The 552064-nt window shown below is 44.6% G+C and overlaps 1 protein-coding gene across 2 annotated transcripts; it reads right to left on the bottom strand.

Annotated features, from left to right (window-relative positions):
* Window positions 1-204030: 204030 nt before the first annotated feature.
* PLPP4 (phospholipid phosphatase 4) lies at window positions 204031-428518 on the bottom strand. Of its 2 annotated transcripts, XR_005779864.1 has the most exons (8): window positions 428089-428518; window positions 312606-312714; window positions 310697-310787; window positions 304386-304449; window positions 302164-302288; window positions 209454-209624; window positions 204904-205259; window positions 204031-204745 (listed from the first exon to the last, which is right to left on the bottom strand). XR_005779864.1 is itself a non-coding variant. In XM_040437564.1 (7 exons), exons 1-7 carry the CDS (start codon window positions 428145-428147, stop codon window positions 205060-205062), a joined length of 819 nt encoding a protein of 272 aa, XP_040293498.1. In that variant the 5' UTR covers window positions 428148-428518; the 3' UTR covers window positions 204031-205059. The 2 variants fall into 2 exon arrangements, 1 of the variants encoding a protein (XP_040293498.1); XM_040437564.1 differs by having other exon boundaries at window positions 204031-205259.
* Between the last annotated feature and the right edge of the window lie 123546 nt (window positions 428519-552064).

The following is a 552064-nucleotide window of genomic DNA, read 5'->3' as shown; positions in this document are numbered from 1 at the left end:
ATGTGTCTCACAAATGCTTTCAGTCACATGCAGATCGGCGGATCCGATACATATGCAAATTAACATAAAAAAGTCATATCTTAGGCTATTTTCACACTTGCGGCAGTGACGGAACTGCCCGCCGGATCACACTGCCGCAAGTGTGAAAATAGCCTAAGATATGACTTTTTTATGTTAATTTGCATATGTATCAAATCGTTTTATTTACACAATAAAAGCACACAGAGCTATGGGGACTGGATATTGCGGATGTGCTAGCGGCCATCTAGCAACTCATGTCCTCAGCTCTATACACCAAATACAGGTGACAGGTTCCCTTTAAGAAATAAAACAGTGGCATTGCTGTAGGTTTTAATAGAACGAATTTTCCTAAATGTATATCTCAGTTACATATGTATCACTCTACTATTAATGTATCTGTGATGCAAAATGAAATGGAATTGGTTTTGGTGTTTAATGAACTGTAACATTTGCTTTCTAATTTTATTTTGCCAATGTTCTCTTTTTATTGTTTGACTCTTATTTAACCTCTCTACTTACTAAATGAATCACCACTGTATGTTAGGCCTCTTTCACACTTGCGTTGTTGGGATCCGGCATGCACTTCCGTTGCCGGAGGTGCCTGCCGGATCCGTAACAACGCAAGTGTACTGAAAGCATTTGAAGACGGAACCGTCTTCCAAATGCTTTCAGTGTTACTATGGCACCCAGGACGCTATTAAAGTCCTGGTTGCCATAGTAGGAGCGGGGAGCAGGGGAGCAGTATACTTACAGTCCGTGCGGCTCCCCGGGCGCTCCAGAATGACGTCAGAGCGCCCCATGCGCATGGATGACGTGATCCATGCGATCACGTGATCCATGCGCTTGGGGCGCCCTGACGTCACTCTGGAGCGCCCGGGGAGCCGCACGGACGGTAAGTATGCTGCTCCCCTGCTCCCCGCTACACTTACCATGGCTGTCAGGACTTTAGCGTCCCGGCAGCCATGGTAACCACTCTGAAAAAGCTAAATGTCGGGTCCGGCAATGCGCCGAAACGACGTTTAGCTTAAGGCCGGATCCGGATCAATGCCTTTCAATGGGCATTGATCCCGGATCCGGCCTTGCGGCAAGTCTTCAGGATTTTTGGCCGGAGCAAAAAGCGCAGCATGCTGCGGTATTTTCTCCGGCCAAAAAACGTTCCGTACCGGAACTGAAGACATCCTGATGCATCCTGAACGGATTACTCTCCATTCAGAATGCATTAGGATAATCCTGATCAGTATTCTTCCGGCATAGAGTCCCGACGACGGAACTCTATGCCGGAAGACAATAACGCAAGTGTGAAAGAGCCCTTACTTAGTATACAGTTATTAGAAAGCATTTTAAGGCCATGCATATTGAGATTAGCTGGTGCTCTGCATGAACAGATCCTAAAATGTGATAGATTTTTCATCCGAAAACTAATAATTGAATTTGCCAAAAACATGCAGAATATGTATGGTTATGACTTTACCGATGTTTCTACCAAGTCAACGATTTTAGATATAAACCTTTAGGATAATGATCATTATTAAAGTGTCTAATCAGAGTAAAGTTTTATTCAGTTAAGGTTTTTCTACAGAAAAATTGTCCAATATGGCCTAATTACATGTCAATCATGTTGTTTTCCTAAGTGTTAGGCTACATGCACACGACCGTATGTGTTTTGCGGTCCGCAAATTGCGATCCGCAAAAAAAACTGATGACGTTCCGCATGGCATCCATTTTTTTTGCGGATCCATTGTAATAATGCCTATCCTTCTCCGCAAACTAGAAAAAAATAGGACATGCACAATTTTTTTGCAGAGCAACGGAACGGACATACTGATGCGGACAGCACACGGTGTGCTGTCCGCGTTTTTTGCAGACCCATTGAAATGAATGGCTCCGCATCCTATCCGCAAAAAAAACGGATCGGACACGGAAACAAAATACGGTCGTGTGCATGAGGCCTAAGACTAGTAGTAACAGTGGTCATTTCACATCACATAATATAATACTACTAATGGCTGAGCAGCATGAGAATGTCTTGGGGTTCAGCCTCCTCATCACAAATCCAAGAACTGACTGCAGTATAAAAAAAAAACAGGGATTACTGTAGAGAGAAAAAAAAAAAAGAAAAAAAGGGCAACCTATTCAGGATTGCAGGGTTGAAAGGGGTCCTCTGAGCTCCTTACTTGGTGGGGTTGTGCTGAGAGCACACTACCTTTTAAGGCTTTTAGTAAAAATCCAGCTGTTTCTGCCTATCTTAAGCGCAATAGACTGTGATAGTTTTGTCAGAGAAATTGAAAAAGTGAAAGAATTCATATTTCTGGAAAGCGGGTAAATTTATTGATGTACACCTGTATAATGACAGTATTTACACCTTGATTAAGGAATCAGGATATTCTCATACAGCAGTGTAAGATTTGAGATTTGCCTAGGGTCCATCCACCTCATCACAGCTCCAGGAACTGACTGCAGTGTCTGAATAACCAGGGATCAGGATGTTATAAAACAGCAGTTTTAGATCTAAGAATGTCCTAGGGTCCATTCACCTCATCACAGCTCCAGGAACTGCAATGTGAGATTACCCAGCGATAAAGGCATTCGTATACAGTAGTATTAGATCAGAGAACTTTTAGGGTTCATTCACCTCATCATAGCTCCAGGAAATGACTTCAGTATCTGAATAGTCAGGGATAAGGGCATTCTCACACAGCAGTCTCATATCTGAGAATGTTCTAAGGTCCATCCACCTCATCACCGCTCAAGGAACAAATTTCACAGTGAGAATAACAGGGATCAAGGCATTCTCACACAATAATAATAAACCTAATGTCACGAACCAGCGGGGAACACCAGGTCACTACCTCTTGAGGAGGATAGGCACACGAGTCAGCTCGACCAGGCGGACCAGGAGGTACCTGAGAAAGGTACCAGAGGTACAGGCGTTGTCATTAGGCTGAGTCGTAACCAGGAGCAACAGTGCAGGACCGAAGTATGAGGCGGAGGTTAATTCAGACAGGCAATAGGTCAGAGCAGGCGGCACAGGCACAGGTCAGGCAATCTGAGTCGGCAACAGGAGAGTCAAGGCAAGCAGGCAGGGATCAAACAGGTAGCAGAGTCCAGGAATACAAGTAGGAGTCAGGAACACAGGAACACAGCTCCAGGATATCAGGAAGGACACAAGGACCTTGACACTGAGGCATCTGGGGAGGGGGCTGAGCCACTCATCTATGTGCAGGAGGGCTAGGATTGTCAGCAAGGTCACATGACCTAACCCATAAAGCACAGGGAGTGATGCGCGCTGGCCCTTACGGAAGTCCTGCAGGAAACAAGCAGCAAGCATCCTGTGGCCAGGACTGAAAGGAAACTGTGGAGCAGATCCCAGAACAACAATACTTACAAAGATAAAGGCCAGGACTGCAGCGGTGAATGGGAAGCACTGGCAGCAGATCACCGCTGAACACGGCGCCCGGGACCTCAGCGGTAAGCAGGGGAACAGCGGCGCATTGCAGCCGCTGTTACACCTAAGAATTTTCAGGGGTCCACCAACATCGTCATAGATCCAGGAACTTACTGCAGTGTCTAAATAGCCAGGGATCAGGGCATTGTCACATAGCAGTTTCAGATCTGAGAATGTCCTGGGTCCCATCCACCTCATCACAGCTACAGTAACTGGCTACAGGGTCTGAATAGTCGGGGATCAGGACATTATCACACAGCAATCTCAGATCTTGTTACGGGCAAGGGCTGTGCACCCATTGTACCAACAAACTGGTTTATCTTAAGGCTAACTCTTAGGGCATTATCCTAGCAGTCCCCCAGTATTCACCCTTTAACCCCTTTACAGTGATCTGGACTTTGCAGTGGGTGAGCTACCAGGCCGCTACCTCTTGAAATAGTCCCGGTGTGGTTGGTAGCTGACCCACAACACACCGAGAGGTCAGGCAATATGCATAGTCTAGAGATGGTTCTAGGTCAGGGCAGGCAGCCTACAAGCATATCCGTGAGACAAGTCCGAGGTCAGGGCAGGAGGCAGTCAAACAATCTGAAAAACAGGCTAAGGGCAGGAGGCTAGAAGTCATTAGTCAAGCTGGAGTACAGTAGACAGGTAGTCAGACACATTTGCTGGTTTCTAGAGACTAGGAAACCTGAAGCTTAGGCACCCTCACACCGGGAAGGCACCATCCCACTGGGTTGCCTTTAATACACAGGGATGGCCAGCCATTGGCTGGACAACTATGGTGCAAGCGCTGGCCCTTTGAGACCCAGGGAGTGAGAGCTTACACACCTTAAAGACAGGCTTGGAGGCCTTATTAACACAGTGCAGGCCTCCTGGGGGCACTGAAGATGTGCCATCTGAGTTGGCCTAAGAGAAGAGGGTTGAGGACCATAGCACCCGCCTGGGCATAAGCACCACTGTAACAGATTTGAGAATGTCCTAGGGTCTATCCATCTCATCACAGCTCCAGGAACTGACTGCAGTTTGAGAATAACTAGGAATCTGGACATTCTCACACAGCAGCTTTAAATCCCAATGCACACTGCTGTCTGTATCTACTGATGTTAGTACAATTCTGTCTAGAACTGATTTTGCTTTGGCTCAAACCTTTTTTTGTTTTATTATTTTCATACAAAGTCAAACAGCTAGGTAGCCAATGCAACCATAAATTGGTTGCTGGTGCCCACCCTTTTGTGTTTCTTTCTATAGATGTTTTGTCTTTTGATTACCTGGCTACTAAAAAAATCTGACTGACTCCTGAAATTTTTCAACTCACTCCTAGAGCTTACAGTAATTTGTCTAGCACAGTTCTAGAGCATGCTTGACCACCATTCGGTATCATCCCAGTCTTTGTGCTTCCTGGTTCATTAGTGTTTGGTGTGCCTATGTTGTATTCCTTCATTATTCTAATTTAGTTTATGAAACTTTTATACTCACTTTATCTGGGATTGTCAATGTCTCTATTTGCCTGTGCAACATCTTCTACACATTCTACTTTCTTTTTTTTTTTCTCCTGTTATGATCTGCTTACTATGATACCCAAAGAAAGAATCAACTAGGCGGCACAATTTTGGATGTAACTCCCCTATCCTTCCAACAAACTAATTTATGGTCAAGGTATGTAGGTGGTCCCAGGAGTTTGGTGCCTCAAGATTGCCTGGTGTTTGATTTTCTGGATGACATTAGCAGGATGGAGACAGACATTAGGGAGACTGGAAATGCAAACGGTTCCAACCATAGAAGCCTCCATAAATGTATCAGGAATATGGTGCAGCAAATTCAAGCTATTGCAAGTTTTTAAATAATTTTTAATGATAAGACATCCTGCCAGCCTCACCAAGGGACTCATTGTGGTGGTAGCTGTCAGGGAGACACAATGCTGGACCACTGTAAAGTAAGTACATTTTCCATCTCTTTCTTTCTACCCACAATCTGGTATCTAACACAGCACAAAGGAGGATCAACTAATTCGAATGCATTAAACTTTACGCTTTTGGTATTGAACCACATCATTTTGTTTCTGTGCTACTTGTCTCTAATTAAATTTTCACACAAACATCAAATATCCATCTTGACATTACTCGCAGGCTGAGATTCTCAAAATCTGTCCCTGAGTTTTCCATTTTGTATTAAATTTGCAATATAGGAAAGTAAAAAGACATGTAGCATATTCTTCATGGCCAATTTATAATTAAAAATATGTTTCGGTCCCTGGATACCAGAGAATACTTGTAGTGTATGGAAACATTGGCATTTCACTGCAAACTCTACCTGTGTCTCTGTGCATTAGTCGTCCCTCTAGTTGTGACAAGCATGATGTTCATTGTGTTCTGCAGATAAGAACGACTGCACAGAGGTGTCTACAAACACATAAAGGTGACATTCCAGTAATAGAAAACGGAGGCCGCAAGCATAACTATAAGCTAGCACTAGTCGCTAGAGGATAAACTCTCATTTGCTTCTATTCTCAGACATATTTCATTTGTGATCTATTTTCTTTCGCATTCATTTTATATAGTTTTCTTTCAAAGCAAACATGATATTCAGGATGTCGCCGTCCATCACTTATAGAATGTCACAACCTCTATTGATAAATAGAGCTTATTATACCCTGGCCATGCTGATTGCATTTACAGTCAGGGAATCACCAAATTGCCCTAGATGTCTAGTCAAAGGGGTTTTCTTTAGGATTGTGATACTGATGACCTATCAGCTGTTTGAGAAGGCACCGGCGCTCACAGCTTTCTCGCAACTCACTGTGCACAGCGCCATACAGTGTATAGCATCTGTCCTGGGCATCGAGCTCAGCCCCATCGAAGTGAATGGGGCTGAGCATGTTACCAGCACAGCCACTATACAACGTACGGCGCTGAGCTCGGTAGGCAGTGAGAGGGCTGTGGCACTCATAAGAGCGCCGATGCCTTCTCAAACAGCTGATCAGCGGGGTCCTGGGTGTCGGACCCCCACCGATCACATACTGATGACCTATCCTGAGGATAGGTCCATCAGTATCAAAACCCTTTTAACATGGGTTCAATTATTCATTTAATGTAGATTTGCCCTAAGTTGAGATTGCATTGGACTTGTGTTATAATTAATAAAATCTATTTTAAATGTGTCATCAGAAAATAGCCTATTGTTTTACATCGTTTTTATTGTTAAACATATTTTTAGATGTTTTTTTTTTATTTCCGTGTCACTATCTGTATTTTTTATTTTTTTATTCTTCAATCCTGGTCACTAGTCATAAAATAAAGTCTTCCTTTTGTTTGAGAACAGCCACATGGGCCATAGACACAATGGACAGGAGGGGATCAACCATCTGCCTCTTAATAAATTAACCTACAACACAACAATGAGGCTCTATAGCTAAGATTAAAATGTAATTTTTATTAAAATACGTTAAAAAACATACAAAAAGGGATGACAAACGTACAAATATCAAGTGCGGTACATCACTGGGAGATGTATATCATAGGTACAACCCAAAGAAGAGTAAGAGGAGGGCACACTACAAGTAACCTACTGCACGGGCATCCATAGATATAAAGTGCAAAGTGCTATACTAAAAATGTGCAAAGAAAGCCCTACTTACAAGTCAGAGGCAGTATCCCTACTCTGCCAATATATACAGAGTGACACACAGAATATCCAAGTAGTTACATACCCTTTTATACAAATGATATCTCACACCCCGACAAAGGTGTTCCACCGAAACACGCGTCAGGGTGTCCGGTCCTTCTGAGGAGATATCATTTGTATAAAAGGGTATGTAACTACTTGGATATTCTGTGTATCACTCTGTAATTATTGGCAGAGTAGGGATACTGCCTCTGACTTGTAAGTAGGGTTTTCTTTGCACATTTTTAGTATAGCACTTTGCACTTTATATCTATGGATGCCCGTGCAGTAGGTTACTTGTAGTGTCCCCTCCTCTTACTCTTCTTTGGGTTGTACCCATGATATACAGTACAGACCAAAAGTTTGGACACACCTTCTCATTCAAACAGTTTTCTTTATTTTCATGACTATGAAGGCGTCAAAACTATGAATTAACACATGTGGAATTATATACATAACAAACAAGTGTGAAACAACTGAAAATATGTCATATTCTAGGTTCTTCAAAGTAGCCACCTTTTGCTTTGATTACTGCTTTGCACACTCTTAGCATTCTCTTGATGAGCTTCAAGAGGTAGTCCCCTGAAATGGTCTTCCAACAGTCTTGAAGGAGTTCCCAGAGATGCTTAGCACTTGTTGGCCCTTTTGCCTTCACTCTGCAGTCCAGCTCACCCCAAACCATCTCGATTGGGTTCAGGTCCGGTGACTGTGGAGGCCAGGTCATCTGGCGCAGCACCCCATCACTCTCCTTCATGGTCAAATAGCCCTTACTTTCAAAGTTTTCCCAATTTTTCGGCTGACTGACTGACCTTCATTTCTTAAAGTAATGATGGCCACTCGTTTTTCTTTACTTAGCTGCTTTTTTCTTGCCATAATACAAATTCTAACAGTCTATTCAGTAGGACTATCAGCTGTGTATCCACCTGACTTCTCCTCAACGCCACTGATGGTCCCAACCTCATTTATAAGGCAAGAAATCCCACTTATTAAACCTAACAGGGCACACCTGTGAAGTGAAAACCATTTCAGGGGACTACCTCTTAAAGCTCATTAAGAGAATGCCAAGAGTGTGCAAAGCAGTAATCAAAGCAAAAGGTGGCTACTTTGAAGAACCTAGAATATGACATATTTTCAGTTGTTTCACACTTGTTTGTTATGTATATAATTCCACATGTGTTAATTCATAGTTTTGATGCCTTCAGTGTGAATCTACAATTTTCATAGTCATGAAAATAAAGAAAACTCTTTGAATGAGAAGGTGTGTCCAAACTTTTGGTCTGTACTGTACATCTCCCAGTGATGTACCGCACTTGATATTTGTACGTTTGTCATCTCTTTTTGTATGTTTTTTAACGTATTCTAATAAAAATTACATTTTAATCATAGCTATCGAGCCTCAGTGTTGTGTTGTAGGTTTCTTTATGTTGCTGAGCTAGCCCTTTTGAGGGGTTTGCACAATTTCTCGTGTTTGATCTATTTTGGTGTAACCGACTTGTTGATTTAAACTCTTAATAAATCAGCAGCTTGAAATACTTAAGGGCAGTGCAGACCTGGAGAGAGGCTTAGACCTCAATGTGCAGGCACTGGCTGGGGTCAGTGAAATGAAGGTGGGAGGAGGAGGGCAATATCAGGAATATCGGGTGAGCAGTTAGGTTAAGAAGGGGTAGAGGGAAAAGTGCCAGGGAGGCTAGTCCTGAGCTGGCACGCCCTAGTAAATATGCCTGTTTGGCTGATATTAGGGATGAAAGCCCAGTGCCAGCAACACTGCAGCAGGACATTTCTCCTAACAACCAGGAGGATGACCGCTGCAGGAAGGATGGGAAAAGGAGTGCAGCAAAGGTCAGACAGATGCTGGTGGTAGGGGACTTCATTATTAGGCGGAGAGACAGGGTCATCTGTCGCCGAGACCGTGAATGCCAAACAGTGTGTTGTCTGTCGGGTGCTCGGGTTCAGCATATTGCGGATCGGATTGACAGATTGCTGCGTGTGGCTGGGGAAGACCCTGTGGTCATGGTACACTTTGGCACCAATGATAAAGTCAGGGGAGATGGAAGGTGCTTAAAAACGATTTTAGGGAACTAGGTGAGAAGCTTAAGTCCAGGACCTCCAAGATAGTGTTTTCAGAAAAACTACCAGTGCCACAAGCGTCACCAGAGAGACAACGGGAGCTTAGGGAGTTAAATAAGTGTATGAGAAGCTGGTGCAGGAAGGAATCGTTTGGGCTCATGGAGAACTGGGCCGACTTCTCGGTCGGTTACAGGCTCTACAGTAGGGACGAGTTGCACCTTAATAGGGAGGGCGCAACTGCCCTGGGGGGAAAAATGGTTAGACGGCTGGAGGAGCTTTTAAACTAGGAACTGGGGGGGGGGGGGTATCATATTAATAAGGGGGTAGATAGTGTAGATATAGAGTGGGTTATAGAAGGGGACAGTGGGGATTTAGTGGGGGCTGGGGTTAGCGAGAAAAATAGGGAGATGACTGGGCATAACTATACATTTATGAAAAATAGAACTGCTGGTAACAAGAACCTGTTACATACAAACATCAACCATGGTAACAAAAAAAAAAAAAAAGGATATTCACTTTACAGGTAATAGTAATTTAAAATGTATTTTCACAAATGCCAGAAGTCTAGCTAGAAAACTGGGGGAGCTGGAGGCTATGGTACTAGAAGAACACATAGATGTAGTTGGTGTGGCTGAGACATGACTGGGCTGTTAATATTGAGGGTTTTACACTATTTAGGAAAGACAGAGTCAATAGAAAAGGTGGTGACGTGTGCCTGTATATGAGGAGTGATCTTAAGACAAGTGTGAAAGAGGCAATTGTGGGTGCGGATGGTGAGGATGTGGAAACCTTATGGGTGGAAGTTCAAAGGGATGTAAACACTGAAAAAATAATACTTGGTGTAATCTATAGACCCCCTAACATCACAAGGGAGATAGAAACGCAACTGTATAGCCAAATAGAGTGGGCGGCACAGGCTGGTACAGTGGTCATAATGGGAGATTTTAACTTCCCAGATATTGACTGGGGTCATGGTTCTGCCTCAACCGCAAAGGGGAGAAGATACCTCAACTTGCTGCAGGACCACTTTATGGGCCAGTTTGTAGAAGCTCCCACTAGGGGCGATGCTCTGTTGGATCTGGTAATTTCTAAGGATGCAGAGCTTGTTGGTAATGTTACTGTTCGAGAAACACTAGGTAATAGTGACCACAATGTAATTATAGTCCCCCTAAACTATAAAAAGCAAACTCTGTCAGGCAGAGCAAAGACACTGAATTTCAAAAAGGCTAATTTCCCTGGGTTGAGGGCAGCATTTCAGGGCATAGACTGGGAGCAGCCACTGTCACATAATAATACAGAGGATAAATGGGAGAGCTTCAAATCCACATTGAGTAATTGCACTAAAGAATGTATCCCTTTAGGTAAGGCTACTTTCACACTGCCGTTTCTGGGTCCGCCTGTGAGATCCGTTTCAAGGCTCTCACAAGCGGCCCAAACGGATGAGTTTAGCCCCAATGCATTCTGAATGGATAAGGATCCGTTCAGAATGCATCAGTTTGCCTCCGTTCAGCCTCCATTCCGCTCTGGAGGCGGACACCAAAACGCTGCTTGCAGCGTTTTGGTGTCCGCCTGGCGATGCGGAGCCAAACGCCAGGCGGACACCAAAGAGACTCTAATGGCGAGAGACTCTAATGGCGGAGCCATGCGTGAGAGACTCTAATGGCGGAGTCATATGTGTAACACTGAAACAGAGAAGCCGTGCTTGAGAGACTAATGGCGGAGTCATATGTGTAAACCTAAAAACGGAGAAGCCATGCGTGAGAGGCTCTAATGGTGGAGTCATGTGTGTAAAACTAAAACGGAGAAGCCATACGTGAGAGACTAATGCCGGAGTCATGTGTGTGAAACTAAAACGGAGAAGCCATGCGTGAGAGACTCTAATGGCGGAGTCATGTGTGTAAAACTAAAACGGAGAAGCCATGCGTGAGAGACTCTAATGGCGGATTTTTATTTATTTATTTATTTATAAACCACTTATGCAGCACCAGTATGACTTGGGGACTCGCATAACCATGAACCTCTCCGACAATAAACCTAGGACGCTAACCAGCCTACAACCATATTGTACCCCTAACGAACAACATGAAGAACGGTCATCGGGCCCCCGAAGCCATGAGGCCCCCTGAAGCCAAGGGATTGCCCTGGATGACCTTACAGTGACGATAAGTGATTAAAATGTGAGCCAGACCTAATGGCAAATGCATAGACATTAGTGATCCGAACCACTTGCATGAATGAAACATTAACCAACCGCGAAATTGAAACAGATGGGAGAAAAACAAGAGCCAGAGGCATTGCAGTTCGCTAAGAAAAGACCCTTGTCGTGACAAACGAATGAACAACTGTGAAAACATAGTAGGAACTTACTCCTATTGTCCGCTAGGGAGCTATTTGGTTAACTGGGGCGGGAGATCAATCTGTGTGAATGCGGACCAGAAGTAAAAGGAGACCAGTCTGAGTGAATGCAAACCAGGATTAAAGAACACCACCCATTTTTGAATTTTTTATTTTTTCCCCCCCCTCTCTCTTCCCCCCAAGTAAACAGAAAAAGGTAGGCCTAAGGAATGTAACAAACCACCGAGGAAAGAAACGTAAGCCTGAAAAGAAAGCAGCTATGTTTATCGGAAGAGCAGTATCAGAGCGGTGTGCTGATAGCCCTAGTAAGAATACTGAGTAACCATTATGTAGCAATGAAAAGAAATGCAGCTTTAAGTGGAAGCAGAGTATAACACATGATGTAAGAACAAGTGGGTAAATGCAGCTCTGGATGTGAGTGGTGCCTAAAACATGGTATGGGCACAGCTCTGAGTATGAGCATGAGGAGCATGGTATAAAGCAGCCGTATGAATGCAATCTGAAAGTGAGCAGAGTATTAATGTAGTGCAACAGCGAACGCTGCTCTAGTAGTGAATGGCGTATAGGACAAAATGTAAATGCAGACACACGGATGTAGCTTTGAAGGTAACAATCCTAACCACGATCATTTGACCATGGAGCCCAACCCTCTTCGCCCCAGAGCGCTACAAGTCACGGACCGTGTAACCAAGTCCGATCCTACCGTGAATGCAAGCACTCGTCTGGCACACCTTCTGCCATTGCCCAGGCGCAACCGAACCTCCACATGATGCTGCAGGAGTTTTATTTTTTTTTATCTACCATTGATCCACATTTACCATCACTTAAACCCAGCACGCATAGCTTGAGCCAACTGCAGACACGCGCCCCGCATGTAAACCAGGTATCAGAAAACATACCACCATGCCCACTCTAAGCACATGCTACCCCAATAACTGTATGCAATGGCCGCACCAGGCCTCTGAATAGCCAGACAAACAATACAAACAACCATGGTTCGACCATTAGTGCCCAAACTCTGCTTCATCCCAGAGCGCTACATGTCGCTGACCGCAGCGTGGGTCCCGTACAAACAACTCCGATCCTACCATAAATACCAGCACCCTCATGAGACATTCTGCCGTTGCCCAGCCGTAAGGAGCCTCCACACCATGCTGCTGTATCCTAGAGCTGAGCCAGAGGTAGTGAAATCAGCTGAATCATCGTCAGCCTGGGCCCATAGGTGACTATAAATAGCCTAGTAATCAGCCAGCCTGGGCCCACAGGTGCGTATAATCAGCTTAGTAATCAGCCAGCCTGGGCCCACAGGTGCGTGTAATTAGCCTTGTATTCAGCCTCCCCTCCCACAAATGCAGCAATATATTTGCTTAATACATGTCATGACCTCCCCCAGGGGTTTCACACTGTTTCATTGGATCTGGCCCAGGGAAGGGATAGCAATAGTGTTGAGCGAGCATACTCGGCCGAACTGCTGTTCGGCTCGAGCATCGCTATGCTCGGCACATCCGAGTGCTCGACCGAATACTGTTCGAGTACAATTTAATACAATGAAAGTCAATGGGAGACCCGAGCATCAAATCAGGCACCTCCTGCTCTGAAAAAGAAAAAGACTGTCTGGTTCACAAAAAAAGGTTAGAAATTGATGGGAACCCCATCAAAATAGTTTGGAAACAGCATTAAGAGTATGGCTGGATGCGTCTTGGACTCCTATTATCTACGACATACAATAGACAACCACACAAAGGCTTTATGCCAAAAGCCAGCTATATGCAAGCCATCAATCTATCCACGAGACAGATGACAGGCTTAGTCAGCATACCTTACAATGGCAGCTTTGTGCACTATGAAACATTCCAAACCAGCTCTCATCTGACTGAGAGCCAGTAAGCCTCAAAGTTACTTCAGATCTGTTGGATCGCTTGGGTGAACCTGCACACCTAGATCAATATCATTAGGGAGACAAAAAGTTTTCTGATTGTTCTAACATAATATTCAATAACCTTTCTATACAGTTGTACCACCAGCATGATCCGCCACATGCATCAAAGCACCCTAATAGGTGGGCCGAACGCCTGGGTCCACAATCAGTGTCTGCGGGTCACACCACTTTCCTCCTCTTCCCCTGTGTTACGTGCTGACCAATCCCCTGTCCAAGACGCGGGCCCGGGTGCCTCAAGCCCTGCACCTGGACTTTCGCAAGCACCATCAGTTAGCACATCCACTTCTGTGTCCCAGCGCAGCGTACAGATGTCCATACCGAAGGCCTTTGAACGAAAGCGCAAATACCCAGCCACCCACCCACAGGCCATAGCACTAAATGCGCACCTTTCCAAATTGCTGGCCCTGGAAATGTTGCCATTTAGGCTTGTGGACACTGAAGCTTTCCGCAGCCTGATGGCGGTGGCCGTCCATCGTTACTATTTTGCCCAGTGTGCCATCCCCGCCTTATACCAGCATGTGTCCCGTAACATCACCTGTGCCCTGACCAATGCAGTTATTGGGAACAACTGACACATGGACAAGTGCTTGTGGCCAGGGACGCTACATTTCCCTGACGGCACACTGGGTGAACGTTGTGGAAGCCAGGAGTAATTCGTACCCTGGGATGGCACAGGTGCTACCGACGCCAAGAATTGCGGGCCCAACTTCCATCAGGATTTCCGCCACCACCTACATTAGTGGCTGCAACTCCCCCTTCTCCTCCTCCTCCACTTCCACCTCTGAATTGTCATCTTGCAGCACCAGTCAGCCATCAATCAGTAGCTGGAAGCAGTGTATCACTGCAGTGGGGAAGCGGCAACCGGTTTCATGGTGATGGATCATGTGATTGATCATGTGATGAGCGTAGTGACGTCATCAAAGGTCCTATTGCTCACAGCACAGATGAAGACAGAAGAGATGCCGGCTGCGCGAACAAGTGGATTAAGGTGAGTTAAATTATTATTATTTTTTTAACCCCTCCAGCCCTATTTTACTATGCATTCTGTATTAAGAATGCTATTATTTTCCCTTATAACCATGTTATAAGGGAAAATAATACAATCTACAGAACACCGATCCCAAGCCCGAACTTCTGTGAAGTACCAAACATGCACGATTTTTTTCACGCGAGTGCAAAACGCATTACAACGCACCCGCCTCTTATCCTGGCCAAAAATCTGACGCCCGTGTGAAAGAGGCCTTAATGTTTTAGATGGTCAGATCAGCAGCAGGCCCTCGCCCCTAATGTTTTAGAGGGTCAGCTCAGCAGCAGACCCTCACCCCTAATGTTTTAGATGGTCAGATCAGCAGCAGTCTCTCCCCTAATGTTTTAGAGGGTCAGCTCAGCAGCAGACCCTCACCTCTAATGTTTTAGATGGTCAGATCAGCAGCAGGCCCTCGCCCCTAATGTTTTAGAGGGTCACCAGCAGCAGACCCTCACCCATAATGTTTTAGATGGTCAGATCAGCAGCAGGCCGTCGTCCCTAATGTTTTAGAGGGTCAGCTCAGCAGAAGACCCTCACCCCTAATGTTTTAGATCAGCGGTCCCCAACCGCCGGGCCGTGGAGGATTGTTAGCCGGGCCGCGGCGATCAGGGCAGTCTTTAACTCTGTACTAATGAAGCGCTTCCATTATGGAAGCGCTTCATTAGTACAGAAGGACCAGGGAGCGGTAAAGGATCTGTACTCACCACTTCCTGGTCCTCGGCTCGGCTATCGGCTGTGCAGGGCTGCGCACAGCGTGAGGTCTCTCTGTGACCTCACGCTGTGCGTCGCTATACACAGCCAGCCGACAGCAGAAGGAAGAGGATCGCGATGGTGACCTGGAGCAGGAGAGGTAAGTGTTTTTTTTATTAATTTTTTATTTGCACTGGGGGCTGATGGCTGAGCTGGGGGACATGGGGCTGACATGAGGGACATGGGGCTGACATGAGGGGCTAATGGGGGCTTATGGCTGACATGAGGGGCTAATGGCTGACATGAGGGGCTAATGGGGGCTAATGGCTGACATGAGGGGCTAATGGGGGCTTATGGCTGACATGAGGGGCTAATGGCTGACATGAGGGGCTAATGGGGGGCTAATGGCTGACATGAGGGGCTAATGGGGGCTTATGGCTGACATGAGGGGCTTATGGCTGACATGAGGGGCTAATGGGGGGCTTATGGCTGACATGAGGGGCTAATGGGGGGCTTATGGCTGACATGAGGGGCTAATGGGGGGCTTATGGCTGACATGAGGGGCTAATGGGGGGCTTATGGCTGACATGAGGGGCTAATGGGGGCTTATGGCTGACATGAGGGCTAATGGGGGGCTTATGGCTGACATGAGGGGCTAATGGGGGGCTTATGGCTGACATGAGGGGCTAATGGGGGCTTATGGCTGACATGAGGGGCTAATGGGGGGCTTATGGCTGACATGAAGGGCTTATGGGGGGCTTATGGCTGACATGAGGGGCTAATGGGGGCTTATGGCTGACATGAGGGGCTAATGGGGGGCTTATGGCTGACATGAGGGGCTAATGGGGGGCTTATGGCTGACATGAGGGGCTAATGGGGGCTTATGGCTGACATGAAGGGCTAAGGGGGGCTTATGGCTGACATGAGGGGCTAATGGGGGGCTTATGGCTGGAATGAGGGGCTAATGGGGGGCTTATAGCTGACATGAGGGGCTAATGGGGGGCTTATGGCTGACATGAGGGGCTAATGGGGGGCTTATGGCTGACATGAGGGGCTAATGGGGGGCTTATGGCTGACATGAGGGGCTAATGGGGGGCTTATTGCTGACATGAGGGGCTAATGGGGGGCTTATGGCTGACATGAGGGGCTAATGGGGGGCTTATGGCTGACATGAGGGGCTAATGGGGGGCTTATGGCTGACATGAGGGGCTAATGGGGGGCTTATGGCTGACATGAGGGGCTAATGGGGGCTTATGGCTGACATGAGGGGCTAATGGGGGCTTATGGCTAACATGAAGGGCTAATGGGGGGCTTATGGCTGACATGAGGGGCTAATGGGGGGCTTATGGCTGACATGAGGGGCTAATGGGGGGCTTATGGCTGACATGAGGGGCTAATGGGGGGCTTATGGCTGACATGAGGGGCTAATTGGGGGCTTATGGCTGACATGAGGGGCTAATGGGGGCTTATGGCTGACATGAGGGGCTAATGGGGGGCTTATGGCTGACATGAGGGGCTAATGGGGGGCTTATGGCTGACATGAGGGGCTAATGGGGGGCTTATGGCTGACATTGGGGGCTTATGGCTGACATTGGGGGGGCTTATGGCTGACATTGGGGGGGTTTATGGCTGACATTGGGGGGGTTTATGGCTGACATTGGGGGGGTGGGTTATGGCTGACATTGGGGGCTGATAGATGGCTAAAGGTTTGGGGGTTGACCTGAGCCATTGGGGGTCTGATCTGAGGTCTGATTAACATTGGGGGTCTGATTGCTGGTCTGACCTGAGGTGTAATGAAAAATATTTTTTTCTTATTGTTCTCCTCTAAAACTAGGTGCATCTTATAGGGCGAAAAATACGGTAAAGTGCAGCAGAGACCAGTGCAGCAGAGACCAGTGCAGCAGAGACCATAGTCAGTTTATATAGTCATTATATAGTGTTATATATTTTAATATGCACCTAGTGTTTTGTTATGCGCGTGAATCAGTCAGACCCGCCCACCCCTAAGCCCCGCCTAGAACCCCCGCCCCCTTCCCCCCACCCGGTCCCTGGGAAAATTGTCTTGCATAAAACCGGTCCTTGGTGCAAAAAAGGTTGGGGACCACTGTTTTAGATGGTCTGATCAGCAGCAGGCCCTCTCTCCTAATGTTTTAGAGGGTCAGCTCAGCGGCAGACCCTCACCACTAATGTTTTGGATGGTCTGATTAGCAGCAGGCCCTCGCCCCTAATGTTTTAGAGGGTGAGCTCAGCAGCAGACCCTCACCCCTAATGATTTAGATGGTCAGATCAACAGCAGGCCCTTGCCCCTAATGTTTTAGAGAGTCAGTTCAGCAGCAGACCCACACCCCTAATGTTTTAGATGGTCAGATCAACAGCAGGCCCTTGCCCCTAATGTTTTAGAGAGTCAGTTCAGCAGCAGACCCTCACCCCTAATGTTTTAGATGGTCAGATCAGCATCAGGCCCTCGCCCCTAATGTTTTAGAGGGTTACCAGCAGGCCCTTGCTCCTAATGTTTTAGAGGGTCACCAGCAGGCCCTTGCTCCTAATGTTTTTGAGGGTCACCAGCAGGCCATGAATCATAATTTTTCAAGGGTGTATGATACTCTCCTTTATGTGTAGTAAAGTGTGTATCGGAGTTGCGGTTCCTTGTAATTTTTGGCAGCCCTTTCACTTAGTGCATAGGCTTTATGAGTGTAGGAGTCCCACTACCTGAACAATTGTACCACAATGAGAATCAGGCCCTCCTTTATGTGATATACAGTTGTATCAGAGTGCCTCTTCCTTGTAATTTTTGGCAGCACTTTATATACAAGTAAATATACAGGAAAGAATGTTTCCTAACAATTTTTCCTCTAAAATCGATTTTATCTTTGGTTTGATGCGTATTATTGTCAGTCTGTAAAAGTGGCGTACTATTCGGACAACATCGTTCCTAGCAGCGACCTGGGAGTCCAAGATGCATCCAGACATCCTCCCCATGCTGTTTCCGAACCATTTCAGTGGTGTTTCCATCAATTTCTGACCTTTTCATGTGAACCAGACACCCTCCCATCTTCTGACCTTTTCATGTGAACCAGACACCCTCCCATCTTCAGAGCGGGGGGTGCCTGGTTTAATACTTGGGTTCTCCCATTGACTTCCATTATGCTCGGGTGCTCGGTAGAGCACCCGAGCATCTGGAAGTGTTCAACTCGAGCACCCGAGCACTTTGGTGCTCGATGAACACTAGTAACATAGTACATAAGGCCGAAAAAAGACATTTGTCCATCCAGTTCGGCCTGTCATCCTGCAGGTTGATCCAGAGGAAGGCAAAAAAAAAAACTGTGAGGTAGAAGCCAATTTTCCCCACTTTAGGGAAATAAAAAATTCCTTCCCGACTCCAATCAGGCAATCAGAATAACTCCCTGGATCAACGACCCCTTTCTAGTAGCTCTAGCCTGTAATATTATTACACACCAGAAATACATCCAGGCTCCTCTTGAATTCCTTTATTGTACTCACCATCACCACCTCCTCAGGCAGAGAGTTCCATAGTCTCACTGCTCTTACCGTAAAGAATCCTCTTCTATGTTTGTGTACAAACCTTCTTTCCTCCAGACGCAGAGGATGTCCCCTTGTCACAGTGGGTATAAGAGAGAGAGAGAGAAAGTGTGAGGGTCAAACGGATCTCTTGGAATGGCTTTCCACTAGATCTGAAAGACTTGAGGCGCCTCGGGTGGATAGGAGCGGGGTGGAGAGAAAGTAGGGTGGTAGATGCTAGAGGCTGCTCCGGGTTTGGTCAGGTCGACAAGGGAGTCTGCCTGTATAGGGTGAGGTAGTGAGCCAAAAAAAGGGGGACTGGTGGGTGGGGATACCCTCCAAATCTCGCCTCTTATTTATATAAACCCTTGTGAGCGCCAATAGAGGATTAGTGTTGGGCTGCTGGAGTGTGTGATAGCTTGTTGTTGGGGTTATGTTATATTAATATGTAGAGGGATATCAATTGTGTAGGAAAAAATTGTACAGGAAAAAAGTTGTACATACATGTATGTAAAAAAAAAATTTTTTTTTAAAACAAGCGAAATAAAACAAAATCTGCATACAAAGAGCGAGTGAAAAGTATACACGTATAAAATCTGCTGAGAGAATAAAAGGATAAAAATAAAAAATAGATTGTACGTAAAAGTGGGATCACTGCATACAGCCTCTATTGCCTAAGAGGCCGTGTTCTGCAGCGTCGTACACAATAGATGTGGTACAGTAGGATAGAGCAATGGATAAAAGGTTTTTTTGTTTAAAATACCGACATATATATTATAATATTGTGGTATCATAGGTAAGTTTACTCACTTCACGGGGGGGGGCGGTTTACCAGGATAAGCATAATACACCTGTAAACCGAGTACCCCCCCAGCCTGGATCGCTTCTAGAGTTATAACGGATGAAGGCAGCCAAACAACACGGGTGCTTCTCTTCAAAGGTCTTTATTTGCAAGTAAAAAAATCCGGCTCAACGCGTTTCGGGACAGGCACGTCCCTTCATCAGGAGCAATAGTGTCTCTATGTATGGTCACAGGTATTTATACCCTAATAATCCTATTAGGATCTTTGTTAAAATGGCCACTAATTGGCTAGAAGGCGCCAAAAAACGGAGAAAACGCGCCAAAAATGCATTGGGGACCGCCCCTGTGTGGTACAGGGCGTTTTTTTTGCTGTTCAGTGATGTCAGCCGGAAAGGGGAGTGTCCGGCTGCGCTTTTTACATGGCCGGAAGTTGTTTGCGTTCCAAGCTGGAACGCATTGTGGTCGCCTTGTAAAGCGGCACTGGGGATATATAAGGGGCTATGTTAGGGGACCGCCCTAGTAGGAGGGAGGGTATTGAGGGCCAGAGGATATAGGTGGGCCGCCGTTAGGGGGCGTTTGGCCAGCAGATCTCTGAAGCCGGCTGGGAGGGGGAGTGTCCGGATGTGTTGTGACGTCTGTGCGTTCCAGGTTGGAACGCAACACGTCATCCGGTCTGTTCACCTTGTAAGCTCCTAGGGGCGGTGTCGTATTTCCGGAAGTTAGACGCTGCGTTCCAAGCTGGAACGCACGCGATACTTCCGGTTTGTCAAATCATAACACAGCGATACCAGACACAGTAACCGAACTTTTAGATCCACCATCTCCACTTAACATCACCACACACTCAGTAAGCTCTTCCTACCCAAGCCCAGACCAACATTTTTTAGACTTACCCCCCACTCTAACAGAAAGTCCTCTCCTAGAGCAACTATCCACGCTCAACCAGACAGGACCAACGGGGGGCTCCCCTTCTCTGACATTACCTCCTCCCCGCCTAAACCTATCGAGCACACAAATCCTGAATACACTCATTTCCACACCAGGCCCCACACATCCAACCCATTGCAAAACACAGGAACCACTAAAAATCACCAACTTCTACAGTCCCATCTCAAACCCCAAAAAAAGATCAAACCCCGCTACAGAGGATGCAGAGGTGGCAGGAAACAATCCACCAACAAACAAAAAACACAAACCAAAAACCCAGTCACAATAAAATCAGTATCTGACACACTCAAAGAAAAAGGCATCTTTAACCTCTCCGGATACAACCTTAACGAAACCGAAATAGAACTTTTAAGCAAAGGCCTATCTTTCTGCCCCACAAACAAACCTGACCTCTTTGAACTTTTCGTAGACCTCAACCAATTCATTAGAAGACTTACCCTACAACGTCATTTCAGCATAAAAAATCGCACAGTCAACACAAACAAATGCCCACTTAACGACAAGAAAAACGAGGTAATAGCCTCCACATCAAACACAATATACAACGATACAGACACACCAGAACCGACCATTACCATCAAACCCCCCCTCAAAAACAAATCGAACTACTATCCACTAGAAAACCGAGGCCCACACCTGGAAAGCTATTATAACATGGTCCTAGATGACCTAAAAAGCGCGTTCTCACCCAGTAAAGATTGCACACGACCAGACACCACCATACCCGCAAAGAAAAAACAAGATAACCTCAGCATCAACCAGAAAAAAGCCTTGAAAAATCTAAAAAACAACCCCAATATAGTCATAAAAAATGCGGATAAAGGAGGAGGAATAGTCATCCTCAGCACGGACCAGTATGAGAGAGAGGCCCTAAGAATACTATCAGACACTAATTACTACAAACCTATCACCTTAGATCCTACCAAAGAATATAAAACCCAACTACACGACCTAATTGAACACGGAACAACACAGGGAATACTGGATAAAAAACAACACAAATATCTAAAAGTGTCCCACCCAGCCATAGCCAGATTTTACTTCCTCCCAAAAATCCACAAATCCCTGTCCCAACCCCCCGGCAGACCAATCATCTCAGGTATAGATTCCCTCACCTCAAACCTTTCAGAATATATAGACGGTATCCTCCAGAGATACGTCATCACACTCCCATCCTATCTCAAAGACTCAGCACACCTCATCCAAAACCTAGAGAAAGTCACATGGCAAAACGATTTCATCTGGGTCACGCTAGACGTAACATCCCTGTATAGCAACATCATACACTCACTAGGCCTCAATGCTACAAATAGATACTTGGCCAACGACACAGTCATGACACCAACCCAAAAAGAATTCATCCTAAGATCCATAAAATTCATACTAGACCATAATTATTTTACATACAAAGACAATTTCTACATCCAAACCAAAGGAACAGCCATGGGCACCAAATTTGCACCCTCATATGCGAACTTATTCATGGGGGCTTTTGAGGACCAACATGGTCTACTAGAGCACCCCAACATCAGATTTTACAAGAGGTATATAGATGACATTATCTTCATCTGGCAAGGAAATAACACTGACCTAAAAACATTTGTACAGACCCTCAATCAAAACACTTGGAACATTAAACTTACACTAGAATCAAACCCGACTAACGCAGTTTTCCTAGACCTCCACCTCAACAGTGAAAACAACATTATCTCCACCAGCACACACTTCAAAAACGTAGACGCCAACAGCTTCCTTGATTTCAACAGCTGTCACTACCACAAATGGAAAACAAACATACCATTCAGCCAGATGAAAAGAATAAGACGCAACTGCACCAACACAAACACCATGAAAACCCAAATAGAAACCCTGAGCCAAAGATTCCTACAAAAAAACTACCCCCCACAACTCATTAAAAACTCAAAAAAGAAAATCTCCCAAATAGACCAAAAGGAAAGCCTTCAACCGAAAACAAAAACAACCAAAGAAACTCCCTTCACACCAGGGCTAATCATCAGATACAACAAAAACCACCAAACAATCAGACACATTCTAACCAAACATTGGTCAGTACTATTAAAAGACCCCATCTTAGGTAAAGAAATCCCCAAAACACCGAGACTTACCTTCCGAAGAGCAAAAACCCTCAAAAACATCCTAGCCCCTTCATGCCCAAACAAAAATACCCTCAAGACAACGACACAGACGACAATTAACAAACAAATACCAGAATTTAAAGGATCCTCTAAATGCGGTGCAAAAAAATGCAAATGCTGCCGGATGATCAAAACAGTAAACAGAGAGATAGACATCCCACACCCCATTGGCAAAATCCCACTCCTACACCAAATGACCTGTGCCAGTAAAAATATCATCTACTTACTTCAATGCCCCTGCAACATTTTCTACGTTGGCCGCACGACACAAACCCTGAGAGAACGAATGAATGAACACCGATCAAACATAAAAAGAAAAATCACTACACATAGTGTCTCACGCCACTTCACACTAGCACACGAAAGCAACCCCCTAGATCTAAAAGTCATCCCCCTTGAACAAACCCCTTCCTACCAACAACTATGTAGGAAGGAAATGTTCTGGATCTTTAAACTAAACACCCTCACTCCATTTGGCCTAAACGAATCACTGGAACACGCCAACTACTAATCAACAACCACTACCAACAAAAAAACTGACCATAATAGCCAGACCCCACAACACCACCCAATATAGAAATAACCCCGCCACCACCCCAGATTGCCCAACCAACATGTATCTCCCACATATATTAATTCTTTAAAAACACCGAAGTCTTTTTAGAAAAACACCAAGGAGTACGTATAGATAAATGTGGATATTCCTAAATAAAATGAACAAACGACACACGAAACAAAAGAAAAAGATATAACAAAGAGCGACGTAGGCAGACTACATCCGAAGAGTAGGCACACACATCTACCTGCCCATATTTACATATATAGAGAAGAATGAACGAAAAAATAACACAAATAGAGAAAATATATTTCATTTATTTATCTATCAAAATATCGATTAAATCGAAACCACATTTTAAATACATTTTAATACTTTTGTCTCTGATTACCAAACCACACCATTGGAACCATCCCTTTTTTACTACAATAATTTTTTATTTTATTTTATTTTATTTATTTATTATTTATTATTTTTTATTTTTTATTTTTTCCTACTTTTCACCATTGTTTTAACCCCCCTTATTTATATATATATATATATATATATATATTAGTTTATATATATATATTTTTTACATATTTTTTATACCTACTATATACCATTTCCTATATTTCACACCATTACATTATATTTATATTTTTATATATTGTATATCCCTTCTATAACAAACTGTACATGTGCCATGGGGAGGATTCTCCAATATATCTATCCTTACTATGCAACAAAGCCCAGCCCATACACCCCAGAGAAGATCCCACTGCAAGTGACACCACTTCCCCTTAAACTTGTAGGCAGACCATACAGCTCACACAGTCAAAAAGAATATCGACAAACCGGAAGTATCGCGTGCGTTCCAGCTTGGAACGCAGCGTCTAACTTCCGGAAATACGACACCGCCCCTAGGAGCTTACAAGGTGAACAGACCGGATGACGTGTTGCGTTCCAACCTGGAACGCACAGACGTCATAACACATCCGGACACTCCCCCTCCCAGCCGGCTTCAGAGATCTGCTGGCCAAACGCCCCCTAACGGCGGCCCACCTATATCCTCTGGCCCTCAATACCCTCCCTCCTACTAGGGCGGTCCCCTAACATAGCCCCTTATATATCCCCAGTGCCGCTTTACAAGGCGACCACAATGCGTTCCAGCTTGGAACGCAAACAACTTCCGGCCATGTAAAAAGCGCAGCCGGACACTCCCCTTTCCGGCTGACATCACTGAACAGCAAAAAAACGCCCTGTACCACACAGGGGCGGTCCCCAATGCATTTTTGGCGCGTTTTCTCCGTTTTTTGGCGCCTTCTAGCCAATTAGTGGCCATTTTAACAAAGATCCTAATAGGATTATTAGGGTATAAATACCTGTGACCATACATAGAGACACGATTGCTCCTGATGAAGGGACGTGCCTGTCCCGAAACGCGTTGAGCCGGATTTTTTTACTTGCAAATAAAGACCTTTGAAGAGAAGCACCCGTGTTGTTTGGCTGCCTTCATCCGTTATAACTCTAGAAGCGATCCAGGCTGGGGGGGTACTCGGTTTACAGGTGTATTATGCTTATCCTGGTAAACCGCCCCCCCCGTGAAGTGAGTAAACTTACTTATGATACCACAATATTATAATATATATGTCGGTATTTTAAACAAAAAAACCTTTTATCCATTGCTCTATCCTACTGTACCACATCTATTGTGTACGACGCTGCAGAACACGGCCTCTTAGGCAATAGAGGCTATATGCAGTGATCCCACTTTTACGTACAATCTATTTTTTATTTTTATCCTTTTATTCTCTCAGCAGATTTTATACGTGTATACTTTTCACTCGCTCTTTGTATGCAGATTTTGTTTTATTTCGCTTGTTTTAAAAAAAAAATTTAAAAAAAAAAATTTTTTTTTTACATACATGTATGTACAACTTTTTTCCTGTACAATTTTTTCCTACACAATTGATATCCCTCTACATATTAATATAACATAACCCCAACAACAAGCTATCACACACTCCAGCAGCCCAACACTAATCCTCTATTGGCGCTCACAAGGGTTTATATAAATAAGAGGCGAGATTTGGAGGGTATCCCCACCCACCAGTCCCCCTTTTTTTGGCTCACTACCTCACCCTTGTCACAGTCACAGTCCTGGGGATAAATAGATGATGGGATAGATCTCTGTACTGACCCCTGAAATATTTATACATAGTAATTAGATCTCCCCTCAGTTGTCTTTTTTCTAAAGTGAATAACCCTAATTTTGATAATCTTTCAGGGTACTGTAGTTGCCCCATTCCAGTTATTACTTTAGTTGCCCTCCTCTGGACCCTCTCCAGCTCTGCTATGTCTGCCTTGTTCACAGGAGCCCAGAACTTTACACAGTACTCCATGTGTGGTCTGACTAGCGATTTATAAAGTGGTAGGACTACGGATGTAGCATGGTTAGCACTCCTTTTTTCTGAGATTTCTGAGTTTGGTTATCTAATCTAAGCAAACACCTTCAATTGCTTTTCAATGGCTTTGTCTCAAGATAATGAAATGAGTTAAGAAATTTGAGTTAACAGCGGGAGTGCTAACCCTGCTACATCTGTATGTTCTCATCACGGGCATCTATACCCCTTTTGATGCAACCCATTATCTTATTGGCCTTGGCAGCAGCTGCCTGACACTGGTTTTTGCAGCTTAGTTTGCTGTTTATTAAAATTCCTAGATCCTTTTCCATGTCAGTGTTTACCATTTAGTATGTACGGGTGACTTGCATTATTCCTTCCCATGTGCATAACTTTACATTTGTCAGTGTTAAACCTCATCTGCCACTTATCTGCCCAAGCCTCCAATTTATCCAGATCCCTCTGTAGCAGTATACTGTCCTCTTCAGTGTTAATTACTTTACACAGTTTAGTGTCATCTGCAAAAATTTATATTTTACTATGCAAGCCTTCTACAAGATCATTAAGAAATATATTGAAGAGAATAGGGCCCAATACTGACCCCTGAGGTACCCCACTAGTGACAGTGACCCAATCTGAGTGTGTACAGTTAATAATAACCACCCTCTGTTTTCTATCACTCAGCCAGTTACTTACCCACATACAGACATTTTATCCCAGTCCGAGCATTCTCATTTCATATACTAACCTTTTATGTGGTACAGTGTCAAATGCTTTGGAGAAGTCCAGATATACGACATCCATTTATTTGCCTCTGTCAAGTCTAGAACTTACCTCCTCATAGAAACTGATTAAATTAGTTTGGCATAACCGATCCCTCATGAAGCCATGCTGATATGGCGTTATTTGCTTATTTCCGTTGAGATGCTCTAAGATAGCATCTCTTAGAAAACCTTCAAACAGTTTACCCACAACAGATGTTAAACTTACCGGCCTATAGTTTCCAGGCTCTGTTTTTGGACCCTTTTTGAATATTGGCACCACATTTGCTATGCGCCAATCCTGTGGGACATTCCCTGTCAGTATAGAGTCTGCAAATATCAGAAATAAGGGTCTGGCTATGACATTACTTAATTCCCTTAGGATACGAGGGTGTATGCCATCCGGTCCTAGCGATTTGTCTATTTTAATCTTTTTAAGTCGCTGTTTTACTTCTTCCTGGGTCAGACAGGACACTTTAAATGGGGAATTTATTTTTACATTCAGCATTTCATCTTATTTTCCTCAGTGAATACATTGGAGAAAAAAATATTTAACAGCTTTGCTTTCTCCCCGTCGCTCTCTGCGACTCCCCCCTCATTACTCTTTAAAAGGCCGACACCTTCAGATTTATACTTTTTAACATTTATATAATTGAACATTTTAGGGTTAGTTTTACTCTCTTTGTCAATTAATCTCTCGGTCTCTAGTTTGGCCGCTTTTATTAGTTTTTTTCATGTTCTATTTTTTTTCTTATTTTTCAGTGCTTCCGTGCTACCCTCCTGTTTTAGTTATTTATATGCTTTCTTTTTGTCATTTATTGCTTTCTTTACAGTTCTATTTATCCACAATGGTTTCTTTTTGTTCCTTAACCTTTTATTCCCATACGGTATGTACCTCTCACAATGAGATTTTAGGATGCTTTTAAAGATATCCCATTTTGTGGCTGTATTTTTATTTTTGAGGACTTTGTCCCAGTTAGTTAGGCCTATGGCCTCTCTTAGTTGGCTAAATTTAGCTTTTTTGAAGTTTGGTATTTTTGTTCCTCCCTGTAGAAATGCTCTTTTGAATGATAATTGGAAGGTTATTACTTTATGGTCACTATTTCCCAGGTGTCCTCCAACCTGCACGTCTGTTGTTCTGTCAGGCCTATTGGTTAATACTAAGTCCAGTATGGCCGTCCCTCTTGTCGGGTTCTGAACCAGTTGGGAGAGGTAATTGTCTTTGGTTATTGCTATTCATAAAGGGCTGTCTAGCAGGACAACTCTATACTCTAGCCAAGGTATACTTTCCCAATACCAATCAATACAAGGCTCTAGCAGGAATCCTATAGAGACTAGACAGTTTTGCAGAGGGAGTTCTCTTGGTCGGGGAGATTTCAACGTTGCTATAGAACCTTTGGTGGATGTTTCTAGGGGGGCCTCGCACCTGGCTTACTCTTATCTCCATTGTATCAAACGTCTCCTACACTCCCACCAGCTGGTAGATGTATGGAAGGCGGTCAACCCGGATGTTTGAGACTATACTCTATATTATTCTGCTGCAAGACATGTATACTCCAGGATAGACTATTTCCTGATACGGCATTCAGCAGTATCTCTCCTTGCTTCCTCTTCGATCGACCTTCTTTGATCACGCAATGCTCCATGCCTCTCTGAGATTCCCCCTGCCAGCACCTAAATCCTGGCAATGGCGATTGAATGAGTCCCTGATACAGGACTTTGTGATCTCTCAGGATATCCATAAGGTTCTCTCCTGTTACTTTGAGGAAAAACAGGTGGATAATGCATCTCCCCTTACAGTTTGGGCAGCTCACAAATGTGTGGTCAGGGGGGAGGTCATCAAGCATGGAGCCAGGCGAAAAAAAAAGAGAGCAGAGGAAATTTCTCAACTTTTGGAGGAAGTCTCCCGCCTAGAACTTGCTCATAAACAATCTCATGCCCAAACCTCTCAGGCTTCCTTACTGATGGCTCAAGGGAAGCTTAAGGAAAAATGATATTTACGCACCAAAATTCTACTAACCAGGGGGAGACAACACTTTTTCGAATACGGTAATAAATGTAGTAGGACCCTTGCTCGGTCATTGCGGGAACAAAGAGCGAGAAACTACGTCCCAATTCCAAGGGCCCCAACCTAAACGACCCAGATAAGATAACTGAAGCCTTTGCCCAATACTACAAATCCCTGTATAACCTCCCACGCCCTAACTCATCCAGCACCTCTTTAACCCTATCTATGCGCAAGTACTTATCTATCCCACTAGAGGCTCTCATGGACTTAGAGAAGCCCAAATCAGAAGAGGAAATCACGGAAGCCCTAAAAACCTATGCAACCCAGTAAAGCCCCTGGATAGGATGGACTACCGGCATTCTACTATAAGAAATACCTACCTCTTCTACAGACCCTACTCACTAAGGCTTTGAACGCAGTAGCAATAGGGACTCCCTTCCCTAGAGATATGATGCATATGCACATTACAGTCATACATAAAAAGGGAAAGGATCCTGAAGCCTGTGCAAGCTATCGCCCAATCTCATTGCTCAACGTAGACCTTAAGTTGTTTGCCAAAATCCTAGCCACGCGCCTAGTTCCTCTGCTATCAAACTTGATTCATTCTGACCAAGTTGGTTTCATACCTTCCAGAAAAACTAGAGACAACACTACCAAAGTGCTGAATCTAATTTATCAAGCTAAACTAAAGCACACACACCTTTCTTCCTTTTGTCAACAGATGCCGAAAAGGCATTTGATAGGGTGAACAGGCAGTGGTTATTTGAAGTCTTAAACCATGTAGGCATAGCTGGCTCAAAGTTGACTTGGATCAGTTCCCTTTATATCAGCCCCTCTGCTGCGACGAAAGTGAATGGGGTTTTATCGCCCACCTTTGAAATAAGAAACGGGACCTGACAGGGTTGTCCTCTATCCCCCTTAATTTTCATACTCTTACTTGAACCTCTACTCCGAACGGTTCGGATGAACCCTAATATCATGGGTCTAACAGTGAGGGGGCAGGAATATAAAATTGCGGCATATGCAGATGATCTGATGTTCAGAATCACAAGGCCTCTGACCTCTTTCCAGAACCTGATCACTGAATTTAATACGTTCCAGACTATGACCAATCTAAAAATTAACTTTCAAAAATTGGAGGCTTTAAATATTTCGCTGACTAGCTCGTTGGAATCCAATCTAGCAACCTCTTTTCCATTCTGATGGACAGTTGGAGCGGTCAAATATTTGGGAACATGGATTCCAAGAGACCTGAGAGAAATCTACAGCAGGAATTACACCCCTCTGTTAGGTCAGATACAGGGAGACCTCAATAAATGGGCAAAGGGCATGTACACATGGTTTGGAAGTTGCGCTATTTTTAAGATGAATGTTCTCCCTCGTCTGCTATATCTTTTTCAGACACTCCCAATAAAAATACCCCCCCAGCTTCTTTGTTACGATACATCGAGACCTTTTTAAAATTGTCTGGGCAGGTAGGAGCCCGAGGCTGGCTCACTCTCTGCTTTATATCCTGAAGGAGCTAGGGGGCCTAGGGATTCCGGATTTCTGAAAATACTATGCTGCTACCATGCTTTACCGTGTAATGGACTAGTGCCGTCACGCTCATTTTAAGCAATGGGTGACCATTGAACAGCAGAGTAGTGATGGACGAACATCGGCCAGGACGGTTCGCGAACGTGTGTTTGCGATCAAATGTTCGCGAACCGCACGTTCGCGGCGGGCCACATTGACATTAACGGCAGGTGAACCTGAAAAACCTTTAGGTCATATTTGCAGCCACCAAATACTTACTAAAAGTGCACAAATAGTCCCACAACATGGACAGTGACATACCAGAGGGAGATCATTGGCAAAAATTCCCACAAAAAATATGTGTTTTAATCAGGGGCCATTTTTATGCGTCTTAAAGGGAAATTCTCAAAAATGTGCCCTGTTGAAGCCTAGAAATTATTTTTTTTATGCCACGGGAGTACAGGCCCCAAAAATTAGGCATTCACCTGACAGAAAAGAACTTGTGATGATGTGGCTCGAGGTACATTAGGCAGTCACTGGCTAGAAATTTTACTGTAGGCCAGTACAGGCCCCAAAAATTAGGCATTCACCTGACAGAAAAGAACTTGTGATGATGTGGCTGGAGGTACATTAGGCGGTCACTGGCTAGAAATTTTACTGTAGGCCAGTACAGGCCCCAAGAATTAGGCATTCACCTGACAGAAAAAAACTTGTGATGAAGTGGATGGAGGTACATTAGGCGGTCACTGGATACAAATTTTACTGTAGGCCAGTACAGGCCCCCAAAATTAGGAATTTACCTGACAGAAAAGAACTTGTGATGATGTGGCTGGAGGTTCATTAGGCGGTCACTGGCTAGAAATTTTACTGTAGGCCAGTACAGGCCCCAAGAATTAGGCATTCACCTGACAGAAAAAAACTCGTGATGAAGTGGATGGAGGTACATTAGGCGGTCACTGGATACAAATTTTACTGTAGGCCAGTACAGGCCCCCAAAATTAGGCATTCACCTGACATAAAAGAACTTGTGATGATGTGGCTGGAGGTACATTAGGCGGTCAATAGATACAATTTTTACTGTAGGCCAGTACAGGCCCCAAAAATTAGGCATTCACCTGACAGAAAAGAACTTGTGATGATGTGGCTGGAGGTACATTAGGCAGTCACTGGATAAAAATTTTACTGTAGGCCAGTACAGGCCCCAAAAATTAGGCATTCAACTGACAGAAAAGAACTTGTGATGATGTGGCTGGAGGTACATTAGGCGGTCACTGGATAAACATTTTACTGTAGACCAGTACAGGCCCCAAACATTGGGCATTCAACTGACAGAAAAGGCCTTCTATGCTGCTGTATATACATAAGATAAGGACCATTCTTTGTTCTGGGTGGTGGTGGATATGTGTGGGCTGGCATGAGGGAATTTAATTACACGTGGTCATCACAGGTGTTGAATTCCTCCAAGATCCATGCCTCATTCATTTTTAGAAATGTGAGGTAGTCCACACTGTCTTGAGCTAGGCGATTGTGCTTATTGGTCACAATCCCTCCTGCTGCCCTGAATGTCCTTTCGGACAGGACACTCGACGAGGGGAAAGCCTAGAGTTCCATGGCAATTTGTGCCAGCTCTGGCCACAGGTCAAGCCTGCACACCCAGTAGTCCAGGGGTTCCTCGCTTCTCAGAGCGTCCACATAGGCCGTCAACCCGATGTAGTAAGACACCTGTCTGTCTAGGCGGCTCCTGAGGCTGGATCTGGAGGGCGGCTGTCGATGGGTTGGCTGCAAGAAAGATCTCATACCTGAAGTGACCAACACATCTTCAAACCGCCCTCTTCTTGCAGGCGCTGTAGGATTGGTACCCACACCTGTTTCGCTGTGGGTGGAAACTCCTCTGCCAGCGCCTGCAACAGCAGAATGCAGCATCTCTCGCAGCAAGGCCTGGAAATGCTGCATTCTGACAGCCCTCTGTGATGTTGGTAACATGTCCGCCATTTTGTGTTTGTACTGGGGGTCTGAATACGTTGCCACCCAGTACTGGTCCTTGCCCTTTATGCTTTTTATACGGGGGATTCTCTTCAAACACTGGAGCATGAAGGCCCCTATTTGCTCTTAATTGGAAGCGGTGGAGCGCCCTGGCTCCCTCTCATCGCCAAGGAGAATGTCTTCCTCGGTCTCCTCCCCCCAGCCACGGACAACACCAGGGATCCCCAAAAAGTTTTAAGTCCCCCTCAAAGCCTGCTCTTCTTGCTCCTCCTCCTCCTCCCCCCAGCCACCATCCTCCTCTGACTCCTCTTTAGACTCCTGCTGAATAGTCTCAAATGGAGTAGCCCCCCCTGGGAATTCATTCAGCATTGCGACTTCCTCATATTCCAGCTCCTGCTTCTCGATGGCTTGATCAATGACACGACGCAATGCATGCTCCAGAAATAGAGCGTAAAGTACAATGTCACTGATGGTGCCCTGGCTGCGACTGACCAGTTTGGTGATCTCATTAAATGGCCGCAGAATAGTGTTGATCAAGCACCAAAGTGCTTGGGTGTTAGGGTGATCGGGTCGAACACCTCTGGATGCACAATGGAAGTCTATGGGAGAACCCGAGCATTAAACCAGGCACCCCCTGCTCTGAAGAGGGGAGGGTGTCTTGTTCATAGGAAACGGTTAGAAATTGATGGAAACACCACCAAAATGGTTCTGTAACAGCATGCAGAGGATGTCTGGATGCATCTTGGACTTCCAGGTTGCTGCTGGAAACGATGTTGTCCGAATAGTACGCCACTTTTACAGACTGATACTAATACGCACAAAACCGAAGATAAAATACATTTTAGAGGAAAATTGTAAGGAAACAATCCTTCATGTATATTTACTTGTATATAAAGTGCAAGTGCTGCCAAAAATTACAAGGAAGAGGCACTCCGATACAACCTGTATATCACATAAAGGAGAGCTTCATTCACATTGTGGTACAATTGTTCAGGTAATGGGACTCCTACACTCATAACCTATGCACTAAGTGAAAGGGCTGCCAAAAATTACAAGGAACCGGCACTACAATACACCCTTTATTACACATAAAGGAGGGCATCATACACCCTTGAAAAATCATGATTGATGGTCTGCTGGTGACCCTCAAAAACATTAGGAGCAAGGGCCTGCTGGTGACCTTCTAAAAAATTACCTGCGAGGGCCTGCTGCTGAGTTGACCATCTAAAACATTAGGGGCGAGTGCCTGCTGCTGATCTGAGCATCGAAAAAATTATGGGCGAGTGCCTGCTGCTGAGCTGACCATTGAAAAAATTATGGGCGAGGGCCTGCTGGTGAGCTGACCCTGTAAAACATTATGGTTGAGGGCCTGCTGGTGAGCTGACCCTCTAAAACATTACATGCAAGGGCCTGCAGGTGAGCTGACCCTCTGCAACATTAGGAGCGAGGGCAGACTAATAAGCTTGTTGATATGATGGAAGAGGAGGACGAGGAAAGGAAGATTGAACCACATACCCTTTTTTGTGGTGGACGGGGTGCATGGGAATACAGTGTATTCAGTACATTATAAAAAACACATTTAAAGTGCCTTTATGTTCAGCCACTTTCCTCTGGTGGAGTAGAGAAGTCAGGTGCAATCAAGGCCTTGTTAATTTTTATAAGAGTCAACCTGTCAGCATTTTCAGTTGACAGGCGGATGCGCTTATCAGTTATTATGCCCCCAGCAGCACTAAATACCCGCTCTGACAAAACGTTGGCGGCAGGGCAGGCCAGTTCGTGCCACGTGTCCAGCTTGGACACCCAATAGTTGTAAGGCACAAAGGGATCATTGAGGACGCTGACACAGTCTGCTACGTACTCCTTCACCATCTTCCAAAATATTTTCCTCCTTGTGACACTAGGCCACTCATCAGTGTAAGGGTACTGGCGGGGTGTCATGAAAATGTCCCTGGCTTTGGGGAGTGTTGCCCTGCCTCTGTTGGAGCTGATGTGTGTTCCCCTCATCTTCCCTCCTCGGTTGCCCAAGGAACTACGTACTCTGCCACCAGCGTTGTCAGCTGGAAATTTTTGGAGCAATTTTTCAACAAGGACCTTCTGGTATTGCACCATTTTGCTCGTCCTCTCCACCACAGGAATGAGAGATGAGAAGTTCTCTTTGTAGCGGGGGTCGAGAAGGGTGAACAACCAGTAATCAGTTTTGGCCAAAATGCGTATAATGCGAGGGTCACTGGAAAGGCAGCCTAACATAAAGTCAGCCATGTGTGCCAGAGTCCCAACAGACAAGACTTCGCTGTACTCATCAGGAGGATGACTCTCAATCTCCTCATCCTCTTCCTCCTCTTCTTCCCATCCACGCTGAACAGATTGAATTAACCACCTCAGCCCCCCTAGCTTAAACACCCTTAATGACCAGGCCACTTTTTACACTTCTGACCTACACTACTTTCACAGTTTATTGCTTGGTCATGCAACTTACCACCCAAATGAATTTTACCTCCTTTTCTTCTCACTAATAGAGCTTTCATTTGGTGGTATTTCATTGCTGCTGACATTTTTACTTTTTTTTTGTTATTAATCGAAATTTAACGATTTTTTTGCAAAAAAATGAAATTTTTCACTTTCAGTTGTAAAATTTTGCAAAAAAAAACGACATCCATATATAAATTTTTCTCTAAATTTATTGTTCTACATGGTTTGGGTAAAAGTTATAGCGTTTACAAACTATGGTACAAAAATGTGAATTTCCGCTTTTTAAAGCAGCTCTGACTTTCTGAGCACCTGTCATGTTTCCTGAGGTTCTACAATGTCCAGACAGTAGAAAAACCCCACAAATGACCCAATTTCGGAAAGTAGACACCCTAAGGTATTCGCTGATGGGCATAGTGAGTTTTTATTTTTTGTCACAAGTTAGCGGAAAATGATGATTTTTTTTTTTTTCTTACAAAGTCTGATATTCCACTAACTTGTGACAAAAAATAAAAACTTCCATGAACTCACTATGCCCATCACGAAATACCTTGGGATGACTTCTTTCCAAAATGGGGTCACTTGTGGGGTAGTTATACTGCCCTGGCATTCTAGGGGCCCTAATGTGTGGTAAGTAGTTTGAAATCAAAATCTGTAAAAAATGGCCGGTGAAATCCTATAGGTGCTCTTTGGAATGTGGGCCCCTTTGCCCACCTAGGCTGCAAAAAAGTGTCACACATGTGGTATTGCCGTACTCAGGAGAAGTTGGGCAATGTGTTTTGGGGTGTCATTTTACATATACCCATGCTGGGTGAGAGAAATATCTTGGCAAAAGACAACTTTTCCCATTTTTTTATACAAAGTTGGCATTTGACCAAGATATTTATCTCACCCAGCATGGGTATATGTAAAATGACACCCCAAAACACATTGCCCAACTTCTCCTGAGTACGGCGATACCACATGTGTGACACTTTTTTGCAGCCTAGGTGGGCAAAGGGGCCCACATTCCAAAGAGCACCTTTAGGATTTCACCGGCCATTTTTTACAGATTTTGATTTCAAACTACTTACCACACATTAGGGCCTCTAGAATGCCAGGGCAGTATAACTACCCCACAAGTGACCCCATTTTGGAAAGAAGACACCCCAAGGTATTCCGTGAGGGGCATGGCGAGTTCCTAGAATTTTTTATTTTTTGTCACAAGTTAGCGGAAAATGATGATTTTTTTTTTCTTACAAAGTCCCATATTCCACTAACTTGTGACAAAAAATAAAAACTTCCATGAACTCACTATGCCCATCACAAAATACCTTGGGGTGTCTTCTTTCCAAAATGGGGTCACTTGTGGGGTAGTTATACTGCCCTGGCAATTTAGGTGCCCTAATGTGTGGGAAGTATTTTGAAATCAAAATGTGTAAAAAATGACCTGTGAAATCCTAAAGGTGCTCTTTGGAATGTGGGCCCCTTTGCCCACCTAGGCTGCAAAAAAGTGTCACACATGTGGTATCGCCGTACTCAGGAGAAGTTGGGCAATGTGTTTTGGGGTGTCATTTTACATATACCCATGCTGGGTGAGAGAAATATCTCGGCAAAAGACAACTTTTCCCATTTTTTTATACAAAGTTGGCATTTGACCAAGATATTTCTCTCACCCAGCATGGGTATATGTAAAATGACACCCCAAAACACATTGCCCAAGTTCTCCTGAGTACGGCGATACCACATGTGTGACACTTTTTTGCAGCCTAGATGCGCAAAGGGGCCCAAATTCCTTTTATGAGGGCATTTTTAGACATTTGGATCCCAGACTTCTTCTCACGCTTTACGGCCCCTAAAATGCCAGGGCAGTATAAATACCCCACATGTGACCCCATTTTGGAAAGAAGACAAGTTAGCGGAAATTTTTTTTTTTTGTATTTTCTCACAAAGTCTCACTTTCCGCTAACTTGGGACGGACGTCTGAATGGAGCCTTACAGGGGGTGATCAATGACAGGGGGGTGATCAATGACAGGGGGTGATCAGGGAGTGTATATGAGGTGATCACCCCCCTGTCATTGATCACCCCCCTGTAAGGCTCCATTCAGATGTCCGTATGTGTTTTGCGGATCCGATCCATGTATCCGTGGATCCGTAAAAAACATACGGACGTCTGAATGGAGCCTTACAGGGGGATGATCAATGACAGGGGGGTGATCAATGACAGGGGGGTGATCAGGGAGTCTATATGGAGTGATCACCCCCCTGTCATTGATCACCCCCCTGTAAGGCTCCATTCAGACGTCCGTATGTGTTTTGCGGATCCGATCCATGTATCCGTGGATGCGTAAAAAACATACGGACGTCTGAATGGAGCCTTACAGGGGGGTGATCAATGACAGGGGGGTGATCAATGACAGGGGGGTGATCAGGGAGTCTATATGGGGTGATCACCCACCTGTCATTGATCACCCCCCTGTAAGGCTTCATTCAGATGTCCGTATGTGTTTTGCGGATCCGATCCATGTATCCGTGGATCGGTAAAAAATATACGGACGTCTGAATAGAGCCTTACAGGGGGGTGATCAATGACAGGGGGGTGATCAGGGAGTCTATATGGGGTGATCACCCCCCTGTAAGGCTCCATTCAGACATCCATATGTGTTTTGCGGATCCGATCAATGTATCCGTGGATCCGTAAAAAACATACGGACATCTGAATGGAGCCTTACAAGGGGGTGATCAATGACAGGGGGGTGATCAATGACAGGGGGGTGATCAGGGAGTCTATATGGGGTGATCAGGGGTTAATAAGGGGTTAATAAGTGACGGGGGGGTGTAGTGTAGTGGTGTTTGGTGCTACTTATTACAGGGCTGCTTGTGTCCTCTGGTGGTCGATCCAAGCAAAGGGGACCACCAGAGGACCAGGTAGCAGGTATATTAGACGCTGTTATCAAAACAGCGTCTAATATACCTGTTAGGGATTAAAAAAATAGCATCTCCAGCCTGCCAGCGAACGATCGCCGCTGGCAGGCTGGAGATCCACTCGCTTACCTTCCGGTCCTGTGAACGCGCGCGCCTGTGTGCGCGCGTTGAACGCGTGGGCTAGTCATGGGATGCGTGTGAGCTTCCCGAGCTCCAAAGCCGCCACCAGGTTATGGCCAACCAAGTTAGCTGGCTAGCAGCTCCGACAAGCCAGCGGTCAGCCATTGGGCAAGAGGGTTATCCGGCGTCATCAACTTTTTACGCTCGAACATTTGGGCCACGGAAACCTGCCAGATAAACGCGACGACGGCACAGTGGAAGGTGGAGTGGAGGAGAAATATGAGGAGAAGGAGAACAGGCAGGACGTGGAGCGCCGGGAGTGTGGCTTTGTGGGTTCTGATGACGTTGCTTCCACTGGGCTCGGTGATGTGAGGCCAGGTGCCTTCTTAAGGCGGTCATCCCTAGGTAAGTATTGGGCTTACCGCGACTTATTCGTTGACTATTGTCAGCAGTTGACACGTTAAAAAAAAGGCCCACACTGCAGAGCCATGTGCCGGCGTCCTGGAAGCGCCATAAGTGCATGTTGAATGGCTCGTTCCAGATATATTTGCAGCCTGCTTTTTGCCTACTGTGCCCTGCGAACTCTGCCTGCTTCTCCTCCTTCTCCTCCCTATCTGCTGCTCCGTCTCTCCCTCTGAACTCCCCTACTCTTCCTCTCTTGTGGGCATCCACGTGACGTCCATCGACACGTCATCATCGTCACCTTCACCACCACTGATATTCGAGATCTCGGAGTAGGCAGCAACAGCAGGTACCTCCCTCCTTGGGCTGATCTGGGTACTGTCATCAGACCGCTGGGTGGCGGCTGTTGCTACCTCCTTTTCCTCATCCGATGTCAAGAATGGCTGCGCATCGGTAAGGTCTGGGAATGGATGGGAAAATAATTCCTCTTACTCGAGTGGAAGGGCTATGGTGGTGGTGGTGGTGTATTTGGCGGTGCACACAGCAGAGAATGAGGAGGGTGCAGATACAGAGGATGAGGAGGGTTCAGAAGTGAAAGGCTGAGTGAGCCACTCAACCAACTATGGTGCGTCCTTTGAAGTAATCGCACGCGCCTTCTTCATCTTCCCACTTAGTCTCCAGCCTGGTGCACCTGCCTGACCTCTACCACCCCTGCAGAACGGCCTGCCTGTTCCTCTGCCTGTCATTTTCAAAATGACCCTGTGCCTAAGTCCCTAGAGAAGAGCAGTATTTTGTGGAAGCAGGTATATCGCAGGCCTCAATCAATATTTGGTGAAAACAGGTATATAGAACCCCTTCATCAGTATTTTGTGGAAGCAGGTATATCGCAGGCCTTAATCAATATTTTGTGGAAGCAGGTATATCAAACCCCTTAATCAGTATTTTGTGGAAGCAGGTATATTGCAGGCCTCAATCAATATTTGATAGAAACAGGTATATCAAACCCCATAATCAGTATTTTGTGGAAGCAGGTATATCGCAGCCCTCAATCAGTATTTTGTGGAAGCAGGTATATCGCAGGCCTCAATCAATATTTGGTGAAAACAGGTATATAGAACCCCTTCATCAGTATTTTGTGGAAGCAGGTATATCGCAGGCCTTAATCAATATTTTGTGGAAGCAGGTATATCAAACCCCTTAATCAGTATTTTGTGGAAGCAGGTATATTGCAGGCCTCAATCAATATTTGATAGAAACAGGTATATCAAACCCCATAATCAGTATTTTGTGGAAGCAGGTATATCGCACCCCTTAATCAGTATTTTGTGGAAGCAGGTATATCAAACCCCTTAATCAGTATTTTGTGGAAGCAGGTACTGTATATCTCAGGCCTCAATCAATATTTGGTGGAAACAGGTATATCAAACCCCTTAATCAGTATTTTGTGGAAGCAGGTTTATCGCAAGCCTCAGTCAATATTTGGTGGAAGCAGGTATATCAAACTCCTTATTCAGTATTTTGTGGAAGCAGGTATATCACAGCCCTCAATCAGTATTTGGTGAAAGCAGGTATATCAAACCCCTTAATCAGTATTTTGTGGAAGCAGGTATATCGCAGGCCTCAATCAATATTTGGTGGAAGCAGGTATATCAAACCCCTTAATCAGTATTTTGTGGAAGCAGGTATACCGCAGGCTTCAATTAATATTTGGTGGAAACAGGTATATCAAACCCCTTAATCGGTATTTTGTGGAAGCAGGTATATCGCAGGCCTCACTCAATATTTGGTAGAAACAGGTATATCGAACCCCTTAATCAGTGTTTTGTAGAAGCAGGTATATCACAGCCCTCAATCAGTATTTTGTGGAAACAGGTATATCAAACCCCTTAATCAGTATTTTGTGGAAGCAGGTATACCGCAGGCCTCAATCAATATTTGCTGGAAACAGGTATATCGAACCCCTTAATCAGTATTTTGTGGAAGCAGGTATAGTGCAGGCCTCAGTCAATATTTGGTGGAAGCAGGTATTTCAAACCCCTTGAACAGTATTTTGTGGAAGCAGGTATATCGCAGGCCTCAATCAATATTTGGTGAAAACAGGTATATAGAACCCCTTCATCAGTATTTTGTGGAAGCAGGTATATCGCAGGCCTTAATCAATATTTTGTGGAAGCAGGTATATCAAACCCCTTAATCAGTATTTTGTGGAAGCAGGTATATTGCAGACCTCAATCAATATTTGATAGAAACAGGTATATCAAACCCCGTAATCAGTATTTTGTGGAAGCAGGTATATCGCAGCCCTCAATCAGTATTTTGTGGAAGCAGGTATATCAAACCCCTTAATCAGTATTTTGTGGAAGCAGGTATATCGCAGGCCTCAATCAATATTTGGTGAAAACAGGTATATAGAACCCCTTCATCAGTATTTTGTGGAAGCAGGTATATCGCAGGCCTTAATCAATATTTTGTGGAAGCAGGTATATCAAACCCCTTAATCAGTATTTTGTGGAAGCAGGTATATTGCAGACCTCAGTCAATATTTGGTGGAAGCAGGTATATCAAACTCCTTATTCAGTATTTTGTGGAAGCAGGTATATCACAGCCCTCAATCAGTATTTGGTGAAAGCCGGTATATCAAACCCCTTAATCAGTATTTTGTGGAAGCAGGTATATCGCAGGCCTCAATCAATATTTGGTGGAAGCAGGTATATCAAACCCCTTAATCAGTATTTTGTGGAAGCAGGTATACCGCAGGCCTCAATCAATATTTGGTGGAAACAGGTATATCAAACCCCTTAATCGGTATTTTGTGGAAGCAGGTATATCGCAGGCCTCACTCAATATTTGGTAGAAACAGGTATATCGAACCCCTTAATCAGTGTTTTGTAGAAGCAGGTATATCACAGCCCTCAATCAGTATTTTGTGGAAACAGGTATATCAAACCCCTTAATCAGTATTTTGTGGAAGCAGGTATACCGCAGGCCTCAATCAATATATGCTGGAAACAGGTATATCGAACCCCTTAATCAGTATTTTGTGGAAGCACGTATAGTGCAGGCCTCAATCAATATTTGGTGGGAGCAGGTATATCAATCCCTTTAATCAGTATTTTGTGGAAGCAGGTATATCTCACCCCTCAATCAATATTTGGTGGAAGCAGGTATATCGAACCCCTTAATCAGTATTTTGTAGAAGCAGGATCACACCCCTCAATTATTTTTTTTGCCACAACAGTTATATCACACAAAAGTAACAGCTCACGATCCTTGTTCAAGCTGCACGGGAAGTAGCAATCCCCAGGTCAAATCCAGCAAAGAAAATCCCAGCAGCGTACTTGTGTTCAATCAATTATATTATTTTATTGTAACTCAGAATAGGATAATCACAGAGGACGATTCGGTCCGACTAGCCTTTCTCAACTGCATGATGACTAATGAAATCTGATCACATTTATAGGTGCAGGATCTTGGAGAAGGGCCTTTCATTTAGCCCTATTAGTCATTTTGACTCTTTTCAAATGGATATAGATCTCCAGCAATTTTTCCGTAAGGTGAGACTGAAGGCACACTTTTCGGTGAAGGAACAATCACCATTTCAGAGTTTGCGCGATTTTGGTGATCGCGAAAATAATGTTACTGACACACTAAAACTTACTGACTTGGGCTTACGTATTAAAAGTACCTTTGTTCCACCGAAAAGTTACCATCCAGTAGAGACATTTGTACACCTGGTGACTAATGACATAAAAAAAGAAATGGACATGGCCAGAAGTGGGGAATTACAAGTTAAATATAATATTACAAAAAAGGAGAGACAAGCAATACATGATCTGATGGCGGACAAATCCCTGATTATCAAGCCTACCGATAAGGGGGGCTCAATTGTAATCATGGATAAGACCAAATACATACAAGAGGTGAATCGACAACTGAGTGACACTAACACGTACCAAATACTGGATCGAAATCCCGTATTTGACATAAAGAAAAAAAAAATTCACAATTTGGTGATGAGCTATGTGGACCGTGGGGTCATTGATAAAAAACATTATGAGTTTTTGATTAACCACTCACCTGTGACGCCAGTATTTTATATATTGCCTAAAGTGCACAAGACCTTGGTTGATCCTCGGGGTCGACCAATTGTCGCTTCTGTAAACTTTGTATTATCCCCTCTGGCTATAGTTCTTGAGAAAATACTGACACCACTGGTGCGGAAAACAAAATCATTCCTGCTGGATTCTGCACACTTTTTACAATCTATACAGGAATTGAAAGATATCTCACAAGATTGTTGGCTCGTAACTATAGACGTGGTCAGTTTGTACACGTCTATAGAGCATAATAAAGGTATAAATGCAATATCAGGGCTTCTACGGTTGAGTCCACACTCTATGGAGAAACAGGAATTTTTGGTGGAACTATTACAGCTGGTATTATATGAGAATTATTTTTTATTTGGTGACTCCTTCTACATACAGCGACGCGGGACCGCGATGGGCTCGAATGTGGCCCCGCCCTACGCAAATGCATACATGTCCTCATTTGAAGAAAAATATGTCTACACTTATGATGATTTTCAAAAATTTGCTTTGATTTGTAAAAGATTTATTGATGACCTGTTTTGCGTATGGGCGGGGCCACTCGAGTTTTTCCAGTACCTGAACAATGTTTGGGATGAGTTGCAATTTACCTTGACCTATAGTCATGATTCTGTGAATTTCTTAAATACTGTGGTGATGAAAAATGAGGATGGACACCTGTGTACAGACCTATACAGAAAAGAAACGGATAAAAACAGCATTTTGCACTTTCAGAGCTCCCATCCTCCAGCACTTAAGAAAGCCATTCCCAAATCCCAATATATGCGGGTCAGAAACATTGTGACAGACCCTGAGAAACAATGTAACAGGATTGAGGAAATGACTTCTAGATTTGTGGATAGAGGCTACCCTGGCAAGATATTGGTGGAGGCTATAAAAAGCAGTGGGGGACAATCTACAATTTATAACAAAAATAAGAGCAACCGTATAGCATTTGTACATAGGTTCCATCCTTTTAATCACCGTTTTGACAATGTGGTACGGAAACATTGGCACATTTTGACTAAGTCCTATCCAACAGTGGAGGAATTTAAAAGCATGCCTCTCATTTGTAATAAACGTAGCACAAGTTTGAGAGACCAATTAGTCCGGGCTGACATAGGGAGTACTAGAGGGAGACAGATACAAAGGACCCTCACTAATCAAAAATCTGGTACATATCCCTGCCTTCATTGCATGCAATGTTCGAATGTTCAAAAAGGCCAGTTTTTCTACCATCCACATACTGGAAAACCGTATATGATTAAGGGCTATTACACCTGTGACACCACAAACGTGATTTACCTCATAAAATGTCCCTGCGGTCTACTGTATGTGGGAGAGACCATGCAGACAGTAAGGGACCGTATTGGTAAACATAAGTCCACGATACGGAAAAAGAATCTATTATTCCCTGTACCGTTCCATTTTGATAAATGTAATCATTCCATCTCACAATTAAAATTCCAGATTATAGAGCAGGTACATCAGCCAAGGAGGGGAGGTGACCTGAAAAAATTACTACTTAAAAGGGAGGCATATTGGATCCATACATTGGATACCTTACAACCAAGGGGGATGAATAGGGATTACGAGATTATGTGTTTCTAATTTGGAGTGTTCTTTTTGCAGGCTGCAATGCCACGCTGAGAGTTGAAGGTGTTTGGGCCTGTAGGATAACATGATTTGAAACAAGATTGGACACTCTGTTGTGTTATATATGTCATTTCCTGTTTGTTTAATCAGCTGATGATGTCATGACCAGGTGATCCTGCACCTATAAATGTGATCAGATTTCATTAGTCATCATGCAGTTGAGAAAGGCTAGACGGGCCGAAACGTCCTCTGTGATTATCCTATTCTGAGTTACAATAAAAGAATATAATTGATTGAACACAAGTACGCTGCTGGGATTTTCTTTGCTGGATACAACAGTTATATCACACCACAATATTTCGGGCAACAGGTATATTGCAGCCCTCAATCAGTATTTTGTGAAAGAAGGTATAGCACACCCCTCAATCAGTTTTCGGGCAACAGGTATATCACACTCGTTGCAATTAGTTGTTCCAATAGCGTTTGTCCCTTTTATATAGCTGCGGTATCGCAGCAGAACTGCACACAACTGCTGCACAATACAAATGCACTATAAAATACTTTCTATGTTAGAAAGTATATTATAAGTATATCACACCCCTCAGTATATCACACCTATCTATAGCACATCTATGCCAGTCCTTAAAAGGACTTTTGTGGCCCTATTAACTAGTGTTTGATGTCTCTAACAGCCTGTCCCTGCTCCACAAAGCAACCTCTCCCTCTACTGGCAAAACACAGAATGTAAAATGGCTGCCAGATCGGGTTCTTTTATAGGGTGGGGGTGTGTCCATGTGCTGAAATATCTCAATTGGCTGTCCTGTCCCACCTGATGGATGTGTCTTGGGTCAAAGTTCGGCACAATGCAAAAGAATATGGCGCCAGCAGACATCGCCATATGTTTGCATGTTCGGCAAATCACGAAACGTGCAAACGACCGCCGGGTGAAACGCAAGGCCATCTCCACAGCGGAGTTCCTGGACCCCTCTCGCGCTCTTGCCTCCGACTGCACTCTCTGTCCACACCACCATAGGCCCTACTCTACTCCAATTTCACAAAAACACTGAGGGGAACACATTATAGCCCGCACCTCCCCATTATGTCCTGTCCTGGGTCACCCAGAATCCCTAGTCAGTTGCTCTTCAGGCCCCTTTATGCAATGGCGTTTGAGTGTTAAATGTCAGGCTCCTTTCTTTAGGACTACAGGGAGATGGCTCACATACTCTGAACTACAGAATCTGTTGGCTCCTTGTGCCCTAGGACCATGGAGGCCTAGACAAATATCACATTTCCTTTCCTCGATCCCTTTGTCCCCTGGCTTTAATAGGCCTTTTACTGCTTTCAAAAAGGTGTGCGTCGGCTCATGTGTATACCGGCACTCTTTGTCCGAGTTTTATAAGGCATTGGTAATACCCCATCCGGACTTCTGCCCCTCATATATTGACAAATGGAGCTCTGATCTTGGAGTTGAATTCCCCCCGAGCATTGGCCAAAACTATACCATTTCACACATAAATTATCCATCGCCAGTAAAGTCCAGGAAGCAAGCTACAAAATACTGTCTAGGTGGTACTATGTTCCGACTCGTCTCCAGAAAATGTTTCCCTCAGTATCTCCATTGTGTTGGAGATGTGAGTCTGCGCAAGGCACATTGATCCATACTTTTTGGCACTGTATTAAACTCATTTCTGGAAGTCGGTACATAGGACCATAGTGTCACGACTGTGACTGATCCAGACAGGTCTGGGAGGAGAAGGTCGCAGCGACTTGCTACTCGCGATAGCTTGTGAGTTTGCTCTGTGGTTCAGGGTATGTCATCTGGGTTTTGCCTTGTGAACCTTTTTGTCCTGACTGGGAGTTTGTAGGCATCCTTCTCAGGTGAGTCCTGTCTGCCACTCCCAGCTACTATATTAGTTTCATTTTCACTTGCAGTCATTGCCAGATATAGTCCTTACTTCCAGTGCTACTCTGACCTTGGAAGGAGATCGTTTGATGGTGTTGCTGTGGAGCTCTTGTCCGGCGTGGACTGTCGTGATTGGGATCGCCTTTTCTGCTCATGACTGGATAAGTCTATCTCTTATATAGTTTGTTTGTTGCTCTCTTCCCCTGCTGTTCTCCTAGACATGAGTGATGGTGACTAGTGCTCCCATCGGCCTTTCCCCACTCTAGGCTTTTGTTAGGGTGACGGAGGGTTTAGGCATCCTGCTCGCCGCACGGGTTCACACCCCGTCTAGGGGTATCAGGGCAGACAGGTGCCAGCTTAGGGTTAATCAGGGGTGGCCATACTATTCCCATCCGTAGATAAGGGTCCCCCTTCCCCTCCGTCTGGTGCGACACGACTGCTGCTGGGGTAGCGGTCGTGACAGTATATCTGGCCTTTTAAAAAAAAAAAAAAAAAGTGACATTTCTTTTTTTTTTTTTTGCTTGCTGTTTTGCTTTGTATTTTTCTGTTCCACTATGGATCCGGTTACGGTTTTGGCGAAACAATTACAGGGATTATCCCTTGAAGTGGCAGGATTAAAAGCAACAGTGCTGCAGCAGCAGCAGCCATCCTTGGGTTCCACCGTTGCTACGGGAAACCAAGGTACTCCTGAGCCAAAAGTGGTTTTACCTGATAGGTTCTCAGGAGGGAGAGACCAATTTGTAACCTTCAGAGAAGCTTGCAAATTGTTCTTCAGGTTACGCCCTAGATCCTCCGGCGGTGAGAAACAACGGGTGGGTATTGTAATTTCTCTCCTGCAAGGAGATCCGCAGGCTTGGGCTTTCTCCCTACCATCAGACTCTCTGGCCTTACGATCAGTGGAGGAGTTTTTTGAAGCCCTGGGTCTCGTATATGATGACCCGGACAGGGTCTCACTGGCTGAGTCTAAGCTACGTAGACTTCGGCAAGAAAACCGGTCTGCTGAACTATATTGTTCCGAATTCCGTAGGTGGGCTACTGATACGTTATGGAACGACTCGGCCCTTAGGAGTCAGTTCTGCCAGGGGTTGTCTGGAAAATTAAAAGACGCGCTGGCGGTATACAAGGTCCCTGGGTCTCTGGAGGCTGCTATGTCTCTGTCCATAAGAATCGACAGACGACTCAGGGAGAGACTATTAAATTTTACGGAGGCCTCTATAGGGCAGGGATCGGTTTGTTATGATCCAGTCGAACCAATGCAAATAGGGGGCGCCACTAGACGGGTGAATCCTCCTAAGTTCCGCTGTAGGTCAGAGGTTTGTTTTCGTTGTGGGGGGAGGGGTCATTTTGTAAAGGTTTGTCCCTCAGAACCCAAGAGACCACAAACAAAGGAGCCGCCGGGAAAACTAGAGTCCCCAGATTGTGCGGAGGATAACAGTCTGGGCGTATTCGTTTCCTCCATACGCATGTCTCAGTTTTTGTTGTCCGCTACCGTTGAGGTGGGCAATAAGACTGAGATCTGTTCCGTCTTTTTGGACAGTGGGGCGGGGGTCAACTTGGTGGATTCACGGTTTGCTCAGGCTCTGGGTTTTACTCCAGAACCGATACGCAGAACTATTCCTGTGTTTGCCATCGACTCCTCCCCTCTTACTCAGAAAGAGTTAACTCAGATCATTCATAATATCCATCTGCAGGTAGGGGACCTCCATAAAGAGCATATCTCGTGTTATGTCCTGGACGGTCTTCCGGCTCCTATGGTATTGGGGCTTCCCTGGCTGGTGACTCACAATCCAGTGGTGGATTGGCAGGCCGGGGAGATTGCGGAGTGGAGTGAACATTGTAAGGTGCTTTACACTCTCTGTAACATCTTTACCTGCCTTTCTGTCAGATTTTATGGATGTGTTCTCTGAGAAGGGTTGTCAGGGGTTACCACCTCATCGTCCATATGATTGCCCGATTAATCTACTACCTGGGGCCAAACTACCTAAAACCCGGTTATACAATCTTTCCGGCCCGGAGAGGAAGGCTATGAAAGATTATATTTCGGAGAGTTTGGCTAAGGGACACATCAGACCCTCTTCTTCACCTGTGGCTGCAGGGTTCTTTTTCGTTAAAAAGAAAGATGGGGGCCTACGTCCTTGCCTGGATTTCCGGGAATTAAACCGGATAACTATCCGAGATCCCTATCCTCTTCCTCTCATTCCCGACCTCTTTAATCAGGTTGCTGGTGCTAAATGGTTCTCCAAAATGGATCTCAGAGGAGCCTATAACCTGGTTCGCATCAAAGAGGGGGATGAGTGGAAGACGGCTTTTAATACTCCGGAAGGGCATTATGAAAATCTGGTCATGCCATTTGGTCTTACTAATGCGCCTGCGGTATTCCAACATTTTGTCAACGATATTTTTAGTCACCTTATCGGGAGATTTGTTGTGATATATCTTGATGACATCCTGGTCTATTCCCCGGATCTGGATACACATAAGATCCATGTGAGACAAGTGCTGCAGATATTAAGGGCCAACAAATTGTTTGCTAAGTTAGAAAAATGTGTGTTCGCCGTAAAAGAACTGCCATTTCTAGGGTATGTATTGTCAGATTCAGATTTCCGCATGGATCCAGAGAAAGTCCGGGCGATTATAGACTGGGATCTGCCTGAGAACCTGAAGGCATTGCAACGCTTCCTGGGGTTTGCCAATTTTTATAGGAAGTTTATAAAAAACTATTCCTTGGTGGTCAAACCACTGACGGACATGACCCGAAAGGGATCCGATTTTTCCAAATGGTCACATGCAGCCAAAACTGCCTTTGCATCTCTGAAGGAGAGATTCACCTCGGCCCCTATTCTCGTACAGCCAGATGTCTCGCTTCCTTTTATTGTAGAGGTTGACGCATCAGAGGTGGGGGTGGGAGCGGTACTATCTCAGGGCCCGTCCCCTGGTGAATGGCGTCCGTGTGCTTTCTTTTCGAAGAAATTGTCTACTGCTGAAAGGAACTATGATATGGGCAACAGGGAACTTTTGGCTATTAAGTTGGCTTTTGAGGAGTGGCGTCATTTTTTGGAGGGGGCGGTTCATCCCGTCACGGTGATTACTGATCACAAAAACTTATTATATCTTGAGTCTGCTAAACGTCTCACCCCTAGACAGGCTCGGTGGTCGTTATTTTTTACTAGGTTTAATTTTGTAATAACCTATCGCCCGGGGGCAAAAAATACTAAGGCGGATGCATTGTCTCGAAGTTTTCCTGGAGGGGGTGATGTTGAGGTACCAGAGCCCATTTTGCAAAAGGGGGTGGTGGTCTCTGCATTACACTTAGGTTTGGAGGGGAGGGTGTTGCAAGCTCAGGGGGACGCCCCGGCCTCCTGCCCCTCGGGTAAACTGTTTGTGCCAGAAAATTTACGACTGGAGATACTAAAAGAACACCATAACTCCACACTGGCAGGACACCCAGGTAGTAGGGCAACCTCTGAGTTAGTGTCTCGTCGGTTCTGGTGGCCTAAATGGCGCCAGGAGGTGTTGAATTTTGTGTCTGTATGTGCTACCTGTGCTCGTTCTAAGGTAGATCATACTAGTCCGGCAGGGCGTCTTTTACCTCTGGCCATCCCCAACAGGCCTTGGACGCACCTGTCAATGGATTTCATTACGGATCTACCAGTATCAGCGGGGAAGACTGTTATTCTTGTAGTTGTTGACAGATTCAGCAAAATGGTGCACTTTATTGCTCTTGCCGCATTGCCTAATGCTAACACACTGGCTCAGGTTTTTATTGACCACATCGTGAAGCTTCACGGGGTCCCTTCCGATATTGTTTCGGATCGTGGTACCCAATTCGTTTCTAAATTTTGGAAAGCTTTTTGTTCTCGTTTAGGGGTTCATCTGTCGTTTTCTTCATCTTTCCATCCACAGTCCAACGGTCAGACTGAACGTACCAATCAAAACCTAGAGACATATTTGAGATGCTTTGTTTCCGAAAATCAGGAGGAATGGTCATCTTATTTACCATTAGCCGAGTTTGCCATTAACCACCTCAGCCCCCAGTGCTTAAACACCCTGAAAGACCAGGCCACTTTTTACACTTCTGACCTACACTACTTTCACCGTTTATTGCTCGGTCATGCAACTTACCACCCAAATGAATTTTACCTCCTTTTCTTCTCACTAATAGAGCTTTCATTTGGTGGTATTTCATTGCTGCTGACATTTTTACTTTTTTTGTTATTAATCGAAATTTAACGATTTTTTTGCAAAAAAATGACATTTTTCACTTTCAGTAGTAAAATTTTGCAAAAAAAAACGACATCCATATAGAAATTTTGCTCTAAATTTATAGTTCTACATGTCTTTGATAAAAAAAAAATGTTTGGGTAAAAAAAAAATGGTTTGGGTAAAAGTTATAGCGTTTACAAACTATGGTACAAAAATGTGAATTTCCGCTTTTTGAAGCAGCTCTGACTTTCTGAGCACCTGTCATGTTTCCTGAGGTTCTACAATGCCCAGACAGTACAAACACCCCACAAATGACCCCATTTCTGAAAGTACACACCCTAAGGTATTCGCTGATGGGCATAGTGAGTTCATAGAACTTTTTATTTTTTGTCACAAGTTAGCGGAAAATTATGATTTTTTTTTTTTTTTTTTTTTTCTTACAAAGTCTCATATTCCACTAACTTGTGACAAAAAATAAAAAGTTTTATGAACTCACTATGCCCATCAGCGAATACCTTGGGGTCTCTTCTTTCCAAAATGGGGTCACTTGTGGGGTAGTTATACTGCCCTGGCATTCTAGGGGCCCAAATGTGTGGTAAGGAGTTTGAAATCAAATTCTGTAAAAAATGACCTGTGAAATCCGAAAGGTGCTCTTTGGAATATGGGCCCCTTTGCCCACCTAGGCTGCAAAAAAGTGTCACACATCTGGTATCTCCGTACTCAGGAGAAGGTGGGGAATGTGTTTTGGGGTGTCATTTTATATATACCCATGCTGGGTGAGAGAAATATCTTGGCAAAAGACAACTTTTCCCATTTTTTTATACAAAGTTGTCATTTGACCAAGATATTTATCTCACCCAGCATGGGTATATGTAAAAAGACACCCCAAAACACATTCCTCAACTTCTCCTGAGTACGGGGATACCAGATGTGTGACACTTTTTTGCAGCCTAGGTGGGCAAAGGGGCCCATATTCCAAAGAGCACCTTTCGGATTTCACTCCTCATTTTTTCCTGAATTTGATTTCAAACTCCTTACCACACATTTGGGCCCCTAGAATACCAGGGCAGTATAACTACCCCACAAGTGACCCCATTTTGGAAAGAAGACACCCCAAGGTATTTCGTGAGGGGCATGGCGAGTTCCTAGAATTTTTTATTTTTTGTCACAAGTTAGTGGAAAATGATGATTTGTTTTTTAATTTTTTTTTTCATACAAAGTCTCATATTCCACAAACTTGTGACAAAAAATAAAAACTTCCATGAACTCACTATGCCCATCAGCGAATACCTTGGGGTCTCTTCTTTCCAAAATGGGGTCACTTGTGGGGTAGTTATACTGCCCTGGCATTCTAGGGGCCCAAATGTGTGGTAAGTAGGTAAATGACCTGTGAAATCCGAAAGGTGCTCTTTGGAATGTGGGCCCCTTTGCCCACCTAGGCTGCAAAAAAGTGTCACACATCTGGTATCTCTGTATTCAGGAGAAGTTGAGGAATGTGTTTTGGGGTGTCTTTTTACATATACCCATGCTGGGTGAGATAAATATCTTGGTCAAATGCCAACTTTGTATAAAAAAAATGGGAAAAGTTGTCTTTTGCCAAGATATTTCTCTCACCCAGCATGGGTATATGTAAAATGACACCCCAAAACACATTCCCCAACTTCTCCCGATTACGGAGATACCAGATGTGTGACACTTTTTTGCAGCCTAGGTGGGCAAAGGGGCCCATATTCAAAAGAGCACCTTTCGGATTTCACAGGTCATTTTTTACAGAATTTGATTTCAAACTCCTTACCACACATTTGGGCCCCTAGAATGCCAGGGCAGTATAACTACCCCACAAGTGACCCCATTTTGGAAAGAAGAGACCCCAAGGTATTCGCTGATGGGCATAGTGAGTTCATGGAACTTTTTATTTTTTGTCACAAGTTAGTGGAATATGAGACTTTGTATGAAAAAAAAAATAAAAAAAAAAATAAGCATTTTCCACTAACTTGTGACAAAAAATAAAAAATTCTAGGAACTCGCCATGCCCCTCACGGAATACCTTGGGGTGTCTTCTTTCCAAAATGGGGTCACTTGTGGGGTAGTTATACTGCCCTGGCATTTTCCAGGGGCCCTAATGTGTGGTAAGTAGGTAAATGACCTGTGAAATCCTAAAGGTGCTCTTTGGAATATGGGCCCCTTTGCCCACCTAGGCTGCAAAAAAGTGTCACACATGTGGTATCGCCGTATTCAGGAGAAGTTGGGGAATGTGTTTTGGGGTGTCATTTTACATATACCCATGCTGGGTGAGAGAAATATCTTGGCAAAAGACAACTTTTCCCATTTTTTTATACAAAGTTGGCATTTGACCAAGATATTTCTCTCACCCAGCATGGGTATATGTAAAATGACACCCCAAAACACATTCCCCAACTTCTCCTGAGTACGGCGATACCAGATGTGTGACACTTTTTTGCAGCCTAGATGCGCAAAGGTGCCCAAATTCCTTTTAGGAGGGCATTTTTAGACATTTGGATACCAGACTTCTTCTCACGCTTTGGGGCCCCTAGAATGCCAGAGCAGTATAAATACCCCACATGTGACCCCATTTTGGAAAGAAGACACCCCAAGGTATTCAATGAGGGGCATGGCGAGTTCATAGAAATTTTTTTTTTTTGGCACAAGTTAGCGGAAATTGATATTTTTAATTTTTTTCTCACAAAGTCTCCCGTTCCGCTAACTTGGGACAAAAAATTCAATCTTTCATGGACTCAATATGCCCCTCACGGAATACCTGGGGGTGTCTTCTTTCCGAAATGGGGTCACATGTGGGGTATTTATACTGCCCTGGCATTCTAGGGGCCCTAAAGCGTGAGAAGAAGTCTGAAATATAAATGTCTAAAAAATTTTACGCATTTGGATTCCGTGAGGGGTATGGTGAGTTCATGTGAGATTTTATTTTTTGACACAAGTTAGTGGAATATGAGACTTTGTAAGAAAAAAAAAAAAAAATTCTGCTAACTTGGGCCAAAAAAATATCTGAATGGAGCCTTACAGAGGGGGGGATCAATGACAGGGGGGTGATCAATGACAGGGGGGGTGATCAATGACAGGGGGGTTGATCAATGACAGGGGGGTTGATCAATGACAGGGGGGTGATCAGGGAGTCTATATGGGGTGATCACCACAGTCATTGATCATGCCCCTGTAAGGCTTCATTCAGACGTCCGGATGCGTTTTGCGGATCCGATCCATCTATCAGTGCATCCGTAAAAATCATGCGGACATCTGAATGGAGCTTTACAGGGGGGTGATCAATGACAGGGGGGTGATCAGGGAGTCTATATGGGGTGATCACCACAGTCATTGATCATGCCCCTGTAAGGCTTCATTCAGACGTCCGGATGCGTTTTGCGGATCGGATCCATCTATCAGTGCATCCGTAAAAATCATGCGGACATCTGAATGGAGCTTTACAGGGGGGTGATCAATGACAGGGGGGTGATCAGGGAGTCTATATGGGGTGATCACCACAGTCATTGATCATGCCCCTGTAAGGCTTCATTCAGACGTCCGGATGCGTTTTGCGGATCGGATCCATCTATCAGTGCATCCGTAAAAATCATGCGGACATCTGAATGGAGCTTTACAGGGGGGTGATCAGGGAGTCTATATGGGGTGATCACCACAGTCATTGATCATGCCCCTGTAAGGCTTCATTCAGACGTCCGGATGCGTTTTGAGGATCGGATCCATCTATCAGTGCATCCGTAAAAATCATGCGGACATCTGAATGGAGCTTTACAGGGGGGTGATCAGGGAGTCTATATGGGGTGATCACCACAGTCATTGATCATGCCCCTGTAAGGCTTCATTCAGACGTCCGGATGCGTTTTGCGGATCCATCTATCAGTGCATCCGTAAAAATCATGCGGACGTCTGAATGGAGCTTTACAGGGGGTTGATCAATGACAGGGGTGTAATCAATGACAGGGGGGGTGATCAGGGAGTCTATATGGGGTGATAACCACAGTCATTGATCACGCCCCTGTAAGGCTTCATTCAGACGTCCGGATGCGTTTTGCGGATCTGATCCATCTATCAGTGGATCCGTAAAAATCATGCGGACATCTGAATGGAGCTTTACAGGGGGGTAATCAATGACAGGGGGGTGATCAATGACAGGGGGGTGATCAGGGAGTCTATATGGGGTGATCAGGGGTGATCAGGGGCTAATAAGGGGTTAATAAGTGACGGGGGGGGGGGTGTAGTGTAGTGTAGTGGTGCTTGGTGGGACTTTACTGAGCTACCTGTGTCCTCTGGTGGTCGATCCAAACAAAGGGGACCACCAGAGGACCAGGTAGCAGGTATATTAGACGCTGTTATCAAAACAGCGTCTAATATACCTGTTAGGGGTTAAAAAAAACACATCTCCAGCCTGCCAGCGAACGATCGCCGCTGGCAGGCTGGAGATCAACTCTCTTACCTTCCGTTCCTGTGAGCGCGCGCGCCTGTGTGCGCGCGTTCACAGGAAATCTCGCCCATCGCGAGATGACGCATATATGCGTGACTCTGCGCAGGGCTGCCACCTCCGGAACGCGATCCTGCGTTAGGCGGTCCGGAGGTGGTTAATAATCGTCGTCAAGAATCCACCGATAAGTCACTATTTTTTGGTGCGTATGGTCTCCATTCTCAGTTTTGTACGTTTAGTGAGGGGGGGCCATCTGGGATTCCCGAGGAGGAACGATTTGCGTCTTCACTTTCTTCAGTGTGGCAGAGTGTGCAAGAAAGTTTGAAGAGAATTGGTGGTAGATACAAACGTGCGGCTGATAGGAAGCGCTCTGAAGGTCCGGACCTTGGGGTGAATGACTTGGTGTGGTTGTCTACCAGAAATATCAAGTTAAAGGTTCCCTCGTGGAAATTAGGTCCGAGATTTATTGGTCCTTATAGGGTAATTAAGATCATTAACCTGGTGGCTTTTCGTCTGGAGCTACCTCAGACTCTAAGGATCCATAATGTCTTCCACAGATCTCTGCTTAAGAGATATGTTGAACCTCCTGACCATTGCCACTACCGCCTCCACCGGTGGTTGTTGATGGCAGTCTTGAGTTTCAGGTAGAAAAGATTGTTGATTCACGATATGTTCGCCGCTCTCTTCAGTACCTGGTGCACTGGAAAGGTTATGGTTCCGAAGAGAGAATGTGGGTTCCAGCATCAGAGATAAAAGCGAACAGACTCATTCGGGCTTTTCATAGCTCCCATCCGGAGAGGCCTGGTCTTGAGGGTCCAGGGGCCCCTCGTAGAAAGGGGGGTACTGTCACGACAGTGACTGATCCAGACAGGTCTGGGAGGAGAAGGTCGCAGCGACTTGCTACTCGCGATAGCTTGTGAGTTTGCTCTGTGGTTCAGGGTATGTCATCTGGGTTTTGCCTTGTGAACCTTTTTGTCCTGACTGGGAGTTTGTAGGCATCCTTCTCAGGTGAGTCCTGTCTGCCACTCCCAGCTACTATATTAGTTTCATTTTCACTTGCAGTCATTGCCAGATATAGTCCTTACTTCCAGTGCTACTCTGACCTTGGAAGGAGATCGTTTGATGGTGTTGCTGTGGAGCTCTTGTCCGGCATGGACTGTCGTGATTGGGATGGCCTTCTCTGCTCATGACTGGATAAGTCTATCTCTTATATAGTTTGTTTGTTGCTCTCTTCCCCTGCTGTTCTCCTAGACATGAGTGATGGTGACTAGTGCTCCCATCGGCCTTTCCCCACTCTAGGCTTTTGTTAGGGTGACGGAGGGTTTAGGCATCCTGCTCGCCGCACGGGTTCACACCCCGTCTAGGGTATCAGGGCAGACAGGTGCCAGCTTAGGGTTAATCAGGGGTGGCCATACTATTCCCATCCGTAGATAAGGGTCCCCCTTCCCCTCCGTCTGGTGCGACACGACTGCTGCTGGGGTAGCGGTCGTGACACATAGCCTCAATCTACTTCTTTCCTATACCAAATACCCAGGGCTTCTTTTTGTTACTCTTCTCGGACCTACCCAGCCGCTTGCTTAGAAAATCTATCTTGCGTCACCTAGTTATCGCAGCCAGAGCCTGCATCCCAGCCAGATGGAAATCTCCTTCCCCACCCTCAATGGACCTGTGGATCAATTAGGTGGAGGATATCTGGAGAATGGAGGAACTGACTGCTCTTCTGAATAGGCTTGTATTTCAGCATGGACCCCATGGTTTATGTTCCAGAACACACCGGAATACCAAGCTCTTCTAGCCTAATGGGGTCCCCTATTTAAGGGGGAGAGGGGGGGGGAGAGAATTTTTTTTCTTCTTTCCCTTGTACGTATATACTTAATAGCATATTTATCTATTTAGTTTCTTGTCATTCCATATTCCTTCCTTCTTGTTACAGCCCATCTCTCCCCTATTGATATCCTAAATTCCCTTTGTGTATGATAAGTGTTGCCCTTAAAGTATATGTGATCTGATAATGTTTGTTCTTTTCCGGTCACGCATGAACATCCTTAAGATCTTCGTGCTTTGATTTCCTTTGAATTGCTCCGCTTTATTGTGCTGACCTACACTGTCAGGCCTTGTCTTGTAGACCGATCATATTTGCGCTGTTTTTGATATGCCAAAGACTGCTCTCCACACATTTATGTGATTGACATGTTTTATTTGGATGATGAGACATTTGTACCTGCCTTTTCTATGCCCTCTTAAATAAAGAATTTATAAAAAGAAAAAAAAGAAAAGAGGAGTGCAACGTTACAAAAAGGGGAAGTGACCTATGATTAAGGGGTTGTGGCAGCAGCAAAGGGGTTTGGTAACAGATGGAAAAATTTGGGTGCTTACTTCACATGCCACACACTACTGCTTCATTTTTGCCAGCATTTAAAAATTGACAAGTCTGATCATTGTGATGGTACTGAAGTGGAGGGACTGGAGAACCATGGCTTTTTTTCTGCCCATCATATGAAGATGTGGGGTGGACAAAACCAATCACAAATTGATGGCCTATCCTAAGGATATTAAAGGGGTTGTCCCGTTTCAGCAAGAAAATGGGCTACATTAAAAATGCATCACTACTCAGCTAGTAGATCCAGTACCACCACCCCAATCCTCTACTCTGGGGTGGTGGCACTGGATCTAGTAGCTGTGTAGTGAGTAGTCCCCTCCTCAGTGTGGACATCACATCAACAACACGGCACTGCTCCAACCAGTCACTGACCTTAGTATTCACAAGTTGTTCATGTGCAGTGTCCAGCAGGCAGCCCACAGGGGAGAGCTGTGAGGTGGATAGGAGTGGTAGTGGTGTCAGAGATAGGGGTAGTAGTGGTTTAAGGTGACTGTCCTCACTGGGGCAGTCTGGCAGTCCCTGGGGCCATGCAGCGGTGAGTGGAGGGCGCACCATTTGTTCCCCTGGGGAATAGTGTTGAGCGCGAATATTCGAATTTCGAATTTTTTTCTCGAATATCGCAATTTCGAGATTTCGGGAATATTTAGAATATAGTTCCAAATATTCGTGAAATCGAATATTCTTTTTTTTTTTTTTCAAAAAAAAAAAAATCGTACGATTAATTTAATCGTACGATTTTTTTTTTTTTTTCCCTGTACTAGGCAACGTTCCTATGACTATGGCTGGGCTAATATGTGTATTTTCCGAAATTCCTTAATATTGCTCTAACTTCGTCTTTTAGAATATTCGTAATATTCTAAAAGACGGAGTTAGAGCAATATTCCGAATATTCTAAAAGACGAAGTTAGAGCAATATTAAGAAATTTCGTAAAATACACATATTAGCCTAGCCATAGTCATAGGAACGTTGCCTTATACAGGAAAATAAATAAATAAATCGTACGATTAATTTAATCGTACGATTTTTTTTTTTTTTCCTGTATAAGGCAACATTCCTATGACTATGGCTAGGCTAATATGTGTATTTTACGAAATTTCTTAATATTGCTCTAACTTCGTCTTTTAGAATATTCGTAATATTGCTCTAACTCCGTCTTTTAAAATATTACGAATATTCTAAAAGACGAAGTTAGAGCAATATTAAGAAATTTCGTAAAATACACATATTAGCCTAGCCATAGTCATAGGAACGTTGCCTTATACAGGAAAAAAAATAAATAAAAAATCATACGATTATATTAATCGCATATTATTCGCGAAAAATAAAATAATTACGAATATTCGATTTCGACGAAAATAATACGAATATTCATTTGAATATTCGCGAAATATCGCAAAATCGAATATGGCACCTCCCGCTCATCACTACTGGGGAACACTCTGGTATTGGGGTCCCTGCCTGGTGTTAGGTGGGTTGCCCTTGATGTTGTGGGGTATGGAGGTGCAAGGCAGGGCTCCTTTGTAGTGCAGATGATGAAGCCAAGATGGATGTAACAAGTCCAGCATTCTTTACTGTGGTGGTTTAGGCAGTTCATAAACAGACACTAATAGCATTCAGTTCAGTCTCTATAGACTACATACACTATCTTTCCAAGGCTGAATATGTAATATAAAACTGCAAGATGGCTGACTTTGAGTCTCTCTATTAACTCTAAACAACTTTCCAAGTCGACAAAAGGAGTGCACAATCATTCACAATATGTACTGCAGTTCCAACTGAGAATCAAAGTGGTAGTGCTGGATCTACTAGGTGATTTTTTTTTATAGCCATTTCCCCAGTGCCTATATGCTGCCCATGAATAATAATTATTATTAATTATTATTATAAGTATAAGGGAGACAAAAGTTAGGCTACAAGTAAAAAAGCTTATAACACAACCAAATTCCGCATTGGTCACTGCTTAATGAAAAAATGGTACCGTAAAGTTCCTCAAATATAAACAATCCAAATAGATACCTTTAAAACGTAACTTTTAATGATGTGCAATAAAATTTCTAAATATATGTGATAAACACCATTCGCTGCGCCAATGGTAACTAGTACTGGGTCTCTGACAACTAGTCTCTCCCTACAATAGATGTACCTATAGTGACAATTGCACCATCCACAGCAATATCCCACAGTTGCCCGTGGACACCTATTAGGCCCTCCCTGTCCCTGCGCAGCAACGGAGACTGCCCAGCTTCGTCACACTGTGGTGGAGAGCCCTGTTACCGGTGTGTCATTCTTCTGGTCTTAAAACGTGTAATTCATTCGGACCAAATGAATTACATGTTTTAAGGCCAGACAACCTGTCAGCATTTCCGTTTTCTTTTCCCGGGGCGGTACTGGATGTTGAAGTCAAATGGCTGCAGCGCCAAACTCCAATGCAGCAGCCGGGCATTGTCCCCATCCACCCAGTTTAGCCAGACTAGCGGGTTGTGATCCGTGAGCGAAGAAAAGGGCTGTCCGTACAAGTAGGGTTGTAACTTTTTCAGGGCCCACACCCAGGCTCGGACTGGCCCACAGGGGTACAGGGGAATCCCCCGGTGGGCCCCTGAGCAAGGTGGGCCCCTAGTCTCCCACCCCCTGCACAAGTGGCACATAATACAGTAGACTTACTGCACTACATACATATATACAATGTACAGCACCTCAACCAGTCTATGTTCATATAAAAAACTTGTTAAAATATGTATTATATTTGAATGTATCCGTACGATGGGCCCCCAAAATAAATTTAACTGGTGGGCCCTAGGTTCCCCAGTCCGACACTGCCAACACCACAGCCAGGCACTTCTTCTCGATGGTGGGGTAGCTTACTTCTCTGGGCAACAGCTTCCGACTTATGTAAGCTACGGGATGTTCTCTGCCATCGGCCCCGACTTGGCTCAGTACTGCCCCCAATCCAAACATAGAAGCATCTGTGCGAACAAGAAAACGTTTGGTTGGATCGGGAGCTGCCAAGACAGGGGCATTTATAAGTGCATTTTTCAATTGTTGGAATTCCTGCTCACACGATAGTCTAACCCCAGCTCACATTCCCTGCTTGGCTCAAGGGATGACTTTCAATAGATCACAGCGAGGTAGCTGCTCTGCTATGCACGAAACCCTGACCCAGAATCAGGTCGTCTACGAATGATTTAGCACCGGGTTCCCAACGAACGTGCGATGCGCTCCGGAAGAGAGGCGGCAGGGCTTTTGACCGCGATCCAGCCCTGAGGCGTGCGGCTCTACGCACCGGCCCACCACCCCACGGGAGGGGGAAGCCGGCTATCCCAGGCCAACCTGGGCTTCTCAGCACTGCGGTATCATCACGTTTAGGGGGTATTCTGACTAAGAGGCATTCAGTCATAATCCCACAGATGGTAGCTTCGCCCCATTGGCTCCTCAGCCAAGCACATACACCAAATGTCTGAACCTGCAGTTCCTCTTGTACTGAGCAGGATTACTATTGCGACAACAGTCGGGTAAAACTAACCTGTCTCAGTACAAACTCCTGAACTTCTGTCATGGTTCGGGAGATTATAAAACGACAGCCTGAATTGTAGCTCCCTTTGGAACTCAGACTGTTCCTCTTCGTTAGCCGAACTGCTCCGTTTGGGAACCGAACCGCCCTCCATTTGGTATTCCGCCCTCACTTCTGTAACAAGAACAGCCTTTTTTTTGTTGCTGGCCGGAATACCCCTTGCTTTCAGGAGATCCTTTAATGTGGACTGCTTAAGTGAAGAATAGTCGATCTCCATCCTCAATCCATTGGTACTGCTGCCTTCCCTGTTACTTGTTCCCTTGTGAGTTCTGGATCCCGTTGCTGCCAACCAAATGAAGCGGAGCGCTTGTGCGACATAGGCTTTCTCCACCGGTATTCCAAGGGTTACTTCAGGATCATTTATTAGCACAGGAAGCACAGCATCAGTAGTAAATAAAACCATCCACGAATATCCCATCACTCTTCCCAATAACTGGACGACACACAGTATCAGGAGCAGGATACTGTTTAATGCCACCTACCCTACTTTTATGCCACTCTCCCATGCAAGGGAGACACCTACAGAAAATTATCCATTCTTCAATCACAGACTGGTTACAGCCCACACATCCCCTCCCCTCAGCCTGAGAAGTAAGGGCTCTTTCACACTTGCGTTGTCCGGATCCGGCGTGTTCTCCATTTGCCGGAATTACACGCCGTATCCGGAAAAACACAAGTGAACTGAAAGCATTTGAAGACGGATCCGTCTTCAAAATGCGTTCAGTGTTACTATGGCAGCCAGGATGCTATTAAAGTCCTGGCTGCCATAGTAGTAGTGGGGAGCGGGGGAGCAGTATACTTACAGTCCGTGCGGTTCCCGGGGCGCTCCAGAATGACGTCAGAGCGCCACATGCGCATGGATGACGTGTCCATGTGATCACGTCATCCATGTGCGTGGGGCGCCATGACGTCACTCTGGAGCGCCCTGGGAGCCGCACGGACGTTAAGTATACTGCTCCCCCGCTCCCCACTACACTTTACCATGGCTGCCAGGACTTTAGCGTCCCGGCAGCCATGGTAACTATTCAGAAAAAGCTAAACGTCGGATCCGGCAATGCGCCGAAACTACGTTTAGCTTAAGGCCGGATCCGGATTAATGCCTTTCAATGGGCATTAATTCCGGATCCGGCCTTGCGGCAAGTGTTCAGGGTTTTTGGCCGGAGCAAAAAGTGCAGCATGCTGCGGTATTTTCTCCGGCCAAAAAACGTTCCGGTCCGGAACTGAAGACATCCTGATGCATCCTGAACGGATTTCTCTCCATTCAGAATGCATTAGGATAAAACTGATCAGGATTCTTCCGGCATAGAGCCCCGACGACGGAACTCTATGCCGGAAGAAAAGAACGCAAGTGTGAAAGAGCCCTAATTCAATCAACAGTCCAGTTGAGACATACATTGTTGCCACTGTGTTTCTACCACACAACCAGATGAATGCTCAGCAGGTTACTGAATACTTTTTGTCTTACAAGTAATGAACCATAGGGAATTAAACATAACATTGCAAATCCAATCAACAGTCCAGTTGAAACATCCATTGTAGCCAAACGCAATCTGCTACAAAAAGTGTAACACAAATGTGTAGTATCATGATAGCCAGAAAAAAATCAATGTGATTTTGAATACCTTTGTTTTAATGATTTCCAAAGTGTTATAGGAGTGATACCTTTATTGCGAACCAGCAAAAATCTAAGTGCAAGCTTTCAGAGCACAGGGCTCCTTCTTCAGGTAAAATTACAAATGAGACAACAGCCACATTTAGAGGATGTATAATTAAGAGATGCATAGTTAACCCTTTCAAGACCAAGCCATTTTTTATCTTCGTGACCAGGCTTCATTTTGCAAATCTGACATGTGTCACTTTATTTATGTGCTAATAACTTTGGAATACTTTTATTTATCCAAGCCATTCTGAGACTGTTTTCTTGTGACATCTAATACTTAACCCCTTGCTGCCCAGCTCCGTATTATGTCCCGCTGATCAGGCAGGTGCAGGAGCTGTGCCCGCCTGATCAGCTGCAGGGGACCAGCTGTTCCCGTTAGCCAGACCCCTGCTTTATGTGCCGGCATCGGTGAAAACCAGACATAGAAGGGGTTTTCTGTGGGTGAGGGAGCCCATCGGGTCCCTGCGCTGTTGTGGAGGGGACCCAAAGGGTGAGAAGGCTGCCCGGTGCTGTGCAGAGGCTGCCCAATGCCTTGCACGGCATCGGGACCTTCCTTCTACGGGTACCCAGGAGATCCAGCCCCAGGCATCTTATCCCCTAGTTTCCACAATGGGGTCACTTTTTGGGAGTTTCTACTATAGCGGTGCATCAGGGGAGCTTAAAATGGGACATGGCATCTAAAAACCAGTCCAGCAAAATCTGCCTTCTAAAAACCATATGGCGTTCTTTTCCTTCTGCGCCCTGCCGTGTGCCCTTACATCAGTTTATGACCATATGTGGGGTGTTTCTGTAAACCGCAGAATCAGGGTAATAAATATTAAGTTTTGTTTGGCTGTTAACCCTCGATCTGTTAAAGAAAAAAATGGATTAAAATGGAAAATCTGCCAAAAAAATAAAATTTTAAAAATTAATCTCCCTTTTTCTTTAATCCTTGTGGAACACCTAAAGGGTTAACAAAGTTTGTAAAATCAGTTTTGAGTAGCTTGAGGGGTGTAGTTTCTATAATGGGGTAATTTATGGGTGGTTTCCACTATGTAAGCCCCACAAAGTGACTTCAGACCTGAACTGGTCCTTAAAAAGTGGGTTTTGGAAGTTTTGCTTCTAAAAAATTGCTAAAATTCTAAGCCTTCTAACGTCCTAAAAAAATAAAATGACATTTACAAAATGATGCCAACATAAAGTAGACATATGGGGAATGTTAATTAATAGTGAATTTTTCAAAATTTTAGGTAAATTTTGGATTTTGTCATAAATAAAGGTGAAATATATTGACTCAAATTTATCACTATCATGAAGTACAATGTGTCACGAGAAAACAATCTCAGAATGGCTTGGATTAATAAAAGTGTTCCAAAGTTATTACCACATAAAGTGACATTCAGTCAGGTCCATAAATATTGGGACATCGACACAATTCTAACATTTTTGGCTCTATACACCACCACAATGGATTTGAAATGAAACGAACAAGATGTGCTTTAACTGCAGACGGTCAGCTTTAATTTGAGGGTATTTACATCCAAATCAGGTGAACGGTGCAGGAATTACAACAGTTTGCATATGTGCCTTTCACTTGTTAAGGAACCAAAAGTAATGGGACAGAATAATAATCTTAAATCAAACTTTCACTTTTTAATACTTGGTTGCAAATCCTTTGCAGTCAATTACAGCCTGAAGTCTGGAATGCATAGACATCACCAGACGCTGGGTTTCATCCCTGTTGATGCTCTGCCAGGCCTCTACTGCAACTGTCTTCAGTTCCTGCTTGTTCTTGGGGCATTTTCCCTTCAGTTTTGTCTTCACCAAGTGAAATGCATGCTCAATCGGATTCAGGTCAGGTGATTGACTTGGCCATTGCATAACATTCTACTTCTTTCCCTTAAAAAACTCTTTGGTTGCTTTTGCAGTATGCTTTGGGTCATTGTCCATCTGCACTGTGAAGCGCCGTCCAATGAGTTCTGAAGCATTTGGCTGAATATGAGCAGATAATATTGCCCGAAACACTTCAGAATTCATCCTGCTGCTTTTGTCAGCAGTCACATCATCAATAAATACAAGAGAACCAGTTCCATTGGCAGCCATACATGCCCACGCCACACTACCACCATCATGCTTCACTGATGAGGTGGTATGCTTAGGATCATGAGCAGTTCCTTTCCTCCTCCATACTCTTCTGTTCCCATCACTCTGGTACAACTTGATCTTGGTCTAATCTGTGCATAGGATGTTGTTCCAGAACTGTGAAGGCTTTTTAAGATGTCATTTGGCAAACTCTAATCTGGCCTTCCTGTTTTTGAGGCTCACCAATGGTTTACATCTTGTGGTGAACCCTCTGTATTCACTCTAGTGAAGTCTTCTCTTGATTGTTGACTTTGACACACATACACCTACCTCCTGGAGAGTGTTCTTGATCTGGCCAACTGTTGTGAAGGGTGTTTTATTCACCGGGGAAAGAATTCTTCGGTCATCCACCACAGTTGTTTTCCGTGGTCTTCCGGGTCTTTTGGTGTTGCTGAGCTCACCGGTGCATTCCTTCTTTTTAAAAATGCTCCAAACAGTTGTTTTGGCTACGCCTAATGTTTTTGCTATCTCTCTGATGGATTTGTTTTGTTTTTTCAGCCTAATGATGGCTTGCTTCACTGATAGTGACAGCTCTTTGGAACTCATCTTGAGAGTTGACAGCAACAGATTCCAAATGCAAATAGCACACTTGAAATTAACTCTGGATCTTTTATCTGCTCATTGTAATTGGGATAATAAGGGAATAACACACACCTGGCCATGGAACAGCTGAAAAGCCAATTGTCCCATTACTTTTGGTCCATTAACAAGTGGGAGGCACATATGCAAACTGTTGTAATTCCTACACCGTTCACCTAATTTGGATGTAAATACACTCAAATTAAAGCTGACAGTCTGCAGTTAAAGCACATCTTGTTCGTTTCATTTCAAGTCCATTGTAGTGGTGTATAGAGCCAAAAATGTTGGAATTGTGTTGATGTCCCAATATTTATGGACCTGACTGTAGGTCGGATTTGCAAAAAATGGCCTGGGCAGGATGGTGAAAACTGGCCCGTGGTAGAAAGGGTTAATGTTAGGGGTAAATTTGTGTCAATAAGTTTTACCTTTATATTATTAAAAATCCAAAATTTGCAGAAAATTTGGAAAAAAAATATAATTTTCTAAATTTGAATTTCTTCGCATTAAAGTCAGATAGTGACACCTCATTAAATTGTTTTTACTTAAGATTCCCTATATGTCTACTTTATGTTGGCATGATTTTGAAAATCAAATTTTTTTTTTTTAGGACATTAGAAGGCTTAGAATTTAAGATAAGACAGAGCAATAAACAGTGTTTTTGCTATAACTAGAGACTATGTAGATTAGGGATTGGGAGCTGAACTGAGGGAGGTGTGAATCTTGTCCAAGTAGTGGCTCATAAATCCAGGTGTTGTATTTAGTCCTTGGGTCAATGATTAGAATGTGGTCATCAGCTTAAAGTCCCAGGTTTTCCATTCCCTATAATTTTTAAAATTCTCTTTGAGACTTTAAACCTTTAAGGCGTCCACAGAGTGTTCTGTAATGGTTTCCCGCAGTTGTGTTAGCCTTGCTCTTTATTGTGTACCTCAGATTTTTGCTGGTTAGCCAATAAAAGGTATCACTCTCAATACTTTTGTATTTAAGACAAAAGCATTCAACATCACATGGTGATCAAAAAATTATGCATTTGGTCATACCCAATGTTTGATTCAGTGCACTTGTGTGCACTTGTTAGAATCTAGTACACAAGACATGCCCTATATCAGGGATATACAAACGTTTCTGGTCTGAGGGCCACATTTTCAAACTTAACTAATCCAAGAGGCCACAATAAAATAAAAGGGAAAATTGCCATCTGAGACATTTATGGTGTATTAACAATTTAAGTCTGATGGGTTCCAAATTCACTAACAGACCTCTAATTTTCATGAAAAAAGAGGTACCCTATTCACCTATATGCACTCCAGAAAGGAAGAGACCATGCATGAATGCGTCTCTCCCATTGTAGTCTATGTGAGTTTCTGGAACAGCTGAGAGTTTCTTGAGTCTCATAAACTACAATGATGATAGCCACACGCATGCATGGTCACCTCTCCACCTCATCCTCTCCTTTCTGGAGTAACATAGTAACATGGTTTGTAAGGCTATTCATCCATGTCTGCCTGTTTTCCTGAAAAGTTAATCCAGAGGAAGGCAAAATGCCCTCAGACAAAACCCCTTCTTTTTAGGGGAAAACAATTCCTTCCTCACTGCAAAAGGGTTGAGTGATCCCCATTCTGCTACTATGGAGGAACCACAGGTGGCCACACAGCGCACCACTATTCATATATACGCCACTATTCCATACACAGAGAAGCATGTCTGTAACCGGAAGGTTGGGGGCTACAAACAATGGCATTGCAGGCGGCATGTGACCATTGGAATACAGGTTGTGCACCTCTGTCTTATATTAAGGCACTTTCTTTTTATTTCCTTTAGGTTCTGCACTGTTTTCCATTCAATTCAAATGGACATCATAAGTAGAACTGGCTCATTTGCTTTGTTTTGCGAAAATTGTGCATTGAAATACGTGTCTGTAGGCCTTTTTATTTTTCCATTGTAATGTCATACTGCTTGCTTTCAATCATTAAAAATGTGTACTGTAGAACGGCATGAACAATGTCATAGTTGTGTGTATGATTCTATATGATTTCTGTACTGTTCTCTACTTTCGAAAGGTCTAGACTGTATCTTCAAGCCTTCATCATTATTGCCTGGCCAATTATTTTTTATTTCAAGTAGTTAGTGGGTAAAGACTTGTTTGGCTAAATTATTACACCACAATGTCTCATTCAGTCCCTACTGGTTCAATTAGAAATGACAAACTGGTGTTCAAGGATTAAGCGATCACATGCACTGTGCAGCATGTTCCCGCTCAGCCGGCTACAAAGATATTTCACAACATCCATCTCTGCTTCCATTAATTATTTTCACTTTCTGTTTTTCAAGCAACGAGAAATAATAATTTCCCAATAGAACGCTAAGCTTTTTTTTCACTCTTATTAAAGACTCGACATTAAATTATCCCAGCCACTGCATAACAGCCTACAATAGCTGATATATCCTATGCTTGGATGCTGCCAAACTGCTATGAAAGCGTTTCTTCTTAGCTTTTGTCAGAAAGCTTTATGACATTGAAGGTGAAAAGGAGATATAATAATTCTCATGCCAAAGAAGCATAACAAATGCTGTTAAACCCACGGTTCATTTTCTGGACCACATTAAACCACTAGAGGTACTCCTGGAGCCAACCTTTCCCGTAAAATACACAGATCAGCTGATTCTAATTGGGCATGTTGGCTGCGAGAATAAATATGCTTTACTCATTTTTCTTAATTTTATTGCTCCATGAAACATCTGGATGCAAACTACTATATTCCCTTAATCAAACTCATAAATGTGTTCAGGCGTAAAACATGCCCTGTCCTAGAGCGGCCCTTAATATGTTCACTGATAATGTGAGGGTCCAAGGTGCAACATGCAAAATAGCTCCACGAACCCTGAGCAGGCTGGTCATTCCAAAAAATATTACTTGGTCCTTTGTGTTAAAGTGGTTGTCCCAAAAAAAGTATTACTATGCAATGACTTGCATACATGCCCCTTGCTTTTTATCCTGCTGGTCCACATTCTCCTGCATTCAGTGGTGAACTAACATGCTCTGTAGCTTCCCTGTTCCTTTGCCTTTCCTTCGCTGCTGGATTCGTGATCTTATAGTGAAGCAGGTGAAGTGGCCCAAACACCATTCATTCATCCAGACATCTAAATTCAAGTATATAGCTATATCTCTCTAGACAGTGGAGAAAATTGTCGGGGTCATTACATAATATAACCCCTTTAGTAACCATAGTTAACAAAGTAAGGCTGAGTTCACCAGGGACTGGCCATAGACCGTACAGGGAATCTTCCCTGTGGGCCAACTCCCCATAGGGCCACTTGAGCCCTCCTCACTGCCGCTGGCCAAGTATATACCACTAGGGGAACTATAGAGGTCATTATTAGAGGAAGTCTAGGCAGCATGCTGAAGGTTGGCTTGGTTTTGTAGCCCACATCTCACAAGCCCCCTGCTCCTTATCCATATTAGAGACAATTGGAGGAGGAGGACAGAACATGGAAGCTATTGATGGCCACCACAGAGGGACAGTTTCTGGGGCAGTATTTTGTGATAAGGCAAATCAGTGTCATGTGATCAGGCAAATCACTCCTCCATTCAGAAATACCTGCCATCTGCGCTTGCATTGTTGGGAGTTTAGTGAAGGTGTAGTGTGTCTGAATGGAGGAGGCTGAATGGTGTATCTGGTCACATGACCCTCCATCAGCGGCCATTATGGACAGGACCTCTATGCGGACAGCATAGTAGATCTGCCCAACATGGGGGCATACCTTGTGAAATATAGCAAACAGCACAGAAACAAGGGAGGAAGGAAGGACCATATAGTCCTCTTGCATACACATTGGTAAATAGTCGCCAGAAAGTGGGCAACCCTTTTAAGTTTCCCTATGATACCCATGGATACCCACCCATTCTTATTGCAAATAATATTGCTATTCACAGATTATTTCAGGGAAACTTTACATACTTTACATTACAAAAGAAGGCCATACATATTCTATAAAATCTGAATACTGAAGGCGAGTATCAGGACTGAGTTCACAGGAGGGGTCAACAAGAGGCACAGGTACAGTATGGTGATAGCATTGCGTCAGATGCAGTGTAAACTGATGTGTACTGACCAAGCCAAATTGACTTTTCAAGCTGGTCTCCTCCAGTGACCACCATCAGAAAAACAGAAAAATTGATACAAAAGCAGATCCTGCATTTTAAGCATCTGTTATGCTTAGCTATGCACATTTTGCATCCGTTTTAGCCATTTTCATCTGAGATCGTATTATTTTAGATGGAAAAAAAAGTCATACACAAAAGGGGTCACTTATTAAGACCGGCGTTTTAGGCACTGGTCTTAATAAAGCCCCAAAGCTGGTGGAGGATCCGCTGAAGTTATGAAGAGGTGCAGGCCTCTCCATAACTTCAACGCATCCAGCGCCCGCTTCGAAATGTAAGATAGCTTCCTTGCTGTCTTACGTTTAGACCATTTTCTACGCCTAAACCAGGCGCAGAAAATGATGAATGAGATGGACCTGCCGTCACGTCCTCTTACCCGGTCATGCTACGTCCACAATTTTAGATCTGGTGTGAGTTGGGAAAAGTCTCTGATTTTGCCGCAACTAACCATATTCACATATGTGCTCTATGTAACATCATCAGTGCTCTATGTAACAGAATGATTGTTAATGAAAAGATTAGGGGAAAACGGGGGAGGTTTATCAAAACTGGTGTTCCCATGTACCATTCTTGATCCACTGTGCACTGGGGTGAGATGTGCCTAATGTATTAGGAGGCAGATGCCTAGCTGTGCCTCAGAAACTCAAAGCTACACCGCCAGACTGCAGGAATCCCCACCTCCTCCAGCGAAGCTCCACCCCTTTTATTGTCCATTTTTAGAGTCACAAAACATGGCGCAAATATGCAGTGCTTCATAATTTGCCAGCATATCCGTGTTTCTACATGACAAGCGGGGGCACATACAGTTTCATTACTGTTGGCAGAACATCTCTGCTTACACATAGCACATTCGATAACCATTGATTTTTAAGCGTTTGCCTGTTCGTCGGGTGATCGTGGGATATTTAGGCCAGTGACGAGGTGAGTATACATTTGTATGAATGTTAATTACTTATTATCGGTCCTTTTAGTGGTTTGCAGTTTATGGTGAATTGAAGGGGATACATGTATGAGTGGAGCTGCTTCTATAATATTTACAGAGATGTCGGCATTAATAAATTAATAAATTAGATAAGGGTTACAATGAGTTAAAAAACGAAAAGAAGCATTACTTATCTCACCGATCACCCACCATGGCCATTCCAACACTTACTGGATCCTATTGATCTACTCTTCCCAATCCTGGCTCAGCAAACAGGAACTGTCAGGAGATGGCCGCTCAGGCAATTATTGGCTGTGACACATTACTGCTGTGGCTGAGCAGGCATTTCCTGCCACTTCCTGTGGGTCGAGCTAGGACCAAGTAGTAGAGACCCGCATGGACCCGGTAAGCACCTGAAGGGCAGCGGCGGTGGATCAGTGTGGTGAGTAATGCTGAGAATATTTTTAATCCTCTAAAACTCTTTAACCCCCTGATAACCCCTATAATAAAACTTTATAAAGCGTTTTATATTTGCAAGTGATGTTTTTGGTTTGGAAACTTTTTGTCCATTTATACATTTTTTTTATGGATACTATGTGATATGCACATTATTAACGTTAAGTGTGCCCATCCTTCGTGTAGATTAGCTTGTATTTCAGCAGTGTTTTTTCCTCCAGTGCTATAAAAAGTCTCTGACAGTCCCACACTAGTACCCCTGGCATTATGTTAGAAAGCACAAACCTGACATATGATGAGAGCCCATTTGCTAAAGTTGTGTTGTCAGCAGATGGAAATGCTGCTCTGCAGACAGAATAATAAAGAGCGGGCACATTTTTCCATGAACCTCGGTGCAGCACGCGTACAGTACTTGCCGCTTACCTAGGATTTCCTTTTTTTATCTTAAATGCTGTTTGGTCAAAATATGTGGGAGGCAGTAAAGAAGTGGTTGTCATGGAAGCCGGACCCGCGCAGATCGATGTGTCCTGATTTTAATCACTGTGATAGCTGAAAATAATGAAACTGAAATGTTCTGCCTTTATACCCGCTATCTACAATATCAGCCGGCAATTCTCCAGGCACATTAGCTGGCCAGGTGGAAAATAAGTGGAGTGCCTTATCAAAGTGGTGGTGTCTTAATGGTTTTAGATTGTATTTTCTGTGTGGAACAGACAGTCTTTGAACCTATGCCTTGGTAGGCTGAGTAGGGAAGCCAACGCCAAGAGATGTATTACGTGTAGAACTGTTAACTATGTATGTCTAGATAAAAAAAAAAAAAAAACAGTTCCAATAGTTTCCTTTCTGGGCTGTGTTCAGATAGTAAGAATCGAAGTAATAATGGACCGGCACTCAAACATATGGGTTCACGCTGAGCAATAAATTTGGTAAATAGTGCAATTTAATAAAACATAAAATACATATAAAAACATATAATACACACGATAGTTGGATATGACATAATGTTTGAATTAACTGGTAATAAAGTCCATACAATGCAATTGGTGAATAGTTAATGTCCCATGATTCTACGATTAAGTAGATGGAAAAAATCGACAAAAAATCTGAAGGAAAAAATTTATAGCAAGCAGTCATTGACTATATTGAGTAAAATACTCACTTTTGGCGCAGTTCTGTGGCGTCCCACATGTAAGAGCGCTTACCTCGGTGTCGCTTTAATTAAGTACCGGTGGCAAAGTATAGTTACTTAACTGGCATCCTGAAATCAGGTCTCCATATGATCGCTTCAATTTGCACGAGGTGAGCTGTTTCTTTTCCTTTTTCTTTTCAGATAATACAGACTCTATCAATCTCGGTTAACGTTGTGATGAAGCTTCGATCTTTTGGATCATGAATGTTTGTCAGTTGCCAGCCGTTAGTGAAATCGATCACCAGACAATTTACTTGCATTTGTTTCGGATGATAATTTCCAAGGTCTCTTTCAATATTGCATGGCCATGCTTCAAATTTTGGACTCTTTATGAATATCCCATCAATCCCAGACGCGTTTCGAAATAGATCCCTATTTCTTCCTCAGTGGGTATGTCCATATTCAAGAGTCCAAGACCTTATATACCTGTCTGTTGATTGCTGAGGTGGAACCCAGCAAATCAAACAGAATGTGCAACACATGGGTGGGTCAGCGCTAATTCACCATCTCTTTTCTGTAAAAAAAATAATAAAAAATCGCATTGCGGTAATAATGCGTTTTCGATGCTGTTTTTTTCGTATACATGCGTTTTTTCGTGCATAATTGCAGAATAGCATATTGATATCAACCAATAAATCAAAAACATGTTCCCACTTTTAGTTTTTAAGATAAAACAATTAAATGTGAATATATTGCACTTAATGTCAATAAAATCTATATAAGCGCTTACACTATACTAGTTGCAGATCTTCCTACGTACAGAAACATAATAAAATTGTGAGTATTTTACTCAATATAGTCAATGACTGCTTGCTATTAATTTTTTCCTTTGTTTTTTCTGTCAATTTTTTTCTATCGATTTTTTCCATCTACTTAATCGTAGAATCATGGGACATTAACTATTCACCAATTGCATTGTATGGACTTTATTACCAGTTAATCCAAACATTATCTCATATCCCACTATCGTGTGTATTATATGTTTTTATATGTATTTTATGTTTTATTAAATTGCACTATTTACCAAATTTATTGCTCCGCGTGAACCCATATGTTTGAGTGCCGGTCCATTATTACTTAGATTCTTACTATTTTTGAAGGGGTGATTCTTATTTGGACCCAGGCACCAATCCGTGTATATAGAGAGTGAGCCGTTCCACCTTTTCTCATTTACTTGATTGTGTTCAGATAGTGTCTGCATCTATTGCGACTATTTTAGAACTGTGATTTGGCTGTGAAAACACAGCTAAAACTCAGGCAAGTCGCATGATAAATGGCCCCCCAGAGCGGATAGGTTATGGGACACATGGTGACACAGTCCCCCTTGAAATTATTTATCTAGCGTTTGTTTTACAGGGAGGAATGTTAAGTTTGTGTATATTCTTCTAGTCTTCTCCCCATCTTCCCTTTATTTTTTGTTCTTTTTTAATGTTCCCCTTATCTAGGTATAGTGGTCTTAAGGTGGGTTTACATGAGCTGAGCTTAAAGGCTATGAACACCTTCGGAGGCAATTTTTTTTTATGATTGCACTTTACAAATTTTTTCAATTGGCCTTTATTAAAAATATTGAGCCATTCTGTCACAAAGGGTTAACTGTTTTTCTAGCTGTATGACTGGTGGTACTTTCACATTGTGCCGGTCATCTAATAAACCTTATCTCTAAACTACTGAGAGGTCATAAACCCTTATTTTAGCAGCATTCTTGTTAATAAGAACTGAGCTATAATGAGTGTTTAGGAGGTCAGAGAGCTGAAATAAGCAGTCCGTCAGCTCCTGGTCTGATGGAAAAGACAGAAAATCCAAAGGGCGTTAGTAGAGCATCTCAGCTATGTACAGAAAAAAGCACTCCATATCTTAATAAAGATACATTTAAAAATGAATTTTTTTTTTGCTCAAAATCATTACAATAATAAAACAATTGCCCCCAAAGGTTTACATAACCTTTAAAGCCGATTGTGGGGAAGGAAGCTTTCCTTCCCGACAGTCGGCTGCCTGTTTAGATGGGCAGATTGTTGGAAACAAGCGTTCATTCATGCCCGGTAATCTGCTCAAATATCCGGCTGTGTAAATCCACCTTCAGGCTGAGTTTACATATGCGCTTTGAACTCCGGCAGTCTGTTCCGGCAGAGGAATAGACTGCCGGAATTCATTGTATCCAGCGTACATGCCAGCGTTCATAAGGACAAAAAATACTACACGCAACATTTTGGTGCACAGTGGTATCCAGCTATGCTGGATACGGTGAGCTACAGGAGTCTGTTCCTCCACAGGAACAGATGGTCGGAGTTCAAAGTGCATATGTGAACCCAGTCTAAAGTGTGCATTTACATGTGCAGAGGTGAAGCCGATAATCAGAAAGGAAGCGCTCCTTGCCAACAACCGGCTACTCGTTCAGTGGGGGTGAAGCTCTGCATTTACACAAAGCGATCACCTCCACAGTATGACAACGAGCGATTGCAATAGCGATAATGTCCTCATACAGCTGCATTGTTTATAGGCAGCAGATCGCTGTTCAGACAGCATGTTCTGCTGCCCGAAAGCAATAATTTACTTGCAAGCACTAACAACAGTTTACCAGATGCGTTTCGCTTGTGTAACGGGAGAACAGCTGCATCTTTAGATGGGCAGATCGCCCATTTTATATGTCCACGTACATTGGAGCTTTGTTCAGTCCATGAAGGAACTATCAAGACCAAATTCCCGCCCAACCCTGTCTGATTTTAGTCGCAATGTTTATTTGTTGGGGTGTCATTGCCCAGCTTGGGCAGGATGGATCAGGTCCCGGAGTTTTAAGCCCCTTTCACACGAACAATACGGATTTTGTCAGGGTATCTTCAGGATGAGTTCAAGGAAACTCGCACCATTTCGCAAGAAAATTTAATCCGTTTTGTCTGCAATTGCGTTTAGTGTTTCAGTTTTTTCCGCAAGGCTGCACTCAGTTTTGATGCGTTTTTCATGAGTGTGAAAAAAAACAGAAGATTTACAAACAACATCTCCTAGCAACCATCAGTGAAAAAAATGCATTGAATCCGGACTGCATCTAGATTGCTTCCGGATGCAATGCGTTTTTCACTGAAGCCCCATTCAGCTCTATGGAGTCAGGGTTGCATGAAAACCGCTAAATATAGGACATTCTGCAATTCTCACACAAGGCAGAAATGAATGGGTCAAGATCCAGTGCGGGTGCTATTGCAACGATCCGTCCCACAGGGCTCTATCGCATCCCAGGTTTAGTGGAATGCCGAGTGGTATGGTGTGGCCCTTAATAGTCTCTATGTGTCACGGTGCTCCTACCTGGATACAGTAGGACCCCAGACTTAGGCTCCGAAGCAAATAAAGTGGGTTTAGTTGAGTTAGGGGATGAAGAATAACTTGAGTCCAGACCTTGATAAACTTGAACAGCAGCTTTACTTGGGTAAACTTGATTGCAGACAATATTCAGGCTTTCTCTTGGTACCAGCAGGATTTGGCATAAACTGGCAGGCAAACTTGATAACTCTGCTTTCTCTCTTTCTCTGCTAGGCTGACAGGCATGCTTAATGAATGTGCTTTCTTTCTCTCTGCTGTGCTAAACTCTGCTTGGGTTTGGTTACTGGACTTTTGGTCGGTTCTGGCATCCTTGGATTGGGGTGCCTTGGGCTGTTATCCCCCTCCTGACACTCAGTAAATTAAATTAGCATTGAGTCTTGGTGCTCTAAAAGCTACTTCCCTTTGGTGGCTCCTGCTCCAGCAGAAGAACAATCTCCTCTAGCTGCTACTTCTTTCATGTCTTCTCAGCTCCAATATGAAGTCTGAACTGAAATAATCTAGAACTGCAACCCTTCCCTTCTGGTAAGAAGCAGGAATGGTTTACTTCAGCCCAAAGCGGAGAAAATAGAAAGATGAGTCCCATTCTGTCTAAGGATAGCTCTGCCATATACGCTGCCACCTGCTGGTGAACCAGGCTTATTACATGAACCCAATAGTTACATGATTGTAAGATCAATGCACACTTGTGAAGGACCTAGAAATAAATACAAGAATGACATTGGTGTTAGCAATAAAAGACAGTAGTGGAGTGGAAGAATAGTAACACCACTCTTGGGTGTTACACTATGCATTCACTTCATGCATTGCACCCGCGCGGAAAACTCGCTTGTCTGAAAGGGACCTTTCACAAACTGCTTTTTAGCATTTAATTTTGTGCTGCCTTACTGTGAGAGATAAAACTTTTGTTTTCCTTTATATAAGTTTTTTTTTTGGTGGAGTGAGTTGATATTTTCACTGGTACCATTTTTGGGACAAGATTGATCGCTTTTTATTTTTCAGCAAGGTGGGATAACAGCTATTCTGCCATGGCTAGTTGTTTTACTACACTCATCCTTCGGGTTAATTAAAGGGAATCTGTCATCAACTTTATGTTGACCTCACTGAGGGCAGCATAAATTAGTGACAGAAATGCTGATTTCAGCAGTGTTTCACTCATGAGCTTAAAGTAAGTGGTTGCTGAGAACCAGCATCATAATCATTGCAGCACAGAAGAGTCAAATTTATCTGAGAAGAGTCATGGTTATTCATAATCTCCTGCACTCTCACCCATCTGCTGATGATTGGCAGTTCTATCCTAGAGAGATGGGGAGAAAACTAGGTAGAAGACTGTCAATCATCAGCAAGTGGGCAGAGAAAGGAGGAATTCATGAATAACCATGACTCTTCTCAGGTGGCCATGACTCTTTTCCAGGCCTAGTCTGCAATGATTGTGATGTTGGTTCTCGGCAACCACTTTTTACTTATAAATGACAGACCGCTGAGATCAACTAACCTGTCTCTACTTTATTCTGCCATTAGTAAGGGCAGCATAAAGTTGATGACAGGTTCCCTTTAAAGGGAATTTGTCACCAGTGACCTCCCTATCCATCTGTTTGCACAGACACGTACCTGTGGTTCATCCGATTAAAATGTTGTTTCTTTTGTTGAACTGAGTCTCCATTCCCGAGTTATGATATATTTTCTCAATATGCAAAATAGGCCTTTGGTTCAATGAGAACATCATGATTGCTGTTGTTGCACCCAAGCTCCACTCCTTTCTGTGGCCAGCCCCTCTCTCTCGCTGCTTTGATTGACAGAGCCAGGCAGTGGAAAAACAGTGAGGGAGGAGCCGACCACAGAAAGGAGTGGAGTTTGAGTGCAACAAGAGCAAAGGGGACACCCTCATTGCACTAAAGGTCTAATCTGTATATTAAGAAAAGGCATCAAAGCCCGGTGGCGGAGCCTCAGATCATCAAAATAAACAGCGTTTTAATCAGGTGAACCAAAGCTCTGTGTCTATGCAAACAGCCAGTTAGGGAGGTACCTGGTGACAGATTCCCTTTAAGCTGATTTTTTTTTTTCATATTTATGTGTACTTTTTCTGTTTATTTTTTTTTTTACATATAGTACTCTATCGGAACATGATAAAAAGGGAGTTATATTTTTTTTCATTTTAAACATTTCATTAAACTTTAACTTTTAGCATTCAATCTCATGATGGACTGGTAGAAGACACTGCAGTACTTCTGTAATGCAGTGTATTATGCCTGTGTGTGTAAGCACCAGTCCAGTGTGCAGGAGGAGATACACAGTATTCCCACCCATGTGTGAATGGGAAACAGTAACACAGTAGAGAAGAGTCGCAGACCAGAGCCAGCAGAGAATGTGTAGACAGGGCCTGAACTAAGTACCTGCAGCAAGAACATGCAGCAATGGTCACTGCCGTGGTGATTCAAACATGGCTGCTTATTGTACAACAAGGTTTTGTTGGCTGCAATAACATGTACATGACTCTGTGTGCCTTACTTCCACACCATCCAAAGTGAATAGTTAAACTGCAAATTAAGTGATTTCATTTTATTTTTAATTTTGCCATTAAGTTTTTACACGAGTGGCCAAAGAAATGTCAAAAGATAATTACATTTTCATTTTACCTTTTTCATTTTATTTTTGGCCGGTTTTGCCTACTGTATCTAAAGAACCTATATGAACCTGTAGCAAAAGAGCCAAACTACACAAAATAATTTATCAAAAAACACAAAAGGGGTCATTTATTACTAAATGTATATGCCAATCTTAATCCCCATGGGCTGGGGTGCAGGCCTCTATATAACTTTGGTGCTTGGTTCTGCCGGCTGAGCAATATACAGTCAGGTCCATAAATATTGGGACATCTACACAATTGTAACATTTTTGGCTCTATACACCACCACAATGGATTTGAAATTAAGCGAACAATATATGCTTTAACTGCAGACTGTCAGCTTTAATTTGAGGGTATTTACATCCAAATCAGGTGAACGGTGTAGGAAATACAACAGTTTGCATATGTGCCTCCCACCTGTTAAGGAACCAAAAGTAATAGGACAATTGGCTTCTCAGCTGTTCCATGGTCAGGTGTGTGTTATTCCCTCATTATCCCAAATACAATGAGCAGATAAAAGGTCCAGAGTTCATTTCAAGTGTGCTATTTGCATTTGGAATCTGTTGCTGTCAATTCTCAAGATGAGATCCAAAGAGCTGTCACTATCAGTGAAGCAAGCCATCATTAGGCTGAAAAAACACAACAAACCCATCAGAGAGATAGCAAAAACATTAGGCGTGGCCAAAACAACTGTTTGGAACATTCTTAAAAAGAAGGAACGCACCGGTGAGCTCAGCAACACCAAAAGACCCGGAAAACCACGGAAAACAACTGTGGTGGATAACCGAAGAATTCTTTCCCTGGTGAAGAAAACACCCTTCACAACAGTTGGCCTGATCAAGAACACTAGGTGTAAGTGTGTCAAGGTCAACAATCAAGAGAAGACTTCACCAGAGTAAATACAGAGGGTTCACCACAAGATGTAAACCATTGGTGAGCCTCAAAAACAGGAAGGCCAGATTAGAGTTTGCCAAACGACATCTAAAAACGCTTCACAGTTCTGGAACAACATCCTATGGACAGATGAGACCAAGATCAACATGTACCAGAGTGATGGGAAGAGAAGAGTATGGAGAAGGAAACTGCTCATGATCCTAAGCATACCACCTCATCAGTGAAGCATGGTGGTGGTAGTGCCATGGCGTGGGCGTGGTTCTTTTGTATTTATTGATGATGTGACTGCTGACAAAAGCAGCAGGATGAATTCTGAAGTGTTTCTGGCAATATTATCTGCTCATATTCAGCCAAATGCTTCAGAACTCATTGGACGGCGCTTCACAGTGCAGATGGACAATGACCCAAAGCATACTGCAAAAGCAACCAAAGAGTTTTTTAAGGGAAAGAAGTGGAATGTTATGCCATGGCCAAGTCAATCACCTGACCTGAATCCGATTGAGCATGCATTTCACTTGCTGAAGACAAAACTGAAGGGAAAATGCCCCAAGAACAAGCAGGAACTGAAGACAGTTGCACTAGAGGCCTGGCAGAGCATCAGCAGGGATGAAACCCAGCGTCTGGGGATGTCTATGCATTCCAGACTTCAGGCTGTAATTGAGTGCAAAGGATTTGCAACCAAGTATTAAAAAGTGAAAGTTTGATTTAAGATTATTATTCTGTCCCATTACTTTTGGTTCCTTAACAAGTGGGAGGCACATATGCAAACTGTTGTAATTCCTACACAGTTCACCTGATTTGGATGTAAATACCCTCAAATTAAAGCTGACAGTCTGCAGTTAAAGGACATCTTGTTTGTTTCATTTCAAATCCATTGTGGTGGTGGTGTATATAAACCAAAAATTTTAGAATTGTGTCGATGTCCCAATATTTATGGACCTGACTGTAGCTTAAATTACGCCAGCTCCCTTAAGTGTCCCTTGAGTTTAAGACCATTTCCCATGCCATAAACTGGCATAGAAAATAGTAAATGTGACAGTCTGGCCGGCCCGCCCTCTTCACCACCCATACCACGCCCCCTTTTTCCGCCACCCAGGAAAAGTGGCGTGAGTGAGGAAAAGGTGCAGATTTTGTAGCAAAACAACTTTGAGACACAATATGCACCTTAAATATGCCAAAAAGTGGTGTATATGCAGCGTCCACACATGCGTCTGGGGTTGTCTTTAAGTAAATTTGTCGTGACACCAGTTGCATTGAAGCAACAAGGGACAGAGTCCCCTTAAGTAGATGGTGTTGGTGATACCCAGGTGTAGGAATAGCCTATAATGTCCCTTTAGATATGGCTGTGCACGTGTCACAGTGCTCCTACCTGGATATCCTGGAACCCCAGGCGTTGTCGTCTGCAGCAAATAGGGTGAATAGTTGAGGGATTTGTAGAATAAATTTAGTCCAGACCTTGTGCCGAAGTTGAAACAGTTTTACTTGAATAAACTTTCATCAGGGAAACAATCTTCAAACTTTGTCCTGGTTACCAGCAGGCTTTGGCATAAATTCTGGCAGGCAAACACACTCGACCCTGCTACATCTGTTGCTCTCTGGCTCTACTGTGCTCTCAGGCTTAAAATCCTTTCCCTTCTGCTGTACTTTAGTTTCTGTGGTCTGTCTCTGTCTTTGTCCAGGGAACTTTTACTCCTGGTTGCTGAAGCCCTTTGCTTTGGCCTTCTGATCCAGCAGAGCTATAGGTTCCACTGCTGGCTGGAACACAGCTTTCCCCTAGGGGGCGGTACTCTAGACTGATCTCTCACCAACTAGTCTGCTCCCTTCCTTGGAGAGGGTCAGAATGGAAAGCAGGTTTCACTCTCTTCTAACAGTAGCACTGCCAAGTCCGCTGCCACCTCTGGTGAACCAGGTACATTATATGAACATTAACAATTTCAAACATAGGAAATGCACAATGTGGAGGACCTGGACAAAATACATAGAATGACACCGTACCTGCATACACAGATAGGAGCAGGGCGTAGGAGTGGTATCTCACTTGGGGGCTTTACATTACTCCTTACTGATGGGCAAGCCATCTTTGGCTTGTGCTTAGGAGGTGCACCAAGGGTACCCAAAGAAGACCAGCATGCTGCATGAGACTATTTTTCTATTACTAACGGATATAGCAACAGCTACCACTAGGTCTCTGCCCGCCTCTCTCCCAAAACTCTCACGAAGGTTAAGTACTCCCTCTAAACACATATTAGCAGCGGGGTTAACCTTGGCGTTATTAGACCTGCTTATGACGTATGTTAACGTCCTCAGAGGCAGTCCATGTGAGCTAGAAAGCAAAACGCAAGCTATCTGGCTAACTATATTGAGTCCATTGTCCATATAAAGTGCATAGTATCACATTGTTGTATCTGTAAAAGATGGAGGAAAGCGCAAGGGGCCATCATTGACGGAAGATATGTGTCACCGAGGTTCCTGGCCTCGGTGAGGTAAGAGCTGGTAATTTTAAGTGTCAGCGGCAGATAGTGCTGACTAACACTATTGGTTATTTAGTGTGGCTGTAAAGCCAATCCAGGCCAGCTCTTACTGGGAGCAGCGAAAGTGCAGGGTGGGTGGCTGTTCCCCATGTTCCAGGCCAGGTTTTGGTTAGGGATATAAAACCCAGCCAGCAGTCTCAGCTGTGAGTGGATTATCCTCCATCTGACAGTGGAGCTTTGCCAGTCTCTGTGTTGGGGCCTGAGCGTTTGGGCTGGGATTTAGGCCTGCTGTCTTATTTGGATAAAAACACGTGGAATTCTGTTTCACCCAAGGACTTATGTGTTGCTGCCTGGTGTGAACAAACACCAGACTCAAGGTGACAGTTTTTTCCTTGAAACTGACTTTTTGTTGTTACTTTCCTTATACTTAACTGTTTAAGTTAAAGACGTTGTCATTGCCTCTATACTGCGTCTGCAAGCCTGTCTACCAGAGCAAATCCCCACAAAGAGTACATACAAAGTGTTAAGGTGCATAAATGTTGCATAACATTTTAAAACAATAATGCAAAAACAGTGCAAGGATGTGACAGTAGGATCACAAAGAGTTCAGGTATTCGGTTGAGTCTATTCTTTGGGTGCTTGGCTTGTAACGTTGCAAAACTGGAACATATAATGCAAAAGTCATTTGTAAGGTAGTGAAACTGGTATTTGTAATCCATATGAGGTATGGTGGCAACGTGCACAACCTGGAGTTAGTTTTTGGCTGATGGTTGGAGTCTATGAAATCCAGGCACAAAAGGGGTGGATGAAAAACAAAACAAAAATATAAACACAAAACAGAGGGCTATGTTTCTCACCAGTCAAAATGTGTCCATGGCTTGGCTCCTATTGTCTCTGTAGTTAAATGTTTATTCTAAAGAATTATTAAACACGGGCAGGTGAATTACCCTTCTTGGTCCGTTGGGATCTCCACAAGGACAGTTCCTAGTCTCCGGAAGTGGAAGTAGAGAATTGTGCAGGAGGATCAGCTGTCTGACTTGGTTCTGTAGACATAGTAATCTCAGAAACTGGCATCAGGACTTGAATTTGAGGCTGGAGAAACCACTGAAGGGGGTCAAGCATGGAAGGCAACTCTGTTGGAGCCTCGGTTTTTGGAGACAATGGTAGCTCGGGTGACTTATCCACTTCTCTTGGCTGCTCTTGGACAGGTTCCTGCAGGCATTTCTTGAGCAGGTTGCGGTGTACTCACCGAGTACCTTTATCTCCTCTCTGGATCTCATAGACTTCCGATGAGGGGACAGCCACTACTGTATATGGCTCGCGTTCCCAGCGACTATCCAACTTGCTTATTGTGTGATTGTTTCAGAGCCAGACCTGGTCTCCTGGTTGTAATGGCTCCACATGAGCATGCAGATCAAAGTCTTGTTTTGTTTTTGTTTTTCTGGGCCTTTTCTATTTTAGAGTCCACAATTTCTCTGGCATCCTCTAGGCACTTCTGATGCTCTTTGACCCACTCAGATTGGGCAAGGAGTGGTTCAGAGTCTGGCACGGGGATATCGAGGGCGAGGTCTGCAGGTAAACGGCCGTGTCTTCCAAACATGAGGTAGTATGGGGTGTACCCGGTGGAGCAATGAGTGGTGTTATTGTATAGGTGCACTAATTCAGAGAGAAGTAAAGGCCACTCGGCCCTCTTGTGAGGTGGCACAGCCTTGAGCATATTGATCAGTGTCTGGTTCATCTTTTCGCACAGTTTATTTCCCTGTGGGTGATATGCGGTGGTCCTCAGCTTTTTACAGTTGTGCAGCGCACAAAGTTCATAGAACAACTGAGACTCGAATGCGGATCCTTGATCAGTAAGTATCTTGTCAGGACACCCATACGGCAAAATGAAGCTCATCCACATGGCAGCTGCTGTAGTTTTAGCAGTTAAGTCCTTGATTGTCATAGCATAGGTGTATACGGATATGCTGGGTTCCAGTTTCACGATTTCTAGAGGACTCCTACTCACTATTGGACGAAGGGGGGCTCGCTGATCATGTTTTTTTCCTCTGGTCACAGCACAGGTGGGACACTCCCGGCACCAGGCTTCAATATCACTTCTCATGCCACTCCAGTAGAAATGCTGCCTGATGGTGGATTCCGTTTTTTGTGTTACAAAATGACCAGACCTGTTATGGTTCATTGGTCACTCATATGACGCGCGGCGTTTCGGCACTCACAGGTGCCTTTTTCAAACAAGAAGTTAGTGCTGCTCACTTCTTGTTTGAAAAAGGCACCTGTGAGTGCCGAAACGCCACGCGTCGTATGAGTGACCAATAAATCTATCACCAGCAAAGATTTTTGGGAGTGCCGGTTTTCTTTCATTCTTCTGATTTTGGGATTACGTCCACACAAACCGAGCACCCCTCAACCAGTACGCTGTACCGCCTGACTTCATTACACTGTTATGGTTCATGTCCATTACCATCTTAGCATCTCTTTGGGGCACCACTATCTGATGGAGGCGCTCACAGGTGACTGGATCGAGCATTTTTCTGAGGAGCAGATCTCTTTGTAGGAAGAGTTGTTTTCGTTGTCGCCAGAGGCGAACCAGCTCCGAGTCGGCTCTCCGCTGCCGGATGTCACGGGTGGTGTTGCAGAAAACTGGAAGTTATAAATAAACATCCGACTGACTTGATCCCAAACTAAGGAACATATGGGTGAGCCCTATAAAACCCCTAGAGGTCTCCCTGACTGCTCTGCCCATGCAAAGATCTTTATGATAGATAATTGCATGCCCTCATACCTAGACTGTGTGACACCTGAAAACCCTATAATAGTAAGGGGACAAGACCACTAGCTCCCTGCACTTAATACGGAGGGAGTCAGGGTCACCTGGAATCAAGCCAGCACGGAAACACAAATAAAGGAAAATACTTATCTGAGGAACGAGCAGTTGCAGCAACTAGCTGTGAACACAATCCAGGAAGTAGTATAAACCGCAAAGTGAGGCAGTATGGGAGGGAATATAAAGGGAGGCAATCAGTGTAAATAGATGACAGCTGGGAGAAGGAAAAGAGATGACAAAGTGAAACCAAAACAAAGAACAACATGCAAGAGGTACAGAAGAACGTCTGCCAGAGCTTCTCAGAGAGCTGGCGGTGACAGTACCCCTCCCTCTATGAGTGGACTCCGGACACTCAGAGCCCACCTTCTCAGGATGGGACCTATGGAAAGCCCTGATAAGACGAGTGGCCTTAATGTCCGCCACTGGGACCCACATCCTCTCCTCAGGACCATAACCCTCCCAATAAACAAGATACTGGAGAGAACCGCGGATAATGCAAGAATCCACAATCCTAGAGACCTGAAATTCAAGATTACAATCAACAACAATCGGAGGAGGAGGCAGAGAGGAGGGTACAGTGGGTTGGACATACGGTTTTAATAGGGACCTGTGAAAAACATTATGGATCTTCCAAGTCTGAGGAAGATCAAGACGGAAGGCAACGGGATTGATGACGGACAAGATCTTGTAAGGCCCAATAAACTTAGGATCCAACTTCCAGGAGGGAACCTTCAGTTTGATATTCTTTGTAGACAACCACACCAGATCACCCACATTCAGGTCCGGACCAGGCATCTCTTATCCGCCACACGCTTATATCTCTCACTTATCCTCTTCAGATTACCCTGAATCTTTTGCCAAATAAATGACAAAGGAGGAAAATCTCTCCTCATCAGGTAAACCAGAAGACCCCTCTCCAGAGAATGTCCCAAACTGCGGATGAAACCCATATGTACCAAAAAATGGTGACTTATCCGAGGCCTCCTGGCGACGGTTATTTAAAGCAAACTCAGCAAGGGACAAAAAAGAACATCAATCCTCCTGATTCTCTGCCACAAAACAGCGCAGATATGTCTCCAGATTCTGATTGACGCGTTCGGTCTGGCCATTCGACTGCGGGTGAAAAGCAGAAGAGAACGACAACCGAACCCCCAAGCGAGAACAGAAAGCCTTCCAGAATCTGGAAACAAACTGCGTGCCCCTATCAGAAACTATGTCTGAAGGAATGCCATGCAATTTGACAATGTGATCAACAAATGCTCGCGCCAGCATTTTAGCATCGGGTAACCCAGGAAAGGGAATGAAATGCGCCGTTTTGCTAAAACGGTCCACTACTACCAGAATCACAGTCTTCCCCGAGGAACGAGGCAGGTCCGTAATGAAGTCCATGGACAGATGCGTCCAAGGACGGGAAGGAATGGGTAACGGGAGGAGAGAACCCGATGGCCGTGAATGAGGGACCTTGGCACGAGCGCAGGTCTCGCAGGCTGCCACAAAACCCTCAACCGTCTTACGAAGAGCCGGCCACCAGAATCTCTGAGCAATGAGATCCACTGTGGCTCTACTCCCCGGGTGCCCAGCAAGGACAGTATCGTGGTGCTCCTTAAAAACCTTGTGTCGTACAGCGAGAGGCGCAAATAACCTCCCAGGAGGACAAAGATCAGGAGCCTCTGCCTGGGCTGCCTGAACCTCTGCCTCCAAATCAGGATAAAGAGCAGAGACAACCACCCCTTCAGCCAAAATGGGACCCGGGTCTTCAAAGTTCCCCCCTCCCAGAAAACAACGTGACAGGGCATCAGCCTTCACATTTTTAACCCCAGGGCGGAACGTGACAACAAAATTAAACCTAGAAAAGAATAAAGACCATCTGGCCTGTCTCGGGTTCAGACGCTTGGCTGATTCCAAGTAGGCCAGATTCTTATGGTCGGTAAACACAGTAATAGGGTGTCTGGCTCCCTCTAGCCAATGGCGCCATTCCTCAAAAGCTGATTTGATGGCCAACAACTCCCTATCTCCCACATCGTAAATTCTCTCTGCGGAGGAGAGTTTCCTTGAGAAAAAGGCACACGGTCGCCATTTGGCAGGAGAGGGACCCTGAGACAAGACCGCACCCACACCCACCTCAGAAGCGTCCACCTCAACAATGAAAGGCAGAGAGACATCAGGTTGTACCAAGATGGGAGCGAAAGCAAAACTCTCTTTGATACTAGAAAAGGCCTTAAGCGCATCTACCGACCAGGAGGAAAAATCTACCCCCTTTTTAGTCATATCAGTGAGTGGCTTAACAACAGAGGAATAATTCAAAATGAACTTCCTGTAATAGATGGCAAAACCCAAAAACCGCATCAGCGCCTTCTGATTCTCAGGAAGCTCCCAATCAAGTACAGCGCGGACCTTCTCAGGGTCCATGTGAAAACCAGAAGCGGAGAGAAGAAAACTCAGAAATTGAATTTCTGGAAACGCAAACACACATTTTTCCAGTTTAGCGTACAATTTGAGCAGAATGAGCAAGACCTGACGTAGGTGGTCCCTATGAGTTTTGAAATCAGGAGAAAAAATCTAAATGTCATCTAGATACACCAGTACAAATTTCCCCATTAAATGATAAAAAATGCTGTTCACAAAATGTTGGAAGACATTCTCTCCGGTACGCGCCCACTGGAAAACCCAACAGTTCTTCGATGACTCTATTCTCTGCTTGTAGTTTGAGCCAAAGCTCTTTCTCAACTGGAGGTGAGGGACAACAGATCTTTGGAGAACTAGTGGCTTTGGAGACTTGGTGCTTAGTGTATAGAGTTTTCTGCCGGGCAAATCGTGTGTAGAACATTGGCTTTTCCACGTCTTCCCACTGATCATCTTTAGAAATTAGTTCCTTCTGGGCAGGTATCCTGGACAAGGCGTCGGCATTGTCATTCGTTTTTCCAGTCCGGTACTTAATGGTGAAGTCGAAGTTCGCCAGTCTAGAGGCCCATCTTTGCTCTAGAGCTCCCAGGCATGCAGTGTTTAAGTGAGCCAGTGGATTATTATCGGTGTAGACAGTGAAAGGTGTGGCTGCTAGATAATCCTTAACCGCTTCACGTCCGCCCATAGACTATAAACGTCCTATGGGTGGACGTCTATTTCTGACAGCACATTTTAAAACGTCCTGTCAGAAATAGCAGCTGCACGCTAATCGTGCAGCTGCTGATCGGGTTGCCCGCTGTCAGTGACAGCAGGGCAACCCTAAGACAAGGCAGGGACAGTGCCCAGGTGTCCCTGCCTTCCGGATCGCTGCAGACATAGCGCTCACCGAGCGCTGTGTCTGCAGAGAAGGAAGCGCTGCGCGCTTCCTGTTCCGGCCCGGCGGTCATGTGACCGCCGTGACCGGAGTGTGCAGGAGCTGTGTGATGTCTCTCAGAGACCTCGATCAGCCCTGCTGTGAGGCTGTACAGCACTGGATTGCTGCTGTACAGTCTCTATAGGGGTGCAATTGTGCTGTAACTGGGGCTACTATGTCAGCCCCAGTTACAGGAGAAATCAACAGTGAAAAAAAAAAGAAAAAGTGAAGCAAATGTCCCCCAGATATGTCCCCCACAAGTTTCACATGTAAAAAAAAAAAAAGTTCCCAAGTTAGGAATAAAAAAAAAAAATTAAAAATAGAAAAAATAAAATAAAATAGACATATTTGGTATTGCCGCGTCCGTAAAAACCAGCTCTATAAAAATATTACATGACCTAACCCCTCGGGTGAACACCGTAAAAAAAAACAAAAAAACAAATGTCAAAACAAGCAATTTTTGTCACCTTGCATCACAAAAGGTGCAACACCAAGTGATCAAAAACGCTTATGTCCCACAAAATAGTACCAATAAAACCGTCACCTCATCCCGCAAAAAATGAGCCCCTACATAAGAAAATCTCTCAAAAAATAAAAAAACTATAGCTCTTAGAACATGGAGACACTAAAACATCATTTTTTTGGTTTCAAAAATGCTATTATTGTGTTAAAGTGAAACAAATAAAAAAAGGTATACATATTAGGTATTTCCGCGTCCGTAAAAACCAGCTCTATAAAAATATCACATGACCTAACCCCTCGGGTGAACACCGTAAAAAAAAAAAAAAAAAAACTGTGTCAAAACAAGCAATTTTTGTCACCTTGCATCACAAAAGGTGCAACACCAAGTGATCAAAAATGTGTATGTCCCACAAAATAGTACCAATAAAACCGTCACCTCATCCCGCAAAAAATGAGCCCCTACATAAGAAAATCTCTCAAAAAATAAAAAAACTATAGCTCTCAGAACATGGACACATTAAAACATAATTTTTTTGTTTCAAAAATGCTATTATTGTGTAAAACTTTAATAAATGAGAAAAAGTATACATATTAGGTATCGCCACGTCCGTAACAATCTGCTCTATAAAAATGTCACTTGACTGAACCCCTCAGGTGAACGCTGTAAAAATAAATAAATAGAAACTGTGCTAAAACAACCAATTTTTTGGTCACCTTGCCCCATAAAGTGTTATAATGAATGATCAAAAAATCATATGTACCCAAAAATAGTACTAATAAAACTGGCACCTTATCCCCTAGTTTCCAAAATGGGGTCACTTCTTGGGAGTTTCTACTGTAAGGGTGCATCAGGGGGCTTCAAATGGGACATGGCATCTAAAAACCATGTGGAGTTCCTTTTCTTCTGCGCCCTGCCGTGTGCCCATACAGCAGTTTATGACCACATGTGGGGTGTTTCTGTAAACCGCAGAATCTGGGTAATAAATATTGAGTTTTGTTTGGCTGTTAACCATCGATGTGTTAAAGAAAAAAATTGATTAAAATGGAAAATCTGCCAAAAAAGTGAAATTTAAAAATTTGATCTCCATTTTCCTTTAATTCTTGTGGAACGCCTAAAGGGTTAACAAAGTTTGTAAAATCGGTTTTGAATACCTTGAGGGGTGTAGTTTCTACAATGGGGTCATTTATGGGGGTATCCACTTTGTAGGCCCCACAAAGTGACTTCATACCTGAACTGGTCCTTAAAAAGTGGGTTTTGGCAATTTTCTTAAAAATTTGAAGAATTGCTTCTAAACTTCTAAGCCTTCTAACGTCCTAAAAAAATAAAATGACATTTCCAAAATGATGCCAACATAAAGTAGACATATGGGGAATGTTAACCCCTTAAGGACGCAGGGCGTATCGGTACGCCCTATTTCCCGAGTCCTTAAGGACTCAGGGCGTACCGGTACGTCCTAACTTGAAATCGGCATTCCGGCGCCCCAGGGGTTAATCGGAACAGGATTTCGGCTGAAATCATTCAGCCGGCATCCCGTAACAATGCAGGGGGGGGTCATTTGACCCCCCCGCATCGACGATCGCAGAAAACCACAGGTCAATTCAGACCTGCGGTTTTCTGCGTTTCCGGTCCATTCGGGTGTCCTGTGACCCGATGAACCGGAAAAAGACTGCGATCGGTGGCGTAATTTTACACCACCTATCGCAGTCCGAGGATTTGGAGAGGCGGTGCTGGCCCTGGTGCTGAACGCCGCTGTCCAGGGTGCTGATTGGAGCAGGGGAGAGAGGCGCGAGATTCAAACTTCCTGCGCTCCTCTCTCCCCTCCTCTTCCTGTCCAGCACCCTGACCGTGCAGCACCGTCCAGAACGAGCTCCTGTGTCCCCACAATCGGCATCCATCACCCTCCTGCACCCATCGCCACCCAGGTAGGTTAGGGTCAGTGAGGGAGAGGCACCGTTAGGCAGGGAAAGAAGGGAAAAGTTAGTTAGAAAAAAAAAAAAAAAACTTTTATTTCCAAACTTTCTTTGATCCATCCATCAGACCCCAGATCCCCCCCTGCCACTTGCCCCCCCCACCAGACCCCCCCACCACCAGACCCCCACCCCACCCCCCTTCCCCACCACCAGCCCCCCACCACCAGCCCCCCCCCTCCCCTGACCACCAGCCCCCCCCCCCCCTCCCCTGACCACCAGCCCCCTTACCACCACTTTTTTTTTCTGCGTGCGCTGACTGGCCGGCACTTTTTAGCGTCCGTCCAGTGTTAGCGCATCGCCCGCCCCACCACCCCACCGACCGCTGATCAGCGTTGTACCGCTGATCAGCAAGTTTGAACTTTTTTTTTCCTAACACTTGCCCTTTCTTTTTTTGCCTTTTTTAGTACGCGAACACCCGTTGCCCCCACACACACGCACATATAATAAAGGTTTCCACACACGCACACATACACGCACACACACCCATGGCCCGCCGGATGTTCTCGGCCGAGGAGGCATACGCCCAGATTGCCTCCGACTCTGAGAGCCCCAGTGAGGATGAGGATGACCCCACGTTCCTTTTATCATCCGCATCCTCCTCATCATCATCTGATGACGATGAGCCACCAAGGCGGCGGAGACGCCGCCAGGCGGAGCCAGGGGCCCCACATGCTAGGGATCCTGTGGCCCACCCTAGTACGAGCCGCCCTGGGGTTCGTACTGGTTTCCCGGCCCACCAAATAAGTCCACCGGAGCCCCCTGCCGATGAACTTAGCTGGTGTCCCCCAGTGGACTTTGAGCCTGAGATTCCGGATTTTGCTGGCAATCCTGGAATCCAGATTCCCACAGTGGGGTTTACTGAAATAGACTATTTTAGTTTTTTTTTCAGTAACCCACTGGTGAATCTGATGGTGGAGCAGACGAATCTGTACGCCCAACAGTTCGTCGCTCAAAACCCAGGCTCATTTTTGGCTAGACCCGGTGGCTGGACGCCGGTCAGTGCAGCCGAGATGAGGACATTTTGGGGCCTCGTGCTGCATATGGGTCTAGTCCAAAAACCCAGTGTCAGGCAATACTGGAGTGGGGACGTCCTATACCAGACCCCACTGTACAGTATGGTCATGACACGTCCCCGGTTTGAGGCCATCCGGAAATGTCTGCATTATTCCGATAATGCAGCATGTCCCCCCCGAAGTGATCCTGCCTATGACCGGCTGTACAAGATACGGCCGGTCATCGATCACTTTGGGGCCACATTTCAGCAGGCCTACGTACCTGGAAGGGAGGTCGCGGTTGATGAGTCTCTCGTTGCGTTCAAGGGGAGACTCAGTTTCCGCCAATATATTCCCACAAAGCGGGCGAGGTATGGCGTGAAGCTATACAAAATTTGTGAGAGTACCTCAGGGTACACTTACAAATTTCGTGTGTACGAGGGGCGAGATTCCCGGATTCAACCCCCAGAATGTCCCCCCACTCTGGGTGTTACCGGGAAACTCGTGTGGGACCTTATGTACCCACTGCTGGATAAGGGTTACCACTTGTACGTGGACAACTTTTATACCAGCATTCCCTTGTTCAGGTCCCTTGCCGCCAGATCCACGTTCGCTTGTGGGACCGTGCGGAAAAATCAACGCGGCCTCCCTGCCTACCCCCTCCAGGTACCTATCCCCAGGGGTGAGACCCGTGCACTTACCAGTGGAAACCTGTTGCTGGTCAGGTATAAGGACAAGAGGGATGTCCTTATGATGTCCACAATCCACGGTAACGGCATCACCCCAGTCCCTGTGCGAGGTACCGCGGCAACGGTCCTCAAGCCCGATTGTATCGTCGCCTACAATCAGTATATGGGAGGAGTTGATCTCTCGGATCAAGTCCTCAAGCCATATAACGCCATGCGCAAAACCCGGGCATGGTACAAAAAAGTTGCGGTCTACTTGGTGCAGGTTGCCATGTACAACTCTTTTGTACTATCCCGAAGCGCTGGCAGCACAGGGACATTCCTCCAATTCTATGAGGCAGTCCTCAAGGACCTGATCTTTTCGGACCGGGAAAGAGCAGGCCGGAGTACCTCGGGAATTGGAGGCGCCCGGATCGTCCCTGACCAACACTTTCCAGGTGTGGTCCCCCATACTGGAAAGAAGGGACGAACCCAAAAAAAGTGCAGAGTGTGTCGCAGGAGGGGGATACGGAAGGACACCACCACTCAGTGCGACACTTGCCCCGATCATCCGGGCCTCTGCGTTATCGATTGCTTCAGGGAGTATCACACTTCCATGGAGTACTAAATTTTTATAATCCCCAACAGTCCACTAGAGAACATAAAAAACTATGGCTCTCAGACTTTGGAGACACGGAAACATTTTTTTTTTCCCAAAAAAATATTAGTTTTAGTGCAGGCATCCTCAAACTGCGGCCCTCCAGATGTTGTAAAACTATAACTCCCAGCATGCCCAGACAACCTACAGCCATCAGCAGGGCATGGTGGGAATTGTAGTTTTACAACATCTGGAGGGCCGCAGTTTTTAGGATGCCTGCTTAGTGTCTCCAAAGTCTGAGAACCATACATATTGGGCATCGTCGCGTGCGTAAAAGTCGTCGCTATAAAAATAACTTTTGCCCAAACGCCTCGGATGAACGGTGTTAAAAATATAAAATAAAAACGGTGCCAAAACACTCATTTTTGGGCAAAATTTCCATTTGAATCCTTTTTGCCGGTAATAAAGCAAGGGTTAACCGCCAAACAAAACTCAATATTTATGGCCCTGATTCTGTAGTTTGCAGAAACACCCCATATGTGGTCGTAAATGGCTATATAGCCGCACGGCAGGGCATAGAACGAAGGGAACTCCATATGGTTTCTAGAAGGCAGATTTTGATGGACAGTTTTTTTTTTGACACCATGTCCCATTAGAAGCCCCCCCTGATGTAGCCTAGACTAGAAACTCCAAAAAAGTGACCCCATCTAAGAAACTACACCCCTCAAGGTATTCAAAAGTTACTTTACAAACTATGTTAACCCTTTAGGTGTTCCACAAAACTAAATAGCGAATGTAGAAACAATTTTAGAATTTTTTTTTTGTTACATTGCCTCAAAAAAGAGTAATATAGAGCAACCAAAAATCATATTTACCCCTAAAATAGTCCCAAAACAACAACCACCTTATCCCGTAGTTTCCTAGATGGGGTCACTTTTGTGGAGTTTCTACTCTAGGGGTGCATCAGGGGGCTTGAAAGGGTACATGGTGTAAATAAACCAGTCCAGCAAAATCTGCCTTCCAAAAACCATATGACGTTCCCCTTCTTCTATGTCCTGCCGTTTAGCCAAATAGTAGTTTACGACCACATATGGGGTGTTTCTGCAAACTACAGAATCGGGGCAACCCATTTTGAGTTTTGTTTGGCAGTTAACCCTTGTTTTACTCCTGGAAAAAATTGATTATTTTGGAAAATTTTCCAAAAAATAGAAATTTAAAAATTGTTTCTCCATCTGCCATCAACTCTTGTGGAACACCTAAAGGGTTAACAAAGTTTGTAAACCCAGTTTTGAATACCTTGAGGGGTGTACTTTCTTAGATGGAGTCACTTTTTTGAAATTTCTATTCTAGGGGTGCAACAGGGGGCTTCAAATGGGACATGGTATAAACAAAACCAGTCCTGCAAAATCTGCCTTCCAAAACCCATATGGTGTTCCCCTCCTTCTATGTGCTCCCGTTCGGCCAAACAGTAGTTTACGACCACATATGGGGTGTTTCTGCAAACTACAGAATCGGGGCAACCCATTTTGAGTTTTGTTTGGCAGTTAACCCTTGTTTTACTCCTGGAAAAAATTGATTATATTGGAAAATTTTCCAAAAAATAGAAATTTCTAAATTGTTTCTCCATCTGCCATCAACTCTTGTGGAACACCTAAAGGGTTAACAAAGTTTGTAAACCCAGTTTTGAATACCTTGAGGGGTGTACTTTCTTAGATGGAGTCACTTTTTTGAAATTTCTATTCTAGGGGTGCAACAGGGGGCTTCAAATGGGACATGGTATAAACAAAACCAGTCCTGCAAAATCTGCCTTCCAAAACCCATATGGTGTTCCCCTCCTTCTATGTGCTCCCGTTCGGCCAAACAGTAGTTTACGACCACATATGGGGTGTTTCTGCAAACTACAGAATCGGGGCAACCCATTTTGAGTTTTGTTTGGCAGTTAACCCTTGTTTTACTCCTGGAAAAAATTGATTATATTGGAAAATTTTCCAAAAAATAGAAATTTCTAAATTGTTTCTCCATCTGCCATCAACTCTTGTGGAACACCTAAAGGGTTAACAAAGTTTGTAAACCCAGTTTTGAATACCTTGAGGGGTGTACTTTCTTAGATGGAGTCACTTTTTTGAAATTTCTATTCTAGGGGTGCAACAGGGGGCTTCAAATGGGACATGGTATAAACAAAACCAGTCCTGCAAAATCTGCCTTCCAAAACCCATATGGTGTTCCCCTCCTTCTATTTGCTCCCGTTCGGCCAAACAGTAGTTTACGACCACATATGGGGTGTTTCTGCAAACTACAGAATCAGGGCAACCCATTTTGAGTTTTGTTTGGCAGTTAACCCTTGTTTTACTCCTGGAAAAAATTGATTATATTGGAAAATTTTCCAAAAAATAGAAATTTCAAAATTGTTTCTCCATCTGCCATCAACTCTTGTGGAACACCTAAAGGGTTAACAAAGTTTGTAAACCCAGTTTTGAATACCTTGAGGGGTGTACTTTCTTAGATGGAGTCACTTTTTTGAAATTTCTATTCTAGGGGTGCAACAGGGGGCTTCAAATGGGACATGGTATAAACAAAACCAGTCCTGCAAAATCTGCCTTCCAAAACCCATATGGTGTTCCCCTCCTTCTATGTGCTCCCGTTCGGCCAAACAGTAGTTTACGACCACATATGGGGTGTTTCTGCAAACTACAGAATCGGGGCAACCCATTTTGAGTTTTGTTTGGCAGTTAACCCTTGTTTTACTCCTGGAAAAAATTGATTATATTGGAAAATTTTCCAAAAAATAGAAATTTCTAAATTGTTTCTCCATCTGCCATCAACTCTTGTGGAACACCTAAAGGGTTAACAAAGTTTGTAAACCCAGTTTTGAATACCTTGAGGGGTGTACTTTCTTAGATGGAGTCACTTTTTTGAAATTTCTATTCTAGGGGTGCAACAGGGGGCTTCAAATGGGACATGGTATAAACAAAACCAGTCCTGCAAAATCTGCCTTCCAAAACCCATATGGTGTTCCCCTCCTTCTATTTGCTCCCGTTCGGCCAAACAGTAGTTTACGACCACATATGGGGTGTTTCTGCAAACTACAGAATCAGGGCAACCCATTTTGAGTTTTGTTTGGCAGTTAACCCTTGTTTTACTCCTGGAAAAAATTGATTATATTGGAAAATTTTCCAAAAAATAGAAATTTCAAAATTGTTTCTCCATCTGCCATCAACTCTTGTGGAACACCTAAAGGGTTAACAAAGTTTGTAAACCCAGTTTTGAATACCTTGAGGGGTGTACTTTCTTAGATGGAGTCACTTTTTTGAAATTTCTATTCTAGGGGTGCAACAGGGGGCTTCAAATGGGACATGGTATAAACAAAACCAGTCCTGCAAAATCTGCCTTCCAAAACCCATATGGTGTTCCCCTCCTTCTATGTGCTCCCGTTCGGCCAAACAGTAGTTTACGACCACATATGGGGTGTTTCTGCAAACTACAGAATCGGGGCAACCCATTTTGAGTTTTGTTAGGCAGTTAACCCTTGTTTTACTACTGGAAAAAATTGATTATATTGGAAAATTTTCCAAAAAATATAAATTTCAAAATTGTTTCTCCATCTGCCATTAACTCTTGTGGAAGACCTAAAGGGTTAATAAAGTTTGAAAAAACAGTTTTGAATACCTTGAGGGGTGTAGTTTCTAGAATGGGGTCATTTTTGGGAGGTTTCTATTATCTAAGCCTCACAATATGACTTCAAACCTGAACTGGTCCATAAAAAGTGGGATTTTGAAGATTTCAGAAAATTTCAAAATTTGCTTCTAAACTTCTAAGCCTTGTAACATCCCCAAAAAATAAAATATCATTCCCAAAATGCTACAAACATGAAGTAGACATATGGGGAATGTAAAATCATCACAATTTTTGGGGGTATTACTATGTATTACAGAAGTAGAGAAACTGAAAGTTTGAAATTTGCTAATTTTTCAAAATTTTTGGTAAAAATTGTATTTTTTTATGCAAAAAAATTAACTTTTTTGACCCAATTTTAGCAGTGTCATGAAGTACAATATGTGACGAAAAAACAATCTCAGAACGGCCTGGGTAAGTCAAAGCGTTTTAAAGTTATCAGCACTTAAAGTGACAGTGGTCAGATTTGCAAAAAATGGCCAAGTCCTTAAGGTGAAATAGGGCCGAGTCCTTAAGGGGTTAAATAATAAATATTTTATGAGGTATCACTTTCTGTTTTAAAAGCAGAGAAATTGAAATTTAGAAAATTGTGAATTTTTCAAATTTTTGGGTAAATTTGGGATTTTTTCATAAATAAAGGTGAAATATTTTGACTCAAATTTATGACTATCATGAAGTACAATGTGTCACGAGAAAACAATCTCTGAATGACTTGGATAAATAAAGGCGTTCCAAAGTTATTACCACATAAAGTGAGATATGTCAGTTTTGCAAAATTTGGCCTGGTCAGGAAGGGGGCAAATGGCCCAGATGGGAAGTGGTTAAACTTTTCACTTACAGCCCATACCAAGGCTAGGAACTCCAATTTGAAAGGGCTATAATTCTGGTCATTTTGCTCCTGTTCTCGTAAAGACCTGCTAGCATAGGCGATGACCCTTTCAGTTCCGTCTTGTGTCTGAGATAGTACGGCTCCTAAACCTTTCTTACCTGCGTCAGTATAGCGGCAGAATGGCTGGCTATAGTCAGGATAGCCCAGGACCGGTGGCTCTGTAAGTTTCTCTTTAAACAATTGGAAAGCAGTCTCTTGCTCTTCATTCCACTCTACCGGTATCTTAGCATTCTTACAGCCTTTAGGATGACCTTTTAAAAGATCCTGGATAGGCTCCGCAATTTGACTGAAGTGTGGGATAAATCTCCGATAATAATTAGCAAATCCAATCTCTTGACCTCTTTCACTGGCCAGCTTTGTACTGCAGCTATCTTATCGGGGTCCGGTTTCACGCCCTCCACACTCACAACATGTCCAAGGTAATTCACTTGGGGCTTCAGTAAGTGGCACTTTGAAGGCTTTACTTTTAATCCATATTGAGTCAGTCTGGAATACCTCTGCCAAGTGCTATAAATGCTCTTTGTAGGTCTTAAAGTTTTTGTGTCCCAGACATCTGTCCATGAGTCTCTGAAATGTCCTAGGGGTGTTGCACAGCCCGAACGGCATGTAGTTAAACTCAAACAAACCCATTGGGGTAGTGAAAGCTGTTTTCTCTTCTGGTGCCATGGGGACTTGCCAATAGCCACTGGTTAGATCCAGGGTTGAGAAATAAGCAGCAGATCCTAGGGCTGCTAGAGACTCCTCAATCTGTGGCAGGGGGTATGCATCCTTGTGAGTAATGTTGTTGATCTTGCGGTAATCCACACAGAAACAGATGGTTCCATCCTTCTTTTTTACCAGGACCATAGGGGCAGCCCAGGGGCTGTGACTATCCTGGATGACATTAGCTGTCTTCATCGTGAACCATCTTCTTCACCTGCTGGTATAGGGCTGGAGGCACTAACCTATATCTCTCTTTGATGGGAGGATGAGTGCCGGTTGGAATAGTGTGCTTTATTAGGCTAGTTTGACCATAGTCCAGGGGGTGTTTGATGAAGACTTGGTGGTGTTTCTTGGCTAAGTCCAGCACACCTTTAATCTGTTTGGAAGAGGTTATGGCATCTCCAATATGTAGTTCGGCCCACCAGGGCTGCTCAGGCGGGTCTTTGGCTGTATCCGCTGTTTGGAGCGATTGTTGGACCGCAGCAGTAGGGGGATCCAAGATATCCTGCTGACAGATGTGATATAGACTCGCCACTGGATAGTAATTTTTTTATTCTACTACTTCGCCACTTCGATTAACTAAGCGAATGGGTACATTATCATCCAACACAGTGACCAAGCTCCTAGTGACTAGGACAAGGGGGTTATCTTGTAGATGCAGGGGTTCCACGAGGGCCAGGTAATCCTGACCTCGGACACTGATGCAAGCCTCGCACCATATCAGGGTCTCTGCTCCAGGCTGGAGTTTAATAGGCTGAGCATCCTTGATGCGAACACGGCAGATTTCACCCTGTCGGTTGCTGAATTTTTGTTGGGCAGCTAGCCCCTGGATGGTCTGGTTTATGACGCATTGGGTTACACAGGGTGCATTCAGTAGGGTTTTCTTCAAGGCTTCCAGCACTTCAGTGTAACATTTGCTGAGTACATTCATCCGCAGGACCACAGGGCAATAGTCATCTTCTGGGACCTGGATCACGACTACCCCTTGGTGTGGGAGTTTGGTATCTTCAATCTGTAAAGTAGGTTCCCAATAGCCTATTAGGCACTGGTTGGCCATTGGTAGCTATGATGTGAAGCCAGGATTCAGGTGATTGCATCGGCTGGGCTCCGTTCCGGCATCTTTTGGATGCGGACTGACGGATGGTAGTCACTTGAGATTCTGTATCTATCAAAGCAGAAAACATTACTCCATTAATGCTAACTTCAACCATGGGGCAGGCGCCCACATATCTAGGCATGAAGGCTGTATCTTCGGTACATGCTTTCTGGTGTCTCAATACCCAGGGTCTGACGACCTACTGGTCGGCCGACGTCGATCTTCTCGTGGACCGGGTGTACGATGGTCTCTTGGTGTAGTAGTCCCTTTCTAAGACTTGGGCAGCTGTTCCAGTCGCTCTAGCTGCTGCCTCATCATCTCCATATTCTCAGCTAGGAGGGAGACTTAAGCAGTCAGGGCTGCAACAGCGACCTAAATAAAAAAGGTGAGACACCGTATAGATGCCATTTCGTGACCAATAAACAAAATCTGTAATTTTGAAGAATTCCTCCAGCCCACAGAGGGGTGAATCCAAACGGACCGGAGACTTTAAGGATCTCCTTCAACCTGTTCCACACCCTCTGTAGTGAGCAAGGGATCAGCAAGGACCTCCTCATTCCCATAGTCCCAGTTTCCAAACACGCAAAAACATTCTCTATTGGCCTGTCAATAACTTTATTCAAGTACCGTGATAATAAGCTCTCTTTCCAATGACAACACCGCTGAATCTGTGCACAAAAATAATAACCTTGAAAAAAAGGCGAGTTCCAAGGATATAAGGTGCAAAGTGCAAGCATACATAGTACATGGATCACAAATACTGAGCTGACCATAATGAAGCCATGGCAAGAAGCTGTACGCGAAACGTACGTTGGGGTATCCGGTTCACCACTCAGGTACTTATGCCATGGCTTCATTATGGTCAGCTCAGTATTTGTGATCCATGTACTATGTATGCTTGCACTTTGCACCTTATATCCTTGGTACTGTTTTGGATCTCTATCCTGCTTTGTTAGCCCTGGTTTCTGGCCCTATTTTTAGATATCCGGTTCACATTATTTATATATTATGTCATCTGTATGATTTTCTTAGCCTGGATATTTATATTTATGAACATGCCTATATACTAGTGGTGCTGTATTTTCTTCCTGTGTGTTTTATACCCACCACAGTATTGTCTTTTACTTGTATTTTATTATATTTCGTCTCGTGTTGAGACTTCAATAAAGTTAATATCTATTTATTTGTGCCAGGCTTCTTTCTTTTTTGGTGTTTGATTTCACGTGCAGGTTTGGCACGGGTACTCACTTCTGTGAGTCATTTATTGGTGTTGATAGTAAGAGGCATTATGCAAGTGGCTGCAGCTGCTGCTGGTAGATCACTGCGGTCCAAGTGGGTGCTATCTTCGCTGTCAGACATAGCTTTTGATACCTTGTACCAGACTAGAGGGGTCAGCGTAAGCTAAAATGCAGTCTAAGTGCGTGTTGTTATGGGCAACAACAGCAGAATTGGTGCGTGGCTCCTTTAAGAGTTGCTGCAACTGCACAATTTTGGGGAGTATGAGGCTCTGGCAGGCAGATAATGGCCCCAAACAGTCTTTAGCAAAGTTATCTTCCCCAGGAGTACTCACTCACACCGCTGGACATTGCGTCTCAGGATCCAGGGAAAAAAGAACTGCATTTTCCCTTTTCCAAAATGGCCACCGCTTCACTTCCTCTTTGTCCTCCTCGGAACTTATACTGAGCACTTTAGTTGATTTGCTGCAAAACGGTTCCTCTGTGTAGGCCGGCTGTTTGGTTCCCTCCCCTCTGCTTGGTGGATGTCTTTCTTTCACTACACGAGGTCCAAATCCAAGATGGCGAATTAACCCCTGTTTTTCCACAGTGCTGCAATCGCTGCAGATTCACACTCTCCAGCAGTGAGTAAATGCAATAAAGTCTCTTGTAGGGGGTTTTACAGGCACTAAAGTAGATCCTCTGTAGTCCTTGCAGTTTAGGGGTACACACGTAATCCTGTTTGTGACGCCAACTTGCAGCGTCCGCACATGCTTCTGGGGTTATTTTTAAGTAAACTTGTCGTGACGCCGGTTGAAGCAACAAGGGACAGAGTCCCCTTAAGTAGATGGTGTTGGTGGTACCCAGGTGTAGGAATGCCAGAGTGGTGTAAGGATAGCTTATAATGTCCCTTTAGATGTGGCTGTGCATGTGTCACGGTGCTCCTGCCTGGATATCCTGGAACCCCAGGCGTTGTCGTCCACAGCAGAGCGAATAGGGTGAATAGTTGAGGAATTTGTAGAATAAATTGAGTCCAGACCTTGTGCCGAAGTTGAAACAGCTTTACTTAAATAAACTTTCATCAGGGAAACAATCTTCCAACTTTGTGTTGGTTACCAGCAGGCTTTGGCATAAGTTCTGGCAGGCATACACACTCGGCCCTGCTGCATCTGTTGCTGTCTGGCTCTGCTGTGCTAACAGGCTTAAATAGGAATCTGTCATGGTCTTACCTTCTTGCTGTTCTCCTTCGTTTGACATGTGCTGGCGGCCATCTTGGTTTCTGGGTTTCTTGTAGCCTTCCACCCTGCGGCTCCTCCTTCCCACTGGGAGGAGCTGGATGCCTAGCTCATATATATAGGAGGTCTGTGGCTTCAGTTCCTTGCTTGGTCCTCCTGTGTTCACATGCTTCTAAGATTGCTGCTGCTTCTGGTTCCTGATCCTGGCTTCGTCTGACTACCCTTCTGGTTCCTGATCCTGGCTTCGTCTGACTACCCTGCTGGTTCCTGATCCTGGCTTCGTCTGACTACCCTTCTGGTTCCTGACCCCTGGCCTCTCAAAGACTCTGCTTCGGTTTCACCATCCGTTTGGACTTTTGCTTTACAGCTTTATTTTCAATAAAGCCTTCTTATTTTCACTTATCTCTTGTTGTACGTCTGGTTCATGGTTCCGTGACATTAGGACCAAGCCATGAATTCTGACGGTACAGGGCCATCCTCGCTACCCATGCTGGTTGCCAGACTTGATCAGCAGGATCACCTGTTGGGTCGGTTCGCTGTGGCGTTGCTAACCCTGCTTGAACGCACGGCTCATTTCGCTCCCGTTGCCGATGGGTCGGTTGTCGCTCCTACTGCCGCTCCGGTTGTTGCGCCAGAGTCTACCCCGACACCTGTTGTTGCGCCTGCGGTGTTTCGGGGTATGACCGGTTCTGCCCCTCTTCCACAGCGCTTTGGGGGAGAGCCAACTCAGTGCCGAGGTTTCCTTAACCAGGTGGGCATTTATTTCGAGTTGCTGCCACATGCCTTTCCTACTGAGAGATCAAAGGTGGGCTTCTTGATCTCGCTGCTCTCGGACAAGGCCTTGGCCTGGGCCAGCCCTTTATGGGAGAACAACAATCCGGTGGTTGCCGAGTTTTCCGGTTTTGTTGCTTCTCTTCGGAAGGTATTCGATGTGCCGGCTCGTGCTGCCTCTGCTGCGAAGCTCCTTATGTCCATCAGACAGGGTTCACGATCCGTAGCTGAATACGCCATTGAGTTTCGTACCCTGGCAGCAGAGGTGGGCTGGAATAATGAGGCTCTGGTCGCTGCTTTCTCTCATGGTCTCTCGGATGCCTTGAAGGATGAGGTTGCAGCTAAGGACCTACCAGTGGAGCTCGAGTCTCTTATTTCTTTCCTGATTTTGATTGACACCAGACTCAGGGAGAGACCTTCCTTTAAGGAGAGCCTGCGGAGGTCTTCTAACAGATTGGCGCCTACGTTTGCTGTCCCACCCGTGCCTCCCTCTCCTCCCACGCCTCCTGGGGATGACTTGTCTGGGGGTGAACCCATGCAGCTGGGGTTTGCTCGCCTGTCCGAGGGGGAGAGGGTACTCCGGAGACGCGAGGGCCGATGCATGTACTGTGGTCTCGGTGGGCATTTTCGGTTGGCATGTCCGAACCGTCCGGGTAAACGCTCGCACCTGAGATCCTGTCGGGGGCAGATCTTGGGTGGAGTCTCCTCGTCCCCGGTTTCCCGTGTTGACAAACCACTGATCACTGTTGTCCTCTCCTGGGTCGGGGGCTCGGTGACGACCCAGGCGTTGGTGGACTCTGGTGCTGGTGGTTTGTTCATTGATAGTGTGTTCGCTGCCGCCAATTCCATTCCTCTGCAGGCTCGAGGTTCCCCACTGGCTCTTGAGGCGATAGACGGCAGACCCCTTCTGCCGCCACACGTGACTCATGAGACCCTTCCAGTGGGGATAGCCATTGGTGCCGTTCACAGAGAGTCGGTCTGCCTCCAGGTTATTTCGTCTCCACACTACTCGGTGGTCTTGGGGTACCCCTGGCTCCAGAAGCATAATCCGACTTTCGATTGGAGATCGGCCGAGATCCTCTCGTGGTCACCGCAGTGTGGGGCTAGTTGCATCCATGGGTCTGTCAAGTTGCTGTGTACTTCCTCGGACTCTCTGTTGCCTCCTGAATACGAGGAGTACCGGGATGTATTCGATAAGGTGCGCGCGGTTGCTCTACCTCCGCACCGCCCATACGATTGTGCCATAGACTTACAACCTGGTGCCGTTCCTCCTCGTGGCAAAGTCTATCCACTGTCGGTAGCGGAGAATGAGGCCATGGAGGAGTACGTGAGGGAGGCGCTTTCACGCGGACACATTCGCAAATCCTCGTCCCCGGCAGGGGCTGGATTTTTCTTTGTGAAAAAGAAGGGCGGTGAGTTGAGGCCTTGCATCGATTACAGGGGTCTCAATCGCATCACGATCAAGAACGCTTACCCGATACCCTTGATTTCCGAGCTGTTCGATCGCCTTAAAGGGGCCACGGTCTTTACCAAACTCGACCTGAGGGCGGCATATAACCTGGTAAGGATCAAGGCGGGCGATGAGTGGAAGACCGCGTTTAACACCAGGACCGGTCATTATGAATCCTTGGTTATGCCCTTTGGGTTGTGCAATGCGCCCGCAGTCTTTCAGGAATTCATCAACGATGTTTTCCGTGACCTGTTGCAGCAGTGTGTGGTGGTCTATTTGGATGACATCTTGGTATATTCTGAATCCATGGAGGCCCAAATTCTGGATGTCAGACGAGTGTTGCAACGGTTACGAGAGAACAAGCTGTTCGGTAAGCTTGAGAAATGCGAATTTCACCGATCCCAGGTAACCTTCTTAGGTTACATCATTTCCGCTGAGGGGTTCTCCATGGATCCTGAGAAGGTTTCGGCTGTCTTACAGTGGCCCCAGCCCAGTGGTCTTCGTTCCCTGCAGCGCTTTTTGGGCTTCGCCAATTATTATCGGAAGTTCATCAGGGACTTTTCCATGCTGGCCAAGCCTCTCACGGATCTGACCAGGAAAGGCAGTAATTCCCAGGTCTGGCCGCTCGAGGCCATCCGAGCTTTTGAGACCCTAAAGTCCGCTTTTGTGTCGGCTCCGATTCTGTCGCATCCCAACCCTGGGTTGCCCTTTGTCCTCGAGGTGGACGCGTCTGAGACGGGAGTAGGCGCCCTTCTGTCTCAGCGTAGAACACCAGAGGGTCCTCTGCTTCCTTGTGGGTTTTACTCCCGGAAACTGTCTTCCGCGGAGTGCAACTATCAGATTGGTGACAGGGAGTTATTGGCCATCGTGCAGGCCCTTAAAGAATGGAGGCACTTGCTCGAGGGTTCGGTGGTTCCGGTTCTCATCCTGACGGACCATAAGAATCTGACCTACCTTTCTGAGGCCAAGAGATTGACACCACGTCAGGCCAGATGGGCTCTGTTCTTGTCACGTTTTAATTACGTGGTCTCCTACCTACCCGGTTCCAAGAACATCAGGGCGGATGCCCTATCACGGCAGTACTCCGAGCTGTCCAGGGAGGAGTCGATTCCGACTTCGGTCATACCTCCGAATCAGATCCTGGCCGCCATTCGCACCAGCCTGACCTCTCCCCTGGGTGAGCAGATTTTGGCGGCTCAATCTGGTGCTCCCTCTGGGAGACCCAACGGCAGATGTTTTGTGCCTGAGGAGTTGCGCACTCGGTTGTTGCGAACCTACCATAACTCCAAGACCGCGGGGCATCCTGGAAAGAATCAGCTGTCCTGGGCTGTTTCACGTCTGTTCTGGTGGCCTTCCCTACGTTCCGACATCGCCGCATATGTAGCGGCATGCTCCGTTTGTGCCCAGAGTAAGTCCCCTCGGCACCTTCCGTTGGGCCTTCTGCAACCCATAGCCACCGGGGAGCGCCCATGGTCACACCTGGGGATGGATTTCATTGTGGACCTCCCTGCATCCCGAGGCCATACGGTCATTCTCATGATTGTGGATCGGTTTTCCAAAATGTGCCACTGTGTTCCTCTCAAGAAGTTACCCTCTGCACAAGAGTTGGCCACGATTTTTGCCAGGGAGGTCTTCCGGTTGCACGGTTTTCCCAAGGAGATTGTGTCGGATCGGGGGAGTCAGTTTGTGTCCAGGTTCTGGCGCGCCTTTTGCTCCCAGTTGGGGATTCATCTCTCCTTCTCCTCGGCCTACCACCCTCAGTCCAATGGGGCCGCAGAACGATCCAATCAGGCCTTGGAGCAATTCCTTCGTTGCTATGTCTCCGATCACCAAGACAATTGGGTTGACCTCCTGCCTTGGGCTGAGTTTGCCAGGAACACGGCGGTGAACTCTTCCTCTGGGACGTCTCCCTTCATGGCCAATTATGGGTTCCAACCTGCCGTGTTACCGGAGGTATTCTCTCCCCAGGATATTCCGGCTGTGGAGGATCACCTTTCCGTCCTACGTGCTTCTTGGGTACAGATCCAGAAGTCCCTTGAGGCCTCTGCGCAGCGCCAGAGACTCCAGGCTGATCGCAGACGAGCGCCTGCTCCTTCCTACCAGGTCGGAGACCGTGTATGGTTGTCCACCCGCAACCTCAACCTTCGAGTGCCCACTCCCAAGCTGGCGCCTCGCTTTGTTGGTCCCTTCCGAGTGCTTCGCAGGGTAAACCCGGTAGCCTATGCCCTTGCGCTTCCTCCTGGCATGCGGATCTCTAACGTGTTTCATGTCTCCCTGTTGAAGCCACTGGTGTGTAATCGTTTCACTTCCTCGGTTCCTCGGCCTCGTCCGGTCCGAGTGGGCAATCGTGAGGAGTATGAGGTGAGCAATATCCTGGACTCACGCCTGGTCCGCGGTCAGGTGCAGTTTTTGGTCCATTGGCGTGGTTATGGTCCAGAGGAGCGTTCCTGGGTTCCCTCCGCAGATGTCCATGCTCCTGCCTTGCTCCGAGCCTTCCACGCACGCTTCCCTCAGAAACCGTTTTTTGCTCCGCGGAGGAGGGGCCCTTGAGGGGGAGGTACTGTCATGGTCTTACCTTCTTGCTGTTCTCCTTCGTTTGACATGTGCTGGCGGCCATCTTGGTTTCTGGGTTTCTTGTAGCCTTCCACCCTGCGGCTCCTCCTTCCCACTGGGAGGAGCTGGATGCCTAGCTCATATATATAGGAGGTCTGTGGCTTCAGTTCCTTGCTTGGTCCTCCTGTGTTCACATGCTTCTAAGATTGCTGCTGCTTCTGGTTCCTGATCCTGGCTTCGTCTGACTACCCTTCTGGTTCCTGATCCTGGCTTCGTCTGACTACCCTGCTGGTTCCTGATCCTGGCTTCGTCTGACTACCCTGCTGGTTCCTGATCCTGGCTTCGTCTGACTACCCTTCTGGTTCCTGACCCCTGGCCTCTCAAAGACTCTGCTTCGGTTTCACCATCCGTTTGGACTTTTGCTTTACAGCTTTATTTTCAATAAAGCCTTCTTATTTTCACTTATCTCTTGTTGTACGTCTGGTTCATGGTTCCGTGACAGAATCCTTTCCCTTCTGCTGTACTTTACTTTCTATGGTCTGTCTCTGTCTTTGTCCAGGGAACTTTTACTTCTGGTTGCTGAAGCCCTTTGCTTTGGCCTTCTGATCCAGCAGAGCTGAAGGTGCTCTGCTGGCTGGAACACAGCTTTCCCCTAGGAGAGGGGAATTTAGACTGACCTCTAAACAACTAGTCTGCTCCCTTCCTTAGAGAGGGTCAGAATTGAAAGCAGGTTCCACTGTCTTCTAACAGTAGCACTGCCAAGTCTGCTGCCACCTCTGGTGAACCCGTTACATTACATGAACAATAACAATTTCAAACGTAGGAAATGCAGAATGTGAAGGACCTGGACAAAATACATAGAATAACACCGTACCAGCATACACAAATAGGAGCAGGGCGTAGGAGTGGTAATGCCACTCGGGGGCGTTACATATATTTCTTAAAAAATAACCCCCAAATTCTTTATTAAATGTACAATTACAGTGATAAAAGATAATGCACACAGGAGGCATCAGCTCTAAGAGAGACCACATTAGTACAGTAATTAATCAAGACCCATTAGTCATCATGTGCATTTGTTTATCAGGATCAGTCCCTGCCATTTATCTTTATTAATTCCTGTACTGATGAGAAATAGAGATGAGCGAATTTCTTAAAAGTTAGATTCGACTGCTTCGCCGAATTTCCCCCAAAAATTGCTTTGTGACGAATTACTTTGTCACTAAGCGCATTTTTTTGTAAGTAGCAGGTGCAATGACAGGGAGCTGCGATAGCGCTGCCCCCGTCATTGTACCTCTCAGATGCCGCGTTCATATATGATCGCGGCATCTGAGTATTAAAATTAACAATAAAAAAAACTTTAATTAAACTTACCGCCTCCATTTGCTCGCGACTGGCTAGCTACTGCCATCTTGCTTGAAGATCTCATCCGAAATCCTGTGTGGTGTGAGATTATGTTATCACGCCGGCTGGCGTGGTGACGTATGACATCATCACGCCGGCGTGATGATGTAATCTTGCGCCACACAGGATTTCGGCTGAGATCTGTAGATAGCTCTCCATAATGCAGCAGGAAATCCATTTTTGAAATTTGAGATTTGTAAATTAACTGTTAAACAAACTCAGGCTGGGAATGTTGCAATGCCACTGCCACAGAGGCCCCCTAGAAATGGAAGATGGGTTACTGCAGGTTCTGGTAGACTGAGAGTTGTTGTATAGAAGACATTTCCTACACTCTGTGGCTCTCCATAATTCATTTGCGCACTTTCAGAGTGCAAGAGCAACATGGAGGATGGCTCAGGCACAGTGGGTGAGGAACAATCATCTCCCATGCCTAAAGTATGCAAGACTGCAGACAAAGACAAAAAGGAGAAGGTGATGACTGATAGTAAGCAGCTGTTGGTGGGCAATTCTATCATAAGGGATGTGAAGTTTGAGGAAAATGGTGTTGTGAGATGTCTCCGTGATGCTACCGCTAGCAGGGATAGACGACGTATCCTTAATATTGTTAGGCAAGTAAAGCAGGAAAGGGAGGTGGATGTTATTGTCCATCTTGGGACAAATGATCTGGCTTGCAATGAGGTTTCAAAGGTGAAGTAAGCTTTTAACACACTTGGAAATGATTTACGGGAGGTTGCATCGACTGTTTCATTCTCTGCAGTTTTGCCTGTGCATAACCTTCAGCATGACAGGAAGATGCGCATTAAGGAATTCAATGTATGGCTTGGTGAATGGTGTCTGAACCAAGGGTTTGGCTCTGTGTCTCATGTTAGCTCTCGTTGGAATGGAAAAGAACTGTACAAGAAAGATGGTTTGCATCTTTCGTTCAAGGGAACGAATGTCCTCGGTGAACAGTTCAAAGTATTTACTAAGGAGCATTTAAACTATCAAAGGGGGGCAAAAGGGTGATAATCCAGCAGTCCGACTGCCCCCCAGAACAATGCCAGAAGATGCCAGTAGCACATACACTCACCTAAAGAATTATTAGGAACACCTGTTCTATTTCTCATTAATGCAATTATCTAGTCAACCAATCACATGGCAGTTGCTTCAATGCATTTAGGGGTGTGGTCCTGGTCAAGACAATCTCCTGAACTCCAAACTGAATGTCAGAATGGGAAAGAAAGGTGATTTAAGCAATTTTGAGCATGGCATGGTTGTTGGTGCCAGACGGGCCGGTCTGAGTATTTCACAATCTGCTCAGTTACTGGGATTTTCACGCACAACCATTTCTAGGGTTTACAAAGAATGGTGTGAAAAGGGAAAAACATCCAGTATGCGGCAGTCCTGTGGGCAAAAATGCCTTGTGGATGCTAGAGGTCAGAGGAGAATGGGCCGACTGATTCAAGCTGATAGAAGAGCAACGTTGACTGAAATAATCACTCGTTACAACCGAGGTATGCAGCAAAGCATTTGTGAAGCCACAACACGCACAACCTTGAGGCGGATGGGCTACAACAGCAGAAGACCCCACCGGTTACCACTTATCTCCACTACAAATAGGAAAAAGAGGCTACAATTTGCATGAGCTCACCATAATTGGACTGTTGAAGACTGGAAAAATGTTGCCTGGTCTGATGAGTCTCGATTTCTGTTGAGACATTCAAATGGTAGAGTCCGAATTTGGCGTAAACAGAATGAGAACATGTATCCATCCTCTGATGGCTACTTCCAGCAGGATAATGCACCATGTCACAAAGCTCGAATCATTTCAAATTGGTTTCTTGAACATGAGAATGAGTTCACTGTACTAAAATGGCCCCCACAGTCACCAGATCTCAACCCAATAGAGCATCTTTGGGATGTGGTGGAACGGGAGCTTTGTGCCCTGGATGTGCATCCCTCAAATCTCCATCAACTGCAAGATGCTATCCTATCAATATGGGCCAACATTTCTAAAGAATGCTATCAGCACCTTGTTGAATCAATGCCACGAAGAATTAAGGCAGTTCTGAAGGCAAAAGGGGGTCCAACACCGTATTAGTATGGTGTTCCGAATAATTCTTTAGGTGAGGGTAGGTTAAGAAATGAGAAGCTCAGAGTCTTGTCTACAAATTCTCGCAGTTTAGGGAATAAGATCAATGAACTTGAGTCTATAATGGCATCTGAGAATATAGATTTAGCGGCTGTTACTGAGACATGGTTCAATGGGAGTAATGACTGGGATAAAACAATACCAGGGTTCTCTCTATATAGGAAAGACAGAGAAGGCAAGAAAGGGGGAGGGTGGCCCTGTATGTGAAAGATAGCATAAAATCTAATTTAATACAAGTTAGCGAGACCAATTTAGAGTCAGTTTGGGTTACCTTGCAGCTTGATAATCATAAGGTAACTCGTGTAGGTGTGATATATAGACCACCTAGCCAAGCCAAAGAATTAGATGATCTACTAACGCCATATCAGCATGGCTTTGTGAGGGATCGGTCATGCCAAACTAATTTAATCAGTTTCTATGAGGAGGTAAGTTCTAGACTTGAAAGCGGCGAATCAATGGATGTCGTATATCTGGACTTCTCCAAAGCATTTGACACTGTACCACATAAAATGTTAGTACAGGGTGGGCCATTTATATGGATACACCTTAATAAAATGGGAATGGTTGGTGATATTAACTTCCTGCTTGTGGCACATTAGTATATGTGAGGGGGGAAACTTTTCAAGATGGGTGGTGACCATGGCGGCCATTTTGAAGTCGGCCATTTTGAATCCAACTTTTGTTTTTTCAATAGGAAGAGGGTCATTTGACACATCAAACTTATTGGGAATTTCACAAGAAAAACAATGGTGTGCTTGGTTTTAACGTAACTTTATTCTTTCATGAGTTATTTACAAGTATCTGACCACTTATAAAATGTGTTCAATGTGCTGCCCATTGTGTTGGATTGTCAATGCAACCCTCTTCTCCCACTCTTCACACACTGATAGCAACACCGCAGGAGAAATGCTAGCACAGGCTTCCAGTATCCGTAGTTTCAGGTGCTGCACATCTCGTATCTTCACAGCATAGACGATTGCCTTCAGATGATACGAGATGTGCAGCACCTGAAACTACGGATACTGGAAGCCTGTGCTAGCATTTCTCCTGTGGTGTTGCTATCAGTGTGTGAAGAGTGGGAGAAGAGGGTTGCATTGACAATCCAACACAATGGGCAGCACATTGAACACATTTTTTAAGTGGTCAGAAACTTGTAAATAACTTATGAAAGAATAAAGTTACGTTAAAACCAAGCACACCATTGTTTTTCTTGTGAAATTCCCAATAAGTTTGATGTGTCACATGACCCTCTTCCTATTGAAAAAACAAAAGTTGGATTCAAAATGTCCGACTTCAAAATGGCCGCCATGGTCACCGCCCATCTTGAAAAGTTTCCCCCCCTCACATATACTAATGTGCCACAAACAGGAAGTTAATATCACCAACCATTCCCATTTTATTAAGGTGTATCCATATAAATGGCCCACCCTGTATATAAAATGAGAATGCTCGGACTGGGAGAAAACGTCTGTATGTGGGTAAGTAACTGGCTCAATGATAGAAAACAGAGGGTGGTACACACTCAGATTGGGTTACTGTCACTAGTGGGGTACCTCAGAGGTCAGTATTGGGCCCTATTCTCTTCAATATAATTATTAATGATCTTGTAGAAGGCTTGCATAGTAAAGTATCAATTTTCTCAGATGACACTAAACTGTGTAAAGTAATTTACACTGAAGAGAACAGTATATTACTACAGAGGGATCTGGATAGATTGCAGGCTTGGGCAGATAAGTGGCAGATGAGGTTTAACACTGACAAATGTAAAGTTATGCACATGGGAAGGAATAATGCAAGTCACCCGTACATACTAAATGATAAAACACTCGGTAACACTGACATGGAAAAGGATCTAGGAATTTTAATAAACAGCAAACTAAGCTGCAAAAAACAGTGTCAGGCAGCTACTGCCAAGGCCAATAAGATAATGGGTTGCATCAGAAGGGGCATAGATGCCCGTGATAAGAACATAGTCCTACCACTTTACAAATCACTAGTCAGACCACACATGGAGTACTGTGTACAGTTCTGGGCTCCTGTAAACAAGGCAGACATAGCAGAGCTGGAAAAGGTCCAGAGGAGGGCAACTAAAGTAAAACCTGGAATGGGGCAACTACAGTACCCTGAAAGATTATCAAAATTAGGGTTATTCACTTTAGAAAAAAGACGACTGAGGGGAGATCTAATTAATATGTATAAATATATCAGGGGTCAGTACAGAGATCTATCCCATCATCTATTTATCCCCAGGACTGTGACGAGGGGACATCCTCTGCGTCTGGAGGAAAGAAGGTTTGTACACAAACATAGAAAAGGATTCTTTACGGTAAGAGCAGTGAGACTATGGAACTCTCTGCCTGAGGAGGTGGTGATGGTGAGTACAATAAAGGAATTCAAGAGGGGCCTGGATGTATTTCTGGAGTGTAATAATATTACAGGCTATAGCTACTAGAGAGGGGTTGTTGATCCAGAGAGTTATTCTGATTGCCTGATTGGAGTCGGGAAGGAATTTTTTATTCCCCTAAAGTGGGGAAAATTGGCTTCTACCTCACAGGGTTTTTTTTTTGCCCTCCTCTGGATCAACTTGCAGGATAACAGGCCGAACTGGATGGACAAATGTATTTTTTCGGCCTTATGTACTATGTTACTACTATGTTACTATGTTACTAGTTGAGGAAATAGCTAAAATGACATTGAAAGGGGAAGTTATCATTATGGGAGACTTTAATCTTCCTGATGTAAACTGGAAAACCAAAATAGCTAGTTCTGTCAGGAGTACAGATATTCTAAATTCCCTACTGGGATTATCTCTACAGCAAGTAGTTGAGGAGCCAACCCGGAAGGAGGCCATTTTAGATTTAGTATTCACAAATGGGAATTTGGTATCTGATATTACTGTAGGGGAAAGCTTGGGATCTAGTGATCACCAGTCAGTGTGGTTTACTATAAGTACAGGGACTGAGTCACACCACACAAAAACAAAAGTTTTAGATTTTAGAAAAACAGACTTTTCTAAAATTAGATTAGTCGTATACGAGTCCCTATCAGTTTGGAACAGTTTCAATGGAGTTCAGGAGAAATGGGACTACTTAAAAGTGGCACTATTGAAGGCAACAGATAATTGCATTAGGCTTGTCAGTAAAAGCAAAAAAAAGGAAGAGACCACTGTGGTACTCAACAGAAGTGGCCAAAATCATTAAAAACAAAAAGATAGCATTTAGTAATTATAAAAACAAAAAACGAGGATGACAGGCAAATTTATAAGATTAGGCAGAGAGAGGCCAAACAAGTTAGAAGAGCTTCTAAAGCACAGGCAGAAGAGAAATTAGCTCAGTCAGTGAAAAAAAGTAAACTAAAACAAGGAATTAACAAATTAAAAACAAAAGAAGGAAGGTATATGGAAGAAGATAAAGAACTAGCTGACTGCCTCAATGAATACTTCTGTTCAGTTTTTACAAAGGAAAATGAAAGAAAAGGACCTCAGTTAGGAAGGAAGACTAATGAATCTTTTGATGCATGTGTCTTTACAGAGGAAGAGGTTCTAAGTCAGCTGTCTAAAATTAATGCAAATAAGTCACAGGGGCCTGATGGGATACACCCAAAGCTATTAAAAGAGCATAGCGGTGAACTAGCCAAACCATTAACAGATTTATTTAACCAATCACTGGTAACAGGAGTCGTCCCAGAAATTAGCAAATGTTGTGGCCATTCACAAGAAAGGTAGTAGGGAGGAATCGGATAACTATAGACCAGTAAACCTGACATCAATAGTGGGGAAATTAATGGAAACCATATTTAAAGGGAACCTGTCACCAAAAAAACGCTTACTAAGCTGTTAATAGTACCTTATACTGCTGCATAGTAGTTTCCTAATGCACTTTTTCATCGTTTAGCCGCATCTAGCCTCCTTGAGAAATCGATGTTTTATTCAGCCGCTGCCCCCTGCTTCAAGTCAGGTTTGAAGTCAAGGGGGCAGCAGCCTAGGCGTCTCCAATGCTGCTCTCCCGCCTCCCGCCGCCTTTATTGACACGCCGGATCTCAGTCCCGGGACCGCGCTCCCAGCCCGCATGCGCAGTAAAGGGCTGCTGTAGCGCGATCCCGGCTCCGGCTCGTACACTCAGCAGGCTTCAGTTTCGCTACTGCGCATGCGCCCGCCAGCCTTACATACTAGCGCAGTTACAGAAGATGCCCGGCGCATGCGCAGTAGCGAAACTGAAGCCGGCTGAGTGTACGAGCCGGAGCTGGGATCGCGCTACAGCAGCACTTTACTGCGCATGCGGGCTGGGAGCGCGGTCCCGGCACTGGGATCCGGCGTGTCAATAAAGGCGGCGGGAGGCGGGGAGAGCAGCATTGGAGACGCTTAGGCCGCTGCCCCCTTGACTTCAAACCTGACTTAAAGCAGGGGGCAGCAGCTGAATAAAACATCGATTTCTCAAGGAGGCTAGATGCGGCTAAACGATGAAAAAGTGCATTAGGAAACTACTATGCAGCCCTATAAGGTACTATTAACAGCTTAGTAAGCGTTTTTTTGGTGACAGGTTTCCTTTAAGGAGAGGATTGTGGAACATCTAAAATCCCATGGATTGAAAGATGAAAAACAGCATGGGTTTACTTCAGGGAGATCATGTCAAACTAATCTTATAGATTTTTTTGATTGGGTGACTAAAATAATAGATGGCGGAGGTGCAGTAGACATCGCTTATCTAGACTTTAGTAAGGCTTTTGATACTGTCCCACATAGAAGGCTTATCAATAAATTGCAGTCTTTGGGCTTGGACTCCCATATTGTTGAATGGATTAGGCAGTGGCTGAGGGATAGGCAACAGAGGGTTGTAGTCAATGGAGTATATTCAGACCATGGTCTTGTTACCAGTGGGATACCTCAGGGATCTGTTCCGGGACCCATATTGTTTAATAACTTTATCAGCGAAATTGCAGAAGACCTCGATGGTAAGGTGTGTCTTTTTGCTGATGACACAAAGATTTGTAACAGGGTTGATGTTCCTGGAGGAATACACGAAATGGAAAAGGATTTAGGAAAACTAGAGGAATGGTCAAAAATCTGGCAACTAAAATTTAATGTTGATAAGTGCAAGATAATGCACCTGGGGCGTAAAAACCCAAGAGCAGAATATAAAATCAGTGATACAGTCCTAACCTCAGTATCTGAGGAAAGGGATTTAGGGGTCATTATTTCAGAAAACTTAAAGGTAGGCAGACAATGTCATAGAGCAGCAGGAAATTCTAGCAGAATGCTTGGGTGTATAGGGAGAGGCATTACCAGTAGAAAGAGGGAGGTGCTCATGCCGCTCTACAGAGCACTAGTGAGACCTCATTTGGAGTATTGTGCTCAGTACTGGAGACCATATCTCCAGAAGGATATTGCTATTTTGGAGAGAGTTCAGAGAAGAGCTACTAAACTGGTACATGGATTGTAGGATAAAACTTACCAGGAAAGATTAAAGGACCTTAACATGTATAGCTTGGAAGAAAGACGAGACAGAGGGGATATGATAGAAACACCTTTAAATGCATATAGGGAATCAACAAGGTAAAAGAGGAGAGAATATTTAAAAGAAGAAAAACTGCTACAAGAGGACATAGTTTTAAATTAGAGGGGCAAAGGTTTAAAAGTAATATCAGGAAGTATTACTTTACTGAGAGAGTAGTGGATGCATGGAATAGCCTTCCTGCAGAAGTAGTAGCTGCAAATACAGTGGAGGAGTTTAAGCATGCATGGGATAGGCATAAGGCCATCCTTCATATAAGATAGGGCCAGGGGCTATCCATAGTATTCAGTATATTGGGCAGACTAGATGGGCCAAATGGTTCTCATCTGCCGACACATTCTATGTTTCAAGCAAGATGGAGGGTGGCGGCCCGTCGTGAGCAAATGGAGGAGGTAAGTTTGAATTTTTTAGTTTTTTTATACTATTTCAGGTTAAAAAAGGACACGAAGCACGAGGAAATTCGGCTTCTAGGCGAATCGAATTTATTCTGAAATTCAGATCGAATTCCACTTCGTGGGATTTAATTTGCTCGTCTCTAATGAGAAACAAAAAATATAAGTGGGAGAAAAGTAACTTGGAAAAGGAAAAAAAAGCTTCAAATAACCAAAATGTACCAAAAGGGAACAAAGCCCCACTAGCCTTTTACTATCAGGCTATTAAAATCATATTTAATTACATCCCTTTAAAAATACAGAAAATGTGTGAATGGGTCTGTTATGAGTTGTGCTGAATCACTTATCTGCTATCACTCATTCTTATTTATATGTATGCGTTCACTCTTTTCACGTTTGTGGACAATCATTACTGGGATGTTGGATTCCCAGGCAGTGCACACTTTAAAATCATGCAGAGCTCAAATGATGTTTCCCCAACATGTTTTGCTGCCTAGCAGCGTCATTACGAAAATGGGACAAAGCAAGAGGTAACGCCTCCAGTGTGTATCCTCATTTATAACTGTAATTGTGTATTTAAGGTGTACAGTACCTGTACTTTGAAAAACCTCTTAATATGTCATGGATCATGTGATTGGACCATGTGATATGACATCACCACAGGTCCTTTAGCCGGCAGCTCATGATTAATTTTTTAACCCTAAATTGACCACCTACTAAGCATTCTGTATTAAAGAATGCTATTATTTTCCCTTATAACCATGTTATAAGGGAAAATAATACAGTGAATAGACTGTCATCTTAGCAACCATGCGTGAAAATCGCACCGCATCCGCACTTGATTGCAGATGCTTGCGATTTTCACTCAGCCCCATTCACTTCTATGGGGCCTGCGTTGCGTGATAAACGCACAATATAGAGCATGCTGCGATTTTCACGCAACACACAAGTGATGCGTGAAAATCACAGCTCATGTGATCAGCCCCATAGAAATGAATGGGTCCAGATTCAGTGCGGGTGCAATGCATTCCCCTCCTGCATTGCACCTGCGTGGAAATCTCGCCCGTGTGAACTCAGCCTTACTGGGGGGGACGTGTCTGCAAGAAAAGGTCTGAAAATAATGGCAAGTTGTAAGATAGATCAACTTGCAGGATAACAGGCTGAACTGGATGAATAGATTTCTTTTTTCAGCTTTACAAACCATGTTACTGTGTTACTAAATGCATATCAGGGGGTCAGAAAATAAATGAAGGAATGAAGATTGCAGACTTTGGGTCTATTCACACATCCGTATGTGTTTTGCGGATCCACAGATCCTCAAAACACGGATACCGGCAATGTGCGTTCCGCATTTTGCAGGCCGCACATCGCCGGCACTATAATAGAATATGCCTAATCTTGTCTGGACAATTGCGGACAAGAATAGGACATGTTCTATTTTTTTGCGGATGTGTGAATGGACCCTTAATCACTAACATGTGTAAAAGTCATTTTTTTCAATGCCAAAGGTGGCTGTAGCATTTAAGGTAATGCAAAAATACTGAAAATTTTGAAAGAAGTAGACTGAGATACAGTTTGCAAATGGTTGGACATGGAGTAGCAATGGTATATTGGCTTTGTTTACTTTATTTTTTAGCTCAGATTTATTATTTATAAGAATTCCACCAACGTTAAACTGTTCCATTGCCCGAACAAACAAGCAACCAAAATATAAAAACAAGGATAATGTTATTCAGCCTATGAGTCAGCAATCGCTCGCTGAAATGTTTGTGTTGGGTTTACACAATATTAATATTAACAAAAGTATTTATACAGCTTGATCCAGGTCTTATCAGAACGCAACGCTCTCAAAAATTAGCACATGATTTCTAAATAAGAACAATACAACTAAAACATTTCAGATAAGGCTAAGTTCACATCTGCTGGGCATTTAACAGTTTTCTGTCCTGGTGTGGATGTAAGCCAAGTAACCCCACTACCAGCTTTTGCCAAACAGAATTTTACTTAAATTTGGTAATGAACCACAAATTCTGGGAACATACAATAAATTTACATACACCCAGCCTGAAGGCTGAGACCCTTGTGTTGCAATAGCGTGTCGCCCTCCGATGGATGCAGGAGGAAAACGTGGTAATTTACCTGCTGGCGGGCACAACTAAACTGCCACACCTTACCTGTTATTACCCTTAAAAAACAAGAACCACTGTATGGGTGTGTGGTACAGGCTAGCCTGCGGTGCAGCATAACAGGTTACACTTTTACAAAGTTCTACAGTATTCCCCCTCCCATAACTGGTCCTGTAGCACGTGCCTGAGTATTCCTCCTAAGCAAAACCTCACCCTGGCTTAAGTTTGTGGGAAGTTTATCAGCTCTCCAATGCAAGGCCGGACTAGGGCTAAAAACCAGCCCTGGAAAAATTTGCACACCAGCCCCACAGCATTGCGTCATTATTTACTTGTTTATAAAAGGGGAAAGCATTCATTTTAAAACACGTGTGTAAATACGAATATGAACTTTGCCCCACAATAGCTCTTTTGTAGAACCCCCCATTGTTCATATTATCACAGTAGACCAGCTTTTCCCAACCAGGATGCCTCCAGCTGTTGCAAAACTACAACTCTCAGCATGCCCAGACAGCGTTTGGCTGTCAGGGCATGCTGGGAGATGTAGTTTTGCAACAGCTGGAGGCATCCAGGTAGGGAAACACTACAGTAGACCATTATCCCATCCAATTGGGTCAGAACTAAGAATAATCAAAGAACTTTACTTTAAAGAATGGAAGACACAGTTTCAAACTCTTACTTTATATCAGTTACTCAACACACACAAAACCAGTAGTTGATGAATAGTGCAAAAAAAAAAAACTTGAGGGGAAAAAAAGTGCAAATAAACCTTTTGAGGTAAAAAGTGCAATATGTTATACTAAACAATAATTATATATTTTAACCGTCCCAATAAAGTTTTTGACCCAAAAAAGTGCAAATAAACCTTTTGAGGTAAAAAGTGCAAAATGTTATGCTAACCTGGGCATCTCCTGTATATAATTATATATGTACACCTGGTATAAGTTATACATCTTCTTGTATACAGTGATACTGATATGGACGATGCTGGTATAACCTGGGTACCTCCTGTATATAATGATATATGTACAGTTGGTGTAACCTGAGCATCTCCTGTTATACATCTTCTTGTATACAGTGTAAAACTTATACCGGCTCTACATATATAATTATATACAGGAGATGCTCAGGTTATACCAACTGTACATATATCATTATATACAGGAGGTACCCAGGTTATACCAGCATCGTCCATATCAGTATCACTGTATACAAGAAGATGTATAACTTATACCAGCTGTACATATATAATTAGATACAGGAGATACCCAGGTTATACCAACTGTACATATATCATTATATACAGGAGGTACCCAGGTTATACCAGCATCGTCCATTAAAGATTTATTATTTATACCAGCTGTTAGCTGTACAATTATAATGATATCCAGATGATGCCTAGGTTATTCCAACTTAGTACATATTTAATTTATACTCAGATATATAGTCCTCCTGTAAGTACCTGGGGCAGTGGGATCTGTACTAACCTTGTGCCTAGTGGGCTGAGTGCTGATTCTGCTGGCTCTTCAAGCACTGGACGGCCTGGACCAGCAGTGTGGAATCGTGGATGGCAGGCAGTGCCAGTGAGCATTGAACAGAATGGCACCCGTGCTCTGCAGCCGCTCCCGCCTGAACTAAAGGTACGTGCCGTCGGATGTGCCACTCACGCAGCAGCGCTGATGACGCGTGACGTCACGTCATACAGCACACTGTGCGGCCCTGTGCTGCCCCGACCTGCTCTCTGTGATCAGCACGGCCAGCGGCAGTCAGCTTGTAGCCACACCGGCCAAGGAGCCTCCTCACTGTTGCCGACAGATGGATGTACCTGGCGCAACACATGACCATGCTGCATATTCTTCATTTTGGGGTGGAAAATGTTCAAGGCAAAACCCCCTCTGAATATACCTTACCTTAGTAGTTATCCATACCAATAGTTGAAAGCTACTTTTTCCACCACCCCTGCTCCATACAGACACATGCTCGACTCTGGCTGAGCATGCATGTCTTCTCTACCAGGCACCTCCTGCAGCAGCTCGTCGTCCTTGACAAAACCACTGAGCGTGTTGAAATCAAACATGGCCGACTCATATACCCCCTGATATCTGGGCACCCCCATACATTAGATGGCTGTCAGAAATTCATCTAGTCTGTAGGTCCCCCTTAAAGGGTTAATCTGCAAAGGGCACACCCCCTATCCACAGTACTGCTGTCTCAGAAGCAACACCTGTCAAAGTGTCCCCCAGTGAGATCAGCCGATACAAATATGTGGGAGACCTCTTTAGACGCGTCCCCCCCATTCATATTTCCAGTCAATGCAGCGTTACATTATACATCAATGTAAAGATCTGTCCGGCTGCGGAGATCCCAGGCCGCTGTACGGAGATCTCCCACTGCACATAGGTCTGAGGTTGCTGCAGGGTATATATTCTATATAGCGGCACCGGCCATAGTGTTGTGCAACTAACAGAGTGCAAAAAGTTCTAAAAAGTATGTGACCCTCCCCCTTAAGCGTCCGCATTGTACAATCTTAGCAACTCAATCCTCTCAGGAATCTGACAACTGTAGCAGGTCACACAGATGTAGCAGTGCTGTACAGGTCATGCAGATGTAGCAGTGCTGTACAGGTCACACCGATGTAGCAGAGCTGAGCGCAGTCACTATGAAATAGCCCCCGCAGCTACATGACAGCTTCAGCCCTGCTACATCCTGTGCGCACCACGCGTGTCCTCTCTCCAGCCTGCTACATCCCCAGGACATGCTGCGACCACTAATTTCCCGGAATCTCGGTAGGCCAGTCCGGCCCTGGTCCAATGTGAAATGTTCCTTTAAATTATGGAGTCCTTGCAATAAACAATAGCAACACTTGTGGGCCTAGAACTGCTCTGCCTCCGCTGGTGACTCTGAACAGAACAAATGCCTCTCCAACAAGCATGCAGTCCCGCAGTGTATTGTCGCTTTGCTCCTCAGCTCTCATCAGCGTTCCTGGAAGCAATCCTCGTTCCTCTGGTCAGGATCATGGCATTGGACATGATCAGCTTCACTTAACTGCAGCTCTGGTCACTGAGGGATACTCTCACACCTGGATTCCGTTGGATCCTCTGCTGACACAGTTCCTCAGTCTTAGCTCCCTCTAAGATGACTGCTTCCTTTCTCTTCCTCTCCAGGCTCTGTGTAACTCGACCTCTCATAAATATGGAAATATGCAGTCTGTAGCTGTGTTTAAGAAACAGCGGCATCTTGTGGCCAAACAGCAGAATGTCAGTTCAGATAATTTCATTTAATCTACACAGTGTTCAGACAGAGCTGTTTCCCCATCTCACATAGGAAAATTAAACTTCAGTTGAGTCTGTTGGGTTGCCATCATTCTGCCAGACTAAATACCATTGCATGCAGCACTATTTTGTTCTTCATTTTGGCAGGAATCTGCATCAGAGGATCCTAATGGAACCTATGGTGTAAATGTGATCCTAGCCTAATATCTACTGGGTTTTACTTGTCATGAGTCAGAACCCTCATGTTCACATTTGAACAAATATTACATATAATAAATTTTTGTACTAATTTGACTGTACTGATTTGATACAGTACTATTTTTTGTTTGTTTTGACTGCTCTAATAAAGCTTGTGTGAGGAAACATGGATGAGAGCCTAAGAACGTAAGAAAACTTTATTGGTGGCAGATCATCAAAAAAGTTGTAAGCACCACCACTGATCACCTTGTTTCCTCACTCAGCCTTCTGTGTAGTCCAGAGGCTTTTCCTATCTGAGGGACAGCAAGCAGCAGCTGGGACAACCCTAGATACATGAACTATAAGCTCAGGTGAGCCGCCCATCGTCTTCTCTCTGAACCCTTTCTCCTGCAGTCCTACCCATCTTGCTCCCTTCATTCTTTTACATACCAAATTAAGGATGAATTCTGAAGTGTTTCAGGCAATATTATCTGCTCATATTCAGCCAAATGCTTCAGAACTCATTGGACGGTGCTTCACAGTGCAGATGGACAATGATCCAAAGCATACTGCGAAAGCAACTAAAGAGTTTTTTAAGGGAAAGAAGTGGAATGTTATGCAATGGCCAAGTCAATCACCTGACCTGAATCCGATTGAGCATGCATTTCACTTGCTGAAGACAAAACTTAAGGGAAAATGCCCAAAGAACAAGCAGGACCTAAAGACAGTTGCAGTAGAGGCCTGGCAGAGCATCACCAGGGATGAAACCCAGCGTCTGGTGATGTCTATGCGTTCCAGACTTCAGGCTGTAATTGACTGCAAAGGATTTGCAACCAAGTATTAAAAAGTGAAAGTTTGAGTTATGATTATTATTCTGTCCCATTACTTTTGGTCCCTTATCAAGTGGGAGGCACATATGCAAACTGTTGTAATTCCTACAACAAATAGTGGTAGGTTTTGGTGGCTCACTAGCAAGTAGTTAAGGTATGGTGCTGCAAGCTCATATGGAGGGAATCACCCCACCCTCTCTTAAAAGGCAAATGTAGTAATAGAGTAATGAGCGAGCACTCATACACTTGGCAACCAGATTGACATGTGCAGAAAATATTTATTAAATCCCCATAAAATACAAGTAATAAAATTTATAAGAACAATATAGCAATAATATACAACATTACAGTCACATATATTGTGGTAGATATGATCGACACAATATTCATATGACTCAATAGTGTCGATAAATTCAATAATATATATCACACCAAGAAACTTCAAGTATATGCTGTTATTTGGGAAAGAGGGGGTATTATCTTCTAGCGCTCTATCCCAATTTGGGAAACTGAATGTCACTGAAAATGTTGTAGGTGTATTCACTGGGAGCGCAATATGTTCATAAAGTGTCCACAGGAATCCTGATAATGTGAAAAGTCTCTTATCCTTTTAAGCTCGATATGAGCTCTGGATTTAAGAAACTTTAAATCGATGTTTGGCTTACCGTCTAGCATCTGCTGTCTCCCTATTGCTTCAATGGAGCTTTAAATATTTGCCGGCTTATTCAGTCGCTCCATACAGCAAGCTGGTTTAAATTTTGCGGGAGTTCCAAAGATCGCAGGAGTTGCCACTCTGTTCCGCAATTTCCTTTGGTGCAGCTTTCGACGATAAGAATAGTTAATCCTTTACTGTAGAAATTTTCTTCTGTATGGCCATACAGTATTATCGGAGGCTTTTCAATGCAGGCACATCACTTGTTTCACCATACGCGTTACGGGTAGATTCACTCTCCCTTCCTCAGTGGTCAAGTGTCGGCAGTGTTGGCAGTTTTTCTCCATGTCGCCGAAATACAGAAGCATTGCCATGTGCAAGCTCTGCAAGAATAAAATAAGCCGTGGGCAGCCACACACAAACATAGGCACTACAGCTCTATTGAAGCACATGAAGCGGCATAACCTCTTCCAGTTGGCAAACAAACATGGCAGCCAGCTACGGCAACTAGAGTTTCCTCCTTCTCCCGGTGTTCCTTGCGGCAGCCAGGCTGCATCCACGGCAGTACGGTGTCTTTCACATCGACATCCCCACTTTGTGCCTTTCCCGCTCAGACACCTCCTCCTCCTTATCATCAGCCATCGATAATTGAATGCGTGGCCAGGAAACAACTTTACATGCCCAGTAATCTGCTGGTGTGCAATCTTAATTCCCTCCTGACCAAGTTGCTGGCGGTGAATTTGCTGCCGTACCATTTAGTAGAATTTGCTGCCTTTAGGGAGCTAATGGCATGTGCTCAGCCTCACTGGAAGATACCTAGCAGGCAACCCTGCTTTGTACTCTCATGTGGCACAGAACATGGACCGCACCTTGCGATTGTCACTGTGCGGCAAGATGCACAGCATGGTGGACACCTGGAGCAGCTGTTATGGGCAGGGACAGTACATGTCTGTCACAGCCCACTAAGTCAATGTTTTTTGCAGCGGTGACAAAGCAGTACTCCAGGATAGTGTTGATCACGAATATTCGAATTTTTATCGCGAATATAGGTACTTTGAAAATTCGCGAATATTTCGAATATAGTGATATATATTTGTAATTTCGAATATTCTATTTTTTTTTTTATTTTTTTTTATATTCGATTTTTTTTTTTTAATCAGTACACATGATCCCTCCCTGCTTCTAGCTTGTGGGCCAATAAGAAGGTTGCAATATACTTGACTTTAGGAGTAGTGTTGTTTGCGAATTTTGCTCTATATTCATTTTTTTTTCGAATATTCGCTATATTGCTATATATTCTTGTTTTAGCAATATAGCGAATATTCAAAAAAAAAAAAACGAATATAGAGCAATTTAGCTAATATAGTGCTATAATCATTTTTTTTATAGTTGTAATTTTTTTTCAATCTGAACTTCAGATGAGAAAAAAATTACAACTATTAGACAAAGAAGATTATAGCACTATATTAGCTAAATTGCTCTATATTAGTTTTTTTCGAATATTCGCTATATTGCTATATATTCTTGTTTTAGAATATTACGAATATTCGAAAAAACGAAGTTATAACAATATAGCGAACATTCGAAAAAAAATGAATATAGAGCAATTTAGCTAATATAGTGCTATAATCTTTTTTTTAATAGTTGTCATTTTTTTTCCAATCTGAACCTCAGATGAGAAAAAAATTACAACTATTAGACAAAGAAGAATATAGCACTATATTAGCTAAATTGCTCTATATTCGTTTTTTTTCGAATATTCGCTATATTGCTATATATTCTTGTTTTAGAATATTACGAATATTCGAAAAAACGAAGTAATAGCAATATAGAGAATATTTGAAAAAAAAAAAAAGAATATAGAGCAATTTAGCTAATATAGTGCTATAATATTCTTTGTCTAAAAGTTGAAAAATTCGCAATAAAAATTAGAAAATTCGAATACGAAAATTCGCATATTACACGATCATTACCATGCCGATTTTTTGAGTAAAAAAAATCGTAGAATATAACGAATATTCGATTTTGCTAATATTCGATGAATATTCTACGAAATATTTGCGAAATATCGTGAATTCGAATATGACCCCTGCGCTCATCACTACTCCAGGAACAAGACCAGGTCCTTTTCACCCTCCCACAATTGTGTCGGCCTGGCTCCCACACCAGGCACTTATCCACCTCCTCCACTTCCTCCTCCATGGACACGCTCCTGTCCTCAACAGCAGCAGGGCACAGCGTCGCTCCAACTCACCCTTCTTCCTACCACATGTGTCAAGTCAAGTGCTGTCATGCGGTGTTGGAACTGATTGGCCTGGGCGAGAGTAGCCACACAAGAGAGTGGTTGCTAAAGTACAGGAAACATCCCACTGGCTGTCACCCCACTGACTCCAACTGGGCCAGGTGGTCAGCGACAAACTTACCATATATTTGATGCTGCCGCCACTGTCTCAGCTGCTACTCCTTGCGGCTAGTCCCCTACTGCCACCACTAATAACGCTAAACATCGGCCACTACTACGAAAGCCAAACTTACTGACTCCGCAAGCCTGTCTACCAGAGCAAATCCCCACACTATGTATGTCAGGGTCACTCAGACATGATTTACATTGCGTTCAAGTGCTTGGGGGGGGGGGGGGGGTCATTAAAAATGAACAAAAGGGAGAGAATTTCCAAGGCCCTTGAAGCCAATCTGGTTTAGCCCAAACCTATTCAGGTCCGAACCAAACTTTTAGTGTTGAATCTATTTTTATTAAATAGAAAAAGAAAAAGAACATAACAATCATACATAGTAACCAAAGACATTGTATGAAGCATATATCTCCACTTCCATTTCCAAGATCATGTGAAACAAAAAATAAAGTGCACAAATAGGTTCAGAGACCAACATATTTCCCTGGGTCACAACAATGAGGACCAGAGAAGTCAATTGCCACCAAATAAGTACTAAAGGAGAGGTTCAGCAATACGAGGTACATAAAGTGTGACATGAAGAACCTTGACTGCTGAAAGGAAAGGCATTAGAAACTTAGGACAAATTCCTGAGTTACTCAATAAAGGCAGGTTAAACAAAGGGCTACTAATATGTAACTCTTAGGTGAAACAGACTGAATCGTTAAACTAGCACAGACAGGGGGGACAGACAAAAACAAAACACGACGAAACAAAAGACAGGGGGGGAAGGGGGGGTGGAGGGTGGAGGGGGGGGAGTAGGGGAGGGGTCATGACAGCATATCAAGTAGACCAGGTACAATCACCTGTGTCCAACCAGGTTTGAAAACGAGAAGAGCTCCTAAATTGTTGCCAGGGTTCCCAGGTCAGTGCAAATGTTTGGACTTGGTTAAAGGCCTCGGCTTCCATTTCTTCCATCCTGAATAAGGCATCTAAGGCACGTATCCACGTAATTCTCTGCAAGCTGTCCGAAGATCTCCACTGACGTGGTATGATCTGTCTCATAGAAAGGACAAATGTTCTAAGTACTCACTTTTTGACATGTTTTATCCTGCCCGGAAATATAGAGAGCAAGGCAATCAAAGAGGAAGGAGATATAGAAGACCGGTAAAGTGCATTATACAGAGCAAAAACGTCTTGCCACAAAGGGGCGCCCCCAGGGCAGTCCCACCAGATGTGTAGCATGGAACCAACCTCTGTATGGCAACGCCAACAGGTGTTGGGGACCGATGGATAAAAAAATGGTGCAACTTAACCGGAGTCCTATACCAACGTGTAAGGATCTTATAATTCAACTCCTGTAAGCGACAAGACATGGATGACTTATGTGTAAATAAGAGGGAGCGATTCCATTGCTCAGAGGACAGGGAGAACGTCAATTCACTCTCCCAACCAGAGGCAAACCCAACACTTCTCATCTGTTCAACGAGAGATAGGTCCCCATCCCCACCGGCACCCAGCAGGCCATATATCAAAGAAATACCATGATCCGGGCCTGTATTGGCAACACAGAGCTTTTCAAAATTTGTCAGAGGGGCAGACAACTGCGATCCGGGGGCCAGGGAGCCCAAGAAGCTACGAAGTTGAAAGTAGTGAAACCAGCGACCCGGGGAATTTAGGAATATGTGTGATAGATCCTCGAGAAGCAAGAGCCCCGAGCTGTTAAAGATATCCCTAATTAGGATCCGAGGAGGGGGAACTGTGCAGAAGAATGAAAGTTTCCTGATCTGTGGGGGGAGGCCAGGGTGAGCCACAATGTGTGTCAAAGGACCTGGTGCGGAAATTAACTTGATTTTGGAGGCAAATCTACTCCATAGCTTAGTCAGGGTCTGGAGCAGAGGAGAGCAAAGAGTATGCAAAAGACTATTTTGTGTTGCTGTAGGAAGCCAAAATATCCCAGGTACCATGTGGGGTTCAAGAGTGTGTTCAATATCTACCCACAGTTTCAAAGATCGTTTGTGTACAAGGTCTAGGACACAATTTGAGATGGAGGCCCTAAAATATGCTTGGAAGTCAGGTAGGCCAGCTCCCCCCATATTCTTCGCTCTAGATAAAACTCTGTAACTCACCCTGGCCTTTGTGCCATTCCAGATGAACCTAGAAGCTAATGACCGCAGTTGGGCAAAAAATCTATTTGGTATAATACACGGGGCAGTCTGGAACAGGTAGAGGAATTTGGGTAAGATATCCAACTTTAGGGCATTAATTCTACCAAACCAAGAAATCTGCAGGGGGGACCACTTCTGGAGGGAAGCCTCTATTTTCCTAAATAATGGTTTATAGTTCAGTTGAAAGAGGTGACTGGGGTTTGCAGGAAGGTTAATGCCTAAGTGGCGAATCGAGTCAGAAGCTACTTTAAACGAGAAGCCTTCTTTAACGTGGGAAATTTCCCTGTGTGATAGTGAAATATTCAAGATTTTGGATTTCTGGATATTTATTTTGAAGTTACTAAGTCTCCCAAATCTCTCAAATTCACGAAGGACCGAGGGAAGGCCTATTCTGGGGTCTGACAGGTAGAGAAGCAAGTCATCAGCAAAAAGGGACAGTTTATGCTCCTTAGTTCCAATTCTCACCCCTTTTATAGCTTGATTATTGCGCAGAGCATTAGCTAAGGATTCCATGGTCAGGATATATAGAAAGGGGGATAAGGGGCAACCCTGGCGTGTTCCGTTCTTAATAGCAAGACATGTTCTACACCGTGGGACATGTTGACTAATCTCTCAATTTTAAAATCAGTTTGAGGATTTAGTATTACTGCAGAGTGCACCTGTGTTCGTTATTGTTCTGTTATATTGTTATATTAATTATTACATCCGCACTTGTTACCTTGTGTAGGATGTCTATTGTGGTACTTGTGGTTCGCTGCGGGCATCCTCCATTGTATGCATTTTGCTGGGGATTGCCATTAGCAACGGGCCACAAATGCAGGATCTGCTCCCCTATATATATGCACAACTGCATGTGGGTTTGAAGCACCTCCTGCTAATGCCAACCTGTCTTCTTAGTTTGTATATATAGTTTTCTGGAGGTGTATAAACTCCTATTTAAATGTGCCTGTTTTCCATCTACAGGTCACATTAAGGTGCACCTGTGAGGCCTGGGACATATCAGCAAGTCTTGAGTGGGACTCACAGACTCCTCCCTCCTCCCATTGCAGGCATGGCCACATGCTGGAGGTAACTGGTGAGTTGTTTGTGAGTCGGCCCAATGCTCCTGTAATTTGCCCACTGGCTCCTGGTATTGCCCATATGGCTCAGGTTGGAGAGTGTAGGGTCCCGGGCTACTTGAGAAACCTTGTCGCGGTGTCCGGGCTTAAGGCATGTTCTACACCGTGGGACATGTTGACTAATCTCTCAATTTTAAAATCAGTTTGAGGATTTAGTATTACTGCAGAGTGCACCTGTGTTCGTTATTGTTCTGTTATATTGTTATATTAATTATTACATCCGCACTTGTTACCTTGTGTAGGATGTCTATTGTGGTACTTGTGGTTCGCTGCGGGCATCCTCCATTGTATGCATTTTGCTGGGGATTGCCATTAGCAACGGGCCACAAATGCAGGATCTGCTCCCCTATATATATGCACAACTGCATGTGGGTTTGAAGCACCTCCTGCTAATGCCAACCTGTCTTCTTAGTTTGTATATATAGTTTTCTGGAGGTGTATAAACTCCTATTTAAATGTGCCTGTTTTCCATCTACAGGTCACATTTAGGTGCACCTGTGAGGCCTGGGACATATCAGCAAGTCTTGAGTGGGACTCACAGACTCCTCCCTCCTCCCATTGCAGGCATGGCCACATGCTGGAGGTAACTGGTGAGTTGTTTGTGAGTCGGCCCAATGCTCCTGTAATTTGCCCACTGGCTCCTGGTATTGCCCATATGGCTCAGGTTGGAGAGTGTAGGGTCCCGGGCTACTTGAGAAACCTTGTCGCGGTGTCCGGGCTTAAGACATGTTCTACACCGTGGGACATGTTGACTAATCTCTCAATTTTAAAATCAGTTTGAGGATTTAGTATTACTGCAGAGTGCACCTGTGTTCGTTATTGTTCTGTTATATTGTTATATTAATTATTACATCCGCACTTGTTACCTTGTGTAGGATGTCTATTGTGGTACTTGTGGTTCGCTGCGGGCATCCTCCATTGTATGCATTTTGCTGGGGATTGCCATTAGCAACGGGCCACAAATGCAGGATCTGCTCCCCTATATATATGCACAACTGCATGTGGGTTTGAAGCACCTCCTGCTAATGCCAACCTGTCTTCTTAGTTTGTATATATAGTTTTCTGGAGGTGTATAAACTCCTATTTAAATGTGCCTGTTTTCCATCTACAGGTCACATTAAGGTGCACCTGTGAGGCCTGGGACATATCAGCAAGTCTTGAGTGGGACTCACAGACTCCTCCCTCCTCCCATTGCAGGCATGGCCACATGCTGGAGGTAACTGGTGAGTTGTTTGTGAGTCGGCCCAATGCTCCTGTAATTTGCCCACTGGCTCCTGGTATTGCCCATATGGCTCAGGTTGGAGAGTGTAGGGTCCCGGGCTACTTGAGAAACCTTGTCGCGGTGTCCGGGCTTAAGACATGTTCTACACCGTGGGACATGTTGACTAATCTCTCAATTTTAAAATCAGTTTGAGGATTTAGTATTACTGCAGAGTGCACCTGTGTTCGTTATTGTTCTGTTATATTGTAATAGCAAAAGGTGTAGATAGAAGGCCGTTGGCCCTTACCTGAGCTGAGGGAGAAGAATAAAGAGCTAAAATACGCTTAATCATTTTAGAACCGAGTCCTATACGCTCCAGGGTTAGGGCTAAAAAGCCCCAATTGACCCTGTCAAAGGCCTTCTCTGCGTCCACTGAAAGCAGACACAGAGGAGACCTAGTATTCCAAGCTCTAGCAATGATGCCCAAGGTCTTCAAGGTACTATCACGAGCTTCCCTACCCGGGACAAATCCCACCTGTTCCTGATGAATACACTTCGGGATGAGGGGGTGTAGCCGTAAGGCAAGTAATTTAGCATACACTTTTAGGTCCACGTTCAAAAGAGAAATAGGCCTATAATTGGAGCAATAAGAGGGATCTTTGTCAGGTTTGGGTATAACCGTTATATGGGCCTGTAAAGTTTGGGGAGGGAAAGGAGTACCCACTGCTATGGAATTAAAGGATTCAAGTAATAAGGGAGAAATCTTCTCTGTAAGAAGCTTATAAAAGCGTGGGGTTAGGCCATCTGGGCCTGGACTCTTCCCATTTTTGAGTTCTCTTATAACTCCCGCTATTTCTGGGGATGAAAAGTCATCCTCCAGCGCCTGAGAGTCTACGTTAGGGATCCGTTCAGGGCCGAATTTATCTAGATACTCTTTAGCATCTTGTGTGAAGGAAGCCGACGCTGGGTCCCTCCCTGTGTTTAGGTCATAAAGAGAGCTATAATAGGTGCGGAATTCTGATGAGATTTCGGACGGAGTATACACCATTCCCTTGTCGGTTGTGTTAAGTGAGGAAATCTGGGTCTGGGGTAGCCTAGGATGTAGAGCTCTGGCAAACCACTTCCCACTTTTATCGCCATATTCAAAAAATCCAAATTTGACCTTATCACGCAGGCATAGGGTTCTTTGGTCTAGAATTTGAATTATTTGCTGACGGAGAAGTGAGATATCAGCTTTCAACTGATCAGAGGGGATCAATTTATTTGAGGCCTCTTTCCCGTCGAGTTGTAAAAGGAGGGAGGAGAGTTTAGCGGACTTTTCTCTTTTGAGTCTAGCGCCATGGGATATGAAGATCCCCCTGAGCACACATTTAAGGGCTTCCCATTTAATCGGCGGGGGGGGGGGAGTCTGGTGGTTAGCTGTGAACTCAGAGATGGCCTTCCGAATGTCTGACATGCACACCAGGTCATTAAGAAGATTGTCATTCAATCTCCACGTGAAAGGACGGGAAGGTGTCTGTTGAAACCTAAGCAGGCCATACACAGGAGCGTGATCAGACCAAAGGAAGCCATCTATTGAGCTGAGTGGGTCCGCCTCTAGCAAAGACTGCGAAGCAAATAAATGGTCTAGTCTGGCGTAACTATTATGGGCCAAAGAATGAAAACTGAAATCCCTGACTCCCGGATGCAATACCCTCCAGAGATCTACAAGACGGAGAGAGGACAGGATTTCCTTAAAGGAACGCTGGGATGCCGCAGAGATAGCAGACCTACCAGACGAAGAATCCAGATCTGGGTCCATCACCATATTCAGGTCACCGCCCAGGATGATAGAGGATCCATCCGCAAAGCGAGCTAATTTCCTGAGAATCTTGGAGCCATATGGAATCTGCCCCTGGTTGGGAAAATAGACATTAGCAACTGTGTATACATGTGGGCCATCAGACAATTTGAGAAATATATAGCGCACCCTACTATCAATGTCCGTAGACAAAATCGTAGGCCGAAAAGATTTGTGGAAGGCTATAGATACACCTCCTGCTTTTTTGACAGGGTTAGGGCTATGGAACCAAGTCGTGTAATACCCACGGTCACACCTGGGAACCGAGGCAAGCTTAAAGTGGGTCTCCTGAAACATAATAAACATGACCCGCTTCCGGTGGAAGCGATATAAAATCTGGCTACGTTTTTCTGGTTTATTTAGGCCCCTGGCATTATACGTACAAAAAGAGAGAGGGGTCATCTCACCAACCTCTAAGAGAGAGAAAAAAAAGAAACTGGATAGGATTAAATGGGGTAAGGGTACACGAGGATCCAAACAAAAGGAAGGAGACAAGGACTAACAGGTAACACGCAGTTAAAACAGCAAAGAAAAAGAAAAGAAAAAAATCCTCCTATAAGAGAGAGCCAAAAACTATATCTCCGAGGTAGACTAGTAAGTGACTATAGTCACGTTCGACACCAGGTGTCGATACCCCTAACGAGGGGAGGAGAGGTCAAGGGCAAGGCCGCAGCCCCACTGACCCCCGGCATGTAAATAGGGATACCAAAAATATAGAACATATAGCATAAAACAATATAACATGAATACTATACACTGCATCAGCGTATAAAAATACTATGTGAAGTCCCGCAATAGCCTATCAGGCTCAAACAGGCGGTCTGGAATGGCGTCTGGGGTGTCTCTGCGGTTTCGGAATCGCCTCTTGCCATTCTTCATGATCGCTGACGGGCGGTGCCATGAGGGGTCTGGGCCTGTCAGGCAGCTCCACCGAGGGGAGATCTAGTGTAGCCAGAAATCTGGGGAGGTCTTCAAGAGATTTGAACGTAGCAGATTTCCCATTTCTCCTGGCCGAGAGCTGGAAGGGATACCCCCATCTATACAGGATCTCATTATCCCTGAGTGTGGATAAAAGTGGTTTCAGGGCCTTCCTAAGTTGTAAGGTGCGGCGTGCTAGGTCTGGGAGGATCTGAATGGTATTCGGGCCCAATTCAGGGCCAGCCGCAGCCCGGGCAGCTTTGAGAGATGGATTCCTTCTCCTTGTAAAAATGAATACGGCAAATAATGTCCCTGGGACGTTTCAGGTCCGTTGATTTTGGGCCAAGTGCTCGATGGATCCGATCTATCTCAATGATCGTGTCCGGATTAATTTTCAAAAGTGCAGCAAAATGGCGTTGAGCCCAAGTAGGTAGGTCCTTTACAGATTCAGAGACACCCCTTATTCGGAGGTTGTTTCTCCGATTGCAGTTTTCAATATCGTCCATGTCGGTTAGAATGTCCTGCATTTGAGCAGCGTGTTCATTAATGACTGCGCGGTGACAATCCAGAGTATTAAAGATCTGCTCCTGTTTGTTCTCCACCTCCTCTACCCTCTGCCCCACATGCCTGATATCTTGATGCAAGGCCGCCATATCTTGCTTGTGGGATGCTTCCATCCTGCTGAGCAACGCATCTACCTCAGCGGTAGTGGGAAGGGATTTTAAGTGGAGCTTCCAGTCCCAGTCATCTTCATGGGGGTGAGTAGTGGGTGATCTGCTGGAGGCAGCCGACAGGGCCGGGGAGCTGTGGTGGGAGAGTTGTGGGCCTGAGTAGGCCTCTGATCCCCTGGAGGCCGGCGATGAAGGGACGGATCCCAGGGTAGGACTCACCGCTGCTGCCGCTGCTGCATAAGAAACCGGAGGTCCTCTGGTGAGATTTTCCTCCTGATTCCTGGAGATGAGGGCCGCGGTTTTCCCTCTAGTCAGAGGAGTGGAGGCGCTCGATTCCCGCGCCTGCTCCGCCATCTTGGAGGTAGTGGCGCCGGAGCTCCGGTTTTCAGGCTGGCTGGTCGGGCAAAGGAATTTTTTAATGTCCCCCGATTCTCGCGATGCGGGTGCAGGGGTGCTAGCTGTGCCCCTCTTGCGACCCATGAAAGATCTGCGGGCTTATGGATGCTATATAGGGCTGTAAATGCCGGCGGTGCTCGGGAGCTCAGACAGTGTGCTGCTTACTCCGCCATCGGCAAGCTCCGCCCCTCCGAACCAAACTTTAAAAAAAATGATGTTAACCTGAACCGATCCTCGACAGATTTGCTTAGTTTGCTTATCTCTAGTCTAAACGTTGAAGTTTGGGTGCTTACGCAATATACATCCTATCAGCATGCAGAAGAGAAAAGTTTAAGAAGTCTTGCAAGACTGAACTACTAATGAGCTATCCTCATCAATCAGATTGACAGGGGTCCATCTCCTAGCACCGCTGGAGATTAGATACAGTATTTTGCCATAGCTCTGATGCCGTACACTGGCACAGACCTGCAAAGCTTTAATAGAGCTGTGTTGTAATGCCATGCACAGCAGGTGGCAAGGATTGTCGCTGTGCAGGAGAAAAACCCAAAATGACCTTAGTGACTAAGTTTTATGGATCAAAAAGGATTCCCAGAGGCCAGAATTCCCACTGATCAGGATGTTTTGGCATAGTATTATAGTGAAATACCATAACAATATCAGATGGGAATATTCCTTTGTGCTAAGAGTAAAATATTATGTTAATACATGCACTGAGAAGTAATTACGTCTTATGCTCAGCATGAATAACTTTGAATAATGAAAAACGAACAGTATGTCCTGAACACACCAATAGTCATAGAAGCTCTCTATAGAGATGGTGTCAAGTGTTGATTTAGCCAGAGTTGAAATGCTTTCCAATAGTCCCTTAAATGCAAAAACCATTAATTTATGTTATTGGTGCTTAAAGGCAGTGGTTGGGGTGCAGGAGACAATTATCTTGCAGTCTGCACCAGATAATAACGATTCAGCTCTGTTATTTATTCACAGCTGCTCGGTAACAATGTGCTAATTGTTGTTTTTTTTATCTTCTGCATAGGACACATTAAACTGTTTAGCTTTACACATAAAAGTGTTTTATTATTAAGCGGTAAATGTTAGATTGTTTAAATTGTGGTTTTAGCTTTTTTCACAGATTAGCATAAACACATTTAAGGCCATTACACATATGAATTTTGCACTGGTGTTTCTCCACCATTAGTGCTCATGCACACGGCCACGTTTTTTGAGGATCGGATTTTTGAGGAGCACCGTGTGCTCTCTGGATCTGCACATCTGTTCACAAAAAAATAAACATGCCCTATTCTTGTCAGTTTTGTGGACAAGGATAAAACATTTTTATAGAAGTTTTTAAAAAAATGGCGGCATGCACTCAACCAGTAACCGTGTTTTGCAGGACCTCAAAACACTTACGGTCGTGTGCATGTTATAAAAGCATGTCTAGTGCGGAAACTGGTGTGGGAAGTTGGGAATGTGATTTCGTGTTATGGACACTGCTTGTTTCACAGGATTGCACTGCTTTCAGACCTTGCATCTACTGAATTATACTGACATAATGCTGTCAGTATAATTCCAGACCTCCCAGACCTCTTTTGGAGGGACAGTCCCTCTTTTTGATCCAAGATCCCCTGTCACTCTTTGCTCCTTACATGTACTTCTTTTTGACGTGAGGTACAGATTTTCATTATTGCATTTACAATATTGATCCAGAAAGTGTTTGGTCCCAATGTGCATATTAAAGCCTGTCTTGTATATTTCATTATTTGATGCTATTTTTGCTCTATTTTGTAAGAGAAAACAATTGAAGTGTAAAGATATGCATAAAAACGGACCTTTCACATAATGAACCATAAAGCCTCTTTCACACGGGCGTTGCGGGAAAATGTGCGGGTGCGTTGCGGGAACACCCGCGATTTTTCCGCGCGAGTGCAAAACATTGTAATGCGTTTTGCACTCGTGTGAGAAAAATCACGCATGTTTGGTACCCAAACCCGAACTTCTTCACAGAAGTTCGGGCTTGGGTTAGGTGTTGTGTAGATGTTATTTTTTTCCCTTATAACATGGTTATAAGGGAAAATAGTAGCATTCTGAATACAGAATGCTTAGTAGGTGATCAATTGAGGGTTAAAAAAAGTAAAAAAAATTAACTCACCTTCTCCTCTTGTTCGCGTAGTTCCCGGTCTCTTCTTTACTTCTTTAATGATGAGCTGTGGGCTAAAGGACCTGTGGTGACGTCAGATCACATGCTCCAATCACATGGTCCATCACCGTGGTGATGGACCATGCGATTGGAGCATGTGATCTGACGTCACCACAGGTCCTAGCCGGTAGTTCATCTTTTAAGAAGTAAAGAAGAGACCGGGAACTACGCGAACAAGAGGAGAAGGTGAGTTAATTTTTTAATTTTTTTTTAACCCTCAATTGATCACCTACTAAGCATTCTGTATTCAGAATGCTACTATTTTCCCTTATAACCATGTTATAAGGGAAAATAATACAGTGAATAGACTGTCACCTAGCAACCATGCATGAAAATCGCACCGCATCCGCACTTGCTTGCAATTTTCACGCAACCCCATTCACTTCTATAGGGCCTGCGTTGTGTGAAAAACGCAGAATATAGAGCATGCTGCGATTTTCACGCAACGCACAAGTGATGCGTGAAAATCACCGCTCATGTGAACAGCCCCATAGAAATGAATGGGTCGGTATTCAGTGCGGGTGCAATGCATTCAACTCACGCATCGCATCCGCGCGGAATACTCGCCCCGTGTGAAAGGGGCCTAAGTGTCCCTCTTTGAATGTCCAAAAAGTTGGAAGATATGTAATTCTGTAAAAGCAAAGTCATGGAGAGACACACAGCATTATAAATCATTGTAATGCTGTACGATCTTGTGAAACAAGCATTGTCCATAACGGGAAATCACATTCCCACATGGAGCATGTTTTCTGCACTAGACACTCTCCTCTGAAAGAGGTGATAAGCTGGGACTGCAGGGCAATCTTGAACGAGAGCTATCATGCGACCAAGGATCTTAGTGTAGCAGGGCAGAGCGAGACTTGCAAGTTTGCCGTGACCGGGATCCCAGAATCGCAAAAAATCCAGCAGTTTTCTGTTGAAGTTTCGGGTCCAGCCGTGACCCCATTCATTTCTATGGCTGCCCTACTACATTGTGATCCTTGATCCCGGGTGGATTTTTGTGCGTTTCTGCACCAAATCTGTATCAAAATGGTGTACATTTGATGCTCTTTTGCTTCAGATCTCAACCTTGCATAGAAAAGGGCGAAATCCGCTCAAAAGAAACTCACAAACAATCACAAATTAATTTCCGCATGGGACTAAAAAGTGAAGCGTGCATGAGATTTGTCTAGAAACCGCACTTAATCCACAACGTGTGCAGATAGCTTTAGGGTACCTGCACACAAGTGCAGATGAACCAGCAAAAGATCTGCACGCATTTCTGCACCCAAACCGCAATACATAATAGGGGATTTTGGCGCGGATTTGATGCGGTTTTGCCACAGATCTTATTCTTCATTTGAAAAGGGTGAAATCTGCAGCTAAAACCGCAAACATAATTGACATGCTCCGGATTTTGAAATCCACATGGCAGGTCAATTTCCAAGTGGTACTGTACTACGCTGCGGTTTTTCCACACTGGAATCCGCGCTGAAAAAACCAAACCTATTCTGCAACGTGTGCAGGTGGCCTTAGTGTGTGACCACACAGCACTTATAGGGTACCTTCACAGACGGCAGATTTTGTGGCCGAAAATTCCACGATGGTAGAAACTAAAACATGTCTAAGAATGCCTGTTATGTCCCAAGAGTCGGTGGCATACCTGAGACCCTTCATATGACCTCTGTAGGGCCTTTCTGGGGGAGAGGGTCAACAATGTACTTCTGTCCTTCTGTATCTTTTCACACACTCATAAGGGGGAATTTATTAAGACTGGTGTTTCTGGCACCCATTTTTTTTTATAAGAAAACTGGCATAAGGTGCACCTAGAAAGCAAAATCTGCAACAACAAGGAGCTGGCACAGATTTCAGATGTAATGTGGCAGTTCTCTAAAGCAGTGGTGCCCAACCATTTCTCGTCTGAGGGCCGCACTAGACATGGTATAACATTTGCGGGCCGGAACCAGGCAGCTTTGCCAGAAAGAAATGCAAACACTGTGAGGGGGCACGTGTGAGCATTACTACTGTGAAGAGGCAAATATCTGGGCATTTTTCTGTGAAGGGACACATCTGGGCATTTTTACAGTGAAGGGACACATTTGAGCATTACCACTGTGAAGGGGGCACATGTGAGCATTACTACTGTGAAGGGGGCATATCTGGGCATTACCCCTGTGGAGGGGGCACATCTGGGCATTGTGCAGCATACGGGTAGGTTACCCGACACTGCTATATCATAACGTGTATTTCCCTTTAAGAGAGTTAGGCCTGCAGCAGGCAATTCATATTTCAGCCAGCAGAGGGAGCCCCCTGGTTAGTATAAATAGGCTAGGGCCTAGCCAGGAAGTGTGTTCAGAAGTTTCTAGAGCCTGAGGAAGCTGAGAGAGAGACAGAGGCAAAGCTCAGAAAAGCAAGAGGTACTCAAGACAACAGAGGAGGTACTTGATAAAGATAAAACCGAGGATATACGCCAGAGCTAGGGTATTGGGCCTTGGAGAAGATTTTCTATGTTCCAGGATCAGTCAGGAATAGAGTGCAAGCTGCCTGTACTGCAAGTCCTGTGTTTAACACTCTGAAGTCACCTTGCTATACATATATTGCCTGCATCAACTGTATTGAAAATCAACTGTCTGCAAAGGAACTGCGTTTCCGTTAATGTCCCTATATGATGACTACTAAAGTTTGAGTTCTGCTTTAACATCACGTGGTTCCTCAGTTATTCCTGCTATCAGCAAACGGCGTGCCACCGTTTAATTGGCACTGGCGTCACGAACATTTTTCATCATCACCTGCCCTTGCAGAGAGTCAGCCGTCTCAGGTTAGTGTCTATTGCACTACAACACCCAGGAACATTTCTACACCTAACTTGAGTACGCTGCACCTCTCTTTTGGCGTCACGAACAGGATACGCACGCTTTCCAGTGCAAGAAGCGTGAACTTTGTGCCTTATACAGTTGCCCTGTGACCAAAGTGACAAATTGCCTGTTTTATTAAAGTGGACTTTGTGGACTGAAAAACATACCCAAAGTGTGCCTAAAACCTCCAAAAAGCGCTGTGTAGTGTTGCGCTATCAAGAGGAAAGAAATCGCTACACCGGAGTGTGGTTTTATGGACTTTTTGTCATCCTGCTTGCTGTCAGTGAATAGACAGCGGATTTTGCTAAAAGATGGCCACCGGCCGCCTGGAGTAAAGTTTCCCGCGCTGCTGAGGACCTTCGTGGGCGGATCCCTTCAAAGACACAGAAAATCCCGCCCCTCGTCATCATCGCACCGCCGCGGCCCGGTTTCTTCTACGTCATTGCGTACTCAGGACGTCTGGGATCTCTCGAGACTTGGCCTGCGCAAGCCCGGCGATACCGGTAAGAACTTGTAACCGGAGGGAAGGGGATTGTTCCGGCCCCTTTAGTCACCAGCGGCCGCATCGCAATAAGCTAACATGTCAGAACCGGGAGTTCCCGAGCAGCCGGCCCCGGGAGAGCTTGCGGCTCCGAATCATCCTATAGCCCCCAGCATGATGCCCTTTACCATGCCTTACTATTTTGGGGCCCCATGGTTTCCCCCCTACAAAGGAGAGACCCATACCCTAAGAGACTTTAAAGAAAAGTTGCTGGCATTATTCAAACTGTACCCCATAAATGCCGATCAGCAAATGGAAATCCTGCTAGCGCAGCTGGAGGGAGCTGCCCGCAGGGAGGTATTATCCTGGCCTGCTACTGAGCGGAGCACTCTAGAGCAGATATTCAACCGCCTCAGGGCCACTTTTGAAACCAGGACTGCCTCAGAGATAAAGATGCACTTCTTTGGCAAGAAACAGAAGCCCGGTGAGTCCCTCCGTGAATATGCCCTATCACTTCAGGAGGCTTTAGGGGCTGTAATTCAGATAGATCCCAAAGAGGCTGATAATCAGGACCAGACCCTAAGAGAACAATTTATCACCAGGGTGTCTAGTGAACAAATAAGGACCCAATTAAAGATGCTGTCCGCCCAGCACCCTAACAGTACCTTTCTGGACTTTAAAGAACTGGCGATAAAAATTCTGGGGTCAGCAGTATCTCCGGAGTTGAGCACCCCACCTGAATCATCAGCCTGCAGGCCAAAACCGCTTATCACTAACCGAGCTGAGGCCGGCCAAGCTGTTCAAGTGTCAGCTACCGACACTATTGCCATGCTGACAGAGCAAGTAAATCACCTCACTAAAAGTCTAGAGAAAGTGTGCAGAAAAATAGAGGAATGGGAAAAACCCATAATGACAGAAGAAGAGTTCCTGTCATCTCCTAGGCCGTTCCCACCTCCTTACCAAGAGACTCACCCCAGGGATCCTGGGAGGCGTAATAGAGATCGCAAGCGGCCCGTGTGTACATACTGCAAAAAGCTGGGACACACAGAATCCACGTGCTGGCAGTTAAACGGGCAACCCCTGAGGCTGAGGACCACCCCTCGGGAGGTAGAACACTAGGTCCAGAGGATCCAAATTGGATGCCACGTTATGTAGGATCCCATCCTAAAATCAATATAGAGATCAACGGGGTCCCCTTTGAAGCCCTATTAGATACCGGGTCTCAGGTCACTACTATTCAGCTGCCCGCCTTTGAAAGATTCTGGGACACCGACCAATTGACCCAGCCGCCTGAATCCTGGGTGGAAATTATCGCCAGCAATGGCAAGCCAGTAAAGATTCATGGATACTGGGAACCCACCCTGCAGGTGGGAGAAGTAACCTTACCACAACAGGGGGTGATAGTAGTACAGGCCGGCGACAGAGGAGGACATCCTGTCATTCTAGGCACCAATGTCTTCAAAAACTGTTATTCAGAAGTACTTGCCGTATTACACCAGACTTTGCCCACTGCTTCCTCTGCATCCAAGAGGGTGATTCAAAAGACTATTACTGTGTTAAGTGCCCAGCAGAGGTTTGCTAATGGGAAAGGAGAAATTTGTACTGCCAGGATTAGTGATATTAAGCCTGTGACTTTGCCTCCTAATTCTCAAACTCTTTTATGGTGTCGTGCTGTCCTGGGAGTCCAAGGCCGAGATTATCCAGCCCTGGTGGAACCAATCCAGATGGAGGATTACCCTAATGTGAGAGCTGCCAAGTGCCTGGTGAACGTCTCCCAAGGTAAAGTACCTGTCCGTCTGATTAACCTGAGTGATCATCCTGTTGTGCTTACTAAGCATTGCCGTGTTGCCCAGCTGTCCCAGGTGTCCTTCCAAGACATCATTCGTCTTCCAGTGACAGAAAAGCCGCCAGCTGCAGTCAGCGGACGTCCGTCGGTGACCCAGCCACAAGTGCCCTGGTGGGAAGAGCTCCATGTGGGGGACGAGACTACCCCCCAACAACAACAAGAAGGGATTATACAGCTTGTCAAAGAGTACCACCAGGCCTTCAGTAAGCATGCTACTGATTATGGAAAGGTGAGTGCCATACAACACACCATACCTGCTGGCTCTCATCCTCCTATCAAGGAGAGATACAGACCCTTACCGCCTACTTCATATCAGACTGTAAAAGAAATGATCCAAGAGATGAAAGACTCTAATGTAATCCGGGACAGCCGTAGTCCGTGGGCTGCACCCCTGGTCCTTGTAAAGAAGAAGGACGGTGGTATCCGTTTCTGTGTGGATTATAGGAAAATTAATCAAATAACCCACAAAGATGCATACCCACTGCCCCGCATTGAGGAGTCACTAACTGCTCTGGGCTCCTCTGCCTATTTCTCCACCTTGGACTTGACCAGTGGCTACTGGCAAGTACCCATGGCCCCTGCAGATAGGGAAAAGACTGCTTTCACCACTCCCATGGGCCTGTATGAATTCAATTGTATGCCGTTCGGGCTATGTAATGCCCCAGGAACTTTCCAGAGACTAATGGAGCGGTGTTTGGGTCACAAAAACTTCGAAACAGTGCTGCTGTATCTAGATGATGTCATTGTGTACTCAAAAACATATGAAGACCATCTGAAACATTTGGCAGAAGTATTTGAAATCCTTATCAAATATGGCTTGAAGGTAAAGCCATCCAAGTGTCACCTGCTCAAACCTGCAGTAAGATACCTGGGGCATGTGGTAAGCGGAGAGGGCGTGCAACCTGACCCTGATAAGTTAGCGGCTGTCCGTAATTGGCCGGTTCCTACTACCGTCAAGGAAGTGAGGGGTTTCCTTGGTTTTGCAGGCTACTATAGACGGTTTATCCCCCATTTTGCTCAAATAGCTGATCCTATCCAGGAACTCTTGAGGGGGCAACCCAAGAAAAGTCCTAGAACTCCTGTGCCCATTGAGTGGAATGAGGAAAGAGAGATAGCGTTCCAATTGCTAAAAAAGAAACTGACCGAGCCTCCTGTGTTAGGTTATCCAGATTATAGCAAGCCTTTCCATCTTTATACCGATGCTAGCAAGCGAGGCCTGGGAGCTGTGTTAGCCCAAATCCAAGAGGGAAAAGAGAGAGTGATAGCATATGCAAGCCGCTCCCTGAAAGGAGCTGAGAAAAATGACCAGAATTATAGTTCCTTCAAACTAGAGTTCCTGGCATTAGTGTGGGCAGTGACGGAAAAATTCAAAGATTATCTAGCCGCCACCCCGTTCATTGCATTCACTGACAATAACCCTCTGGCACATCTAAATACAGCTAAATTAGGGGCCTTAGAGCAGAGATGGGCCTCTCACCTTGCCAACTATGATTTCTCTGTAAAATATCGTGCTGGACGTACTAATGATAATGCTGATGCTTTATCCAGGCTTCCCACAGAGACAGCTCCTGATGATGTGCGAGATGCTTGGGAAGATGTAGAGATGCCGGCTTTCTATAACAAATTTGCTCAACAGGATCAGGCTCGAGCTACCAATGACAGAGCTGCAGTTCCTTCACCCTCCAGTAGGCCTGATCCTAAGGAAGAAAGGTGGGTGAGACTACAGTCTGAAAGTAGAGTGCTGGGTGAGTTGTTGGACTTCATTACTAGTGGCAGGGCCCCTGAGAGGATTCGGCGTAAGAGTGCAGATCCTGAGCTCATCAAACTGTGGAGACAGCGCCATCAACTCTTCATACAAAAGGGCCTATTGCTACGGAGAAGCCTAGACCCAGTGTCCAACGAAAGAGTACACCAGATTCTCATACCCCGACGAGATGCAGGTATGGTGTTGGAGATGTATCACAATCAATCCGGTCACTTTGGGGTCCAAAAGACTGAGGCTACTATCCGCCAGCGGTTTTACTGGGTGGGCATGAGAGAAGACATGGAGAAGTGGTGTCGGGAGTGTGTAGCCTGTGCCTTAAAACGAAGTGAGCACCATGATCAGAGGACACCACTGAGACCCATTGTAAGTACTCGTCCTCTTGAACTTGTCGCCATCGACCATGTGAAACTGGAGCCTAGTCGCTCAGGGTATACTTATGCCATGACTATTATTGACCATTTCACTAAGTTTGTTGTAGCGGTGCCTGTGAGAGACCAGACAGCCAAGACTACAGCCGAACTGTTCTGGAAGCACTTCCTCCTGCCCTACGGATGTCCAGAAAAGATCCTCACCGATCAAGGACCTGCTTTTGAGTCCCATCTGTTCCATGAACTGTGCCGCTTACACAACTGTAAGAAGATCCGGACAACGGCCTACCATCCTCAAGGTAATGGATTATGTGAAAAAATGAATCAGACCTTGATAGAGATGCTGAGGGCCGTGCCTCCTGAAACCAGAGGAGATTGGCCTAATCTGTTGCCACAGCTCATGTTCACATACAATCATACCATACATTGTTCCACCGGGTATACCCCCTTTTATTTGATGTTTGGGCGCCAAGGGACATTGCCTGCTGATCATTCATTGGACATACACGTACCTGATTGCATTAACCCATTACCTAACACCGACTGGGTTGCTGAACATCAAAGGCGATTGAATACAGCCAAAGCCATTGTTAAGGAACGTATGGACTATGCTAGGGACCGACAGCAGAGAGACTATGATCAAGCAGCCCATGCAGAACCTTTGACAATAGGGGCCGTGGTATGGTTAAAGAATAACCGCCGTACCAGTAAACTGGACAGTAAATGGGAGCGAAGTCCCTATGTTGTCACTGCAATCCCAAATGTTGGAACTCACACTTATGAGATCACCCGGTAAGGCAAGGGATCCCAAATTGTACACCGAAACCGGTTAAAGCTCTGCCTGACACCAGAACCCAGTGCCGAGAGTTCTGGATCTGAATATCCTGTGTCAGAGTCAGCAATACAGCCCGAGGATCCTATGCAGGCTGTCAGTAATCTAAGATATGACGCCGATCCCATGCATTGGCTTCTGACACCGTGGCTGAACTTGTTGGTGCCCGCTCCAGCACCTACTGTATCTTCACCTCCAGAAAAGCCGGTTCAAGATGCCCCGGATCCAGTTTCCCCTCTAGTGGATCTAGTTGTTCCTGTTGTTCCTGTTGTTCCTGACCAAGGTCTCACTGATGGAGACCCTCCTGTTGTTTCTCTCTCTTCTACCTCGTTGCTAAGGGAAGAAGAGACCCCTATATTGAGAAGGTCTACCCGGATGACCAGGGGACGCCCGCCAGTCCGTTTAGGAGACTTTGACTATTCTGGTGGTGTCTCCTCCCAAACAGTTGCTACTGGTAATACTTTACTTGACATTTGTGCGCAAGAATGGACTCCTCCACGTGAGCCCTTGCCTGTGATACACCCACAGGAGACCCCTGGGTAGTTCTGTTATTATACTGCCACCAAAGAAAATGGACTAACCTGGTTCACCCTAAGTCCGCTGTGCCAGGTCAGCGGCCGTGCCTAAGAAGCAAGAAGACGCCCCTTTTCCTTACGTCATTTGTTCATGAAGTTACCAATGTTATGTTTTCTGTGTGAAATAATTATTTATTGTATTTATAATAGAATGCTTATGTTATGTACCATGTTATGCCGGTTCAGGAAGATGTGTGTGAGTACGAGGCCTTACTCACGTTAAAGTCTGGGGGTGTGCAGCATACGGGTAGGTTACCCGACACTGCTATATCATAACGTGTATTTCCCTTTAAGAGAGTTAGGCCTGCAGCAGGCAATTCATATTTCAGCCAGCAGAGGGAGCCCCCTGGTTAGTATAAATAGGCTAGGGCCTAGCCAGGAAGTGTGTTCAGAAGTTTCTAGAGCCTGAGGAAGCTGAGAGAGAGACAGAGGCAAAGCTCAGAAAAGCAAGAGGTACTCAAGACAACAGAGGAGGTACTTGATAAAGATAAAACCGAGGATATACGCCAGAGCTAGGGTATTGGGCCTTGGAGAAGATTTTCTATGTTCCAGGATCAGTCAGGAATAGAGTGCAAGCTGCCTGTACTGCAAGTCCTGTGTTTAACACTCTGAAGTCACCTTGCTATACATATATTGCCTGCATCAACTGTATTGAAAATCAACTGTCTGCAAAGGAACTGCGTTTCCGTTAATGTCCCTATATGATGACTACTAAAGTTTGAGTTCTGCTTTAACATCACGTGGTTCCTCAGTTATTCCTGCTATCAGCAAACGGCGTGCCACCGTTTAATTGGCACTGGCGTCACGAACATTTTTCATCATCACCTGCCCTTGCAGAGAGTCAGCCGTCTCAGGTTAGTGTCTATTGCACTACAACACCCAGGAACATTTCTACACCTAACTTGAGTACGCTGCAATTACCACTGTGAAGGGGGAACATCCAGCACTTCCATTATATTCGTTTTTTTTCTCCTCAGGTAACTGAGCAGAACAACATAAATAAATAGCGGTGGTGTGAACAGGGCCAAAGAGGTGGGTATTTACGTGGGGGACCATTACTGATCTGAATAACAGTAGACAATTATAGCCAAGTGATGAAGTCCAGTCCAATATAGCGGATCTTCCCTGTACTTTATCACTTTATCAGTGTGATGTATGTGGCGCAGTGTGCGTGGTTAAGGTCATAATCAGGAGAATGGAGCGGTATGAGTGAAATTTAAGATTTATGGATGCTGTTAGATTTAATAAAGCCATGAGACAGAATGTTGTTGGAGAGGGAATGTGTTACTTAGGTCCATTATAGGGTTATAAATATATATTGAAATTAGCCAGGATTACATCAAACCTTTGACCATTATTAAGATGGGGCTAATCTTTTCTGGACCAGTGCTGCTACTGCTTCTCTTCCACCTAATTTGAATGGCACAAACTGTTTCTGAACAAACTTGGATGCTTCTGTCCGTGGCTGCGGTGCGTGGAAGGAGACACGGTTACCTGGTAACTTCGGCGTCATTGGCTGCTCTGCTTGCTTCCAGGATCTTATCTCAGCCTGGAGTGGCATTATCTTCCTTTTTCAGGTCACAGCATGTTTTGCTGAGCACCAAACTGGGCCATGGTTGCCAGGGTCCTTGCACAGCGCGCCCGTCACTCCTTGCTGCAGCCACCACCGGGAGCCGGCCCCTCCTCCTTCCAGCTCCCGCTGGCTTCCCCTCCTTTAGGAGCTGTATCTCTCCAGCACCCGACCAAAATAACCAATAACAAAGCTTCTCGCTGTGAGGAGCTTTACTATTGGTTATTTCAAGCACAGACAGCATCGCTGCGCTGCCCGTGCCGTTCACAGCGCGCACTGCGCTGATGAATGTGAGGGAATAGTCTAAGGTGTATCGGTATGCCTTAGACTTTTTACAGGGAGTAAAATCGCGACCTCTGCTGCACGGGCCACATGACACAGCTTCGCGGGCCGCATGTGGTCCGCGGGCCGTAGGTTGGGCACCACTGCTCTAAAGCACTTATTAAATGTATTGGGCTGCAGAGGTGCTGCCTATGTGCTACCCCCTTATACCCACTTTCTGTAAAAGTGACATCGGTATCGAAAATGGCAAAAAAAAAATAATTATATTGTTAGGTTTTTTTTTGTACACTTTCTGTTTTTTGTTTTCTCCTGTGGCTGAAATTCTGGTCCACTTTGCTCTGTGTTCAGTGGTGCACTAATATGCCCAGCAGATTCCCTACTCTATTCCTCCTCTCATTGCTGGCATACTGCAGATTTTTTATTTTAATTCATGGATAACCCTATAAGACTGACCAGGGCCGGCTCCAGGTTCACGTGGCATTTTGCACAACAGACACGGCAATGAAGCTGCATGTGTTATAGATGTTGCCAAATACAATAGACAGAGCGCATATATGTGAATCAATCTTTATACCCCTACTTTTTAATCCCCCAGGTATACTCAGTATTCAGTTTTTACTGTACACCCTCTAAAGAGAAACAGACATTGAATATGAAAATAAATTTCAATATGAACGCTGATAGCACTATGCTGCTGCCTGTCCCTGTGCCCCCAATGCCCAATAAATATCAATATGATGATATTTTAATTTGGAGCACAGGAGGGCAGGATGCAGCAGACTAGGGTTGTCACGATACCAAAATTCATTTTATGGAACGTCCGGCCCATAATCGAACAGTCCCTATCTTATTTTTTGGGGGACAAGTTGACCAAAAAAAATGTTGATTCGCGAGGTTTTTATTTCTTTTTTTTCTGTTACAACGCTCACCGCATAGGAGATATTTTTGATATTTTAATAGTTTGGACTTTTCAGACGATATGTAATATGTTCATTTATTTATTGTCTATATATTTTATATGTAGAATTGGGAAAGGTAGGTGATTTATACTTAATATATATATATATATTTGTGGTCGTGGCTAAAATACGAACTCGGGCAGCGTGCCCGCCTTGAACCTAAACCGGCTGAGGTGTGCCTGGAGCCGGGTACGAGAACAGCCTATAAGGGGGCTGCCCTAAAGGAGGACCCTTGAAATGAAGGGAATGGGTGGGTGGGTCCACGACCGGAACGCCTACTAGGTAAGGGAAAGAGGGGGCTTATAAAGGCTCAAGCCCCTCCCACAAATGCAGGCTGAACTTCAGCCTTACCAACTTGTGGTCGTGGGTAAAATATGAACTCGGGCAGCGTGCCCGCCTTGAACCTAAACCGGCTGAAGTGTGCCTGGAGCCGGGTACGAGAGCAGCTTATAAGGGGGCAAAAAAGGAACCAAGATAGTTAAATTCAAGACTTTTATTACCTCATGTGGCGAAACCAACCTCGCCACTGGGTTTTGGAGGGGCCTGGCTGCTGGCCTCTTGCCCCAGGATTATGGGCCCTCTCATCAGCCAGGCCTCATTCTTTCACAAAGGACTTGAACTAACTTGAACTCCTGGTCTAATTCGTGCCATTTTGGGATGTTAAATGTCTGTGTATTGAAAAGGGTTGTGACATTGTATGTTTAAATGGTGATTTCTGTTCGGTTGTCCCCACATGTGTATTGGTGATTTCTCTTTGTCTTGAGAGATAATTGGATTACTCCTCGGGTGTCTCCAGGACAGAGAGGAGGAAACCATTATGCATTGTGGGGATGTATTGTCTCTGTGTATCCTGCAGTGCTACATATCTGTCCTGTGTCCCAGTCTTCCTTCTGGTCCCCTAGGGGCGTGTACACCAGATGGGCTTGGTTGTTATATACCTCCCTGTGGGCGGACCTGTATTTGCAACAACTGTAATAAAAACCAGGCTGGGTGTGCCAGCACCTCAGACCACTGCTTGACCCTCAACACAGAGCCTTGTCTCGTTATTGGGGGGATCCACTGTATGCTGTTAGAGACTGATTGCCAGGAGTGTAAGCTGATTCCTGTTCGTCTGCTAGCAGCTATTCGTGAGGTCCCAGTTTGGAGTGCTATTTTGTATCCAGTTCGGGAGATTGGTGTTCTGCAGTAGCTGTGCCTGTCTCTCAGAAAGGGGCATATCGCCTAAACGGATTTTAACCCCTTGTCTGCTGAAACGGTCCGTTACATTAAACCGGCTAAAGTGTGCCTGGAGCTGGGTACGAGAGCAGCTTATAAGGGGGCAAAAAGGGAACCAAGATAGTTAAATTCAAGACTTTTATTACCTCATAATACCAGAGACTGAAACGCCTGCGAAATCTCCACCTGGGGGTTAGGTATATATCTGGCGAAGCAAGACGAGCGCCACCTTCCCATCTTTCGGATGACATGAGCGGGGACCCGGTGCTGGGAAGCCGCTCCAATGCGGAAGGAATGGCCGGATATAGAGCCGGGGTCAAACCCCAAGCCAGCAGCAACAGTACGGATGTGTCTGATGAACTGCGCTGCGGTGAGAGCGCCATTAAGATGCGGTAGTAGAGGGCTGTGAGGGGGAGCATCATGGATGGCGAGCATGAGCTGGCCAAACACCTGTACCGGGCACCATTCATTGCCAGACGGGAAAACTTCCACCGGGGGACCTGTTTGGCTTGTTTTGGTGGAAATTAACTTCAGCGTGTAATGGTCCTGGTTCCGCACCAGCTGTTCTTTGTGCAGACTGCAACGCCCTGCCGCACTGCAAGTTAATTCGCCTGGCCTAAGGAACCCGTAGAAGCCCAAAAACATAGCAGCTTTAAAGACCAAGCTGGAGAAGGGCCCAAAAGGAGCACCATCCAGGGCTGAAGACAACCTCCGGAACATCTCCCCAGTGACTACGGGATGGGGGATTGGCCCTACCCTTCTGGACCCCTCACAAGGTGGCCCTGATCGCGTGCGCAGAAAATATGGAGCCCCCCCCTGGGTTGCGGAGCATGGCGTGGTGTTGGACGCCCGCCAGGTATAACTTAATGGGGTTGTCCGGGATTGGGGACATTGTTCTAATTGTACAACAGTAAAACAAATATTACACACATGACTATCCTACCTTTGCCACACATGTCTGATGCCCCGTTTTCACATTGCAAATTCTAAGCCTGAAGTGCCTATTTTCTCATAGTCAGTGACGTACCGGGTCCCTTGCTGCAGAGCGAAGCCTCTTCTTCCGCTTCCCAGGGAGCCCGGTGACGTCATCAACAGCCTCTGTAATTATTCAAATCGCAGGGAGGGGCGGTAACTAGGCTGGAGGACATTGCGCTAAGCCACGCCCCTCCGGAGGGGAAGCAAACCAGGCTGGTGCAGTGAGCTGCATTTATATTAATATAAGCAGATATATAACGCGAGTTTGACCGCGACGCGTGGTTGATTAAGTGTGTGACTTAAGATTAAGTGACTTTAGATTCAGGGACTTCAGTGGGGGACTGCAATTAGCCTGTATCTTATTACTACATTGTATTGTATTTTTTGCTTTTGTGGTGTAATCCCCATTTAGTATGTGTTTCACAATTGACAACGCAGTCCAGTGCACATCTTGCATGATGTATGCAGTCCTGGAACAGCCGTTCCAGGGTGAATTTCTTTGTTCAAGATGTGAGCAAATTACCCGTTTGGAATCGCTAATCGAGTCTCTAAATGGGCAAGTTGCAACACTGAGAGGCATTGACAATTTGCAAAAAAGTTTGCTTCTCACCGAGCAAGCACTCTTTGGGGTAGATGAGGGAGAGGGTGACAGAGAGGAGGCTGAGGAAAGTGAGGTAGCTAGCTGGGTAACAGTTAGAAAGCGGGGTAGAGGGAAGAGTGCCAGGGAGGCTAGCCCTGATCTGACACACCCCAACAAGTTTGCACGTTTGGCAGATGAGGGGGATATCAGTCCAGGGACGGCACTGCCGCAGCCGGACACTTCCTCTGCCAGTCAGGGGAATGTCAGCTCCGGTAAGCAGGGGACCAGGAGAGCAGGGCAGGCCAGACAGGTGCTGGTAGTGGGAGACTCAATTATTAGGGGAACAGATAGGGAAATCTGTCACAAAGACCGTGATCGCCGAACAGTGTGCTGTCTTCCTGGCGCTAGAGTTCGACATATCGCGGATCGGGTTGACAGATTACTGGGAGGGGCTGGAGAAGATCCAGCGGTCATGGTCCATATCGGAACCAATGACAAAGTTAGGGGTAGGTGGAGAGTCCTTAAAAATGATTTCAGGGATCTAGGGCAAAAGCTTAGGGCAAGGACCTCAAAGGTAGTATTTTCCGAAATACTACCGGTACCACGGGCCACACAAGAAAGGCAGCGGGAGATTAGGGAAATTAACAAGTGGCTCAAGAACTGGTGTAGGATGGAGGGGTTTGGGTTCCTGGAGAACTGGGCCGACTTCTCTGTCGGCTACAGGCTCTATCGTAGGGACGGGCTGCATCTCAATGGGGAAGGGGCAGCTGTGTTAGGGAAGAAGATGGCTAGAAGGTTGGAGGAGTGTTTAAACTAGGGACTGGGGGGAGGGTAATTACACTATAGAAGGGGAAGATAGTGCAGATAGAGACCGGGGGCAAGGTAGTGGGACTGGGGGAGAAATGGAAGGAGGGACAAGAACAGTTCAGAAGGAAAGGTGTAGGGTAAAAAATATACATAAACCTCTCAAATGTATGTATACTAATGCCAGAAGCCTGACTAATAAAACTGGTGAACTGGAATTAGTGATGTGTGAGGAGGACTATGACATAGTGGGAATAACTGAGACATGGCTAGATGATAGCTATGACTGGGCAGTTAATGTACAAGGTTACAGTCTGTTCAGAAAGGATCGTCAAAACCGGAGAGGTGGAGGGGTCTGCCTTTATGTAAAGTCTTGTCTAAAGCCCACACTCCGTGAAGATATAAGTGAGGGACATGAACATGTGGAGTCACTATGGGTAGAGATACATGGAGCTAAAAACAACAATAAATTACTAATAGGAGTCTACTATAAACCACCTAATATACCAGAGTCCACAGAAAATCTACTACTAAACGAGATAGACAAGGCGGCAAATCATAATGAGGTGGTTATTATGGGGGACTTCAACTACCCAGATATAGACTGGGAAACTGAAACTTGTATATCTCATAAAGGAAACAGATTCTTGGCAATAACCAAAGACAATTATCTCTCCCAACTGGTTCAGGACCCGACTAGAGGGACGGCCATACTGGACTTAATATTAACCAATAGACCTGACAGAACAACAGACGTGCAGGTTGGGGGACACCTGGGAAATAGTGACCATAAAGTAATAACCTTCCAATTATCATTCAAAAGAGCGTTTCTACAGGGAGGAACAAAAATACCAAACTTCAAAAAAGCTAAATTTAGCCAACTAAGAGAGGCCATAGGCCTAACTAACTGGGACAAAGTCCTCAAAAATAAAAATACAGCCAAAAAATGGGATATCTTTAAAAACATCCTAAAATCTCATTGTGAGAGGTACATACCGTATGGGAATAAAAGGTTAAGGAACAAAAAGAAACCAATGTGGATAAACAGAACTGTAAAGAAAGCAATAAATGACAAAAAGAAAGCATATAAAACACTAAAACAGGAGGGTAGCACGGAAGCACTGAAAAACTATAAGGAAAAAAACAGAACATGTAAAAAACAAATAAAAGCGGCCAAACTAGAGACCGAGAGATTAATTGCCAAAGAGAGTAAAACTAACCCTAAAATGTTCTTCAATTATATAAATGTTAAAAAGTATAAATCTGAAGGTGTCGGCCCTTTAAAGAGTAATGAGGGGGGAGTCGCAGAGAGCGACGAGGAGAAAGCAAAGCTGTTAAATATTTTTTTCTCCAATGTATTCACTGAGGAAAATAAACTGTCAGATGAAATGCTGAATGCTGAAATAAATTCGCCATTAAAAGTGTCCTGTCTGACCCAGGAAGAAGTACAACAGCGACTTAAAAATATCAAAATAGACAAATCGCCAGGACCGGATGGCATACACCCCCGTATCCTAAGGGAATTAAGTAATGTCATAGCCAGACCCTTATTTCTGATATTTGCGGACTCTTTACTGACAGGGAATGTCCCACAGGATTGGCGCATGGCAAATGTGGTGCCAATATTCAAAAAGGGTCCAAAAACAGAGCCTGGAAACTATAGGCCGGTAAGTTTAACATCTGTTGTGGGTAAACTGTTTGAAGGTTTTCTGAGAGATGCTATGTTAGAGCATCTTAACGGAAATAAGCAAATAACGCCATATCAGCATGGCTTCGTGAGGGATCGGTCATGTCAAACTAATTTAATCAGTTTCTATGAGGAGGTAAGTACTAGACTTGACAGCGGCGAATCAATGGATGTCGTGTATCTGGACTTCTCCAAAGCATTTGACACTGTACCTCATAAAAGGTTAGTATATAAAATGAGAATGCTCGGACTCGGAGAAAACGTCTGTAAGTGGGTAAGTAACTGGCTCAATGATAGAAAACAGAGGGTGGTTATTAACGGTACATACTCAGATTGGGTCACTGTCACTAGTGGAGTACCTCAGGGGTCAGTATTGGGCCCTATTCTCTTCAATATATTTATTAATGATCTTGTAGAAGGCTTGCATAGTAAAATAGCAATTTTCGCAGATGACACTAAACTGTGTAAAGTAATTAACACTGAAGAGGACAGTATACTACTACAGAGGGATCTGGATAGATTGGAGGCTTGGGCAGATAAGTGGCAGATGAGGTTTAACACTGACAAATGTAAAGTTATGCACATGGGAAGGAATAATGCAAGTCACCCGTACATACTAAATGGTAAAACACTCGGTAACACTGACATGGAAAAGGATCTAGGAATTTTAATAAACAGCAAACTAAGCTGCAAAAAACAGTGTCAGGCAGCTGCTGCCAAGGCCAATAAGATAATGGGTTGCATCAAAAGGGGCATAGATGCCCGTGATGAGAACATATTCCTACTACTTTACAAATCACTGGTCAGACCACACATGGAGTACGGTGTACAGTTCTGGGCTCCTGTGAACAAGGCAGACATAGCAGAGCTGGAGAGGGTCCAGAGGAGGGCAACTAAAGTAATAACTGGAATAAGGCAACTACAGTGCCCTGAAAGATTATCAAAATTAGGGTTATTCACGTTAGAAAAAAGACGACTGAGGGGAGATCTAATTACTATGTATAAATATATCAGGGGGCAGTACAGAGATCTATCCCATCATCTATTTATCCCCAGGACTGTGACTGTGACGAGGGGACATCCTCTGCGTTTGGAGGAAAGAAGGTTTGTACACAAACATAGAAAAGGGTTCTTTACGGTAAGAGCAGTGAGACTATGGAACTCTCTGCCTGAGGAGGTGGTGATGGTGAGTACAATAAAGGAATTCAAGAGGGGCCTGGATGTATTTCTGGAGTGTAATAATATAACAGGCTATAGCTACTAGAGAGGGGTCGTTGATCCAGGGAGTTATTCTGATTGCCTGATTGGAGTCGGGAAGGAATTTTTTATTCCCCTAAAGTGAGGACAATTGGCTTCTACCTCACAGGGTTTTTTTGCCTTCCTCTGGATCAACTTGTAGGATGACAGGCCGAACTGGATGGACAAATGTCTTTTTTCGGCCTTATGTACTATGTTACTATGTTACTATGTACCGGGTCCCTTGCTGCAGAGCGAAGCCTCTTCTTCCGCTTCCCAGGGAGCCCGGTGACGTCATCAACAGCCTCTGTAATTATTCAAATCGCAGGGAGGGGCGGTAACTAGGCTGGAGGACATTGCGCTAAGCCACGCCCCTCCGGTCCGGTGACGTCACCAGGCATGGCACTTTCCAATGAATGGAGGCGGAATATTAATGAGGGGCGGAGTTACAGCGGAGATGATAGTTAGCTGTAATAACGTGATGCCGCGCTGCGCTGGAACCCACAGTGCAGTGCGGCAGGAAGTTAGGCAAAGATAAACATATATGTAAACAATGCGTGGGGGACCATCGGAGCCATGTAGAAGTGGCGAAAATACCTCAACACATATGGGGGGAACTTTAATCAACTGTTAATAGTGAGTACACTTTAAAAAAATATATATATTTGATCCCGGACAACCCCTTTAATGGTGTTGTATGAGAGATGCAAATGGTGATGACAATGGGCAATGAAGGCCATGATGTATGGAATGTCCGCCAGGCCACCCTGCGGGTGCAGATTCGAAAGCTCCTGGTAGGTTCTTAGGCCTGAAAGATAGTTCCTGGACATATTGGGGGCGAGGGACTGCTGCGCCAGGTCTCTTGCTGAAGAGACGAGCATACTTATCCCATTGTCAGGGAACTGAAAGCCGGGGTGGGACATGTGAGTGGATCGGCCTCCGGCATGACCTGAAAAAAGAGGGTGAAATTAAACCGGGATAGCGCGTCAGCCGGCACGTTTGGCTGACCCGGAATGTGGCTGCAATGCACATGGAAGTTGTGTGACAGGGCCAGCCATACCAGCTGGCGCAATAGAGCCATGGTTTTGGGGGACTTGGCCCTGCCCTTGGCTAAGATGTCGACTAGGGCCTGATTGTCCGTGACAAACATCACTGGCAAGTTAGCCCAGAGATGACCCCATGCCTGAGCAGCTGCGACAATGGGGTACAACTCCAACAGGGAGGAGGTGCGGATGGACTCGGTATCCTCTAGGACGGACATGGGCCAACGGTCAACCAGCCAACGGGGACCCCAAATGGCCGCGTAACCGCAGGATGCTGCTGCATCTGAAAAGATAGTCGGGCAGGAGGGTGACCATGGAGAGACGAAGAAGGAGACGCCGTTCCACCGGGACAGGAACAACTACCACATGGCCAGGTCTGCCACTGCCTGGCCGTCCAAATGGATGATGCTGTCCTGCTCGGGTGCTGAGGGAAGAAGCTGGAGCAGCCTCGACACGAAAGTTCTTCCCTGGGGCATGATCCTAGAGGCGAAATTGAGCCGGCCCAGAAGAGATTGTAACTCGACTCTAGTGAGGTACCCAGAGGAGGCTGCTTGGGAAATATTTTCTCTTCCGGGAGGCTGGCCTGCAGCAAGACAGAATCCAGGATGATGCCCAGGAACGAGACCCTCATGGCGGGACCCTCCGTCTTGGACTCTGCGACCGGAACAGCCAGACTGGCGAACATCTCCAGGAGGACCGCGAGAATGCCAGACCCGCCCTGCGGGTCTTCCACGACCAGAAAGTCATCCAGGTAGTGGATGACTGACTGGAGGCCACCGTGATGGACCAAGATCCAATGTAGCGCTTTGGCCAGCTGTTTGAATAACCAGGGGCTACTTTTGGATCCGAACGTAAGTCTGTTGGCAAAATAATACTGGCCGGCCCACTCGATGCCATAGAATTGCCACAACTGAGGTTGGATGGGAAGGAGCTTGAACGCATCGGCGAAGTCAACCTTTGCCAACCAAGCGCCCCTGCCATGCAACAGGATGGCCTGAATTGAGTCATCTACGGAGGAGTACCGCATAGCAAATTCCTCCGATGGAATCAGGGAATTGAGGCTGGAAATTGCAGAAACGTGAGGGGCGGACAGGTCATAAATCAACCTTTTTTTTTTGGACACTAGGCCGATAGGGTTGATGCGCCATGAAGCAAATGGGATGAGTGGGAAAGGGCCTATGAGGAAACCTTTCGCCCACCTCAGACTGGAGCAACTCGCTAGTCGCTGGAGGGTCCAGGGTGGCTGACAGCAGATTCCTGCCTTCCCAGGGAACCTGTGGCAGTGTGATGAGCCCTGTGTGGAACCCCTGCCGGAAGCCTGCCAACAGAAACGCCATGAAGTCCTGATCATGGTGATCCTGAAGGAGAGCCGCCAAGAGGTCCACGTTGATGTCGGCTAGTCAGGATCCCTTAGCTGCTTTTTTGGGACAGGCGGACCGCGGATGGGCTCTGAAGCACAGGGAGCACACGTGGAGGGATCTGCAGCTGGCATAGGAGCAGCCTCCTGAGTTAAAATTATTGCAGACCTGGCTTCTTCCCAAGTAGACAATGGGTCTGCCCAGCTTGTCAGTGGAGGGGTTGGACGGTAGAGACCCGGAAGTTCCCGGGAGGGCCCTGTCCTGAAACGGGTGAGCGTTATTTGGGTACCATTCAGATGAGTGGAAAATGGATTGGCACGTCGCACAGTTGGGTGCCCTGAGGCCAGCGAAGTGACGACAGAAGAGCTCTGTGTCAAATAAGGACCAGCTGGTAACATATTGGAACTGCGCCAAAGCTGCAGCCGCCTTAGCCGAGAAGGAACGATGGTAGTCGTAGAAGGCTGAACCACAATACTTGTGACCTAGGTCAGTGACCAGGTACAAGTAGCTGTCCAGCTCTTCCCTCCTCTCCGGCTGTGCGGTGCAGATAATGTCTCTGAAGAGGCTAAACGCCATGACGAACTCGGGGATAGTCAATTTGCGATTAAGCCGCGAGTCCTTGGCCCTGAGGACCACTAACACATCCCCACAATTGATAACCCTGTTCTCGGGCACATCTTGAGCGGCAATGAGGATCGACACCAGATTAACGTCCTTCCCTGCCAGAATGTCCCTCTTGAGGTTGTCGGGAATAAAGTGTGAGGGGACACCTGGGGAATGGGCCTGGGCGTACCAGGAGCCAGCCAACCCGATGTGAACGGTGTGATCAGCGGGACAGGTGCCAGGGGCGCCATGGGTGGCCAGGATTCCAGCTCTGATACCCTCGCCCGGACATCAGCCACCGAGTCGACCAACGAGTTTAGGGTAGATTGCAGCTGCACCAGTGATAACTGGATGGAAGACGTCTCCTGCTGCACCGCCGAAGTGCTGGAGTTGGTCATGAGCAGTTTGTACAGCTCTGCCTTCCTGGCGGTGGCCGGGTGCGGGATGCCTCTCCGGTTCAGCTCTGCTAACAACTTTGGTATGGTCCAACTCCTAAGGGATGATGGACCCGCCTGGCCTGACATGACAGACCCGGAGACAGATAGGCTGTCATCCATATCCGAAGCTCGAGACATAGTAGAGCTGTTGAAACACAAAAGGCTTGACAGATAAAGGGAGGAAAAAAAAACAAAAAACAAAAAACAAAAAACGAGAGGGTGATGAAGGAACGGTATTGAAGTGGTACAAGATGGAGAAAACACGTACCGGAATGAGAACTCGTAACACGGACTAGCAGAACCTGACCTAGCCGGACAGACGAAGAGACCAATTAAAAACGTGAACATAGACCCGATGGGTACACCGATGGAGTCAGTGCAAACTTACCTGTATAGGACCGATAGGAAGAGGAAATAGGGAAAAAACCCTGAAAATAAAAACAACAGGCGAAATTTGAGAGTGCAGAATAACGGATGACCCCATGCCTGTTAGAACCAGGCGAACTGGCCAGGATGGGGGCGCACCCCTAGGTCAATTAAACAATCTGAGCGTATCTGACCGGTTATTTGACAGGAGAAGGCCCCCTGAGCGTACCAGGCGGGTGAAAGGAGTGATGGCGCGTTGCCATGAGATAGAGGCTGCGCGTAGCAGCGGCCCGCGAAGGGCGGCAGACTGACATGGAGCCCCTGTGAGTCAGGGGAAAAAGAGTGTAGAACAACAAGGGGAGCAGCCGGAGAATGGCCCCTTAGACAGTACTACCAAGGCAAGGAAGCCAGTGGAAAGGTGCGCCAAGACCCACGTAACAGAGAAGGAGAAAAGAATGAGGACCTGGGCGTACCAGGAATGTACCGTACCCTGGGCGAACCAGGGGAGACACCGTAACAAAACAAGATCACCGACTGTGCCCTGGTGACAAGATCTAAGTGGCTATGAAAAAAACAGCAGTGGCCTGGGCGTACCAGGAGGATGAGAATAGCCTGAGCGCAACCAGGTAGAAAGCAAGTAAAAAGAAGCAGGGCGAATCCTGCTAGGATGGCCACCTTAGTGGTTAAGGCGGTGTATTTTAATTTTTTTATTTATTTTTTTTAAACGATAATATAGGTCGTTTTATTGGAAAAATGTTAATTTATTTTCTTTTTTTTTTTTTTTCAATATGGCCCCCAAGAGTATGGCAGCAACCCTGTGGCACCCGACCTGGGACGCTAGCACGTGGATTCCATGCGCCAGCGAAGGTGAACCTGGCTTTGAACATTAACAACAGGATGTAATGTTACGGGATAGTGGTTTAACATTAAGGACCTTGTGGATCCAGTGCGTGGAACCGAAGGGGTTTGCAGGCAGGAGGAGGTGCCGCGTGCGTTTCACCTTGGAACAAACGCCGCTCCCCCAGGACCGGTGCCCGTACAAAGACGGGCCTACTTATGCAGCAAGTCAGGCGCCGTGACCTGGAGATCACATGTCCCCCATAAATTCAACGTGAAGCAGTTGCCTGGCTACCATCACCTGTTAGAGACATGGGGCCACAATTTATATTGAAGAAAATAACAAGCTTTGAGTTGGTCAATTCCCCCCCCCCTTGCTAGCCTAGATGCATGTGTAACATCCCAGAGTATGTCACTAAGACTCTGTCACCCAGCTTCATGATGTTAAGATGTGAATGTGTTAATATCCTATATAATCTGAGATTGTATTTATCTGTATTGAATATATTTGCTGTAATTCCAGATGTGCACCAGCAGGTGGCAGCAGTATGTAGCAGAACCAAGCAAGTTAGTATATCTAGACTGGAATAGACCATCTGAGGAGGAGTGGAATGTTCCCAGATCCTACTTCAGAGGGAGGACAGAAAGTTCTAGGCAGTGTGTACCAGCCACCCTCTGTTGGGGTAGGCTGTGTGAATAGGAGCTCCCAGAAACAGGGACCCCAACCAGGGATCCAAGCCTCTTGCTGAGCCCCAAGATCAACCTTCCTGGCCTGAGTTCCTTACCTCAGCTGGATGACAAAGAAAGCAGCAAACTTCAGAACTTCTAGATCTCCAGGACGAAACCACCATTCCCTGCGAGCAGTCCTGTAAGTACAGATTCCAAATACAAGGAGAAGATAAGTACCTCCATAGCTAGTCAGGCCCAAACAAAGCAGAACCCAAGACAGAGCAGAAGACAGATACCTGCCAGATATATAGGCTTATGTACTAGATGCAGAATATATATATATAATTCCTGCCACATATTGCCAACACCTCCTGGGACCTAAAGACTATTGCTGTAAATTGTATGGATCTAAAGCTGCATAAGATAACCTCAAGTAAAGACAAGTTGGACCCTATTCTCTGTGCGGAATTCCATCATTCCTACATTACTCCTATTTACAGCACTCAATTTGTTGCATGTGAGCCAGGATACAGGAGTCCAGCCGTACTAAGGTAGGAGACACCGTTGACACTACAATACCTACTACACAATACAGAGACAAGATCCCCCTCTGGCATTCCTAACCTAGTACGTGTGCTCATACCATCTTAAAGGGCCCTTTTACAGTACCTGCGCAAGCTGCAACTGGCGTCACAAACCTACTCACATCTAAATCTGACCCAATGACCCAGTTTCCCGCTCATTGCACATGTACGCGTGCGCTCCACGGTGGAACGCAAGCCGTCGCAGCAGCAACGGTGACCGGCCAGGGGGTGAGTCAAACACACGCTGCTAGCGCCGGTAGGCACGTGCGTTCCACCCTGGAACGCACGCCTCTGAGCGCCGCCTACGTGCCTATTCTGAGCCGGGCCACCGCCTGTCCCAAGTAAAGAGAGGGCCGCGTGCGTTCCACAGTGGAGTGCACGCTGCCGCCGCTGCACTGCCAGTTACCATGGTGGTAGGGAGACTGGCCGGCCCACAGGAACAGGAAGCGCGTGCGTACTACGCTGGAACGCACCCGCCGAACGAAGAAGCGCGAGTATGTGAGCCGGACTGCTGCTCCATATGCACTGACCGAACCCACACTTACCCACTCGATGCGGAGATGTCGCGTGAGGCGGCCGGCGGAACGAGGAAACACCGACGTCACTGTCCAATCCGAAAGTCCACGACCGGAACGCCTACTAGGTGAGGGAAAGAGGGAGCTTATAAAGGCTCAAGCCCCTCCCACAAATGGAGGCTGAACTTCAGCCTTACCAACATATATATATATATATATATATATATATATATACACAGTTGCAAGAAAAAGTATGTGAACCCTTTGGAATGATATGGATTTCTGCACAAATTGGTCATAAAGTGCGATCTGATCCTTATCTAAGCCACAACAATAGACAATCACAGTCTGCTTAAACTAATAACACACAAAGAATTAAATGTTACCATGTTTTTATTGAACACACCATGTAAACATTCACAGTGCAGGTGGAAAAAGTATTTGAACCCCTAGACTAATGACATCTTCACTCTAATTGGAGTGAGGTGTCAGCCAACTGGAGTCCAATCAATGAGATTGGAGGTGTTGGTTACAGCTGCCCTGCCCTATAAAAAACACACACCAGTTCTGGGTTTGCTTTTCACAAGAAGCATTGCCTGATGAGAATGATGCCTCGCACAAAGGAGCTCTCAGAAGACCTACGATTAAGAATTGTTGACTTGCATAAAGCTGGAAAGAGTTATAAAAGTATCTCCAAAAGCCTTGCTGTTCATCAATCCACGGTAAGACAAATTGTCTATAAATGGAGAAAGTTCAGCACTGCTGCTACTCTCCCTAGGAGTGGCCGTCCTGTAAAGATGACTGCAAGAGCACATCGCAGACTGCTCAATGAGGTGAACAAGAAAACAAGAATCCTAGAGTGTCAGCTAAAGACTTACAAAAGTCTCTGGCATATGCTAACATCCCTGTTAGCGAATCTACAATCCGTAAAACACTAAACAAGAATGGATTTCATGGGAGGATACCACAGAGGAAGCCACTGCTGTCCAAAAGAAAATTGCTGCACGTTTACAGTTTGCACAAGAGCACCTGGATGTTCCACAGCAGTACTGGCAAAATAATGTGTGGACAGATGAAACCAAAGTTGAGTTGTTTGGAAGAAACACACAACACTATGTGGGGAGAAAAAGAGGCACAGCACACCAACATCAAAACCTCATCCGAACTGTGAAGTATGGTGGTGGGGGCATCATGGTTTGGGTCTGCTTTGCTGCGTTAGGGCCTGGACAGATTGCTGTCATTGAAGGAAAAATGAATTCCCAAGTTTATTAAGACATTTTGCAGAACTTAAGGCCATCTGTCCACCAGCTGAAGCTCAACAGAAGATGGATGTTGCAACAGGACAACGACCCAAAGCATAGAAGAAAATCAACAACAGAATGCTTAAACAGAAGAAAATATGCCTTCTGGAGTGGCCCAGTCAGAGTCCTGACTAGTGATGTCGCGAACATAAAATTTTCAGTTCGCGAACAGCGAACGCGAACTTCCGCAAATGTTCGCGAACTGGCGAACCGGGCGAACCGCCATAGACTTCAATAGACAGGCGAATTTTAAAACCCACAGGGACTCTTTCTGGCCACAATAGTGATGAGAAAGTTGTTTCAAGGGGTCTAACACCTGGACTGTGGCATGCCGGAGGGGGATCTATGGCAAAACTCCCATGGAAAATTACGTAGTGGACGCAGAGTCGGGTTTTAATCCATAAAGGGCATAAATCAACTAACATTCCTAAATTGTTTGGAATAACGTGCTTTAAAACATCCAGTGTGTGTATACGATCAGGTATGATGTTGTATCGATCAGGTAGTGTAAGGGTTACGCCCGCATCACAGACATTGACAGACCAAACTCCCCTTTTAATGCACCGCAAACAGTTCATTTGCACAACCGCAAACTCCCCATTTGCACAAGGTTGGATACCAAGCTAGCCACGTCCCGGTGATGTCATTGAAGGTTTCTTCCTCCACCCAGCCACGTACAACACCAAGGGTCCCCGAAAGGTCAATTGAATTGATTTTTCGAACGGGGAGATGGTTAAAAAAACGCTGGCTCCCTCCCCTTTGTTTTTATCCACGGTGACTGCGTCTGCGCCGTGCAATTTACTGTCACACCCGATATGAGTGGTATTTTCTGTAGTACTATTCTCATCAGTTTAATCCCTCTAACGTCCCCGACTCCCCAATCTGGGGGCCATTTATTAAACAGATTTTTCGGACGGGGAGATGGTTAAAAAAACGCTGGCTCCCTCCACTCTGTTTTAATCCACGGTGACTGCGTCTGCGCCGTGCAATTTACTGTCACACCCGATATGAGTGGTATTTTCTGTAGTACTATTCTCATCAGTTTAATCCCTCTAACGTCCCCAATCTGGGTGCCATTTATTGAATAGATTTTTCGAACGGGGAGATGGTTAAAAAAACGCTGGCTCCCTCCCCTTTGTTTTTATCCACGGTGACTGCGTCTGCGCCGTGCAATTTACTGTCACACCCGATATGAGTGGTATTTTCTGTAGTACTATTCTCATCAGTTTAATCCCTCTAACGTCCCCGACTCCCCAATCTGGGGGCCATTTATTAAACAGATTTTTCGGACGGGGAGATGGTTAAAAAAACGCTGGCTCCCTCCACTCTGTTTTAATCCACGGTGACTGCGTCTGCGCCGTGCAATTTACTGTCACACCCGATATGAGTGGTATTTTCTGTAGTACTATTCTCATCAGTTTAATCCCTCTAACGTCCCCAATCTGGGTGCCATTTATTGAATAGATTTTTCGAACGGGGAGATGGTTAAAAAAACGCTGGCTCCCTCCCCTTTGTTTTTATCCACGGTGACTGCGTCTGCGCCGTGCAATTTACTGTCACACCCGATATGAGTGGTATTTTCTGTAGTACTATTCTCATCAGTTTAATCCCTCTAACGTCCCCGACTCCCCAATCTGGGGGCCATTTATTAAACAGATTTTTCGGACGGGGAGATGGTTAAAAAAACGCTGGCTCCCTCCACTCTGTTTTAATCCACGGTGACTGCGTCTGCGCCGTGCAATTTACTGTCACACCCGATATGAGTGGTATTTTCTGTAGTACTATTCTCATCAGTTTAATCCCTCTAACGTCCCCAATCTGGGTGCCATTTATTGAATAGATTTTTCGAACGGGGAGATGGTTAAAAAAACGCTGGCTCCCTCCACTCTGTTTTAAACCACGGTGACTGCATCTGCGCCGTGCAATTTACTGTCACACCCGATATGAGTGGTATTTTCTGTAGTACTATTCTCATCAGTTTAATCCCTCTAACATCCCCAATCTGGGGGCCATTTATTAAATAGATTTTTTGAACGGGGAGATGGTTAAAAAAACGCTGGCTCCCTCCACCGATATGAGTGGTATTTTCTGTAGTATTATTCTCATCAGTTTAATCCCTGTTACGTCCCATATCAGGAATTGCCTTTTATGAAAAAAAATTTAGGCCGGGTACCTTCGACTGCCTTCACAGTGACAGACCAAACTCTCATACACTAAACTGAATTGATTTCAGGAACCGGGAGATGGAAAAAGCAGCTTGGTCGGTCCTCTTACTCCCAAATTGGGGCACTGCGCGTGCACAGAGCAATGTGCTGTGACACCCTATATGAGTGGTGTCTTAACTAGTACTATTGCTATCAGTTTAATCCCTGTTACGGACCCTATCCGGTCGAATTGATTAACCATTGTCGAATCCCCCATTGACATCCCCCTTATAAGCTGTGTAAAGCATATTTTTTAGTTTGGTTTTGAACTGCTGCATCCTTTCCGACTTTTGGTAATTTGGTAACATTTCTGCCACTTTCTGCTTATACCGGGGGTCTAGTAGCGTGGCCACCCGATCGCTTTTGGTCTGACCATAATGAAGCAACGGCCTTATCATCTGGGGTGTGGCAACATTGCCAACACACTTTTATAGAGGTGATGATGATTGCTTCATTGTGATACGCAAGCCCCTTCACCACAACAAGGTAACGATCACGAAGGGGAATTGACACTTGTATGTGCCTTTTTTTTTTGGTTTGTTTTTGCAGCCACAGTGCTGCACCATAGGACAGAAAAATTAGGCATGTACACATGCCTGAAAAATAATGGCACTGTTGCAGACGCTATTGTAGCAGCGGCCGGAAAAATTTATGTTTTCCAGGCAGAAAAGTGACTAAAACATTACGGCTTGAACCCTAGTTGGTGGTGGAGAATTCACGAAAGTCATCCGGTATGCAGACATTAAATACAGCAGCGTGGGGACCATTTTGAGGCCAAGGCATGTAATCAGGCCTTTTGTTAGTCAAACGTATCCCCCACTGTCAGTCCCTTCGGGATCCATGCCTCATTCATCTTTATGAAGGTGAGGTAATCAACACTTTTTTGACCGAGGCGACTTCTCTTGTCAGTGACAATGCCTCCTGCTGCACTGAAGCTCCTTTCTGACAGGACACTTGAAGCAGGGCAGGCCAGAAGTTCTATCGCAAACTGGGATAGCTCAGGCCACAGGTCAAGCCTGCACACCCAGTAGTGAAGGGGTTCATTGCTCCTCAGAGTGTCGATATCTGCTGTTAAGGCGAGGTAGTCTGCTACCTGTCGGTCGAGTCGTTCTCTAAGGCTGGATCCCGAAGGGCTGTGGCGATGAGTAGGACTGAAAAAGCTCCGCATGTCCTCCATCAACAACACATCTGTAAATCGTCCAGTCCTTGCCGCCGTGGTAGGAGGAGGATTACACTCACCTCTTCCCCTGTTAGATTCCCGTTGTGCTGTGACATCTCCCTTATAAGCTGTGTAAAGCATATTTTTTAGTTTGGTTTTGAACTGCTGCATCCTTTCCGACTTTCGGTAATTTGGTAACATTTCTGCCACTTTCTGCTTATACCGGGGGTCTAGTAGCGTGGTCACCCAGTACAGATCGTTCTCCTTTATCCTTTTTATACGTGGGTCCCTCAACAGACATGACAGCATGAAAGACCCCATTTGAACAAGGTTGGATGCAGAGCTTCTCATTTCCCGTTCCTCGTCCTCACTGATGTCATTGACGGTCTGTTCTTCCCCCCAGCCACGTACAACACCATGGGTCCCAGATAGGTGACAACAACGAGCACCCTGGGGTGCCTGCTGTGGTTGGTCTTCCTCCTCCTCAAAGCCGCCACATTCCTCCTCTGACTCCTCTTCCTCATACTCCTCTTCCAGCGTTGCTGCAGGTCCGGCAAGCGATGATGACAAGGCTGTTTCTGGTGGTGATGGTGACCACAACTCTTCCTCTTCCTCTTCACGCTCATCTACAGCCTGATCCAGAACTCTTCGCAGGGCACGCTCCAGGAAGAAAACAAATGGGATGAGGTCGCTGATGGTGCCTTCGGTGCGACTGACTAGGTTTGTCACCTCCTCAAAAGGACGCATAAGCCTACAGGCATTGCGCATGAGTGTCCAGTAACGTGGCAAAAAGATTCCCAGCTCCGCAGAGGCTGTCCTAGCACCCCGGTCATACAAATACTCGTTGACGGCTTTTTCTTGTTGGAGCAGGCGGTCGAACATTAGGAGTGTTGAATTCCAACGTGTCGGGCTGTCGCATATCAAGCGCCTCACTGGCATGTTGTTTCGCCGCTGAATATCGGAAAAGTGCGCCATGGCCGTGTAGGAACGCCTGAAATGGCCACACACCTTCCTGGCCTGCTTGAGGACGTCCTGTAAGCCTGGGTACTTAGACACAAAACGTTGTACGATGAGATTCAACACATGTGCCATGCACGGCACATGTGACAACTTGCCCAAATTTAATGCCGCCAACAGATTGCTTCCATTGTCACACACCACTTTGCCGATCTCCAGTTGGTGCGGGGTCAGCCACTGATCCACCTGTGCGTTCAGGGCGGACAGGAGTGCTGGTCCTGTGTGGCTCTCTGCTTTCAGGCAAGTCAACCCCAAGATAGCGTTACACTGTCGTATCCGGGATGTGGAATAGCCCCTGGGGAGCTGGGGGGAATCAGTTGATGTGCAGCCAGACGCCGCAGCAGAAGAGGACTCAGCCGAGGAGGAAATTAAAGAGGATGGAGTAGGAGTAGAGGAGGTGGCAGTAGGTCTGCCTGCAAGTCGTGGTGGTGTCACCAACTCCGCTGCAGAGCCACGCATTCCATGCTTGTCAGCCGTCAGCAGGTTGACCCAATGCGCAGTATACGTGATATACCTGCCCTGACCGTGCTTTGCAGACCAGGTATCAGTGGTCAGATGGACCCTTGCCCCAACACTGTATGCCAGAGATGCCATGACTTCCTTTTCAATGACATGGTAGAGGTTTGGGATTGCCTTTTTTGAAAAAAAATTTCGTCCGGGTACCTTCCACTGTGGTGTCCCAATAGCGACAAATTTTTTGAAGGCCTCAGACTCTACCAGCTGGTATGGTAAAAGCTGGCGGGCTAAGAGTTCCGTCAAGCCAGCTGTCAGTCGCCGGGCAAGGGGGTGACTTTGTGACATTGGCTTCTTATGCTCAAACATGTCCTTGACAGACACCTGACTGTGGGCAGATGAGCAGGAACTGCTGAAGGTGAGAGATGGAGTGGCGGGTGGTTGAGAGGGGGCAGGGAGGACAGCAGTGGTTGACGTGGCTGAAGATGCAGGACCAGGAGGAGCATGGTGGCTTTGAGTTTGTGTGCTGCTTGTACTCATGTGTTGATCCCATAGGCGTTTGTGATGTGAGATCATGTGCCTTCGCAAAGCAGTTGTACCAAGGTGGGTGTTGGACTTCCCACGACTCAGTTTCTTTTGGCACAGGTTGCAAATGGCATTGCTTTTATCAGAGGCAGACACACAAAAAAAATGCCACACTGCTGAGCTTTGCAATGACGGCATTCTAGTGGTGGCAACAGCATGCGTTGACTGGCGTGCTGTCTGGCTGACCCCAGGTGCCGATACATGCTGTCTGACTGTGCCACTAACTCCTTGCGACGACCTCCCCCTGCTTCCAACTTGTCTCCTCATTCTCTCTGTCTCCCCTTCAGAACTTTCCCCCTCTTCTTCTCTTCGAGCAGGCACCCACGTGGCATCCGTGGACACATCGTCATCATCAACCGCTTCACTTGTATCTGACACCTCAGCAAAGGAAGCAGCAGCGGGTACAACATCATCATCATCACACTGTACGTCCATGTGTGTAATCCTGCCTGACTGAGACATATCCCCGTAATCTACATCATCTGGCAATAATGGTTGCGCATCACTAATTGCATCCAACTGATGTGTAAATAACTCCTCTGACGGATCAAGTGAAGCGGCTGTGGTGGCTGTGGTGGTAGTGGCGACGGGCGGGTGCGTGGTAACTTGAGAGCAGGTGACCGAAGCTGAGTTGGAGGAGGATGGTGCGTCAAGGTTCTTAGCGGAAGCTGTTGAAGATTGGGTGTCCTGTCTAAGCCAGTCAACTACGTCCTCTGAATTTTTCGGGTTCAGGGTACGTGGCCTCTGAAAACTGGGCATTATTCCAGGGACAGTGGAAATCACAGCACCACGACCACGACGGCCCCTGCGGGGTGGCCTGCCTCTGCCTGTCATTTTTTTTTTAGATAAGTGGTACTACGCGTGCTAGGTACTGTGCCACCCGGTATGAGTGGTTGGCACTGGCAGTGGGCACACTACAGTCTGTGGAAGTGGGCCTGACACACACTGGCAGCAGGCAAGCAACTGAATTTAGACTACTGTCTAAAAATTAAATGCCTTATTTATCGGCAAGCTACTGTGCCACCCGGTATCAGTGGTTGGCACTGGCAGTGGGCACACTACAGTCAGTGGAAGAGGGCCTGACACACACTGGCAGCAGGCAAGCAACTGAAATTACACTAAAGTGTAAAAATTAAATGCCTTATTTATCGGCAAGCTACTGTGCCACCCGGTATGAATGGTTGGCACTGGCAGTGGGCACACTACAGTCAGTGGAAGAGGGCCTGACACACACTGGCAGCAGGCAAGCAACTGAATTTAGACTACTGTCTAAAAATTAAATGCCTTATTTATCGGCAAGCTACTGTGCCACCCGGTATCAGTGGTTGGCACTGGCAGTGGGCACACTACAGTCAGTGGAAGCGGGCCTGACACACACTGGCAGCAGGCAAGCAACTGAAATTACACTAAAGTGTAAAAATTAAATGCCTTATTTATCGACAAGCTACTGTGCCACCCGGTATCAGTGGTTGGCACTGGCAGTGGGCACACTACAGTCAGTGGAAGCGGGCCTGACACACACTGGCAGCAGGCAAGCAACTGAATTTAGACTACTGTCTAAAAATTAAATGCCTTATTTATCGGCAAGCTACTGTGCCACCCGGTATCAGTGGTTGGCACTGGCAGTGGGCACACTACAGTCAGTAGAAGCGGGCCTGACACACACTGGCAGCAGGCAAGCAACTGAAATTACACTAAAGTGTAAAAATTAAATGCCTTATTTATCGGCAAGCTACTGTGCCACCCGGTATGAGTGGTTGGCACTGGCAGTGGGCACACTACAGTCAGTGGAAGAGGGCCTGACACACTGACTGGCAGCAGGCAAGCAACTGAATTTAGACTACTGTCTAAAAATTAAATGCCTTATTTATCGGCAAGCTACTGTGCCACCCGGTATCAGTGGTTGGCACTGGCAGTGGGCACACTACAGTCAGTGGAAGCGGGCCTGACACACACTGGCAGCAGGCAAGCAACTGAAATTACACTAAAGTGTAAAAATTAAATGCCTTATTTATCGGCAAGCTACTGTGCCACCCGGTATCAGTGGTTGGCACTGGCAGTGGGCACACTACAGTCAGTAGAAGCGGGCCTGACACACACTGGCAGCAGGCAAGCAACTGAAATTACACTAAAGTGTAAAAATTAAATGCCTTATTTATCGACAAGCTACTGTGCCACCCGGTATCAGTGGTTGGCACTGGCAGTGGGCACACTACAGTCAGTGGAAGCGGGCCTGACACACACTGGCAGCAGGCAAGCAACTGAATTTAGACTACTGTCTAAAAATTAAATGCCTTATTTATCGGCAAGCTACTGTGCCACCCGGTATCAGTGGTTGGCACTGGCAGTGGGCACACTACAGTCAGTAGAAGCGGGCCTGACACACACTGGCAGCAGGCAAGCAACTGAAATTACACTAAAGTGTAAAAATTAAATGCCTTATTTATCGGCAAGCTACTGTGCCACCCGGTATGAGTGGTTGGCACTGGCAGTGGGCACACTACAGTCAGTGGAAGAGGGCCTGACACACTGACTGGCAGCAGGCAAGCAACTGAATTTAGACTACTGTCTAAAAATTAAATGCCTTATTTATCGGCAAGCTACTGTGCCACCCGGTATCAGTGGTTGGCACTGGCAGTGGGCACACTACAGTCAGTGGAAGCGGGCCTGACACACACTGGCAGCAGGCAAGCAACTGAAATTACACTAAAGTGTAAAAATTAAATGCCTTATTTATCGGCAAGCTACTGTGCCACCCGGTATCAGTGGTTGGCACTGGCAGTGGGCACACTACAGTCAGTAGAAGCGGGCCTGACACACACTGGCAGCAGGCAAGCAACTGAAATTACACTAAAGTGTAAAAATTAAATGCCTTATTTATCGGCAAGCTACTGTGCCACCCGGTATGAGTGGTTGGCACTGGCAGTGGGCACACTACAGTCAGTGGAAGAGGGCCTGACACACACTGGCAGCAGGCAAGCAACTGAATTTAGACTACTGTCTAAAAATTAAATGCCTTATTTATCGGCAAGCTACTGTGCCACCCGGTATCAGTGGTTGGCACTGGCAGTGGGCACACTACAGTCAGTGGAAGCGGGCCTGACACACACTGGCAGCAGGCAAGCAACTGAATTTAGACTACTGTCTAAAAATTAAATGCCTTATTTATCGGCAAGCTACTGTGCCACCCGGTATCAGTGGTTGGCACTGGCAGTGGGCACACTACAGTCAGTTGAAGTCGGCCTGACACACACTAGCAGCAGGCAAGCAGCTGAAATTACATTAAAGTGTAAAAATTAAATGCCTTTTTTAAGCAAAGTCCTGTGCCAGCCGGTATGAGTGGTGGGCACTGGCAGTGGGCACACTACAGTCAGTGGAAGTCAGCCTGACACACACTGGCAGGCAACTAACCTTAGATTAAAGTGTAAAAATTAAGTGCCTATTTTTTAAGCAAAGTCCTGTGCCACTCGGTATGACAGGGGTGGGCACTGGCAGTGGGCACACTACAGTCAGTTGAAGTCGGCCTGACACACACTAGCAGCAGGCAAGCAGCTGAAATTACACTAAAGTGTAAAAATTAAATGCCTTTTTTATGCAAAGTCCTGTGCCAGCCGGTATGAGTGGTGGGCACTGGCAGTGGGCACACTACAGTCAGTGGAAGTCAGCCTGACACACACTGGCAGGCAACTAACCTTAGATTAAAGTGTAAAAATTAAGTGCCTATTTTTTAAGCAAAGTCCTGTGCCACTCGGTATGACAGGGGTGGGCACTGGCAGTGGGCACACTACAGTCAGTTGAAGTCGGCCTGACACACACTAGCAGCAGGCAAGCAGCTGAAATTACATTAAAGTGTAAAAATTAAATGCCTTTTTTAAGCAAAGTCCTGTGCCAGCCGGTATGAGTGGTGGGCACTGGCAGTGGGCACACTACAGTCAGTGGAAGTCAGCCTGACACACACTGGCAGGCAACTAACCTTAGATTAAAGTGTAAAAATTAAGTGCCTATTTTTTAAGCAAAGTCCTGTGCCACTCGGTATGACAGGGGTGGGCACTGGCAGTGGGCACACTACAGTCAGTTGAAGTCGGCCTGACACACACTAGCAGCAGGCAAGCAGCTGAAATTACACTAAAGTGTAAAAATTAAATGCCTTTTTTATGCAAAGTCCTGTGCCAGCCGGTATGAGTGGTGGGCACTGGCAGTGGGCACACTACAGTCAGTGGAAGTCAGCCTGACACACACTGGCAGGCAACTAACCTTAGATTAAAGTGTAAAAATTAAGTGCCTATTTTTTAAGCAAAGTCCTGTGCCACTCGGTATGACAGGGGTGGGCACTGGCAGTGGGCACACTACAGTCAGTTGAAGTCGGCCTGACACACACTAGCAGCAGGCAAGCAGCTGAAATTACATTAAAGTGTAAAAATTAAATGCCTTTTTTAAGCAAAGTCCTGTGCCAGCCGGTATGAGTGGTGGGCACTGGCAGTGGGCACACTACAGTCAGTGGAAGTCAGCCTGACACACACTGGCAGGCAACTAACCTTAGATTAAAGTGTAAAAATTAAGTGCCTATTTTTTAAGCAAAGTCCTGTGCCACTCGGTATGACAGGGGTGGGCACTGGCAGTGGGCACACTACAGTCAGTTGAAGTCGGCCTGACACACACTAGCAGCAGGCAAGCAGCTGAAATTACACTAAAGTGTAAAAATTAAATGCCTTTTTTATGCAAAGTCCTGTGCCAGCCGGTATGAGTGGTGGGCACTGGCAGTGGGCACACTACAGTCAGTGGAAGTCAGCCTGACACACACTGGCAGGCAACTAACCTTAGATTAAAGTGTAAAAATTAAGTGCCTATTTTTTAAGCAAAGTCCTGTGCCACTCGGTATGACAGGGGTGGGCACTGGCAGTGGGCACACTACAGTCAGTTGAAGTCGGCCTGACACACACTAGCAGCAGGCAAGCAGCTGAAATTACATTAAAGTGTAAAAATTAAATGCCTTTTTTAAGCAAAGTCCTGTGCCAGCCGGTATGAGTGGTGGGCACTGGCAGTGGGCACACTACAGTCAGTGGAAGTCAGCCTGACACACACTGGCAGGCAACTAACCTTAGATTAAAGTGTAAAAATTAAGTGCCTATTTTTTAAGCAAAGTCCTGTGCCACTCGGTATGACAGGGGTGGGCACTGGCAGTGGGCACACTACAGTCAGTTGAAGTCGGCCTGACACACACTAGCAGCAGGCAAGCAGCTGAAATTACATTAAAGTGTAAAAATTAAATGCCTTTTTTAAGCAAAGTCCTGTGCCAGCCGGTATGAGTGGTGGGCACTGGCAGTGGGCACACTACAGTCAGTGGAAGTCAGCCTGACACACACTGGCAGGCAACTAACCTTAGATTAAAGTGTAAAAATTAAGTGCCTATTTTTTAAGCAAAGTCCTGTGCCACTCGGGATGACAGGGGTGGGCACTGGCAGTGGGCACACTACAGTCAGTTGAAGTCGGCCTGACACACACTGGCAGGCAACTAACCTTAGATTAAAGTGTAAAAATGAAGTGCCTTTTTTTTAAGCAAAGTCCTGTGCCACACGGGATGACAGGGGTGGGCACTGGCAGTGGGCACACTACAGTCAGTTGAAGTCGGCCTGACACACACTAGCAGCAGGCAAGCAGCTGAAATTACACTAAAGTGTAAAAATTAAATGCCTTTTTTATGCAAAGTCCTGTGCCAGCCGGTATGAGTGGTGGGCACTGGCAGTGGGCACACTACAGTCAGTGGAAGTCAGCCTGACACACACTGGCAGGCAACTAACCTTAGATTAAAGTGTAAAAATTAAGTGCCTTTTTTTAAGCAAAGTCCTGTGCCACACGGAATGACAGGGGTGAGCACTGGCAGTGGGCACACTACAGTCTGTGGGCCTGCAGCTCCTCACACACAGGCAGGCCAGGCAACTGCAATATGTATATAAAGGAAAAAAAAAAAGCAGACTAATGTTGCAGCCCTAAAAAGGGCTTTTTGGGGTGCTGTCAGGACGCTGTCCTTACAGCAGAGATCAGATGAGTCTTTCAGGACTGGAGTGGACACTGAATTCACTAGCCTAGCTATCGATTTCCCAATTAAATCAGCAGCAGTTACAGTCTCCCTCCTCTCACTAAGACTGCAGCTTCAGAATGAATCTAAAATGGATGCTGTGCAGGAGGTGGGAGGGTCTGGGAGGGAGGGTATGCTGCTGATTGGCTGGAATGTGTCTGCTGACTGTGAGGTACAGGGTCAAAGTTTGCTCAATGATGATGTATAGGGGGCGGACCGAACATCGCATGTGTTCGCCCGGTAGAGGCGAACGCGAACAAGCTATGTTCGCCGGGAACTGTTCGCCGTCGGATAGTTCGGGCCATCTCTAGTCCTGACCTCAACCCGATTGAGATGCTGTGGCATGACCTCAAGAAAGCGATTCACACCAGACATCCCAAGAATATTGCTGAACTGAAACGGCTCTGTAAATAGGAATTGTCAAGAATTACTCCTGACCGTTGTGCACGTCTGATCTGCAACTACAGGAAAACGTTTGGTTGAAGTTATTGTTGCCAAAGGAGGTTCAACCAGTTATTAAATCCAAGGGTTCACATACTTTTTCTACCTGCACTGTGAATGTTTACATGGTGGGTTCAATAAAAACATGGTAACATTTAATTCTTCGTGTGTTATTAGTTTAAGCAGACTGTGTTTGTCTATTGTTGTGACTTAGATGAAGATCAGATCACATTTTATGACCAATTTGTGCAGAAATCCATATAATTCCAAAGGGTTCACATACTTTTTTTTGCAAATGTGTGTATATATATATATTTTTTTTTTTACTTTTTATTTAATAACTATTTCCCCCCTTAGGGGCTAGAAACTGGGATCTTTTCATCCCTTGTCCTATTCACCCTAATAGAGCTCTATTAGGGTGAATACGATCTCACACTGTCCCTGCTGCCCTGTGCATAGTTCACACAGCAGCAGGGAGATTACCATGGCAGCCAGGGCTTCAGTAGCATCCTGGCTGCCATGGTAACCTATTGGAGCCCCAGGATTACACAGCTGGGACTCCGATCAGAAGCTGCCACTGCCACCAATGAGGAGGGGGGAGGGGACCCTGTGGCCACTGCCACCAATGATTTTAATACTGGGCAAGGGGGACCTGCGCCACCAATGATTTTAATACTGGGGGGTTTGGGGGGGCTCACTGCACCACCAATGACTTTAAAACTGGGGGGGGGGCACGAGCGCGCATTGTGCCACCAATGTTTTTGATACTGGCGTGGGAGGGAGGGTGCACTGCGCCACCAATGATAATTAACCTTTAATACAGATACAGGAGGGTGGTGCGGCAAAATCACATAGCCGGCACCCGACCTCTGACAGGGAGCTACAATCAGCGGCAGTTAACCCCTCAGGTCCTGCTATGTGATTTTGCCGCACCCGCCTATTGTATCTGTATTAAAGGTTAATTATCATTGGTGGCACAGTGGCCACAGCCCCTCCCCTCCTCCGCCCACTCTCTCCTCATTGGTAGTGGCGGCGGCAGCACTGGGGGAGGGAGGGACTGCTTCCTTCTCCCCTGTGCTGCTGAGGGAACATGGAGCGCGCTGAGAGCAGCACGCTCAGTGTTCCTCAATACTAGGCAGGGATAGGGTGTTATTTAAAGGGACCGCAACTGCCAGAGTGGGCCCCCTGAGGTACAGTGGGCCCGGGTATGCCGGGTGCTGACACCGGCTCTGAGACTGATATTTTGCACACCTTTGGCTGCCCTCAAACTATAAATTTAACCTACACCTCCTAACATAGATTTGTGCTGTAGTTAATGGCCTGCTCGCCCACTTTTCTTGCCACTTTTTTTAATTGAGTAGTTTTAATTAAAGTTTTAACAGTAATTAAACATACAAAACATGTAACCACCCCGGGAACAATACATGTATCACATAGTACTAGATTAGGCAATATACTAAGGGCTCATGCACATTACCGTAGCCGTTTATGTGGTCTGAATGGACAAGAATAGGATATGTTCTATGTTTTTGCGTGTGCCACGGAACAGAAATACGGATATGGACAGCGTGCGGTTTTGAAGTGAATGGGTCAGATACCCAATATACAGTCGTTGTGCATGAGCCCTTAGACTGGTCTCATGGCGTAGAAGAGACAAGTGATGGTAATTGTTGTGTTAGTGGTCTTGAGTATAAAAGTAATAATATTTTATAGCACAGTCATACTGTATATCATATTAACAGTAGTCTATTATGAATTAAATTCATAGGGGCTAATCCTGGGGAATCCAGCCAGGTGGACCATAATATCTTAAATTTAGGGCTTGTGCACACGACCGTTGTCTCTTTTGCGGTCCGCAAATTCCAGATCCGCAAAACATGGATACCAGCCACGTGTGTTCCACATTTTGTGAACGGAATATCCTGCCCTCTATAGAACTGTCCTATCCTTGTCTGTAAAACAGACAAGTATAGGACATGTTCTATTTTTTTGCAGAGCCAGAATGGACATACAGGTGTGCTGTCCGCATCCTTTGTGGCCCCATTGAAGTGAATGAGTCAGCATCAGGCACGCAAAAAATGTGGATCGGATGCGGACCAAAAATATGTTTGTGTGCATAAGCCTTTATTGGCAGCATTTCTTTTCCTCTATATCCCTTTGTCCAAGGGCAACAACCAGTTCACTTTGCTTATAAATATGGATGGAGGTTGATCACCTAACCATTGCTGGGCAATTACTTTTCAAGCCGTATAAAGCAGTCTAGCTATGGCAATTTTTTTTATCTTTATAGATCCCAACATATTTTACATAGTCAAGAATGCATATAAGGGGTGTTAACTCAAGCAAAACTGTATATACTGTATAGAGTGTGACTACTACCTTGCAGTATCTTTCTATTGGGAAGGCAATTCCAAAACATATGCAAGATACCTGCGGGACACGGTTTGCAACTTTTACACAAGGGAGATCCACGGAAAAGTTTCTTCCCGTTGATCAGGTGCTATAGGACCAATGTCTCCTTCTCAATTTTGTTGTGTCTATAATGGGAATATATCCAAATGTTTTCTCAGTAAGTTCTTGTATATGCAGGATATCATTCCCCTTGTTGATGTTCAGTTACCTACTAGTTCCACAACTGTAAGACCTGCATATCTCTATTCGATGTCTTTGTATTGAAGCCATGTCAAAGTTGCAGGTATTGATAAAAGTGTGTGTGGTTTAGCAAATTCTAGTTATAATTGACTAAATTGCTTCAATTTATCCCCAATATATGGGTCATTCTTTTGATCCCTTTAGACCTCCACTCAACAAAACCACCAAAAGAAAATACATCTCTGGAAGCCATAGTGTATCCCATATAGTTTTAAAGAGATTGAGATTTTTAACACTGATTATATCTCACAACTACCACCATAGTTTGTGTATAAGTAGATCAGTGGGTAGGCCTCTTCCAGGAGTATAAAACCGTTTGCATTCAAGAGCCTCAAACAAAGATGGTTGCCACTTTTTATAGGAGCAAGTGCTGTGAACAGTTGCAAATGATAATAGGGCATGTACCATAATTTGTGTAAACCTTAAATGCAATATATTTCGACAAAGGTCAGCCTGGATTGAATTAATGTAATGTAAAGGAGCTCCGTACAGTATTAGAATGTATTGGCTCCGATGAGGCGAAGTTATTGCTTTGCGAAGTCTCGCGAGACTTCGCGCAATAACTTCATAAATTAATTTGTACTGTAAAAAAACATTTCCCGAAGTGGTACCTTGAAACTGAACCAGAGTTTGGGAAATGTTTTTTTACAGTACAAATTAATTTATAAAGTTATTGCGCAAAGTCTCGCGAGACTTTGCGAAGCAATAACTTCGGCACATCGGAGCCAATACATTCTAATACTGTATGGAGCTCCTGCTCCATACAGTATTAGAACAAAGTTTTATGCGGATGCTTCATCTGAAGTCGATTCATCCCTAATACTGATATAAAGTAACTAATAGCATCTTGCCAATCACTGGGTATAATCAGGGGTGAACGGAGAACTTACAATGGCGCTGGAAAAGAACTAAAAGTGGCCCCATGTTGTAGGGGGGTCCAAATTGATAGAAGGTGGAACACCACAAGTAGGCGGGGTCAGCAATACCATAGTGCAAAATACCGTCCCATCAGAGCCATATACCACACTGAAGCACAATATATTGCCCCAAAAGTTGTCCCTGTCTGGTGGCCATCGATAGCTAACATTTTGTGTTCTCCTCCTCCTCCTCCAGTTGTCTCTGATTAAGATATGGAGCAGGGGGCTTAGGAAGTGAGATGTGGGCCACATCAGTTGAATTCAGGAGGGCATGTGTGGTTGCTGGCCGGGTACATGAGTGTTAATTTCCACAGTGTTAATTTCCACTCATTATTTACACTGCCAACGGCAGAGAGGAGGGCTTTAGCTGCCCCCTGGGCATTGGCCCACTGGGAAATTTCCTTGTAAAGTCTATGGCCAATCCGCCCCTGGGTATTATTTAGGGACGGTTTGCATTACATTTTAGCCCTTTACTGAACTTTCCTGCAGGCGGGATACAATTGAATACCTGAAAACTATATTCAGACCAGGGGTGTAACTACCATAGTGGCAGACCAAGCGACTGCTATGGGACCCAGGGCAAGAGGGGGCCCACTCTTAGTTGGGATTATCTCCTCTTTTGCTGGAGGTGAAAACTTGGTCAGGACTCTACCCTTTAAGGCTTCGTTCACATCACCGTTCAGCCTTCAGCCTCTCTGTTCTCCTGCCCCGTTTAGGGGCAGAAAAAATGTGAAGGACGGATTAGGCACATAACTGAGCCAAGCGGAGCCCACAGGCCCCATAAACTATAATGAGGTCTGTTAGGTTTCTGCTCAGAAGATTTTTGAAGCGGAAACAAAAGTCCTGCATGCACAACATTTGTCTCCGCTCCAAAATCTTCTTCTGAGAGATATTCTAACGGACCCCATTATAGTCTATGGGGCCCGTGGGCTCTGTTCGGCTCAGCTATGTGCGAAATCCGTTCTTTTCATTTTCCTAAACGGTGCAGGAGAACGGAAAGGCTGAACAGTGATGTGAACGAAGCCTAAAGGAACCATTTTTAGCAAATGAGGCAGTGGAAAAATGGCCCAAGGGTCATTTAAAAGGGTTTAGGCAGAAATCCTTCTGTCCTGTGTGGGAATGTGGGAAGCCTGGTTTGATCCTTGCTATGGGGCCCTTACTTCTCTATGTACGCCACTGATTCAGACATACCCTTCAGCAAATCTAGTCACTTCAATAAGCCAAGCGGAGTCCAAAAGACTAAACTTGGATCCTGTTTTATGCCTTTTTACTATATGCTTGTGTCCTTAAAAAAAAAAAGACATACACGAAAGGAAAGCAGGTCAAATAGAGTCCAAGTTTAATCTTTTGAGACTCTGCCTCAGTTAATGGATCCGCTGATGGATATGTTTAAATTTCTTCTTCAGGTTTTCAAATGTATCTCTCCAGTAGAAAGCTGAGCAGAGAGCTAAAACGTGATGTAAACATTGTTAAAGGGCTTCTGTCACCCCATTAAACCGTTTTTTTTTTTTTCTTTACTAATAATCCCTATACTGCGATCTCAGCATACATAAGCTAATTAATGATTTTCGTTCAGTAGAATTTGCTAAAAATCGATTTTTATAATATGTAAATTACCTTGCTACCAGCAAGCAGGGCGGCTACTTGCTGGTAGCAGCCGCATCCTCCGATCGTAATGACGCCCCCTCCGCTTGTTGATTGACAGGGCCAGGGAACGGAATCGTTCTCTGCTGGCCCTGCCTGTTTTCATTCAATATCTGGCGCCTGCGCCGCGGCCGTACCGATCTTCAATCTGCGCAGGCGCACTGAGAGGCGGCCACTCACTCGGCCGCTCCATCCTCAATGCGCCTGCGCCGGGTGTAGATGTGACGTCATCGGCGCAGGCGCATTGAGGAGCGAGCGGCCGAGTGAGTGGCCGCCTCTCAGTGCGCCTGCGCAGATTGAAGATAGGTACGGCCGCGGCGCAGGCGCCAGATATTGAATGAAAACAGGCAGGGCCAGCAGAGAAAGATCCCGTCCGCTGGCCCTGTCAATCAACAAGCGGAGGGGGCGTCATTACGATCGGAGGATGCGGCTGCTACCAGCAAGTAGCCGCCCTACTTGCTGGTAGCAAGGTAATTTACATATTATAAAAATCGATTTTTAGCAAATTCTACTGAACGAAAATCATTAATTAGCTTATGTATGAGGAGATCGCAGTGTAGGGATTATTAGTAAAGAAAAAAAAAAAAACGGTTTAATGGGGTGACAGAAGCCCTTTAAGGACTATAATATGTACAGGTTCATCTCACCTTGTTGGAGGTCTCCGGCAAACTAATATCTTGTGTTGCCCTGCAGTTCGGTCATCTATAAAATTGCCTTTAGCCGGACCCAGGACTAGTAAAGTTATGTAAGGAAATGAAAAGGTCCTGTGTAATTATCAGCAATTTGTTGTGTACTTTATGCCTTAGGGTACGACGAGCACACGGTCAGGTTTTTACATGCAGTTTTGGAAGCCAAGATCAAGCGTGGATGAAAAATGGAGAGAAAGTATAAGGGTCCATTCACACAACCATATTTCTGGGTCCGCATCCATTCCACAATTTTGGTACAGACCCATTCATTTCAATAGGGTTGCAAAGAAAGGGGACAGCACACCCTGTGCTGTCCGCATCCATAGTTCCGTTCCGCGGCCCCGCAAAAAAAATAAAGCATGTCCTTGTCCTATGGACAAGAATAGACATTTCTATTATAGTGTTTTGCGATCCACAAAACACTAACGGACGTGTGAATGGACCCTAAAGGACAGATACGACAATTTTTTTTTATCCATTCTTGGTTTTGGCTTCCAAAACTGCATCAGGAAACCTGTGCATGTGGTTGTACCCTAAAACAGAATAAAGTAGAGAACAAATTGCTGATCGCTACACAGGATCCTACCCTAACAAGGAAATAGAGGAATTATTACAGAATCACATAATGCAGGGATGTACAACCTGCGGGCCTCCAGCTGTTGAAAAACTACAACTTCCATCATGCCTGGACAGCCAACAGCTTTCAGGGTATGCTGGGAGTTGTAGCTATACAACAACTGAAAGGCCGCAGGTTGGACATCCCTGGTATAGTCAATTTATTCTGTTCTGTGTGACTTCCAGTAACTTACATTGCTGCTGTTCTGTATTTTATCTATGTATATTGACAAAATGGCAGCCGATGAGTATTCATTAGATGCTTAGTTCTCATCCAGTCCTCTCAGTAGAAATTAGCAGCTGATTGGTCCATCACAGGATCTTGCATTGTTTCCTGAGATACACTAAATCTAATTGGTCAGAGCATTCACTATGGATCCAGTCTTTAGACTCAGACACAAGCTAAGTGCTTATGTAAGAGATATAAAAAAAAATAGGCACCCCATATGAAATAAACTAATATCTATATAATTTCTAGCTTCAACAATCCACAAGTATGTCTGTATTATATTAAATTCATGACATTGCTATTAACCACCAGTAGATGGCAGCAGAGAGAAAGCTTGAAGAGCAGAGCTACAAACAGCAAAGGGGAACTGAATAACGCAGATCTTGGTTTATGGGAGGACAGGATTTACTGCTACATTTCCTGTATCCCCATATACTGAAGGTCATGTGTTTGTTCTTTCCAGGTACGGGAACACAAATTCAGAGCCATAAATAGGCTAAAATGATGTAAAACATATTCCTATAATCAGCTAAGGCTGCTGGTGATGCAGTGTGAGTATATAAAATATGCACAAGTGCTAGTGAAGTACAATGAGGTTTCACATGGTAGTAATATGTAGTGACTATGATTACTATAGAAGCTGATGTCACTCTATGATATTATACTGCACTATTGGTTTACTGTGATGCAGATTAAATAATCCGAGAGCAACTCTCATGTTAATGGTTTAATATCTCTTATAGGAAAGTTATACCTGTTATTGAGAATGTATTATTGAATATAGAGATGTGTATTAATGTCGGAGGACAGGATTTACTGCTACAATTCCTGTATCCCCATATACTGAAGGTCATGTGTTTGTTCTTTCCAGAACATGTTCAATAAAATCACTTCTGTCTTCACCCAGCCCGCTCCCTTCGCACACTGGAATTATTGACCATACTTTCAGCATATGTGCAACACTTATTCTTACTCAGGGGCCATAGACCTTACAGGTGGACCGATGCCCAGGGGGTCTCCTGGGCCCTCCTCACGGCCGGCCAGTGGAAGTTTTTGGGGATGTATTTTGTGCTGCTGGCATTATTTTGTGATGGACTGTGGTATTTGGCTCTGTTGGGGTGGTATAATGTGCCACCCCAACAGGTGGCATTGTTGGCCCAGCCTTCCATCAATTTGGACCTGACTAGAAAACGGGGCCACTTTTAGTATTTTTTCCAGGGCCACTTTCAGTTCCCAGTCCACCCATCCTCTTACTTCATATTGAATACTACTGAAAAAATATAAACTATAATCTGTCCAAATGTCCAAAAAGGAATACTAAAAGTAATCTGTCAGCTCCAAAACACCCTCCAAACAGTGCATAGTATAAGTGACGTTAAGTCTGATTATGTAATCTTTACTTTCATACTCAATTTAACCACTTCAACCCCCCCTAGCTTAAACACCCTTAATGACCAGGCCACTTTTTACACTTCTGACCTACACTACTTTCACCGTTTATTGCTCGGTCATGCAACTTACCACCCAAATGAATTTTGCCTCCTTTTCTTCTCACTAATAGAGCTTTCATTTGGTGGTAGCTGCTGACATTTTTACTTTTTTGTTATTAATCGAAATTTAACGATTTTTTTTGCAAAAAAATGTCATTTTTCACTTTCAGTTGTAAAATTTTGCAAAAAAACTACATCCATATATAAATTTTTTGCTAAATTTATTGTTCTACATGTCTTTGATAAAAAAAAATGTTTGGGTAAAAAAAAAATGGTTTGGGTAAAAGCTATAGCGTTTACAAACTATGGTACAAAAATGTGAATTTCCGCTTTTTGAAGCAGCTCTGACTTTCTGAGCACCTGTCATGTTTCCTGAGGTTCTACAATGCCCAGACAGTACAAACACCAAACAAATGACCCCATTTCGGAAAGTAGACACCCTAAGGTATTCGCTGATGGGCATAGTGAGTTCATAGAACTTTTTAATCAAAATCTGTAAAAAAATGACCGGTGAAATCCGAAAGGTGCTCTTTGGAATGTGTGCCTCTTTGCCCAGCTAGGCTGCAAAAAAGTGCCACACATCTGGTATCGCCGTACTCAGGAGAAGTTGGGGAATGTGTTTTGGGGTGTCATTTTACATATACCCATGCTGGGTGAGATAAATATCTTGGTCAAATGCCAACTTTGTATAAAAAAAATGGGAAATGTTGTCTTTTGCCAAGATATTTCTCTCACCCAGCATGGGTATATGTAAAATGACACCCCAAAACACATTCCCCAACTTCTCCCGAGTACGGCGATACCACATGTGTGACACTTTTTTGCAGCCTAGGTGGGCAAAGGGGCACACATTCCAAAGAGCACCTTTCGGATTTCACCGGTCATTTTTTACAGATTTTGATTGCAAACTACTTCTCATGCATATGGGCCCCTAAAATGCCAGGGCAGTATAACTACCCCACAAGTGACCCCATTTTGGAAAGAAGACACCCCAGGGTATTCCGTGAGGGGCATGGCGAGTTCCTAGAATTTTTAATTTTTTGTCACAAGTTAGTGGAATATGAGACTTTGTAAGAAAAAAATAAAATAAAAAAATCATCATTTTCCGCTAACTTGTGACAAAAAATAAAACATTCTAGGAACTCGCCATGCCCCTCACGCAATACCTTAAGGTGTCTTCTTCCCAAAATGGGGTCACTTGTGGGGTAGTTATACTGCCCTGGCATTCTAGGGGCCCTAATGTGTGGTAAGTAGTTTAAAATCAAAATGTGTAAAAAATGACCTGTAAAATCCTAAAGGTGCTTTTTGGAATGTGTGCCCCTTTGCCCACCTAGGCGGCAAAAAAGTGTCACACATGTGGTATCGCCGTACTCAGGAGAAGTTGGGGAATGTGTTTTGGGGTGTCATTTTACATATACCCATGCTGGGTGAGAGAAATATCTTGGCAAAAGACAACTTTTCCCATTTTTTTATACAAAGTTGGCATTTGACCAAGATATTTATCTCACCCAGCATGGGTATATGTAAAATGACACCCCAAAACAAATTCCCCAACTTCTCCTGAGTACGGCGATACCACATGTGTGACACTTTTTTGCAGCCTAGATGCGCAAAGCGGCCCAAATTCCTTTTAGGAGGGCATTTTTAGACATTTGGATCCCAGACTTCTTCTCACGCTTTCGGGCCCCTAAAATGCCAGGGCAGTATAAATACCCCACATGTGACCCCATTTTGGAAAGAAGACACCCCAAGGTATTCAATGAGGGGCATGGCGAGTTCATAGAATTTTTTTTTTTTTTTTTGGCACAAGTTAGCGGAAATTTTTTTTTTTTGTATTTTCTCACAAAGTCTCCCTTTCCGCTAACTTGGGACAAACATTTAAATCTTTCATGGACTCAATATGCCCCTGACGGAATACCTTGGGCTGTCTTCTTTCCGAAATGGGGTCACATGTGGGGTATTTATACTGCCCTGGCATTTTAGGGGCCCTAAAGCGTGAGAAGAAGTCTGGAATATAAATGTCTAAAAATTTTTACGCATTTGGATTCCGTGAGGGGTATGGTGAGTTCATGTGAGATTTTATTTTTTGACACAAGTTAGTGGAATATGAGACTTTGTAAGAAAAATAAATAAATAAATAAAAAGAATTCCGCTAACTTGGGCCAAAAAAATGTCTGAATGGAGCCTTACAGGGGGGTGATCAATGACAGGGGGGTGATCACCCATATAGACTCCCTGATCACCCCCTGTCAGGCTCCATTCAGACGTCCGTATGATTTTTACGGATCCACGGATCGGATCCGCAAAACACATACGGACGTCTGAATGGAGCCTTACAGGGGGGTGATCAATGACAGGGGGGTGATCAGTGAGTCTATATGGGGTGATCACCCCCCTGTAAGGCTCCATTAAGACGTCCGTATGTGTTTTGCGGATCCGATCCATTTATCCGTGGATCCATAAAAATCATACGGACGTCTGAATGGAGCTTTACAGGGGGGTGATCAATGACGGGGGGGGATCAATGACAGGGGGGTGATCAGGGAGTCTATATGGGTGATCACCCCCCTGTAAGGCTCCATTCAGACGTCCGTATGTGTTTTGCGGATCCGATCCATGTATCCGTGGATCCGTAAAAATCATACAGACGTCTGAATGGAGCCTTACAGGGGGTGATCAATGACAGGGGGGTGATCAATGACAGGGGGTGATCAGGGAGTGTATATGAGGTGATCACCCCCCTGTCATTAATCACCCCCCTGTAAGGCTCCATTCAGACGTCCGTATGTGTTTTGCGGATCCGATCCATGTATCCGTGGATCCGTAAAAATCATACGGACATCTGAATGCAGCCTTACAGGGGGGTGATCAATGACAGGGGGGTGATCAGGGAGTCTATATGGGTGATCACCCCCCTGTAAGGCTCCATTCAGACGTCCGTATGTGTTTTGCGGATCCGATCCATGTATCCGTGGATCCGTAAAAATCATACGGACGTCTGAATGGAGCCTTACAGGGGGGTGATCAATGACAGGGGGGTGATTTATGACAGGGGGTGATCAGGGAGTGTATATGAGGTGATCACCTCCCTGTCATTGAACACCCTCCTGTAAGGCTCCATTCAGACTTCCGTATGTGTTTTGCGGATCCGATCCATGTATCCGTGGATCCGTAAAAATCATACGGACATCTGAATGCAGCCTTACAGGGGGGTGATCAATGACAGGAGGGTGATCAATGACAGGGGGGTGATCAGGGAGTCTATATGGGGTGATCAGGGGTGATCAGTGGTTCATAAGGGGTTAATAAGTGACAGGGGGGGGTGTAGTGTAGTGTAGTGGTGTTTGGTGCTACTTTACTGAGCTGCCTGTGTCCTCTGGTGGTCGATCCAAACAAAAGGGACCACCAGAGGACCAGGTAGCAGGTATATTAGACGCTGTCATCAAAACAGCGTCTAATATACCTGTTAGGGGTTAAAAAAATCGCATCTCCAGCCTGCCAGCGAACGATCGCCGCTGGCAGGCTGGAGATCCACTCGCTTACCTTCCGATCCTGTGTGCGCGCGTTCACAGGAAATCTCGGCTATCGCGAGAGGACGCGTATATGCGTCCACCCAGAAGAGCAGGGCCGCCGCCAGGACGCAATCCTGCGTATGGCGGTCCTGAGGCGGTTAAAGGGGTTGTCTCACTTCAGCAAGTGGCATTTATCATGTAGAGGAAGTTAATACAAGGCACTTACTAATGTATTGTGATTGTCCATATTGCTTCCTTTGCTGTCTGGATTAGTTTTTCCATCACATTTTACAGATTTTGATTGCAAACTACTTCTCATGCATATGGGCCCCTAAAATGCCAGGGCAGTATAACTACCCCACAAGTGACCCCATTTTGGAAAGAAGACACCCCAGGGTATTCCGTGAGGGGCATGGCGAGTTCCTAGAATTTTTAATTTTTTGTCACAAGTTAGTGGAATATGAGACTTTGTAAGAAAAAAATAAAATAAAAAAATCATCATTTTCCGCTAACTTGTGACAAAAAATAAAACATTCTAGGAACTCGCCATGCCCCTCACGCAATACCTTAAGGTGTCTTCTTCCCAAAATGGGGTCACTTGTGGGGTAGTTATACTGCCCTGGCATTCTAGGGGCCCTAATGTGTGGTAAGTAGTTTAAAATCAAAATGTGTAAAAAATGACCTGTAAAATCCTAAAGGTGCTTTTTGGAATGTGTGCCCCTTTGCCCACCTAGGCGGCAAAAAAGTGTCACACATGTGGTATCGCCGTACTCAGGAGAAGTTGGGGAATGTGTTTTGGGGTGTCATTTTACATATACCCATGCTGGGTGAGAGAAATATCTTGGCAAAAGACAACTTTTCCCATTTTTTTATACAAAGTTGGCATTTGACCAAGATATTTATCTCACCCAGCATGGGTATATGTAAAATGACACCCCAAAACAAATTCCCCAACTTCTCCTGAGTACGGCGATACCACATGTGTGACACTTTTTTGCAGCCTAGATGCGCAAAGCGGCCCAAATTCCTTTTAGGAGGGCATTTTTAGACATTTGGATCCCAGACTTCTTCTCACGCTTTCGGGCCCCTAAAATGCCAGGGCAGTATAAATACCCCACATGTGACCCCATTTTGGAAAGAAGACACCCCAAGGTATTCAATGAGGGGCATGGCGAGTTCATAGAATTTTTTTTTTTTTTTTTGGCACAAGTTAGCGGAAATTTTTTTTTTTTGTATTTTCTCACAAAGTCTCCCTTTCCGCTAACTTGGGACAAACATTTAAATCTTTCATGGACTCAATATGCCCCTGACGGAATACCTTGGGCTGTCTTCTTTCCGAAATGGGGTCACATGTGGGGTATTTATACTGCCCTGGCATTTTAGGGGCCCTAAAGCGTGAGAAGAAGTCTGGAATATAAATGTCTAAAAATTTTTACGCATTTGGATTCCGTGAGGGGTATGGTGAGTTCATGTGAGATTTTATTTTTTGACACAAGTTAGTGGAATATGAGACTTTGTAAGAAAAATAAATAAATAAATAAAAAGAATTCCGCTAACTTGGGCCAAAAAAATGTCTGAATGGAGCCTTACAGGGGGGTGATCAATGACAGGGGGGTGATCACCCATATAGACTCCCTGATCACCCCCTGTCAGGCTCCATTCAGACGTCCGTATGATTTTTACGGATCCACGGATCGGATCCGCAAAACACATACGGACGTCTGAATGGAGCCTTACAGGGGGGTGATCAATGACAGGGGGGTGATCAGTGAGTCTATATGGGGTGATCACCCCCCTGTAAGGCTCCATTAAGACGTCCGTATGTGTTTTGCGGATCCGATCCATTTATCCGTGGATCCATAAAAATCATACGGACGTCTGAATGGAGCTTTACAGGGGGGTGATCAATGACGGGGGGGGATCAATGACAGGGGGGTGATCAGGGAGTCTATATGGGTGATCACCCCCCTGTAAGGCTCCATTCAGACGTCCGTATGTGTTTTGCGGATCCGATCCATGTATCCGTGGATCCGTAAAAATCATACAGACGTCTGAATGGAGCCTTACAGGGGGTGATCAATGACAGGGGGGTGATCAATGACAGGGGGTGATCAGGGAGTGTATATGAGGTGATCACCCCCCTGTCATTAATCACCCCCCTGTAAGGCTCCATTCAGACGTCCGTATGTGTTTTGCGGATCCGATCCATGTATCCGTGGATCCGTAAAAATCATACGGACATCTGAATGCAGCCTTACAGGGGGGTGATCAATGACAGGGGGGTGATCAGGGAGTCTATATGGGTGATCACCCCCCTGTAAGGCTCCATTCAGACGTCCGTATGTGTTTTGCGGATCCGATCCATGTATCCGTGGATCCGTAAAAATCATACGGACGTCTGAATGGAGCCTTACAGGGGGGTGATCAATGACAGGGGGGTGATTTATGACAGGGGGTGATCAGGGAGTGTATATGAGGTGATCACCTCCCTGTCATTGAACACCCTCCTGTAAGGCTCCATTCAGACTTCCGTATGTGTTTTGCGGATCCGATCCATGTATCCGTGGATCCGTAAAAATCATACGGACATCTGAATGCAGCCTTACAGGGGGGTGATCAATGACAGGAGGGTGATCAATGACAGGGGGGTGATCAGGGAGTCTATATGGGGTGATCAGGGGTGATCAGTGGTTCATAAGGGGTTAATAAGTGACAGGGGGGGGTGTAGTGTAGTGTAGTGGTGTTTGGTGCTACTTTACTGAGCTGCCTGTGTCCTCTGGTGGTCGATCCAAACAAAAGGGACCACCAGAGGACCAGGTAGCAGGTATATTAGACGCTGTCATCAAAACAGCGTCTAATATACCTGTTAGGGGTTAAAAAAATCGCATCTCCAGCCTGCCAGCGAACGATCGCCGCTGGCAGGCTGGAGATCCACTCGCTTACCTTCCGATCCTGTGTGCGCGCGTTCACAGGAAATCTCGGCTATCGCGAGAGGACGCGTATATGCGTCCACCCAGAAGAGCAGGGCCGCCGCCAGGACGCAATCCTGCGTATGGCGGTCCTGAGGCGGTTAAAGGGGTTGTCTCACTTCAGCAAGTGGCATTTATCATGTAGAGGAAGTTAATACAAGGCACTTACTAATGTATTGTGATTGTCCATATTGCTTCCTTTGCTGTCTGGATTAGTTTTTCCATCACATTTTACACAGCACGTTTCCATGGTTACAACTAGAGTTGAGCGAATTTCTTAAAAATTCGATTCGGCTGCTTTGCCGAATTAAAATAATTAAATTTGCTTCGTGCCATATTACTTTGTCACGAAGCGTGTTTTTTTGTAAGTAGTGGGTGCAATGATAGAGAGCTGCAATAGCGCCGCCCCCGTCATTGTACCCCTCAGATGCTGCGTTCATACATGATCCCAACATCTGAGTTTAAAAACAAAACTATTACATCAAACTTATCAAACCACCTCCATTTGCTCGCCACGGGTCGGCCGCCACCATCTTGCTTGAAGATCTTGGCTGAAATCCCAAGCGGCGCAATATTACGTCATCACGCCGGCTGGCGTGGTGACGTATATGATGTCATCACGCCGGACAGCGTGATGATGTAATCTCATGCCGCACGGGATTTTGGCCAAGATCTTCAAGCAAGATGGAGGCTGGTGGCCCTTCGCGAGCAAACGGAGGAGGTAAGTTAGAATTTTCTTGTTTTGTATACTATTTCAAGATAAATCGATTCACTGACACGAAGCACGAGGAAATTCGGCTTCTAGGCGAATCGAATTTATCCTGAAATTCGGATCGAATTCCACTTCGTGGGATTCGATTCGCTCTTTTCTAGTTACGACGACCTGGCAATTCATCAGCGGTGGCCGTATTTGCACACTATAGGAAAAAGTGCTGGTCTGTTTGGTGGCTCAACTGTAGGAGCCCACATAGGCTGGTGCTTTTTTCTATAGTGTGCAAGCACGGCCACCTCTGATGGATTGCAGGGTGGTCGTAACCAGGTAAACGAGCAGTGCGTAATGTGATGGAAAAATGAATCCAGCCAGCAATGTGGGCATAACTACTGTGAAGAAGGCACAATGTTGGCATAACTAATGTGAAGAATGCACATTGAGGGCATTACTAATGTGTGCTGGCACAAAGGGGGAATAATTACTATTTGGAGGCGTTAAGGGAGCTCAGTATGTACAGTTATGTTTTGGGCAGAGTTAGAGGCAGGTCCTAGTATGACAAAAAATTGCTGTGGCGCACTATGCGCGCTGCACATATTGCCCCTCTTTGTGTTTTTTAAAAGTTGGGAGGTATGCATCTCATCAGGGCCACTACTACTTCCATCCTCTTCATCAGCTATTCAGGAGCTCACTTGTGGTTGCCCTAGTATGTCGCTGTACACCTCATAGTTTGTCTGCAGCAGTAATATGTGCATCCTCACCATCAAGGTGCAAAAGTAAAGACACATCATGAATTATAGGTTTTTTATTGCAAAGTATATAAAAGATATAAAACACAATCTTTAACCATGGGACGATAAATATTAAACATTTAAACAGCCCAAACAGTAAAACTATGTGTGCAGGTCAACCATCCGGACACATGCAAACAACACTGCATCATGCCACACAGCACTTCTCTCACATACATTCATTAACAAAGACAGGCGACACAAAAGAAGCAAAACACAATTTGTCCTCGACCAGAACTTCTTGCCCACAGAGACAGATGTCTGATCTGCCAAGCAAGAGGCTCAATAATTAAACAAAAGCTAAGAACGACTCGTTCTCAGTCCAGAAGATTGCAAGTAAATGTCTATGGACTTCTACTGTGGGACAGTTGCTTGAGTATTTTTTTGACATTGATAGTAAGTTGTACATGTCCAGCTGTTACTCTTTTTAAAGGCAGCTTTAGGAAAAACTGCAGCAATGAGCACAACAGATAACAGACTGGATTAGTTAAAAAGGGGGGAAAGCGAAATGGCATGTTTTTTTAACCAGTTTTACAAGAAAATTCAATTTTCATACATACACCATAAATACATATCATTTTCAAGGAGATATTTGTAACAAAGAACAGAAGAAGTGTATCAAAATATTGTACCCCCTCCATTTCATTGCTAAATTGTCCCAAAATTGGCTTAGCACCATTTTTGATAGTGAAACTGTCTAAGATATTAAAGGGTAGCCTTGTCTAACCACTGTTAAAAACACCCATTCTTCCATGGTCCTCATAAGAACCAGGCTTGGACTGACCCTCAGAGGTACAGGTGAATCCCCAGCTGGGCCCCTGAGCATGGTGGGCCCCTAGTCTCCCACCCCCTGCACAAGTGGCACATACAGTGGCGGAAATAATTATTTGACCCCTCACTGATTTTGTAAGTTTGTCCAATGACAAAGAAATGAAAAGTCTCAGAACAGTATCATTTCAATGGTAGGTTTATTGTAACAGTGGCAGATAGCACATCAAAAGGAAAATCGAAAAAATAACTTTAAATAAAAGATAGCAACTGATTTGCATTTCATTGAGTGAAATAAGTATTTGAACCCCTACCAACCATTAAGAGTTCTGGCTCCCACAGAGTGGTTAGACACTTCTACTCAATTAGTCACCCTCATTAAGGACACCTGTCTTAACTAGTCACCTGTATAAAAGACACCTGTCCACAGAATCAATCAATCAAGCAGACTCCAAACTCTCCAACATGGGAAAGACCAAAGAGCTGTCCAAGGATGTCAGAGACAAAATTGTAGACCTGCACAAGGCTGGAATGGGCTACAAAACCATTAGCAAGAAGCTGGGAGAGAAGGTGACAACTGTTGGTGCGATTGTTCGAAAATGGAAGGAGCACAAAATGACCATCAATCGACCTCGCTCTGGGGCTCCACGCAAGATCTCACCTCGTGGGGTGTCAATGGTTCTGAGAAAGGTGAAAAAGCATCCTAGAACTACACGGGAGGAGTTAGTTAATGACCTCAAATTAGCAGGGACCACAGTCACCAAGAAAACCATTGGAAACACATTACACCGCAATGGATTAAAATCCTGCAGGGCTCGCAAGGTCCCCCTGCTCAGGAAGGCACATGTGCAGGCCCGTCTGAAGTTTGCCAATGAACACCTGAATGATTCAGAGAGTGACTGGGAGAAGGTGCTGTGGTCTGATGAGACCAAAATAGAGCTCTTTGGCATTAACTCAACTCGCTGTGTTTGGAGGAAGAAAAATGCTGCCTATGACCCCCAAAACACCGTCCCCACCGTCTAGCATGGGGGTGGAAACATTTTGCTTTGGGGGTGTTTTTCTGCTAAGGGCACAGGACAACTTATTCGCATAAACGGGAAAATGGACGGAGCCATGTATCGTGAAATCCTGAGCGACAACCTCCTTCCCTCTGCCAGGAAACTGAAAATGGGTCGTGGATGGGTGTTCCAGCACGACAATGACCCAAAACATACAGCAAAGGCAACAAAGGAGTGGCTCAAGAAGAAGCACATTAAGGTCATGGAGTGGCCTAGTCAGTCTCCGGACCTTAATCCAATCGAAAACCTATGGAGGGAGCTCAAGCTCAGAGTTGCACAGAGACAGCCTCGAAACCTTAGGGATTTAGAGATGATCTGCAAAGAGGAGTGGACCAACATTCCTCCTAAAATGTGCGCAAACTTGGTCATCAATTACAAGAAACGTTTGACCTCTGTGCTTGCAAACAAGGGTTTTTCCACCAAGTATTAAGTCTTTTTTTGTTAGAGGGTTCAAATACTTATTTCACTCAATGAAATGCAAATCAGTTGCTATCTTTTATTTAAAGTTATTTTTTCGATTTTCCTTTTGATGTGCTATCTGCCACTGTTACAATAAACCTACCATTGAAATGATACTGTTCTGAGACTTTTCATTTCTTTGTCATTGGACAAACTTACAAAATCAGTGAGGGGTCAAATAATTATTTCCGCCACTGTAACACAGTAGACTTACTGCACTACATACATATATTAAATGTACAGCACCTCAACCAGCCTGTGTTCATATAAAAAACTTGATAGATTATTATAGAAACTCCCCAGTGTATTATTATAGACACGATCAGAGCTGAGATGACTTCTAGGTATACACTGCGTGCAGAATTATTAGGCAAATGAGTATTTTGACCACATCATCCTCTTTATGCATGTTGTCTTACTCCAAGCTGTATAGGCTCGAAAGCCTACTACCAATTAAGCATATTAGGTGATGTGCATCTCTGTAATGAGAAGGGGTGTGGTCTAATGACATCAACACCCTATATTAGGTGTGCATAATTATTAGGCAACTTCCTTTCCTTTGGCAAAATGGGTCAAAAGAAGGACTTGACAGGCTCAGAAAAGTCAAAAATAGTGAGATATCTTGCAGAGGGATGCAGCACCCTTAAAATTGCAAAGCTTCTGAAGCGTGATCATCGAACAATCAAGCGTTTCATTCAAAATAGTCAACAGGGTCGCAAGAAGCGTGTGGAAAAACCAAGGCGCAAAATAACTGCCCATGAACTGAGAAAAGTCAAGCGTGCAGCTGCCAAGATGCCACTTGCCACCAGTTTGGCCATATTTCAGAGCTGCAACATCACTGGAGTGCCCAAAAGCACAAGGTGTGCAATACTCAGAGACATGGCCAAGGTAAGAAAGGCTGAAAGACGACCACCACTGAACAAGACACACAAGCTGAAACGTCAAGACTGGGCCAAGAAATATCTCAAGACTGATTTTTCTAAGGTTTTTGAACTGATGAAATGAGAGTGAGTCTTGATGGGCCAGATGGATGGGCCCGTGGCTGGATTGGTAAAGGGCAGAGAGCTCCAGTCCGACTCAGACGCCAGCAAGGTGGAGGTGGAGTACTGGTTTGGGCTGGTATCATCAAAGATGAGCTTGTGGGGCCTTTTCGGGTTGAGGATGGAGTCAAGCTCAACTCCCAGTCCTACTGCCAGTTTCTGGAAGACACCTTCTTCAAGCAGTGGTACAGGAAGAAGTCTGCATCCTTCAAGAAAAACATGATTTTCATGCAGGACAATGCTCCATCACACGCGTCCAAGTACTCCACAGCGTGGCTGGCAAGAAAGGGTATAAAAGAAGAAAATCTAATGACATGGCCTCCTTGTTCACCTGATCTGAACCCCATTGAGAACCTGTGGTCCATCATCAAATGTGAGATTTACAAGGAGGGAAAACAGTACACCTCTCTGAACAGTGTCTGGGAGGCTGTGGTTGCTGCTGCACGCAATGTTGATGGTGAACAGATCAAAACACTGACAGAATCCATGGATGGCAGGCTTTTGAGTGTCCTTGCAAAGAAAGGTGGCTATATTGGTCACTGATTTGTTTTTGTTTTGTTTTTGAATGTCAGAAATGTATATTTGTGAATGTTGAGATGTTATATTGGTTTCACTGGTAAAAATAAATAATTGAAATGGGTATATATTTGTTTTTTGTTAAGTTGCCTAATAATTATGCACAGTAATAGTCACCTGCACACACAGATATCCCCCTAAAATAGCTAAAACTAAAAACAAACTAAAAACTACTTCCAAAAATATTCAGCTTTGATATTAATGAGATTTTTGGGTTCATTGAGAACATGGTTGTTGTTCAATAATAAAATTAATCCTCAAAAATACAACTTGCCTAATAATTCTGCACTCCCTGTAGAGGAAAGCTGCCAGTGTCCTCTTCTCCCCAGGACCTACCTTCTCAAAGCTGCTGCAGGGACCCCCATATTCCATCATCTGGTAGCATCTTGCTGCTGTGTGAGCAGGTAATATTAGAATGTATCCGTACGAAGGACCCCAAAATAAATTTTATTGGTGGGCCCTAGGCATGCCAGTTCGACACTGATACAAAGTGTCCAGTTTGTTTAACATGTACATCACCAGTTGACATTCATCAATAGAAAATGGTGCATGGACAATGTTATAGAGGTTGTCCACCCATTTACACTGTTTTTAAAAATGGTTCTGCATGGTGTGAAATAATAAGCATTACTCTCCTTACCATTCCCTTGTTTCCCTCTGCCAGTTTCTGCTCCATTGAACATGTAGGAAATAATCACTTAGCCCAGACTCAGACTGGCCCACAGGGGAACAGGTGAATCCACCAGAGGGCCCCTGAGCAAGGTGGGCCCCTAGTCCCCCAACCCCTGCACAAGTGGCACATGGCACAGTACAAAAATGGCACTACATATAGATAGGTTGGTTGAGGTGCAGTATGCTGCCTATGTTCAAATAAAAACTGGTGGATAATTTAACAAACTAACCAGTTCATTATTATACGGTAGATGCATAGAGTGGCTGACTTTTAGGCCCAGAGGACGGCCAGGCAATATCCTCTCATCATAGACCAGCCTTCTCAAATTTGCTGCAGGGACCCCCATAATCAACCATATGTGAGCAGATAATATTTGTATGTAGCTTTACAGCAGGCCCCCAGAATTAATTTTACTGATGGGCACCAAGTTTCCCCAGTCTGACACTGGCTCTGACTGAGGAAGATCACCATTGATCTGAGAAGCACTGGAGTCGGTAGGTTGAGTATGCATTTGTATTCTGCAGCGCTATGCCCAGATTGTCATCACATCTGTACCTGTCCCCATAGGGGATTCAAATCTAAACTCCAAATTAACCTATGTGTATGTTCTTTGGAGTGTTGGAGGAAGCTGTAGTGCCCAGAGGACACCCACACAAACAGGAGGTTAACTCATTGCAGATGTTGGCTACGGTCAGATTTGAACCTCAAACCTGAGCACTGCAAAGACAACACTGAGTTTACAAGTAATTTAACCTTTTTTTTTTTTTATTCAAGCAGTCATGGGGGATTTACACATGCTTATATTCGGGCAGATTATCGGGATGAACATTCCTGCAAAAGCTTGTTCCCGACAATCTGCCCATCCAATGGTGCAGCCGATCATCCGATAAATGAGCAAAACGCTCATTCATCGGGTAATCCTGTCGTTCGTGCAGGCACATCGATCATCGTTTCTGGGCAGCAGATCTAAACAGCGATCTCCTGCCCAGAAACAATGTATCTGTACCAGCGATCACATTTGCCACACACGTCTTCATACTATGACTGCTACATGTAAATGCAGACCTTCACCCCCACTAAACAAGCGGCCAGTTGTCAGGAAGGAACGCTTCCTTCCTGAAAACTGGCTGCTCCTCGCCCTGTCTAAACCTATCAGCAGACAACCACTTGAAAGATAATGGGGCAGATTTACTGATTGTAAAGATGGCATAAGCTTAGACCGTCTGTCTAGTCCTGCAGCAGATTTATCACAGGGGCTCAGACTGGATGATAAATGTGGAGCAGGAATAGACACTTTTCTCTGACTCTTTACCAACTACTGGTTGGATTACTTTAAGACAAAATTTTAACGCCAGAATTGTATTGCAATTTTGGCACAAAACTTTGCATCTTAGACTTTGCTTCCCTCCAGAGAAGCCTCACCTCCTTTTCGAGCGTGTCTTAAAAAATTGTTGTACAATTTGGACTTTTTCAGAAATTCTTGGCACAGACACATTGGTAAATCTCGTCCACTGTCTGCAAATTCTCATCCAGGGCCCCTGGTTTAGAGGGGTGTATGGTGATTTAGGTAAAGATGCTCTATGCTGGTCTATCCAAAGGTGTAGACAGGTGGCCCAATGTAACATATGATAAAATATGGGAAACCGATGTCGTTGCATATGCATGCCGCCAAACATTTGACTCATAAAGCCATATTAGCTGTCCAGTTTCGGCTGCTTCACCAAAGTTCAGAAATAAATTACTGTATATTTGTGACAAATTACTTTGTCAGGAATCGCATTTCATTGTATGTAGCGGGTGCAACGATGAGGAATGACAATTGCGCCGCCTTCTGTCACTGAACCCCTCAGATGCTGCGTTCAACCCCGATTGTGGCATCGGACACATTAAGGTCTTTCAGGGGTTAAAAACAAAAAAATACCTCCTCACCTCATCCATTTGCTCACGGAGAGGTCTTCCCGGCCATCTTGATTGAAGAAAATGGCGTGATGACATTACACTGCAGTGCGCATTTTCTTCAATAAAGCTGCGGCGGCCTCTCCGCGAGCAAATGGATGAGGTATGTATTTTTTTGTTTTTTACTGCCATTTCAGGATCTATTTTGATTTGTTGCGCAGGGAAATTGGGCTTTATGACAAATCGAATTTTCCCTGAAATTTGAATTGAAGTCAATTAGTCTTACTTTGATTCGCTCAACAGTATTCTCCACTGTTTACCTTCTTGCCGCCAACTTTGCAGTGGTGAGCAGTGCAATTACAGATCCTCCGTCTTGTTCAATGGAATGGGACAGAGTGTAACGGCAACTGCTCCTTCCCAATTAAGTGAATGGGACGGAGGAGCTGTAGTTACACCTGTGCGTCGCTAAACAGTGAAGAGAATGCAGCGTCCATACAAGTGCTGCATTCTCCTCATACAGATATTGATATTGAGGATGGGTCATCAATATAGGAAACCGGACAACCCCTTTAAGACCCTATAAACCCCTGTTTAATATATGTTAAGTATTGCACAAAATCACTGTATATACCCATTACTGGTGATCTTATACTAGATACAAAAAACACTGAGCACTTTTTCTACAGATTTTAGGTGCTGTATGACGCCTATTGTTGCCAGTGTTCTCGTGAAATCAAAGCTAAAACTCGAGCTCCAGGGATCCCATACTGCAAGGTTACATTACGCGTGCAATTTAGTTGAACCCACTTGCTTGCACTCACTCGTCAAATTAGCAGCACCAGTCTCATGGGAATGCTGGAAACAAATGGCCTATCCCACAATGCACTGCATGCGTTGCTTAGATTCAATCACGAGGAGATTAAAAAGCAGGCTGGAAATGCTTTATTGCATGCAACAACCTCTTATGGACCATATGGCAACTGAAATGGCTTCTTTCTATTTCCTCTCCATCCCTGTGAAAAAAAATGATTCAGAGAATCTGCTGTGGGAGCTTAACTATCTTACGGTTGAATACGGCAGGAGAGCATGAAATAGAGCTACATCTAGTTTCTGGCAGCACTAAAGGGCTGCGCTGGCCTTTTCCACCAGATATATTGCTGCGGACTGGAGTTAATAATGTCTCGGAGAGGTAAAATCCCTCACCGCTCCTAAAAGAGCAGCACTTTGGGTTCAGTAATCAGCAAGGATACATGGTCACAGAGGCTAAATCACCCACAAAAACTACTTGTGGATCCACAAATCCCACTCTGGATTTTTCAGCTAGCAAAACAGAGGACCCCCAGAGACACATATTAGAAGCATCATTAACGCTCTCCCCATCTACTGCACATAACTAAAAGATAATATACTAAGCTACAGATCCTGATACAGTATTAACTGGAAAAAGCAACGTACTATAGGATTGTGCAGTAGGAACTGCTTTACTACTACACGGGCAGTTTATGCAATTTTGTGTTTGTGATGAACTATTTCATTGACTATATTCACCCATTTGGGCAGATTTTCTTATCCTATAGATGATGTAAACTCAGGTGTTTCTTGATCCCCTGTTGGCGCCTAATTTATTATGAGGCAGATAAAGTAGACACATCTCTCGCACTAGCAGAGCTAGGAGATGGTGCAGGGGCAGATTAGCCATAGACCTTAAAGGGAAATTTCCCGGTGGGCCGACACCCAGGGGGCCACCTGAACCCTCCTCACGGCCGGCCAGTGGAAGTTTTTGGGGAATGTATTTTGAGCTGCTGGCAGTATTTTGTGATGGACTGTGGTATTTGGCTCTGTTGGGGCGGTATAATGTGCCACAATATGGTATTGCTGGCCCTGCCTTCCATCAATTTGGACCCAACTACAAAACAGGGCCACTTTTAGTATTTTTTTTCAGGTCCACTTTCAGTTCCCAGTCCGCCCCTGAGCTGGTGTACACTTGAGCTATAATTTATTCCAGGTTCCTGCGTATAGTAAATTAGTAAGGCCATTCCCCTCCTGCTAAACCCTGCCCACACCCGCCCACTTTTTGGGAATGGGTCGTGAGCGGTGGAAAAGGTTTTGTGAAAATGATGCCTGCACCAACATTTGCGACTTTTTAAGTTCTATTTTTTCTTTTGTAAAACGAATGTACCGTAAATCTCCCTCAGACTGCCCAGACCTGGACCAGATTTAGTGGCTCAGGCTGGTTGATAAATCTGGTGCACGGATAGACACTTTTCTCTGACTCTGTACCAACTATTGGTTAGCTTACTTTAGAATTTTACCCTAGAACTGTGACATAATTTTGTTGCACAGCGTTGCATATTCGGACACATCCCCTTTCAAATGAAGTCACAATCCTTTCCATTTTGTCACGTCCCCTTGTCAGGCTAGGGGCAGATTATTTTGCTGGGGTTTTCTGCCCCTCCTGGTTCCTGGTCTGTATGTCTCATTTATTCAGTGTTTTCTTTATTGCTATCTTGTTCCCTCCTTTATTCTTACTAGGAGGGTTATTTTTATATCTGGATGATAATATTTGTATTTTTTCAATCATATCCCCATTGATTAATTGATGGTTAAGACAATATTGCATTATGTTGGGGATTGTGAGCAGTATAGTTCACACCTGTTGACCATTTATTGGATTATTAGTACTACTTGGTACTTGGTTTTATGCATTTCCAGATGTGACCAACTTATGTATAAAGGCCTGGAGTCCAGCAGGGGCATTAGTCTTCACAGCACTTATCTGCAATGCTTTTTATATATTATTCTGTATGTATTGTATGTCTTCTGGAATGACACAATAAAGAATGTTTTTGTATTACATGTGTGGTCTTTGTAGTTTGGTTAGGTAAATCTAGATACTCCAAATTGCGCCACATTACGTTAGATGAGTGACGTTCTCAAAAATTCAATTTGGCTGCTTCGCTAAATTGTACAAAAAAAATTAGCTTTGTGACAAATTACTTCATCACAAAGCGCATATATTTGTAAATAGCAGGTGCAGTGACAGGGAATGGCAATTGCACGGCCCCCCCATCATTGAACCACTCAGATGCCGCATTTATTGCTGATTGCTGCAGCTTAGTGTTTGCCAATTATAGAAAATACAATTTTACTTACCTCATCTATTTGATCACGAAGAGGCTGCAGCGGCATCTTCATGCTCAAATGGATGAGGCAAGTATGATTTTTTATTTTTACCGCCATTTCAGGGAAAAATCGGCTTTGGGGCAAATCGAATTTTTCTTGAGATTCTGATCGAAGTCCACTTTGTGAACTTCAGTTCGCTCAACACTAGTTATGACATTGATGGGTGGGCATTGAATTTAAAGAGGTATTCCAATAGTATAAAAAAAAATGTAACGATTGCACAGGCTAGGTTAAACATAAAAAATAAACTATACTGCCCTTCTCCTATAGCGCACTGCTGGCCTCAGCTCGACAGGCATGCATGCCAGGAAAGGTTCGCTCACCCAAACAGTGGATGAGCCGCATCGCCTTTACGGCTAGTGACTGGATGAACAGGCATATCCAGGCATTTCATGCTTGTCTTTATATTTTATCCACTGTGAGAAATTTATAAATATTTAATAGCACTGGGCAATTTCCCCTAAGACTTATGCTTCCAGAGAAATATACCTCTGTAATGCAAAATGAAGTGAAGCACAAGAAAAAAAATTAATAAATTCCCTTTGCCTTGGTGTAAAATCATAGTCACAGTATGGGCCCATACATACAATACTGGCCTGGGACCTAACTGCTACTATTAGTTAAAGACAAGAATGAAGGGATTCTTTTCTACTACTTTGACATTAGAGTATGTTCACATCTGCTTTGGAGGCTCCGTTCAGGACCTTCGTCACAGATTCCACCAAAAAGAACAAACAAAAAAGGAACTTTCCAGCACTTTTGTTATTTTCTAAAGGCACTGAACAACAGGAAAAACTAGCTGTGATGTGAACGTGGCCTTACTTTAAAAGAGGTGGACATCTACCATAGAGGTCTAGCATAGCAAGAGGATGTATCACCATCACCTTGAAAAACAAAAGAACATAGCTTCTGACTAATAAGTTCCAAGGCTCTGCACTGAGGAACTGCTCCATGACCAGACTGTTCATATACAGTATGATGGACACTAATAAATATAGTGCTTGTTGCCAATTTCTCCCCTGATCAGGATTGGTGCACTGGGGCCACCGATGGATCACAACTATTGATCCCTTTGACCAAAATGATGAGTTTCTACTTCAACCTGTTCTTTATACATTTAATATTAGGTGTAAAAACCTCAGTTTAGTGCCATATATCACGATTTCTCAAAAATCCCTCACAAAGACTATCCAGTGAATGAATAACCTACACCGAGGCTGCATACTTCTCCATGTAGTCATGCTCATGCCAAAACATCACAAATCATCAAGACGTGCAAACATAGGCCTGATGGTGCTAGACACGTGCATAGGGAGTAATTCATATACAGACTTGATTGTACTTTACTTGCACTCAACTTAAAGCCTCATTCACCCATCAGTGTTTCGGTCAGTGTTTTCCATCAGTGATTTTGAGCCTAAACTAGGATTGGAGCCTCCACAGACATAAGGTATAAGGGAAAGATCTGCACCTGTTCTGTGTTTAGATCTGCACCTGGTTTTGGCTTAAAATCACTGATGGAAATCACTGACCAAAACACCGACGTGTGAATGAGGCATAAGTCAATTGTCCTCATGTCCATTAGTGCATTACAGCACACACCAAGCATAGAAATCACAGAAAACGAGACAAGGAACCAGACGTGTGTAGCCATTCAGGCTTCTTCTACTTCACATGCATGTTAATGGAGAGATCAGGATCCATGAATAAAATATTCCTGCACTGGAATACAGAACATTAGGCAAGAAGAAACTGTCTTTGATAGTGGAATATTAATTTGGTGGAACGAATATATATATATATATATATATATATATATATATCCCATTGTAGACTCCTCTACAACAGAGATGAGGCTTTAAATAATACAAGAAGCGAGAAGCATCCACAGGGTGTATATTAGTGGAAATACCAGCAAACACACAAAAGGTGCTCAACCACAAAATTGAAAGACTAAAACACCATCTTTATTAAGAAAATACATTAAAAACATATACATACCACAAAAAGGAGCCAAAACATGATACAAAATTCACAGAGAGTGAGCCCGCAACAATCATATACAGGCAAAACCTGTCCAAAATGAATCAATGGATAAATCACATGGCAATGCCTAAAAAAAAATAAAAAAATAATAAAAAATCACAATGTATACAGGAACATAGTGCAGAGCTGGCTCATCACCTCCCACGGGGGTCAAAGGCATTAGAAAAACATGCGTCAAGTGTGGTGGGTTTGATTATACATTATGTACCTGTATACTTTGTGCTTTTTATGATTTTTTGGGCCAATGCATTAATCGATATTGTACAGGTTTTGTCTGTATATTATTGTTGCGGGCTCACTCTCTGTGGATTTTTGTTATCATGTATTGGCGCTTTTGTGTGGTATGTATATGTTTTTAATGAATTTTCTTAATAAAGATGGTGTTTTAGCCTTTGACTTTTGTGGCTGAGCACCTTTTTTGTGTTTGCTGGTATATCCACTAGCATATGGCCTGTAGCACATACCCTGATATTGTCTTCTTGGTAAATACTTCTCACTTAATGTATTATTTGAATCCTTGTCTCAGTTGTCTACAATGGTGTGTATGTATATATATATATTCCACCAAATGAATGTTCCTCTAACAAATCAGCACTTCTTGGATAATAGATTGTGGACACACCAACAACTGGTAACACCCATCCGGACCTTCATGGCAAACTGCTGATAATAATTCAGAACTTCTAACAGAATTAATAGTTTAGATGCTCCAGAATTGTTATTACATGGGGAAGCAAGTCGTTGCTAAAACAGTCATGTCAGGAGAGGTGACAGGTCCTCTTTAAAGGGGTATTCCCATCTCAGACAATGGGGGCATATCGCTAGAATATGCCCCCATTATCTGATAGGTGCGGGTCCCACCTCAAACAGGTTTTGTTCTGTTGTATTTATACGGAGAAGTGCTGCTAAATCGTCCCTGCGTTGTAATGGATTGCTTTCTTAGGCCTCTTGCACACGAACGTGTGCGCCCCGTGGCCATGCTGCGGCCAGCGAATTGCGGGCCCATTCACTTTAATGGGTCCGCGATCAGGACGTTCCGCAAAAAGATAGACAATGTCCTATCTTTTTGCGGAACGGAAGTACGGGACGAGACCCCAAGGAAGCACTCCGTAGCGCTTCCGTAGGGTTCCGTTCTGTGCTTCCGTTCCGCACCATTCCACATCTCTGTCTTTGCCGGACCCATTGAAGTGAATGGCTCCGCATCCGTGATGCGGAATGCGCACAGAACGGTGCCCGTGTATTGTGGATCCGCAAATGCGGTCCGCAATACGGCCACGGGGCGCACACGTTCGTGTGCAATAAGCCTTATTCTGCCATAAATCCAGGGTATAGGATTCAAAATAATACAAAAGAAAAATAAAAAAGAATATAAACTGTTTGTACCTGGAGGTGCACACCGCTGGACAAAGTTGATGTAGACAGCTTCATTTTCCCTCACAGTGCATGTTTCCTCCTGGGCACTTAATCTAGCAGTTTACACCTGCATGTATGCCAACTGTGTATGAGCAAAGCAATATCAGCTAATAAACAAGACATTGGTTTCAGACAGCCCTGTGGCGTAGTTTGTGGGCTAGAAAATGTACTTTTCATTTAATAATTTAAAAATCAATATTGACATTTTTAAGCCATCAACATCAGAGGAAAACTCAGACCGGATCTGTTTTTCTGTGTCTGTTACAGATTTTTCTGGCAGAGGTGAGGTTCAGCCGTTTTAATTGAGGAAAATGCCATCTGGCAACGATGATATTTCCTGCCCAGATAGAAGGACGGAAGCAATCAGGGCACGGAAAGAATACTTTATAGAGCTGTATAGTAATGCAAAGGCCGAAGGGATTTTCCACAGAAAATACTTTTTTTTTAAGAGGTTGTCCATTCCTTTGTCTTCAGGATATGCCATCAATATTGGCAGTGGCGTAACTAGAAATGACTGAAGAATTTTTGAATTGAACATCCCTCCCCCCTGCTCCCAGGGCAACCCCCACTCCTGTGGCTAGTCAAGATCACACTCTCAGACGAGGCCTGGCAGCATCCGTTTCCTAGAGGGTCTCTTTATATAATGTCATTTTAAAATACTGTTGAGGGGACCCTGACAAAATCTTTTACTCCTCCTCCTGGGTGGGTCCTTTCTGGAGTTCAGGCGCTAAAGCGTGTCTTCCCCTATAGCTACGCCCCTGCTCACTGGCGAGGATCAGACACCCTGCAGCCCCACTTATAACTTGTTTACAGGGTATACTTCAACAGCAGTAATCAGCTTTATCCACTGCACAATGGATGAAGCTGTGTAGTTGTGGAACCGGAGTTACTCTGAAACAGGTGATCGATGCGGCAGTTTGTCAGACCCCTGCCGATCAGATACTGACCACCCATCCTGAGGAGAGGGCATCAATAGTAAAGAAGTGGACAGACCCCTTTAATCAAAGTAAGGGTTGACATCTTGACATCTAAGACTGGGTTCACACATAGGTATATTGTCCTATATGACCAGTTACTGTGTGGTGCATGCATTTTATCATGAATAGCCATGATTTTGTGATGCCGGTTTCACAGTTGAAACATGTTAAAAAAAAAACATGGTAAGAGGCCGTGTGGCATACTAGCTACTCAGCCTTAGAAAGTGGACAATTATAATTTCTGTAGTTATAGACAAGCCCGTTTTAAATTAAATGGGGATCGGTCAGAACCCCAACTATCAGACACTTATCCCTTATTTTGTCGACTGGGAGTGTGTTAGTGGGGAAAACCCCTTCAATATGACAATACCCCTTTCACCATGTCATATCATTTCCAATCCCTACTGATAGCCATACAAGTGTCCCTATTTGGTAGACTTGTACCTACTTTAGACCAAAATGTCCTGGCCCTCTTTGCTACTTGTGGCTGAACTTACACATCGCTTTTATCTACATTTTTAACACTGCAATGGTGTTCTTTCCGACATTTTTCTTATAGAGATTCCTATGGGTAAAATGCCACGAAAAGCCAAAAACACATATTTTAGGTGTTTTTTAAGATGTGACTGCAAACTTTGTAAAAAACAAAACAAAAAACAACACTAAAAACATGAAAAATACTGATAAAAAGTGTGTATGAAGAAATCTTCAATGGCTTGTTCAAGATCACAAACATATGCGTTTTTCTCCCCCAGAAACAGCACTATTCCTCTCCATGGGCTGTGTGTGATGATTGGAGGATTAGTTACAATACCTTATACAGCCAAAAGACAAGAATGTTGATGTTTGTGGAGAAAAAAAGAGGAAATTCATTTGCCAATTCTGGCCATTCCATTTAATTTTTCTAGACACCTTGTATAGTCCTCTAGCCTACTTCCAGCATACCTCCTAAGCGCCCCTCTATTGCAGGGACAGTTCCTACTTTGGACTAAAATGGTCGTTCCTAAACTATTTTTAAAACTGATAGATTTGTATAACTACATTTACAATATTATAAAAGTGCATCTCTAGTTCCCAATTGCCCAGTGGACACAAACTACATAAACAGGTGAAATATGGACCACATCATTTTCCGCCAATTTTTGTGGTGATGTATCAATGGCAAACTATTCAAGATTGTAGACATGTGTGAAAAATTAATCTTTCACACAATGGCCCATAATGACCATCCATAAATTTGGGAGGCATATTGACAATTCCAGCCAACCAGGTACTTCCTGGAATCTTAGGATCTTCTCAGGGGATACACTGGGTAAGGATAAGTAATTACTGTACATATAGTATGTAGGTTTGATTACTTCAAATTTCATTCCTAATACTTAATCTATTTTCCTGTAATTACCCTAAAGAACTTGATAAATAGAGTTAAATTTAAGACATCTGTGAATGATAGCTGCATCTTCATTTGAAATCCTATTTACTACATTTTCCACAGTAGCCATTCTTGATCAAGCTTTAACCCACAGTTATATAAGCTTATCAGAAGGTCACTGCAGAAGGAACTGTCCAAGATATTTTAAAAATTTCAGACAAGCCCTACAGTTCTCCTAAAATCACAATCATGTTATACTCACCCTTTTCACCAGTGCCATTCTCTGCAGTGTTGATGTGGTCCTGCTACCACTGATTCCAAGTGGCACGGTAATGTCTTGGACATGACGTAATGTCTCTCACATGATGTGCTGCACACCTGTATGTCACCGTTTCTGTGATGTGCACAATGACGTGCAGATGTACAGCACGTGACCACTATACCAATCACTGTCCTCACTGGTAGACCGCTAAGGCTCAAGTCACAGCAGGACCGGACCAGCCTAGCAGGGAACATCATTTTTTTTATTTCCAGCAATTGTATGGCTTGTCCAAGATTTTGATCCAATGATGAGGCTGGACAACATGATTTTCTACAAAAATTCTACAAATTTTGTATTGGTAGTAAGTAGAAAACCTGTATTACCCTTCATTAGGCAAATCAAGTTATAGAGTTTTATACAATAGAAGTAAAAAAGAAGAATCTCCAGTGTAAGGAACCTTCAAGAAGAGGAAGTATCTCAGCATGGCTAACATTAGAAGTCCATTGAAAAATAAATTCCTTGTAACTGGCATATAGTATGATACATACATGTCAATTATTCTGATCAAGGAAACAACTAATGTATGTGACTGGATGTATCATGCAGTAGGACCCCTCTCCATTTTGAATACGTTATGATCACCAACACATTTTTGCACACACAGTATATGATAGGAGCGATGACGAGAGCACTTCACATGCATCAAAAACTTCTGATCAATCTCAAAATTACACAGGACATCATAATAAACTACATGCGTGGACAATAAAATATATCTATCACATCTTTTTCATCAGTGCAAAACACCAGAATGTAAATGATGAAATTTAGAAAAAACGGTCTTACACAGCAACACAACAGAGACATCAGACGTATACAATGAAGCTACTGAAATGCCAGCACCTCCTAGGACAAGTGGGGTACAGGACATCTTATGTATTTTGACTGTATAAGTGCTTCGGTGGTTGGTGTGAAGATTCCTGCACTGTGTGAAAACATGAACCTTGAATCACAAGCTGGTGGATTGATCTTCTACCAAGACTACAAAAATGAGAAGAGATGTTATAATGAGTTGGGCATTAGAAGATGCCAATAGACAGAAGAACGAACGTGGACACCAAAATGTAACACACAGCACCATCATAAAACTGTCGGAAAGATATTTATGGAGATGTTGATGCCTGTAGTTGATGTTATACCTCTTGAATGTGGGGGACACTGTCTAGGCATAGTCATTTCATTCACTGATGTACTGCTGGTCACATAGATGCAATGTCTGGTACTATACACACAGTGCAGGAAACCTCTTAAATGAGGCTGTGTGTGGCTACAAGTCATAAGGGACCATTTGCTGGTCATACAGGACCCTCTGTCATTCCTTCATGCATTAAGCTTTCACTGTTTTCAGTAGGTGTTGGTTCCTCTTTCTTTTGGGTGGTAACCTGATGGAGACATACAGCGGGTCGGTGGCAGGAAGAATGTGTCAGTGCTGGGTAATGTTGTCGGTAGCAGATATAAGCTAAAATCAGACCGATCACACCACCTACGAAGGCATCTGGAAAGGAAAGAGAAAACATCAAAAATTTGAAGTATTGTATCCGCAGATCTGGGCGTAAAGGGGCTACCAAAAATAGCCGAGCAAGCACTCGACTATTTTCGGAACTCCCATAGAAATGAATGGAGTGCAGCCGTGCATGCACAGCTACTATCCATTCACTGTGGGACCCTGTTCTGGAGAGAATAGAGAGTTCTAGATGTGGGACCTGCACCCATGGGCGACCGCAGAAATTTTTCCGGGGGGGGGGGCATAATTTTATTGACATCCATGCTCTGCTTGTTTCTGAGAATGTAATGAAGGGGAGGGGCATATTTATTATCACAAAGTATAATAACGCATGAGCTGTGCAGTGGCGGATCCAGAGCCTGGTCTCGGGAGGGGCACTTCCAGATTATTTTCTGTCCGCCGCCACAAAACAATGGTGCTTACAGAACAGACTACACAGTGTAGAGGTATACTGTATATTGTGTGGCACAGTGTAGGCTATATGTGTATATTAAACATATTTCACATGAAAACTTACAATTACTTGGCTTGGCCCTTGGGGATCTCGGACGCCACTTCAACACTTGGCCGGGGGCTCGGCGGAGCTGATGTTGTGTTTTATCCTAATGAGAAAGATTTCATAATAAGGATTTGGAGAAGGGGTAGAGGAATAGCAGAGCAGGGAGAGGATGGTGCTGCTACTAGGGGGTCATACCATGTGGAAGTAATAAAGCCCACCATAATGCCCCCCAGTAGAAATAATTCTCCTTATAATGTGACAGTGCAAAAAATACCCCCTTGTAATGCCCCCAGTTGAGCTAATGTCCCCATAGTGCCCCCATAATGTGCCAGTATAAAATACCCCTATATAGTGCCCCCAGTAAATGCCTCCATAGTGCTCCTCTTTCCCCTTCCTCCTAGTGCCCCCCATAATGTACCAGTATAAAATGCCCCAGTAGATGCCCTCAGTGTCCCCCCTAATTTGCAAGTATAAAATACCCCTTCTTAGAGCCCCCGTAGATGACCCCATAGTACTCCTCTCCCCCCTTCCTCATAGTACCCACCATAATGTGTCCCAGTATAAAATTCTACTGTACAGAGCCCCCCATATAAAACACCCCTTCTTTGTGGCCTCAGTAGATGCCCCTATAGTGCCCCCAATAATGTGCCAGTAATAACAGCCCCCCCATCATGTGCCAGTAATAACAGCCCCCCATCATGTGCCAGGAATAACAGCCCCCCCATCATGTGCCAGGAATAACAGCCCCCCCATCATGTGCCAGTAATAACAGCCCCCGCATCATGTGCCAGTAATAACAGCCCCCCCATCATGTGCCAGTAATAACAGCCCCCCCATCATGTGCCAGTAATAACAGCCCCCCCTTGTGCCAGTAATAACAGCCCCCATTATGTGCCAGTAATGACAGCCCCCATTATGTGCCAGTAATGACAGACCCCCATTATGTGCCAGTAATGACAGCCCCCCATTATGTGCCAGTAATGACAGCCCCCCCCATTATGTGCCAGTAGCCAGAGACCCCCATTATGTGCCAGTAGCCAGAGACACCCATTATGTGCCAGTAGCCAGAGACCCCCATTATGTGCCAGTAGCCACCAGTATTGTACACCAAAAAAATAAACACTTATACTTACCTCCTTGGCAGCGATGCGATGCAGGCCTCTTCCGGCCTGTGTCCTGCACTGTACGGCTCAGGCGGCGTAATGACGTCATCGCGCCGCCTGCGCCGGCCTCTGATAAGCTGCCGGCCTAGTGCCTGAAGCCTATCAGAGGAAGGGAAAGGGACACGCCTCTCCTTCCCCTGCCTCAGCACAGTCATCTGTATCGCTGTCCTGAGGACGGCGATACAGATGACTATGGAGATGAACGCTTCCACAATGGGAATAGGATTCTGTCCGTAAGTAGAGGGACCGCACTGACTATAGAGTAACACTGGGGTGGTCTCTATAGTTTTCCTACACTATAGAGACCACCCCAGTGTTACTCTATAGTCAGTACGGTCCCTCTACTTACGGACAGAATCCTATCTGGGCAGAGCTCTGCTAATCCACCCAGCAGTACCTATTAACCATTTCCTTCCAATTACACAGGGGTAGTCAGTGAGCTGGCAATTGCAAGCGCTAGCTGCAGCGTTGCAAGACCGGCGGCAGCTGTAGATGACTTTCGGAAATGGGCACACACACGGCGCACCTTCACCAGGAGCTCAGGCTAATTGGGGTAGGTTTTGAGAAACCGCTGAACAACTTAGTTGATCACGTGGGCTAGGCATGGTATTTGTGTGAACTTGCCGAGCTCCAAAGCCGCCACCAAGATACGGCCATTAGCAGACACAACCATGCCTGGATGTAGTTTGAGTGGCGAGAGCCACTGCTCAGTCTGGTCCCTTATACCCTGCCAAAGTTCTGCAGCGGTGTGCTGTTTGTCACCTAAGCAAATTAGTTTTAGCAACTGCCTGTTGCCGCTTCCCCACTGCAGTGCTACACTGCTTCCAGCTACTGACTGATGGCTGACTGGTGCTGCAAGATGAGAATTCAGAGGTGGAAGTGGAGGAGGAGGAGAAAAAGGGGGAGTTGCAGCCACTAATGTAGGTGGTGGCGGAAATCCTGATGGAAGTTGGGCCCGCAATCCTTGGCGTCGGTAGCACCTGTGCCATCCCAGGGTACAACTCGCTCCCGGCCTCCACAATGTTCACCCAGTGTGCAGTCAGGGAAATGTAGCATCCCTGGCCAAAAGCACTTGTCCATGTGTCAGTCGTTAAGTAGACCTTCCCAATAACTGCTTTGGTCAGTGCACGGGTGATGTTACGGGACACATGCTGGTGTAAGGCGGGGACGGCACACCGGGAAAAATAGTGGAGGCTGGGGACTGAGTAACGAGGGACGGCCACCGCCATCAGGCTGCGGAAAGCCTTAGTGTCCACAAGCCTAATGACGCGTTCCGGCCAGCCAATCACTGTAATGCCAGTAGCCAACATGGCTATGGCATTGCAGTGAGTGCCAGTACTCTCCCACATGTTTATTGGCTGCGTAGCAGGCAACAAACGTGCAGGGAGGAGACTCGAGCATCGCGCTCGAGCACACGCGGTGTTTGGCCGAACGCCGCGATGTGCCGAGCATTGCGATGCTCGTGTCAAAATGGTGTTCGACCGAGTATGCTCGCTCAACACTAATCTCTTTACAATAAGTTGATCACAATAGCGCCGCAGCCATTTCTCAGCCCACAAAGCACACCATACATTGTACAGCAGCTGTGCATGGTACGGCAGCTCAGCCCCTGTGACCAATGAAAACTATAGCGAGAAAGCTATGGCGCTACTGCATGCACTAGTGCCTTCTCAAAGAGCTGATCATAGGGGGTCCGGGGTGTCGGACCCCAACCAATCAGAAACCGATGACCTATCCAGAGGATAGGTCAATTAAAAACATCTCAGAAAACCCTTTTAAAACAACGTGTTTTATATATAATGCACGACATAGTCCTCCACATCTAGAGGCTCTCATTGTAACTGCTGTCCACTCTAGAGACGAGGTACCTGAACAGAGAACACTCTCTATTAACTTAGAATTCCCTAATGGTGTATATGAAAATGAGTTTTCTAAACTGGACATCCCCTTTAAAAACTATGACATATAGATCTACTGTATATGAAAGAAAGGCTGACTTTGGGGATCATCCTTCTAGTAGTTGACTCAATCTTGTCCTGCAAACTTTGGAAAGTGGTGCATGTGATTAACATACAGTGAAATAAATTCCTTTCAACCTATGTGTCTCCATTGTTACAGACTACAAAAACCTCGGCATAGAATGATTCTGTAGTCCTACTCCCTTCCATCTGTCCTCTTGCTAATCTACCAAATGTATATTAGGAAGAAGAAGAAGAGGGCAAATGGAAAGATGTATGACCACAGGATCAGACTTCAGAGTGTGTAGTCTGTAACGATGGGAAGTAGGATACTTTTAGCCAAGACTATTTGGAAAATTGTTTCAATTGTATTTCAGATGTACTGGAGCAATTAAAAAAAGATGCAAGCCATTGATGGTTTGTATGTCCTATCAATGATTTAAAACAACTTGATGGTATCATGATTTATGTTGACTTCTGCCATTCATGTTTTAACCACACTAAATAGGGAAGCAATTTCTTATAATTCCAGTAGATTGCCATGAACACACTTGTAGGTACTTACCTTGCCAGTGATGTTTGTAATCACACAAACGTGAAAGGGCGATCATCATAGCACAATACAGAGGCAGGATTGTTGCACAGAGACGCCAGCTTTTCCCTTGTCCCAGTTCTGTAAAACAATGCAATTTCCCTGCCAGGTAGAAGGAGGTGAATCCAAGGCCAGAAAATGCAACTGCAGTAAAAGGAGAAAGAAAGATTAAGGTAGTATGGTAGTACGCTCACATGTGCAAAATAAAAAAAATATTTGAAGGCAAATGTAACAAAAATTTATAGTCTAGTTAGGGTAAGACCAGTGAGGATCATGAACAGAGTTCTCCACTCTTTAAATTCTGAATTCTCCAATAAGGTATGAGAATGGGTTTTCTAAACTGGACATCCTGTGTAACACTTAGGCCCCTTTCACACGGGCGAGATTTCCTCGCGGGTGCAATGCGTGAGGTGAACGCATTGCACCCGCACTGAATCCGGGCCCATTCATTTCTATGGGGCTGTGCACATGAGCAGTGATTTTCACGCATCACTTGTGCATTGCGTGAAAATCGCAGCATGCTCCTCTTTGTGCGTTTTTCACGTAACGCAGGGCCCATAGAAATGAATGGGGTTGCGTGAAAATCGCAAGCAAGTGCGGATGTGGTGCGATTTTCACGCTAGGAGACGATCGGTATGGAGACCCAATCATTATTATTTTCCCTTATAACATGGTTTTAAGGGAAAATAATAGCATTCTGAATACAGAATGCATAGTACAATAGGGCTGGAGGGGTTAAAAAAAATAAAACAATAATTTAACTCACCGTAATCCACTTGTTCGCGCAGCCGGCATCTCTTCTGTCTTGTTCTGTGAGGAATAGGACCTTTGATGACGTCACTACGTTCATCACATGGTCCGTCACATGATCCATCACCATGGTTATTATTATTTTAAAAAATATATTTATTTTTTAACCCCTCCAGCCCTATTGTACTATGCAGTCTGTATTCAGAATGCTATTATTTTCCCTTATAACCATGTTATAAGGGAAAATAATACAATCTACACAACTTTGAACCCAAACCTGAACTTCTGTGAAGAAGTTCGGGTCTGGGTACCACAGTCAGTTTTTTATCACGCGCGTGCAAAACACATTGCACCCTCGCAATAAAAACTGAACAACGGAACGCAACCGCAGTCAAAACTGACTGCAATTGAGTACCTACTCGCGCGGGTTTGCCGCAACGCATCCGGACCTTATCCGGACACGCTCGTGTGAAAGAGGCCTAAGGCATATTGAAAGGGAGGCAGAGTCTGAATTACAGCCTTGGGTATTGCCCCTGTAGTACTCCACTCAATTTTGCCCTGAAAACTATGGAAGGTGGTGCATGTGGTTAAGGTACAGTGAACTAATTATTTTTAACATATGTGTCTCCATGGAAACAGACTACAAACTAACTTAGTATAGTCTGATCCGGTACATATGCTCCCTTTTATCTGCCTCCTTGATAATCTACCAAATGTATGTTAGAAAGAAGCAGAAAACAGATATAAGGCAGTATGGCTGCAGGATCACTGCCACAATTATCACACTACCATAATATTTCTTTATTGGGGGGTGGGGGGGTCCCTCGTGGGGTAAATCTAAAACAGTCACTGAGCCACCACAATGCTGAGATATTTCCACGACTCACTCGTGACCACATGTCAATGTGTATTCTTACATTTAGCCTCCATATACTTGCATACTCGGTTTGGCAGTTCGTATTTGATTTCAATGGGGAGGGAGGAGTATGCATATTTGCTAACTGTCCCTGCTTTTAAGAGACAGTCCTGGCAAATTCGGACAGTCCCGGGCTAAAAGTGGGCAGGTCTAACATAAACTCAGCCCGTATGCAGACGTTCCTGAGCATGGAAAGGGTGTTCCTGGGGCTTGGCTTAGATGCTCCGATTTTACTAACTAAAATGTTGGTAAGTATAATTCAGGCGGTGGCTTATCTCCCAGGAGAACAAAGGGCACCCAATCCTATCTCCCCTCACATCAGCTCCCCATACAGATTAGATTACCATCTGGTCCTCCCTAAAACAGCAGACTGACAATAGTCATATGTGTGGGGGCTCTAAGTTTATTCAATAGAGGAGGGGCCTTCAAGTTGGTGACAGACAATTCTGGTGGCTGCTTATCTCCTGGCAGGACAAAGTATGATGTAAATTGAAATCCAATATGCCCAATCCTTATTCAAGATGCCCCCAAACATATTCAATCAGCTGGCATTAACCTTAGTGTATGGGCAGCTTAACCTGAAGATTCTGCTTTGTTTGCAGTTACCCCCTCTCATGTCCTTCTCACAAGGGTCCAAGAACCCAAATAATAGCAATTAGGTGGGTTCTCGCCCTGAAAGTTGCTGGTCCCATTAAGTGGCATTTTGGGAGTGGGCTCCTTCAGCAAAAACAGCCATTTACTCACTTAGTCCCTGCCATTCTGAGATGAGTTTCTTCATATAGCAGGCTTGTTCAGCATTGCTGCACTTTATGACCACATGCAGGTGGGGTGGATGCTTTTATTTCAGACAGAAGCAGCATTTTCAGCTTTTTATCGAAGGGCCACTTTAAGACATCTCTTGACATAATTGTACGTATGTTGAAAGTACTTCATTACCAAATTTAGGGGTTGTCATTAGAGATGAGTGAATCAAATCTAAACTAATTGGATATGTCAAGAATTTCACAAAAATTCTTCTTCCAAACAAATCTGAGGGCGCCAGCCAGTGGGCGTGCCCACAATGCTTTGCAGACAGCTTGGCAACCAATCAGGAGGGAGGAAACTGGCTAGTCTATCAGGCTTTGTGCTAGCTGTGAAGTTGAGATGCCATTGTGAGCTGAGCCACTGATGTGATAGAATGTGTCTGTCATATCACTAACAAAAACCAATTAAAGACACACTTGTAAAGATAGTGTAGAGATTGTGAATAAGATATATTTAGTTAGGGAGACTGAATTACTAGGTATTAAGTCAGGTTTTAACAGTAGGAAGATCATATAACCAGTTCATTTACTGTGTGTCTTGCAGTGAGAGCAGCTGGAACTGCTCATAACTTCATGTCTTGCACTGCACAAACATCATTTAAAGAGACTGCACTTTTTTTCCCCAAAATATGTTGCAAATCTTCTACAGTTCATAAATGTTTAATAGGCATATTCCCAGCAACAGCAGCATATATTTTGCTGCATAAGCTGCACAATTGCACCTTTTTCTTTCCAAAAACCTGCTGCAATTTTTCTACTGTTCAGTGCACAAATATCATAGCAGGGGATGTTTAATAGGGCATATATTTCTTACTCCAAAAAAACTGTTGCAATTTTGCTACCATCTAGTAGTGCCCACTTTAGCACTATAGTGTCTTCTCAGTCATGGCACATTTAATTGGGCATATGTTTGTTACCAAAAAACGTTTAAACTTTTTTTTTTACTTTTTATTTAATAACTATTAGCCTCCTTAAGGGCTAGAACCCTTGTCATATTCACCCTAATAGAGCTCTATTAGGGTGAATAGGACTTTACACTCTCCCTGCTGCCCTGTGCTTTGTGAACACAACAGCAGGGAGCTGACCATGGCAGCCAGCCTATCATGTGCCCCCCAGCCTCTGATCAGCCCCTCCAGCCTCTGATCAGCCCCCCCCCCCCCTGATCAGCCCCTCCAGCCTCTCCCTCTTATCAGCCCCCTCTGGTAACAAACCCACCCCCCCCTCCCTCCCCAGTATTAATCATTGGTGGCAGTGGCCACAGGGTCCCCCTCCCCTCCCCCATCATTGGTGGCAGTGGGCAGTTCCGATCGGAGTCCCAGCAGTGTAATGCTGGGGCTCCGATCGGTTACCATGGCAGCCAGGACGCTACTGAAGTCCTGGCTGCGATGGTATGTTAGTGAGCAGCATTATACTCACGTGCGCCGTGATCACCGGGAGCTCCTTCTTCTCATAGGTCTGTGCGGCGCATTGCTAATGCTATAAGCATTAGCAATGAGCCGCACAGACAGAAGAAGGAGCGCCCGGCGGCCACGGCGCACGTGAGTATAATGCTGCTCACTAACATACCATGGCAGCCAGGACTTCAGTAGCGTGACTCCTGGCTGCCATGGTAACCGATCGGAGCCCCAGCATTACACTGCTGGGACTCCGATCAGAACTGCCCACTGCCACCAATGCAGACAAACATTCCCGGCACCCGACCTCTGACAGGACACTGTGATCCGCGCGATTAACCCCTCAACTGAGGGGTTAATCGCGCGGATCACAGCGTGCAGTCATAGGGGCCGGGAAATGGCCGGCACATTGGTCTTCAGGCATTCATTGGTGGCGCAGTGGGGAGGGAGGGACTCCTCTCCTTCTCCACTGCGCAGGCTCAGGAAACCATGGTGCGTGCCGAGAGCGCATCTTTGAAAACGGGCTGACAAATACCCAAGCGCCAGGACCAAATTCCTGGTCGCCATGGCGACCTGGCACCTGGGATTTGTCGAGCCCTGATGTAGGGGCATATATTTATTCAAAGGAAGAAGTAAATACTGATACAATTCCAAACATGAGAATGGAGTGAACACCTGTTGTGAACACAGTAAAAATCCAGAATGCAAAATCCCTTTTTTCCTTTCTGCTCTTAGGTTTTTTTCTGGGCAGACTTATGGGTTTAGGGTTTAGGGGTTTATTAAATTAAAGGGTTTGTCTAGGCTACAGATATGAAGACCAACCCTGAGGATAGACCATCAATACCTGAAGCCTGGACAACCCCTTTAATGTTTAATTTTGGAATGCTTTTGTGCTAGTTAAAGAGGACCTGTCTCTCCTGACATGTTTGTTTAAAGTGGTTATGCCACGACTAATGTAAAAAATGAAACACACATGGATCCTGAGATCTCCCCATTCATTGCTCTGATCAAATTGACAGCTCAAGGGGAGTTTATTTTCTGCTGCTGCTTAGGGGGCGTGTCTCAGCTCTCCCTATCACAGCTCAGGAGGCAGTTGAAGGATGAAACTGAGCATGTGCGGCCTTCTCAGTGAGCAGGTCAAAGAAATATGAAAAACAAAAAACAAAACAAATAACTCACTGGTTATGCAAAATTTTGAATTACACGCAACTACAAAAGTATTCAGATCCAGATGCTGGTTTGAAAACTGTAGAATATTTTTCATGGGACAATCCCTTTAACCTCTTAAGGACACATGACGTACCGGTACGTCATGATGTCCTGGTACTTAAGGACACATGACGTACCGGTACGTCATGTGTTGTTCCGATCACTCCCGCCAAGCCGGCAGTGATCGGAACAAGGTGCCTGCTCAAATCATTGAGCAGGCACCTAGACTAAATGCGCGGGGGGGTCCCGTGACCCCCCTATGTCGGCAATCGCAACAAACCACAGGTCAATTAAGACCTGCGGTTTGATGCGCTTTTTGCAGTTTCTGATCCCCGCGGTTCCTGACCGCGAGGATCAGAAACTTTATAATGCCCAAAATATATCTGTATCCCCCCCCCCCCTGCACCCCTGAGTGATTTTAGCCCGGTGGGAGGTGCAGGGGGAGGTTTGCAGGCGGTGCAGGAGGCGGGCGGTGCGGCAGGCGGGATCGCGATCCCCCGCCCGCCTCCCCTTGAATCATCGTTGGCGTCTAGTGGGTATACCAGGGTGCCAGCACATTGCTGACACCCTGGTATAAACGGCTGACATCGGTGATGCGATGTCAGCCGTTTAACCCTTTCCAAACCGCGGTCCATACGGACCGCTGTATGAAAAAGGTTAACAGCTCAGGGAGCTCCGTCCCTCTCCGATCGGGGGGCTGCTGTGCCTTTGCAGCTCCCCGATGGAGAGAGCTCCCAGACAGCCCCCCGACAGCCCCGTCCTTACCCTTCCCCGTCTGTGTAGCTGTGGCCACAACTGAGCAGACGGGGAAGGTTCCCATGGCAACAGGACGCCGTCTCAGGCATCCTGCTGTCCATGGTGCTGAACAGATCTGTGCTAAAGGCAGAGATCTGTTCAGACAAAGTGTAAGTAAAATACAGTACAGTACAATATATATTGTACTGTACTGTATTATACAGACATCAGACCCACTGGATCTTCAAGAACCAAGTGGGTCTGGGTAAAAAAAAAGTGAAAAAAAGTGAAAAAAAAGTAAAAATCAAAAAACACATTTATCACTGATTAAAAATGAAAAAAATAAAATTCCCTACACATGTTTGGTATCGCCGCGTCCGTAACGACCTGATCTATAAAACGGTCATGTTACTTTACCCGAACAGTGAACGCCATAAAAATAAAAAATAAAAAACTATGATGAAATTGAAATTTTGCCCACCTTACTTCCCAAAAAAAGGTAATAAAAGTGATCAAAAAAGTCGCATGTATGCCAAAATTGTAACAATCAAACCGTCATCTCATCCCACAAAAATCATACCCTACCCAAGATAATCGCCCCAAAACTGAAAAAACTATGGCTCTTAGACTATGGAAACACTAAAACATGATTTTTTTTGTTTCAAAAATGAAATCATTGTGTAAAACTTACATAAATTTTAAAAAAGTATACATATTAGGTATCGCCGCGTCCGTATCGACCGGCTCTATAAAAATATCACATGATCTAACCCCTCAGGTGACCTCCGTAAAAAATGAAAAATAAAAACGGTGTAAAAAAAGCCATTTTTTGTCATCTTACGTCACAACAAGTGTAATAGCAAGCGATCAAAAAGTCATATGCACCCCAAAATAGTGGCAAACAGTCATCTCATCCCGCAAAAAATGAAAAAAACATTTTCTTTGTTTTCAAAATGAAATCATTGTGTAAAACTTACATTAAAAAAAAAGCATACATAATAGGTATCGCTGCGTCCGTGCCAACCTGCTCTATAAAATTACCACATGATCTAACCTGTCAGATGAATGTTGTAAATAACAAAAAAAAAACTGTGCCAAAAAAGCTATATTTTGGTACCTTGCCTCACAAAAAGTGTAATATAGAGCAACCAAAAATCATATGTACCCTAAACTAGTACCAACAAAACTGCCACCCTATCCCGTAGTTTCTAAAATGGGGTCACTTTTTTGGAGTTTCTACTCTAGGGGTGCATCAGGGGGGCTTCAAATGGGACATTGTGTCAAAAAAAACAGTCCAGCAAAATCTGCCTTCCAAAAACCGTATGGCATTCCTTTCTTTCTGCGCCCTGCCGTGTGCCTGTACAGCAATTTACGACCACATATGGGGTGTTTCTGTAAACTACAGAATCAGGGCCATAAATAATGAGTTTTGTTTGGCTGTTAACCCTTGCTTTGTAACTGGAAAAAAAATATTAAAATGGAAAATCTGCCAAAAAAGTGACATTTTTAAATTGTATCTCTATTTTCCATTAAATCTTGTGCAACACCTAAAGGGTTAACAAAGTTTGTAAAATCAGTTTTGAATACCTTGAGGGGTGTGGTTTCTTAGATGGGGTCACTTTTATGGAGTTTCTACTCTAGGGGTGCATCAGGGGGGCTTCAAATGGGACATGGTGTAAATAAACCAGTCCAGCAAAATCTGTCTTCCAAAAACCAAATGGCACACCTTTCACTCTATGCCCCGCTGTGTGGCCGTACAGTAGTTTATGGCCACATATGGGGTGTTTCTGTAAACGGCAGAGTCAGGGCAATAAAGATACAGTCTTGTTTGGCTGTTAACCCTTGCTTTGTTAGTGGAAAAAATGGGTTAAAATGGAAAATTAGGCAAAAAAATGAAATTCTCAAATTTCATCCCCATTTGCCAATAACTCTTGTGCAACACCTAAAGGGTTAACGAAGTTTGTAAAATCAGTTTTGAATACCTTGAGGGGTGTAGTTTATAGAATGGGGTCATTTTTGGGTGGTTTCTATTATGTAAGCCTTGCAAAGAGACTTCAGACCTGTAGTGGTCCCTAAAAATTGGATTTCTGAAAAATTTCAAGATTTGCTTCTAAACTTCTAAGCCTTGTAACATCCCCAAAAAATTAAATATCATTCCCAAAATAATTCAAACATGAAGTAGACATATGGGGAATGTAAAGTCATCACTTTTTTGGGGGGTATTACTATGTATTACAGAAGTAGAAAAACTGAAACTTTGAAATTTGCTAATTTTTCCAAATATTTGGTAAATTTGGTATTTTTTTATGCAAAAATAATAATTTGACTTCATTTTTCAAGTGTCATGAAGTACAATATGTGACGAAAAAACAATCTCAGAACGGCCTGGATAAGTCAAAGCGTTTTAAAGTTATCACCATTTAAAGTGACACTGGTCAGATTTGCAAAAAATGGCCTGGTCCTTAAGGTGAAATAAGGCTGTGTCCCTATGGGGTTAACCAGCTCAGGACCGCCGTACGCAGGATTGCGTCCTGGCGGCGGCCCTGTTATTCCTCCTGGACGCGCCGGCGCGTCCTCTCGCGAAAGGCAAGATTTCCTGTGAACACGGGCACACAGGCGCGCGCGTTCACAGGAACCGAGGGTAAACGAGTGGATCTGCAGCCTGCCAGCGGCGATCGTTTGCTGGCAGGCTGTAGATGCGATTTTTTTAACCCCTGAAGGGTATATTAGACGCTGTTTTGATAACAGCGTCTAATATACCTGCTACCTGGTCCTCTGGTGGTCCCTTTTGCTTGGATCGACCACCAGAGGACACAGGCAGCTCTGTAAAGTAGCACCAAACACCACTACACTACACCCCCACCTGTCACTTATTAACCCCTTATTAACCCCTGATCACGCCATATAGACTCCCTGATCACCCCCTGTCATTGATCACCCCCCTGTAAGGCTCCATTCAGACGTCCGTATGTGTTTTGCGGATCCGCGGAATATACTGTCCACATGAAGTCACCATACCCCTCACGAAATCCAAATGCGTAAAAATTTTTTGACATTTATATTCCAGACTTCTTCTCACGCTTTAGGGCCCCTAAAATGCCAGGGCAGTATAAATAGCCCACATGTGACCCCATTTTGGAAAGAAGACACCCCAAGGTATTCGCTGAGGGGCATATTGAGTCCATGAAAGATTGAACTTTTTGTCACAAGTTAGCGGAAAGGGAGACAAAAATCAATTTCCGCTAACTTGTGCCAAAAAAAAAATTACTTCTATGAACTCGCCATGCCCCTCACGGAATACCTTGGGGTGTCTTCTTTCCAAAATGGGGTCACATGTGGGGTATTTATACTGTCCTGGCATTTTAGGGGCCCTAAAGCGTGAGAAGAAGTCTGGAATCCAAATGTCTAAAAATGCCCTCCTAAAAGGAATTTGGGCCCCTTTGCGCACCTAGGCTGCAAAAAAGTGTCACACATGTGGTATTGTCGTACTCAGGAAAAGTTGGGCAATGTGTTTTGGGGTGTCATTTTACATATACCCATGCTGGGTGAGATAAATATCTCTCTCAAATGACAACTTTGTATAAAAAAAATGGGAAAAGTTGACTTTTAGAGAGATATTTCTCTCACCCAGCATGGGTATATGTAAAAATACACCCCAAAACACATTGCCCTACTTCTTATGAGTACGGCGATACCACATGTGTGACATTTTTTTGCAGCCTAGGTGCCCAAAGGGGCCCAAATTCTAAAGAGCACCTTTAGGATTTCACAGGGCATTTTTTACGCATTTGGATTCCAAATTACTTCTCACGCTTTAGGTCCCCTAAAATGCCAGGGCAGTATAACTACCCCACAAGTGACACCATTTTGGAAAGAAGACACCCCAAGGTATTTCGTGATGGGCATAGTGAGTTCATGGAAGTTTTTATTTTTTGTCACAAGTTAGTGGAATATGAGACTTTGTAAGAAAAAAATAAAAATAAAAAATCATCATATTCCGCTAACTTGTGACAAAAAATAAAAACTTCTATGAACTCACTATGCCCATCAGCGAATACCTTAGGGTGTCTACTTTCCGAAATGGGGTCATTTGTGGGGTGTTCCTACTGTCTGGGCATTGTAGAGCCTCAAGAAACATGACAGGTGCTCAGAAAGTCAGAGCTGCTTCAAAATGCGGAAATTCACATTTTTGTACCATAGTTTGTAAACGCTATAACTTTTACCCAAACCAATAAATATACACTTATTGCATTTTTTTTTTTATCAAAGACATGTAGAACAATAAATTTAGAGAAAATTTTATATAGAAATGTAGTTTTATTTGAAAAATTTTACAACCGAAACTGAAAAATGTCATTTTTTTGCAAAAATTTTGGTAAATTTCGATTAATATAAAAAAAAGTAAAAATGTCAGCAGCAATGAAACACCACCAAATGAAAGCTCTATTAGTGAGAGAAAAGGAGGTAAAATTCATTTGGGTGGTAAGTTGTATGACCGAGCAATAAACCGTGAAAATAGTGTAGTGCAGAATTGTAAAAAGTGGTCTGGTCATTAAGGGTGTTAAAGCTAGGGGGGCTGAGGTGGTTAAGTAATTACTTGCATTCCTTATGTAATAACAAACTAGAGCATCTATTCGTATGACTGTGTTGTACCATTTCTTTATTATTACTTCTAGAAGTAATGAATTAATTGCTAGCAGTTTGCAGTGAAGGTCCAGCTGGATGTTACCAGTTGAGGTTGTGTTCCTGCAGAGTGTGACACTAGCAGTACTAATTAGATGATGATAGATAGTGCAGGGGCACACACTTAACTGGTAACACCCACCTGGACCTTTACTGAAAACTGCTAGCAATTCATTCATAAACTTTCAGCAGGAATAATAAAGGAAAGGCACTATATAGAGCCATTAAAATAGAAGCTCCAGAATTGTTATAACAAGGAGAGTGCAAGCAGTTACTAAACCCGGAAGGTCAGGAGAGGTGACACATTATCTTAAAATGCTGTGGCTCTTTAAATGTTTTTCCTGGCACAGCCATGATTCTGACCATTATTCAGGGAACTGTAGCACAATCCTTTTGTTCTCAGTATCAGCAGGGATCTCAGAAGTCTGACTCCTGCAGACCATAGTGTTATAGCATATGCTAGCAATATTATATTAGAATTTTTTTTTTTTAACATAATAAATGTACAATATCTGCATGGTGCACTTCCCACGCATGGGACCAGAAGCTGTGCACATGCAATCATTGTTAGAGCAGAAAAGCCCCAACAACAGCATGAAAGTCATTTCACAGAAACAAGGGCTCCCTGTCTGTCCATCTGCACCCATTATGCAATTATTGGGTGCATCTAGGTCTCCATGGAAACCAGATACCTAATAAAGGTTCACGATCTGCTTCAATATCTGTCTATTATTACATGCCAGAGGCAAAGTGTACTGGATTGTGTCACTGGTACTTAAGGAGAAATGATGAAAGCTTATACCAGACCCACAACAACATGGCTGTTGTCCCAGGGGCCTTTTCCGTGGGTTTGTGCATCTGGTATATATTTTCATCATTTATCCTTATTTGTCACAAGTATTAGGTTCTTTATGAACAACTGTATATACAGTACTGTGCAAAGGTTTTTGGCAGATGTGGAAAAAATGCTGCAAAGTAAGAATGCTTTCAAAAATAGAAGTGTCAATAGATTATTTTTTATCAATAAACAAAATGAATGAACAAAACTGAAATCTAATTCAAATCAATGTGTGGTGTGACCACTCTTTGCCCTCAAAACAGCATCAGTTCTTATACAGTAGCTACACCAGGAGGTTGTTCCAAATATCTTGGAGAACTAACCACAGATGTAGGCTTGCTCAAATCCTTCTGTCTCTTCATATAATCCGCAATTCCGGATCCGGGCAGCACATAGTGCGGCCCCACAGAAATGAATGGGTCCGCAATTTCATTCTGCAAAATGCGGAACAGAATTGTGGACGTGTGAATGGAGCCTCAGCTGACATTAGCACATCGCTAATGTCAGCTGGCTTAATAGGGTCAAATCTGGTGACAGAAACCCTTTTAAGAATACATCCCTAAGGAGGGAAATAAGGGGTCTCAATTTATTTAGCCGGTCATAGGCTGGGTCAGTTCTGGGGGGGACTTGGAAATTGTCAGAAAAATGCATAAACCACATTAGGGCTTCATAGCGGTTTCGGGACATAACTGCTGGAAACACAGTGGTTAAGTGGACAGTACTCGCAGCCCAATAAGATCGGACAGATGGCTTTTTTACAATGCCCATATCCAGGGTAAGCCCACTGGCGGATCCAGGGGGGGGCAACGGGGCAATTGCCCCCCCCTCGAACTGCTCAGAAGTGGGGGTCGGCGGCCGCAGGGCACAGGGAGATGAGTGCTTCCATTGTGGAAGCGCTCCTCTCTATAGTCATCTGTATCACCGTCCTCATAACAGGCACTAGGCCGGCATCCTATCAGAGGCCGGCGCAGGCGACGCGATGATGTAATCGCGCCGCCTGAGCCGTACAGAGCGGGACACAGGCCGGAAGAGGCCTGCATCGCATCGCTGACATGGAGGTAAGTATAAGTGTTTTTTTTTTTTTTTTTATATGTACAATAGTTTTACTGGCACATTAGGGGGGCTCTTGTTACTGGCACACTGGGGGGGGGGGTGCTCTTGTTACTGGCACATTGGGGGGGGGGCTCTTGTTACTGGCACATGATGGGGCGCTCTTGTTACTGGCACATGATGGGGGGCTCTTATTACCGGCACATGATGGGAGGGCTCTTATTACTGGCACATGATGGGGGGTGCTCTTGTTACTGGCCCATGATGGGGGTGCTCTTGTTACTGGCCCATGATGGGGGTGCTCTTGTTACTGGCCCATGATGGAGAGGGCAGTGTGGGGGACACTACTGTGTGGGGGGCAGTGTGGGGGACACTACTGTATGGAGGCAGTGTGGGGGACACTCCTGTGATATGTACAATAGTTTTACTGGCACATTAGGGGGGCTCTTGTTACTGGCACACTGGGGGGGGCTCTTGTTACTGGCACATTGGGGGGGCTCTTGTTACTGGCACATGATGGGGGGGCTCTTATTACTGGCACATGATGAGGGGCTCTTATTACTGGCACATGATGGGGGGGCTCTTATTACTGGCACATGATGGGAGGGCTCTTATTACTGGGACATGATGGGGGTGCTCTTGTTACTGGCACATGATGGAGGGTGCAGTGTGGGGGACACTACTGTATGGGGGCAGTGTGGGGGACACTACTGTATGGGGTCAGTGTGGGGGACACTACTGTGTGGGGGCAGCGTGGGGGACACTACTGTGTGGGGGCAGCATGGGGGACACTACTGTGTGGGGGCAGCATAGGGGACACTACTGTGTGGAGGACACTACTGTGTGGGGGCAGCATAGGGGACACTACTGTGTGGGGGACACTACACTGCGTGTAGAATTATTAGGCAAATGAGTATTTTGACCACATCATCCTCTTTATGCATGTTGTCTTACTCCAAGCTGTATAGGCTCGAAAGCCTACTACCAATTAAGCTTATTAGGTGATGTGCATCTCTGTAATGAGAAGGGGTGTGGTCTAATGACATCAACACCCTATATCAGGTGTGCATAATTATTAGGCAACTTCCTTTCCTTTGGCAAAATGGGTCAAAAGAAGGACTTGACAAGCTCAGAAAAGTCAAAAATAGTGAGATATCTTGCAGAGGGATGCAGCACTCTTAAAATTGCAAAGCTTCTGAAGCGTGATCATCGAACAATCAAGCGTTTCATTCAAAATAGTCAACAGGGTCGCAAGAAGCGTGTGGAAAAACCAAGGCGCAAAATAACTGCCCATGAACTGAGAAAAGTCAAGCGTGCAGCTGCCAAGATGCCACTTGCCACCAGTTTGGCCATATTTCAGAGCTGCAACATCACTGGAGTGCCCAAAAGCACAAGGTGTGCAATACTCAGAGACATGGCCAAGGTAAGAAAGGCTGAAAGACGACCACCACTGAACAAGACACACAAGCTGAAACGTCAAGACTGGGCCAAGAAATATCTCAAGACTGATTTTTCTAAGGTTTTATGGACTGATGAAATGAGAGTGAGTCTTGATGGGCCAGATGGATGGGCCCGTGGCTGGATTGGTAAAGGGCAGAGAGCTCCAGTCCGACTCAGACGCCAGCAAGGTGGAGGTGGAGTACTGGTTTGGGCTGGTATCATCAAAGATGAGCTTGTGGGGCCTTTTCGGGTTGAGGATGGAGTCAAGCTCAACTCCCAGTCCTACTGCCAGTTTCTGGAAGACACCTTCTTCAAGCAGTGGTACAGGAAGAAGTCTGCATCCTTCAAGAAAAACATGATTTTCATGCAGGACAATGCTCCATCACACGCGTCCAAGTACTCCACAGCGTGGCTGGCAAGAAAGGGTATAAAAGAAGAAAATCTAATGACATGGCCTCCTTGTTCACCTGATCTGAACCCCATTGAGAACCTGTGGTCCATCATCAAATGTGAGATTTACAAGGAGGGAAAACAGTACACCTCTCTGAACAGTGTCTGGGAGGCTGTGGTTGCTGCTGCACGCAATGTTGATGGTGAACAGATCAAAACACTGACAGAATCCATGGATGGCAGGCTTTTGAGTGTCCTTGCAAAGAAAGGTGGCTATATTGGTCACTGATTTGTTTTTGTTTTGTTTTTGAATGTCAGAAATGTATATTTGTGAATGTTGAGATGTTGGTTTCACTGGTAAAAATAAATAATTGAAATGGGTATATATTTGTTTTTTGTTAAGTTGCCTAATAATTATGCACAGTAATAGTCACCTGCACACACAGATATCCCCCTAAAATAGCTAAAACAAAAAACAAACTAAAAACTACTTCCAAAAATATTCAGCTTTGATATTAATGAGTTTTTTGGGTTCATTGAGAACATGGTTGTTGTTCAATAATAAAATTAATCCTCAAAAATACAACTTGCCTAATAATTCTGCACTCCCTGTACTGTGTGGGGGCAGCGTGAGGGACACTACTGTGTGGGGGCAGCGTGAGGGACACTACTGTGTGGGGGGCAGTGTGGGGGACACTACTGTATGGGGGCAGTGTGGGGGACACTACTGTGTGGGGGGCAGTGTGGGGGACACTACTGTGTGGGGGGCAGTGTGGGGGACACTACTGTGTAGGGGGCAGTGTGGGGGACACTACTGTATGGGGGGCAGTGTGGGGGACACTACTGTTTGGGGGCAGTGTGGGGGACACTACTGTTTGGGGGCAGTGTGGGGGACACTACTGTGTGGGGGGCAGTGTGGGGGAAATTACTGTGTGGGGGGCAGCATAGGGGCCTTTCTATTGCGGAGGCACTGTAGGGGCCATTCTATTATTTCTGGGGACACTATACAGGGATTATTACCTGGAGCACAATATAGGGTGTTATTATTACTGGGGGCACTCTAGGGGACATTATAACTGCTGTGGACACTATAGGGACATTTAGGGTAATATATAAAACTGGTGTAATGTAGAACTGGCTTAGTAGCCCATAGCAGCCAGATTCCACCTTTCATATTTGACAGCTCTTTTGGAAATCCAGTTCAACTTTACACCAGTTTGATAAATAACCCCAATTCTGTATATTAGGGTCACAATGTTTTCAGCAGTATAGTACCTGGGACATTGGGGAGCACAACAGACACAGTATTGGGAGTGGCAGCAGGATGACACTGTGGGAACACCAAAATGGGGGGGGTTGATGGAAAAATTGAGAAATCTAACATGTCTGTGTTACAAACTCTGTAGAGACGAGATGCGACTGAAAGAATTTCTCATGGCGGTCTAACGGAGGAGAAGAGGAAAGAGAAGGTCATGACGGGAGATGTCCCTGGATGTAAGAGGTATGTGGTCAAGTATTGGGGGAAGGGCAGAGAAATGACCCGCCCCGGGTGCCAAACACCCTGGGCACGCCACTGAGTAACAGGTGTGGGCAATATAAAAATCACACATGAAAGCAGATAAAAAGGAGAGAAGCTCACTTAGTCTTTGCATTGTGCGCTACACTAAGCATGGACAACAGAAAGAGGAGAAGAGAACTGTCTGAGGACTTGAGAACCAAAATTGTGGAAAAATATGAACAATCTCAAGGTTACAAGGCCATCTCCAGAGATCTAGATTTGCCTTTGTCCACAGTGCGCTGTTTACCGAAAATAGAATGAGGCCTACAAAGAAAAGAACACAGTACCTACAGTGAAATATGGTGGAGGTTCATTGATGTTTTGGGGTTGTTTTGCTGCCTCTGGCACTGGGTGCCTTGAATGTGTGCAAGGCATCATGAAATCTGAGGATAACAGATTTTGGATCGCACTGTAGAGCCCAGTGTCAGAAACCTGGGTTTGCGTCCGAGATCTTGGGTCTTCCAGCAGGACAATGACCCCAAACATACGTCAAAAAGCACCTAGAAATGGATGGCAACAAAGCGCTGGAGAGTTTTGAAGTAGCCAGATCTAAATCCCATTGAACACCTGTCGAGAGATCTTAAAATTGCTGTTGGGAAAAGGCGCCCTTCCAATAAGAGAGACCTGGAGCAGTTTGCTAAGGAAGAGTGGTCCAAAATTCCGGGTGAGAGGTGTCAGAAGCTTATTAATGGTTATAGGAAGTGACTGATTTCAGTTATTTTTTCCAAAGGGTGTGCAACCAAATATTAAGTTAAGGGTGCCAATAATTTTGTCCAGCCCATTTTTGGAGTTTGGTGTGACATTATGTCCAATTTGCTTTTTTTCCTCCCTTTTTTGGTTTTGTTCCAATACACACAAAGGGAATAAACATGTGTTACTGCAATACTTTTCTGTGAGAAATACTTATTTTCTTGAAAAATTTCAGGGGTGCCAACATTTACGGCCATGAATGTATATATCCCACCCTAAAAATTTAAAGTAAATGTTCGCTAGCGTCAGTAGCGATGTGGCGTTTTGGCTTCCCGTTTGTAAGATTCGTTCAGGGATCTCACAAGCAGTCTAAAACAGATCAGCTTTTGCCCTAATGCATTCTGAATATAAAAGGATCCGCTCAGAATGCATCAGTTTGCCTCTGTTCAGTCTCCATTCCGCTTTGGAGTCGGACACCAAAACGCTGCTTGGTGTCCGTCTGATGAAACTGAGCCAAACGGATCCGTCCTGACACACAATGTAAGTCAATGGGGACGGATCCGTTTTCTATGACACAATCTGGCACAATAGAAAACTGATCTGTCCTCTATTGACTTTCAATGGTGTTCAAGACTGATCCGTCTTGGCTATGTTAAAGATAATACAAACGGATCCGTTGTGAACGGATGCAGATGGTTGTATTATCTGAACGGATCCGTCTGTGCACATCCATGACAGATCCGCACAAAACGCGAGTGTGAAAGTAGCCTAAAGATGGAGAGTGACAGGTGGCCTCTGACCACCAGTAACAGATGGACGGTGACAGATGGCCTCTGACCACCAGTAACAGATGGACAGTGACAGATGGCCTCTGACCACCAGTAACAGACGGACGGTGACAGTAAACCAATAGTGCAGTATAATATCATAGAGTGACATCAGCTTCTATAGTAATCATAGTCACTACATATTACTACCATGTGAAACCTCATTGTACTTCACTAGCACTTGTGCATATTTTATATACTCACACTGCATCACCAGCAGCCTTAGCTGATTATAGGAATATGTTTTACATCATTTTAGCCTATTTATGACTCTGAATTTGTGTTCCCTTACCTGGAATGAACAAACACATGACCTTCAGTATATGGGGATACAGGAAATGTAGCAGTAAATCCAGTCCTCCCATAAACCAAGATCTGCGTTATTCAGTTCCCCTTTGCTGTTTGTAGCTCTGCTATTCAAGATTTCGCTCTGCTGCCATCTACTGGTGGTTATTAGCAATGTCATGAATTTAATATAATACAGACATACTTGTGGATTGTTGAAGCTAGAAATTATATAGATATTAGTTTATTCTTATGGGGTGCCTATTTTTGACATCTCTTACATCAGCATTGTGTTAATGATTTCTCTTATATGTGAGGGAGGAGACCGTACACTGCATTGTAAAGTGCAGCTGTTCAGCTGTCTGCCCGTTTGCTTCCTCGGACGTTCAGCTGAACAGCAGCACTGAAGCAGGGGGCCCCTTAGACAATGGGGGCCCTGGGCAATTGCCCAGTTTGCCACCCCCTAACGCCAGCCCTGACCGCCAGTAACAGATGGACATACGGTCCCTAATGAAAGTAACTGACTGTCCCTAATAGACGCCTATTGACAGACACCTAATACCTGCCAGTTATGGACAGTTTATAAATAGATTTTTCTTTTTTCCACAGTAAATTGCACAGCCAGGACAGAAGTCTGATCTCTCTCCTCACAAAACAACTGCACTGAGAAGAGAGAGAAGCACAGCCCATGTCCTAGCTGTGTTAGTAAATACACTGCTCAAAAAAATAAAGGGAACACTTAAACAACACAATGTAACTCCAAGTCAATCACACTTCTGTGAAATCAAACTGTCCACTTAGGAAGTAACACTGAGTGACAATCAATTTCACATGCTGTTGTGCAAATGGGATAGACAACAGGTGGAAATTATAGGCAATTAGCAAGACACCCCCAATAAAGGAGTGGTTCTGCAGGTGGTGACCCCAGACTACTTCTCAGTTCTTATGCTTCCTGGCTGATGTTTTGGTCACTTTTGAATGCGGGCGGTGCTTTCACTCTAGTGGTAGCATGAGACGGAGTCTACAACCCACACAAGTGGCTCAGGTAGTGCAGCTTATCCAGGATGGCACATCAATGCGAGCTGTGGCAAGAAGGTTTGCTGTGTCTGTTAGCGTAGTGTCCAGAGCAAGGAGGCGCTACCAGGAGACAGGCCAGTACATCAGGAGACGTGGAGGAGGCCGTAGGAGGGCAACAACCCAGCAGCAGGACCGCTACCTCCGCCTTTGTGCAAGGAGGAACAGGAGGAGCACTGCCAGAGCCCTGCAAAATGACCTCCAGCAGGCCACAAATGTGCATGTGTCTGCTCAAACGGTCAGAAACAGACTCCATGAGGGCCCGACGTCCACAGGTGGGGGTTGGGCTTACAGCCCAACACCGTGCAGGACGTTTGGCATTTGCCAGAGAACACCAAGATTGGCAAATTCGCCACTGGCGCCCTGTGCTCTTCACAGATGAAAGCAGGTTCACACTGAGCACATGTGACAGAGTCTTGAGACACCGTGGAGAACGTTCTGCTGCCTGCAACATTCCCCAGCATGACCGGTTTGGCATTGGGTCAGTAATGGTGTGGGGTGGCATTTCTTTGGAGGGCCGCACAGCCCTCCATGTGCTCGCCAGAGGTAGCCTGACTGCCATTAGGTACCGAGATGAGATCCTCAGACCCCTTGTGAGACCATATTCTGGTGCGGTTGGCCCTGGGTTCCTCCTAATGCAAGACAATGCTAGACCTCATGTGGCTGGAGTGTGTCAGCAGTTCCTGCAAGACGAAGGCATTGATGCTATGGACTGGCCCGCCCGTTCCCCAGACCTGAATCCAATTGAGCACATCTGGGACATCATGTCTTGCTCTATCCACCAACGTCACGTTGCACCACAGACTGTCCAGGAGTTGGCAGATGCTTTAGTCCAGGTCTGGGAGGAGATCCCTCAGGAGACCGTCCGCCACCTCATCAGGAGCATGCACAGGCGTTGTAGGGAGGTCATACAGGCACGTGGAGGCCACACACACTACTGAGCCTCATTTTGACTTGTTTTAAGAACATTACATCAAAGTTGGATCAGCCTGTAGTGTGTTTTTCCACTTTAATTTTGAGTGTGACTCCAAATCCAGACCTCCATGGGTTGAAAAATTTGATTTCCATTTTTTTATTTTTGTGTGATTTTGTTGTCAGCACATTCAACTATGTAAAGATCAAAGTATTTCAGAAGAATATTTAATTAATTCAGATCTAGGATGTGTTATTTTTGTGTTCCCTTTATTTTTTTGAGCAGTGTATAATGAATGTGATCTCCATGATAGGGTTATCATGGAGACCACCCTGATGGTTACTGTGCTGAAGTCAGATGTTCAGCACAGTAACCACTGCGCATGTCTGCGGCATTTTTTATTTTTTTATTTTATGGTGGGGATGGGTCTTCTGCCATTTATTAAATTAATTGGGGCAACATTGCCCCGATCAGGGCATAATAATTTACACTCTCTCCTCTCCTGTGGAGAGAGAACTGCTGTAAGGGCGGCGGCGGCGGCGGGCATATAGTCTGCGGGCTGCCGCCATCTTTTTTGAGGTACTGGGGGGGGGGTGAGGATCGGGACCCAGCTTTCCCTTATGGAGAAGCTGGGGGACCCAATCCCTGCACTGGAGACTTTCTCCCTCCTCTTTTACTGTATCACGGCGATCACGTGATCAGAGACCGCTTGTCAGGGAGCTCCTGCGCTTTTTTGTAGCGCTAGCTTGGGCTGAAGTGCTGCCGTAAAAAGGCTGCACTCCAGCCCAAGTCCCCTTAGTGACCGCCATAAAAACACATATGGGTGGTCACTAAGGGGTTAAAGGGGTTGTCCGAGTTCAGAGCTGAACCCGGACATAACCCCTTCTTAATCCAGGCAGCCCCTTGCCCTACATGCTCCAATGCTCTCCCTTGCCCTGCATCACAGAAGACACTGGCTGTTTTGTTTATATTTTTACACTGCTAGGCGGAGAATTAGGCCTAGCAGGGTTCCTGGTGATGTCACCGGCTCTAAAGGTTGGACTTTAGGACTGTTTTACTGCTAGGGGGAAGCCTCTGCCTAACATTCCCATGGTGAGACCCGGTACGTCATCGGATCTGCTGAAAAAGCTGTTGCTCTGCTTGATTCAGAGCGGGGCAAGGGAGAGCATCGGAGCATGAAATGTTCCAATGCTCCACTCAGAGGGGCTGTCTGGGTGAAGAAGGGGTTATTTCCGGGTTCAGCTCTCAACCCGGACAACTCCTTTAAATAATCTTTTCATGTTTTACTGTATCCATCTATATAGGAGAGCTTAGTAGAATATGCTTTTGTATCTAGTGAAAAAAGATATGTCGATATTTACCTGCTGAGCATACTCTTTTGGTTTATGCTGGATACATGGTACCCTGTGGATATGCACTGCAAGCATTTTTAGTGCATAGCCCAAAAGCATTAAAAAAAACAAGGCATTAAGAAAGCATAAACTCTGCAGGCAAGTGTGTTACTGTCTACTTATATCATTCATTTCTAGGTTCAGTATTCCTTGAACAAATAGACATGCACATATAAAATAGCAAGTGGTAAAGGCTCCTCCAAAGGCAATTTCTTCACCTAAATCAAAAGTATCATGGCTATATTGTTTAGTAATGTGTCCATGAGCATTAATATCTTGGATCCCAGATCACTCTCAGCCCGCCCCTGCACTATAGCATAAAGATTGTGCCAATATTTTCCAGGAACCCTCATGTCACCAATAATGCAATGAACACCCTTTTGTGTTTATGCCTCCTCCTACTAGACAGTACATTACATTTATATCTGGTCTCAGCCCACAAAAGCAATTTAACTTGATGTCCATTACAGAAACAGATTTAGACATGATTAGACCCTTGGCTTTCTAAGTTTTTCTCTGAAGCAGGACACGTCTTCTAAGGTTCCAACTTCCAATTCAGTAATGAGTGGCATATGGATTCCAATTAGTCCAAACCATATGCTGCTAACTGAATAAGTAAAGGGAAGGGAGTCAGAGGCACAATTGCTTTGTTTCTCCCATAGCTCTAGCATGATCTGCAGTCTACCAACCACTAACAGCAGGATATTGAGAGTTCAGACTTACTTTCTGAACTTCTGATGGGTTCATCTCTGGACAATTAATCATTTATTGCCATATTTTGTCTTCGGCAAAAAGCTCATGCAGAAATATTCTTCACGGATATATTACATTCCCTCCACACATCACATAGCTGCTACAAACCATCTTAAAAAGGGCAGGTAAAATGTAAAATGGTCTTATCTTCCCATCTTGTCTTCAACTTGGAACAAACAGACCATAGAAGCGGAAAAGGAGATTTGCAGCAGCTAAAAGTTTGAGCAATCCATGTTCCAGAAACGATAATTTGTGGTGGTAGCTAAAACATATGTGCGAGTATAGTATTTATTACTTGCCACACATTTACTATTAAGCTTATGGGGGTCATTTACAAAGGCTTTTTACGTCATGTTTTTCGTGTAAAAAAGTAGCAAAATTTGAGGCAAATTACATTTTGTAACTTTTTAGATTTTATGGTACTCTTGCCTCTTTCCAAAAAAAATGGCCCTAGCTTTACAGATGGATGGGCCACTGCAGCTCAACATATTTAATATAATTTATGCCCAAAAAATGTAATAAATTGCGACTGAAATCTACAACCACTCCTAACTTATGTACGTTCTGACACACAGACATAACTAGAGATGAGCGAATCGAAGCTGACAAAGTGGAATTCGTTCCCAATTTCCGGAAAAATTAGATGTGCTTGAGATTTGAATGCAACTTTCCTTGCGCTTTGTGATTTGAATCACAAAATGGCAGCTACAATGACGGCTACACGTGTGAGGACATGGGGCAGGGAACTCTAGTAAGGCGGGATAACCCATAATGCCATGCATGCAGCCAATCAGCAGCCAGCCAGCCCTATAAATACATTGGCCATTTTGGATTCAGACAATTTTCCAGCGTTCGGGGTGCAGGGACAGACGTGAGAAGGCGCTAGGGACAGCAATAGGATAAACCTCATTGTGACAAAAACGATTTATAAGTGCAGGGAAAGGATAGGGAGGAATCATTTCACAGCATCTTAGTGCAGGGAGAGACATCAGAAGGCACTAGGGACATTGATAGGAAAGTGATTTACAAGTGCAGGGAATGATTATTTGTAGAGTTGAGCGAACACCTGGATGTTCGGGTTCGAGAAGTTCGGCCGAACTTCCCGGAAATGTTCGGGTTCGGGATCCGAACCTGACCCGAACTTCGTCCCGAACCCCATTGAAGTCAATGGGGACCCGAACTTTTGGGCACTAAAAAGGCTGTAAAACAGCCCAGGAAAGAGCTAGAGGGCTGCAAAAGGCAGCAACATGTAGGTAAATCCCCTGCAAACAAATGTGGATAGGGAAATGAATTAAAATAAAAATTAAAAAAATAAAAATTAACCAATATCAATTGGACAGAGGTCCCATAGCAGAGAATCTGGCTTCACGTCAGCAGAAAATCAGTCTCTTCATGCCATAGCAAAGAATCTGGCTTCATGTCAGCAGAGAATCAGTCTCTTCATGCCATAGCAGAGAATCTGGCTTCATGTCAGCACAGAATCAGTCTTCATGTCATAGCAGAGAATCAGGCTTCACGTCACCCACCACTGGAACAGGCCACTGTCACATATTTAGGCCCCGGCACCGAGACAGAGGAGAGAGGTCCCGTAACAGAGATTCTGGCCTTATGTCAGCACAGAATCAGTCTTCATGTCATAGCAGAGAATCAGGCTTCACGTCACCCACCACTGGAACAGGCCACTGTCACATATTTAGGTTCAGGCACCCAGGCAGAGAAGAGAGGTCCCGTAACAGAGAATCTGGCCTTATGTCAGCACAGAATCAGTCTTCATGTCATAGCAGAGAATCAGGCTTCACGTCACCCACCACTGGAACAGGCCACTGTCACATATTTAGGCCCCGGCACCCAGACAGAGGAGAGAGGTCCCGTAACAGAGAATCTGGCCTTATGTCAGCACAGAATCAGTCTTCATGTCATAGCAGAGAATCAGGCTTCACGTCACCCACCACTGGAACAGGCCACTGTCACATATTTAGGCCCAGGCACCCAGGCAGAGGAGAGAGGTCCCGTAACAGAGAATCTGGCCTTATGTCAGCACAGAATCTGTCTTCATGTCATAGCAGAGAATCAGGCTTCACGTCACCCACCACTGGAACAGGCCACTGTCACATATTTAGGCCCCGGCACCCAGACAGAGGAGAGGTTCATTCAACTTTGGGTTGCCCCGCAATATAATGGTAAAATGAAAATAAAAATAGGATTGAATGAGGAAGTGCCCTGGAGTAGAATAATATATTGTTAAGGGGAGGTAGTTAATATCTAATCTGCACAAGGGATGGACAGGTCCTGTGGGATCCATGCCTGGTTCATTTTTATGAACGTCAGCTTGTCCACATTGGCTGTAGACAGGCGGCTGCGTTTGTCTGTAATGACGCCCCCTGCCGTGCTGAATACACGTTCAGACAAAACGCTGGCCGCCGGGCAGGCCAGCACCTCCAAGGCATAAAAGGCTAGCTCTGGCCACGTGGACAATTTGGAGACCCAGAAGTTGAATGGGGCCGAACCATCAGTCAGTACGTGAAGGGGTGTGCACAGGTAATGTTCCACCATGTTAGTGAAATGTTGCCTCCTGCTAACACGTTCCGTATCAGGTGGTGGTGCAGTTAGCTGTGGTGTGGTGACAAAACTTTTCCACATCTCTGCCATGCTAACCCTGCCCTCAGAGGAGCTGGCCGTGACACAGCTGCCTTGGCGACCTCTTGCTCCTCCTCTGCCTTCGCCTTGGGCTTCCACTGGTTCCCCTGTGACATTTGGGAATGCTCTCAGTAGCGCGTCTACCAACGTGCGCTTGTACTCGCGCATCTTCCTATCACGCTCCAGTGTAGGAAGTAAGGTGGGCACATTGTCTTTGTACCGGGGATCAAGCAGGGTGGCAACCCAGTAGTCCGCACACGTTAAAATGTGGGCAACTCTGCTGTCGTTGCGCAGGCACTGCAGCATGTAGTCGCTCATGTGTGCCAGGCTGCCGAGAGGTAAGGACAAGCTGTCCTCTGTGGGAGGCGTATCGTCATCGTCCTGTGTTTCCCCCCAGCCACGCACCAGTGATGGGCCCGAGCTGCTTTGGGTGCCACCCCGCTGTGAACATGCTTCATCCTCATCCTCCTCCAGTAGTGGGCCCTGTCTGGCCACATTTGTACCTGGCCTCTGGTGTTGCAAAAAACCTTCCTCTGAGTCACTTCGAAGAGACTGGCCTGAAAGTGCTAAAAATGACCCCTCTTCCTCCTTTTCTTCCTGGGCCACCTCCTCTTCCATCATCGCCCTAAGTGTTTTCTCAAGGAGACATAGAAGTGGTATTGTAACGCTGATAACGGCGTCATCGCCACTGGCCATGTTAGTGGAGTACTCGAAACAGCGCAACAGGGCACACAGGTCTCGCATGGAGGCCCAGTCATTGGTGGTGAAGTGGTGCTGTTCCGCAGTGCGACTGACCCGTGCGTGCAGCAGCTGAAACTCCACTATGGCCTGCTGCTGCTCGCACAGTCTGTCCAGCATGTGCAAGGTGGAGTTCCACCTGGTGGGCACATCGCATATGAGGCGGTGAGCGGGAAGGCCGAAGTTACTCTGTAGCGCAGACAGGCGTGCAGCAGCAGGGTGTGAACGCCGGAAGCGCGAACAGACGGCCCGCACTTTATGCAGCAGCTCTGACATGTCGGGGTAGTTGCGAATGAACTTCTGCACCACCAAATTCAGCACATGCGCCAGGCAAGGGATGTGCGTCAAACCGGCTAGTCCCAGAGCTGCAACGAGATTTCGCCCATTATCGCACACCACCAGGCCGGGCTTGAGGCTCACCGGCAGCAACCACTCGTCGGTCTGTTGTTCTATACCCCGCCACAACTCCTGTGCGGTGTGGGGCCTGTCCCCCAAACATATGAGTTTCAGAACGGCCTGCTGACGTTTACCCCGGGCTGTGCTGAAGTTGGTGGTGAAGGTGTGTGGCTGACTGGATGAGCAGGTGGAAGAAGAGGAGGAGGAGGAGGAGACAGGAGGAAAAGAATGTTGCCCTGCGATCCTTGGCGGCGGAACGACGTGCGCCAAACAGCTCTCCGCCTGGGGCCCAGCCGCCACTACATTTACCCAGTGTGCAGTTAGGGAGATATAGCGTCCCTGGCCGTGCTTACTGGTCCACGTATCTGTGGTTAGGTGGACCTTGCCACAGATGGCGTTGCGCAGTGCACACTTGATTTTATCCGACACTTGGTTGTGCAGGGAAGGCACGGCTCTCTTGGAGAAGTAGTGGCGGCTGGGAACAACATACTGTGGGACAGCAAGCGACATGAGCTGTTTGAAGCTGTCTGTGTCCACCAGCCTAAATGACAGCATTTCATAGGCCAGTAGTTTAAAAATGCTGGCATTCAGGGCCAGGGATCGAGGGTGGCTAGGTGGGAATTTACGCTTTCTCTCAAATTTTTGTGAGATGGAGAGCTGAACGCTGCCGTGTGACATGGTTGAGATGCTTGGTGACGCAGGTGGTGGTGTTGGTGGTACATCCCATGTTTGCTGGGGGCAGGTGCCAACGTTCCTCCAGAGGCGGAGGAAGAGGCCAAGGCGGCGGAAGCAGCAGAAGAGGCCGAGGCGGCAGCAGCAGAAGAGGTAGCAGGGGGAGCCTGAGTGACTTATTTGTTTTTAAGGTGTTTACTCCACTGCAGTTCATGCTTTGCATGCAGGTGCCTGGTGATGCAGGTTGTGCTAAGGTTCAGAACATTAATGCCTCGCTTCAGGCTCTGATGGCACAGCGTGCAAACCACTCGGGTCTTGTCGTCAGCAAATTGTTTAAAGAAGTGCCATGCCAGGGAACTCCTTGAAGCTGCCTTTGGGGTCCTCGGTCCCAGATGGCGGCGGTCAGTAGCAGGCGGAGTCTCTTGGCGGCAGGTGTTCTGATTTTGCCCACTGCTCCCTCTTTTGCTACGCTGTTGGCTCAGTCTCACCACTGCCTCTTCCTCCGAACTGTGAAAGTCAGTGGCACGACCTTCATTCCATGTGGGGTCTAGGACCTCATCGTCCCCTGCATCGTCTTCCACCCAGTCTTGATCCCTGACCTCCTGTTCAGTCTGCACACTGCAGAAAGACGCAGCAGTTGGCACCTGTGTTTCGTCATCATCAGAGACGTGCTGAGGTGGTATTCCCATGTCCTCATCATCAAGAAACATAAGTGGTTGTGCGTTAGTGCATTCCATCTCTTCCACCCCTGGGGAAGGGCTAGGTGGATGCCCTTGGGAAACCCTGGCAGCAGAGTCTTCAAACAGCATAAGAGACTGCTGCATAACTTGAGGCTCAGACAGTTTCCCTGATATGCATGGGGGTGATGTGACAGACTGATGGGCTTGGTTTTTCATGCGCCATCTGTGCGCTTTCTGCAGAAGACTGGGTGGGAGATAATGTGAACGTGATGGATGCACTGTCGGCCACCCAATTGACTAATGCCTGTACCTGCTCAGGCCTTACCATCCTTAGAAAGGCATTGGGCCCCACCAAATATCGCTGTAGATTCTGCTGCTACTGGGACCTGAGGTAGTTGGTTCACTAGGACGTGTGGCTGTGGCAGAACGGCCACGTCCTCTCCCAGCACCAGAGGGTCCACTAACACCACCACGACCATGTCCACGTCCCTTATTAGATGTTTTCCTCATTGTTCCCGTTCACCACAATTTTGAAAATGGCAAATTTGGGAATAGTTTTTCAACCCAGAACAAAAACTGTGCTTTTACGGTCACTACAAATAATTTGACCAGCTCAAACAGTACAGATTTGGTTGAATAGAAATGTGAGGCCTATTTTTTTTTGCGCTGTGTGACAGGTATACGTTTAATCACAGAATTAGACTTGTATCTGCACGGTAGCGTGTGTGTTAAGTTTTTCTGAATGACACTATCAGCACCTTGAATCTGAGATATCCTTTTTGGGATAGATTTCAAGTAGGCCTCATATAGCATAAACTACTTAGTTATTTTGAGAATGGCAAATTTGGGAATAGTTTTTCAACCCAGAACAAAAACTGTGCTTTTACGGTCATTACAAATAACTTGACCAGCTAAAACAGTACAGATTTGGTTGAATAGAAATGTCAGGTCTATTTTTTAGGCGCTGGGTGACAGGCTCAACTTGCCCCTGATGTAGTATATGGCCAAAAAATAACCACACTATTGATGGTTAAATGCACTTGGGTGACACAGGCTCAGCCTGCACCTGATGTAGTATATGGCCAAAAATTAACCACACTGTTGATGGTTAAATGCACTTGGGTGACACAGGCTCAGCCTGCACCTGATGTAGTATATGGCCAAAAAATAACCACACTGTTGATGGTTAAATGCACTTGGGTGACACAGGCTCAGCCTGCACCTGATGTAGTATATGGCCAAAAAATAACCACACTGTTGATGGTTAAATGCACTTCGGTGACACAGGCTCAGCCTGCACCTGATGTAGTATATGGCCAAAAATTAACCACACTGTTGATGGTTAAATGCACTTGGGTGACACAGGCTCAGCCTGCACCTGATGTAGTATATGGCCAAAAAATAACCACACTGTTGATGGTTAAATGCACTTGGGTGACACAGGCTCAGCCTGCACCTGATGTAGTATATGGCCAAAAAATAACCACACTGTTGATGGTTAAATGCACTTCGGTGACACAGGCTCAGCCTGCAGCTGATGTAGGATATAGCAAAAAATAACCACACTATTGATGGTTAAAAGCACTTGGTGGTAGCTTGTGCTGGCGCACCACAAGCCACAAAATGGCCGCCGATCACCCCAGAAAAAAGTGATCTAAAAACGCTCTGGGCAGCCTAAAAAAAGTGAGCAATTCAATATTAGCACTTCAATGATCCACAGTTGGAGATCGATCACAGAATGAAGTCTTTTGGAGGAGTTAATCTGCCTAATCTCGCCCTAACATCGCAGCAGCAACCTCTCCCTATGCTTGAATCAGCAGAGTGACGTGCAGCGCTACGTGACCCAAGCTTATATAGAGGCTGGGTCACATGCTGCACTGGCCAATCACAGTTATGCCAATAGTAGGCAAGGCTGTGATGGCCTCTTGGGGCAAGTAGTATGACTCTTGTTGATTGGCTGCTTTGCAGCCTTTCAAAAAGCGCCAAGAAAGCGCCGAACACCGAACCCGAACCCAGACTTTTACGAAAATGTTCGGGTTCGGGTCCGTGTCACGGACACCCCAAAATTCGGTACGAACCCGAACTATACAGTTCGGGTTCGCTCATCCCTAATTATTTGGGGATCCAAATAGCCATTATACAGCTCTGTCATTCCAGCAATTTGTTCTTGGGGTGCAAGTGCTATGTTGAAAAGCCTTTAGTGGCTTATATCTGTGGAAAAAGAAAAATATATACGCAGTTCACTTCTGCAGTTATATGTGGTGAAAGCGTTTAGTGGCGAATTTCAGTACAAAAAGAAAAATATATACGCAGTTCACTTCTGTAGCTATATGTGGTGAAAGCGTTTAGTGACGTATTTCAGTACTAAAAGAAAAATATATACGCAGTTCACTGTTACAGTTATTTGCGGTAAAAGTGTTGAGTGACCTATTTTAATACAAAAAGAAAAATATATTCTCAGTTCACTTCTGCAGTTAGATGTGTTGAAAGCGTGTAGTGGCCTATTTCAGTACAGAAAGAAAAATATATACACACTTCACTGTTGCAGTTATTTGTGGTGAAAGCGTTTAGTGGCCTATTTCAGTACAAAAAGAAATATATATTTGTTGCTTTTAGAGGGGTTTTAATTTGCTTTTAATTTATTTCATTCAGCTAAAAGTATGTCAGACAGAGAAGTGCCAGGCCATGCACAGAGGAGTGGCACAGGTCTAAATATTTCTGGCGCAGGCAGAGGTTGCAGCCGAGTAAGGGGTAGTGGCAGCAGGAGTAGCAGCGAGAGGCCTGAGCTCCTGGTGTCATCTAGAGGTCGTGTCTTGACCAGCAACCCAGCGGTCCTTGATTGGTTAACTCGGTCATCCATTTCATCCCAAGTGACATCAGACACCCCCAGCCAACAGTCCGTGGGCTCGTCAGACACAACCCTTAGTTGGCATGGCCCTCACCTGTCCTCAACCTGCCTCTGTCCTTTTCTGTTACCTCAACCCGAGAAGTACTATATGCTGTAGGCTCAGCTTCACTTTTCAGCGAGGAAGAGCTACTAGAGGGAAGTCAGCAGCTACTGTCCAGCCAAGATCTGGAGGAGACATCTGCCGCTTCCTCCGCCAAGTGGGCAAGTAGTGATGAGGAGAGTGGCGTGGGAGCTGGTGCTGCGAGCGGTCAGGCTCCTGACCCACAGTTGGTTGAGGAGGACATCAGTGACGTGCAGACAGTACTCGATGATGATGATGTAGCTGATCGCACTTGGGAGCCGGGTGACGAAGGGGCTTCATTATCATCGGGAGAAGAGGGTGGCAGCTTGCCCGTGAGCCAGCGGCGCAGTCAGCAAGTCGCTAGTTTGGCCCGGAGTCAGCAGGGTGGGAGGTCGGGAGCCAAACGTGCCAGGGGTAGACCACCTGCTTCGCAGCAGCCTACGTGCCCGGGAAGTAGTGGTGCAGGGGTTCACAAAGGCAGCGGCGGTAGCAGTCAGTCAGTGCGGACTGTTGGGGGGAAAATCACCTACTCGGCAGTATGGCAGTTTTTTGTTAAGCCGCCGGAGGAGGTTAACATGGTCATATGTAGAATATGTGGGCAGAAGGTGAAGCATGGCCAGGGTACCAATGTTGGCACCACGGCCCTGCGTCAACATATGCAGCGTCACTATAAAGTGGCCTGGGAGAACCGTGGCTCCGATCTGGTGGTCCAGCTTGCTGCAGCAACTGCTGCATCACCCAGTGGTACACACCTGGTTTCAGCCAGTCAAAGCTCCACCACCTCAGCCGAAGGGAGCTGTCTGTCATTCCCATCTTCTGCTGGTCCGGATGCTCCTGCTCCTCCTCCTCGTCAGTCATTCCGTCAGCAATCGATCACTGAGGCGATTGCCAAGAGACAGCAGTATGCATGCACTCATCCAATGGCGCAGAAGCTGAATGTGCTCCTGGCCAAGTTGCTGGTGCTGCAGTCCCTCCATTTCCAAGTGGTGGACTCTTCACCTTTCAGAGAACTGATGGCTTGTGCCGAGCCGTGGTGGAGGGTCCCAAGCCGTCATTTCTTTGCGAAAAAGGCAGTACCAGTCCTGCACAAATATGTAGAACAGAAGGTGGTCCAGTCCTTGATCCTGTTGGTGTCTGCCAAAGTGCACGGCAGTGTGGAGCTGTAACTACGGTCAGGGACAATACATGTGCTTTATGGTCAACTGGGTGAATGTGGTTCCTGCAAAACCACACCAGCAACTTGGCCAGGTCACGCAGCTTCCGCCTCCACATTGTCACGCCGTTGGTCCTGCGACAGTGCCCGCCTCTGCCTCCTTATCCTTCACCATGTCCTCAGCCTCCACTGCAGGGACAAGTCACAGTGCCCCTCCAGCATACCACATGTGCAGGGCACGGTGGGGTCACGCTGTTCTGCAACTCGTTTGCCTGGGTGAATGGAGTCACACAGGGGTGGAACTGCTCCGTGTCCTTCGTCAAGAAATCTAATCCTGGCTCTCTCCCCAACAACTCAAAATCGAAACCATGGTGACCGGAAGAACATTGTGTCGGCGCTGCGTTACCCAAACCTTTAAAAAAAAAAGAGACCGGTTTCTTCTGGCTACCTGCCTCAGCTACTACTCTGATGCTGCCACCCACCTGATTCCACACATCTGATGCCAAGTTCTCCTTCTTTCACCCACCTTCGTCAGAGGGTACTGGTATTGCCACCCAATGCCCCACTCTGTCACCGGGTCACTTTGTGGTCTCCTGATGCTGCTGCTGCCATCTCCACACTATGTCACCTTCACAATCTGTGGTCTCCTCATGCTGCTGCTGCCATCTCCACACTATGTCACTTTGCCACTCTGTGGTATCCTGATGCTGCTGCTGCCATATCCACACTATGTCACCTTGCCACTCTGTGGTCTCCTGATGCTGCTGCTGCCATCTCCACACTATGTCACCTTCACAATCTGTGGTCTCCTCATGCTGCTGCTGCCATCTCCACACTATGTCACTTTGCCACTCTGTGGTATCCTGATGCTGCTGCTGCCATATCCACACTATGTCACCTTGCTACTCTGTGGTATCCTGATGCTGCTGCTGCCATCTCCACACTATGTCACCTTGACACTCTGTGGTATCCTCCTGATGCTGCTGCTGTCACCACCTCCAGACTCGGTCATTGGGCCACTCTGTGGTCTCCTCATGCTGCTGCCTCCTCCAGACTCAGTCATTGTGCCACTCGGTGGCCTTCTCCTGATGCTGCCAACTCCAGACTGTGTCATTGTGCCACTCGGTGGCATCCTCATACTGCTGCAACCTCCAGACCCTGTCATAGGTCCACTCTGTGGACTTCTCATGCTGTTCACTCCCTCCCCACTTCATGACTGGTCCACTATTTTGGATTTTGGCCTGGCTTACATCATCATTTATTTGACCTTTCTTCTGATCTGTCAGAAGGAAGGTAAAATAAGACGCACAACGGATCCTGTCTGTGTAGCAGCTGTAAGGCCTGTATGATCCCATCAGAATACAAAAGACAGAAGACATGCAAATATTCCATTCACGTGTCATCTCTGTTTTAGATCCACTCCTGTTTTTTATGGCATTAGCAATACTGATGGATTAATTGAGCAAATGCTGACCGAGTGAAGGCGCATGCTCCACAGACAGGATCCATTTTTCGTGGGTAATTGTTCTGACGGATCAGAGGAAGGGCAAATTAATCAGTGACGTCAACACAAACTTTCTGCTGACACCCTCTCCACTCTGTCAGAGGGGCTCTACTTGTATAAGCGTTTAATAGAATAGGTTCTGTAGACATCTATGTGGAATCAGCTGATGACGGTGTAAAAGGAGTGCGCTTTTTCTCGGTGCTAACATCGACCTGTAAGGCTGAGTTCATACTTGAGTTATTTGATCAGTTTTGGCCCGTGACTGCCCAAATAAGTGAAGTACGCAGTGATTTTAGGAGCGACACCTGTCATCTGCATGTCATATGGACTCGCAGTATTATTTCACTACCAAAGCAGACTCCCTATGTGTGTTACTGCAAGGCACAGTGTTCTACACCCCTATAAAGGCTCTCTGCAGCCAGAAAATAGCAGTTTTTTCTTAAGTAATTTGGCGCGAATAAATTCGGGTCAAACCAAATTTTTTTTTAAAAATTCAGCGAAGTGGCGAATAGAATTTTTTAAAAATTCACTCATCTCTAGACATAACCAACATGACAAATGTATTACCAAGACTGGTCTGCGAAAATCCAGGCTTTAGTAAAATGCCATCTACTATCAGTCTATTTGCACAGATCATAAGTAAGATCGTAACATAGTTTGTTAGGCCGAAGAAAGACATCTGTCCATCCAGTTCGGCCTGTTATCCTGCAAGTTGATCCAGAGGAAGGCAAAAAAAAAAAAACTGAGGTAAAATCCAATTTTCCTCATTTTAGGGGAAAAAAATCAGAATAACTTGCTGGATTAATGACACCTCTCTAATAGCTATAGCCTGTAATATTATTACACTCCAGAAATACATCCAGGCCCCTCTTGAACTCTTTTAGTGAACTCACCATCACCACCTCCTCAGGCAGAGAGTTCCATAGTCTCACTGCTCTTACCGTAAAGAATCCTCTTCTATGTTTGTGTACAAACCTTCTTTCCTCCAGACGCAGAGGATGTCCCCTCATCCCTGTCAAAGTCCTGGGGATAAATAGATGATGGGAGTGATCTCTGTACTAACGTCTGGTATATTTAAACAGTTATTAGATCTCCTTTTAGTTGTCTTTTTTCTAAAGTGAATAACGCTACTCCAGTGATTTGTAAAGTGGCAGGACTATATTCTCATCACGGGCATCTATGCCAATTTTGATGCACCCCATCTTATTAGCCTTGGACGCAGCTGCCTGACACTGGTTTTTAAAAATATTGTGCAAGCATGGCCACCACTGATGGATTACAGGTTGGTTGTAATCATGGAAAGCAGTGTATAATTTGATGGAAAAATGAATCCAGCCAGCAAAGGAGGCAATATGGACAATTACAATACATTAGTAAATGGCTTGTATTAACTTTATCTACATGATAAACGTCAGCGTTACTCAGTGTTTTACCATTTAGTATGTACGGGTGACTTGTATTATTCCTTCCCATGTTCATAACCTTACATTTGCCAGTGTTAAACTTTATCTGCCACTTCTCTGCCCAAGCCTCAATATGTAGAAAAGAGATGTGTGTAATGTGAAGATCTGGGCCCAATGTAAAATCCCTAACAGGGCTCCCATATTATCACGTCATGTGCCGTCATGTACCTTGTTATAAATATGGCCATGGCCACATCCAGATATTAGATTACTTAGCATAAGGCAAAACCACATGATGGCACATAACTGTTATTGCCCTGTCTATTGCGTTTTTCCTGCATTGTCTTCTTTTTCTTCTTCACGTTTTTCTTAAGAAATTTCAAATTATGGAAGTCAATAGTGGAACAAAGCCAGGCATCATTGCATACAAAAAAGCATGGCAAAAACAAATCTCATTCACATCTGGACTGCAGTAAAGACCAACTAACTTAATTAAGAAATATACACCACTTTTTGGCATATTTAAGGCAGGGTTTTGAGGCAAAATCTGTGACTTTTCCTGAGGTGTCGGAAAAAGGGGATGTAGTGGGAAAAGGGTGTGTGGCATGGGCGGGGAATAGGGCGGGCCAGCCGGTCTGTCTCATTTAACATTTTTTACGCAGTTTATGGTGTGGAAAATAGTCTTAAGCTATGCCAGCAACGGGGTTGGCGTAGTTTAAATCATGTCGCACGGCCGATGGAACCAAGTGCCAAAGTTATGTAGAGGCCTGCACAGGGGATTAAGACAGACGTATAAATCGCCAATCTTAATAAATTACCCCCCCAAGTGTCCAAGAGAAGAGCTCAAAAACCTTACATATAAATATTGCACAGATTTTCTGCTATAACAATTTCTAGTTCAGGATGTAATAATCTAACAACTAACTCAGATTTTTTTTATCTAATATTACAGCTACCCCTTCATTAAATCTCTAATGCCCTTATATTACTTTTTCAGAATACTAACCAACATATTTTTCATTAAATCTTTAGTGCTTTTAATGCAAAGAATACTTTTTTTTCTCCACAACGCTGCCAGTTTCAACTGTCCTTTATCCAGAATAACAAATATCCACCCACATATTATTTTTTTAATGCCTATGATATTACAAAGAATATCATTTTAATCTTTAGAGCCGCCCAATAAGCCTTTTCTCATAACTAAAATGTCCTATTCTCAAGATTAATTTTGTCCCGGAAATCTGTAATGTACTTGCAGCAGTTGGTTTAAGAACAAAAACATAGATCATTTACACTGTCATTTTTTTTTATTCTGACATGTTTCAGAAAACTTGAAATGGAAAATGTAGAAAAATGGATAAAAAGACACAAATTCATCAAGATGGACAGTTAAATATAAAGTAAATGTAATACCTGCACAGGTGCAAAAAAAAAAAATTCCAGAATTCCCAACCTTACAATTATTCATGTAGATATATCTTCTCTCTACAATCCATTGTGTCATATACACATATATTAATCAAATATACATTTGCTATGTTAAAAATGTATTCCAAATTGCTATAATTTCTTTGTATTATCCTTTAGTTTGGCATCTCTATCCAGTAGTTTCAAAAATCCAGTTTAACAATTGAGAGAGTAGTAGACTAGTAAACTTCTAGAAGACTTAAGAGATATAACCGATTGAAGTTGGCCTACAAAGTTGATGAAGCCTTTAGAAAGTTCTGGATTTCTGTATAACTATGATCTTAATGGGAGCTTGTCAGTTTTAAAGTAAGTATGGCGCCACGTCAATGATGCCATGCCATGGCAGAGATCAAAAGCATACCATTCTTGTGAAAATGCTATCCTGCAATCCTGAGAAATCATTCACTGTTTGGTGTACCATTGCTCTACCAGGAATGCTGCCAAGGGACTGTCAATAGAGCAAGAGGGGAGGTGCTGGGCAGTATGGCAGAGCTGTTTGTGGCCCTGCCCACAATGCACTTGAGTCCTTATATGTGTCCTCATTTGCATAAAAATAAAATAAACTATTTCTCTGGATTAACGGAAAGGATTTTCACGAGAAAAGTATGTATTTGATTCAGAGCACCTACCCTACATGGTGGTATGTTTACTTTCGAACTGATTTTGGAGTTTACAGATTCCATTTAACCCCTTAATGCATGATGATGTACATATAAGTGATTAGCATTAAAAGGATGTATGGAGTAAACTCACATGCTCAGCTCGCTCCATACATGTTGGGTGCTGGCTGTTTAATACAGTTGCTAACAGCAACCGCAGCATCTGTGGGGTTAGACAAAGGAAGATGGCTCCCTCTGTCTTCTGATCAAAGACTCCATAGCAAAATTGTGTGGCTCTAAACAGCAAGGGGCCTTGAAATGGCTCCTTAGCCGGTCATGGCTTGCTGCTTGAAAAGCCGTGCCTGAGGCATGGCTTCTCAGGCAGACAGTCATAATCTCATAGACTGCAAAAGTATTCTATTGCAGTTTATGGTATAAATGATCAGAACATCACCTGTTCAAGTCCCCAAGTGTACTAAAAATTACAGTGTAAAATGTAAAAAATTTAAAAAATTACAAAAACACAAAAATATTAAAAAAAATCAAATCACACTGTTTCCCAATTTTAAAAATAAACAAGAAAAAAAATTAACATAATGTAACATAAGAAAAGGTCCAAACTATTAAAATATGAAAATATTTTTCCAGCACCATAACAGAAAAAGAGAAAAATCCATGACTCACCATTTTTAGGTCAGTTTGACCCCCTCCCCCCCCAAAAAAAACAAAACAAAAACAAACAAAACTAACGTACAAAAAATAAATAAAAATAAACTGTAGGCACCCCAATAAAAACTGCAGTTTGACCTGCAAAAAGCCAAAGCCAAAATGCTCTTAATGTTATTACAAAAGGAATAATACTGTACTTTCCTTACCAATCCACTGCAGCTCCTGTGTCACTTCTCTGGTACCCTGCTGGGATCTATGTATCGGCTCTGGTGATGATGTGGCGTGTCCACACGTGACTACTGCAGGCAATCAGTGACTGTAGCAGTTATGTGTTGACACCACCAAGGTCATCTTTATGGCCAGTGATTAAAGCCAGGTGAACAATGAACCTGGGAAGCATCAGCATGGAATCAGAAGGTGATTGATAAGGTGGTTATTACTCCTTCTGCTATTTTATAGCATTGTAAGCAGTTTGTAAAAAATGTTGTTGGCTAGACAACCCCTTCAAAAGAGGGGTTGTTTTAAAGGAATGAGCAGAATCCTGCTTCAGAAATCCCTGGCTATCAGTTGTTATTGCTGGGGGAAACAATAGACAGCATACATATCGATGCAATGTCTGACCATGCAATATATGGACAGGTGGGGTCTATGTAGGAGATTTTGAACGGTGTAAAAAAACTGAAGATCTAGCCACTATAAAGGTATATTAAGAAATGAATCAGCATATAATTATCTAAAAATAAATAAAGTGCCCTTCAATTGTGATCAATTGATCATTTGCCTTAAAAAGGTTGTCCAGGATTTACGTATTTGAATTTTTTAAATTTCCCCAACCCAGCTGGAACGAAGCAATGGAGGTAAATATGTATTAAGGCAATTTGCCTGGATTTGTGGGAGGGGCTGAGGTCCGCCTCCAGCCTATTTAGGGCACTCCCCTTACCTGGCTCCTGCATCATTGAGGTCTGAGCTTTTGAGAGAGGAGGTCGCTTGTGGAGTTTCTGGAGAGTTACCTGCGAGTCGCTGAAATTCTGGGAGTTTTTCGTTGCCATCAGTTCTGGATTTGGAGCATTTCGGTTCTATTTTTTCCGGCTTCACTCGGTTCACTGGGGGTCACGTTTGCCCGTTAAACTGCAAGTCATCCATACGGTACAGCCGGGGCCTCACGGTTGCCCCCTGTACCGGTTCAATTCATTTCACCAAACGCTGCACCAATGTCACTGTTTTCTCGTACAAGTCACCAGTATTTCATTTCTGTCACGCCTTGTTCATGCACGAATTTGTCTACACCGTACCACTATTCCGGTCGGCACCCCTGCGGCAAGCATGCAGTCGTTTTCCTGGGCAATCCCCCATTTCTGTTCATTTTATTTTACCAAACGCTGTACTAATGTCACGGCTTTCTCGCACAAGTCACCAGCATTTCATTTCTGTCATGTCTTGTTCATGCATAAATTATCTACACCGTACCACCACTCCGGTCAACAACCCTGCGGCATGCAGGCAGTGGTTTTCTGAGTCATCCATACGGTACAGCCGGGGCCTCACGGTTGCCCCCTGTTCATTTCATTTCACCAAACTTTGCACTCATGTCACGGGTTCTCGTTACAAGTCACTATCATTTCATGTCGGTCATGCGTTTGTTCATGAAGCAGAATTGGTCACACCGTACCACTACTCCGGTCAACACCCCTGCAGCGCAGGCAGGTTGTTTCCTGGGCTCATTCCCCATTTCTGCTCATTTTCTTTTCCCCACATTCATTCACAATCATGCCTCCCCCTTGTTTCATGTTAAAAAATCGACATGTCCAATAGTACACACTTGCTCACATAGGCTTCCACATCGGTGCACAGCACACACCCTCCCTCCATGTCCGGCGTCACGGGCACGCCGCTGTTCAGGCACCCCCTCCACTACCTCCAGTCTGTTCCGCCGCTCCTCCTGCCGCGCGGCCGACGGCGGCCGGCCGCGTCTTGGCGCCTGGTCTGCGCACGCGCGGCCGGGGTACGGCGCATGCGCGTCGGTGCATGCGCGGTGTCCCGGCGGCCGTCCGGCGGTGCGTCTGAGGCGGGGAGCCGCCGTCGGGTGGTCTGGTCTCCGGCCTGGCCGGCGGAACTCCGGCCCGGCCGTTTTCTGCAAATCTCACTCTTGCCCCCCCCTTTGTTTCATTACAAACAGCGTGACCAGAAGTGCACACACTTGCTCACAAACCTTCCGTAGCAGTGCACACGGCACACCCTCCCTCCATGATCAGCATTTCTGGGCCCACACTGCTGCTCCAGGCGCCCCCCCCCACTGCCTCCGGTCCGTTCCGCCGCTCCTCCTGCCGCGCGGCCAGTGGCGGCCGACCGCGTCCCGGTGCCTGGTCTGCGCACGCGCGGCCGGGGTACTGCGCATGCGCGGCAATAAGTCGGCGCATGCGCGGTGTCCCGGCGGCCGTCCGCGGTACATCTGATGTGGGGAGCCGCCGTCGGGCGGTCCGGCTCAGCTGGCCGGCGGAACTCCAGGGCGGGCGGTTCCCATAGCATGCCCCCTCCTGCGCAGGCTGCACAGCCAGGGGGGCATCCAGCACGCCCCAAACTGAGCACCCTCCATATTAAAATCACCCCAGCAGCCCCCACATTAAACTGAAACCCAAAAAAAAAATAAAAAATTTAACAGAAAAAGGAGGTTACTGGTATTCCGCCGCATTGGCAGAAAAAAAAACAAAAAAAAAAACATTTGATTTCAAGCAGCACGTTCCCACGTTTTACATGGGCATACGGCCACGCCGCAGGTCTCTTTGTCACACCATGCGCAAGCTGTCATTTCGCAGGCAACCGTCATGATCCTCCGGGTCATGCTATATGTACAAATGCATTTCACATTTCATCATACTATTTTATGTCTACCCTCCCCTTTTCAGGCGGTCAACCTATAATATATTTTGCACTACCGTAAATCCGGAGAATTTTCTTGCTACCAGGTACGTTCACCTGCGCATTAACAAAGGTTTTCTTACATTCCGGATGGTCCCGTTAGGGTCAGCGTGCTGGCTGTAAGGGCACCATCATCCCACTAGGTTACCCCCTTCTTGGCTTCGCCATCAGTTAGTGGTCCCGCGAGGCCGACACCCCGCCTCAAACGTGCAGAGGCAACCGCCCACCGCGCCAACTCGTTAGTAAGCCGCCTCGCGTGTTGCATAGAGAGGGCCTCACCTGTCACTCCCTTCCCCTAGTCCTGTCTTACAGTCACCGAGAGGCCAACGCTCCTGCCACTACCACAAGTGGCCTCATTAACCCCTCGCGCCAAATCATAGGTAGAGCCTCTCAAGCCGCTTGGCAAATTAGCAGGGCCTCATCTGTCACCATGCAAGTATAATTTTTTCGCCGTCCGGCCTAGCTAGCTTGCCAGCACGATCCTGTGTTTCCCCAAGCTAATCAACTGTTTTTGTTTTACTATGTCCCTGGAAGGGATAGAGAACTTCTCCCTACCTGGCACCCGTGCTAGATCCGTCACTGCTACCCAGGGAGACGATCTAGCCAGTCCAGCATCCATCAGATCCTGGACAATCCCGCGCATAACGACGGAGTTAAGGTGACGGCATGTTCCCTTCCCCGCCACGGCGAGGAAAGCAGAGCTTTTCCGGCTGCTGCGCACGCCAACCGATAACAGGGAGGCAGGGGAAGGACCTAGCCAGTCCAGCACAGGGGATATACATGCCATGCTGTCCTCTCTAATGACATCCATGTCTAAAGTCAACGCCAGGTTGGAGAGGCTGGAATCGGTCACCACGACCCTCTCCTTGGCAGGGCCACCACCGGCAGCGTCACCGGCGCCAGCCGGATTGCCAGTGATCACGCCGACCGTTAGCCTGGAGGACCAAGAAGTCAGCCTGGCGCACATAATACCGGAGGAGGAACCTGGGGTACCCATCGCCACCAAGAAGACAGAAGGGCCAGACACGGTCATCACCTTTTCTGGGTACCCAGTTGGATTCAGCCTCAATGCAAGCCAGTTTGCCATCCGGGAAGATCCAGGACATTCTCGCTCAGATAGACAACTACCTTCAACCCGGCACCGGCAACCGCAAAGAACTGCAGTCCCTGCTGGGCTCCCTGAACTTTGCCATGCGCATCATACCTCAGGGTCGCTCATTTATATCACGGCTCCTGCACCTCTCCCCTTTTTCCTACACGACTCGCACAGGTTGTCCCTGGATGCCCATGCTGCGGCAGATCTGGGCATGTGGGGGAGATTTCTGTCCACCTGGAATGGCGGGGGCTTGTTTCTCCCTCAGCTGTCGGACTCTTCCCCCTCTATCTAGTCAGATGCGGCATCTACCACAGGCTTCGCGGTCATTTTTGGGAACGATTGGCTGTGGGGCAGCTGGCCTCCTGCGGTCCGGGGTTTGGAAGGATTCTCCACTGCCTCAGCGCTTTTCGAGATCTACCCCATCGTGGCGGCTGCCGTGGCGTGGGGTCATTCATGGGCAAACATGTCGGGCCGGTGCTATTCAGACAACCAGGCGACCTGCCAGATCATCAACAAAGATCGTTCCAAATCCCTCACAATCGTGAGGTTTCTACGGAGACTTACTTGGTTGGCCGCTTGCAATAATTTCTTCTTACATTGTTCCCATGTCCCGGGGGTGTGCAATACGGCAGCTGACAATCTGTCTCGCTTCAAATTTCAGGCATTTCATCAAGCTCTCCCATCAGCGTCACCCACGGCCTCCATCACTCCATCATTTCAACAGCTCATTCTGGATTAGAAGGCATCATGCGGCATAGCCAGTCTTTGTCCCGCTTAGCACTGTCAGACAATACACATAGAACATACGACAGAGCGTTCACACTATTCAACAGGTTCCTGTTGGAACACAACATCACGCACCCTTTTGTCATGACGTCTCTTCCGGGGTTTGCTTCTTTTGCCACCTCAAACTCAAAATGTCATACAACACCATCAAACTATATCTCACTGGCATTCAACATCATATGCTAATCATACACCCCAATAACATCAGCTTCATGTCCTCGCACCAAATCAAAACCATACTCAGAGGTATTCAGAAAACGGAACCCGCACGTCCAGCCCAGAGGCTACCCATAAACAATCATATCTTCAAAGCATTATCCGACTTGCTGGACGCCACGCCTCTTGAAACAGATACCAACTCCATCATCAAAACGGCAATTTACTTGGCCTTCTACGGATTCCTGAGACCAGGGAAATTCACTACAACCTCCACGACCCAAACCTCACCTTGTCTTCTTGTCTCCCACTTGTCGAAACACATGGATCACTACATCCTGTCCTTACCTCACTCCAAGAATAGTCAGCACTTACCCGTCAACATTTCATATTACCCCATGCACAACAGATGGTGTCCAGTCAGGGTTCTGGATGCTTATAATCAGCGTCACAAGTTTCTACCCTCTCAACCGCTACTTCAACTACATGGTTCGGTACTCACCACCACCACCTTCATGACCCATGTCAGGTCATCCCTCACACAACTAGGCCTCAACGCAGCCAACTACTCAGGGCACTCCTTTCGCGTTGGAGCCACGTCCACGGCCTCCAGTGCCAACATCCTCACTCATGTCATCAGGAAATTGGGGCGCTGGAAGTCATCCGCTTACGCGCAATACATTCCCAATCCAACACAAGAGTTAAGAGTGGCATTCCAAAACATGTCGGGTTGAGCTATTGATATATCAATTGGCTACAATAAACTGGTTTATTTCCATTTTTGCCCTCTTCTTTCTCAGGCCTACCTCATACTCGGTTTCGGCACGCCACAACCGACTGCACTCATTCCCTGCTTTTCCAGGGCTCTTCACTGTACTACCGTAAGCCCCTTACACAAGTATTAAGGCAATTTGCCTGGATTTGTGGGAGGGGCTGAGGTCCGCCTCCAGCCTATTTAGGGCACTCCCCTTACCTGGCTTCTGCATCATTGAGGTCTGAGCTTTTGACCCTCCCACCACTCCACTCATTTACAACTCATTTCTTCCATATCTTTTCCTTGGGTAGGCCCTCTTCTTTCTCAGGCCTACCTCATCCTCGGTTTCGGCACACCACAACCGACTGCACTCCTTCCCTGCTTTCCCAGGGCTCTTCACTGTACTACCGTAAGCCCCTTACACAAATATCTCTTTACAGGCCCCACTATGTGCATGTGTGTGCAGGAAGGTGGTGTGTTAAAAAATAAAACCTGGACAACCTCTTTATTAATGTTATATAGACCCTTGTGACTTCAAATGGGTAACGTAAAAGTCAGTTGCTGAAACTTTCTTAGTTATTCTGGGGAACAAAGTGTGCTATGTGCATCATAACCGAAATAGGTACCTAAAATTTACAGCACCGTCATCATGTTCCTTGCATAAAATACAAGCTGGTCTAGCACTGACGGCTGAGATAAAATGAAACTCTTTAATCACTAGTAAAGAAGATCAAAACGGCCTCCAAGTCATTATCAGCTGCAGATAATGAACAATTTTAATCCAAAGACTGGCCTTGATTACAAACCTCTTGAAGCTACACGGTGACGCAAATTGTCTTGCCACCTCCGGGAAATTAGTGATATTTTCATAACACTTAGCATTGTAATGGCACGCGTGATAAATGTGCTGACAGTTGCAGCAGTTCAGGTTTCCCATTTATCCGAGCAACAGGTTCAACTCAGGCAGTCAAGCTGAAATTTCCCTAATAACCAATCTCAGACCATGCACCCACTTTATCCTTGTCACCGTTCTACAGAGCCTGGGAATGGAACATTGAGTTCTCCAGCTCAGTTTTAGTGAAATGGTTAAGTGCTGGCCAATGATTTATATCTCCATAAAATAAGGGAAAAATTTCATTTCACGTGAAGAATTTTTTTAAATGAAATAGATTATGCTTGCAAATTTACAAGAACATCTTCACTTACATATCTCTGTAACTACAAATGTCTTATTTCATTGTACATTCAGAAAACACTATTAAAAAGGAACCTGCCGTCAATTTCATGTGGCGAAAAATTTGGGCAGCATAAAATCCCAAAAGACTCCTTCATTACAGAGAGATATGCTTTACTCTGAAAGACTGTGACTTTACATTGAAGCCGTGGTTTTAATAAGTCAGACACAGGGAGAAGAATTTATTGTGCGTCTTCGCCTCGATCTGCTTGGCTTCATTGACAGGTCTTTCCTTATTTGTGTATAGGGAAAGATGGCCTGCCTATCAATCTGTCAGAACTGAACCTGGAGGAGTCACAAAGTGAATTCTTGTGCTCAAGTTCGGACTCTTCTCCCTAGGATCAGCTTGGTTTTAAGACAAGAGATTCCAGACACTGAAAGTTGAAAGGGTTCAAGACCCATATTTGAAACCCCAATAATGTGAAACATTGCCTACTACCTATTATATAGCCTTAATGCTTCAAACATCAAGGCCAAAAGCATGCATTGACATTTTATGTATCACTAGTAATAAATCCCATTGTGTGAAAAAATATAATGGGCTCTAGCAAACGCTGCCCCCTAATATATCGCTTTATCACCTGGATGCCACCACTTTGTGCCTTGGGTATAATATCATTGTTCCCTGGGTATTCCATCACTCTGTCCGCTTCGGGTTAAAATCTGCCCCCTGTATGCCCACTGTGCAAAAAAATAGAATGCTCTAAAAAACTGGTTGGTCATTTTTGTTTCACTTTTCATGAAATATTAAATACAAAATGTGGAAGCAACAAATATTTATTTTGGACAGTTTAATACGTGAAAAAAAACATGTTAGAATAATCAGTGCAGAGAGATGAGAGGTAGGCTGAGAAGCCATGCCTCAGCAGTTACAGTTAGCACTATGTATGTCTTTTTCAACTTGTGTGATTACACCACGTGACTGCTGTAGTCAATCAGAGAAGAAGTGAGTCGCTGGCAACACAATTTGCCTTTTATATACTGTATTAGTATGATTAGGCTAAGGCTACAGAGTGACTTTTGGCTGTGTGACCCAAGATAAATGCCTCACTGTTAAAATTGGAACAAATGATAGTGAATATTGTCACAGGCTTGAATTTTCACTGACTCTCATGTTGTAGTAACTTGCAGGTCTCAACATGACTATATTTATCATCATTAGTTGTGAGATGTACAATAGCAGTTAACATAGCAATCTTATGTTGTGGGGCCACAAGTCACAGTATAGTTGTAGCCTAAGCTACTGTGTCCAGGATTTCAGGTGATGATCCATCACTGACATCTCTAGTTGGTGTCTTGAGCCTACATTTTTGCAACGTAGAGACTTTCACCGATGATTTTAGCCTCACCATGCCTTTTCTGCATTATCCTTTAAAGAAGACGTGTCACCTCTCCTGACATGCCGTTTAAATAGCTTCATGCAATCCACATGTAATAAAAATTCTGGAGCATCTAGTCTTATGGCTCTATGTCTATAGCGGAATATCAATGGATGTCGTATATCTGGACTTCTCCAAAGCATTTGACACTGTACCATATAAAAGGTTAGTATATAAAATGAGAATGCTCGGACTGGGAGAAAATGTCTGTATGTGGGTAAGTAACTGGCTGAGTAATAGAAAACAGAGGGTGGTTATTAGTGGTACACACTCAGATTGGGTCACTGTCACTAGTGGAGTACCTCAGGGGTCAGTATTGGGCCCTATTCTCTTCAATATATTTATTAATGATCTCGTAGAAGGCTTGCACAGTAAAATATCAATTTTCACAGATGAGACTAAACTGTGTAAAGTAATTAACACTGAAGAGGACAGTATACTACTACAGAGGGATCTGGATAGATTGGATGCTTGGGCAGATAAGTGGCAGATGAGGTTTAACACTGACAAATGTAAGGTTATGCACATGGGAAGGAATAATGCAAGTCACCCGTACATACTAAATGGTAAAACACTCGGTAACACTGACATGGAAAAGGATCTAGGAATTTTAATAAACAGCAAACTAAGCTGCAAAAACCAGTGTCAGGCAGCTGCTGCCAAGGCCAATAAGAAAATGGGTTGCAAGAACATAGTCCTACCACTTTACAAATCGCTAGTCAGACCACACATGGAGTACTGTGTACAGTTCTGGGCTCCTGTAAACAAGGCAGACATAGCAGAGCTGGAGAGGGTTCAGAGGAGGGCAACTAAAGTAATAACTGGAATGGGGCAACTACAGTACCCTGAAAGATTATCAAAATTAGGGTTATTCACTTTAGAAAAAAGACGACTGAGGGGAGATCTAATACCTATGTATAAATATATCAGGGGTCAGTACAGACATCTCTCCCATCATCTATTTATCCCCAGGACTGTGACTGTGACGAGGGGACATCCTCTGCGTCTGGAGGAGAGAAGGTTTGTACACAAACATGGAGGAGGATTCTTTACGGTAAGAGCAGTGAGACTATGGAACTCTCTGCCTGAGGAGGTGGTGATGGTGAGTACAATAAAGGAATTCAAGAGGGGCCTGGACGTATTTCTGGAGTGTAATAATATTACAGGCTATAGCTAGTAGAGAGGGGTTGTTGATCCAGGGAGTTATTCCGATTGCCCTTTTAGAGTCGGGAAGGAATTTTTCCCCCCTTAAGTGGGGAAAATTGGCTTCTACCTCACAGTTTTTTTTTGCCTTCCTCTGGATCAACTTGCAGGATGACAGGCCGAACTGGATGGACAAATGTCTTTTTTCGGCCTTATGTACTATGTGGCTATGTTATGTTGTGCCATTCCTTTATTATTCCTGCTAGACGTTATAACTGAATTGCTAGCAGTCTGCAGTAAGGGTGAGAACTAGTTGGGGTTGTGTTCCTGCACAGTCTGACACCAGCAGCACCGATTGGATAGAGTCAGCCTGTGCAGGGACACACCTCCAGCTGGTAACACCCCTCTGTACCCTTACTGCAGACTGCTAGCAATTCATTTATAACTTCTAGTAGCAGTATACAGGAATGGCACAACATCGATCCATAAGGATAGATGCTCTAGAATCGTTATTACATAGGGAATTCATGTAGCTATTAACACAGGCATGTCAGGTGAGGAGACATGTCCTCTTTAAAGGGAACCTGTCAACTGATTTTGGGTATAGAGCTGAGGACATGGGTTGCTAGATCGCCGCTAGCACATCCGCAATACCCAGTCCCCATAGCTCTGTGTGCTTTTATTGTGTCAAAAAAACAAATTTTATTGATATGTCCATTTCCTCAGCTCAATACCTAAAATCCAGGTGACAGGTTCCCTTTAAGTCATGTGGTTTAATAATATTAGATAGAATCATCACCGACTGACATAACAATCAAAAACAATGGAGGTAATGCCTTTGGCTTACAGAAAAATGCATTTCAAAATATGTCCTGATCAAACCTTAAACACAGTAAAATAATTCATGCATTGGTGGAAACTTAGTTATCCATTTTGCAATAATAGATGGAGCACTTTAGACATGCTGATATGAATATAAGACTTTAAAGTCATCCATCCATAGAGGGCACATACAACCCTTCATATTTTGTGTGCCTGCTGCTGTACTCCTAAACACATCCATTCAATACAACTCTGCCCTGCAGCAATCAGTGTGCTGGTGTTACTCTCGCTGCTGGAAGAAAACATTAAATGTCTAAATGTATACTGAGGCATTGATCATCTCTGATCAATTCCACCCTGCAGAGATCTATGCTACAGGAACACTGTGCATTTGTTACCATGTGTATACACAGTAATAGGCAATAAACTTAGGTCACTTTCACACTTGCGTTTTTCTTTTCCGGCATAGAGTTCCGTCCTAGGGGCTCTATACCGGAAAAGAACTGATCAGGCATATCCCCATGCATTCTGAATGGAGAGTAATCCTTTCAGGATGCATCAGGATGTCTTCAGTTCAGTCGTTTTGACTGATCAGGCAAAAGATAAAACCGCAGCATGCTACGGTTTTATCTCCAGCAAAAAAAAATGAAGACTTGCCTGAATGCCGGATCCGGCATTTTTCCCCATAGGAATGTATTAGTGCCGATCCGCCATTTTTCCCCATAGGAATGCCGGAAAAAAATACCGGAATGCGCAGACAAGAATGGGATGCCATGCCTCAGCAGACAATGAGCCGACTTGTGAACAGCATGAGACGTCGTTGTGAAAATGCAATTGATGCTCAAGGCCACATGACAAGTTATTGAGACACTGACATTTTTGTGGAGGTATACCCACCACTTGGGTTTTGTTTCAATAAATTGTTTGAGATGAGGAAATCGACATTGCTGCTTCTACTCAAATGCCCTACTTTCATGATATAATATCACTGTAGCGAGAACTTTTTACGTTTTCCATAAATTTCACCCAAAATCCAAATATCCCTAACTTTTTGTGTGTAGTGTAAATGTGGCTTTAATTGACTGACTGGCAACAATCTTCTTTCTACATTATTTTTCAAGATAGATTGTACTAGAAGCTCAGAATAAAGCTGTTATACTATTATGTATGATTTATACAAGGTTGGGCAGACCTTGCTTTGATATATGCCTGCCATGATATCGATATATCACTGGGCACATTTTTTTCTAATTATTACACCCATTGTGAGCTTCAAAGATATAAGGCGGGTGTAGAAAGCATGTTAATAATTAATATCTTCCTCATGCGGAGCTCTGACAGCATAATGTAATAATAGGAGGATAAGAAATCCCTGCCCTCCGGTGCTGCACTGGCTATTCAGAGAGGACATGGTGTGTGTTGCTGTAAGTCACGGGCTGTAATTTGGTTTTACATGCAATCTTTGTAGTATATATCTAATAATGTGCATACACAGAAAGCAGACAGTTTAAATAATTTGATAACCACAGGCAACGATACAAAGGAATGATATCAAATAAAAAGGCGATTATGGTAAATTTGTACATAGCAACTTTAGCTTCAGTTTGAGTAACAGTGACCGACAGTACTAATAATCCCTAGCTGTAAATGCTCTAGCAATTTACAAGCATATAATTTCCAGTACAGATTATTGACCTGTTAATTAAAGGTGTTGTTCAAGATCTACAAATATTTAGGGGTAGCCAGGTGATGGCAGAAAATAATAATAATAATAATAATAATAATAAAAAACACAATTCAGCTTGTTGGAGCCTTCCAGTTCCAGCACTGTGCCTTCAGTCAGACCAGAAGTGTGATGTGGCATCTACATGCATGTGACTGCTGCTGGGCAATCGATGGCCTTAGCAGACACTTGGAGGAAGAGAGAAGGGAGCATCGCTAGGTATTGCAGATGCAGCCAGCCCGAGGTACGGGGAATACAGTGCCAAATACCAGCCTCTGAGGAAGAAAATTTGTTATATTCTGGATGGATAAGCAGCCATTATAGGAAGTTGCTGGATACAAGAATGTGGAGATAACACACTTTTAAAGCTCTCTGGGCTCCCAGGCATACCCGAGAGGCAGCAGGTCTGCTAAAGGACTACACCCCACAGCTGGGTATTGTAGTGCCGCATTTTCATAGAAAAAGAGAGAGAACTGCACCCCTTGGCTGGATTAGAAAGAAAGTATAGCTACAGTATATTGGAAGAGTGACTCAGAGCACATTCACAGTTCACCCCATATACACAGCCTCAAGAAATGCAAGAAACTGTTGGAGCAATGTTTAAGTGTGCCAAAGTGTATTTGCACTTTACCACTATCCACACTCAAGAATTGTTCAGAAAAACTGGCCTCATCATTTGGAACCACTCCTGCACCTTCTCCACTGCATCTCTTAATTCATCCCTGCCTTGCACCCCACAACACTCAACAACACCAGCGGCACCCCACCTTCCACCAGACAGGAGACCTTAAACCAGGTTGTGGCCCAAGTGGAGAAAGGGTGCGCCCCTCCCCCCAACTGTTCCCGACCTAGGGAGCACCGGAGAAGGACCAACGCCATCATGGAGTAACCAATACTGCTCACAAGCACTACTACTCTCATCTCTCTGCCCAAAGCCTCCCGTGTGGGCTTCCTACACACACATTACTGCTGAGGACACTGAATGGCCAGCAGCAGTGACATGCATGTAGATAACACATCTGGTTTGGCAGGGGCCTACTGTATAAGCATACATACAATGATTTATGTTACCCTATAAGCTCCAATGAAAAATTGTAAACTGCCAAGTATGTTTTTTGCATGATGCCACTGTATATGGGTCAATGGAAAGACAATGAAGACTTGCACTACTTTGGTTTGTGATGTGGACCAAACACTCCCATTGAAGTCTATTGGTCCATTAAAACCAATGACAAAATACAGATGGCATCCATGTTCTGTCATAGGTTTTCACTAACCATTGGTCAGAGATGCCCTGGAAATTCCTTTTTCAGTCTATCAGTGCATGAGGAAGACAGATGAAATGGATGAAAACACCAACCTTCTTGTCACAGGTATTGTTACAGGCACAGAAGTGTGAATGAGACCTTACAAAATGCCACTACCGAGTCCATCAGATGATATTTTCAGTAATAATAATGGTGAATCATGCAAAAGAAATAAATTAATTACATTCTGGTATAAGTAGATGATTGGCACTCTCTCCAGAATCACACTGGGACATATAGGTGAAATTACAAACTTGAATCTATAATATCCGCCCAAAGGAACACCGATTACATTATAATAAAAACACACTAAAATGTATTCAATAAAAAATAGAGATTATATAATGTAATAAATAAAAATAACAAAAAATAGAAACAGTATTAATAAGGGAATCACAAAAAGTACATATAGGTAATATAGCACTTGTAGTGCATCTGATCGTGCACCACAAATCAGGATAATCCAATGTGTAATGGAGATGGTCCAACAGTAATAGGAATAGTCCCCAAATATTGGGATATATATTCTTCAATTGGTCCCTTAATGACAATCTGCAATATTGATATAACAATGTCCGCTCTTGTGACCTTTTTGTGATAAATGAGAAGGATGTATATTATAAGCTGGAAGGATATATTATGCTAGCAGTGAAGCTTATTTATGTCGAAAATCCCTTCTTAATGTTCACTTATTTAGGACCTGAGAATTGCCACTGTAGCTGCAATACTTTATGTACATATAACTGCCATTTCCCTCTTTTTATGCACATGTGTGTATACCCGGTAACTCACGGTTATATGCTGAGGGATCTGAATCTCCTGCCGGCCGTGGCGTCCCACGTGTCGCTCGGCTTAGAGCGATCTTACCTCAGGTATAGTGTCTGATTGCGTGCACTTATACCATAATTCCTTTTATGCTAGAGCACCAATTCCTGATAGTTGGCGAGTGAGCCACCCTATTTCTTTTGTCGATTTCTAATTACATTCTGGGCATAGACCCTAAAATTACATCTTTATTTAGATACTTTAAAAAAAAAAAAAGATAGTCCTCACTAATTATAAAGAAAAAGTGAGAGAAAAGAAAAACACAACCAAACAACAAAAAATGTCATGAAAAAGATTCACATAAATGTGATTGCGAGTCCAGGTATAGATCAAGAGAGATGAGGGGAGGGATAGTCTATCCCTATATGACCCTATAAATCCCTCAGCCCAGAGACGCCCCAGATGGTTGGGGCTCCCAGTCCTCGTACCTAACCTGAAGCCGTACTATTGAATCCTATAGTATCCAGATAATTCATATCTCCCGCACCCAGCGCGTTTCCCCCAAACAATGGGTTACTCAGGGGGTTATTTAGGGGGGAAAAAAGGGGAGAGTACATAATTATAAGCATAGGGTAGTCTCGACATGTCAATAAAGATATATACTGTACGTAGAGGAGCAAGAATTCTAAACAAAGCCCCTTATAGCAACAATGAAGACAAACCGCCCATGTTGATAGCCCGATGGGTGTTACGGTACACTGAGAAAGCCATACCTGAAAGAAGAGGAATTAAGCCATGTAGCAGATATTCAATACAGACCTAACGATATATAGGAACTGGAGCAAGTAGGTGACTAGGATACTGACATGAAGCGGATGATGGGGCAAATATGCTCCTCAGCTGGTAAGCAATGGTACATCAACTTCCTGTACTGTGAAACACACACCGGAAATAGCCCAGCGTGCGGATGTCCATGGAAAGCATATACTGAGTGATGCGCTTCATCATAGACGCAACTAGATAAACCAGATGCCTGCCTAATACCTAGAGATATCGACAAGGAAATAATCCATGGCTGTTCATTCCAAGCAACCCAGCTACAAGACATGACCCAAAACGATGGAGGGAGGGGGGCCACATAGACAATATAAACAGACACATCGTCAACATATTAAGCAAATGGCATATCATTTTGTCCTAGTGCTAAGTTGCCTGGGTAACTCCTAAGCTGATCTTTTCACAGATAAATGAAATTATTGATTAAACATACGCTGCACCTTTTTGGCTAGTGAACAAAATTTAGACATTTATGTGCCCACAGAGATACATACACTGCGTGCAGAATTATTAGGCAAATGAGTATTTTGACCACATCATCCTCTTTATGCATGTTGTCTTACTCCAAGCTCTATAGGCTCGAAAGCCTACTACCAATTAAGCATATTAGGTGATGTGCATCTCTGTAATGAGAAGGGGTGTGGTCTAATGACATCAACACCCTATATTAGGTGTGCATAATTATTAGGCAACTTCCTTTCCTTTGGCAAAATGGGTCAAAAGAAGAACTTGACAGGCTCAGAAAAGTCAAAAATAGTGAGATATCTTGCAGAGGGATGCAGCACTCTTAAAATTGCAAAGCTTCTGAAGCGTGATCATCGAACAATCAAGCGTTTCATTCAAAATAGTCAACAGGGTCGCAAGAAGCGTGTGGAAAAACCAAGGCGCAAAAAAACTGCCCATGAACTGAGAAAAGTCAAGCGTGCAGCTGCCAAGATGCCACTTGCCACCAGTTTGGCCATATTTCAGAGCTGCAACATCACTGGAGTGCCCAAAAGCACAAGGTGTGCAATACTCAGAGACATGGCCAAGGTAAGAAAGGCTGAAAAACGACCACCACTAAACAAGACACACAAGCTGAAACGTCAAGACTGGGCCAAGAAATATCTCAAGACTGATTTTTCTAAGGTTTTATGGACTGATGAAATGAGAGTGAGTCTTGATGGGCCCGTGGCTGTATTGGTAAAGGGCAGAGAGCTCCAGTCCGACTCAGACGCCAGCAAGGTGGAGGTGGAGTACTGGTTTGGGCTGGTATCATCAAAGATGAGCTTGTGGGGCCTTTTCGGGTTGAGGATGGAGTCAAGCTCAACTCCCAGTCCTAATGCCAGTTTCTGGAAGACACCTTCTTCAAGCAGTGGTACAGGAAGAAGTCTGCATCCTTCAATAAAAACATGATTTTCATGCAGGACAATGCTCCATCACACGCGTCCAAGTACTCCACAGCGTGGCTGGCAAGAAAGGGTATAAAAGAAGAAAATCTAATGACATGGCCTCCTTGTTCACCTGATCTGAACCCCATTGAGAACCTGTGGTCCATCATCAAATGTGAGATTTACAAGGAGGGAAAACAGTACACCTCTCTGAACAGTGTCTGGGAGGCTGTGGTTGCTGCTGCACGCAATGTTGATGGTGAACAGATCAAAACACTGACAGAATCCATGGATGGCAGGCTTTTGAGTGTCCTTGCAAAGAAAGGTGGCTATATTGGTCACTGATTTGTTTTTGTTTTGTTTTTGAATGTCAGAAATGTATATTTGTGAATGTTGAGATGTTATATTGGTCTCACTGGTAAAAATAAATAATTGAAATGGGTATATATTTGTTTTTTGTTAAGTTACCTAATAATTATGCACAGTAATAGTCACCTGCACACACAGATATCCCCCTAAAATAGCTAAAACTAAAAACAAACTAAAAACTACTTCCAAAAATATTCAGCTTTGATATTAATGAGTTTTTTGGGTTCATTGAGAACATGGTTGTTGTTCAATAATAAAATTAATCCTCAAAAATACAACTTGCCTAATAATTCTGCACTCCCTGTATGGGCATCATATATATCGTTAGGACTGTACTGAGTATCCGCTACATGGTTTATTTACTCGTCTTTCAGGTATGGCGTTCTCAGTGTACCATAACACCCATTGGGCTATCAACATGGGCGGTTTGTCTTCATTGTTGCTATTAGGAGCTTGGTTTAGAATTCTTGCTCCTCTACCTATATATCTTTATTGACATCCCTGTCGAGACTACCCTATGCTTATAATTATATACTCTACCCTTTTTTCCCTCATTAACCCCCTGAGGAACCCACTGTTTGGGGGAAATGTGTCAGGATGCGGGAGATATTAATTATCTGGATACTATAGGATTCAATAGGGCGGCTACAGGTTAGGTACGAGGACAGGGAGCCCTTACCATTTTGGGGCATCTCTGGGCTGAGGGATTTATAGGGTGAAATAGGGATAGACTATCCCTCCCCTTATCTCTCTCGATCTATACCTGGACTCACAATCTCATTTTTGTGAATCTTTTTCATGCATTTCATACATTTATTGTTGTTTGGTTGTCCCCAAACATTGGAACAGATACAGATACACAGAAAATCACTAGAGCCAAAAGGCTCCAAAATGTAAATACTGTCAAATGATCACCACATCCCATGGAAAGATCCACCTACCGCATCCCATAGGTAAAATACAATTCCAACAATCTATGACCTGTGCAAGCAAAAATATAATATATCTACTCCAGTGCCCCTGCAATCTTTATTATGTGGGCCATACCACACAAACTCTCAGGGAGCGTATGAACGAGCATAGATCTAACATCAACAGAAAGGTCTTAATGCACAGTGTTTCACGTCACTTTTCATTGACACACGAGGGAAACCACTCAAGCCTCAAAGTAACCCCAATAGAACAAATCTCATCCTCCTTCCAACAATTGTGCCGGAAGGAGATGTTTTGGATATATTGGCTGAATACCCTTACTCCCTACGTTCTGAATGAAACATTAGAACACGTTAATTACTAAATATATAACTACCAAATATACAATATGAAGGTTCCATACTCCCAATTGACAGCCGTATACGGTTTCAATTCTCAAGATGATGCCATTCTTTGTTTTACTTTTCATGGTATACTATTTACATAGTAACATAGTATATAAGGCCAAAAAAAGACATTTGTCCATCCAGTTCGGCCTGTTATCCTGCAAGTTGATCCAGAGGAAGGCAAAAATCCCCTGTAAGGTACAAGCCAATTTTCCCCACTTAAGGGGGGAAAAATTCCTTCCCGTCTCCAATAAGGCAATCAGAATAACTCCCCAGATTAACAACCCCTCTCTAGTAGTTATCGCCTGTAATATTAATACACTTCAGAAATTCAACCAAGCCCCTCTTTAATTATTTTATTGTACTCACCATCACCACCTCCTCAAGCAGAGAGTTCCATAGTCTCACTGCTCTTACCATAAAGAATCCTCTTCTATGTTTGTGTACAAACCTTCTTTCCTCCAGACGCAGAGGATGTCCCCTCGTCACAGTCACAGTCCTGGGGATAAATAGATGATGGGATAGATCTCTGTACTGACCCCTGATATATTTATACAGAGTATTTAGATCTCCCCTCAGTCGTCTTTTTGTTAAAGTGAATAACCCTAGTGTTGATAATTTTTCAGGGTACTGTAGTTGCCCTATTCCAGTTATTACTTTAGTTGCCCTCCTCTGAACCCTCTCCAGCTCTGCTGTGTCTGCCTTGTTCACAGGAGCCCAGAACTGTACACAGTAATCCATGTGTGGTCTGACTAGTGATCTGCAAAGTGGTAGGACTATGTTCTTATCACAGGCATCTATGCCTCTTTTAATGCAACCCATTATCTTATTGACCTTGGCAGCAGCTGCCTGACACTGGTTTTTACTGCTTAGTTTGCTGTTTATTAAAATTCCTAGGTCCTTTTCCATGTCAAAGTTACCCAGTGTTTTACCATTTAGTATGTACGGGTGACTTGCATTATTCCTTCCCATGTGCATAACTTTACATTTGTCAGTGTTAAACTTCATCTGCCACTTCTCTGCCCAAGCCTCTAATCTATACAGATCCATCTGTAGCTGTATAGTGTCCTCTTCAGTAGAGATGTCGCGAACATAAAATTTTCCGTTCGCGAACGCGAACTTCCGCAAATGTTCGCGAACGGGCGAACCGCCATAGACTTCAATAGACAGGCGAATTTTAAAACCCACAGGGACTCTTTCTGGCCACAATAGTGATGGAAAAGTTGTTTCAAGGGGACTAACACCTGGACTGTGGCATGCCGGAGGGGGATCCATGGCAAAGCTCCCATGAAAAATTACGTAGTTGACGTAGAGTGTGGTAAGTTGAATTCGCAATGCGATTAATATAACCTGCATTAATCGCATTGCGAATTCAACTTAGAGCTAAGTTCCTAATGGTTGTATTGCTAGAATTGACGAATATATAACGAATATAGCACTATATTCTCAATCTTCGTTATATTCTAGCAATACAACCATTAGGAACCCAGCTCTAAGTTGAATTCGCAATGCGATTAATATAACCTGTATTAATCGCATTGCGATTACAACTTAGTCAAATTTGTGACACTGCAGCTTCAGAATGAATCTAAGATGGATGCTGTCCTTGCTTTTTGATAGGAGGTGGGAGGGTCTGGGAGGGAGGGTATGCTGATTGGCTGGAATGTGTCTGCTGACTGTGAGCTACAGGGTCAAAGTTTGCTCAATGATGATGTATAGGGGGCGGACCGAACATCGCTCTTCAGTGTTAATTACTTTACACAGTTTAGTGTCATCTGCAAAAATTGATATTTTACTGTGCAAGCCTTCTACAAGATCATTAATAAATATAGAGAATAGGGCCCAATACTGACCCCTGAGGTACTCAGGTAGTGACAGTGACCCAATCTGAGTGTGTACCATTAATAACCACCCTCTGATTGAGCCAGTTACTTACCCACATTCAGACGTTTTCTCCCAGTCCGAGCATTCTCATTTTATATACTAACCTTTTATGTGGTACAGTGTCAAATATAGTCCAGATATACGACATCCATTGATTCGCCGCGGTCAAGTCTAGAACTTACATCCTCATAGAAACTGATTAAATTAGTTTGACATGACCGATCCGTCATGAAGCCATGCTGATATGATGTTATTTGCTTGTTTTCATTGAGATCCTCCAAGATAGCATCTCTTAGAAAACCTTCAAACAGTTTACCCACACAGATGTTAAACTTACCAGCCTATAGTTTCCGGGGTCTGTTTTTGCACCCTTTTTGAATATTGGCACCACATTTGCTATGCGCATATCCTGTGGAACACTCCCTGTCAGTATAGAGTCTGTAAATATCAGAAATAGTCTGATATAGGGTCTGGCTATGACATTAATTAATTCTTTTAGGATACGCGGGTGTATGCCATCTGGCCCTGGCGATTTGTCTATTTTAATCTTTTTAAGTCGCTGTTGTACTTCTTCCTGGGTCAGACAGGGCACTTTTAATGGGGAATTTACTTTTAAATTCTGCATTTCATCTGACAGTTTATTATCCTCAGTGAATACAGTGGAGAAAAAAATATTTAATAGCTTTGCTTTCTCCTTGTCGCTCTCTTCAACTTCCCCCTCATTACTCTGTTCAGGGCCGACACCTTCAGATTTATACTTTTTACCTTTTATATATTTGAAAAACATTTTAGGGTTAGTTTTGCTCTCTTTGGCAATTAATCTCTCGGTCTCTAGGTTGGCTGCTTTTATTAGTTTTTTTTACAAATTCTAGTTTTTTGCCTTATAGTTTTTCAGTGCTTCCTCGCACCCTCCTGTTTTAGTGATTTAAATGCTTTCCTTTTATTTATTGCCTTCTTTAAAGTTCTATTTATCCACATTGGTTTCTTCTTGTTCCTTAACCTTTTATTCCCATAAGGTATGTACCTTTCACAATTAGATTTTAGGATGCTTTTAAAAATATCCCATTTTGTGGCTGTATTTTTATTTTTGAGGACTTTGTCCCAGTTTGTTAGGCCTATGGCCTCTCTTAGTTGGCTAAAGTTTTTGAAGTTTGGTATTTTTGTTCGTCCCTGTAGAAACTCTATATCCTCTGTCCCCACAAGAGACCCCCATTCTAATGAAATATCCTAACATTTTAATATTTTAGTATTTTACTATATATGAATACAAGTTTAGATCTAGATTTTAGTCATATTCCAATGTCACAAAATCCCACCCATGGCCAGAGGTGAGGTCTACGTTAAGACATTTTATTTCTTAGACATTTTATCAATTTTTGTATTATTTTTTTTCCCACATTTATTCATTTTAATATTATATCTGCTCGGCCGTCAATTTCAGTTAGTGACAGATCACTCCCCTCTTACCTGGATGTCACGGGCGAAAGATCATAATGCAAGGGTGACCCGCTGGTTCCTGTCACTACAGGACTATAATTTCTCAGTGGAGCACAGAGCAGGAAAGCTGCAGGCCAATGCTGACGCTCTCTCCCGAACTCATTGTATGTTCTCGGAAAGTGTCCGTACCCACGGGTTCGAACAGAGGGAGGGGGTATGTGACAGGGTGTCACAATGTTTTGCAGAGAAAGTGCTGGATGGTGTGTACATTGCACCAAGTTTCCAGCACTTCATGTGTTAAAAGGCTCCAGGAAGGTTTGGTTTTCCTTGTATCCAGAAGCTTTCTGGGAAAAAGAAAACCAGTTTAGGGTCCTGGAGCCGGTCAGGGAAGAGTTGGGTGGGTTCCCTGACCACCCGGAGCCAGTCCGGGTTTTACCTGCCTGGGGGACTGCTCACACAGATGTACTAATTAAGTCAGCAGCCTGACCCAGGAGCTCTCTCTCTGGCAGTCTGTTTGAGAAGCTGCAAGCCTAGGAGCTCTGAGAGCGGTTGGCTTCTCCACCTAACTACTGAACTGTAAGTTGCTCTTTTTTCCCCTTGAAAATGCTCTTTGTGTTTTGTGTTATGAGTTTAGCTAGGGCTGCCGAGTGAGATACGCAGGAGCCAGACGGCTATTGTTGTTTTTGGTTTTGTTTGTTAATTTGAGCAACTTGCAAAATAAACTAGCAACAGTGTGACGCACAAGCTACAAAAGGTGTCAGTGTTCCTGTTTCGGCCCGAAACAACCCCGCAGGAAGGCGTAACAGTTCACAATACACTGCTCAAAAAAATAAAGGGAACACTTAAACAACACAATGTAACTCCAAGTCAATCACAATTCTGTGAAATCAAACTGTCCACTTAGGAAGCAACACTGAGTGACAATCAATTTCACATGCTGTTGTGCAAATGGGATAGACAACAGGTGGAAATTATAGGCAATTAGCAAGACACCCCCAATAAAGGAGTGGTTCTGCAGGTGGTGATCACAGACCACTTCTCAGTTCCTATGCTTCCTGGCTGATGTTTTGGTCACTTTTAAATGCTGGCGGTGCTTTCACTCTAGTGGTAGCATGAGACGGAGTCTACAACCCACACAAGTGGCTCAGGTAGTGCAGCTTATCCAGGATGGCACATCAATGCGAGCTGTGGCAAGAAGGTTTGCTGTGTCTGTCAGCGTAGTGTCCAGAGCATGGAGGCGCTACCAGGAGACAGGCCAGTGCATCGGGAGACGTGGAGGAGGCCGTAGGAGGGCAACAACCCAGCAGCGGGACCGCTACCTCCGCCTTTGTGCAAGGAGGAACAGGAGGAGCACTGCCAGAGCCCTGCAAAATGACCTCCAGCAGGCCACAAATGTGCATGTGTCTGCTCAAACGGTCAGAAACAGACTCCATGAGGGTGATATGAGGGCCCGACGTCCACAGGTGGGGGTTGTGCTTACAGCCCAACACCGTGCAGGACGTTTGGCATTTGCCAGAGAACACCAAGATTGTCAAATTCGCCACTGGCGCCCTGTGCTCTTCACAGATGAAAGCAGGTTCACACTGAGCACATGTGACAGACGTGACAGAGTCTGGAGACTCCGTGGAGAACGTTCTGCTGCCTGCAACATCCTCCAGCTTGACCGGTTTGGCATTGGGTCAGTAATGGTGTGGGGTGGCATTTCTTTGGAGGGCCGCACAGCCCTCCATGTGCTCGCCAGAGGTAGCCTGACTGCCATTAGGTACCGAGATGAGATCCTCAGACCCCTTGTGAGACCATATGCTGGTGCTGTTGGCCCTGGGTTCCTCCTAATGCAAGACAATGCTAGACCTCATGTGGCTGGAGTGTGTCAGCAGTTCCTGCAAGACAAAGTCATTGATGCTATGGACTGGCCCGCCCGTTCCCCAGACCTGAATCCAATTGAGCACATCTGGGACATCATGTCTCGCTCTATCCACCAACGTCACGTTGCACCACAGACTGTCCAGGAGTTGGCAGATGCTTTAGTCCAGGTCTGGGAGGAGATCCCTCAGGAGACCGTCCGCCACCTCATCAGGAGCATGCACAGGCGTTGTAGGGAGGTCATACAGGCACGTGGAGGCCACACACACTACTGAGCCTCATGTTGACTTGTTTTAAGGACATTACATCAAAGTTGGATCAGCCTGTAGTGTGTTTTTCCACTTTAATTTTGAGGGTGACTCCAAATCCAGACCTCCATGGGTTGAAAATTTGATTTCCATTTTTTTTTATTTTTGTGTGATTTTGTTGTCAGCACATTCAACTATGTAAAGAACAAAGTATTTCCGAAGAATATTTAATTAATTCAGATCTAGGATGTGTTATTTTTGTGTTCCCTTTATTTTTTTGAGCAGTGTATATATGTGTAATTGTATGTATTGAGCCGTTGTTTTTCGTTATATCGATTCATATGTTTATGTTTATTTATATATGGATATATATGGATCCATGTATTTACGTATCTGTGTATTGACATACTTCATATACTTTTTCCCTGTCCGTTAATATGCCCGCTACGATCATGATAAGATTATGAGCAAATCAATACTACCCCTGTATATAGACATAACAGCAAACAAATACCAGGTAGTGAGCTCCTATACATATGAATAAACATAGGGCAGTGCGCTCCAACAACCGTTTTTCATATAGGCCTATCCCCTAAAGACTTATTCCTAGGGTGTAACTACGTCACGAAACACTGCGAACCAGCCCAGCTGATAATCCAGTCACCGCCCAAGCATGCGATCTAATTGTTCGAGTGTGCGTTCCAGCTTGGAGCCCGCCGCCCCGGAACCCCGCTTCCAGACATGCGCACGAGTCACCAATGCGTCCCATTCCGGAATGCATCATGCCGACCCTTCCGGTCTTGTGCACCACGGCCTCCTGGCGCTTCCGCTTCCAGGCCATGGTGAGCCCACCAGATAGGAAAGACACTCCCACTATGTTTTGGCGGTCTTTTCCTAATTACCCTCGGGGTATACATATCTCATGTATGCACACTGTTTGTAAGATGCTCTTGATGAAGGGACTTATTGTCCCGAAAAGCGTAGAGCCGGATTTTGACTGTAATAAAGAAAGTTGAACAGAAGCCCTGAGTGACTGGCTGCCTTCATCTTTAAACATCTTAGAGGCGATCCAGGCTGGGGGGCTACTTGGTTTACTGGTGTATTATGCTTATCAAGATAAACCACCCCCCTTGTGAAGTGAGTACTTGCTCATAATATATGTATTCAATTTATACATTTATCTTTTACAGAATTTTATACTGTTTATGCTAGTTTTAATGGTACTCTAACTTTTAAGTGACACCCAACCGTTTGTTTCCTTCACCTACAGGCACATATCCCCTGGGCACGAGCAAGCGTTCTTTCCTTCCACGAGGTGTTCCTACAGGTATAATACCACAAACCCCATAATTAGAACCTTATTACCTATAGTGCACTGGCGCTCGCTTTGGGTTATCGGAGTAGGTTGCATTGGGTGGTACCCCATCACTTTTTCAACCTTCCTTTCTCCTCTTTATTTGTACTTAAGTTACCAGGAGGACATGCTTCACTGTAATTTGCTCTCTGCATCTACCCTCTGCTCTGAATGACAGCTGTAGGGGTCTATTTGTTGGATGCCACAGATGTCACTCAGAGCAGAGGGAAAGGGCTGTGAAGCAGCTCAATGCAATGAGCACATTGCCGTGAAGCTTTGCGTCCAGTACCCTTGCAGGAACAGAACCTGGCAGAATAGAAATTCATATTCCCACTATTCCTGGTGATAAAATCTTCCCAAAATGCATGTCTGTGCTGCTCACCTACCTAGTTGTGTTATTTCATGCACGAAACCACTCACAGACTCCATTTACCTGCAGCTTTCTATTATTTATTATAGCCTGCAGCCCCATGGACAGTTGCACTGCTTGCCTGAGATAAAAAAAAAAAAAAAAAATGAATTTCACAATGATAATATGATTATCTATATCTTGGGAATAAATAGTTAATTTATTATGTTTCCACACTGATGTAATGAGGCTCTTTCTTGGGTGTTACAGAACATAAAATTGGTCTAAATTATCTTTTCTCCTTTCTTATCCATAAAGATACATTGGCACTGGCAGGCACATATTGCTAAACTATGAATGCTTAGTCAATTAGCATTATCGTGCTGTCGCACATGTAAAGTGTACTGTGAGATCACCATTGATAAAACAAAAGGCATTAGGGAATTATGAGCGTAATTACGCGGTTTAAGGCCTAATTCTACTAGCAAAACCACTTTTCTGGAATCTAATAACAGTAGAATACCTTACACCCTGCTGCTGTGCATTTGGTACTCAGATCACCCCTTCTCCATGTTTTGATGCCTCATTAACTCATGAAGGACTTAGCTAATTCTGGTGGCAACATTTTCATTTTTTCATCTCAGTCATATCATTTTTCATATATGTTGAGAAACTGTGGCATTGTTTTTACTTTTACGGCGATCAGTGTGCAGTAAAAATGACACATTTAAATAGATTTTGTAATGTATTATTACTTTTAAAAAAAATAAAACCTTAAAAATTTTTTAAAACTGCTTTGTGTCACCATATTTCAATATCCTTAAAAGGGAATCGGTCAGCAGATTTGTACCTATTAAACTGGCTGACCTGTTACGTGTGCGATTGGCAGCTGAAGACAGCGGTGTTGGTCCCATGTTCATACGTGCCAGCATTACTGAGAAAAATTATGTTTTAATATATGTAAATGTGTCTCTAGGTGCAAAAAGAGCATTGTCGCTAGACCTAGAGGCTCTGCTCTCTGTGCAACTGCCCTCTACACTTTAATTGACAGGACCAGGCGTGATGACATTTTCATTGTCCGGCCCTGTCGAATTAAAGTGGAGGGGGCTTGGAAGTACCTGACAAACAGAGTGTATTTCTCACATTGAATACATTTGTGTAAAATTGGCCTAACTATTTAGATGCCACTGGCCGGTACTCCAAATACAGAAGAATTGTGCGCACAAAAGAAATTTTCAATACATCTTTTTACTACATATAGGACCTGTGATACACAGGACCTACGGATCACCTGACCATAACAGCAAACCAGCTGTTGCAGGGTGGGGTCTGCTGTGTAAGACTTGTGCATGGTCCCACTGCAGAGCAGCATTACTCTGAACAAAGGGGTTAAAAATATATTTTTGTATAGTAAATGCACTTCTGTGTACTTATGTACCCCGTGTTAATAGGCTATATTGGGAGCCACCTCTAGATGGGGCTGGTGTAAACCTTTCTATATAGAGAGGAGGAACATTCTAGAAACAGGTCAGTTTAAAGGTGTTTTCCGAAAAAAAAAAAAAAAATAATTATCAAGTACTCACAGCATGGGCCTGAAACAGAAGATTCATCCTTACCTGCTCACATTGCTTGTGGTACTTGTGACCATGCCCATAGCCAGCTGGATGTATACAGCACTAAGACCAGAAGATACCTGGTCTCTTTCCTTTAGGGGCACTCTGATGATAAAGTTGCTTCTGCTGTAGTTTCAAATACAAAGTTTCTCTGGACTCTGGCCTAGTCAACAGGAGCTTGCACATGTAAGTCATGTCTATAACCCTGTTCTACTCAGACTCCAACTAACTAACCAGAGGGTGGACCAAATCCATCACCCTGACAACTTAACCAGGTCTGCTAGTATTAACTGTATATTGCCTTTACATTGCTATTAGGTATACACAGTGCATAAAAAAATAAAATAAAATCACAGCATTTAACCTAGTAACATTAAATTAACCTTTTTATCAGTTATTAACCCTTTTCAGTAATCTGGGACACTGTACTATTGAAACAAACCATTTTAGCAGTAATTAACCCTTCCGGTAGTTACCAGCAATGGGAAAGGCATGAACGTTAAAAAAAAAAAAAAAAAAACACTGTCTCTGACCTCACTAAGGGGAGCCTGGCTGTTACTGACAACTGACTCTGTGATCCTGTAATGGCACGATCTCTGTGCAGCTGCCATATCTGCAAGGATGTCAAGATAAATGTGGACTGGGTAGTCGGGAACTGGTTAATTTAGATAGTGATATAGGAATTGAAAACTGAGTTTACCAAAATTCTCAAAAATTTTCTTTAATGACTTGTAGTGACCACACTGTCTTTTCCCATAGACATCAGTTGTGGTATCTTTGCATATAGCGAATAACTGCGGCTTCTACATTACTACTACCGGCCCGGTACTCCAAATACAGAAGAATTGTGCGCACAAAAGAAATTTTCAATACAGCTTTTTACTACATATAGGACCTGTGATACACAGGACCTACGGATCACCTGACCATAACAGCAAACCAGCTGACTTGATCACCTGACCATAACAGCAAACCAGCTGTCTTGATCACCTGACCTGTCCACCAGGAAAATCTGACCTGCAGAGTCACCAGACACACCCACCAAGCTTTACAGCGGAGCGCTCCGAACACGTGACGTCAGCGTCCTGGTAAATGGCTCTCCGCTTCCTGGATTGTGCCCGATTATACACGTGAGTAGGCAGTACCTGCCGATACTACTAACGGACACTCCAGTTGCCATCAAGCTGTAAGAGTCTCATTGAGACATGTCAAAACGTTGAACACAGTATAATATTATGTGACTCCACACACTGGGCTGTATCAGATAACTGGCGGTGATCTCCTCTATCACAACCCTATAAATTCAAAGTGGGACTTCCTTTATATGTTCCTATAAGGAGACCTTCTACTCAAGATGAGAAATATGGGCCTTTGATATACATATATTCAGAGACACCATCCTTTTATGTGACTTTCATCTTTGTGTATATCATCTTTATTCGCACAGTCCTTTCATCTAGAGTTTACTGAGCATTTGTTATGGACTGAATATTGAGTATATATGAGTATATATACGCATTTTATTGCTGCCAGTTTACATCAGTGCTGCTAGTCGACATCATTGCTGCTAGTTATCATTGCTGCTATTTTTCATCATTGGATCGAATTGTTGCTGGTTTTGATTACTGGATTCTCCACTCATTTTACCATTGGATTCAATTGCTGTTTTTTATTATTGAATTGCTGATATGATATTTTAGTATTGCTGATATGATATTTAAATTTACGATATTTTATTATTTTATTATCTAATTAAATTGCTGTTATATTCTACAGAAGGTGGTTGTGCCTGCTTTTTGCCTTATACTAGTTCCTCTCTTTTTTACTGGGTAGGTGACCCAGTGAGCAGTGCACCCACCGTTATCTATCCATCTAGGTGTTGAGCCTCTCATCCATTTATTCCAAGTTATCTTTGTATATTTGTCTATTTGCTATACAAACCCCTGGGTAGCTCATACCAATGTTGCTCAATTATCACATTGTCATTGTGTAATGCAGTTGAAATTTTCTATATTTCCTGTGTTGACTCCCAAGAGGATATCTCTAGACTTCAGCTTCAGCCTAGGGATATGTTCACTAGTGGAATATACAGTATGTTGCAGAAATGTCTGCAACTGAAAGCTGGTTCCATTTAGCTGTTTATGCAGTAGGTCCAAGGATTTCTGCAAGCCCCTTAAAGATATACTGTAAGTAATCCGTCTTGGAGGAATACTGCCTAATAGATGACAACGGCGCTTCTGCAGAACAGCAACACTGAAGTGATTAAGACTCTTGTCCCAAAAATATTTATAGGTCCAAACTTAAACAATTCATGTAAAAAATATTTTATTATATATAAGATAATCCTTATACTTGTTGAAATCTATAAATGTCTATTTTGTTTATTAAACTTTCATTTGCATAATGCAGGATCCTTATACAGAATGGCTTGGCAATGTTTCAGCTGGTTTGACAGGTGTTTTTTTCCGATAAGAAAATGTTCACTTCTCTGTCACCCAGAAGGAAACGTCTGTCTTGGTGAAAATTAGCGAACTTGCATTGGTATCAAACAAAGTGCTCACAACCCCTCCCGCAGGAGATGTTCAAGTTCAGGTTCAATTAGAACATAACGGAGGTGGAAAGAGGATCTCATTTATCTTCAGTTTCATTGTTGGAGTAATCTACCAAGAATTTAGCTGTTCCACCTCCCCAGACATCCGCTGCAGTCGGCAATACAGAGAGTCATTCATCTTTGAGCTTCCGCGGATCCCAGGCGTCTACTTACAGCCTGTGGGAAATGTTTACAGGTCCAGACAAGAAGCACCTCCAACTACTGTCATAAGTGTATTAATATATTGCATGGTGCTGAAATTCAGAAGTTTGGAAACACAATATACCTTCCCTCACAATTTTCTTTTCTGTATTTTACAGTGTGCATTCCTTACATTCACTAAGATTAATTACACAAATTGCTCCTTTTCTTATTCAACATCAAATATCGTAATCTGCTTATTAAACATTGTCATTTGTCAGATTTACCCACAGAGTATATTGTCCCTTGCACAGTTAATTTATCGAGAGTGAGGGGCTTGTAACACCCAGAAAAGCTGCACTCATCCAGCATTCAGAGCCTGTCACATTGTCTTCATGCAGTGTGTCAACAAAAGGGAGATGAAACCAAAATTTAGGATATAGCTGGGGAAGGTTTTTGAGATGGACAGCAAAGGATCCTACACTGGAACAGACAGTCAGTTGTGTGTGTAAGGAAATAGCGGAAACTTTGGTATCTGCAGACCTAGGAGGGGAAGGTGCAGAACCCCTGAACTAGGTGGTATCTGCGAGAGAGAGGCCTTCTCAGGCCTAAAAAAGTTACAAAGACTAACAAATCTCTACAAGAACCGCAGAAAGAAAGACAGAGTAAGGAGAACTTGAAATCTGCATGGCCAAACACAGGAGTCAGCAAGGTAATCTGTGACTACAGCCATTCAGACCTTACTGATGTGAGGGACAGCCTTAAAACACCCTCCACACCTGGACACATCTTGCCCTGACATGCCTTCAAAATCCTGTATCCCGCAATGGATGCTACAGCCATTATCGCCAAAGTACCGTTGCCTGCCATAGATTCTACCGAAAGAGCCTTTAGCAAGATAGTGTACACAGAGGGCCATAACTCCCATCCTTAAAAACAACTTTAACATTCCAGTAGTTTGTAATGAGGATTCGCCGCTGCAGGTCCCAAATGTGAAGTGGGCACAATTCAGAGTTCAGTCAATGCATTTTTATGGAACCGCGCGTTCCCTATCCAAGAGGTTGTTCCCCGATTTGGATAGGGAACGCGCGGTTCCATAAAAACGCAATAACTCCCATCCTTGCCTAAGTCCATACATCGCTATCTGGGATAGAATTGCACTGTGTACAGTTGGAACTGTGTTTTTCTATAGTTAGCAACGGCCATAACTATCAACGGTATGAGGACAGCAGCTGTGATTGGCTGTGATAGCCAGAGCCACTACCACTCCCATGCTCCATTCCGGCTCCTCATGGGCTCACTGCTAATGTTAGCTGTAAGACCGTGAACCCCCCAGGATACAGCGAAGTCATGGAATAAGGAAAGCGACATGGACACCAGCTCTAATGCAAAAAAACAGTAACTTTACTGAACAGTAGTATTAACAGTAATAATACCAGTAGCTACAGAGAGTATATCACTTACAATTCAAAATACAGTGAATACCACAAAGTTACATTCTCTTCCCTTAACCCCCAAAGACACTGTTTCACGTGCCCTCAATACTCTCAGCCTAGATGCTGGAGTAGCCTTGTAATGTCCAGAATACCCGATACTCCAGGCTCAGAGTCACGGTACCAGCCCAACTGAACAACCGTACCCAAGGCGGCGTACACAGCAGAGCCTGCAAGTTGATACTGTGCCGTAGGGTAACGTACCTGACCGATGGCGCACACGGCAAAGCCTACAAGTCAATAACAGTGCCGCTGAGTCACTGACCTGGGTATGTCCTGTGTTCATTGGTCGCTCCAAACCAACAGCAAGTCCCTGCCACAACATGTGACCCTGCAGAACCTGTAACTCTGACCCTCTGTTCCGATGAGCTTCCTGATGCCGATACTTAGTCCTACGAACAGAATCCGAATCCACACGGTTCTCTCGTGCAGCTCACAAAAGGGCGGACTTCTTCTCCTCCAAGCTGAGCAACACCACCTCTTATGGTAGCTCAAACCGTTCCCCGGCTCTTCCAGCCTTCCAGGTCCTCTCTCTCTCTGGGAAGCCTTCTGGATTGCTGACCCTGGCCTGGTCCTTAACCGATGGCGACTTACACCAACTCGCAAGTCCTTCCATCCACCATGAGGCCTCACAGGGTCTGTAACCACATTCCACGGTCCAATTAACCTTCCGGGAACTGATCCTTTCTTCCTTGACAACATCTGCATTGCTGACAGGCATCAGTCACTTCTGACAGTGACTTTGACCGCTCCAAGTCTCACAGACCCGAGGATGGCACTGGATCCTGTCTTCCAGCCTCTGCACAAACATGTCTCCTCAGGTCACCATTTCCTGCTCTCTCTCTGGCACACACATCAGCATGAGTCATCATCTGTTTTGTATATTCAAATCCCAGAGTGTGCTGGCTGTAGTTGCAAAACAGTGGCCTCTAGTGCCCAAAATTGAAAATGATAGTTTCAGAAACAGCATTCAAGAAACAGTGGCTGTTTCTCCATCTTACATTAGCCACCAAGTTTGTCTTGCCCAATTCATAGAGAAAGAACTGTTCAGAGTATGAGCTGGGCAGAAGACTGCAAGCTTAAGTACCAGACCCATAAGAGAGAAGTGGATTGCAAGAGGGGAGCAGTAGTATGATATCTATAAGCACTGGAGTGAAACTCAGAGTGAGTGCAAATCATTATGCTAAATGGGCACCTAGTGTAAGGACTGTGGAACTGTATAGAAGAATATTTACTGCTTTGCATTGCAGTGATTGGCTCTAACAACTAAATATTGTTTCTAAAGACTGGTCACATGGGTTGAGTGCCAGTTGCACCTACATAGTAACATAGTTTATAAGGCTGAAAAAAGACATCTGTTCATCCAGTTCAGCCTGTTAACCTGCAAGAACCCCTGGGAGGTAGAAGCCAATTTTAGGGGAATAAATTCCCTCCCGACTCCAATCAGAATAATTCCCCGAATCAACGGCCCATCTCTAGTAGCTATAGCCTGTAATATTATTACACTCTAGAAATACATCCAGGCCCCTCTTGAACTCTTTTGGTGAACTCACCATCAACACCTCCTCAGGCAGAGTCCCATAGTCTCACTGCTCTTGCCGTAAAGAATCCTCTTCTATGTTTGTGTAATCTTTAGAAATCTTTCCTCCAGAGACAGAGGATGTCCTCTCGTCACAGTCCTGGGGATAAATAGATGATGGGAGAGATCTCTGTACTGACCCCTGATATATTTATACATAGTTATTAGATTTCCCCTTAGTCATCTTTTTTCTAAAGTAAATAACCCTAATTTTGATAATCTTTCAGGGTACTGTAGTCCACCCATTCCAGTTAATACTTTAGGTGCCCTCCTCTGAACCCTCTCCAGCTCTGCTATGTCTGCCTTGTTCACAGGAGCCCAGAACTGTACACAGTACTCCATGTGTGGTCTGAGTAGTGATTTGTGGCAGGACTATGTTCTCATCACGGGCATCTATGCCCCTTTTGATGCAACCCATTATCTTATTGGCCTTGGCAGCAGCTTCCCAACACTGGTTTCTACAGCTTACTTTGCTGTTCACTAAAATTCCTAGGTCCTTTTCCATGTCAGTGTTTCTAAGTGTTGTACCATTTAGTATGTACTGGTGATTTGCATTATTCCTTCCCATGTGCATAACCTTACATTTGTCAGTGTTAGGCCTCATGCACACGACCGTTGTTGTGTTCCGTGTCCGTTGTTCCGTTTTCCGTGATTTTCTGCGGACCCATTGACTTTCAATGGGTCCGTTGAAAACTCGGATAATGCACCGTTTGTCATTTGCGTTCGTGATCCGTGTTTCCAGTCCGTCAAAAAAATATGACCTGTCCTATTTTTTTCACGGACAAAGGTTCGTGGACCCATTCAAGTAAATGGGTCCGTGAAAAAACACGGAGGCACACAAGATTGTCATCCGCGTCCGTGATCCGTGTAAGTTTTTTCCTATCATTTGCAAGGCAAACTTGACTTAGATTTTTTTTTCACTTTCATGTCTGGTGATCCTCCAAAAATCAAGGAAGACACACGGAAACAAAAACGGAAACGAATCACGGAACAACGGAACCCCGTTTTGCGGACCGTGAAAAAATACTGTCGTGTGCATGAGGCCTTAAAGGGTTTCTACCACCAGAAATACTGTTATGTAGCTGACTGATATAGCGATGCGCTAATGTCAGCACTACATAACAGTATGTTTCTAACTTTAGTCCCTGCAGCCGTTTTGGTTAAAAAAGCACTTTTATTATATGCTAATGAGCCTCTAGGTGCTATGTGGGCGTAAAATCAGCAACTAGAGGCTCCGTCCACTCACCCATTATCCCGCCCAGGTCCAGTGTTGTGTCCCCCCAGCTCCTCTTGATTGATGGCACGGTCCGCCGCATCGCTGCCGAAATCTCGCGCCTGCGCCGTTCACTTCTGTCTTCGGCGCAGGCGCAGTGAGTAAATGATGCGATCCTGGTGCCGGATTCCTCACTGCGCCTGTGCCGACTACGTCACAGTGAGGAAGCCGGCATCAGGAGAGCGCCCTTTACTCACTGCGCCTGCACCGAAGACAGAAGTGAACGGCGCAGGCGCGGGATTTCGGCAGCGATGCGGCGGACCGTGCCATCAATCAAGAGGAGCTGGGCGGGCAGAACACTGGACCTGGGCGGCATAATGGGTGAGTGGACGGAGCCTCTAGGTGCTATGTGGGCGTAAAATCATTAGCATATAATAAAAGTGCTTTTTTAACAAAAACGGCTGCAGAGACTAACGTTAGAAACATACTGTTATGTAGTGCTGACATTAGCGCATCGCTATATCAGTCAGCTACATAACAGTATTTCTGGTGGTAGAAACCCTTTACACCTCATCTGCCACTTCTTTGCCCAAGCCTTCAATCTATCCAGATCCATCTGTAGCTGTATAGTGTCCTCTTCAGTGTTAATTACTTTACACAGTTTAGTGTCATCTCACAAAAATTTATATTTTACTGTGCAAGCCTTCTACAAGATCATTAATAAATATATTAAAGAGAATAGGGCCCAATACTGACCCCTGTGGCACCCCACTTGTGAAAGTGACCCAATCTGAGTGTGTACCATTAATAACCACCCTCTGTTTTCTATCACTGAGCCAGTTACTTACCCAAATAGACATTTTCCTCCAGTCCGAGCATTCTCATTTTATGTACTAACCTTTTATTTGGTACAGTGTCAAATGCTTTAGAGAAGTCCAGATATACGACATCCATTGATTCGCCGCGGTCAAGTCTAGAACTTACCTCCTCATAGAAACTGATTAAATTAGTTTGACATGACCGATCCCTCATGAAGCCATGCTGATATGGCGTTATTTGCTTATTTTCATTGGCGTACTCCAAGATAGCATCTCTTAGAAAACCTTCAAACAGTTTACCCACAACAGATGTTAAACTTACCGGCCTACAGTTTCCGGGCTCTGTTTTTGGACCCTTTTTGAATATTGGGACCACATTTGATATGCCCCAATCCTGTGCAACACTCCTGTCATTATAGAGTCCTTAAATATCAGAAATAAGGGTCTGGCTATGACATTACTTAATCCTCTTAGGATACGGGGCTGCCGGCGATTTGTCTATTTTAATATTTTTAAGACGCTGCTGTACTTCTTCCTGGGTCAGACAGGGCACTTTTAATGGGGAATTTACTTTTACATTCTGCATTTCATCTGACAGTTTATTTTCTTCAGTGGATACAATGGAGAATAAAAATATATAATAGCTTTGCTTTCTCCTCATCGCTCTCTGCAACTCCCCCCTCATTGCTCTGTAGAGGGCTGACACCTTCAGATTTATACTTTTTACCATTTATATAATTGAAGAACATTTTAGGGTCAGTTTTACTCTCTTTGGCAATTAATCTTTTGGTCTCTAGTTTGACTGCTTTTATTTGTCTTTTACATATTCTATTTTTGTCTGATAGTTTTTCAATGCTTCCTCACTCACCTCCTGTTTTAGTGATTTAAATGCTTTCTTTTTGTCATTTATTGCTTTCTTTACATTTCTATTTATCTACATTGTTTTTTTCTTGTTCCTTAACCTTTTATTGCCATAAGGTATGTACTTCTCACAATTAGGTTTTAGGATGGTTTTAAAAATATCCCATTTTGTGGCTGTATTTTTATTTTTGAGGACTTTGTCCCAGTTAGTTAGGCCTATGGCCTCTCTTAGTTGGCTAAATTTAGCTTTTTTGAAGTTTGGTATTTTTGTTCCTCCCTGAAGAAACACTCTTTTGAATGACAATTGGAAGGTTATTACTTTATGGTCACTATTTCCCAGGTGTCCCCCAAACTACACATCTGTTGTTCTGTCAGGTCTGTCGTCTATTTAGTTTAGAAGAAGATTTTCTGTGGACTCTGGTATATAAGGTGGCTTATAATAAACTCCTATTAGTATTTTATTATTGTTTTCTCCTCCATGTATTTCTACCCACAGTGACTCCACATGTTCATGTCCCTCACTTATATATTCCCGAAGTGTGGGCTTTAGACAGGACTTTACATAACGGCAGACCCCTCCCCCTCTCCGGTTTTGACAATCCTTTTTAAACAGACTGTAACCCTGTATGTCAACCTCCCAGTCATAGCTATCATCCAGCCATGTCTCAGTTATTCCCACTATGTCATAGTCCTACTCACACATCACTAATTCCAGTTCCCTAGTTTTATTAGTCAGGTTTTTGGCATTAGTATACATACAATTAAGAGATTTATGTATATTTTTTACCCTACACCTTTACTTCTTAACCGTTCTAGTCCCTTTTTCCATTCCTCCCCCAATTCCCTTGCCCCAGGTCTCTATCTGCATCTCCATCTTCCCTTCCTACAGGGAGTGCAGAATTATTAGGCAAGTTGTATTTTTGAGGATTAATTTTATTATTGAACAACAACCATGTTCTCAATGAACCCAAAAAACTCATTAATATCAAAGCTGAATATTTTTGGAAGTAGTTTTTAGTTTGTTTTTAGTTTTAGCTATTTTAGGGGGATATCTGTGTGTGCAGGTGACTATTACTGTGCATAATTATTAGGCAACTTAACAAAAAACAAATATATACCCATTTCAATTATTTATTTTTACCAGTGAAACCAATATAACATCTCAACATTCACAAATATACATTTCTGACATTCAAAAACAAAACAAAAACAAATCAGTGACCAATATAGCCACCTTTCTTTGCAAGGACACTCAAAAGCCTGCCATCCATGGATTCTGTCAGTGTTTTGATCTGTTCACCATCAACATTGCGTGCAGCAGCAACCACAGCCTCCCAGACACTGTTCAGAGAGGTGTACTGTTTTCCCTCCTTGTAAATCTCACATTTGATGATGGACCACAGGTTCTCAATGGGGTTCAGATCAGGTGAACAAGGAGGCCATGTCATTAGATTTTCTTCTTTTATACCCTTTCTTGCCAGCCACGCTGTGGAGTACTTGGACGCGTGTGATGGAGCATTGTCCTGCATGAAAATCATGTTTTTCTTGAAGGATGCAGACTTCTTCCTGTACCACTGCTTGAAGAAGGTGTCTTCCAGAAACTGGCAGTAGGACTGGGAGTTGAGCTTGACTCCATCCTCAACCCGAAAAGGCCCCACAAGCTCATCTTTGATGATACCAGCCCAAACCAGTACTCCACCTCCACCTTACTGGCGTCTGAGTCAGACTGGAGCTCTCTGCCCTTTACCAATCCAGCCACGGACCCATCCATCTGGCCCATCAAGACTCACTCTCATTTCATCAGTCCATAAAACCTTAGAAAAATGAGATATTTCTTGGCCCAGTCTTGACGTTTCAGCTTGTGTGTCTTGTTCAGTGGTGGTCGTCTTTCAGCCTTTCTTACCTTGGCCATGTCTCTGAGTATTGCACACCTTGTGCTTTTGGGCACTCCAGTGATGTTGCAGCTCTGAAATATGGCCAAACTGGTGGCAAGTGGCATCTTGGCAGCTGCACGCTTGACTTTTCTCAGTTCATGGGCAGTTATTTTGCGCCTTGGTTTTTCCACACGCTTCTTGCGACCCTGTTGACTATTTTGAATGAAACGCTTGATTGTTCGATGATCACGCTTCAGAAGCTTTGCAATTTTAAGAGTGCTGCATCCCTCTGCAAGATATCTCACTATTTTTGACTTTTCTGAGCCTGTCAAGTCCTTCTTTTGACCCATTTTGCCAAAGGAAAGGAAGTTGCCTAATAATTATGCACACCTAATATAGGGTGTTGATGTCATTAGACCACACCCCTTCTCATTACAGAGATGCACATCATATGCACATCATATGCTTAATTGGTAGTAGGCTTTCGAGCCTATACAGCTTGGAGTAAGACAACATGCATAATTACCCTCCACCCCCCAGTCCCTAGTTTAAACACTCCTCCAACCTTCTAGCCATCTTCTCCCCCAAAACAGCTGCCCCTTCCCCGTTGAGGTGCAGCCCGTCCCTACGATAGAGCCTGTAGTTGCCAGAGAAGTTGGCCCAGTTCTCCAGGAACCAAACACCTCCTTCCTACACTAGTTCTTGAGCCACTTGTTAACCTCACTAATCTCCCACTGCCTCTCTTGTGTGGCTTGTGGTACAGGAAGTATTTCGGAAAACACTACCTTTGAGGTCCTTGCCCTAAGGTTGTGACCTAAATCATTAAAATCATTTTTAAGGACGCTCCACCTACCTCTAACTTTGTCATTGGTTCCGATATGGACCATGACTGCTGGATCTTTTCCAGCCCCTCCCAGTAATGCCAAAATTTCCCCACTGAGGGACAATAAAGGGATTTTCTTCTTATTCTTAATCTGTCAACCCGATCCGCGATGTGTCAAACTCGAGCGCCAGGAAGACAACACACTGTTCGGCGATCCCGGTCTTTGTGACAGATTGCCCTATTTGTACCCCTAATAATTGAGTCTCCCACTACCAGCACCTGTCTGGCCTACCCTGCTCTCCTGATCCCCTGCTTACTGGACCTGACATTCCCCTGACTGGCAGAGGAAGTGTCCGGCTGCAGCAATGCTCTCCCTGAACTGACATCCCCCTCATCTGCCAACCTTGCAAACTTTTTGGGGTGTGTCAGATCAGTGCTAGCCTCCCTGGCACTCTTCCCTCTACCCCGCTTTCTGTTACCCAGCTAGCTACCTCCCTTTACTGATCCTTCATACTACCACTCTCCTCCACATCTACCCCATAGAGTGCCTGCTCAGTGAGCAGCAAACTCTGTTCCAAATTGCCAACGCTTCTCAGTGTTGAAACTCGCCTGGTTAGATACACGATGTGCAATTCCAAATGGCTAATTTACTCACATTTTGAACAAAGATATGCACCCTCATACGGCTGTTCCAGGACTGCATACATTACACCAGATGTGCACTGGACTGCGCTGTCAATAATGGAGCACATACTAAATGGGGATTTCGCAAAAAAAGAGAAAAATACAATACAGTGCAGTGATAAGAAACTGACTTACTGTAGTCCCCTCCTTAAGTCCCTGAATCTAAAGTCACGTAATCTAAAGTCACACACTTCAAACCAGACTGCTTTTTTTCCTCTGGAATCCAAGGACTGAGCTGCCCTCAAGACTGGATATTTAACTTCTCCTAATTAGATAGCCACAGCCTTATTACTCACCTGTGCAACACCCTGGAGAAGGGGGGGGGGGGGGGGAATGAATCACAGTATACTCTCAGCTGCTATGCAATAAACCTGGCAGCAAAAGCAAGTCACAGTGTATAACTAGACTACACTGCTCTGACTTGGTATAGACTTGGTATAGAATACAATAAAGTCAGGCACAGCCACTGTCACACACTTAATACAAACACACACTTGACATCAAACATGCGAACTCTCACAAACTCACTGTCACAGCCTCTGTTGTGTGCGCCATGACATGGTTGTCGTGCATGCTGTTGCCTGTGGCTACTCATTTCCCCTGGGTCCTTCCCTGTCTGGTGCCAGAGGGGTTAATTATCTGGCTGGTGTGAATTTAGGTGTGTCTTGGGTGTGGACACTTGGCTCTTTATATGTTGTGTTGTGAGCCTGAGGTCAAGGGCCCTTCAGCCTTTGTTTGAGCTGGAGTGCTGCTCCTATCCTGGATATACCATCTGTCCTGTGGGAGGGCCTTCTAGCTAGACATCAATGTCACCTTGTTGTTTTTCCCCTATGTTCCCTATGTATTTACCTTCCCTTGTATCTATGTTGGTGTGGGTTATGTGCGGGTTCTGTTGTATGTCTAGTTGTCGTTACATGTCTGGCTTGTGAGTGTCTGTCTTCCAGCATGTTTGCTAGACATTTCCCCTGTGAGTCGCATTACCTCCAGAAGGGCGTGTCTGGGTTCCCCGAAGGGGGAATCACAAGTTGGTGAGCAGCTCTGCCTGGGGCCGCCATGCTTTCTGTCTGCATGGAGGTCCGGTTGTCATTTTCACCATGGCAGGTAAGTGCGTGTTGTTTCTGGGCTCTTACCTGCCGTTTTAGTGGCTGTTCACTGGCTGTCCCTTTCCTTGCAGCTAGGCCGGTGGAGACTCCTGTTCATCCTCGTCTTGGATGAACAGGTCGTCTCTTGCTCCTAACCTTATTTCAGGAATATTCAGGGTGACTGTGTATGAGCCCACCTACCATCTGGGTCTGCTCATACGGTTAGGAGTCAAGGCCAGGATTAGGGTGGCTCTAGAAGGTGACCTGCTCCCTTTTCCTGGTGTTCAGGCCTAGCTGGTTTCCCATTTTCCTACGCTTTGCGGTGGGGAGCTCCCAAACAGCTTCAAACCAGACTGATTTTTTTTCCTCTGGATTCAAAGGACTGAGCTGCCCTTAAGACTGGCTATTTAATTTCTCCTAATTAGATAGCCACAGCCTAATTACTCACCTGTGCAACACCCTGGAGAAGGAAAAATAATAATAATCACAGTATACTCTTAGCTGCTATGCAATAAACCTGGCAGCAAAAGCTAGTCACAGTGTATAACTAGACTACACTGCTCTGACTTGGTATAGAATACAATAAAGTCAGGCAAGGCCACTCAGCAATGCACACAAATAATTTAGCTCTTATAGAAACTCCCTCTTAATACAAACACACACTTTAAATCAAACACGCGAACGCTCACAAACTTGCGTTGTTTGTCCACTTGTATAAGTGCAGCTCCCAAACAGCTTCAAACCAGACTGCTTTTTTTCCCTCTGGATTCAACCTGCCATGTTATTTGTTGTATTATACTGTTAATCAGTAAAGAATTGGCAATTGTATCATCTCCATTAGTGTAATTATCGCCATCTACCTGCAACATTACAGGCCCATCATAGCACTGTTTACTACTTATTGTGGCTCTAGTCAATCCTTCATCTCCTGGATCACAATTTATTAGTAAATTTGTACCAAGGAAATCTAGCTTCTATTTTTATAGTAGTATAGACCCCCTGCCTATGGGGCCCCTATGCAGCTGCACAGGCTGAACCAATAGAATATCTGCCCCAGATATGTGCAACCTGTGCAGCAGACAATGGAACTACTACCTAAAAAATGAACAGTGGTTCCTTCTCTGCAGTGGCATACCTCCAATACAGGCAGACCATGCAGCTGCTATAGGACCCATGGGGAATGCAGCCCTGCCCCCTAATAACACTCATTATTGTCCAGCTCCAGTATAGTATCCCTAATTGGAGAAAGCTAAAGGACCTGTGATGATGTTATCACAGGCCCTATACATAAAGTAAAGGAACTGCACAAAGAATGTTGAAGTTTCCAGGTTAGATAGGATTATCTGCCAGGACCTGTGATGACATCATCTTCAGCATCACAGGTCCTGTACATCTAGTAAAGGAATTGCACAGAGCATAGTGTAATTCCCTGTTTAGATAGCAGTATCTTCCAGGATCTGTGATGACATCATCATTATCATCATCACTGTACATCCACCTAAGATGTCATACAGTTAAAAATTTCATACACTGCGCCACAAAGCACCCACATGATGCCATGAATTACCAACGTAAATGACATATGGGGCGCAGAAGTAAATAATGAAATCATGCAGTGTAATTAATCCATCTGCCTCACATACCCCCTGCTGCATCCCCAATGCTGGTCACTGTGGGATGTTCTCTGAATAAAGGAGGTAGGGGATCCTTTTATAAATCCTTAAACAGTAAGTAAGGCTGTAGAGAGACTGCAGTTCTATGATTCCTTAGGTGTCAGAAGTAGGACTTAACAAGCAGCTCTTGATTAACTTCCATTAGTAAATTATGCTGCTCAATTCTGACACTAACAAAGAACAGTTTACTTAGTTTAACAAGGATATAATTCAACTTTTTGCCAGTGCAGGAAGTCTGCAGAGTGATTTCAATGCAGCACTTAGAAGGAATGATGCATCTGCTTATGTATTACATTTAGTACCGGACCTGTACTTGCCATAGGTCCCATATTACTGATGCACCTTGTCTCTGTGGTAGGTATAACACAAACTTTATGTTAAAGGACTACTTTCTTAGACTGTGTTAAACTGTATATGGTACATAATCCAAATCATTTATTGTAACATATCAACCTGTAAAGCTGAAATTATGTTTTGCAATCTCCATAAGACAACAAGCAGGCTGTAAAAGAGTTGGCATTCTACTGGGTGAGAGGCCTAAGTCAGGATTTAGGGATACTATCTCTCCTTGGGGAGAGCATGCCTTAATCAGCGTGAGGAGATTCATAGGCCATAAATGATCCCCTGGAATTCAGGGAAGAAAGGGATGCAAGTGCACTCTTAACAAGATCTGCCTCTAATGCCACCAGATGTAAGGCAGCTATCAGAGCTCATTTACAGGCTATTTGCCAAAAGCGAATGAGTATAGATGGGTATGACAGGCACACTCTCAAACGTTACTGCACGGAATAAATACAGAGACAATAATGGGGTTTAACCACCTCCGGACCGCTGTACGCACAGACGCGTCCTGGAGGTGGTTGTTTCATTCCGAGTGGACGCGCCGGCGCGTCTTCTCGCGAGACGCGAGATTTCGGTCACAGCCGGCCCGCGCATGCGCATCGCGGGCCGGCAAAAGTTCGAGGAGAGTTGCATCAGCAACCTGCCAGCCAATGATCGTCGCTGGCAGGTTGCTGATTTTTAAAAAATCGAATCACAAACCAGATAACAGATCATATTAGTAAATATGATCTGTTATATGGCTTCTCTGCTCCTGTGCTGGTCCTTTTCGTCGGTTGGATCCAGCACAGGAGCAGACTTCACAGTGAGTACACCAAACAGCACACCTTAGCCCCAGATCACCCCCTTGCACCCCAATTAACCCTTTGATCACCCCTTTGATCGCCCCTGTCAATCACTAGTGAAAGGAAAAAAAGTGATCAGTGTAAACTGTCACTTTTTTTTTTTCACTGGTATTGGCTGTTAGGTTTTAGGGATAGTTTAGGCCCCTTGGTTAGGTAGTTAGCGTCAGTTAGCGCCCACCCCACCACACCGCAGTCACTTTTATTCGCTGATTAGCGTATCGCTAATCAGCATTTGTACTTTTATAGTATCTGTAAGTGATCAAAACTGATCACGGTCAGATCTATAATAGTATTAGTGTCACTTTAGTTCGCCCTCCACCCAAAACGCAGTGTTTGCCCGATCAGGCCTGATCGGTCGCCCACACGTGCGTTCACCCACGCCCGCCCCACCGCAGTGACAAAAAATTATTATTTTTTGATCACTGCACATTCACTTTACACGCACTGCGGCGATAAAAAAATCAGTTTTGATATTTTTTATCAACCGCAGCGGCCTCCGGTACTTCGCTAGCCTCCCCTTTGTAAGACAGGTTTGCTTTTTTTCTTGGGTAGTCTCAGGGAATACCCCTAAATTTAGTAGTCCAAAATGTCAAACAGGGGGTATTCTTCTGAAGAGGCCTACAGGATTCTGACCCAGTCGGATGAGGAGTGGGAACCCTCATCTGACGAATCTAGCGGGTCAGAATATGAACCTGTAGAAAGCAGTGGCTCTCTGACCCAAAGTTCGGACGAGGAGGTTGAGGTCCCTGGCAGCACCAGGCGTACCCGGCCCCGTGTCGCTAGACCACAGGTTACGCAGGATCCGCTTCAAGAGCAGCAGAGTGGGGCTGTCGCTGCCGGATCACGTGGTGAGGCATACACCAGCAGCGCAGCCCTTCCTGGACCTAGTACCAGCACTGCCGTACAACCTGGTGAAGTAGCGAGCACCAGAAGGGCAGTTGAAGCTGGTACGGTGGCACGTGCAGTAGTTACCCCGTCGCAGCCACCGCGCAGACAGGCCCGTAGACCCCCTAGAGTCCCTGAGGTGCTGGCAAACCCTGATTGGCAGTCACCAACTTCAGCCGCACCTGTAGTTCCCCCTTTCACCGCCCAGTCTGGAGTTCGGGTTGAGACGGCTCAAATCGCTTCGGCCCTGGGATTTTTTGAGCTGTTCTTGACTGCGGAGCTCTTGGACTTAGTCGTGGCAGAGACCAACCAATATGCCACACAATTTATAACCGCAAACCCGGAAAGCTATTATGCCCAGCCTTTCCGGTGGAAACCAGTCCAAGTTTCCGAACTTAAAATTTTTCTGGGCCTTCTCCTCAACATGGGCCTGACAAAAAAGCATGAATTGCGGTCATATTGGTCCACGAACCCAATTCATCACATGCCCATGTTCTCTGCTGCTATGTCCAGGACACGATTTGAGACCATCCTGCGTTTTCTGCATTTTAGCGACAACACCACCTCCCGTCCCAGAGGCCACCCAGCTTTTGACCGGCTCCACAAAATTCGGCCCCTCATAGACCATTTCAACCAGAAATTTGCAGATTTGTATACCCCTGAGCAAAACATCTGCGTAGACGAGTCCCTAATACATTTTACCGGGCGCCTTGGCTTCAAACAATACATCCCAAGCAAGCGTGCCCGGTATGGGGTCAAATTGTATAAGCTCTGTGAAAGGGCCACAGGCTATACCCACAAATTTCGGATCTATGAGGGAAAAGATCAGACCCTGGAGCCGGTCGGTTGCCCTGACTACCTGGGGAGCAGTGGGAAGACAGTCTGGGACTTGGTGTCACCCTTATTCGGCAAGGGGTACCATCTTTATGTGGACAATTTTTACACAAGTGTGGCCCTCTTTAGGCATTTGTTTCTAGAACGGATTTGCGCCTGTGGCACCGCGCGAACTAGTCGCGTGGGCTTCCCCCAACGGCTTGTAACCACCCGTCTTGCAAGGGGGGAGAGGGCTGCCTTGTGTAACGAAGAACTGCTCGCGGTGAAATGGAGAGACAAGCGTGACGTTTACATGCTCTCCTCCATTCACGCAGACACGACAATCCAAATTGAAAGGGCAACCCGTGTCATTGAAAAGCCCCTCTCAGTCCACGACTATAATGCGCTCATGGGAGGGGTGGACTTCAATGACCAGATGTTGGCTCCCTATTTAGTTTCCCGCAGAACCAGACGCTGGTATAAGAAGGTGTCTGTATATTTAATTCAATTGGCGCTGTACAATAGTTTTGTTCTCTACAGTAAGGCTGGGAGAACAGGATCCTTCCTCAAATTCCAGGAAGAGATCATCGCGAACCTCCTTTACCCAGGAGGTTCCGTGGCCCCATCCACCAGTGTAGTTAGCCGTCTACACGAGCGACATTTCCCCAGTGTCGTTGCTGGTACCTCAACCCAACCGCCACCCCGAAAAAAATGTTGTGTCTGTAGCAGGAGTGGAATAAGGCGTGACACCCGCTATTTCTGTCCTGACTGCCCTGACCACCCTGCCCTATGCTTAGGTGAGTGTTTCCGGAAGTACCACACACAGGTACACCTAGCATAGGGATTGCATCTCACAGGACAGGCACACAGGGCTATTAGGGCCCTTTTACTCACAGCTGCTGCAAACCTCTCCTTTCACCTGGGATAAAGTGCATAACGTACTTCGCCACATCTTTGGGCGATTTGCGCTTTGCACATTGTCCCATGGGGAAGGAGAGGTTTGTTCTATAAAGGTAAAAAAAACTAAACAAAAAAAAAAATTACCGGTAAGTAAAAAAGTTACAAAAGTTAAAAAAAGTTAATATGTTCTGTTCTAAAGTTAATAAAGTTATTGCTTTGCGGCCTGGTTTTTTCTTTTTTGTTTTGTTTTTTTTTACCTTTCAGGTGGACCAACCGATCGACCAGCTGCAGCACTGATGTGCATTCGGACAGAAGCATTGTGCTGCTGTCAGATTACACGCAAGTCGGTGTATGCGGCGCTGCAAGACGAGATTTCTCCTCTGCAGTAAAAGATACGTTTGCCGAGGCATATGAGCTGAGGAGGTGGCGGTGTTCATATACTTTGGCAAACACTTTGTATATATAAAAAAAAAAATCCCGGCAATGATTTATTCATCCACATCGATTGATGTGAATGGAGAAATCGGGTTTGCCAGGGCATACGAGCTAAGTGGGCATGGATGTTGGGCGGAGCTCCTATGTCCTGGCAGACGCCTTTCCCCTCCTTTTTCTTTTTTTGGCAGAGATTTTTTCATCCACATTGATTGATGCGAATGAAGAAATCTGTGCCGTTCATTTTTTTCTTTCAGCCCAGAGGCTGAACGGAAAAAAAAAATCTCATTACCCGTATGCTCAATATAAGGAGAATAGCAGAAACTCCTAATGCTGGGCATACATGTAATGATTGCGGAGACCCTCAAATGCCAGGGCAGTACAAACACCCCACAAATAACACCATTTTGGAAAGAAGACACCCCAAGGTATTCGCTGAGGGGCATATTGAGTCCATGAAAGATTGAAATTTTTGTCCCAAGTTAGCGGAAAGGGAGACTTTGTGAGAAAAAAAATAAAAAAATCAATTTCCGCTAACTTGTGCCAAAATTTTTTTTTTTCTATGAACTCGCCATGCCCCTCATTGAATACCTTGGGGTGTCTTCTTTCCAAAATGGGGTCACATGTGGGGTATTTATACTGCCCTGGCATTTTAGGGGCCCCAAAGCGTGAGAAGAAGTCTGGTATCCAAATGTCTAAAAATGCCCTCCTAAAAGGAATTTGGGCCCCTTTGCCCACCTAGGCTGCAAAAAAGTGTCACACATGTGGTATCTCCGTATTCAGTAGAAGTTGGTGAATGTGTTTTGGGGTGTCATTTTACATATACCCATGCTGGGTGAGATAAATATCTTGGTCAAATGCCAACTTTGTATAAAAAAATGGGAAAAGTTGTCTTTTGCCAAGATATTTCTCTCACCCAGCATGGGTATATGTAAAATGACACCACAAAACACATTCCCCAACTTCTCCCGAGTACGGCGATACCAGATGTGTGACACTTTTTTGCAGCCTAGGTGGGCAAAGGGGGCCACATTCCAAAGAGCACCTTTCGGATTTCACAGGTCATTTACCTACTTACCACACATTAGGGCCCCTGGAAAATGCCAGGGCAGTATAACTACCCCACAAGTGACCCTATTTTGGAAAGAAGACACCCCAAGGTATTCCGTGAGGGGCATGGCGAGTTCCTAGAATTTTTTATTTTTTGTCACAAGTTAGTGGAAAATTATGATTTTTTTTTTTTTTTTTTTTTTACATACAAAGTCTCATATTCCACTAACTTGTGACAAAAAATAAAAACTTCCATGAACTCACTATGCCCATCAGCGAATACCTTGGGATGTCTTCTTTCCAAAATGGGGTCACTTGTGGGGTAGTTATACTGCCCTGGCATTCTAGGGGCCCAAATGTGTGGTAAGGAGTTTGAAATCAAATTCTGTAAGAAATGACGAGTGAAATCCGAAAGGTGCTCTTTGGAATATGGGCCCCTTTGCCCACCTAGGCTGCAAAAAAGTGTCACACATCTGGTATCTCCGTACTCAGTAGAAGTTGGGGAATGTGTTTTGGGGTGTCATTTTACATATACCCATGCTGGGTGAGAGAAATATCTTGGCAAAAGACAACTTTTCCCATTTTTTTATACAAAGTTGGCATTTGACCAAGATATTTATCTCACCCAGCATGGGTATATGTAAAAAGACACCCCAAAACACATTCCCCAACTTCTACTGAATAAGGAGATACCAGATGTGTGACACTTTTTTGCAGCCTAGGTGGGCAAAGGGGCCCATATTCCAAAGAGCACCTTTCGGATTTCACTCGTCATTTTTTACAGAATTTGATTTCAAACTCCTTACCACACATTTGGGCCCCTAGAATGCCAGGGCAGTATAACTACCCCACAAGTGACCCCATTTTGGAAAGAAGACACCCCAAGGTATTTCGTGAGGGGCATGGCGAGTTCCTAGAATTTTTTATTTTTTGTCACAAGTTAGTGGAAAATGATGATTTTTTTTTTTTTTTTTTTTTCATACAAAGTCTCATATTCCACTAACTTGTGACAAAAAATAAAAACTTCCATGAACTCGCCATGCCCATCAGTGAATACCTTGGGGTGTCTTCTTTCCAAAATGGGGTCACTTGTGGGGTAGTTATACTGCCCTGGCATTCTAGGGGCCCAAATGTGTGGTAAGGAGTTTGAAATCAAATTCTGTAAAAAATGACGAGTGAAATCCGAAAGGTGCTCTTTGGAATATGGGCCCCTTTGCCCACCTAGGCTGCAAAAAAGTGTCACACATCTGGTATCTCCGTACTCAGTAGAAGTTGGGGAATGTGTTTTGGGGTGTCATTTTACATATACCCATGCTGGGTGAGAGAAATATCTTGGCAAAAGACAACTTTTCCCATTTTTTTATACAAAGTTGGCATTTGACCAAGATATTTCTCTCACCCAGCATGGGTATATGTAAAATGACACCCCAAAACACATTCCCCAACTTCTACTGAATACGGAGATACCAGATGTGTGACACTTTTTTGCAGCCTAGGTGGGCAAAGGGGCCCATATTCCAAAGAGCACCTTTCGGATTTCACTCGTCATTTTTTACAGAATTTGATTTCAAACTCCTTACCACACATTTGGGCCCCTAGAATACCAGGGCAGTAGAACTACCCCACAAGTGACCCCATTTTGGAAAGAAGAGACCCCAAGGTATTCGCTGATGGGCATAGTGAGTTCATAGAACTTTTTATTTTTTGTCACAAGTTAGTGGAATATGAGACTTTGTAATAAAAAAAAAAAAAAAAAAAAAATCATCATTTTCCGCTAACTTGTGACAAAAAATAAAAAGTTCTATGAACTCACTATGCCCATCAGTGAATACCTTAGGGTGTGTACTTTCCGAAATGGGGTCATTTGTGGGGTGTTTGTACTGTCTGGCCATTGTAGAACCTCAGGAAACATGACAGGTGCTCAGAAAGTCAGAGCTGCTTCAAAAAGCGGAAATTCACATTTTTGTACCATAGTTTGTAAACGCTATAACTTTTACCCAAACCATTTTTTTTTTACCCAAACATTTTTTTTTTATCAAAGACATGTAGGACAATAAATTTAGAGCAAAATTTATATATGGATCTTGTTTTTTTTGCAAAATTTTACAACTGAAAGTGAAAAATGTCATTTTTTTGCAAAAAAAATCGTTAAATTTCGATTAATAACAAAAAAAGTAAAAATGTCAGCAGCAATGAAATACCACCAAATGAAAGCTCTATTAGTGAGAAGAAAAGGAGGCAAAATTCATTTGGGTGGTAAGTTGCATGACCGAGCAATAAATGGTGAAAGTAGTGTAGGTCAGAAGTGTAAAAAGTGGCCTGGTCTTTCAGGGTGTTTAAGCACTGGGGGCTGAGGTGGTTAAAATTGTGTGTTTATTTGTATCTAAATATTAAAAGTTATTTTATATCAAAATAACTTTTGTTGTTGGGGATGGGGAGTCTTCTTTCTTGAGTGGCTGTTCAATTGGGATGTGTAAAGATGTGGTGTTTATTTGTGTTTATTTGTTGTAAAGGTTGGCTGGGGTGTAAGGTGTGTGGGTACTTGTGCCGGATGGTTCTTGGTTAGGTATTAGGTGTGGTAGAACTTCGGTGCGGTGTGTGAACTTCAGTGAGGATATGTGCATATAAACACAAAAAAAGGGGGTTAGGTTTCCAATGTTTCCTCAGGATATTTGTCCTGGTAGAGGAATTTGTATGCCAGTCTTGTGATAATCATAAAATGTCATAAAAGTGGTTCCATGTGTTGGAAAAATGTGAAAAGTGAAAATAAAAATACAATAAAAATATAAAAATAGAGTTGGAAGTGATGTATACTTTCACTTTGAGTCGGTTAAAAAATGTTCAGTAGATCGTACTTTACCAATTTGCTGTGTTTTGTTCCGCTCGTCCGATCGCTTTCTTTGCCCTGCAAAGACCTACGAGGCGTCCCACGTGGTCCGTTGCAGGTGTGTTGTGGCGTCTCACGTGACATGCCGAAAGCCAGGTATGTGGAAGCCAACAATCTATCCATGAGACAGATACAATCAGCACACCTTACAATGGCAGCCTTGTGCACTATGAGACATTCTAAACCAGCTCTCATCTGACTGAGAGCCAGTAAGCCTCAAAGTTGCTTCACATCTGTTGGATGGCTTGGGTGGACCTGCGCACCTAGATCAATATCATTAGGGTGACAAAAAGTTTTCTGATTGTCCTAACATAATATTCAATAACCTTTCTTTACAGTTTTGTCATGTAAAAACTAATTTGCATACACATGGGCATATGGGAAAGACATGCAAATGAGCAGAATCTGCCTTGTTTTTCAGCTGAAAAACCATATGCATGGAAAATTTGCAATCTACACTACTTATGAACAGCGCGATCTATTGGTTTCATAGTCTTGTCATAAGTCACTTCCAACAACAGCAGTTCGGCCGACCATGCTTGCTCAACACTACTCTGTATGTTACACACAGAAATCTTCAGCGACCAGTAGAACTGAAGAGTGAAGACAGACTCTCCTTTAATGCTCAGAGCTTTGCTAAGAAGACTCTTTACACTCCATTTTCCAACACAAACAAACACCTTTCCCTCATAATATATATTACCAAAATGTTTAACATCCCTGTCCCTACAATATATTAAGATAAACTGAAATAACCTAGTTTAACCCTAGCCAGGGAATAATGATAGGTATATAACAATAATATCAAGATATGACGGGGGGAACAGGTGGCTCAGGTGATCAGGGTCGCCACCCGTCCTCTCCGAAATTCAAATAAACATATAAAGGATACTGGAAAAAGGGGGGAGTGGGAAAGGGTCCAGATACTCAGGAAATCACCAATCCTTTCAGATAAATAATACGCACGTTTTAAAATATGCACATCATGTTACACAGACCTCGACGCGTTTCACCTGTACAAAATCAGGCTCATCGGGAGGTAGGTAGACAAAAGGACAGAGTCCAGTAAAGATACAGATGTGACCAATGATGGCGTTAATATAGATGGAACGATACTTAGCTATAGATGTTCAGAAAGAGGAGGCGTAGATGAAATGTTACCAGATGGCAGGATAGCTACATCAATACGTGCTACATGATGTTAATGCTGGCCATTGACTCCCCCAGTAGCCTGCTTTGGGCCCAGGTGGGCTACTGGGGGAGTCAATGGCCAGCATTAACATCATGTATCACGTATTGATGTAGCTATCCTGCCATCTGGTAACATTTCATCTACGCCTCCTCTTTCTGAACATCTATAGCTAAGTATCGTTCCATCTATATTAACGCCATCATTGGTCACATCTGTATCTTTACTGGACTCTGTCCTTTTGTCTACCTACCTCCCGATGAGCCTGATTTTGTACAGGTGAAACGCGTCGAGGTCTGTGTAACATGATGTGCATATTTTAAAACGTGCGTATTATTTATCTGAAAGGATTGGTGATTTCCTGAGTATCTGGACCCTTTCCCACTCCCCCCTTTTTCCAGTATCCTTTATATGTTTATTTGAATTTCGGAGAGGACGGGTGGCGACCCTGATCACCTGAGCCACCTGTTCCCCCCGTCATATCTTGATATTATTGTTATATACCTATCATTATTCCCTGGCTAGGGTTAAACTAGGGATTTAACAGGTGTAGGTTCGGGGACAGGGAACCTCCACCATCAGGGGGTTACCCTGGGCTGAGCAGTATATAGGGCATTTAGGGTAAGCACCCGGTCTGCCCTGCCCTCTTTCCCTCAGACCCTATCGTATATTTATATATATTTTTTCGATTTGATCCTCGAACCACCGTAAGTCTATTGATAGTTTCCGTATCACTAGCATATGTTTTTAGCTAGGGGTCACTACTCCCCTATCAAAAGAAATTTATATTTAATCCTTTTGAAATCGTAGTACTCACTGTTGGTATATACATACCTATACCCACTTTATCACTATTAAAGGTATTTTTAAAAGTCACTTATTCTGAATAGCAATATATTTAAAAAAAACCCACGTGATAATATAATCTAATAAATAATCAAACTACTAGGCCAATTTTAAACTGAAATAACCGTTACACTTTAATGTTTTCTGCCACTTTAAGTGATAAAATACACTTGTTGGTTCTGGCTCACAACTGATGGGTTATATTGCTATATTCTTGCCCCCCAAGATAGCTTCTGGCTTTCACCCAAACCTGCTGTGCTGCTGTCTGTCTCTGTAAGCTACCCTCTACCGCAGTCCACCACACCTAGATGTAGACTTCCCTGCGGCTCCCCATTGACTAAACTATATTCTTGATCCTGACCCATCTATGTAAATCTTGAAGATAAAATCGGGAGTCATGCAAAAAAAGGACTCAAGAACAGTTTGCGTCTGCCATTATTAATCTGTCAGACAGCTCAATAAACATTTTCTCTCATCATAGAGAGAACTGTGCAGTCCCTGCCCTGCATTAGACTATATGAACACTGCAGGAAAGGATATGCTGACTAATCTGTGTAGCTCTTTTCTGCCTAAGACCACCAGGGATACAGATATTAACCTCTTTACCCCTGTGTTGCAAGGGTATTTTTAAGTTCAGATTGATTCCATCCCCTTTAATTCTGTCTCTTTCATATTACCTTTAATATGCTGTAATATAACAAAAACAAAGACGTGCACACTGCGGTCTTACTAACCCTCGTACTGGTGTAAAATTGAGAGATTAGCCAACATATCCTGTTTGGAGGACATGTCTGAGCCCGAACACCGCACCAAGGTTTCTCAAGTAGCTCGGGACCTAGCGCCAAGCAGGATATGTTGGCTAATCTCTCAATTTTACACCAGTACGAGGGTTAGTAAGACCGCAGTGTGCACCTGTATTTGTTTTTGTTATATTATTTTTACTGTTTATCACATCCACACATTTGCTATCCTGTGTAGGATGTCCATTGTGGTACTTGTGGTCCGCTGCAGGCATCCTCCATTGTATGCATTTTTGCTGGGGATTTCCATTAGCAACGGGCCACAAGTGCAGGATCTGCCCCCCCTGTATAGATGCACCACTGCATATAGGGTTGAGCACTTCCTGCTTTTTAATACCAGGCTAATCTGTACTTTAATATGCTGTGTAATGATATTCCTTGCAATGCAGTGGTTTAGGGATAGTTAAATCATACCCATAGTTAAATCATACCCACAATGGCACCATGCCATTGTGCTGAGGCCACATTCCTGGTGGTTATCTCAGAGACGTGTGCTGCACACTGGAGGAGGGGCTGAAAGGTATAACTCTGGATTGCACAGACAATTAGGGGGCATTCCACTTGGAACTTCATTCTAGTTAGGATGAATTGATCCATCTCCATCTATTTTACACCCTGGGGTCCCACCCTATATTGTATGTGTAGGCTAGTGATGATTATTTACTTTTTACTACACTGTATGTAATTTGTCTGTTTTACCTTATATTTAATCACACTTAGTAAATATATTTATTCACTTAGCCTGCATAAGCTTATTCATTTTCACATCTTTTGAACTCACGTTTTAAAACTCCCCTAGTCCACTATGGATAAACAAACTCCTTTTCTTCCTAGGTCACCAGGCTTACACACATGATCCTATTAAGCACTCCATACCACTAGGGATACAGTCTTTAACATCCCCTGCTGTAGACGACCAGGGTTGCTGACATTAACCCCATCTGTGCCCTAGATCATTAGCACTGCTGACATTAATACCTTTACTGCTCTAAACCAGAAATATTACTAAAAACCTCTTTACTACACCAGATTACCAGGGAGGTGGCTACTGATCCTTTCCCTCAGTCACCAAGGATGTTGTACAGACACAATAAAACAATGATCTAGACTCTATAAAAATTATTTGTCTGGACTTTACATAGTACTGTGTATCAAGCTGCTCCATGGATACTTATTTGCATTCTATATGGCAAGATTTATTCAACATTATTTTGGATCACTCAGATTAATGAATGGCGCCCATTTTCCTTACTGCCAAACTCACTTTTCACATTGCTTTAGAGGGAACATTGGTTCTTAGATCCAGAGTAAATTCCATTTTACACACCATAGAACCCATTCTATTTCTGTAAATAGGCCTGCCAGTGCTTTCTGTTATTCGATAAGGTGTCAGATAACAGCTTTAAGAACTGATTTTTCGTCTTAGCTGCCAGCAGCTTTTCTTCCAGTGGCACTGCTCTCCAAATAAACTCTAGTGCCTCTGGGGAGTGCTAACAAAATTAAGGTCCAGATTTATCAAATTGATTTTGTCTTTATTTTGGAGGTCATTGTGACTTTTTTGTCATTCTACTTATCAGACAAAATTATGAATAGTTTGCGACAGGCCAAAGATGTTTTTTCGCTCATGCTATGTCAATTTCAGAAATGCAGCGTTCCTGTGAAGTACCATATGTTGGTTTTTGGCCTTATTTATCACAGGGAAAGTCCAAAAGAAATTGTCCCTATTGCACTCCACTCCAGACTGGCAGGTAAAAAGAAGTTAGAATGCGTGCCACTTTCATAAATTTGATGCACGGACCATTATCTGTACACAAATAGACAAATATAAAAACTTCAAGTTGTCTCTTGTTGATAAATGTTCACACCACTCACATAATGTTACACTCCTTTTGAAAATGTACAATACTAAATCTGTGAACTGCTATACACAAATCCACGCACTATGCACTAGACTGTATCATAGAGAAATTCTCCCTTATAAACAGTGCCCATATTGGCATACGATACAACACAGCACAATTCATACTGAATCTGACTTCTGAATTCTGAGAAAAATTCTTTCTACTGCAGAATGAAATTTTAGACATAGAGATATTTTGGCTTTCTAGAGTTTGTATGGAACCATAATATAGTCATGCACTTGAGCTCTTCAAAGTGAAATGTTAAAGTGACCTCCAGTCTAGGTATGTACCGTTAACATGCCTAGTGCCCTCTGATCCTCCCAGGCTACCTCCATTCAGAGGTTTTATAAATAGTGGGGCTACTACAAGAGGCATTATAAAAATATGGGACACTATAGGTGGCCTTATTACTACTGTGGGATTTATAGGGGTGCTCTATAGAGGGGAGTTAATACTGCTGGGGGCACTATAGGTGGGCCTTATTTCTAGTGGGGGCACTCTTGTGGAGCGTTATCGCTATTGAGGGTATTGTAAGTGCAGGGGCTGAAGGGGAACTTAACGTGGCCCTGGAAAAAATACTAAAAGTGGCCTCATTTTGTAGTTGGATCCAAATTGATTGACAGCAGGGCAAGCAATACCATATTGTGCCACATCATACCATCCTAACAGAGCCAAATACCACAGTCCATCACAAAATGCTGCCACCAACACAAAATACATCCCCAAAAACTACCACTGGCCGGCCATGAGTATTGCCCAGGTGGCCCCCTGGGCATTAACCCGCCGGGAAATTTCCCTGTAAAGTCTATGGCCAATCCGCCCCTGTGTAAGTGGCTCTATTAATATTGAGGGCAATCTGGAAGCACTATTGCTATGGGGACTATCTGGCACTATTACTTATGCAGTATAGTGTTTGTGGACATTGGGGAGCACAGTGGGCTCAGTATTGGGAGTAGCAGCAGTATGACAATGTTGGGACACCAGGAAGGGAAGGATTATAAAAAAGTGAGGAACCTAAGGTGGCTGCAAAGATGAGACTTGGCTGAAAGAAGTAGTCAAGGCGGTCTGGTCCAAATGGAGAACATGAGGAAAGAGAATGTCTACATCAGAGAAGACATCCCTAGATTTAAGAGGTATGTGGTGCTATATTACCCTGTATGTTTTGTAGAGCTGTATGTAATGTTTTCCAATATGTATTTAAATGTGGGTCTGGAAGGGAGGGGATGGATTGAGAATTTGGCACAGAAGGGGGCGAGGAGGCACTTACATTTTTGCCTGAGGCAGCAGAAAGGCTAGGTGCGCCCCTGTTTATAATCCTGCACAAACCCATTTATACAATCAGCCTGACAGCTGATACAGGCTATTCAGTTTTTACACATATTCAACAGATTTGTAACATACAACAAACATAATGTAGCAGTGCTCAGCAAATAAAGCCCACCAGTCACTACACAGCACGCTTTAGGGGGACTAAATTACTTATTCCAATTTAACAGCTGAATGAACAAATGTAATACACTACTGCCTTGGTATTCAGGGTGGCATTTACTGTATGCTGTATAATTACTATTAGATGGTGTTACAGATCCGGTGACAATAGACCTTTCAATTACCTTCTCCGATGAGGATAATGTAACGTGATTCAGATTACTCACAGGAAGAGTGGATACTGGGAAAACTCTTTCTGCCCTCGGACACAAGGCTGGCATCTCCAGTGCAGTGCATTTCTTCATTTGATACCCCATCAGGAAAACACCGATAAAAAAAATCAGGACGGGGCCTAAAAAAGGTCAATAAAATAATATGTGACATCAAGCAGTCTTCCTAAAAACATAGATCCTCATAGTGCCATAAAGCTTGTTCTATAGTACCATGCCTTCACAGTGGGGCAAGCTATGCGGAAGATGCAGATGCAAGCAGTACAGACTACATTTACTGCTAGGATGGCACGACGTCTGAAAAAGTGATAGGCTTCCAATGTCAAATAATTCCTATCTACGTGCCAAGATATCCTCTCTTGCATAGTACCTGGCCACTTTATACAGACAACCTTCTTTTTTGTCCCTGTCATTTTGCCATAGGGCAGTTATATTTAATAATTATCAAAATCCAGGTCCACGTCAATAACTGGTCAATAATGCTAGAATGCCGACAGGATTGTGATTTTCATCCATATCGGGACCAGTGGTCACAAGAGAAATGGTGGGATGAGTTGTCAAAGCGGACATTTTTGTAAATGGTGGACAGGAACCTTAGTTAGGCTTTTTAAAACTTCATAGGCTTCATTAGCAGCACTAATCCCAGGCGGGTGTAGGCAAGGGAGAGAGCCAGCGCCCCTTTAAAGGGATTAGATAGGTTTTCAAAAAAGAGGTCTGTTTTTGTAACTACTTACATTCCCCATGTAATAGCAATTCTGGAACATCTATTCTTATGATTCTATGATTTTCCATTCCTTTATTATTCATGCGAGAAGTTATGATTACATTACTAGCAGTTTGGTCCAGATGGGTGTTACCAGTTGGGTTTGTGTCCCTGCACAGTCTAACACTGGAAGCACTGATTGGATAATGTTAGACTGTGCAGGGACCCCCTCCCCAAACTGGTAACATCCATCTGGATATTCATTGTAGACTGCTAGGAATTAATTCATAACGTCTAACAGGAATAATAGAGGAATTGCACAACATAGAGTCACAAGAATTGTTATTACATGGGGAATGCAAGTAGTTACCAAAACAGACCAATGAGGAGAGGTGACAGTGTCACCCCTGTCTACAGGTTATGTGTTTTAGAACAGTTCAACCCTATTCAATTTAAAGGGTCACTGTTCTTTCAGAAAACTCTTGATATGTTATAGGGACATAGCAAAAGTTTTAATGGGTGGAGGTCTGAGCACTGAGAGCCCCACCATCTCTAGAACAGAGGAGAGAAGCGCTTGGTTAGCACATTCTCTCTCCTTGCTGCAGGACAGGAAGAGAGACCGACTCAATAGAAAGTCTATGGGCCCGCCTCGCTCCCGTTTTCTGTAGTGAAGAGAGGGCACTCTAAGTGAGATTTTCTCTCTCCTCATTCTAGAGATCGTGGGGGTCTCAGCAGGGGCGTAGCTAAAGGCTCATGGGCAAGAGTTCAGCTTGGGCCCCCTACTTTGTGGCAAGGGACAGGGAAACACATAGCCTTCGTGCCACCTGAGGCAAAAATTGAAACCGCACCCCCCCACACACCCCAATCCAAATTCTTGACCTAACCCCTTCCCTCCAGCCAGAGGTGTAAGTTGACCAGCATGTACTTTCTATAATACCGGTGTCTTCTTATATGGCACAAGGGTCTTTGGGCCCCCTCAGGTTCCTGGGCCCAGTAGCGACTGCTACCTCTGCACCCCCTAAAGCTACGCCCCTGGGTCTCAGCGCTCAGACCCTCACCAATCAAAATTTTTGATACGTCCCTATAACAGATCCAAAGTTTTCTGAAAGCACCAGTGACCCTTTATAGAAGTGCACAACCCGACACAACCCTTGTACAGAAAGAAGAAAGCAGCCATGTTTTGCACAACCCCTTAATGGAATACTTTCCAATCAATTCTAAATATAAGGTCCCTGTTGTTACTTTTACTCTTAGGAAACAGAGTTTCATGTGGGTTTCTAAGAAAACCAATATAAAATAATGAAGACATAATGCAGAGATGTGGGGAGCATTTCATATTCACATTCATTACACAGTGCTAAGAACACGCTCACTTCCAGAAAATGATTGTTTTATGATCATGCAGGAGCAGGCATTCTCCGGCAAACATCATTTGCATTGGACTGTGTGACAAATGGTACCGAATGACAGAGACGTCTCTATTGCAAACATTTATAATCTTTTTCATTGCACCTACCTTCCCACTATGAGTTTGATAGTATTAGTGCAAACTCCATTCAGTGCCAATGCCAGGGAGACAGCTGAATGAGAAATGACAGCAAAGAAGTTACAGACAGAGGTTTAAAGGGGTATTCCGGTTACCGTAAATATAACTTATGTTTTAGACTAATTCATCATCAATAATTACCTAATCTAATGTAAATTTCACATATTTACCGTTCAGTAGTTATAAAAGTAGTTTTCTTTCTCTGCTACCCACTGTGTTTCCTCATAAATTACCATGGCATCGACCTGTAGTTCTGAGCCTTTGTTAGGTCGAGCATGCTCAGTGTGCTGCTATCAGTTCTCTAGCTAAATGTCTTATGAAACAAAGGGAGTGTCAATGTGCTGCTGATTACTGAGTAGAGGGGGCGTGACCGAACTGTATATCAGGCAGCCAATCAACACTCACGAACAAGCACAAACTCACAGCAGGAAAGCGAGGGAGTGTGGGGCTTGTAGTTCTGTGAGGGAAGATCAGGCACCATGATACTCTGTGTGTTACAGGCTCACATAGGAGCTAGAAAAATGGATTGCAAGGTAAATTGAAGCTCTGGTAACATGTATAGGTATGGGTTCTGGTTGGATCACAGCTTGCAGCCTTAATGCAGTTTTTCAAAAATTAAGTTACTCTACCAGAATACCCCTTTAATTCTTCCAAAAAATACTCCCGACATTGCTGGAGCCCTAAACCTAATCACAGACACACAGAGGGTCTCCAGGAAGAGGAGTTTCTAATTATTTTTATCATACAGTCTAGTATTAGTGAACAGGATATATAAAAATCAATTTTTTTTTAAATTTTATATAGTAGTAAATAACTGCAGCTTCTTTCAGTTCACAACATAACCTAATCGTCTTGTTTTACCTTATTTTTTTCTTACTGAGCTCAATGTGAGAAACACAATTTAAGAGGGAACTTAATAAAAAAAAAAAAACAGTTTCACATTGCTAAAAAAATATATAGCTGGTAGAAGTCTGGATGGCAGTGAATGCAGCTGAAAGTGAAAGTAAAAACAGATTTCACTTCTTTCACTCCCGACTCGATTTCCAACAGCTATATCTCCCGATGTAGTGGACATAATGCTGTAATTCTGGTATTGTTTAAAAGCTTGGAGCATCTATTAATCCCAAAATATGAGCAGCTAAAGCAGCCCTCCCCTCTTCTTAAAGAGGACCTTTCATCACTCCCGACATGCCTGTTTTAATAGCTTCATGCATTCCCCATGTAATAATTCTGGAGCATCTATTCTTATGGGTCTATGTTGTGCCATTACTTTATTAATTCTACTAGAAGATATGAATTAATTAATAGCAGTCTGCAGTAAGGGTACAGAGGAGTGGTAACCAGTTGGGAGTGTGTACCTGCACAGTCAGAAAATGGGAGCACTGATTGAATAGAGGGAGGCTGTGCAGGTACCCCCCCCCAACTGGTTACCACCCCTCTGTACCCTTACTGCAAACTGCTAGCAATTCATTCATAACTTCTAGTAGAAATAATAAAGGAATGGTACAACATAGAGCCATAAGCCTAGATGCACCAGAATTGTTATCACATGGGGAATGCATGAAGCTATTAAAACAGGCATGTCAGGAGTGGTGACAGGTCCTCTTTAAGTTTGGTTTGCTTTGGGCACTTGGAACAGCAAATTCCGCCCAGCAGGAGCTGTTTTCCTGCAAAATAAAAGCACTTACAAAGTGCACATCGGTACGTTTGAATGCATTTGCAATCTTCTGTGGGGCAATGCTGTTAGTTATATTGGTGGAAAATGAGGTGAAAGACTCCCTTTAAGAAAGGTTAAAAAGTAGTGTTGGTCGAGCACCAAAGTGCTCGGGTGCTCGAGTAGAACACCTCGGGATGCTCGGGTGCTCTACAGAGAATTAAACCAGGCACCCCCTGCTCTGAAGAGGGGAGGGTGTCTGGTTCACAGGAAAAAGGTCAGAAATTGATGGAAACACCACTGAAATGGTTCGGGAACAGCATGGGGAGGATGTCTGGATGCATCTTGGATTCCCAGGTTGCTGCTGGGAACGATGTTGTCCGAGTAGTACGCCACTTTTACAGACCGACAATAATACGCAAAAAACTAAGATACAATCGATGTTAGAGGAAAAATTGTTAGGAAACATTCTTTCCTGTATATTCACTTGTATATAAAGTGAAAGGGCTGCCAAAAATTACAAGGAACCGGGACTCTAATACACCCTTTATTACACATAAAGGAGGGCATCCTGCACACCCTTGAAAAATTATGATTGATGGCCTGCTGGTGACTCTCAAAAACTATTGCAGCTAGGGTCTGCTGATCTGGCCATCTAAAACATTAGGGGCGAGGGCCTGCTGCTCATGTGACCATCTAAAACATTAGGGGCGAGTGCCTGCTGCTGATCTGACCATCTAAAACATTATTGGCGAGGGCCTGCTGGTGACCCTCAAAAAAATTATGGGCGAGGGCCTGCTGCTGAGCTGACCCTCTAAAACATTAGGAAAGAGTGCAGCCTAATAAGCATGTTGATATGATGGAGGAGGAGGACGGGAAAAAGGAAGATTGAATCATATACCCTTTTTAGTGGTGGAAGGGGTGCATGGGAATACTGTGTATTCAATACACCATAAAAGTCACATTTAAAGTGCCTTTATGTTCAGCTGCTTTCCTCTGGTGGAGTAAAGAAGTCAGGGGCAATCCAGGCCTTGTTCATTTTTATAAGAGTCAACCGGTCATCATTTTCAGTTGACAGGCGGATGCGCTTATCAGTTATGATGCCCCCAGCAGCACTAAATATACACGCTCAGACAAAACGCTGGCAGCAGGCCAGAGATGAGAAATTCTCTTTGTAGCAGGGGTCGAGAAGGATGAACAACCAGTAATCGGTGGCCAAAATGCGTACAACGCGAGGGTCACGGGAAAGGCAGCCTAACATACAGTCAGCCATGTGTGCCAGAGTCCCAACAGACAAGACTTGGCTGTCCTCATCAGGAGGATGACTCTCAATCTCCTCATCCTCTTCCTCCTCTTCTACCCATCCACGCTGAACAGATGGAATAAAACTTCCATACCCTCTGTAGAGGAGGCAACCGTCTTCTGCTCCTCATCATCATCCAATTCGCGCTGAGAAGATGAACTAAGGGTGGTCTGGCTATCACCCTGTGTACTGTCTTCCCCCATTTCCACCTCTTCCACATGCAAAACGCGTCCACCTTAATTGTGAGCAGCGAGCGTTTGAGTAGACACAGAAGTGAGATGGTTACGTTGATAATAGCATTATCGCCGCTCACCATCTGTGTTGATTCCTCAACGTTGTGTAAAACCTCACAGAGGTCAGACATCAATGCCCACTGGTCGCTTATGAAAAGCGGAAGCTGACTGGAAAGGTGACGACCATGTTGTAGCTGGTATTCCACTACTGCCCTCTGCTGTTCACAAAGCCTGGCCAACATGTGAAACGTCGAGATCCAGTGCGTGCTCATGTCGCACAACAGTTGGTGAGCTGGCAATTGCAAGTTCTGCTGCAGTGTTGCCAGACCGGCGGAAGCTGTCAATGACTTGCGGAAATGGGCACACAAGCGGTGCACCTTCATCAAGAGTTCAGGCAAATTGGGGTAGGTTTTGAGAAACCGCTGAACCACTAGGTTGAAAAAGTGGGCTAGGCATGGTATGTGTGTGTGCTTGCCGAGCTCCAAAGCCGCCACCAAGTTACGGCCATTATCAGACATGCCTGGTTCTAGGTTGAGTGGTGAGAGCCACAGCTCAGTCTGGTCCCTTTTACTCTGCCACAGCTCTGCGGTCGTGTGCTCTTTGTCACCTAAGCAGATCAGTTTAAGCACGGCCTGTTGCTTCCCCACTGCAGTGCTACACTGCTTCCAGCTACTGACTGATGTCTGACTGGTGCTTCAAGATGACAATTCAGAGGCGGAAGTGGAGGCGGAGGAGGAGAAGGGGGGATTGCAGCCACTAACGTAAGTGGTGGCGGAAACCCTGATGTAAGTAGAGCCTGCAATCCTTGGCGTCGGTAGCACCTGTGCCATCCCAGGGTACGACACGCTTTGGGCCTCCACAACATTCACCCAGTGTGCCGTCAGGGAAATGTAGCATCCCTGGCCAAAAGCACTTGCCAATGTGTGAGTCATTAAGTGGACCTTCCCAATAACTGCGTTGGTCAGGGCACGGGTGATGTTACGGGACACATGCTGGAGTAAGGCTGGGACTGCACACCGTGAAAAATATTGGCGGCTGGGGACAGACTAACATGGGACAGCCACCGCCATCAGGCTGAAGAAAGCCTCTGTCCACAAGCCTAAATGGCAACATTTCTAGGGCCATCAATTTGGAAAGGTGAGCACTTAGTGCTATGGCCTGTGGGTGGGTGTCTGGGTATTTGCACTTCAGTTCAAAGGCCTGGGGTATAGACATCTGTACGCTGCGCTGGGACACAGAAGTGGATGTGCTAGCTGATGGTGCTTGCGAAGATCCAGGTGCATGGCAGGAGGCATCCGGGCCTGCGTCTTGGACAGGGGATTGGCCAGCATGTAAAACAGGGGAAGAGGAGGTAGTTGTATGACCTGCATACACTGATTGTGGACCCAGGCGTTCGGCCCACCTATTAGGTTGCTTTGATGCCATGTGGCGGATCATGCTGGTTGTGGTGAAGTTGCTAGTGTTCACGCCCCTGCTCATTTTGGCACGGCACAGGTTGCAAATGGCAAATTCTTTTATCGTCCACACTTTCCTCAAAAAAGCGCCAGACTGCGGAACACCTACCCCTTAGCAAAGGAGATTGCCACAAGGGGGTGTTTCGGAGAACAGTTGAGGGCCTGTTTGGTGTGGCCTGCCTTCTCCCTTTTGCCACCCCACTGCCTCTTCCAGCCTGTTGCGGTGCTGCGGATCCCCCTCTTTACTGCTGTCCTCGCTCGGCTTGCCACCTTCCCAGGTTGGGTCAGTGACTTCATCGTCCACCACCTCCTCACTCTGGTTATCCTCCTGACTTGACCTAACAACAACCTCAGTTATTGACAACTGTGTTTCATCCTCATCATGAACCTCTTGAGACACTGATTGCGGTTGACTTATTGGCAACTGTGTCTCATCATTATCATCCACCTCATGAAACACTAATTGCCGTTCCCCACCGTCATCTTCTTGTGACTGTGGATGCTCAAGAGTTTGGGAATCAGGGCACTATATCTCCTCATGTCCCTCTTCAAGTGGACAGGGTGGTGCTTAACCGACTGGAAGCATTATCTGCTGCAATCCAACCGACCACCTGGTCGCACTGGTGTGACTTCGAGAGAGGTGTCCTGTGCCACCCTGCAAACTGGGACATGAAGCTAGGTATCATGGATGAGTGTGTTTCTTGTGCTCTGGCAGCAGGCACAATTTCAGCGCGCCCAGGGCCACAGCCTCTGTTTGCACCATCAGCTGCACGGCCACTTCCCCGTCCCTTACTGCTCGCCTTGCGCATATTAAATGGTATATATGCTTGCAAGTATGTCACATGTACAGTAGTGCAGGTTTTGTAAGTGTATGCGCAAATAAAGTACACCGAATGTCTCATCTTTTTAGGATGCTCACACGTTAAACAGGAGATGTAGCACAGATAATGTCGCTGTCCACAGCGTCCATGAAAAAAGTACACTGAATGTCACAGATAATTTTAGGATGCGCAGATTTTATACAGGAGGTATAGCGCAAGAAATGTCACTGTCACCAGCAGCTAATAAAAAAATTACACTGAATGAATGTCCCTGATATTTAGGATGCGCAAACGTTATACAGGAGGTATAGTGCAAGTAATGTCGCTGTCACCAGCGGCTAATAAAAAATTACACTGAATTATTGTCACTGATATTTGGGATGCGCAAACGTTATACAGGAGATGTAGCGCTGGTAATGTCGCTGTCATCAGCGGCCAAACAATTGCGCTGAATGTCACAGATATTTAGGCTGCGCAAATGTAAAATAAAAGATGTAGCAGAGGTTGTGTCAGAAGCGGCACTAACAATTCCACGCAATTTAGCGCAGGTTGCGCTAATAATTATATTGCTGCCAGATACAACAATAGTCCTTAAAAGGCCAAACACCACGATGTGCCGAGCATCGCGATGCTCGTGTAAAATTAGTGTTCGGCAGAGCATGCTCGCCCAACACTATTAAAAAGTTAAATCTATATGTAATGTAATTTAGAGCCATAGCGATGCACTGAACTCCTAGTTTTCCAACTCTTCAGATGACCCCTGCTAAGACAAGTGCGCTTATACATGAAATTACATAGGCTTTAAATGTTGCTTACCCAAACAAGCTTCTTTAATCTCGGTTCTGTCCGTTCGCTGGATAATTTTCACCACAAAAATGACAGCCAGTGGTGTCAGGAATGAAATGGCCTGCACAAAGTGGAACAAGTGTAAAGTTCATAGGGCAACAAGTCAACAAATAAAAACAATAATTAAATGGGCAAAGATTTTTTTTAAGCCCCATTCACACTAGCATCATGACTTCAATTTAAAATGGAACCATGACCTCTATCGCAGATCTGTTTTCTGATGAATCCTATGGGAGCCCACTGACATTAATGAGGTCCATTGGTAGTTTTGATCATTTTAAGGGAAAGTAATTGGGACAGGCTGCTCTATTCTTTCCATCTTACATATTGGAAAACTGGTTGAAAACCCTGATAAATCCGCAGAGTATGAACAGAGCCTTACTCATACAGACAAATTAAAACAAAAACTTTATAAAGGCGGTCCAGGACTTAATTCATGCTTTTTTGGGTGTTGATAAAAAGTTTTGCAGCTTACCAATTAAATGTTAAGGAAAAAAACTCAAGACAACCCTTTTATGTTAGTGAACTTCTTTCCCCCAGAGTGATAATGTCCCCTTTTGAGCCTCAAGATAATAATAAAAACTTATACTTACCTCCTAATCCATACACAAATTCAGGGCATTAATGCTCTGCCCCTGGGAATGCCCAAAACCCGACCAAGAATGCCCACTTATGTGTGATGCTTAAATAAGCCCCTCAAATTTTTTGACTCAGGACAGCCCAAATTTACCAGGATTGTCTCTGAAAATTACTGACAATCACTACAAATTTGGTATCATAATAAACTATGCATACACTGTGGTGCTCACCTGTTGCAATGCGCTACTGGAAGCAGCTGCCCACATTCTCATGCTGCTCTGCTCCTCCAAGGACTCTTTCTTGCCTGTTTCACTGTGAGGCAGCTACTCACCCCGTTGCTCTGTCCAGTATCCACCTGCCGAACAGGCCTCATGTTCCTAACATCACAGCATCACTCTCTGCTGGCCCCTGACTCATCTTTATGGGGAAGGAGAGCGGTATTGGTTCCTATATCCCTTGTCCTTCTCAACAATACCTATACCATGCAAGTGGGGGTAGGGGACACTCTCCTGAAAATAACCTGGTGTAAGTGCACCATTTGCCCTGCGTTTAAAGCAGTCCTGCTTTCTATAATTCTCCCCCCTGCCAGGGGGAAGAGGGATCAGGGAACTCCCATGATTTACAGTATAGGATGTGCGTAAATACCCAAGATAGGAAATTATGGTGGGCTGAACTCACCACTAGAGGGAGCTAAGGAACAATATTATAGACTTGAATGCAGTCATGTGTAAATCTGTCTTCATTAAAGGGGTTGTGTCACTTCATTTATTATGTAGATAAAGTCAATACAAGGTACTTACTAATGTATTGTGATTGTCCATATTACTTACTTTGCTGGCCTGATTCATTTTTCCATCACATTATACACTGCTTGTATCCATGGTTACGACCACCCTGCAATCCATCAGCGATGGCCATGCTTAAACACTATAAAAAAAAGCACCAGCCTATGTGCACACCCATGTTCCTGGCTACCAGAGAGGCTGGCACTTTTTCCTACTTTGTGCAAGCATGACCACTGCTGCTGGATTGCAGAGTGGTCGTAACTATGAAAACAAGCAGTGTATAATTTGAGGGAAAAAATGAATCCAGCCAGCAAAGGAAGCAATATGGACAATCACAATACATTAGTAAGTGCCTTGTATTAACTTTCTCTACATGATAAATACCACTTGCCGAAGTGAGACAACCCCTTTAACTTCCCCTAAAGTGGATGCAGACAGAAAGAATATAACAAAACCAACCCGAAATTTGAACAAAAACTTTTAAGATTCTTTCATTTTATTAGTGTCTAACTTACAAACATCAGCCGTGTAGGTATGTTGTCTGATTGTACCAGGGGATTTTTATACAGCCAGATCTCTTCTGGTTGGATAACACGCTGGAAAGGATCCAAAAACTCTGTAAACCTAATAAGAAGAACACTGGTTTAGTTTACAATTATCAAAAATGTCATAGCTAACACATATACACATTAGAAATGAGTCTACATTGTCACACATATTATTTGGTTCATTGTTTAAACTGTTGAGAGCACATATTTTACACTGTACTCTATCTTTTTTTTGTCATAAATCTTTTTATTACGAGTCAAAGGTTTTACAGCAGAATAGCGGTAAACAAGCAACTACAGCCATACAATCAGATGTATTTTTAGAGTTAAGCATATTCATTCTATCCTTTGAATTTTTTTTTATAGACAACTGCCATGAGGTGAGGTGAACATCATGCAAATGACTCAAACAAAAAGTAAAGGTTGTTAAGTCAGGGAAAGATGAGAAAAGGTATAGGAGGGTAAGGGAGGGAGGGCAGGGGGAACTAGCTAAATCAACCAAACACTCATTGAGTCAGTAGATATATTCAAACTGTCAATAGCTGGATACCATGCACATCCACTGTTAATGTGATAAAAGAAAAACATTAAGAAGAAAGGACAATAAACAAGCATTCAGAGAAACACAGGTCATATCTTGCTGAGATTCTGCAGGGTTCCCATAATGCATGAAAGGCAGAGTGTTTCCTGTTAGCCCAACTAGCCAGTTCCTCAAGTCTATAAACCTGATCAACTCTACCATGTAAACAGATACAAACATGTAAATAGATAGAGTGCAGGGGTCTAACCATTTAAGAGGCACTAGAAGCTTAGCAGTTTGAATTAGCTGAGTGACCAAGTTCGTCCATGATGGTTGCCACTTTGTATCTGACAGCCATTGGACAACAGATTCCAGGGTTATAGGTCTTCTGAATAGCATTTTCAATCCCCCTCCAAAAATCCCTAATTTTGGGACAGAACCAAAATATATGGCCCATAGATCCTCTCTCGACTTTACATCTCCAGCAGACATCTTCAGTGGTTACACCCAATTTCTTAAGGACTATTGGAGTTTTCTACCACCACATCATTATTTTATAAGAATTCTCCTGAATTCAAATACATCTTGAAAATCCATGAGAATGTTAATGGATGGTCTCAATTTCAGGTTCTGAAAAATATTGTAACAAATCAGATTCCTACCCTCTAATATTTGCTGGTGTGCCACTAACGTGGTCTGAAATAAAGTGTTTATAAAACAATGATATTAATTTAAATGGGAGCTGAGGCCCTGTGAGTCGTGATTCAAACCAGGTAGGGCCAGGGGGATCAGGGTACCTTTTGCGAAACACTTCAAACAAGTAGCAGAGATTGGCCTTTTGTATGAAATCAGAGGCGGATGAATCACTGGGATATATAAAGGAAAAATCTTGGTGAGAATTCAACTGTTTCAAAAAATCTCCTACTTTTAACATACCACAGTGATTCCAACCTGGGGGAACATCCTGTATATTCGGAGATATAAAAAAGGATATAAATTTAGCAGGCATTAAAAGGGATGGGACATTCAGTAAATTGCGTTTGGAGTTGATAGATTGAATAACTCTAATTCACACCCTCCATTAGTGTGTTAGATAGAGAGCTAGTATAAGAGATACCCTAGAACACTACCCACATTAAAAGGGGACATAGACACCCTCTCACAGTCCAAACACAAAGTGTAAAAATGCGGTTCAACCAGTTGAAGCCAAGGATGGAAGAATAAGTCTTGAATAGGCCAGTCTCGGCCTCTTACCTTTCCATTAAAGGTTATAAATAGAGAGCACACTTGTAACAAACTTACCTGTCCGGGCTACAGCGGTGCAATCCTCAGCCTCAGCAGGGCCGCTGCTGAGCCACCCCCTTGGTGATGCCTCTGCATTAGTGTTGAGCGAGCATGCTCAGCCGAACACCAGTTCGGCTCGAGCATCGCTATGCTTGGCACATTGCGGAGTTCGGCCGAGTCAGTGTATTTAAATCTATTTTATGGAAACTGGAGGCAACTGCATGCATTTTATGGAAACTGGGGGCAACTGCATGCATTTTATGGAAACTGGGGGCAACTGTATGCATTTTATGTACATTGGGGGCAACTGTAGGCATTTTATGGAAACTGCGGGCAACTGCATGCATTTTATTGAAACTGGGGGCAACTGTATGCATTTTATGTACACTGGGGGCAACTGCATGCATTTTATGGAAACTGGGGGCAACTGCATGCATTTTATGGAAACTGGGGGCAACTGCATGCATTTTATGGAAACTGGGGGCAACTGCATGCATTTTATGGAAACTGGGGGCAACTGTATGCATTTTATGTACATTGGGGGCAACTGTATGCATTTTATGGAAACTGCGGGCAACTGCATGCATTTTATGGAAACTGGGGGCAACTGTATGCATTTTATGGAAACTGGGGGCAGCTGTATGAATTGTATGGACACTGGGGGCCACTATATGAATTGTATGGACATTGGGGTCAACTATATGAATTGTATGGACACTGGGGGCAAATATATGAATTTTATGGACACTGGGGGCAACTATATAAAATGGATGGACACTGGGGGCAACTATATGAATTTTATTGAAACTGGGGGCAAGTTTATGAATTGTATGGAAAACCATAAAATGTAGCAGAGCTAATCGTGTTGCAAGCATCCACAGGGATAGCAGGAGAGTGGATTAGCAAGGTATGACAGAGAAAAGTGGAAATCTAGATGACATGGGGGGAGGGGAATACACTGATATATAGAAAAGTTGGATATGAATGTTATTACTCAATTTAGTACAGCTATAATGGTAAGAATACAGCATCTCTGCTGTTCAGTGGTTGTTTTAGGGGAGTAAAAAACAAAAATCATATTTATACAAGGTGTCATGTATTTGTGGTGTAGTAAATTACAGTTTTTGATGCACAGATATAGTGTTGAATATATTTGGAAAGTTTTATGTGTGGATAGTATTCAGGACATCAAAATGCAACTCTCTAAGATCATTTAGCATTGCTTGCTGAGTGATAGCAATCCACACCAGGAGAGATAAGCTTCACAGACACTGCCGGGAGCCAGTGAGCCTGATGAGTCATTGTCTTCATATGAACGAGCACTCAGGAATCAGCTTTCAGTGTGATGTCATAAGGAGGTGTGGCCGGCCTTCACTCTAGCTGCCTAAGCCCGCCCAGCTTTATCTGCAGAGAAGTTACCAGCAGAGTGACTGCAGGTGAGGCTGATTTAGCAAAGTGGGAAAACCCCTTTAACATTCTGGGCTATATATAATCATACTTCTGATATATATGAATGCATAATATGTGGGAAACGACTACTGATGTTTTAGTTATAATATATTTACATATATTATATTATATATTTTAAATATATAATAATATGTGTAAATATATTCTGGTTAAAAAGGTGTGCATATGGCGAGGCTCACGAGGAAGACATGATTCTGTGAGCTCCGCACCGCACGCCGACTTACCCTCACTTTAGCGCCTGAACCAGGCTCCTATACGCCTGCAAGTATATGCATCAGACCCCTAAGATGCCCCGCTCCAAGGGGAGGTCGAAAATACCCGGTACACCCGCTCCTTCACAGACCTTACCGGAACTCTTCCGGCAGACAAGGCACACTGCCATGGCGGACGCCGCCGCTGATCCACCGAGCCCCGTCTCCTCTTCTGAAGGTGAGCCAACTCCGGACATCAGCGACCATAATGTGGGTCAAGAAGACCTTTACAAGAACATTGCAGCATTGTTCCGGTCTGAATTGTCCCAGGCGGTCACGGAATTTTCCCGCCAGATCCACGATCTAGGGAACAGAGTCTCTGACCTAGAGACACGCACGGATGACATCTCAGACGCCATAGGCCGCAATAGGGATGATGTTAATTCACATGAGGCCCAACTGGCGGATTTGGAGCTAAAAATTGAAGACCTAGAGAATAGGTCCAGGAGAGGAAATCTACGGGTCAGGGGTCTCCCTGAATCTTATCAAGACCTTCAAGCCACCCTCTCCTCCCTGTTTTCAACGCTCCTACCACAGGAAGAACTCAACTATTTAAAGATGGATCGGGTCCACAGAGCATTAGGGAAACCACGCAGCTCGGACTTACCTCGAGACGTTATCCTTAAATTTCACCATCCTGGGACCCGAGATAAAATATTATTTGCAGCCAGAGGCAACCCGACCCTTCCGGGTCTGCCTCCATCTGTCCACCTATATGCAGACCTTGCTCCATCCACGCTCCGACGAAGGCGGGAAATGAGACCGGTTACTCAAGCTCTCCAAAAGGCCCAGATCAGGTATAGATGGGGCTTCCCTTTTAGCCTGACTTTTCAAGTGAACTCTCGCTCACATACGGTGCGTTCACCGTCTGAAGGGCTGGAAGCACTACAGCGGGCCGGAGTGCAGTGTGAGATAGCATCGCCTCCCAGCCCCGCTCCGCTACCGCAGCGACCAGCAAGAGTTTGGACCTTGGTCACTCCAACATCCTCTAGATCGGGCAGACAGAAGACCTCTTGATTTTTATATCTTCTCCTCATACCTAGCACACTGATGAGGTCTCTAGATCCACTTGGATCCGTTTTCTTATTTGTCTATCGACATCTGTTAAGTTTATACAGTTTAGGCTAACCTTTTTTCTTATAGGGTATCGGCATGTGGACTTTCATGTTGACCTTAACCATGTGTTTATGTGGAGGGATGAGGCAGACCAAAGTTTGGCTGTTTCCCCTACCGCATCTACCAACCAAACAGGTTGTAAGTTATGGGCCCCAAAGCCCTTTATGTTACTTTTTGCTGTTTTATACCCATTTTTATGTTGTTCACCATTTTGAGGCATTGCATATGTACACGACTATGGCGGATGTTGTTGTTCGGACAACTGGGGGGGCGGTGTGGCTGGAGGCGGATGAGGTATGGCGCGTTCAGGCTTCTCCTCTAACCTTTCAAGATGTATAAAATATTAACCCATAACGTTAGGGGATTTAATTCTCCTAGGAAGAGGAAAACCGCATTTTCTTCATATCTTAAACACGCGCCAGATGTCATCTGCCTTCAGGAGACTCATTTCTCACACACCTCCCACCCTAAATATCTTCATGCTCAGTACTCGAGATATTACTCGTCCACTTACCTCTCTAAAAGCAGGGGTGCGGTAATACTTTTGAGAAATTCCTTCCCCATGACTGTTACCTATACCAATATTGACCTGGAGGGAAGGTTTGTTATCTTGATGGGGATATACAGAGAAGAAACTGTATGTTTGGTCAATACTTACGCCCCTAATGTTAGACCTATTTCATTCCTAGAGGAAGTAAGTAAAATAGTTGAATCCCTTTCCTACCATAAAATAATTTGGTGCGGTGATTTTAATATTACCATTCACCCTACTTTAGACCGTTCAGTCCCGCAACCTATTCCACGCTCTAAAACTTTATCCGGCAGAATAAACCAACTCCTGCAATCCCTTTCTTTGGCCGACACATGGAGGGAACATAACGGCTCTCAAAGGAGCTATACATATTACTCCCCTGCTCATCAGGTATACTCCCGTATTGACTTGATCCTTGCCTCTTCATCCAGTCTCCCTAACCTATCTTATTCCAGGCATATTATATCACCCTGGTCAGACCACGATATGGTCCTTACAGCTTTCTCAGCATCCCACCAAAACTTTACCAGAGCAGTATGGAGACTCAATGAATCCATTTTGACACAACCTACAATTCTTTCCCAATTGCAAGAGGATGTTTCCCACTTCTTTGCGGACAATGCTACCCCTGATATGGACCCCATGAATCTTTGGCTTACACATAAAGCTTTTATGAGGGGTAAGTTGATCAGTATAGCATCCAGACGTAAAAAAGAACGTACACAGACTCAAACTAACCTGGAGTTTAAACTTAATAGACTTGTATGGGCACACCAAAAGAACCCATCTTTATACCTCCTAAAAGCCATTAAAGATGTGAAACAGCAGCTAAATATGATACTTACTAATAATACTGAGAAAGCCCTCCGCTGGACAAGTTCTTTTTATTATAGGTACGCTAACAAGCCTGACAGACTACTTGCCAGTCAACTAAAAGCGAGACAAAAAACTAATCAGGTTTTTCAGATCCGTACTAGGCCTGACCATGTAACTTCCCACCCAGATATTATTTATAAAACTTTCCATAAATATTATGAGCTTCTCTATACTCCACCAGGGGGGGATACTGTTCCTCAGATAGATGAATTTATGTCATCGACTAGACTTCCTATTCTATCCCCAGAGGCGCAGTCTGAATTAAGCAAGCCAATTTCGACAGACGAGGTGACATTTGCCATTAAGTCCCTTAAACTTGGAAAAGCCCCAGGCCCCGACGGGTATACTGCTCTTTATTATAAAAAATTGGCTCCACTACTTATCCCTCACATTACTAACATATGCAACCAGCTTATGCAGGGAGCCCCACCCCCGGAAGAGTTTCTTAAAGCGTCCATTACGGTCATCCCTAAGCCTAATAAGGACCCTTTGCTTACAACTAACTTCAGACCAATTTCTCTATTGAATATTGACAACAAGCTCTTTACATCAATATTAGCTAACAGACTTAACAGGTTCATTCCAGACCTCATACATAGAGACCAAGTGGGATTCATCCCTGGGAGGGAAGCCCCTGACAACATAAGAAAAATATTGAACATAATACACTCATCTCAGAAGCAAAAGATCCCGCTTGCGCTCCTGGCACTGGATATTGAAAAGGCCTTTGACACAGTTACCTGGCCATACTTATATAAGGTCCTTACAGTAATAGGTGTTAGGGGACCCTTTCTTAGGGCTATCCAAGCTCTCTACTCCAACCCTAAAGCCAATCTCAAACTCCCGACCACTCTATCCCAACCCATTCATATAGGGAGGGGAACGCGTCAAGGTTGCCCCCTATCCCCAGCACTTTTTGCCTTGGCCATTGAACCCTTAGCGGCCCGTATTAGAGCACACAAAGACATTACAGGCTTCTCGATTGGGGCCACTGAGCACAAGTTGAGTCTGTTCGCTGATGACTTAATGCTATCAATTACTAACCCTATTATCTCCTTCCCTTCACTACTAAAACTGCTTGACTCTTTTTCCAAAGCATCGGGCCTAACAATAAACCACACCAAATCTGAACTAATGCTTTGTAATACACCAGAAACAACAAAAACCTTACTTTTACAAAAATTCCCTTTTCAGTGCAGACCAAGGCACGTCTCCTACCTGGGGGTCTCGATACCGAGTTCACTAGAAGAAACATATAAAATAAATTATCTACCAATGTATCGTAAGATTCGCCAGGATCTAGCGTCATGGCAGAAACTTCCAGTATCATGGGTGGGGAGGATTAACATAATTAGGATGGTTACGCTTCCAAGGTTATTGTACTTATTTAGAGCTCTCCCAGTACCCATCCCACTATCGGACCTGAGATCCCTTCAGGGAGACGTGCTTAGGTTTATATGGGCGAATAAACGTCCTCGAATTGCCAAATCAATTATGTGTAGGCACAAGTCAGTCGGGGGGCTATCTGTCCCAGATATGTCGAAGTATTATAAAGCAGCCAGACTGGCACAAATGTTCTTAACCCACCTAGATCCAAAACTACATCCCCTGTGGATTGAAATGGAGGCCTCCAGTCTCTCTCCATATTCCTGGAGAGCTTTGATCTGGAATGTTGGTAGTATCCCGCGTACTATTAAGTCTATTTCACCTTTAACATACTACTCATTACTCCTGTGGAGATCGGTTAGATTCAAGAGTAATCTTCAATCCAAACCCACCCCTCTAGCTCACTTACTAGGGAACCCGCAGTTCACCCCGGGTCTCCAACATCGCAACTTTTCATGGTGGATGAGCAATCAATTATGTATACTTCATAAATTCTTATCTAGAGGTAAATTGTTAACAATTGACAGCTTCAAGGAGATGCACTCCCCTCCACCCGAAGAGAATTTGCGTTTGAACCAAGTATTCTCCTTCTTGAAGTCATTGCAAATAGCGGATAGGAATATCTCATTCTCCCCATTTGAAAGATCAGTCACATATTCCCTTTATAGGCAGGGGCTATTATCTCGTATCTATGGCTTACTCTGTCAAAAACCCGAAGAGGTTAAACTACCTTACATGAAGGCCTGGGAGGAGGACATGCAACTGGAATCCTCGTTCCCCAAATGGTATCAGAGATCGCAGACCCTTACAAAAGGATCATGGCAGGTCACACTAGCTGAAACCTCAATTAAAATACTCCACAGAACCTATATGGTTCCTACTAGACTCAATCGTATGTACCCAGAGGTTTCCCCAAATTGCTTTAGAGGTTGTGAAGAAGAGGGGTCTATGATCCACATTTGGTGGACTTGCCCAATCGTTAGAAGGCTATGGGCCCAAACAACTGCACTATTGTCTACAGTTTTACAATGTGATTACCCTACATCACTTCCCTTATGCTTATTGGGCGATAAACCACATTGGCTGACATTCGCCAAGTTTAAACTTTCCCAACACATATTGATGGCCACCAGGATCCACATAGCTTTTAAGTGGCGTACTGATGTACTTTGCTTTCAGATGGTCCTTGATAGGATTAACAAAATTCTTCAAGGTGAAAAATTATCTGCCATACGTACTGATACATTCTGTTCATTTGAAAGGGTTTGGGAGCCTTGGCTGTCCTCCTCCTATGCCCCAGATATACGCTATAGTATTTCTTTATAAACCCCCGTGTCAAACATTACTCGATGTATGGACCTTTATCTGTTACATGATGCCCTCAATAGGGCCTGATAGAACTTCATCTGCGATGAATATATCGAATCTTGAACAAACATGTATATGCCTTAAACATTAATTATTGTTTCTGTACTTTATTTAAAAGACTTTGTTTTGTATGTCTTTTTTCTGTTTAAATTTCTCAAAAACCAAATAAATGATTTTTGAAACTAAAAAGGTGTGCATATATATATATATATATATATATATATATATATATATGTTTAAATTAAGTTTAGCCTCTATTTCTGAAAAAAATTGTGACAGGATTTGAACTCACAGCTTCTGCATCACAGCCCAGAACTTTAACCACTACACTATATAGCTGCATAGCCAGTCACTAAAAAAAAAAAAAAAATAGGAGACTTCTACTGTATAGGTCTCAGTAGAAGTAGAGTACAGTAGAAGTCTCATACTTTTTTTTTTTTTTTTGTAACTGGCTATGCAGCTATTATAGCTGAGTGGTTAAATGCCTTGCCTCTAATACAAAAGGTTGTGAGTTTGAATCCCAGCAGAAACTTTTCTGAAATACAGGCTAAATTAGATTTAAAAGCACTGACTCCAAATATGGACATAGCTATATATCGAGTCAGAGCAGGGACTTCTAAGCCAAACTAGAGTCCTGACACCATACCCTCTTCAGAGCAGGGGGTGCCTGGGGTTCTACCATTGACTTCCATTGGGCTCGGGTGCTCGGTAGAACACCCGAGCATCGCAAAGTGTTCTACTTGAGCACTTTGGTGCTCAAACAACACTACTCTGCATCCTTAGCTACAGGATGAAATGCTCTTTTTCTCCACGGAGCTTGTGTGTGCTGGGAGAGATTAGCAGGGGAATGATTGCTTAGCTGCTCTATTACTGTGTGCTAGTGTTTCTAACTAATGGAGCGCCGAGTGATGGACCTATCAGGTTCTGATCCAGGGACTTGCCACTCTATTTAAATCCTTTTCTTGCCAGTCTCAGTGATAGTATTTGTTTCACTCACTAGCTAGGTGTCTTGTTACCCGTTACCTCATTGCTGATTGATTCCTCTGTGTCTCTGACCCCAGATTGTCTTCTGACCACTCCATGGGCAGGATATACTTTTTTTAGGAGACTCTTTCTCCCCATCCATGACACAAAAGGAATGGTCAAAGAATTTAGTTGTGTCTTTATTTTATTTAACAAAGGAGGATAATTAGCCTTATAGAGCAAAGGCAGGTGATTAATAAACTGCACTCCTAAATACTTGATTTGAGACTGTTGCCACTTAAAAGGGACTGTATTGTAAGGGTATTTTTAAGTGACTGATTAGTTCTCCCCTTTAATTCTGTTTAATACTCTGTGTAATAGTTTAAGTTTCCCTTGTAATGAAGTGGGTTAGAGATAGTACCCATCCCCAATTGTGCTGATAAGACCACATTCCTGAGTGATCTCAGAGACATGCTGCTGCACACTGGAGGAGGGTCTAACAGGTAAAAACATTATGACACACATTCACTTGGCAGACTCTACCAGGCTCTCCATTCTAGGTAGAATGTGAGTATGATTGCCCTATCTCTCTTGTACACCTTGGGGTGTTGATCGTGTGTTATAACGGGGTAGACAGCCATGGGTTATAGCATGATCGACGGAGTCTCCACCCCATTTAGGCTAGCGATTTTTTTTACTTTTTATTATTCTGTATGTGATTTCTTTGTGCAATCGTATATTTAATCACTTATTAAATATATTTTTTCACTTTACGTTACAAATGGTGGCAGCAAAGGTGGGATTTGAGCAAATGACTATGCTTACAGTTGACTCCTCAAAACAGCTAGGGCAGCGCTAAAGCCCGCCCTTCAGAGCCGGTGACGTCACCGAACACACTGCTGGGCAGAAGTTTCCGCCTGGCAGTGTGTTATTGAAAAAAAAAGAGACCTTGCCCTGCGCAATTTAGCGCAGGGCAAGGGAGAGCATCGGAGCATGAGATGCTCCGATGCTAGCCTCAGGGGGGCTGCCTGGGTGAAAATAAGGGTATGTCCGGGTTCAGCTCTGAACCCGGACAACCCTATTAAGAGACATATGGTGTGCTAAGCAATCATTCCTTAGATAAGAGATGTTGGCAATGCAAAAGTCACTGGTTTGGATTGGAGGGGGTATGAAGTATCAGACAGAGGAGTAACCATGTTGTGTTTAGTAAGTGATGTGATATGTGTAATAACATTTTACAAGACACAGAAAGGTTAAGCTAATTTAATAATTTTTGTTTCTTCTTTCCCAAGGAGCTGATTGTAATGTGGGAACCCAGCCTTAAAGGAAAATTATTATATATGTGCAACACTCATTTAGACCACGTGGCATATAAGATGATTTGGGTTTATGATTTTAACTTGTATGCTGTCTTGCTATAAGATTTTGATTGATTTTAGAGTAAAGACCAGAAGGCATTGGAAAGAATGGCAGAACAGCAACAGAGATCATCAGCAATTCTGGGTGTGGTGTGTCTACAGTAAAGCTGTATTTGTTTGTGCTGCAAGTTTCAGGAACTTAAACAGAAAGTTGTGTAGCTGGTATGACTGTCATAAATCATTCTGTGGAATGTGAATGGGTGTAGCTTTAAGTCATAGTAGTCCTTGAATATGTGTGAAGTGAAGACTGATGGATGCTTAGCAGAGTTGTGTGTGCAGTATGTACTGCAGGAATAAGGGTGTGGTTATGAGCTGTTTGTGAATATGAATAAATGATGCTGCAGCAAGAATTAACAAATTAAAAAAAATGAAAATGTGTATGCAGTACGATATTTTTTTTTCAACCACCTCCCGTCCGCCTATAGACTATAAACGTCCAGGAGGTGGTTCTCTATCTCCTAATGGACGTTTTAAAACGTCCTTTCAGAGATCGCAGCTGCACACTAATCGTGCAGCTGCTGATCGGGTTGCCCGCTGTCAGTGACAGCAGGGCAACCCTTAGAGAAGGCAGGGACAGTTCCCAGGTGTCCCTGCCTTCTAGATTGCTGTATACACAGCGGTTATGTGATCGCCGGGACCGGAGAGTGCAGGAGCTGTGTGAGGTCTTTCAGAGACCTCGATCAGCCCTGCAATGAGGCTGTACAGCGCTGTATTGCACTGTACAGCCTCTCTGGGGGGTTACTATGTCAGCCCCAGTTACAGGAGAAATCAACAGTGGGAAAAAAAAATTAAAAAATGAAGTAAATGTCCCTCAGAGGTCTTGAATGACCTTATGGGGGACGCAAAGTGTAAAAAAAAAAATAATAAAATAAAGTAAAAAAAAATAAAAATTAAATAAAGGTTTCACATGTAAAAAAATAATTTGCCCTGTAAGGAATAAAAAGAAATAATTTAAAAATAGAAAAAATAAAATAAAATAGACATATTTGGTATTGCTGCGTCCGTGACGGTCGGCTCTATAAATATATATCACATGATCGACCCAGTCCGAAAAACACCATAAAATTTTGTCACCTTACATCACAAAAGGTGCAATACCAAGTGATCAAAAAGGCGTATGTCCCACAAAATGGTACCAATAAAGCCATCACCTTATCCCGCAAAAAATGAGCCCATACATAAGAAAATCGCTCAAAAAATAAAAAACCTATAGCTCTCAGAACTAAAACATCATTTTTTTGGTTTCAAAAATGCTATTATTGTGTTAAAGTGAATTTTTTTTAAAAAAAGTATACATATTAGGTATTGCCATGTCCATAACGATCTGCTCTATAAAAATGTCACTTGACCGAACCCCTCAGGTGAACGCTGTAAAAATAAATAAATTAAAACTGTGCTAAAACAACCAATTTTTTTGTCACCTTGCCCCATAAAGTGTTTTTAATGAATGATCAAAAAAATCATATGTACCCAAAAACAGTACTAATAAAACTGTCACCTTATTCCCTAGTTTCCAAAATGGGGTCACTTCTTGGGAGTTTCTACTGTAAGGGTGCATCAGGGGGGCTTCAAACGGGACATGGCATCTTAAAACCATGTGGCACTCCTTTTCTTCTGCGCCCTGCCGTGTGCTAATACAGCAGTTTATAACCACATGTGGGGTGTTTCTGTAAACCGCAGAATCTGGGTAATAAATATTGAGTTTTGTTTGGCTGTTAACCATCGATGTGTTAAAGAAAAAAATGGATTAAAATGGAAAATCTGCCAAAAAAGTGAAATTTAAAATTTTGATCTACATTTTCCTTTAATTCTTGTGGAACTCCCAAAGGGTTAACAAAGTTTGTAAAATCGGTTTTAAGTAACTTAAGGGGTGTAGTTTCTACAATGGGGTCATTTATGGGGGTATCCACTATGTAGGCCCCATAAAGTCACTTCAGACCTGAACTGGTCCTTAAAAAGTGGGTTTTGGCAATTTTCTTAAAATTTTTAAGAATTGCTTCTAAACTTCTAAGCCTTCTAACGTCCCCAAAAAATAAAATGACATTTCCAAAATGATGCCAACATAAAGTAGACATATGGGGAATGTTAAGTAATAAATATTTTATGAAGTATCACTTTCTGTTTTAAAAGCAGAGAAATTGACATTTAGAAAATTGCAAATTTTTCAAAATTTTTGGTAAATTTGGGATTTTTTCATAAATAAAGGTGAAATATATTGACTCAAATTTATGACTAACATGAAGTACAATGTGTCACGAGAAAACAATCTCTGAATGACTTGGATAAGTAAAAGTGTTCCAAAGCTATTACCACATAAAGTGAGATATGTCAGATTTTCAAAATTAGGCCTGGTCAGGAAGGGGGAAAATGGCCCGGATGGTAAGTGGTTAATAATATGAGCATTGGGGATTATTTTACTTTTCTTGGAAGATTTTTGGTTTTTATTGGTGCCAAAAGTGTTGATTGAGCTCTACATTTTTTATTTGAAGTCAATCAAACGTTTCCTATGGGCCCTTCATGTGTTCATGTCTGTATTGTCAGATCTGTTTGTTTCGATGTTTGTAGTTACGTGTTATATGTAAAATTTTGTGCTATCACCAGAGATCTGTACTCATGAACAGTTGACACAAGACTGACTGAAAGAGGGAGGATCACACCGTCCGACCGGAAGGGGTGGACTTAGATGACCTAGAGGGGAGGGAGGAGGACAGGGTGGATGTCACAGACAAAGACAGTCCTCGAGCCCATCCCCTAGTTAGAACACACACCCATGAAAGATGATGAGTCCTGTGTTCCTTCAAGAAAAAAAAACTGTCTATTAATTTCCACATTAAGAAAAGCTGGGTACCTCTGTAAACCAAAATGCCAAAGGGTATTAAATGCAGAGTAACACCAAACAGCATTGGGTATCTTAAGAAGGGTCATGAATAAAAATTATTATTGGTTAAAAGATTTGCCTTGAAAAAGATACCCGTGCATTGCTATTGTTTAATGTGTTGAAGTATGAAGACAAAGATCTCTATTACTTGTGAAAATAATATGCATGTTTGTATACAGATAATTAGACAAGGTTCGGGTTTTACCAGTGTATTTTGCTTTGGCAGACGACCTCTATGGTACCGTTGGAAAGAGTAAATACAGTGTTGGACTGACAAAAGTATAAAGGACTTTTGTTTGTTTATTTGATCCATTTGATGCAGGGGTGGAGTGTATTGTAAGGGTATTTTAATTCTGTTTAATACTCTGTGTAATAGTTTATAAGTTTCCCTTGTAATGAAGTGGATTAGAGAGAGTACCCATCCCCCATTGTGCTGATAAGACCACATTTCTGAGTGATCTCAGTGCTGTACACTGGAGGAGGGTCTAACAGGTAAAAACATGATGATACACATTCACTTGGCAGACTCCACCAGGCCCTCTATTTTAGGTAGAATGTGAGTATGATTGCCCTATCTCTCTTGTACACCCTGGGGTGTTGGTCATGTGTTATAATGGGGTAGACATCCATGGGTTATAGCATGATCGGCGGAGTCTCCACCCCATTTAGGCTAGTGATATTTATTAACTTTTTATTATTCTGTATGTGATTTCTTTGTATTATTGTGTATTTAATCACTTATTAAATATATTTATTAAATATAGGCTGCATAAGCTTATTCATTCTCAAATCTTTCGAATTCACTTTACGTTACAGGGACTAGCTGTTAAAGGTGAGCAAGTGTGAAATATTAAGGACCTCCAATTTCACATAATTAATTTAGAAGTTTGATAGTGAGACAAACTTCTCAAACAGATCCATAACATGAGGAAGGGCTTGTATTCTGTTCATTATTAACAGCAAGAGATCATCAACGAATGCTGCACAAGTATATATAGTCTTTCCCACCCTTATACCTGAGATTTGGGAGTCCTCTCTGATGGCCTGTAAAAGGGTCTCCATGGTTAAAATAAACAAAAGGGATAATGGACATCGCTATCTAATGCCATTAGTTATAGGGAAGGCACCAGACAGGGTGCCATTTACTCTGATTCAAGCACTAGGCGTTTGGTAGAGGGACATAACAGCAGAGATAAACAAAGGAAGGAAGCAAAACCTCTCAAGAGTTTTTGATAGAAAGCATCAGTGAATCCTACTGAAGGCATTCTCAGCATCAGTACTGAGAAGGATCAACTGGATTTTGTGTGAGATAGCATATTGCATAACATGTGTCACTCTGAGAATTATGACACCCCTCCATACCAGAATAGAACTTGCCTGTTCTGGGTGTATCAAATGGAGTAGCAAACCTTTAAATCTATTAGCAAGTAGTGATGTCGCGAACATAAAATTTTCCGTTCGCGAACGGTGAACGCGAATTTTCGCAAATGTTCGCGAACGGGCGACCCGGGCGAACCGCCATAGACTTCAATAGGCAGGCGAATTTTAAAACCCACAGGGACTCTTTCTGGCCACAATAGTGATGGAAAAGTTGTTTCAAGGGGACTAACACCTGGACTGTGGCATGCCGGAGGGGGATCCATGGCAAAACTCCCATGGAAAATTACATAGTTGACGCAGAGTCTGGTTTTTAACCATAAAGGGCATAAATCACCTAACATTCCTAAATTGTTTGGAATAACGTGCTTTAAAACTTTAGGTATGATGTTGTATCGATCAGGTAGTGTAAGAGTTACGCCCGCTTCACAGTGACAGACCAAACTCCCCGTTTAACGCACCGCAAACAGTCCATTTGCACAACCGCAAACTCCCCATTTGCACAAGGTTGGATACCAAGCTAGCCATGTCTCGTTCCTTGTCCTCACTAATGTCATTGAAGGTCTCTTCCTCCACCCAGCCACGTAAAACACCAAGGGTCCCCGAAAGGTGACAACAAGCCCCCTGGGACGCCTGCCTTGGTTGGTCTTCCACCTCCTCAAAGCCACCTTCCTCCTCTGACTCCTCTTCTTCAGACTCCTCTCTCTGCGTTGCCTCTCTCTGCATTATTATATGGTGTGTTAAGTAGTACTATTCCTATCAGTTTAATCCCGGTTACGTCCCCTATCAGGGGACGTGTATATGGCATCGATTTTAGGAACGGGGAGATGGAAAAAGATGCTTGGTCAGTCCTCCTACTTCAAATTTGGGGCACTGCGCGTGCAATCTAATGTGCCGCCAGATAGTTGTGGTGTGTTATGTTGTTCTATTCTTATCAGTTTAATCCCTGTTACGTCCCCCTGGATCGCCTCAGACTCAACCAGCTTGTATGGTAAAAGCTGGCGGGCTAAGAGTTCAGACAAGCCAGCTGTCAGACGCCGGGCAAGGGGGTGACTTTGTGACATTGGCTTCTTATGCTCAAACATGTCCTTGACAGACACCTGACTGTGGGCAGATGAGCAGGAACTGCTCAAGGCGAGAGACGGAGTGGCGGATGGTTGAGAGGGGGCAAGGAGGACAGCAGTGGTTGACGTGGCTGAAGATGCTGGACCAGGAGGAGGATGGCGGCTTTGAGTTTGTGTGCTGCTTGTACTCATGTGTTGATCCCATAGGCGTTTGTGATGTGCGATCATGTGCCTTCGCAAAGCAGTTGTACCTAGGTGGGTGTTGGACTTCCCACGACTCGGTTTCTTTTGGCACAGGTTGCAAATGGCATCGCTGTTGTCAGAGGCAGACACACAAAAAAAATGCCACACTGCTGAGCTCTGCAATGATGGCATTCTGGTGGTGGCAACAGCATGCGTTGATTGGCGTGCTGTCTGGCTGACTCCGGGTGCTGATGCATGCTGTCTGACTGTGCCACTAGCTCCTTGCGACGACCTCCCCCTGCTTCCAACTCATCTCCTCCTCCTCTCTGTCTCCTCATCAGAACTTTCCCCCTGTTCTTCTTCTCTTCAAGCGGGCACCCACGTGACATCCATGGACACATCGTCATCATCAACCGCTTCACTTGTATCTGACAATTCAGCAAAGGAAGCAGCAGCGGGTACAACATCATCATCATCACACCGTATGTCCATGTGTGTAATGCTGCCTGACTGAGACATATCCCTGTTATCTACATCCTCTGGCAATAATGGTTGCGCATCACTCATTTCTTCCAAATGATGTGTAAATAACTCCTCTGACAGATCAAGTGAAGCGGCTGTGGTGCTAGTGTTGGTGGTGGCAGCAGGCAGGTGAGTGGTAACTTGAGAGGTGCCCGAAGCTGAGCTGGAGGAGGATGGTGCGTCAAGGTTCCAAGCGGAAGCTGTAGAAGATTGGGTGTACTGTGTTAGCCAGTCAACTATGTCCTCAGAACTTTTCGAGTTCGGGGTACGTGGCCTCTTAACACTGGGCATTAGTCTAGGGCCAAAGGGAATCACAGCACCACGACGGCCCCTGCGGGGTGGCCTGCCTCTGCCTGTCATTTTTTTTAGATTAGTTAAGTTGCACTATGCGTGCAAGCTACTGTGACACAAGATATGAGTTGCGCTGAAGTGACACTATGCACTGCACTGGGCCTTAAACACACAAACACGTGCAGGCAACTGACTGCTATTTATTAAGCCAAAATCGTTTTTTATTCTTTAAATGGAATTGAATGTGACACCAGATATGAATGGCGCTGGTGACACTGTGCACTGCACTGGGCCTTAAACACACAAACACGTGTGTAACTGACTGCTATTTATTCAGTCAAAATTGTTGTTTTTCTTTAAATGCAATCGAATGTGACACCAGATATGAGTTGCGCTGGTGACACTATGCACTTGCAGGGCTGTGAGCCTGACACACATGCTCAGGGCCGGCCTTTGGGGTGTGCGGGCTGTGCGGCCGCACAGGGCGCCATAGTAACAGGGGCGCTGGGCGGCCGACAGCTCGCAATGTAATCTGCGGCAGGCGAGGCTGTACTTGTGTTCTCCCTCGGGGCGCCCCCTCCATCTCCCCTTCCCCTGTCTGACCTGCCTGCTGCCAATAAGAAGAGAGACAGGAGGAGGAGGGGAGGAGCTGTGGCCACTGCGCCACCAATGAAGAAAACTGACCTGAAATACAAATACAGGAGGCGGGTGCTGGAATCAAATAGCCGGCACCCGACCTCTGTGACAGGGAGCTGCGATCAGCTGCAGTTGAGTTAACCCTTCAGGTGCGGTACCTGAGGGGTTAACTGCCGCTGATCGCAGCTCCCTGTCACAAAGGTCGGGTGCCGGCTATTTGATTCCGGCACCCGCCTCCTGTATTTGTATAAGAAACGTTGGTGGCACAGTGCGCGCCCCCCCAAACACCCCAGTATAAGAAACATAATTGGTGGCTCAGTGCGCCCCCCCCTAGTATAAGAAACGTTGGTGGCACAGTGCGCCCCCCCCCCCAGTATAAGAAACATTGGTGGCTCAGTGGGCAGTGCCAATGAGGGTTAAAAAATAATTTAAAAAAATTAACTCACCTCCTCCAGTTGATCGCGTAGCTGTGGGTCTCCTGTTCTTTCTTCAGGACCTGTGGTGACGTCACTGAGCTCATCACATGACCCATTACCATGGTGATGGATCATGTGATGAGCACAGTGATGTCACCACAGGTCCTTTGACAGGTCATGAAGAAAGAACAGAAGACGATCAATTGGAGGAGGTGAGTTAATTATTTTTTTATTTTTTAACCCTCATTGGCACTGCCCACTGCGCCACCAATGTTTATTATATTGAGGGGGGGCACACTGCGCCACCAATGTTTATTATATTGAGGGGGGGCGCACTGCGCCACCAATGTTTATTATACTGGGGTGTTGGGGGGGCGCACTGCGCCACCAATGTTTGTTATATTGGGGGGGCGCACTGCGCAAATGTTTATTATACTGGGGTGTTGGGGGGGCGCACTGCGCCACCAATGTTTATTATACTGGGGTGTTGGGGGGGCGCACTGCGCCACCAATGTTTATTATACTGGGGTGTGGGGGGGGCGCACTGCGCCACCAATGTTTATTATACTGGGGTGTTGGGGGGGCGCACTGCGCCACCAATGTTTATTATACTGGGGTGTTGGGGGGGGGCGCACTGTGCCTCCAATGTTTATTATATTGGGGGGGCGCACTGCGCACAGCGATGGGTTAGGGAAATTTCACAGCAGAGTGCGCATGCGCTGGGAGCCTCGCCGGCGGTTAGGGTAGGGAAAAATTATGGGCCAGTGCACAGGTGCGGTGATCGGATGGATGTTCTCAGCAGGACACCGGCCGACACTGCGCATGCGCTGGGAGCCTCACGAGCACTGGCCCGTACGTAATTTTTCCCTTCCCTAACCGCTGGTGAGGCTCCCGGTGCATGCGCAGTGTCGGCCGGTGTTCAGCTGAGAACATCCATCCGATCACTGCACCTGCGCACTGGCCCATGGTTTTTCCCTACCCTAACCGCCGGCGAGACTCCTGGCGCATGCGCACTCTGCTGTGAAACTTCCCTAACCTGACGTTGTGCGCCTGCACGGCGCTGCACACCTCCTCACGTCATGTCCGGTGCGACCGGAAGTGACGAGGGTAGGGAAATCTCACGAAGTAGGGAAGTATGACATTACACCGGCCTTTGGGGTGTGTGGGCTGGTAACTACTTGGTTGGATAGTCAGCCAGCCTATGACATGATGCCAGCAACAAGCAGTGTTTTTTTTTTTTTTTTTGGGGGGGGGGGGGGCGCCACAAGGTTAGCTCGCACAGGGCGCCTGGACACCTAAGGCCGGCCCTGCACACGCTGGCAGGCAGGCAACTGCAATTTGATTACACAGGAAAAAAAAAAAAAGCAGACTGATGTTCTAGCCCTAAAAAGGGCTTTTTGGGGTGCTGTCCTTATAGCAGAGCCTAGCTATCAATTTCCCTATTAAATCAGCAGCAGCTACACTGTCCCTCCTCTCACTAAGAATGCAGCTTCCGAATGAATCTAAAATGGATGCTGTCTGGGAGGTGGGAGGGTCTGGGAGGGAGGGTCTGCTGCTGATTGGCTGGAATGTGTCTGCTGACTGTGAGGTACAGGGTCAAAGTTTACTCAATGATGACGAATTGGGGGCGGACCGAACATCGCATATGTTCGCCCGCCACGGCGAACGCGAACAAGCTATGTTCGCCGGGAACTATTCGCCGGCGAACTATTCGGGACATCTCTATTAGCAAGTAGCTTTGCCCAGATTTATAGTCAACATTGAGTAAAGAAATGGGGTGATAGCTGCCACAGTTCTCTGGGTTTTTCTCCCTCCTTTGAAAGGACTGTGCTCAGTGCCTCGATGGACTGTTCAGGAAGTTGAGCTCCCCCATAAGTGAATTACACCAACCAGTCAGATAAGGGAGAAGACTGGGGAGCAATTTTTTTTTATAATACACGACGGAAGACCATCAGGTCATGGGCTTTTTGAAAAGAGGAAGAGATCTTATAATTGCTAAAATCTCCTCTGAAGAGATAGGTGCAATAAAATCCAGGCAGGACTGTGATGGGACAGTAGAGAGATGCAAGCAATCCAATAACATCTCATTAAGCTACCACTGCCACTCTTTAGATGGAAGATCATGAACGTGAAGCATGGCTGTGACTGGGGTATGATCAGAAATGGAGAATGACACAATGTCTGACCTCCTGACCATTTGAACAAGATGAGCGTAGATAAACATATAGAGGTTCATTTATTAAGACCGGCCTTTTAGATGTAGGTCTTAATAAACCCCTTCTCTGTTGGTGGATCCGCCAGAGTTATGAAGAGGCATTGGGTGATGCTAGGAAGGCTCGTTCCCATCACTGCTATTGACTGTCCTCACCATAATGAATCCGGAAGAGCAGCAATAACGCAAGATTCAGGGTCCCTGTAGTGGGAGCTTAGTAAGAAGCAGCCGTCTTGGTGTGTGGTCAGGCTCCACCCCCCAGGAAGAAGTGTTTCACTGTACTCTATATTAAGAATTATATAGGATTTTTTTAAGTGGTGTATATTTTTTTTCCATTTTACTATATTTATAATTTTCACATTTATAGTTTTCACAATGACCCTGAGCTCTCATAATAGGTGGATACTTTCTATTTTGTAGAAATTACTTTGACTATGCTCAAATGTGGTGAGTCATTGCATTGGAAAGATATCTGAAACATAAACTTACATGCTGTTGATGCATTGCATGTCAAGTTATGTGCATAAATTGTTGCAGAAAATGTGTAGATGAGAATTTTCAAAATGTCAACTTCATTCTTATAAACTGGTACAATTGTGGTTCATGGCCGCAGTTGTCCTGTGTACACAGGTGCCAGCTTCCTGCGTGTGAATAAGAGCTAGTATTCATTGTACTGCTGTCTTTAGCACTGCTAGGGTTAACCTTTTTCTTCTGTGAGCTTCTAAATGTCTGTGTCCAAATGCTATTCAGCAGCTCCTATGTAGCTGTGCTGCTGACCGCACTTCCTTGCCTAGGTCTCTCTCTAGGTAGCAAGAGCCTGCAAACAAGCTATTATCCATTTGTCTTCCATGGTTCTTGACCTTTGCCCGTTTGCTGTACTGATACTGAGCAACCTGCCCTGACCTTTGGACTGTTTCACAGATTCGCACAAACTGTCCCTGCCCTGCCCTCTGTCTGTTTCCTGACTGCTTGTTACAGTGTTGATCCAGCCAACCACACCTAGACTGTTCCAAAAGGTAGCTTGATGGCTCCCCTGCAGAGAAGTCCAGATCCCTGTATAGCAGTTAAAAGGGTGAATACCAGAGGACTGCCAGGATAAGGCCCTTAGATTTAGTACAAAGTAAAACTGGTTAACACAGTGGATCCATATCCACTGCTTGTAACAAACGCTTCAGCAGATTTTCCACTCTCAATTTCATATTTATCAGTAAATTCTAGTATTGATGAGGTATTACAAGTTTCTCTGACAAAAAATAAAATAATAATAAAAAAATAAAAAAGTATTTATATATATATATATATATATATATATATACACACACACACACACACACACACACATATATAATATCCACAGTACCCCGTCTCGTTAAGTGATTTCCACAATAACCCGCCCCCTTAACAGTGACCTCCACAACACCCTGTCCCCTTAACAGAGACCTCCACAGCACCCGCCCATTTAACAGTGACCTTCACAGAATCCTGCCCCCTTAAGTGACCTCCACAGCATCCCGCCCCCTTAATAGTGACCTCCACAGCAGCTCGTCCCTTTATTAGTGACCTCCACAGTACCCCATCTAATTAACAGTGATTTCCACAACACCCCGTCCCCTTAACAGTGGCCTCTACAGCAATCTGCCCCTTAACACTGACTTCCATAGCAGACCGTCCCCTTAACTGTGAACTTCACAACAGCCTGCCCCTAGGGTGGCCTGAGGTCCAGTTTTAGGCCGGACAGTCCAGCTTTCAGACTCCCTTTCCTCTGTCCGGCGCAGGGCCTGGACGGACACAGGGATGTCCTTTTGAACAGCTCACTCTCAGACAGCAGCACTGTGCTGTCTGAGCGTGAGCTGCAAGGAGAAAATCACCCTCCCTCCTACCCCTGCCGCTGACAGAAGTTGATTTTTACCTTCATTTTTTCAATCCCCGATGGCTGCGGAGTAGGAGGGGGCATGGCCTAACTGGCTCAGGGGCTTTGCTCAGCGGGACCTGGGGGGCAGGGTTTTTAAGTCTGCCCCTTAACTGTGACCTACACAGCACTCTGCTCCCTTAACAGTGTCATCCACAACGAAGAAAGAAAGATGGCTGGGTTGTTATGGAAACCTGGTGTAAAACTGTGTGTATTTGGAGACTAAGGGCCTGCGGGTTTCTATTGACTGATAAGGATCATGTGACCAGGCTTCTATTGGCTAATGCATTGTTTGGGAATATCTCAGGAACGGTACGTACTAGAGAGCAGAGATCCAGTCTAAAACATTCCCGGACACTTGATGTACCTATGTGCCAAATTTCGTGATTGTAAATGCGACGGTGCGGATTCCTTTGGCGGACATACACACACATACACTCAGCTTTATATATTAGATAAATATATATATATACACAAACACATATATATATATATATATATATATATATATATATATATATATATATACACACACACACACAGTTGTGTTCAAAATAATAGCAGTCAGACATCACTAACCTGATCAATCACTGTTTTTGGTAGAAATAATATTTCTACATGGTAAATAATTTACTAGCAGGTGTAGTAGAGTAATAGAAATCCAACAGACCCAACAGTCATGACATGCATGCTGCTGATTCTCTGTAATTGAATCACTAATTGAAAGGGGCATGTTCATAATAATAGCAGTGTAGAGTTCAATGAGTGAGGTCATTCATTCTTTGAAAAACAGGTGGCAATTATTTCTCTTATTTAAGGAAGTAAGGCAGAAAATGTTGTACATGCTGGTTACAGTGCATTTCTCTCTGACATTCTAAGGAAAATGGGACGTTCCAGACATTGTTCAGAAGAACAGCGTACCTTGAGTAAAAAGTTGATTGGAGAGGGGAAAACATATAATGAAGTGCAGAAAATGATAGGCTGCTCAGCTAAAATGATTGCAAATCCTTTAAAATGGCAACCAAAACCTGAAAGACGTGGAAGAAAGCGAAAAACTACCATTCGAATAGATACAACAATAGCCAAAATGGCAAGGACTGAGCCAACAATCAGCTCCAGGAAGATCAAAGAAAGGTCTAAAGTTACCTGTGAGTACTGTTACAATTAGAAGACGCCTATGTGAAGCCAAGCTATCTGCAAGAAGCCCCCGCAAAGTCCCACTGTTGAAAAAAAGACATGTGCTGAAGAGGTTACAATTTGCCAAAGAGCACATTGACTGGCCTAAAGAGACATTTTGTGGACTGATGAAAGTAAGATTGTTCTTTTTGGGTCTAGTGACCATAGACAGTTTGTCAGGCGACCCCCAAACACTGAATTCAAGCCACAGTACACTATGAAGACAGTGAGGCATGGTGGAGCAAGCGCCATGATATGGGGTTGTTTCTCATACTACGGTGTTGGGCCTATTTATCGCATACCAGGGATCATGGATCAGTTTTAATACATCAGAATATTTGAAGAGGTCATGCTGCCTTATGCTGAAGAGGAAATGCCCTTGAAATTGGTGTTCCAACAAGACAACGACCCCAAACACACCAGTAAACGTGCAACATCTTGGTTTCAGACCAACAAGATTGACGTTATGGAGTTGTCAGCCCAATCCCCGGATCTTAATCCAATAGAAAACTTGTGGGGTGACATAAAAAATGCAGTTTCTGAGGCAAAATCAAGAAATAGAGAAGAACTGTGGAATGTAGTCCAATCCTCCTGGGCTGGAATACCTGTTCACAGGGCCCAAAAGTTGGTTGACTCCATGCAACACAGATGTACAGCAGTTCTCAGAAACAGTGGTTATACAACTAAATATTAGTTAAGTGATTCAAAGGAAAGCAAAATCTTCAAACATTTTTCAGTTTATATAGTGAATGTTTAAGTTTGTAAAGAATACAAACACTGCTATTTTTTTGAACAGTCTAATATTCACTTTTCTTAATTCTTTTTTAGAGGAACAACACAAATTTAATATATTTTTCTTCATGTTTTGATTTGGAATACAATGTGTAGTGTTCCCAATGCATTTGTGTGTATGGAAATAAAAGCTATTAGAAGGATTTTGAGCTTTATTCACTTTTTTAAACACACTGCTATTATTTTGAACACAACTGAAAACACATTTTTAGAAATTAGTAGTAAAGAAGAAAGAATAGGGAGCGAGGGAGTTAAGGAAAGAAGGAAGGAATCTGCCCTGAAAAAAAACCACCTACATGGAATATTGTGCAAAAGTTCATTTATTTCAGTAATGCAACTTAAAAGGTAAAACTAACATATGAGATAGACTCATTACATGCAAAGCGAGATATTTCAAGCCTTTGTTATAATTTGGATGATTATGGCTTACAGTTTATGAAAACCCCAAATTCACAATCTCAGAAAATTTGAATATTGTGAAAAGGTGCAATATTCTAGGCTCAAAGTGTCACACTCTAGTCAGCTAATTAATCCATAACACCTGCAAAGGGTTCCTGAGCCTTTAAATTGTCTTTTAGTCTGGTTCAGTAGGAATCACAATCATGGGAAAGACTGCTGACCTGACAGTTGTGCAGAAAACCATCATTGACACCCTCCATAAGGAGGCAAAGCCTCAAAAGGTAATTGCAAAAGAAGTTGGATGTTCCCAAAGTGCTGTATCAAAGCACATTAATAGAAAGTTATGTGGAAGGGACAAGTGTGGAAGAAAAAGGTGCACAAGCAGCAGGGATGACCGCAGCATGGAGAGAATTGTCAGGAAAAGGCCATTCAAAAGTGTTGGGGACTTTCACAAGGAGTGGACTGAGGCTGGAGTTAGCGCATCAAGAGCCACCACACAGACGGATCCTGGACATGGGCTTTAAATGTCGTATTCCTCTTGTCAAGCCTCTCCTGAACAACAAACAACGTCAGAAGCGTCTTAGCTGGGCTAAAGAAAAAAAGATCTGGTCTGTTGCTCAGTGATCCAAAGTCCTCTTTTCTGATGAGAGCAACTTTTGCATCTCATTTGGAAACCAAGGACCCAGAGTCTGAAGGAAGAATGGAGAAGCACACAATGCAAGATCCTTGAAGTCCACTGTGAAGTTTCCACAGTCTGTGTTGATTTGGGGAGCCATGTCATCTGCTGGTGTTGGTCCACTGTGCTTCATTAAGTCCAGAGTCAACTCAGCCGTCTACCAGTTGATTTTGGAGCACTTCATGCTTCCTTCCGCAGACGAGCTTTCTAGAGATGGTGACTTCATTTTCCAGCAGGACTTGGCACCTGCCCACACTGCCAAAAGTACCAAAACCTGGTTCAATGACCATGGGGTTACTGTGCTTGATTGGCCAGCAAACTCGCCTGACCTGAACACCATAGAGAATCTATGGGGCATTGCCAAGAGAAAGATGAGAGACATGAGACCAAACAATGCAGAAGAGCTGAAGGCTGCTATTGAAGCATCCTGGTCTTCCATAACACCTCAGCAGTGCCATAGACTGATAGCATCCATGCCACGCCATACTGAGGGGCCCAAACCAAGTACTGAGTACATATGCATGATTATACTTTTCAGAGGTCCTACATTTTTCTATTTAACATTCTTTTTTTATTGATTTTATGTAATATTCTAATTTTCTGAGATTGTGAATTTGGGGTTTTCATAAACTATAAGCCATAATCATCCAAATTATAACAAATAAAGGCTTGAAATATCTCGCTTTGCATGTAATGAGTCAATCTCATATATAATAAAAAAACTCACTGAAAAAAGTGGCCTAAACGGGTGGAAATGCTCCATACCCAGACACTGTAGCGTGTCTATAACCGGGGGGAGCAATTCCACCACATGCGGTCCACAGATAACGGCAATCCCCACCAAAAAGTGCGTACAATGGAGGATGCCGGGGCGGACTGCACCACAAGGACATCTTACACGAAATGATACATTGTGCAGATGAAAAAATATATACATACACGAATCACTACAAAAAATGCACCAAAATGATACGCAACTGACAATACTAGCCAATTCCTCAAGCCGATGTTAAAAGCTGAGAACTTTGCCAATATCTTCCAGTCAGGAACATATCGGAGCCCCTCATGCACCACGTCACAGTGTCTCAGCAAGCATGGGGTCCTACCACTCAACTATCCGTGGTGTATGAACAAGGTCTGAACAGTGCTAGAACAGCCAGACTCTCACATGCCTCCATAGTGGTATCACTAATGCACTGTGAGGTAAAATAAAGCTGTGAGCCGCACCCACAACAGAACATGTGACACAGAAGCTACCAGGTGCAAAAGAACGTTACCAACAATATAAAGTGGCACATTCCATACACATAAAGGCAAAAACTCACTGAAAAAAGTGGCCTAAATGGGTGGAAATGCTCCAAACCCAGACACTGTAGCGTGTCTATAACCGGGGGAGCACTTTTTTCAGTGAGTTTTTGTCTTTATGTGTATGAAAAGTACCACTTCATTGTGGTGGTAACGTTCTTTTGCACCTGGTAGCTTCTGTGTCACATGGTCTGTTGTGGGTGCGGCTCACAGCTTTATTCTACCTCACAATGCATTGGTGATACCACTATGGAGGCATGTGAGAGTCTGGCTGTGAGTTGGTTTCTAGCACTGTTCAGACCCTGTTCACACACCAGTTGAGTGGTAGGACCCCATGCGTGCTGAGACACCGTGACGTGGTGCATGAGGGGCTCCGATATGTTCCTGACTGGAAGATATTGGCAAAGTTCTCAGCTTTTAACATCGGCTTGAGGAATTGGCTAGTATTGTCAGTTGCATATCATTTTGGTGCATTTTTTGTAGTGATTTGTTTTATCTCGTATATTAGTTTCACCTTTTAAGTTGCATTACTGAAATAAATGAACTTTTGCACAATATTCTAGTTTTTCGAGTTTCACCTGTATAAGGAATACAAGCATACATACAGAATGGTGCAAATTAACCTATAGTATGTAACAATCTCTCCCAAGCCATTGTCCTCCTTTTATAAACAGCGAAATGGGAAACACAACAAGCTTTACACAAAAGGAATCAGCAGAAATTAGAACAATGTTCTGGTCTGATACAAATCCCGTTTACATCCCAAAACAAATACTTCTTGCCTTGTCTCATGTTAACAGGATATATACAGGTTGAGTGGCAGCAGTGGAAGACAGAATAGAACCAAAGTGCAAAAGGAAATGTGCTAATGAGATAATACAGGAGTGTTGCCCTGTCTGTAATAAGATGTGACATACCAGTAGAAAATCTGAGATGGTAGTAGCAGATACATCTGGCCCCTCTGACAGAGGCTGAAACCATTACAGTGATGTCTTTCAACACTGGCTCCAAAACCGTTTTGCTGCATTGTGTTCTGTAAAGAATTGTTACAGTAGATCTATATTTTGTTATAATGCAGTGCAATATGTATCCATTTCATATACTATAAGGCAGTGGCGTAAATAGAGAAGTAAGGGCCCCATAGCAAGGATCAAACCAGGCCCCCCACACAGGACAGAAGGGTTTCTGGCCCACGTGTTTGCTAAAAGTTGTTCCTTTAGAGGGTAGAGTCCTGACCAAGTTTTCACCTCCAATAGAAGAGGAGATAATCCCAACTAAGACTGGGCCCCCTCTTGCCCTGGGCCCCATAGCATTTGCATGGTCTGCCGCTATGGTAGTCACGCCCCTGCTATAAGGGCATGGTCATATTTGCATTTGAGGCTCAATTTAGGGCTCCATTGCAGATTCAGCCAAAAAGAGTGGACAAAAAAGTCCTTTATGCAGCGCCTTTTTCCCCGCCGGCCCAAAAGCGGACAACTAAATGGATACTAAACGGACCCCATTATTGTCAATGAGGTCTGTTCGGATCTGTTGGTTTCAATTATGTTCTGGATCAGGTAATCCTGTTATTTTCATTGTTCTGCTCTTCTGAAGGAGCAGAAAAATGTAAATACCTAGCAGTGATGTAAACGTGGCCTTATAAAAATGCACACGTATTCATAAAATATGCAGAGCCTAATGTGGGATCTAAATACAAATTGGCTTATTGAGAAAAAACGACATCCAACAGATGTGTAATGTGTATGGAGGCTGCTCTGCAAAATCATTACATTTCACTTTTTAATTTATCAGAGTTTGTGAACAATTCTTTTTGCCTCTATCACAGCAGGAAGTCACAGCAGGATCTAATTAGCCAATGAACCACTCAACTGTATCAATTGTATGTAAGCAGTAGATTTTCTCTGTCTGTCTCTGCCACTAAGGTAAATAACTTTGGTTAGTTATTATTTTGTACGCTACACAACCCTTCCCTACAGATTGAAGTTACTGATGTTGATGTTTTGATTTTATAGGAGGTGGGAAAGTTCCAACTTTCTATGAAAATTCACATAGTCCTCTACATACTAATACTGCATTCTATAATGTTATTTTTAATAAACCTCTTCAACCCCAGAAAATTATTATGAGATTAAATAAGTACACCTATGTTCAACATTATATCCTTTGTTTACTGTGAAAGGGGACATGAAAGGAGTATACAGATTACATAACACCCCATAACAAAACCTAGGTATTAGCCATTTAAAGAGATTTTTGCAGTTATTGATCAAAGTATCTTATAGGGTAGTATCTTTACAGTGTGATCGAGGTGCCAGTATCCCGCTGACTATGCAGCATATAACAGATTTATCAACAGGGCGCATCTCCTGTTGATGAACCTCTTTCATCACAATCATCACAATTCTAACTTACAGCTGGTGGCTGCTAAAAAAAACTGGAACAAGTACTTTATAAACATGGCACTCATTCTGAACACCATATTTCTTAATGTGCACTACTGGCACAAAACATTGATAAATATGTCCAAAACCGCTGTAAGATTTTTTTGGGGATTCCATTATAGATGAATCCCCTGCAGCCACCAGCAGAGGGAGCTCTGTGTCTATGAATTTATACAGTCATCATTGAGCTCAACGGAAGTTGTAAAAATGCCTTGCATTTAGCTCCCCCTAGTGGTGGTGACAGGGAATGCCATAAATCTATGTCTGGAAGAAAAAGAAAAAGTACCTTTACACCAATGGCCCCATAGCAGTGATGTGGTCTTTGATCGCGAATATGCCAGTGTGTGAAATTATTTAAAATATGACTCCTATTGTATTATACTATATCCTGAGCCAGATTAGAGGGAGGGGGAGCACCTAAGGCCCACGCCAATGGGCCTCCACCACTGGCAGGAAAGAAGAAGCCTCCATCAAAATGGCTAAGCTCCTTTTCAAGGATGGAAGACAACCTGGTGCTTAGGTCATTGTCAGGGTGCAGTAGGGCACTCTTACAGAAGGTCCTGCCACTATGGCGTTGATCGGTATTCTCTCGCAGGACACTTCAGGCTTGCAGCCTACAAGAGGCCCAAAACAGCACAGGCTGGTATGATACACTGATGTCATACCGCTAGACTGCACCATTCCACCCAACATGAAGAGTAGAGGAAGAAGAGAACTGGGCAATCAATGAAGCCGCATTTAGAAACCTTAAATGAACAAAGCAGTGGAGCATAGAAAGAAGAAGAGACTCCAGCTCTCCAGCCTGACATTATATACATTGAGGAGAAACTGGGAGAAGGTGTGACTGACACCATACACGCAGGCTGCATATTATGTAATAAGTCCCTTTGTGTTGCCCTTACAGTAGTTATGTCACCTTAGTATCCCCCCCACACAATAGTTATTCCCCCCTAGTGTCCCTTTCATAGTAGAATGCCACTTAGTGCCCTGACACAATAGTTAGGCCTTAATTAGTACTGTCCCCTTAGTGCCCCCATCACAATCATGTTGCCCCCTTAGTGTTATTACAATAAAATAAAATAAAGTAATTCTCACCTAGCCCTGTTCCTCCAATGAACAGAGCACCTAGTGCTCTCCCCTTCAGTAGGCACAATGTGGTGACATCATTGTACTTTCTGAACAGGTAGGGGGATGATCCCTGTTCTGTGCACTCTCCTGAACATCTCTGCAGGCGCACAGCTGGGCAAAGGAGCGATATTTAAAAAAAAAACAGGCAGAGTGGCAGCATCAGCAGGCAAAGGTATTTATCTTGAATTAAAAAAAAAAAAACGTGAAAGGTCCTCTTTAAAGACCCTTTTACACGGGCTGAGAATTTGGACAATTATCAGGGATGAGTGTTCGTACTAATGCTCCTAACCCGCTTTTGGCAGGTGATCTGCTTGTTTATGTGGCAAATAAAATAGTAGTTTGCAGCACATTGCCCTGTCTAAACCAGGATATGCTGTCAAACAGTGCATCTGTATGGGGATAAATTGTTACAATAATGATTGATTGTCCCCATTCAGTGGTGATAATCACATTTGCTCAATTATTAGGCAATTATCAGGAGAGACTGGTTTGTTCCCCATAATTGCCTTGTGTTGCCTTGCGTGCATTGGCCCATGTAAAATTTGTATGCAGATTAACCTATAGATTTTGTGCTATGATTTAAAAAAAGGGGATGCGGGGCATCAGATTGTTTGTTCAGGGTCCCCACCACCCTTAATGTGGCCCTGATTATATCACAAAGAGGCTGATCTCCATTAACCATCATGAATTGTCCATAGACATGTTTAATGTTTTCCATTTGGATTATCCGCATAATGCCCCTTATTCTGCAATGTGGATCCAAATAATATGGGTATTCTGTCATGAGGATACAATACTTTACTAAGTATACAAGGAAATGTATAACACAGACACACAAATAAATATATAGAGGTCATTGTGTGGCATTGTGAATGGTGCTATCTATATACAGTCAGGTCCATAAATATTGGGACATTGACACAATTGTAACATTTTTGGCTCTATACACCACCACAATGGATGTGAAATAAAACAAACAAGATGTACTCTAACTGCAGACTGTCAGCTTTAATACGAGGGTATTTACATCCAAATCAGGTAAATGGTGTAGGAATTACAACAGTTTTCATATGTGCCTCCCACTTGTTAAGGGACCAAAAGTAATGGGACAATTGGCTTCTCAGCTGTTCCATGGCCCGGTGTGTGTTATTCCCTCATTATCCCAAATACAATGAGCAGATAAAAGGTCCAGTGTTTATTTCAAGTGTGCTATTTGCATTTGGAATCTATTGCTGTTAACTCTCAAGATGAGATCCAAAGAGCTGTCACTATCAGTGAAGCAAGCCATCATTAGGCGGAAAAAACAAAACAAACCCATCAGAGAGATAGCAAAAACATTAGGCTGGGCCAAAACAACTGTTTGAAACATTCTTAAAAAAAAAAGGAACGAACTGGCGAGCTCAGCAACACCAAAAGACCCGGAAGACCACAGAAAACAACTGTGGTGCATGACCGAAGAATTCTTTCCCTGGTTAAGAAAACACTCTTCACAACAGTTGGCCAGATCAAGAACACTCTCCAGGAGGTAGGTGTATGTGTGTCAAAGTCAACAATGAAGAGAAGACTTTACCAGAGTGAATACAGAGGGTTCACCACAAGATGTAAAGCATTGGTGAGCCTCAAAAACAGGAAGGCCAGATTAGAGTTTGCCAAACGACATCTAAAAAAGCCTTCACAGTTCTGGAACAACATCCTATGGACAGTTGAGACCAAGATCAACTTGTACCAGAGTGATGGGAAGAGAAGAGTATGGAGAAGGAAAGTAACTGCTCATGATCCTAAGCATACCACCTCATCAGTGAAGCATGGTGGTGGTAGTGTCATGGCGTGGGCATGTATGGCTGCCAATGGAACTGGTTCTCTTGTATTTATTGATGGTGTAACTGCTGACAAAAGCAGCAGGATGAATTCTGAAGTGTTCCGGGCAATATTATCTGCTCATATTCAGCCAAATGCTTCAGAACTCATTGGACGGCGCTTCACAGTGCAGATGGACAATGACCCAAAGCATCCTGCAAAAGCAACCAAAGAGCTTTTTTAAGGGAAAGAAGTGGAATGTTCTGCAATGGCCAAGTCAATCACCTGACCTGAATCCGATTGAGCATGGATTTCACTTGCTGAAGACAAAACGGAAGGGAAAATGCCCCAAGAACAAGCAGGAACTGAAGACAGTTGCAGTTAGAGGCCTGGCAGAGCATCACCAGGGATGAAACCCAGCGTCTGGTGATGTCTATGCGTTCCAGACTATAGGCTGTAATTGACTGCAAAGGATTTGCAACCAAGTATTAACCACCTCAGCCCCCAGTGCTTAAACACCCTGAAAGACCAGGCCACTTTTTACACTTCTGACCTACACTACTTTCACCATTTATTGCTCGGTCATGCAACTTACCACCCAAATGAATTTTACCTCCTTTTCTTCTCACTAATAGAGCTTTCATTTGGTGGTATTTCATTGCTGCTGACATTTTTACTTTTTTTGTTATTAATCGAAATTTAACGATTTTTTTGCAAAAAAATGACATTTTTCACTTTCAGTTGTAAAATTTTGCAAAAAAAATGACATCCATATATAAATTTTGCTCTAAATTTATTGTTCTACATGTCTTTGATAAAAAAAAAATGTTTGGGTAAAAAAAAAATGGTTTGGGTAAAAGTTATAGCGTTTACAAACTATGGTACAAAAATGTGAATTTCCGCTTTTTGAAGCAGCTCTGACTTTCTGAGCACCTGTCATGTTTCCTGAGGTTCTACAATGCCCAGACAGTACAAACACCCCACAAATGACCCCATTTCGGAAAGTACACACCCTAAGGTATTCGCTGATGGGCATAGTGAGTTCATAGAACTTTTTATTTTTTGTCACAAGTTAGCGGAAAATGATGATTTATTTTTTTTTTTTTTCTTACAAAGTCTCATATTCCACTAACTTGTGACAAAAAATAAAAACTTCCATGAACTCACTATGCCCATCACGAAATACCTTGGGGTCTCTTCTTTCCAAAATGGGGTCACTTGTGGGGTAGTTATACTGCCCTGGCATTCTAGGGGCCCAAATGTGTGGTAAGGAGTTTGAAATCAAATTCTGTAAAAACTGACCAGTGAAATCCGAAAGGTGCTCTTTGGAATGTGGGCCCCTTTGCCCACCTAGGCTGCAAAAAAGTGTCACACATCTGGTATCTCCGTATTCAGTAGAAGTTGGGGAATGTGTTTTGGGGTGTCATTTTACATATACCCATGCTGGGTGAGATAAATATCTTGGTCAAATGCCAACTTTGTATAAAAAAATGGGAAAAGTTGTCTTTTGCCAAGATATTTCTTTCACCCAGCATGGGTATATGTAAAAAGACACCCCAAAACACATTCCTCAACTTCTCCTGAGTACGGAGATACCAGATGTGTGACACTTTTTTGCAGCCTAGGTGGGCAAAGGGGCCCATATTCCAAAGAGCACCTTTCGGATTTCACTCGTCATTTTTTACAGAATTTGATTTCAAACTCCTTACCACACATTTGGGCCCCTAGAATGCCAGGGCAGTATAACTACCCCACAAGTGACCCCATTTTGGAAAGAAGAGACCCCAAGGTATTCGCTGATGGGCATAGTGAGTTCATGGAAGTTTTTATTTTTTGTCACAAGTTAGTGGAATATGAGACTTTGTATGAAAAAAAAAAAATATAAAAAAAATCATCATTTTCCACTAACTTGTGACAAAAAATAAAAAATTCTAGGAACTCGCCATGCCCCTCACGGAATACCTTGGGGTGTCTTCTTTCCAAAATGGGGTCACTTGTGGGGTAGTTATACTGCCCTGGTATTTTCCAGGGGCCCTAATGTGTAGTAAGTAGGTAAATGACCAGTGAAATCCAAAAGGTGCTCTTTGGAATATGGGCCCCTTTGCCCACCTAGGCTGCAAAAAAGTGCCACACATGTGGTATCTCCGTACTCAGGAGAAGTTGGGGAATGTGTTTTGGGGTGTCTTTTTACATATACCCATGCTGGGTGAGAGAAATATCTTGGCAAAAGACAACTTTTCCCATTTTTTTATACAAAGTTGGCATTTGACCAAGATATTTATCTCACCCAGCATGGGTATATGTAAAATGACACCCCAAAACACATTCCCCACCTTCTCCTGAGTACGGAGATACCAGATGTGTGACACTTTTTTGCAGCCTAGGTGGGCAAAGGGGCCCATATTCCAAAGAGCACCTTTCGGATTTCACTCGTCATTTTTTACAGAATTTGATTTCAAACTCCTTACCACACATTTGGGCCCCTAAAATACCAGGGCATTATACCTACCCCACAAGTGACCCCATTTTGGAAAGAATAGACCCCAAGGTATTCGCTGATGGGCATAGTGAGTTCATGGAAGTTTTTATTTTTTGTCACAAGTTAGTGGAATATGAGACTTTGTATGAAAAAAAAAAAAAAAAAAAAATCATCATTTTCCACTAACTTGTGACAAAAAATAAAAAATTCTAGGAACTCGCCATGCCCCTCACGGAATACCTTGGGGTGTCTTCTTTCCAAAATGGGGTCACTTGTGGGGTAGTTATACTGCCCTGGCATTTTCCAGGGGCCCTAATGTGTGGTAAGTAGGTAAATGACCAGTGAAATCCGAAAGGTGCTCTTTGGAATATGGGCCCCTTTGCCCACCTAGGCTGCAAAAAAGTGTCACACATCTGGTATCTCCGTACTCGGGAGAAGTTGGGGAATGTGTTTTGGGGTGTCTTTTTACATATACCCATGCTGGGTGAGAGAAATATCTTGGCAAAAGACAACTTTTCCCATTTTTTGATACAAAGTTGGCATTTGACCAAGATATTTATCTCACCCAGCATGGGTATATGTAAAATGACACCCCAAAACACATTCCCCAACTTCTCCTGAGTACGACGATACCAGATGTGTGACACTTTTTTGCAGCCTAGATGCGCAAAGGGGCCCAAATTCCTTTTAGGAGGGCATTTTTAGACATTTGGATACCAGACTTCTTCTCACGCTTTGGGGCCCCTAGAATGCCAGGGCAGTATAAATACCCCACATGTGACCCCATTTTGGAAAGAAGACACCCCAAGGTATTCAATGAGGGGCATGGCGAGTTCATAGAAATTTTTTTTTTTTTGGCACAAGTTAGCTGAAATTGATATTTTTTATTTTTTTCTCACAAAGTCTCCCGTTCCGCTAACTTGGGACAAAAATTTCAATCTTTCATGGACTCAATATGCCCCTCACGGAATACCTGGGGGTGTCTTCTTTCCGAAATGGGGTCACATGTGGGGTATTTATACTGCCCTGGCATTCTAGGGGCCCTAAAGCGTGAGAAGAAGTCTGGAATATAAATATCTAAAAAATTTTACGCATTTGGATTCCGTGAGGGGTATGGTGAGTTCATGTGAGATTTAATTTTTTGTCACAAGTTAGTGGAATATGAGACTTTGCAAGAAAAAAAAATAATAATTCCGCTAACTTGGGCCAAAAAAATGTCTGAATGGAGCCTTACAGGGGGGTGATCAATGACAGGGGGGTGATCAATGACAGGGGGGTTGATCAATGACAGGGGGGTGATCAATGACAGGGGGGTGATCAATGACAGGGGGGGTGATCAATGACAGGGGGGGTGATCAATGACAGGGGGGGTGATCAATGACAGGGGTGGTGATCAATGACAGGGGTGGTGATCAGGGAGTCTATATGGGGTGCTAACCACAGTCATTGATCACGCCCGTGTAAGGCTTCATTCAGACGTCCGGATGCGTTTTGCGGATCCGATCCATCTATCAGTGGATCCGTAAAAATCATGCGGACGTCTGAATGGAGCTTTACAGGGGGGTGATCAATGACAGGGGGGTAATCAATGACAGGGGGGTGATCAGGGAGTCTATATGGGGTGATCACCACAGTCATTGATCATGCCCCTGTAAGGCTTCATTCAGACGTCCGGATGCGTTTTTCGGATCCGATCCATCTATCAGTGGATCCGTAAAAATCATGCAGACGTCTGAATGGAGCTTTACAGGGGGGTAATCAATGACAGGGGGGTGATCAGGGAGTCTATATGGGGTGATAACCACAGTCATTGATCACGCCCCTGTAAGGCTTCATTCAGACGTCCGGATGCGTTTTGCGGATCCGATCCATCTATCAGTGGATCCGTAAAAATCATGCGGACGTCTGAATGGAGCTTTACAGGGGGGTGATCAATGACAGGGGGGTAATCAATGACAGGGGGGTGATCAGGGAGTCTATATGGGGTGATAACCACAGTCATTGATCATGCCCCTGTAAGGCTTCATTCAGACGTCCGGATGCGTTTTGCGGATCCGATCCATCTATCAGTGGATCCGTAAAAATCATGCGGACGTCTGAATGGAGCTTTACAGGGGGGTAATCAATGACAGGGGGGTGATCAATGACGGGGGTGATCAGGGAGTCTATATGGGGTGATAACCACAGTCATTGATCATGCCCCTGTAAGGCTTCATTCAGACGTCCGGATGCGTTTTGCGGATCCGATCCATCTATCAGTGGATCCGTAAAAATCATGCGGACATCTGAATGGAGCTTTACAGGGGGGTGATCAGGGAGTCTATATGGGGTGATCACCACAGTCATTGATCATGCCCCTGTAAGGCTTCATTCAGACGTCCGGATGCGTTTTGCGGATCCGATCCATCTATCAGTGGATCCGTAAAAATCATGCGGACGTCTGAATGGAGCTTTACAGGGGGGTAATCAATGACAGGGGGGTGATCAATGACAGGGGGGTGATCAGGGAGTCTATATGGGGTGATCAGGGGTGATCAGGGGCTAATAAGGGGTTAATAAGTGACGGGGGGGGTGTAGTGTAGTGTAGTGGTGCTTGGTGGGACTTTACTGAGCTACCTGTGTCCTCTGGTGGTCGATCCAAACAAATGGGACCACCAGAGGACCAGGTAGCAGGTATATTAGACGCTGTTATCAAAACAGCGTCTAATATACCTGTTAGGGGTTAAAAAAAACACATCTCCAGCCTGCCAGCGAACGATCGCCCCTGGCAGGCTGGAGATCAACTCTCTTACCTTCCGTTCCTGTGAGCGCGCGCGCCTGTGTGCGCGCGTTCACAGGAAATCTCGCGTCTCGCGAGAGGACGCGCCGGCGCGTCCAGGAGGAATGAATCAACCACCTCCAGGACGCGTCTGTGCGTACAGCGGTCCGGAGGTGGTTAAAAAGTGAAAGTTTGATTTATGATTATTATTATGTCCCATTACTTTTGGTCCCTTAACAAGTGGGAGGCACATATGCAAACTGTTGTAACTCCTACACCGTTCACCTGATTTGGATGTAAATACCCTCAAATTAAAGCTGACAGTCTGCTTTTGTGGCTTTCATGCCCTGCCCGCATCCAACACCAATTGTAATATGGGGGGGGGGGAAGATTGCTCCAATAAACCAGGTGCATGAGCCAGCCCAGGGTTAAAGAAAGCACATCTTGTTTGTTTCATTTCAAATCCATTGTGGTGGTGTATAGAGCCAAAATGTTAGAATTGTGTCAATGTCCTAATATTTATGGACCTGACTGTATATATGGTCAGTGTTACCTTTCAATTGTAATCCTGCCTGTAATGGCAATGAGTTGACTACTGAAAAATTATCTTTACAGTAAAGCTTAGTTCCCAGTGTGAAAAATGTAACATTCAATATTTTTTTTAATATGTCTAACATAAGACCCTGATTTAAACAGTAGATCACTTTCTGATGACAAGCTCTGTTTAATATTCTTTGATAACGCTTTGTGGCCTTTAAATTATTATCTAGTGTAATAGCCATTAAGATTTGACATTTAGAACACATTAGTAAGGAATATTTGCTTGTACGGAAAATACTCTTACGTTTAATCAGTATCTAGTGGACATACTGCAGGAATCAAAATGACATTCACCTGGAAAATAACAGAAAGATTACAATGAGGTAATAAAAGTTAAATATTCACTGTACTAATACTGTGTATTACTTAGAGGTTACTTATTTTTTCTCTGTTGATACAAATACTGTTCACTCTTCCAGACCTAAGAGATGTGTAGATTAAATGAAAAAATGTAACACCTGTCAGACCAGCCAGTTTCAGTTATATCAGTGCCAATCAATATGTCTGTATGTAATGACTGACACCCTGCTGCAATGGCCGGGATCAAAGATAACTCAGATCCCAGCCATTTAACCCCTTAGGGTGGGTTCGCATTGGCGTTACTGAATTCCGTTACAGGATTTGTTATAACAGCGTTATAACGGAATATAACGGAATTCTAGGATGGAATGCAAAACGGAAGCCTTTAAGATCCATTCCGTTTTGCTCCATCCTAATACATTTCTATGGGGACACACAACGGTTCCATTCGGTTCCGTTACACATGACGGAAAAAATAGACCTCTTGACAGAACCTATAACGGAATTCAATAATGCCAATGCGAACCCGACCCTCAAATATCACGGTCATTGGTCCCCACAATGCAATTGCAGGCTGACAGTGAGTCATCATCGGAACCAGGGGATTGATAAAGGACCATGAGTCGGCCCTGTTGGTACACTTTTTAAGTCCTATTCGAGGTAGGGCCTAATAAAGTGGCTGTCAGCATTATGCTCTAGTTCATTACTGCAGTTAAAAAATAAAAAATTCAATAAAACATTTAAAAATATAAAAAAAAACTAATCCACAAAAATTGTCATGTGACTTCTAAAAAATTATTTACAAAACGTACACATTATTTATCCTACATGAATGCCACGAGAAAAAAAAAAAGGTAAAAATCAATGCCAGAGTGGCAGTTTTTTGGTCATCACGCGTCCCAAAAAATAGAATAAAAAATTATCAAAAAGTCATACATTCTCCAGAACAGCACCATTGAAAACTACAGATCATCCTGCAAAAAATAAGCCCTTAAACAGTTGCAATAATGGAAAAATTATTGCTCCCAGAATATAGTGACACCAACACAAACTATCTTTTGTAAGAAAGTGTTTACTGTGCAAAAGTAGCACAAAAAAAAAAAACTATATAAATGTGGTATTGTTGGAATCATAAAAGCCTGCAGAATAAAGTTAGCATGGTATTCATACCACTAGATAAACAGTACAATATTTAAATAATAATTATAATAAAAACACTGACAATGATGAATTTTCTTCTCCCCAGAATGCATTAATAAAATTTTGTTAATAAGTTAAATGCACCCAAAATGGTTCAAAAATACCAGTCTTCCCACAAAAAACAAGCTGCATCATAGGAAAAATAAAAAAGTATGCGACAATGAAAAGGCTAAAGGCTAAAACAGCTTGCATTTTTCTTAGGCCCCTTGCAGACGAGCGAGTATTGCGCAGGTGCAATGTGTGATGCGAACGCATTGCGCCCGCACGGAATCTGGACCCATTCATTTTATTGGGTCTGTGTACATGAGCGTTGTTTTTTTTTACGCATCACTTGTGCATTGCGTGAAAATCGCAGCACGTTCTATATTCTGCGATTGGCCCCATAGAAGTGAATGGGACTGCGTGAAAATTGCATCGCATCCGCAAGCAAGTGCGAATGCGATGCGTTTTTCACTGATGGTTGCTAAGATTTTGTTTGTAAACCTTCAGTTTTTTACCACTCGCGTGTAAAATGCATTAAAATCGCATTGCACCCGCGCGATAAAAACTTTACATCTGAACGCGATCGCAGAAAAAAACTGAGTGAACTTGCTTGCGAAATCACGCATTTTTCATTGAACGCATTTGCAACGCATCCGGACCTAATCCGCTCACGCTCGTCTGCAAGGGGCCTCATGGTTCGTGCACACAAACATATATTTTGTCCGTGTCCGTTCTATTATTTTTTTTTTGCACCCGTATGCGGAAACATTCACCTCAATGGGGCCGCAAAAAATAGAAATAATTCTGTGTGCATTCCGTGTCTGTATGTCCGTTCCACAAAAAAAATAGAACATGTCCTATCATTGTCCACATTATGGACAAGTATAGGACTAATATTATGAGCCGGCTGTTCCATTCCTTCAAAATGTGGAAGTGTGGCCAGTATCGGTTTGCGGACCACAAAAAAATAACAGTCTAGTTCACATCACCATTTCATTTTTCATTCTTCTGATCTGTCAGAACAAAAAAAAAAAAAAAAAAAAAACAGCATACTGTGATAAATGGATCCTGTGCATCAGTTATTCACCTTTTGCATTGTTTTAGCCGTTTCCATCTGAGATCCGCTTTTTTAGACGGAAAAAAATGTACTGCATGCGGGACTTTTCCTTCCATCTAAAAAAAAAATGTTCTTCTGATGGATCAGAAGAACAGAAAATGAAATCGTGATGTGAACTCTCCCTTAAGGGTCTGGCCACATGTGTCTGGCTAAGTGCAACATGTGTCGTGTGACTTTCTTGATATTATGAATGGATGTCGTATATCTGCATTTCTCCATAGCATTTGACACTGTACCACATAAAAGGTTAGTATATAAAATGAGAATGCTCAGACTGGGAGAAAACGTCTGTATGTGGGTAAGTAACTGGCTGAGTGATAGAAAACAGAGGGTGGTTATTAACGGTACAAACTCAGATTGGGTCACTGTCACTAGTGGGGTACCTCAGGGGTCAGTATTGTGCCCTATCCTCTTCAATATATTTATTAATGATCTTGTAGAAGGCTTGCATAGTAAGATGACACTAAACTGTAAAGTAATTTACACTGAGGAGGACAGTATACTACTACAGAGGGATCTGGATAGATTGGAGGCTTGGGCAGAGAAGTGGCAGATGAGGTTTAACACTGACAAATGTAAAGATATGCACATGGGAAGGAATAATGCAAGTCACCTGTACATACTAAATGGTAAAACACTCGGTAACACTGACATGGAAAAGGATCTAGGAATTTTAATAAACAGCAAACTAAGCTGCAAAAACCAGTGTCAGACAGCTGCTGCCAAGGCCAATAAGATAATGGGTTGCATCAGAAGGGGCATAGATGCCAGTGATAAGAACATAGTCCTACTGTAACGGAACGCCTAGCACCCCGACCGGGTACCTCCGTTGATAGATGCTCCTAGTGCTTCCAGAGGACTCCAAGCACTCCACTTGACACCGTCAGCACTGCAGACCCCACGAACCGCCGAAGCTTGGTGGAGGTCTCGCCGTCTCCTACCCACCCTGGACCTACGCCAAGGCTCCAGGCTCCAGTGGGTGAACCTCTCCTAAATGCAGAGACAGGAACCAGGAACAAGCTCTTACAAGAGCTTATACTTAGGGGAGTATTATGATATAGCAATCCCCAAGAGTGTAGTTAACCCATCCCCCAAACATGAGCCAAGACTTCATAAAGGGGCAAAGCAGGAACTCTTTAATGGGTTATTTTTCGGCCTTTTATGCAGGTCTCCTAGCAAGGGACACTCCCCCTGGGGCCCTTGTAAAAGACTGTGACAGTTTATATTTTAGCCAATCACATGCATTTACAGTATTGAAACCCTCCCAGCAATTGTACACAAAATCCCCTTCCATCTGTCTGTAACGCAATCAACAAAATACAATGAGCATTGTCTGAGACGCAATTAACTAACACACTGGCATTGTCTGAGACGCAATCCACAAAATACAATTACCAAACGTAATGGGCTAACTTAATCACTACCAGACAGAAAACACACATTTTTCCCAACACACAGAAAACACCTCAAAACCCCACACATCCCCATAATGTATACATCCATGGATAGCTCTGATCTGGGTGAACATATCCAAAAATCACCCAGATCCAAGCAGGGGTTCCCGAATCCCATGGAAGTCACATTTGGCCGGCCGCAAGCATGGCTTTCCTGCCCAAAACAGTTCCACAGATTTAAGCTGTGCGGCCGGTCTGTCTTCTCCTTCAAAGTTAGTATGGGCCATAATCCTGGGGCAGGAGGCTGGCAAACAGCCCCCTCCAAAACACCGTGGCGAGGTTGGTTTCACCACACATCTCCCCCTCCCAGGGAAGACTAACCAGATACCTGACCTCACGCCGGTCAGTACCTGAGTTAGTCTGGCAGTCACCCACAACCCAATACTGGACCTGTTGAATTTTGGGGCCTGACTCTGTTCTGTATGTCCCCAGCTGTTGAGTGGGCATCTGCTACTCCTTGCTTCCTTGTGGTTCTCTAGCTTGGAGCTGTAGGTACTTGGTGGGCAGAGGCCGACTGCCCTCTGCCCAGATGCCAGCTCTTCCGCTGGGGTAGCCAGTGGGGAGTCAGCCTCTGGACAAGAGGATAGGGGATGGCAGAGGCCGACTGCGCTCTGCCCAGATGCCAGCTCTTCCGCTGGGGTAGCCTGTGGGAAGTCCGGCTCTGGAAAAGAGGATAGGGGAGGGCAGAGGCCAACCGCGCTCTGCCCAGATGCCAGCTCTTCCGCTGGGGTAGCCTGTGGGAAGTCCGGCTCTGGAGAAGAGGATAGGGGAGGGCAGAGGCCGACTGCGCTCTGCCCAGATGCCAGCTCTTCCGCTGGGGTAGCCTGTGGGAAGTCCGGCTCTGGAGAAGAGGATAGGGGAGGGCAGAGGCTGACTGTGCTCTGCCCAGATGCCAGCTCTTCCACTGGGATAGGGTCAGGGAATCCTGCCCCCAGGACCTTGTTGTGGATCAGCAGTGGAGAGGAGGGATCGTTTACCTCCTCCTCCTGGCATTCCTGCAGGGTTGGTGGGGGATCCGTACCGGCCGTCCAGCATCCCGGTAGGCCTGGTGCAGAGACTGCGGTCCCATCTGCACCATCGGAGTTAGGGGTGCTGTCCCCCTGTGGTTGGGTGAGAGACCGGTTGTCTCCTCTCCCTTCAAAGTACACTGCCGCTGGGGAGTGAGACTGACTGTCTCCACTACTCGTGATGCTGGTTGTTGCAGGGGTGAGGGACTGACCATCTCCTCCCCCTTGACTCCCAGTGGCAGTTGGGGATCTGTGCCGCCTCCCCAGCCACCCTGTTGGGCCGGTGGAGTGACTACGGTCCCATCTCCACCTGCCGACTGGGGTTCCTCCCAGTACCAGTCTATGAAGTCCCCTACCTCCACAGTTGGTGAGGAAGTAGGGTATACCTCAGCTGTGACTTGCCAGGGGTAGGGCTGCAGGTCTGGGCCTGGTATCCAACTATCTTGTATCTTGCGCTGGGCTTGAATGGAGCGAAACAACTGTTGATAATCTTGCTCCAGCTCCCACTCCCTTTGGACCAGAAAAGTCAGATCTGCCCTCACCCCACTAGTTGTAGGCCAATTGTGCAAGTCCCCCCTGTAGTCAGTAATGTCCCAAAATCTAGATTCTTCTGTGCTCCCAAAGTCAATGTCTTCAAAAGACTCCTACAATAACCCAGGGCAATTATATTCCTCACCTTCGGGCTTGGCGTACTCCTCCATCCATGGAGACTGTCGTACTGTGTCCCACCATAGTGCTTGGTAAGCGTCATCCAGCCAGGTTTCCTGCCATACCAGTGTCTCAAGCTCTGACACCCACTCCATCAATGGTTGCTCTCCCAGTGGAGGTAGTCACAGCACCAATCACATTCGTAATCTCTGCTCCTCTGTAACGGTCACGTCCACACACACACAGGGGGAAGGGTAGTGACCACTGCGCTCCACCCTCACCCCTGGCCCTGCCTACTTGCCTCACGAGTCCTGATGACAGGGGACAACTGGACGGCAGTCCCTAACTTAGGATATGTGCAGGGAAGACAGACAAGACAAAATACGGAACATGAACGGACCGGGTCAGAACCAAGAGAGCTACGCAGTGCAACGGATAAAGCAAAGAATGGTCAGGAGAAGCCGGGGTCAAATACCAGGAGAGTAGCGAAGTACAAGAGGAGTCCTAAGAGAGTAGTCAGGTGGGAGCCGAGGTCACAATACCAGGATGTATGCGCAGTACAGGAGGAGCAGGCAGAGGATCGTCAGGGAACAGGATCAGGTAAATATTCAGTAGTCCAACAAATAGCCAGGAACCTAGAAATTAACAGGCAACCTGTAGCCAGCAGGCTGCCTGTATTTATAGTGGGGAGTGAGGGTCATGTGACGTGGCCAGCGTCACATGACCGACAGACCAACCAGTCGAGCACCGAGTGATCAGCTCGGCGCTCAAGGCAGACTAGGAGCAGGGAGCCACCCAGCTAGTAAAGCCGCCCTGGGAATGAGGTCAAACACAGAACCTCATTCCAAAAGCTAAGCAACAGTTCTGCGGGCAATGGGGGACCGAGTGCACCTTCGGAACCCCGTGACATCCTCACTGGGAAGACTCTCACCCCTCCGACGCTGCACGTCCTCCAGGGACTGGTGCCATACGCCTTTTCCGCTCGGCATCCCTGTAATCCGGGTGATCTTCCTCATGGAATGCTGTGCAGGAACCAACAGCATCCATATTGCTGTAGCCAGGGGAGCTGTACGGATACTAGCGTTGTCCTCAATTTTGTAAATCCATGAACGGTGTCTCCGAGATGCTTCTCCTCACACTAGGACGCCATCCCACCGCTGCCACCAATGTAACGGAAAGCCTAGCACCCCGACCGGGTAACTCCGTTGATAGATGCTCCTAGTGCTTCCAGAGGACTCCAAGCACTCCACTTGACACCGTCAGCACTGCAGACCCCACGAACCGCCAAAGCTTGGTGGAGGTCTCGCCGTCTCCTACCCACCCTGGACTTACGCCAAGGCTCCAGGCTCCAGTGGGTGAACCTCTCCTAAATGCAAAGACAGGAACCAGGAACAAGCTCTTACAAAAGCTTATACTCAGGGGAGTATTATGATATAGCAATCCCGAAGAGTGTAGTTAACCCATCCCCCAAACATGAGCCAAGACTTCATAAAGGGGCAAAACAGGAACTCTTTAATGGGTTATTTTTCGGCCTTTTATGCAGGTCTCCGAGCAAGGGACACTCCCCCTGGGGCCCTTGTAAAAGACTGTGACAGTTTATATTTTAGCCAATCACATGCATTTACAGTATTGAAACCCTCCCAGCAATTGTACACAAAATCCCCTTCCCTCTGTCTGTAACGCAATCAACAAAATACAATGAGCATTGTCTGAGACGCAATTAACTAACACACTGGCATTGTCCGAGACGCAATCCACAAAATACAATTACCAAATGTAATGGGCTAACTTAATCACTACCAGACAGAAAACAGACATTTTTCCCAACACACAGAAAACACCTCAAAACCCCACACATCCCCATAATGTTTACATCCATGGATAGCTCTGATCTGGGTGAACAACATATCCAAAAATCACCCAGATCCGAGCAGGGGTTCCCGAATCCCATGGAAGTCACATTTGGCCGGCCGCAAGAATGGCTTTCCTGCCCAAAAGAGTTCCACAGATTTAAGCTGTGCGGCCGGTCTGTCTTCTCCTTCAAAGTTAGTATGGGCCAAAATCCTGGAGCAGGAGGCTGGCAAACAGCCCCCTCCCAAACACTGTGGCGAGGTTGGTTTCGCCACACCTACAACTTTACAAATCGCTAGTCAGACCACACGTGGAGTACTGTGTAAAGTTCTGGGCTCCTGTAAACAAGGCAGACATAGCAGAGATGAAGAGGGTCCAGAGGAGGGCAACTAAAGTAATAACTAGAATGGGGCAACTACAGTACCCTGAAAGATTATCAAAATTAGGGTTATTCACTTTAGAAAAAAGACGACTGAGGGGAGATCTAATTACTATGTATAAATATATCAGGGGTCAGTACAGAGATCTATCCCATCATCTATTTATCCCCAGGACTGTGACTGTGACGAGGGGACATCCTCTGCGTCTGAAGAGGATTCTTTGCGGTAAGAGCAGTGAGACTATGGAACTCTCTGCCTGAGGAGGTGGTGATGGTGAGTTCACTAAAAGAGTTCAAGAGGGGCCTGGATGTATTTCTGGAGTGTAATATTACAGGCTATAGCTACTAGAGAGGGGTCATTGATCTAGGGAGTTATTCCGATTGCCTGATTGGAGTCGGGAAGGAATTTTTTATTCCCCTAAAGAGGGGAAAATTGGCTTCTACCTCACAGTTTTTTTTTTTGCCTTCCTCTGGATCAACTTGCAGGATGACAGGCCGAACTGGATGGACAAATGTCTTTTTTCGGCCTTATGTACTATGTTACTATGTACTTCAATGGCGTTGCAATGTGGCATGTTATGACTGCAATGCGACAGTTGTAGAAAATTGGACTTGGTTGCAGTTGCAGCGTGTAACATGTCACATTGCGACACCATTGAAATGCATTCCATGAAATGGAAAGTCACACAACACATGTCGCTGTGTAGCTAGACCTTAAGGCCACCTGCACGTGGTGGCAGGTGAATGCACATAAGATCCACACGAATTTCTGTGCGGATTTAAGGGAGTTTCTGCATCATACATGCACCAAAATCTGAAATGTCTAATTGCAGATTTTGTTGTGGCTTTGATGCGGTTTTGCCGCAGATCTCACTCTTCCATTGAAAAGGGTGAAATCTGCAGCTAAAAAAGCAAACATAATTGGCATGTTACCGTGTGGCAGGTCAATTTCCGCACAAAATAAAAACCCACAAAGAGTACATGAGATTTGAGTACTCTCATACACTTTGCTGGTACTGTAATACACTGCGTTTTTCCCTCACAGGAGTCCGCCCAGAAATATCGCACGTATTCCGCAATGTGTGCAGGTGGCCTAAGAGTTTAAAGGGGAACACCACTGTCATGTACAATATAACAAAACAGCATAACATCTGTACATTATGGCTCGTGTTCCTGTACTTTTAATGAATACTGAATAAAACTTGGATTTTAACAGCAGATGACCGTGCTGGGGGATTTTTTTTTTCCTATCTGTACATTATGTAACAGAATGGACATGGCAGGAAGGATCACTCCCCATGCTACAAGTGAATAAGAACATTCGTGTTTGTGACGAATACCACACCCGCTTGACGTTGCCTACGCCGAGCTCCCGAGACGCCGTATGGTCACGGGTTACTAAAAACGTGACGTTACGCCCTCCAGAGGAGCAGGTAAGGCCAGCGTGGTACAGTTTACACAGACATCTCCTGTCCAGGCGGGCACAGAGAGGCAACAAGCTGAGAGAGCCTTTTCACTGCTGCAGTGAACACAGCGCTGTCTCAGTCCGGGAAATCTGCCACCAGCTTCTCGTTTGATATAAGCTAACGGGATTATATAGAGTGAGAAACCAACCCGCGGTAGCTTATAACTGGGCCGAAACACGGACGTGGGGATTCGTTATCGAGATACAAGATAGCACAAGATTAAATTATATATTTAATCGCCGTAAGGGCACACTAGATATAACACAATATACACAGAGAATATATACAGTGGTCTGAGGTTACAGATACGGGTTATATGGGTACAACAGGGTTAAGCAGAGTAAAAGTCAATTACCAGGTAAGATGAAGGTTCCTTTGGGTTGTAAGGGTGGAATAGTCCCTAGCTTCAGTCACGTGGGGGCGGTGATGTCAGCGGTTTCCAGGTCTCTCCAAACACATTTGCACAATGTGACCCCCTTTCAGAGAAAGACACCGCCCTCTGGCTTGCATGGGCTTATGACCTGTAGCCGGCCACTCCCCTCCCCGCCTATGGGTAGGGGGCCCACCCTGGGTAGGGCCCACCCCTACTTCTCTGGTGCTGGGAGCAAATGACCCATAAAACCCCTTAGGGCTCATAGCCCCAGACAAGAATGTCGCAGGAAGATGGTTCAGGGCCCAATTGATCTGCCTGGGTTACGGCTACAACTAGAATCCAAGCATGGTACCGTTGTTTGGTTTATGTGGGGAGATAAGTATATCTCCCCTCCCGGGCACCCTAGTCTAAAGCCAGGACTACGTGGATGTTTGGCTTTGCCCCAGGATCGCAAACATATAACCGAATTATGCCTAGGATGGATGGACGATTCATAATTCCTTATAACTCGCCGGCCCCAATATGTCTGCTAATTTGATTGAACTGGGGAAGGTTTGGGACCCCATACTGAGAGATCCTCCCTGTTACCTTGGCCTGGCTCCTAGCTGCTGGAAGAGGTGCGAGTCTATCCACCTGGGGCATCCTCTGAGCTAGGACCCCCTGCGGATTTCAACCATCTGCTTGTCAGATGGCAGAGGTAGTGGAGTGAGAGCCTATTTGCATGTGGACTGACAAAAAGGTGAATCAGATGAAAATCAGGGCTGCCAGTAAATAATAATCCATTTTCCTCACAGTGTTTATGCAGATTTGACACTTTTTGGCACAGATTCAAGGCGTAAAGCCACATCTAATCCAACATTTTTTTTTTACAATGGAACTCTATGGTGACGGACGCCACTGTATGGCATCCGTTAACGTATATGGTTTCTTGTGTATGTTAAAGAGGTCATCCCACCTTCTTCTTTCCATGCCGTGGCTGCTCTGTCCTCTTCAAGAAACTGCTCAGTCATGGGGCGTTGTCCTTTCTATTGGTTGACAGCGGGATCAGCGCTCTGCTGATCTACTGACTCTGCCTCCTTTCTTTGCGTGCGTGCTCCCTCCCGTGTGAGCCGGAATTCATTCCATCAGCCGCCTCTGCGCTCCTACTCTCCTATACCTTCTCTGCAAAAAAAACAGGACGGAGGAGAGGAATTGATCGCTCATGCGCGAAAATGCGCAAGCCCGTGAGTCAGGTCTGGCTGCGTACAATAAAAAAACAGGAGTATAGCGCGCAAGCGCAGCCACTGCGCTGGTATTACTGGCGTGGCCGTAACTAATAACATACATAAGTAAATAAGGCTGGAAAAGAAGGTCAAATATAGAGGCAAGGAGGAGGAATCGCTAACATGTATTTGGTAAGTTGCTGGTGGTGGCATAAACAACCCAATTAAGCATACTTCAAAACATGGGATAACCCCTTTAAAGGTATGACAAAAACGAGATGTGAACACAGCCTTCGTATAATAGGTAGCTACTTATTTCGGGCAGATTTTGCACAGAAAAGCCCCTTGTGTGGATTTGTAGCAATGCAAACTGCAAAGCCGCAGCAAATCCCCTTCAAAAATCCAAGGATCAGCTGTTTTAAACCATCCAACTAATTTTAATATAGAGTAAAGACTAGAAGAGTGAACGTAAAATGCAGCTTTTAAATGATCCTTGCATTTATCAAAGATGAAGGTCGATTCAAAACCTATATTACCCATATGAATAAGTAATTGCCCCACTAAACCTAATAAATGGTAGTCACCCCTGGCAGTAGCAACTGTGATCGAACATTTGTAATAACGTGTCTAGTCTTTTACATCGTGGCGGAATTTTGACCCACTTTTTTCGAATTGTTGCAATTTGGCTATATAGGAGGGTTTTCAAGCATGATCTACCTGTTTAAATGGAATGCAAGTCAGGACTCCAAAACCTTCAAGGGAACTTGCCACCATGAAAATGCAGTGTAATCTGCAGGCAGCATGTTATAGAGCAGGAGGAGCTGAGCAGACTGATATATTGTTTTATGGGGAAAGATTCAGTAAAACTTGTATTATATACATTTATATTCCTGTTCATTCCTGGCTGTGAAGTCCAGGAGGCGGTCCTATCAGTGATGGACAGCTATCTCTGTATACACAGTCATAGAGGGCAGGCTGTCAATCACTAATAGGACCGCCTCCTGGACAGCCCAGAATGAGCAGGAATATAAGTGTATAAAATACAAGTTTTAATGAATATTTTCCCATAAAACTATATATGAATCTGCTCAGCTCCTCCTGCTCTATAATATGCCGCCTGCAGCTCACATACCATGCTCAACGTGGCAGATGTTGTCCAGGATTTTTTTTTTAAATGGCGGCTTTCTTCAAAAAACAGCACCGCCCCCATCCACAAGTTGTGTGTGGCATTGCAGCTCTGCCCTATTGACTCCAATGGAGCGGAGATGCAATATCAGGAACGACCCATGGACAGAGTCATGCGGTTTTTAGTAGAAAACAGCCATGTTCTTCTGATCCTGGACAATAATGGCGGCGCATCTGATGCTAGCACAACACTAACGAAAAATATTCTACATTTTTGAAACCAGCACCTGGATCTGAATACTTTTGTAATTACAAATAATTAAAAATTTCATACACAGTCACAGAGTTATTCACTGAAATCTATCTGCATAGCGCCACCTGCTGTTTGCTCTTTTTCTAATTTCTCTGTCCTGTTCACCGAGATGGAAGCACACGCTCAGTTCTATCCTTCAACTGCGACCAGCTACAGCAGAAAGGACATGCCCTCTGTGGAAGTGTACGACCCCTAAGCTGCCAGCTTGAAATAAATCTAGCAGAGCAATTGAAGCAATGATTGGGGAGATCTCTGGATCGATGTGAGGTACAATGAAATGCTATTCTTATCATCAAAATGAGGGAAACTATGACACAACCTCAACAGGGGGTCATCTGAGCATCGTTGATATCCATCCTATGATGGAACGGGCACTGCGCCGCGCTTCTGTAAAAAACCCTTAATGCATATGTGAATAGAGCCCAAAAATTATTAATAAAATAAAAAAATAAAAAAACCACAGTCAACCTCTAATTTATACAGGCTGCCCTGACAGCATATGTGATACGGCCCAGGATTTCAAGAGGTCAGTAATTTCACTCTAATCCCCTATGCACAAATTTACCTGTGGCCATGTCTTGATCGCGTATTGCGGTGTAATATAAATCATCTTATTACAGCCTTGTCAGATTTCCTCTATCCAGCTTCAGCCTTCAGTCTCCGTTTTTTTACAAAACCCTTTAGAAACACATGTTAGTCTTGTTACAAGTGAAGCGTAGACTGGAACATGGCTTGGTGTGATACAAGGACTGAAAGGGAATTATAAATAGCTGGGAATATTCAGATGACAGGTCCAGAATGAAATATATCTCCGACTAAAGGCTTAAGAAGGTAATAAATGACAGTTCCTTGAAATTGTCACTATGGACATATTCATCCGTGATGTAATTAATGGACTTTAAATAAGGGAGGTAATGTAAAATCCATTAATACTGCATGTCACGGTAATTATAATTAAAGCCGGCAAGGGATTTTTATTGTATATTCATTCTATAAAAAGGGAGGAACAATACTACAATACTAATGCAGCTATATACGGAAGTCCAGGTGTAGCCTGCGTTATTTTGACACCAGTGGCACAAGGAGGGTCACTTTAATGCGATTTGTATTACTGTTTCCAGTAATACAATACAAGCACTGCTTCTTCCATGTGCTTTCCACATCCTTATGTCCATTCCACAAAAGATGGAACATGTCCTATACCAGCGATGGCGAACCTTTTAGAGATCAAGTGCCCAAAGTGTAACCCAAAACCCACATATTTATCGCAAAGTGCCAACACCGTAGTTTAACCTGAATACTACAGTCCAACATAGTGTATCTTCAATGTACTTCATCATTAGCTATAATAGCCTGCCTACATTCAATGTGCTCCCTGCGCTGAATCATGGCAGGAAAAGTCTAAGGCACATTGGTACACCATAGACTTTTTCCAGGGTGCGGGTCCACAGATAGGGCTCTGAGTGCCGCCTTTGGCACCCGTGCCATAGATTCGCCACCACTTTCCTATACTTTTACGCATTGAAATCTATGGGTCCACATAACAATGCGGATGGCACGCGAACCGCTTCTGTATTTTGCAGAGCGGTGGTTTGTGGATCGCAAAATCATTACAGACATGTACGTGAGGCGTAAGTCCGTCTCAATAAAGTGGCTACAGTACAGCCGTAGTATGTCTTCAAGTTCAAGCAAACCATCAAATATCTGTTAGATATCACTACTATTGTTGAGCGAACTTCTGTTTTCAAGTTCAGCATACATAAGTTATGGTCCGTGGTAACGGAATCCATAACGTAATTCTTAAATAACCCGAACCTTGTGCGCCGAACTTCCCTAATTACAACCTTCCCTCACAATCCAAAAATCGTCACGCTACCTGTAGACATCTGTGGCACAGTTTTTATATAAGTAGACATATTTCTTCTAATTATGTAAATCCCCTTTAAGATAGGCTACCCATGTCTAACTGGTTAGGATTGAAACCTGCGACCCACACTCAGCAGAAATATATCTTTACTGTAGTACCTGACATGGTGCCATACAGTACATGTGAAAGCAGTGAGTAATGCAGCTTCTCCTCATTCTGGTGGATGGACTGAAAATTGGTGGTGATGCTGTGCCAGACACAGTCAACGTGGAGAACATCAGAATTTAAAACAAATATTGCAGCTGCAGCCAGCTCCTGAGGAGCCGGTGTAGATGATGGGAGTGGTAGTGGCCCCGATGAAGTATTGTGTTAAGGTATAAACCCTCAGGCTGTTGCTCCCTGGGGATCAGTGCATTGCAAAAATAGTACTGAAGAAGGAGGCCAGAATTAACATAACCTAATAGGTCTTTGTACTAAGTGCAACCTAGAACTTCAAACACATTCAGTAGCAGCAGATTAAGTGTAATGTTCTCTCTGGCACCAGTAAGAACATGGAGGTAGGTCCTACTGGCCTAATAGTAGCCTGCTGATGGGTGTTTTGGCTGTATTCCCTCACCTTGCAGCAGTGTCTTCAATGCTGGATGTAGCAGTTCACTCTGCTGTTTAGCGTTTCAAGACAATACTTGAGGAAGGTTTGAGTAGTTCTTTCTGGAGAATCTGTAACAGGAACAGGAGCTCTGCAATGTGCTTCCTCTCTCCTCTGCCTCAGGACAGTAATCCCACCTCCTGGAAGGAAGCAGGAGCAGTCTACTCCTACCAAGAGGAGAGGAACAGGGTGGTTAGCCCTGCTCCTGGTTCACCTTTGCCCTCCATATCCTCTGCTGGTATGCATGGCCAGAAACATACACAATATTTAAGAATACATAAAAATAAATTCATTTCAATGGGAGATTCAGCACTGATTCTGCCCCAGGATAGGGCATGTTGCTTCTTTTTTTTAGATGTGTAAAGAAGAAGCAAGTGCTGCTTCCCATTGAAATTAATGGGAGGCTGTTTTGATCAGTGCCAAAAAAAACTCAGTGTGAACTGGTCCTTACGTTGCTGGAGTTCATAGGTGTTCATTAAATGGTACTGCTATAGAATGTAACATAAAATCTGAGATTTATATCACATGCTGGGTCTGTGGACAATCCCTATAGAAATTGTAATATAACTCAAACTAGTGAAACATTCAGAGGCTTATATTTCTTGTTAATATTTAGATTTTAGTGGGAAATGGACATATTTTTCTTCTTCTATATCAGTGAACTATTGCAGCTTTCAAAATTTTATTGATATATACAGACTATGCTTTACTAGATCTAGAAAGGAGCTCAATGGCAGACTGCCAAAATAATGCAAAGAGAAAGGAGCTTCCCTATCTACAACACTATTCGTATGATTAATGTTTTCATAAGGTTAAGAGAAGCCTTGTCTATACACAGGCATTTTGAATAACGAGAACAATGAATAGTGAAGCATTCAGAATTGAAAAATATCAGGAAAGTCACTGTATTCTAACTTTTCCTTAAATGGGTTTTCCAAGCTCCTGACATTGATGACGATGTGGAATTTCGAGCAGCATTTGCAGAAAAAGACTATGCTGACAGGTAACCAGCATGGAACTCAATCCCTTTGGCTTTTCCTGCTCAGTTACTGGAAAGTTCCTGCTTGTAAAAGAGAACAACTCTAATATTGCTGATAATGCAATCCCATTATATTTCAGTATAGATTCACCAAAAGTAAACCTGCTGTGACAAATTAGATCTTGATAAAAGTGGCTATACTTACACCAAGAGGCTGTAAAAGTGTGTCAGAAAATGACAGCTTACGCTAAGCATCACTTATTTATGAGAACCGGGCCACTAAAACATTGAAATTTATTCAGATTTTGCAGTTTTCAGTAGTCCCTTCTTATTAGTCATACAAAGTTAAAAGAGCAGACATATGGATTTTTTTCTCTTCGACTAAAATGCATTTTTGACATTAAGGGTACAAAAGAATTCTGAAAATATAGTGGGGAAATAAATCCTTAAAGAGTCACTGTACTTTCACACACTTTCATTTAATTTAAAGATAATGGTGTAACTAGCAAATTTCTAAATCACTTCATTTAAGAAATCTGCCTGCATCCACCTGAAAAAAAAAGCTTCCACGTAATTTGCAGTCCACTGCCTGTGGTCAGGCAAGATCCATCCCTAGCAACAGAGAGAAGACGGCTCACAGGAAATGGGGGCATGTCAGATCTAGAGATCCTGAGCCTGATAAAAGAACTGCTTCTACATTGTTTCTGAACATCACAGGAACCTCCTGCCTTTCTGTAAATGTGATGTCTCCCTCCTTATCTGTTCTGTGAGCTCCAGATTTGGAAATATATATAATGGTAAGGAAGGAAAGGATGTCACAGCAGTACAGTGCTGGCAGATTCCATAGAAGGGACACCCTCTGCTTGTGAGAGAAATGCATCTAGATGTGCAGGTGAAACAGGGAATGATATGGCTGAAAAAGATATTATGGAACCCGAAACAAGACCTATTCCTTCACAGTTATGATTGTACAAAGAAACACAGCCATTATGCAAACTTTTTTTTTTTTTTTAACTCAGGTATACTTTAAATGTCCATTATTTTTTTGATGCTTTTAGGGAAACTAGTTATGTTTGGCCATATGACTCATATTGTTCATTTTACATTCACGCTCTTACCACAGATACAAGTGAACTTCTTTAATCTGCTGGGATCTGCCTCATTTACTAAGGCTGCGTTTGTAAATTTTGACCCAAAGCAGGTGCATATCAGAATGTCGATTTGGACCGACCATAGAAATGACAGCAGTTTTACAGGAAAAAAAATATTCTGATCATAGCAAAAATAGAACATGGTATCGGGCAACCACTCCACTCCTGGAGGCCACATTCAGCACAAACCTTCATGATCTCTCCATCTTTTATGTCACCAATGATTTGCTTTGACCTTTGGCATAAAATGAACTATGATATTCAACTTAATAGAACAAGACCAATAATAAGAAGAAGAATGTACAATGGACCACCCAGCACACATGCAACAAAATCCCATTCTCTGTTCATAAATCAATAGGACAAGTATCAAACAATATATTGGGAGACGAGGAAAGGGAGAGTTACCATGTACTTACCCCGACCATTAAAAGACCAATAAATACAAACAGCAAGGGAAAGGAAAGTGGGGTTGTTGGGGCACCAAGGTTCCTAGAAGTGTCACTTTTCTTGTTTCTTGCAGCTTCCTCTTCCCACAAATCTTAACTGCCGTCCACACAGATTTAATTTTTTTCAAGTTTATTTTTTTACTTTGAAGTATAAACTTAAAAAATTGAACAAAACCAATTAAAAGTGTTTCCAGAATTGTTGGAAAACTGGCCGAAAGCCAGAGGTTTGGGTGTGTGTGTGTGTTCTGTATTAAGAAAAAACTCGCACATCTTTTAAATGCCCCAGTCCTCCCTCGCTGTCACTCCAATTCCTACCATTCATTGTTCAAGTGACCATCTGAGCTAATCACTGGCTTCAGTGTTTACATGAACGATGGCTAGTACATGACCATTAGAGGCCCAGCAGGGATCATTGCCGTGGTTCAGGAGTGATGGAACAGATAAAAAGTTTTTATTTTTATGCTTCATTTAATATAACCCTTTGCTCTCTGGCATTTTTTCTAAATTCTTGGAAGAGCCCCCTTTTTTGTAAAGGATCAATGAACTTTCAGAAAACTTTAGCTATGTCATAGAAACTTATCAAAAGTTTTGATCAGTAGGGGTTAAAGTTGCGAGACCCCCACGGTTTGATATAACGAGGAGAGAAAGCACTTGCATGTTATGCTAGTTGTTGCATATCACCCTCTCCCCCATTGCCACAGGAGAGGAAGCGAGACAGACTCAATAGAAAGTCTATGGACCCATCTTGATTCTATCCCCTGCAATGAGGAGAGAGAATACAATATACAAACTCTCTTCTTGCTCTGGTGATCGATTAGGATCTTAGCACTCACCAATCAAAAGTTTTGATGTGTCTATGACACATTAAATGTTTTCCAAAAACTCTGTGACGATATATACCAAAAAAGTTAAAAACTTTGAGAAAATCTGAGGAATTGAGGTGGAAAAATCAGTGCAACTAATCTGTTAAAGGTAGACAGGATCCATGTGGACAGTTTTATGGTAGTTTTATACATGCTGGTAGATTTTCCTTCACATCAATGACTGCGATGTAACATTCAGGCAAGGCTTCTACTTATGAATTAAATAGACCTGATTTTCTTTTGGAGAAAGAAAGAAAGTGTGCTGTGCGGAGACCTTAGCTGCACTAACACATTTTATCTATCACATCCTCTCGATATCAAACTGTCATCGTGGCCAGATTTACAGCTTATACAGTTGTCGGGCCACTCCCAGGAGAAGTCGATGCAGGACCTTAAAAATTGCAAGGAAAGTCAGGATACTGGAACAAATAGATGAGATGTAAAAAGCTCCAGCAGTAATGAGCTTCTAAAGCCATGATGATTGGTGGCAAATGTGGATATAAAATCCCAATGTTCTTTTTATTAATACACAATTGCTTGTAATATCTTTTAAAGTCCTCTCATGCTTCTTTGAAATTGCCAAGAAGTTTTGAAATGTGTCACCTAATTTGCGGAATACAGGCTGTACGTAGTGCTGCATATTAATTATGTTTCCCTGTTGTTTACACTCTTGATTGCTCGTGGATTTAAGGAATAATACTAAATTAGCAGAGAAGACTTGATTATTTTATTGACCAGATGCATCTTCGACAAGACATTCCTTAAATAATTCTTTCAGTACTGTAGTATTAAGACTTGTTTTATGCTGTACAGTAGGTGACTGCTTTATTAGTTAATGTGCACCTGTTCCCTCATATTAAAATCTAATCAATCATGGTAGCAACACAATTCCCTACATAACAGCATGATCAAGAGGTTTATGAGCGAATCTATGGCCGTGAAATTTGCTGGAGTTTCTCCAAATTGTCTTATACACAGAAAACAGGCTCCAAACCTTCAAAGTTTAGCCTCTCATTCAGGCCCAACGTCAAAATGGTGAAGATATGTGGTGTGACTGACAGACCACTGAATGATTGCAGGTGCCAAATGAGTGGTTTCAGCATGTTTCCAAAAGCGGTACATAAAAATTATCTAATGATCACCAGTTCTTCTGACAAGAACACCTTAAATGGGTTGTGCAAGAATCGAGGAGTTTTTGGCAAACTTCCCCCACTTTACCGGACCTGTAAAGGTAAGATTCTTGGTGCTGGCTCCCAGCTCCTTCTTCTCCTGGCCTGCGATGCTCTGCTGATGTCCCTAGTAAGACATCGCCGGAGCCAATCACTGGCTGCAGCGGAGATCAGATCCCCTTGCATCTCGTGACCAGTTGTCATGATATAAGGGGAGCTGGTCATTGCCATGGCAGCAGCAATGTCAAACCAGATGTTTACTTCGAGGGAGCCTAGTGGAGCATCACAGGCTCGGAGGAGAAGGAGCAGGGAGCCAAGGCCGTGAAGCAGTTAAGTAATCTTCCATTAACAGTTCAGGTAAAGTGGTTGGGTTGCCTGTGATGTTGAGTGTTTGTATGGTTGCAAGGCAGGGCATGTAGAGTGCAATGGCGTATTGTGTTAGAGTCAGAAAACCAGGCCAGATCTACCAGAACAAACATCTCTTTTACTTAGGCTACAGTCACACGACCGTATGTGTTTTGCGGTCCACAAATTGCGAATCTGCAAAAAACCATATGACATCCGTATGGCATCTGTTTTGATTTTTTTTGCGGATTGTAACAAAGCCTATTGTCTGCAAAACGGACAAGAATAGGACATGTTCTATTTTTTTTTGTGGGGTAACGGAACGGACATACGGATGCGGACAGCACACGGTGTGCTGTCCGCATTTTTTGCGGACCCATTGAAAAAAATGGGTCTGCATCCTATCCGCAAAAAAAACACGGGACAGACACGGAAACAAAATACATTTGTGTGAATGTAGCCTTAAGTGCAAAATGGGAGTTGTAGTACATGCAATTTTAGCATAAACTGTGCAATTCTCTGCCAGATAATGATGTATGTTTTTAAAGGGGATATCGAGGTTCAGGGCTGAACCTGGACAGAAGATCCCCTTCACTCCTTTAGCCTGTAGGATAGGAACATAGGATAATTTCCTTGCTCCAATGCTCCCCTTGCCCTGCATCGCAAAAGCTACGCCTGTTTGTTATGAGCTGGTGACACATCGGGCTTCACAACACTATGCTAGGTGGAGCCAGGGTTTTGAAGACACGTCTGGCTGACAGGATGTGCCTAGTTGTGAAAGGTGCCCTAAAACAAAGTCCCTCACAGCAGTAAAGTCTTAGCAGCTTTGGGTAATAGGTTACCTTACTAATTCCCTTCCTCAACCATGCAATTTTTAGTTCTCCAATTCTCTCCTTTGTCTTTCTCCTTCTTTTGGTCATGCAGAGATCGGTGAGTCTCTATAGCTTTCTGGGCCTACAAAGAGGGAACATGAGGCAACAGCTCTCCATAAAACCACCTCAAGCTCGGGGTGGAACCAGCCACCACCTAGCCTCCTACAAGGGCTGAGCCAGGATTGTTAACCCTGGCTCTGACATCTATACATGGCTACACTGGGTACAATACAAAATCTAACAATATATAATAAACCATTTGCAGATATCCCCTGCTCTGAGGTACTGCATAAGCAACTAGGAATGTGCTGATTGACTGAGATAAAAATCATTTAAAAATAAAAGGTTTATCATTTATCCATCTATTTCAAAGAAAGCATCATGCCTGAAACATAGCCATGCCTTTTTGTAAAAATCCAGTCCTATAATCCTGTGAAAGGCCTTTCTTATTTTTATGTTTTTGGTGCACCATGGGCAGGACCACTCTGTGTGGTGCACCATCATTCTACCAGTAACAGTGCCAGCGCCTCCCTCTCTTGTTTGATTGGCAGTCCATTTCAGTAGCAATGATGCAGGGGAGGTAAATACACCGAACTTACCAGCCCTGCCCATGGTGTACTAGTCACATAATTTATATAACTGTACTGGCCTTTATAGAATTTGTACGGTTAGATACATTTTGTTGCATTATTTTACAAATGTTGTCCTAGATTTAAAAAAAAAAAAAAACATTTTGGTCTAAACAGCATCACTCTTCTTCATGGGCTAGTCTGGTATTGCAGCTAAGGCTGTGTTCACACTTCAGTTATTCGGTCAATTATTTCCATCAGTTATTGTGAGCCAAAACTAGGTGCCAAATCAAAAACACAGAACAGGTGCAGATCTTTACATTATATCTTATCCCTGAGTAGGCTTTGGCAGTACCAAACACATCCTATAGACAAGTAGCACTTTTTAGGGGTAAAAAGCTGTCCATTTTCCAGTGGCGTGCCTAGGGTGTTTGGCACCCGGGGCGGGTCCTTTCTCTGGCACCCTTTCAATACTTGACCACATAACTCTTACATCCAGGGACATCTCCTGTCATGTAGACCTTCTCTTTTCTCTTCTCCTCCGTTAGACACGTTAGATTTCGAAATTTTTACATCAACCTCCCCAATGCCCCAGGTACTACACTGCTGATAAAATAGTGACATAATTGGGGTAAGTTATCAAACTGGATTTCCAAAAGAGCTGTCAAATATGAAAGGCGGAATCTGATTGGCTGCTATGGGCAACTAAGCCAGTTCTACTTTACACCAGTTTAATAAATTACCCCAAATGTCCCTATAGTGTCCACAGCAGTTATAATGTCCCCTAGAATGCCCCCAGTAATAATAACCCCCTAAATTGTGCTCCAGGTAATAACCCCTGTATAGTGTAATGTCCCCAGAAATAATAGAATTGCCCCTACAGTGCCTCCCCAATAGCAATTTCCCCCACACTTCCCCCATATAGTAATTTCCCCCACAGTAGTTTCCCCTACACTGCTCCCATACAGTAATTTCCACCACACTGCCCCTATACAATAGTGTCCCCCACACGGCAGTGTCCCCCACACGGCAGTGTCCCCCACACGGCAGTGTCCCCCACACTGCCCCCACACGGCAGTGTCCCCCACACTGCCCCCACACGGTAGTGTCCCCCACACTGCCCCCACACAGTAGTGTCCCCCACACTGCCCCCACACAGTAGTGTCCCACACACTGCCCCCACACAGTAGTGTCCCACACACTGCCCCCACACAGTAGTGTCCCACACACTGCACCCACAGAGTAGTTTCCCCCACACTGCCCCCATACAGTAGTTTCCCTCACACTGCCCCCACAGTAATTTCCCCTATACAGTAGTTTCCCCCACACTGCCCCCATACAGTAGTTTCCCTCACACTGCCCCCCACAGTAGTTTCCCTCACACTGCCCCCCACAGTAGTTTCCCCTACACTGCTCCCACACAGTAATTTCCACCACACTGCCCCCACACAGTAATTTCCCCCATACTGCCCCCATACAGTAGTGTCCCCCACACTGCCCCCATACAGTAGTGTCCCCCACACTGCCCCCATACAGTAGTGTCCCCCACACTGCCCCCATACAGTAGTGTCCCCCACACTGACCCCATACAGTAGTGTCCCCCACACTGACCCCATACAGTAGTGTCCCCCACACTGACCCCATACAGTAGTGTCCCCCACACTACCCCCACACAGTAGTTTCCCCAACACTCCCCCCACACAGTAGTGGCCCCCACACTGCCCACATACAGTAGTATCCCTCACACTGCACCCCACAGTAATTTCCCCCATACAGTAGTTTCCCCCACACTGCCCCCATACAGTAGTTTCCCTCACACTGCCCCCCACAGTCATTTCCCCCATACAGTAGTATCCCTCACATTGCCCCACGCAGTAGTTTCCCCCACATTACCCATATAGTCATTTCCCCCCCACATAGTAATCCCTCCCATAATTATTGCCCCCACATAGTAATCCCTCCCATAATAATTTGCCCCCACACAGTATCCCACGGTCCCACCATATTCCCCTCCCCCACATGTCCTCCTGTGTGCACCCCCCTCATGTCCCCCAAAGTTGGCACATAAAATAGATTTAAAAAAAAAGCTAAAAGCTAAATACTTACCTGCACTTGCTTGCTGAGTCCCGGCACAGGCGCGCGCGATTTCACTGCCTACTAGGCCTGAAGCCTATGGCGGTGATCGGTGGTGGGGCAGGGAACTATGTGCCCCGCAGCAGTTTGTGGATGTCAGCGCTTCAGCAATGAGCGCTTCCATCTGTATTGATGGAAGCGCTCATTGCTTCTGGGCCTGACAGTGACACCCCCATGAGAGGCGGACCGCCCCCCCCGGGCACGCCACTGCCATTTTCTAATCCCTGACAACCCCCTTTTTATAAAGAACTCTAGGTCTACAAAAAACTACCACCCTCATTGCACCAATTACCGCAAAATGTTTTGACTATGGGCATGGCACAATGTGTTTTCAATGGGGTCACAAAAGATGCGGACAGCACACAGTCATTGGCTTCGGAAGAGGTGGCTGTGCTCACCAGACCACCGCTGCCATTTCAAACATCTGATTGGGTAGTGCTGGGAGTTGGACCCCCACCAATCTGATAAGGAGGGCAGGTAATCAGTATTACACACTCGAAAACCCCTTTAAGATAATAAAAGATTTGTTTCCACTTGCTGGGATTAAACCCCACAGTGCCACCAGTGCAGTGAGGTGTCTGACAATAGGGAGGTAAAACATGCTGCATCATATGTATGACTTTTAAAATGAACTATCGATATCAAAGGATCCACAAGATTCATTTCCATATACAGTATTTTACAGCCCCCTTACTTCAAGGCTGAAATACTTTAATTCGGTAAAAGAATAATATTTTAGAACTAGCTGAATTATTGCCAGGGTCGCTTTTCATATGTATACTTGGGAACAAGAGATATCGCTTTGCAGAATTTTTATATTTTTATTTTTTTTGCTTGGGGAAAAAAATGCTGATTTATTCAGTGTTTAATTTTTCAAAGCACTAAAGCATTGTTGGAAATGTGTGTTTTTCCTAGGAAATATGGCATGTTAATGACATTAATGCAAGCATACATTATTTCAAGACTATAAACTTCATTAGAAAAAGGAAGAGCAGATTACATTTACATGCAGTTTGGAGTACACACTGCGCTGTATTTATGGGTTATTATAATGATGTGCATGGCAGAGACTTAAAAAGGTGATAATCACAGAGAGAGGTGCGGGTGACAGGGACATAAACTACGGGAATGAAGCACCCGCAGTTTATGGACCATTCTCACATTCTCTATACTAATTTCATTTTTCTTTCCCATGGCTGGGTGATCTTATGCCCTAAAGCGTCAGATTGTCATCACTGTCGTTCTTAAAGAGGTCCTGCAGCCCTTCCTGACACATCTGTTTTAGCAACCACTTGCATTTCCTTAGGAATAATAATTCTTAAATCTAAAAAATCGCTTATTAAGCTGTTCAGAGCACCTTATAGTGCTACATAGTAGTGTCCTATTGCACTTTTTCTTCGTTTTCCAGCATTTAGCCTCATTGAGAAATCGATGTTTTATTCAGCTGCTGCCCCGTGCTTCAAGTCAGGTCCCGGCACTGAGATGCGGCGTGTCGATCAAGGCGGCGGGAGGCGGGGAGAGCAGGATTGGAGACGACTAGGCCGCTGCCCCCTTGACTTCAAGCCTGACTTGAAGCACAGGGCAGCAGCTGAATAAAACATCGATTTCTCAATGAGGCTAAATGCTGGAAAACGAAGAAAAAGTGCAATAGGACACTACTATGTAGCACTATAAGGTGCTCTGAACAGCTTAATAAGTGATTTTTTGGTGACAGGTTCCCTTTAATAATAATTCCTTTATTATTCCTGCTAGAAGTTATGAATGAATTGCAAACAGTTTGCAATGAAGGTCTAGAGTGGTGTTACCAGTTTGATGTGTGTCTATGCACAGTCTGATATTATCAAATCAGTGCTGCCTCTGTTAGACTCCCACAACCCCAACTAGTAACACCCATCTGGACCTTTATTGCAAACTGACAGTAATTAATGTCTAGTAAAAACAATAAAGGCATGGCACAATGTCATAAGAATAGATGTTCTAGAATTATTACTACTTGGGGAATGGAAAAAGTTATTAAACAGACATGTCAGGACACTGAAAACTAAGTAACCAATAATGGGGAGAAGAGTTGTAGTACCCCAGAGCGTGCACTACCATTCCTACCACCTGCTACTGTCTCTTATGCCTAACTAATGTGTAACACCATTATGCCTTTTGTTTCCAGGTCTATTCAGAAAGTGCTATGTAACTGTTATGTATTGTATTTCATGCACTGTGCCTGGTTTACCAGCAGGTGGCAGTGTGTCTGGCAGCAAGTTATAGGTAGAATGGAACTAACCATTCCATTCTCTCCCCCTCCTTGGAGGAGTGGGCTTCAAGGGGAGGGGTGTCTTGCCTGTTGAGAGTTAGTTGAGTCTGAGTTTTAGTCCTAGCCAGAGGCTACAGAATTAGTGCAGTGCAGTCCTGGTCTAGAAGCCCGACAGGGAGCACAGCAGGCAATCTGCAGTCAGAGTCAGGTCAGCCGTAACCCAGGGGTTGTAGATAGTGGAGAAAAGTAGACAAAACCCACAAGTCGGCGCTGCCAGCGGTATAGATGCAGAAACAGTGCTGTTAGGAAGTTCTTTATTGTAATAATAAAAATAATAATAATAATAGACATTTTACATTTCAATAAAGAAGAACTTCCTAAGAACACTGTTTCTGCATCTACACTGCTGGCAGCGCCGACTTGTGGGTTTCGTCTACTTTTCTCCACTATCTACAGACCATCCTGATACTCGCCCGTTCGAGCCAGGAAGAGACCCGGCCAGCAGCACAGCATTGTTGGTAAGGATTTAAAGGGATTCTGTCATCAGAATTTAGGCCTATAACCTAAACATATGGCGAGGTCCCTACTAATACACAGAATCCTAAAGTGACCTTTTCAAATGCGCCTGTGGCTCTATAAGGCAGGTTCTAGCGAAGTGCGCCGGCCGGCACTTCGCATAACGAGGCCGCTGCCAGGAGTGAACGATGAACTGAGGTAGGCGGCTCTAATGGAAGGGAGGGCGGAGATTTAAATTCAGAAGGCGGCGCTGGGCACCGAAAGGAGATGGCTGCAGCCGGGCACCCTGCATCGTGAGACGTCCCCTTGGACACATTTTGACGTGAGTGACAGGTTATATAAACCTGTTTTATATGATTATAGAGCCACAGGCGCATTTGATAAGGTCACTTTAGGATTCAGTGTATTAGTAGGGACCTCGCTATATGTTTAAGTTATAGGCCTAAATTCTGATGACAGAATCCCTTTAAAACCAACGAAGCCCTCATAGATGTTGTGACTACTCACGACGGCATTCGGTATATCCATTTTATCTGCACATACACTAAGACTATATCGCACATGAGGCGCTGCATGTTTTTGTCTTTGTTTTCTTTATATATACTAACCCAGGGGTTGTAAGGCTACTTTCACACTAGCGTTTTAGTTTTCCAGTATTGAGTTCAGTCATATGGGCTCAACACCGGAAAGAAAAAAGCTTCCGTTTTGTCCCCATTCGATGTCAATGGGGACAAAACTGAACTGAACGGAATGCTCCAAAATGCGTTCCGTTACATTTAGTTGCGTTCCCAGATCGAAGAGCAAACCGCAACATGTCATAGTTTGCTTTCCGTCCTGGGATGCGGAGCAAGACGGATCCGGCATGACCCTCAATGCAAGTAAATGTGGACGGATCCGTTCTCTCTGCCACAATCTGCCACAATAGAAAACGGATCCGTCCTCCATTGACTTTCAATGGAGTTCATGACAGAACCGTCTTGGCATTGTTAAAGATAATACAACCGGATCTGTTCATAACAGATGCAGATGGTTGTATTATCAGTAATGGAAGCGTTTTTGCTGAACCCTGCCGGATCCAGCAAAAACTCCAGTGTGAAAGTAGCTTAAGGCCCCTTTCACACGAGCGAGTATACTGCGCGGGTGCAATGCGTGATGCGAACGCATAGCACCCGCACTGAATCCGGACCCATTCATTTCAAAGGGTCTGTGTACATGAGCGTTGGTTTTCACGCATCACTTGTGCGTTGCGTGAAAATCTCAGCATGTTCTACATTCTGCGATTTTCATGCAACGTTGGCCCCATAGAAGTGAATGGGGCTGCGAGAAAATTGCATCCGTAAGCAAAAGCGGATGCAATGCATTTTTCACGGATGGTTGCTAAGAGATGTTGTTTGTATACCTTCAGTTTTTTATCACAAACCTGAAAAAGCATTAAATCGCATTGCACCCGTGCGATAAAAACTGAACAACTGAACGCGATCGCATACAAAAATGAATGAACTTGCTTGCATAATCACGCAATTTTTCACTGAACGCATCAGCAACGCATCCGGACCTAATCCGCTCACTCTCGTCTGCAAGGGGGCTAAGAGTTGCAACTGAGACCTGACAATCAAAGTGTGGTCAGAAGCCCGCTGGGCATTAAGCCTGCTATCAGTGGCATGTAGCCTGGATGGAAGAGGCCCCCTACAAGATACCAGACAAGAGGGAGAGTTCAGCACAGCGGTAATAGAGGACAGAACCCAGTTCACCTGCCAGTGCACCCTAAAACCTTCTGGAGCCAAAAGCTGCTGTGGTTCTGTATGAGCTGCTACCCGTTTATGCCAGTATTGAGTAAATCAACTCAACTTGCATCAGTGTCTGGACCTTACTCATTTCACTTCCTACCAATTATGAACTTTCTGTGTAGCCGCTACGTGGCCTCACCTCGGAGGGCCAGATCCAGGTAGGAGCTACATGACACCCCTCATAGCCATACCACAGCTCGGCATCCTAAGCCTGGAACTAGTGGAGCCCCTGGGGACCGGCTCACTGCGCGCCGCAGAGTCATCTTGGAGGATCCCTACCCGGCTCAGCTTGACCGATAAGTTGTCCCCTTATTTCTGTTAAAGGAGTAAACGGTCAATTAAGCAGAGTAGGATGGGTAGAATCTGATGTGGGGGGCTGCCCAGACAACTTTTCACCGCATTTCCGTCTGGTTTCTAAAGACATGCTACAATTTACCAAAAATATAGCCGTCTATAGTGAGGGAGCCTGTCAGGATTTTACATGAATAGGGCTAAGCTGAAATACACTTCACAGCTACCTCTAAATAAATTATGAACAGTCCAAGCGCTCCTAAGGCCCCTTTCACACGGGCGAGTATTCCGTGCGGGTGCAATGCGTGATGTGAACGCATTGCACCCGCACTGAATCAGGACCCATTCATTTCTATGGGGCTGTTCACATGAGCGGTGATTTTCACGCATCACTTGTGCGTTGCGTGAAAATCGCAGCAAGCTCTATTTTGTGCGTTTTATACGCAACGCAGGCCCCATAGAAGTGAATGGAACTGCGTGAAAATCGCAAGCATCCGCAAGCAAGTGCGGATGCGGTGCGATTTTCACGCACGGGAAATTATTTTCCCTTATAACATGGTTATAAGGGAAAATAATAGCATTCTGAATACAGAATGCATAATACAATAGCGCTGGAGGGGTTAAAAAAAAATACAAAAAAATTTAACTCACCTTAATCCACTTGATCGAGCAGCCCGGCTTCTCTTCTGTCTTCATCTTAGCTGTGTGCAGGAAAAGGACCTGTGGTGACGTCACTCCGGTCATCACATGATCCATCACCATGGTAAAAGATCATGTGACAGACCATGTGACAGACCATGTGATGACCGGAGTGACGTCACCACAGGTCCTTTTCCTGCACACAGCTAAGATGAAGACAGAAGGAGATGCCGGGCTGCGCGATCAAGTGGATTAAGGTGAGTTACATTTTTTTAATTTATTTTTTTAACCCCTCCAGCGCTATTGTATTATGCATTCTGTATTCAGAATGCTACTATTTTCCCTTATAAGCATGTTATAAGGGAAAATAATACAATCTACAGAACACCGATTCCAAACCCGAACTTCTGTGAAGAAGTTCGGGTTTGGGTACCAAACATGCCGATTTTTCTCACGCGCGCAATGTTTTGCACTCACGCGGAAAAATCGTGCATGTTCCCGCAACGCACCCGCACCTTTTCCCGCAACGCCCGTGTGAAATAGGCCTAAGAGCTGCACCCCCTCTAGCTGATCAGCGGAGGTGTCAAGAGTCGGACCCCCAGCAATCTGATATTGATGATCTATCCTTCTATATACACTACATTTATAAGCATCTTTTTTTTTTATTTAATTTTTTTTATTGGCTTCTCACATGCACAGTTTACTTTTTGTGATTTCTGTATTTTAGACTTAATGACAATCTTTTAAAAAAAAATCTTGAACAGCTTATCTAGAAAATCATGGACAGCCTACAATTTTTACATAAAACCATATTGAATCAAATTGTAAGTGATACTTATTTACAGCTCTGAATACACCCAGCATTTACTGTGACCGTAAAATGATATTTACTATGAAGATAAACTGGAAAAGCTTCTCCGGCAAATGCATCATTTTTTGTTTTGTTTTTCTCTGACAGTTGAAGAGCCCTATTTTTTTGGACTGCCAGGATTTATGGACGGTTGGTAACACTGATGATACAGAAAAAAGGTTAAATGTTTAGTCCACAACTACATAGAAAACAGAGCCATCATTCCAATTTTTCATCCCTGCTGATCCCAAAGAACTCTAATACTATGCATTTTTTATAAGCGTCTTCTAATAGAGTTGGACTGTGAATAACGCAATGCGGAAACTATACCCCCTGTGGGGCACATTAAAAATGTATGCTGTAGGGCACATAAAACATTGTCCAGAATAATCCAGTGTTGCACTTAAAGTGCTACTAACCACATACAATATAAGGTGTCCTATAATACAGCGAATCATTAACATTGTACTGCAGATTCATGTGAAACAGCATTAATTGTTGCATTAAGAGCAATATAAAACAAAACAGATAATAAAACGTAATATTCTTTAGCTTACACATAGAAAACTCTGCAGGTTCTAAAAGCGCTGTATAATGTGATGGAAAAATAATGAATCAAGCCCACAAAGGAGGCAATATGGACAATCACAATACATTAGTAACTGGCTTGTATTAACTTTCTGTACATGATTAATGCCATTTACTGAAATGAGACAACCCCTTTAGAAAGGACCTGTAATATTCCTAGGTCTTTTTCCATGTCAGTGTTACCCAGTGTTTTACCATTTCGTATGTACAGGTGACTTGCATTATTCCTTCCCAGTGTTAAACCTCATCTGCCACTTATCTGCCCAAGCCTCCAATCTATCCAGATCCCTCTGTAGTAGTATACTGTCCTCTTCAGTATTAATTACTTTACACAGTTTAGTGTCATCTGCAAAAAATTTTATTTTACTGTGCAAGCCTTCTACAAGATCATTAATAAATATATTGAAGAGAATAGGGCCCAATACTGACCCCTGAGGTACTCCGCTAGTGACAGTAACCCAATCTGAGTGTGTACCGTTAATAACCACCCTCTGTTTTCTATTACTGAGACAGTTACTTAGCGACATACAGACATTTTCTCCCAGTCCAAGCATTCTCATTTTATATACTAACCTTTCATGTGGTACAGTGTCAAATGCTTTGGAGAAGTCCAGATACGGTATATGACATCTATTGATTCGCCGCTGTCAAGTCTAGGACTTACCTTCTCATAGAAACTCATTAAAGTAGTTTGACATGAACGATTTCTCATGAAGCCATGCTGATATGGCGTTATTTGCTTATTTTCATTGAGGTGCTCCAAGATAGCATCTCTTAGAAAACCTTCAAACAGTTTACCCACAACAGATGTTAAAACTTACCGGTATATAGTTTTAGGCTCTGTTTTTGGACCCTTTTTGTATATTGGCACCACATTGCTATGCGCCAATCCTGTGGAACACTCCCTTTCAGTATAGAGTCTTTAAATATCAGAAATAAGGGTCTAGCTGTGATATTACTTATTTCTCTTAGGATAGGGGGGTGTATGCCATCTGGTCCTGGTGATTTGTCTATTTTAATCTTTTTAAAACGCTGGGTCTTCCTGGGTCAGACAGGGCACTTTTAATGGGGAATTTACTTTTACATTCTGCATTTCATCTGACAGTTTCTTTTCCTCAGTGAATACAGTGGAGAGAAAAAAAATTAATAGCTTTGCTTTCTTCTCCTCGCTCTCTGCAACTCCCCCCTCATTACTCTGTAGAGGGCCGACACCTTCAAATTTATACTTTTAACCATTTATATAATTCTAGAACATTTTAGGGTTAGTTTTGATCTCTTTGGCAATTAATCTTAGTCTCTAGTTTGGCTGCTTTTATTAGTTTTTTTACATATTCAATTTTTTTCCTTATAGTTTTTCAGTGCTTCCTTGCTTCCCTCCTGTTTTAGTGATTTAAATGCTTTCTTTTTTGTCATTTATTGCTCTTTACAGTTCTATTTATCCACATTGTTTTTTTTCTTGTTTTCTTGTTTAAGAATTATGGTGGCCAATGTTCTCTTTGGAATTTGCAGTGAAGCAGAAATTCTTTTTGCACCTTTCTATAGATCTGTGCCTCCACACAATCCTGTCTCTGAGCTCTATAGGCAGTTATTTTCTTCTCATGGCTTGGTTTTTGCTCTGAGTGAATTTCTTGGTGACAGACTCCCCTTAAGAGCTTACTGCATACAGTTTACACATTGATCTCAATAAAAGAAGTGTGCACTAGGCTCTGTCTAGTGGTGTCTGCGGAGAGCCAAAATTATATCCTTTAATTGTGTCTCTGAAGTTTATTTGATGCAGTCAGTTTACAGTAAACCACTGGCTCCGAAATGGTTAAGTGACTCTTTAAAAATCCTGAAATGGATGAGCCTGGCTTGCATATGCCTATTTCATCTTATAGTAGCTCTCAAATGGCAAACCAATGCATCAGAATCAATCAAAAGCAATAACTAAATGGTTTTTGGACAGCAGATATTCTAAAATGCACCAAGTATCACCCATCCTCAATGCACTTGCTTGTCATTCCAAATGCCGCCGCGACAAATCACATTTTTGGGCTCAGCATTTCAAGTGAGGAGAAAGCTTCTTCTCTCAACTCTTGTCATAAAAGATGTATGCTTCAGAGTTCTGCTGTACCAGTTTATGAATTGCAGCTTTTATGGATTTACTCAACACAAAATCCAGGTGGGATATCTACATTAAATGAGGGACATTGAACTTGGGAAAAATGTATTTTACCTCCGGTCTGGTAATAAAAAGGAAATCAATGTAAACCAGAGTGATATTTTTCTCCAAAGAAAAGACACTATAAAACAAACATCTAATTGGTGTCTCTAAATGAGTGCGAGAATTCTCCACTGATTCCACTAATGTGAGAAGAAACTGACACACATCGTACTTTTTCTAATGGAAGGAAAAGAATAGTGGTAGCCAATAAGATTACTCAATACCTACTAAGCACTTCAGGGGTTAATAATAAAAGGGCGAATATGAAACTAGGTGGCTTAACCCTTCCTAGCTCAGCCTATAAAGCAGCTCTAATGATAAGTAGGCCTCATGCATTTGGCGGTATTAGATGTACCTGGGGTCTCCCAGTATACCTCTAATTGCATTCAAAGCGATATGGAGATTTTTAATGTCTAACAAACCCGACAGAATTAAACTCATTGCATGTTAATGCACTCAGGTATTCTCCGGTAAGAGTATGGCTTCTAGAGGAGAATGTCTGTACACACAGGGGCAAATTGTGCTAGTTTTCTGGTGCAAATTTGGGCACATCCTGGTTTTGCACAGAATTTGGGACTTTTTTCAATTTTGCACCTCTGTCACCACTAGCGTTAAGTGCGAATATTCGAATCACAAATTTTTATTGTGAATATCGCCTCTTTGAGAATTCACGAATATATATCGGCACTTAGCAACATTCCGAGCAATCAATAGGAAGTGTTGATCGCAAATATTTTTATCGCAAATATATTACATTGCCGATTTTCGCAATCAAGTAAATAATGAATAGAGATCACGAATTCTCGAATTTGCAAATTTATGGCGAATATTCGGCCAAAAATTCACGAAATATCGCAAATTTGAATATTGCCTTTGCCGCTCATCACTAGTTACCACTTTGCAAAAAAAATTAAAAATAGACAGAGCTTATTGAGAGGAGGATAGTCTCCCAAAGGGGTCCGTCCATCTCAAACATTCATGGCATATCGCTAGGATATGCCATCGACATAGTAGAGCAGACAGGCATTTGTCCCAGGGGTGGGACCCTCACCTATCTCCAGAACAGGCTCCTTAAAGTGAAAGAGAGCACACAGCACAAGCGTGGCCACCCTCCCTTCACCACTATGGTAGTTTTGAAACTAGCTGAGCACTGGCTCTGCTATTTCCAGCAGTCTCATAGTAGCGAATGAAGAGCGCACCATGCACGCATGGCCACCTCTCTATTCACCGCTATGGGACTGCTGGAAATGGCTGATAAATGGAGAGTGGCCGTGCTTATGCGGTGCACTCTCCTTTACTTCGGGGGGCCTTTCTGGAGATGAGATTGGGTCCAACTTATTTGACATTGACAGCATATCCTAGCCATATGTCATCAAAGTCTGAAATGAGAATACCCCTTTAAGCAAGAAGCTGGTGTAAATTATAACTACAATCTGCAAAAGCTCATAGGTTGTATAGATTTACTCTTCTATATACATGCTTCTGAAGGTTGGCCTCTGGCAGGCCATGCTGAAATATTTTCTTTCATTGCAACACTCCTTTTTCAAGCCCCACATCTGTTCTTGCAGTGCTCTGTCTCCTTTTGAGTGGCGCTCCATCCCCTCAAGGTCCTTTAAACAGGGACTGCATCTAATGATGTACGGAGGGCTGCTTTTTTTGGATTAGCCAGCCCTCCATACTGTGCCCAGAAGATCTAGCAAATCTTCGAGGAGTCATGGGGGTCTCTCCTTTTTCCAGGAGACTCCTGGAGAGGGATGCACACCCCCAACTGATAACATCCATCTGGACCTTCATTGCAAACTGGGAGAGTTAAAGGGGGTGTCTTACTTCAGTAAATGGCATTTATAATGTAGAGAAAGTTAATACAAGGCACTATAGGAAAAACTGCCAGCCTCTTTGGTGGCCAGGACCGTGGGAGTGCACATAAACCAGCTCTTTTTTCCTATACTGTGCAAGCACGATCACCACTGCTGGATTGCAGGGTGGTCATAACCCCTGGATATGAGCAGTGTATAATGCGATGGAAAAATGAATCCAGCCAGCAAAGGAGGCAATATGGATAATCACAATACATTAGGAACTGCCTTGGATTAACGTTCTCTACATAATAAATGGCACTTGCTGAAGTGAGACAAACCCTTTAACAACTATGATTTTATGACACATAGTGTCACGCTTTGGTGTGGGAGGGAAACACCATACCGAGCATAAGAGGGGGGGGGGGAACAGGTAATCAGGCTTGAGAACTAGGGAAGGAAGATGGACACCTCCTAGTAAATCCCTAACCAAAATCCTGACTGGCTACCAGTATAACTAGACCACAGAGGCAGGTGTGTTCATAGACAGGAATACCTAGAGTCCTATCTAGCCCTATAAGACCCTGGTATTAATGGCAGGGACGAGACTACCTGTTCCTCCAAAAGGAAGAACGAACAGGAGTCTACTTCATCCCTAATACAAACAATTGGGAAATGCAACACACAGAATCCAAACAAAATACAAAAATGGAAAGGAAAGACTTAACTTCAAAGGAGCAATGGAAGCACCAGGAGCTCTGCCGAGATCTAAACACCAGCTATCCACAACTGAAACTGAAGATATAAACCGCACAGCATAGTGGGAGAAGCAACAATAAATAAGGAAGGTTAAATGACCACATTAGCAACACCTGAGGCAAGGGGTGGCCATTACCAGAATCAACACAGACGCCTATTGAACCACAAGGAAAACCTATCAGATAAAACCATGTGTTGCCAGTCTCACTGATCTCCTGTCACCTGTCGCGGGAACGTCCATGACACATAGGCTGTGAGAAGATGTGTCAGATTTATTAGGAGACCTATGCTTATTAAATTTTGAACATCTTACTCCATTGCACTTCAGATTAATACATTTCCAATGGATTCTGTATGGCATAAAACTTAAGCCATGTGGTTCCATACTAGGTAGCCTTATGTTCTCTGTATACACAATTCTTCTTTATTCAAGTCCTTAGGCCACGGTGGAAATATATCATTTGTGAACATTATTGACCCAGCAGTCATCAAAAGAATCATAACCCAGGTTTCTTCTCAAAAATAAATCATGTTGACTTATGAAATACATCTCTTGAAGGAAAGAAAACATTATATATTTGTGTTAAAAAAGGAACAAAATAAAATCTTAGTACAAGTCGAAGAAAAAGTAAAAAATACAAGTTGCATTCAATGCTTCATGTAGTAAAACGTATTTGTATTTCTGTAGTTCTTGAAGTTTTGAAAATTAGGACGGTCAGGCCAATTAGGCTATGGTCATTTTTCAAAAGATGAAAAATGCAACAAAATGTACATGCATTGCATTGGTTGAAGTTTGCAACATCGAGGGCATATTGGGGATTTTAAAATGTGTGGTAAACTGCCGTTTTGCTTATTATCAATCTGCTTTCAGCTACAGTCAATTTGCAAACCATGCAGGTCTGCATGTTGACACAGTTTCGGTCTCCCCATGGCAGGGGTGCACCTAGCCTTTCTGCTGCCTGAGGCGAAAACTGAAATGCCGCCCCTCCTTCCCCAGTGCCAATTTCTTACCCTAACCCCTTCTCTTCAGCCCATGGCCCTTCGGCTGCCCTTTACTTGCCCCTAGCTGGTGCTGCCTGAGGCAATTGCCTCACCTGGCCTCGTTGGTGGTGCACCCCTGCACCATGGTTGTGACTCGGCCACAACATGAAAACCCAGCCTTATGCCCCTGTAACTCACGGAGGTCATGTGCCTGCTCCGCCTACTTTATGAATAATGCTAGTGCTTACTACAGGAGCGTGACATGTACCGGTAAGTACATGGGGAACAGGGGGAGCGCATTATTATTCAGTTTAGATCTGATGATTAACACTACGTATAATACAGTACATACTGAGCAGCGGGCCCATTGTACAGTGCCTGCACGGCCCCGCCGCTCTCCCCGCCTACTACAGTCCCTCCTTAGGGATCTGTGGATGGGATAATGATGATGTGGGGATCTGTGGATGGGACTGTTATGGGGGGTTCTGTGGATGACACATATAGCAGTGTCATCCACAGATCCACCACCCCATAACAGTGCCATCCACAGATCCCCTCCATCATAATGCCATCCACAGATCCCCCACCATCATAATGCCATCCACAGATCCCCCCACCATCATAATGCCATCCACAGATCCCCCCACCATCATAATGCCATCCACAGATCCCCCCACCATCATAATGCCATCCACAGATCCCCCCACCATCATAATGCTATCCACAGATCCCCCCACCATCATAATGCCATCCACAGATCCCCCCACCATCATAATGCTATCCACAGATCCCCCCACCATCATAATGCCATCCACAGATCCCCCCCACCATCATAATGTAATCCACAGATCCCCCCATCATCATAATGCCATCCACAGACCCCCCTATCATAATGCCATCCACAGCTCCCCCCATAACCGTGCATCATCCACAGATCCCCCATAATAGTGTCATGCACAGACCGCCATTAGTTCAAACCCACCAAAAGCACACCTTTTGGTTAAAAATTTTTTATTTTTATTTTCCTCCTCAAAAACCTAAGTGCGTCTTATGGGCCGGTGCGTCTTATAGGGAGAAAAATACGGTATATTCATCTGGGGACTGACCATACGTGTAAACTGGAGAAAGACGGTCACTCCATGAAGCATGTAGCCCTAGGACAAAGTCCGGAGTGCATGTTGGGCTACATAATATGTTGGATAGAATATCGCCGCCTCTGCCTTTTAATTGGATATTTGGTTTCTGTAACATAATGTTCTACTTCAATGAAAATTTTAAACTGAAAATGAATTTGGTGATATTAGTAACGACTTTCATGGGGAATGAAATAACAAATTAAATTACCTCATTGAAGGCTGAATGAAGATTGCTAGAATTAAATACCGTATAATATAATCAGTTTCAAACAAAGGCACATAAAAATGCAGACTGCAGGCCCACACAAAAATACTTCATAGCAGTGACCAACCACACTGTACCGATATAGCTAATGGAAATCTAGTCTACAGTTGTTACGGCAGTGGGTGTGGAACCATAGTTGTGACACAAGTCGGGCTGCAGGGGAGTGGCGGTAGCTTGCTTGAGACCAGGAGGGGACAGGAGTGGTGGCAGATGAGGGTGGTTGTAGTTTTGAACGATGGCTAAACACTCTCCTTCTAGTGCTCTCTAGGTCGTGCAGAGCACACCCTGGTATTGGGGCTCCTGTCTGATAGTGGCTGGGGTGCGCTCGAGGTTAAATGTGTGTGCTAATTCAATGGAAGGCAGGGGGCCAGGTGCAGGGCCAGTGGAAGGCTAATAAGAGTCCATGACCCTACCCGTTTGGTTGCAATAGATAAAGTATCTCTTAACTGAATAGATAATAGGAGTAGTAGTTCATATGACAGCAATAGGCACAGTTCTGCAGTAAGCTACAGAGTATAGGCTTCTCCCAAAAGTTAATACACCTAGAAAAAGGGTCAAGATTGTTCCTCACCAGCAGGTGCAGTTAAATGATAAACACCGAAAAATAAATATCAAGCACGTTGCATACACAGATTTATAATAAAATGGATTTTCCCGTGAGCATGCTGACGCGAAACACGTGTTGGGGTGTTTTTGGAGGAGCACACTGTATACTATTATGTATTATTTGCAGTGCCATATTTTGGTGCCATGCTGCTACATGCTTAGGTTACATGGACAGTAATATATGTTGTGGCTCCTCCATGTGGCTGATCTGTCCATATCATATACAGTATGTTTGTAAATTTTTACTTATATTTAATAAAATGTTGATTGATTTTCATATAAAATCTGTGTGTGCAGTGTGCTTGATTTTTATTTTTCTCCCAATAGTTGTGTATAGGCAGTAGCAATGATGCTAGCAATTCTTCCTGAGTCTGACTTTAAGTTCACTCTGCAGTTTTCCGAAATAACCACAGGCAGGCTCGGACTGGTCCACAGGGGTACAGGTGAATCCCCCGGTGGGCCCCTGAGCAAGGTGGGCCCCTAGTCTCCCACCCCCTGCACAAGTGGCACATAACACAGTAGACTTACTGCACTACATACACATATTCAATGTACAGCACCTCAACCAGCCTGTGTTCATATAAAAAACTTGATAGATTATTAATGAAATTCCCCAGTGTATTATTATATGTAGTAATATTATATTATTATAGACACGATCAGAGCTGAGATGACTTCTAGGTATAGAGGAAAGCTGCCAGTGTCCTCTTCTCCCCAGGACCTACCTTCTCAAAGTTACTGCAGGGACCCCCATATTCCATCATCTGGTAGCATCTTGCTGCTGTGTGAGCAGGTAATATTAGAATGTATCCGTATGGTGGGCCCCCAAAATTTTTTTTACTGGTGGGCCCTAGGGCCACAGGCAAGCAATTCTATTCTTATTAACTCTTTCTGCAGTTCCCAGTTGCAGGATGCAGATCTTAGATCCAGATGGCCAGTCCATCGAAGCAACATACCTTTTCCACAAACAGTAAAGTGTTATTGTTGGTTCTAGACTATCTGTGAATGTCTGTTCTCTTTTCCTCAGGAGTATTTCAGTTAAGTTGTTTTATTGTACCTTTTGAGTCTCAGGAATTGTGTTTACTTAATGAGCACATTTATTATAATTTATGTCAGGAGACTGGCGTAGATTACACCAGAAATCTACAGGGTGGGCCATTTATATGGATACACCTTAATAAAATGGGAATGGTTGGTGATATTAACTTCCTGTTTGTGGCACATTAGTATATGTGAGGGGGGAAACTTTTCAAGATGGGTGGTGAACATGGCGGCCATTTTGAAGTCAGCCATTTTGAATCCAACTTTTGTTTTTTCAATAGGAAGAGGGTCATGTGGCACATCAAACTTATTAGGAATTTCAAAAGAAAAACAATGGTGTGCATGGTTTTAACGTAACTTTATTCTTTCATGAGTTATTTACAAGTTTCTGACGACTTATAAAATGTGTTCAATGTGCTGCCCATTGTGTTGGATTGTCAATGCAACCCTCTTCTCCCACTCTTCACACACTGATAGCAACACCGCAGGAGAAATGCTAGCACAGGCTTCCAGTATCCGTAGTTTCAGGTGCTGAACATCTCGTATCTTCACAGCATAGACGATTGCCTTCAGATGATACGAGATGTGCAGCACCTGAAACTACGGATACTGGAAGCCTGTGCTAGCATTTCTCCTGCGGTGTTGCTATCAGTGTGTGAAGAGTGGGAGAAGAGGGTTGCATTGACAATCCAACACAATGGGCAGCACATTGAACACATTTTATAAGTGGTCAGAAACTTGTAAATAAAACTCATAAAAGAATAAAGTTACGTTAAAACCAAGCACACCATTGTTTTTCTTGTGAAATTCCCAATCAGTTTGATGTGTCACATGACCCTCTTCCTATTGAAAAAACAAAAGTTGGATTCAAAATGGCCGACTTCAAAATGGCCACCATGGTCACCACCCATTTTGAAAAGTTTCCCCCCTCACATATGCTAATGGGCCACAAACAGGAAGTTAATATCACCAACCATTCCCGTTTTATTAAGGTGTATCCATATAAATGGCCCACCCTGTACATCAGCATCCTTGCTGGCATAGATTCCCGTTTTGTTGCACAGACCTAAACAGATGAGCCATAATTACTAAGAGGCATGTGATCTTAAAGGATTTTTCCGAGATTATGATATTGATGACCTACGTATTCTCAGGATAGGTCATCAATATCAGATCAATGGGGGTCTCGGATGTCAGACCCCACCTCCTCTGTTTGAGGAGGCAGCAACACGTCTGTGAGCACCGTGGCCATCTCTTAGCTTACCAAGCACAGTGCTAACCATTGTATGGCAGCTGTGCTTGGTATTGCAGCTCAGCCCCATTTACTTGAACAGGACTGGGCTGCAGCTAGGCCATGTGACTGATGAATGTGATGTCAGAGGCCTAGAAAGAGGCCATGGGCTAACTGGAGAACCGAGGCCCTTCAAACAGCTGATCAGTGCTAGGAGTCAGACTCCCACCAATGTGATATTGATAACCAATCCTGAGAAACGGTGATCAATATGAAAATCTCAGAGAATCCCTTTAATAATTATGATGCATCTGACACTAGTGGGAGATAGATTAAGAACAGTGTGTAATATGTTGGTTTTAATAAATGTCCACAAAATGTCTGGCAGCTTAGCCCAAAATGTTGTAGGTGTCAGAAAAAAGGGTTATGGTTTTTTGATAAATATGATGTTTGTGCTCAATGTCTTTGTAAGTGCAAACTACCATACAACTGGTGGTAGTACCATCTAGCACCCTCTACAGCCTTCAACTTGTCCATTCCTAGGTTTCCTATTTTCACTTGTTCTACAAATTATGGCATAACGCTTAGGTATTCTTCCCTCAGGTACCAAAACCTCAATGATAAAGACTTATATGCGCCCTACTCTAGAATGCATGTATAACCCATAATATACATATAATACATAAAATTGAGATTCTAATGCATTCTGAATGGAAAAGGATTTGCTCAGAATGCATCAGTTTGCATGAGTTCAGTCTCCATTCCGCTTTGGAGACGGACACAAAAACACTTGCAGTGTTTTGGTGTCCATCTGATGAAACTGAGCCAAACTGATCCGTCCTGGCACACAATGTAAGTCAATGGGGACGGATCCGTTTTCACTGACACAATCTGGCACAATAGAAAACGGAGCCGTCCTCCATTGACTTTCAATGGTGTTCAAGACGGATCCGTCTTGGCTATGTTAAAGATAATACAAACGGATCCGTTCAGAACGGATGCAGACGGTTGTATTATCTGAACGTCCATGACGGATCCGCACAAAACGCGAGTGTGAAAGTAGCCTTAGTGTCACGGATGGTGTACAGGAAACAAGACAATACAATATGAACAATGACTCACTGGATCCACAACTAAGGAACAAAAGGGAGACCCCTGCAAGAGACCTGCCGCTCTCCCTTATTGCTCAGCCTATGCGACCACCCCAAAGGTGGATGGGCGCATATCCACGTACCTCGACTATCTTACACCTGATGACCCTACAATAGTGAGGGGACACGACCACCGGCTCCCTACACAGACACGGAGGGAGTCAGGGTCACCTGGATCCAGAAAACAGAAAATCATAAATACATAAACAGAACTTATCTTGCAAACAACTGTGGACTGAGAACTAGGAACAGCATGCACACACACTCCAGGAAGTTGTATAAGCCGCACACTACTGCATTCTGGGGAGGAACTTAAAGGGCAGCAATCAGTTCAACTGCATGACAGCTGAGATAGACTAACGAGATGAGGAACTTAACCAAAACAAAGAAACTCAAGGAGGAGGATCTGGAAAGCTCCTGTCAGAGCTTCTCAACTGTCTGGTTGTGACAGTACCCCTCCCTCTACGAGTGGACTCCGGACACTCAGGGCCCACCTTCTCAGGATGGGACCTATGGAAAGCCCTGATGAGACGAGTGGCCTTAATGTCCGTCACTGGGACCCACATCCTCTCCTCAGTACCATAACCCTCCCAATAAACGAGGTACTGGAGGGAACCGCGGACAAGACGAGAATCCACAATCCTAGAGACCTGAAATTCAAGATTTCCATCAACCATAATCAGAGGAGGAGGCAAAGGCGAGGGTACAATAGGTTGAACATAAGGTTTCAATAAGGACTTATGAAAAACATTATGGATCTTCCAAGTCTGAGGAAGATCAAGACAGTAGGCAACAGGATTGATGACAGACAGGATCTTGTAAGGCCCAATAAACCTAGGACCCAACTTCCAGGAGGGAACCTTCAATTTGATATTCTTGGTAGACAACCACACCAGATCACCAACATTCAGGTCCGGACCAGGCACACGTCTCTTATCTGCCACACGCTTATATCTCTCACTCATGCTCTTTAGATTATCCTGAATCTTTTGCCAAATAGATGACAAAGACGAGGAGAATCTGTCCTCATCAGGTAAGACCCCTCTCCCGAGAAAGTCCCAAACTGCGGATGAAACCCATATGCACCAAAAAATGGTGACTTATCAGAGGACTCCTGACGACGGTTATTTAAAGCAAACTCAGCAAGGGACAAAAAAGAACACCAATCCTCCTGATTCTCCGCCACAAAACAGTGCAGATATGTCTCCAGATTCTGATTGACGCGCTCTGTCTGGCCATTCGACTGCGGGTGGAAAGCAGAAGAGAATGACAACCGAACCCCCAAGCGAGAACAGAAAGCCTTCCAGAATCTGGAAACAAACTGCGTGCCCCTATCAGAGACTATGTCTGATGGAATACCATGCAATTTGACAATGTGGTCAATAAATGCTTGCGCCAGCGTCTTAGCATTGGGCAAAACAGGAAAAGGGATGAAATGCACCATTTTGCTAAAACGGTCCACCACCACCAGACTCACAGTCTTCCCCGAGGAACAAGGCAAGTCCGTTATGAAGTCCATGGACAGATGTGTTCAAGGACGGGAAGGAATGGGTAAGGGAAGGAGAGGACCTGATGGCCGTGAATGAGGGACTTTGGCACGAGCGCAAGTCTCGCAAGCTGCCACAAAACCCTCAACCGACTTTCGAAGTGCAGGCCACCAGAATCTCCGAGCGATGAGATCCAGTGTGGCTCTTGCCCCCGGGTGCCCAGCAAGGACCGTATCGTGGTGTTCCTTAAAAATCTTGTGTCTCAAAGCGAGAGGCACAAACAACCTCCCAGGAGGACAAAGATCAGGAGCCTCTGACTGGGCTGCCTGCACCTCTGCCTCCAATTCAGGAAAAAGAGCAGAGACCACCACACCTTCAGCCAAAATGGGACCCGGGTCTTCAAAATTCCCACCTCCCGGAAAACAACGTGACAGGGCATCGGCCTTCACATTCTTAACCCCAGGGCGGAACGTGACAACAAAATTAAACCTTGAAAAGAACAAAGACCATCTGGCCTGTCTCGGGTTCAGACGCTTGGCTGACTCCAAGTAGGCCAGATTTTTATGGTCAATAAACACAATAATAGGGTGTCTGGCTCCCTCTAGCCAATGGTGCCATTCTTCAAAAGCCAACTTGATGGCCAACAATTCCCTATCTCCTACATCATAATTTCTCTCTGCGGAGGAGAGTTTCTTTGAGAAAAAGGCACACGGTTGCCATTTGGCAGGAGAGGAACCCTGAGACAAGACCGCACCCACCCCTACCTCAGAAGCATCAACCTCAACTATGAAGGGTAATGAAATATCAGGTTGTACCAGGATGGGAGCGGAAGCAAAACTCTCCTTGATATTAGAAAAGGCCTTACGCGCCTCTACCGACCAGGAAGAAAAATCTACCCCTTTTCTGGTCATATCAGTGAGTGGTTTAACAACAGAGGAATAATTCAAAATAAATTTCCTGTAATAATTGGCAAAGCCCAAAAAACGCATCAGCGCCTTCTGATTCTCAGGAAGCTCCCACTCAAGCACAGCGCGGACCTTCTCGGGGTCCATGCGAAAACCAGAAGCGGAGAGAAGAAACCCCAGAAATTGAATTTCTGCAACCGCAAACACACATTTTTCCAGTTTCGCGTATAATTTATTCTCCCGCAGAATGAGCAAGACCTGACGTAAATGTTCCTTATGAGTCTTGAAATCAGGAGAAAAAAATCAAAATGTCATCCAAATACACTAATACAAATTTTCCCATTAAATGATAAAAAATGCTGTTCACGAAATGCTGAAAAACGGCTGGGGCATTCATCAAACCAAAAGGCATAACCAAATTCTCAAAATGGCCCTCAGGGGTATTGAAAGCCGTCTTCCATTCGTCTCCTTCTCTGACCCTGACCAGGTTGTATGCCCCTCTTAGGTCTAATTTGGAAAAGACTTTAGCCCCAACAACCTGGTTAAACAGGTCCGGGATCAGAGGAAGCGGATAAGGGTCACGAATAGTGATACTGTTCAGCTCCCTGAAATCCAGACAAGGTCTTAAAGAACCATCTTTTTTCTTAACAAAGAAAAAAACAGCGGCAACAGGTGACTTCGAGGGTCGTATGTGTCTTTTTCTCAGACTCTCAGAGATATAAGCACGCATAGCGACCCTCTCAGGTTGGGAAACATTGTATAAATGAGATTTAGGCAGCTTGGCGCCTGGGATGAGATTAATAGGGCAATCGTACTCCCTGTGCGGGGGCAAATCCTGAACTCCACTCTCAGAGAAGACATCCGAAAATTCAGAGAGGAAAGGTGGTACAGTCTTAGTAGAAACCTCAGAAACAGATGTCATGAGGCAATTCTCTCTGCAAAAGTCACTCCAACCATTTATTTGCCTCGCTTGCCAATCAATGGTGGGGTTATGTTTAGTGAGCCAGGGTAGCCCCAACACTAGAGGAGTAGGCAAACCGCTAAGGACGAAACATGACATCCTCAACATGAGCATCACTCACAATTAAACGGATATTGTGAACTATGCCCTTTAATGATTTCTGAGAAAGTGGAGCAGAATCAATAGCAAAAACAGGAATATCCTTTCCCAAAGTGCATACCTGGAAACCATGAGTTATTGCAAATTGATTATCAATGAGATTGACAGCTGCTCCACTATCCACAAAAAATGCTTTTGCTCTCTAGCGCCACCCTAGCAGGCAGGACAAAACGGGAACTACAAGCAAACTGAAAACCTTCAATTTCCGCCTCAACCCTGCCGATAGTAACAGACGGAACATTTTTAAAAGATTTTTTCCTTTTTGTTTCCTTATTACTCCCAGAAAACTGCCTGAATCTCTTAGAGGGACAAACATTTGCCAAATGATTTATACCTCCACAACAAAAACAAACCCTCCCATGCGGGCTGAATCTTCTATTGTCAGAGGCAATCAACCCCAGCTGCATGGGCTCCTGCTCAGAAGGGACTGACAGCGACTGAGACCCCTGCGCACAGAAAGAGACCGCTGCACTGTCCCGGGACTGAGTATGACAGGAAGGAGAGATCTCTCCTCTCTCTCTAAGATGCCTGTCAATACGAACGGCCTGAGACATAGCAGAATCATAGTAAAAGGTGGTCCCTAGGGGTAAGTGCAAGGGCCCCCCCCAAAGAAGACATAGCAGAATCCAAGGAGGTAGGTCTCTCATGAAAGGCAAATGCATCTTTCAATCTCTCTGAAAGACCATGGCAAAATTGACTTCGGAGTGCAGCATCATTCCAACCAGTATCAGCTGCCCATCTCCGAAATTCTGAGCAGTATATCTCTGCGGATTGTTTACCCTGGCATAACAGACGTAGTCTAGACTCAGCCAGAGCAATACGATCCGGATCATCATATATCTGACCCAGGGCTAAAAAGAATTCATCCACTGAACGGAGGGGCCGTGCCCCCTCCGGCAGCGAAAAGGCCCAGGATTGAGCGTTACCCCTGAGCAGCGATATAATGATCCCCACCCTCCTTTCTTCATCACCAGAGGAATGGGGAAGAAGGCGAAAATGGAGTTTGCAAGCCTCTCTAAAACGCACAAAATACTCACTACCCCCGGAGAACGTATCCGGGAGCGAGATCTTAGGCTCAGAACAAACTCCATGAACGCAAGCTGAACCGGTCACTTGAAACTGAGAAAAAGTCTTACGGAGATCAGCTACCTCCAATGAAAGACCCTGGAAGCGCTCAGCCAAAAGTGAACCCGGATCCATGCTTGAGACGGTTTTGGCGGCTTATAATGTCACGGATGGTGTACAGGAAACAAGACAATACAATATGAACAATGACTCACTGGATCCACAACTAAGGAACAAAAGGGAGACCCCTGCAAGAGACCTGCCGCTCTCCCTTATTGCTCAGCCTATGCGACCACCCCAAAGGTGGATGGGCGCATATCCACGTACCTCGACTATCTTACACCTGATGACCCTACAATAGTGAGGGGACACGACCACCGGCTCCCTACACAGACACGGAGGGAGTCAGGGTCACCTGGATCCAGAAAACAGAAAATCATAAATACATAAACAGAACTTATCTTGCAGACGACTGTGGACTGAGAACTAGGAACAGCATGCACACACACTCCAGAAAGTTGTATAAGCCGCACACTACTGCATTCTGGGGAGGAACTTAAAGGGCAGCAATCAGTCCAACTGCATGACAGCTGAGATAGACTAACGAGATGAGGAACTTAACCAAAACAAAGAAACTCAAGGAGGAGGATCTGGAAAGCTCCTGTCAGAGCTTCTCAACTGTCTGGTTGTGACACTTAGCCTGTTTATAGTGTGTTCCATGGGAGACCAGAAGGGAGGGATGGTGTGTAAAAGAGGCGGTAGATTTGAACCAGTGGCGCTTCTACCTACTGACATCATCTGCATGTTTTGGTCCCCTGAGGAACCGACCATTTTGTCAGGGAAACACGTCGGGACACCCAAGAGGGACACGGTAGGAAACAGTGAGGGTTTAGCCACCGAGAGGTGGGGTCGCCCCTTCCGTGGTGGGTGCTCTGCCTGTAGGCAGGGAGAGTATCAGGGACATTAGAGGCTGAGCTGGTGTCCATCTCCTGAGGCAACATTATATCCTATGACTGCCGCATCATCTGCACCCGAGACTGACCCCTTCTTCTCTATCACTGGAAGGTCGTAAGTAAGAGTGGCCTACATCATACAGTGTGGTGGCCCCAACTACTATGTTATGTTCTGAAATGTGGATTTTTTGGAATTTTTTCTTTTACTTTGGTTTGTGACTAAGTTTTTTTTTGTGCTTTTTTAAATAAGAATAATTAGTAAAAGTTAAGTTTTAGGAGGGATTGGCTTTATGTCGGTCAATTGATTTTTAAGGTGCCTTCACAGTGGTATAGCTACTGTATAAGATGGACAGGGGAACCAGTTTCAGGCTACTTTCACACCTGCGGCAGAGATTCCAGCAGGCTGTTCCTGCAAAGAGCAGCCTGCCAGAATTCTCCGGATCCGGCACTGCCAGATGCAACCGCAATGCCTGCCAGCCCCATTAAGCATAATGGGGTCCAGACGTAAATTGGCTGGACACAAACAGCTGCATGCTGAGGTTTGTGTCTGGCCGATTCTCACCGTTTTTGCTGGATCAGGCAGCTGGATCTTCTTGCCGCAGATGTGAAAGTAGCTTCACACAGTTCTGGTTCCTTAGGGATCCAAAGGCCTCTCTATCACACAAGACAGCATGGTACAGGGAAGGTGGGGGGTCCGATTACAGATTCTGCATTAGGGCCCATGAGTTACAAATTACCTCTCTCTGTTTCTACAATCAGGTTATATTTTAAAGATCTAAATCAAGTCCACCAGACTACGTATGTAACACATGAAAAAGTGTTATCTCCTGTGACAATTCTCATATATCTCTACCAGGTCACCACAATTGCAATCTTTAACTTAAATCCATCTCTTATACTACACTGCACTTCTTCTCAGAGCAGAACATATTTGTTTGGTTACAGGATAACTAGATGGATTTCAGGAAAAGTATGATCAATCTGTGGAGGGGAGTTTGTCATGCACAAGAAACGGATCGCTAGCAGCTCCTAATAAAACAGAACAAAAGGCTAAAATGAATGTGTCACATCTCTTCTCTTACCGACAAGGGAAACACAATTAAATATGAATATCAATTCACCTCCAAGATAAGGTAGCCGGCAATGCTCCAGGCTCTGCGAGGAATCAGAATCAACCCATGACTAAGAGCAGCTTTTGGTAATCTACATAACGAACAACAATGTCTGTGTATTTCCAGTCATAGATGTATCTTGCCTGTAGTATCCCAATTAGGGATCGACCGATATTGATTTTTTAGGGCCGATACCGATAATTTGTGAATTTTCAGGCCGATAGCCGATAATTTATACCGATATTCTGGGAATTTTCATTTTTGAGAAAAAAAAAATTTCCTACACAAATCTGCTGAAAATTAATATGTTTATTGTTAACGTGTATTTTTATTTTTTATTGTAAATCTTTTTCATTTATACTTAATATTTTTGTGTTTTTTTTTGTTTTGTTTTACTAACTTTTAGCCCCCTTAGGGACTAGAACCCTTGTCCTATTCACCCTGATAGATCTCTATCAGGGTGAATAGGATCTCACACTGTCCCTGCTGCTCTGTGCTTTGTGCACACAGCAGTATGGAGCTTATCATGGCAGCCAGGGCTTCAGTAGCGTCCTGGCTGCCATGGTAACCGATTGGAGCCCCAGGATTACACTGCTGGGGCTCCGATCGAGGAGCAGGGGGGGGGGGTCCTGTGGCCACTGCCACCAATGATTAATACTGGGGGGGGGGGGCTTGGGTGGGGGGGGGCGCACTGCACCACCAACTTTTTTACTATTGAGATTGGGATGGGGGTGGGGGGCGCACTGCGCCACCAATGTTTTTACTATTGGGATGGGGGTGGGGGGCGCACTACGCCACCAATGATTAATACTGGGGGGCTTGGGGGGGGCGCACTGAAGATAAGTCTCTCATCCATATACAGGAGGCGGGAGCTGGCTGCAAAATCACATAGCCGGCTCCCGACCTCTATGAGCGTTAGCTGCGATCCGCGGCACCTAAGGTGTTAACTACCGCAGACCGCAGCTACCGCTCATAGAGGTCGGGAGCCGGCTATGTGATTCTGCAGCCAGCTCCCGCCTCCTGTATATGAATTAATGAAAGACTCATCTTCATTGGTGGCGCAGCGGCCACAGCCCCTCCCCTCCTCTTGTCTCCTCTCCTGTCACTGGCGGCAGCGGCAGCAGCAGCACAGGGGGAGGGAGACACTGCTTCCTTCTCCCCTGTGCTGCGGAGGGAACACGGAGAGCGCTGAGAGCAGAGCGTTCTGTGTTCCCAATATGTTATCGGTATATCGGCAAAATAGATGCCGATACCGATAACGTTCAAAATCCTGAATATCGGCCGATAATATCGGTAAAACCGATAATCGGTCGATCCCTAATCCCAATCATAAAGGTCTCCAATAAAGGACATTTGTCTTTGTTAGGCCTCATGCACACTACAGTTGTTTTTTGCGTCCGTAAATTGTGCGTCCGCCAAAAAAAAAAATTATGCGGCATCCTTTTTTATTTCCCACAGATCCCTTGTAATAAATGCCTATCCTTGTCCGCAAATGTGAAAAAAGTAGGACATGCACTATTTTTTTTGCTGAAGGGAAACATGGACAACGGACGCGGAACACAAACAGATGAACTATCAGCATTTTTTTGCTGACCCATTGAAATGAATGGGTCCCCAACCTATCCGCCCAAAAAACGGAACGGAGGCTGAGAAAAACAACTGTCGTGTGCATGAGGCCTTACAGTAAAGTTCTAAAAAATACATTGACTGGCACTTGCCCATTTTTATATACTCTGCCTTGGGGACTGGTAAAGAACTATTTCTGGAAGAGCTAAAGGACTAAGTTGGGACAATTGCATATGCAGCATTGCTCATGCTGGTCATTCTGGCTCATGAGTAGAATGTTAGTACTTCACCATTACACTACTTCATTATTGAGAAGATCCTTGCAAAAGCCTGAAACGGTTGTATTATGGCTCAGTTTTGTACAGAGCCATAATAAAGCAACCACAGATATCTGTAGGCCCATACTGTACCTCTGTATGTCCTTTGATCTAATATGGGGTGTCAGACATTGACAGGAAAATGTGATCTTCTCATATGTGTCCAGGAAGTATACATCTCTTCCAGGGAAAGCTGGATGAGATATAAGGAATCCAGGACAGCTGAGTATCCCTAGCAAAGAGTAGTTTGCTAAGGGCTTTGGTAGGTCTTGTTTTCCAGGCCTGGATTTTTATGGAACGATGGTCAGGTTGGCAGTGAGGCCTATCATTCCTTTTCTGGTTAGTACAAATTTTCTTTCTTACACAGTCCAACTCATTACTGAGCTATTATTGTGTAAGGTGTCCACTAGAGAGCCATCTGGGGAGACAGAACCTGTCTGGGGGAACTGTTACTGAGGAAGATACTCTCAAAGTGGACATTTACTCATGGTGTGAGGCACCACACGTTAATTTTGTTTGAGTGGCTGGTAATAAGCCACTTCTATAGTCAGGTAAACTTATAGGTTTAGTTAGTGCTCAGCTCAGCAGCAGTTACGTTGGGTTTTGTCCCAAAATGTAAAAGATATAGGTTTATTTTGTGCAACAAAATATAGAACTGGTTAAGCCCTGTTTGAAATAGACTTCTGTGTCACTGTCTCTGACTGAATTTGACCTCATTTTGCCTACTGCTACAGAGCTAATTCCCACAGAGAGTATACAGAGTTTTTTCTGTAGAATTTCATACAGCACACACACCCTTTGCAGCTCCATGTGCCAATGTAAAGCCTTCGTGCTATGTGCTTGAGTCCTCAATTCTGAGTGACAACTGTTTGGGGCATTATAGGTGGCAGTCTTCACTGCTGATTTCATTTTTTTGGGGGGAGTTTAAGGGTACAGCCACATGGTCAGGTTATTGCACGCAGTTTTGGAAGCCCCCCAAAAAAGAACTATTTGCTCTTTGTACCTTATCTTTTGTGATCCACTCCTAATTTCAGCTTCCAAAACAGTATGAAGAAACCAGACCATGTGATCATACTCCAATATTAATGCAGGGTTGGACTGGCCTACCAGAGTACCAGAGGATCCTCCAATGGGTCCAGTCTCTAGAACCACAGTGGGCCCCAAAGGTCCAGGAGACAAATCCTACTTGGAGCTACCATTGAAGCTAATCTCTTACCTCTAGGGTCCATTTCTTTGATTCAAAACTTTTTAGACTTTATTAATAATATAGGGGTCTGGCCTGCTGTTTGAAGAGGCCATGGCACTCACTGAGCTGCAATACCAAGCACTGCCATTAAACAATGTACAGTGCCGTGCTTGGTAACCTGTGAGGAGGCAGCAGTGCTCACTGGAATGCCCCACAGATCCGATATCGATGATCTATCCTGAGGATAGGCCATTAATGTCAACCCATTCATGACATCTGCCATACATGTTCAGAGGATGTCTGCACTTTAAAGATGGTGCCCACTGTTTTACACAGCAGACACCTGGGGCTAATGTATGTGATCAGTAATAATTATGGATGAGCGAATGGACTTCGGATGAAATATCCGAAGTCGATACTCTTAAAACTTCGTTCTAATACTGTACGGAGCTCCTTAGAATGTATTGGCTCAGATGTGATTGCCAAAGTGATTGCTTCGCAAAGTCTCGCGAGACCGCGTAGTAACTTCATAAATTAATTTGTACTGTTAAAAAACATTTCCTGAACTCGGGTTCGGTTCCAAGTGGTACCTTGGAACCGAACCCGAGTTCGGGGAATGTTTTTTTACAGTACAAATTAATTTATGAAGCTATTTTGCGATGTTTCATCTGAAGTCGATTCGCTCATCCCTAGTAATAATGCATATCGCAGACATTTAAACCCTCAGATGTGGTCAATTGTGACTACAACATCTTAGGTGGCTTTCCCCTGAAGCGCTGCGATCCTGGGGCCCCTGCTGAGATCGGGGAAGCCGTTCATTGGTGGTACTAGGCTGAAGCCTGTGTGAGGCTACCAGGCCTATCACAAGTATATTCCTATGTAGGCCTGCAGGTGGCAGTACTCAATAGGAATATACTGAATTTCCTATACACTACTGTATTAGGCTACTTTCACACTCGCAGACGGATCTGTTCAGATAATATCAAAAAAATATTGTCCAGCTTCACCTCGCAGTGCGTGTTTTATTAGGAAACGTGCTTAAAAACCAAACATCAGGCTCATATCATCAACATGTTTCGGATCAACATATATTACAGATCCTTCCTCATGAGGAAGGATCTGTAATATATGTTGATCCGAAACATGTTGATGATATGAGCCTGATGTTTGGTTTTTAAGCACGTTTCCTAATAAAACACGCACTGCGAGGTGAAGCTGGACAATATTTTTTTGCTACTTCTCATCCTTGGTTCCGGTTCTGTGTCCGTGCTCCTCGGTGGTGTATGGTGAGGTGAGCTCCAACTTGGTGTTTTTATGTTCAGATAATACAACCGCATGCATCTGTTCAGAACGGATCCGTTTGTATTATCTTTAACATAGCCAAGACGGATCCGTTTTCTATTGTGCCAGATTGTCATAGAAAACAGATCTGTCGCCTTGACTTACATTGTGTAAAGAACGGATCCATTTGGCTCAGTTTCGTCAGACGGACACCAAAACGCTGCAAGCAGCGTTTTGTTGTCCTCCTCCAAAGCAGAATGGAGACAGAATGGAGGCAAACTGAGGCAAACTGGTGCATTCTGAGCGGATCCTTTTCCATTCAGAATGCATTAGGGAAAAACTGATCCGTTTTGGACCGCTTGTGAGAGCCCATGACGAATCCCACAAACGGAAAGCCAAAACGCCAGTGTGAAAGTAGCCTTAAATCACAGTAGTATATGCGAGAAGCAATCTAATGATTGTTCATTCAGGTCCCGTAGGGGAGCTTAAAAAGAGTAAAAAAGTAAAGAGGCTACCAGGCCGATCAGAAGTATATTCCTATGTAGGCCTGCAGGTGGCAGTGCTCAATAGTAATATGCTGAAATTTTCATACACTACTGTATTAACTCACAGTAGTGTTTGCGAGAAGCAATCTAGGGAGCTTAAAAACTGTAAAAAAGTTAAAAAAAATAATAATCATTTGCACTGCAACATCCCAAAAGGCCTGAAATATTAAAATATAAATGTATTTATCCAGTACCTTGAAAGGTGGAAAGAAAAAAAAAAGAAAAAAATCTAAATTGTCGATTTACCGTTTTTTTACCTCCCCAAAAAAATGGAATAAAAAGTGATCAAAAAGACATACACAACCCAAAATGGCATCTCTGAAAAAGACAGAATGCCATTCAAAAATTGAACCCTAATACAGCTCAGTTGGATTAACAAAAAAAAAAAAAAGTTATGGAGGTCAGAATATGGCAAAAAAAAAAGAAAACATTTTTTTTGCCAACTTTTTTTTTTTAAAAGATTTAAAAGAAAAGTTTTACAAATGTTGTACTGCTATAATCATACTGACCTATAATATGAAGGTAACTAATCAATTTTACCGCAAAGGGTATGCTGTAAAAATGAAACCCATAAACCTATGGCGGAAATGCAATTTTTTTTCCAGATCTACTCCATTTATAATTTTTTTTCCAGCTTCTCAGTAAATCATGCTATTAGAAAGTAAAACTTGTCCTGCAAAAAAACAAGCCCTCATACAGCTATGTGAATGGTAAAAAAAAGCTATTGCTGTGGAAAGACAGGGAGTGAAAAACAAAATTGCATGAAGGGGTTCAACTACTGGAAAATCCCTTAATACATTATCCCCAAAAATCTGAAAAGTCATAAGAATATGAACAGTGTACCAGTCACTTCTAGATAGGTAGGGTTTAAGAAAACTAAAAAGATAGAACTATTTAAATTAAGTTCTCATCAGTAAGCAATACTACATGTATGGCTGCAGTCAATGGGGAGCCCTTATAATAGCTATTTAAACCTGGCAACATAAAATATGAAATACTCCAATGTATAAAAAAATAAAAATAAAATGGAGACACTAAATATATAATTGAACATTTGATCTCCCAACATCAAGCAACTAGTATTACAGATTAAAAATTCGGATTCCTTGCATCCAGGGGGAACTGTCCTATGTCACACAAACCTAATTACACATTCGCTGGATTTGTGTATTAGGCTATAGCAGAGCACATTATGCATAGTCAAAGGATTATCTGACCCACTCTCATCCTTCAACCCAGAGAAATGATTCACTGAAAGCCATGCAGCCCCGGCGACCACGCTATCCTTACAAAAACCTTGATTTTAAAAACAAGATGCTTGAATATCTTCAAGGAAAACAGTGACACATTAAAGCAGTCTGTAAAGCAACCACTTCTCAGAAATGGAAGTGCTTCTGCCCACAGATACAGTGCCTTGAAAAAGTTATTTTTTTTTTTTTACATTGGACCCACAGACAAATGAATTTTATGTGATAGACCAACACAAAGTAGCAAGTATGTGTTAAGTGAAAAGAAAATGATACGTTTTTATTTTTTTATTTTAATAAATGAAAATCTAGAAAGTGTGGTGTGCATTTATATCCAGCGCCCCTCAGTCAATACTTTGTAGGACCACCTTTTTCGGCAATTATAGCTATAATTCTTTTGGGGTATGTCTCTACCAGCTTTGCACATCTAGAAGCTGAAATTTTTACCTATTCTTCTTTGCAAAATAGCTTGCGCTCAGTCAGATTGGATGGAGAGCGTTTGTGAAAGCAAGTCTTGCCACAGATTCTCAGTGGGATTTAGGTCTGGACTTTGACGGGGCCATTCTAACACATGAATATACACTGCCTGTCAAAAAAAAAAAGTCGCCACCTGGATTTAACTAAGCAAATAGGTATGAGCCTCCTATTAGATAATTACTGCATGGGTGATTATCTTTCAGCTGGCAACAAGTTAATTAACCCCAAACTGGTGCAATGAGTTGCTTCTCATTTCCTAAACAACCATGTCGAAAGACACATCTTTTGGTCGTGGAAAAGATGTTAGTCTGTTTGAGAAGGGTCAAATCATTGGAATGCTTCAAGCAGAGAAAACATCTAAGGAGATTGCAAAAACTACTAAAATTGGGTTAAGAACTGTCCAACGCATTATTAAAAACTGGAAGGATAGTGGGGACCCATCATATTCGAGGAAGAAGTGTGGCGGGAAAAAAATCCTGAATGATCGGGATCAGCGATCACTTAAACGTTTGGTGAATTAAATCAACAGTAGAACTCAGGGCTATGCTTAATAGTGAAAGTAAGAGCATTTCCACACGCACAATGCGAAGGGAACTCAAGGGGTTGGGACTAAACAGCTGTGTAGCCGTAAGAAAACCACTAATCAGTGAGGCAAACCAGAAAAGAAGGCTTCAATTTGCTAGGGAGCATAAAGATTGGACTCTGGAGCAATGGTGGAAGGTCATGTGGTCTGATGAGTCCAGATTTACCCTGTTCCAGAGTGATGGGCGCATCAGGGTAAGAAGAGAGGCAGATGAAGTGATGCCCCCATCATGCCTAGTGCCCACTGTACCAGCCTGTGGGGGCAGTGCTATGATTTGGGGTTGCTGCAGTTGGTCAGGTCTAGGTTCAGCAACAGTATGTGCTCCAAGAATGAGGTCAGCTGACTACCTGAACATACTGAATGACAAGGTTATTCCATCAATGGATTTTTTTCTTCCCTGGTGGCACGGGCATATTCCAAGATGACAATGCCAGCATTCATCGGGCTCAAATTGTGAAAGAGTGGTTCAGGGAGCATGAGACATCATTTTCACACATGGATTGGCCACCACAATGTCCAGACCTTAACCCCATTGAGAATCTTTGGGATGTGCTGGAGAAGGCTTTGCGCAGAAGTCAGACTTTACCATCATCAATGCAAGATCTTGGTAAAAAAATTAATGCAACACTGGATGGAAATAAAATCTTGTGACATTGCAGAAGCTTATCGAAACAATGCCACAGCGAATGCGTGCCATAATCAAAGCTAAAGGCGGTCCAACTAAATATTTTTGGTGGCAACTTTTTTTTGGGACGGGCAGTGTACTTTGATCTATTCTAAACCATTCCATCGTAGCTCTGACTGTATGTTTAGGGTCGTTGTGAACCTCCTCCCCAGTCTCAAGTCTTTTGCAGCCTCTAACAGGTTTTCCTCCAGGATTGCCCTGTATTTAGCTCCATACATCTTCCTATCAACTCTGACCAGCTTCCCTATCCCTGCTGAAGAAAAGCATCCCCACAGTAGGATGCTGCCACCACCATGTTTCACAGTGGGCATGGTGTGTTCAGGTTTTCCACCACATAGCATTTTGCATTTTGGCCACAAAGTTTAACTTTGGTCTCATCTGACCAGAGCAACATCTTCCACATGTTTGCTGTGTCTTCTACATGGCTTGTGGAAAATTCATGCCCTATAGGCAGGATTGAGAGGCCTGGAAGACAGATGGTAGGCGGTGGCCTGCAGAGGAGCCAAGGATCCCAGTGGCCTGCTTCAAGAAGGCAGAGGAAGAGCAGCAGTTTCAGACCACTGAACAACGGCATACTGGTTAGTGGAGCGGTGCTTGTGCCCACCCGGATGAGCAGGCCACCAACATAATGGCTGCCTGGTTAATTCCAGGTCCTCCTGATCGTAAAAGACGCTCTTTGTATCTGTGGCTAATAGTTGAAAGTCCTGAACAGAGGGTTCTCTATTAACTCAAATTTCTCTAATTAGGGATTTAAAATGGGGTTTTCTAGATACATATGTTTACTTTATGCTGTACATTGGTAACAATGGTTGAGTTGAAATCACAATATTCTGTATCATAATGTCTTATTTTCTCTAAGAAGATCTGAAAACAATTTCAGATCTTTCAATGTATATTATGAACGTTTCTAGTCAAGGCTTGGCAAGCTGGGAATGAAGAACAATACGATTCCACTATCAGTTGCTGCATATGCTACAGTTTCTGCCTTTATTGATTGGATCCATAGAATACAGCGATGTCCGTTTCGTCCAATGAGTCTACCTTCCTGAAATCAATGGCAAAAAGCACATAAGGAATGACCGAACCTACTGAAACAATGAGCCGTGAATTCGGACATTAATCTAAGGGACAAGAAGCACTTCAATTCCAAATAACCTGATTATGTGAAACTAGGTGAGGAAGCCTGTTATAAAGTGTGCACTATTAAACCAAAATGCTGCAATATCTGAAATAATAAAAAATACTATAATGACATCCTAAATTACTTTAGGCAGTGATGAAATGGAATTTTTCTGAATAACAATATTAATTTGACTCTGAATTGCCCTAAACCATGGCACTGTGAATGCATATAACACGAATTAAGACTCATAATGCTGTAAAAAGAACCAGAAGGGGCCATAGCCGGATAGTAGATTCTTGTCCATTGCTTCATGCATGGTCTCCTCCACTGTTCTAAACGATAATGCCCAGTTTGTTGTGCCCAGCTGGCATTTATCTTGCTTTGTTCCATGTACTCAAATATCTGTTGTTTTCCAAACTCCAATTATGTGTCAGCACTCAGCAATCCTAACCATATCCATTAAAGGGAATCTGTCGCTACAATCTTAGACTATTACCTGCAGTAATACATGAGTAGTATTGTAGTATTGTATGTTCAGATCACTATTTTTTCGTTTCCTACTGCCCCCATTCTCCTGCTGTCAGTGCTCATAGTTGCACTGAAATACATTGTCGGGACTGCTGTGTCATGAAGACAACCCCTGTGCATAAACCATCTTAAGGCATATGGATGTTATAGAGGGGGTCCCTAAGGAGTCGGAAGAGAAAGCAGCTCTGTAACCACATCTCCCACTCTGTCAGACTCTAAGGCCTCATGCACATGACAGTATTTTTTTGCGGTCTGCAAAAAGCTGTTCCGTGATCCGTTTCCGTTTTTGTTTCCGTCTGTCTTGCTTGATTTTTGGAGGATCACCAGACATGAAAATTGAAAAAAAGTCAAGTTTGCCTTGCAAATGATAGGAAAAAAATGGACGCGGACGCGGATGACAATCTTGTGTGCCTCCGTGTTTTTTCACGGACCCATTGACTTGAATGGGTCCGCGAACAGTTGTCCGTGAAAAAAATAGGACAGGTCCTATTTTTTTGACGGACTGGAAACACGGATTACGGACGTGGATGACAAACGGTGCATTATCCAAGTTTTCAACGGACCCAAAATCACGGAAAACGGAACAACGGACACGGAACACAACAACGGTCGTGTGCATGAGGCCTAAATGTCCAGGTATTACATAAATGGCAATTGTGCCAGCTTTTGATGTTGGCCCAGCCTTAAAGGGGTTGGCCCATCTGACACATTGGTGGAATATCACTAGGATATGCCTTCAATAGGTGCAGGTCCCCAAAGTTCTATCTCTAGAACAGGGCCCCTAAAGTGAAGGATAGCGCACTGCCAGCGCTCAGCTATTTTTGGCCCTCCCATAGAAGTGAATGGAGGGTGGCCATGCTTGCGAAGTGTGCCCCTGCTCACTTTGGGGACCCCATTCTAGAGATTAGCTTGGGACCAATATGACATTGAAAGCATATTCTAATGATATGCCACCTGCGAACTATGAATTAGCATATATAATGTGAATGTAGAGCTTGACTTTTTAATAAAAAATGTCCTCCACTTAAAAAATAATGTAATCTTGTTCAAAGATGCATGACTTGAGGTTGAGAAAACATTCAATATCTACGAGCCTAATCATGTTTTCTCTGCTCTCACACCGACTGTCAAAAAGTGTAAAACACATTTATTACAGAAGCACTCCACAAACATTTTTATTCTCTGACCTGTTAGAACGGTACATGATGTAAACTGGAGGGAAGGTAATCTTCTTACCAGTGACTGTATTTGTGAGTTAGAACCTTCCTTCTGGTCCTCAGCTGTGTCATGTGACCAGCCAGGTGTAGATTTGCACCAAACCAATAGGCTTTTTTTCTGTCAACTGTCAGTTTTTCATGGCCATTTTTCAACCAGTTTTGCATCACTTTTTAAGGATTTATAAGGATTTTCCACATGGATTTTGCTGCATTTTTTCACCAAATCTGCACCAAAATTTGCATGTGTTACTTGCACATTTTGTCACAGATTTTGAGATGGATTTTCCCAAGATCATATTCTTTGCATTGCAAAGGTTAAAATCTGTGAGTTATAACCTTCCTTCTGATCCTCAGCTGTGTCATGTGACCAGCTAGGTGTAGATTTGCACTAATCCAATAGGCTTTTTTTCTGTCAACTGAATAAGGCTACATTCACACAACAGTGAAAGAAAATGGCCATAAAAAACGGACACTGTCAGTTTTTCATGGCCATTTTTCAACCCATTTTAAGGATTTATAAGGATTTTCCACATGGATTTTGCTGCATTTTTTAACCAAATCTGCACAAAAATAGGTATGTGTTACTTGCATATTTTGTCACAGATTTTGAGATGGATTTGCCACAGATCTTATGATTTGCATTGCAAAGGGTGAAATCTGCACTTAAAATAACCACAAAGAATCAGCAGGTTTGGAAAATATTATTAATTTTGCGAAGACTGTATTAGGCCTCATGCAAAATACTGTATTTTTGGTCTGCATCTGATCAGCATTTTTTGCAAGACGGATGTGGACTCATTTACTTCAAAGGGGCTACAAAAGATGTGGATATTCCATATGCCCATTTTGCGGCCGTGCAAAAAAAAAAAAAAAGAACACGTCCTATTCTTATCCGCATTACGGACAAGAATAGGCATTTCTAACATAGGGCGGGACAAGCATGGAATGCACATAACCAGTATCTTTGTTTTGCGGATCCGCGATTTGCGGAACAGAAAATGGCTGTGTGCATGCGGCTTTAAGCTTTGGATTTTCTGCATAATAATCTGCGCTGAACAAAACAGGCATAATATGCATCATGTGTCTACGCTATTAGGCTATGTAAATGTAAGAACTCTAGATATTGTCCCTGAACACCAGGTTAGTATGTTTCATGGGTTTCGAAACTTGCCAGCTAAGGGCTCGTGCACAAAACCGTGCACAAGACCTAAGGGCTCAAGACCGTTGCCTGTTTTACGGTCTACTGTGTGTATTCCGCGGAACAGAACGTCTGGCCCATAATAGAATTGACCCATCCTTGTCCATAATGCGGACTAGAATGGGTCATGTTCTATATTTTTGCGAATGTCACGCCACGGACATAAGGATATGAACAGCACACGCTGTGCTGTCCGCATCTTTTGTGGTCCCTTTGAAGTGAATGGGTCCGCATCCGAGCCACAAAAAAATGCAGATCTGATGCGGACAAAAAATATGTTTGTGTGCATGAGCCCTTACCCAAATAGATCTTGAAGCGAGTTCCAGAGCTAAAACTTACCTTAAGGCTCATGCACACGAACCGGTGCCGGACGGGCCCGTATTGCGGCCTGCAAACATTCACTTGAATGGATCTGCAATTCGGAAGAACTTGTTCTATATTTTTGCGGTGCGGACAGATCATGGGCCCATTCAAGTTGAATGGATCTGCATCTGTCTGCGCCAGCCACATGGATGATGCCCGTGCATTGGGGGCGGCACACGCTGTGTGCATGAGCCCTTATTCTATGACAACTTCCATAGCCTGAAAAGTAATAGCAGTTGTCAAAGATCTTGGAGCCAAAAGCAAATGGAAGCGGCATACAGCAACACCGCAATGACTCAGCGCCGCCTTCACAACTTAATGCAGATTTTATTATACTCAGGGACAGAATGCATTAAAAGCTACAAAACAATATCCTACCAAAAAGGCGCTGATACAGGCTTATCCGCCTCCACATCAGCAGCAGCCACAGATGAAAGGAGAGCACATGCTTGTCCTGTGCTTTTCAACACAATGAGGGTCCTTTACTAAGATCCTTCCACCAGTTTTTGGCATAAAAAAAGTAAAAAGACCCATTTAGCGATTTTTTTTAAATGCCTGTGCAACTTTATTTTACCACACAAGCATTTTTACACTCTCCTCACCCATTGGAAGTAGCGAGAGAGTGGCGGGGGCTGGGACTTGGGGACTGGAAATAGGTGCAAAAGAGAAGTGGACACTACTCTAGTCAGGGACTGAAGTCGTTTTCACTCCAGGAGCACGGACATCTGGTGACGAAACCAATTTATGACGAGGCCTATGCCTCCTCAAAAACTAGGTGCTTCCTCTAGCAGCGCAGGTGCTATCAGAGACTGGCGTAAAAAGCCGGTCTTTGATAAGTGACCCCCCCCCCCCCTCCAATCTGTGAGCACCAGTTGGACAGTGTCAGACTGTGAGGGACCCACTCCATTGACAAGTAATGCTCAGTTGTTCATTCAATCTAACATTTCCAGGTGTAATAACAGAGGAATAGTACACATATTCTATAACCAGAGCCGACACGTCCTCTATAAGGACTTTTCCTGTCACTTCCATGGCATAGCAAATTGCAGAATTGTGATAACAGCTCTGATTTATTATACAGAACCAGTGCCATATAAAAATCCCTCATTTTGGGCAAGGTTTAGCTGTCACTTCCTTTTCATCAGTGCAGTGTAGCTATATATTTTTAATGAGACTATGATGCAGCTTGAAATCAATCCCGTCTCATCAAAAGCTCTGCCTCTATCTCTATGCTGTACACTGCAGCTCTGCCTCTATCTCTTTGCTGTACACTGCAGCTCTGCCTCTATCTCTATGCTGTACACTGCAGCTCTGCCTCTATCTCTATGCTGTACACTGCAGCTCTGCCTCTATCCCTATGCTGTACACTGCAGCTCTGCCTCTATCTCTATGCTGTACACTGCAGCTCTGCCTCTCTCTCTATGCTGTACACTGCAGCTCTGCCTCTATCCCTATGCTGTACACTGCAGCTCTGCCTCTATCTCTATGCTGTACACTGCAGCTCTGCCTCTATCTCTATGCTGTACACTGCAGCTCTGCCTCTCTCTCTATGCTGTACACTGCAGCTCTGCCTCTATCCCTATGCTGTACACTGCAGCTCTGCCTCTCTCTCTATGCTGTACACTGCAGCTCTGCCTCTCTCTCTATGCTGTACACTGCAGCTCTGCCTCTCTCTCTATGCTGTACACTGCAGCTCTGCCTCTATCTCTTTGCTGTACACTGCAGCTCTGCCTCTATCTCTATGCTGTACACTGCAGCTCTGCCTCTATCTCTATGCTGTACACTGCAGCTCTGCCTCTATCCCTATGCTGTACACTGCAGCTCTGCCTCTATCTCTATGCTGTACACTGCAGCTCTGCCTCTCTCTCTATGCTGTACACTGCAGCTCTGCCTCTATCCCTATGCTGTACACTGCAGCTCTGCCTCTATCTCTATGCTGTACACTGCAGCTCTGCCTCTATCTCTATGCTGTACACTGCAGCTCTGCCTCTCTCTCTATGCTGTACACTGCAGCTCTGCCTCTATCCCTATGCTGTACACTGCAGCTCTGCCTCTCTCTCTATGCTGTACACTGCAGCTCTGCCTCTCTCTCTATGCTGTACACTGCAGCTCTGCCTCCATCTCTATGCTGTACACTGCAGCTCTGCCTCCATCTCTATGCTGTACACTGCAGCTCTGCCTCCATCTCTATGCTGTACACTGCAGCTCTGCCTCCATCTCTATGCTGTACACTGCAGCTCTGCCTCTATCCCTATGCTGTACACTGCAGCTCTGCCTCTCTCTCTATGCTGTACACTGCAGCTCTGCCTCTATCTCTTTGCTGTACACTGCAGCTCTGCCTCCATCTCTATGCTGTACACTGCAGCTCTGCCTCTATCTCTATGCTGTACACTGCAGCTCTGCCTCTATCTCTATGCTGTACACTGCAGCTCTGCCTCCATCTCTATGCTGTACACTGCAGCTCTGCCTCTCTCTCTATGCTGTACACTGCAGCTCTGCCTCTCTCTCTATGCTGTACACTGCAGCTCTGCCTCTCTCTCTATGCTGTACACTGCAGCTCTGCCTCTATCCCTATGCTGTACACTGCAGCTCTGCCTCTCTCTCTATGCTGTACACTGCAGCTCTGCCTCTCTCTCTATGCTGTACACTGCAGCTCTGCCTCTCTCTCTATGCTGTACACTGCAGCTCTGCCTCTCTCTCTATGCTGTACACTGCAGCTCTGCCTCTCTCTCTATGCTGTACACTGCAGCTCTGCCTCTCTCTCTATGCTGTACACTGCAGCTCTGCCTCTCTCTCTATGCTGTACACTGCAGCTCTGCCTCTATCCCTATGCTGTACACTGCAGCTCTGCCTCTCTCTCTATGCTGTACACTGCAGCTCTGCCTCTCTCTCTATGCTGTACACTGCAGCTCTGCCTCTCTCTCTATGCTGTACACTGCAGCTCTGCCTCTCTCTCTATGCTGTACACTGCAGCTCTGCCTCTATCTCTATGCTGTACACTGCAGCTCTGCCTCTCTCTCTATGCTGTACACTGCAGCTCTGCCTCCATCTCTATGCTGTACACTGCAGCTCTGCCTCTATCTCTTTGCTGTACACTGCAGCTCTGCCTCTATCCCTATGCTGTACACTGCAGCTCTGCCTCTATCTCTTTGCTGTACACTGCAGCTCTGCCTCCATCTCTATGCTGTACACTGCAGCTCTGCCTCTATCTCTATGCTGTACACTGCAGCTCTGCCTCCATCTCTATGCTGTACACTGCAGCTCTGCCTCCATCTCTATGCTGTACACTGCAGCTCTGCCTCTATCTCTATGCTGTACACTGCAGCTCTGCCTCTATCTCTATGCTGTACACTGCAGCTCTGCCTCTCCCTATGCACTCAGCTCTGCCTCTATCTCTTTGCTGTACACTGCAGCTCTGCCTCTATCCCTATGCTGTACACTGCAGCTCTGCCTCTATCTCTATGCTGTACACTGCAGCTCTGCCTCTCTCTCTATGCTGTACACTGCAGCTCTGCCTCTATCTCTATGCTGTACACTGCAGCTCTGCCTCTATCTCTATGCTGTACACTGCAGCTCTGCCTCTATCCCTATGCTGTACACTGCAGCTCTGCCTCTATCTCTTTGCTGTACACTGCAGCTCTGCCTCTATCTCTATGCTGTACACTGCAGCTCTGCCTCTATCTCTTTGCTGTACACTGCAGCTCTGCCTCCATCTCTATGCTGTACACTGCAGCTCTGCCTCTCTCTCTTTGCTGTACACTGCAGCTCTGCCTCTATCCCTATGCACCCAGCTCTGCTTGTTCAGATCGCCTGCTCTGTGCACAAAGTCAACTGGAGCCCTGCAGAATGTCATAACGTTCGAAGCTGATTTCCATTTTAGTAAGGGTTATTTAAAACTACTACAAAACAACCACATGAAAATATCCTGAGACAAAAAAGCTTCAAGAAGCAGGAACCTGGAGCTGCACTATAAAGATATATAAAGGTAAAAAAGTAACGCGATCACATGCAGCTACTTTTCGCAAACTGCAAATTTAAAGGGAACCTGCCACCGGGATTTTGTGTATAGAGCTGAGGACATGGGTTGCTAGATGGCCGCTAGCACATCCGCAATACCCAGTCCCCATAGCTCTGTGTGCTTTTATTGTGTAAAAAAAACCGATTTTATAGATATGCAAATTAACCTGAGATTAGTCCTGTCCCTGTCTCATCTCACATACAGGACTCATCTCTGGTTAATTTGCATATGTATCAAATTGTTTTTTTACACAATAAAAGCACACAGAGCTATGGGGACTGGGTATTGCGGATGTGCTAGTGGCGATCTAGCAACCCATGTCCTCAGCTCTATACCCAAAATCCAGGTGACAGGTTCCCTTTAAAGGAGATGTCATACGCAGGTGTAGAGCACAATGCTGCAAGAAGGGATAAAATATCAGTGGATTATTACAATATTATGAATAATAAACAGGAGAAGCGATGAGGCTACTTTCACACTTTCGGCAGTGTGATCCGGCAGGCAGTTCCGTCATCGGAACTGCCTGCCGGATCTGCCGATTTTGATGTGACTGAAAGCATTTGTGAGATGGATCCGTTGTTTTATCCCCTGCCGGCGCGCTTCTCCACACATGCCTGAAGTCACGGGGGCAGCGGCCTCCTTGCTTCAAGTCACGGTAACCACGCTCCCTTCCCTGCCCCTTCGCTGTGACTGACAGCCGGCTGTTCGGCTTGCTTTGCCAAACTCTCTGCATAAGCGCTGTCAGTCACAGCGAAGGGGCAGGGAAGGGGGCGCGGTTACCCTGACTTGAAGCAAGGAGGCCGCTGCCCCCGTGACTTCAGGCATGTGTGGAGAAGCGCGCTGGCAGGGGATAAAACAACGTTTTCAGTACTTTTGCTGCATCTGCCTTCAGGAAGAAAGGCATCATCAGAAACACGCTGCTGGCTACACGCAGGTACTGCTGGCGGCTTGGGATGGTTTTGGGAGGTGACAGGTTCCCTTTAACTTCAAAGAAACAATGAAAGCACCAGGAACTCAGCCGAGATCCAACCACAATTTATCCAAAGGTCCAAACAGAAGCTATAAACTGCACAGCATTGTGGCGGCTTGGGATGGTTTTGGAAGGTGACAGGTTCCCTTTAAGTCTTGTTATTTGTATTAGGCCTGAAGGATACTCCTGTACGTCCTTCCTTCCTTTTTGGGGGAACAGGTAGTCTCTTCCCTGCCATTAGTACCAGGGTCCTATAGGGCTAGATAGGACTCTAGGTCAGAGCCGGCACTACCATAAGGCAGACCAAGCGGCTGCCTTAGGGCGCACCCTGGGGGAGGGCGGAAAAATGAACCTTCTTTTTTTTTTTTAAATCACTTGCGAGTTGCGCCGCGCGGCCCCGGCCCTCACTCAGAGAGTGGCACGGGCCCGGCAGCGCGGTCACGGGGTCAAGTGAGTGGCGCAGCGGCGGTGGGCAGCAGCAGGGACTGGAGCTGACTGTCTGTGAATCTGACTCACACACAGCCAGATTGCCGTAGCAGCAGGACAGGTAGGTAGGTGATCATTGATGAGCGCTCTAGCGCCAGAGTGCACGGCATAAATGTGTTTTAAAAAAATTATTACACAAACAACAATCATAAATGGAGAGGGAAGATGGTGACAGTGTCATTATGGGAGGGGGGACAATGTCTGTAGTCTTTACTAGTGTTGAGCGCGAATAGAGAAATTTTTTATCGAATATCGGCACTTCGCTAATTCGCGAATATTTCGAATATAGTGCTATATATTTGTTATTTCGAATATTTATTTATTTTTTATTGTCAGTGCCCGTTGCCGCCTCTATCTAATTCCCGTGCGCATGGAGCGTCCCCATCACCATGGGAACGCCTCCATGCTAAAATGTACTGTCGGATTTGAGAATCAAGATGCAATCGCAAAGCGAATAATATAACTTGAATAAATCGCATAACGATTTTAACTTGTACCTAGTTTACAATGGTTGGCTTTCTTGAATTAGCGAAGATGGAGAATATTTCGTTTTGACTAATAAATACACTGCTCAAAAAAATAAAGGGAACACTTAAACAACACAATGTAACTCCAAGTCAATCACACTTCTATGAAATCAAACTGTCCACTTAGGAAGCAACACTGAGTGACAATCAATTTCACATGCTGTTGTGCAAATGGGATAGACAACAGGTGGAAATTATAGGCAATTAGCAAGACACCCCCAATAAAGGAGTGGTTCTGCAGGTGGTGACAACAGACCACTTCTCAGTTCCTATGCTTCCTGGCTGATGTTTTGGTCACTTTTGAATGTTGGCGGTGCTTTCACTCTAGTGGTAGCATGAGACGGAGTCTACAACCCACACAAGTGGCTCAGGTAGTGCAGCTTATCCAGGATGGCACATCAATGCGATCTGTGGCAAGAAGGTTTGCTGTGTCTGTCAGCGTAGTGTCCAGAGCATGGAGGCGCTACCAGGAGACAGGCCAGTACATCAGGAGACGTGGAGGAGGCCGTAGGAGGGCAACAACCCAGCAGCAGGACCGCTGCCTTTGTGCAAGGAGGAACAGGAGGAGCACTGCCAGAGCCCTGCAAAATGACCTCCAGCAGGCCACAAATGTGCATGTGTCTGCTCAAACGGTCAGAAACAGACTCCATGAGGTTGATATGAGGGCCCGACGTCCACAGGTGGGGGTTGTGCTTACAGCCCAACACCGTGCAGGACTTTTGGCATTTGCCAGAGAACACCAAGATTGGCAAATTCGCCACTGGCGCCCTGTGCTCTTCACAGATGAAAGCAGGTTCACACTGAGCACATGTGACAGACGTGACAGAGTCTGGAGATGCCGTGGAGAACGTTCTGCTGCCTGCAACATCCTCCAGCATGACCGGTTTGGCATTGGGTCAGTAATGGTGTGGGGTGGCATTTCTTTGGAGGGCCGCACAGCCCTCAATGTGCTCGCCAGAGGTAGCCTGACTGCCATTAGGTACCGAGATGAGATCCTCAGACCCCTTGTGAGACCATATGCTGGTGCGGTTGGCCCTGGGTTCCTCCTAATGCAAGACAATGCAAGACCTCATGTGGCTGAAGTGTGTCAGCGGTTCCTGCAAGACAAAGGCATTGATGCTATGGACTGGCCCGCCCGTTCCCCAGACCTGAATCCAATTGAGCACATCTGGGACATCATGTCTCGCCCTATCCACCAACGTCACGTTGCACCACAGACTGTCCAGGAGTTGGCAGATGCTTTAGTCCAGGTCTGGGAGGAGATCCCTCAGGAGACCGTCCACCACCTCATCAGGAGCATGCACAGGCGTTGTAGGGAGGTCATACAGGCACGTGGAGGCCACACACACTACTGAGCCTCAGTTTAACTTGTTTTAAGGACATTACATCAAAGTTGGATCAGCCTGTAGTGTGTTTTTCCACTTTAATTTTGAGTGTGACTCCAAATCCAGACCTCCATGGGTTGAAAAATTTGATTTCCATTTTTTCATTTTTGTGTGATTTTGTTGTCAGCACATTCAACTATGTAAAGAACAAAGTATTTCAGAAGAATATTTAATTAATTCAGATCTAGGATGTGTTACTTTTGTGTTCCCTTTATTTTTTTGAGCAGTGTATATTCGTCATCCTCGCTAATGGAAAGTAATTTAGTAAACCAGGTCTAAGTTGAAATCCCAATGCGTTTAATTCAAGTTATATTAATCGCATTGCGATTTTAACTTGTAGCTGCTGCTGGGTCTCTAATGGAATGGGTCAGCTTGCTAGAATTAACGAAGTTAACGAATATGGAATCTAGCAGTGCTAATTCGTAATCGCAATGCGATAATATTTGCTATTATTATTAACCGCATTGTGAATCCAACTTTTATAATCCACTATTCTTAGATATAGTACTATATTCGTTATCCGACCGTTAATTCTCCCAATACCACCATTATCAAAATCGCCTAAGTTGTAATCGCAATGCGATAATAACTTAAATTGAGGAAGATGTAGAATACTTTGCTATCTTCGTTGCTGTAGAATAAAGAATACTTCGCTATCTTGATTCTTTAATTAATATAAAGACATAGAATATAGCGCTATATTCGTGTTAAATCTACTGTAGATCTCCAAGATTAAAGAATAGGAAAGTTGCCTTATTATTAAGTTATAAGGCAATTAGAAGTTATAATTTATAACTTCTAATTCTAAGCTTAAAAATCGCAATATGCATATGATTAAATCGCATAAATACAAAAATGACGAATATTCGATTTCGACGAATATAAAACGAATATTCAAGCGAATATTCGCTAAATATTGCGAAATCTAATATGGAACCTCCCGCTCAACACTAGTCTTTACCTGTGATAGTAGATTTGTGATTTACATTCTTAAATGTCCCTGTGGTTTGTTGTATGTGGGGGAGACCTCCATGAGAATCAAAGATAGATTAAGTAAACATAAATCGACTATTAGAAAGGAGAATCTATTACTCCCACTACCGTACTACTTTCATCAGCAGAGACATACAATATCACAATTGTGCTATCAGGTCATTGAGAGTGTTCCATTACCTCGCCGCTGTGGAAATAGAAACAAATTGTTGCTGAAAAGAGAAGCATACTGGATCCATCGATTGCAAACGATGGAACCAAAAGGTTTAGAATCGAGAATATAATGTATGTGGTTTTATGTGACATGGGGTCTAAAATCTTGTCCCTTTCTTTCACAGCGGAATTGATTTTCCGGAAATATCTATATTATATTTGGGACAATTTACTGGCTACCTTACAAGCTGCATCACCTTAGCTATGGGAGGAGCTAATGATCAGTTCATTTGTATCCATTTGTTTCTATATAAGGTACAAGGGTAGGATGTATGTATACTTGTGTGCGGAAATGCGTCACTATGCTGAAATATGTGACAGAATAAATTCAGCATCCTATATATCTACAGTGCGAGTGCCGGTCTCTCCTTTATATAATGTCTGTAGTCTGTGACATGGGGATGGGGCCAGGGCTGGCCGGGGGGGGGGGGGGGGGATGATGTGCCATGGGGGGAGGGACTGAAATGTGACACAATAGGGGGTAATGATGTGATCATGGTGTGACACGAAGGGGGTGATGTGACATGGTTTGGAGGGGGAGAAATGCGACATGGAGGGTGAGAAATGTGACATGGAGGGCTGATGTGACATAGGTGATTTGACATGGAGGGGGAAAAATGTGACATTGAGGCCTTGAGGGGGAGAAATTTGACATTGAGGGGGTGAAATGTGACATGGAGGGGGAGAAATGTGACATGGGGGTGATGTGACAGAGGGGATTATGTAAAAAGTAGGGGGGGAAATGTGACATGGATGGCTGATGTGACATAGGGGGGTGATTTGACATGGGGGCTGATGGCTGGCATGGGAGGCTAATGGCTGGCATGGGGGTATGATGTCTGACATGGGGGTCTGATCTGAGGCATTGGGGGTCTGATCTGAGGTCTGATTAACATTGGGGGTCTGATTGCTGGACTGACCTGAGGTGTAATGGAAAATATTGTTTTCTTATTATCCTCCTCTAAAACCTAGGTGCGTCTTAGAGGGCGAAAAATAAGGTCCTCAAGCCAGCGATTGTCTGAAGCAGAGAGAAGATACCAGGACCACACAGAGGAGAAGCCAGCTGCTGCAGACGGGACCAGGGCCAGGTGAGCTGCGAGGTGGGAGGGGGAGGGGCAATGGGGCGCCAAAATGTAGCTTTGCTTGTGTTGGCAAAAATCCTTGCACCGACCCTGCTCTAGGTATTCCTGCTTATGAACTCGCCTACCTTTGGGGTCTGTTCATACTGGAAGTCAGTCAGGATTTTGGTTAGGGTTTTCACTAGGAGGTGTCCATTTTCCTACCCTAGTTCTCAGGCCTGATTCCCTGTGTTCCCCCTTCCCTCGGTGTGGGAGGGAAACACCACAACGAGGGAAGGGGGAACACAGGAAATCAGGCCTGAGAACTAGGGAAGAAAAATGGGCAGTAGTATTACTGTATTTTTTAGGAATTTCTGTATTAAGAATGGTATTATTTTCCCTTATAGCCATGTTATAAGGGAAAATAATAAAATGAATAGAACACCGATCCCAAACCCAAACTTCAGTGAAGAAGTCTGGGTTCGGGTCTGGGAATCACATTCAGTTTTTTCTCGCGTGCAAAACGCATTGCACTCGCACAGAAAAAAACTGAACATCGGAATGCAATCTCAGTCAAAACTGACTGCAATTGCGCACCTACTCGCGCGGGTTTCCCGGGATGCTTGTGTGAAAGAGGCTTTAGGCCTCTTTCACACAAGCGTGACGGATTAGGTCCAGATGCGTTCAGTGAAACTCGCACCATTTTGCAAGCAAGTTCAGTCAGTTTTGTCTGCGATTGCGTTCAGTTGTTTCCGCGCGGGTGCAATGCGTTTTGATGTGTTTTCACCCGCGTGCTAAAAAACGGAAAGTCTACAAACAACATCTCCTAGCAACCATCAGTGAAAAACGCACTGCATCTGCACTTGCTTCCGGATCACAATGCGTTTTTCACTGAAGTCCCATTCACTTCTATGGGGCCAGGGCTGCGTGAAAAAAAACGCAGAATATAGAACATGCAGCGATTTTCACGCAGAACTGATGCGTGAAAAACAACTCTCATGTACACAGAGCCATTGAAATGACTGGGTCAGGGTTTAGTGCGGGTTTAAGGCCCCTTTCACACGAGCGAGTTTTCCGCACGGGTGCAATGCGTGACGTGAACACATTGCACCCGCACTGAATCCTGACCCATTCATTTCAATGTGTCTGTGTATATGAGCGTTGTTTTTCATGCATCGGTTCTGCGTTGCGTTGCGTAAAAATCGCTGCATGTTCTATATTCTGCGCTTTTCAAGCAAGTGCGGATGCAATGTGTTTTTTACTGATGGTTGCTAAGAGATGTTGTTTGTAAACCTTCAGTTTTTTATCACGTGCGTGAAAAACGCATCAAAACGCATTGCACCCGCGGGGAAAAAAAACTGAACAACTGAATGCAATCGCAGACAAAACTGACTGAACTTGCTTGCAAAATAGTGCGAGTTTCACTGAACGCAACCTGAACGCATCCGGACCTAATTCGTCACGCTCGTGTGAAAGAGGCCTAAATCACCTCCCCCCTTTCCCTAGATTAAAAAAATAAATACATAACAAAAAAAATAATAATCATGGCAATCGCCGTGTCTGAAAATGCTCATACTATTAAAATATAAACATATTTATCCTATACAGTAAATGGCATAACAGAAAAAAGTTAAAATGGCCGATTCGCCATTTTTTCATCGCTTTACTTACCCCCAAAAAATTGAATAAAATGTTATCGAAAAGTTACACACACTCCAAAAATCAATAAAAACTACAGATCGTCCTGCAAAAAATGAGCACCCACAGAGCTTGGTAGATATACAGTAACTTTAAAAAGGTGATGGGGGTCAGAATATTTAAGTTTATTATTTTTTTTTGTATAAAAAACACATCAAACACTATACATATGTGATATTGTTATAATCGTACTGACCCAGAGAATAAAGGGCACTAATCAGTTTTGCCACATAGGGAACACCATAGGGAGAAAACCCGCAAAACTGTTGCAGAATTGCAGTTTTTTTCTAATTCCACCTTTTTCCCACTATATTAAATGGTGGCAATAGAAAGTACAACTTACCCTGTAAAAAAATAAAATTAAAATAGCCCTCATACGGCTATATGAATGGAAAAATAAAGAAAAGTGGGAAAGATAATGAAACCATAAAAACTAAAAAACCTCCAGTATCCAAGGGGTTAAAGCCTCAACCCCCTTTAATAGTGTGTGCCAGCTATAGATGAGGCCCCCCTCATTGTCTCCACCACAGATGATTGCTACATTGTTGCACACATCTTTAATCATAAAATTTGTTATATATATATATACACACACACACACACACACACACTACATTTCCAGTTTAGATTTTGCCAAGAGAAAAAGTGACAGTTGTCTGTGGGGGTCTCCACTTCCCGCACCAACAGTTCTGTTCCTTGTGTCTCATGCTTTATTGCCTTGAGGACCAGTCAACCCCTTCTTTCAAGCAAGCAACTTTTAGTACACTTAACTAGGGATGAGCGAAGTTTTTGAAGTATATTGTGAATTGCGTTATGGATTCTGTTACTGTCACGGCCATGCCCATGACCGTGACTCCTTTACCGCATGCGGTTGCCTGCGGTTTTGTATGGGCGTTCAACCACGGGTGAGGGCCGCTTGTCTGTGGCCTCACTTGTGGTTGCCGCGGGCAACCAGTGTTTTTAGCAGCAGAGCAGCCTGAGCGTCGCTAGGTAGCTTGCTGCCCTGGCATGCGGTCACACCTAGCAACCTTCTGTTAGGTGTGTGTGTTGTGTGCACCGTGTTTTATGTTATTGTGTGCACGTCCCCTTTAAGTTGTGTTTTCCCTTCCCTGGTGCTGGAAGGGTTAACTCCCTTCCCAGTGTGTGTGATGTCACCGGGTGTGTCTGACTGTTGGGTGTGGCCTCTTAGGCCTATATAGCCTTGGTGTTTGGCAGGGCTCAGGAGGTTGCTCCAGCATGCTTGCTGATAGCAGCCTCCTGTGTTCACCTACTGCCTGTGAGAGCCACCCTTGTGGTTCAAAAAAACCATATGTCACATTTTAGTTTTGTTAAGTTCATGTGTGATGTCTATTTGATGTTTTCCTGTTCTATCTTGTGTTAGTGCAGCTTATGGATCTGGATTCCTGTTTGCACAGGGATCCAGTCAGCAGGGCTGTGGCAGGTAGGTGGAACTCGGATAGTTCACCTGCCATAGCCGTAAGTTTGTTTGTGTTCCCCTTTTTTCTGCAGCTTGGCCAGTGAGACCCCTGTTCCTCCGTGTACAGTAGGAACAGGCCGTCTTACCTTTACTCCTAGTCCAGGGACCGGTCGGAGGGTGAGTTAGGGATCTGAGGTTCCGGAGCATGGGTCCTCCTACCTTCAAGGTCGGCCCATGCAGCTAGGAGTTAGGGTCAGGTTAGGGACGCCTTAGGAGGTCACCTGCTCCCTAATCCTGTTGTCCTGGCCGAGCAGCCAAAACATCAACTGGCATCGCACGGCTGAGGATTTCCCCCATCCTCAGCCGTGACAGTTACCACGGAACATAAAGCAATTCAATGACGGAATGCCTTTAGAGGCATTCTGTCATAATAGAAGTCTATGGCCACCATTACGGATCCGTTTGGTTTCCCTTATGAAGGCACTCCAGCTTTTCTGAAACCTTAACTCCCAGAATCCTCCTTTCATTTCTTTGGGAGTTACAAGAACAGCTGAGTAAATGTGCATGCTGGGAGCTGTAGTTTGACTGGCAGCTGGAGTGATGGAGATTGCTGATGGCTGATTTATGCAGTGCAGTTTCAGGGAGGTCAGAACTACTGACAGGCCCCGTTTAGGTACAATCATCCATGTCCTAGCTACCTCTATTCCAAACAGTTACCCTGGGTTCAGACCTGAGCGTTCGCGATGGAGCGCTCTGTATGCGCGATTGTATGCGCGATTGTAAACGCCGGTACAGACACAAGCGAACGCCCATTGTCGCGCGTTCCCGAAAGTCTATGTACGGGAACGCGCGACAAAACGCCCCAAAGAAGCTCAAGAACTTTTTTTCGCGTCGGGCGTTTTACAGCGTGATCGTACGCGCTGTAAAACGCCCAGGTGAGAACTATTCCCATAGGGAAGCATTGGTTTCTCCTTGTTGAGCGTTTTACAGCGCGTAGGAACACGCTGTAAAACGCGCAAGTGTGAACTTAGGGTTAGGCCTCTTTCACACGGGCGTTGCGGGAAAAGGTGCGGGTGCGTGGCAGGAACATGCGCGATTTTTCCACGCGAGTGCAAAACATTGTAATGCGTTTTGCACACGCGTGAGAAAAATCGGCATGTTTGGTACCCAAACCCGAACTTCTTCACAGAAGTTCGGGCTTGGGATCGGTGTTCTGTAGATTGTATTATTTTCCCTTATAACATGGTTATAGCGTAAAATAGCGCTGGAGGGGTTAAAAAAATAAATAAAAATTTAACTCACCTTAATCCACTTGATCGCGCAGCCGGCATCTCTTCTGTCTTCTTTCTTTGCTGTGTGCAGGAAAAGGACCTGTGGTGACGTCACTCCGGGCATCACATGGTCCGTCACATGATCTTTTACCATGGTGACGGACCATGTGATGCCCAGAGTGACGTCACCACAGGTCCTTTTCCTGCACACAGCAAAGAAAGAAGACAGAAGAGATGATGGCTGCGCGATCAAGTGGATTAAGGCGAGTTAAATTATTATTTTTAACCCCTCCAGCGCTATTTTACTTTGCATTCTGTATTCAGAATGCTATTGTTTTCCCTTATAACCATGTTATAAGGGAAAATAATAATGATCGGGTCCCCATCCCGATCGTCTCCTAGCAACCGTGCATGAAAATCGCACCGCATCCGCACTTGCTTGCGGATGCTTGCGATTTTCACGCAGCCCCATTCACTTCTATGGGGCCTGCGTTGCGTGGAAAACGCACAAAGAGGAGCATGCTGCGATTTTCACGCAACGCACAAGTGATGCGTGAAAATCACTGCTCATGTGCACAGCCCCATAGAAATGAATGGGTCGGGATTCAGTGCGGGTGCAATGCGTTCCCCTCACGCATTGCACCCGCGCGGAATACTCGCCCGTGTGAAAGGGGCCTTAGATTCAGGTCATTGATATTGGTGTACATTTTGGCTGTATTGAGGTAATGCTTGTTCCCTGTTATTTGAGCACTGTATGGAGGTGTTCTTTGGGGGAATATAAAAAATTGCTGTTTTATCTTTCCACACAAGTGGAAGTGAAGGAAATGAATTGACAAGGGGGCACCAAATAGCTTGGTCTTTCCCTGCATTCATTGTCCCAATTAAATGGGTTGTCCGGGTTCAGAGCTGAACCTGAACATACCCTTATTTTAACCCCTGCAGCCCCCCTGAGGCTAGCATTGGAGCATCTCATGCTCCTATGCGCTCCCTTGCCCTGCGCTAAATCGCGCAGGGCATGGGATCTTTTATCATAACACACTGCCGGGCAGTGTTCGGTGACGTCACCGGCTCTGATGGGCGGGCTTTAGCGCTGCCCTAGCTGTTTTACTAGCTAGGGCAGCGCTAAATCCCGCCCATCAGTGCCGGTGACGTCACCTGGCTTCCTGGCAGCCCCATGGAGAGCCCGGGTACATCACTGGATCTCCAAAAAATGCCTTTGCCCTGCGCGATTTAGCTCCGATGCTCAAGTCAGGGGGGCTGCCGGGGTGAAAATGGAGGCGGTTCAGCTCTGGACCTGGACAACCCCTTTAGCATACAGAAAAATGCAATTTACTACTAGCAGGTGGTCAGTCAATGCTTCAATCTGCCACTAGTCACTTGGCATGGCACATCATTTCCTTAGGAGCAAGGTAACTCAATTAACTCAAGGGCTCATGCACACAAACTTATTTTTTTCCCAAGTCCGTACCACTTGTTTGCAACCTGTATACGGAACCATTCACTTCAATGGGGCCGCAAACAAATGGAAATGAGCCTTTGTACCTTTCGTGTTCGTATGGCGCAAAAAATAAATAAAACATGTCCTATTATTGTCCGCATTACGGACATTACGGACAAGTATAGGACTGTTCTATTAAGGGCCAGCTGTTCCGTTCCGCAAAATGCGGATTGCACACGGCCGGTATTCATGTTGGACCGCAAAACAACAACAGTCGTGGGCATGAGCCCTGAAAGTGAAGGGAGATTTTCAATCTAGGCAGACATATAGTAAAGAATATACAACATTCCTACTCTAACAAAGCACAAGTACAAGATGAGGCTTATCACGTCATCATGCCCGGCTGACACACACAGGAGATAAGAGGTTTATTGAAGGCTTAACATGTAGCACCTACAGCCCTGCCATCCATATTCCCCAGACATAAAACTGTAAAGGGTAATTTAACTCATTAGATGTTGTGGATCTATAGTGGCTTTCATCATAGGTATTATACATCTTCTATTACCTGACCAGATCAGATGCAATGATCTGAGGGTATAGGTATAGCACAAGTCATTTGCTAAAGAGTCTAAGAGATCCTGGCTTTAATCATAGATACTATACATCTTGCATTACCCATTCAGATCAGATGCAATTATCTGAGCCTGTATGCAAAAACAAATTGAGAACATAAATCAAAGGGTTGACAAAAATCACACATTTATTGCAAGCGCAATGAGGAAGTTCAGGACTCAAGTGACCATAGATGAACCCTCATACCCACAATCATTGCATGGAGGGTAATGCACTAAAATATTTGGATGTAATCAATGGAAATCCTAGGAGTCATTAGGAGAACTTCTTGGACACGTTTCAAAATTGTGACAATCTGGTGAAGCACTGATGAGGCAGCAAACATATTGTTGTTATCAAAAGGGGGATAGATAGGCTGTCACTATGTTTCCATTCATGAAGGAGTTAATATAAAACGATATCCTGCATGGTCTATTACTATAAATCGTTACATATCTGTATCCAACAGAATATGATAAAGTGTAAATATTTATAAAATGTGCAACAACTCCATTCAGAAGAGTGGGGATTGCAGGATGAGATAGAATGAACTTGTTGACAAGCTGCCATACAATACCAACATCCACAGTGCAACACTACAGGCAGAAGAAGGCTGCAAGCCCAGTACTTACACAAAGACCCCGAACAGCAATGCCCGGACCCCCAGCTCTTCCAGCAGTGCCCTCATCATCCACCGGCATCAGAGGCACTGGTAGCAGAACCCTGCACAGGCACAGGCACAAGGCTCACCCAGGGGGTCTGCACAGAACTGGCAGAGTTGGAGTGAAGGATCCAGGATATATGTGACTGCAGAGCTGCTAGGAGCTCAACCTGCACAGGTCTCTTCTGATGTCTCCAGGTCTGATCAGGGAGCAGGAGGAGACAGCTGGGATATCCGGGGAGATGACTCCAGAGAGAGTTGTGAAGAGGAGGTCAGCTCTGAGAGATCCTACATCTGCTGAGACAGAGCTGCAGTGTGATCCAGAGACTGTGCCCCATCATCTGCAACCACCTATCACCACCAGGTCTGTGTGTGACTCTTCTACTACACAGGTTGTGCCAGGCACACACATGCTAGGAATCCCCCACTGCACAGGATCACCTCAAGTATACCATGACTTCAGCAGAGCCTCCTCTGCACACAGCCACTGCCTCCCACAATGCTGAGAAGATGGCTTTGATGACTACAGTGAGATTGTATTCCTAACTGTTGTGTGTCTTTAACAGCTACTTAAACACCCAGCTCAGATGAAAGGTATAGCAGATGTAAAGCAAGACATCCAGCATATATTCCTCAGATAATATTACGCAGGCACAGATACCTTGCTAGGCAAATTAGGTTCAGATGGTCATAAAATGAGATGTGTTCTTGCATTTTGCTCTTTAAATTTTTTTGTTGCGGGGTGAAGCTGCCAGTATCTCCTAGTAGTAGATGGAACTCATTAAAATGGTATACCCTTTGCAAAAACAGTAAACTATTCTTTTCATGGGCTAAAGACATAGATATTAAAGCTAAAAAGAACTGAGGGCATGACTAATGAAGGTTTCAGATGGTGTGCGGTCCATGTGATGGACGCATTTCCCACGACTGCGGCCAGTGTTGCCAACCCGAATTTATCTCTTCTCTGGGAAACTTATCCAAAAATCATGAACAGCTAATGTTTTGTACAGCCAAACTGGAAAATGCATAATGCATGATAAAGATCACAAGTGATACAGGTCTCTAACTCAGTATACTGATATAAGGGCTCGTTCACACGAACGTGTGAAGCCTGTGCCTGTGCTGTGGACCGCAAATTGCGGTCTGCAATGCGCGGGCACCATCCGTGGGGCAGGCGCATGGGGATCGCAGACCCATTCACTTGAATGGGTCCGTGATCCTTCCGTTCCGTAAAAAGATAGAGCAGGGTCTATCTTTTTGCGGTGCAGAAGCATGGAACCCCAAAAAGCTCTCCGTAGTGTTCCATTCCGCATCTCGGGATTTGCGAACCTATTGAAATGAATAGGTCTGCATCTGTGATGCGGAACGGCCACGGAATGGTGCCCGTGTATTGCGGATCCGCAAATGCGGTCCTCAATATGGCAACGGGCTTCACACGTTTGTGGCTCATGAACACGTGCAGGTCCGCAATATATAGGTGCAGTACGCCAGTCCTGCAGGGTGAGCGAATGTGAGGTCACGGGGGTCAGTTAGCAGACCGAGGGTTACTCTTGGTACTCACAATTTGTAGAAGACCCTGGGCAGGCGTACAGCAGTGATTGAGAGGCTGGCACATGGATCCTCTGGGGCACTCTCTGTATATAGGGACCAGGCCGGGTGGTAGGTGATGTGCCCTGGGTGTTGGAAGTTTAGTGTGCCGGTGGCAAGATCCCTTATAGTTCGTGACGCCAGTGCCGGTAACGGTGGCACACCGATTTGTTGTAGGAATAATTGAGGTACACAAAGTTGTAGTGAACCAGAACTCCTTTTTACTGAACAGTTCAACTATTTACAGACTTCAGATACAGTTCCATATGCAGGATAATGGTATCAGGCAGGCTTGACATAAATGGCAGGTAAAATCCTAGCAAGATAACTCAGAGGGAATAAACTCACAGATCAGGCTGTACTTTCTGCAGAATCCTGTCTGACTTTCTCCAAGGCCCGGATGCCTAATAGCTGGCTTTATCCTTGGGAGGGAACCTTCCTCTGGTATGAATCCACTTGCTGCAAATAACCTTCTGCCTTTCAGCTTTCTACTTTGCTGGTTAAAATTAGCACTGCTCTGTACCTTGTAAGATGCAGGATAGCTTCAGGAGGGATCCTCTTCTCCTGGGGGCAAGCTAGGAGCCTGGGCTATCTAGCTGCATGTTAGAAGCTGCACTTCAGCTAACACCTGGCTAAAGTCAATACTGGCTTCTGACCACACTCTCTCTCCCTGGACTGGACCTAACTATATATACTAGGGGGTTCCCTAGCTCCCTCTACAGTTTGGGAGGAGAAACTACACCCCTAGCAGGCCTGGTACACAGGAAATAAACATGAAAGTATACATTACAATGCAATATAAAATACCATGACCATATTCCACAGGAGGTGGAGAACAACGTGACCCAATTGACCCTTGAGTAGTGCCCACCCTTACGTAGTGGGACACTACATAGGCACCGGTCGTTTCACAGATGCGGAATCCAGAAGATATGGTCCGTGCCTAGCACCGCAAAAAAATAAATAGAACATGCTCTATTTTTTCAAGTTTAATGGGTCTGAATCTGTCAGTGCCGTCCACATGGACAGTGCAAGTGCATTGGGGATCCAGAGCACAGCACGGGCAGCACATTCGTGTGCATGAGCCCAAAGTGTAACCTCATTTGCAGCTTTTACTGTGAAATAATAATAATTACAATCACAATGACCTGCTCAAGTACGAGAGGTAGGACACACACCTATCTCGAGTATGTGCCCCCGAAAGAGAAGGAAAGCAGACTATGCATGTGTGGCATATTCGCTTTACATTTCTATGGGAGCTCCGAGAATTGCTGAGCAAGAGTGCTCAGCTATTTTCGGAGGTCCCATAGAACTGAATCGAGAGCGTACCATGCAAGTGTGGCCACCACATCATTCACCTCTATGGGACTGCTAATAATACAGTCCTGATCAAAAGTTTAAGACCACTTGAAAAATGGCAAAAAAATCATATTTAGCATGGCTGGATCTTAACAAGGTTCCAAATAGAGCTTCAACATGCAACAAGAACAAATGGGAGTGAGACAAAACATTTTTTGAGCATTCAATTTAAGGAAAACAACGAATAAACTGAAACAGGCTGTTTTTCAGTTGATCAAAAGTTTAGGACCACACCTCCAAAAAACCTCTAAACCCCCCCAAAACAGAAATCCAGCTTCCAAACGTGAACTCAGTAATGAGTAGCTCCGCCGTTATCGTTTATCACTTCCAAAATCCCTTTCGGCATGCTTGATGCAAGCGTTTCCGTGAGGTGAGTGGGAACATTTCTCCAAGTGGTGAAGACGGCTGCTTGAAGGCCATCTACTGTCTGGAACTGTTGTCCATTTTTGTAAACTTCCCTTGCCATCCATCCCCAAAGGTTCTCAATTGGATTTAGATCAGGGGAACATGCAGGATGGGCCAAAAGAGTGATGTTATTCTCCTGGAAGAAGTCCCTTGTCCTGCGGGCATTGTGTACTGTAGCATTGTCCTGTTGAAAAACCCAGTCGTTACCACACAGACGAGGGCCCTCAGTCATGAGGAATGCTCTCTGCAACATCTGGACATAGCCAGCAGCCGTTTGACGCCCCTGCACTTCCTGAAGCTCCATTGTTCCACTGAAGGAAAAAGCACCCCAGACCATTATGGCGCCCCATCCGTCCACAGTAACGTTGGAAACCATCAAGATTAAATTTTTTCTCATCAAAGAAAAAAACTTTCTTCCACCTTTGAATGTCCCATGTTTGGTGCTCTCTTGCAAAGTCCAAACGAGCAGTTCTGTGGCGTTCAAGGAGACGAGGTCTTTGAAGACGTTTTTTGTTTTTGAAGCCCTTCAGTCTCAGATGCCGTCTGATGGTTATGGGGCTGCAGTCAGCACCAGTAAGGGCCTTAATTTGGGTCGAGGATCGTCCAGTGTCTTGACGGACAGTCAATTGGATCCTCCGGCTCAGTGCTGATGAAAATTTTTTGGGTCTTCCACTTGACTTTTTTGTTCCATAACCCCCAGGATCATTTAAGAAATTCCAAATGACTGTCTTACTGCGTCCCACCTCAGCAGCGATGGCGTGCTGTGAGAGACCCTGCTTATGCAGTTCAACAACCCGACCACATTCAAAAAGGGAGAGGTTTTTTTGCCTTTGCCATCACAAAGTGTGACTACCTGACAGAAAATGACAATGAATCCACATTTTTGCACAGATTTGGTCTTTTAAAGGCATGTGGTCCTAAAATTTTGATCAGCTGAAAAACAGACGGTTTCGGTTTAATCGTTATTTTCAATTAATTGAATGCTCAAAAAATGTTTTGTCTCACTCTCATTTCTTCTTGTTGCATGTTGAAGCTCTACTTGGAACCTTGTTAAGATCCAACAATATAAAATATGATTTTTTGCCATTTTTCAAGTGGTCTTAAACTTTTGATCAGGACTGTATAAATGAATCAATGGTTGGACCCGCACCTTCCTGACATATCCTAACCATAGGCCACCAATGTATGTGGTGAGACAACCCTTTTAATGCCTGGGGGGAAAAATATAGGAAAAACGGTGATTCATAGAGCAGCCTCTATGAGACCACAGGATGGAATAGGATCGTATAGCTGCCCACCTAGTGAGGTTGTACTTTTTTATTTTTTTTATTCCGACTGCTGCCTGCCTTCTCCAGCCATGGCCATGGAAATGTAGGCTGCTGGCCACCAGCATTTTATAACTTACAATGGTATTTGTAGCTCACTGGGAGAGTAGTGTAGTAGTGTATTTCTCGATGTTTTATAGCTTAAATACATTGAAAAATTTTGCATGAACATCACACTTTTTCTGATGTGCAACCACGTTTCACAGAGCTCTAACAATATCTGTTATATATAATGGTGGTTTAAAATAACGTTTGCGAACAAATGGACTCATTTTTTGCACCCGTATTTTGTACAAAAACATCTGCATAAACTGTAGATATTAGTTTAATGTCAGTAGGGAAATATAAAATACACAATAAAGTGTATTTTGTGAGGCTTTTTTTCTCACTTTTTAGAACATTTTAAGGGCCAGTGACTTTTTCCACCAAAATGCAGAATATTCTAGGTGTCGCCAAAAATGCCCCAAAAACGAATTGTGAATAAAGCCTAAGGGTATAGTATCTGAACAGATTTTAACATGTCCACACCTAATCTGCACCAAAAATGGTATGGCAGGGTTTTTGGTGCTGCAGATCCCACCATTGAATTAAAAAGGCAGAAATCCGCACAGAAGTACTGCACCAAGAATTGATATGCTGCAGATTTAAAAATCGGCAGGGCAGGTTCATTTCCACACAGAACGATACAACAAAGAGTACATGAGATTTGTGAAATCTCATACACTTTGCTTGTACTCTATGACGCTGTGGTTTTTCTGCATGAGGACCTCCACAGAAATGTAATCTATGTAATCAGCAACATGTGCAGGTAGCCTTAGGCTAGGGCTACATGGCGACATGTGTCGCGTGACAAAAAAACTACGTTTGTGACGTGTCACACAATAGTTTTTGTAATGATAGTCAATGGTGTCGCACTGCGACATGCGACATACTGCGACAGTCGCACAGAAATCCAACTTGGATGGATTTTTTGCGACTGTCATGTCACAGTGCGACACCATTGACTATCTTTACAAAAAATGTCACGCGACAAGACGTTCTAGTGACACATGTTGCCGTGTAGTCCTAACCTTAAAGTGACAGAATGCAATGCCATATTAGCAGGCATTAATTGGGGGACGGACCCATTCTAAATTTTGCTATTGTTTGCATCTGACACGATTTCTGTGTATGACCCTGGGCAGTGGTGCTGTTGGTGATTAAATTCCTGAAAAGTGTTGGTACTCAATAAAAGATAACTTTATTTGGTGTATTTTGATTTACCTTACTAGGACAAACCGGTCTCTTCTTCAGGCTTTTTACACCTTATGAGATACAAATATCCAGAGGAAGAGGCCAGTTTGAACTCCCAATGTAGAGGTCAAAAATACATGCTTTCCATGGATCTAATCACCAGCAGCACCACCAGAGTGCTTCACTTTTCTCTGCACTATTGATTACTATACTCTTAGTGGTATGATGGTGCAGTATGCATACTATCACCAGTGATGGTCAGTTCGCAGTGTTCATCAGCACACATATGTGGGCTGCCATCTTTAGCAACGGGCCACAAGTGCAGGATTTGCTACCCTATATATATGCACGACTGCATGTGGGTTTGAGCACCTCCTGCTAATACCACGCTAGTCTTTTCAGTTTGTATATATAGAGATTCCTGGAGGTGTATAAACTCCTATTTAAATGTGCCTGTTTTCCATCTACAGGCCACATTTAGGTGCACCTGTGAGGCCTGGGACATATCAGCCAGTCTTGAGTGGGACTCGCAGACTCCTCCCTCCTCCCATTGCAAGCATGGTTACATGCTGGAGGTAACTGGTGAGTTGTTTGTGAGTCGGCCTCATGCTCCTGTAATTTGCCCACTGGCTCCTGGTATTGCCCATACGGCTCAGTTAGGAGAGTGTTAGGTCCCGGGCTACTTGAGAAACCTTGGCGTGGTGCCCGGGCTTAGACATGTCCTACACCGTAGGACATGTTGACTAATCTCTCAATTTTAAAATCAGTTTGAGGGTTTAGTAAGACCGCAGAGTGCACCTGTCTTTGCTATTTTTGTTATATTGTTATATTGATTATGACATCCACACAATTGCTACCTTGTGTAGGATGTCTATTGTGGTACTTGTGGTTCGCTGCGGGCATCCTCCCCCGTATGCATTTTTGCTGGGGATCGCCATTAGCAACGGGCCACAAGTGCAGGATTTGCTCCCCTATATATATATATATGCACGACTGCATGTGGGTTTGAGCACCTCCTGCTAATTCCACGCTAGTCTTTTCAGTTTGTATATATAGAGACATCTTTAGTAAGGTAGACTCACCCGTCCGGCGATGCACAGGTAAGCCCTTACCTGTGCCTGTGTCGGGAGCCGGTCTGAAATCATATGCGGTCACCTGGAGCAGGCAGTTCCGAGAACAGCCCGATGAAGGCCCCCGGCGGCTGTTCTCGGAACTGCCTGCTCCCGGTGACCGCATTTGATTTCAGACCGGCTCCCGACACAGGTAAGGGCTTACCTGTGCATCGCCGGACGGGTGAGTCTACCTTACTAAAGATGGTAGCCTGCATGTGTTCGCTGGCGAACACTGCGAACTGACCATCATTGACTATCACTGCCTATTCAATGACTTGGTCAAAATGCTGTAGAGGTTAAGGAATCGAGCTTATCAGGAGTCTTTTAACCAATCTATCAGCAGTCGGGTTCACACTAAGGTTCAGTGATTTGATTGTGAACAAACCTGATTCATACAGAATTTCCTAAAAACTAGAGTAAATGGCTAGTATGCTACTCTGGGCTTCTTGGCAATATACTGTATATGTGTTGTCTAGGGGTTATTCTTTCTAATTATGGAGAGCGCCTAGTATGCGTAGTAAGTGTGCGGAGTATTGTAGGCCAGGTAATGCCCCAATGCCCCCCCCCCTCGGGTTTCTGGGAAAGATATTCAAATTAGCTTTCCTAAGCCTATCTTATGCCAGCAGATGTAAGATGTGCTAATTTTCATATCTTCCCCAGAAACTCAGAGGAACATTGACTGGCTTATGACATACCTCATGCATACTCCGCACCTTCCATAAGAAGAAATAGTACCCCAACCAAGGCCTCTCAGTCAACCAAGCAAAGTTTTTTTTTGCTTAGCTTCATTAAAGGATATGCCAATCATTTATGTCAATATGAAATTTATCCTGAATATTAAGAAAAAAATTGATTCTTACCCAAATATTTTGCAATTCAGCTTTCTTTCCAAAAAAAGATAAACAAAAGCTAAAATGTTTCACAACTATATCATAGCCTTCCATTCATTGCTCAGCCTTTTAAACAGGCTTACATAGCATAGCATACGGTAGGTAGAAAAATAGCTAAGCCAGCCTCGCATCTGCAACTTATCAGAACAGAGCAGATAGTATCAGCTTTTCTATTTGAGAGGCCTTGGGGGAAACCCACTACTGAGTACTATTTCTGTTATGGAGATCAGTTAATATATGATAACTATTGTAGGCTAGGCAATGCTCCTCTTCATTTCTGGGAAACATATAACAAACAACACATATACAGTGTAGATATATATATATAAAATATATATATTTTTTTTTTTGTGGGGAGAAACCCAGAGTAGCATACTCATACTCTCCCTCCTAATGTTCATATCTGAACCAATTTTTTTTTCAGCAAGCCTGAAACGAAACAAATCTTAAAAAGGTTTGCTCACCTCTAGTTCACACTTTAATTTATAAAGCTTTTGTGGCCATACTACAAGCTACCAGTAGAGTAACTTTCTTATATACATGGAAGTCTAAAATAAATTGACATACAATTTATATTTTCTGTGTTTTTTTTTTACAATTGCAAATCTTCTACTGGATTGTTGTGACATACAAGCTACAGACTTCAAGAATGCTGAAGTAAGGGGTATGGTTATGGTTGTCAGGACATTCACCCTAAGGCACAATATACAAAACTAGAATAATAATGTCACTACCTGCTGATGGTAACAGAACCAAATTAAATTGGGCAGTCATTTTATATATGTTATGTGTAATAACCTACAGAATGAGCAAGGTCTCTAAAGAGATAAAGTAAAGCCGTGAAATAAACGATAATTGAAAGTACTAAAGTGGAACTATGAGCGGAGTAAGCAGCATACTTCAAGTCAGGTATATAGCTCAAGCAGAATCCTATCTAATTAATAGTTTGGACAACACAAGTGTGTTGGGTTCAGTATGTGCAGGCAACTGGTCCTTGGTAAAAATTTTGTTCAGATTTTGCTCAAATTATGGACTAGCAAAGAGAAAATATAGGGCATAGGTGGTGCCCAGTGATAATGACACTTGTGATGTGTGAACAGTTGTCACCATCAAATTCACATTCACACACAAACTGAGCTCTTCGGACCTCAGCATGTACAGTTACTCAGAACACACTGAATTAGAAATACTGATTCATTTTGTAGGCACACAACAGGCAGTGAAGTCTACTGAGAGTGTTCCAAACATGGATCCATGAGTACTGCATCAGTCATCCATCAATATCGCATACATATTTCAAAGTGTCTACCTTATATGCTTCCTGTTCTTCCATAGAAGACAACCCATCTGTATTACCAGTCCTTAATATAGTTATATTGTTGTACTTATGCTATTCTGATGATAAATAGGTTCTGTATGACCTATATTTATGGACATAAAGATCTTTACTCTGCATTTTGCATTAACTTGTGTGATTCTAGGAGTAAGGTACATTGTTGAAGTTATTGTAAATGTAAGGCCTCTTTCACACGGGCGTTGCGGGAAAATGTGCGGGTGCGTTGCGGGAACACCCGCAATTTTTCCGCGCGAGTGCAAAACATTGTAATGCGTTTTGCACTCGCGAGAGAAAAATCACGCATGTTTGGTACCCAAACCCGAACTTCTTCACAGAAGTTCGGGCTTGGGTTAGGTGTTGTGTAGATTGTATTATTTTCCCTTATAACATGGTTATAAGGGAAAATAATAGCATTCTGAATACAGAATGCATAGTAGGTGATCAATTGAGGGTTAAAAAAAATAAAAAATAATTAACTCACCTTCTCCTCTTGTTCGCGAAGCTCCCGGTCTCTTCTTTACTTCTCAAAAGATGAACTATCGGCTAGGACCTGTGGTGACGTCAGATCACATGCTCCAATCACATGGTCCATCACCACGGTGATGTACCATGTGATTGGAGCATGTGATCTGACGTCACCAAAGGTCCTTTAGCCGATAGTTCATCTTTTGAGAAGTAAAGACGAGACCGGGAGCTACGCGAACAAGAGGAGAAGGTGAGTCAATTATTTTTTATTTTTTTTTAACCCTCAATTGATCACCTACTATGCATTCTGTATTCAGAATGCTATTATTTTCCCTTATAACCATGTTATAAGGGAAAATAATACAATCTACACAACACCTAACCCAAGCCCGAACTTCTGTGAAGAAGTTCGGGTTTGGGTACCAAACATGCGTGATTTTTCTCACGCGAGTGCAAAACGCATTACAATGTTTTGCACTCGCGCGGAAAAATCACGGGTGTTCCCGCAACGCACCCGCACATTTTCCCGCAACGCCCGTTTCAGGCCCCTTTCACACGGGCGAGTATTCCACGCGGGTGCGATGCGTGAGGTGAATGCATTGCACCCGCACTGAATACCTACCCATTCATTTCTATGGGGCTGTTCACATGAGCGGTGATTTTCACGCATCACTTGTGCGTTGCGTGAAAATCGCAGCATGCTCTATATTCTGCGTTTTTCACGCAACGCAGGCCCCATAGAAATGAATGGGGTTGCGTGAAAATCGCAAGCATCCGCAAGCAAGTGCGGATGTGGTGCGATTTTCACGCATGGTTGCTAGGTGACAGTCTATTCACTGTATTAAAACATGGTTATAAGGGAAAATAATAGCATTCTGAATACAGAATGCAAAGTAAAACAGCGCTGGAGGGGTTAAAAAAAAATAAAAAATTATTTAACTCACCTTAATCCACTTGATCGCGATGTCGGCATCTCCTTCTGAATAGGACCTGTGGTGAGCATTAATTATAGTTCAAGGACCTGTGATGACGTCATTCCGGTCATCACATGGTACGTCACATGATCTTTTACCATGGTGAATCACCATGGTAAAAGATCATGTGACGTACCATGTGATGACCGGAATGACGTCATCACAGGTCCTGTTGCTGCACAGAGATCAGATGAAGCCAGAAGGAGATGCCGGGCCGCGAACAAGTGGACTAAGGTGAGTTAATTTTTATTTATTTATTTTTTTAACCCCTCCAGCGCTGTTTTACTATGCATTCTGTATTCAGAATGCTATTATTTTCCCTTATAACCATGTTATAAGGGAAAATAATACTATTTACAGAACACCGATCCCAAGCCCGAACTTCTGTGAAGAAGTTCGGGTTTGGGTACCAAACACGCGCGATTTTTCTCACGCGAGTGCAAAATGCATTACAATGTTTTGCACTCGCGCGGAAAAATCGCGGGTGTTCCCGCAACGCACCCGCACATTTTCCCGCAACGCCCGTGTGAAAGGGGCCTAAGACCTTACCTTACCAGATATGCATCTGTGGTGAAGGTTTTAGTAGGAGCCTCCGTAGCAGAATTTGGCAAAAAATGCCCAAAATGCTGCTATATGCAATGGTATTTCTTCCTGAAAAATGCAGGTTTTCACATCGGACCCCATTATAGTGAATGGGATTCATTGGCAGTGGTGCCCTAACTTACTGCACCCTACGCCAGAGGCAGAACTTCCACTAATCTGTTCCTATGCTGGAAGAGAACACTGGAATCATATTGCTGATGTCTACCTAACCTTATTTAGATGACAGCTCCATAGGGGACCTGTTAAGGGTAAACACAGACAGCATTGTGCAAGAACAGTGTATGGGCCCCTTGTTCTCCAATAGCTAATTAGACGAGTGGATTACCTTATAGTTTCTCTCTCATAATCAACAAGTAATTATGAGCCATTAAATTTATTTGCTCAGTGCCGTACATGCAAGTAATACACAGCAGTAAGCTTCTGGCAGTTTTACGGTGGCAGTGGGCCTCCTTGCCTACTGAGTTCTTGTGTGTTTGCACAGGTTGGGCACATGGTATGTCTACCCTCTTGGTCTCCCTTTGTATTTTGACAATAACTCAACTGAAGACGGTACAGAATCTTTCCCAAACATTTTTGTTTGGGGAACATGTACAGGTATGTACTCAAGTATGTGATTACCATATGCAAGTTCATGTATGTGGGTAGCGTGCATAGGTTGCAGTACATTGCATCTGGTGCTATATTTGTACAGCCAGTATACTAGGTCCTGACCTGCAATATTAATTATGCACTTGAGATACTTTTTGAGAAAGCCTATTTGGCCAAACTTAGTCAAAAAGGTTTTCAGCCCCCAACCTAAGGGATTCTGTCCACTTCCACAGGATTATAAAGCTCTCAGTGATGCAATGCTCTGACCCATCCTAAGTTTACATACTAGCTATGCTGGATATTTTAAGATCAAGCATAGAGATAATTTAATATATATATATATATATATATATATATATAGAATAAATGAACTCCGCAGCACATCCGAGTAGTGAAGAAGTAAAAGAAGCTTTAATCACCAAGCATGCGACGTTTCAATCCTCTCAATGGGATTTTTCTCAAGCAGTGACATTGTGGGCAGTGCACAGTACATATTTAAACACATTGACATAATTAAACAATCAATGAGTAAATTACAAGCATTTAAAGTGATGTATTAAAAAACTGACAACAACAGTGTTATCAATACAAAATAGCATTTCATGAAATTACATACAGTGTTACAGTGCAAACGATACCTGTATCAAATCCAACGTACAGTGTACAGACAAAATACTTTACTAACAATCATGATTAATTCAGGTGTATGCCATTATAATAACCAAAAATGTGCAGGTGTACCTCAGTAGAATGATGAGTTAGATCACAGGAGTGTGCGATGGAGTCAGAACACATGGGTCACGGCGTCTCAGACATACCAATGCGCATGTCGCAGGACCTTCCTGGGGATTCCGATCACATGATCACCCACTCTGGTCATTCGATGTAGTGCGCATGTCGCAGGACCTGTGAGCATGTGATCACAGCATGTGATCACTCTTCCGGTCATGTGTTCAGGTAAATCATCAGGTCATGTGATTCAGTGTGTCACATGATCGGAATAAACGAACTTAAAGATTCAAGTGTTCAGTGGTATTCAAAACACATAGGAAAGCATGATTCCACAGCTATATTTCCAAAAATCATTATAGGGGACATATATATAACACCTAAAGTAAGCTATAAATATGCAAAGTATAAAGAAATATGTCATCTTACAAATATAAGAATATGTATGCAGGCATAAGCAGTAGCGGAGTACATATGGCAGTGTGGGCACCCGGTATAGGATCATTGCCGACCCAGGCGCATCGAATCACATGGACAGTACCATTTATGAGTCACCCATCAATCTGGGAGAAAAAATAACTGTATACAACTGGAAGTACCATTGTTGTGTACAGGAAAGCTATATGTACTGTGCGGAAGTACCGCCGCTTTCCTTGCTATATAAGGACTTAGTTTATTAGTTGTTGAGTAGCCCCCTAGTCTAAACGAGGAATTCAGTATATGTGACTTATGTGGTTATCACAAAGTCCCAACCTGACTAGTCCCCCCTGTCCGTTGGATACCATCCCTGGAAATCCAACATGGCAGACCCGGGATCATCCTCTAGATTCCGGGGGCACATTAATATATATCCATAAAATATGTCAATCTTCTCCTCGAGACTGATGGCTCAACAGGCCTGTCCAAATGTAAATCCGAGCACATGGGTATAGCAACTAAACCATCTCGGGTAATCCAACACCACCTGTGTATAATCAAATGCCCGCATACAATTCAAAAAAAGGGAAAAAAATGTCTAGGAAATCAATATATCCGTGCATCAGTGCGGTGAACAATCATATGTCATGCTATGTATAAGACATGACAGTATAACCCGCTGTGCACAGAAACATGATCCCACCTATCTTGTTATAAAGGCATTTCTTTCTAAGGAAAATACAAATAAAATTGTATATGGCAATAAAGTAAGCGGTGTATATATATAGGTCCCATCATGATCCAATGGATGAATCTTCCAGCGCTCACCCTTTATTGTGGATACACACAATATTCACCATAATCCTGAGGGTAATAAAAACAATATATAAGAACACCTTGTTGTATAAACAAGGGGCACAACCACTTAAAACTCAACATAAGAGCAGGAGAGCAGAGTCAAGAGCACAATCACCTAGGACAATAACCAGGGCTTATAATCAACATTTAATCCCTGTGGTCTTAAAGTATTTAGTTTAGCAATCCATCTCATCTCACATTTTTTGAGAAGGGCAAGTCTGTTCCCCCCCCTCCGTGGTGTAGGGATATGGTCGACCAGCATACATTTAAGGTCCCGCTCCTTGTGGTCCATGTCAGTAAAATGCTTCGGGACTGGAAGGTCCATCCGTTTTTTACGGATGGTATATCGATGTTGATTGATTCTACTTTTAAAATCCAGTGAAGTTTCCCCAATGTATAATAACTGACATGGACACCAAAGGATATATATAACAAAAGAGGATTCACATGTCAAAAAGTGCTTGATGTAATGCTTCTTTTGCGTACGTGGATGCAGAAAAAAGCTGCCTTTTTGCATGTATCGACAATTAATACAATTTAAGCATGGAAAGCTACCCAATTTGGGACTACGCAGAAAGGTTTGGCCCAACTCCTTTTGTGTACCTATGTCAGTAAGGATCAATCTGTCTTTAAGGTTCCTAGTTCTTTTGTACGACATGAGGGGAGGGAGATGAAATTCCTCAATCCCCTCATGACCACTTTTCAAAACTGGCCAGTGTTTCAGGATAATTTGCCGAATGTGTGTACTGTCTTCTGTGTAAGTAGTTACCAGAGGAATTCTCTTGCTTTGTTTGTCACTATTTTTATTTTTCTTGGTAAGAAGCTCTGTACGTGTTTTGTATTGTATAGAGTTGAGATGTTGTTTAAGTAACGATACAGGATAGTCCCTATCTATGAAGGACTGTGTCATGCATTTAAGAGTGTCAGATAATTCATTATTATTACTGACTATGCGTTTGGCGCGGTAAAACTGACTCAAAGGAAGGGAGGATGATCCCGGGTCTGCCATGTTGGATTTCCAGGGATGGTATCCAACGGACAGGGGGGACTAGTCAGGTTGGGACTTTGTGATAACCACATAAGTCACATATACTGAATTCCTCGTTTAGACTAGGGGGCTACTCAACAACTAATAAACTAAGTCCTTATATAGCAAGGAAAGCGGCGGTACTTCCGCACAGTACATATAGCTTTCCTGTACACAACAATGGTACTTCCAGTTGTATACAGTTATTTTTTCTCCCAGATTGATGGGTGACTCATAAATGGTACTGTCCATGTGATTCGATGCGCCTGGGTCGGCAATGATCCTATACCGGGTGCCCACACTGCCATATGTACTCCGCTACTGCTTATGCCTGCATACATATTCTTATATTTGTAAGATGACATATTTCTTTATACTTTGCATATTTATAGCTTACTTTAGGTGTTATATATATGTCCCCTATAATGATTTTTGGAAATATAGCTGTGGAATCATGCTTTCCTATGTGTTTTGAATACCACTGAACACTTGAATCTTTAAGTTCGTTTATTCCGATCATGTGACACACTGAATCACATGACCTGATGATTTACCTGAACACATGACCGGAAGAGTGATCACATGCTGTGATCACATGCTCACAGGTCCTGCGACATGCGCACTACATCGAATGACCAGAGTGGGTGATCATGTGATCGGAATCCCCAGGAAGGTCCTGCGACATGCGCATTGGTATGTCTGAGACGCCGTGACCCATGTGTTCTGACTCCATCGCACACTCCTGTGATCTAACTCATCATTCTACTGAGGTACACCTGCACATTTTTGGTTATTATAATGGCATACACCTGAATTAATCATGATTGTTAGTAAAGTATTTTGTCTGTACACTGTACGTTGGATTTGATACAGGTATCGTTTGCACTGTAACACTGTATGTAATTTCATGAAATGCTATTTTGTATTGATAACACTGTTGTTGTCAGTTTTTTAATACATCACTTTAAATGCTTGTAATTTACTCATTGATTGTTTAATTATGTCAATGTGTTTAAATATGTACTGTGCACTGCCCACAATGTCACTGCTTGAGAAAAATCCCATTGAGAGGATTGAAACGTCGCATGCTTGGTGATTAAAGCTTCTTTTACTTCTTCACTACTCGGATGTGCTGCGGAGTTCATTTATTCTATATTGTTTGGAGGTGGATCGCCGACTCAGCCGCTGGCACTCCGTCTGTACCTTTCAGACAGTGGTGCTGCCCACATTCCTTGGTCTATATATATATATATATATATATATATACACTCACCTAAAGAATTATTAGGAACACCATACTAATACGGTGTTGGACCCTCTTTTGCCTTCAGAACTGCCTTAATTCTACGTGGCATTGATTCAACAAGGTGCTGATAGCATTCTTTAGAAATGTTGGCCCATATTGATAGGATAGCATCTTGCAGTTGATGGAGATTTGAGGGATGCACATCCAGGACACGAAGCTCCCGTTCCACCACATCCCAAAGATGCTCTATTGGGTTGAGATCTGGTGACTGTGGGGGCCATTTTAGTACAGTGAACTCATTGTCATGTTCAAGAAACCAATTTGAAATGATTCGAGCTTTGTGACATGTTGCATTATCCTGCTGGAAGTAGCCATTAGAGGATGGATACATGTTCTCATTCTGTTTACGCCAAATTCGGACTCTACCATTTGAATGTCTCAACAGAAATCGAGACTCATCAGACCAGGCAACATTTTTCCAGTCTTCAATAGTCCAATTTTGGTGAGCTCGTGCAAATTGTAGCCTCTTTTTCCTATTTGTAGTGGAGATGAGTGGTACCCGGTGGGCTCTTCTGCTGTTGTAGTCCATCCGCCTCAAGGTTGTGCGTGTTGTGGCTTCACAAATGCTTTGCTGCATACCTCGGTTGTAACGAGTGGTTATTTCAGTCAATGTTGCTCTTCTATCAGCTTGAATCAGTCGGCCCATTCTCCTCTGACCTCTAGCCTCCACAAGGCATTTTCGCCCACAGGACTGCCGCATACTGGATGTTTTTCCCTTTTCACACCATTCTTTAAACCCTAGAAATGGTTGTGCGTGAAAATCCCAGTAACTGAGCAGATTGTGAAATACTCAGACCGGCCCGTCTGGCACCAACAACCATGCCACGCTCAAAATTGCTTAAAGAGTACCTTTCACCGATTCTTACCCTATGAACTAACTATACAGATATGTAGAGCGGCGCCCGGGGATCTCACTGCACTTACTATTATCCCCGGGCGCCGCTCCGTTCTCCTGCTATGTCCTCTGGTATCTCCGCTCACTAAGTTATAGTAGGCGGAGATACCAGTCCCTAAGTTATGGTAGGCGGAGTCTGCCCTAGCGCTGGCCAATCGCAGCGCAGAGCTCACAGCCTGGGAGGTTATTTTCTCCCAGGCTGTGAGCTCTGCAATGCGATTGGCCAGCGCTAGGGCAGACTCCGCCTACCATAACTTAGGGAACGGAGATACCGGAGGGCATAGCAGGAGAACTGAGCGGCGCCCGGGGATAATAGTAAGTGCAGAGAGATCCCCGGGCGCCGCTCCACATGTCTGTATACTTAGTTCATAGGGTAAGAATCGGTGAAAGGTCCTCTTTAAATCACCTTTCTTTCCCATTCTGACATTCAGATTGGAGTTCAGGAGATTGTCTTGACCAGGACCACCCCCCTAAATGCATTGAAGCAACTGCCATGTGATTGGTTGACTAGATAATTGCATTGATGAGAAATAGAACAGGTGTTCCTAATAATTCTTTAGGTGAGTGTATATACACTGCTCAAAAAAATAAAGGGAACACAAAAATAACACATCCTAGATCTGAGTTAATTAAATATTCTTCTGAAATACTTTGTTCTTTACATAGTTGAATGTGCTGACAACAAAATCACACAAAAATTAAAAAATGGAAATCAAATTTTTCAACCCATGGAGGTCTGGATTTGGAGTCACACTCAAAATTAAAGTGGAAAAACACACTACAGGCTGATCCAACTTTGATGTAATGTCCTTAAAACAAGTCAAAATGAGGCTCAGTAGTGTGTGTGGCCTCCACGTGCCTGTATGACCTCCCTACAACGCCTGTGCATGCTCCTGATGAGATGGCAGACGGTCTCCTGAGGGATCTCCTCCCAGACCTGGACTAAAGCATCTGCAAACTCCTGGACAGTCTGTGGTGCAACGTGACGTTGGTGGATAGAGCGAGACATGATGTCCCAGATGTGCTCAATTGGATTCAGGTCTGGGGAACAGGCAGGCCAGTCCATAGCATCAATGCCTTCATCTTGCAGGAACTGCTGACACACTCCAGCCACATGAGGTCTAGCATTGTCTTGCATTAGGAGGAACCCAGGGCCAACCGCACCAGCATATGGTCTCACAAGGGGTCTGAGGATCTCATCTCCGTACCTAAAAAATGCCACCCCACACCATTACTGACGCAATGCCAAACCGGTCATGCTGGAGGATGTTGCAGGCAGCATAACATTCTCCACGGCGTCTCCAGACTCTGTCACGTCTGTCACATGTGCTCAGTGTGAATCTGCTTTCATCTGTGAAGAGCACAGGGCGCCAGTGGCGAATTTGCCAATCTTGGTGTTCTCTGGCAAATGCCAAACGTCCTGCACGGTGTTGGGCTGTAAGCACAACCCCCACCTGTGGACGTCGGGCCCTCATATCACCCTCATGGAGTCTGTTTCTGACCGTTTGAGCAGACACATGCACATTTGTGGCCTGCTGGAGGTCATTTTGCAGGGCTCTGGCAGTGCTCCTCCTGTTCCTCCTTGCACAAAGGCGGAGGTAGTGGTCCTGCTGTTGGGTTGTTGCCCTCCTTTGGCCTCCTCCACGTCTCCTGATGTACTGGCCTGTCTCCTGGTAGCGCCTCCATGCTCTGGACACTACGCTAACAGACACAGCAAACCTTCTTGCCACAGCTCGCATTGATGTGCCATCCTGGATAAGCTGCACTACCTGAGCCACTTGTGTGGGTTGTAGACTCCGTCTCATGCTACCACTAGAGTGAAAGCACCGCCAGCATTCAAAAGTGACCAAAACATCAGCCAGGAAGCATAGGAACTGAGAAGTGATCTGTGGTCACCACCTGCAGAACCACTCTTTTATTGGGGGTGTCTTGCTAATTGCCTATAATTTCCACCTGTTGTCTATCCCATTTGCACAACAGCATGTGAAATTGATTGTCACTCAGTGTTGCTTCCTAAGTGGACAGTTTGATTTCACAGAAGTGTGATTGACTTGGAGTTACATTGTGTTGTTTAAGTGTTCCCTTTATTTTTATATATATATATATATATATATATATATATATATATATATATATATATGCTGAAAAACCCAGCTTTGCATGGGTATATTTAATCTATTTCCTTTAATGTTTGTGTCTTTAAAAGATATCGACACTATCCACTATAACAGTGACATCTACAGTACTCCGCCCCCTTTAACAGTCACCTCCACAGCCCCCCAGCCCTTAACACTGACTTTCCCCCACAGTGCCCCGTCTCCTTACAATGGGACCTCCACAGCAGCCCACCCCCTTTAACTTTGACCTTCACAGCAGCCTGCCCCTTTACCCGTGAGTTCCACAGTGACCTCTACAGCATCCGCCACTTAATACTGACATCCATAGTGGACCGTCCCCTTAACTGTGACCTCCACTTTTCTCTGCCCCCTTAACAGAGACCTCCACAGCATCCTGCCCCCTTAGCAGTGACCTCCACAGTGGCGCACCCCTTTTATTAGTGACCTCCACAGTACCCTGTCTCCTTAACAGTGATTTCCACAACACCCCACCCCCTTAACAGTGGCCTCTACAGCAATCTGCCCCTTAACACTGACCTCCATAGCGGATCGTCCCCTTAACTGTGACCTCCACAGCAGCCTGCCTCTAGGGTGGCCAGAGGTCCAGTTTTAGGGCGGACAGTCCAGATTTCAGACTCCCTGTCCTCCGTCTGGTGCAGGACCTGGACAGACACAGAGATGTCCTTTTGAACAGCTCACTCTCAGACAGCAGCACATTGCTATCTGAGCGTGAGCTGCAGGGAGAAAATCACCCTCCCACCCACCCACCCCTGCAGCTGACAGAAGTTGATTTGTACCTTAATTTTTTCAATCCCCATCGGCTGCTGAGTGGGAGGGGTGTGGTTAGCAGGACCGGGGGCGGGGTTTTTAAGTCCATATTTTGAGGGTGGCCTGAATGGCCACACTACCTGCCCCTGAACTGTGACCTCCACAACACTCTGCTCCCTTAACAGTGTCAACCACAGCGCCCTGACCCTTTAAAGCTGACCTACAGCAGTGAAGAAAAATGGTTGTTATGGAAACCTGGTTTAAAACTGTGTGTATGTGGAAACTAAGGGCCTGTGAGCTTCTATTGGCTAATAAGGGACATGTCACCAGGCTTCTATTGGCTAATGCATCTTTTGGGAATATCTCAGGAACGGTACGTACTAGAGAGCTGAGATCTGGTCTAAAACCTTCCCAGACACCTGATGTACCCGTGTGCCAAATTTCATGATTGTTAATGTGACGGTGCGAATTCCTTTAGCGGACATGCATACATGCACTCAGCTTTATATATTAGATATAAACACACTATAAATTTGTTACTCCATACTTAGATTTTCATGATTTATAGGAAGCCAGTGAAAACATCCTAAAGCACTATGGCCTCATTCACACGAGCATGTCCAGTCCTGGATGGTTGCATTTCCTGCACCAAACACTACTCCTCTGACTCGAACTCGCAGCATCAATATGATTTATGATCCTGTGAGTTCCTGCTTGACTGTGGGTCTGCTGTACTGTACTCATGGCATTGTGAGTACAATACAATACACCTGTGACCAGGTAGGTGACCTGTAGGTGTAACCCGCTGTTGGTATCTGCTGCTAGGTAGCCATACCAAGAGCAGTGCTTGTGGAAGTTATTCAAAGTGGGACTGAATTGTTCCCTAATAAACATTTAATTGAGAAATAATTTTTTTATATTTGAGGGAAGATTTACCAAAAATGTTGCAAAGGAAAACTGGATTAGTTGCCCATTGCAACCAGATTCCACCTTTTATTTTTCAGATCTTCTTTTGGAAAATGAAGGGAGGAACCTGATTGATTGCTATGGGCAACTAAGCCAGTTTTTCTTTTGCACCAGTTTGATAAATAAGGGCCTATGCATATTTCCAATCTTTTTGCAGCCTGATTTCTGCTGTGAAGTACAGGTATTCACAGGATTATATAATTATATTTGCTTATTATATAAAATTAGCACTTCATTAGTTTGCAGACTTTCTACAGCATGGCATTTGCTATGCCCCTGTTGTAAGGTTTAATTGTGCTGTATCGCAATGCAGTGATGAACTTTATGTTTGAGATGAAAAATTATTCTATTGTACTAACAAAAGATAATATATCCTTTATGATGTCCATAAAATCAAATTTTGGATCTTTGGAGCAGTACAAGTAGAATTCCTTAGACGGGTTTTTAAAGCTCATATGGGGAGATGCTTCTTGTCATCTCCACAAATAGATGTCTTCAAAAACTTACTCGGTATAATGTTCTACATAACTATATGACAAAAACAGGTATAGGTAATAAAGGATGGCACATAAAAACTGTAATTGTAAGTAAATTACAGTGTACGAATTTGCACAAGATAATCTAGTGCAATATCACTGGAGATGGTATCATAGGATTTTAAGGAATCTCGTAGTGATGATCACAGCACTCTGTCTATTCTGACTGGTTTGGGTGCACGTCGTGGTATGTTCCTAGCTCCACCTCTTGGAACTATAATATTCAGCAATTTAGACAGCACTCCGAATTTTGCTTAGATGATTTTTATTTGCTTAGCCGACATGGTGCTCCCTTTGATAACAACGTTTCGGGCAGAGAGAATACCCTTCATCAGGCTGATGTAAAAAATAAATAAAACATCTGTAAATACATGATTCTTATGATACATGATTCTTGTGATACATGATTACAGAAAGAAAACAATTGGTAAACATATGTAAATACATGATTCTTATGATACATTGTCGGGGGGTAATAATTAAATTAACAATTATTAATTATGGTCATAAAAATAATTAACCATAAAAAAAATTTTTTAATAAAATTTGTCATAAATTCTTAAAATCATGACCTGGTAAATTGTAGACAGCCTAATTGATACAATTCACATCTGAGTCCGACCATTTCCTCAGATAAATAAGTTATTTTTGACGTGAGATGATGTTAATGATAAAATGTAGTTCTGCATTATACAGGGTGGGCCATTTATATGGATACACCTTAATAAAATGGGAATGGTTGGTGATATTAACTTCCTGTTTGTGGCACATTAGTATATGTGAGGGGGGAAACTTTTCAAGATGGGTGGTGACCATGGCGGCCATTTTGAAGTCGGCCATTTTGAATCCGACTTTAGTTTTTTCAATAGGAAGAGGGTCATGTGACACATCAAACTTATTGGGAATTTCACAAGGAAAACAATGGTGTGCTTGGTTTTAACGTAACGTTTTATTCTTTTGATGATACATCTTGTATCTTCACAGCATAGACGATTGCCTTCAGATGATACGAGATGTGCAGCACCTGAGACTACGGATACTGGAAGCCTGTGCTAGCATTTCTCCTGCGGTGTTGCTATCAGTGTGTGAAGAGTGGGAGAAGAGGGTTGCATTGACAATCCAACACAATGGGCAGCACATTGAACACATTTTATAAGTGGTCAGAAACTTGTAAATAACTCATGAAAGAATAAAGTTACCAAGCACACCATTGTTTTTCTTGTGAAATTCCCAATAAGTTTGATGTGTCAAATGACCCTCTTCCTAGTGAAAAAACAAAAGTTGGATTCAAAATGGCTGACTTCAAAATGGCCGCCATGGTCACCACCCATCTTGAAAAGTTCCCCCCTCACATATACTAATGTGCCACAAACAGGAAGTTAATATCACCAACCATTCCCATTTTATTAAGGTGTATCCATATAAACGGCCCACCCTGTACAATAATACACAGGTATTATAAAAATATGCAGATTTATTGGTTACAAGGTTATAAACATATATAAGTAAATAAACACAAAGATACATGCAAATGAATATATATAGCGTTAATATTTTTTTTGCCTTCCTCTGGATCAACTTGTAGGATGACAGGCCGAACTGGATGGACAAATGTCTTTTTTCGGCCTTATGTACTATGTTACTATGTTACTAATATAAAGCATTACAAGCTTAACAATACATGTGAGTGGAAATAACTTGTCACATTATGACCAAGCTATTATTAGGTTAGGATATCAAAATAGGAACATAAGTTATATACATTACTTCTGTTCAGAGAAAACCTCATGATATCAAGATGGGCATGTCTAATCCTAGACATCAATATGGAATGCTAAATACATTCTCCCCCCCCCCCCCCCCTAACCAACTACACATCACATGACTTCAAGATGGGCAAATCCATTCAATGATATAACTTAGAAGAGACAACTGTATCCTTCCACCCCATCCTGGACTATTTTCACATATATAACTTTGGTACGACTATTAAGACAAATAACAGGGATCTAGGATTTTAAATGGGAAGGACTTGAAACAAGTCTTTCCTGTGGGAATCCATCACTTAGCTTGGCGAAGAATGTTCTATCTATATATATATATATATATATATATATGCAATCATTTAATGCTTTGCTAGATTATGAGTCTTGATTCTTCTGCAGGTAGGAGATGATCAATTAATTTAATCATTTATTTATTCGCCAATTTAGATGGTATAATTTCACCCACACTATCAAATTAGTCTTAATAAAATGAAATATCATTTTCTGTGTCTCTTACCAAGTCCTAGTAGGAATCTCACTTCTGCTCCTAGGAAAGCTGGGTGGTCCATGATAGCGCATCTCATTATGGCTTTCATCTATATAGACCCCTCTAGAGAGCTCCACTTCTCTTCTCCTCTCTCTCTTCTTTCTTTCTTTTCTCCTACCTACCTGTGTATGGTTTATAATCACATACTTATCAGTTAGACACACCTTCCTAGTTTGGAACTTTCCAATCATTGTCTGATGGGCGTGACCATTGATAAAAAATGTGACATCATAACCTTACCCAGAATGCACTTTTTCTACTGTTGTAATGTCACCTACTGATACCTAGGTGGCACTGCTGTATAAGCTATTTGCATCATAGTATAAAGGGTTAACTTATGTAAGTCTGAATATACATTTTGACCTTAGAAGCTTTAATTCAAAGCTATAGGAATTAATTCTGACACTTGTAGCAATTAGAGACAGACCTCTAGGCATCTCTCTGAATGTTTCTCACACTGTTAATTTATGGATCGTAAATAACTTGAATGGCCTTGTTTTCTCACAGAGATATCAGTACCTCCTCTCATACCAAAGATGTGAATAATTGTTACAAAACACACATCTTCACAGACACTCTTTTTGAGACAGATATTCTCCTAATGAGAAATATATATATAATATACTGGATACATGTTGTCTTCCTAACATATAACAATATAATATAAACAAATATATATATATATATATATATATATATATATATATGTCCTACTGATTGTCTTATGCTAAGGACTAACTAAGGCTCATTAAATGAATACATGAATATTATATATTTTGCTTCATTAATAAATGCCTAATTGTATAGGTAATTATCACCAGCTGCATAGAGCTTATCTTTATCTCTCGTCATAAATTTAAAAGTAGACAAGGAGGCACTTCACAAAGATTCATTCATCAGCATTACTTCACAAAGATTCATTCATCAGCATCACTTCACACGTCAGGAACATACCACAGGACGGGACAGATCAAAATCTTGGAAAGCTGGGTCCATTCTAAAAGCTCTTTATCCCAAAGCCAGGGGTAATGTATAATCTATTTCATTTGCAGTAATTATAAATCGCTCCAATTGGCATATAGTTGAGACCCCATTATTAGTGGGTCAATAGTGTTAAAACAATAATTTTATGGGAGATTTTAATGAACGTGCACATCATGAGAATTCCTGTAATATTGCTATCAGAGTGGGATCTCTAATCAGATTTATTTATTATCCGTAGTTAGGCCAACGGGCGTATTTATAAGGTGTCTCTTACTGCCATATTCTTTGATTGAGCATAAGGGATTTTCCACAGATTAATTTCTATTGTTTTTTTGTTACATTATAATATTTTGATAACCAGTACACTAATCGGTAATAATTTGATAAAAGAAAAGAGTAGTATTGTATTGTACTTGGTGTACTAAATTAAGTGAGCCCGGCGTAAATGGTGGTCAATTTTGATATTATCCTTCTATTCACTTGTATGCCATTTTTACTGCATGTATTTATAATAAATTATATTTTATATAATTAATTGCACCCTGTTTCATTAGCTGCACAAATTAACTTTAGATCTCATCAATAAAAGAACTGGCGTTTATATGTCCGCCAATTAAATTTTTCATTTTTCATATTTCATAAATATATGAAATCATAATTTTTATGATTTCATATCTTATATGAAATAAATACTTCGACAACATGATTCTTGTGATACATGATTACAGAAAGAGAAAACAATTGGTAGTCCCATTTCATCCATGGGACAAATAAATTCATAACCAAAAAATAATGTGCAATATCACTTAAGTATGGCTGTTAAATTCATAATGCAGACAAATGTATGTCCAAAGAAACATGCTATAAACTTAAATACATTAAACATCAGGACAGGGGACCACCAGGTGGCAACAATATATATATGGTGTGTACAACAAATGGAGCAAAGAAAAAAAAGTAGTACAGAGGCAAGGGCACTAATTGTATACCCTGAGTTGCGTTATGCATACAGGAAAATGAAGGATGTTGGAACATTCACATGATGTTAAAGTCAAGTAAGGCGCCGTCTGAGGAAGTAACCACATAATATGGGCAAAGGGCAAACCAGAAAAAAAGTCAGAACAGACCACATGAGGAGAGGAAAGGGGGGAGAGGGAGCGAGTTGCTTACCTAGTCGTTACACATGGAAGTGTGGATGGCCGGCATGACAATTGCGCTCGTGTCCGCTGTTTAAATAGGCGGTTTCGCGCCATGTTATGGGCGGGAGGAGCAGGCGCTCTAAATCTCGCGATATCGTGAGTATGTCACTGAGAGGTACCAGCCCGGTCAGGTGACGTATGGTAAGATGTGCGTCCGCGCGCATGCGCACAAGGGACAGAAGAAGGAAAGTGGCCATCTTAGAATAGGGAGAACACTTATGTATTAAAGAAGTCAATGTAAGTGCAATCGCATGGCGTAAGGAATCGCATGGTAACAAGAAATACATGTATGGCATAGCTTAAACAAGGGATGGCACTATTACAATAAGGCTATATGATAGAAGCAATAATATGTAACCACACAACCTAAGGGGCGCGGGAGCGCGTTCCTACATGTAATATGTATGTGTTAGTGTGCATGAGGGCCCTAGCAGATTATTGGTAAACAAGCGCATGGAAAATCCAGTAAAGGGATATAAAATCCTTATACGCATATACAGGAGGAATTACATGACCTCAATAATACAATTATTCTGTTTATACATAATCATTTCAATCTTGAAACAGAAGCCAGTAAGGAGTATATACCAACATTAGGACAGGGTATACGAACCCATCAGGCTAGGACGTGCTTGGCGGGTGTCGCCACCCGTTATTAGACGGCTCTGGCCCTAGAATGAAATGTAAGGGAAAATTAGAAAGAGAAGAGGATAAAATTTCAATAATCTAAAACATAATCTTTGTTAAGTCCATTAGGTTGAAGGGTATTGAGTCGTCGGATCCACGACATCTCTCTCTCCTGTAGTTGCAGCTCACGATTGCCACCTCGTCTTAGAGAAGGTATCCAGTCAATAACCTGGAAGCAAAGTTGGCTAACTGCATGGTTGTGTGTTATGAAATGTTGTACCAGGGGGGCCTCTATCTTTGTGGTGCGTTTGTTGGATTTATGTTGAGATATACGCTCCTTAATTTTTTGACGCACATGTTACCACACGTCACCTGACCGGGCCGGCACCTCTCAGTGACATACTCGCGATATCACGAGATTTAGAGCGCCTGCTCCTCTCGCCCATAACATGGCGCGAAACCGCCTATTTAAACAGCGGACATGAGCGCAATTGTCATGCCAGCCATCCACACTTCCATGTGTAACTACTAGGTAAGCAACTCGCACCCTCTCCCCCCTTTCTTCTTCTCATGTGGTCTGTTCAGACTTCTTTTCTGGTTTGCCCTTTGCCCATAATATGTGGTTACTTCCTCAGACGGCGTATTACTTGACTGTAACATCATGTGAATGTTCAAACATCCTTCATTTTCCTGTATACATGACGCAACTCAGGGTATACAATTAGTGCCCTTGCCTCTGTACTACTTTTTTTCTTTGCTCCATTTGTTGTACACACCATATATATTATTGCCACCTGGTGGTTCCCCTGTCCTGATGTTTAATGTATTTAAGTTTATAGTATGTTTCTTTGGACATACATTTGTCTGCATTATGAATTTAACAGCCATACTTAAGCGATATTGCACATTATTTTTTGGTTATGAATTTATTTGTCCCATGGATGAAATGGGACTACCAATTGTTTTCTTTCTGTAATCATGTATCATAAGAATCATGTATTTAAGGATGTTTTATTTATTTTTTACATCAGCCTGATGAAGTGCATTCTCTCTGCCCGAAACGTTGTTATCAAAGGGACCACCATGTCGGGCTAAGCAAATAAAAATCATCTAAGCAAAATTCGGAGTGCTGTCTAAATTGCTGAATAGGATTTTGAGGGACAAGGGGCCCAAGCTCTTACAGAAACTAGATGTTCCACAGAGCTTGGACAGCTATAACATTTTCTCGTTCTAGACTTTTTAGGTGGATCCAGTATGCTCACTGCTATATTTTTTGTTGGAATGCTTCCCAGGATAGTGGAGCACAGTTAGATGCATTGATTATATGACGCGTAGTCACAAAGGGCCTTAGAAATTCTCCTGTTGCCCATTGAAGCAAAGAATTGACAGTCTCTAGGGAACCTCAAATTGCTTGTCCTTGCACTTTTGATTTGCCAGAGGAACACAGAATTTTTAGGACAGTCTTTATTGTGGAGGCTGCAAGTTGAGAGCAAGCGACAAAGTGTCTTTTCCTTAGGCTCGTAAGCTATGATAGGAATGAACCTTTCAGAAACATTCTATAATGCAATTTATTATAGTCTTTACTGGCTTCAAAGATAAATCCATCCAACTAGTAACAATTTGTTTTCGCCTATGATTAGCATTTCCGTTATTTGAACATGGACCTATAGGAAAGCTCTTAAATCAAACAAATAGGACTTCTCCCTCACAGTCGTATCATTCCTGATACCAACTGCCAGGTATGAAAGTAGATGATGTTCTATTATGCTGCCAGCTAAATCAAAGCATTATGTGTTGGAGTAAAGGTGGTGGAGTAGCTTATGTAATGTAGTTCATGCGAGCTCCATCCTGTTGCCATGGCTTTCTAGTAGCTATAACTTAAAGCAACTGATTCAATCTAACCGTGCTGCAGGATAAACATTTTTATAAATTAAGATTCATTTAGGTTGTTTTCATTCATAAGTATTTAGTGGTGGTTTTCTGTAATTTAAAATTTTTGGTCTTTTTTTTTTTTTTAGGATCAATGCTTTTTGCCACGTATTTATGGTAAAAATGCTAGCTCCAGATGTTAGACAAAGGTCCATGTGAAATGTAGGGCACACAGTTTTTTTTGTACTGGCATGTTTTATAATTAGGTGGTTTTCTTTGTCATTTTTGCTTCTTTTCATAAATGCAGCATGCTGTAGCTGAGCTAGATTTATCAAGACTGGCGTTCTTATACGCCATTCTTGATGCCTTCTGCAACGGGTTGACATGTGCCTAATTTATTATGAGGCAGATAGATGCCTTTTAATAAATTAGGTGCATCTCTGGTTCTCAATGCAACCTAAACTTAAATCTACCCCAACTAGGAGCTGATGTAGAGTTAAGCTATAACACTAGTTTCTCAAAACGTCGCAAATTATGGATTATTAAAGCGTAAATAAATCTCCCGCATTTGTGCAAAAAAGAAAACAACCCAAATAACCCCAAAACATAGGTGGCAAAAAAAAAAAAAATGCTTGTGCTTGCTTATGGATCAAAGAAATGCCAGAGCCAAATTCATGTGTGTGAGGACCCTTAAAAGGTTTTAGTTTTTTTTGCATTCTGTGACAAATATTGCTACATACTGTACAGTAGATTAGGCAGCTGCTTATTTGAAGAGTAGCTGTTGACTCTTAATATAGCATATTTTTTATGTTTGTTTGAGACAATCCAGTCCTACCATGTTTGTATATTCTCAAGAAGGCATTCCTGTTTATTAGGAGACAAAAACACAGAAATGAAGTGGCAATTCTGGAGGAGCTGCTCAACCCCTGACACTGTGGCGTGTCTTTCATTGGGGGAGCAGCCCGACCACATGTGGACCGCAGTAATCGACTAACCCCAGCAAAATATGCATACAATGGAGGATGTCGGCGCGGTCCACATGCACCACAAGAGCAAAACTACACAGAATGTAGCAAATAATCATATGAAACACAGAGAGAAAATGCACCAAACAGAAATGCTACTGACTATACTGGGAAGTCATAAATGCAGGTATAAAAAGCTGAGACTTTTGCCAATATATTCCAGTCAGGAAAATATCGGAGCCCATCATGCACCACGTCACGGTCACTCAGCATGACGTGGTGCATGATGGGCTCATTAGATTTGAGTGTGTTCAAACACTCTTTTGCACCTGGTAACCTCCATCACATGGTCTGGTGTAGGTGTGGCTCACAGTCTGGCCTCATTCACATTGTACTACCGCAGTATTCATGCTGGGCTTTTGTGTGGAAGCTTGGCTGTGAGCTGAATTATATCACCCCCAGACCTTGTTCACACCATAGTTAGAGCAGCGGCTAGGACCCTCTGCCATGCTGAGTGACCGTGACGTGGTGCATGATGGGCTCCGATATTTTCCTGACTGGAATATATTGGCGAAAGTCTCAGCTTTTTATACCTGCATTTATGACTTCCCAGTATAGTCAGTAGCATTTCTGTTTGGTGCATTTTCTCTCTCTGTTTATTAGGAGGTAGCAGTAGGAATGGCCAAACCCACCCACCGGTTCTCTATAAAACGCTCGACGAGATGAGATAGCATCATGTAGAGATTATGGTTAGTTCCCTTTGAGGGTCAAAGAGCGCAGCTTCCCTACAATCTGCCACCAACAATCATTTCAAAATTTAAAAAGGCTATTTGGTTCTGACAACCCCTTTCTTTGTGAACTCTCTGCTGATATATTGATAAAAGGGCGTCCTATTGCTGTGACCCCAGCCTAATTAGCTCGTAACATCAATCATTGGACCATCCATGAATTTCATGTAAGAGCAAGATTCTTCAGAAAAACTTCTCTTTCCTGCCGCTCTGGCTAATAATGTCCTAAACTCTACCTCTACTATATCCCATGTCCTAATAGGTATACAGTCTTGTGAAAAAATTAGGACACCCTTTGAAAGCATGTGGTTTTTTGTAACATTTTTAATAAATGGTTATTTCATCTCCGTTTCAACAATACAGAGAGATTAAAGTAATCCGACTAAACAAAGAAAACTGAAGAAAAGTCTTTTCAAGATCTTCTGTAAATGTCATTCTACAAAAATGCCTATTCTAACTGAGGAAAAAGATAGGACACCCTTGCCCCTAATAGCGAGTGTTACCTCCTTTGGCTGAAATAACTGCAGTGAGACGGTTCTTGTAGCCATCTACCAGTCTTCGACATCGGTCTGAGGAAATTTTACCCCACTCCTCAATGCAGAACTTTTTCAGCTGTGAGATGTTTGAGGGGTTTCTTGCACGTACAGCCCTTTTCAAGTCACCCCACAGCATCTCAATGGGATTCAAATCTGGACTTTGACTTGGCCATTCCAGGACTCTCCATTTCTTCTTTTTCAGCCAATCTTTGGTTGATTTACTAGTATGTTTTGGGTCATTGTCATGTTGCATGGTCCAGTTCCGCTTCAGCTTTAATTTTCTAACTGATGGTCTCACATGTTCTTCAAGCACCTTCTGATACACAGTAGAATTCATCGTGGATTCTATGATGGTGAGCTGACCAGGTCCTGCTGCAGCAAAGCAGCCCCAAACCATGACACTTCCACCTCCATGCTTCACAGTTGGTATGAGGTTCTTTTCTTGGAATGCTGTGTTTGGTTTACGCCAAACATGTCCTCTGCTGTTGTGTCCAAATAATTCAATTTTGGACTCATCTGTCCAAAGAACATTATTCCAGAAGTCCTGGTCTTTGTCAACTTTATCGCTGGCAAATGTCAGTCTGGCCTCGATGTTTCTCTTGGAAAGCAAAGGTTTCCTCCTTGCACACCTCCCATGCAAGTTAAACTTGTACAGTCTCTTTCTGATTGTAGAGGCATGTACTTCTACATCAACAGTAGCCAGAGCCTGCTGTAGTTCTCGAGATGACACTTTAGGGTTTTTGGATACCTCTTTTAGCATCTTGCGGTCTGCTCTTGGGGTGAACTTGCTGGGGCGACCAGTCCTGGGCATGTTGGCAGTTGTTTTGAAAGCCCTCCACTTGTAGACTATCTTCCGGACAGTGGAATGGCTGATTTCAAAATCTTTTGAGATCTTTTTAAATCCCTTCCCAGACTCATAGGCTGCTACAATCTTTTTTCTGAAGTCCTCTGACAGCTCTTTTGCTCTCACCATGGTGCTCACTCTCACTTCAACAGTCAGGAGCACACCAAACTAAATGTCTGAGGTTTAAATAGGGCAAGCCTCATTCAACATGCAGAGTAACGATCTACTAATTATGTGCACCTGGTGTGATATACCTGTGTGAGATCTGAGCCAATTTAAGAGGGAATACATGTGAGGGTGTCCTATCTTTTTCCTCAGTTAGAATAGGCATTTTTGTAGAATGACATTTACAGAAGATCTTGAAAAGACTTTTCTTCAGTTTTCTTTGTTTAGTTGGATTACTTTAATCTCTCTGTATTGTTGAAACGGAGATGAAATAACCATTTATTAAAAATGTTACAAAAAACCACATGCTTTCAAAGGGTGTCCTAATTTTTTCACATGACTGTATATACAGGGGGGGGTTCAAAGCATACAGTCTGAACAACAATTAAACCTTATCACCTATCACTGGTTTCACAGGTAGATAATTGCACTTTTGATTAGAGATGTCGCGAACATAAAATTTTCCGTTCGCGAACGGCGAACGCGAATTTTCTCAAATGTTCGCGAACGGGAGAACCGGGCAAACCGCCATAGACTTCAATAGGCAGGCGAATTTTAAAACCCACAGGGACTCTTTCTAGCCACAGTAGTGATGGAAAAGTTGTTTCAAGGGGACTAACACCTGGCCTGTAGCATGCCGGAGGGGGATCCATGGCAAAACTCCCATGGAAAATTACATAGTTGACGCAGAGTTGGGTTTTAATCCATAACAATCCAAATCACCTAACAATCCAAATTTTTTTGGGTTGGGTTTTAATCCATAAAGGGCATAAATCACCTAACAATCCAAATTTTTTTTGAACAACGTGGTTTAAAACATCCAGTGTGTGTATACGATCAGGTATGATGTTGTATTGATCAGGTAGTGTAAGGGTTACGCCCGCTTCACAGACATTGACAAACCAAACTCCCCTTTTAATGCACCACAAACAACCGCAAACAGTCCATTTGCCCAATCGCAAACTCCCCATTTGCACAAGGTTGGATACCAAGCTAGCCATGTCCCGTTGATGTCATTGAAGGTTTCTTCCTCCACCCAGCCACATACAACACCAAGGGTCCCCAAAAGGTGAATTGAATTGATTTTTCGAACGGGGAGATGGTTAAAAAAAACGCTGGCTCCCTCTCCTTTGTTTGAATCCACGGTCACTGCGTCTGCGCCGTGCAATTTACTGTCACACCCGATATGAGTGGTATTTTCTGTAGTACTATTCTCATCAGTTTAATCCCTGTTACGTCCCCAATCTGGGGTCCATTTATTGAATTGATTTTTCGAACGGGAGATGGTTAAAAAAAATGCTGGCTCCCTCCCCTTTGTTTGAATCCACGGTCACTGCGTCTGCGCCGTGCAACTTACTCTCACACCCGATATGAGTGGTATTTTCTGTAGTACTCTTCTCATCAGTTTAATCCCTGTTACGTCCCCAATCTGGGGTCCATTTATTGAATAGATTTTTCGAACGGGGAGATGGTTAAAAAAACGCTGGCTCCCTCCCCTTTGTTTGAATCCACGGTCACTGCGTCTGCGCCGTGCAATTTACTGTCACACCCGATATGAGTGGTATTTTCTGTAGTACTATTCTCATCAGTTTAATCCCTGTTACGTCCCTAATCTGGGGTCCATTTATTAAATAGATTTTTTGAACGGGGAGATGGTTAAAAAAACGCTTGCTCCCTCCCCTTTGTTTGAATCCACGCCACGATCACTGCGTCTGCGCCGTGCAAGTTACTCTCACACTCTCATTTATTCTCATCAGTTTAATCCCTGTTATGTCCCATATCAGGGATTGCCTTTTGTGAAAAAAAAATTAGGCCGGGTACCTTCGACTGCCTTCACAGTGACAGACCAAACTCTGATACACCAAAATGAATTGATTTTAGGAACTGGGAGATGGAAAAAGCAGCTTTGTCGGTCCTCTTACTCCCAAGTTGGGGCACTGCGCGTGCACGGAGCAATGTGCTGTGACACCCTATATGAGTGGTGTCTTAACTAGTACTATTCCTATCAGTTTAATCCCTGTTACGTCCCCTATCCGGGGACGCGTGTAGAATTGATTTACCATTGTCGAATTAACGAACCATTACGACATCCTGCAATAATTTAGTTCTGAGCTTTGTACTTGCTTTGTATTGGAATTGATGGGGATTTTTTTAATTGTCTGCATTATTTCTAATAAACTATTAAGAGACTTTATTATGATTTTTTTATTTTATGTATTAAAAACCCATACAACTTAAAAAAAATAATAATAATAATTATGTTTTTTCTATGAAAAATTATCCAGCTGATCGCTTTTGGTCTGATCATAATGAAGCAACAGCCTTATCATCTGGGGTGTGACAACATTGCCAACACACTCATAGAGGTGATGATCGCTTCATTGTGATACGCAAGCCCCTTCACCACGACAAGGTAACGATCACGAAGGGGAATTGACACTTGTATGTGCCTTTTTTTGTTTTGTTTTGTTTTTGCAGCCACAGTGCAGCACCAGAGGCCAGAAAAATAAGGCATGTACACATGCCTGAAAAATAATGGTATTGTTGCAGCCGCTGTTGTAGCAGCGGCTGGAAAAATTGATGTTTTCAAGGCAGAAAGGTGACTAAAACATTGTGGCTTGAACCCTAGTTGGTGGCGGAGAATTCACGAAAGTCATCCGGTATGCAGACATTCAATACAGCAGCGTGGGGACCATTTTGAGACCAAGGCATGTCATCAGGCCTTTTGTTAGTCAAACGTATCCCCCACTGTCAGTCCCTTCGGGATCCATGCCTCATTCATCTTAATGAAGGTGAGGTAATCAACACTTTTTTGACCGAGGCGACTTCTTTTGTCAGTGACAATGCCTCCTGCTGCACTGAAGGTCCTTTCTGACAGGACACTTGAAGCGGGGCAGGCCAGAAGTTCTATCGCAAACTGGGATAGCTCAGGCCACAGGTCAAGCCTGCACACCCAGTAATCAAGGTGTTCATCGCTCCTCAGAGTGTTGATATCTGCAGTTAAGGCAAGGTAGTCTGCTACCTGTCGGTCGAGTCGTTCTCTAAGGCTGGATCCCGAAGGGCTGTGGCGATGTGTAGGACTGAAAAAGCTCCGCATGTCCTCCATCAACAACACATCTGTAAAGCGTCCTGTCCTTGCCGCTGTGGTAGGAGGAGGATTACTTTCACCTCTTCCCCAGTTAGATTCCCGTTGTGCTGTGACATCCCCCTTATAAGCTGTGTAAAGCATATGTTACGCTGAGCGCTCCGGGTCCCCTGCTGGCCTCGGAGCACTCACAGCGTATGCCCCCAGGCAGCACTCCAGCATCTCGGCGTGTGCATCCTCGCTCTCTAGGGGGCGCGCGTGCCGGGACTCTTAGATTCAAAGGACCTGCGAAGAGTGCTGGATCAGGCTGTAGGTGAGCGTGAAGAGGAAGAGTTGTGGTCACCATCACCACCAGAAACAGCCTTGTCATCATCGCTTGCCGGACCTGCGGCAATGCTGCAAGAGGAGTATGAGGAAGAGGAGTCAGAGGAGGAATGTGGCTTTGAGGAGGAAGACCAACCACAGCAGGCATCCCAGGGTGCTCGTTGTTGTCACCTATCTGGGACCCGTGGTGTTGTACGTGGCTGGGGGGAAGAACAGACTGTCAATGACATCAGTGAGGACGAGGAACGGGAAATGAGTAGCTCGGCATCCAACCTTGTGCAAATGGGGTCTTTCATGCTGTCATGTCTGTTGAGGGACCCTCGTCATCATCAACCACTTCACTTGTATCTGACACCTCAGCAAATGAAGCAGCAGCGGGTACAACATCATCATCATCATCACACTGTACGTCCATGTGTGAAATGCTGCCTGACTGAGACATATCCCTGTTATCTACATCCTCTGGTAATAATGGTTGCGCATCACTAATTTCATCCAACTGATGTGTAAATAACTCCTCTGAGGGATCCATTGAAGCGGCTGTGGTGGCTGTGGTGGTAGTGGTGGTGGTGGTGGCAGGCAGTAGAGTGGTAACTTGAGAGCAGGTGACCAAAGCTGAGCTGGAGGAGGATGGTGCATCAAGGTTCTTAGCGGAAGCCGTTGAAGATTGGGTGTCCTGTGTAAGCCTATTTTCTCCGAATTTTTTGGGTTCAGGGTACGTGGCCTCTGAACACTAGGCATTATTCCAGGGCCAGTGGAAATCACAGCACCACGACCACGACGGCCCCTGCGGGGTGGCCTGCCTCTGCCTGTCATTTTTTTTTAGATAAGTGGTACTATGCATGCAAGGTACTGTGCCATCCTATATAAGTGGTGGGCAGTGGGCACAGTACAGTCTGTGTGGGCCAGACAACTGGGATTATATCACAGAAAATTATTAAATAGAATTTTTTTTATCTGCAAGGTATTTGTGAGTGAGTGACACCCTGTAACGTATGAGTGGTGGGCTAGCCAGTGGCCACAGTACAGTCTGTGGGCCAGACACACACTGGCTTGCAACTGGGATTATATCACAGAAAATTATTAAATTAATATTTTTTTATCTGCAAGGTATTTGTGAGTGAGTGACACCCTGTAATGGTATGAGTGGTGGGCTAGCCAGTGGCCACAGTACAGTCTGTGGGCCAGACACACACTGGCTTGCAACTGGGATTATATCACAGAAAAATATTAAAAATATTTTTTTTTATCTGCAAGGTATTTGTGAGTGAGTGACACCCTGTAACGGTATGAGTGGTGGGCTAGCCAGTGGCCACAGTACAGTCTGTGGGCCAGACACACACTGGCTTGCAACTGGGATTATATCACAGAAAATTATTAAATTGAATGTTTTTTATCTAAAAGGTATGTGTGAGTGACACCCTGTATGAATGGTGTGCACACAGTACTGTCTGTAGGCCAGACAGTCACTCACTGGCTTGCAACTGCTATTATATCACAGAGAAATAATAAATAGAATTTTTTTTATCTGCAAGGTATTTTCTGTCACACCCTGTATGAATGGTGTGCACACAGTACTGTCTGTGACTGAGCCTGCAGCCTCTCACACACGAGCAAAAAAAAAAAGCAGACTGATGTACCAGCCCTGAAAAGGACTTTTTGGGGTGCTGTCAGGATGCTGTCCTTACAGCAGATGAGTCTGTGGACACAGAACACTGCCCTAGCTAACGCTTTCCCTATTAGATCAGCAGCAGCACTGTCCCTCCTCTCACTAAGAATGCAGCTTCCGAATGAATCTAAAATGGATGCTGTCCAGGAGGTGGGAGGGTCTGGGAGGGAGGGTCTGCTGCTGATTGGCTGGAATGTGTCTGCTGACTGTGAGGTACAGGGTCAAAGTTTACTCAATGATGATGTATAGGGGGCGGACCGAACATTGCATATGTTCGGCCGCCGCGGCGAACAAGCTATGTTCGCCGGGAACTATTCGCCGGCGAACTATTCGGGACATTTCTACTTGTGATAAGAGACCCCTGAGTTTGCACCGCAAAGACATAAGAAATTGTTAACACAGAGTCACACTTATCACAGACAGAATATCATCATTTTCTTATTATGTACAGATAGCAGACAGCTACCAGATGTACTGAGGCATGGGTTATTTTAATAAACACTGCCATCTTTTTGTAATTGCCCTTATAAGTTCTGGTTTCAGGTGATTTAGCATGATTATGACAGTGACATCAATCTAGGAAATTGAACACGACTGTCAAATAATAAAGAAGTCTTTCATTCATGTTAAGTTGCAATATTATTTAAAGAGAAATACGGTGCTCGCATACTAAGAAGTTAAAATGGTTGTGCAAAGTACTTTATTAAGGTTATCCCCTACTCACAGTGCCCGGGTTTGGGGTGGCCCCAATGATAAGCTGGGTCTCCCAGACACAGTTGCTGTTGCTGCTCTCCAGAGAGGATGAAAAGGTGTGGTGCACCCCAGTGGGAAATACATTCAGAGAGGGTTTTCCGTAAACCAGTGTGCGTCTTTACTGGAGAAACTGTCATGGACATACCGAGACACACAGATGTCCCGGTGACAGTGAGTGGCAGGAGATCTGTGAGACTGGCAACACTTGGTTTGATCTGTCAGGTTTTCCTTGTGGATCAATAGGTGTCTGTGTTGTTGTTGGTAATAGCCACACCCCTTTCCTCCAGGTGTTGCTTATGTGGTCATTTAACCTTCCTTATTTATAGTTGCTTCTCCGACAATGCTGTGCGGTTTATAGCTTCTGTGCCTGTGAATTGTTTGTGGTTGGATCTCGGCCGAGTTCCTGGTGCTTCCATAACTTCTTTGAAGTTAAGTCTTTCCTTTCCCTTTCGTATTTTGCTTGGGTTCTGTGTGTTGCATTTCCCTATTGTTTGTATTAGGCCTGAAGTAGACTCCTGTTCATCCTTCCTTTTGGAGAACCAGGTAGCCTCGTCCCTGCCATTAATACCAGGGTCTTATAGGACTCTAGGTATTCCTGTGTATGAACTCACCTACCTTTGGGGTCTGTTCATACTGGTAGTCAGTCAGGATTTTAGTTAGGGTTTTCACTAGGAGGTGTCCATCTTCTTTACATAGTTCTCAGGCCTGATTCCCTGTTTCCCCCCTTTCCTCCTATGCTCGGTTTGGTGTTTCCCTCCCACACCGAAGCGTGACAGAAACTCAAGAGCAAAATAATAAGCTGGCTTCTCCAGTTTTCCCTCTCGTAGAAGAAGGTTCTGTGCTAAAAAAAGGCCTGAGCTATCTGTCCCTCTCTCTCAGAAGGCTGGTACCGTGGCCAAAGGGCTGATGGCGCAGCTTTTGAGGCAGAGTATCACATCTCAAAAAAATTATTTGTGGGGTTTTGACTTCACGGTGTTCACTGTGTGCTAAATGTCATAAGCGCTGTCAGTCACAGCGAAGGGGCAGGGAAGGGGGCGCGGTTATCTTGAATTGAAGCAAGGAGGCCGCTGCCCCCTTGACTTCAAGCATTACTAGAGAAGCGCGCCGGCAGGGGATAAAAGAACGTTTTCTGAGCTTTAGTTGCATCGGCCTTCAGGAAGTAAATTATCGTCGGAAACATGCTGCTGGCTACTGTCAGGTACTGCTGGCGGCTTGGGATGGTTTTTGGAGGTGACGGGGTCCCTTTAATCCTTAGGACAGCATCGTTTTTTTTTTCATTTTTTCATTTTTACTTTTCTTCCCTGTCATCCTAGAGCCATAACTTTTTTATTTTTGAATTCACATATCCATATGAGGGCTTGTTTTTTGTGGGACAAGTTGTACTTTCTAATGCCACCATTTAATATGGCATACAATGTAGTGGGAAGTGGGGAAAAAATTCCAAATGGGGTGAAATTGGAAAAAAACAATTCCTGCACAGTTTTGCTCCTACGGCATTTCCTATGCCGCAAAACTGACCTGTGTCCTTCATTGTCTTGGTCAGTACGACTACAATGATACAATATATGTATAGGATATATATGTTAATATACCAAAACAATAAATGAAAACTTTGAAAAAAAACTTTTTTTACATCACCATATTCTGCCCCCTTTTTTTTTGTTATGTCTACTGAGCTGTGTAGGAGCTAATATATATATATATATATATATATATATATATATATATATATATATATTTTTTATTGATACCCTTTTGGAGAGGGTGTGTCTTTTTCACATTTTATTCAATTTTTTTGGTTAAGAGAAGCGATGAAAAAACGTTTAATCGGCCATTTTGATACTTTTTTACATTATGCCATTCCCTATATTGGAAAAATATTATACTTGTCTTTTCACATGCTGTGATGCCCATGATATTTTTATTTTGTATTATTTATGAAAATGGGAGTGATTAAAATTTTTATATTTTTATTTTCTTTATATTACATTTTCTTTTTACTTTTTTTTTGTAGCCCCTCTATGTTCAAACTCTGCAGATATAGTTGTGGTGAGTAGAAGATAGTGCAACTAAGTTGTCAACCCTTTGGGGTGGAAAAAAAGTGTTTTAATGGTTTGTTATGGCTTACAGCCGTTTTATCATTATGTCGAATTAAAAGTGAAGTTTTAATACACACTTTATACCTGGGTCAAGATGGGTCTAGGCCATTCTTGGCATTAATATATATGAGAATTTAAACCTGGGATCTCTACATGCAAAACCATGCACTTATCACTAGCATTACCACATACAGATGCATTTCTTTTCTATGCTTATAGGATAATACATTAGCTTTCGGAGAAGATCTCTGTGTGGTGAAGCTATAGAACATAGTGTATATGATAAGTGGATGCTAGGACACAGCTCTGCCTTCAGCATGTCTAGCCCTGTCAATCAAGGGGAGGGGCAGTGTGCAGAGCACAGGGGGTGTTACATAAAGACAAAAGAAAGGTATTGTTTTAATCAGCATGATGAGCCCTACCAGCCAGTAAGTCTGGTTTAACTCCTTAAGGACACGGCCATATTTTACCTTAAGGACCAGGCCATTTTTTGCAAATCTGACCAGTGTCACTTTATGTGTGAATAGTTTTAAAACCCTATACTTATCCAGGCCATTCTGAGATTGTTTTTTCATCACATATTGTACTTCATGACACTGGTAAAATGGAGTAAAAAAAATTCACTTTTATTTATAAAAAAATACCAAATCTACCAAAAATTTTGGAAAATTTGCAAATTTCCAAGTTTCAATTTCTCTACTTCTATAATAAATAGTAATACCTCCAAAAATAGTTATTACTTTACATTCCCCATATGTCTACTTTATGTTTGGATCATTTTGGGAATGCCATTTTATTTTTTGGGGACATTACAAGGCTTAGAAGTTTAGAAGCAAATCTTGAAATTTTTCCAGACAATTTCTAAAACCCACTTTTTCAGGGCCAGTTCAGGTCTGAAGTCACTTTGTGAGGCTTACATAATAGAAACCACCAAAAAATTACCCTATTTTACAAACTACACCACTCAAGGTATTCAAAACCGATTTTACAAACTTTGTTAACCCTTTAGGTGTTCTACAAGAATTCATGGAAAATAGAGATAAAATTTAAAAATTTCACTTTTTTGGCAGATTTTTCCATTTGAATCAATTTTTTCCAGTAACAAAGCAAGGGTTAATAGCCAAACAAAACTCAATCTTTATGGCCCTGATTCTGTAGTTAAAGAAAAACCCCATATGTGGTCGTAAACCACTGTACGGGCACATGGCAGGGCGCAGAAGGAAAGGAATGACATACGGTTTTTGGAAGGCAGATTTAGCTGGACAGTTTTTTTTTACACCATGTCCCATTTGAAGACCCCCTGATGCACCCCTAGATTAGAAACTCCAAAAAAGTGACCCAATTTTGGAAACTATGGGATAAGGTGGCAGTTTTGTTGGTACTATTTTAGGGTAAATATGATTTTTGATTGCTCCATATTACACTTTTTGTGAGGCAAGGTAACCAAAAATGGCTTTTTTGACACTTTTTTTTTTTTTTTTTACGGTGTTCACCTGAGGGGTTAGGTCATGTGGTATTTTTATACAGCAGGTTCTTACGGATGCGGCGATACCTATATGTATACTTTATTTTATTTATTTACGTTTTACACAATAAGCATTTTTGAAACAAAAAAAAAAATCATGAGCAATAGTTTTTTTTCCCCGATTGTTTTATGTAGGGCATCATTTTTTGCAGGATAATGTGACAGTTTGATTGGTACTATTTTGGGGTGCGTAAGCTTGGTGTAAGGTGACAAAAAATTATTGTTTTAGCACAGTTTTTATTAAAAAAAAATTCTACGGCGTTCAGGTGAGGTGAATCATGTGATATTTTAATAGAGCCGGTCGTTATGGACGCGGCAATACCCAATATACCCAATACCCAACAAGTTTGTTTTTTATTTTTGGAAAGGGCTTTTTTTTTTACTTGAAACTTCCATTTTATTTTTTATTATGAAAAACACATTTTTTTTACTTTTTATTTTTGTCCCACTCTGGAACTTCAACTTTTGGGGTGTGATTCCCCTCTGCAATGCTTTACAATACATCCTGTATTGTAATACATTGTATGACAGCTTGTATGCTGACAGCCTGCCTGTGAGACCCAGTCTAAGGGGCTGGATCTCACAGGCTTCCATAGAAAGCAAGCCCCTATGATTATGGAAGGCATTGGGCTGCCTTCTCTGCCATTGGGCCCTCCTCACCCGTACACTCCGCAAACCCTCTGCATGCCAAGGTCAGCTTAAGTCAAATTTAAATATTTTCTTTTTAATAAATATGCAAACTTTTCAGAAATTTCTGAAATTCTCTTTTTACTTTATCATTATGGGTTATTGAGTGCAGATGGATGGGAGATTTTTTTATCACAAGGCTATAACAAAATGTGAAAAAGGTGTAAGGGTATTAACTAGTTGACTTCTAGCATTATGTATCAGTAACTGGATATACATATATATATATATTTTTTGCCCCATAAGACGCATTTTTACACCGTCTTATGGGGCGAACACTAATAAGCGCATCCATTATGGAAGCCTTCATCACTACCAGAGGACCAGGAATCGGTAAAGGCTTAGTACATACTGCTTCCTGGCTGTCGGCTGTGCTGTTGTTGCACACAGCGTGAGGCCGCTCTGTGACCTCACACTCTGCGCGCTGGTTCACAGCACAGCTGACAGCAGGAGGAAGAAGATCAGAGGAGAGGTACTGTAAGGCCTCTTTCACACGGGCGTCATGTTTTTTGCCCGGATAAGATGCGGGTGCGTTGCGGGAAAATGCGCGATTTTTCCACATGAGTGCAAAATATTGTAATGCGTTTTGCATGCGCGTGAGAAAAATCGGCATGTTTGGTACCCAAACCCGAACCCGGACTTCTTCACAGAAGTTCGGGTTTGGGTTAGGTGTTGTGTAGATTGTATTATTTTCCCTTATAACATGGTTATAAGGGAAAATAATAGCATTCTTAATACAGAATGCATTGTAAAATAGGGCTGGAGGGGTTAAAAAAAAAATTCAAAAAAATTTAACTCACCTTAATCCACTTGATCGCACAGCCGGCATCTCTTCTGTCTTCTTTGCTGTGCACAGGTATAGGACCATTAATGGTGTCACTGTGCTCATCACATGGTCCAATCACATGGTTCATCACCATGGTGAGGGACCATGTGTTTGGATCATGTGATGTGACGTCACCACAGGTCCTTAGCCGGCAGCTCAACATTACAGAAGAAGACAGAGATCCGCAACTACGCGATCAAGTAGACTCGGTGAGTTAATTAAATTTTAAATTTTTAACCCCTCCATCATTATTTTACTTTGCATTCTGTATTCAGAATGCTATTATTTTCCCTTATAACCATGTTACAAGGGAAAATAATACAGATCGGGTCCCCAGCCCGATCGTCACCTAGCAACCATGCGTGAAAATCACACCGCATCCGCACTTGCTTGCGGATGCTTGCGATTTTCACGCGGCCCCATTCACTTCTATGGGGCCTGCGTTGCGTGAAAAACGCAGAATATAGAGCTTGCTGCGATTTTCACGCAACGCACAAGTGATGCGTGAAAATCACAGCTCATGTGCACAGCCCCATAGAAATGAATGGGTCAGGATTTATCACGGTCGGCGTGACTATCACATACGTGACACAGAGGGAGGGAACAAGGAAGGCCCTGACCAAGTGAGAGGGAAGGTGGTGACCCCTGACTCACCTAGCGGCTGGCACCTGGCTGCCCTGACGTCCCTAGACGGGTTCCTCACCCGTACGCCGATCACGTGCCTAAAGCCCTGGCTTTCCCTAAGCTGAGCCCTAGATAGTGAACAGGGCGGTGGGAACACTAGTCCGCACCACTAGCTCTAAAGGAAAACACCAAGGGAAGGACAGACAATACAAACTCAACATATAATCCCAGGTGGGCGACAACAGGAGACAACAAGAAGCCCAACAGGGATCCGGAGGGTAGCACTCTGGAACGACAACCAGGATTCACAACTCCAGTGGGTCAGTATAGATGTCCAGGCAGGAAGCTTTATAACTGGCAACTAGAGAAGTGTGAGGGGAGAATATAAGGAGGTTGGGAGTGGCAGACAAGAAACAGCTGAGGAGGAGAAGCTACGGATCCCTGATTGAGACAAAAAGGATAGCAAGGCAAACACAGAAAACAATCACTAAGAAACAACGTGATCTTTAGATATAGAGCGCGCAGCCACCTGCTGCGACCTCCTGACCCCGGGTATAACGGAGTCAGACGTGGCTCTAGATACCCTCGTGACAGGATTCAGTGCGGGTGCAATGCGTTCACCTCCCGCATTGTACCCGCACGGAAAACTCGCCCGTGTGAAAGGGGCCTAAGTGTTTTGTTTTATTTTATCAAGCATGAGGCATGGGGGCTGATCTGAAGCAATGGGGACTGATATGAAACAGTGGGGGTTGATGAAAGGCTCATGAGAAGCTGCTGGGGGCTGATGAGAGGCATATGGTGGCTGATGAGAGGCATATCGTGGCTGATGAGAGGCATATGGTGGCTGATGAGAGGCATATGGTGGCTGATGAGAGGCATATGTGGCTGATGAGAGGCATATGGGGCTCTTATCTGAGGTTTGATTGGGGGTCATTCACATTTGGGTCTGAGCTGAGGTCTGATTGGGGGTCTTATTGGGGTCTTATTAACATTGGGACTCTGATTGGGGTTGAGGTCTAATGAAAAAAATATTTTTCTTATTGTCCTCCTCTAGAACCTACGTGTATCTTATGGGGAAGATGCGTCTTATATGTCGAAAAATACGGAAAGTGCTTCTGGCATGTATACTTTCATGGTATGGTCTTTCCACTAACTCCTGAATGACCATGCCACATCATAGAGAGTGTTTAAAGGTCTCATATTTCACCTGCTGCCTGAAGCCTCCATAGGGAAGTATTAGCCCAAATATATTCATTGCACTGCTTACAGTGGTTAAAGGGGTTATGTAAAAAATAAATTAAAAAAAACACTGTAAATCTGATGGTCTGCAATATATACATAGGTTAAGCAAGTTTTATGTAAAAAAATATTTACTCAACTCCCTAGTTCTGTCCTGATCCCTTTGTTGACATAGGCAGAGCTGTGGGGCTGTGATAAAACAATCTCTGAGGTTTTTGTCATGAATATTTGTAGTTGTCAACAAAGACTGCCTTTTCCCTCTACCTGCTCTGCAAATGGGGCTGAAGTCTGACTACTGGGATACTCATGTTGTATGTGTGGGACTACAAGTCCTAGCTGTACAGTACAATGACATTGCTGATACACTCAGGATCTTCCCTCTACCTGTTTTTGTGCAATGCTCTGAAGACACTTCCTCATAGGCTGCAGAAGAGCACAGAGAAGAGAACTCCTCCAGTCTATCTCAGCTATGTGTCTGCAGGGGTGAGAAGGGAGGGAAGATCCTATGCACAGCATTTGTCTCTTTAGTGCCTGGAGAAGAGGAAACCCTGTAGCTGCTCAGTATCTGAGGCAGAGACTCCAACCTTGAGTCTGAGGTGCTGATGGTTGTATTGCTAACACATCAGGTAACATGCTAACAAATACACCATTTCAGGTTCAGATACCTTTTAAAGAGAGACTACAAACACCACTTTAAGAATGGTAAAATAATAAGTAAATTCATTAAAGGAATAAAGAAAATTAGGCAAATATATGTCCTTTTTAGCAAAATTAGGTACATACACCAACACCAAATCGAAAACTTACAAACAATAAAGGTTAGACAAAAGACAACACACAACTACTAATTACATAATTACAACACACTTCATCTAGAGTACTGACTACATCCAAAATGAAGGTACTTACATCACCAGTTGAGTTAGCACCATCTGACAGCAACACATCAGCTGGGGAGACTGTCAGAGACTCGATTGGGAACAATATTTTTTCTATGCAAGGAGCATCTCTTTCCCTCATAGATGGAGTCCAAATTTTTTACTAAAAAAGTCCAGCTTTTATACTATTTTAACCAAAGAGCTTCACTCCCTAATGGAATGTATCTAGATTATGGAATCCATGATGGTCACTGTGTATATCTTGTTTTCCTGTTATTATTTCGGACCTTGGAGTGGACACTTCTCAGATCCACAATGAATCGGAATCCCAAGACAAACTATGCAGACAATGCTAACTCTCTTGTACACACATTTACAACCAAGTCCTTACTTATTTAGAGGTCCTCTAATAAATGAGACAATACCTGGTACACATTTCAGACCTGTCTTCTTTGGTCAGTCTATCAGGTGGAATGAACAAAGCCTTCCACAAACATTCCCACACCAGTTTCTTTGCTCATTCCATCTGATAGAAATGGACATGGTCTCGCACCAACAGTTAAGACAAATATTCACTTCATACATAGGTACGGATAATTTAATCAGACCCAATGGATTTCAAATGATAAGAAACATATTCATATTCGCACTTCAATGGTAGAAGGGATTAAAGGGGTTTTGTCACTTCAGCGAATTCCATTTATTATGCAGAGAAAGTTTCCATTGTTACGACCACCCTGCAGTCCAGCAGTTGTGGCTGTGTTTGTACACTATAGAAAAAAGCACCAGTCTACATGAGCTCCCACGATCCCGGCCACCAGAGAGGCTGGCATTTTCTCTTATAGTGTGTAAGCACGAGCACCACTGCTGGATTACAGGGTGGTTGTAACTATAGAAATGAGCAGTGTATAATGTGAGCCAACAAAGGAAGCAATGCCAGCCTCTCTGGTGGTCAGGACCGTGGGAGCTCACGTAAGCTGGTTCTTTTTCCTATAGTGTACAAACACAGCCATGCTGATGGACTGCAGGGTAGTCATAACCATGGAAACTTTCTCTGCATAATAAATGCTATTTGCCGAAGTAGCAAAACCCCGGCTTTAAGGTCCCATTAAAATTGCTTGTCCAAAATACTTTATCAGTTTACATATAGGATCCTAACCCCTTTAAACTTTGTTGAAGAATCCAGTGGGAGGGGAGACACAGGGCAAACGGCTCAGCCAACAGGTTGGTCACTGCAGAGGGCAGCGCGGTCCAACCGAAGAAACGCTTTTACCTGTGTGAACTGTACCCACTTCACCATTGGGACCTGCGACGCCACTGAGCAACGTACTTTTTGAGGCTTATTTATTTCTTATAAACTGCAGAGGGCACATGGCTTGTTGCTCCCACCAGCACAGCCTTCACAGTGATGTTCGTTGCTCAGAGGCAGATCTGCTCCTTCTGCTCCTTCAGACTTGTGCATTGAACTTTATCAGTATGCTTGAGCGAATCGACCTTCAGATTATAGATCCGAAGTCGATTTGTTCAAAAACGCAGTTGTTAATGCTATTTCCGTACAGCATTAAAATGTATTGGTTCTGTGTAGCCAAACTTCATTGGGCCGAAGTCGCGTGAGACTTCGATGAATTACTACGGTATTCCTATCTGCATATTTAAAAACATTTTAAAATAGGAATTCGATGTGGGCTTTGGCGCCGAAGTACCAGCCAGTACCAAAGCCCACTTCGGATTCAGATAGGAATACCGTGGTAATTCACCGAAGTCTTGTGCGACTTCAGGCGAGACGAAGTTTGGCTACACATTTTAATGCTGTACGGAAAAAGCATTAACACCAAAGTTTTTTTTAACAAATCAACTAAAAAAATTACTTAGACAACCCCTTTAAGACTCTCTGATTGTAAAAGGATATTTCTTTTGCTGAAAAGTTTATTCATTCTGAAATTAAAAGTTACACAATTTTAAAGTACTTTCTGTATAAAAGATCTCTGCTTGCAGTCATGGAATCGGAACACTACAGCAAGCAGAGATCTTGATATTAGCCTGTAATTAAGTGGCCAAATTATTATAGAAAATAAAGCGTTATCATTAACTGATATAGTTAAACTCATACAAGGCTCAATGTTGTAAATACAGCCAGTTTTCAGTCAAAAGCTAGAAACTGTATTGCATTGAATTTTGGAACAGGCCAGCAGCAAAACATGTTAAGATGAAACATCATTTTTATCTTCATTTTCATTTGAAAATTTTGACTTTGGCTTTTGGAGGTGCTTTGTTTTGAAGTAATTTGATCATCTGAATGGTCACTAATTAGTTTTAGGTACATGTAGTAGGCAAAACATAAAATAAAATTATGAAAGTGAAGATTAAAGTATTGGTTATTCAGGTCATGGTTTTTCTACTAAGCAAGAACACAGAGAAAAGTTTTGATTTAGCCTCTTGTTCTTTCCCAATCAATAAAATAATATAATGCATGGCTGATCTCTCCACACAGGTACAAGCACATCAGGCTTACGACATACCTAAAATAAAACAATATTCATACTGCAATATTCTGATCCAGCTGCTGACAGCATTACTGCTTAATTAGTTTCACAGTGATGGAAATGTATATAAAAGTGGACACTGTTTTGTTAATGATTTCTTTAATACATTTTTACCTTACATGGCCATAATATTTCAAATGCAGCCAGAAAAAAAAGACTAAATAAAAAATGAAATTTATAAACCTACGGTAATTCCAGAGGAAGAGGTACTGTAGAAAAAACTGAATTAAAGGGGTTTTCCGATATTTTGACTAGTGTGTTGAGTGAATCAAAGCATCCAAAGTGGAATTCGATCCAAAGTTTAGGAGAAAAAAAATTCACGCTTCATGTTAACGAATAGTTTTTTTCCCCCCTAAAATGGCAGCTGCACATGTTACAAAGTAAAAGTAAGAAGCCCGGGAATGCGAGATGACCAATAATACCGTGCAGCCAGCCAATCCGCAGATAGCCGTCCCCTGTGATGTCACAGCCCTATAAAAGCCTCATCACTCTGAGCTGAACATAGGGAGAAATGTGAAAAGCGTGAAAACTGTTTAAAAAAGAATATTGGATAGGGAGTGTGCAGGGACAGTGTAGGGAGATCATAGGGAGAGTATTTTGCGATTGTAGGGGAGCATAGGGAAACAGTGGGGAGACTGAAGGTTGAATGCAATCGCCACATGCACCTTATTCAACTGTTGTGACATTCATAGTTAATCTGTTATTTTATACATAAACTTACTGTGTGGTCTAATATATTGCCACTTTTATCTTGTTCAACTGACATATGCAGTTTTAACTATGGTCAAAGACAATATATGTCGTTCACAGCCTACTGGGTAAATGTCATTCCGGGCGAGGCACACCAGCAACTTGGCCAGGTGATGGCAATGCTGCCTCTGTGTTGTAATTGTGGAATTTCTGCGCCAATGTCCTCCTCTGTCTCCTCATCCTCCACATTGTCCTCACCCTCAACTGTAGACACAGTTCACAGTGGTCGTCCAGCATATATCCTATGCAAAGCTAGGCATTATCACGTGATTCTGCACCTCATCAGCCTTTTAGACCGGAGCCATATCGGGGAGGAACTGCTCGGCGTCATCAATAAAGAAATCAAATACTGTCTGTCTCCTCAAGAACTAGAGATAGGAACCATGGTTACTGATAACTGGAAGAACATTTTGTCTGCGCTGCGCAGGGAGGGCTGACCGATGCACCCTGCATGGCGCACGTCTTCATTGTCATCACCTGGTTCCTCAGGGCTTCCACTGAACTGCAAGAGCTGTTAAGCATATCCAGGAAACTGTGCATGCATTTCAGCTACTCTTACCATGTAAAACACACCCTCCTTGAGCTGCAAAGGCAAAATGCTCTTTCCCAACATTGCCTGATATGCAGGGGCGGACTGACCGGATGGGCACTTTGGACGTGGTCCGAGGGCCCGGCCAGGATAGGGGCCTGCCGCAGCTGTGCTTAAGAGCTATTTTTCACCGCCTATTTTGCGTTCCCTCGTCACGTGACCTATACCTCCCAGGAGCCCATACATTAGAGGCTTTTTCTAGTTGGAGGAGGCTAAAAGACCTTTCATGATGTCATGACCACGTGATCCTGTGTGGGCGGAGTCAGTCTCCAGGCTGTTCAGCGGGAGGAAGTAAAGGACCTGTGATGATCTCAAGATCATGTGATCCTGTGTGGGAGGAGTCAGGCTCACAGGCTGTGCAACTGGAGGAGGTAAAGGACCTGTGATGACGTCGCGACCCTGTGATGCTGTATGGGCGAAGTCAAGCGGATCACATGATCATGTGCTGCTGTACTGGTTGGATAGTGACTAGAATAGAGTCGCTGCTGGTAGGTGTGATGTCACCCAAGGAGGTGGAGACTGGTAGTCTAATGGCGGGGCCTCTTTCTAACAACTCCAGTCTGCCTCCCCCATACATGCTGTGTACAGAAATGCAGGTGGAGGTATGTGTGTAGTCTCCGCCATTTTCTGTCATTAACACCTTCACTACCAGCTCTCTGCTCTTGAATTACCTCCTATTCCTTATTAACACCAGGAGGCGGTTAAAGGGAGGTCTCTGTGCACAGACGTCCGGGGAGTATTATTTCTATACTGTGTAATGGACTTATATAAGGGGCCACATGACCCTGAGGCTAGTCCTGCTCCTGTGTGTGTCCTCCTGCCCCTTACCTCATCCTAGTGGTGGTCCCAGCCCTTCTGTACCTTGGTGCCTTTAATACAGCACATGTGTTACAGTGTGTCAGCACACAGAGAGCCCTGCATACAACCTGTTGACTGTCTCCATCTAACATAAGCTTTTCCAGGGTGAGATCCACCTGAAGCTGCTTGGTTCTTTCTTTCAGCCAGATGTTCTGTGATTTCTGGGATCTGTCTACAAACAAGCTATCGGGGCCGTGCTCTGTGAGAGTCTGTCTCCGTGTGTGTGTCTCTCCTTGTGTGTGTGTCTCTCCCTGTGTGTGTATGTGTCTCCCTGTGTGTGTGTGTCTCTCCCTGTGTGTGTATGTGTCTCCCTGTGTGTGTGTGTGTGTCTCCCTGTGTGTGTGTGTGTGTCTCCCTGTGTGTCACCATCACCATGCCCACAGTGTTCCTATGTCTTGATGCAGCTGCAACAAGACATTCCGTGCGGGGCAAGAAGAAAAGGAGGAGGCAGCGCCGCCAGCATGGAGTCCGTGGGAGAGACATAGGGAGTAGTGTTGAGCGAACTTGTGTTTTAAGTTCGGCGTCTAAAGTTCGGGTTTGGGTTATCGAAGTATCCCGTTATAGATTCCGCTACCACGGACCATAACGGAATTTAGAATGCATAACGGGATACTTCGATAACCTGAAGCCGAACTTAAAACACAAGTTCGCTCAACACTAATAGGGAGGCACACTAAGGACATAGGTAACACTACCACATTATCAGCACTAGTGTTATCTGTAGTTTTACATAGGACTGCAGGTAACACTACTACATTTTCTGTACTCAGATAGCCATCACTGTGTTATCTGTGGTGTTACATAGGACTGCAGGGGGCATCTACTATTTTTTCTGTACTCAGAGAGTTATCACTGTATAGGGGGACCCACTGAGACTTTATAGCCCCAGGGCCCACATGAGCCTGGAGCCGACACGGTGCGATGTGGGTGGGGCTGTGTGTGGGTGTGGCTTGAGGGTGGGTGGGGACACAGGGGCCCCATAATCTCTTATTGCCCAGGGGCCCCATGAGTTGTCAGTCCGCCCCTGCTGATATGTGATGTTTCTACTTGTTGGAACTCCACACTCCATATGTACGAGCAGAGAAAGGCGGTCAACAATTTCTTAATGCAGCAGACAGACAGGTCTACTCCCCGGTGTAACTTCCACATTAGCCAGTGGCAGCTCATGCATGACACGTGCCGTTTGCTCAGGCACTTTGAAGAGGCCACTTTATTTGTCAGAAATACGGGATGAATAATGTAATTCCACTCCTACATGTGCTAGAGGGTATGCTGACAAATTTGATTGGCGAGGGGCAGTGTGGAACTGGAGTACCTAGGGCCCACCAATGTAACTGATTCTGGGGGCCCATCTTAGGGCTTATGCACACAAACTTAATTTTTTTCCATGTCCGTTCCATTATTTTTTTTGTGGCCTGTATGTGAAACCATTCACTTCAATGGGGCCACAAAAAACGGAAATGACTTCATGTGCATTCCGTGTCTGTATGTCCGCATGGACGTTACGCAAAATGATAGAACATGTCCCATTATTGTCGGCATTACAGACAAGGATAGGACTGTTATATTAGAGGCCGCCTGTTCTGTTTCGCATAATGTGGAATGCACACACCCAGTATCTATGTTTTGCAGATCCGCAATTTGCGGACTGCAAAACATCCAACAATCGTGTTCATGAGCCCTTACAGTGATAACAGAAATATTAAAGTTGAAGTGTGATGGTAGACTCTGTCAGGTATTTATTTCATAAAAATAACTCTCACAGCAAAATGCACAAACATACATGTGGCAGAATTTAGGCTACTTTCACACTTGCAGTAGCAGGGTCCGGCAGGATGTTTTGGCGTGAGAACAGCCTGCCGCATCCGTGCTAACGCTAGCCCACCGTGCCGCTGGAAGTCCGCCGTAGTTTTTGTTTAGCCGTGTTGAGAAAGGGTGGCAGGTATGCATAAATATATATGCATGCCTACTGGGCATGTGTGTATATATGTGTATATATTGGCATAATATTCCCCTCAGAGGGCGATGTGCGCAGATGTGCCCAGCACCTGCGCCCATCTGCCTCTGATATTCCCCAGGGGCTCATTCATGCCCCTGTGGGAATTCATATGTATGTGCCCCCTTAAGATATGCCCCTGAATCATAAAATGTGCCCCCTGAATGTCTAGATCAGGGGTACTCAACTGGCGGACCGCGGTCCAAATACGGACCGCGGCCGCCAGTTGTCCGGACCCCGGCCATCCTTCAGAGCGCTCCTCCAATCGATTCAGTTCAGAGTGATCCGATCCGTTTGAACCGGCTCAGCTCAGTCACAGCACACAGCAATGCTGACAGACGCTCAGCTCACCTCACGCTGGCAGCAGGAGCCTGAGGGAGGGACTCGGGAGGAGCGTAATATGATCTTAGAGTGGAAGCTGCTTCTGCCAGCCCCACCCCTCCCCGCCCACCAACCAATCACCGACCAGAGCTGAGGGGGCGAGGCAAGCACAGCACACTAGCAGCTCTGACTCGAGTCCTCGGAGTAGTACAGGGTCAGGGAGTCTAAATGAATGGAATGAGTCACAAGAACCTAAAGATCCGACTCAGTCAGTGACTCATTCGATTCATTGAGTTAAAAGAGCCGTGAGTCAGACTGTAGAACAGGTTACACTGAGGCCGTGAGTCAGACTGTAGAACAGGTTACACTGAGGCTGTCGGCTCTTGTTGCAGCAGTGATAAGGAGCAGAGAGATAAGAGAAGGGACAGATGACACAGTTCAGCACATAGTTTTCCCTGTGCATTCACATTTCACATCACTTGGTTGGTTGTACTACTGTCAGTGTCAGACTGTTGTCACTGTGGGGAACAATGCACAACAGACAACAATTCACATTGCACACCACAGTGACAGCTTCCTCCTGTCCGCCTGTCCAACGTCAGCCTCAGCTTCCCTTTACTATAAAAAAATCACTCTTCCTGACTCACTCAATACTAATCAGAGACGAGTTCAACTTCAGAGAGCTGAAGAGCCGACTCACTGCAGTGTCACTGACTGAGTCAGCAGCTGCGCATGCGCACCGGCACCTAGAGTCTTCAGTTCACTTGCGAGTCAGCTCAGCAGTCTGACTCGCCAAGTGAACCGAAGATCCGATTCTGATCCGAATGAGCTGATTCAAATGAACCGATTCACCTAAAAGATCCGAACTTCCCATCACTATCTCCTGCACACTGTGCCGTGCAGGAGGAGGAGCTTACCGACGCACTTCCTCCTGTCCCAGAGCGCAGTGAGACAGGCCGGCTCCCTCCACATATAGCGCTCCTCCTCCTGCACACACTGGTACGTGCAAGAGGCGGAGCTTACCGGCAAACTTCCTCCTTCCCAGGGGCGCAGTGAGAGACGGCTCCCTCCACATGCAGGCACCAGCGCTTTCATCCGACACCTGCAGGTGGAGGGAGCTTTCTCCCTCAGTGCGCTCACAGGTCCCTCCTCCCCTGCAGCAGCGGCAGCACATAAGGGAGCTTCAAGCTCCAAAGGACACTTACGTGCTGCTGGAGAGGGGAGGGACATCACCACTGCCACCAATGAAATAAATGTCACATTTGGAAAGTAAGGGGTGCGTGGAGAGGGCTACAGAGAGGCGGGAACACGTCACTGACTCCAGTGTCATGTTCCCATCTCCCCTGGGCCATCTTCTTTAGGTAACCTGATTAAATAAAGTGATTAAGCCCCATCAAACCATGATAGTTTTGTTCCGCATCCAATTCCCATTATTGGGGCATTGGATAAGGACCCCTTAGTTTCAATGGAGCGGAAAAAGATGCAGACAGCACACAGTGTGCTGTCTGCATCTCTTGGGGCCCCATTGTAATTAAGGGGCCGCATCCAATCCCCCAATAATGGGAATTGGATGTGGAACAAAACTATCATATGTCTGTTCTGTGGCTTGGGTTGCCACCCGGCCAGTAGTTCACCAGCAAGGCTGGTATTTTAGTTCCCTTGCCGGTGCCAGAATTTTCCTGTAAGAACTGTTAGGGTACTTTCACACTTGCGGCAGGACGGATCCGACAGGCTGTTCACCCTGTCAGATCCGTCCTGCCGCTATTTCGCCGGACTGCCACTCCCCATTGACTATAGCAGGAGTGGAGCTACGGTGCAGCATGGCAGTGCACGGCGTGAGGCCGCCAGACGAAAAAGTTGGACATGTAGTACTTTTAGTCTGGCGGCCTCTCACCGTGCTGCGCCGTAGCTCTGCCCCCATCCCTATTATAGTCGATGGGCACAGAGCAGCGGCACGGCGAAGTAGTGGCAAAATGGATCTGACAGGGTGAGCAGCCTGTCGGATCCGTCCTTCTGCAAGTGTGAAAGTACCCTTACTAATGAGCACTTCCATCATGGAACGCCCATTAGTACAGCCGTTACCTCCACCGCAACTTGTGCTAGTAAAAAAATTAATAAAATTACGGTACCTCCACCTCCATTTGCTCACGCTGTGGAGAGCACTCCCTGCTGACTAGAAGCTCAAGACAGGACCTACAAGACGTCATTACGTTGGAGCACCGGTCCTGAGCTTGCAGTCAGCAGCGAATGTTCACCGCAGCCAGGTGAATGCAAATTTTATTTTATTTTTTTGCAAAAGCAGAGAAGGGGGGCACTAATGGGGGCATTACTCTTACTGGGGGCACTAATGGGGACATTGTTCTTACTGGGGGCATTATTCTTACTGGGGCACTAATGTGGCCATTACTAATTATGGGACTTACCCGGGGCGCTCCACTATAACGTCAGAGCGCCCCACGCGCATGGATCACATGATCGCATGGCATCTTTACTGTTGGCGTTCAGCTCGGACCTTCACCTGACTGCAGACCCAGGTATGTGGACCTTTAATAAAACTAGTTGAGTACCCCTGGTCTAGATGGAGGGATATGTATATATATGTATATGTATATATATATATATATATATATATATACAGTACAGACCAAAAGTTTGGACACACCTTCTCATTCAAAGAGTTTTCTTTATTTTCATGACTATGAAGGCATCAAAACTATGAATTAACACATGTGGAATTATATATATAACAAACAAGTGTGAAACAACTGAAAATATGTCATATTCTAGGTTCTTCAAAGTAGCCACCTTTTGCTTTGATTACTGCTTTGCACACTCTTGGCATTCTCTTGATGAGCTTCAAGAGGTAGTCCCCTGAAATGGTCTTCCAACAGTCTTGAAGGAGTTCCCAGAGATGCTTAGCACTTGTTGGCCCTTTTGCCTTCACTCTGCGGTCCAGCTCACCCCAAACCATCTCGATTGGGTTCAGGTCCGGTGACTGTGGAGGCCAGGTTATCTGGCGCAGCACCCCATCACTCTCCTTTATGGTCAAATAGCCCTTACTTTCAAAGTTTTCCCAATTTTTCGGCTGACTGACTGACCTTCATTTCTTAAAGTAATGATGGCCACTCGTTTTTCTTTACTTTGCTGCTTTTTTCTTGCCATAATACAAATTCTAACAGTCTATTCAGTAGGACTATCAGCTGTGTATTCACCTGACTTCTCCTCAACGCCACTGATGGTCCCAACCCCATTTATAAGGCAAGAAATCCAACTTATTAAACCTGACAGGGCACACCTGTGAAGTGAAAACCATTTCAGGGGACTACCTCTTGAAGCTCATCAAGAGAATGCCAAGAGTGTGCAAAGCAGTAATCAAAGCAAAAGGTGGCTACTTTGAAGAACCTAGAATATGACACATTTTCAGTTGTTTCACAATTGTTTGTTATGTATATAATTCCACACGTGTTAATTCATAATTTTGATGCCTTCAGTGTGAATCTACAATTTTCATAGTCATGAAAATAAACAAAACTCTTTGAATGAGAAGGTGTGTCCAAACATTTTGGTCTGTACTGTATATGCCCCCTGAATCATATAATGTGCCCCCTTATTATATAGATATATTGCCCCCTTAATATATGCCCCCTTATATATATATATATATATATATATGCCCCCTATGTGTATCCATTCATATATGTTTATGGATGTGCCTCAAGCATCCATAAACATATATGGCAGTTGCTCGGGTGCCCCCGCTCAGATGCGTCTGCTGGGGGTGGCGGAGGAGACCGACAGTTGGACAATTATGTCCAGCGTCGGCCTCTACAAAGGACAGAGGATCAATAAGATCCTCTGCCCTTTGTCACCATCTCCGGCCGCGCCGGAGATGATGCTCCTAGCAGAGACATGGGAACAAAGAGTTCCCATGCCCCTGTGAGTGGCTGACCTCCGACGCTGTAATTACAGCGCCGGAGGTAGGCGTCCGCTTCACAGGCGGGAGGATCAAAGGATCCCCCCCCCTGGAAGCGCGCTCTGAGATCCTCGGGCCGGCGCGGTGACGTCATATCACCGCGCCGGCCAACGAGTTCAGGCCGGCGGTGCGCATGCGCACGCCGGCAATAGAGGGACTGCGAGCGGGCGCTGCCAAGCTTAAATAGGCTGGCAGCGCTCCGCTCAGCAGTCCAGCATACCACCGGCCGGAAGAATCATCCCCTGGACCAACGAGCCCCCCCTGGACAACGAGCATTACCCTAAGTATCTTCTATATACCCCCCTGCTGCCCTCTATATACTCCCCCCTGCTATAAACCCCCCCTGCTACCCTAAGCCTCTATATACTCCCCCTTGCTATAAACCCCCCCTGCTACCCTAAGCCTCTATATACTCCCCCCTGCTATAAACCCCCCCTGCTACCCTAAGCATCTATATACTCCCCCCTGCTCTATCTATATACCCCCCAACATCTATCTATATACCCCCCCTGCTCTTGCTTGCTTGGTATATACCCCCCTGTTACTCCCCTGCCCTGGTAACCCTATACACCTCTGGCAACCCTATACACCCCTGGTAACCCTATACACCCCTGGTAACCCTAAACACCCCTAGTAACCCTTTAATGCTTTGTGGTCGGCTTACACCCTTGTAAGACCACCGTCAACCTTCGTCTACCCCATAGGGATAGTATATAGTACTAGGTGGGTGGGCTGTTAATATTGAATGTGTGTATCGTATAGATAGTTTGTGGGTGGAATTTGGGAACGTGTAGTGTAGTTTAGTACTGTATATTATAGTGCTGTATTGTTAGTATTGCGTGCGTAGTGTATTGTTAGTAATAAATACTGTTACTTATAACTATCCGTGTAACGTGTAATTATTGGCGATAGTTAGTTAGTAAGGCGCATGCAGCTAGTGTAGCAATCAGTGTAAGGCATAGTGAAAGTATTGTTATTATTATATAAAGGCATAAATAGGTGGAGTTATCACTAGACGGCTCCTCCTATTTATGAATATTAATTATCGATATTTGCATAAATATTGGTGATTAATATTCCCCCTTTACATTGGCGAGCCAGGCCCACTGCTAAGAATTTGTTTTCTGTGTTTGGTTTTGGTGAAAAGAATCACTTACGCTGTGAACTAGTCAGACGGGAGGGACGCGGTCAGTGGATTCTGAGCATCCATTGCCTGATAGTTCGTACAAATAAAGCGTTTTTTTTTTTCAATCAGAACCAGACACAGAGCAATCTCTACAGCAGAGAATCTAAAATCTTTTCTGATTTTTCTGTATTAATATTTTCTGATTCCCTTACACGACCACTGAAGAGAGAACCATCGTCATTGAAGTCAAACTGGCTGGTCGGGAGAAGGCGTTCCGAATATTGAAGGACCTCCTCCATGCAGCAACACAGTACAACAAACAACGACACCAATGAAGATGGCCTCTCGTCAAAAAGTAAGTATGAACTTCGCCACACTGCAACACCTCAGCAAACATAGCACATACAACCCCATCATCCCCACCATGTACAAATCCACTGAGCTTCTATGGTCCACTTTATTGGACCAGGCATACGCTCATGACAAAATCTGCATTAATCGCAGCATGTTTAAAAAAACCAAAAAACGGCTCCAAATGTTAGCCAAATTGGTTCACACCTTTGAGGATATCATTTGGAAGCCGGAACATCTGGAAACACTTAACAGCACGGCAAAGGCAGAGGAAGTTTCCAACACTGCAAACTTCCACTGCAATTGTTGTGTTGAGAACATTAAACAGTTACACACATTACAAACACAACTACAAGAGAAATCCCAGTGTACGGTCGAGAGGGGCAGGGAAATTTGCGTGTTAGAGTCTAGACTCTCGGACAAGGAGAGTTTCTACTCTGACATGGATAAGGAACTGCTCAGACTGTACACTGAGATAAACCAGTTCAGGAACAATACGGTATCTATGGATAACATGATTGTTCAACTTCGAGAGGACCTGGCTGCAAAAACGCAAACCATTGCGGATTTGCAGCAGGTCATCTCGAATCTGTCACGGCCTGGTGCTAACAGTATGGTGCCCACGACACAGGTTTGTGTTTCGGAAACGGCACAGGGGGAGATAGTGGCGACAGCGCCAAGATCTTCCACGGATCAAACATCCGATACAGTAGACACTAGGGGACAGGTGGAACGGACGCTACATTTCACCCAAACACCCAGGGAGAATAGGGGTAGCAACCAATCCCAGGAACAGGGCAACGATTGGAGAGAGGAAAGTGGTTGGCCATTTACCACTTCCAATCCGCCAACGCGTCCGGAAAGACAGGAAGATTTTTATCCTAACCATTCCAGTATGGAAAGGATAAACTTCCTATTACGGATCTGCAAGGAGATCCCAACATATGATCCCAGTGTAGATCCGTTTACTTCATGTGATATCTTCGAGGGTCACTGTAACAAGTATTCAGTGGCTCACGAATATCGCATGGAGTTATTCAAGTTATGGTTACCTACACACCTAAACCAAAGGTATGAGGTAACGGGGAGGACGCAACCCATGAATGGACAGTTTTATGACAAGGAGGAACGTCTCTCCATACTCATGAGACTGGCAACGGGCCATTGGGACGTCACTCCGGATATCCTGTCCAAGTTCAAACCCACTATACATGACGAACCTCTGTCTATGTGTAGTCGGTTTGAAGCGATGTACAGAAGGGTTACAAAGGATCACGGTATTGGAATTCCACAGGGTATGATACGTATGTTTGTGGAAAAATTCCCATACCTTGACACTGCAATCCGGTTGAGTGCAGCTAGGGAGCCATCCCTCACGGATGCTGCTATGATTATTGAGCAGTGCAGACAGGATACACTGCTCAATAGGAAATCCGTCAAAGTGACGGAGCGTGTGCCTGTACACGATACATCTCAAGATGAACGGGTACAGCACACAAAAGGTAACTCGGCTATTCGCCCCACAGCCCCGCCATTGGAAAGGATGGGAGGCATTCGATGCTTCCTATGTTTACAATACGGGCACATAAAGAGGAATTGTCCACAATGGTCACTTAATAACCGGACAAATCCTGAGAGAACAGGCAATAATAACGGTTTCAAGATGAAACCTAATTATGCCAAACCAGTGGGGGAATATCTGGGACATTCACAGGTCCAGACACCAAAACGTGTGGCTGTTGTGAATGACCCAGCGCGTACGGTAATGAGTGTGGAATCCCTGGAATCCACACGAAGGGTCTATAGCAAGAACCCACAAGTGGCAGTATGTACAGTAGGTGAACCCGATTTTGTGTCAATCTCGCTCTCTTTCTCGGCGAGATTGAGCACCTACGAGCCCCATCGCGGGAGCCAGCGCCGAGCTGGCTTGCCGCGATGGAGACAGAGCCGTCATAGAAGCGACGGGAGATCCGACTTGGATTCCCGCCAATTCTACACGTGTGCGGCGTTTGTTATGAATCCTGAGGGGGAAGTCCCCGCCGGATTTTAAATAAAAATCCGGCCTGGGTCCCCCCCTCAGGAGCATACCGGGCCCTTAGGTCTGTTATGGGTTGTAAGGAGAGCCCCCCCTACGCCGAAAAAAACGGCGTAGGGGGTCCCCCTACAATCCATACCAGACCCGTATCCAAAGCACGCTACCCGGCCAGCCAGGAAGGGAGTGGGGACGAGCGAGCGCCCCCCCCCCTCCTGAGCCGTACCAGGCTGCATGCCCTCAACATGGGGGGGTTGGGTGCTCTGGGGCAGGGGGCGCACTGCGGCCCCCCCACCTCAGAGCACCCTGTCCCCATGTTGATGAGGACAGGGCCCCTTCCCGACAACCCTGGCCGTTGGTTGTCGGGGTATGCGGGCGGGAGGCTTATCGGAATCTGGGAGCCCCCTTTAATAAGGGGGCCCCCAGATACCGGCCCCCCACCCTAAGTGAATGAGTATGGGGTACATCGTACCCCTACCCATTCACCTGCAAGAAAAGTGGTAAAAACACAAATAAACCACACAGTGTATTAAAATATTTTATTTTTCTGCTCCGGAGGCCGCCCCCTGTCTTCTTTATTAGCTCTTTTACCAGGGGGGGGCTCTTCTTCTTCCGCTATCCCGACGGGTCTTCTCCGCTATCCGGGGGGTCTTCTCAACTCTCCGGGGTTCTCCTTCTGTCTTCTCCGCTATCCGGGGGGTCTTCTCAACTCTCCGGGGTTCTCCTTCTGTCTTCTCCGCTATCCGGGGGGTCTTCTCAACTCTCCGGGGTTCTCCTTCTGTCTTCTCCGCTATCCGGGGGGGTCTTCTCAACTCTCCGGGGTTCTCCTTCTGTCTTGTTGACTCGGCGCACCCCGGTTCTTCGTCTCGCGAGACTCGGCGCACCCCGGTTCTTCGTCTCGCGAGACGAAGAACCGGGGTGCGCCGAGTCAACAAGACAGAAGGAGAAGACAGAAGGAGAACCCCGGAGAGTTGAGAAGACCCCCCCGGATAGCGGAGAAGACAGAAGGAGAACCCCGGAGAGTTGAGAAGACCCCCCCGGATAGCGGAGAAGACAGAAGGAGAACCCCGGAGAGTTGAGAAGACCCCCCGGATAGCGGAGAAGACCCGTCGGGATAGCGGAAGAAGAAGAGCCCCCCCTGGTAAAAGAGCTAATAAAGAAGACAGGGGGCGGCCTCCGGAGCAGAAAAATAAAATATTTTAATACACTGTGTGGTTTATTTGTGTTTTTACCACTTTTCTTGCAGGTGAATGGGTAGGGGTACGATGTACCCCATACTCATTCACTTAGGGTGGGGGGCCGGTATCTGGGGGCCCCCTTATTAAAGGGGGCTCCCAGATTCCGATAAGCCTCCCGCCCGCATACCCCGACAACCAACGGCCAGGGTTGTCGGGAAGGGGCCCTGTCCTCATCAACATGGGGACAGGGTGCTCTGAGGTGGGGGGGCCGCAGTGCGCCCCCTGCCCCAGAGCACCCAACCCCCCCATGTTGAGGGCATGCAGCCTGGTACGGCTCAGGAGGGGGGGGGGGGCGCTCGCTCGTCCCCACTCCCTTCCTGCCTGGCCGGGTAGCGTGCTTTGGATACGGGTCTGGTATGGATTGTAGGGGGACCCCCTACGCCGTTTTTTTCGGCGTAGGGGGGGCTCTCCTTACAACCCATAACAGACCTAAGGGCCCGGTATGCTCCTGAGGGGGGGACCCAGGCCGGATTTTTATTTAAAATCCGGCGGGGACTTCCCCCTCAGGATTCATAACAAACGCCGCACACGTGTAGAATTGGCGGGAATCCAAGTCGGATCTCCCGTCGCTTCTATGACGCGCTTGCTGGGATGTGCTGTCACTATTCCAGTGAGTGCGAGATCTCGGCACCATGTTGCCGAGTATCAGCGCGACGCTGTCGTGCTAAAAGCACAATCTCACAAACACCTACTGTACCTCACAGGTACCTACTGGGAGTCTGGTAGAAATCGATTGAAGATTAGGGGTCCCTGAAGAATTGGCACCAGTATGTCCAATCATACTGGATCCTTCAGGGAGACCCCATATAAAAGCCACCATAAAAGATAAAGAAACGGAAATCATGCTTGATACTGGGGCGGAAATTTCCATTACCAATATCAAACATGATCTACTCCCCAACAGCCCTCAGTGTGTGGTGATCGGATTTGATCACCAACAAGGGGGGGTGAAGGCCCACAGAATTGATGAGGTAATCGTTCAGATTACCAGGTGCACTACCCTCAGGATACCCATGTGGTATTACCCCGGTTCTGATAACATTATCGGAACCGATGTAATGACACAAAATGGGTGGATCCTGGATCTGGCAAATTGCATTGTATGGAAGGGTCCCAGACGAGCCAAGGTGTTTGTCATTCAACACCAGTGTCTGGGACCACCTTTGCCAGCAGTAGATAACTCTACTGATGTGCTGGAACACAAGTGGCCTGAGGTCTCACACAATCCAGACCTTGAGCCTATTGTGTACAAGCACCCTGATCTGTGGGCCCAAAATAAGAATGACTGTGGCAGATTGATTGGCGTTTTGGTGGCCATACGGGGTCCTGACCCTCCACCTCAACGCCAATATCGATTTCCACCAGAGGCCACCCATTCAATTATGGACACTGTCCTTGAATTGAAGACTAGGGGTGTGGTCATTGAGGGCAACTCGAAGTGCAACAATGCCCTCTGGCCAGTTAAGAAAAAGGACACAAACGCATGGAGGCTGACCATAGACCTCCGTGTCCTTAACAAATACACCCCAATGTCAGCCCCAGTGGTGGCCCAAACTCCCGACATCATGGCCAGAATAAGTGGCGAAAGCCGCGTATTCTCGACCATCGATGTTGCCAACGGGTTCTTCTCCATCGAACTCACGGAGTCGTGTCGGTACAAATTTGCTTTTACGGTGGGGGACAAACAGTACATGTTTGCGGTACTGCCCCAGGGGTTCCATAGCAGCCCCACGTATTTCCATCAGGCATTGGCGGCTGTACTGAGTGCTTTCTCACGGCCGGAATGCCTCCTACAATACGTGGATGACCTGCTTTTGCATACAGAAACCATGGAGGAACACTTGGTTCTGTTGAAAGAGCTGCTGGGACTCCTGGCAAAGTCAGGACTCAAACTGAGTCCCCATAAGGCAAATGTGGCTAAAGCGGAGGTAAATTTCCTTGGGGTCCAAATTTCCTGCGGAACCAAAGGAATCATGACGTCCCGTGTGGAAGCCATGGTAAAGTTACCCAGGCCTGGCACCCTTCAGGATTTGAGAAAATTCCTGGGGGTTGCCAACTTCATGAGGGAGTTCATAGAGGATTTCGCGCCCAAAGCGAAAACTCTCTACGAACTCCTTCGAGGAGAGGAACCCTCAATCAAAGGGTGGTCCGATGCGCAGGAGGAGGCCTTTTCAACCCTGAAAAGGGACCTCTCCTCGGCGCCTGTGTTGGCCACTCCACATTCAGATGGGGAAATGGCCATACAGGCGCATGCAGGGATGGAGTCTATCTCAGCGGTCCTTGTACAGAAAGTAGGTTATGAGACCAGACCGCTGGGATATTTCTCCAGGCTGCTTTCGCCCGTCGAACGAGGGTTTGATGAATGCGCCAAACAATTGGCAGCCATACACTATGCTGTTAAGACCACAGAGCATATTGTTGGCTTCCGGCCCCTCACTTTGCAGACTCCACATTCACCGCTGACCCTTTTGCTCCGTGATACTCTCCCTGGAGTCTCCCAACAGAGATTCGGGAGATGGATCATGGATCTCAGCGGCCGGAATCTGCAGGTGGACCACAAGGCCAAGTATGTTCTGTCCCAGTTGCTGAACCTGACTGGAACTGAACATGACTGTGGCCAACCGGTAATTGACGACTCTCCACAGATGTTCAGGACTGACAAGCATCCAGATGACAGAATCATCTTTGTTGATGGCTCTCGGTTCTATCTGGATGGGGAATATGTCACAGGTTTTGCTGTGCTGGACGAAACCACTGGTACCCAGAGTCTTGTCCGGTTACCAGGTCACATGTCAGCACAGCGGGCAGAGCTGGAGGCTGTTAAAGAGGCTCTGCTTCTCTACCCTCCAGGGAAACGAGTTATATGTAGCGAAAGCGCATATGTAGTTCGCTCCCTCACATTGCACCTGGACGTTTGGAAGAGAAGAGGATTTGTGGACAGCCAAAACAAACCTCTGGCTCATGTGTCAGTCCTGAAGGAGCTGTGGGAGTGGGGTATGGCACACGTGGCGGAAGCAGCCATCATAAAAATCCCGGCGCATCAAAAAGGGGACGAACCTTTGACAGCAGGTAACAACCAGGCAGACGAACTGGCAAAACTAGCAGCAGTGTCTGCCCGCATACCGGATTGCAGCGCATACCCATCTGAGTGACAGCCCGGTGTCATTCGAGGAGGAACAAGCTAAGGATCCTCTTCTAATGACACACATCCAAGTACCACAGCATCCCTGGTCCTTACAACAGGGGATCCTGTGTTACGACACCGGTACTCAGTCGCTTCCTCTCCCGGTGGTTCCACAGCATCTGCAAGCAGAGCTGACGCGGTTGAACCACCAAATGTTTGGACATCTTGGCCGGAATAAGCTCTTGCCTCTCCTGAGAGACAAATTTTACTGGCCTGGAATGTCCAACACAGTAGAGGACGTTACGCAACAGTGCCTGGTGTGCGCTCAGGTTAACCCAAGGGCGTCAGCCCTGAAGCCGGTGTTACAGCGGGTTCCTCCTGCTGATGGTCCATGGTCCGCTATCCAAATTGATTTCATCGGACCTTTGCCAACTGGGAGTCGTAACTGTCGTTACGCCCTGGTGGTAGTGGATGTCTTCTCGAAGTGGGTAGAAGCCATCCCTACGGTCAATGATTCGGCCTCCACCACTGCCTGTGTTCTCTGGGAACAAGTTCTGTCACGATGGGGGATCCCCAGATTGATAGAATCCGACAGAGGGACTCATTTCACGGGTAAGGTCATGAAAGCGCTTTGTGGTCTCCTAGACATAAAGCAAAGGTTTCATGTCCCTTACCACCCTCAGTCAGCGGGCATCGTGGAGCGGATGAACCGGACCATCAAAACCCGGCTTTCCAAGGCTCTGCTGGAGAAAGGTTCCTCTTGGGTAATCTCCCTTCCAGCAGTGCTAATGGGTATCCGAGCCACAGAGGCCTCTAGTACCGGTATCTCCCCATTTGAACTCATGACCGGACGTAAAATGCCCCTATGTCTACCAAACGAACCCCAAGTGTCGGAGCCCACGAAGAACGCCATCGCCAGAGACTTGTTTCTTCAACAGGTTCAGCAGAACCTGAAGGAGTTACTGCCTCATGCAGCTATACGGTTACACAAACCGTATCTACAGGGGGAAACGCCTATGCCCTCTGTAGGAGAAATGGTAATGGTGAAAGTCTTTCGTCGGGTCGGCCCATGGGACGCAAACTGGGAGGGACCGTACAAGGTCCTTGAAGTGATGGGGGACACCATGCTGAAGGTACAAAGGCCTATCACGAGCAAGAAGAAATCCCGTAGACGCCAGGAAGTTTTTTGGATTCACATCGACCAGGCCAAAGCCACCCGAGCCTCCCCAACTCAATAACGCATACCGTTCCGAGTTGGGGGGGGGGGGGGGGAGGGCTTGGTGGGTCGAGTGTGAATCCAATCCACTTAACACATTCCATCTCATTGCAGAACACAAGAGGGAGACACTCCATGGGACCACACTGCCAGGGAAGAGCTAGGCATCCTCTGAATGAGATACGTATCCAGCTTGTGACACTAGTGGTAAGCATGTTGATGGCGGGCTCAGCCTCTTCAGGGGAGGACCTGGGGACTAATATTGGTATGGCCAGCATATCACTTGATGGACCCGGTCTTTTAATGGTGGAATGTTTGGATGGCAAAATCCTGGAACCATACAAGAACGTTACCTTTACACCAGGTCAATGGTATCTGTATGATTTCCAGAGAGAGGGTTTTGCCAATGGCGTAATTCACCATTATACCCCGGTGGAGAATGTGTCTGCCATACAACATGACTTGCACGTCCTCTGTCTCAAGGAATACAGGCATTTTCAGGACTTGGACCCTGTACCTAGCAAATCCTTAAGATGGGTGTCTAGGAATCCACACTTGCACCCTTACCAGCAAGTGAGAGCCAACACTACCACAGTGTTGTGTACCAAGGAGGGTTTGCTGAGTCCTGAAGATGTCACTGGGGCAGAGTACAGCGGTTGGTATATCCTGAAAGCTACCTTCCTAGGGAAGGATAGCAGAGACGGGTTGAGGGTTAGGACATATTTCGATAGGCCCATTCCGGTAAAAGGCACCCTGAAGGCTTATTGTATGTTGAGGGATTCCCAGATGATTATCACCAGGGAATCCAGTTATGTACAGGGTCATGTATCTACAGATGATGTTAAAGTTAAACTGCAGTGACTCTGATCAGGCTTTTTGGAATGATCAGAGTGGCCCGGTAAAACTGGAGGGTTTGTATCGAGCCACAGTTTTAAAGGTACGGACCGATGCCAAGGACCCAAGGTATGCGCAGTTAGAGGGGTCTCCATCCATACGGTCTTTCATGATCACGATAATGAGAGACAACTGCGTTCCTGAGGTGACGGGATACTATTTCGTCACCTATGCCCACTGGGAACAGGATACCCAGATGGTGATGTTGGACACAAATCCCTGGAGGTGGGATTTAGTGTGCAATGGGGTGGACACCCCTACAGTGGATGTATGGATGGATGGTACCCCTATGACTGAGGAATACCGGGGTAGGTATGTGTCTTCCGATTGGACAGACCCCAGGGGCAGGGACATTAACTTTGACATCAATATAGATGGTTCATTCAAGTGGCCTTTTTGCGAGGCAGCCGACGAAGGGTGCTGGACCTTTACTCAATGGGTCTATCTGTCTCAAACCAAACCCGTAGGGAAACTAGTGTTACAGGCTAGAGAAGATGATCAATGGTATCCATTCAAAGGACGGGGACGGGTCTGTGTTACTATAGTAAGGGTCCCCTACGAAACAGAAGGTCTCCAACCAGTAAGACCACATTCGGACTCTTGCACCACCCCTATCCATCAATTGGCAGACCCTGTAGCTCCTCAACTGTCATCCCCCTGGAAGATCATCACGGATGCAAAATTCATCCTGTTTACCTGGAGAATTTCCGTAGATGACTTCCGAGTTGATCACTGGGATCACAGGTGTGAGGAGTTCGTTAGGAACCAAATTGACATGGTAAGAGGTTGGATAGAGGCGGGTCAAGAGGTCAGGAAAGACGACTCTCGACTCAGGAAGAACAGGGGGAGGAGAGACCTGGTGGCTATGGGACTTGGCGGAGGTGCTTTAGGAGTGGGTGCCCTGAACACTATGGACATGGAAGTCTTGAGAAGTAAGCTTGGGAAGGTTGCGCGACACGCCGGGGAAGGATTCAAGACCCAGATTGATGTAGACCACGTCTTAGAGGGTTTATAACACTCGCACATTGATGCCACTACCTCTCTATCTTCTGCTATACGTGAGAAGTTTAGGAGGTTAGTTGTGGGTCTTTTGGAGGAGCAGGATCGGGCTCAGCTTGCTCTGGCGTGTACGCAGGTCCAAAGTGAACTCTCGGACAACCTTAAACATATTGTCACGGCACTTCACAACGGCCACTTCCCATTCAACCTCCGTCAGCGAATAAGTCCACTGATTTCTCCTTTTGCTATTAATCACACCAACTGGTGGGTGGTTCAGTGGCATGGATGTCAAAATTTAACCTGCACTGCTTCGTCCCTGGCACCTGTATCCGGTCGCATCAGACAAGGATACAGTGTCATCAATCTAGGAACGATGATTAACAACCAGACGGTGCTTCATCCCCAGCTCCCCTCGGGCGTTCTAACCTATGAGGAGGGCCATCCCTCTTTGTTTGATACAGAGGGATGTCGGATAAGGGAGAATGCCATCCTCTGTCAGGGTAGTCGGGAGCGGATGCTCAGACATCAGTGTTGGAACACCGAGGGGTCCTGTGAGATGAAGGCCAACCCAGTGCCCTCATCCTCTTTGAAATATTTGGGGCAGGGGTATTGGTGTTGGTAACAAGGGAGTAATCCATCGTATGCAATTTTTGGGCTTAACTGTACCGAACGAGGAACACTCCGCCCCGGAGCGTACTGCACCCTTAGTCCCGTTTTAGGTTTGAACGTCGCAGAGCAGCAGGGAAGAACCCCGATTACCCCAGAGAAAAGACTTGACATCCGCCCCGATGTTCCTGTAAGACTTCAGAAGATTCCTCTTGGCTTCGGCAAAGAACTAGACATCTCCTGATGGATTTCGGCCAAGAGGAAGAGATCATACAACGTCTTCGGGAGACAGAGAAGCAAGCCACCATTCAACTCACCCATGACCGAACAAAGATTATCGCGTTTGCCACAGCATTGGACAAGGACTCAAAGGTTTCGTGGTGGGAGAGTCTTTTCGGATACAGTCCTAAGGCAACGTCATTTTTCAATTTATTGATTCACCCGGTGATAGTGCTTCTGGTTCTGGTTGGACTCATGTACCTTGGACTATGGTGGATGTATCGGAGAGACAAGAGACTAACGGACCAACTAAACCAGACGGCACTTCACGAAAACAACCGCCGAAGGCTCAGGACTTGACTTCACAAAAAGTCCTGAGGCCTAATCGCCCAAAGGACAGAACAATTGGACTGAACTCTTGGGTTTAGGGGGGTTGGGGGTTATTGTGTAAATAGGTGGTGTGAATGGGGACAAGATTAGGGCACGATAGGGACATGCCCCCTCTGGTTGCCATTTGCCACTTTGACCCCTGAACGGTAAGGATCATAAGGGAATAACCTGGATGTGTAGTGTAACGGAGGTATTCCCGTTGTTAGAATTTGGGTACCGTGACATCACCTCTATTGAAAGAAATATATATCTGACCTGCCTTGTAAAGACCGACTCAGCTGTCCATGGGAGAACCGCACCCATCCTTCGATCAAGATGGAACAAGACATGCTTAAGGAGAGTTGGCGCAGAATAGAGACTGAGACTGTAAGGGTGGACCCACTCCAGATTTCTTGGGCGTGGACGACACCTGAAGATCGACAGCAATGCCGAGAGACAGCGAGGGTGTGGTCATTCTAAACTTATCAGGAGTGACCGACACCGGAAGAGTGAGAGAAAGACAAGTCAAAGACTGAGAGTCAAGCCACTCCGGAAGTCCAGAAAGAAATGACAGTAGGAGGGGCTGACACCGTAACAATCAAGGCAGAAGAGAGTTTCTGGGAAACAAAGACGACGGTGTATCCTATGGATGGAGGAGTTGGTTACGGTGAAGGGCAGGTCGGAGGAAGTCGTTGGGTTAGATGATGTCTAGGTACCTAAGAGACAGGGTGCACTCCGGTTTTCCTGGACCATCACCGAGGATGGGGTTGAGGGGGGCAAAAATGCCTCCACCCTTCCCCCAAGATATTGTCGTATCACCGACAGGGGGATTGTTGAGGAAGGGTGGCAGGTATGCATAAATATATATGCATGCCTACTGGGCATGTGTGTATATATGTGTATATATTGGCATAATATTCCCCTCAGAGGGCGATGTGCGCAGATGTGCCCAGCACCTGCGCCCATCTGCCTCTGATATTCCCCAGGGGCTCATTCATGCCCCTGTGGGAATTCATATGTATGTTCCCCCTTAAGATATGCCCCTGAATCATATAATGTGCCCCCTGAATGTATAGATGGAGGGATATGTACAGTACAGACCAAAAGTTTGGACACACCTTCTCATTCAAAGAGTTTTCTTTATTTTCATGACTATGAAGGCATCAAAACTATGAATTAACACATGTGGAATTATATACCTAACAAACAAGTGTGAAACAAATGAAAATATGTCATATTCTAGGTTCTTCAAAGTAGCCACCTTTTGCTTTGATTACTGTTTTGCACACTCTTGGCATTCTCTTGATGAGCTTCAAGAGGTAGTCCCCTGAAATGGTCTTCCAACAGTCTTGAAGGAGTTCCCAGAGATGCTTAGCACTTGTTGGCCCTTTTGCCTTCACTCTGCGGTCCAGCTCACCCCAAACCATCTCAATTGGGTTCAGGTCCGGTGACTGTGGAGGCCAGGTCATCTGGCGCAGCACCCCATCACTCTCCTTCATGGTCAAATAGCCCTTACTTTCAAAGTTTTCCCAATTTTTCGGCTGACTGACTGACCTTCATTTCTTAAAGTAATGATGGCCACTCGTTTTTCTTTACTTAGCTGCTTTTTTCTTGCCATAATACAAATTCTAACAGTCTATTTAGTAGGACTATCAGCTGTGTATCCACCTGACTTCTCCTCAACGCAACTGATGGTCCCAACCCCATTTATAAGGCAAGAAATCCCACTTATTAAACCTGACAGGTCACACCTGTGAAGTGAAAACCATTTCAGGGGACTACCTCTTGAAGCTCATCAAGAGAATGCCAAGAGTGTGCAAAGCAGTAATCAAAGCAAAAGGTGGCTACTTTGAAGAACCTAGAATATGACATATTTTCAGTTGTTTCACATTTGTTTCTTATGTATATAATTCCACATGTGTTAATTCATAGTTTTGATGCGTTCAGTGTGAATCTACAATTTTCATAGTCATGAAAATAAAGAAAACTCTTTGAATGAGAAGGTGTGTCCAAACTTTTGGTCTGTACTGTATATATATGTATATGTATATATATATATATATATATATATATGCCCCCTGAATCATATAATGTGCCCCCTTATTATATAGATATATTGCCCCCTTAATATATGCCCCCTTATATATATATATATATATGCCCCCTATGTGTATCCATTCATATATGTTTATGGATGTGCCTCAAGCATCCATAAACATATATGGCAGTTGCTCGGGTGCCCCCGCTCAGATGCGTCTGCTGGGGGTGGCGGAGGAGACCGACAGTTGGACAATTATGTCCAGCGTCGGCCTCTACAAAGGACAGAGGATCAATAAGATCCTCTGCCCTTTGTCACCATCTCCGGCCGCACCGGAGATGATGCTCCTAGCAGAGACATGGGAACAAAGAGTTCTCATGCCCCTGTGAGTGGCTGACCTCCGGTGCTGTAATTACAGCGCCGGAGGTAGGCGTCCGCTTCACAGGCGGGAGGATCAAAGGATCCCCCCCCCTGGAAGCGCGCTCTGAGATCCTCGGGCCGGCGCGGTGACGTCATATCACCGTTGCCGGCCAACGAGTTCAGGCCGGCGGTGCGCATGCGCACGCCGGCAATAGAGGGACTGCGAGCGGGCGCTGCCAAGCTTAAATAGGCTGGCAGCGCTCCGCTCAGCAGTCTAGCATACCACCGGCCGGAAGAATCATCCCCTGGACCAACGAGCCCCCCCTGGACAACGAGCATTACCCTAAGTATCTTCTATATACCCCCCTGCTGCCCTCTATATACTCCCCCCTGCTATAAACCCCCCCTGCTACCCTAAGCCTCTATATACTCCCCCCTGCTATAAACCCCCCCTGCTACCCTAAGCCTCTATATACTCCCCCCTGCTATAAACCCCCCTGCTACCCTAAGCATCTATATACTCCCCCCTGCTCTATCTATATACCCCCCAACATCTATCTATATACCTCCCCTGCTCTTGCTTGCTTGGTATATATGCAGCGTACTCAAGTTAGGTTTAGAAATGTTCCTGGGTGTTGTAGTGCAATAGACACTAACCTGAGACGGCTGACTCTCTGCAAGGGCAGGTGATGATGAGAAATGTTCGTGACGCCAGTGCCAATTAAACGGTGGCACGCCGTTTGCTGATAGCAGGAATAACTGAGGAACCACGTGATGTTAAAACAGAATTCAAACTTTAGTAGTCATCATATAGGGACATTGACGGAAGCGCAGTTCCTTTGAAGACAGTTGATTTTCAATACAGTTGATGCAGGCAATATATATATATATAGCAAGGTGACTTTAGAGTGTTAAACACAGGACTTGCAGTACAGGCAGCTTGCACTCTATTCCTGACTGATCCTGGAACATAGAAACTCTTCTCCAAGGTCCAATGCCCTAGCTCTGGCGTATATCCTTGGTTTTATCTCTATCAAGTACCTCCTCTGTAGTCTTGAGTACCTCTTGCTTTTCTTGACTTGCCTCTGTCTCTCTCTCAGCTTCCTCAGGCTGTTTAACTGTAGTGTTCCTGCTTCTGCGTATATGAATTCAGGAGGGGAACCTTCTCCTTGGATCTGGAACCCGGTTACAGGGACTGCATTACCCTCTCCTAGTCTGCAGGCTTCAGGCCTGGACTTGACTCTGACATTGTCTAATCTCTGGTTAGACTAGACTATCAACCTTAGACTGCCTTTCCCTTCCCTGACTGGGCCTTATATAGACTAGGGCTCCCTAGCTCCCTCTAGTAACTAAGAGCTGGAATGACACCCCTAGCAGGCCTGCACATGCAAATTTCACAGTAACAGGGAAGTACATAGCATTACATTCAATTACATTTTATAACCAACCTCCCCATAAATAAGGGGACACAACAGCACAACAAGTGACCCTTTTGTAGTGACGGGCATTACCGTCCCCGTACACTACATACCCCACTGCTTTAAGCTGAGTACGACCTCGTACTCCATCAGGGCTCGCCCAACTGGAATCTCTACCTGAAACAGAAAAGACACATGCAGGCATACATATATGTAGTTCATCTGCATTCACATTCCTATCAGGTCCAATTGATAAAGGTGAAGGGTGGTGACAAGGGGCGTCGTTCTCTTCTCTCAGGATAGTGAATGGAACTGGGGCGCTGACCTGGCACAGCGTAACATTATTACCAGGATAGTCCATATGTGCAAATTGTCCTTAATAGAACAGCAAGAAACGGTAAAACAGTATAAAAGTTCTTGGAGGCTCAAAGAACAAATATGAGTCCGTACCCAGGTTACTTTCCTATAAATCACAGAGGCTCTCATGCGGTGGAGTCCATCTCTGGGCACATTTCCTTTAAAAAGAGTAAGAATCTCAGAGGCTCAGGTTCTTTTGAGTCTATCTCCGGGCACAGTTCCTTAATATCAAGTTGCACAATATAAAACAAGTGCTGTAATACCCCTGATCAACCTGAAAAGGGGGTTAGGGGTAAAAGGTGCAACAACGGAACAGGCACAACTTGGTGTGGGATAGCAAAAGCAGGCAGGAGATCCTGGAAACAAACTTGGCTTTGTTGACCTTATGATTTCAGTGGTTAACACCTACCACTGAGCCGTGGATAAACTGGCAGCAGCAACAAAAGACCAGGAAACATAGGACTCCTGTCTTGGAAGGGTTAAGTTCGCAACATCATACTTTGGCAAAATAAATCAAAGGCCTAGCAGGCTGATTCACAGAGGCATGTCATAATTACCCGGCTCTGCTGGCAAATATGGCCTGTAGTAGTCCTCTACAGGAGGATGTGCCCACATCACGGTGTTAGGGGGCAGCTGCAACGTGAAGGGACCCCTGATAGGTATTGGCCCCATAGGCCTAGGGGTAAACACTCTTGTGGACCGTACCGGTCCCGGCATAATGATTGTGGGTTGTGCTGCATTGGGGACCGCCGCCGCAAGCGGTCCGGTGGGCTCTGTGCAGCAATTCACAGGAATAGTGGGTCTTCTTTGGGGCCTTGACGGAGCAACATTAGCAGACGGTGGGTTACGGGTGGTGACAGGCACCCTTACCTCGTCCTTCTTCGGCGGCGTCCGGATCCTGGCGGTCGCGATCTGGCGCAGCTCCCGCAACTTTTCCTCCAGCCGGACAATCTGGTCACCGATGCTTTCCGTGTCGGAGTCGCTGTCATCTGCTGGCGCCGCCGGCGCAGGTGCAGTCAACGATACCTCGGACGCGGCCTCTGCAGGTTCCGGTGGCGCATCGGGTCTCCTACCCTTCCGGATATTCTCTAAGGTAACGCTAAGTCCTTTTAAGTCCTCCATGTCCTGGATGGTTTTCTCCCGGCGAGGCAGCTCGGGGGAAGGGTAGGGGCTCACCCATTTTTCCAACACGGTTGGCTGCCAGAAGACATTAGGGCCAATGAAGGAGCTCCGCTCCTGGAAGGCGTGATGGGCCGGTTCTGGAGAGCATTCAGGTTCCCGCTCGCAGCCAGAGTAGTCTTCTTCTGCCTCCCAGTCCTCAGGTTCTCGCTTGGGACGGGTCACGGCAGTTGCATATGGGCCTCTCAGGCTCTCGGCAGGGGTGAACTCCACTTACTCTCCCTCGCGGAGACTATGTTGATACGAAGGGAGGTAGTCTCGCTTGACAGATCTCCTGTTGACGTATAAGTCTCTGCCAGTTAGGTAATCTTGTATGAACCCGTAGCCACGGGCTTTGTCAAAGGACGGCACCAACCCCTTTCTCCTTTCCAGGCGGGGTTGGGTGTTGGTGTGTCGTTCATAGATAGTCTTGGTCAGTTCCTCATAATATATTTTAGTCTTTGTATTCCGCTTTATAGCGGCCTCCCGGATCTCTGCCATTAATGAAGACCACTTGAAAGAGGGCTGAAAGAAGTCTCTCCAAGAGCCATAGCAGGGCTCTGGTTCTTTCTCCCATGGCGGGCAGGCGGGTTTCTCCGGTCCCGGAGAGTAGGCCGGTGGAGCCTCTTCTGGCTCTACACCAATATCCATGTTCGGTATTTCAGGCGCGGACGTGGCAGCAAAGCAGTGCTCACTCTCCAACATGCTCGATCCTTCTCTGGAGAGCGACAGGGTGGCGCCAATAAGTTCAGCCAGATCCTCCCATTGCACTGGGAGGCCGCCCCCCAGGTATTCCAGTATATGGAAGGCGGAGTCCATGCTGGCAGACATGCAAATGTCTAGGCAGGCTGTGGCGCCTGACCTTGAACCCTTTCCCGCTTTTTCATCAAAAGGGCGCCAATTTTTCCCGCTTTTTCGGGATGAAGATGACGCAGCAGTAAATTCAGCAAGCTCAGCGGCCATCTTTAGCAAAAACCGCTGTATATTCCCTGACAGCAAGCAGGATGATAAAAAGTCCACAAAACCACACTCCAATGCGGCGACTTTCTTCCTCTCGATAGCGCAACACTGCACAGCGCCCCCTGGAGGCTCCAGGGACACCTCCAGCATGTTCCTCAGTCCACAAAGTCCACTTTAATAAAACAGGCAATTTGTCACCTTGGTCACAGGGCAACTGCATAATGCACAAAGTTCACGCTTCTTGCACTATAAAGCGTGCGTATCCTGTTCGTGACGCCAAAAGAGAGGTGCAGCGTACTCAAGTTAGGTTTAGAAATGTTCCTGGGTGTTGTAGTGCAATAGACACTAACCTGAGACGGCTGACTCTCTGCAAGGGCAGGTGATGATGAGAAATGTTCGTGACGCCAGTGCCAATTAAACGGTGGCACGCCGTTTGCTGATAGCAGGAATAACTGAGGAACCACGTGATGTTAAAACAGAATTCAAACTTTAGTAGTCATCATATAGGGACATTGACGGAAGCGCAGTTCCTTTGAAGACAGTTGATTTTCAATACAGTTGATGCAGGCAATATATATATATATAGCAAGGTGACTTTAGAGTGTTAAACACAGGACTTGCAGTACAGGCAGCTTGCACTCTATTCCTGACTGATCCTGGAACATAGAAACTCTTCTCCAAGGTCCAATGCCTTAGCTCTGGCGTATATCCTTGGTTTTATCTCTATCAAGTACCTCCTCTGTAGTCTTGAGTACCTCTTGCTTTTCTTGACTTGCCTCTGTCTCTCTCTCTCAGCTTCCTCAGGCTGTTTAACTGTAGTGTTCCTGCTTCTGCGTATATGAATTCAGGAGGGGAACCTTTTCCTTGGATCTGGAACCCGGTTACAGGGACTGCATTACCCTCTCCTAGTCTGCAGGCTTCAGGCCTGGACTTGACTCTGACATTGTCTAATCTCTGGTTAGACTAGACTATCAACCTTAGACTGCCTTTCCTTTCCCTGACTGGGCCTTATATAGACTAGTGACTAAGAGCTGGAATGACACCCCTAGCAGGCCTGCACATGCAAATTTCACAGTAACAGGGAAGTACATAGCATTACATTCAATTACATTTTATAACCAACCTCCCCATAAATAAGGGGACACAACAGCACAACAAGTGACCCTTTTGTAGTGACGGGCATTACCGTCCCTGTACACTACATATACCCCCCTGTTACTCCCCTGCCCTGGTAACCCTATACACCCCTGGTAACCCTATACACCCCTGGTAACCCTATACACCCCTGGTAACCCTACACACCCCTAGTAACCCTTTAATGCTTTGTGGTCGGCTTACACCCTTGTAAGACCACCGTCAACCTTCGTCTACCCCATAGGGATAGTATATAGTACTAGGTGGGTGGGCTGTTAATATTGAATGTGTGTATCGTATAGATAGTTTGTGGGTGGAATTTGGGAACGTGTAGTGTAGTTTAGTACTGTATATTATAGTGCTGTATTGTTAGTATTGCGTGCGTAGTGTATTGTTAGTAATAAATACTGTTACTTATAACTATCCGTGTAACGTGTAATTATTGGCGATAGTTAGTTAGTAAGGCGCATGCAGCTAGTTTAGCAATCAGTGTAAGGCATAGTGAAAGTATTGTTATTATTATATAAAGGCATAAATAGGTGGATTTATCACTAGACGGCTCCTCCTATTTATGAATATTAATTATCGATATTTGCATAAATATTGGTGATTAATATTCCCCCTTTACAAGCCGCCTCTTGACACGTTTACCGTGCTGTGGCCGGACCTCAGGCCCGCCCCCATTATAATGAATGGGGCCGGAGGGGACCTCCGGCGGCACGGTGGGCTAGCGTAAGAAAAGATCTGGCAGGCTGTTCCCTCACTGAAATAGCCTGCCGGACCTTGCTACCGCAAGTGTGAAAGTAGACTAACACATATATGGATATCCTGCTCTTAAGTCAGTCAGAAACAAGACACATGCAGTTCCTATAACACATAGGAAACATACAATGCACACACCAGGACATTTTTTTCCTAACCCTATTAAGTGTATTACACTTAAAGGGGCTGCCTCACTTCAACAAATGGCATTTATTATGTAGAGAAATTTAATACAAGGCACTTACTAATGTATTGTGATTCTCCATATTGGCTCTTTTCCATCACATTATAAACTGCTCGTATCCATGGATTTGACCCCTCTGCAATCCAGCAGACTTCCAGACTTTCCCTATAGTGTGAAAACACGGGCACCGCTGCTGGATTGTAGGGTGGTCGTAACCACGGATACATGCTGTGTATAATGTGATGGAAAGGAGGCAATATGGATAATAACAATGTATTAGTAAGTGCCTAGTATTAATTTTCTCTACATGATAAATGCTATTTACTGAAGAGAGACAGCCTTTTTAACCCCTTTAAGCATAAATGTCTGGCATGAAATTTATCAAATCTTAACCTCCTCAGATTGCACATAATCTACAGTATATTTAAAAGGGTTGTCCTACCATAATTACCCATCGTCTATCTACAGGATAGGTGATAAATATCAGATTTCTGGGGTCTGAATGCTGGAACACTCACTGATCATGAAAAAAGGGGTCCTGAGACATTCAATTACATTACCGCCAATCTATGTAAGCAAGGGTCTTAAAGGGGTTGCCGTAATTCAGTAAGTGGCGCAAAATTAATGTTTTTTTATTTGTGACACCAATTGCAATGTGCGCAGGTTATAGTCTCAGGGTCCTTTAAGATGTTGCCACTCACGTACCAGGTGAGGAATGCCAGAGGGGGATAATGTCTCTGTGTAGTAGGTATAGTGTCAACGGTGTCTCCTACCTTGGTACGGCTGGACTCCTGGATCCTGGCTCACTTGCAATAAATTTGAGTGTGGTCAGTAGGAGTAATTGAGGAACTTTGATAGCAGTAAATGAGATCCAAACAGGTTATATGATCCAACTTGTCTTTACTGAATGGCAGCATAAATCCATACAAGTTACAGCAATAGTCCTTTAGGTCCCAGCAGGTATTGGCAATATGTGGCAGGAATTTATATGTATTCTGTTTCTTGTCATATGCCTAATAGAACTGGCAGGTATCTGTCTTCTGCTCTGTCTGTAATCTGCTTGGTTTGGGCCTGACTAGCTGAAGGAGGAATTTGGCTTCTCCTGGTCTTTGGATAAGTACTCACAGGACTGCTCGCAGGGTATGATGGCTTCTTCCTGGAGATCTTTAGTTCTGGAGATGGCTGCTTGCTTGTCAACCAGCTGAGGAAGATGACTCAGGCTGGGAAGGGTGATCCTGGGCCTCAGCCGAGGCTTGGATCCTAGGTTGGGATCCCTGTTTCTGGGAGCTCCTACTAACACAGCCTTCCCCTAGCCGGGGTGGCTGGTACACACTGGATCTAACTGGTTTCTTCCCTCCCTTGCTGCAGGGCGTGGGACCAGCCCACTTCTGCTCCTAGAAGAGGGGGAATGAACTATTCCAGTCTAGCTATGCTAAACTGAACTAAACACATTGCTGCCACCTGCTGGTGTACATGGAAATTACAGCATAATATATGAAACAGGCATAGAAAATACATATAATGGAAAATGCAATGTTAGACAACACAGGATGACAATACATATGCACCTGACATGTTGTAGCGGGGAGAAAGACTTTAGTGACATACTCTGGGATGTTACACATTTATAATGTAGAGAAAGTTAATACGAGCAACTTACTAATATACTGTTATTATCCATATTGCTTCCTGTGCTGGCTAGATTAATTTTTCCATCACATTATACACTGGTCGTTTCCATGGTTACAGACCACCCTGCAATCCAGCAGTGGTGGTCATGCTCGCACACTATAGGCAAAAGCGTCAGCCTCTCTGGTGGCCGGGACCATGGGAGCACACATAGGCTAGTGTGCTTTATCCTATAGTGTGCAAGCACGACCACCACTGCTGGATTGCAGGGTAGTCGTAAACATGGAAACGAGCAGTGTAAAATGTGATGGAAAAATGAATTCAGCCAGCAAAGGAAGCAATATGGATAATAACAATATATTGCTGCGAGAAAGCCGTGGCACTCACAGGAGAGCTAAAGCCTTCTCAAAACAGCTGATGGGCTGTCCCGGGTGTCGGCCCCCCACCGGTCAGATACTGATGACCTCTCCTGAGGATAGGTCATCAGTAGGGATGAGTGAACTTCAAGTTTTGAAGTTCAAGTTCGAGATTGGGTATATGGTGAATTGGGTTATGCATTCTGTTACCACAATCCTCTCCTGCATAACAGAAACTGGACGGATCCATTATGCTGGTCATAAACTTCTATTATGATGGAATGCATAACGGAATGCCTCTAAAGGCATTCCGGTATGCATTCCGTACTTGAATTGCATTATAGTTCGTGGTCCAAACCTTGAAGTTCTCTCATCCCTAGTCATTAGTAGAGATAGGCGAAGTTTTGAAAAATTTGATTAGACCGATTCAGTGAACTTCAACAAAAAATGTGGAGGCCATCTTAACTGAATAGTAAAATTGCAGTTTTATGCAGATTGGTTGCTAAGGGCTGAATCTTATTAAATATGGGGTAAGTCAGTCTAATAGTAACTGATTCTGGAATATCATGTTACAAGTAGAGTTGAGCGAACACCTGGATGTTCGGGTTCGAGAAGTTCGGCCGAACTTCCCGTAAATGTTCGGGTTCGGGATCCGAACCCGAACCGAACTTCGTCCCGAACCCGAACCCCATTGAAGTCAATGGGGACCCGAACTTTTGGGCACTAAAAAGGCTGTAAAACAGCCCAGGAAAGAGCTAGAGGGCTGCAAAAGGCAGCAACATGTAGGTAAATCCCCTGCAAACAAATGTGGATAGGGAAATGAATTAAAATTAAAATAAAAAAAATAAAAATGAACCAATATCAATTGGACAGAGGTCCCATAGCAGAGAATCTGGCTTCACATCAGCAGAGAATCAGTCTCTTCATGCCATAGCAAAGAATCTGGCTTCATGTCAGCAGAGAATCAGTCTCTTCATGCCATAGCAGAGAATCTGGCTTCATGTCAGCGCAGAATCAGTCTTCATGTCATAGCAGAGAATCAGGCTTCACGTCACCCACCACTGGAACAGGCCACTGTCACACATTTAGGCCCCGGCACCCAGACAGAGGAGAGCTGTCCCGTAACAGAGAATCTGGCCTTATGTCAGCGCAGAATCTGAATTCATGTCATAGCAGAGAATCAGGCTTCACGTCACCCACCACTGGAACAGGACACTGTCACACATTTAGGCCCAGGCACCCAGGCAGAGGAGAGAGGTCCCGTAACAGAGAATCTGGCCTTATGTCAGCGCAGAATCTGTCTTCATGTCATAGCAGAGAATCAGGCTTCACGTCAGCCACCACTGGAACAGGCCACTGTCACACATTTAGGCCCAGGCACCCAGGCAGAGGAGAGCGGTCCCGTAACAGAGAATCTGGCCTTATGTCAGCGCAGAATCTGTCTTCATGTCATAGCAGAGAATCAGGCTTCACGTCACCCACCACTGGAACAGGCCACTGTCACACATTTAGGCCCAGGCACCCAGGCAGAGGAGAGAGGTCCCGTAACAGAGAATCTGGCCTGATGTCAGCGCAGAATCTGTATTCATGTCATAGCAGAGAATCAGGCTTCACGTCACCCACCACTGGAACAGGCCACTGTCACACATTTAGGCCCCGGCACCCAGACAGAGGAGAGCGGTCCCGTAACAGAGAATCTGGCCTTATGTCAGCGCAGAATCTGTATTCATGTCATAGCAGAGAATCAGGCTTCACGTCACCCACCACTGGAACAGGCCACTGTCACACATTTAGGCCCAGGCGCCCAGGCACCCAGGCAGAGGAGAGAGGTCCCGTAACAGAGAATCTGGCCTTATGTCAGCGCAGAATCTGTATTCATGTCATAGCAGAGAATCAGGCTTCACGTCACCCACCACTGGAACAGACCACTGTCACACATTTAGGCCCAGGCGCCCAGGCACCCAGGCAGAGGAGAGAGGTCCCGTAACAGAGAATCTGGCCTTATGTCAGCGCAGAATCTGTATTCATGTCATAGCAGAGAATCAGGCTTCACGTCACCCACCACTGGAACAGGCCACTGTCACACATTTAGGCCCGGCACCCAGACAGAGGAGAGCGGTCCCGTAACAGAGAATCTGGCCTTATGTCAGCGCAGAATCTGTCTTCATGTCATAGCAGAGAATCAGGCTTCACGTCAGCCACCACTGGAACAGGCCACTGTCACACATTTATGCCCAGGCACCCAGGCAGAGGAGAGAGGTCCCGTAACAGAGAATCTGGCCTTATGTCAGCGCAGAATCTGTATTCATGTCATAGCAGAGAATCAGGCTTCACGTCACCCACCACTGGAACAGGCCACTGTCACACATTTAGGCCCCGGCACCCAGACAGAGGAGAGCGGTCCCGTAACAGAGAATCTGGCCTTATGTCAGTGCAGAATCTGTCTTCATGTCATAGCAGAGAATCAGGCTTCACGTCAGCCACCACTGGAACAGGCCACTGTCACACATTTAGGCCCAGGCACCCAGGCAGAGGAGAGCGGTCCCGTAACAGAGAATCTGGCCTTATGTCAGCGCAGAATCTGTATTCATGTCATAGCAGAGAATCAGGCTTCACGTCACCCACCACTGGAACAGGCCACTGTCACACATTTAGGCCCCGGCACCCAGACAGAGGAGAGGTTCATTCAACTTTGGGTTGCCCCGCAATATAATGGTAAAATGAAATTAAAAATAGTATTGAATGAGGAAGTGCCCCTGAGTAGAATAATATATTGTTAAGGGGAGGTAGTTAATATCTAATCTGCACAAGGGATGGACAGGTCCTGTGGGATCCATGCCTGGTTCATTTTTATGAACGTCAGCTTGTCCACATTGGCTGTAGACAGGCGGCTGCGTTTGTCTGTAATGACGCCCCCTGCCGTGCTGAATACACGTTCAGACAAAACGCTGGCCGCCGGGCAGGCCAGCACCTCCAAGGCATAAAAGGCTAGCTCTGGCCACGTGGACAATTTGGAGACCCAGAAGTTGAATGGGGCCGAACCATCAGTCAGTACGTGGAGTGGTGTGCACAGGTACTGTTCCACCATGTTAGTGAAATGTTGCCTCCTGCTAACACGTTCCGTATCAGGTGGTGGTGCACTTAGCTGTGGCGTGTTGACAAAACTTTTCCACATCTCTGCCATGCTAACCCTGCCCTCAGAGGAGCTGGGCGTGACACAGCTGCGTTGGCGACCTCTTGCTCCTCCTCTGCCTTCGCCTTGGGCTTCCACTGGTTCCCCTGTGACATTTGGGAATGCTCTCAGTAGCGCGTCTACCAACGTGCGCTTGTACTCGCGCATCTTCCTATCACGCTCCAGTGTAGGAAGTAAGGTGGGCACATTGTCTTTGTACCGGGGATCCAGCAGGGTGGCAACCCAGTAGTCCGCACACGTTAAAATGTTAGCAACTCTGCTGTCGTTGCGCAGGCACTGCAGAATGTAGTCGCTCATGTGTGCCAGGCTGCCCAGAGGTAAGGACAAGCTGTCCTCTGTGGGAGGCGTATCGTCATCGTCCTGTGTTTCCCCCCAGCCACGCACCAGTGATGGGCCCGAGCTGCTTTGGGTGCCACCCCGCTGTGAACATGCTTCATCCTCATCCTCCTCCACCTCCTCCTCATCCTCGTCCTCCTCGTCCTCCAGTAGTGGGCCCTGTCTGGCCACATTTGTACCTGGCCTCTGGTGTTGCAAAAAACCTCCCTCTGAGTCACTTCGAAGAGACTGGCCTGAAAGTGCTAAAAATGACCCCTTTTCCTCCTCTTCCTCCTGGGCCACCTCCTCTTCCATCATCGCCCTAAGTGTTTTCTCAAGGAGACATAGAAGTGGTATTGTAACGCTGATAACGGCGTCATCGCCACTGGCCATGTTGGTGGAGTACTCGAAACAGCACAACAGGGCACACAGGTCTCGCATGGAGGCCCAGTCATTGGTGGTGAAGTGGGTCTGATCCGCAGTGCGACTGACCCATGCGTGCTGCAGCTGAAACTCCACTATGGCCTGCTGCTGCTCGCACAGTCTGTCCAGCATATGCAAGGTGGAGTTCCACCTGGTGGGCACGTCGCATATGAGGCGGTGAGCGGGAAGGCCGAAGTTACGCTGTAGCGCAGACAGGTGAGCAGCGGCAGGGTGTGAACGCCGGAAGCGCGAACAGACGGCCCGCACTTTATGCAGCAGCTCTGACATGTCGGGGTAGTTGCGAATGAACTTCTGCACCACCAAATTCAGCACATGCGCCAGGCAAGGGATGTGCGTCAAACCGGCTAGTCCCAGAGCTGCAACGAGATTTCGCCCATTATCGCACACCACCAGGCCGGGCTTGAGGCTCAGCGGCAGCAACCACTCGTCGGTCTGTTGTTCTATACCCCGCCACAACTCCTGTGCGGTGTGGGGCCTGTCCCCCAAACATATTAGTTTCAGAATGGCCTGCTGACGTTTACCCCGTGCTGTGCGGAAGTTGGTGGTGAAGGTGTGTGGCTGACTGGATGAGCAGGTGGAAGAAGAGGAGGATGAAGCTGAGTAGGAGGAGGAGGAGACAGGAGGCAAAGAATGTTGCCCTGCGATCCTTGGCGGCGGAAGGACGTGCGCCAAATAGCTCTCCGCCTGGGGCCCAGCTGCCACTACATTTACCCAGTGTGCAGTTAGGGAGATATAGCGTCCCTGGCCATGCTTACTGGTCCACGTATCTGTGGTTAGGTGGACCTTGCCACAGATGGCGTTGCGCAGTGCACACTTGATTTTATCGGACACTTGTTTGTGCAGGGAAGGCACGGCTCTCTTGGAGAAGTAGTGGCGGCTGGGAACAACATACTGTGGGACAGCAAGTGACATGAGCTGTTTGAAGCTGTGTGTGTCCACCAGCCTAAATGACAGCATTTCATAGGCCAGTAGTTTAGAAATGCTGGCATTCAGGGCCAGGGATCGAGGGTGGCTAGGTGAGAATTTACGCTTTCTCTCAAATGTTTGTGAGATGGAGAGCTGAACGCTGCCGTGTGACATGGTTGAGATGCTTGGTGACGCAGGTGGTGGTGTTGGTGGTACATCCCATGTTTGCTGGGCGGCAGGTGCCAACGTTCCTCCAGAGGCGGAGGAAGAGGCCGAGGCGGCGGCAGCAGCAGCAGAAGAGGCCGAGGCGGCAGCAGCAGAAGAGGTAGCAGGGGGAGCCTGAGTGACTTCCTTGTTTTTAAGGTGTTTACTCCACTGCAGTTCATGCATTGCATGCAGGTGCCTGGTCATGCAGGTTGTGCTAAGGTTCAGAACTTTAATGCCTCGCTTCAGGCTCTGATGGCACAGCGTGCAAACCACTCGGGTCTTGTCGTCAGCACATTGTTTGAAGAAGTGCCATGCCAGGGAACTCCTTGAAGCTGCCTTTGGGGTGCTCGGTCCCAGATGGCGGCGGTCAGTAGCAGGCGGAGTCTCTTGGCGGCGGGTGTTCTGATTTTGCCCACTGCTCCCTCTTTTGCTACGCTGTTGGCTCGGTCTCACCACTGCCTCTTCCTCCGAACTGTGAAAGTCAGTGGCACGACCTTCATTCCATGTGGGGTCTAGGACCTCATCGTCCCCTGCATCGTCTTCCACCCAGTCTTGATCCCTGACCTCCTGTTCAGTCTGCACACTGCAGAAAGACGCAGCAGTTGGCACCTGTGTTTCGTCATCATCAGAGACGTGCTGAGGTGGTATTCCCATGTCCTCATCATCAGGAAAAATAAGTGGTTGTGCGTTAGTGCATTCTATCTCTTCCACCCCTGGGGAAGGGCTAGGTGGATGCCCTTGGGAAACCCTGGCAGCAGAGTCTTCAAACAGCATAAGAGACTGCTGCATAACTTGAGGCTCAGACAGTTTCCCTGATATGCATGGGGGTGATGTGACAGACCGATGGGCTTGGTTTTCATGCGCCATCTGTGCGCTTTCTGCAGAAGACTGGGTGGGAGATAATGTGAACGTGCTGGATCCACTGTCGGCCACCCAATTGACTAATGCCTGTACCTGCTCAGGCCTTACCATCCTTAGAACGGCATTGGGCCCCACCAAATATCGCTGTAAATTCTGCTGGCTACTGGGACCTGAGGTAGTTGGTTCACTAGGACGTGTGGCTGTGGCAGAACGCCCACCTCCTCTCCCAGCACCAGAGGGTCCACTAACACCACCACGACCATGTCCACGTCCGCGTCCCTTATTAGATGTTTTCCTCATTGTTCCCGTTCACCACAATTTTGAGAATGGCAAATTTGGGAATGCTTTTTCAACCCAGAACAAAAAGTCTGCTTTTACGGTCACTACAAATAACTTGACCAGCTAAAACTGTGCAGATTTGGTTGAATAGATATGTGAGACCTGTTTTTTTTTTGCGCTGTGTGACAGTTATAGGTTTAATCACAGAATGACACTTCTATCAGCACGCTAGCGTGTGTCTTAGGTTTTTCTGAATGACACTATCAATACCTTCAATGTAAGATTTTCTTTTTGGGATAGATTTTAAGTAGGCCTCAAATACCACAAACTAGTTATTTTCAGAATGGCAAATTTGGGAATGCTTTTTCAACCCAGAACAAAAAGTCTACTTTTTTATGGTCACTACAAATAACTTGACCAGCTAAAACTGTGCAGATTTGGTTGAATAGAGATGTGAGACCTGTTTTTTTTTGCGCTGTGTGATAGTTATAGGTTTAATCACAGAATGACACTTCTATCAGCACGCTAGTGTGTGTCTTAGGTTTTTCTGAATGACACTATCAATACCTTCAATGTAAGATTTTCTTTTTGGGATAGATTTCAAGTAGGCCTCAAATACCACAAACTAGTTATTTTCAGAATGGCAAATTTGGGAATGCTTTTTCAACCCAGAACAAAAAGTCTGCTTTTACGGTCACTACAAATAACTTGACCAGCTAAAACTGTGCAGATTTGGTTGAATAGAAATGTCAGGTCTATTTTTTAGGCGCTGGGTGACAGGCTCAACTTGCCCCTGATGTAATATATGGCCAAAAAATAACCACACTATTGATGGTTAAATGCACTTGGGTGACACAGGCTCAGCCTGCACCAGATGTAGTATATGGCCAAAAAATAATCAGACTGTTGATGGTTAAATGCACTTGGGTGACACAGGCTCAGCCTGCACCAGATGTAGTATATGGCCAAAAAATAATCAGACTGTTGATGGTTAAATGCACTTGGGTGACACAGGCTCAGCCTGCAGCTGATGTAGGATATAGCACAAAATAACCACACTATCGATGGTTAAATACACTTGGGTGACACAGGCTCAGCCTGCAGCTGATGTAGTATATGGCCAAAAAATAATCAGACTGTTGATGGTTAAATGCACTTGGGTGACACAGGCTCAGCCTGCAGCTGATGTAGTATATGGCCAAAAAATAACCAGACTGTTGATGGTTAAATGCACTTCGGTGACACAGGCTCAGCCTGCAGCTGATGTAGGATATAGCACAAAATAACCACACTATCGATGGTTAAATACACTTGGTGATAGCTCGTGCTGGCGCACCACAAGTCACAAAATGGCCGCCGATCACCCCAGAAAAAAAGAGCTGCAACCTCTCCCTATACTGATCATAGCAGAGTGACGTGCGGCGCTACGTGACTCCAGCTTAAATAGAGGCTGGGTCACATGGTGCACTGGCCAATCACAGCCATGCCAATAGTAGGCATGGCTGTGATGGCCTCTTGGGCCAAGTAGTATGACGCTTGTTGATTGGCTGCTTTGCAGCCTTTCAAAAAGCGCCAAGAAAGCGCCGAACACCGAACCCGAACCCGGACTTTTACGAAAATGTTCGGGTTCGGGTCCGTGTCACGGACACCCCAAAATTCGGTACGAACCCGAACTATGCAGTTCGGGTTCGCTCATCCCTAGTTACAAGTAACTACATATATGAAAATTGAAATTAGGGTCTAAATGTGACAGTTATCCTTTAAGCTCACAGCAATAAATTAGACCTCACACTAACATTGGCTTGTAATACTGACGCACAGTTAATCTACGGCTAACAGAAGGGATTAAAAAGCATGTGTTTGGACTGCAACAACATGCATTAAAAGGATTTTTTTTCTCCACTATTTTATTGGTGCTGCCTCCATTTTCTTTATTTTGTTCCACTAAGGAGCCATTTAGAGACAGCTCCTGCAGGGGCAAGTACCTTTTTTTTTGCCTTACTGAAGGGTGCTGTATTATTTTCTTTTTGTTTAACCCCTTAAGGACTCAGCCCTATTTCACCTTAAGGACTTGGCCATTTTTTGCAAATCTGACCATTGTCACTTTAAGTGCTGATAACTTTAAAACGCTTTGACTTATCCAGGCCGTTCTGAGATTGTTTTTTCGTCACATATTGTACTTCATGACACTGCTAAAATTGGGTCAAAAAAGTTAATTTTTTTGCATAAAAAAATACCATATTTACCAAAAATTTGCAAATTTCAAAGTTTTAGTTTCTCTACTTCTGTAATACATAGTAATACCCCCAAAAATTGTGATGACTTTACATTCCCCATATGTCTACTTCATGTTTGTAGCATTTTGGGAATGATATTTTATTTTTTGGGGATGTTACAAGGCTTAGAAGTTTAGAAGCAAATATTGACATTTTTCAGAAATTTACAAAAACCCAATTTTTAGGGACCACTACAGCTCTGAAGTCACTTTGCGAGGCTTACATAATAGAAACCGCCCATTCTATAAACTACACCCCTCAAGCTATTCAAAACTGATTTTACAAACTTCGTTAACCCTTTAGGTGTTGCACAAGAGTTATTGGCAAATGGGGATGAAATTTGAGAATTTCCTTTTTTTGCCAAATTTTTCATTTTAACCCATTTTTTCCACTAACACAGCAAGGGTTAACAGCCAAGCAAGACTGTATCTTTATTGCCCTGACTCTGCCGTTTACAGAAACACCCCATATGTGGCCGTAAACTACTGTACGGGCACACAGTAGGGCGTAGAGGGAAAGGTGCGCCGTATGGTTTTTGGAAGCCAGGTTTTTGCTGGACTGGTTTTTTGACAGCATGTCCCATTTGAAGCCCCCCTGATGCACCCCTAGAGTAGAAACTCCATAAAAGTGACCCCATCTAAGAAACTACACCCCTCAAGGTATTCAAAACTGATTTTACAAACTTTGTTAACCCTTTAGGTGTTGCAGAAGATTTAATGGAAAATAGAGATACAATTTCAAAATTTCACTTTTTTGGCAGATTTTCCATTTTAATATTTTTTTCCAGTTACAAAGCAAGGGTTAACAGCCAAACAAAACTCATTATTTATGGCCCTGATTCTGTAGTTTACAGAAACACCCCATATGTGGTCGTAAACCGCTGTACGGGCACACGGCAGGGCGCAGAAGGAAAGGAATGCCATACGCTTTTTGGAAGGCAGATTTTGCTGGACTGTTTTTTTTGACACCATGTCCCATTTGAAGCCCCCCTGATGCACCCCTAGAGTAGAAACTCCAAAAAAGTGACCCCATTTTAGAAACTACGGGATAGGGTGGCAGTTTTGTTGGTACTAGTTTAGGGTACATATGATTTTTGGTTGCTCTACATTACACTTTTTTGTGCGGCAAGGTAACAAGAAATAGATTTTTTGGCACGTTTTTATTTTTTGTTATTTACAACATTCATCTGACAGGTTAGATCATGTGGTAATTTTATAGAGCTGGTTGTCACGGACGTGGCGATACCTAATATGTATACAATTTTTTTTATTTATGTAAGTTTTACACAATGATTTCATTTTTAAAACAAAAAAAATGTTTTAGTATCTCCATAGTCTAAGAGCCATAGTTTTTTCATTTTTTGGGCTTAAGTAGGGTCTCATTTTTTGCGGGATGAGATGACGGTTTGATTGGCACTATTTTGGGGTGCATATGACTTTTTGATTGCTTGCTATTACACTTTTTGTGACGTAAGATGACAAAAAATGGCTTTTTTTACACCTTTTTTTAATTTTTTTTTTACGGTGGTCACCTGAGGAGTTAGGTCATGTGATATTTTTATAGAGCCGGTCGATACGGACGCGTCGATACCTAATATGTATACTTTTTTTTATTTATTTAAGTTTTACACAATGATTTCATTTTTGAAACAAAAAAAATCATGTTTTAGTGTTTCCATAGTCTAAGAGCCATAGTTTTTTCAGTTTTTGGGCGATTATCTTGGGTAGGGTATGATTTTTGCGGAATAAGATGACGGTTTGATTGGTACTATTTTGGCGTACATGCGACTTTTTTGATCACTTTTATTACCTTTTTTGGGAAGTAAGGTGGGCAAAATTTCTATTTTCTCATAGTTTTTATTTTTTTATTTTTATGGAGTTCACCGTGCAGGGAAAGTAACATGACCATTTTATAGATCAGGTCGTTACGGATGCGGCGATACCTAATATGTGTAGTGTATTATTATTATTTTTTTTTATTCAGTGATAAATGTTTTTTTTTTTTAATCTTAACTTTTTTCACTTTTTTTTACATTTTTTTGACCCAGACCCACTTGGTTCTTGAAGATCCAGTGGGTCTGATGTCTGTATAATACAGTACAGTACAATATATATTGTACTGTACTGTATTTTACTTACACTTTGTCTGAACAGATCTCTGCCTTTAGCACAGATCTGTTCAGCACCATGGACAGCAGGATGCCTGAGACGGCGTCCTGTTGCCATGGGAACCTTCCCCGTCTGCTCAGTAGTGTTCAGAACTTCGCAGACGGGGAAGGGTGAGCACGGAGCTGCGGGGGGCTGTCTGGGGGCTCTCTCCCTCTCCCATCGGGGGGCTGCAAAGGCACAGCAGCCCCCCGATGGGAGAGGGAGGGAGCTCCCTGAGCTGTTAACCTTTTCCATACAGTGGTCCGTACGGACCGCTGTATGGAAAGGGTGCGATGTCAGCCGTTTATACCAGGGTGTCAGCAATGTGCTGACACCCTGGTATAACCACTGTCCACCAACGATTATTCAAGGGGAGGCGGGCGAGGGATCGCAATCCCGCCTGCCGCACCGCCCGCCTCCCGCACCGCCTGCGACACCCCCCCTGCACCACCCGCCCACATAATATCATTCAGGGGTGCAGGGGGGGTTAATAAAACTTTATTTAGGGCATTTTAAAGTTTGATCGGCTAAAAGCGCAGCAAACCGCAGGTCTGAATTGACCTGCGGTTTGCTGCGATCGCCGATACGGGAAGGGGGGGTCACATGACCCCCCTCGGCGTTGTGACAGGATGCCGGCTGAATGATTTCAGCCGGCATCCCGTTCGGAATAACCCCCGGGGCGCCGCAATCTTATTTTAAACTCATGACGTACCGGTACGTCATGGGTCCTTAAGGACTCGGGACCCATGCCGTACCGATACGTCCTAAGTCCTTAAGGGGTTAAAGAAGGGATTAGCTATGAATCTTGGTGCAATGCACAGTGATGTCGATGGCGATAAATTACACCTGCCTGTAATAATGATGGCACAGTGCCTACAGAACGGATTAACTATGAATGTTGGGTGCACTAGAACGTAATGCACACGACAATACACTCTCCTTGCACTTTCTCTGCAGTTTAACTTCCAAGACTTCACAATGAGATTGGGCCATCAAGTGGGATGAATATGATTAGGCAGAGTGGCCTGGGTATACCTGATTTATCGTGATTCTTGATTAATTAATTCATAATGAATTTAAAAAAATGTTGAAGTTCACTGAATCTGTCGAATCGAATTTTTCAAAACTTTGCTTATCTCTACTAATGACTAGAGATGAGCAAACTTCAAGGTTTGGACCACGAACTATAATGCAATTTAAGTACGGAATGCATAACAGAATGCCTTTTAGAGGCATTCCGTTATGCATTCCATCATAATAGAAGTTTATGGCCAGCATAATGGATCCGTCCAGTTTCTGTTATGCAGGAGAGGACTGTGGTAACGGTCCTAACGGAATGCATAACGCAATTCACCATATACCCGATCTCGAACTTGAGCTTCAAAACTTGAAGTTCACTCATCCCTACTGATGACCTATCCTCAGGAGAGGTCATCAGTATCTGACCATCAGCTGTTTTGAGAAGGCTCTAGCGCTCCTGTGAGTGCCACGGCCTTCTCGCAGCTTACAAAGAACATAGCTGTACAGAGGTCGCAATAACGCTTGTACAAGCGTCACTTATTACTCCCTGGAAAAAGTCGAAGGCGTACCAATACGCCTTAGACTTTTCCCCCATGTTCATCAGCGCAGGGCACGCTTTGAACGACATGGGCAGCGCAGCGATGCTGCCTGTGCCTGAAAGGACCAATAGCAAAGCTCCATACAGTAAGAAGCTTTGCTATTGGTTGGTTTGGGAGGGCGCTTGAGCAATACAGCCAGCGGGAGCTGGAAGGAGGACGGGCCGGCTCCCCAGAATTTCTAAAGTAAGGAGAGCGGGCGCACTGGACAAGGACCGCGGGAAACATGGTGGCAGAGGAGATGAAGAGGACTCCTCAGAGGTGACAAACAGCCCGGACATTAAGGTGACAGTAGTGTGTAATGCAGTGTGTGATCATCATACACTGCACTACATGCACCATATACTGCACCACATACATTACACACTGCACCACACACTGCACCACACACACATCACACACTAATGCATGTAGTGTAGTCTGTAGCGAATGCAGGGAGGCTATTATAGCCAAGTGATAAAGTCCAGGGTTAATTCCTCTATATTTGAATGAACTTTATCAATTGGCTATAATTGCTTGATGGTATTTAGATTAATAATGGTTCTGCAACAGGCGACCTCCCCCTAGGGCCCTCTATATTGCGTCCCAAGTCTCGGTAGGAATGCCGAGTGGTGTAGTGCGGCTTAAATGTCTATGTGTGTCGCGGTGCTCTCACCTTGATACGGCTGGACCCCAGGCTTTGACTCCAAAGCAATAAATAGGGGGAATAATTGAGGTATTTGAAGAGATAACTTGAGTTCAGACTTTGAGATGAAGTTCAATGGCTGCTTTTCTTAAATAAACGTTTCTCCAAACAGTTTCAGGCCTTTTCTTGGTTCTAGCAGGCTTTAGCATTAAACTGGCAGGCAAACTCAACTCTGCTATATCTTTCGCTTACTCTGCTGTAATGACAAGCTAACTTGGTGTCTTTGTTTCCTCTTTATGCTGCACTTCACTCTTGTAGTCGGACTTATGTTCAGCCAAAAGAATCCTGGCAGCTTCAACATGGAGTTTCAACCAAAACAAACTAGAACTGCCCCACCTCCTTCTGGTAGCAAGCAGGACTGGCCCACTTCTGCCCAAAGGGGGGAGAATGGAATGGTAAGTTCCATTCTCTCTAAGAATAGCTCTGCCATCTTCGCTCAGCCACCTGCTGGTGAACCAGGCACATTACATGTAATATACAGTTACATAACAAGATTATGAATACACATTGTGGAGGACCTGGAAATACATACATAAGATTACATTATATTAGCTCATTAGAGATAGTAGCAGGGTGCAGTAGTGGTAACACTACTCTGGGGTGTTACATACCCCTTACTTAAAATAAAGCCGCCCTCGGCTTGTGCTTAGGGTAGGCTGTAAAGGTACCCAAGGAAAGTTAGAGTGCTGCTTTAGACTATATACTATTACTGACTGATATAGCAACGGCTACCACTAGGTCTCTGTCAGTATGAGTAGGGTGTCTGTTTACTATTTCCCTCTCGGTATAAACCGGAAAACCAAAGAGTCTGCACCAAGCGATCATTCCTGACTTTCTTTTGTGTGTGTACTGGATCCTAGTACCAAAGAAATTACAGGGGTGTCTTCACTCTGTAATCCCACCACTATGCAATGAAAGCCTGCAAATAGAAGGGTGGCTTCATCCTGTATTCCCTTCCAAACAGCAAGGCCTAATCATGCTTTACTGTTTGTCACCTTGATGACTAAACTGGTAGCTTCAAATTCTTTCTAAGACAGTGCACAGTACCTTAAGGCACTTGGGAACATTTTTTTTTTTTTGCAGTGGGGTTACCCTTTAAAGATGTTGAGACTGCTTGCGACTCTACCACTTGGTCCTCCCTGTGTAGTAACAGCACATGAACCTAAAGACACAGGACATACTGGCTCCTTCCCCTCCCAAGTCTGTGGAGAGAAAAAGGTGAAGGGCATATGCAAATCAGACAATATAATACCTAGGCTTTCTAAACTAACACAAGGCAAAGTTGGACCATTAATACTTTTGAGCCCTCAGAGGCAGTCCATATGAGCAATGGAGTAAGGATACTAACTATCTGACTAACAGCATAAAGTCCAAAGTCCATTTAAGGTGCAAAAGAGGTCACATTGTAGTACCCATAAAAGAGTCCATACAATGGGCAAAATACTTACACATTGCAAAAACTTTGGTGTAAAAATGTCACAGTAGAGGTCACAAAGAGCTCAGGTAAACGTTTGAGTTCATTTTTTGGGTACTGGCTTGTAACGTTGCAAAACTGGAACACAGTGCAAAAATCAAAATCAAATGTAATCCACATGAGGTAGGACGCCAACGTGCTCCACCTTGAGATAGTTATTGGCTGATGGTTGGAGTCTATTAAGTCCAGGCACAAAAGGGGTGAATGAAAAAGGCCAAATATAACCACAAAACAAAGTGCAAGTTTCTCACTAGTCAAAATGTGTACATGGCTTGGCTACTATTGTCTCTGCAGCTAAATATTCACTCTAAGAATTCCCAATAATGGGTAGGTGATTTACCCTTGTTGGTCCGCTGGGATCTCTGCAAGGACAGTTCAGAGTCTCCGGGGCTGAGGTAGAGTCTGGGACTTGTGAAGGAGGATCGGCCACCAAACTTGGTTCTGTAGACGCAGTGGTCTCAGGCTCAACAACTGGCATCAGGATTCGGATTAGAGACTGAAAAAACCACTGAAGGGGTCAAGCATGGAAGGCAACTCTGTTGGAGTCTCACTTTCTGAAGACAATGGCAGTTCGGTTGACTTATCCCCATCTCTTGGCTGCTCCTGAACGGGCTCCTGCAGGCATTTCTTGAGCCGGTTGCGGTCTACTCGCTGAGTACCTTTTATCTTCTCTCTGGATCTCATAGACCTCCGATGAGGGGACAGCCACTACTGTACAGGCATATAGCTTGTGGTCCCAGCGACTATCCAGCTTGCTCACTGGGTGATTGTTTCTGAGCCATACCTTATCTCCTGGTTGTAAGGGCTCAGCATGTGCATATAGATCAAAGTCCTGTTTTTGTTTTTGCTGGGCCTTCTCTATTTTGGAATCCAGTATTTCTCTGGCGTCCTCTAGGCGCCTCTGACCCACTCAAATTGGGGAAGTAGTGGTTCAGAGTCCGGCACAGGGACCTCAAGGGCAAGGTCTGCAGGTAAACGGCCCTGTCTTCTGAACATGAGGTAGTATTGGGTGTACCCATGAGTTGTGGTCAGCATCCTCCATCCCCTAGGCAACGAGCAGGGGCAGGAACGAGTGCCGACGGGTTTTGGCTGGGGCCGACACAGGGTCGCATGACTCTGGTGACGTCACGTGTACATTCAGGCTACAAGTTGCCTTTGATTGGTCTTACTACACCACTAGCGTTTTCCTGCATGTGTGATTTTGTGTATTCAACCTCAGCTTGTACTTGACTCTTGATCCTATGTAATCCCTTTGCACCGACGTGACCTTGTGGCTTCTGACTTTGGCTTGTAGTTGACCTTGATCCTGTTATTCATTTGTGCTGACATGACCTCCTGACTCTTGACCTCGGCTTCCATTTTGTTCTGGTTGTTGCTTACGGTTGGTTATTTGCTTATTTGGTTTCTGACCCAGCCTGGTAGCTTACGTTTCTGTGTTTGCTGTCTTTGTCTCTTGTTTTCTCCCACCTTGTTCCCTCCCTGTAGGCCCCTACACGTACGTAAGCTAGGGACTGCCGTCCAGTTGCGCCTGGTCGGTTAGGACGGACCATGCAAGTAGGTAGGGATAGTGGTGTGGGTGGAGCTTAGGGCTGCACTACCCTATCGATTTGTGACAGTGTTATTGTACAGGTACACTAATTCAGGGAGAAGCAAAGGCCACTCTTCCCTCTTGTGAGGTGGCACAGCCTTGAGTATATTGATCAGTATCTGGTTCATCTTCTCGCACAGCCCATTCCACTGAGGGTAATATGCGGTGGTCCTCAGTTTTTTGCAGTTTGTACAGGGCACAAAGTTCATAGAACAACTGAGAGTCTTGGTCTCCCATCAGCCGCAGACCTGCTGGTTAGCTTCGGGAGCGAGGATCTGTGTTTGGCCTCGTTCCCAGGGCGGCTTTGCTAGCTGGGAGGCTCCCTGCTCCTAGGTCTGCCTTGAGCGCCGAGCTGATCACTCGGTGCTCGACTTGTCTGTCTGTCGGTCATGTGACGCTGGCCACGTCACATGACCCTCACTCCCCACTATAAATACAGGCAACCTGCTGGCTACAGGTTGCCTGTGATTTTGGTCCCTTAGGCTGTGTATTATTATTGTTATTTAGCTTACCTTTGGATTTGACCCTTGATCTGCTTCCTGACACCTCTTCTGCCTGCTCTCTGAACCTTGACGCTACCTCTCGGATTTTGACCTCGGCTTGCTTTTGGATTTTGTCTTTGCCTCTTCCCTCGTACTGACGTGACCTCCTGGACTGACCCCGGCTAGTTGACCCGCCTCGCCCTTCCGTTTTTGGTGGTGACTTGCTTGTTCCACCTCTCTGTCCGCTCGAGTGCTACCTTTCATTGGCTGCCCGCTTCCCTGCTGTCTCTATCTCTCTGCTTGCACTTACTCAGGTCAGGGAGTGTCGCCCAGTTGCGCCCCGTCACCTAGGGCGGGTGGTGCATGTAGGCAGGGACAGGGGACCGGATGGCAGCTCAGGGGGTGCACCTCCGCTCTATCTTTATACCCGTGACGCTACCCCGTGACACTGCTGTAGTTTTAGCAGTTAAGTCCTTTACAGGTAAAGCCATGACGAACTTGGTGTAGTGGTCTATGATTGTCATAGCATAGGTGTATCTGGATCTGCTGGGTTCCAGTTTCCACCATTTCCAGAGGACTCCTACTCACTATTGGATGAAGGGGGGCTCGCTGGTCATGTCTTTCTCCTCTAGCCAAAGCACAGGTGAGACACTCCCGGCACCAGGTTTCAATATCACTTCTCATGCCAATCCAATAGAAACGCCGCCTCATCGTAGCTTCCGTTTTTTGGGCTCCAAAATGACCAGACCTGTTATGGTACATGTCCATTACCATCTTAGCATCTCTTTAGGGCACTACTATCTGATGGAGGCTCTCACAGGTGACTGAATCAAGTGTTCTCCTGAGGAGCAGATCTCTTTGTAGGAAAAGTAGTTTCCGTTGTTGCCAGAGGCGAACCAGCTCCGAGTCAGCTCTCCGCTGCTGGATTCTCTCCGGTACATGCCCACGGAAAAAATAATCCAACAGTTCTCCGATGACTGTACTCTCTGCTTGTAGTTTGATCCAGAGCTCTTTCTCAACTGGCGGTGAGGGACCACAGGTATATGGAGAACTAGTGGCTTTGGGGGCCTGATGCCCAGTGTGTAGAATTTCCTGCCGGGCAAATTGGGAGTAGAACATTGGCATTTCCACGTCTTCTCACTGATCATCTTTAGAAATTAGTTCCTTCTGGGCAGGCAGCCTGGACAAGGCGTCGGCATTGTCATTAGTTTTGCCAGTCCAGTACTTAATGGTAAAGTCGAAGTTCGCCAGTCTAGAGACCCATCTTTGCTCTAGAGCTCCCAGGCGTGCAGTGTTCAAGTGAGCCAGCGGATTATTATCAATGTAGACAGTGAAAGGCATGGCCGCTAGATAATCCTTAAACTTCTCAGTTACAGCCCATATCAAGGCTAGGAATTCCAGTTTGAAAGAGCTATAATTCTGGTCATTCCGCTCCAGCTCTCGTTAAGACTTGCTGGCATAGGCGATAACTCTTTCAGGTCCGGCTTGTGTCTGAGATAGTACGGCTCCTAATCCTTTCTTACTGTCGTCAGTATAGAGGCAGAATGGCAGGCCATAGTCAGGGTAACCCAGGACTGGTGGCTCTGTAAGTTTTTCTTTCGACAGTCAGAAAGTGGCTTCTCTCTCTTCGTTCCACTCTACTGGTATCTTAACATTCTGACAGCCTATAGGATGACCTTTTAAAAGCTCCTGGATAGGCTCGGTAATTTGAGCGAAATGTGGTATAAATCTCTGGTAGTAACTTGCAAATCCAAGAAAGATCTTGACTTCTTTGACTGTCTTAGGAACTGGCCAACTTTGTACTGCCGCTATCTTATCAGGGTCCAGTTTCACGCCCTCTGCACTCACAACATGTCCCAGATATTTCACTTGGGGATGCAGTAAGTGGCACTTTCCATCCATATTGGGCCAGAGTCTGGAACACCTTCGCCAAGTGCTGTAAATGCTCTTCGTAGGTCTTGGATAAGACGATCACATCATCCGAGTACAGCAATACAGTTTCAAAGTTTTTGTGTTCAAGACATCTCTCCATTAGTCTCTGAAATGTCCCAGGGGCATTGCACAGCCCAAATAGCATGTAGTTGAACTCGAACAGACCCATTGGGGTGGTGAAAGCTGTTTTCTCTTTATCTTCCTGTGCCATGGGGACTTGCCAATAGCCACTGGTTAGATCTAGGGTTGAGAAATAAGCATCAGATCCCAGGGCTGCTAGAGACTCCTCAATTCGTGGCAGGGGGTACGCATCCTTGTGCGTAATGTTGTTGATTTTGTGGTAATCCACACAGAAATGGATGGTTTCTTCCTTCTTTTTTACCAGGACCAGGGGCTGTGACTATCCTGGATGACATTAGCTGTCTTCATATCCTGAACCATCTTATTCACCTGCTGGTATAGGGCTGGAGGCACTGGCCTATATCTCTCTTTGATTGGAGGATGAGTGCCGGTTGGAATAGTGTGCATTATTAGGCTAGTTTGAACATAGTCCAGGGGGTGTTTGCTGAAGACTTCATGGTGTTCCCTGGCTAAGTCCAGCACACCTTTGATCTGTTTGGCAGAGGTTGTGGCATCTCCAATATGTAGTTCAGCCCACCAGGGCAGCTCAGGCGGGTCTTTTGCTGCATCCGCAGCAGTAGGGGGATCCAAGATATCCTGCTGACAGACGTGGTATAGACTCCCCACTGGATAGTACTTTTTAAATTCTTTATTAAACATCCATTTACAAAACATTAGTAAAAAGTTACAAAAAAGCAGCGGTCATGGGAACACAGAAGTGTTACAGAAAATTTAAAAACAGAGTAGGCTCCAGATCATAAGGGACTAGTCTCCTAACAATTATAGCAGTATCAGATAAGTGGGGCTCATATAGCAAAGTGCACACCGGATATGAATGACAATGCACCGTGAGCATAATCCATGCCTAACAGTGTAAACCTGCGTTCACCCCTACAAAAAAGTGGAACTGCTGAAGGAAAAGAAATGTGAAAGATCACATGTCGTACTGACCCTGGTCTGGAGAAGCCGCCCGACGATCGTTTCGATTCAATTTTTTGGTGTTTTTAAATTCTACAGCTTTATCACTTAATCACTTTATCACTCGCTTTATCACTTAAATTAACCAAGCAAATGGGTACATTTCCATGCAACCCAGTGACCAAGCTCCTAGAAGCTAGTACAAGGGGATGATCTTATAGATGAACCCCTGTAGATGCAGGTGTTCCACGAAGGCCAGGTAATCCTGACCTCGGACACCGATGCAAGCCTTGCACCATATCAGGGTCGCTGCTCCAGGCTGGAGTCTAATAGGCTGATCATCCTTGATGCGAACACGGCAGATTTCACCCTGTCGGTTGCTGAATTTTTGTTGGGCAGCTAGCACCTGGATTGTCTTGTTTATGACGCGTTGAGTTACACAGGGTGCGGTCAGTAGGGTTTTCTTCAAGGCTTCCAGTACTTCAGTGTAACAGTTCATCCTCAGAACCACAGGGCAATTGTCATCTTCCGGGACCTGGATCACAACTACCCCTTGGTGTGGGAGTTTGGTATCTTTAATCTGTAAGGTAGGTTCCCGATAGACTAATATAGGCACTGGTTGGCCATTGGTAGTTATGATGTGGAGCCAGGATTTCAGGGGTTGTGTCAGCTGGGCTCCATTCCAGCATCTTTCGAATGCAAATTGGTAGTCACTTGAAATCCAGTATCAATCGAAGCAGAAAACATTACTCTGTTGATGCTAACTTTGACCACGGGGTGGGCACCCACATACCTAGGCATAAAGGCTGGATCTTTGGGACCTAGTATTCTTCCTCCCGATGGGCGGTCCTTGACCTCAGGGGATACCCGTTTAACTGCCAGCATTTCTTTTCAGTGTGTCCATGCTTCTGACAATGCAGGCATATGCGTTTCCTGGTGTCTCGATACCCGGGGTCTGGCAACCTACCGGTCGGCCGGCATTGATCTTCTCGTGGACCAGGAGTAGGACGGTCTCTTGGTGCAGAAGTCCCTTTCTCAGCCTTGGGCTGCTGTTCCAGTCGCTCTAGCTGCTTCCTTATCCTCTCTATATTCTCAGCTAGGAGGGAGACTTGAGAAGCAGGTTGTAGCACGGGCCATGCCTTCTTGTCTTCGGGATGTTCAGATTGGTGACTTTCCCCCAGGATGCTGATAGCAAGCTCCTTAAAATCCAAGACGTTTGATGGATTCGTCGAGGACACCTTCAATAAACTGCTCTCTAAGGGTTTGATATTGTCCCTCAGCTTCACAGGGATCTATGTGGATAACAGCCCTCAGGGCTTCTTGCAAGGACAGGGCAAAGTCTCTCAAAGTCTCCTTGGACTGCTGTCTCTTCCCAAAGTAGCACATCTTAAGCTCAGAGGCGGTCCTAGTTTCAAAGGTGGTACTGAGTCAGTCTAGGATCTGCTCAACTGTTTTTCGTTCTGGCCGAGGCCAGGAACTGACCTCCCGGAGTGCAGCTCCCTGTAACTGGCCAATCAGGATTTCCACTCTCTGGTCCTGAGATACTGGATATAGCTTAAACGTAGCCAACATTTTAACACGGAATTCCCTGAGGGAATAAGGTTCTCCTGAATAAAGTGGGAGCCAAGGCGCCCCAAAGTAGTATGGCATAGTAAGAGGCATGATGCATGTGGCAGCAGCTGATGATGATGATGGATCACTCTGGTCCAAGTGGGTGCAATCTTTGCTGTCAGACATGACTTTTGATACCCTGTACCAGACTAGAGGGGTCAGTGTAAGCTAAAATGCGATTTAAGTGCTTGTTGCTATGGGTAACAGCAGCAGAATTGGTGCGTGACTCCTTTAAGAGTCTCTGCAACTGCTCAATTTTGGGGAGTATGATGCTCTGGCAGGCAGATTATAGCCCCTAATAGTCTCTAGCAAGGTTATTTTCCCCAGAAGTACTCGTTTAGACCTCTGGACATTGATTCTCAGGATCCAGGGAAGAAGGAAATGCATTTTCCCTTTTCCAAAATGGCCGCCTCCTACCTCCTGTTAGGGGTACAGTTGGTTTCTCTGTCCTGGGAACTTGTACTGAGCACTTTAGTTCCTTCTGCTGTAAGAATGGTTCCTCTGTGGAGGCGAACTATTTGGTTCCCTCCCTCTGCTGGGTGGATGTCTTCCTCTCAACACAGGATGCCCAAATCCAAGATGGCCGATTAACACCAGTTTTGACGCAGTGCTGCAACTAATGCAGATTCATACTCTCCAGCAGTAAGTAGATGCTATAAAGTCTCTTGTAGGGATTTTACAGATAGAGGGGACCTTCCAGGCACAAAATTAGATCCTGTTTCGTGACGCCAAAATTGCAACGGGCGGCCTCCCCCCAGGGCCCTCTATATTGTTTCCAGGTTTGGTAGGAAAGCAAGCAGGACTGGCCCACTTCTGCCCAAAGGGGGGAGAATGGAGTGGTAAGTTCCATTCTCTCTAAGGACAGCTCTGCCATTGTCGCTCTGCCATTGTCGCTGCCACCTGCTGGTGAACCAGGCACATTACATGTAATAAACAGTTACATAACAAAATTAGGAATGCACATTGTGGAGGATCTGGAAAGACATACATAAGATGACATTATATTAGCCTATTAGAGATAGTAGCAGGGTGCAGTAGTGGTAAATAAATATCCACCTCTTAGGCCACGTTCACACCAGCACTATTTATTTCTGTTGTTGTGCTCCGTTAGAATTGCAGACCAACAAAAATAACAGAAGTGCTGTATCGGGCACGTAAGGATGGGATTTTGTGATACGTTCAACGTACACAAAAACCATATACATTAACGGATGCCTCAGACAGATGCCATACTGTGGCATCCGTCACTATGGAGTTCCGTAAAAAACAAACAAAAAAAACCAACTATTTTTGCAGAACTCTGCAGTATGGGAAAGCATAGTGTACCACGTTTTTCCATCCTGCAAAGTTCAACAAAAAAAACATGTAGGCCTAACTGACAGGGAAGAAGCTGAGCAGACTCCGCCGACTATGATGGGATCCGTTCAGTTTCCGTGTAGGATCTGTCTTGGGGGCAGTGTGGTGGAAACTACTGTGTGGGGGAAATTACTGTATGGGGAAGTGTGGGGAAAACTACTGTGTAGGGGCAGTGTGAGGGAAATTACTGTGGGACGCAGTGTGGGGGAAACTACTGTATGGGGGCAGTGTGGGGGAAATTACTGTGTGGGGCAAATTACTATATGGGGCAGTGTGGGGTAAACTACTGTGTGGGGACAGCGTGGGGGAAATTACTGTGCAGGAGCGAGGACGCATGCAGCGTCCTCATCTCCTAGGTGATAGGGGGCTGGACGGACCGGCCCCGCACGTCTCCTCAGCGCGGCCGGCGTCCTCAGTTCCCCTGGCAACCAAGGGAGGTCTGAGCACCGGGCTGGGCACTCTGTGCTCAGCTGTATTTAGCAGCATGGGTCATGTGATGCTGGCCACATCACATGACTCCAGCTAGTCAGTATTTAACAGGCAGCCTGCTGGCCACAGGTTGCCTGTTAATTAGGTTCATTTGCGATTCTGTTACCTGGCATACTTACCTGTTCCTGTGTTCCCTGACAATCCTCTGTCTGCTCCTCGTGTACTGCGCTGCTCTCCTGGTATTCCAACCCCGGCTTCCACCTGACGATTCTCTGCGGACACCTGTGGTCCTTTATTGCTCTCCTGGTATTTGACCTCGGCTTTTCCTGTCTATTCTGTGCTTACTCCATTTGTACTTCATTGCTCTCCTGGTATTGACCTGGTCCGTTCACTATCCGTTGTTTGTCTTGTCTGTCCTCCCAGCACGTATTCTAAGCTAGGGACTGCCGTCCAGTTGTCCCCTGTCATCAGGACTTGCGAGGCAAGTAGGCAGGGCCAGGGGTCAGGGTGGAGCGCAGTGGTCACTATCCTCCCCCCTGAGTGTGTGTGTACATGACCTTTACAATTACTATGGGGGGCAATGTGGGGGAAATTACTATATGGGGAAGTGTGGGGGGCGTTGCTATTGGGGAGGCACTGTAGGGGCAATTCTTTATTTTCTGGGTACACTATACAGGGATTATTACCTAGAGCACAATATAGGGTGTTATTATTACTGGGGGCACTCTAGGGGACATTATAACTGTTCTGGACACTATATGGACATTTGGGGTAATTTATCAAACTGGTGTAAAGTAGAACTGGCTTAGTTGCCCATAGCAACCAATCAGATACTACCTTTCATATTTGACAGGTCTTTTGGAAATCAAGTTGTACTTTACACCAGTTTGATAAATGACCCCAATTATGTCTACTGGAGTCACTATTTTTTCAGCACTATAGTACCTGGGGCATTGGGGAGCACAATGGGCACAGTATTGGGGGTTGCAGCAGGATGACACTGTGTGGACACCAGGATGGGGAGGTTGATGGAAAAACTGAGAAATCTAACGTGTCTGTTTTACAAACTCTGTATAGACGAGATGCGGCTGAAAGAATTTGTCATGGCGGTCTAACGGAGCAGAAGAGGAAAGAGAAGATCTACATGACAGGAGATGTCACTGGATGTAAGAGGTATGTGGTCAAGTATTGGGGGGGGGGGGGGGCAGAGAAAGGACCTGCCTCGGGTGCCAAACACCCTAGGCACGCCACTGTGCCTCACTGATCCCCCACCACTCCTGTTCTGACACCTACAGGGTACCCGCTAGTCTCTACTTTCTGATAGTTTTGAAACACATGTAGGACCTCTTTAAAGGAGTTTTCCTTGATTAATATGGTTTTTAACAGATATGCCTGGTTGCTTACCTCATGCACTTTTCCCCATGCTTTTTTCTGACCTGGACTTTTCTGACCTGTTTTCACCATGTAAGCAAATCACTCTGGTTTGCTTCCATTCCATCCAGTATGTAGCACTTCCTCTTACTGTATTCAGCTAAACCCATGAGGCACTGCTCCTTTCTCTGCCACAACTCCAGCACTGTCCCTAACAATGCCCAGCTAGTTTATAGTGCCCTTTACCCGGCTAGTTAGGACCCATTCACACAACCATGTCTGTTTTGCGGTCTGCAACTTGTGGATCCAGAAAACACGGATACCTGCTGTGTGAGTTTCTGCTCTTTGTTAGAAATGCCAATTCTTGTCCGCAAAACAGACAAGAATTGGACATGTTCTATTTTTTTGCTGGGCCGCGGAACCAACACATGGATGTGGCCCCATTGAAATTAATGGGTCTACATCCGATCTTCAAAAAATGTGGATTGGATGTGGACATAAAATATGTTCGTGTGAATGGGCCCTTACATAGACAGTCACCAATCACTGCCCCCAATAACTACAGTCGTAGTTTGCAAAGCTATTCTTGCCATGAAAAAATGTAATGGAAACCTGAAAAAAATGTAATAAGTCCTTTATAAATTGATCTCTTTATGCCAGTTTGAACAGATTCAGGCCTAGTTCACATGATCTTTTTTTGCGAGTGCACGGGCCGTTTTTTTGTGTTCCGTATAAGGTCCGTATACGGAACCATTCATTTCAATGGTTCCGCATTAAAAACAGAATGTGTTCCGTAAGCATTCAGTTTCCGTATTTCCGTTTTTCCGTTCCGTTGAAAGATAGAACATGACCTATTATTGCCCGCAAATCACGTTCAGTGGCTCTATTCAAGTCAATGGGTCCGCAAAAAAAACGGGACAGATACGGAAATGCATCCGTATGTCTTCCATATCCGTTCCGTTTTTGCGGAACCATCTATTGAAAATGTTATGGCCAGCTCAATTTTTTCCATGTAATTACCGTATACTGTATATGCCATACTGAAAAACGGAACGGAAAAACAAAACGGAAACGGAAACACAACGGAACTCAAAAACGGAACAACGGATCCGTGAAAAACGGACCGCAATAAACTATAAAAGCCAGACGTTCGTGTGAACTAGGCCTTAGTCATTTAGAATAAGATAAATTTGGCATGAGTGAGCCTTGCAACATTTTAATACATTTGGCTCATACATCACTTTTACATAGGGCCTGAACTCACTCTTGCAGTATCAAATAATCTTCGGTACCTCTATATCCTGCATACCATACTTTGAAACTCTACCAAGGTGGAGTATTTTGTTGCAACCGCACATCATACAAGTCATGTTATCCTCCCAATGTCAAGGACAGGTTCAAGAGATTTAATTTGTTGATGGCTGGAAGGTGAAGGGTTGAGAGATTTAATGCTATAATTGGCAGAAACAATAGTATAAAACCTCTGCCAGGAGTTTCAAGAGCAGAAGCAAGCAGACAAGGTCCTGAAGACATTTAAGAGAAAACGATTAACTGCAAACTCAAGCCCTGAATGATGGGTTGACAATACTGGGAATGCGTGAAACAAGGCGGATGGACTCTATGGTGATACATTTCTATTGTGATACTTTTTGTTCTATAATGACATCAAGGATTAAATGACAGGAGTGGACTGGGAACTGAAAGTGTCCCTGTAAAAAAAGCAAAAACAAAAACTAAAACTAAAAAAGGCCCCATGCTATAGGCAGGTCCAAATTGACACAAGGTGGGGCAACACAAGTAGGTGAGGACAACACTAGTAGATGGGACCAGCAATATTGTAGTGCAGCACAAAATACCATCCCAGCAAAACCTAACACCACAGTACAGCACACAATACTGCCACCTGCTCTGCAGTAGTCAACTGTGTCACTGTCCTGAGGACTGCAATACAGCTGAATTTAGAAGGGCACCTGTGGCTGCCGTCCAAGTGTATAAGTACCTGATGCTCCTAGCACTAATTTACTGTTAGGAACATTAGATCATTACATATCCGGATGGCGGTCATGAGGAGGGCTCAGGTGGGCCCCTGGGCATTGGCCCACTAGGAAATTACCCTGTAGAGCAGGGATGCTCAACCTGCGGCCCTCCAGCTGTTGTAAAACTACAACTATCAACATGCCTTGCTGTAGGCTGATAGCTGCAGGCTAAATCAATAGTAGAACAAAATGAAAGAAACTTTGCAATACATCTTATTAGAGAAAAATGCACTTTCCCCTCTTATCAACTCTTTTCCTCCCCCTTTCATAAACGAATATTCTCTCTGAATTTTCTGCTGAATCTTGTGAAACCAAGATGGGCTGACAGTTCACTGAAGGATCATATTACAGCAGCCTATAGAAGTCTATGGGGGGGGGGGGGGGGATTGAGCTGCAGCAAGTGAGACACAAGCACAAGTAGACCAAGGAGACAGCAGCCAATAGGTAAGTGTTATATCTCACCCCAAATGTTTTATTTACATCGTACTGAGGGTATGTCATCAATATCTTTGCACTGCACAACCCCTTTATGGGGTAAGGGCATGTATAGTTGTCCATAAAGAGTTAAAATAGAGATACTCATTGTAATTTAATAAACCCTTAAGTGGAATTTATGAACTGTGTACTTGTCACAGCACATGTCTGATATCACGGAGTAAGAAATGTGTGAAGGTTCATTTTTCTTGTTATCATGCTAATTGGTAGAGAACGTGGTGTCAGATTTTGTTGGTTCTAATGCATGGCAACCTCTCAGATGAACTTCCAGATTAATGCATTTACAATGTATCCTCTTGGGGCATATATTTGATCTCTTGGTGACTCATTAATTATCTGAGCAACTGCATAACTTGTTCAGGCATTTAATATACATCAGTCAGATGCAGCGGAGCTACAAAATACATGTCATGAGCCTGAAGGCAAATCTTAGAAGCATGCTAAATATACATTACACACACATTATATAGAATATATAAATGGGGGAAAAAACTCCAGCAAAGAAATACTGCCCTTCACCCTCCTCTCCTCACATTTATTAAGACAAATATGGCAACACATAATTCAGTCCTGTCTACCAGTCACCATCTTCCTTTCTCTGGCAGCTGGGACCAGAACTGTCAGGTCATCTCAATGCAAATGACAAAAATTGACCTACACAACATCTTGAAGATACAACATTGTCTCTTGGAAGCTGCTTGTTCAGGTCTTTGCTCCATCAGTGTGGTTGAGAGTCTGAGAGAAGTAAATAGTTTCCAGATATACCATGTGTTCAACCTGTTCACCTATAAAGTGGCCCAGTAGGTAAGGAACCAACTTCTTCTCTAAAACCAGTTTATACTTTTTTTTTTTATATTTCTTCTGGATTCTGTCGTGTCCTATTTATGTGTATTTCCATCAAGAACTGTATGCCACAGCCCATACCTGGGGTCAGCAACCTCTGGCACTCCAGGTGTTGGGAAACTTCAACTCCCATCATGCACACTTGGTTGGCTGTTATCAGAACTCCCATCAAAGTGAAGAGAGCATGCTGGGAGCAGTAGTTTGACAACAGCTGCCCGAGGTTACTGACCCCAGGCATACATAATAACAGTAGGTGCTGATTGGATCTACTTGATTGCTTTTCTACGCCTCAGCTAAGTGATGCAGTTGCATTCTTGGGGACCACCTACTGACACTGGACAATGAACACACTGTACACTGATTGTTTAAATGTTGGGAGCACTCCATGCTGTACCACTGACTTTCCAACATCCTTTCCACTTAGATATTTAAGAACCTGAGCTATGAATGTGAAGAGAGACCTAAATGTAGCACCTAGTTGGTAGCTGAAGCCGAGGCCGGCACCCAGAGGGATACAGAAAGAAATACACTGCTTTAAGGGACTGGAAGGAAGACCCTAGTAAAGAGGGAAGCTGATGATGGGGCCAGCACCCCATTGAACAATAAAAGGAGATCTATTGCATTAAAAGACTTGTATGTTGTAGTACAGGGATCAGTAACCACCAGCACTCCAGCTGTCCTGAAACTACAACTCCCAGAAACCTCCTTTTACTTCTATGGGCATTACAAGAACAGCCGAATAGGTGTGCATGCTGGGGAGTTGTAGTTTCACAGCAGCTGGAGTGCCGAAAGTTGCTGATCCCTGTTGTACAATGTAGTGGAGAATCTGGAGCTTTGCTGCCCCTTATGACCTGTAAGTGGATTTTTCCTGTGGACTATAATTCCAGTGCCATGTATCTGGCCGTACAGGACTATACCTGCATTCACCGGGCTGTGTATTGTAACTGTGTGGTAAGTTTCTGTTTGGAACAATAATTTCAAGGTGAAATAAACCCGGTTGGCTCTATTGCTTATTCCTGACTCTGTTAATAAATAAAGCAATACTCTAATGAACCCATCTGTGCCAATGGCTGCTATGGCTGGGTCTCATTGGAGAACTGTCAGTGTAAAAATGACAGTTCCAGTGCAGTACAATACAGCATGTATTGTACTTTGTTGTAAAAGGGATGAGACCTTGAAAAGTTCCCAAGTTGGACAAAAAAAAAAAAAAAAGTGTTTTATAAATAGATATACACTCACCTAAAGAATTATTAGGAACACCTGTTCTATTTCTCATTAATGCAATTATCTAGTCAACCAATCACATGGCAGTTGCTTCAATGCATTTAGGGGGGTGGTCCTGGTCAAGACAATCTCCTGAACTCCAAACTGAATGTCAGAATGGGAAAGAAAGGTGATTTAAGCAATTTTGAGCGTGGCATGGTCTGAGTATTTCACAATCTGCTCAGTTACTGGGATTTTCACGCACAACCATTTCTAGGGTTTACAAAGAATGGGGTGAAAAGGGAAAAACATCCAGTATGTGGCAGTCCTGTTTGCAAAAATGCCTTGTGGATGCTAGAGGTCAGAGGAGAATGGACCGACTGATTCAAGCTGATAGAAGAGCAACGTTGACTGAAATAACCACTCGTTACAACCGAGGTATGCAGCAAAGCATTTGTGAAGCCACAACACGCACAACCTTGAGGCGGATGGGCTACAACAGCAGAAGACCCCACCGGGTACCACTCATCTACACTACAAATAGGAAAAAGAGGCTACAATTTGCACAAGCTCACCAAAATTGGACTGTTAAAGACTGGAAAAATGTTGCCTGGTCTGATGAGTCTCGATTTCTGTTGAGACATTCAAATGGTAGAGTCCGAATTTGGCGTAAACAGAATGAGAACATGTATCCATCCTCTGATGGCTACTTCAAGCAGGATAATGCACCATGTCACAAAGCTCGAATCATTTCAAATTGGTTTCTTGAACATGACAATGAGTTCACTGTACTAAAATGGCCCCCACAGTCACCAGATCTCAACCCAATAGAGCATCTTTGGGATGTGGTGGAACGGGAGCTTCGTGCCCTGGATGTGCATCCCTCAAATCTCCATCAACTGCAAGATGCTATCCTATCAATATGGGCCAACATTTCTAAAGAATGCTATCAGCACCTTGTTGAATCAATGCCACGTAGAATTAAGGCAGTTCTGAAGGCAAAAGGGGGTCCAACACCGTATTAGTATGGTGTTCATAATAATTCTTTAGGTGAGTGTATGTATATATATATATTATATGTATATGTATTTTGCGTTTGTATATATATATATATATATATATATATATATATATGTATGTTTTTTTTTGTTTTTTTTTTAAATGCTCCTTTCCCATCAGGATGTTTACAAAAATATCACATGATCTACCCCGTGGGGTGAACATCGTAAAAAAAATACATAAATGAAAATGGTGCAAGGACAGCCCTTTTTTGTTTACCTTAACTCACAAAAAAACATAATATGGAGCGATCAAAAAGTCGAATGTACCCCAAAATGATACCAATGAGAACATCAATCCCATCCCACAAAAAACGAGTCCTCACACCAGACCATCACCAGAAAAATTCTTTGTGTAAAAGCAGCAATATTTTTTTAAAAAACTATACAAAATTCATATCTTTATAATTGTACTGTCCAGCAGATTAAAAATATTTTTCCCAAATGGTATTCACTGCAATAACAAAACCCCAAAAGTAATGGAAGAATTGCTACCTTTTCTTTATTCTGCTTCCCAAAATGTGAAATAAAAAGTGATCAAAAAGTTGCATGTATGCCAAAATAGAACCAATGATAATGACAACTCATACCACAAAAAATAAGCCCTCACACAGTTCCAGCGCGAGAAAAGTAAAAAAATGTATGGTTGTCAGAAAATGGCTGTACTGGTACCCCAGAGGCTGTGCGACAACATGGCGTCTGTAAACCAATCCATCAAAATCTATGCTGCAAAAGATAAAAGGTGATCTCTCCCTTCTGAACTCTGCAGCGTACCCAAACATAAGTTCACATCCACATTTTCGTGCCCAGTAAAACCAGCTTAACAATTTAAAGGGCGTGATGTCCCTCAGATGGTACCAGCTTGTGCACAACATATTGGGCACTGAAATGCCATATCTTTGGAAAACTTGCAATTTTCCCTTCGCACAGTCTGCTGCGCTTTCATTTCAATAAAATATCTGAGGTGTCAAAATACTCACTCTAACCCTTCATCCATTGAGGGCTGGAGTTTCCAAAATGGGGTCACTTCTCAGGTTTTCCATTTATTATTTCACCCCAGAGCCTTTACAGTTGTCAGCACAAGTGGTGTATGCATACGCTGTATGCTGACACTCTGCTATAAGCCCTTAGATGCCGCAGCAGTGGCATCCATGGGGTTAATAGAGGGAGGGGGCTCCCTCTCTCAACCATCGGGCTGCCACTCATCGATGGCAGTGGCCCGATGGTTGCCATGGCAACCGGACGGCTTGCATTGGTGTCCTGTGTTGCCATCTATCAGGCAACCTGATAGTACTATACTTTGTTGGCTGCCATTGTAAGGTAGCCTGTTTTCTGTCTCATGGATAGATTGATGGCTTGCACATACCTGGCTTTTGGCATATAGCCTTTGTGTGGTTGTCTATTGTATGTTGTAGATAATAGGAGTCCAAGACGCATCCAGCTATCCTCTTAATGCTGTTTCCAAACCATTTTGATAGGGTTTACATCAATGGCTAACCTTTTTTTGTGAACCAGACACCCTCTTCCCGCTTCTGTTCCATTTTTTTTGCGGATTGGATGAGGACCCATTCATTTCAATGGGTCTGCAAAAATGCAGACAGCACACCGTTCCATTGTTTCAATGGATCCGCAAAAAGAACGTCATTCGTATTGTTTCCGGATCAGTGTTTTGCGGACCGCAAACCACATACGGTCGTGTGAATGTAGCCTTAGCACTGCAGCCTCTTCGAGCAGCTGATCTGCAGGAGTTTTGGGAGATAGACCCCCTCCAATCAGATATTGATGACTAGAGATGAGAGAATCGAATCCCACAAAGTCTGGACCGCCACGAGCAAATGAAGTCGGTAAGTTTGACTAAATTATTCTTTTATGTTAATTTTACACTGTTTTTACACTCAGATCCCACGATCATGTATGAAAGCGGCATCTGAGGGGTACAATGACGGAGGGTGGCACCATCGCAGCTCCCTGTCATTGCACCCGCTACTTACAAAAAATGCGCTTCATGACGAAGTAATTAATCACAAAGCAATATTTTTTTTTTTTATTCGGAAAGGCAACAGAATCGAACTTTCTAAAAATTCGCTCATCTCTATTGATGACCTCTGCTGAGAATATTTTATCAGTATTTAAAGCTCAGAAAACCCCTTTAAATTGGTTGTCTCACCTCCTTATTTGCAGGCTCCTTCGTGGCTCTCGGGGCCTCGGTTCCCTGCTTGCTTGGGGGCGGAGCTGAAGGCACAGTGAGCAGTGCAGGTAGGATGCAACCCTGCCCCTTGCTTGTGCGTGTGCGCACCTTGTAATTCCTATGAGCTTGTAATAAAGCTCAGACGAGGTGGCCGGATCGGGAGTGACTGCACATGCACAATAATATGTGTGCACTCGCTCCCGTGAAACCCGGCTACCAGATCAGCCGTCCGATAGGGTTTCTGTGCGGCAGCGCGGCCACCGCTGATAACATTACAGCAGTGGCCGTAACCCCTAGAAACAAGCATGGAAGTTGGGGCACTATAAAGAGGAATAAGAGGTGACAGAGGCAAATTGAAAAATGGATCTAAAATACAGAAACCATCCTAGGACTACAAGGAAGTGATTAAATGGTGATTACTGAGGTGAGACAACCCCAAGCATAGATTTAGTAAAATGATGTATAATTCACTAGAATGTTTTGGTACTGGTTCTCCTTCCGAAGGTTCAGCTTGTTTGGTGTCTTCAAAGCAATGCTACCAGGTATGAAAAGCAAATACCATCCCGCAGAAGGAAAATATCAGTTTCTCTCTAGTGCTGTCTGTAAGTCAATGCCCAACCCTTTAGAGAGCCTTTAAAGATGACTAGAGCCTCTCATCTATAGACAGCACTGCAAACATCAAGACCTGCAGATATTTATCTTCTACTATAATATACCATCATTCCACAGCTTTCACAATGATTTGGGATTGCATAAATAACAAGATAATGCAAATGAAACACATAAAGATTCCCTGGAGTCTGGGAAGAACTTTTGCATTATAATCATTTTGCCTGCATGATTCTGCAGAGCATATAACTTACTTCCAGAATTGCTGAACCACACGCTGTGTACAAAAATTTGCATAGATTTGTATGTAGAATCTGTTTTGAAACAAGAAGTATAAAATCCGGTCACACAGAAGGCATCATCAGTCTGGACATGGTATGAGAGCAGCTGAATACAAATGTAAAAAGTGCTCAGCGGGTAAATGTTACAGTGGCATTTAATGCCAGACTGGCGCATGAAAGCACCTTCAAAATTCTTAGACTTGGAAGATTTCTTCTTTAAAGACACGGGGGGAAATTTATCATTTGCTGTGTCTATGATGCAAATTTGAAGTCTGGCTTTGGTGTACTGAATTTATGAATTGGCACTCAGTTTTATAAAATTTGGCATAAGGATACTTTCACATTAGCGTTTTTCTTTTCCGGCACTGAGTTCCGTCAAAAGGGCTCAATGACGGAAAAGAACTGATCAGGTATATCCCCATGCATTCTGAATGGAGAGTAATCCGTTCAGGATGCATAAGGATGTTTTCAGTTCAGTAATTTTGACTGATCAGGCAATAGAGAAAACTGTAGCATGCTACGGTTTTATCTCCGGCGAAAAAAACTGAAGACTTGCCTGAATGCCGGCATTTTTTACATAGGAATGCTGGATCCGTCCTTCCGGTCTGCGTGTGCAGACTGAAAAAAAGGTGAAAAAAATAAATGCCGGATCCGTTTTGCTGGATGACACCGGAAAGACGGATCCGGCATTTCAATGCATTTTTTTTGACTGATCAGGCATTTTTAAGGCTGATCAGGATCCTGATCAGTCTCACTAATGCCATCAGTTGGCATATGTTTTGCCGGATGGAACTGCTTGCCGGATCACTCTGCCGCAAGTGTGAAAGTAGCCTAAGTTGGATGTGGTTTCACCACTGGTAGTAAAAGTACGCCAGGGGGTACCTGGCATGGTGATGCAACTTTTAAAAACAGCACATCATAAATAAGCTTTTCACTCCTCTACTGAAAGTGGTGAGCCTTAGCAAATGTTGCACAAAATGTTGCACAACATCATCGCAACATTTTTACACCAGAAAAATGGCATAGCAGATGTGATAAGTGTCCTCCAAACTTTTGACAAACACGGTCAGCTCAACTTGCAGGTCTCTTGGAACCCACATGCTCTAGAGATTGATGACAGGGGGTCCGAACTGCTGGATCATTACAATTTATGCTTTTAGAATAAGTGGAATCTTCTTACAGGATGAAGGCATCGGGCGAAAGACCACCATGCATATAATCGCTAATGCATACAGTTAGAGATGAGCGAATCGAAGTTGACGAGTGGAATTCAATCTGAATTTCAGGAAAAATTTGATTTGCACCGAAGCCGAATTTCCTCACGCTTCGTGGTAATGAATTGCATTTTTTCCTAAAATGGCTCTGCTGCACGTGTTAGGACATGGAGCAAAGAACTCTGAGAATGGGGGATCACCCACAATGGGATGCATGCAGCCAATCAGCAGCCAGCCTGCTCCTGTGATGTCACAGCCCTATAAATACCCTCATTTTGGATTCTGCCATTTTCCAGTGTACTTAGTGCAGGGAGATACGTTAGCAGGCGCTAGGGACAGTGTGCTGAAAAAACAATTTACAAGTTTAGGGAAAGATTATTCAAGGTGTAGGGAAAGGATAGGGAGGCATTATCTACACTATAAAAGGAGAACGGGGTGCAAAAGGAGAGTGTACATCCTGGGTAATAGGAGCAATTTTTTTACACAGTGCTGCCCTAATTGGGGATCCAAATTTCAGTTTTACTGCTGCTTTTAGGTTTGCACTATTGTTGAGCGTGAATATTTGAATCGCAAATTTTAATCGCGAATATCAGCACTTCGAGAATTTGCGAATATTTAGAATATAGTGATATATATTTGTCATTTTGAATATTCTAGATTTTTTTTTTCACAGTACACATGATCCCTCCCTGCTTCTAGCTTGTGGGCCAATGAGAAGGTTGCAATATTTCTGTCATAACTTAGCAACATCCCTAGCAACCAATAGAAAGAAAATTTCCAGCAGCCATTTTGTGCTGTTTCATGCAGTTGTGAGAGAGAGAGGAGTGTGATTTCTGTACTTTGCTGAATTGCTGTTTTATAATACTTCTAATATCTCATATATAATCAAGATATTTAGTGGTAGATAGTGTAGGTTAGTTAGGGAATAGGTTAGCTGATTATTTAGTGGTAGATAGTGTAGGTTAGTTAGGGAATAGGTTAGCTGATTAGGTTACAGTGTAGGGTGTTAGGTTCATGGAGGCAATTGGCACCTTTCAAATTGCATAACTTGACACTAAAAATAAAAACACTACCACTTGTTAGTTGGAATAAAATGGCCGCAATGCTTTATTAAGTGATATAATAAATAATTTAATAAATAATTAAATTAATCAGCATTAATAAATTAATGAACCATCATAACCATTAAATAAATACCGACATCAACTCAGAAACACTGAGTGATACAGCCCTTCTAATAAAGCAAAGCGACATTGCAACCATAAGGTGGGGGTGGGCGGGGCAACGAATCCGGCCTGCTTAAACTGGCCCAGAAGCGCCGCCAGACCCGCAATTTAAAGGCAACAACTTTCCCGCCGCAGGCCAGAAGACGAATCAGGGAGCGGTATTCTCCCCCAGCAACCACTTCCACCAATCAGCGCCGGGTCTTCAGCTGCTTCAAAACATCTTTTTGTAACCAGCTGGAACCTGTCCCAGGTAAATTAACTCAGGAAAATCTGAATAATAAAAGCGGGAAAACGAACAAAGGGGGGGGGGGGGGGTGGGGGGGAGACACAAACAGAAAAAACCCTGTCTAACTAAAACTAAAGGTGCCATTGCCCCCATGTGTCCCCCAAGCTAAATGCTCTGGGGGGCCTAAACATGGAGCAATTGGCACCCTTCAAATTGCATAACTTAACACTAAAAATAAAAACGCTACCACTTCTTAGTTGGAATAAAATGTCCGCAATGCTTTATTAAGGGATATAGTAAATAATTTCATAATTAAATTCATCAGCATTAATAAATTAATGACCCATCATAACCATTAAATAAATACCAACATCCACTCAGAAACACTGAGTGATACAGCCCTTCTAATAAAGCAAAGCGACATTGCAACCATAAGGTGGGGGTGGGCGGGGCAACGAATCCGGCCTGCTTAAACTGGCCCAGAAGCGCCGCCAGACCCGCAATTTAAAGGCAACAACTTTCCTGCCGCAGGCCAGAAGACGAATCAGGGAGCGGTATTCTCCCCCAGCAACCACTTCCACCAATCAGCGCCGGGTCTTCAGCTGCTTCAAAACATCTTTTTGTAACCAGCTGGAACCTGTCCCAGGTAAATTAACTCAGGAAAATCTGAATAATAAAAGCGGGAAAACGAACAAAGGGGGGGGGGGGGGGGGGGGGGGGGGGGAGACACAAACAGAAAAAACCCTGTCTAACTAAAACTAAAGGTGCCATTGCCCCCATGTGTCCCCCAAGCTAAATGCTCTGGGGGGCCCAAACATGGAGCAATTGGCACCCTTCAAATTGCATAACTTAACACTAAAAATAAAAACGCTACCACTTCTTAGTTGGAATAAAATGTCCGCAATGCTTTATTAAGGGATATAGTAAATAATTTCATAATTAAATTCATCAGCATTAATAAATTAATGACCCATCATAACCATTAAATAAATACCAACATCCACTCAGAAACACTGAGTGATACAGCCCCACAAGCCAACCCTTAGAAGGCGAGGCCCCCCACAAACATTGCAGCCATTTTTCAATTACATTTTGCAGGCCGAGATTAAAAATATCGATGCCAATATCAGACAGATGCACCTCATCTGCTCTGTACAAACCCGGAACAAAACCCTCCAAATCCTCATACCTATAACTAATGCCACCGAGCAGTGGAAGAAATGTTTCCATCGCCCTATTTATCCGTTTTCAATTTTTTTTCCACAGAACTTAAACTCTTCTCTAACCCAAACAAGCCTTGGGACAATCTCTGAAAAAATCTATTTAGTATTAGGTAGCATGCATTGAAGTAATTCTAAATCTCTTTTCATTTCCCATAACAACTCACATGTCTTCCTTTTACCAATGTCATTACCTCCCGCATGAATTAGCAAAAGATCAGGAGCGGACCATCTTGCAATTAATTTACAGATTCTAAATGAGTGGGATGATATTTTAACATCATTCAAACCCAACCGATTCAGACATTTTTTAAGAACAGCGCAAAATTGGAATCTGGTTAAAGGAGAACCGTTACTATGCAAAAGGAAAGGACCAGATCTTGATGGACAAGCAGCCACCCAGGCCCTAGCTATGGCAACCGGACAAAGAACCAGTCCATTCATTTAATCTTATAAACTTACCAAATTGGTACCCGCGCGGAATACTCGCCCGTGTGAAAGGGGCCTAAAGAGGGCCCTAGGAAAGCCAGTGCTAAAATTAAAGGAAGAGAGTGTGCCGTCTGCAAGAATAAACTCGCCTTTTCCTGGTCTAAAATGTTTTGTCAGCATTGTGCTAATAAGGTGGTAGAGGAGGAATCCCCATCATTACTTCAGAGCATCAAAGAGATTGTCAAATCTGAAGTCTTTGATTCTATCAAAATGTTTAAGAAATGCCTACCTTCCTCAGCCAGGGAAAGCAAGGTCATTCTAATATCATTGGTAATAAAGAAATGAGGGGCACTCCTAATAAGGGAACAGAGCGGTAATCAAGATAAAATATTATCCAATTTAAAATTTAATATACATACACACGTCACATCCAATTGTCATATAAAAACATTACATCAATAACAATAAAAAATAGAAAACCAAGGTGGGGTCCTGAAAAAAACCTATTGCAAATGAAAGTTCAAAGGTTCATGGGATACTGCCCACAATGGGAATAAGTCCTAGCAGGTCTAGATGTACCTGAATGCAATTCCAAGAGCGTGTGGTTAAATAAGGTGGAAGTATAATTGCCACACAATGTCCAGCCTCAAACCTCCAGGGCAGGAGGATAGATGGTTAAATCAAGTCCTGGAGATAATCGCTTTACAGATGTAACGAAAATGTAGCGAGACGTAGCGCTTATCCAATGTAGCGAAATAATAGCAGTGAATGCTTCTTACCATATGCCTTCAGTAGGCTCGTTGTAGTGAAGCAAAGTAGCAGCCAAACACAGCTGAACGCGGCGTCCCACGTGGTATGGAGTCAAACGTGACGTCTCACGTGACTCACCAGCTGGAGTTATGGTAACGTATCTTGTTGCGCTTACAAACACCACCTCAATGCGAAACTGGCTCTGCAGATCACCCCGACCGACGTGGTCACTGCTCGGTCACTTGCGATACTTGGGGGAAAAAAGACTCACTGTCCCGACTTGCCCAAACGCGTTTAAGGGTATACACCCCTTCCTCAGTGTTGCCTGCCATTTCCTGGCGCGGATGCTTATCCTCTGGAGGGAGGGTGAAAAGTGAGATGCTGTTAACAGTGTGCTTTCCTGTGACAGTTGGTTACAGTTGGTGTGAACCGTCACTGGTGTATGCGTTTCTCCTCGTCCATTTCTCAGTGGTTTGTTGCTTGTGTTGTGTGCTGGATGCATTCCTTTGGTGTACTGGCTGTGTTCTGGTTGGGAATGCATGCTGGCAGCGACCTGGTGTGAACCGTGTCTGAGGTGGACGCAGTGTTCAGTGCAGTTTCTCTGGGCTGTTTAGTTGCTGGTGCCCTGGTTCCTGTGTGTTGCTCTAGGGGCTGGCGGCAGTCTTAGAGAGACATCCTTGCTCTGACGCTGAATCTTCTTACTTCCCCTTGTCCATGTCTCAGTGAGGAAGGGGTGTATACCCTGAAACGCGTTTTGGGCAAGTCGGGACAGTGAGTCTTTTTTCCCCCAAGTATCGCAAGTGACCGAGCAGTGACCACGTCGGTCGGGGTGATCTGCAGAGCCAGTCTCGCATTGAGGTGGTGTTTGTAAGCGCAACAAGATACGTTACCATAACTCCAGCTGGTGAGTCACGTGAGACGTCACGTTTGACTCCATACCACGTGGGACGCCGCGTTCAGCTGTGTTTGGCTGCTACTTTGCTTCACTACAACGAGCCTACTGAAGGCATATGGTAAGAAGCATTCACTGCTATTATTTCGCTACATTGGATAAGCGCTACATCTCGCTACATTTTCGTTACATCTGTAAAGCGATTATCTCCAGGACTTGATTTAACCATCTATCCTCCTGCCCTGGAGGTTTGAGGCTGGACATTGTGTGGCAATTATACTTCCACCTTATTTAACCACACGCTCTTGGAATTGCATTCAGGTACATCTAGACCTGCTGGGACTTATTCTCATTGTGGGCAGTATCCCATGAACCTTTGAACTTTCATTTGCAATAGGTTTTTTCAGGACCCCACCTTGGTTTTCTATTTTTTATTGTTATTGATGTAATGTTTTTATATGACAATTGGATGTGATGTGTGTATGTATATTAAATTTTAAATTGGATAATATTTTATCTTGATTACCGCTCTGTTCCCTTATTAGGAGTGCCCCTCATTTCTTTATTACCAATTTTTGTCTACCGTGCGGTCTAGGTGGACCGAGAGGTGGGCACCCACCTCCATCCGGTCTACAGGTTGAGCCGCTGGTTTCTATTACTCATTCTAATATCATATCTGATAGTGAATCTTCTGAGGAGAGACCCTAGATCAGGCATGGCCAACCTGCGGCTCTCCAGCTGTTGTAAAACTACAACTCCCACCATGCCCTGCTGTAGGCTGATAGCTGTAGACTGTCCGGGCATGATGGGAGTTGTAGTTTTGCAACAGCTGGAGAGCCTCAGGTTGGCCATCCCTGCCCTAGATAGTTCAAGCTCTTACTCTGAAGTTTCCTCAGGTAGACCTTTATTCCCCCCTGAGGATACGGATTCCCTACTCAAAGCTATTAGAACCACGATGAAGGTGGATGAATCCAGAGAACAAAAGTCCGTTCAAGCTATAATGTAGGGGGATCTGGGTCACAAAAGATCTAGAGTTTTTCCGTTAAATGAAATTTTAAAGCATTTAATTGAAAATGAATGGAAGAAACCGGATAAAAGGGCTGAGCTGTACCTTAAAAAAGTTTGGGAGGCCTCTACTCAGGCCTTTAAGCCTAATATAGCCACTACCTCCACTGCCAGGTCATTGAAATTGTGGTTTCAGGATTTAGAATCCCCCATCCAGAATAAGACCTCTAGGGACCAGCTCCTAGGGTTTTTTCCCACTATACTTAAAGCGGTGGACTTTAGTAGAGGATGAGTAAGCAACAAGAGGCAAAGAGAAGCGCCCTGCAATCCTCGGTGGTGTAAGGACATGCGCCAAACTGCTATCCGCCTCAGACCCAGCCGCCACTGCATTTACCCAGTGTGCTGTTAGGGAGATATAACATCCCTGACCGTGCTTACTGGTCCACGTATCCGTAGTTAGGTGGACCTTGCCACAGATGGTGTTGCGCAGTGCACACCTTATTTTGTCCCCCACTTGGTTGTGCAAGGAAGGGATGGCACGCCTGGAAAAGTAGTGGCGGCTGGGCACGACGTACTGGGAGAAATGCTGGCATTCAGGGCCAGGGATCGCGGGTGGGTAGGGGGGTACTTCCTCTTCCGCTCCAGTGTTTGGGAGATGGAGAGCTGAACGCTTCTGTTTGACATTGTGGAGATGCTTGGTGACCCAGGTGGTGGTGTTGCTGGCAGATCCTCTGTTTGCGGAGTGGCAGGTGCCACTGTCACTCCAGAGGTGGATGAAGAGGCCGAGACTGCAGCAGAAGAGGAAGCAGGAGGAGCCAGAGACCTTTCTTGGTTTTTGAGGTGTCTACACCACTGCAGCTCGTGCTTTGCACTTAGATGCCTGGTCATGCAGGTTGTGCTCAGGTTGGGAACGTTTATGCCTCGCTTCAGACTCTGATTGCACAGCATGCAAACCACTTGTGTCTTGTCGTCAGCACATTGTCTGAAGAACTGCCACGCCAGGGAACTCCTTGTAGCTGGCTTTGGTGTGCTCGGTCCTTTGATGCGGTGGGCAGTAGCAGGCTGCTCCCTCTTCGGCTGTGCTGGTGGCCCTGTGCGACTACCGCCTCTTCCTCCGAACTACACAGGTCACTCGCATGACCTTGATTCCATGTGGGGTCGAGGACCTCATCGTTCTCCACATCATCTTCCACCCAGTCTTCACCCCTGCCCTCCTTGTCGGTCTGCACACTTTCGAAAGCCACAGGAGTTGGCACCTGTGTTTCATCATCATCCGAGACGTGCTGCGGTGGTCCTCCCATGTACTCATCTTGAAACATAGATCTCAATCTCTTCCACTTCTGGGGCAGGGCTAGGTGGATGGCCTGGGAAACTGTCACAGCCTATGGTGTACGCTGTGACACTGTTGCCACACTTGCGGTTGCCTGCGGCAACGTGTTGCTGTGAGAGCATGCGGTGGCAGTGTCTCGGCCTTCTGGGTGATTTCTGTGACATGGTTGCCACGCATGCTGTTGCCGGTGGTTACGTGTTTGGTATGCTTGTGTGTGCACTTCCCCTTTAAGGGGCTTCCTTCCTCCGTCTGGTGTTGCAAGGGTTAACACCCTTCTTAGTGTTTTGTGACCACTGGGTTTGTGTGTGTGTGGGTGTGGCTGCTTGGGCTATTTAGCCTCATTAACCGCGTGGCTGGAGAGGAGACATGGCGGAGGAGGCTGGTTCAAAGAAAAAGTCCAAGAAGCGCAAGAGTCAGACGCTGGGGGAGATCGCTGATATACAGCATAAAGAAAGCTTTTTGATACAGCCAGAATTCAAAGTTGCCCAGTTGGATACATCTCAGTGGCCCCTGTTGCTTAAGAACTTTGATAAGCTAAATGTTCGGACAACACACTACACTCCCATACCGTCCGGTTCAAACCCTTTGAAGAGAGACAGTATGACCACCAAGGCTCCTTGCTTGGTGGCTTCGGAAGAGGGCCCAGCATGTGTTGCCTGCCATTTCCTGGCGCGCATGCTTATCCTCTGGAGGGAGGGTGAAAAGTGAGATGCTGTTAACAGTGCGCTTTCCTGTGACAGTTGGTTACAGTTGGTGTGAACCGTCACTGGTGTATGCGTTTCTCCTCGTCCATTTCTCAGTGGTTTGTTGCTTGTGTTGTGTGCTGGATGCATTCCTGTGGTGTACTGGCTGTGTGCTACTTGAGAATGCATGCTCGCAGCAACCTTGTGTGAACTTGGTCTGAGGTGGACTCAGTGTTCAGTGCGGTCTCTCTGAGCTGTATGGTGGCTGGCTGCCTGGTTTCTAGGTGGTTCCGGGGGCTGGCAGCAGTCTTTTAGAGACTTGCTTGCACTGACGCTGATCCTGTTACTTTCCCCCCCCCCCCCCCCCCTTGTTTTTTGGGTGTTCTGTTTAGTTCCCCTTTTTTTCGTTGGGGGGGCTTTGAGGGGTGGGAGTGTCACTGCCTATGGTGTACGCTGTGACACTGTTGCCACACTTGCGGTTGCCTGCGGCAATGTGTTGCTGTGAGAGCATGCGGTGGCAGTGTCTCGGCCTTCTGGGTGATTGCCGTGACATGGTTGCCACGCATGCTGTTGCCGGTGGTTACGTGTTTGATATGCTTGTGTGCAGGGCTGCCAGGTGTGGCTATTTAGCCTCTGCTGGATGCCTGAAGCTGAGGGTTCCTCCAGCCTTGGTGTATGCTGGTGATTCTCTGTTCCTGGCTTTTACCATCTGTCCAGTGAGGGCCACCCTTGTGGTCATCAATGTTATCCCGATGTCTCCTTCCCTTCCTGTCCTTATTTGTATAGAGTGGGTTATGTTCAGGGTGTTTGTATGTCTAGTTTGGTGTTACATGTCTGGTGGTGTTTGGTGTCCAGCTTGTTTACTAGACATTCCCCTGTCTCATGTTATTGCAGCTATGGTGTCCTGCGTTCCTGTGTGGTTTGTGGTGTGTGCTGTGTCCTTTAATGTTGCTGTGGACAGCAGCACTAATGCACGGGTTCCAGTCAGTGTGTCTGTGGAAGGTAAGTGTGTTATTGGTTTCGCTTACCTGCCATCTCTTTATGCTGTATGTGTTCCCCTCTCCTTGCAGCCTGGCCTCAGATAGAGACTCCTGTTCCTCCATTACTAGGATGAACAGGTCGTCTCTTCCCTGCTCCTTGGTGAGGGATTACCAGGGCAACTTAGGGTCTCTAGGAATCCTGAGTATGAGTCGTCCTACCATCGGGGTCCGCTCATACGGTAAGGAGTCAGGGAGAGGATTAGGGACGCTGTAGGAGGTGACCAGCTCCCTTATTACTCCTTTTGGCCAGGCTGATCCCCTTTTACTCTTTGACACCGCACGGTGGGGGGTTTCCCCCACTCACCGCCGTGACAGAAACCCTGCTAGCAGAGTCATCAAAAAGCAGAAGAGACTGCTGCATGACTTGGGGCTCAGACTGCTTGGCTGATTTGCAAGGGGGTGAGGTGAAAGACTGATGGACATCGGCTGCAGGTGCCAACTCTGATGTTTAAGCAGGAGACTGGGTGGGAGACAATGTAAAGGAACTGGAGGCAACCCAATCTACTATCGCCTGTACTTGTTCTGGCCTCACCATTCGTAAAGCCGCATTAGGCCCGACCAAATACCACTGAAGGTTCTGTCGCCTACTCGCACCTGAGGAAGGTGTTTTACTTGTGCGTGTAGCTGGCACAGATCGACCACGTCCTCTCCCTGCAACAGGACCTCCACCAGCAGCACCACGACTGGGGCCACGTCCCTTATTTGACGCATTCCTCATATTACTCAAATTTAGGATCCTGCCCAAAATGGGTGTTTTTTTAATAACCGAATAGAACAACAGTATCTAGAGGGTGTATCTCACAATGACAGATGCAGCAAAGGCTGCAAAATTAAGATTTTGGCCCAAAATGGGTGTTTTTGTAATAACAGAATAGAACACCAGTATCTAACGCGTGTATCTCACAATGATAAATGCAGCAAGGGCTGCAATATTAAGTACTTTGCCCAAAATTAGTGTTTTTTTAAACCCAGAATATTATTGCTGTATTTCAAGATTGTATCTCACACTGACAGATGCAGACAAGTATTTCAAGCTTGTTTTTAACAATCACAGATGCGGCAAAGGCTGCAATATTAAGTACTTTGCACAAAAGAAACCCAGAAAATTATTGCTGTATTTCTAGCTTAAATTGCAAACTGACTAATGCTGCAAAGGCCACAGATGTGGGGTCTTGCCAAAAATTGGTGATTTTTTTTAACCCAGAATATAATTGCAGTAGTTTAAGCTTCTATTTGACTGTCACAAATGCACATATGCTGTGATGTTACACAGAACTTGCATAAAATGGCCGCCGCCCACCTAACTAACAGATGGATAAAAGTTATTTTTCTGGGTCACTGGGCTCAGGGCAGGGTAAAAAGATTGTGCACTGCACCCACAAAACAAAATCTAGGTAGATCACTGAGTTAACAAGCATTTCTGATTAAAGATTCTGTCCTATTCTATCCCTCACAGCAGCAGCATCCTATCCCTACACTAATCAAAGCAGAGTGACGTGCAGCGCTACGTGACTCCAGTTTATATAGAGGCTGGGTCACATGCTGCACTGGCCAATCACAGCCATGCCATTAGTAGGCATGGCTGTGATGGCTTCTAAGGGCACAGAGTTAAACGCTTGTTGATTGGCTGCTCTACAGCCTTTCAAAAAGCGCCATAAAATAGCCGAACACCGAACCCGAACTTTTACTGAAATGATCGGGTTCAAGTCCGGGGTCCAAAAATACTAAAGTTCGGTGCGAACCCGAACTTTACAGTTCGGGTTCGCTCAACCATAATTAAGATTGAATGCCAGATCTGCTGCTCTTTCCAATTCGGCTAAAAGAGCGATTTGGAAGAAAGGATGGTCTGGGGACACAAGTTCGAAAAATAAACTTTGTACTATCCCGTGTCAAGGTGAATTTCTGTTCGGTTCAGTTCTTGATGACCTATTGGAAAAAGCCTCTGATAATAAGA

Source organism: Bufo bufo, chromosome 6, assembly GCF_905171765.1.
Source record: "Bufo bufo chromosome 6, aBufBuf1.1, whole genome shotgun sequence".
In the NCBI taxonomy this organism is placed as follows: domain Eukaryota; kingdom Metazoa; phylum Chordata; class Amphibia; order Anura; family Bufonidae; genus Bufo; species Bufo bufo.
The sequence above is the reverse complement of the archived record's forward strand: the minus strand, read 5'-3'. Positions and strand labels throughout refer to the sequence as shown.

Bases quoted from the DNA above. Each gene is read 5' to 3' on its own strand.
- PLPP4 (XM_040437564.1), bottom strand. From the start codon at position 428,147: ATGATGAGGGCACTGCTGGAAGAGCTGGGGGTCCGGGCATTGCTGTTC. The intron at 310,788-312,605 runs GTAAGTTAGACA...CACTTTGTGCAG, and splicing joins TACCTACACGGCTGATGTTT to GCCATTTCATTCCTGACACC. The intron at 302,289-304,385 runs GTAGGTGCAATG...GACCTTTTTTAG, and splicing joins ATCAAACTCATAGTGGGAAG to GCCCCGTCCTGATTTTTTTT.